At 40.3% G+C, this 432,244-nt stretch overlaps 13 protein-coding genes, 1 long non-coding RNA gene and 1 pseudogene across 37 annotated transcripts; 12 read left to right on the forward strand and 3 right to left on the reverse strand.

Annotated features, from left to right (window-relative positions):
- Positions 1 to 12,659: 12,659 nt before the first annotated feature.
- Positions 12,660 to 15,130, forward strand: LOC143212748 (uncharacterized). Its single transcript, XM_076431861.1, has 2 exons — positions 12,660 to 12,833; positions 13,904 to 15,130. Exons 1-2 carry the CDS (start codon positions 12,812 to 12,814, stop codon positions 14,128 to 14,130), a joined length of 249 nt encoding a protein of 82 aa, XP_076287976.1. The 5' UTR covers positions 12,660 to 12,811; the 3' UTR covers positions 14,131 to 15,130.
- A 3,671-nt stretch (positions 15,131 to 18,801) lies between these two features.
- On the forward strand, positions 18,802 to 21,208 carry LOC143212735 (uncharacterized). Of its 2 annotated transcripts, none has more exons than XR_013009752.1 (2): positions 18,802 to 19,032; positions 19,528 to 19,796. XR_013009752.1 is itself a non-coding variant. In XM_076431847.1 (2 exons), exons 1-2 carry the CDS (start codon positions 18,833 to 18,835, stop codon positions 20,017 to 20,019), a joined length of 417 nt encoding a protein of 138 aa, XP_076287962.1. In that variant the 5' UTR covers positions 18,802 to 18,832; the 3' UTR covers positions 20,020 to 21,208. The 2 variants fall into 2 exon arrangements, 1 of the variants encoding a protein (XP_076287962.1); XM_076431847.1 differs by lacking the exon at positions 19,528 to 19,796 and adding an exon at positions 19,803 to 21,208.
- On the forward strand, positions 20,909 to 22,607 carry LOC143212558 (uncharacterized). The gene is made up of 2 exons (XM_076431468.1): positions 20,909 to 21,005; positions 21,215 to 22,607. Exons 1-2 carry the CDS (start codon positions 20,909 to 20,911, stop codon positions 21,586 to 21,588), a joined length of 471 nt encoding a protein of 156 aa, XP_076287583.1. The 3' UTR covers positions 21,589 to 22,607.
- A 99-nt stretch (positions 22,608 to 22,706) lies between these two features.
- Positions 22,707 to 23,496, forward strand: LOC143212559 (uncharacterized). The gene has a single exon (XM_076431469.1). The coding sequence runs from the start codon at positions 22,707 to 22,709 to the stop codon at positions 23,079 to 23,081; it is 375 nt and encodes a 124-aa protein (XP_076287584.1). The 3' UTR covers positions 23,082 to 23,496.
- A 35-nt stretch (positions 23,497 to 23,531) lies between these two features.
- LOC143212743 (longitudinals lacking protein-like) lies at positions 23,532 to 25,271 on the forward strand. The gene is made up of 2 exons (XM_076431856.1): positions 23,532 to 23,654; positions 24,131 to 25,271. The coding sequence occupies exon 2, from the start codon at positions 24,142 to 24,144 to the stop codon at positions 24,454 to 24,456; it is 315 nt and encodes a 104-aa protein (XP_076287971.1). The 5' UTR covers positions 23,532 to 23,654; positions 24,131 to 24,141; the 3' UTR covers positions 24,457 to 25,271.
- Positions 25,272 to 28,397: 3,126 nt separating this feature from the next.
- Positions 28,398 to 35,415, forward strand: LOC143212740 (longitudinals lacking protein, isoforms A/B/D/L-like). Its single transcript, XM_076431853.1, has 3 exons — positions 28,398 to 28,719; positions 29,592 to 33,027; positions 33,112 to 35,415. Exon 3 carries the CDS (start codon positions 33,177 to 33,179, stop codon positions 33,513 to 33,515), a length of 339 nt encoding a protein of 112 aa, XP_076287968.1. The 5' UTR covers positions 28,398 to 28,719; positions 29,592 to 33,027; positions 33,112 to 33,176; the 3' UTR covers positions 33,516 to 35,415.
- A 5,110-nt stretch (positions 35,416 to 40,525) lies between these two features.
- Eas (ethanolamine kinase 1) lies at positions 40,526 to 43,809 on the forward strand. Of its 5 annotated transcripts, none has more exons than XM_076431817.1 (8): positions 40,549 to 40,672; positions 41,042 to 41,253; positions 41,420 to 41,550; positions 41,940 to 42,077; positions 42,286 to 42,551; positions 42,628 to 42,854; positions 42,939 to 43,161; positions 43,311 to 43,808. In XM_076431817.1, the coding sequence occupies exons 3-8, from the start codon at positions 41,431 to 41,433 to the stop codon at positions 43,375 to 43,377; spliced, it is 1,041 nt and encodes a 346-aa protein (XP_076287932.1). In that variant the 5' UTR covers positions 40,549 to 40,672; positions 41,042 to 41,253; positions 41,420 to 41,430; the 3' UTR covers positions 43,378 to 43,808. The 5 variants fall into 5 exon arrangements, with proteins under 5 accessions (XP_076287935.1, XP_076287932.1, XP_076287933.1 ...); XM_076431818.1 differs by having other exon boundaries at positions 40,558 to 40,672; positions 41,216 to 41,253; positions 43,311 to 43,809; XM_076431820.1 differs by lacking the exon at positions 41,042 to 41,253 and having other exon boundaries at positions 40,526 to 40,672; positions 43,311 to 43,809.
- A 580-nt stretch (positions 43,810 to 44,389) lies between these two features.
- Positions 44,390 to 50,150, forward strand: Pras40 (Proline-rich Akt substrate 40 kDa). Of its 2 annotated transcripts, none has more exons than XM_076431813.1 (8): positions 44,390 to 45,295; positions 46,037 to 46,210; positions 46,293 to 46,416; positions 46,486 to 46,666; positions 46,870 to 47,077; positions 47,163 to 47,313; positions 47,397 to 47,536; positions 48,002 to 48,184. In XM_076431813.1, the coding sequence occupies exons 1-8, from the start codon at positions 45,173 to 45,175 to the stop codon at positions 48,008 to 48,010; spliced, it is 1,110 nt and encodes a 369-aa protein (XP_076287928.1). In that variant the 5' UTR covers positions 44,390 to 45,172; the 3' UTR covers positions 48,011 to 48,184. The 2 variants fall into 2 exon arrangements, with proteins under 2 accessions (XP_076287928.1, XP_076287927.1); XM_076431812.1 differs by lacking the exon at positions 48,002 to 48,184 and adding an exon at positions 48,247 to 50,150 and having other exon boundaries at positions 44,391 to 45,295.
- Positions 49,923 to 52,236, reverse strand: Eif3m (eukaryotic translation initiation factor 3 subunit M). The gene is made up of 6 exons (XM_076431815.1): positions 52,081 to 52,236; positions 51,594 to 51,868; positions 51,300 to 51,518; positions 50,933 to 51,201; positions 50,719 to 50,862; positions 49,923 to 50,491 (listed from the first exon to the last, which is right to left on the reverse strand). Exons 1-6 carry the CDS (start codon positions 52,123 to 52,125, stop codon positions 50,268 to 50,270), a joined length of 1,176 nt encoding a protein of 391 aa, XP_076287930.1. The 5' UTR covers positions 52,126 to 52,236; the 3' UTR covers positions 49,923 to 50,267.
- Positions 52,237 to 53,380: 1,144 nt separating this feature from the next.
- LOC143212710 (C-Jun-amino-terminal kinase-interacting protein 4-like) lies at positions 53,381 to 64,230 on the reverse strand. 14 transcript variants are annotated; one of them, XM_076431773.1, is made up of 19 exons: positions 63,785 to 64,230; positions 62,909 to 63,225; positions 62,667 to 62,841; positions 61,705 to 62,112; positions 61,426 to 61,620; positions 61,308 to 61,343; positions 60,937 to 60,954; positions 60,776 to 60,833; positions 60,645 to 60,701; positions 60,236 to 60,571; positions 59,910 to 60,089; positions 58,379 to 58,580; positions 57,393 to 58,264; positions 57,097 to 57,316; positions 56,730 to 57,015; positions 56,459 to 56,656; positions 55,940 to 56,053; positions 55,685 to 55,742; positions 54,986 to 55,114 (listed from the first exon to the last, which is right to left on the reverse strand). In XM_076431773.1, exons 2-19 carry the CDS (start codon positions 63,215 to 63,217, stop codon positions 55,111 to 55,113), a joined length of 3,726 nt encoding a protein of 1,241 aa, XP_076287888.1. In that variant the 5' UTR covers positions 63,218 to 63,225; positions 63,785 to 64,230; the 3' UTR covers positions 54,986 to 55,110. The 14 variants fall into 14 exon arrangements, with proteins under 14 accessions (XP_076287880.1, XP_076287884.1, XP_076287885.1 ...); XM_076431772.1 differs by having other exon boundaries at positions 55,685 to 55,745; XM_076431777.1 differs by having other exon boundaries at positions 54,987 to 55,114; positions 55,940 to 56,029; positions 63,785 to 64,229.
- A 416-nt stretch (positions 64,231 to 64,646) lies between these two features.
- LOC143213041 (cytochrome c oxidase subunit 5B, mitochondrial-like) lies at positions 64,647 to 65,978 on the forward strand. Its single transcript, XM_076432494.1, has 3 exons — positions 64,647 to 64,912; positions 65,060 to 65,139; positions 65,707 to 65,978. Exons 1-3 carry the CDS (start codon positions 64,828 to 64,830, stop codon positions 65,914 to 65,916), a joined length of 375 nt encoding a protein of 124 aa, XP_076288609.1. The 5' UTR covers positions 64,647 to 64,827; the 3' UTR covers positions 65,917 to 65,978.
- On the reverse strand, positions 65,707 to 317,661 carry Nlg-5 (neuroligin 5). 3 transcript variants are annotated; one of them, XM_076432490.1, is made up of 14 exons: positions 315,886 to 317,661; positions 253,433 to 253,539; positions 207,580 to 207,612; positions 136,819 to 136,995; positions 99,615 to 99,972; positions 98,903 to 99,234; positions 86,288 to 86,585; positions 81,608 to 81,760; positions 80,788 to 80,988; positions 76,183 to 76,375; positions 74,088 to 74,574; positions 70,809 to 71,082; positions 70,592 to 70,738; positions 65,707 to 69,799 (listed from the first exon to the last, which is right to left on the reverse strand). In XM_076432490.1, exons 6-14 carry the CDS (start codon positions 99,116 to 99,118, stop codon positions 69,153 to 69,155), a joined length of 2,616 nt encoding a protein of 871 aa, XP_076288605.1. In that variant the 5' UTR covers positions 99,119 to 99,234; positions 99,615 to 99,972; positions 136,819 to 136,995; positions 207,580 to 207,612; positions 253,433 to 253,539; positions 315,886 to 317,661; the 3' UTR covers positions 65,707 to 69,152. The 3 variants fall into 3 exon arrangements, with proteins under 3 accessions (XP_076288605.1, XP_076288606.1, XP_076288607.1); XM_076432491.1 differs by lacking the exon at positions 315,886 to 317,661 and adding an exon at positions 257,541 to 265,510; XM_076432492.1 differs by lacking the exon at positions 207,580 to 207,612.
- Positions 85,597 to 184,027, forward strand: LOC143213042 (uncharacterized). 2 transcript variants are annotated; one of them, XR_013009850.1, is made up of 5 exons: positions 85,597 to 86,883; positions 112,896 to 113,088; positions 138,386 to 138,486; positions 169,998 to 170,365; positions 178,214 to 184,027. It is a non-coding gene; the product is annotated as an uncharacterized LOC143213042 (long non-coding RNA). The 2 variants fall into 2 exon arrangements; XR_013009851.1 differs by lacking the exons at positions 85,597 to 86,883; positions 112,896 to 113,088 and adding an exon at positions 117,334 to 122,017.
- LOC143213040 (AP-1 complex subunit mu-1 pseudogene) lies at positions 104,773 to 107,152 on the forward strand (annotated as a pseudogene). The gene is made up of 2 exons (XR_013009849.1): positions 104,773 to 104,933; positions 105,258 to 107,152. The product of XR_013009849.1 is annotated as an AP-1 complex subunit mu-1 pseudogene (transcript).
- An 11,019-nt stretch (positions 317,662 to 328,680) lies between the features above and the next one.
- Positions 328,681 to 344,590, forward strand: LOC143212908 (uncharacterized). The gene is made up of 3 exons (XM_076432221.1): positions 328,681 to 334,540; positions 334,674 to 334,963; positions 343,870 to 344,590. The coding sequence occupies exons 2-3, from the start codon at positions 334,691 to 334,693 to the stop codon at positions 343,924 to 343,926; spliced, it is 330 nt and encodes a 109-aa protein (XP_076288336.1). The 5' UTR covers positions 328,681 to 334,540; positions 334,674 to 334,690; the 3' UTR covers positions 343,927 to 344,590.
- The last annotated feature ends 87,654 nt before the right edge of the window (positions 344,591 to 432,244 follow it).

Raw genomic sequence — 432,244 nt, forward strand, 5'->3', positions numbered from 1 at the left:
CTTCGGCACGTTCTCCCCTTTTTTTCATTGTTTCTTCTCCGGTTTCAGAATATTGTACGGGATTTAACCGAGTACTCTGTTTCTAATCAATGTCCGTTTCGTTTTCAGGTTACGCCAGGATACAACCCATCATGAAGACCTTCTACTGCGGCAATTGTAGCAAACAATACACCAGACGCGACTCTTTGTACAAGCACATGCGGTACGAGTGCGGAACGGAGCCCAAGTTCGGCTGCACCGTCTGCGGCCGGAGGTTCAAACGGAAACATCATCTCACGTATCACATGACGAACATGCACAAAATTCTTTGAAGCCAGCTTCCCTGAGTCGTTCGAATCGCACTTCGCGAGCAGGGCGCGGCCATTTTGGTCAAGACCGTGCCAAATCCCTGGCAATCCTTCGCAACTCTTCACGAGGGCAAGGTCTGGCATGGATTTCTGCCTGCAAACATTGCACTCGAATTCGTCGACAATTTCTCGTGGCAACTTGACGAGAAATTGAACACAATGCACCGAGTTTATAGTTATTTTCTATCGAAAAAGTGTACAATCCTGAAGATTGGAGCGGACTCTAATTGCCACGAGCTGGATGAACCTGTACAGTCACTTAACCTGGAAGCTTAACAATAAATTTTCTTCGACTCTGTTATTGTTATATTTTAATCGTGCATTTGGTTTCTTCTTCTGCTGTTGTTTTGGTTCCAGAGCCAACTCGAAAAAGTTCTCTATGGGAATCGTGGCCGAGAGGAGCAGGTAAGACGTCAAGTGTTTTGTCACGTCGATGGCTTCTAGTTTGCAAGGAAGAAACTTGGCAAGCCTGTCAAAGAGTGTCGGCTTGTTTCGCTTGCGTCGGAAATCTCCAAAAATTTGAGAACGTTCGAAGCAAGAGAAGCAGCCGAAATCTTGTGTTCGATCGTTTTATGGAACCTTGAAATCTGTGATCGTCACCGAGTCGTTAGCTGCTAGCTCCACTTCGCGATCCTTGTAATTACACGAGTGATGTCCTTTGCAATCGAGATCGAACTTCATTCAATGAGACTTGACTGTCCGCCTTCGGGCATCCTTTTTGATTGCAGAATACAAACGGGTCCGAAAGTACGAGGACCACCATCGAAAACCGTATCCCTGCTACTCCTGCGGACGATCGTACACGCGGAAGGACTCTCTGCGGCGACACATGCGGATCGAGTGCGGCAAGAATCCGCAGTACATCTGCTATGTGTGCAAGAAAGGCTTCAAACAGAAGTCGAACTTCCAGCGACACAACACGGCCGTCCACGGCTTGAAGATCTGAACGACCAGCTCGAAGACACAGCGAATTGTCTTGTTGAGAAAGGCTCGCGAAGTTGTTTCCGAAGCTTCGCGAGTCTCTCGAATCCAGTGCGACGCCGGCTCACTATTCTTGAAAATAAAGTACCGGAAGTAACAACCAGATCGCTGACCGCGACGTTTCATTATTTCTTTATCCATCCGTTCGTCACACGAAGATCAAGCGCCATCACTGAAGATCTACCGAAAGCATCTCTTCACTCGCTGGGGTATAACCGGGCTCCCTCGAATCGATCATTCTCTCGTTCTTTCGAATTATACCTTCCCGGGAGCCCGCAATCACAAACTTTACCGAGTAGAAAACGTTCGCGACACGGCGCCGTAGAGCTCTATTTATCCTCCATTTACAGTCGGGGACAATATTAAGTGGACACTTAAAACTTGTTTAAGATTGATTCAAAGGACTTGAATTTTTTTAAGATGTTAGACCGACTAGTTTGCCAGAGAATGAGTAAAATATAATTTAAAAAATGCGTTTTGTAGATTCCGGTAGCTTGTATGCTTACTGAAAATCATCTCATCGAAATCGATTAATGTTGCAATGAGCTACAAACGTTTAAAGATAATCACGTAACCATTTTCAATACTTTCACCCTTAAGATCTCATCTTTAAACACATGTAGCTCATTGCAATGTCGACCGATTTCAATAAAACTTTCAGTATGCATAGAAGTTACCGGAATCTACAAAACGCATTTATTAAATTATCATTACAGGCTCAGATAGAAAAGTTGAAAAAATATAATTTTTTAAATTTTGTATGATTCTAGCAAACTAGATGGGTCCATGCCAAGTCCTTCGGACCAATTTTAAACAAGTTATGCGGTTTTTAAGAGTGTTCACTTAATACTGTCCCCAACTGTATTGTTTGAATTCAGAAATAAGCGTAAATTGGTTAGAGTCGAAGATAAATTGAGCGCTGCGGTGCGATGGGATTGGTAAACACACACGAGGCGCCCCTGAGCGATACTGGTCGTTGCTAGAGCCGCGTCTCTCTTCGACGTTGCTCTAGCGACGACTTGGATCATCAGCTTGAACATCAGCATCATGAAGATCCGTTCTATGGATAAGCGTCTTCGCGCACAAGCTTTAGCCGTGATTCGATCGAGTAACCGAACTGTTTCGTCCTCTAAATTGCAGGTAGTTGCTCGAGGAGCAGGTATTCGTCGTTGCGGGGCCAAGATTTCTTGCCGAAGCCGTTTTCTTGTCACAAATGCGGCAGACCCTATAAGAACAAGGGCAGCCTGAAACGTCATCTCCGCGACGAGTGTGGCGTACCACCACGATATATCTGCAGCATCTGCGACAAGGGATTCAAGCAGAAGGATAACTTCAAACGCCACAATTCGACCATCCACAGACGCGTCTTCCTCCTTGATCCGTGAACAAGGCCGGCCACCATCACGAAGAACCATCACCGTCGAAAAAGATACCGTTTCCATCGCGTTCTTGAAGCACCATCTCGAGAAGAGACTATGAATCGTACGCGACTTAAGACTGATTCACGTTATCCGTTAGGCGAGCGTCGACCCTCCTAACTCCAAGAAACATGCAAGGCAGTGGACATGTTAAAAATATTTAAGGACGAATATTAAACGAATATTAAAAGAAGAATACAATTTTGTTTGCGAAAAAATGCGAACAATTATTAGTTTGCATAATGATCCGCAATCTAAAGATCACTTACGGAGAGCTTGAAGGGTCGAAGGGAGTGATCGTTAACCCTTAGCACTCTCGAGTGGCGACACATTATTCAAAATATGTTGGTAAAATTTAATTTTCCAGTTGAAGCAACTCCGAGTGCAAAGGGTTAACCCTCGAGTACGATTTAATTTTAAGTAACCGCTATTTTTGGTAATCGTTAACTTACGTTGGGTTAACTCTAACACGTCCAGGGATATATATGTTATTCTTTAAGTGTAGATATAGTTACGTGTAACTATAGACAGCGCATGTACAATTTACTTATACAGTTCTCTAACGTGTAGAACGGATCTAAGGGTGTCCACAGTACACGAGAGTTAACACTCGAACGGTCGTTCTTAACTTTCGTTGAAGTTCTCGTTTTATTCTGGCTGACGATTGGTTTCGAGGAACCAATGGCAAGTAGAGGTTAGATCCCCTGTCGAGGCTTTAATGTGGCAATCGTATGATAAGAAATTGACTGAATTTGTTAGAAGTTTTATTACGTTACACGTGGTTGTTATCGAAAATACGCATTTGTTGCGGCAATCGTAAGATAAGAAATTGACTGAATTTGTTAGAAGTTTTATTACGTTACACGTGGTTGTTATCGAAAATACGCATTTGTTGCTCTAAAGAGAGGCAACAAGTGAACAAAGATCTTGGAAAAATCATGGATAACCTTGAAACGACCTCGGGAACCGTTCAAGGTTTCCTAATGGGTAGTTTTTAATGGGTTTTTAATGGGTGGAAAAAAAATTTGGGAGGTCCTCGATGGTCGGGGTTGTTTTCTCAGAGAGATTCATCTCGCCGGAAGAATGAATGTGGTTCGCCTGACGGGCTGCGTGAATCAACCCCTACTGCACTTTTCGCTTTCTTTACGTACACGTACAGCTTCACGCCGTATTTAGCTATATTTCTTCTGATTTACGTACAGTCCAGCATACTACTTTTATCGACGTTCCTCACCTAGGTAAACATAGTTAAGCGATTAAGCGGATAAGGCTTGGCAAACCTCGCGACAGTTTCTTACGGAACAGCTCTTTTTAGAAAATGCGTCTCCCCCACCGAGTTTTAATTCTTGAAAAGGTTTTTCGTTATTGTTGTGCGACCAGCGGGTTATTCGTTCTGGAACAACAAATAAAAAGAAAATGCGGGACGGTTTTTACATGGTAAACCCCATTTTCATTGTGATATTGCGTGGCGATTTACAAAAGTATATGAAAGAATAAACATGTTCGAGAAGAAAGAGATAGAGAGAAAGGGGTGATGAGAAGAGGGGGAAACAGTGAAAAATTACGATTGTACAATTGGTTTAAGAAATTTCATTCTTTAAGCGGATATTCTGTGATACGTTGACTAATTGTTATTCTGGAAGAGAGTAAAATGAAATGTTCGCCGAGGCCTTGGTTATACGTAATTCTAGTTTCGCAACGCGTAACTGTAGTTTATTATAATTTTATTATAACTATCGAAGTACGCGTAATAAAATTGTAACTGCAAGGGTAAACACTCTGAACGTGGGTCTGACATTCCTCGAACATTCTGGCGTCAGCGTTTCCGTATGCTTCCTCAAGACCAGCCGTTCCAAGCATCCCGGAAGAGATCGTCGACCAGAAGATTACATAGAAGATTCATATATTTATTGCACCTTTGATTTCGCAATTTTTACTTTTTTCTTTTCACTTCGTCGGAAAATGTTCTATTCTGCTATCGACTGTTTGGTTCACGTCGAAATGCCTCTGCACTTCTAAGTTCTTCGCCGACTAATGAATCAGCCTTGCTACCTAGAATCGAACGACCTAATATATTGACAATACAGATTTTTACCATGTATGTCTACAGGGTGGGACATTTAAAACAGAATACGAAGAAGATGATTTGATGTCACTAACTTCTTATAAGGGAGGCGTCAAGGAGATATAAAGGTCACCGGTGTTTTATTTACATTCTGATAGTGTCTCTCAAGACGAATACAATCGTGAAGGTCATCCAAGGTTGCTCAGAGTCAACTGCAATGAAAACTAGTCGCTGCTAGTACAAGTGTAGAAAATGACGACCTTGAACTACCTTGTATAACCTTGCTAATAAGTCCTGAAACACACTATCGGTAAAAAAAACCATACAGTTCCATTTTTAAAAAAACTGAATTGACCTACACGTGTCCTGGACGCCTGCAGCTATAAAAAATTAGTAACATCAGATTATGAGTCTTCAAAATCTGTGTTCGAAAACTGTGTTAGTGACCTGTTCGAAATGCCCCTCCCTGTATATATGTATGTACACGCATTCACATTATATTTTCAACATATTTTGATCGCCGAAAAGAAATAGAATACCACGTTCCCTGTACGCTTTTGCCAATGATACCGTGAAGAGACGCTCCGATGGTATTATTTCTCGATCGAAGATCTAACGCATCGTTGATTGACGAAGAATCGGTTGCCCCCGGTTGCGCAAACAATTAATCGTGTTCCGATTCTGATTCCAGGTCAGACCAGGTACCTGAGAAACCCGGCACGCGACGCGCCAAATTTCCAGAAGCCGTACCCCTGCTTCAAGTGCGAACGCTCTTACACGAACAAAAGCACGTTGAATCGACATCTAAGGGAGGAGTGCGGGAAAATGCCGCGGCACTTATGCCGTTACTGTCACAAGGCGTTCAAGCAGCGTTCGAATTATCAGCGACACGTGTGGACAGTTCACGGATACATCACGTGACGCGAGGCCTCGTAATTTTCACGGTGCAGCTCGCCGCGAAATCACTTATCGTTTATCCCGCGACGTTTCGCCATTTAGTTCAGGCCAGGGCAACCTCTTCCCCGCCGGCGCCTCGCGACCCCCTCCACCGTGCACCGATTCCCCTCTATCGCCTGAATCCACTTGAATCAGTGCCGCCAGTTGCCAGTAAATGTTGCCATTTACTCTCCTCCTTCTCCCCTTCCACTATCCCATTCCAGCACCATGCGCACACTCCAACGTCCCCCACTAAGACCACTGGTCATCAGAGAGGGGGATAGTACATCTCATCTCGATTTCCCCGTTCTCCGACACTGCGCCTGATCCAAATCGCCCCTCCTGTGTATATTGCCGGGAGATGACAAGAAGGTCTCCGTAGTAGCATAGTAGTAGTGTAGTAGTAGCGCTCCTTCCAAACTAACCAATCGGGCACGTATTCTTGCTACGTCACCGCATTCCTGCCAGGGACCTCCTTGTAATGTCCCAGCAATACACTCCTAGCCTCCCCACCTCCGTGTCGCCAGATGAGGAGAGGGAGCACCAATTGAGGGGTAGACTGCTTTACTAGCATTTATGGTTGACATTTTGTCGGGCCTTTTATTTGCTGCGCACAACTTCAGTGGGCTAACCATTGCGGGACAGTAACTGTTGGATTATAATCAATAAGTTACCAGCACAATGAACTTGTTGTTCGTTGTCAAACATGAATCAACGATCTCAGAATCGTATTAATAAACAGAGATTACGAAGTATCGATGAAACGGTCTCAGAATCGTATTAATAAACAGAGATTACGAAGTATCGATGAAACGGTCTCAGAATCGTTTCTAAACAGAGATTTCGAAGTATCCCACTTGATGCTTTGTTTCAAGAGCCGGACTGTGGGGCCTAACCTGGTTTCCATTCGGGGTTCCAACGGTTTTCCTCTCAGCGTCAGTCGAAGCTAAGATTTCGATTAGTAAAAAGCTTCCTCCCGCGCCGTGAAATAAAGAATTGTTTTATTTCAAAAGTACCAGTGTGCATTCATTAACACCCATATCCAACAGTAACAAATTGCGAATATATTGTTCATGTTTTAATTATTGAAATTATAAAGATGCTTCCATTATAGAAATTATTCAATAAATTTCTTTATTCGAGCACGTGTTATAAAAATTGTGAAAAATCTATTAAATAAATTCAGTCTTGTATAACTTTTATAAAACAATATATATCCGATACATGTTTTACCCGGTACGTTTAGTGTTAATTAACCAATTATAATAATCGTAAGCCCTATGTTAGGGACTTGTAGATAAAACCACCAACCATATCCCAACTCCCAACCGTTGGCCAACCATAAACGCTAATAGGGTGGGGACAAGAATACTCCACAGGAGTCTGGGGGAGGAACCCGTGCACAAGTTGCCCAGGCCTGGTATAGTTTATATGGGTGGGCGGGTGCCTGAAAATTTCAGGTCGTGTCGGGACTCGAAAATTTATATTATTCCGAGACTCGAATGTCATGGATTTTCGGGTCCCAACCCGAACCCGAATCTCCGGGTACCCGGCCATCCCTAATAGTTTATTGACACCGATCGAGTTCTCGACGGTGGAACGAACACGCAGCATTTGTCTTTTCTTTTTAATGAACTCAGTCGTCTAGCCGACGACTGTCTCGATGTACGCAGTGCAGAATAAAACCAGATTTTCCACGGTTTCGCGAGTACCTCCTTTCTCGAAACACCGTTCCCTCACTAACATTCAATCGCTACGACTCTTCTCCAGGTAGACATATTTTCTTTCGCTAAACGAGGTCTAACCGATGCTAAGGGGCAATCTTGCGAGAGGAAGGGACTTTCATGCAGTGTGCTATGTACGAGGACTAACATTTCTCCAAAAATCGAGCAACGTTTCCAATCTAGAGTTCGCGCTGGAGCTTTGATTTTTTAAGATCGTTTCAGATTTTGTTTCCCACTGTTGAGAGCTAGCGTGAATTTGCTCAGAATTGATCAGCAACGATTGACTTGTTACGGCAGGTAAGCATCATGGTTCAGAGTATGACTGACAATGAAACAACGGTTTCAGGGTGGCAACTCGCCGCGGGACAGGGCACGGTGACCAGCTACAATGTGTACCAGTGCAAGATATGCGGCAAGAGCTACATCTGGAAGTCCTCGTATCATCGACACGTGCGAGAAGAGTGCGGCGGCAATCGGCAGTTAGCCACCTGCAAGAACTGTGGGAGACAGTACCGGTGGCGGGATTCTCTGGTGAAGCATTTGAAGTATGAGTGCGGAGTCGAGCCGAGGTACACCTGTTCCATGTGTGGTAGGAAGTTCCGGCACAAGCAGGTGCTCACGTCTCACATCAACAGGGTTCACAAATAGTTGTGCCGTTCGAACGAGAGATTCAAGTGTTACTATTACTATATTTTACGATTACTGGAATTTAAGCTGGTCCAACCACTTCAAACAATGTACATCTTACGTCGCGTTCGCTGTGTTTCGCGCAGACTCGCGTTATCGCGTAGAAGAGGAAGATAGAGTTGAGACACGAGTCTTAATCCAGCGACTCTGGTCTTCTTGTGTCTTCGTTACCCCGTCGTGTGTACTATCCGTTCCTCACAAGAAGTCTCCGCAAAAGAATTCGAAAGGAATGCGGTCATTCCACTGACAGTTTCGGTTCGAGCCGAATTATTGGCTGAAGTGTGTGACGTTACGGCTTTGTGAGACACGGAAAGTACTTCCGTAGCTACCAAAGTCGCCAGATTAAGACTTGTCTCTCCCAAATGGTGAGCTGGAGTGACAGGGATAGAACGAGTATAAAATAATAGTGAGCAACAGTTGCCTTGAAAGATTGTTAGGTGAGAAAGATTGTTAGAGACTTTGGCTCTTCCTGAATGTAGATAGTAGATTCATGAATTTTGCATGAAAGTCCGCAGTTTACGAACAACGATTGTAACGAAGATGTTTATTGTATAGTTGGCGTGTGCTGTGAACAATAAAAAAAGTTAATCGTCCAGCGAACATTTCTCCTTTTACTGTTGTCCCCGGTCGCCACCTCCCCATGGACATTTATTTTGCGTTGACGAGAGAGTTCCGAAGATGGACAGAGTGTCTTGGTTGGTCGCGAAGACGCAACGGTAACGTCCTCTAATCGCATCAACGAGAGAAAGGATACGACTTCGACGGAATTTCTCATCGAACTGATTATTGTTCTGTTTGCGATCTGTTTCAGAATTGAAAAGGGACCACAATCGCGTCAATTACGACGCCCCGTTCATCTGTTACAAGTGCGGGAAACGTTACACGTGGACGGACTCCTTGACCAGACATTTGCGCGAGGGATGCGGCAAGCTACCCAGACACAAGTGCACCCTCTGCGGCAGAAAGTTCAAACGTAGAGACTATTTGTTGCGTCACGAAACCAACGTTCACAAGCTGCTGTGAAGCGTCCCGGCAATTCTTGCTTCTCCGTGAACAGTTACGGCAGAGAGCCTCGCGACACCTACGGAGAATGATGCTGTAGCGACCTTCTCGCGGTGTTTTCTTTTTCCAATACATTCCGAGACCGGTGCGTGTATTTTTGCAATTTATACGCGAGTTCCTTAGTGTCAAACTTAGCTCGACGCGAATTGTTGCGTCCACTAACGACGACTACGTTACTACATTTTTGTATTTCCGTTGGTGTCCGATTACGAAACGGAACAGTCTAATTTATTGTTCGTTCGTGTTCGACGACAGCTTTCAAAATCCCACAGTCTGGGTCGAATATCATTGTTTTTAGTATTTTCCAGTAACCCTTCGCACTTGGGGCAATTTCAAATTTTAAAAAAACTTAAAAAGCGGATCTTGATGCATTTATGGTTCATAAAAATTTTCAAAAAATGCACAAATGTTATTACCTATGAAAATTAGTACTACTTCCTTCAGATTTGACTACAAAAATTGAAAATTGCGTAAAGATCCGCAGTCTATTGATTAGATACCTACATATTTAATAATGTAAACAATATTTTGAATAATAGCACAGTCGAGTGCTAAGGGTTAGTGATTTAATGGACCTCGACACGTGTGTAGAATTTTTGAAAAATCTTGGTAACTCTGAGTCGAGCACGAACGAATCGCGATAGTGAGATAAAAATCGATTGTTAGAACGACGGCTTTATTAACTGCACTGATACGAGAATCAAAGACTTGTTGTTCGTCTATAAGACTGATATCTACTCGGAACCATCGATGTTCAACCGAGCACAGATGCTACGAGAAAATTTTTCACAACATTTAACTCAGCCGTTCGATTATTTTTCTATGATCATGACGAAATTATACGAGTAGGTTGATTTTTGCCAAATTTGAGTTAAGTGTTGGTCATTTACTGATCGTCCATACTGTTGTACAATAATACCTTCGATATTTCGTCGATGGACGACTGAAACTTTCGTATTGACAACGTCGCTGACGTTTTTGCAACTGTATACTGTAAATCGACTTTTGGTGTGTACATGTTTAAACTGCGATATCGATCAATGTACATACGTGAGTATTCGCGGAACGTCGTACTGTTTCTTACTTAACTAGCATTTGTAAGGGAGGAAGTATTGTAAATAAACGGCTTGTTTAGCGACTTTCGTTCTGTACGCGAGTGCTTTGTAAAAATCGATTATTGACACGTCTGTACGAGATGATAGGCGACTTGTACGAACGACGAATAATCCAAACTTGTTTCGGAGATCATGAATTAATGCGTCCCATTTTGATTCACGACAATATTACTTTCTTTTTCGATTTGAACTCGATCGACAAACATCGCAAACAGGAGACAATTGGTCACGATCCACAAACTATAATAACATCAAAGTCAGACAAATTCTAGATCAGGCCTGAGCACATTGAATCCAGAAATTGATTTTATCGATCGACAAGAATTGTACTTTAAATACACTTAACGAACAGGAGACAATTCGCCACAATCCACTAAGTATAATAACGCTGAAGTCACGATTCGGACAAATTCTAGATCAGGCCTGGGCACCTCGAATCCAGAAATTGATTTTATCGATCGACAAGAATTGTACTTTAAATACACTTGACGAACAAAAGACAACAGGTCACGATCCACAAAGCATAATAAAATCAAATTCACGATTCAGACAAATTCTAGATCAGGCCTGGACACATTGGCTCCAGAAAATTGATTTTCTCGATCGACGACTATCGATAAGTTAATGGGAGAAGTGTTCGTAGCGGTACGTTGAGTTTTCTATCTCGAGAAATGGTATTGACAGTTTACACTTGCCACGAACCATCAATAAATTATTATTCCTTGAAACAGAAACGTGTGTTTAAGTCACTGTCACCAACTCGCGGGTCTATATCTAATACCTATCACCGTGCATTTTAGTTCATTTTGCATCCTAACAACAACAACAAAAAAAAAACCCACGTAAAGCAGCGTACGTTCGGGCGTAATTACAGAAACTTGTTGTTCTTTCAGTTTACTTCAGCCCAGACTATTACAAGAGGTTGGGGAGGCATTTCTGCACGAATTGCGGGAAGGAGTATAGGTGGATGCAATCGCTGGTCAGGCACGCGAGGGAAGAATGCGGGAAAGATCCGCAGCACAGTTGTCCCGTTTGCGGGACTAAGATTCGGCATAAATGGATGCTGAAGAAGCATTTGGTCACCGTTCACAATTGGGTCATCGCCAATGGAAAGAACAATTAACGAGGATAACCGGTTATCGCAGAGACATTCTAGCTTGTAGTGTCCAACAGCGTGGTAGTCCAACAAGAAACTATCGACATACTCGATAACTGTTCCATACGGTCTTTGGGCGGTCAGAGGTAAATGGCCTCTCCAGCTGCACTTTCTCCGTGACCCATTTTGCTTAATTTGTATGATTAATATTTTAACATCCCTGCAAAATGATATTGCAAACAAATTACCCTATCTCTTACGAATTGGCCACGTGACAAGCGTGGGGGAAAGCGACTGCTTGGGCCTAGTTTATAACGGGAGCGTGGGGGACAAGTCTTATGGCGACCTAGTGAGACTCCAGCTCAGTGGAGGGTGTTGAACTGTATTTATAAAACACAGGAACTCAATTTTACAGGGTCGAGGTGAATAATATAAAATATACGACAGAAGCGTAGCTGGAAGCAAATGGCCATTTAATTTCTGATCGATCCGAATGGAGACGATTGTTGCAGCTCAATAATCAGTTCGCCCAGTAACATACACTATCGATTGAACGTTTGCGATCGCTTGTCGGACAGAACTCGCGTTTCAGTTGTTTTTTGTTTCAATGAAAAGAATACAGTGTTGTACATTGTGATAGGAGGTGTGATATGATTTGTTAAGTGTACGTGATATACTTGTATCATCTGCGAATCGAGTTCCAAGCAATCTCGAACCTTCCCAGCGGTAGTGTCCACTTGCCACCGTTAGAATAAGCCAGGGAGTTCCAGCTTGTTCCCCTCCGAGAACTGGAGGGGAAGTACGGCAACCATGAAATCTAGGATAGGGGGAAGTACCTAAGTACCCGCGTGTGGCTCGCGAGCTACAAGTTGGAACTCCCTGGAACAAGCAATCGACGATTGTACTCGAGCCGAGCAAATTTCTCACCTACGTTCTCCACGATCATCAGTCATTAGAACATAGAAAAACACTTTGCGAAGGGAACCATATTTATGTATATTATACAAACATTTTGGTAATAAAGACGATGATAACAGACGGAAGGATGTGTGAGATACCACGGATACAAATAGACGGTCTTGCGTCGTAGAGGAGGAATGGAGATTGGTAGATCGACGCGCGATAGAGACACGGACTAATATCCCTCTCTGTTTACAGGATATCCGAGATCTCCGTATCACGCACGTTATCGCGGAAGATATTTCTGCGACGTCTGCGGCAAAAAGTACACGTGGAAGCCATCTTTAATGCGGCACAAACGCGAGGAGTGCGGCAAAGAACCACGATACGCGTGTCCGGTCTGCCATCACAAGATCCGTCGGAGCGGCCAATTGAAGTTGCATCTGTTTCACGTTCACAATTGGCAGTCCACCATCTACGATGTCAACGCGTATCGAACGATGTCAGTGCACTGCTCTACCAAGCACAGCTGATAGAACTAAATCGCATGTCCAGATCAAACAGGAGAATGGCGGACCAGTCTCTTTCCTCATTACAGGCTTCCCCATTTTCACTTTCAATTAGTGATTTTTAAGAATTGTTTTCAAGACAGTCTTGAAGGACAACTGTTTTTTTGTTTAAGTTAAATTCTTATCATTATTTGTTGTGCTTATCGAATTTTTAAATTGGAAGTATCTATATTTTTTGAAAATTTCATTTTCATCGGTAGCAGCCTTTATACATAGATATGAAATAAATAAAAATCGTACTAAATCCTGTTAAATATTATATTCTAGCATTGATGCATTCGCATTTCTAAAAAATATGGGTCCCAATTTAAAAATTCAGTGTGGCTAGTGAAAGTGGGACACCCTGTACTTGTTGGAAATTCCAAATTTCTAGATTTTTATCGATCGTCCATCAGGAGATGGCAGTGAGAACTACATATCCCTTCCACAATTTCTTCAACCGAAATTTTCAGTACATCAACACTAATTGTACTTCGATGTTTGTGATCTGTTTTGTAATCCGATGGCGAAGTCATTCGAACAATAAAAGAAAAGCATCGTTGTCCATTCTTGATTCTCGAAATCCGCGAGCTCGTCGCAATAAATTCATGTGCGAATACATATTCCGTTGCGTTAACTAATTTTCACACCATTCTCATCTTTATTATTTTTCCACTTTCTGGTTGTAATTATCACGAACGGCTTTTTTATTTCCTTGCAAATTGGTATTCCCATATTTTTGAGTCATTTATGTTCACGCTGAAGCTTAACCCCGTACATTTAAGAATAAATTGTTTTTCGGCGAGGTTGAAAATTCGACCGCGTTTGAGCGGCTGTTTTGCTATCAGCTGTGCTCGGCAGGACTGAACTTTGACACGAAACTGTTACCGCTCTCCCCACCTAATGCTCATAAACGTACCTCGAAGCGAGAGATATTCCGCGAGACACCAAAACGCATGCCTATCATCGATTCAAAGTTTCCCGTTCAGCGATAGTACAAATCTGTTGTGTCGTTAATTTTTAGGCCTACTTAGGAAGTTCGTCTGCGAGAATTGCGGCAAAAGGTACAAGTGGAAGGAGTCCTTGCAACAGCATCGCCGATTGGAATGTGGAATCGAGCCGCAGTTTGGCTGCATGTTCTGCGGGTGGAGGTTCAAGCACAAACACCACTTGAAGCAGCACTTGAAGAGGCGGCATCAGTGCGATTTGTCGACGCTTACCTCGATGAACGGCCAATCGATCTCTCAATAGAGATGCTCTCCGTCGATCTCTTTCCGTCGAATCATTGAATACTTGCGAAATCAACTCGGAGTAGTCTCGGATATTAGATTATCCACATTTACCAACGAGTGATGCAGTATAGTGTTTTTAACCCTTTACATTCGGAGCTGTTTTAACTGGAAAATTAGGAAACGTAGGACACAGGAAATGGAGATACTTTCACTGGAAAATTAAACATTTATTCCGACTTAAAATATTTCCATTTCCTATGATTTTCCAAACTTTATGGATACGAAATATCTAAGTGTTTAGTGGTTGATTAGATACCGACACATTTAATAATGTGAACAATATTTTGAGTAATGGTAGAGCAATTTTTAGTGGCGCCACTCTCAGAGTCACCATTCGAGTGCTAAGGGTTAATAAGTCATGTTCAAGATTTTGAAACATAAGCGAGCCCTGGAGCAGAGTCGCCGGATCAGGGGAACTGATTCGAATCGAGGGGAAACAGTTATCCCCTCTCTACGATTACTGGGTTAATCGTGACGCGAATTGGGTGAATATTTCGAAAAAAATGGGGGGATACCGTCGTAGAAGGGGAAGGCAGAACGGGGAGACAGGACTTAATCTGATAACTCTACAAAAGGGTTCAATAATTAATTCGCGTTCAGCCAGACACAGCACTCGTTGGTACACCGTTACTGTTGACATCGTTACACTAACAAAATGAAGATTTTCCATTGCGCCGACATCCCGGGATGTTCTCGAATCCTCTTGAAACATTTTTATACGCGTACTCATGTTCCTGTAACCGAATAACTTCGTCGTATTTTGAGATGCGATAGGAGATACTCTATTGAAGATGTTTGATAAAACGCAATAATAAAAAGATACTTAAGAGAGAGACAAGAGGAATAGACCCTGTTCCACGTAGAGATCGTTTTATTTCAAACTTTTTGAGAGGTCCTCCTGTGCTTGTCGTCGATCACAATTTCATTCGCGGAGCTAATGGGAACGTTCCCGCTTATGATTTCAGGCTTTCCGGTGTTCCAATACCGGCCAGGCTATTTGTGCAATACGTGCGGCAAGACCTACAAGTGGAAGGAGTCGTTGAACCTGCACAAGAGGATGGAGTGCGGTATCGAGCCTCGATTTCCCTGCAAGATCTGCGGGAGACGGTTCAAACACAAACACCATCTCAGGAAACACCACAAGTCCATTCACAATTACGTAGACGAGTGGCAATTGGCCGATGAGTCGGCGAAGGAACTCGAAAGACATTCACGATCGTTCAACGACACGACCATGTTATGATTTTCTTCAACCGTTCGCTAGAAACCAAAGTGTAAGCTCGAATTTCTCGATCGAGGTTTGGACATTTTGAAACAGTTGGGCATACCCCACTTCGCGCCTTCATTACGTAGTTAGACAACGAATAATACCTATACCAGTACAAATAAAAAAGAACGGAAACACTTTGATTAAATAAATGCGATGTTGTCTGAGAAACCCCTCGATACCCTGTTTCCACTTTCATCTGTCGATCTCACCTGAAATAAACGACTCGAGACGATTTATATAGTCTGTTTCATTGTTGTGCCGTGTTAGTACTTGCATGCGCGACCAATAAACAAATACGAATCTTGTACGCATAGCAAGTTCACGGTAGACGTTCCCGGTAATTATTGGACTGCGTATTTGAAAAGATTTAAAGAATATCAAGAAGAAATGTGAATGTCTAAGTAGCTCCTGCATCTTGGCATTGACGAAGACCATTTTTATTTTGCACAATGGCCATTCCACTGGCCTTCAAATCTATGCTCACTGCATATCAACATGGCGGTGTCCTTACCTGGTAAAACTCATAACTTTTGAACCAGCGCATTCCTAAAATTGGATTTCTGGAATTTTCTCATCAAAATCTACAGGATCCTATAAACAACGGGTTAAACATTTATGGTTTCCTCGGGTGAAGTTTAACACTTTACCTATCGATTTTTAATAATTGTGCTGTACCAACAGAAAGCATAGAAATTTTCTTTTACACTACAATCTTAAATGAAACTGTTAAATGACGTTATTCATGGTGACTTGCTAGTTTACAATGAAAATTATTGCTATTGCTATTGCTATTGAAGGTTCCATTAAAAAGTGTTCAGCCGTGTACCATGAATTTTTCAAAATTGTGCAATAATCACCGGTCGGTAATGTGTTAACCAAACATCATAGCGTATTATTGTTAGGTGTAGAAACAGTTGTATGTAGAAACAGTATAGTTTGTTTTGTTTGTGTGGGTGGATTGTGCCGCTACAAATTTGTATACATATGTAGATCCCATGAATGTCGGTCTTGAGAGAGTATATTGATGTTAATATTTTTCAAACGAAGACACCTAAAGATTATCGAAATCGGGAATGGGGTCCCTGATCTGTGTAATCGTTCTTGTTCTTCTAGTTATTAGTTCGAGATTTTTGTCATCGACATTCACCACGAAACGTTCGATGCTTGACATAACGTAACCATAAACTCGCAGCCCGCCGTTTTCTGCACGCACGCACGACTCCATAATTTGTGTTTCAGGTGAGGCCGGCCAGGATACGGGTTTTCCGTGCAGGGTCTGCGGCAAGGTCTACTCAAGGAAATCCTCCATGTACACCCACCTTCGGCTCTGCGGGAAAGCGCCCGCGTTCACCTGCGTTCTTTGCGGCAGGCAATTCAAGTACAAACACAGACTGCAATCGCACCTTGCGTCGAACTTGCACACAAGACAGTTCCAATAATCGGGACCAACCGAGCCCCGTTGTTTCCCGCGCAATGTCTCGACAATGAATCGTGTTGTTACGATGCCGAGCACGCGTGAATTGTTCCCCTATTTCTTCCATTCGACTGATCGTTATTTTACGTAAGAGATTATTTTACTGTATTGTGTTAGGTTCTATATTAACCGATTTTTTTTTAAAGTTTAAGGACTTTTATCTCCCCTGAGTCGGGGCGAAAGTGTGGAGGTCGGCACGGTACTCTCGAGTGTATCGGTCCCATACCCACTAAAAAAACCTAACAGTCCAGAACTCAAAATGGAGACCTGATCCACCTCCTACTGGACCAAAGAATGGTGAGCACTGCGACCCGCTATTCGCATTACTCCAGTGCTCACATAGCTTTGGATCTCTCCCACGCCTGTTCTTGTCTTATAGATTCTACATATATTAACCCTTAGCACTCGAGTGGTGACTCGGAGACGTATTGTATTGAATGTATTGTATCGTATTCCATATACATACACAGAATTTAAAAAATCATTGAGAATGGAGATATTCTAGCTAGGAAGAAATGTTTAATTTACCAATTAAAATAGAAATAATATTTCATTTGGTTCCCCCTTCTTAAAAATCGTCTGGAAAAATTGCAAATTGCATAAACTTCCGCAGTCTACTAATCGTTTACTAAACATTTAGTTATACTGCCATAATATTTAAAAAATCATGGGGAATGAAAATATTCTAAGTCGGAAGAAACGTTTAATTCTCCAGTACAAATAGAAATAATATTTTATTTGGTTGCGCCTTCACATAAAAATTGCAAATTGCATTAACTTCCGCAGTCTACTAATCCCTCACTAAACAATTACGTATTGTGGCATAATATTTCAAAAATGATAGGAAATGCAAATATTCTCGGTCGGAAGAAACGTTTAATTCTCCAGTACAAATAGAAATAATATTTTCTTTGTTTCCATCTTCTCTCTTAAAAATCGTCTGGAAAAATTGCAAATTGCATAAACTTCCGCGGTCTATTAATCGCTTACTAAACATTTAGGTATTGTACGAGGTATTATACCAATTTAGTATCCATAAAATAAGAAGAAATGTGTAATTTCCCAGTTAAAATCGGTCCGAGTGCGAAGGGTTAACCGCAGAAATACAGCAGTATTCATTGACGAACATTGCACACTCATGGAGTTTACAGTCACTTGGAAGAAAACACGTTTATCAAGTGTTGTTTTAATTTCCGTCGAATCGCCGCGTCTAGTGCCATATAATCGGGGTCTAGCCATTTCTACTATGATCAACGGTCACGTATTTACCGAAATGTCAATCAAATTCATCGAAATGCCATAACTTCTATCCAAGTGCACGTACTCCCGACAATGAACGCCAGGCCCGGGCAAGTTCCCCCACTATCACTCCACCTTTCCCTCCTATACTCCACAGAAATTTGGTGGGAGGACCCAGGAGTGGGAAGAGAATTCGTAAATTGGCCAGGCCTGATGTAAACCGTGATTGTAAAAACAGAGCAGCCTAAATCGAAGGCTGTGTAAACGCACCGAAGACAAGAAAGACTGATAGAAATCTTTACGTACATCGTAAAAAAGCCACGAGATATTTTTACAGAAGGGTATTTTAGTAGAAGCGACTGAAACAATAGATAACTAGCGAACGATTCGTACTTGTAGAAAGCAGATATTTTGTTACACAGTTTTTTGTACATGTAGGGCTTCCAGAAATGTACACGACGACTATCAGAAAAGGCAATAAAACATTTATGACAACGATCCGAGTAGCAACACTCATTCTAAATATCACGTGTGTGGTTCTGCGTGTGCGTGTCTTGCGATGAGAGCTAACGAGAATGAACGACCACGATTATGCGACCAGTGCTGAGCCGTGTCCCTAACCATTGTGAAACGCTTCTTTTTTCCAGGCACCTTGCAGGAGGTGTGGATTTGTCTTCGATGCAGCAAACAGTATCGAAGCCTCACTGCCGTCAGGAATCATATTCGGGTGGAATGCGGCAAAGAACCGACGTTCATGTGTTCGATTTGCGGCCGGAAATTCAAACACAAACATCGATGGCAGTCGCATTGCAGATGCGTGCACCAAACTTACAAATAACCCTTGCGCACCTAGAACGCTCATTGAACTGCGCCCGGAAGTAAGCAAATCTTGAACCAGACATTTTTATTAGACTTTAACGAGGAATGCCGAAAATCCAAGATTCGATCTTAGGAAACCGGTGGTTTAAAAGTTATGCGTGTGTAAAGTTCAGCGATTTTCACGGGTTTCGCTGGTATGGGCGCCGCCATGTTGGAACGCAGCGTTCACTTTCCAAGCGTTCATACAGTTTCCGTGAAAGGCAGATTTTTCACATAGCTATCGATAAGCATTATGTTAGGTTTTCCAACGAGCTTTCCATTTTGTAAATCGACATATTGTTTCTTATTTATTTATCTTATAATTTCAACGAATAAAATAAATCTAAAAACGGAGCTGAAATGTTGCTTAATGTTCCCCGAAAAAAAGTCTTCTCTCTTTACGATATCTTTATACGCGAAAAAGAAACGTTAGCAGATTCAGTGTCTGAGAAGTAATTTGGTATTTCACTGTTTCCCGATGGTTCACGCATGTTGATTTGGAACTGTAATTTCAGGCGAAGAAAATAAGATGGAGACCGACCAACAGAATAAAGTGGTTAACATCAGAGTAAGTAAATCGTTCGCTATAATCTGTTTGTCTAATACTGCGACAGGTATAGTTTCTCAAACAATTGTACTCGAAACAGTGGAAAGTCAGCGTTTTCTCCTAACACGTGAAAAATCGGTCTCTCCCTTTGTACATCGTCTTCCCTCGCTTCGCGTGTACGCGCTCGATATAAGCGTCTCTCCTATTATTGATTTCCCTTCTGTTTCTCTATTGTCTTTCCAGTGGCGAGGCTTACGGTGGCGAATATTCAGAACCTGGCCTGCTGGGGAAGACCTGTGCCTCACAAGTGTGCCAGGTGTGGCAAGTGTTACCAACTGGAGACATCGTTGAAGAGGCATCAGAGGCTCGAGTGCGGAGTGGAGCCGAGACAGAGCTGTCCGATTTGCGAGAAGAAATTCACCCACAGGTTCAAATTGACCCACCACTTAGCTTCCTGTAGAAGAAAACGCAGATTGTAGCGTTCGAGCATCGACCAAGGCTGAAGAAGCGACTCAAGTTCGATTCCATGACGATATTTCCGACGAAAGTTTCAGTGAATGTGTGATCGAACGATAGAAAAGTATTTGGAGGGATTGTTGTGGCTAGTTGACGAACAATCGTACATTTTAGCCTGCCGATGACAGGGTGTCGAGAGATTTGTTGGTTCGAAAATCCAAGAAGATCGCTAGAATCCTTTATTGTACAATTTTTTCACTTTTCAATAAAAACGATTTCTCACCACGAGACCAACGCATGGCTTGAGGGGGTGGTTTCGTTTCCAGGATTGTGAGGGTGCGCCTTTTCATTTCTCGATAATGCAAAGATGAGGTTCTTCATCAATCTAGGCCGTAGTCGCCCTCAAAAGTCTTACTTTTACGTTTACGAGGCATAATTTGAATTATTACAAAGTTGCGACAGCTACATTCTGCCGAGTAATGCAAATTACGCCTCGTAAACGTAAAAATAAATGGATGAGGAACCCCATCTCGCATTATCGAGAAATGAGAAGAGAACTGAGAATGAGACTATCCCCTTAACAAAGAATAAAGAAGCGGGTTTCTTATTCCAAGAAACTCCGAGGACGATATCTCTCATCACCGCAAGAAATCATACTCTCGCTAGAGCTGGCATTCTGTATAACACCTTAGTCTACTGCTTACCCGGCTGCTCTCCTCTTCTGCTACTTTAACCTCTACTCTCCTATCTACTCGCGATCCTCCATTTAATGCTGCGCGTTCACCGTGGAGTGTTACTCTTGAAAGCTACAGTATAAAAATTATGTCACGACTACCGTTGCGTCGCTGTTAAAAGAATCGACCTTGAAATTCAAGGGCAAACTTTCCCCTCAAATGCTTGCTTCCCCCACCAACCTCTCTTTCATACCAGCCCTGGTCTACAGGGTGAAAAGAAGGGTCGAGGAGAATTTCGTAACAGAGTCCCGCCAGGGTAGTCGTGACGTATAATCATTGTACACCCTGTACACCTGAAGCTAGCTCTCCGACGAACAAAACGAGGACTAACACTTTCAGGAACGTGCTGTGTAACTCTCCGCTACCGGAGAAAGATTTTGTATATTTTCTCTTCCCGTCGTCGCGGGGAACGGCGAAAAGAGGTGGAAAAAGCTGGCGTCTAACGTCTAAATCCTCTCGTTTCAGGGCTTCTGGCGACGATGCTGCTATCGCAAGACATTCATCAGCCACGCGACAACAGCGACGCGCTGTGGAACCAGCTCTGTTACACCGAGACGCCTTACAAGCCGAACAGAATCCAGAGAGGGAAGGATTCGAAGGACGCCGAGGCGAAGTACGTGTGCAACAGGTGCGGGAAAACGTACAAGGCGACTACCTCGTTGAGCCGACACAAACGGCTCGAGTGCGGCGTCGTCCCCTGCGAGGTTTGCCCTATCTGCGACCGGAGGTTCAAGCACAGATTCGTGTTAAACTCGCACATCGTCGGATGCCAGAAGAAGCTGCGGCACATCATGCAAAAGTGCCGCGACTCGCCCGTTCTCGGCGAGAAACCGGAGTAGCGATAGTGTTCGCGATCATCATTCACCGCCGGTGTGACTATCGATACGGGTCTGCAGGGTGACACTTAACCGAGACAAGAGATTCACACAACCTGAACTTTTGCACATCAGTGTCCTTCAAGTCATTTAATTCACTTTGACAGGGGCTGCAGTTCTAGGTTTGTAGAAAGTATATTGTTCTATCAACAATTATTCTAATTTTCTAATATTCCTCGTGAATTATTCATGTGGCTTGTCTCGGGTGCCTCACTCTGCACGTCTACTCTGTTAGGCTACGTGTTCGTTTAAGAGCAACATTCGTGAACAAACTCGTGCTTTCTAAATTAACACGTGCGTTAAACGAGACGGAGCTTAAAGCTTGACAACGGTACAGGATGTTTCAGTTCTTTTGTTTGTTATTCAGGCGACAGTTACGATCATCTTTTAACGAGACGTACGCGTCGCCGAGAAATTGTAGACCAAATTCGCTTTCACTTCTCTGATTCGGAGAATGATTGATTTGCGAAGCCGAACGAATACGTTGACATGAATTCAGCGACTGAGACACCCTACGTACACTAAAATATGAATAGTACTCTCTTTTTAAGGACATCGTGTATACTTTAGGACTTGCGCCATTTTTTAGTTGTAAACGCTTTAAAATTGTACTGTCCGCAATAAGAAATTATATAGAAAACTTGTGTGACAGTACAGTTTCGAAAGTTCTCGTCGCGTATCTCCGCTAATATGTACATACCGCCAGGTATACATATATGTAGAACTATGCGTTTGTTTTATACCGTCGACGGTAATCGTAGTACAGTGCATTGAGTTAAACTCTAAGAAGCATTTACGATCAATTGTTTATATACTTTTTTACCAAGTGCAAGCGTTCCTTTTTCCAACGAATAAAATAACGTATACCAGGAAATCTCTTAGTGCTTGTGCTTTCTATGTACCTAGAAATAAACGAAATTCAACGAGCACGATGTAAACCACATTAAACTCAACATTGACTATTGTTAAAGCTAACTGTAATATGTATATGCATCAACACTCTTTTCCCTTACACTGGAATCTCGAATCCGATGAATTCAAGTCGATAGTCCATTTACACCCCTACTCATTCATTGTTTAAAATGGTGATTGTCGCCCAAATATATCTGTTTCTGTTCGTTCACCAGTGTGTTCATTCGACAGGTCTACTACCGAAGAACGAGTGGAGCACGTTAGACAATTACCATAATCTACCGGTGGATGATCTTCTGCCGAAGGAAGGGAATTACAACGATCCGTACTATTACCAGGCCGCGGCAAACGATCCGAATAAGAAGCAGATCTTCACCTGCAACCAGTGCGGCAGGTCGTACGCGTGGATGTATAGCTTGCGACGACATCTTCTGCAGTGCGGAAATAAGGAAGCGAGGAATAAGTGCCAGTTCTGCGCGAAGAAGTTTTACCGACGCGACAGGCTCAAGGAACATTTAATGGCTCACCACTCCGACCTACTCTAGAGAATCGTTTAGAGACCAATTCAAAATTAACCCCTTAGTCTCTGCAATTTCTTTCGTACGCGTACAGTATCCTCTCCACAACTGTCGCGAACGTCTCCACCGTAACTCTTCAAACTCAACGTAGCACCTCTTCGGTGCGACAGTTGCAGAGACGCCACTGTATCATGAACCGTATCTCCAAGAAATTCATATACTTTCTCGACGATATTCTCAACGAAGTATAAAAGAATACTCGTTGCATGTTATCTCGATCCAAGTGTTTCAGAATTAAGGGGTTACTTGTTCAGGGTTCCGTGTGTTTCTTTCACATTACCGCTGATATTCATTTCGCGACATCCGACATGCTCTGCAACCAGATCCCGAAAATTGTATTTTTCCCAATGTTCGACAATTTAATAAAATGATTGATTACGAACGCCGTTGTAAATTGTACGAGTCACTGCATCTCAGCATCGAGGGGCCTTGCCACCGTAGTACTAGAAAGGATCTACATAGTCTTGTGGGGATCGAGCGTGCACTGATCTATCGAACCGTCTTTTCGTCCTCTGCGAGGGTAGTTTTAACTAGGGGTGGGTAGGTACCTGAAAATCTATAACGCCCACCCATAGTACAGTGTCGCCAAATCAGGGGAGTACGGTAACCCTCTCTCTGCCCCTACATGTCACGTGACCAATCAATGGGTGCCGGAAAGTGAGAACTAAGAATTCACGGCCAGTGGCGGGTTTATAGGGCCCCGAATTTCGCAGCATTCATTTTTTTACAAAAAAATCAATTTATTCTTTTGTTAATAAGTTTATGAGAGTTATCCTACAATTTCTATTTCTAAGTTTGAGTTTGAGGGCCCCAAAATTTTTATCACTTGGGGTCTCCACTTGACTTGAGCCGCCACTGTTCACAGCTTCATTCTCTTCTCCAGCTATCTTGTAGTATCAGCACAATTTTCTATAGAACGTTCTCCTCAACCCTCGTAGCGACTTTGAACTTTCCGTTAAGTTAACGAGACTCCGACGGTGGCATCGCATTATTAACCGATTTTTGTCGCATTCCAGTCGGCGCAGCCATGATGGAGTTCGTGGATCCGAAGAGCTACCAGCCGAATCCGACGCTCTTAAAGACACGGGTGTCTCGAATTCGTCCGATGCAAGCGTTGCAGAACTACATGTGCGGCGAGTGTGGCAAAGGTTACAAGTGGATGGCCAATCTGCGCAGACATCAGAGACTCGAATGCGGGAAATTGCCGAAGCACCGGTGTCGCATATGTCGCAGAGAATTCTACCGAAGATACGAGCTAACCAATCATTACAACACGAAGCACACGACTGGCGAATACGAAAATCCAGCGCAGAAAGATCCATTGTCCACCTGGACCAATTAACTCGTTCCAATTTCCAATTCTAATCGATCGCGAGTCTCTCGTTAGGGTATACATGTAAAGCGACGATTATCACCCATTCCTTTTGTTTCTACCACTTTTCTGTGTCCGGCTGTACTTCACTCTCTAACTTATATATATATGTATATATATATATATATATATATATATATATATATATATATATATATGTATGTATATATATATATATATATATATATATATATATGTATATATATACATATATACGATATATATATTTATAAATTATTTATACCACATACAAATGTACCTTAGCCGTTAGCGTACGAAGGAACTTGCTTTACGAATGCATGAGCACTCCTCACTGCTTAATTTATAACAACCGATCGAAATAAATAAACGTACACAAAAGTTTCATACATTCTCAATAAATTCCCGAAGACCTCTGAACGAACTTGATATATTCCTCTTTCCTATAGGTGTTCAATGTTCCGCGCAGGCGTTAAACAAACTCAATTTCAATAACCACCGAGTCGCCAGATTTTAAAACATGCCCCAACCCTACCATTCCCCTTCTACGACGCTATTCCGTCACGGGCCGGTCACATGAGGCGTTTCGTCTCCGTCGTGCATGCGTCACAATGTCACGTGACTAATCCGGTGCAGAGAGAGAGAGAGGGTAACTGTACTCCCCCGAATTCCCCTGATCTGACGACTCTGATCGCGGACAGTAAACGTCGAAAGCGGCGCCATTCTGTCCGTCTCGCTGCATGTTCTTCCCCCGTTTCGTTTCACCTTGCCATTTTTCGTGTACGTTAACGCGAGCTGTTCGTTCTTCGCAGGGATTCGAGCGGAGGCGATCGATTGGTACCTGAAAACGGACCATGATGCCTCGCAGACCCTGTTCGAGTTCGTTGCCAGCAGCTACGACTCGCCGGAAGTGGAGGAACGGAAGAAGTCCGTGAAGACGGTGATCTGCGAAGAGTGCGGCAAAAGCTTCTCCCGCCTCGACAGCCTGCGACGCCACGAGAAGAATTACTGTAAAGTAAAAGGGGAGAGACTGTTCTGTCGTTTCTGCGGCAAAAAGTTCGTGAAACCGTTGTCTTTCATCTCACACGTGAAGTCAATGCACTCGGCACTACTCGCGACGTCCAATCCGCGACTGATGATGCAGTGAACGGTCGCTATCGGATAATTTTTCTGTTCTCTTTTTGGTTTTCGAAGACCCATAAATATCCGTTAACCCCTTGCCGTATTTTAACGAGTCAGACTCGTCATGAAGATTATTAAAAAATCTAACAAATATGAATGTTACGTGTTTCTTTTTAGATGAAGTCAAATTCGAAAATAAATGTAGCCATACGAGAAATATAAATTTCCTTTCCCTTCTACAAAATTGTGGAAATTATGTAAAAGAAAATGGCACGGCAATGGGTTGAAAACGGCTGCGAACAGTTTTCAAAGATTTCCTCGTTTGTTCGACATCTCTTTCTTCCTTGCTTTCTGCTAAAAATCAGTTATTATTGTAAATCTCGTCTCTTCGGTGCTAGAGCTCGAACGCTCGCGTGTTTGTTGGATTTGTAAGCGATAAGTTAGTATACGTTGTAAAGTACGGATAATTTTATGAGTTGTTATAAATCAGTGTACAAAAGTAGAAGTCGTTCAAAGCTGCGTTCTCGATTCTCTTTTCACATTGTAAACCGCGAAGATGTACTGTAACTATATAATATACGTAATCAAAGACGACTTTGTAACAAACATCGCGTTCTCGTTTCCACGGGGAGAGACTTTCGCGAAAGGAACTGCGAACGTATCTTGCGAATAAGATGTTGCAGGAGTTGCTAATTAAATAATATCAACTGTTCTTGCTCTGCTCTAATCTAATTGTCATTCTCTTCCGGTTGTTGTCCTATCGTAAGAATTGATTCAATAGATACATCGATCGAATGTGGAACAGGAAATTGCTGTACGAACGAAGGCTTTCTGTCTTTCTACGTCCATGCGGAATGTATCTCAACGAATATCGTAAACTGGAATCAAATAAAAACGCATACTTGAACGTTTCGTAAATGGAATGAGTCTGTCAGCGAGCGTCCTTTCCCAACACGAATTCATTGTAAATCGACTAACGACGTTTCTTGTTTCCGAGCAAGCGTAAACGGCTGGACATCCTCGACTTGGGTCACGTCCTGCGCTCCTCATCCGTCTGATCTCGTCCGTTTTAACAGAATGACGCGTCTTTGCAGGCGAGAACACGGAGAGCAACGCGGAGAAGGATCAAGACGACGCCATTTGCAAGATCTCGTCCATTTTGAACACCATGGAGACCAATATGGCCCAGAAGAGCGCCAGAATCCATCAGCAGTTCTGCTGCGAAGGTTGCAGCAGGACTTACACGAGGATGGGCAATTTGAAACGGCATCAAACCAGAAGCTTCTTGGAAAAACTCCAAGAAGGGGGTGAGTGGCTGCAAGAGGACAAGGTCTACAAGAGGCTGGACAGCCTCGGTAGCATCAGAGACGAAGAAACCAGAGCGAAACAACACGTCGGCCCTGAAATTTTAAGTAGCAGCTAACTGCAATACATACATAATGATTATTTTCTTAGCGACACATTTGAAAACGTCCTACTTTCGTTGCCATTTACTCGAACCATTTGTACCTGCGTGTGTACGCTCATTAAATCTGAAGCTCGAAGTTTTGGCACTACGCTGTTCTACATTTTATTCTAGCCCTTCCTGTAGCATTTATCAGAATGTTCGATTAGCTAATTCTCTGTCGTGCATCATTTCGTGACACATTATCGTTATCCCTTTCTGCTTCTCCCGCAGGTGTCGAAAAATATGACGCCGCGAGGACCTTCGAGAAGAAGGAGCGTCACAGAGGCGAACAGAGCTCGGTCTACAGTAGGATGTGCAGACGGATACGAGACATGACGGGACCGCGACAAACCGAGGATGATCCTTACAGAATTGATCCTTATCTACACGTTCAGCAAACTAACTATCTATGCACCGATTGCGGAAAGGAGTACAAATGGCTGGACAGCTTAAAGAGGCACAAGAGGGTCGACTGCGGGAACAAAGAAAAAAGATTCTCCTGTCATGTCTGCGATAGGAAGTTCAAGTACCGATACGAACTTAAGAAACACATAACCGCGCATCATACAGTGTAAATATTGCGTAGCAGTCCTCCATCTTGGCATATTGAGCAACTCTAGAACTTCGCCCGAGGAAACCAGAAATTGTTAACTTCTTCGTTATACAATCCTGTATTCATTATATGAAAAAAGTGAAGAACTTCTGGTCTACTCGGGCGAAGTTCAGTCAGGAAATCACTCATGCCTTTCTTCATCAAAATAATTTAATTGGTGTCTAAAACGGAGGAAGACGATTATAATCAACCAAATCTTTTTTTTCATTTTTTATCAACGAAAACACTGACTGTTTCTTATTTGTGGACCCGTACGAATGGGAACGAATTGTAAACAAATACGAAGCTATTCTAATTGTTATAACAATTGACGTGTATCGAAAAGGTTGGCCGCAAAGTCCTCGCACTTTGTCTTTGTTGATTTGTCCATGGTATTACTTGCAAGACTATCTAGACATACTCGAATGAAACCACTAGAACATTTAAAGAACAATGAAGACGCGCGAGAAAACTTTCAGGCCCATCTACGAATAATCCGTTGTGTTATTGTTATTACAGATGTACATATAAATCGCAGTTCTGTGGAAACGATCGAACTACTACTACGCTCACGAAGATAAATGTTGTTGGGCGATGTCGATAAACTCGAAAGACTCGTTTGTTTTTTGTATTTTATTACCCTCCGATCAAGATAGGAAATAAATCGATTGTGACTAACAGAAACGTTTCGATGTTGTAGTTCGTTGCGCGTGTAACTCACCGCTTCGTTTACGAGGCGTTCCACGTTATTGAAGAGATTCCATTTTTCAGGAACATGGTACATTGCGGATTGGATCCCGCCTCACGAAGTCTTGTTAATCCCACAACCGGCGGACATCTATCAATGCAACTGCGGGAAGTCTTACAAATATAATAGGAATCTGAAGAGACATCAGACCGAGTGCGGCGAGAACAAGAAAGAGCACGAATGCAACCAATGTGGGAAACGATACAAACGGCTCCAGGACTTATACCGCCACGCATACGTTACCCACAACCAACAATGAGAAACAAACGTCCCTTGTTTCTTCTTCTTTCGTCTTTTTTTATTCGAAACGTACCGGAACGTCCTCAGACGTCCGCGGCAGCTTAGGTTCGTTCAGACTAAACTGAAACACTTTCAAAGAAGCATTGTGCAACATGTGCATAAAAATACAAATTGTGCATAAAAGGCCCCACCTCGCCGATTTTGATCACATTTAAATGTGTTGTGAAACTCAACATTCTGAACAACTTTTTCCTGTACACGTAACCGCCGCTCAGCCTTAGTTTTTGATATATTTGCCAAAAACTGCAGCTACTACTACAATTGAATTTTGTCTATACGTGCCCGTCCGTGCTGTGCGTATGCGCCAGCATGATGTTACCACTCGTTAACTGTTTCTACACTTACATCACGCCGCGATCGTCGAACGATTCATATACCGCGTGAACTTTTTAAAACACGTGATGATGAAGAATGAGTACATATTACGACACCACGCACACCCAAATAGTATCTGTAGAAACAGTTGACGAGCGGTCGCATCATGCTGACGCATACGCACAGCACGGACGTACATGTGTAGGCAAAATTCAATGTAGTAGTAGCCGCAGTCTTTTGCAAATATCTCAAAAACAAAAAGAAAAGTTGTTCAGAATCTTCACCCTGACAACATGTTAAAAAATCATCGGAATCGGTCAGGTGGGACGTTCTACGCACAATTACCACGAATCTCTTTGACCCGTGCTTTTGTTGACCCGTTCAATAAAATTGATTTGATAGTATACCGTTTCTTACTCACACCGGCACAAATTCCCATCTAATTGTAACGTCGAGGGTGAAATAAAATTTACGTTCGGTGGAGAACGATACTGTTTTTCTCGCGGTCAGTAAGATTCTAACGAACCTCGCGTATTTGCATAAATGAGAGAACAGTTCAGGGGATAATCACTAAACGCCGCCTTTCTTTCTTTCGATTTCAGATGCGTTCTCCGTGTTGCAGCTGCCGTACGCCATTTCGTCTAGTTTGGAGCACTACGTTTCCGGCGTGAGTCTGTCCCAACACCAATCGGAAGGGAAGAGCTCGCGGAACGACAGTGGTACGATCAACGTTTGCTCCGGCTGCGGGAAGAGGTATAAATGGCGGGATAGCTTGCTGAGGCATCAGAGAGTCGAGTGTGGTGACAAGGAGAAGAAATTCTGTTGCACACTCTGCCCGAAAAAGTTCTACCACCAGTACAAATTGAACGAACACTACCAGGGCCGTCACAAGATACCTAAAAACCGTTAAACGCGTCTCACTATCTTCGCTAATTATTTCGAGGAGGGTCCTGCTCGCCGATTTCGATGACCCTGAAGTGTGTCCTTGAAGTATGATCTTGAAATATAACCTCAAGAACACGTCACCGGCGTTTGGCCTTTTAAACATTCGTAAAAATATTTTTTAAGTTTGTTCTTTTTATTTTAAGTTTGAATTAGGTCTGGACGGAACCCAGAGAAATTTCGTTTAAAATGGCGGAATTCGCTGTAATGGAATAAATAGCTAGGACCGACCTTGTGGACACATTTCAAGGTCATCGACGAAGAAGACCCTCCTCGAGATAATTAACCGTATCTTTTTTTACCGAGTTGAAAACGTGAAAGTCGTGCATTGCGGTCAAGACGGACGCGGGCCATTCGTATTTAACCCTCGCAAGGTAAGGTCTAATAACGCATGAATAGTAAGGTGGAGTCTCTTAGACTCCGACAAATGAATTTCATAAATAGTCTCGTTTTTAATAAATTTGGGATAAAGAATAACACAGGATAAAACGTAAACAAACAGATTGAATTTTATTCATATGAAAATTCTTGTCAAAAATCTGAAGTTGGAGTCTCTGAGACCCCATATTATACCTTGCGAAGGTTAACTGTGTTGCACGATGCGCTTCGACCAGTTGCAAGACTGTGTAAAAATTGTTCGGGTGTAGTTACTGACATTTTGTGAAGAACGTTCTCTTCGAGAGTATAATTTACTTTCTGGGAAAGAACGTCTTATACAAAGGATATTGTAGAGAAAAGATTAATATGTACTGATATGTCGGGATGTGAAAAGTCGATTCTTCTCGAATGCTGTAGTCAGCATTGTATACAAATGTAAAAAAAATCTTTCACGTCTGTTCGGACGACCGGCGAAGTTCCTCGAAACAAACTGGTATTGACATACTAGAGTTAGTCGAAAAATACTCTTATTAATGTTAATTGAACGTGCCACGGCTGAAAAGCTTGGGTTCGCTTGGAACCTCTTTGTTCAGTGAAAATTTGGAGTTTTCAATCGAAGGAATATTACTTTATTTTGTATAATTAGCTCATCTGTAAATACTCCAAGTGGTTCGAAGCTATTCACCGATAGTGTTCGTCTAGAATGATTTTTCCGTTGAATTTTTGTTCGCACTAGGATAAGGACGATGATCGATACTGAAGAAAAGCGACGTAACCTTGATAATCGAGTAACAAAATGCAGTAACTATTTATAATCGATTTCTACGTACGTTGTAAACCTCGATACCTGAATCGTGAGGAGAGGAGTTTGTAAATCGCGGATTATCGTTATATTTTCTAAAGAATATTGACTCTATTTTCACTATAGTTTTCTGTAGTTGATTGTACCCGAACATTTCATTCCTACTATTGTTATCGATACTCTTGCCGAGGACTGCCGAACTTCCCCGCCGCTGCATTAAAAATCCCACTCCCAGTCGTTCGGCTCTCCCACCACGTGATACATTAGCCACGCCCACGTGTCCCCACTTATGACGTTCGGTCTTCCTTCGAAAGAGAAACAGTTTTCTCTCCGTAACTGTCGCAAAGGTCGAGTGGGGATGCTCTAGTAGTAGAAGGGGAAGGGTATAATGGGGGACAAGTTTTAATCTGGCAACACTGCTTCCCTCCTGCAAACTATACCCGTCGAACAGTGTTGCCAGATAGGGGAAATTGAGGGAAATAGAGTGGTAGGAGTCGTTGAACCTAGCACGCGAGTCGGGGAAGGAACTGAAAGTTGCTCACGACCACCGTTGCCAGCGTACACTCCCCTCTCCACCATCAAGATTCCCCTCTCGCGACTCTCTGCACATATCAATGGCAAGAGGGGATACGTGACGTCACACCGTTCATACTTCGAGGAGAATCGAGCCGCATTTATATAATTATAGAATACAAACCTGGCAACGCTGCTCGCGACCAATTTGTTCGGCAGGTCTGCAGTCTTACCGAACAATTGTATCTGAACCGACGACCTTGCTGTCCTTTTTTATGGAATAAAGCGAATTGGCTGAAATGAATGCAATGAATATAACTGGACGATACCCGGGAGAATTCCATCGCCATAATTCTACTCCACGAGAATGTCAAGCCTAACATCGATCGTGGGTTTTGGTCGTTCTCAGGGATTTCTTATCGATCTAGATCGTAAATTACATTCGTTCAGAAGTTCAGGTAACATTTTGATTGCATTGTGTACTTTTCTTTTTTATTGTTCCGATTCTCGAACACTTGGTTGCTATCGATCCGGAATTATACATTTTTTAGAAGGATCTGTTACGGGCAATGTGTCTAATTCTATAGAATGCGTGATCTTTCAGGCGAAGTGCATCATGGACAGCTATTTCACAAATTACCCGGACATTTTATCCACGGATCGTTGGGCAGCGTGTTAAATCCATACTTGACATTTTTGTATGCTCATCTTTTGTAGCGGTAAACTCGTCGTTCTCTCTCCTCTCAGATTTTAACAGAACTTAAAACCCAGACCTGTTTTATTTTTATTCAGTAAAGTAACCCAGACCTTTTTTGTACGTGAGGGAGATCGCTGGCGAGGGGGAGGGATTATAATTGCAAGAGTTTAGCGTCCCTTACTTAGAGTTTTGCACCGAGTCGAGCTTTTTGGGCACGCGGGCCTTACGACGCCGGTGTAAGAAGGGACGTCAGTCGGCAGGGATCGGGCCATGCTAATTATTTAGCTATGGGGTATGGACGTCGGGCAATAACCCAGACCTAATCACAACTCACTCATTGTATACATTGCCCGAAAAATCGAGCATTCTATACATAGAATGGCTTAGACACATTGCCCGCTACAAATCGACCTCTATCAGAGATCATCTGAAATTTCCTTCCCACATAGATCAGCCAGATATCAGCAACGAGCACATCGAAAAATCCTAGACTAACCAGTATTAACAACTTAGGAACTTTCGGTACACCGAAAGCCTCGAGAGACTACGTCCATCGAAGCTTGAAACACTGGAGGAAAGCTCTTGGTAGTCGAATCATCCATGTGATCGCTTTCATTGTGAACCGGTTGAGTGTAGCCCGACCTGTGCTTTGTCAGTTGTCACGTTGTCACCAACACGTCTTTCCTCACCTAGACCAGCTAACACCGTGTGTAACCATCGTCACAAAATCATTGGAAATATCTCGGAGGGAACGAACGGAACGATACTGATCCTGTTGTTTGTTTTCTAGACCGGAAGTACTTGCCAGGTGCAGCGATCGAATGGTACTATCAGTACCAGACTCTTTATCTGCGGATGATGGCGAAGAAACAAATGGCAGAAAACGCGGCTACAGAGGGTTCTGATATGGATCAAGACACCGATAGCTGCCAGATGGAATCATCCTCGACGGAGAAGACGATCGAGAAGAATCTAGACGACACCAGCGGAAGTCAAACCATCGTCGGAAGTCGCGATTCTTCCGAGTACGCTTGTCCACGTTGCGGAAACGCCTATCTTAGGCTTCATTCGTTGAACAGGCATATTAAATTCGAATGCGGCGTCGAGCCCCGCTTCGAATGTCCTGTGTGCCATAAGAAATCGAAGCACAAACACAACCTGAATTTACACATGAGGACGCATCAGAAAACCTAAACCACAGATTTTCATTTTTCTTTTTTCTTTTTCAAAGTTGCCTTCCAAAGAATTACGTTCAACCGTCAAAAGTGCAATATTAGTCGCGACGGACTTGAATCTGATTTCTCTGTTAAACAAATCTAGTTAGTTAGATTCTTAAGCGATAGTCACAGGTGCTTCCAATGTTTTATACTGTTATTTTGGTCGTTGATAATTATTATTGAAGAATCTAATCTATTCATATTGTTATCGAACCATAGCGTTAGATCAGCGTTTTCCTGTTTTTAACTCTTCGAGGACGATATTGTATTATGTTAGGGATATTTTCCACAACTAGACTGCGGATCTTTATGTAAAATAACAATTGTCTGCGTCGATTGCAAGAAATAGAATCGATGTTGAATGTTATTTCTTCCTTTAATAATTTTAATAGATGAGAGATCGTATATTGGCACTTTTAATTTTTCAAATTTTATTGCAATTTTGATTTTAATCTTCTCAATTTTGCTATAAACACATAATGATCCGCAGTCTATCCATAACCATCTTTAAATCCTAGAAAATTCTTCTTAGAGTCAGTACGATGTACCGATGTCGTCCCCGAAGGGTTAAAGCAAGTATTCTCGTGGACCTAATGTCCATCGTGTAAGTTTCGTTATCGCACAGAAACATATGTTGAGTTTGTGTTCAAAGTTTAATCTACAATTAACAATACTGTTCTTATTTTATTTTCACGTGTTCCACGAACACGTCCATTCGCGCCATGAAGCCGAAGATCTCGAGAGTAAACGGAGTTGAGCGGCATTTTTCCACAATTACATACAATGTTCAATGCAAAAGTTTCGCTCATCTTCGAAACTCGTTTACTTTTTGCTACCATGTATAGACTGACTCACTGCCATTGTCATTTCACGTTTACCGATTACGATCGTCCAATTTGCATATATTCGAGAATGCACGAATTAACCATTCTACGATGGTGTAATAAAAGCTGTGATCACTTACAATATGGCCGAGTACGAAGACTTATGCGTATCGTAATAATACTTCCCCTCGAACGTAGATTAGAGAATCTAGTGCCAGTAAATCGGAGTCCGAGAAGAATATATTAATTAAGAAAAATAATATACATTTATGTTTACATACGAGAGTATACAATGCGTACACACACGTGTAGATTAGAGCAGCTACAAACGAACATACGCAATTGTAAAACGTTCAAAATAAATATTTTCTATTTTACAAGATAACATTCAACACGGCTCTTTTGTGTTCCGTGAAATTATCCGTTTATCCGAACATTCGTCGACACGCGACACTATTTATTATACATAGACAGCGGATCTTTATGCAGAATAAAAATGTTCTTCCTAATTTGCAACAAACTGAAGTGAAGCAAAGATTTATTTTCTTTCTTAATATGTTTAATAGATTGAAAAATAATGTAACAGTATTTTTAAATTTTGCTGATTGTTTTGCTTTTTTAAATAACAGCTATACTTATCTTTGTCATAAATGCATCAAATCCACTGTCTAATTATAGAAATTAATCAAAATTGAATCTGTTCAGTTCGGACATAATCGAAGTTCTAATTCTACGATGTAGAGAATATACATAGAAAACATGCTTCTTTCGTGATACGTTAGCGCATAACTGCATGTTAGGTATCACCCGTGAGAAACGTTCCGAGAGAACCGATGAGAACCTGCGACATTTGGATTTGGTTCGGTCAGCTAGAATTCGAACGACTGAATTTTGTTTCACGATAGCATGGCTCGTTGTAACAAGGTCCTCGTATGTCTTACTTTTTGTTTTCAATGTTACGTTGCCGTGATACATGTTTTTATCTATATAATTCGCCCTGATCCTCTCGATCGGACAAAACCGAAACGATTTCACTGACACCACGACATGATGTTACAGTTTGGAAGATGCTGAAGGATTTGGAAGATGGACCGCCATTCTTGTGTCCGAAATGTGGCCGCACCTACTCGCATAAATGCAACCTGACCAGGCATCTACGACTCGAATGCGGCGTAGGACCGAGATTTCAATGCAACTGGTGCAAGAAACGATTCAAACATCGACATCACCTGCGGGACCACCAGAGGATCCATCTTTACACGAACTGCGCGTTCGAGTTACGAAACTGAAACATTCTCCCCGGTTGTCTACTTCGTTCGATTCATTTGTTGCAGTATTTATTTATTTATTCGCGATCTCGGTCCGTAACAAACGGAACGGGTCTCTGTTGAACATGGGCAATATTATATTTTTGTTGTTAGATGTACAGGGTGGTCCAGTGCGTACGCACATATGTTTCTGTTCTTGAAGCTACTCAGTATAAAGAGCACTTCTTTTGTTATTGTTTAACCGTTTGCACTTGGAGCTAATTTAACTGGAGAATTAAACATTTCTTCCTAGCTGGCATATTTCCATTCCCTAACGATCAGTAAGCGATTAGTAGACTGCGGAAGTTTATGCAATTTTTTGAGGCGATTTTTAAGAAGGGGAACTCTAAACTCTGTCGAAGGATATATTCCGGCATTGTTTGAAAATTTTCAGAGGTCATAAATGCATAAAGGTCCGCAATCCAGTGATTGAAAGATACAGCAATGTTTAGTGGCGCCTCAGAGTTGCCATTCGAGTGCTAAGGGCTAAAATGGAAGCGGTTGAAATGCATTTAGTCACCACTAAGGGCTGCACTTCTAAAAAGTAAAAAATTTCTAGTTTCCTCGGGCGAAGTTTTTCACCGCGTGCTAATATGCACCGAACCACCCTGTATTTTGCATATGTTTAATTACTCGATTGACTTGGTTCTTCTTGATTTGTTGTGTACATACGTGTAAAAGTTCACGATTAGTCGATAAGTCAACTTTTATATCGTCGCGCGTACTTATTTGGTTGTTTTGTGAGTTACAATGGTGGTTAGAGAAAACAATATAGGAACTTCGTTTGTGTCGATAGTTTCACAAAGTTGTAAAATGAAACTCTATTATACACGTTCGCTGACTGTTTCACGGCATTATATCAATCGACGACAAAATCTTTGTGTTACAGTTCTCTTGCTATTTTGTCGAATTCGACTTTTTTCTAAGCATCATTGAACATTGCGAGAATCGACGGGTAATTTTGCGAAGTTACAAAGTATACAATAGGGCATTTGAAGAAAGAGTGTGAGTGTTGGCACGGATGAATATTCATTAGGACCATTAAGTGGTTCGACAGGTGGACGAGATTCTTCAAAGTAAAGTTATTAACACGTTAACTGGCAGACCAATATTCATGAAGATTGATAATAACAAGCTATTTTTATCTTAACACGGAAAATGTACAGAACACCTTATTTTCTTCAACAGTTCGGTTAATACTTTTAACAACGCGTCGAAATGAATAGTGTACCATTTCATAAGAGCGTTCACCACGAGAATAGATTATTTTTCTGCTCAGCTTGTATATACGTTAAGAACGTACGTACATAAGTATATGTATATGTATTATGGACATTTGGTTCAAGACTAAAGTATTTTCGATGTTTATGATCAGTGTAGTTGTCGAGTTTATGCCAAAGTAACGCGGTATTAATAAACTATATATTAGCGTGTAACTGGTAATTGTACGCCGAGCATAGATGATATAAATATACATATATGAATATGTATGTATGTTTGTATGCACTTATGTATGTATGTGTGTACTTACTTATGTAAGTATGAATGTGTAAGAATGTATGAATGTGTGCGTATGTACGTATACAGGCTGGAAAAGCCAACGAATCCGTCTCAACGTTTTGTAACCCGGTGCTTGAAATATAACAATGAACCGATAAATGTTCACAGACGGCGAAGTACAATGGCGGACAAAAAAAAGTTTAACATTGGAATTTCTATAACAAACAAACAAATTTCTAGAACAAACGAAATGTTTGAATATCAAAATTGTCATCGCAAAACCGCAGAAGATAAAACTAACTTTTGTCCAGTCAGTTTCTTTACTTGTTTCATCGTTCTCAATCAACTGTCAATTTTCTATCCCCTTTTGTAGTTCTCTCGTTTCTATTACTTCATAACTAGACTGCGAATTTTTATGCGTTTATGGTATTTGAAAATTTTCGACAAATGTTCGAGTACGAAATTCAATAGAATTCGGAACGATTTTTGTGAATTGTTAAAATTTTTTTACAAAAACTAAAAATTGCGTAAACATCCGCAGTCTATTTATGTGTTAACAGCCGCAAAACAGTCAACGATTTCGTAGCGTAGATTAATTATGAAACAACGAGACGTTTCAGAACTGCAAATACCTCTTAATTGTGCCAAAGATACGCTCTAGTTTTTACGTTCGCGAGGTCAACGCAATAATAAAGAATTCATACTTTCCTACGAGGATGATAGCGTAATGTAATGTATATGTAAGTGAATGATGTACAGGGTGTCCCGAGAACGTTGTACTTCCTCAAAAAGAGTGATTCCTTCGTGTCAAGGAAGTACTACATTTATGAAACAGCCTGTACATAAAGTTTAACACTAGATGGGCCAGTGTTTCTACCGAAAGAAAGCAACCATATCATTTCAAGCTGTGTTCTCTTTAAACAATAATGGATTTTACGCCTTGACAGAGTGTATATCAAACAAAAACATAATTATAGTAATCAAGATTTCCATTAATTTCGAATCGTCTGGTCCTCACAGTGTTAAACACGCTTTTAACTTTCAATTACTCGCACATAGCAAATACGGATTTCGCATTAAAGTAGTTATTTCGTTGAATAAAAATGTATGTATGTCGGAGTGCGAGTAATTGAATGTTAAGTACACCCCTGTCAAGTGCTAATATTTCAAGTATGAGAAGATATTATAATTTGTACGAATCTTTCTTGCCACAAACGCTTCTCATGCGATTAGTGTACCATGTGTATGGACGAGAGAGGAAACTATTTTACTCTGGTTTGTGTGTTTTGTAGCAAGACAAAGATTCTCATCTATAAAACGAGAGCTCCAGAACGGCTGTTCGTGTTATCTTTATCGCAAGTACAACTGTATACGACTGCAAGCGTCCGTTCAAGATTTATAAATGGTAGCAGAGTCGCCAAATCAAGACTTGTGTCCCTACTCTATCTTCTCCTTCTCTTTCTGGTACTGGCAGAGAGGGGATAATTTTTCTGGCGACTCTGAGCAGTAGCATCGACTGGCGAAATCATAAGAACGAATTCAGAGCACGTTCCGCATCCTACGTTTAATAAATTAAGTGTTTGGCAAAAGACATCACCCAGTTGATACGCTTATAGTTTTAGTATATTAAACTGACCTGAAATTGTCATAAAAAAGAGATATTAAAAATTGTGCAAGCTGCACCAAAACCACATTGAATCTTTTATATAAAATGTTTTGTATTTGCATCAATTCTTACTTAACACTTTACCTACCGGATGCCTATTAATAGGAATTTCAATAATTGTGCTGTACCAAAAGAAAGCATAGAAATTTTCTTTCACATTGCAATCTTCAACGAAACTATTAGATGACGTTATTGAGGGTGACTTGTTAGTTCACAATGAAAATTGCTGTTGCTATTGAAGGTTCCATTAAAAAGTTGTTAGCCGTGTACCATAGATTTTGCAAAATTATGCAATATTTACCAGTCGGTGATGTGTTAAGAATTTACGTGTACTTACAATTAGATTTCTCATCTATGCAACATTGAACTGAAACCTGCGTATCGATTAGATGACGTCTTACGGGTGATGGTAGAAGATAGCATGTTGTTCAAAGTACATAATTAGTCGATTAAGTTGTATCTATCGTAAGCCAAGCTTTACAGTTCCTTTTAATGTCCGTAGCACGAATAAAACTATGTACAGTTAGAAGAGTTCGCGTGATAAGCGGAAAGTATCTTTTTTAGACAGAGTAAGAGAGGACACGGCATCTGGCTGTGTTGGAAGCCTACAATTTATTTAAACTACGCGACAGGATATCGTGTAAGACAAGCGAATTGCGTTTACTTTAACAAGATACATGTACCTTCGAAAGAATTTGCATAAAACAGAAAACAGAAGTTCTATCGATATGTTTGTGTTCTAATTTATCTTCCTCTTCAAGTAATGCAAATCCAATACCAAGCTAATGGCTGAGAACTACAAGATTAAATACAATGTAGAATATTTGAGCTGTATTTAGTCATCGTGCAGATCCGTTGAGGTTAAATTCTTTCTCATCCGAAAACATAACCTAACTATACCGAGAAAACAGTGAACATAAACTATAGAATTAAAAGATCGGAGAGTCGGAGAGAAACCTTTGATTGACATAAATTATGTAGTGCTTGAAGATCGGAGAGTCGGAGAGAAATCTTTGATTGACATAAACTATGTAGAGTTTGAAGATGGGAGAGTTGGAGAGAAACCTTTGATTGATGGGCGCGGGGATAACGTGGAACTTACAGTGATCTGAAATACCACATCGCTATAAGTTCCACCACCGACGAGATATAGGAATAGACCTGACACCCAATGCATTTTGGTGTCCGTCGGTATTGGGTTCCTAGCACCCCATTTCCTATATCTCGTCTGTGCTAACACCCCGTTACCATTCAGTGTCAACACCTGTCAACACCTCTATACATAGAATTAGAGAGATGTATTATTCTTATTTCTAGGGGCACAATATTTATAGCCGGGTTAATAGCAAATTATGGATATAATTTAAAGAAAATTATTGCTATCACTGGCATTTTAAGGTGTCGGTACTTCAGATTCCTATGGACACCAAGTCCCATAAGGTGTCAGGTCTATTCCTATATCTCGTCTGTGATACTATCACCGACCAGATTACAACTGACAAACAGCCAGAAACTAAATCAGAATTAATAATAAATAAACAGTTCAATTTGAATAGAAAATCAAAATTAATTTTGAGTTTCTCAATATTAGTTTTGACCGATATGGTAGGATGTGACACGGAATGGTAAGGAGGCTCAAGAGCCCCCCGAACGTAAGACAGAAAGAAACATTGGGTGATTGATCTATATACTCTTACACCTCGTCTGTGCTCACATATTTATATATATATAGTATTTACAATCCAAAAACTTCAAATTTACAGTTAGTGTTTCAAGCATAAACAAAAGTGTCGACCACTAGCAAATATTTATTTTGCATTGAAGTAGTCATTTCGTGGTGCGTTTTTTTAATCTACCTTCTCGTAATTCGCCGAATCAGCTTTTCATGTGTTCTGTATTGTTAATTTGATTCGTAATTGCCTAAATAGCTTGTAAGAGTTTCATAGAACACAAGTATTGTTTTCAATAAATACATTTCGATAAATACGCTATGTTATTGTCAACTATTATGCATACACTATTTACAGTTGTCACGATTTGTATAGAATTGTAAAATATTAAATGTTTGTTAATTCAAAACACGAATAGGTGAACAAAGTGTTGTAATTTATTTAATGAATAAAATATTAGTGAAACAAATAACAATGACTGGTCGATGTATTTGTTTATTATTTTTACCGAAGAGGAGATCTCCTCTATTTTACAGAAAAATGTTTAGTAGATTAAAATTAAGCTGAAATTTCAATGGAATGACATATTAACAATCTCAAGGCCTTAGTATTACCCTAGCCACTTGCTAGTGTCCTCAATCATTATCAGTAGATACATGTGATGTCATCATTCTCATCAAATTGATCTCACTTACGGATCTTCTCCACAGCCACAGCCCTCATAAACGTACGACACATAAATCATCCGGTATATTTTGTTATTTTTTAATGAATCCTATTTGTTATCAATTACAATAGACAATGTATTCTCTGCTTACAATGTTGCGTAAATTTAGAGAATTCCAGACAATGTATCATATGCATTAGAATTTATACGATTGTGATAACATCAGGTATTTTTTGATTGTTTATAGATAACGTAACTATGGACCAGATAGAACCGCATCTCGATGTAACGATACATGAAAATGAAATTGTCGACGGCGCTGTAGAAATTATTAAAAAAATAAGACCAGCATGGCCAGTGGATGATCTACAATTTAAGGTAATGAAATTTTTGAAATTACTAATCGATTACACACTCTGACAGCCTTATTTTAAACATTTGAATAGCGTATAAACTGCATTCACGTATTTATTTAACGTATGAATACTATTCATGGTAAAAATTACAACAACAAAAACATTAACATAGTAAAACTATGATTACTGGATTACTTATCTAGCCTTTGGCTTTATCCATTGATAACAAGGTTTCTTTTTAGCTTCAAATCTCTCGTTGTAAGGATTATGATAACAAATACTATATCCATTCATTACTACATAAGATTAAGTTAAAAAAGAATGAATTAAGTAAGATTTGAATATGCAGTTATTTGTAACAATAGAAAATTGGACTTTATATCTAATGATTATGCTCAATTTCATTTTTAGATATTTAATGACGGTATAACGAATAAACTCATAGGAGTATGGCATTCTGGATATTATAAAGAAATGGTTTTGGTCAGGATTTATGGACACAAAACAGAACTGCTTATTAATCGTAAAGATGAAACCAGAAATATTCGGGTGAGTAAGTGTTTTGTAAAATATATCGGAGTATCAACCCTTAGCACTCGAATGGTGACTCCATTATCCAAAATATCTAATCAATTACTAAACATTTAACCTATATTTATTTCTGGGAAGAAATATTTAATCTTCGAGCTAAAATAGCTCTGAGTGCAAAGGGTTAATAAAAAGAATAAAGCTACATCCAAAGAATATATTTTTTCAGATATTAAATAAGGCAGGCTTCACACATTCCATTTATGCAACATTTAATAATGGCTTGGCCTATCAATTTATCGAAGGTGTTACGCTTACAACAGACATGGTAAGAAAACCTGATGTATATACTTTAATTGCTAAAAGAATGGCACAAATGCATAAACTTAAACCTGATAGCGATGAAATACCCAAAGAAGCATGTATATGGAGCAAGCTAGAAAAGTTTATGGACATTATGCCGAAACAATTTTCCGTTCACTCTAAACAAACAAGGTAGCGTATTACGATTAGAAACATCATCATACCGAATTTCGTTCCCTTTTTCATTTATGTATTTATTGATTTTCAGGTTTGAGAAATTAATAAAACCAATTGATGTATTGAAAGAGAATTATCTGCTGTTAAAAGAGACTCTTACAAGCTTGAACAGCAACGTAGTATTCGCTCACAATGATTTACTTTTAGGAAATGTGCTTTACAATCAAGAAGAGAACATTGTTACTTTCATTGATTTCGAATATACTGCCTATAACTATCAACCTTTCGACATAGCCAATCATTTCGCAGAATTCGCTGGTAATTCAATTGTGTCTTCCAAATCTTACTTTCTAATCGATCACATAAAAATGTTATGCTCAAAATAGATCAATTCTGTTTTAGGTATCGATAATCCTGACTATTCTTTGTATCCTGAAGAAAACTTACAGAAAGCTTGGCTAAGTATATATCTTCAGGAATACAACAATGTAAACTATGTACCTGAAAATGAAATTAATTTACTGTATGTGCAAGTAAATAAATTTGTTCTATTGTCACACTTCTTTTGGGGTTGTTGGGGACTTATACAGAGCGAACATTCAACAATTGACTTTGGCTTTTTAGAGTAAGTATACGTATATATCAATACATATATACATAGCACTTATAGATAGCTGCTTGTTTTAGGAAGCATTGTATGATTTTAATTAAAACATTTTTACATGTTTTTCTTATGCTATAAAATATATAGAATAATTATATAATACTTTATAGGTATGCTGCGATACGATTTAATGAATATTTCAAGCAGAAAGAAGACTTTCTCAGTATGAAATTATGAGATTCCAAAGATTTGTTGTTTTTATCGATTTAACATTCCAAAAGATTATTGTATTTACATTTAAAGATATACAAATGTTACTGTACCTATACATTCCCATAGTTGCATTATGATATTATTTTATATTCTGTTATGTACAAATGGATATTTTAGAGAAACAATATGTATATGACTCTGTTAAAATCGTGAACATATATCGTATTCGAATTGTTTTATGTAGATTATGTATATACACAATTAATGAACAATAAATTATTCTATGTAAAAAGTATTATTTCAAGAATATAATGAATGAACAATAAATTATTATATGTAAAAAGCATTATCGTCATAGAATATAATGTTTCAAAAACGAAGAAGAGTCTCTGTATTATAAATACAATTATATGTTTTCGTAGAACCTGTAATAAAAAATCCTCTTACATACACAATATATTTTGTTTATATTCGTATTTTTTCAAAAATTTTAACATATATTGCACATATATATATATATATGTGTGTATTAATTTTCTGCGGATGTTTGTGCAATTTTCAATTTGTTGTAGGCAAATCTTAACAAAGTGGAATCGTGTATTTAAAATGTTATTTTCGGTGATAGTAGACTTTGATAAAAATCGTACTTACGTTCTGTGGAATTTTATATTCTACCGTTTTTCGAAAATTTCTAAACATCTGCAGTCTAGAAATAACAATAGAATGTTCGAAAACATCAAAATAATTCGAAATTACTTCGTGTTTCGCAGAAGCATATTAAAATTCATAGTTCTCGATCAAGCGACATATTGTTCGATCATTTTCGTACATGAATTATTCGATAGATCTTCGAATATATCGAACACTGTACAATTCTAAAATATAAAAAGAATTTTCCAATATACGAGACAACGATTTTCTTAAACACGTGTAATATTAAATAAACTAGTGATTATGTGTGCTACGTGTACAAATACATATAGGAATTTTACTCGTACGTATACGGTGGACGGCGAGAACCGATGTCATATGGTGAAGTCGGTCAATTGACTAGCAAGTATGTTTTTGTCTGGGGTGATCACGTACGCATCTGCACGCACCTATAAATCAGTGTTTATTTTTAGTAAAGGCTTTTTGTAGATTTTCCAAAATACTTGTAAATACGTGTACGGTATCTGAGAAATGTAGAGATTCGTCGTATCCGAACCATTTGTTCTGATCGATTCACTCGAGATTCTGAGATTATTCATATATATTCGAAACGGTGAAAACTCGAACACTCGAGCGTAAATATTATCGACAAAGCGACAGAGTTTTTCGGTAATTCGTTCCACGTTCATTCGGGTAATTCGAGAGTGTATATTTGTCAATAACGAGAGCATATTAATTAATAGACGAGATTGATAATTAATAGACGAAACCTCTGTCCTGCTAACTAAATACCTCCCGAATAAGGTGTTCTACAGCATTCGTGTAAACACAGTACATATATATCGTTCGAAATTAAACAACAACCGCGAAACATAACTGTTACGACAGTCTACTTCTTGATTGAAGCTGTTGTTGTACAGTTTCGATTGTTTTCGTTCGAATTTACTCTACAAAAATTGTTTCTGGAAATATTGAAAGTACTTTGAGAAAGCTTGAATCATTTTAGCTTAGCATATCGTATAACATCTCAGGGAAAAAGATCGAGTGAATTGTGTTTGTGTGGTGTGTATGTATTTGTGGATAGTGTGCACGAGTCCCGGCATCACGAGACGGTGTATCGATATTTGAAGTATCTTTTTGGAAACGTTGTACACGCTGATTGTGTAAGATGCATATTGTATGCAAATGTTTGAACGTGTCCATAAAATCCAGGGGCACTGAACTGCAAAAGGTCAACATCGATGACATTGAACTGACACCTCAAGAACAAACCGACGGTTTCTTTCGTCAGGTCAGCTTTTATTCGTAACAATCACTCTCGTTCGTATTTTGCAATACGCGATAACAATCATAATTTACAAGATAAACATTGCCAATTACACTAGAAAGACAAACTGTAATATTTGCATTCGTAATAATCATATCTCTCCCGTATTGTACAATACGCAATAATACCGTAATTTACAAGATATGGTTGATGAAATTACACTAGAAAGACAAAAACTATGTAATATTTGTACCCATAACAATCATTCTCGCCCGTATTTTACAATACTCGATAATAATCATAATTTACAAGATACGATTGATAAAATTACACTGGAAAGACAAACTATGTAATATTTGTACTCATAACGATCATTCTTGTCCGTATTTTGCAATACGCAATGATAATCATAATTTACAAGATACGGCTGATAAAATTACACTAGAAAGATGAACTATGCAATACTCGGACTCATAATCGTAATTTACATGATAAATATTTATAAGATTGATAAAATTACACTAGAAAGATAAACGATGTAATATTTGTACTTATAATCTATATATATCTCATATCTCGTAATTTACAAAGTAAATATTTACAAGATACGATTGATAAAATTACACTAGAAAGATAAGCTACATATTGGGTTGGCAACTAAGTTCGTTCGGTTTTTGTGATTTATTCCAATGTAAAAAACCGAACGAACTTATTTGCCAACCCAATAATATTTGTGTAATGTATGTTTTATTTGTTTTGAGACAGAATTTAGCAACGATATCTGAGCTTGAAGGCATCACTAAAGAGCAGCCAGGTTTAGTGGAGATAAGAAATGTGGGATCATGGGTTATTCACCGGTGTTACAATTGTTCCATGTACACGCACGCTGTACACAGAGACTATGGTGCTGCTTTAGTTCTTATTAATAATGACATTGTTGTGAGTATACATATATAATGTATATACATATAACATGTATAAAGTATATTTTATATATTCTGTATGGTTTTTCTTATTCTAGACTTCACCTGAAGAAATAAACAAGTTAAAATGTGGTCCAGATTATAGTCCAGTATTTAGAATAGTTATCACCCCTAATACTTTGGAGGAGCTAGATTACCTACAGCAGCCAACTAAATTTTCTGGTAAATAGATAATAGCTTGAACTTCAGGTTTTCAACAATGTTACAATATATTTCATTTTATCTATCTAGTATCACAATTACCCAATAATATACAAGTAGCCTTGGGTGGTCTCCAACAGCAACTCGAAGAAGCAGTCCAACGAAGATCTACAGAAATAGAAGATAAAATTCGTGCTTTTACAGCAGAGCAGTATCAATTATTAGAACAGTTTCGCGAACGAGCTCATAACGAGCATAGAATATTAACAAGGTCTTCCACGTCTTATACATGATAGCTAGACTGCAGATCTTTATTCATTCATGCCTTATAAAAATTGTTGAAAAATGTTGGAGTATCAAGTTCAACAGAATTTCTACAAAACTTGAAAATTGCACAAACATCTGCAGTCTAACAATCACATAGCAATAGTATTTATACAGTACTATGTTACATTAAACTTGTATATTTTCCAGGTTAATATCCAGAGGAGATGAAACCAATAGATTAACAAATAATATAGAAACACCTCCTACAACTCCAGATAGTTTTACAACCAGTTTACCTATCTCTACAACTAATATGACGAACACATCGTCGAAAGTAATATCAAACGAAACAACAATCCTCACTGGTCCTAATGTTAAGCATGAAGGTGCTAAATATTCTCCTACTCCTGTTGTTGTAAGTATATGCTGCATCGTGTATTTTGAGGAAGTTCTTTCTTTCAAAAGTGTCTGGTAAAAACTTCAATGGACATTTTTTATAGAATGGTAATATAGAGAAGAAGGATCGATTATACATATATACTAAGGAACCTGTTAGTTTTGATGCAGAAGCTTTATTTCCACTGGAAGGTATGGAAGATACTCATAACACCGATCATGCCCAATCTTCGGAAGAAGGATCCGATACAGATGGTAATCAATGATAATATAATAATCAAAATTTAGAATTATTCGAACTTAAATGTATATTTGTACTTTATTAATGGTGCGTTCAGATTCAGGTCAAGATGAAGGTATTCACATGCCTAGAGGACAAAGGGGAGGACATTCTACCTTGGCTAAATCATTACCAGTTACTGTTCCATCATTTCCTTCGTTTGTGCGTAGAACGGTTCAAGATGAAGACGACGATCAGGTATGAATGTACCATTAACTTTTTCTCATATTATTTAGTTATAAGTAGACTGCAGATCTTTATGCAAAATAAAAATGTTCAGCAGCGATTGCGGGCAGCAGGAGTTAAATAAAAATGTATTTCATCCCCTAATAGTTTTTTACATCTGAAAACAACATAACACTGTTTTTAGATTTTTCGAATTTTTCACTGTTTTCTATTTCACCTAGTCAATTTCTTGTTTTACGCGTTTTCCAATTTTTGTAGACAAACTTGAAGAAAGTGGAGTGAAATGAAATCCTGTTTTTAATGGGGACAGCCTTTGTAGGTCCAAAACAAATAAAAATTGTAATATATAAATGCATAAAAATCTGCAGTCTAGTTTTATAAGTTTTCTTATAATTAAATACCTGTATCCATATGTGCAATAGAACTTCTATTATCGGCTTCTATTATATTTTCTATATCGAACTTTATGTATTTCAGACTAAATAATGAAAATGCATAGTAAAATAGAACGAATAATAATAAAACAATTAATATAATAAAAATAAAACATTTATTGTGTTATACATTTCTGGAGATTATCGAATGTAAATATTATATCGAGATATTATGTACTACATAGATAACAGAGCATTGTATATAAAATAGGTGTTCCGATGATAAAACTTCTACTGTATATTATATAACAGTAACCTTTACTAAATCGAATGATACGATGTTTCCAGTTATCGAGAGATCCTCACGATCCACATAATATTCGAGCTTCGATTAAAGCTCTAGCTAAGAGCGTTCATGGTGATACAGTATTTGGAGATTTGCCACGTCCTCGTTTCTCTACTCAAATCTGACTTTAAAACAATTTTGAGAAATGGAAGATGAGATATTATGTTAAGAAAATAACACATATATAAGAAAATAACGTATATATATATATATACAAAAAAATATATATATATAAAAGTACCTATTATTCGTAATTTGTCGTCTTTCAGCGAATTCTACAAGAGATTGATGTATGCAAAGACAGAATAAACATACAACTGTATAGAAGTATTGACATTTCGCATATTTTGTATACATTCTACGGTAAAAAAAAATTGAATTGAAGTCGTGGCTTCGTCAGAATTGTTGAGTTTCTTGATGAAATGTGAAGATTTTTATATCTATGTATACGTGAGGCTATATTATAAATATGCTATACATTTATTACAGATTGATCATATATAAATATGTATAATTTCACGAATTATTTAGATTTCGATAAATCAGTGCAACGTGAGATTTGTGATGCCATATCTGAAATAACATCGTACTAGAAACAAATTAAGAGAGAAAGAAAGTTTCTTATGTATCAATTAGAAACTAAGCTAATCGAAATGATAATTTTACAATAGTTGTTATTTTTACAATGTACTATTATCACTAGATGTAGACAAACTCGTCATAAGTTACGCCAATAACCTTGATCATGATTTACTGTTATAGACTGCACTCATGTTAGTACGTAACATTTCAATACATTACATTGTTCTTTCTATACAATTTTTTCTTTCATTTTTAACTATTCATTTTGTTTTATTTGATCAAAGAAGGATTGCAGCTTTTGCGTAGAATCATATATTTCTATTATTATTATTTACATAGTTTTTAAAAAAATTTTCAGAGTTTCAGCATTATGTTGTGCGACTTAAAAATGTCGATTTCTTTTCAGTTTCCAGAACAGTATTTCATTTTTGAAAACAGTTCTATATATAATTCCGTATTCGTCAAGTGTATTTCGTATCTAACTTTTGACCAGTTCACGATTTTTAGTTTAATCACAAGTGAAATTGAAATGATATCGCAAAAAATCGATATTACGTTTACGAGAGCTACATTATACATCTATACATTATTTTCGTAAACGGACGCGCGTGGCGAAAATACAGAAACGTATATAAAAACAGTGTATAACGAATCAAACGCGTTCATACATACGTTTTTGAGAGAAGAACATTAAGCACCAAGAAAAATTACAGTAGATAGTCTTATTTTACTTATACTGTTTGAATTCACATCAAGCCACACGCTGTGTTACTTTTTTTTTTATAGATTTATACCATTAGTTTTTTAGAATTTGTAATTTTTGTACGAATCAACGGTATCATGTGCTAAACTACAAATTACATATTAGAAAGAAAATAATGAAGCGAATTAGAGTACAAAAAAGAATATGTGGCTTTTCTAATCATGTAATGCACAATTATGAAATTGTATATCAACGTTCTATTCGTCGAATTGTAAAATCTAACAAAATGCTCCTACGATAAAGCTTTATGTCATCTATAAAATTGATTAATGAGAATAAAATGTTGCTATATGAAAAGAAGAAAATAAAAGTTTCGTAATCACAACACCGATGTTTATTTTACAATACATTTATGTTATAGAAACTTTTCTTTTACGTACAAACATGTATAAAAACATTTTCCGTATATAAAGAATTCTTTATACGTTATCAAGGATAGTGTACGGGAAAGTCTTATCAAAAGGTATTTAAGTATTCAGTTGTTTTTGTATTACAAATTTCGAAACTAATCATGTATTATTTCAAGTGATTCATTCAATTATAAACATAATACTGCATTTACACGATATATTTATTTATTCGATTGAAGCTTCGTACCAATTAAAATAAAATTAATCGATTTCAGTATTCAGTTGATCTTCGTATATGTTATTCATAAATTTCATATACACTATGACGTCAATGGTTTATTACAGCTTTATTTTTCGCAGCTAATTCCATTTGTGCCGCAGCTACAGATTTCATTCCTTCTTGCACAGCAGTTAAGTTTGATTTCCAAGCTGCTAGTAAATCACGTAGTTGCATCCATTGTGGTCGAGCAAATGTTCTAAGCATAGTACTAGAAATAAGTACTTTGCGACCGGCTTGATCCATACGCGCTCGAACGAACTTTGTTTTCAATACTGAAACATTAATCAAATGTTTAATTGCGTAATTGGGCGTAAATTAAATTGTATAGTAGATTGTAAATGTCGAATAACTCGATAACTTGGTAAAAGTGATTGTTTACCAAGTCAGTACTGATCCTTTTTATTTTCCCTGTATATGAATCTTCATTTTTATAATGAAATTAGAAGATTTGTTTTATTTCTACAGGGTGAGCAAATAACATTTATAATATAGGACTCACCGTCAATAATGAAACTTTCTACTTCGTCCTCGTTAATTTGCAATTCCTCCTGTATCGTGTCGAAGGACATTTCAGGATTAGTTTCTGCCAGTTGCATGAACGTTAACAATCTCATTTTCTTCATATTCTGCTCATGATTTAATCCTGAAAGAGGAATAGTTATTTTTTTATTTATTCAACGTGTATAATTGTACTTTAGGATTAAAATGTGTACCTAGCTGATGCTCCACAAATTCCTTGTGGTTTTGATAAAAATGCAAGTATCCAGGAAGTTTGTCTTTCACGAATACAAGAAGCAGATCGTGAATAAGTTCTCCTTCCAAGAATTTTACAGGTTTTAACGCTAACAGAGGATCGAGCAAGAATGTGTTGGGATCGGCTAATGCAGCTAGAATGCAACGTTGTGCATCTTCTCTAGCTGCAGAAGCATTTTCCGCTGTATAGGTGCCTAAGAGCTCCACCATAACTGCAGCAGCTTGTTCTCTGTAATTTTATTTTTCATCATTTTTTATTAAAGCTTATCATCATTATTTTTATGATAATTCATTATAATTTATTTTTAAATACGATATATAACTTACCCCTGTTTACATTTTAGAAGTACTTCGTGCAGTAGCCTAAGCAATTTCTGCATTTGTTCATTGGATGGTGGGAACGAAGCAAATTGTTGTTTCAGTTGCTGAATACCACCGTACACTGCTTTTACTTGATCAACGTTGCAAGCAATTTGAACTATGTGATAATAGACATGATACCTCATCGGAGATTCGTCGGGAAGTGACTGGAATAATAGCCATAATCTATAAAAGAAATGTTGTATCTATACAGTATGTCTGTTTTAAGTGTCCTCGCATCATTATTTTGCATTAACTTACGCTTTTAGACACACAAAACCAAGTTTGTGACCGGGCGCTTTCGTTAATTTCTCACAGAACGCTAATATTAGATTTTCTGCTCGTTCCGTAGGGATTACTATCATGATAGACACAATATCGTTCAAAACTGTTTCGATTTCGTTTTCGTTACCCTCTTTAAAGCAAGCCTCGCAGACACCTATGATTTTGTGTAGATCATCCTCGATGCCTTTCGGTGATTTTTCTTCGCTGATCTCAGCACCCAAACTTTTGAAATATACCCGCAGTTCTTGCGCCTAGAGACAAATATAAGTAATTGAACAAGAATAATGAAAGCTTTGAGAAAGAATAAAGAAAGACAAAACAGAATTGACTGAACAAACGATCATAACCTGTAAGGTACAGATGGATACTCGAATGTGAATGAACGAACTTGTGATGTATTGTAACATATTGTAAGCGACAATGACGATATTTAATTATTTAATATAATGCAGTTGTTTTATACCTGGTCCTCCAACGGCAATTCCATGAAAATCGGTGGAACCTGCATTTTGGTAATTACTGTCACGTTTCCGCAGGCAATGTCTCAATCGTAGAGACCGATGTGAACTAATCCTCATACGTTATTAGCTTTTGCAAGGCTACCAACTATATATGTATAAAAGGGAGCATTATAATATTATAATTCTTGCAGCGTTGGTAATAGAAACTGGCGCGAAAGTTGAAACATGAATTGTTGCAAACAACTTCAATTTTGATCGGATAAGAATTACATAAAATTCTTCTGTTTTTACTGTTTTAAATTACACCTACTCATTTTTGTCGTAAATCATTCGAACGAAAAATCGTTCGCAAGACATAGGAACCAAATAAACAATTTATTTCTCTCTTTAGTTTTGTTAATACTCTTGAATTCTTGTAATCTTTATTGTCTGAAATTACATCCACCCATTTTTGCCATAAATGCCTAAAATAAGCAGTCTATTCATTATTAGACGAAATAAAATTATTAAGAATTATTAAGAAAGATTTTCTTTCTTAATAAAATCATTGTCGTCATAAACGCATAGAACCCGTTGTCTAATTATTATAAATGCGGGACAGCAAAACGAACAAGTAGCTTCCTGTTTCGCAACTTTCTTTATTAACGCCATTGCAGTTTCATCTGAGCCAGGTACAACTCCGAGCTCGACACCAAAAGCGAGCTCGCACAATAATATGCGCAGCCCTTACACATCGTACACACACACACACCTTGGATAATTCATCATTCTGACGCTAAACATAGGAAATTTACAAAAATTTCGTAATATGTCGGCGACTCCCCTCGTAATCCCGGATGCAAAGAAGTTTGTATCTAGTAAAAATTCGCTATTACATCGGTCTCTAAACACGCAACTTTAAAATCATTCTCGCTAAAAATTGTACAAACAATACAATTAAAGGTATCGCTCCTCGTCTTTGGTAGTTGAAAGGGTTGGTGGTGGAGGGGCATATATATATATATATTTATTTGTATATATATGTATGTATGCGTGTTGACGATGAAAGTAAAGTTGCAGCGGTCAGTGACAAGAAATAGGACGTACTCTTATCGTGTGCTCTGCACCACCTTGAAATAGTTTTCTATTTCGTTCATTGACATAAAAGAGAGTAGAATTTTATTGAGAATAATTATAAATAAAACTTGTCTACACGACGCGCTATAAACATCTCACGATTAATTATGTACACGAATAAAAATTTATTTCTCCGAAGATATAAGCTGACGCGCGTGTTTCACACGCGATGTTACGGATTGTTAGCGGAACATAAAAAATATATTACATTTCGTATATGTATATACTGGACGCGAATTAAACCATTTAGGTCTGGAAAATAATATTATTCTCTAACCGAAACAATGTACAATATATATGTATTATGCCTAAACGCGCTGCCCGAGTCGAGTTGCATATCGAACTTCTGCTACGAAAAATGTCTTCTCCAATCTGTCGATGGGTGTTCAAGATTATTATTAACGATCGGTATAGCAAACGTCACGGCAGCATCGACAAATTTTATTGCCCCGTATCTTTATCGGTTATCACATTGATCGGCGGCAATCTAAACGCTATTTATTTTCAGCATTGTTTAATCAGGACCGACTCCAACACGATTTAGTAGATTTTTGCATACGTAGTCGTTTCCGAGTGAAAAATGTTCAAAACCGATTGCATACAGGATCGTTCGTATAATTCTTCCCGATAGATTTACGTTATCCTCGCGCGAGAAAGAATTAGTATGCCGATAGGTATTCTTTCAAAGATGCGTTTAAATAGAAGCTAAGGATTACAAGCTTTGAGTTAAGAGATTCTAATTATGTCATGTAATTTAAAAAAGATAAACGTCTCCTCGTCTAAACGAGCTCGGTTTCTCTTTAAATATCGCGAGAGAACCTCGAGGAGACGTTGGCACACAGATATCCGTCGTGCAAGTAACATTGAAAATAATCTCCTAGCACTTTGAGACAGTGTAGCTCCTCGCTTTTTATTATATTATTAGACTGCGGATCTTTATGCGATTATAGTGAAATTTAGTAGATTCAATTCAAGATTGTTGGAAAATTTAAAAAATTGAAGATGTCAATATATGACTTCTCCTCTACTACATTAATCAAGCGGGTAGACTTCTTTTTAATGCAAAGATGGGGTTTTTCAACAGTCAAAAGCGCTAGATAAAAGATCAATATAGGCCGTGATCGCCCTCAAAAGTCCTATTTCTACGTTCACGAGGTGTAATTTTCATTATTCAGAAGCATAAAGCTGCGCAAATAGCTATTTTCATAAAGCTAAGTCAGCTACATGCTGCCGAATAATGCAAATTACACCTCGTAAATGTAAAAATAGGACTTTTGAGGGCGATTTGCGGCCTATATTGATGTTTTATCTAGTGCTTACAATCCTAGAAACGAGTCTACCCCTTAGAAATAACATTCAATTTAGTTTTCATTTCTTGCAATCGATGCGGACAATTCTTATTTTGCATAAAGATCCGCAGTGTAGTTATTATAGAATGGGGAGTTCCAACTTGTAGCTCGCGAACCATACACCGCGCTTTCCCCGCTTAGGTTTTTCCCCCACTCCTAGACTTTATGGAGTAATGGGAAGAGGGAATAAGGAGGGGAATAAGTTGAAACTCCCTGCTGCAAAATATTTCCGTTACTTGTCGATTCGTTCGCAGTGACTCGATATAATTGCTAGTGCTAATGGAACCGAATAGACAGAGTTCGACGTACTTGAGAAGTAGCGAGTAGGGTTTCTCGATGACCGGAAAACGCGAACCACTCGGATGTCTCATTCGTGTATAGAAGTTTACAGCTGAATCGTACACCGGGATCAGCGTTCTTTCAATGTTTCTAGATTAGCCGTTTATCGGCACCGGTACAGGACTTTGTACCTGCCACACGATCAGATGACTCTGTTCACCGTGTTCTTCAACGTTCGCGGCTATCACGCTGTTGGACCGTTCAATGCTCTCCTCTGTTTCATCCCCATCACCTAAACAGACAGTACACCATTATTGGTAGTATTTATGATTAAAAACAATCTGAGACACTTCAAGACAAAATTAACTGCTTGAAACGATTTGAACGATTGAAAGAAGAAGTGTGATTGTCGACTGGCGTTTGTACAGTACGATAAATGTCAGCTGGAAATTCCCGACCCCCAGAGAATGAAGAAAGCAGATAATGGTAACGGTGTATAGTTGCTTTAAGGAACGGGAAGTGCAGACACAGTATTCGTTGTATTAATAGAGATTATGAAGATACAAGTTTGTAGAAGCGCTGTACAGAAAAGCAAGAAGTTTGCTCTTTCAACCTGGTAGCAATGAATTTGTAATTGAATGTTTCATAGATTCGCGCGGATACAATTGACAGGAAATTATTTAGAAACAAAATGTGAAATTCCTCTCGACGTCGGGTTAGAGTATCTATCTACTTGTGGACTTGTTAGTTGAATCTCATTACACCGTGCATAGAAAAACATACTCTCAATCAGTTAGTACATAGTTTCAGTGATCGATAACAGATACAATTAACCGCTTTTCGATTCTCTCTGGGGGCGTACCTGACCAACTGCCATACAATTAGATGTGTAGCCACGTCACTCTCGTCTTCCGCCTCATCTGCTGGAAGTATCATAATCGCATGAAATAGGAATTTCATTGTTCGTTTTTCTTTAACATTCATGAAACAAAGGTTATATTCTTTTCATCAAAACTGCATTTAAATAGACTCTATCTTCCATGCTGTTAAAGATTTCGAGCAGATGATTAATGGAACCGTATGATATCGAGAATCTTCACGTTCGTGTGATACTTACCGACTCTGAAATCTATGTAGCCTTCTCCTCCCGAGAGGACCAGCATAGCTGGCTGAGAACCGTCCGTCAACGCACTTTGACCGCCGTGGCCTGTGGAAATTTTAAAAGAGGTTCCTTCTCATTAAATTAAGGAAAACTGTTTTTCTTCCCTTAAGGGGGTAGACTCTCGTTTCCAGGATTGCAAGGGTGCGGAATGCGCTTTCTCATTTCTCGATAATGCGATAATGGGGTTATTCAGTAGTCAAAAGCGCTAGATAAAAGATCAATCTAGGCCGCAGTCGCCCCCAAATTTCCTATTTTTACGTTTATGAGGCGTAATTTGCATTATTCGGAAGCATGAAGCTGCGACAGTAGAAATAGAAAATTTGGGGGCAATCGCGGCCTAGATTGATCTTTTATCTAGCGCTTTTACTACTAATAATCCTGCACCCTTGCAAACCTGGAAACGAATCTACCCCCTTAATGATTTTAGTAGAGGAGGACAAATGCATAGAGATCCGCAGTCTATCGATGACTCACCAGGCACCGCAACAAACATCTTCACCGAATCTCTATGTCCGTGAAAACTCAGTTGTGCGTGAGCCATACTGCAATACGGTATAAAACTTCCAGGCGTAACTCCACGGTCAGATGCGAAGACTCTAACGCCAACTCCTGGTGCCTCATTTTTACCAACCACAGCTTGAATTCTGGACACTGCCATCGAACCACCAGCACCTATATCGCACAAATATGTTACAGATACGTATCAGATTGGAGAAGTAAAATAAAAGAACTATTTTCTGCTCACTTTCAGATAAAGGAACTGAAATGATCACTCCATTTCCTGTACCGATCCACAGTCTATTCGAAGAAATAAGCAACGCGGTGATTCTTACGAAAGAAAAACCGAGTTTCCCAGTCCCAAGCATTTTGCTAACGTAAGGCTCGATGTCGACATCTTGAAGATGTTGGTAAGTATGCGCGTGATAGAGTCGCAACGTTGAGTCTAGACGAATGCTGACCCATACACCTTCGCCCAGCCAAGCTAATTGTCTTACTTGCGATTCTCGACGTGGGTGAGCATCTACGGTACACTGGAAGTATAATACAATGAATATAATATACGTATAATGTAATCTTCGTCCAAGAGAAGACGGCGCAGAGGAACTGCGTACCTCAACGGTCATCGAAACTGGATCTATTACGTGAATCTTATTCCTATATCCGCACCATACAGTTTTGCCACTAACAGCGGTCATGCACCTGATTGAATGTTGTGGGCTACCCAAAGTGATCACGTGGTACTGAGACAAGTCCCACTGACCATCCGCACCCCTCCTAAATAATGCTACGCTTCCATCGGCAAGAGCGACCAAAACTCGGCCTTGAACGTGTCTGAAGAAATAAATCGTCTTTTCTTATATAATCAATATAAAATATATCGAGTACTGGCTACGTTACATATACGTACACAATAGCTAGCGCAGCATCCTTCAACATTACGGAATGTAAACAAACCGACCAATTAGCTACAGCCGAATGAACGAACACCGCACCGTTCTGAGCTCCGAGCCACATAGTCGGTTGTATCGAAGACATCTTTTCTATCGGAGTGTCTTCTTCAGAATCATTCGTTTGGCTCTCCTCGTTACTATCCTGTTCTCCCGATCGCACGGATGGTACCTCTCCGTTAGCTTTCAGAAACTGTACTTTCCCGAGATTCATCGTTTCGCTGTCTACGCTTTCCAAACTTTGGGGCTCGGTTACAGCATTCTGATTAGAGTTATCAGATCTTTCGATGCTCTCGCTATTCTGCTCTTCGAAGACACTATCCGAATAATTTTTCTCAGGTGATCCCTGGATGTCTTGTCTTCTTTTCTGATCGTTTTGTTCGACGTTCACCTCGTAGTCCTCGTTATCCGGTACTCCATTGGCAGTTAGAACCGGATCTTCGTTGGCTGATTGAGCGTAATCACTCTCTTTGGCTCCAGGTACACTTGCGATGCAAAGTAAATGTCCTTGGCAAACGTTAAAAACTTCCAAAATCTCGGCTGGATTATTAGCGTCTATCACAGTCACTTTAGCCATCATTCTGATGTTCTGAGTCCACGTGCAAATCCAAACTAAAGAACTAAGCTGTTGCTCTAAACGTTCTGCCTCCAACCTCTGGTTCTCATTCTCCTGAAGCTCTTTATCCAAATGTTCAACAGCATCCTCAGCTTCGTTCTTTGAATTAGTACTTACTTCTTGAGCCTCGGCTGCGTAGAACACGCTGCCTCCGATCATACAACCACCGTCGCGTGTTTTACCTCCACTTAAATTCACACCGGCACCGCACCATATCTGTGGAATTAGAAATCAAATAAATTAGCACAAACAATCACTTGATCAACGAGGTATCGTAGAATATACACTGCTACTCAATAGTATCCGGACAGTAGTCTGTAGAAAATTTACCTTCATGCCAGGTTCTGATTCTTGTAACGGTCTGCAATAGACCGGCACAGGAACAGGTTGTCGAACAGGCGCGCTTGGTTTTCCTGGTAAACTCCATCCGTAAGCTTGCAATCGACCATCTTCTTTTCTAACATGTGCGCGAACCTGCCGATATTGCTCTCTTCGTTCATTAGCGCGTCTGGCTACAAGTTTTTTGGAGGATCTGAAAAAATGTGTTTGATGTAAATGAATTGGCTAACTTTCTAGAACAGATACTATCAGAAGTAGAATGTTTAATTATAGAAGTTAGTAAGATTTACTGAACGCTCTGTTGTTTGTTCAACTGTTCATTCCTAGGAAGAGTTCCTCGATCACTGGACACACTCTTGAATCGATACGAAGACTTAAATCAACTGTTCTTTCCAATGTATCTAATGTTCAGCTTCGTTACAACTTGCACATTGATACACGTACTTATTTCCAAGGTATAGAAGCGGAATGTTAGACATAGAGCGGAACAGATTTACCTGCTAACCAATAAGCACCCAACCGAAAAACCAGAAATACCAGGTATCTCTTGACAACACCGTGAAGGAGAGAGAGACAAAGTTCGTATAACCCGAACAAATAATTAAAGCGCAGAGCAAGAGTGAAATAAAAGCCATGTTTATAATATGGTCAAAAGTTCGTTTATTTATTGATCAACGATGATCATGTATTCTTATTCTTTTCAAAAAATGTACAAACTTTTATTTACAAAACTATTGCTTTTCAAGCTTGACTTTTGCAAATAACAGACAATTTACTTCGCTAAATTGTAATTACTGCAATCAAATGTTTAACGATTACGGCAATTCATATATATATATACACACGCATCGTTTCAATACACATATACAAATAATTTACAATTTTCCGTATATATATATATATATATATATATATATATATATATATATATATATATATGAAGAATAAGACTAGAAAATAGGTGTACCATTTAAGAGCAAGATTGTCAAAAAGAGATAAAAATTATGCGTCCGTTTGAATTTCATTGATTAAAAAAGATTGGCGGGTGAGGTGGGGATCGTAACAAGAATTTGTTAAACAACCATCACATTTGCAAATCGCTCAGGCAAAGAATTATTTAGAATTGACTCACATCTCTTAAGAGCGATCAAGACTAATTGAGAGTCGCGACAAAAGATTATGGATCCCAACTGACCAAAGGGGACTCTAATCTGCAAAGATCACGTCGATTCAAAGATTATTTGAAAATCAAGATCTCGCACTCTGTCCCGTGAAGAGTATAAAATCCTTTCTCGTTTTCCGTCTTCCGAACAACTTCGGTTAAAATAGTAAAATTCATTTATGCATTCGAACTTGTAGCAAATAGAATAATCACAGTATCATACTGTTAAAAATAGAGCTAAACGATAAAAGAAACAAGTTTTTTAAACTTTAAACGATAGAGAGAAATTTGGCAGGTATTCAGTATTGAACTGATAATATAATATCTAAGTGCATGTATAGAATTTGATTGATTTCTCACATGGTGTCTCCCTGGTCGAAAATCTCATGGCGACCTTTCAACGTACGTCTACGCATGGCGTCCAAGGGTAGTACCGGAACAACTTGATTCGTTGGCGCGCTGTACCTAATTTGAGATAGTGTGTGTGGTCCTCGAACCAGAGCCCCTCGGTCCGCAGTCGATGTGAAGAGACTACTAAAACTGCAGTTCGAAAACAAATTATATTCCGATCGAGGAATATATTTGTTCGAGGACAAAATTAAGAGTGAACGTGTTCATTTAATTTTGTCCCCGACCGTGTGCGTGTTATTTCAAGATTGTTTCATTTTAATATAAACGATACTAACAACTTCCACACTGAACCTTTTCCCCCTGATATATTGGAAGGGTCAGTCTTGCTAGCTCTTATCATTTCTGTCCATCTAACCGCCTCTTGAAGTTCCATTAAATTTTCCTTGTACTGATTTCTCTCCATAAGTACCCTAGCCATCTCCACTCTGGTAAACCTCTTTCTCTGTGCCAAAGGCACGTCTTCCTCATCGTCGCTCTTGGCTGCTTTCGCTGCTGCCTCGGCTTCTTCTTTAACCTTTTTCAATTCTTCTTCAAGAGCAATCACTTTTTGGCGTAAACGTTCCCTAGCCTGTTGCAAACCTCGAACTTCTTCGCGCAATATTTCCTGCTCACTGAAAAATACATTCACCTCGAATGTAATCGCAAAACAATGAAAGTTATTTATGAAATTCAACCATATTTTACCTGGTAAGCTCATCTACTTTAATGATCAAGTCATCTTTAACAATGTTGAGCGCATTCCTACAAAATAAACAAGTTCAAGTAATTACAGGTGACGAGATGATATATGAATAAAATATTCATCGAATATTTACTTTGTGGCCAAAAGCTCATTATTTTCCATAATAAGGTTCTCCACTTCTTTACCCATTCCTAATAAAACATAGTTTTCGTTTAATGACTCCAAATTGATTAGAAATTTAAGATGTAACAGCACTTTTAAGTAATTCTCAAAGCAAACGTAGTAATATCTTACCGAAAAAGTTGTCACTGACTGAAGGGTTTATTAGGACATGCGGTTATTTAATCAAAACGTGGCCACGCCGAGCACAGATGGAAACGAAAACGAAACACAGAATGCATTAGTATTTCGTGTTTAATATCACTTAAAAATAATTGTATTATATAATGTAGTTAGCCCTGTGCTAATTTCTTGCGAGATTCGAATTCGAAAAAATCAATTGCGAGAATTTGGAAGAAGAACTTCCAGAATTTTTATGAACTCCGTAAATAGTACAAAGATGGGACATGCATATTTTATCAATGGTCATTAGGTAGTGTTAGAACTCGAAAAATGAATAAACCACAATATATTTAAATAAATTTTGGTTATTTTGTGAGACATACCCGACGATGCATATTCTCCAGGATGAACCCAACTACCTAAGGATTTAAGGATGAAGTATTAGTCACGAAAAAAGATTCAAACCAAGTTATATCCTGAACACGTTTCAAAATAGCCTACCTGTAATGTCTGCTCCTTCGTCCATTTCACCCAAGGCATCAGCATCCTGAAAACTAAGTTCCTGATATAACGTATTGCCACTTCGTTGTTCTCTATCGGTTCTACTCCTTCCACCTGGCGTTGTAGTTACTTTCTCTACTGTTGGCGATGTTGGTGTAATTAACATTGGAGGTGCTTCTGTTTCCGGGCTTTCGTCTACGTTCAAAATGAATGAAAACGATTAAAATATAATTTGAAACATTGTGTTAAAACGTTAAATAGTTAAGAATTGTAACGCACGTCTAGAAATTGCCGTTGTTTTATTCTCTTGTGCTGGTTTATCTGTTAATTGACTTTTATCAGAAGTTTCTATAGCAGCCTCGCTACTGCTATCTAACATTTCAGTTCTCAAGTTAGCTGCGTTTGGCGGGCTCTCTTCCTGAATCTCTTCTTCGTTCATACTAGCTTCTAAACTCTGAAAACCATAACTCAACGGTCCAGAACTTCTAGACATATGAGCCATTCCAAGAGATGGTAAACGAGATGGGCCACGACCGCTAGTCGCATTTTCTAATCTCTCTGTGCTTCCAACTAACATCTTTGTCCTTTCCATATAATCTACATGCGTTTTAAATAACTCTGTGTATCGTTCATGCAGCCGGGTATAATCTCGCTTTAACTCTGCCTCTTTCTCTTCAAGACGAACAACTAGACAAACACAAAAATTTAATTCTATATCTAACACAGTAGCGAACTAAAGTTTACGATGACTAGCTAATACTATATTGTGAACACCAAGTAGCCAGCAAGTTTTAATTGGCCATAGTAAATTTTAGATAAAGTACAATTATATGTGCGTAATCATCTGGCCAATTATAATTTGTTGGAAACTTGGTATTCGCGATAAAACGTGTTAATCTATCAAAAGCGTACGGTCAATTTAAACTTTCGTTCGTTACTGTACATTAATTTAATTGTAAGGATTAATTATGACAGAACACACTCTAATTGTAAGTCTAAATGAAATCAAGTATATATAAACATACTTCAGTCTGGATAAGGAATACCTTAAACGATAAAACGGAGAAATAATACAATAAACAAATCAACCACCGCGTTAAGTAGCCAGATAAATAAAGCGTTAAAAAAAGAAAGAAAGATTTATAATAGGCATGCAAGAGATCTATTTCCCAGTATGTCCAATCAAATTTAACCCGGCAAACAATTAAATGAGAATAAAACAAAAAATCATTCTACTCTACTGTAGAGGGATGTTCTGTGAAGGAATGGACTGGTAGAGCCATTGGCAATTGTACCGTGATCGTGTGAATTCTTTGTCTTCAATTCCAACATCCTTACTATCGATTCCAAGCTATCGATTCTTAATAAAAGGTCTTTTCTTTCGTCTTCTGCAGCGTCTTCCAGCTCGAGCAGTTTCTAGTTTGGGAAAAAGATATACATTACATTTCTCTAATAATTAGTATAGAAAATAAAGTCTTCGTACCTGATCGGATGTTTTTCTCAGCTGTTTCTCCCTTTCATACTGTGTAACCAATTGTTCATTGTCTTCCCTTAATAATTCTAATTCGACTTCGCGTTCTTGGTTCTCTGTATAAGATATGTCTAGACATTCTAGAACATTGACTAGGAGCGGCATTAAATCTGTCACCACGTCTTCGTCATAACGAGCTATCATTTTCTCGAACTCTTGATAAATACTGCCAGCCAGGGTCTGCACTTTCTCCGACATGACCACATGGCTGTCCTCGTGCGTTCCGTACACGGTTTCTTGATCCATCTCTATTTGACTCATGATTATGCCTGCAAAGCAACAATTTCATATAAATATCTACGTCAATTTATTTCATTCGCTCTATTCAAGTGAGGTAACTGAATACATTTGACACTACTTCTTAGGCATTTTGCCCAGACAGAAACGAGTAACTGTAACACGTCAGAAACGTGTATTGCTCAACAATAGAAAAAGGTTAAAGAATCATATTAAAAATGCGAGCGAGCAGTGTTCCTTCTGATATATTATTTGCACTCAACTCTAAGCAGCTACAACATCGACTCTACTTTCAATTAACATTTCGAGAATTTTTTTCGTTAGAAAGGAGGATTAATTGATCGTTCAGCCCGAGAATGAATCTAATTGCCAAACACGGCCGAATGAAAAATGTTCAGAAGGGATCGAAATGTCAGACGCATAACTGCACATAACCTTGCCACAATTCGAAATCGTGAGACACATTTATAGACAGAGAAGATTGTGATTCAGGTCATCGCGTAGAACTTGCGAGTTCGATGATACACAATCGTTCGCATTATTTTTTTACGATTAACGAGCCTCCGCTGTGAACGAAATGGAACGACTTGCCTTGTAGTGGCCCGTTCCGTTCCGTTCCGTGTTGTGTTATGATCTGTGACGTTTCGCAAACCACCGAAATTCTCTTGGTTCCTGTTTTTTTCCTCCCGTCGTTTACGCACTTTGATTTCGAGTGCCTTGAGCTTAGGCAATCCACTCGATCACACGGAACGCACCAGGTCGGCGCGGACTAGAACGAACATTTTTCGTACATCACGCCTGTCACGTTTGACATCATTTGACATCAGCCGATTTCATTAGTTTCTGTCAACTCTGTTGACGATCGACTTTACGCATAGACTTTCGCCATTTTTTCCACGATCTTCTACCGATGAGAGGCCTTCTTTGGCGCACGGACGATTGCGCACAACGAGATGGCCAGAGATGGCGCACAGTTCTTTTGCACACAGCGTTATTATTGCGCACACGGTTCTTTTCACTGATATATATACTATGGAAACGAGATTCCCATAAGCCAGCCGTACAGCGATTGAAGCGAGTTGAAAAGGACTTTGGATGCCATCGCCCCGATCGAGTAGCAAATGTACTAAAGAAAATAGCGCGAAGCTTGAAAAATATGGTTCACAAAAGCCCCGCACCGTCGAGATATCTCGTCTGTAATAAGAGACTAAAAGAATAGTGTAAATTGCATTATTTTTTTGAGCCTTTCGAATTTGTTTTCATGATCCTTTTTCTGGTAAAAGTAGTATAAAAATAGTATATATATATATATATATATATATATATATATATATATATATATATATATATCAGTGAAAAGAACCGTGTGCGCAATCGTGCTGTGTGCAATCGTCCGTGCGCCATCTTGTTGTGCGCAAAAGATCTGTGCGCCAAAGAGCCAACCCCAACTCCATTGGTGCATTTTGTGCCAGACGCAAGAAGACACTGTTCAGTGGTTTCATGAAAATTCGTCCAACTACCAATCGATCGAAGAACGTTCAGTTAACACTCTTTCGCTACTGCGGAGAGAGAATAGTTTGTGCCGTGAAAGACCGTTTCTGTTCAGTGAAGTAGCTAACTGTGCAATCTGAAAAATGGCATGGTTACGTAGTCGTGCTGTTTTCCAGACGTGTCGACGCACATTCTTCCGTAATGCAGTATATTCGAGCGCTAAGAAAGGTAAACTGTAGATTCTCTTTCAATAAATGTTAAGGATATCTTTTATTTAAGCTTCATGCGTCTTCGTATTACGTAATGTGATAACACAATTTGTTATTTCTTTGTCAGTAAAATGTCTTTTTTACTCACGATTCCATCTTGTCACAGATACAGAGTGGACTGATCCTCTCGATCTCGCTACTGGGTTAGAAAAGCGAGAATTTCTTGCTGCAGCGGCTGGTAATTTTGTAAGTTTCAACATAATACTGTCTCACTTTTACATTTCATCTTTATCACGCCCATCGAAAATGATAATTACATATAAATTAATGAAAAACAATATATTGCTCGAATTTTCCAACACAGTTTAGAAGTACGACACTAAACTTTATAGCTTTCGTGAATTACACTATGATTATTAAGTTGAATTCACTCAGAGAATACTTAAGACATATATAGTATACATTCTCATATGAGATATCGCAAATTGTTTTAACACTTTACTTTGTTTTGGCTTAGACTACCATAAAAATCCGATTAATAGGATACCAGTCAGTAAAGTACATATTAACATTTACTTGTTCACAAAAATGCAATTCTTATTAGCTACAATCTGATCTGGAATTATCCTAACCGACCACCGTGATTGTTACACGAACAGCAGTTGATTTTCATACAGATGATCTCATACCGATGATTTTCATATAGAGGGCACTGGAAATGTTAATAAGGATCACTAAACATTACAGAACTCACCCAGACATTTGTATGTTTATTATAGAATAGTTCATAGGCAAATGATTTGTTCATTTTAGGATCCGTATTACATGAAGGCTGTTCAAATAGCATCAGATAGTTCAAAGGACTGTCCAAATCTAGTACCCAGCGTATTCAAAAGTCGAATCATTGGATGTATTTGTGAACCAGACGCAGCACATGTGAACTGGATGTGGTTACACGAAGGCAAACCTAGGCGCTGTGAATGTGGTCATTGGTTTAAGCTTACAGAGAAGGCTCCTCTTTAATGTGGTTTCAAATTAACTAGTGGATTATTTAAAGCATAGAATTAACAAATTATTACATTAAAGAGTGTTCTTATTTATTACCCTTTCATGTCCCATCTTCGTATTTCATAAGATAACATGTTAGCGACTACGACACTTGAATAATGGAATTGAAAATAAATTATGTAAATCGTGGAAGTTTTTATATGTGTTTAAAAGAAGCAACAGCTGTATTATTGTTGTTTAGTTATAGGTACTATCCCTGTGAAGAAATATAATGCGCAGAGTGAAAGAGTGGAAAAGATTTCTTTGTTCAAACTGCTTTACTTTAATATTTACTTAGAATTGAGAAGTACTTAGAATTGTGTCGTTTCCAGAAAAGGAAATAGAAAAAGATGGGACTAGGAGGAACAAGATATTAGAGAAAGTGAGCATTTTTAAAAAATATTTCTATAATATTATACTGATATATAAAACAGTTTTTGTATATTATATTTATTGAGATTACCTGATATATGTAGTCCTAGAGACGCAGCTATATATAAAGGAGAATCATAAGAACGGGAGGTTGTAATATATTTAGAAATCAGCATTTTATTGTTTTACAGTGAAATTTACAAAGGTGGTTCATCTAATCTACTGTTTAAATTTCACTGTTCCGTGCTTGATATCCCGTTCACACAATCAACGAATAGTCACAACGTGTTGGCAATTTGAACCATTCGCGGACAATAAGTTATTAGCTGTCGTTCCCTTCGTGTACGTTATTCGCGTGGATGATGCAGTTCAAAATGATTTGAAATCGATAGTACAATTACGCGACACCGTGCATATTATGCTACCTAAGTAAAACGTTATGTCCTTAATGGTACCGATACGCTTTTCGTTACTTCATGTGCCTCGGTGAGTGAGTACAGTTTGATTATAAATTCATACTCCTCTAGAATTTCATCGATTTCATTCGATTAATTAATTTAACGCGAATTTCAATAGCGTCGAGACATGACACTGGTCCGTCTCACTTATTCGTAACGAAGAAGTTAAAACCCTTTGCACTCGGAGCTATTTTATCTCGAAAATGAAACATTTCTGCCGACCTAGAATAATTCCATTCTATATGACATTTTTTAAATGTTTAAACGTTTAGTTATTGGTTAGATCCCAACATATTTAATAATGTAAACATTGTAAACAGTATTTTGAATAATGGTACAGCAATTTTTAGTGGTGACTCTGAGTCGTCACTCGAGTGCTAAGGGAAGGGGGTAGGGCTCGTTAATGGAATTGCAAGGGTGCGGGATGCACCTTCTCATTTCTCGATAAAGCAAAGATGGTGTTGTTCAGTAGTCAAAAGCTCTAGATAAGAGATCACTCGTAAAAAGTCCTATTTTTACGATTACGAGGCGCAATTTGCATTATTCGGCAGCATGTAAGTAGCTGTCGCAGCTTTATGAAAATATAGCTACAGTAAGGTCGCGATCCAGCTCCCATCACCTGTTTCGAGCAGGGACAGAGATCGTGTAGGGAAACTATTTTTTTATGACTGCGTCGACCGCGCGGCAGCTCGAGCTTCTCGGCCCCTCGCGGGGATGGACTTGGATTTTTCAGGGCAATCGCGGTCTAGATTGATCTTTTATCTAGCGCTTTTGACAACCGAAAAGCTCCAAATTGTATTATCGAGAAACGACAAGGCTCCGCACCCTTGCAATCCTGGAAACGAGAGTCTACCTCCTTAAGACACGTGAGAAAGAAAGGTTGATCGCAGAATAGATTTACGTCAGCGTTTGCCAGTTCAGATCCTGTCTCTATCGATTGCCTTAAAAATCACTCTTCACCTCTACCGAAATGGTGCCTTATATTACTTGGTCGAAGAGGAAATCAATTCAAACGAAATCGTTTCCCGCTTTACGATTACATTTTGAGCACACGTTGCGACCAGGATTTTCTTCTGAAACAGACTCTCCCAGACCTTAAACGATTAGGTAATACTCGCGCGTTAGCTTTTTTAGTTAGTCTCGACCGTTGAGCTTTGCACAGAACACTCGTGTAACTATGTATATGTGTCTAGTATATGTATACGCGCACGAGCTGGGTCTTCCGATCGATTTTTGTCGATGAACGATGATACCATGAGTTCATGAAGATGACTATACAGGCCGAGTAATGGTAACGTGTACAATATTTCCTGCGAGAACAAATACAATTCAACATCGTCAGAGATCGTTGACACCAATCGAAAATTAATCAGACGAAGTATAAAAATATCAGACGTAAAGGATGTATTAATTTAGCGTACGATAATATTCTATACATTATCATTGTTCAATTATCTTCGATACATATGATTCATCCCCCTCTCTCTCTCTGTATGTGTGTATGACATGAATCGGAATTACGAAAAATTTCTTGGCCAATCATACAATACGAGAAATCACGTGGAACACTCGCAGAACATTACCATGTAGCTTTTAGAAGTCAGTTTCGCAACGACTCTTCCTCCTTTACAATGCTCACCCCTACGGACTGTGTAGCATAAACATTACCTATTTATTGATTATCTGTGCGAATTCGTGCACGACTTTCAGTAGTTGGGATAGAAGAGACACGCAGAGGTGACCCATGAGTTTAGCTCGTCACCGGAAGTTAGGAGTATGTCAGGATATTAACCTAAATACCGCATCGATCGATCCAGGATGCCAGCTACGAGAAGAACACTCGAAGAATACTAACTGATTCGCAGTTAAAGAGCTTCGATCTGATTAGGCAGCTTTTACCACCCGATTACAGTCAATTCTGTCGACAATGAGTTTGACAGGACATGCTCAAGTATCTCCGAGAAGAAGTCTCGCACACCGTAAGAACGACTGTGCAAGAAATGGCAATGGCTCTAGGGAACGATATAAATTCCCGTAGACAGTTTCTCGCGGTACGAAGGAACATTTTTATCCTGTGATTAAATGGCAGTTAGCATTCTATCGTAGTATTCCGTAATGTCAATCAATCGCGTTATCTCTGATCGACTCAGTTTGTTTGTTCACTTGGACACTGTGTTGTTCTTCGAGGTCGCGCTGTACCTTCGCGAAATGGTTTCCTATTGGATCGCACTTGTCTGACTTCGGTCTAGTTAACCGAAGTAGATCCAGCCATGATCTTGAATCCTATCTATCGATTCAGAACTTGGACTCGCTGATCGCCTCGAAGTCGACGAAAGTTACCTTCTTAGCTTTTAAGTTGCCCTCGTGGGGCAACCCCTAATGCTATACGGATATCTCTTGTATCTGCACGCGTTTCTTGATGGTGTTGGTGCCGGGGGTAGTGCTTAGGGAGCTAGTTGTCCTGGTAGGCGGTTTCGGGGGTATCGGATCCTTGTGGATAGCGTTGTTGGTCCCGTGGCCAGATTTCGATTCGTTTCTGACCGGTTCGTCCGTGTCCAGCGATTGGCTTTGGAGAACTTGTTGGTGCTCCTGGATAGAGGGACTTCTGGCTAGGGTCGTGTAAGATGGCGGCGGCTCTTGAGTCGATCTAGGACTGTCCGGTCCTTTTATAGATGATCTCGTCGTCATCGGAAGGGATTCTTGGCCGTTCGGCGTGCAGTCCATCGCTGCCCTTTTCTTGTCCCTGTCCCTTTGATAGTAGATCCCAGCGAATATTAACATGTTCAGCACCAGGAGGATGCAACCGACTCCTACAGTGATTGCTAGGGCAGTTGTGGTGCTGTAGTAATGGCGGGAAGCCAATCTTTGCAACAGTTCGGCGTCGTCTTCCGAGTCGTCCAGGATCGGTGTGATGTCTTCGGCGATTCCTTCTTCGCCTGACGGCGTGCTGCACGCTGTTGTCGAGGATGCACTGGTCTTGGTCGTTCCTATGAGCGGCAGCGGAGTGTACCATTCATCCCGGACTGGTCCTGAAAGCGATTTATAATTGATTGATTGATGTAGAAAGAATTTTAGCCAAACTTCGTGGTGCCGATAAGGTTAAGAGGACAGTACTCTGAGGATAGTACTCTCCGTGCCTCACAAGAAGTCTAGACGGCACTGGGGCAAAGGGGGTCCACACTTACAGCCAATCGTTAGGCTGTCTCGTCACATACTTTAGCTAATGATTAGGTTAGAACCGAAAGTGCCGGTGGAATGACCCAATCGGACGAATTCCTGCCAGGAGACTTCTTGTGAGTGGGGATGTGATCAAGTACCTCGCAAATAGATTCGAATTTAGAACTCCTAAGTATACTCGAACCTATGCCAGATAGTTTCGAACCTTTTATAAATACTTTGGCAAATGGATGTAATACTTGCAGGTGTATTCGAATCTTGGTCGAACAGATTCGAAACTTTTATGAATATCGTATCAGAAATTCTCTGATTTTTTTATGCCGTTCTCCTTTTTTTTTTTAGATTAGGGTACTACTTGTGGAAGATTCGATTCCCTTCAACATCGAAGTACTTGTAAGTATCTTTTCGAAACTTGTAAGTACTCGTTCCGAGGTTCGATATCATTCTGTATAAAATGAACACTTTTCAAATATAATGATTGAAATATTATGTGATATGAAACTTTGTTATTAAAATGATCCCATCCCAACTTGTGAGGCACGAAGAGTACAAACATACTACAAAATGTCTTCGAAACCTTATCTGTACCACAAAGATTGGTCCACCCTGTATTTAGACAAATGTTCAATAAAATCGCAAGTTACCCGCATAAAAGTGGTCGCCTCGTTCTCGGAAGTGATGGTGGCGCATGGAGACGTCGTCGTCGCCGGGTCGATGAAGTTGTGGTATCAAGTTGAGCCAGACCGCCATTTTATGGCCACGGTAGTGGCTCTTCATCTTTGGTTTCATAGCTAATGAAACAGAAGGGAGTTAAAGCTTTGTCTTGAGTGCTCGGTCGTTAGGAAGAAGTTGCGGACTCACCAATGGTTAAGTACTGCTGTGTACCAGTTTCGTATGGCTCCCACGTGAGACCGCGGTATCGCGTTTTCTCCTTCGGCGTGCCGTAGTCCACCGATTCGATTTTGTGGGGATCGTTCGGGTTCCCGGTTTTCGCGAAATTCGTGAAGAACGTGATTACCGCCTCGGCCACGCCTTGGTCCTGGCGGGAGTAGTTCCGTGAAAAGAAAGCTCCCCCAGCCACCAATGGCAGCCCGAAGATGTAAGGGATGTCCTCGCCACGAATGCTTCCGAGACGCTGGAACAATCACCAAGTTATTTTAGCATGGAAAGAATGCGCGTTTAAGAGGGTAGTCTCGCTTCCAGAATTGCAATTTTTAAAAATCCTATTTTTACGTTTACGAGGCGTAATTTCCATTATTTGAAAGTATGTAGCTACGCATGAAGCTGTTTTCATAAAGCCGCGACAGTTACATGCTGTCGAATAATACAAATTTCGCCTCGCAAACGTAAAAATAGGACTTTTGTAAATAGGACGCTTTTGACTACTGAAAATCCCCATCTTTGCAAACTTGCAATCCTGAAATCGAGTCTGCCTCCTCAATCAACAAATTTTGGTTGCGTCAAACTTATTTTGGCAACCAGTAATCGTTGATCAGGATTTATTTCGGTGACCAGTACCCATTAGCAACGATGAGAAATTTATTCTAGTTACCGATAATCATTATTCACGAGGACGAGTAACGAGTCGTTAGTTTGTTCTGAATATTTTTTATTCTCGTCCCGTTGTCCGTTCTTGACATTCGCGTGGAGGCTTCGAATTAATCGGGGAACACGTTGTCGCAAAGATTTTCGGAACTTATTAAACGCGTCGCCTTTCCGCGGTCGACGTGCTTTCGGTTTAATTAAATTTCGTTTTGTGTGTACACAGCTGGCTCGCGTGGCGAGCAAACGCAGTAAATCGCTATTAACCGTGGTTCCCGGACGAAACTTATTAACTTTCGGCCATGCTGTGATTCATGTTGGCCCTTCGGAAACTCGGAGGTTTACGACCTGTCCGCTTACTGCCGGAGAACAGTAGCTACGACAATTTCGAACTAGTGCAGTAAACCCTAACTTCCTCTGTCAAGATGTTGCTATCCCCGACGAACACGCTCCGATGAATTATGAACTGGACTAGCCGCGCAGCGCCGGGAATACATATCGCAGAGGCTTCTTCTTATATAGACCACGGGGGTGGGTCTACAATAGAAAATAGATCGAAAAGAAAGAATACTGTCCTTTCGTTGACTCAGTTGTGTCCCACTACTTCCCCTTCTCCGCCGCGACTTGGTCACGTGACGCGTTTCGTCTCGGTCGCGAAAGTACTGGCAGAGAGAGGGTAACTTTTCCCCCTCCACTTTTGCTCCCAACCATCATCTGGTTTGAACAGACGCGTCAGTCGATTTCTATCTAACAACACGCGAAGGGGAGACCGGGGGAAGTTGATACAGATGCAGTTTGATGCAATGCAATTATCTGGACACTGTGTGCTTAGTATGTAGCATAATTATGGCTAGATATTTGGAGATGCTATACAAAACGTTATACATTTTATACTATGCTAAATGTAATAGCATTTTATTTTACGTAAGATTTATATAAAATATTTATGGTTATATTCATAATTCCTAACCATTGTAATCGAGAATTAAATTTTATTCTGAGAACTGGGACAAGTTACTGCTCTTTTTTCAGTAAAAATGGATTTCGATAACCTCGGGTTGGTACCTTTATACGTAGGATAATAAAAGGGATTGATTGGTTTAACAAAAACATTGGGTTTCATTAAAGAATAAAGTGCAATTGCACCTGGCGGGTGCATCGGTGCTTCCACATGAAAAATAAGTTCATAGGAGATTAGAACGTATTATGGCATACAATTTTTTCCTCTATCACTTTTTTCTATTTTTACTTAAAAAGGTGCAGTAACTTGTCCCATTTCTCAGAATCACCCTGTGTTATGAACTACTGTGCTTTGGGACGATTGGAAAATGTCAATTTCGGTCACGTAGAAAACGATTCCTATCACTTCCGTTTCTGTAGAAGTTGTTAAATCTAGAGAATATTTATTTAGTTAAAATATCCGTTGATCATTGTACGATTTTCTCCGGTGAGTGAGTGTAAACGACACGCGTCCATGTTATTTCCCGGTGACCCAGATCGAGGGAGCCTGATTAAATTTTGGCAATCTGGCACGGTAGTCTGCGGTGAATGACCGTGCAGCCGATCTTGGTTCAAAAACCATCTCCATTGGGTTTCCACGGGCAACGGTGGACGCGGAAAGGCATCGCCGTAATAACGCGAACTTCCGAGATTCCAGCGGCGAGCAAGTTCGAGGGATAACGTCACGCTTAATTTACACCGGGCGGAGGAGACCTCGGCGATAATGCGAGCGTCATCCACGAGGCTCTCGGGGCGTCTGATTAAATCAGTAGCTTCATCGCGGAATCATGGGCAGCGGTTAAGCGGGGGAAACGAGAGGTCGAAACGAAGCGAAGCAGCCGAGGAATCGATGGCAAGGAAACGCGGAAGATTGGAGTGGCATCGGGCAATCTTCAGCGCGAGGAAACGAGAAAGCGGAGCAGCACGAATTGCGTTCTCGCGATTGAATTAAGCTGAACCGACGAGTGCCTATCCCCTGTCTCTTCTCTTGTTTAGCTTACTTCTCATCCGGAGAAAGTGGCTAGCATTTTTGATGAGCTACACGCAAAGGCGACCTCAGTGGCCGTTCGAACTCGCCGAGAAGAGTCTAAACTGGCTGAAAGACTTTCATGGAAATACAAGCGTCGACTAACTTGAATGGGACTTAAGCGGACTTCTTAACCCGAGGACTTTAAAAAATCTATTTTCTTTGTATCAATCTTCTTCTTAATGCTTTGTTTTTCTTATAAATTTGGAAGTGCCCCACCGGGTTAAAATAAAATTGATGTTTCCCCTTCGTATATAAATCAAAAGTAATATATAATAAAATATATAACAAGCAAACTATCAAACAAAATATATAATAAATTGTCGAGAAAAAAGGTTGATTATAATCTAGAAACTATCAATGGATTCAGTCTTCAAAGAATTAAATTTACTGTGACTGCGAATAAAAACAAGAGTAAAAGATTAGAGTAAAAAATACAATTGATAAATCTGAACTGCATACATACAAATGCAAAATTGCACGAGCTATAAAGGATTAAACGTTTCTCCACATTCTCTTTTAAAAATATTGAAACAAGCATATCCAACAGATAGATTAAAGAAGAACCGTACGTCGGACTTATCACTGGGCTGTAGCTTGCCGCTGTCCTTGGTCTGTAGCTTGGTCGTGTCCTTGGTCTGATGGCTGAAGTGGTAGAAATAGGTTTTAGCCCCTCTCCTGGCATGATAAAAAGCGATCCTCATAAGTGGGGCTACTGTATGTCCATCGCTCAGAGCTTCCATAGTCGAGTCCCTAAGGTTGATCGGATGTAGGACAGGCTTGTCCCAATCCGTGTACTCGTTCCTCACCGCGGAGAAGATCTCGTTCAGATGATAAACATATGTGTTCCTGATGAACGTTCTCAGAATGCGATTCCGATGATCCTCTTCGAATCCGTACTGGATGTCGTCCGCGTTGAAGTCGAGATTCGACTCCGTCGTGGACACACCCAATATCAATGGCACTTTGATGAAAGTGTCGCTGGCTCTCTCCATGTCGAGGCCTGGATCTGGGTTATTTTGGTCCACTGGCAAGCCCGGTCCTATTCGCGGCACGAATCTGCATCATGAAAGACAAGTCTCGCTGATTTCACGTGAGAAATTACCGCGCAAAATGACTCGATCAATCATCATCATAGATGCCTGGCTATTGATACTGTTATCGATAATATCGCTACGCGTGTTACCGATACTTTGATACATCTGAAGCGTCCGAAGTTTCCAACCTGGGATGCACGGTAATTAATGAAAAATTAATTTTCATACCATAATATCTACAAATCAATAGAACCTAACAGTTCTTAACCATTTTCACTCGGAGATACATATTTCAAATCGGAAATTAAGGCGGTAGACCCGTTTCCAGGATTGCAAGGCTGCGGGATTCGCCTTCTCATTTCTCGATAATACAAACACGGGGGTTTTCAGTAGTCAAAAATGCTAGATAGAAGATCGATCTAGGGCGCTATCTCCGTCAAGAGTCCTATGTTTTCGTTTTCGGGGCGTAATTTGCATTATTCGGCAGCATGTAGTATTGAAAATAGCTACAGTCGGTCACAAAAACATTGGGACACTCTTAAAAAGACGATAATATTGGACCATGCAACTTTTAGTATTTTCTCTACAATTCCAATCTATTGCGATTTTGTCCCAATATTTTTGTGACCAACTGTACATGCGCAGCTTTATGCTTCCGAATAATCCAAATTACGCCTCGGAAACGGAAAAATAGGACTTTCGAGGGAGATAGCGCCCTAGATCGATCTTATCTAGCGTTTTTGACTATTGAAAAACTCCGTGTTTGTATTGTCGAGAAATGAGAAGGCGAATCCCGCACTCTTACAATCCTGGAAAAAGGAGTCTACCACCTTAAACATTTATTCCGACCTAGAACGTTTCCATTCCCCAGGATTTTTAAAATTTTATGGATATGAAATTGGTATAATACTTTCGATACTGATATATTTAATAATGTAAACAATTTATTGGTATACTTTTAAGGGTTAAAACTTGTCTATATTATTGTATCTATTAAAAATATAAAAGATAGGCGCGAAAAAATTTTTTTTTCGGGGAGTCGTAGTAGCATAAATGTTGGAAAGCGCTGTTGTATACCCCTCCCCCGAAGACCCCCGAATTTCGCGGGGTCGTAAATCCCGTTTCGCTTTCGGAGCTTTGGTGAGGTTACAGAGTAACAACGCCTAGTTAATTAAATTAAATATTCAAACCACTCGTAAGTTATTTGTTGTAGAAGAAAATATTTCGGACAAAAGTTGCTAATCTGTTTTTAATTACTTTGCTATTTTATCGAAACATGAGGCTCACCTTCAGCTTTTCAAATGGAATGTCTACTATTTTTTCTCAAATTCGGATAAATGATGAAACTGCTTAGAAAGGTATTATACAAAGTGGGATTTGAAATGAATAATTTTATGTTAGTCGGTTCGAAAATATTGCGATTGAATAATAGGAAACGACGGCGACGCGGTAGCTCAGAATTTCCAGTCGTTCCCCTCGGGAATGTTTTCTGGAGGTAATTTCATTGTCTCATATGTAGTTTCGAGAAGTTTATGGGACTTGTTTATGTGAAAATGAAGGCGAATACGCTGAAGTATCCATAGATGTTAAGCGAAGCCTGGGATAAGATCGTAAACGGTTAGTATCTTACCGGATTTCCGGAAGTTCAACCGCCATAAGATCGCGGAGAGGCACACCGCGCAGACAGTCGGCGATATCTTCGTCGTTTCCCGCGGAACATCCTATTTGCTCCGCTACTTTTAAGCGCAGGTCGTTTGGATCGTGAACGGAGGCCCATGGGCTTAACGCTGAACCACTTGATAACACCACGCGATGGAACAGACCTGGAAAAACCATTAGACCGTTCATAACTGAGATAATTGAATCATTTGCTGTCCCTGCCATTTTTGTGTGTAAAGTGTCATTAAAATTACGTTATTATAAAATGCGGAGAAACTGGTTCTCGTTTAAAATCAGGGATCGAGTAGGCAGCGCCTTTGTTGGTCCCAAAAGAGCGACCCATAGCGGTGGGGAACATAAGTCCGGTTATAATTGTGTGACACAAGAAAATTAAAAATATTTCGTGTACGTAGAGACGCCCCACTAATTGCACCTAAATTATTATTAGTAATAGTCACAGTGCTGTAAGAGTCATTCAAATTAAAAATGTGGTTTAAAGTTTGTCGTGTCCCACCGTTTAGGGCCGTTTTCACCGAGGCGTCCGGAAGCGACGCTAATATTTACACACACGCCCATTGAATCGAAGTCAATGAATGTTCTATGTACAGAAAAGGAAATCCGCCGACGGATTATCGGTCGGGAGGAGGGGAGAGGAGGGCTGCTAATTAATTAAGGCCAATCGATCGGCGAAGTTCGTCGACTTTCGGGCAAATGTTGACTCTACTATAAACTCGCGAATTCACCGCGGGATACCTAATATTTACAAAGCGAAGTTTTCGTACTTGAAATTGGTAATTTAATATTAAGCACGAAGCAACCTTTCCTCGTGTCAATCGACTCGGGTATCGATTTGCGATCGATACGCGTGTGCCAGCCACCCGAATTTCATGTCTTCTGATGAAAAAGGAGAACACACGGTGCTCGCGCGAGAGAAATGGCCATCGATCCGAAAATACGATCAAACGTGGATCCACGGTCGTCTGATGGGCAAATATCGCTTTCCGAAAATTACACCGGCTCGCACGAGACTGTAAAAGGCAAATATTTGCCCCATACCCTCCTCCCCTCGGGATCGGAGAACGTTTACATTGGACACGTATTGTACCGTATTTCCCTCCGGTATCGCGTCGGACTAATCTGAATTCGTTGCAACGGGTACATGCGAAATCATACATGCTCAAGGATCGACCCTGTGTTTGTGATTCGCCTTGCAAAATGCCGCGGAAAATCTGCCGGAAGTAGAGCTTACACGTTGGACGACTATGACGGATTTAGGAAGTCAACAGAGGGATTTTATGCATTTATGTAAAAAATGGATAAAGAAGAATTTAAGAATGTCGTTACATTATTTTCGACTCGCTGAAATTATCGAAAGAGGAAAAATAGGAGCAGTACGTCCGTGCGATTTCAAGAGCCTCGGAGCTTCTTATCGTTTCGTCAACGCGATTAAACGTCACATCCTGCATGCAAATGACTTCATTCGACCCGTGCAAATTTTACAGCACGACCATTGGAACCGTTCCATCGTGGACGTTAAATCGTCGTTACACCTTAGAAATGTAGATTCGGCAAGTTCCGGCCGCGAGAACGCGCGCGTGAAATACAAATCATGTGGACTCGCACGACTCGACCGCCATTGTGATTCCTGAGATCTCGCGATCTTTAATTCACTTGCGGGACAGGCTGCTCTTAGGTACGTTTTATTTGGTATTTAATATAGTATTAAACGATAACCAACCTTCGCTTGACTTTGCTTGTACTGCAACCTAGCGGATTAGTAAACATCAATATGGCGGCGTCCATACCGCTCAGAAACGCCTGAGATTGCAGAACCTTTCAGCCACTTTTGAACGAGCGAACACCGCGCTTTAAAATATGCATTTGTGGACTTCTCTCATCTAATTCCACGGGATTGTATAAAAAACAGTGCAAAATTATTGCTCCCATTCGACCAAGACCAGAGAATTAACGGTGATTACCGCGAAAATGACAATAGCCTGCGCAATCATTATTTTTAATGCGGCAGCAAACGTTTGCACCAGTTCCTTGAAAACTTCGAGGGAGGAGCAGTGAGTGAGTTCCCAAAAGTTTCAGAGAGCAAATTCACCGGTTCTGTCGGTGATTCGCGGCCAGGCCGGACGTAAATACATATGCCCGGGTAAAGAGAGTGATAAAAGAGAGGGCGAGAAAAAGAGTAAAAGGAGGAAACCCGGGCAAAAGTTGTCCGGTCGAAGCATCAACTTCCTCCCGGCGCGGCGCTCTTCGGTAGCACTCAAGTGCATTCTGGCGGCGCGCGGCCACGAATGGATCGGAAAGCTCTCGTAGCCCCTTATTCACCGGAAGTTAGTCGTCCGCTAGCATACCGTGGTATCGGGATCAAAAAGAAGCGAAGAGCGAAACGGAAAAAGCCGCAGCCTCTGACCAAGAGTAGAAGCTGTTCCGCCGACGCTTCCTGCGGCTGCTCTGGCGCACGGAGACAGCGCACGCCAACCGAGACGGACCCCTCAAGATGTAAACTGTTCGCCGCGTTTCCTCTGCATCCGGAAGCAAACGGGAAATGGTCTAGGTGGAGGAACAGATTCAGACAGCCGCGCGAATCCCACTTGCAATCCATCTGTTTCATTCCTGCTCTTTGTCGACCCCAAGATGAAAGCAGCTTCGCGTACGTAGCTGATATCTTCTTGGCAACGATAATATTTACTTGTTTTACGTCGCATTTGTATCTAGGTGGGTTCCGAACCACCTTGGGCACCCCGCAGTTTTAGATATCACATGGAATCTTTTTCCAACGAGAAGACCGCATTGGAAATATTTCCAGAGGTGCCGGCTGGATTCATAATAAGAATTGTTGGAAATGAAACTATCACATTACGCGCAAGAGAAGCTGCTGCCGTGGAAACTTTCGCGAGCCACTGTGTACATATCTCGTTTGCGAACGAGAAATTCGGAACTTGTCGCTCCGATGTACCGAATACTAACGGACGCGTCGAACACATCAGCAAACAAGCTATCCGGCCATCAAATTAGCCTCAATTATTCGCCGACTTCCCGGCGAATTCTGGTCCGGGGTCACCTGCCGGGGCGTCATTAACCTGTAATAATACTTCCGGGCGACGACGCGCAGGAAGTCGGCCGGCAATGTTAGACCGAGATAGTGTATTTACGTAGCTCTCGTCGCAACTCTGCCGGATGTGTGTCCGCATATTTTCCTTGGCAAATTTTCACGTCTCTATTGTCACCACGCGATACCGATTCCGTTTCCGTTGACGGGCATTCTGACGCGGACTCGAAACGATCCGGAAACTCCAATCTGGCCGGACACGTACGATGCCAATAAAAAATACATTCTCGGTTCTCCAGGTATAAAACGAACCTACGCAATTTGTCACCATCCCCGCGAGATCGATACGCGCAATTTTTCCTCCTCTCTTCCGGATTCCTCTTTTTTGCTAGCCGCCTGCTCGTGTGCGTGTATTTTTTTTTTGCATGAGATCTCCCCGCTATCTCGATTGTCGGCTCGCTGGTTTCGCCGGACTAATCTCTCGCCGATTAATCTATCGAGTGTCGGCCGCGCTCGATCCCTCTAATCGTGCCCGACAGCGATATTTCTGCTCTATTCCGAATCGATTTTCATTCGATGCCGCTCGTTATTGTACGGTCCTTCGTCATCCGCTGAATCGAGGCCGTCGCCGAACAACTATGATCGCTCCTCTTACGCGTGCGATCCGTCACAGTTATCTAATTTCGAGAATCTATGCGGAGTTGGTCTTCTCCGGTTCTTGCGCTATTCTATTATTCTGCCCGTTGCTCTTCCACCTTTATTCTCTGAATCAGCTCTGGCAGATTGAAGTCGAGTGAAAGTGCTCTCCTCCTTTCAATCATTTCAATGAGTCGAAAGTATAATACTGAGATGATCGAATTGATATGAACATCTTAGGCAAAGATGAATGATATCTTATGAAAGCAGAAGCGTCCAGTTTTAAAATGAGACCAGGGTTATTGTTGTAGGTTAAACTACACCCGAGGAAACCAGACATTTGTTACCTATTTGTGTACATCGAAAATATTGAATACGAGGAAACTTTTCAACAGACAGGTTTAACTTGTTTTATATAATCCTGTAGATTTTGGTGAGAAAATGCCGAAAATCCAAGTTTCAATCTTGGGAAGCCACTGGTTCGAAAGTTACGCGTGTTTAAAGTTCAGAGATTCTCACTGTAAGGGCGCCACCATGTTGCGCAGAAGCTAGATGGCAGCACAAGGACTCGCTTACCGGTGAAGATCGCTGAACTTTAAACAAGCATAACTTCTGAACCAGTGGTGTCTCAAGATTGAAACTTGGATTTTCAGCATTTTCTCGTCAAAATCTACGGTATTATACAATAAAACAAGTTCAAAATGTCTGGTGAAAGGTTCCTCAGCCCAATTTTGTATTACACATTCACTCCTACTGAATAAAAATTATTTACGTGTCTTGTCTATTCGTCCCTGATTACACGACCCTAGGTCGTAACATAAGATTTGTTTGCTTGTGTAGAGCAGATATATTGCTAAGTAAAACGAGAGATTAACTTACCCTTGCCGTACGGAGCGAGCAATAGGAAATTCACGAGCGCGGCGCCGGTGTCGTGGCCAATTAGCGTGATTTTGGTCGGATCGCCGCCGAAAGAAGCGATATTCTCCCGCACCCACCGCAACCCCATGGCGATATCCTTCAAGGCCAGATTCCCGCCGGATCCTGGACTCCTGTCTGGATACGGCCGAGTCCTCAGGAAGCCTGGAACATCGCCAATTGTTAGCGATTCGGTGATTTCACTGGCGGAAACTGGATATGGGAAATATTTCGGGCGTTGTTATTGTCCTATCCCAATCCTATTTCGATTTCATCTGCCCCCTACCACGCGACCTTGTTTTCCATTAACTAACAAGAGAAGTCTATAACCGAGCAAAGGGATACTCGCCGGGCTGTTAGAATTTCTATCGTAAATGGAATCTAGTTTTTTGTTTATCCGGGACCGTAATAAAATTGTTTACGTATCGAGTGGCCGTACCTCGGTTACAGGAAACGCGTTCGCGGTATCGGTTATTTCCGATATTGTAATTGAATACGGTTACAGAACCATGAAATATTAATTCTCTCGTCGGATTTATGGCTCTGCCGGCCAGTGTGTAATTATTACGTTGCCGCGCTCGAAATTCGTATCTCCTTTTTTTCATCATGTAATCGAACGACCTAACTGTGTCGCCGAACGACTGTCTTGAGGATAATGAGAATTTTTAAAGGGATAGTCCAGTCTATGTTTTAAGAGTGACCAAACAATTCGGCCCATTTGGGTTCCTAGATTTTGGGCCCGATTTTTGTGTTCTTCGTACTTGGAATTCTCTGGAGTACAAACCTAAGATTCCTAGACGATAATTAAGCGTGATCACTATAACGTGGCCAGCACTGGCTAACACAGATCCATCGTAGACGTTCCCGGTTCCCCACTCGAAACTTTCACCGTGAACGTACACCATCACCGCATACGGGGCTTCTAACCCTCGAGAGCCTGCAACAATTAATAACTACGATCATTAATGAATCCTGTAACACGTACGTCAAACCATAAATTAGATCTGAACGCGCGCCCCGCGACAAAACTGTCAGACAACATTTATCAAGTGAACAAACTTAAATACGAGAAGAGAACTTTCATTGAAAGAGTTAGTAGTAAAATAGTATAAATAATAGTAAACTTGTCATCCTTTTTGTTTGTACAAATTCTGAGAAAAAAGCTCTTGCTCGTCTGCGGTAGTGTCTACAATCTGCACACAGAACGTCGAATTTAATAATACTACATAATTGCAATAAGCGGACGTCAAATATTATTCGAAAAGTGTATTCTCGTGACCAGTGAAACGGTCTCAACGTTTACAGTAGCAATTTCGTTAGCAGACGTTCGCGGTCTGCATAATTGTACAGACACTTCATGCGCTTCAGTGGAAGTGGTCAGTGCTTAGGCGAACATGACGTCACTGCGATTTAATTAGCTGTTCCCCTTCAGGTAAGACGAGACTGCAAAACTACAGAGCCGTCCAATTGGCCTGATTAAAATACTTCATTATTCCGCGCAGGGCTCGCAGGGCCAGGGGAAATAATTTCGTCCGACAGCAAGATTGCAGATTGCGTATCTGGTAGAACGTTACGCGGTTAACTTCGTTTCCTCATTTCCTTGTTCGGTCGTGTAACAGTAACTCGAAAATATTATTACAAGCGATATAACTCGAGATGAGGAACGATTTCGAAAAAGCCAACCCCATTTTCGGGGGGCCGGACATTTCATTAACCGAGATCGAGATTGCCGCGATTCCTGCAGCGGTCTCCAACCTTCATGCTGCTACGATTCCTCGAAAAAAATTTTTTTTCCGCGCCTGAACTATCCACTCAGGTTGGCATATTTATTTAATGCGCTAGAAGCACATATTTTATAACAAGCTTAACACTGCAGGATATAGGGTAAGGTTGCTCAAGTCGTACCCCTTAGAAAAAAACCGTGTGAAACTTAGGATGTATCAAATAAATAGAAATTAAATGTGTTATTCAAAACTTGTGTTAATATTGTCGTTATTTATTATACCGAAATTAGAAAATCTATATGCTTTCACGTAAAATAAACTAAATCTTGAAAAACTTACATCGGTACGACCAAAGGAACCGGTTTCCTAAGTCGTACCACCTATAGCCTAAGTCGATCCTAAGAATTCAATTAAGCAACAATAATAATTAGAACGTATTTTTCATTAATCTGTTTACATGACACATAGATATTCAGTTGGTACAAACATCACATACAAATTTTTTGTTTTTTCGTCAATTCCAGCGCGTACATTGTGCACCCATGATTTGCATTTCAAGCATTGAATCATGTTTTCCTCCCGATCTTCTCCGCAAATAAAACGAAACCAATCGCTTTTCTTCTTTTTAATTTTTAATGCCAATTCCTTTCTATTAATTAAACGTTTCTTTTATTTGCCGCATTTTCTATGTTTTCTTTATTCTGCGTTGACGTTATTTCGCCTGACGAGGTAGTACGACTTAGGAATCTCATATGGGCACAAGTTAAATTTAAAAAGTGAACATAACCTAACTGAATAAAATGAATACGATTTCGTTTCGACCAAACGATTATGTAAATTCTACTGAATTTATATTTAATAAGGAACATAATTTTATCAATAATTTACTTGCAAGATTAACTACCAAACATATGCAGAAAATTATAAGAAAATTGCAATAAACTTACTTGATGACAGGATTTATAGTGAGGCTGGTTTATGGCAGACAATAATACGTAAAGCAACTTGGTTGACTCAGATGTATATTTGGTTGCCGTTGTATGCGCTGTTGTCGCCGTAGTTCGTTAAAAATTCAGGTGGTACGCGACTTAAGCAACCTTACCCTACTTCCACAAAAAGATTGAGGCGGTATAAAAAATACAGTATGGAACAAAGCACATAAGTTTGTTTAGACACGTTTTAAGAACTGTTACGTTTCATTTATTTGTACATATTACGGTACGAAAATTAACTTTTTATTAAAAAATTTTGGCGCCTCCCCTGGCAATAGTCCGCGTCTCCCAGGTTGGAGACCGCTGCCGTAGACGTTTAATCTACTTTAACGAGAAAGGTTATGGTCGCGGAAAATAAAAAAAATACTTTGTAGGTGGATGGAACGTGGTCTGCGCGCAATTATCGAAAACGATTTTTCGTCCGATTAGTCCGCGCCGCGCGGCGTCATGCAGTTCAGCCATCGTCGTACCTAATATCTCTCCGAAGTGTCGTTAATCGCGCCACTATTGCGACTAAATATCGCTCTTTAATTGACGGCAAAGCGGAAACGGGGGGCCGTACGATTAGCACGCGACGTCGCTTTTATTGGTTTCGCCGAAAATTGAATTTCTCTATCGTGTTACAATCCGGTCGGCCGATTTAATTGGCAGAGGACCACGTTTGTCGCCTATGGCGTCGCGTCGGGACCGGCAAATAACAACGCCGGACACGCTCCCGATTTCGGCGACGCGCGAGACCTGAATGACAAATAGCGTGGCCGCGATTCAACCGTAAGTCAAACGAACTTATAAAGGCTTCGACATCTTCACAGTAAAAATCGTACGAGCTCGACGTGTTCATAGTTAGATTAATGGCAATGTGCAAAGGTTAAACTTTACCTGCGGAAACTTTTTCCAATGCAACCCCGTAGATTTTTGCGAGAGAATGTCAGAAATCCAAATTCTAATGTTCGGAGTCCACGGCTTCGAAAGTTATGAGTGCTTAAAATTGAGCGATTTTAAGTAACAATAATATGATTTCGTGGAAAATTAGCTGAAGATTAATAATAGCTTATTTTAATGGTAATTATTAGACTGCGAATGCAAATTTTCAAAAAATGCTGGAATGTAAATTTCGGAAGAATTTGGTACGATTTCTATTTATTACAGATCTAAAAAAGCTACTACCACTGAAAATAAGATTTCGTTTAATTGGACTTTCTTAAAATTTGCCTACAAAAATTGAAAATTGCATAAACAATTTTTAATTATACTTGGAAATTGATGTTCTGAAATTTCTTTCACTGAATGGTTTTATTTCTGCGATAAATGATTACCCGATGGATTTTCTCCGCGTCGCGTCGGCGACGTTGATTCCGCAATTGCGCGCCAATGTAGAATTAGTTCGAGCTTTTTAATGACAATTCGATGTGGAGTCTGTGACACGGTCTCGAGTTTAACGGTCGTCGAATGATATACGAGCGCGAGCTCTTACTTTGGTGACAATGCCCTGTATAAAGGTACTAATTACTTCGGGACTAATTACTTCGAGAAGTAAGGTGTTTCGTAACACTGCACTGCACCGTAAACAGATGATAGATATCGGCTTGAAATTTCCTGGTAGTATGTTATTAATATAGGTTAATTAGTTACAAGTATTACATGCGTCGCGAATCAAGAACATTTTCTTTGACACGTGATTCGAAACTGCGACAACTTAATTAATGATTCTCATAAAAATCAATACGCAGTTGTCTGAGCGTTATAATTCATTATATTTCATATTCTTATACTTATTCATATACTTTTATTATAGTATAGTATTATAGTATAATTGTATGATATTCTTGTAATTAAATCTCAAATGACTGCTTAAAAATGCGGCAATTTAAATTTATTGTTGTACGAACAACCGCAGAATATGGGAAACCCTAGTCTCGATAAATAAATTAATATCAATGTGTGTGTCAGAGTTGGGCAAAAATTTAATCAACGATTGACGAATAAATTTCTACTTCAATCGTTAATCGCAATTAACAATTAAGCTCCTAGTTGAGTCGATAAAATTGCGGTTAACGATCAAATACTTATTAATCGTTAATTGGGAATAACGGTTAAATTTTCCTAGTTTCGTCGTTAATTGCGATTAATGATTATATTCCTTTCAATTGTAATCGTCAATCGGATAATTGATTAACTGCTGAAATTTCGAAATGAAATACGGAATCAAAATTGTATGAATACTGTAAAAAATGTAAACTGAGTTAGTTTAGGTGTATTGTCATTTGGTCTATAATACAAACTCTGTTTACGTGCTTTTATGTTTTTTTCGATGATTTCTTTTTAATCAACGATTGACGATTAACTTCATCAATTGATTGAATCAGTCTCCGATATTTCGATGATTTCTTTTTTTAATCAACGGTTGACGATTAACTTCTTCAATCGATGGAATCAATCGTCGATTTTTCAATGATTATCTTTTTTAATCGTACACATTAATCAATCAATCATGATTAAAATTTTAATCGATCAATGCCCAACTCTGATGTGTGTTCTAAAAATTATACAAACTGAAATGAGGATGCATTAATGCACGTGTATACTTAAAATGACACTAAAGTAGATAACATGTGTTATTAATACACGTTCAAAACCACGATCTCTAGGGCAGATCCATTAACTCTTAGCAACAATACTTTACCCGAAAGTACGTTCGAGAATACATAGTTGGAAATTCGAAGGGTGGTGAAAGATCGTTATCCTCACCGCTTCCAGGTATGTACAGGTTGAGGAAGAGGCAGTCCTCGCTCTGATTGGTCAGGAACATGTGCAAATATTTCAGCTGCTGATACCTGCCCAGAGGCATTTGCGAAAGGGCAGCTGTGTCATTGGTGATGTCCGGGAAGTACTGTGGGCAGACAGCGCCGAACGTGTCCGCCAGTTTGATACCTTCCCAAGGAATCGGAGAAATCGGCGGTCGAAATCGTAGGTCTCCTATGGGCGGTGCCGCGTACGGAATACCTCGAAACACTTCTACAGGATCCAAGTGTCTGCTGTTCAAGTCCTGCGGCAAAGAAAGTTGGAAACTTCTGTTAGCAGAGCTCTCGTTGCAAATTCAAATGAAAAATCATGCAATTTCACAAGAATTTTACTAACAATCACTTCATACATTTTTTATTTTTCTCTATATTAATAATGTGTAGTGCCACCTTTATTTTGTACGACCTCTGTATTGAAATATTTCATACTGAATGTCTCTTTCTTGCGTGTGTTACAGCCTCACGTGACTAATCCGGCACTGGCAGAGAGGGGGTAACTTTTTCCCCTCGATTCGAGTGAATTCCCCTGACCGGCGACTCTGGGTAAGACAAAGTATTTAATATGTTATACGTCAACTGTCGGTGCATTGTATTACAATTCCACAGGACACTAGGCGCATAGCCTCTTTAATCCGAAGCCCGGTGGATTTAATTCGCGTAATAGAACCGTCGCGTCGGAGAGCGTTGCGAATAAATTAATTAGTTAATACGACACACGGGAAACATCTTTGTCACGGATTAGCGAGTCGTTTCACCTTACCCCGACGAATTTCGCAACTCGAATAACAACGAAAATAGCTCGTTACTTCAATCGGCGTGCAGCAGGCCGATAGGGAGTTCTCTGACATTAATATCGCTAACGGCGACAACACTGAGTTAAATGTAAATCCTGTATTTTATGTACACGAACCTGTGCACGGCGTGTTCGCGTTTCCGGAAACTAATTACCTAATTACCTTCTGTGTTTCGATTATCTGTGGTTTACGAGAGCTTCACTGAATTGCAACAATCCGCAGATGCTGTGCCACTTCGATATGGTCGCGTGAATAAATAACGTGCGCGCCGATTTCTAGCCTCTCCCCCTTTTCGGTCGCAAATAGACTTTGTCGAGGCAGCCGGATTTACAACGGTACTTTGATAATGTGCCGTAATGCACGTACGTATTATATTTGCATATTGTATGCTCTAATTTCAATCTTGTCGTGAACTAATTAACTAAGAGCATTCTTTACTGTCTTATTTTACCCAGCGTTTTTAATTAATTTCACAATATGCTAAATGTAAATTCCAATCGATAGTTGTGTCTATGCAATTTTTAATTTTTGTAGGCAAATTCTAAGAAAGTGATAGTAGCCTTCGTAGATCTGAGATAAATAAAAATCGTATTAAATTCCGTGGAGTTTTATATTTTAGTATTTTTTGAAAATTTTTAAGAGCCATAAATGTCCAGAAACAATTATTACTTATTGCTAGACTGGATTCAACGCATTTATGGCAAAAACAAAAAGAACGTGGCGTATCTTTTTGTTCCTGACTGTAACAAGCTATTTTAATTAATTACGTCAGACCTGCGAGACGGTGCGAGGTAAATAAAAGATCTTTTTCTTTATGCACACCGTTCACAGGTAACTACGGAAAGACAACACTGAGTTACAGAAGGACGATATTAACATTGTCACCCCGATCGCCAGCAAATATATTTCCACTCCCCACCCCCTCCATTGCCCCTATGTTTTTATTTACTTCCGGTCACAAACTGGTCCGAGTTCTCCGTTCAAAAGGGCTTAGAATAAGGGCGACGACGAAACTCGATAATTGCTTTCGTTAGACGTAATTGTACAGGTGGGGGTGGGGGGAAGGTTGCAGTCCGCCGGCTTTCTTGGAAGCAATTATACCAGAAGAGCTAATAAATCTCGTTTGGTACGCGTCGACGTTAATTGCGCCTCCGGGTGCCGCGAGGGAAAGATCATTCCTTCAAACCCACCCCCCACCCCCGTTCAGAACGTGGATGGAGTCGCATCGGGTTTAAAATCACGAATTCCCATTAACGCGAGGATCGTCGGTGTTACCGGAGGAATAATAAAAAGGGCAGGGGAAGGGGACGGTTGGACGTGAAAAAATTTGTACCCCGCTGGCCTTATTTTTAACCACCCCCACCCTCGCGTTATTCCAGAATTATGCCGCCTCTTGCTTTGGATGCTGATCATCCGCTTATCTTACAGAGCAGGTGCCCCGCTCCCCTCAGGCTGTACAATTTTTCATTATAATTGCTGTAATAATGCTGTTTAATAGTTGTATAATTTTAAAGAAATAGGAGAATCGAATTTGAAAAGAGTTCTTATACGATAATTTAATTTCAAACTTAACATTAGAGGAATTTTCGAGTATAAATTAATTATTCTAAACATTCAATGTCAATTGCAATTCCAGTGTCAACAAGATTCATTTCAAATGTTTTAATCAGTCGTTGAGGTTGGATAAGAGGATATTATAATTCTCTCGTAAAAGTATAATACGGAACATTTGCTTTTCATTTTATAATGAAAGTGTTTATCACTGGATAATGTTAGCACCAAGTTGGGAGATACGCGTATGTAAATGTGTATATACTCAGTAACGGTTTCGACGCGTTGATGGCAAAATATTCGAAAGTTTACGGGCGGAAATAACGCTGGGGAATCTCCGTTTCCGCGTTAATATTGAAATCACCGTTTCAGTATTTCCTGGAAAGAGGTGAATAATTGTGACAAGAACGGTGATGGCAGGAATCGAGCGCGAGAACGAACAGAGACGAAAAATAGGGAAAATATTTAAAAATCGCATTCCCCAGCGATTCGACCTCGTTCACGCATGTATTTCCGAGGGTGTTAAAAATTAACGATTTCCACTGGACGGTCGGTGGCGAAAATGCCTATAGAACAACGATGTTGACGAGTTATTTATCCTCGCGAGACTGCCGATTTCCCCTGTCGCCCGATTGATTTCTGATAGCTCGCGCCAGCTCGTACGCGTTCGTACTATTATTTTTTCTCTCGATCTCTCTCTCGAGTCTCGAACTGACAGTTAGTGGTAGAAGACTGCCGGTGGTCAGACACAGGACGAGTACCTACGTAGAACGTAAATAGAAGTAACTGCGCCTCGTCGGACATGTGAAAGGAGCGTACTACTTATAATTAATAGTAGCTACACCTCTATTTCGTCAGAAAGGCAAGCGAAGGCTTCAGTGGTTGTGGTCCGCCTTTAGCCAGACACGCTCGGTATTCAACACAGTTGATACAACTTCCTGTAACTTTTAATATAAGCATACCTTCGATAATTCGTCTAAGGAAATCTCCCTCGTCGAACTTTAAGCGGTGCTGTTCAATTTACCGGAACTCTGTTGTTCGACGAGGAAAAACGAAATTACCAACATCCGGAAAATTTTAATTGGTTCATGTGCCGTACAGTGTGACGGATCACTGATCTACAATGTTTATGCAACAGTCTAGCTGCCCTGCATTGTTATTTTTATAAAATATTTTATGACGCATGAATATATTTTTAATTCTATTAATACTATTAGTTCTTAATACGGTAAACAGGCTGAAAATAATACAACAGTGTCTTTAAATCCTTTTAATGTTTCTCATTGAAGTTACTCATTGAAGTTACAGCTCTTCTTTTTTGTCATACTCATTTTTTAAATTGTCAGATTAAAAAAGATGTCAAACCAATATTTACTAATTACTTCGTTTTTGCTCATTTCCGCTAAGGCTCTGCCACCTCGAAATATATGTATATTTCGACTGCATAATCTTTTGTCCGGAAAAAGGGGGCGGACGTTGGAAATTAAAAAGGGAAAGCTGCTATCGCGGAACTTCGGAACTTTGGAAGTGGTACTTCTACAAGACTCGAGTCATTAAAACTTCTTACTAGACTCTGTCTAGCAGTGATTCTTGCTGCAGGGGGTAATTCAGAGGGTTGCTCGCATACGTTGCGTCAGAGGATGTTAATCGCGTGACTTTCCATGTTTATGGTAGAATGTTGTGCGGGATACCGCCTATCCTTTTACGAGATGGCGTTCTTGGAACACAGTTCCGACGTAACATGCTGCGAAAATTGAGTGAATGTGCTTACTGAAAATCTTCTGGATTGGAGAGTGACTTAAAAAATGAGTGGTTTCGTCGGTCATTTTAGGTCCCTCGAACGTTGTTCTAATTTTTCTGGTAAATGATAGTTTGCGTCAAGACACGAATCGTTGAAAATTTTCAAGTTGAGTTATTTAATTAAGACTCTTAGCCCTTCACACTGGAGTGGTGGTGACTCATATACAGGGTGTTAATTATAACTCGAGCACCTAAATTACTATTTACTATTGCTACTATTGAAAGTAAGAAAAAATGACTAAATAGGATGCACAAAAGTAATAATTTATTTTTTATCACTATCAGATGCACGCCTTAAAACCATGGACATCCTTGTCACGTCTGCCGACGTGTTGCCATAGGTTATAAGCATAGCCAATAAGAGTAGGATATTGTAACCGTAATTATTAAGAATATTGATTAGTTATAAGTAGTCATACTTCGCTCCGTTCATCAGATCCGATTCTCACCTCATACCATATACCCATTCTTATCTTAACCCTTGTATAATAATCATATCTTAATGTATTCCCCGTAGCAGTATCACGTAGCATTCACCGTAATCATTAATCGCGCGCTTCTCATAACATCCATAGCGTTATGTCTAACGAGACATCCGGTAGAAAATAAGACACCTATGTATTCGACCTCACGATCCTAAAAAGAGTTCAGTCAGTTCAATTCGGACAGCCAGTCTGATACGTTCGTTCAAGACTCCAGCGAGGCTCGCCGCCTCCTGGATGTCCCGGTCCAGACTCCGACGAGTCCTCGCTCTCATCCGCCTTTGAGCGGTCCTGCTATAACACGCGCTTCTAGTTCATTATAATTTCATTTCATACGTTACAAATATATTCCCAGTTATTAATTTAATAAGTGAGTCTCGCTTAGTTCTTCTCCCTACATCCTCGCGTTTGCAATACTCTCCTATTCAATTCGCGTTCGTCGCTATCAATTACGAAAGCTCGTGCGCGTCAACGAACGCGAGACGAAGGACAACAGCGGGGTATCTCCCGCCAACCGAGGATCACCGACGACGTGATCTTCCCAGGACGAGTGAGGATCATCGTCCTTCCTACGACGATCCAGCCTGATTCGACTGCAGCCGTCAGCGAGCAACGGAAGCAGCTCGCATAAAGGAAGCCTGCCTGTCTTCACCGATCGCTATACTCAACTGTCCGATAAGTTGCTAGATATTTCCCTGCGAAGATTCGTGCCGTCTCAGTCATCTCTGTTCTCGTCCGCCGCTTTGGGGCGAATCTACTGTAAGCGTTAAGTAGAATACGCATGTTCGCGAAAGTCGTGGTTCCCAGTCAGACGTCGGACGTAACGTGCCGCGTGGACAAAAGGTTGTATCGCATTTGAGAGCGTCCAGTAAGGGGAATGGGTCGCGGAACGATAGTTTTCGCGAAAGTCAGACTCCGGGACGTAACAATCCTATTTAGTAATTTTTTCTTAATTTCAATGTGAACGAATATAATTTAGGTGCTTGAGTTAAAATTAACATCCTGTATAGTCGCCACTAAAAATTGCTGTACCATTATCCAAAATATTGTTTAAATTAAACATTTAAGTAGTGTATGAGGTATCATATCAATTTTATAGTCATACAAAGAAAAAGATTAATACAGACTGGAATTATTCTAGTTCGGAAGAAACGTTCAATTTTCGTTTTGATAATGATTTCTTTTTGACATTGTTTCACTATGGTCCATAATGTTAGAATATTGTTTGTATATCTCCCGCACATTTCCTAAAAATCCGCAGTCCAGTTATTACCATGTCATAAACAAGCTTACAATAAAACGGCGAGGGTGGTGCAAGGTAAAATAATTCGAGGATAATACAACGGATTACGATTTTCATTTTCACGGTGCCTCGATACTTCGATAAAGTTGCAAATTCTCGTTTAATTTTCCGCCGGTTCTGCATCCCCTAAAGTTTGGCGCGCGTCGAGCCAGCCGTTCGTTCAACGTATTTCGCCATCACCGGCGGCTTTCAGTAAATAACAATTGACGAGTAATCATTTGAAGCCGGGCTGGTCGCAACGCGACGGTCCGGTGGTCCGATGAAAACGGGCCCCATTCCTCGGTGCGACATTTTTTCCCCAAAAATGGCTGTCGTCCACTGGTCAACGGTTTTTCATCTCCCGATCGTGTTACCTTGATCACGATGTAATTATGGTTACGTTAGTCAACCGGTCAAACAGCCGGCCCCTATACGCGCTCTCCATAGCAATCTGGTAATAACAATAGCCGGCTGGTAATGCCGACATAATTACGGAACGATGACATTACATCGGCCCCGGCCACCCGCAGAGAGGCGGGCATTGTACAATACATATACGCTCCTAGTGGTCGCCACGTTCAGCGACGCTCTACCAACACAATGCACGTGTAATAAAATATTTAGCAGTTTACATGCCGATTGTTCATACGCGACGCGATGCGCGCGTGCGCGTTCCTCTGCCACATGTTAGAGACTTTATGGGCACTAAACGCGCCGGAAATGAAAATATCCGTGAATTTGCCGTGGCGCCGACTGCCCCGAGGCGTCCGTGTCCCCTCGACCGGAAACGGTGCACGCGTGAATTTTTATTTTATCCACGCGCGTTCCCCCCGGCGGGATTTCACGGGCAAATTGTTGCGCGACTAATGACAGCGCGTGGGAAAAAGAATTTCCCGAAATTCCACCGGACATACTTTTAATATAACATCCTCTGCTGAAATATAAGCTTCTTACCGTCTGTGCATTAGCTGCGGGGAAATTCGAATGTTTTATCTGGCTGGCGAACAAGATTTAGAATTATGAATAGACGTAGCATTCAGAACCAGAGTCGCCAGATTAATATTTGTGTCCCCACTCTACCTTCCCCTTCTACGACGCTAATCCCCCACGCTTCCGCCACAGTTCCATCGCGTGACGAGTTTCTGTCGTACGTACGTATCACAATGTCACGTGACTAATCCGGTCGAGAGGGTAACTGTATTCTCCTTAATTCGTGTAAACTCCCCTCATCTGGCAATTCTGGTCCAGACATTCTTCATAATGCTAACCCTTTGCACTCGGAGCAATTTTAACTCGAAAAGTAAACATTTCTTCCTAGCTAGAATATTTCCATTTCGTGTGATTTTTTTGAAATTTTGTGGATAGTAAATTTGGTCGGAATTGTGAAAAACAATAGTAAAAATTGCTTTTTACAACTTTCTTAGCTGTGTTCGGTAAACTTGTGTAAGTTATATACGCTCCGAAAATTTCATTGAAATCGGTTAATTGGTGTACGAGTTATAATCGATCAAAAGTGGTAAAAGAGCCAAAATCTTGAAAAATTGCAATTTTTACCACTTTCGATCGTTTATAACTCGTAGACCAATTAACCGATTTCAATGAAATTTTCGGAGCGTATATAATTTATACAAGTTGACCAAACACATCTTTTAGACTTTCGTTATTGCCCAGCTAAAAAAAGTCGCAAAAATCAATTTTTACATTGTTTTTCACAATTCCGATCAAATGCATTTTTTCAACATATTTTTTAGACGTCATTTACTAAACTAATTCATCTAGCTTACAGAGAAATTGAAGTCGTTTGGTCAATTCATAAAAAAGTTATTCTGATTTAAAGTGTGTGTGATCAGTTTTGCTCCTAACTGGACAGTTCAAAGATCACACAGGTTATAATGATATAATAAAAGAATTGCGAAGCAAAAGACCGCGAATTTAGTTGCCAATCTAATATATTTCTGGAATTAATCACTTGATAGAAAAAATATTTTTCATTTTAAAACTATTCAGATATGTTTGCAGTTGATTTAGTACTATGACAGGGATATCGTGTTTGTTTTTTAAAGCTGAATGAAAATTACAAAGAAATGATACACGGTGCTATGGAAATTTTCGAGGACTCTAGAGTTTACGAAGAAACGATGATTGTGTGAACAGCTCTTTCGCACACCTCCCCGTCGCGCATTATGTTCTTCACCATCCTGGTCAGCATACGAGAGGGGAGATATCAACTACGCGATACGTGAGAGGACTGTGTTACACGGGAATCATTATAATCCTTTGCGGAACACCGATCCTACCCCGAAATCAGTCGCGCGGAGACGTGATCGTAATTCTCGTTATCGTAGAGCTCGGGAACTTTCAGACCGATGCGCGATCGAGGAAGGACGAAATATTCCCACTGAGAAACGTAAGAAAAAAATCACTCGACCGTTCGTTCCGATTCGCGAGAAATTGAAGAGGAAAGAAGGAGACATTTAAACGAGGGTTGAAGAGGAAGAAAAAATGGCTAACGAGTCCGTTCCGGAGTATCCGGCGAACAATTACTTCGGATAGGGAGACAGACAATGGATGGAAGAGGTAGCAACCAATTTTTAATCTGGGCTTAACTTGATCTATTCACTAACTAACAATTCATGAAAATTTTCGAGAAACTATAGAAACACTTTATTAAACAATTGAAACGTATCTCCACTCCTAACAATAGAAGATTAACATTTCTATGTTTGCCGGAACTTTTCCCATTTTGCACAACCAGAATTTTCACCGGAAAAGTCAGAAATGGTTTCCCGATATGTGGCGTGGTAGTTGAAATGTGTCAGATTTTTTCCACAATTTTTAATTGCGATTGAATAGCGAGGAAAAAATGATTTCTCGATTTTCCTCTGTTACTACCCTCGCGAGTGAGGTATCAGGTTGAAACTTGGCAGAAGGGTTTCTTTTTTGATTTTGTTGATCCCCGAACCCTTTCCACTGTAACAATAGCTGACAATTAATACCGTTTCTGTGAATAGCCCTTTTATTTGAGAAATGAAGATGGATCTCCCGCTTTTCAGCCTCTTTATGAAGCGTCTGCTGTTCGAAACGTTGCGATTCATTTGTGTAGCACGCGGCGACAAATAACCGTTTCAACGGAATCTTCGTTTACGCGTTAGTATGAGTGCAGGAACCGACCTAGCGAAACGACTGACGGAACATTTTCCCTCCTGTCGAGCGTGCACATAGCACTCGATCGCGCGAAATGGGTAGAACGAGGCGGACGAGAAACGAACGAACTGCACGGTGCACCGTGGGTTAGGTTTGGACCACGCGTTACAACGTAATGTAAAGGCCACCACCGGACGTCCCAGGCGAAAAACTTTTCTCGTTATCCATCTATCCACCGCGGCGGAGGAGGGCGGCAGCGGCAGTCGGGTTTAAAAACGGCCCGTAAATTACGAATCCGCAGTCCACCGAAAACGAGCGCGTGTTCACCCTTTCCGGACGCGCGCGACGGCCACCTTTATCCTGCCATTGCTGCTCTTCCGGTTCCTCCAAATATTCGATGGATCGCGTAATTTCAAACTATAGTATAAACAAGTTATTATTTTCGCGACAGTCGAATTTCTCATACATTGTCGTCGTCGTAATGCAGCTCCTTTATTCTGCCATTGCTGCTGAGCAAACAAGTTACTATTAGACGGCGGATCTTTGTGCAAAATAAAAATTGTCTACCTGAATCTCAACAAACTCGAGTAATAGAAAATTATGTTCCTGCTTAACGTGTTTCCTAGATTGAAAATACAATAATATAAAAATAATATGTTTCAATTCTCATTTTTCTCATAAATGCATAAAATCCGCTGTCTAGTTACTATTTACGCGACTCTCGAATTTAGTGTAATAATTTACAATGCAGTTTGCTTCTACCAATTCCCACCGCCTATCCAAAACCCCCGGCTGAACTTTACCTAAGGAAACCAAAAATTTTCAACTGTTTCAAACGTGATCCTGTCGATTCTGACGAGAAAATGCCGTAAATCCAGGTTCCAATATTAGGATTTCACCGGTTTAAAAGTATCCGTGTATAAAGTTGAGCGATGTCTAGTGTTTTTATTATAGGATATTGATTCAGGAACGAAATGACTGTCGTTTTGCATTACCAAGCTCGGCTCACTTAGAAAATCATTGGCTATCCATTGATCCACCGTCCCCTACGGCACGAGTATATATTAAATGCAATAAATGTCTATCCGGTTAGCCGACTGTCGCGTCGCAGTAAACGTCGGATCAGCTCCGCCATTTGTTACAGATCAACGACACAAAAACCCAATAGAGAATATTCCGAAAACATTTCTACGGTCGCGACGATTCATTGGACAATTATATTTAGGTACATATTTCACATGAAAAAGTAATATCTGTGGATATTTATGTAAATTAAAAGTTGTTTGTATCAATTCCAACAGACAGGAGTCGAATAGAAATTTCTTACTTTATTGATTTTAACACTAGAACTACCGAATGGGTCAAAATGGCTGGTTCCTGATTTGTTCTTTTAAAAATATTGAAATTATAAATATGTTTTTCTGAGACATTTTTTTAGTGAAATTCTTTACTGAAGCAAATATTTGAGCAAAACTCAAACGAAATCTAAATAAATGCAATTTTGTCATTAATATAAGGCAATGTGCGCCAATTGCGATATTCTTAAATTCTTGTGGCCCATTCATTTTTGTCAGACATGCACAGAATTCACAGAATTTCATATTAAATTGCAACTGTTCGATAATATTAAAAATCGCAGTCGAATTTAATAGTTGAACTACGCCCATTTCGCTTGACAATTTCCCGTGCTCGGCTCCTCGTGTAAATCGGTGGAAATCGATATACTCAAATATTCCATGAATACCGTGTCGAAGATTTCCGAGCGTAATGCAACGACACTTATCCTATCTGGAATTATTTATTCCATCGGATACGTGTTTTATGCTCATAGCATGGTCGATTTCCTTCGCCCTCCGGGCGCGCCACGCGCTTCACATTTTCATATCGTTCGACGGCCAGCTTTTTAACGCTCACGAGCACGCGAATTTTATTCGCTGTTTGATCCGGTTTCCGCGACACAATCTGCTTCTCGCTGCAGACCCTTTGAGATTCCGCACGTCCGCGCATTATGCATACGGTATGCAAACGAGCCTCTGTGTATGACGGATGCTTGTCTATTTCGGATTCTTTTTAAAAAAGATATCTCGCGCGTGTCTACCGCGAATATTTCGAAACGAGGCGTCTGGAAAAGTGTTTGGAGAATGTTACGAGAAGCTTACCGACGCGGCTACAAAGATTAATATTAATTTGCTTGCATTGTGTCTGGACGATTAAATATCTTTTATCTCCGGTTATTTCTGTGACGAGTTAATGAGGGTTTGAAAGGTTTACTTTCAACTTAAAAGTTGAATAGTAGAAAGAAGAAAACGAAGAGAAAGAAGGAGAAGCAAGGGGAGATCATTAAAGAAAATTCTTTCTTGGGAACCCACCTTTCGCTTCATCTCCTACCCCACTTTTCCTGGAATTTACTTTCGAAAAGACGACCACCTAAATACACGTTTCTATCCTATTAAATTGTGCAAGGGATGCAAGCATAAACTAATTAAAGTCCACCGTTAAGAGTGCTTCTTCCTCGAGTTCCTTCCTCTTTTCATATTTCTTGATTACGGAACAACGACAGCGGCTTTCCGTTTTTTCGTTCCGCGGTGTTACAAGTCGTAATATTATTCTCAATTATGCAGCATCGTATCGTCATTTGTCTTCTCCATCCCCCGTTCTTTTTATTCGTTGAGTAAAAAGGGAGATCTCGGAGGATTAAATTATCTTTTACATCTTTACCTTCGGATACCAATACGAACTTGTGCCAAGTCACAGAGTTCATTGTTTTCTATAGCAGGGTAATGTGCCCTAATATGACCACTTTTTGTTGATGTCATTTTTTTATTATTTTAGAATGCTCTTTTTCGACCAAAAAATTACCAGTTGTAGATGCATTTCCTCTCTATGAGATTCTGGGGTTAAGTTTGTTCAAAAATTAATACAGCTTGGGAAAAATATTCTTTTCTGTGGTGTGTCATTTGCAGGTTCCAGCAAAAGGGGTTCTTAATATGGTGCACCTTGAGTCCCTAATTTTGCACCTACACCAAGAATGTCAACAGCTATACCCATATTAGGGAACCCTTGGTAGTGTCATATTGGGAACTCCGACCGATAATACTAGCTACTGACAAAGAGAAAATGAATTTCAGGCCAAACCAACAGTTGGCAAACATTAATATAAATAAACTGAAATTACAGATATGTTCGAACATTTAAAAATCACTTACCTTCCTCGAAAAAGATACTATCGAAAATCTAACCACAGAAATATTCAACACGTGCAGACACAGCTGGCGGAGGATCGATACTAGACTCTATAGAATGGTGCGAACGTAATGCACACTGTTGGGTAAACTTGGAAAACTATCGTTTGAGGTCTCTCTCACTAGAGTACGACTTCTCCTTTACAAGATATAAGGTAGTGCCATACTAGGGGACTATACCATATTTGGGCACTTTACCCTACTACAAGTTTTAATTCTACGAGCAATAGGCAAGCAAACGAAAGGAAGATAAATCGATAGACGTACCTGAAGGATCCCTCGAGTTTGTCCGCTTTTCGTCTCGACGATGCGCGAAGCGTAGCGGATTTGCGTGGCTGCGAGCGATCCCTCGCAGCCGATCAGAACGAGGACAGCTATCAGGAGGAGGCAGCGGCCTGTCGTCGATGCGGAGCTCGTTGAGCTGCTCAAGGACCTCGTGGCCAGCGGCCTCTTCTTGGCCGCCGGCTGGCATGACAAGAGCATGACAGCATTTGCTGGCGGCCACCCGAAGCGACGCCAGCAGCATAACCGTGGAACGCGACTTTAGCCACAGCCGAAGATCAGCCTCGAGATCGCCGAGATGATCACCGCCACAGCCGCTGCATTTTAAAATCACGTTGACTTCAGCTTTCACGGATCACACGAATTGAATTGATTGATCGTAAAAGATGAACGCATCAATTCGTTACTCTATATTGCAGTGAAAGCTAACATTCTGTAATATTGTATATTGTAGAACCTCCAGTGCCATTGTAAATTGCACTCATTGCATCAACAAGTCCATTTCAGAAAATTCGTAACATAGGCGCGTCCTTCTTCCAGACATTCATTCAGGTATAGGACTGTTCGAATTAATGTGAGCATTGTTTAAGATTTTTGCGGGTACTCGTATCGCGTCACATTGCGATCAACAGCTATTACATACACGTTTGCGTCGCGATTCGCACGCACACAAATGGTCTACAATCTCGGCATGTACCTTAGGCGTGCCCGTCACCGGAAGAGATGGAAAAATATTTCCAATCGAGGCTCCGGAACAGCTTCTGTGTTATTTCGTAGGCCATCCAAGGCGCCGCCGACAAATCACTTGGTGACTTCGTTATGCAAAACGATGCGCCCGTACTTCTCCGCTTCGAGGCGTTCGTCGCGTCCCCTTGTCTCCTCCTCCTCTATCGAGTCCTCCGGACCCTGCCGCGTGCAAGTTAAATTACACTCAAAACATCCCCTGAATGACAAAATACGGACGCGGTCGAGCACCATCCTGTTCCCGACATAGTTCCGCCGACGCGCATCGGTCGCCTGTTCCCGAAAGCCGACGCAGCTATTCCTTGCACCATCTGAAACCAACAGAGGGAAAGAAAGGTGGTATTAGATTGAAGTATTAGCAGCGAAGGGCGTGTGGAGGATACAGGAGAGAACGGAGAGACTAGAATCCGCGAGAACGGGTTCAAAGTCTGATCTAGGGGAATGACCTGCCAGGCCAGTCTTCTTTCTAGCAATCAGTGCCTCGCGTCACGTTCTCTCCCTTCGATCGCACACTATCCTTAACGTCTAACAAGTCGAAACCAGCCGAGATATGCCCGTGATCTTAAGGGGATAGGAATTTTCTCGTTTCCAGGACTGCAAGGGTGCGGGATGCGCCTTCTTATTTCTCGATAATTTTCTCAGTAGTCAAAAACGCTAGATAAACAATCAATGTAGGCCACAATCGCCTTCAAAAGTCCTGTTTTTACGTTTGTGAGGCGTAATTTATGAAAATAGCTACTCGCGCAGCTTTATGCTTTCGAATAATGCAAATTGTCCTACGATTTATTTTACGGTTTTAGTGATTAAAACTTTTTTGTGGTTCACATAATTTCCTGAAAAAGGAGGAAATTTATATCTATTGTATGCTTATATATTCTCCGATAGCTGTACATTAACAAAAAGTAGAATTTTATTTCGGTTTAAAGGAAATTAGTAGCATACATATTTATTAGACTGTTCCGAATCTTCATAAAACAAGGAGGTTAGATAAATATTTCTCAGAAAAATAGCTCTCTCGATTCTATAGCACTCGCGTGCTTATTGATAGTTCCAGATAAGAGCACGCCAGTTAAGGGTGGATTTCGTATTAATAAAGGTGGAATGAATTAACGCGGGGAGACACGATTCGAAACCGTAACTTACGCCGTTAACGAAACGATTTGTCACAACTTTATCGTTAGCATAAATCCCGCGCAAGCCTAGCAGTGTTACAAGCATTGTTTCGTGATAAAAACGTTGCGTGATTCTATAACGTTAGTTACAATGAATTGTGCATCTCTCGATGCACGGCATTATGGGAGACATTAAACATTCTCAGTTATTAATGACCCTAACACTCGAGTACATTTGTACTGATCGTCCACCAGGAGATGGCGGCGATTTCGACTCTCGACCACATTTGACCAATAGCGGAAGACGTGTGGCGCAGAGTGGGGATATCACGTGGTCCCTACAAGTTTCTCATTGCCTGATGGGCGATCAGTAGGTATAATTATCTTCAACAAAATGCTAATTAAAGAATACAAGCTTTCAACTTGATTTTATTGTTTTATTTTGATTGGGATGTAGCTATTACACGATAATGTTTGAAAGCAAAATTAAATATATACATGCATATAGTCAGGAGCAAAACTTATCACACTTTAAATCAGAATAACTTTTTTATGAATGGACTTATAATAAACGACTTGAATTTCTCTGTGAGGCTAGCCATTTGGTCGGAAAACAATGTAAAAATTGATTTTTACGACCTTTTTAGCTGGGCCAATAACGAAAATTTAAAAGATGTGTTTGGTCAACTTATATAAATTATAATTCAAATCGGTTAATTGGTTTACGAGTTATAAACGATCAAAAGTGGTAAAAATTGCAATTTTTCAAGATTTTCGATCTTTTTACCACTTTTTGATCGATTATAACTCGTAAACCAATTAACCGATTTCAATGAAATTTTCGCGGAGCGTATATGTATAATTTATTCAAGTTGATCAAACACATCTTTTAAATTTTCGTTAATGGCCCAGCTAAGAAAGTCGTAGAAATCAATATTTACTATTGTTTTTCACAATTCCGACGAAGTGCATTTTTTCAACATATTTTTTAGACATCATTTATTAAACTAATTCTTCTAGCCTTATACTAGGATATTGAAGTCGTTTGGTCCATTCATAGAACAGTTATTCTGATTTAAAGTGTGTGTGATCAGTTTTGCTCCTAACTGTATACTGTTTGAATAAATGTTGGAAAAAAAGATTGAGAAATTGTGGACAGATTATGGACAGCTCTGGAAGCCAGATTGGAAAACAATTACCCCACTTAAATTTTAAAAATTAGAAAATATACGTGGGTTTGGTCAGATTTGATTTACATGTTCTCTACATTAGAAAACACATTATTTCATAATATAGGTCCTCTAATAACAGAAACTCGTCTGTATCCAATAACTTATGGTCGGGAGTGTATGTATCTCGAAACACGAAGATCATTCGTCAAAAAGCGATCTTGCGTACGACCGGAGGAAGTTTCGCGGGAAGTTCATCGTAACAATGAAAACAGTTTAAATAGATTTATTAGAACAGACTAATTGCTTGAGTTAGCGTGTATCTACTTAAATTGTGCTCCGTCTCACGGACACGGAAGCATCGGGGCGATTTCCTGAGGCGATCAGGCGATCAGGCGATTAGGCACTTGGAAAACACACCGGGGCAAGGCAACGCGTTTATAACTATGTAGGTACGTCACACGAGGGACGCTCAAGGAATCGAAGTTCCGCTAATTTAATTCTGAGTCTCAATTATCGGTCGCGCCGGACTCCCCAAGCGGCTCTAACTTCCAACCCTCTCCTCGCACAGCTCACCCCGAAGAATGAGCTGCTCGACCGACAAACGTGGAGCACGGCCGAGATCTAGCCCCTGTATTCCGCCACTTTATCTTGGGATTGACGTTTCATCCGGTGAAACCGACAGACCGAGAACTGGGAGGATTGCTCTGCGCCAGTGGGTTCGTATCTGACGCCGAGGAATAAAACGGTGAAGCGAAAGAAACAGCGACAAAACCTCCATCCAGGGAACAACCGCTGAAAGAAGCAGAGACTGCGGCTGGTCAATGAAGACGGAACAAGAAGAGGAAGTCAAATTTCAGACATTGTCTTCCTTGTAACCTGCTTCTTTTTGATCAGTTTTTTGAACCATAACTTTTCACAAATAGCTTAATAGTAACCAGATAATCAATTAAAATTACTTTAACTTGTACCGAATTAGATTACTTTGGAATTATTATGGCTATACATTTTTGCATCGAACGCCCTGAAAGTATATAATATTATTTAAATATTTATTTCGTAAAATGTAAACTTTCCCTGTGTATAATAGGGAACATCTATTCAAAGACAATGAAAACGAATTAAAAACTCATTTTACATTCATTATGGCTTTCGAGATGCATAACAAGCTCTACACATTTGCATCGAACACCCTGAAAGTGTAATACATTATTTAAATATTTTCCAAATTACTTTTCCATAAATTATTCCATTAATTCAATGGACCAGGATAAATAATTTATTTTAAATCGCCGTCGAACGAAAACTTGGTGGATTGATTGAACTTTTTAAAAAGAAATTCAGTCTACATAGATAAAACATGGTATTCCAGGGAATCACTGCAACATTATTATTCAGATAAACGGAGAATCGAGTTGCTTGGGAAATGAAATTCGTTCATTTTCTTCCTACTTCGAATACGTACTTTTCGAATCGATATAAGGGAGTGGAGGAAAGGAAGAGCAGTGAAAAACGCGAGTTTGAAAGGTATCGAAGAGAGAATAAGAAGACTATAGTACACAGTGGGAGAGAGGTCGGAAGGAGGAAAATGCATTCCCTTCTTGCCGGAAGAACTTCTACTTCTTTTCATCGATAATTTGACTTTATAATCGAGCCATCCTCGTTCAATTAGGATGGAATTTCTCGCGGAATTTCACGCAAACAGTGCGACGACTCGAGAGGAGTCGACCACTGGCGTTGTAAAAATCTTCTCGAAAACCAGCAGGGTGCCTATAATTTAAATGGTCACTGTATATGTATTTCACGTGGTAGAGAACAATTTTTTTGTACGTTTACTGTAGTTTTATCTAAACTATATGGGGATCGAGTAACAGTATCGAGTGGAACGTAACCGTTAATTACGTTTTAATTAAATTCGAATCGCTCCACCGGCTTCGTGTAGCTTCCGGCGGAGAGAACATGACAGCTGACAGTACCTAGCTCGAACGCTATACTACTTTCTTTTAGTTTTCTTTTCAAAGCTCGTAGCCAAACGCGATTTGAACAGAGTTCAAAATCTGCAGTCGATTGATAACTAAATTAACGATTATATGTACAATACGTTATCTCGTATTTCACTTTTATTTACTCGTATACAGTATTTACAATCTCGAAACTTTCAATTTAATGCTTCAAGCATAAACAGAGATGTCGATTACATTAGCAAATATTTATTTCGCATTAAGGTGGTTATAGGTTTTGCACTCCAAATTGGCCCTTTTGAAAATCAATTTCACTGGTAATAATTGAAATAAATAATTACCGTGTTCCAAGTACGCGGTTGAAAAGTTTAAATATTCTTAATGGGTGTGAAATTGATTTGCAAAAGGGTGAATTCGGAGTGCAAAACCTGTATTTTATTGGATAAAAATGTATTTATATGTTGGAGTGATACAAAGTTTCATGTAACCGCAGTTCTGCGCACAGTGGAGTGCGAGTAATCAAACAATAATAAATGCTTTATTTTTTCATACAGTGTACATAAATATATAACAAAATACATGAACGGATAACGTAAATACTTTAATAAATACGCGCGATAGCGAGTAAAAAAAGTATCGTAAATGCACAAAAAGGGAGAATTAAATATCGTTGAACTACAGCTTAACAAAATTTACGATTTGCCAGTTCGATCGTATATTGAATAATCTTTTTTATCGAGGCAGTGATTCTATAAAATTCGAAAAAAATCTGCCCCGGTAAATACTGCCGCATATACACCATTCGAATGACACGGAGAAGAGGCGGGTCGATATCAGGCGAGAAGTTGGCAACGCATGCGCTTCGATTGCGCTCTGAACCCGTGGCGACTTCAGGGTGGTCCACAGTGGCACTCGGGCACTTGGGAGGGGAAGACTTATTATCAATAAAACTCTCTTACTATTTTCTCAAAGAGAAATTCTCATCGATGTAAATAACCGGAGAATTATTATTCCTGGAGGAATTGAACCGGTACGTGAGTATTCAATATATTCGTGCAATTTCTTCATTTTTCTCTTGTTCGTGCACCTTGACGTACGTTCCTAGTGTCAACTCGAACCTTCTACGTGTTCGCTTTCCGCTTTGTATTTCACATTTCCCTTTACCGTGTATTAATATTAATTTTTACGATTTTTTTGCCATGTTCGTATTCTAATATATTGCTCTAGTGTTTGTACTCTCCTGTTTGATAACATAACCTCAACTGGATTTTACTGATACACTGGATTTGCGTTTTACCTGAACCGTTATTGTGTTATTAACAGAAAATGTTATGGAATCCATCTCTTTTTGCAGTTTGACACATCGTAAAGATGTCGACATCCGCAATATATATTTTAGACGTGAAAGGGAAGGTGTTGATCTCACGAAACTATCGTGGAGACATAGAAACTGGCGTCATAGAGAAATTCATGCCTCTCGTGATGGAGCGCGAGGAGGAAGGAAATCTGACGCCGATAATTCAAACACCGGAGTGTACGTACGCGTACATAAAGTACAACAACCTTTACATCGTTTCCACCACCAAGAAGAATGCCAATATCTCTCTGGTATTTGTTTTCTTGCATAAACTGGTTCAGGTGATGCAAGAATATTTTAAGGAATTGGAAGAGGAGAGTATAAGAGACAATTTTGTTGTTATCTACGAGTTACTGGACGAGCTCATAGATTTTGGCTATCCTCAAACCACGGACAGTAAGATCTTACAAGAGTATATCACTCAGGAAGGCCACAAACTTGAGATTCAACCACGTATTCCTATGGCTGTGACAAATGCTGTGTCGTGGAGATCGGAGGGCATCAAATATCGCAAGAACGAGGTGTTCCTTGACGTAATAGAGTCGGTGAATCTTTTAGCAAATGCCAATGGAAACGTACTGAGCTCGGAAATAGTGGGTGCCATAAAGATGAGAGTTTATCTCTCAGGAATGCCGGAATTGAGACTTGGACTGAACGACAAGGTCTTGTTCGAATCTACGGGACGTGGAAAATCGAAATCTGTAGAATTAGAAGATGTGAAATTTCACCAGTGCGTCAGACTATCCAGATTCGAGAATGACAGAACAATTTCTTTCATTCCACCGGATGGTGAGTTTGAATTAATGTCGTACAGACTGAACACCCACGTGAAGCCGCTTATATGGATCGAGTCAGTGATCGAACGGCATGCTCATAGCAGAGTGGAGTACATGATAAAGGCGAGGTCACAGTTTAAGAGGCGCTCCACTGCGAACAATGTAGAAATAGTAATTCCGGTGCCGAACGATGCGGATTCCCCCAAATTTAAGACCACTATCGGCAGTGTCAAATATTCTCCGGAGCAGAGCGCCATAACTTGGTTCATCAAATCATTCCCTGGAGGGAAAGAATACTTGATGAGAGCACACTTTGGCTTGCCGTCTGTTGTTGGGGAAGACCTGGAGGGGAAACCGCCGATTCAAGTGAAATTTGAGATTCCCTATTTCACGACTTCCGGTATCCAGGTGCGCTACCTGAAGATCATTGAGAAGAGCGGGTACCAGGCGTTGCCGTGGGTGCGGTATATCACCCAGAACGGAGATTACCAATTGAGGACAAATTAAACAAGGAGAAACAGTCACCGAAGTGGAAACTAGTCGGTTTTCGCTACGCTTAGTACGCTTCGGAACATCTGAGACCATCTTTCCTAGCTACTTACTTTCGCAAACCAATTGTGATCCACAGTAACAAGATTGAAATGAATAAATCACAAGACTAGCGTATCTCGAAAAGATTCGATTTTTCTGTCCAAGGTTTTAATACTCCTCTACAACGTTGCATAAATTCAGTAACCGAGTTTCTTTTAGACGGTTTTAGAAATATGATGTATGTACTTAATTCCTCGGGCGTGCACGCGTTCGTGATACGATTGATATGATTAGTATTTTTCTTTATACAGGGATTCGTACTGTGCCCTCCGTCGAAACATTGATTATTCCAATACACGAGAATGTAAATAATTTGATCGCCATCGCGACCCAACGTTTTCATGGAGCTGTTAATAATTTCGTCATATTAATAGACGTCCTTTGTACTAATTTAAGCTCTGATAGTATTACGTCAGAATTAATCTTGTATATCAGTATGACAATAGGTATAATGCTGTTATTATTGTATATCAGTGTATTAGTAATTTAAAATATAAAAGAGATGTATTAAATTTTTAATAGAAATTACTCTCGTCTTCTTCGATCTCCTGGAAAATCTTCTCTCCGTTTCATGATAGATTGCTTCGCTTCTCTTTAACTATATTAATCCTTAGAAATTGCATACAATTATTGTATAAAATTTAAAAAATCGTAGAGAATGGAAATACTCTAGGTCGGAAGAAATGTTTCATTTTCGAGTTAAGATCGCTCCGAGTGCAAAGGGTTAGCCCTCATCCGTCTCTCGCGTCGATCTGAAATGTCAATTAGAATTGTCTGGATAAGTGTCGCGTCTACCACCTGTAAGAATCATCCCCCACAACACACCCTTGTTCTCCGCCTCGGGAAAAGTATACAGAATACACCCTCTGTCAGATCCTCCGACCCTCGGCCCTTTCATCGTTTCCCTATCTCTTCAAGTGCTCGTAAGGTGTAAAAATACTCTGCCCTGTGGCAGTTTCGTGTCGCGGTGAGCCTCACAGCCTGTAACGCTTGTCGAGGCGTTACCGTGGTACATCGTTCCAGGTTTCGACGGTCTCGAGCGACGAATTGAATTTGATCCGGCAATAGGTTTAGAACAGCTGCGGGGAAAGGTGGAGAAAGCGGATTTATCGTTGAGATTGAAATCACAGACGATGCTGGAGGGGAACGTTCGTGCCGGTAAGACGGTAAATATTCTACGAGGCGCGACGCACGACGTTGAAACGAAGCGAGAGGAGACAGTTTAGATCGAAACGCTGCGGGGACTTTTTTTATTCGCCGGGACTGCGAGACGGTCGCGGTATGCAAATTTCCGGGGAGCGCTAACACCGGCCCGTAATAATTTTATGGAAATTGGTGGTCCTGCAAGGAATTTCGAGCGGCCGAGCGAAACGCGTATCGACCGAAGAACGTGTAAGCGTATTGGAAAAAGAATGAAAAAGCACGGGGTAGTAGGAGGAGGAGGGGAGGAGGGGAGGAGGGTGGTGAACGAGTCGCCGCGATGCACCGGACCAGGAATATAGCCTATTCTCATTCATAGTGGTAGGAGAGCCAGATTCTTTGTTCGGTGTCCCTTTTTTTCCACCGTATTTCCCTTTTATTTAGCCGATCCTGTGACTGCAATACGAAACTAGTTACGCGCGCACGGTGGCGTGCCGGCGCATTACGAATTAGACACCAGTAGCTGATAACGGTGCCCGCTTAGAAGAAACGGTTATCGTGGCCGGAGATAAACCACTTTGGAATAATTGCGCTGGTTTATTGCATCCGCGGAACCCGTAATTCTGCGGATCTCGCGCGTCACCGCGATATCTCGACGAATTCAAAGGTCCTTGATATTATAACGAATTTGAAAGAAATTCTGGCGTGAAAGGAGCCTCTGGATTGGTCTCCAAAGTTTCCGTCGGAAGACGGCGAAGTTTGGATACCATTTTCCCGCATATGCTTTAAGTCGTATTTTTATCCGAGCCTCGCTCACGTCTCCGAACGTATCCAGTCGAGTTGACAGACGGTATATATTTCCCGGCCAAGTTTTAATATCCTGCGGCAAAGACGGCGAGATGTCTCCCGCGGATTTCGCGAACAGGATCCCGGGCGCAACTTTAAATCGGCTTCGCCAGAATTTCTCGAATCCCGCGGCCAAGGTTCCGGCCGATCAAACTGCGGCTCCGTCCCGCAGCGGACGGTCATGTATTCATATTCTGCGGAGTCTCATAAGCGACACTGTGCCACCGAAGCCCTCCGTCCCTTTTCGAATGAAATTTCCCTGGCGCCGGTTACCGCTGCGATCAATTTGCTTTTCCTATTAACAGAACAGGTTAGAAAGGAAGTAAATTCTCCGAAATCCTGAGGCGGCGGATCTTGAAACGTTCTAAACCCCGTCTTCCACCAGAGCGCAGCGCATATTTCATTTCAGATAGTAATTGGAATATTTTTATTTATTGGCTGTGTTAGGGGGGAAAGTTATCATAAAAAAAAACGTTGCCGAATCTTTAACTTGTAGATGCACATAGTTGTCGTGTGTAGACTGTAGAAGATAAGGAACAGCCGGATTCGCGTGACGTCATAGTTTACCGAATGATTAGCCGAAGAGATTAGGGCAATCTTACGTATGTCGACAATTCTTTACAATCGGAGCCTTTCAACAGTCTGAAACACTTTTATTAGTTATTCGAAGTAAAGGTTCTTCATAACTTTGGATATATTCAGAACTTTCACATAACAGTCGACGGCTGTTTGCAACTTAATTGGGTTGAACCGACAGCTATTATGATGACTCTTTTAGTCGGAGCTTGAAACAGCCGTCGAATTACTCCGGACATGTAGACAGTACACGGGTTACACACATGGTGTGGACAGCTATTGAATTATCAGGACGTCTCGAGTCTTTCCTTCCGGAAGACAGACCACAGAATATTTTCATGGGCAAGTTGGTGCTATTGTCACGAATCCGCATTGTGATTAATTATTACGAATAAACTGATGGGTCTCCACGTCGCGTTTGAAAGGTTCGGAACGAGGGGAAAAGGTTACCCCCTCTCTCTCTCTGTCAGTACGCGGATTAGTCACGTGACATTGTGACGCAACGCGTCACGTGACCGGGTCGTGAGGAGAGCGTGGGGGAACATCGTCGTAGAAGCGGGAGGGTAGAATGGGAGTCAATAACTTTGACCACCTTGAACATTATTTGTAACTAGCTGTACCCGGCCACGCGATTTTTACTTATATAGATAGATAATACGAACAAAATAATATACGTACTACTTACACGTAGATAGATTTACACAAATGCTCTTGGACGCGGCGAAGATTTTATCGATCGGATCTGAACCCCGAAGACTGCGATACATGTAATGTATACGTGCCAGTATAAACTCATCTCATCGGCGGAAATTTCGGATAAATGCATTATCGTAAATACCAGCAGACATCGTAGAATTGATACACATAAATTCTGGATCCGAAACGGGAAGGAAAAGGAGAAAAAGGAAATGGCCAGAGCTGCCGGAGTATTTATTATTCGACCGTGAAAATGATGTTAGGGCGAACGGCTTGACGTGTGCGGTGCCGAGACACGGGCTAGCTTTGTAAATCATCGGACACAAGATATACGTATACATATGTATTCCCCGCGATCGTCGGGCGAGTACATTTCCATTAGACAGACGAATCGAAAATTCAGGACAGTACGAAGACAGAGTACATATTGCGCAACACCTATGCATGCATGTATAAATAAAACCGTGACTGCGGAATAAGGACGTTCGAGTAAAACACTTCTCGTTCTAGAGGAAATACTCGTATTGCACAACTTAACACTCGAAGATTCCAAGCAGAAATAGAATTTTATTTTTCTGTCGTCAATATCAGAGCAGCGAGGCGTGAAACTTCGCCCGAGGAAACCAGAAATTTTTTTATGTGATCGTGTAGATTTTGGCGAGAAAATTCCGTAAATCCAAATTTTAATCTTAGGGAAAGAAATTCGTCTCAAGAAAAACGCACGTGTCAAGATTTCTAGGCTAAACTTCACCTCATATATGGGACAAATTTTTTAATTTTTAATAATGTAATCCTGTAGATTTTGGCGAGAAAATGCCGAAAATCCAAGATTTAATTTTAGGGACACACTGGTTCGAAAGTTATGTGTATTTAAAGTTCTAAAGAAAAGTATTTAAAGCAATAAAAATAGATTTACTTTTTCTTCGATCACATAAGATTCTGAAGATCTATTCAGGGGAAATTGATTGAATCCTTCGAACACATGAAATAAAATATTCACTTTTGGTGCTCGTCGATCCAGTATTAAGGAAACAAATTGTAGGTACAACTTTGCTCACGCGTCCTCAAACGACATCGCTAATTCCCAACGCTTCGTTGAATTACCGAAATATGAATCGTAAAACGCGGAACAAGTTCGGAGACCGTCTGGTGTACATATTCGCGGGAATACGTTCCGGCGGAGTTTCCCATTCGTAATTCAACTCGAGTTTATGTTCCTTGTGTACAAAGTGTTACCGTAAAGTTACACCGTAGAAATACTCTGTTATGAATCTCGAAAGTTATCCGTTTCCCGGCCGGAAGTATGCTTCGGTGCATAGGTTTGCCGATCGTATGTGACGTGGCGCGGCGTCTCGCGAATCTAAAACTGTCAAACTTCGGTTACATCGATTGTTTATTTTTGTATTACCGCATCTCGGTGGACCTTGCTGCTCGCTCAGGCTCTTGGGAAAACGTCGATGAAACTTTTTTCTTTAAAGAAGTAGCATCTATTACACATTATACATATTCCAGTGAAATTGAAAGGTCATTGAACTTTGTCAAACTTCCACCTCGTATCTAATTTTATTCTGGAGTTTAGAATATATTTATAACTTTTTTAATTACTCGCATATGATAGTTACAGTCTCAAAACTTTCAATTTAGTGTTTTAAGCTTATGCTTTAGAAAGGTGACGACTGCACCTCGATTTTTCTTTATCTTTCATTGAATTAGTTATTTTATATAATAGAAATTTATTTATGTTGGGGGTACATAAAGTTGCATGTGTAAACAGTTACGTAGAAAGTCGAGTGCGAGTAATTCATTTTAAATAAAGGGCTACTTTTTATTTTGTTAGTATTACAATTAATTTGTTGATTTTCGTAAGCAGCATATACCTGTAGAACCAATTTTGCACGGGACGCTCGTTTCGAAGAAAATTCAAGAAACTGGGACAGCGTATCAAAGCGTCAGACAGCGAGTAAATTAAGGGACGTACATATGTACGTACAATGTATGTATATACGAATCACAGGGCCGCGTTCTTGAGAGACATCTCGTTTGCGAAAATATGCCACGCTCATGATAAATAAATGTATACGTTTAAGTTTCAAATAGCGGTTGCCAGCCGCGGTATGAAAAGAGTTTATGCACGCGTGCTCGGCCGTGTAAAATCGGAGAAAAGGCAGCTCTGCTCGCGTTCCTAGATTCTAAATTACGCGAGTCCCTCCCGAAAAAACAGCAACTTTGCAAGGAAACGAGATCGCCTTGAAAACTCGCGAAAAATACCCACAGTTGCTCGCGATAATGTTCGGACATTTTCAGAGACGATAATTTTTGTAATATCGGTCCATATACATCTTAAATTTTGTTGGGGAAGTTAGAAATTTTGAGAAAATTGCAATTGTTCGGAATTACAAAGAAAACTTTTTACAACTTTTTTATGTGGGTCTATGTTGAAAATTTAAAAAACACATATTGTACATCTGTTTGAATTATCGTATATATAATACAATATACATTCTTGTCGTTGAATATTTTGTAGTCAATTTGATTTATTGCACATTTCGATTTTCCGTCCGTATAATATGATTAAACGGAATTATCGTCGTCCAGGGATCGTTTATGAACGTTTCCCACCCCCTCCCTGGTGGTATTATACAGCGAAGGACATTTATAATATGTTCCACAGGTGATCGTATTAACACATTTATTGTCACGGCATAATTGAACAAAGTAACCCCAAAAGCCACACTAGACGGTTCATATAATTTTCTGTTAATTGATTTTCTTTATTGTGAATTTATAAACGAAATTAATTTCTGTACAAGTCTCTGACGCGGGCAGACCATAAATTGCTTTCATTCGCTAACAGTATTTTCCTGGCTGGCTTTGTCCGCAAAAATCAATGTCTACGAAATAACTCGTATTCGGCTGTAATCATCGCATTGGTCAATATCTGAAAAATAATAATACTATTTTCATTCATACTGTGTGGTACAAAGGTACTCAAATATTTTTAATTTTTCAGCTGTGTGTATCGTAAAAGTGACAGGACATTGAAATCTTGTAAGCAGATCTTTCCCCTTCTACCATGCTAGTCCCAGTCACGTGACCCATGTGTCACAATGTCACGTGGGTAATCCGGTACTGACAGAGAGGGGGCAACCAATTCCCCTGATCTGGTGACTGTGCATGCAACACCGCATGATCCGGTAAATCCAGTAAGTACTGATATGACTTTTACATTCCACTCGCATTGTTTCTTCAGCAAGTATTTTCATTGCTGAATAAAAAGCGTTCAATTATATTTGTGTGTTTTATTGGCATTGTTATTTGCGTATTCACGGTATCTCTCAGTATTAATTTGCATATTTCAGGCTATTTATATTTTTGGTTACCAAAAGCAATGATTGCACCATCGTAGACAGCGGATTTTATACATTTACGGCAAAAGTGAATAGGTGTAATTTGAAAGAGTAACTTCATTGGAAGAATTAGAAAATACTCTTATGTTATTCTCAACCTATTGAACATATCAAGAAAGTGTTCCGTGCAATTCAGCTGGGAAACTTTTATTTTGCATAAAGATCCGCTGTCTACTGATAACATTGCTTATCGCGAGGTTTTGCGAACGAACGGCTCGAGTAGCATCGATCTCTTAAGAGGATACAGGGGAGGACCGATTGGTAGCGCTGCTGTCTCTGCGAATGTAATTTGAAATCAGATGTCGAAGTCAAGGGACGAAAACAAGGAAGCCTGTTTGGCTGGATGCCAGTGACTGATCCCGTGGTTTTCCTAAAGGAGTGGCGTTTTGTCACTCTTGTCACCCTGGAGGCCAAACGCGACCCTCGCCAGTGAAAGCTTAACACCCTGCACCAGGGTCTCCCTCCCTCTCCCCCGCGCCGTAGAAACTAAATCAATGGCGTTCGGTATTTTACGGTTCCGTTGAATTTTTTCCACGAACGATCCCGACAACTGGCCGCTTCGCCCGAATCTCCTGAAATTCGAAACCCCAGCTACGCTCGCCCGGCTCTTCTCTCCGGATTGCGTCAACTTCATCTAGATCCTTGATAGATAAAGAATAAAGAGATCCCGAGGAGAATTGTTTCCAGCTGAACGTTTTTACCGCGTCCACGTGGATGACGCGGAATTGTTTTGTGGCCGAGGCGAAACCTTTTTTCGCGGATCGGTGATCGAGTAGATTACTTGTTATTCTACTGAAGATCGATCTCCATCCGAACCGTTTCTTGTTTCGGTATCCATTCAGCCCTTCCTTCGACGTGCCGTTAATTACTTTGCGGCATGATTCAAAACGCTTTTTTTTTCCCTTTCAGTGACGTCGCGGAAAGGACTTTATTGACGTGATTAATTACGGAATTAAATTAGTCACGCTGCTGATTCCCCGGGGACCCATCATACGTGATGGAATGAAACATTAGGAAAATGAATGCGAGTCTCTGGAGTGTGCATCACTTGCCAGTTCTTTGCCAACTAAATTAAGCAGCTTCCACGGTCTTCCCTTAATAGATATGTATATGTATAACGATTTCTGTATTCCGATGAATATGTAGCGGATCAAGATGACCTCGGAGGGAACGGGGCCGTTTTAATAAGCCTCCATAATCGTGTGTTACATGCGTGTACTGTACGAAGAGGCTCGCCGCTTTGACAAGAAAAATAGTGCATATATACGTACACCTGTCTATCGTTGTCAACGAGGCTTTGTCGTGTTCGTTTCCTATTGTCGAACGCAAATATCACGGAACGATGTGTGTAAATATTCTCCGTCGTTTCCTTCGCTAATGAGAACGCTACGCAACGTAGAACCCGTGGAAAAAGGTATCAGAAATACTTTCGAAAAGGGATTGCACAAGAGCTGCACGGCATAAGCAGATTTCTTCGAACGCGGAACGTCTGTCGTCGTAATATCACGTCACTGGTAATATTGAAAAGTTGTAAAGGGATTTGCGAAGGTGCTGCGAAACACGTTTCCCGATATCGATTCTGTACGTGTCGTAGCGTCCACTCCGAACCAATAGAGATTGTGTGTTCGAGCTACTTACAATTACATATCTCCAGATAAATACAGGGTGTCTCAAAATTCCTTCAACATCCGGAAAGGGGAGGTTCCTCAGATCATTTGAAGCAACATTTTCCTTTGCAAAAATGGCGTATGCGGCTTTGTCAAGGAGTTATTTACGAAAAACACGGACCAATCAGAGCGCGAGACCTAGACGCGTGTTGGCACAGTCGTGGTTTTCCGTTAATAATTCCTTAACAAAGCCGCGGACGCCATTTTTGCAAAGGAAAATGTTGCTTCAAATGATCTCAGGAACCTCCCATTTCCGGATGTTGAAGGAATTTTGAGACACTCGTTAGATTATTCGCCGACCGTATGAGAAACGGTGTCGTCAGATTAAGACTTGTGTCCCCGCTCTATTTTCCCCTTCCACAGTGTCACGTGACTGTTCCGGTACTGGCAGAGAGATGGGGTAACTTTTTCCCCTCAATTCGATTCAATTTGGTTCGTATTTGCTCGTTTAATTCACGATGCAGTGGTACCTCTAAACACAAATTTTACAGCTTAATGTCCCCACTCTATCTTCCGCTTCTACGACGTTATTCCCCGCGGCCCGGTCATGTGACTGATCAGGTACTGGTAGATAGAGAGAGAGGGTAACTGTTTCCCCTGAATTCGTGCTCCCTCCCCTCATCGACTCTGAACACCACCCAATTTGGTTCACATTTCTGTGGTTGTCAAGAAGAACGCCGCATGTCACATACTTCCACTTTCGAGATATTGCCGTTTAAAGTTTTGATCAGAGTTGGGCATTAATCAATTAAAATTTTAATCAAGATTGATTGATTGATGTGTACGATTAAAAAAGGTAACCATTGAAAAAACCGACGATTGATTCAATCGAATGATGAAGTTAATCGTCAATCGTTGATTGAAAAAAGAAATCATCGAAAAACCTGAGACTAATTTAATCAATTGTTGAAGTTAATCGCCACACGTTCTATCCATAAATTGTAATAAGGAGGGAGAGAGAGAGAGAGAGACGGAGAGCGGAGATGGAGAATTGACAGAAATATATCTCAACAAAAACTCATTGTCAGTTTACATTTTTTTCGGCATGCATACAGTTTTGATTCCGTATTTCATTTCTTTCAGCAGTTAATCATTAATCAATTATCCGATTGACGATTACAATTGAAGAGAGTGTAATCGTTAAGCGCAAATTAACGACTAGAGTAGAAATGTATTTGTTAATCGTTAATTAAATTTTTGCTCAACTCTGGCTTTGATCACTAGGACTTCGATTAAATTGTATTATTTTTTGCGAGCCTTTCGAATTTGTTTTCATGACTTTTTCCTGATAAATACATGAATCCTATACTATAAAGTTCAATTAATGCATAAACTGAAATTTTTTTTAATTGTGACATGCGGCGTTTTACCTAACCTAAGCATAGATTTACTCGTTTCATTCACGACGCAGTGGAATCTCTGTGTAGCACCCTAATTTCGAACTGTGATTCAATCGAACCTGAAAAACATTTTCGAAGGTTCCGGTGAGCGTTCGCTCGTCGGAGCCCCACACCGAAAGGCATTATAATCGCGGCGCGATTCACAGGATCAAGGTGCAGCGTCGTTTCGGGGTATTTATCCGCGTAACGGGTAACGGGCAACGGCCCGACAATCAAGGGATTGACGCAGCCGCGTCCTGTGTGTCGCGTGCTCGGCCTCTTCGCCGCGTATTTGCATGCAAGCGTACGTCGACGTCCGCGATACTCGAATGCATTAACCCGTCGAGCTTAACGTCAACGGGGATGCCTACGTCGCCAAACTACCCTGCATTTGCATTTCCCGATGTCCGTGGTTCAGCCGCGAGGCGGAAACACGGCGTCCCCGCCTCGTGCCTCGCGCACCTTTCACTCCTGCGTTCTCAAAAATTCAATCCCGATCGGGGAAAGTTGACACAGGCTGTTACAATAAAATTATCTTACAAGTCTTAACAATAATAAAACTAAAAAATTTATAAGATATTCAAAGTATTAGCTAAAATATTGCACCACTGAGAAAGCAATAGATTGTTCGACGGAAGTTTGAATTCGAGTAATTATGACGAGCCGCGTATCATGAGGAACGTACAACATTTGTGAAATAGTTGCTATCGATGTCGCTTCGATAGTTCTCAGACTCGAAATACCTCCGTGCCATTGCCCGTTGGCGAAGCGACGAAAATTTAATTAGATTTTCAATATCCGGACGATGGGAGGCATCCATAAATACTGATATTATGCTAGAAAGTTAAAGTTGTCCCGGTAAATTTGAACCCGAGGTTGGCGATGGAATATTCGATGAAAAGCGACGGGCTAACGAAACATTTTTAGACACGGTTACGTACTCCGAGTCTAATAAAGGCGGGAAATGCGAGGGGGTGGGTTCGAAGGGGTGGGGATTCATTTATTTCCATTACCGTCACGGTCGATTAGGGGAAATTCCATCGTGGGGAGGGTTAGTTATTACGGGAACGCTGTCAGATAATCGAACTTCAGATAAATGCAGCCCACCCCGCCATGTACGTTCCTCTGTATATTTGTCTGTGTGTAACGTCGACAAATTACCTGCGCTCGAATAATGTGTCGGGCCACGTTAAACATGGCAATTGTGGTGGTGCTTGCAGTAAATTTCTCTAGTAACGTTCAAAATTCTATTCAAATTTCGATTAATCGGCTAGCTTCCCAGTTTTTCTATGGGAAAAGCTCTACACTTTTTTCACTCTAGGGTACTCCCTTTGAACATGCTCAAAGCTTTCGGAAGCTTTGTCTTCTAAACCTTTTGACTGGTTACCGACCCAACAACCTCAAGAATTTAATAAAATATAAATTTAAAAGTCAAGATGCACGATACTGACAATTAGTACTCTTTCAACTTTCAATATGTATATAAAAATTAGATATACGATTCTCCTGAAAATAGTTTTATAAATTTTGCAATTGTAGCACGTGTGTTGTGTCCGGTGATTCTAGTGTTAACTAGGGATGGGATCAAGCTCAATATGTACTCACGAATCCGAATCAATTTCAATAACCAAGTTTCATTTCATGGGTTTCGATTGAAATTGAATTAAATTATGCATTAGAGGACAACATAATTGATTTTAAAGGTAGAAAAATAACGATTAGAAAAATCAGAGAATTTCCGGTACGACATTCATAAAAGTTTCGAATTTGTTCGACCAAGATTCGAATATACTTGCAAGTAATATTTCCGTTTACCAAAGTACTTGTATATGGTTCGAAACTGTCTGGCATAGGTTGCAGTATACTTAGGAGTACCATTTCCGTTTTCCGAAGTACTTATAGAGAGTTCGAATTCAATCAATCAAAGTTCGAACCTGTTTTCGAGATACTTGATCCCATCCCTAGTGTTAATCTCTAAAATTAAACATTTCTTCCGACCTAGAATAATTTCATTCTATATTAATTTATTTCTCTGTATGAATATAAAATTGATATAATACTTACCTCATGCAATATTTAAATGTTTAGTAATTGATTAGACACCAACATATTTAATAATATCAAAAACGTTTTGTTTGAATGCAGTTTGTTTCTTCCTTCCCATAATTTTTACCCTTTATTCTTCGAGTACAGATAATTGATGTCCTGTGAACTCGCATTGTTCCATTTTCCGGACATGTAGTACATGATTTGGCAGTTTCCATCGGAATCTAAATATGTATGCTACATATGTACAACGTGTACATGGTTCGAGCAGAGCACCACGTTAATTCCATGGAAGGAATGCATTATATTAATAATTAACTCGTATTGCCAAACAGGGGAATTAGTTAGTATACAACCGATACCATTACTGCGCTCGATTAGGGCATCCCAGTCTGGTGTAGCATTATCGCGTCACATTATAACCGGCGCGGCGGAAGTATAAAAATAAAAGTAATAAACCTCTATGTTTCCTAAAACCTGATTGTTAATTCAACTTGAAAATTTGGTAATCTATCATTTGGTACAAAGATTAGAGCTAAACTCTAGGGACTCAGAATGGGCGGAAAATCTCTTTGACTTTCTTCAAAAACGTTCAGAAGAAGAATATTTAAGTTCCTGTGTACCTCATTTTTGTTTTACTTCGAAGTAGGTATGGAAATCCATAAATGACATAATAATTATTCACAGCGCACTACGCCGGCGTGAAAAAGAACCGTTTGGTCGATCTAGCAGGAGAAACTGGTATTTTTGCAATTCATTGCATCCATCATACCGCGATTTGAAAAATGAATAGAAGTCTGTGGCGCAAGACGTTATCAGAGATTGAATTTCTGAGAGTGAGTCGGTGAGAGACGAAGTTCGGGACAATCGAGTTCTATTGTATCCAGCTGGCAAACGACAGATTAGAAGACGTCGTGCGCATGATTGACGTGCGGTAACAGGTTTCCGTGGTGTTCGACCGAGTTCCAGGAGAAAACGTGTGCCCTCGGAACGCATTATCAGAGGCACTCGGAAGCGGCGGTAATTAAATAGAGTGACGTAGCCAGGACTTTGCACGAAGGTTGTAGCTCAGAGTCACCGGGGTGACTGTGACTGGAGGGTGGTCGAGGGGTGTCGTCTCGTGGAGGGAGGAGGGTCGACGAACCGCGTTCCTTTCGTTGCACTTGAATGCATTAGCTTCAGCTTAAAGTTGAGACGCCACCGCCACCGACGACGACGACGACACCGACGACGACGACGACGTCTCTTTGCATTTGCATTTACTGCGGTGCCCACACGCATTTGCATTTACTTACGAATCATTGCCCCGACCAAACCGTCCGAGATCTTGCAGCTTTTGACAAAGGCGAGAACGCGTACACCGAGAAAAGAACGAAACGACGCCTCCGAGAATTATTCCCCGGCCACAACTCCGGTTGCAAAACAAAAGCAACACAATTGAATTTCATTTGGCTTTCTTCCTTCGAATTAAACATTCGATACAGGGACAAAGGCTGAAACTAGACTTCTGCTGGATTTGTTGGCTGACTCGCGTTCGAAAGGCTTTGTGCGATTTGTTATTAACTCTTTGCACTCAGAGCTATGTTAACTCGAAAATTAAACATTTTTTCTGACCTAGAATATTTCCATTCTCAATGATTTTTTAAATTTGGTACAATACTTAAATGTTTAATGATTAATTAGATACCAACATACAGTTACTCGAATTAATATTCGAGAATATTAAAAGCAGATAACTTTTTTAATATTGTACTATACGATTTGAACTTTTTTGGGCCTACAAAACGTACTTTTTAGATTTTCAATATCGGCCCACATAAAAAACTTGTAAAACTTTTAGTATTTTTTCTACAATTCTGATCAATTGTTATTTTTCAAAAAAAAATTTTCACATCCTGTAAGTAACTAATTGCTCTAGCTTCCCAAAAAAGTTCAAATCGTGTAGTACAATATTAAAAAAGTTATCGTCTTTTTTAGAGCGTCCGAATATTAATTCGAGTAATTGTATCTCATAATGTAAACAATATTTTTACGCCTCTCAGAGTTACCACTCGAGACGAACACTCAAAAAATGCTGGAACGTAAAGTTCGATAGAATTTGATACGATTTTTATCCATTCCGGGTCTACAAAGGCTACAACCACTGAAAATAACATTTTATTTAATTCCACTAGCTTAAAATTTGCCTACAAAAATTGAAAATTGTTATTAATGTTATCAATGTCCTTTTGCATTCGAAACCGTCTTGAAAGCTCACTTTTCAGTATGTCCATGATTGAAAGTCAAAATGAATGCGAAAGACATGGAATAAATGCGGGGACGGCACTCTCGATCGAAAAATCGGGATCACGCTGCGCCGGCTGGATTCAAAAAAAATTACATTGTCCTTGCGCTCGTCGGACCGTGAACGACTCCGCGCCGCGTCTGCACATTCAATATTTGCATTCAATACCTATGGAGAATTATCAAGAAAGATTGCATTGTCAGTAGTCGTTTTTCTATTGAAGTCAACGTGCTATTGCATCGAGCAGAGAACATTATTTCGTAATAGACAGTGGTACCAGTGTTTTTTTCACGTCTCTTGTTTCATTGAGTTCTGATGCAAATTCTCATTGTTTTTTCTTTGCTTAATGAATGTTAGGTCATTTCGACTAACTGATCTTAACGCTTAGAAGGTCTTTTTCTTGCTGCGCTAGCGTAAGCCGTCACGAGAGATTCGTATTACCGGACTGCGGATCTAGTAAAAAATGTCTACATTAACATACTGCGGAGGACTGACGAGGTACACGATATTAACGAACGAACATTAACGTTATTTGCACTTCATTTATGTTGTATTGGGTTGACAAATAAATTCGTTCGGTTTTTTACAGTGGAATAAATCACAAAAACCGAACGAACTTATTTGCCAACCCAATAGAAGATATTCTCGACACGTTAGATAGTTCATATTCGAGTTTATTCGACACTTTTGACTCACTGTCAGAGACAGAGATAGTGACCACTAAAGATTGCTGTACCATTATTTAAAATATTGTTTACATTATTAAATATGCTGGTATCTAACAGAAGAAGAGAAGAGAGAGAGAGAGATGGGCAAAAATTTTATACAAATAAAAACTTTTGCCCAACCCTGGTATCTAATCAATTACTAAACATTTAATATTTATAGCTTGCAAAAAACACACGCGGATCGGCTCCGAGCTGGTTAATTACTTTACAACCACCGCGCTCCGACAATTTGACCTCCACAGATGGACAACACGTGCGACACAGACCCGCCGAAGCAATAAGAAAAACAATAAGCAAAGGAATTTCCTTGACAGTTTCCCACTCCTTAACATCAAGTCCTTCCTTTCGGCACATCCGCGTCCATTGTCCAATCAACAAACGCTATATTTCCCCACCTAAATCCCTTAACCATTCACGAAAAAAACCGAGGTGACAATCGCAGTACTAGTTTGATCGTGGTCGGAGTAACTCCTCGTTTGCTGTCACAATCTCGGAAAGTGTGTTCTGTATTCAGCAACTGCGTAGTGTCATGTTTTGTGCGTCACAATTATTACTAATTGTAAAACGTATTCGCGTAAATGGAAGTGTCCTGTGGATCCGACAGAAGATTCTGGAAAATTTGTAAGTAGCTAGACTTTACGTTAGTATTCTATAATGTAGGATTTTTGTTTTCTTTTGTATAACAATGGGTATAACATTTTCTTTCATATTTTGCAACCACTTTGGGAGATGACGATTTGGTACTTATTTTGCAGCTTATTTTGCATTAAAGTAGTTATCAGATTGAATGAAGATTTATTTATGTTGGAGTGATGTAAAGTTCCATGTAAAAAGTTATTATATTTAATTGAAGGTTCATTATGTTCTGTCTCACCGACACGGTCAGGTGGACTGTAGTACAGTAAATCCTTTATAAATGCAAAAGTAAGAGCAAACGCGCGTAAGACGTTTATAAGAACAAAACGCAAAACGTAGAGAAGGACACCGCGTGTAAAGACAGACCACGTGCGGCCGAAGCGATTGCGTCCCTTCGCGTCTCTTTCTTGCCCATACGCTGTCCTTCCTTGCGTCCGAAACATTCATCGTCAATTAAACCACTAAATACAGTTGAAATTACATCGTGTTTGGTCTTATTTTAATCAGGAAAATACCCCAAATATATTGGTGAAAGTTTCATTAAAAAATAAGCAATAATAAAAAAGATTTTATATTGGTATTACATTGTGAGGACGCACGGGCCTTTGAACTGTGCCGACAGCTGCAGCTCTCCGCGTCGCATTAGTAGTGGATTTTTTTTGCGTTCATCGTGTATGGCCTTTTTGCGTTTATAGAGGATTTATTGTTGTAGGCTTTTGTCTATAAATACATATAAATGCACACAATAAAATTTTGCAAAAATTTCAACAGCTTATACCTCGGTAACGATTTGTTTACGACATATAGTTCCTTTCAAGTTTTTTCTCTTCTTGATGAGCAGAGAGTGTTGATGCAAATACGAACTTTATCAAAAATTTTCTTTGGTAGAAACAATTTTCCGGCAAGTTTCTTTTATATGTAGATGTCCACCGATCCACAGGTGTAGATTCGCTCCTAGGACCATTACTTTTTATGCACCCTGCACAATGAGTGTATAGCTTGATAGATACTGTAAACGTTCTCTGCAACCGCACAACGATTCGCCTGGATGTCTTAATAATGCAATCTCTTCTCTTCCAAAACGACCGACGCGACGCGAAAGCTCCTCAGCCGTGGAAGTGTCTTCGTCGAGAGCGTACAAATTTAATGAAAGAAAAACACGGTTAGCGAGCCGTGGAAATCGTCTCGTCGAAATGGCGATCGCGTCTTTGTCCGTCCGTGGAATTAAATTCGCCTTGTTTCCCGGAGAATTGATCGCAGTTAATATTATTTTTCGATCGAACAGGACTTGAAAGAACAGTGAAGCTAAGCAATTTACTGTATCGCCGAGGAAAGGATTTGATTCACTCGTTACGCTCGTAATCTGTGCTCCGATATCACAATAAAGCACATTATAATTTAAAGTAACGGTACTCGTGTAAGAAGATCGTATAAAAACAAGTTGGAAATTTCTTATTTCCTCACGTGTATTTTTAATAATAATTGGCTTACTCTTGTGAACAAAAGAAAAGTAGGTACTACATATTTGCATTGTTTTAATGAATCAACGCATGCATTTTGTCGAGCATGCTTCAACGATTTCAGGGAACGAAGGGTTCAGTCAAATTAAAGTATCTTTCATTCGAAATGAACAACCTCGGTTCCGGTGTAATCCTGTCGGGAAACTTCCCAGCGATCAAAGGAAGGTACAACAGTCATTTTTTAAAATCTGAAACTTATTAGTCTCGACTGCGTGCGAACTATAATTTTTGTGAAAGTTTTTCAGATCGTACCGCGGAGGACTCTCTTATTAAAGGATGCGCGGAGATATTATTTAATTAACTAGAGAGCTCTGACTTTGGGGATCTGTGTACTGTTTGGCACAGACTGTTTACTCCACAGTCGGAAAGTGTGATTACTATAATTACCGCAGTCATATTCTTTTATTGTATCATTATAACCTCATTCAGTGATCATTCCTTATGAACTGTATATCATTGGAAAGTTCTGAATTGCGATTAATTTAATATAAAGTACTCGTGCTTAAAAATGTATATAAATGACTTTGTTTGAGAAAATGTGGAGATCGCGAACTTAGTTAAAACGAAGTGTAAACAATATTTGAAGTAATGATACAGCATTAAACAAAGAGTTAAATGGAAAGTGTTCAAGTATACATATAATGCTAGTGAAATCGATTCGAAAACCTTGGAGCGCGTTATGGAAAAATTCCGATTTGAATGCGAATGGAGTCCGCTGTTCGATGATTAAATAAGCCGAGCGGAGTAAAAGTTTTCAATTGGGGAGGTTCCTGTCGAGCTTAAAGTTATCGTATCCCTAGGGTCCGTAAGAATCGTTTCGATTTCCATCGGAAAAATGATTTTAGCTGGTAGATGAGACGAGCGCGATGTTAACAAAATCGGTAGGAAGGTTTCTCGTCGGATCGGCTACCCGAGTTGTCCATTTTCCCTGTCTACCGTCAGAGGAGGCAGAGAGGCAAAGGTTAAGGATTTTATCTTTGACGCCGGGTAGAACGAGGTAAATCTCATTAAAATCGCAGTACGAGTTTCGCTTCTCTCGCCTGGACGAAGAAGAAAGGACGGAGGAACTCGAAGGTATCGTTAATTAACTCTGTCCGTCGCGTCGCGTCGCGGGAAAAAGTTCGTGCTCTCGCAATCTCGAGCGCAGTCGCTGGGATCCGTTTTCAATGTTTCTTGGGGGAGATTAAACGGACGGGCTATTCGAGGATCAAGGGTTCGACAACGAATTCGAGTTTTCAACAAGGGAATCTGATACGTAAAAGTTCCAACGGTCATCCTTTTCCATTAACATTTTTTACGAACTTCCATCGAAAAGATATGTTACTAAAATTACCTGATAAACATAGAAATCCAGCACCTCTGTATTGAACCATTCACGTACGCGCATATGTATCTATCACTTAACTAAACTGCGGACGCTAATGCAGATCGACGTTCTCGCCGAATAATTAAATCAAATCGCAATAATACGGTTGAATCAGTTCGATTGAATAAAACAAATTGGGATTCAAATAAGCCCGTTAAAACTAGCATCGCGTTCACGGGTTCACTGATAACTGGACCGCTGATGTTCATGCGAATTAATCATTTCTTCTCTCGATCATTTCAATCGGTCGGAACTAGGGCTGCCAGATCTTCTATATTTGATACGAGTCTTCTATATTTGAACTTGATCTCCTATATCATATTTGAATAGCATATAATTTTCAAAAATCTCTTTGTTTGAATAAATAAGTTTAAAATGTGCTGTGTACCTCTCTCTCTCTCTCTTGTGTACCTCTGAACTCCTACATTTTGAACCTATTTTATATACATATACATAATTGCAGTTTTCACTACTTCTACTATATTTGGATAAAACATTTCTGGCAACCCTAGTCGGAACTAACGCAAACGTATTTGTATATTCAGTAAGATCAGGGGAATACTGTTATCTCAACAAAAACATCCTGTAAACAGGAGCCAAGTTCCTATGGCCGTAAAAAGTTGAGATCAAACAAAATACGGCCAAGTTCCGTAGCTTAGAAATACCTCTTGCAATACTGAAAAAAGCGTTTGTAAATATTAGTTTAAAAGAACGCTATTTAATTTTTAAAGAGTTACATGGAGGGCTAAATTATTCAAACTTGGCCGCTACCTAACACCTTTTATGGCCATTGGTTTAAAAAGTAACGGCCAAGTTTAAATAATTTAGCCCTGCATGTAACTCTTTAAAAATTAAATAGCGTTCTTTTAAACTAATTTTTACAAACGCTTTTTTCAGTATTGCAAGAGGTATTTCCAAGCTAACGAACTTGGCCGTATTTTGTTTGATCTCAGAACTTTTTACTTTTTACAAAATTTCTTTCAATTTCGAAAACATCCAGAATAAAAAATCCGAAACTATGAATGTACAGTGGCCGAAATTTCTATAAAGTCACTGTGTTTTGTGCCCGTGCGAAATCAATACGGGCCGGTTTATGTACTTCTTTCAGGCCTGGTTTACGTTGTATTTTTGTCCAGAAGAATTTAAAAGTTGTTGTATACGTCTTGTTGTTACTGGGAGCTCCAATTCAGCTCGAAATTGTGCTGCATTTTTCCTTTCCTTAGCTGCAGACCTCATTAGTATTGAATGTTGTCTCTTTGACTATTTTTTATTACCACCTTTAAGATGATTTTTTCCGTAATTTTCACGTAAATTGATATAATTATTAATCACAGTATATGACCGATTAGTTTTCTTAGCAATTGCGCGATTAGAGCAGCCCATATCTTTATAAGCATCGATTGATGCTTTTTCTTCACTTGTTAGTACTTTTCCTCTCGGCATTCTCATACACGTGAATGAAATTATAACAAACAGGATTTCTGTGAGTTCTAAAACTAATACTTTTAGAATATTCCCAGTTTTCCGTTGCTCAGAATACAGAGAAACACTAAGTGACTTTATAGAAACTTCGCACTTGTGTTCTGCACCACACATAAATCAACAAAATGGTGATATTTTTAAAATATCTATGAAAAAGAAGATGACTTTATAGAAATTTCGGCCACTGTATTCTTTAAAATGAATATAAATGATTACTGGGTTCTCGAAATTTTCGGGAATTCCGATAAATTCGAGAATCCCGATAAATTCGAGAATCTCGAAATTTTTCGGGTACCCGTCCCGATCCAGAAAAAATTTCGTGTTCCCGACCCGACCCGATATCTCGGGTTCTCGCACACCCCTACTACATATATTCCATTATGGCGGGAGCGCGAAGTAGTGTCAGGTAAGACCGGAGTCTCCTTCAGTTTCGTATTTCGGTTCTCCCGTTGCTTGGGGTGGGTTCCAACTCTCCGGGATTAGCGGATCGATTATACGAGGGTGATGCGCCGATCGCAGTGAAATGCGACACCGTGTTCTCCAATCTATGTAAACGTATCCCGCCGCCGCGTCTCGAAACTACTTACATTCCCCGCCTATCCTTTTGGCCTGCTCCTTTGTGGATCCCGGTAAACATTGGCTTGTTTGGCCGACGGAAAAGTTGTCGACCGTCGGAGGACTCGTCAACGGTTGCGACACGGGGCTGAAGAATACGGGAGGGGGGGGGGGGATCCCGTCGGGTTGCCGATGGGTCGACGGAGGCGACGAGTCCTTCGAGTTTCTTTTATTTCTTCGCTTTCTCCCTTTCCACCCTCCGACTCGTTCTCGCTTCTCGTTTCTCCGTCTTCTTTCTTTTTCTTTCCCGTCCATTCCAACGAGGAGCATTCATTGTCCACTCGCGAACTTTTCGAGCTCTCGTGCACGGCGCACACAAAAAGGAGAATGGAAGGAGGAGATTGATTGTGAGACCGCCAGGTACAGGCCAGCCCTTCTCGCTTTTCTAACCCTTCGCTTGTTTCGAGACCACCCCTCGCCTCTCGAGGCTTGATGAATTTATGATAACGTTTAATGTCCCGCTCGGCGACAGGATTTCTTTGCTCGCGTGCTTGAGCCCCATTGTTCGAGACCAGCCCCGCCCCGGCTTGTTTGGATCGCGTTTGTCGACGCGGTGGTTTTGTATTTTTCTAACTGATCCGTGATGCGAAGGGTGCTTAGAGGGAGACTATCGTCGCGTGGTTAATTGAAGGGCTGCGCGGATTCGTCGTAACCAACCGTGTTCGTCGACGCAACAAGTGTTGATACTGTTGATGTCTACTGTTTAGCGGAATGTTTTGTAGCGTCCCGTTGGGAATGTTTTCTCTGATGTTCGATATTTTATTGGAATGCATCTGCACAGTTTATTGTAGATATTCATCGACATTAATAATGGTACAATTAATTGGCCGCATTGACTGACACAACGCCGGTTATTGTATTAATTAATGCATTAATTACGTAAAGCATGCGTCGCTACACCAATTACTGTACTAATTGTTTAAAGCATAGTCGGGTGGATTAATTGAAGAGCAGTGTAATTAAGGTTAATTATTTCATAAAATAATTGCGCCACGGTGCAGTGATTATTATAAACCAACAGTTAATGCGCTAGTTGGCAAATAAAACGAGTACGCGCGCTTTAGCAGCGAACGCTCGTGAACGAACTGTGAATAATAAAAGACAGTTTTAAACGCGTGTCGAGTCGAGACAAAATGGCGAAGAATAACGTTTATCGACGAATAAAAATATCGTATTGCAACATGATCATTCCTCCGATTCGGCACACTCGAAATAGTTGTAACAAAATAGTTGATCTTTAAAATTTACATTTTTCTACATAAATTCGCGCGGGGCCACAACATTTTAAAACAAGAAATTTCGTTTATATTATTTATTGAATAATACTGAACAAATTAATAGTGTGTCCTATTAATTTGTCTGTATATTATTCCGAGACTGTAAGGACGTTGCATAAGAATAGAACGCGAGGTGTCTGATATAACAGCCCGCGGAATAAGACATTTATTTGTTCATTCATAAATAATATCCGCGGAGGAGCATTTTTTTCAGAAGCAAGTAGATACTACGCAACCGTGCGAAATCCCAAAGCTCACATTCACATTGAAGACAGCATGCATGAGTAATTCAAGGAGGTACATTTCGATCTCTTATCCTTCGCGGTGAGGTAAAAGGTTCATATTTTCAAGTCTGCCATCTTGTCTTCCCTATTTCTATATCTCTTATCTGCACGCGGATGTTTGCACGCTCAATATGCACACGCCTCCGCACACATATCTCGCCGAGGCTTTTCTTCTTTTCTATTATTAAATATTAATACGCCTTACGGTTCCCGCAGAAAACATGAATCCCCGCGGAAAGAAATACGAACGCAGGGAAAATCCTCTAACTCGTATTTCTGCCGCGCGCTCTGCTCCGCTACTGTTATTGGTGTCACGCTGAACACGAAAATATGAATTCGTCGAGTCCCTTCAGAGAACAACAGAGCTCTTCAAATTAGATTTTGTGTGCTCGCGCGTGTGTGTGTGCATTGGTGTCGTTGTCACGGATTTTCTCGCTGCACGGAAACCTGTCCCGTCATTTTTCATCGTTCTGTTTAAATAATAGTTTCCTTTATCTGAGGTGAATCAAAATTTAAAGCTAAGGATGGGGACGGATAAAAGAGCATACTATTATAGGAAAACTGTGTAATGGGGGTGGGGTCAAGTTCAATATGTACTGGGGGCCCATTAGAAGATTAGGAGCGGAGGGGAGGGGGCACGAATTGAGGGGAAAAAGTTCAATTTCAATAGCCAAGTTTGGATTAGTACTCAAAAACAAAACAGTTTAAATATACTTCAGTATACTTGCTTTTATAAATTGTGCTGATAAAATTACAAATTTTTGTTCCCTTGACTCAAAAAATGGGTAAACTTTACTTTACCGGACTCAAAATTTGTGCCTTTCTCCTATAAATTATGATGTATTTGGTATGTAATCCAGTAGATTTGTAACCGGGGCGGTTGCAGATCGAAGTCTCGTTTCTGTAGGATCAATGGTTCAGGAGTTATGCTTGCTTAAAGTTGAGCTATTTTTGAGGAATAAGGTCGCCGCCATATTGGTTTGTAATGACGACCGCGAGCCGCTTACCGAGCAGAACCGCCGGTCCTTTGCGCCCCCCTCGACCGAATCACAACAAACTCAGTAACAGCGCGCGACCATCACTACTAACCAATATGGCGGCGCCCTTACCTGTCAAAAACACTGCAGATTTCTCAACTTCAAGCTAGCATAGCTCCTGAACCATTGATCCTACAGGATCGAAACTTCGATCTGCAGCTGTCCCGGATACAAATCTACTGGATTACATACCAGACACATTACAATTTATAAGAGAAAGGAAGAAATTTTGAGTCCGGTAAAGTAAAGAGCAGCCCAAAAAATGAATGAAAATGTTAACAGATTGGCACCTTGGAATAAAATTATGGAAATGAAGATCAAATAAAAAATCTTATAAATTTTAGGAGATATCTAGTCTTCTGTAGGAGATAAGCTTCGCCACTGTGAACCGTATTTCCAGGTAAAAAAAGACGAGGATTCGTCCTTAATCTTGATACGCCGCGGATCAGTTTGATTTCAGATTGAACACGAACGTATTCTCAATTTTCCTGCGTGGATCGATGCCGCGTTCCCGACAATTTACTGTCTCCTCGTCACATCAGCAAATTAGATTAGCCCGAGGAGGATTCCCCTTCCTTTTTCTTCGCCGTCTGGTCGCCTTCCTTTCCGCTACTTCCGTCGCGTCGTTTACTTCCCGCTACAAGGATCACCTCGGATTGGCGGAAAATTAGCGCGGTCTTCGTATCCCTTTAGATCCTCGGGAAATCCTCGCGACAGCAAAATAAATTAGAAGCTGATCTTTTAATGAAAAAAACGAAAGTCTGCCACTTAGATTAATATAATTATCTAAGACACCGTTTGTTACAAACTTTTTGATATTTTCATAGCCATCGAACAATTTTATAAACAATATTCAATAGTAAATTGTCGTACACGAAATGTCGAGACTCGCAATTTCGAGATGGATGGGTGTGTATGAAATATTCGATTTCGCGAAACTCGACTTGCTCAATTGTTCAATGAAAAATGTATCGACGTGACATTTATTGCGAACGAATATAAAGTTTCAAGTTAACTAGAATGAATAGGATTAATAGAGCGTCGATTGTTTTCAACTGTGATACAATAATTAATACATTTATTTTAAAATTGATTGATTTAAAATTATTTATTCTAAAAATGACAAAATTATTAATTTGTTGGCACAAAAAATGCGCGAAACGCAACGGCAACGATTTCGACGCAGAGAAGAATTGGATTATGGTAATAAATTATTTTAGTTGTAATTAACGTAATATAATTTCAATCATTGCCCTTTACAAATCCCCAGTCGCATCAATAAATTTCAATGGTATTTATCAAGCGGAGTGAAACAATTGATGATTTGTAACATTTGGGCCGGTATTAACAAGTGCATAATTAGTCGGTACATTTGATGAATTTAACAACAACTATTATTACGAATATGCATCGCAATGAAATCCACTGATATCTGGAGAATTATTTCCAGAAATAATTCACGCGGTCTCGGGAACCAGTGTATTGCTATACAAGCGCATTGTAATTCCGTCGTATCACATTACCCTTCAATGGGTCGTATTAACTGTACAAGGTATACTTTCAATAGCGGGGAGGCCGGTACAATGGTCGCAGGAAATTATTCCGCAAGCTGTTTCGAGGAAGCTTATCGTCGGAAACGGATCCTTTATCCTCTTGGAAAATGTTTTATAGTCCAATGTTATCAATATCCCTCTTTTTCCCAGTTTCTATTTGCGTTTCAATTATCCCGTCAACGGAGCCTGCATAATTCCCTCTGAGATCGGTGCGCGCTCCGTTAACGATGATCAAAATTTACGAGAATTCACCGTCGAAAGACGTTCACCAACATTCGCGATTTCGCTCGAGATCGAATGAAGCTATCCCTCAGTCCGGAATAACGGGCAATTGCCTGTAACTGGTAATATTACAGACGTAATTTCCCATCCGCGGCGGTTCCCTCGGCAAACTCTCGTCGCGATCCCCCTCCGCCGATGCTCGTCCGAAACCGGGAGGGAATTTTCAGGAAGACGAGCCGGAGATAACGTAAATTTACTGTCCGGTTGTTTTCGATTCTCTCGACGATCTTTGTGGGATCCAACTTCCTTTTAATAAACGCAAAGAGTTTCACCGCTGGTGCTCACGGTTTATCAACAAGGAAGAATAATCCCTCGTTTACCAGGAGAATTCATCCCTGGACCCAGCCTCTTTCTCTCCCCCTTTCACCGTTCCCCGTCGCCGACGCCGCCGTTGCTTTTGATGCCTTTGACTGAAAAAGGGGGCCAGGGGGTGCAACAGTCGCGGCTTTATGAAGCAACGCGAAGATTTTCCTCGAAACTTTCCTTATCGCATCCCCTCCGGGATTGTGAGGCTCCTCGCATTCGTTATCGGTAATCCGGTACTTTCTTACCGCTATCGGATACGCCGTAATAGAAATGAAATAGATTGAAAGTTTCGGTATGAAAAGAACTTCGAATCTGATTTTCGTGCCACCCTCGCCGAATTCGCGGACCCACGCGGCGCGCCGATGCTCGCTGGACGATTCGGGACGCTTGCAAGTTAGGCGAAAATCTTCTTGGTTCACTCAAATATTAACCGACCTTCATAATGTTCGACAACAGATAAGGAAAAATTTTAGGGTGATTTTTCATGACCAGACTGCGGATCTTTAGGCAAAATAAAAATGTTCTGCATCATTTGTGGGAAGCACGAGTTAAATAAAAATTCATTTCATCTCTTAATGACGTCTTTCTAATATTTTATTGTTTTACATTTCACCTAGCTACTTTCTCCATAAGTGCATAAAGATTCGCAGTCTATTCATGACAATATAAGACGGGAAGAATACGAAAATTGTAATTTCGGTTGCGTTTTTTAGTTATTGACAGTGAAGAAGCCGCCTGACGTGCTGCAACCCGACCAACAGAGCCGTACGTTGGGTAGATCATACCCGGGATGTACTCAACGTACACCTCTGTTGGTCGGGTTGCAACACTTCAGGCGGGTTTTTCGTTTTCGTTTTATATTGTCATGAAGAATCACCATCCCAGTATGAAAATATAAAGATCCGCAGTCTATTTATGACAATATAAGACGGAAATGAACAATACAAAAATTGCGATTTCGGCTGCGTTTTTTAGTTATTGACAGTGAAGAAGCCGCCTGACGTGCTGCAACCGGACCAACAAAGCTGTACGTTGGGTAGATCATACCCGGAATGTACTCAACGTACACCTCTGTTGGGCGGGTTGCAACACTTCAGGCGGGTTTTTCGTTTTCGTTTTATATTGTCATGAAGAATCACCATCCCAATATGAAAATGTATTTTCGCAGTGTTTTGAAGCAATGGCGTACAAATTAATCATTGAGGACCAGGCAGGCTGAACATTAGTGGCCAATTTCATTTTTAAATGGTTGAGCATCGAGCCAATTTTTCACACGTTTTATCCTGCATGGAGGCGTTGTCGTATCTGAGTACGACACTTCTGCCTGGTATTGGCATATTCTCAATTCTTCCCCACAAGCGTTTTTCCTCTTTTTTAATAGAATGTCTTTGCAGATGCATATACTAGTCTATTATATCGTCGATTCGATGTAATGGACCTATTACCGTCGTGCACCGTATGGCGTAATGCGCCCTCATTCCATAAGCGTCGCGTCGCCAAATTTACCTGTTTGTTTCGCGTATCACGGAAAAAAGGTTTTTCATTTATTCAAGAGGTTGTTTCCTCTTCCAACACCGGAAATAACCATCGAAAGAAAACCGATCGATTGGTGCTACGGTTCCAACTTGTCTTCGGATAATTTTACCAAAACAAGTTAAATTTTTCTTACACTTCAGATTAAAATTGTTACATTCGAAACGTCACGTAGGAAACACGATCTTATTACTTTGGTATCACTGTACGCAAAGAGCCAGAAATCACTTCGACAAGTTCTTAGTTAACTTCCAGACAAAACGGGAGCGTGTAAATCAAGACTCGCCGCAGCGGTTATTCGTTTTACCTAATCGAATCTCGCGAGCTTAGTCGATGTATCATCCTCGTGATTAATAGCTTCGTTTCGCAGCCGGAGAGTCGTTAGCCCTTGAGTAATGTGACAGTAGTGTGTACCAGATTACGATTAAAATGATTGGAAATCACGAATCAACGTAATGGAAAATTACCAATTTAATTGAATAGCCGAAGAATCAAGAGTGTTCTCTGAAGATTCGTAAATACATAAACCGTCGATTTACGTGAAAAAATTTTATTCCACATTTTCGACTTGTCTTTTACAAAAATATTAGGTTGTTGTATATGAAATGTCCGATTTTAGTATGCAACTCTTATAAAACGTTTCGATCAAGAAATGTTATTATAATTTATAGGTTTATTGTTACTAAACGTACCACGACCGGTTCTAGATTTTTTATTTCACAATTAATAAAATTATAAAGATGCCTTCATAAGAAATGATTTAATAAATATCTTTATTAGAGCACATGTTATAGTAAGAAACGCGCAAAGTCTAAATAAATTTGTTCTTGTCATTTTTGTAAGGCAACCGCGTGCCTGTTACTTTCATACTTTTATATTTATTGTATAATTTAACCTTTAAATAAAGTTCATTTCAACGTCAATCAACGCGACTGTCGTGTATTCCTTTTATACATATGTCTGGAAAAGCAACTTTTATATGATTCTTGGTCAAAATGTGGTGATTAATTAACTTACTAGTCGTTGATGGTACAAAACAACTACAAAATCAAGAAAACAGTATTGTAAATGAAAAACGTGAATGACCATAACGTCTTATTTTTACCGTAATACAATTAAGAAACTTGACATTTGTAGATAGAATGCATTGGGTACAAAATTGTGAATGTTTAATGTCACTGTTAAAAATCGGATATTTCATATGCAACAACCTAATAGAATCACCCCCTTTTCGAATGTACTTTTTGTTCAAGTTTAAACAATTGCAAAATAATTATAATTTGGACTGTTGACACTGTAAAGATACAAGAAAAATATTATTTTGCGTAGACAAATTTTTGGTCAAAAAACGTGTCGACCAAAGCTAGTCTTTTCTGCATAGGACAGAGCAATTTAGCGAAGTGTAAGCTATTGGGTTGGCAAGAAAGTAATTTCGGTATTTTAAGGCAAAATAGTGCCTAATTGTTTTCTCAAGCAATGAACTTTGATGAATAAAATATTTTCCCTTTTGTTCGATGATCTTTTGCCAAAATGAATAAACAAGAAAATATTTTATTGATTAAAGTTCATCGAATGAATAAAGAAATTCGATTTTATTTCACCTCAAAATACCGAAATTACTTTCTTGCCAATCCAATAAATTGTAATTTAGACTGTTTATAATGTAAAGATATATTTGGTCGAAAAACGTGTCGACCAAAGCCAGTCTTTTCTGTAAAGAACAGAGCAATTTAGTGAAATGTAAGGTAAATAAATTGTAATTTAAACTGTTTATAATGTAAAGATATTTTTGGTCGAAAAACGTGTCGACCAAAGCCAGTCTTTTCTGCATAGAACAGAGCAATTTAGTCAAGTGTAAGGATCGAATGGAGGCTCTAGAGAACCTGCACTCGGATGTCTGCAGACGGGAACGAACAGCTTTTGACACGACTGCCGTTTGCTAGAGACGCCATGCACAATAGATAATCGCGCGAGGCGTCGGTAGAGAAGTGCATGGGATAAGTCAGCAAGAGGTGGAAACTGTAACAACTGTTAACTGCATCGACGGCGAACTTCGCTCGTAGTAAAATGCATAAATAATGGGAAACTTTGTGCAGTAGATAATAGAACGGACTAAATGCGTTTCCGCGTTGCCGGTGACAATAGATAACCCTGCGACGTCGCCGTAAGTAGTAGTATTACATATAAGTCAGACGGTCCACTGGTGTGCCCTACTGTGCCCTACTGTCCACTGCTTCAATTAAGTTTGCTCGTTATGAAAGACCGTAATGCCACTGGAAGAGACAAACATGCTCGTTTACGTACGACTGCCGGGAGCAAATAGAAATTATATTAAGTATTCGTAGACAAAAATGAAAGATGAAAGGGCTTAAGTGTCGGAGGATAATTGAAAGAACGTTGTTCCATATTTCCTACAATTTACCGTAATTCTAAAATCTCTCGCTTGACCATATGTTTTTGCGTTGGAAGCTGCGCATTCAACTGTCTGATATTTCATTAAAATGGTTTAATTAAAATGGCTTATCAAATCCACCGCTTGAAAATACTACTCGCTCGTTAGTAATTAGCTGCAGCGAATCCATTGATCTCTCAAAATTAAAATTCCAATTTGTACACCGACAAGAAAAATTATTGAGACGGTACAAGCTTTATGCGAAATAATTAAACCTGCACAGAATTGTTCTGTACAATTTTCTTCCATTCTTGTTCCCTTTCGCAGAAGAATACCTGCGTTTTGTTTGATAACACCCTCTCTTTTCTTCACTAATTAATATTTCTTTCTGTCTACTCCCCTTCCCCTTTGGTTGTTTTTATCGATTTACTGAATTGTTTGCTCGTTCCACCTTGTTTTACTTTATTATTGAAAATACCCGGGGAAATCTTGCTAGAGCGGCACATGAAGTGGCACCAATTAAGGCGGTAAACAATTTGAAAATTATAGAAATCTCAGCCCGAATGAATCATTTCCGGGATAAACAGTGAAATGGCGAATTCTTTCTCTGATACATTTCTTTATCTACCAAATGGAAATTAGTTTTAGTGTTGTACCTGGCTGTATAAATAAATATATTAGGTTGGAGGAAAAGCTCTGTCGTATTTCAAATAAGCAGGTAATTTTGCTTGTAAATCGGAAACACATAATGCTGAGAATGATTGGAAAACATGAATACGAATAATGGAAATTATATCATTTAATGATATTAAACATATATTATATTTTTATAAAATATAACTTTCGTCACCAAAGAAATTCGCCCGGATGCCGTCTTGAGAATCCGCGGAGGGGGATGCAATTTTCTATGGTTATTCGCCATGTCTTAAGGGGGTCAGTTGCAGCAGGTGCGGCCGGGGTGCGGAATCCCCGCGGAAGGCTAGGAAACGGTGGAAATTTACTGCGGGACTCATTTCGGTCCCGGGAATAAATGGACACTTGTCCGTGAACGCTGTAAGCTTGTGGGAAAAGACATGGCTCTCGTGGTTTATCGCCGAGACAAACGGACCGATTAAAACAGAAATAAACGCTTCGCTTACCGACGCTGCGCGGGGCTCGTGAAACTTTCTAAGTGTCCATCTAACGCCGCCAGACGCGTCAGACATGAGAAATAATCCTCGGATCTCTCTTCACCCTTCCTGTCGTAGCCGCGCGGCCGCTGGAAATTAACAGTCCTTTGAAGGCTCACAGGAATCTTGCGTTGAACGTGTCCGTCACTGTAATGAAGCAAGAGAAATTGTGTTATTTAAACGGCAACGGATAAAGGCGAAGACTTTGTAGAAAGAAGAAAATTGAAACGTGCAATCGGTTTAACTTCACTTGAGGAAACCAGATATTTTTTTACTTTTTTGAATGTAATCCTGTAGATTCTGACGAGAAAATGCAGAAAATCTGAGTTTCAATCTGAGGAAAAGAAATGTGTTTTGAGAAAAACGCTTTTCTGAGCTTCACCTTGCAGGACCACAAATTTTTTACTTTTTTATAATCTAATCCTGTAGATTTTGATGAGAAAATTCCAAAAATCCGAGTTTTAATCTTAGAAATTCACTGGTTCATGCGTGTTTAAAGTTGAGCGATCTTCACCGTAAAGCGTTGGATCGACATTGCGAATTATAACTTGGAATAGTAAATAATGGCTAGTACTTTTCTTCAATTATTGTCATTTCCACCAGGAAAAAGCATCGACACATCAATTTCCGATCGATTATATCACTGCTCCCACTGACGTGGGTTCCATCGATACTCTCGTCGCTTAGAGCGAAGACGCCGGAGATTTAATTAGTTAGGGTGTCTTCGGTGTCAGGCGTGGCCGCGCCAGCAAAGTTATGGCTTTTACCAGATGTGTACTTGATCAATATTGATGTTGGATCAGGCTACAATTCATTCAACGCTTTATATCGAATATTGGAGGAAGTGACAGGTTAAGCTTGGTTTACGACGATGGATAAGAGTGCGAAGTGGTATGGATGTTGTTGACACGTCGAACGGTCACGCTTGCTAACAACTAAAGTCCACGAATAAAACAAACACCTACTGCTGGTTTGTTTCGTTGATTTATCGATTAGAAATATTTGAGATCAATAATTCTTTGGGCGTTTCTGTTCAAACAAATTCGTCTCGGCCAGATCTCTTCAGAGACGGTATCGCAAGGATTTGCTTCCGGTCAAGCATTTTTATTCTATTTTTCCAAAGTGTAGAACGTTGGAAATACTTTCTCAAATATTATGCTTAAATCCTCATAATTAAAATGTTACGCTTAAATGAAAAATTGATAAAAAAACAAGCGGTTTATAGACACTTCTCTCCTGAAATGCGAGGTATGGTTATCGACGCGCGTTTATCGTTACGCGACCCGTTTGCCGAGTAAATAAGTGTGTACATATTTGCCAATATGGCCGGTCACCGAAATTTCTACGTATACAGGCGAGCTATGCCAACGATTCTATTATACGAGCCAATTATTATTATGTATATCGATGCAGCATCTAATCGCGTCCAAATACACGTTCTCGGCGTGCCGCGTTGGGTGAATCGACGGCAATCGATATAATTATACGCTCCTGTGCCATCCTCCAAGGAGGAACTAATTACCAATCGATGTTTCAGCAACTTCCAGAAGGCAGTAGTTCCGACGGCAGTTTGTCCACAAGTGGTTATTCTAGCCAGAGCGTGATGAATGCCCAATTACAGAGATCCTTTCAACAAAGGTTAGTGAACTCGGAAATGAAATTATGAAACTTTCTGCGCGAGTATAGTTTTAGCGAGTGCACTCGCTTCTCGTAAAAAGAGGGTGCAGAATATTACAAAAAAATCTTCAATTTAAAATGTTCATTTTACACAGGTAGTTCCATATTTCTATATATTTTGGTCAAATCCCTATTTTTCGTAGTTTCTTTGCATAAAACCTAGACGAAGTTAAACGTTCTCTCATTTCCCGCAGAGTTCGTATCATAACATTTATTACTGCACAAATGCATAAAGCTTCGCAGCATTGCATATTTTATTTGCGTTTAAATAATGATATGACACATTCGCGAAAATCCACAGTGAAGGGCTGTTTTCGCGATTCCTATTTTTGAAGTTTCATTTTTATAAAAGCTAGACGAAGTTAGTGTGCGAATGTAAACGTTCTCTCATCTTCCGCAGAATAGAGGTATGATAACATTTATTACACGTATTACATTTTATTTGTGTTTAAATATTGATACGACGTATTCGCAAAAATCAAGGTGGTTCGGAACCCACCATAAACAGTAGGTCCCGCTGAAAAGGCGATGGTGAGAGTGGAAAGAGAAAGAGGATTGGGTAAACGAATTTGAAACCCTGAGGGGACCAAATATCATAAGCCACATAGCCACATATTCGCAAAAATCCACATTAAAGGACTGTTTTCGCAAATTTCTGTTGTTTCGTTTTTTATAAAAGCTGGACAAAGTTAGTGTGCGAATTTAAACGTTCTCTGATCTTCCGCAGAATAGGTATGATAACATTTATTACATTTATTATATTTTATTTGTGTTTAAATATTGATACGACGTATTCGCAAAAATCCACATTAAAGGACTGTTTTCGCAAATTTCTGTTGTTTCGTTTTTTATAAAAGCTGGACAAAGTTAGTTTGCGAATTTAAACGTTCTGTGATCTGCCGCAGAGCGGGTATGATAACGTTTATAACGGCAGAAATGCATATAAAGCTTCGCAGTACACACATGTGCACACAGTGACCACTTGTACCACGATTGATGTGGGTAGCTGTAAAGATTGACGTATGATTCATCGAGAACGAGAGTTCGCGGTCCATTGTTTGTCGACGTGATCGAACCTCGGTGATTTGATTCGATCGTCGACATCGTTATGCACATTGCACGTACTTAGCTAGCACGCGAATTCGAGAGGTCGAGGCAATAAATGTTTTCAGTACTCTTTGAGCGCGGCCGTTGCCCGCGCGGCGACAAGTCATCGTTTTAACGACGAAATTGAATCGACAAGTCCTCCGCTATGAAACCGACGCAACAACGACCGCGGAAGTGGTCAGGAGGCACTTGGTCGATCGAGAAAATCGATCACGAGCGAGGTCTTCAGTCCGTGTCCGATAAAAACTTTCTCAACGACCCTTTCCGGCCCAGCATTCTACTTCACGTCTTCCCCCTCTCTCCCTTTGTTCTTCTACAATATCTTTTATACCACGACCTCGTTTCCACGGAGAGCTCGATGGGCAGAGAGAAAGAGTGCGACGAAGAGGAAGAGAGAGAAAGGGAGGAGAGAAGCCGGAGAGAACAGCTGAAACATTAAATTCTAAATGAAAAGGCAGCGGCGAGCAGGACTTCGGAATTTCAGGTCGAGGAAAAGAAGGGGTTGGAGAAAAAAACTGGAAGAAGTGGAAGTTGAGGAACGAACAGGGGTGAGAGGGGAGGAGGAAGGTGTAAAAGCGAAGCTGTAAAACGTGGGCAGAATCTCTCGGTTGATTCACGGGTACCTCGGCTATGTCGAGCGACGGCCAGGAGAGACAGAGAGAGAGAGAGAGAGAAAGGAAAAAAAAGATATTCGAAACTACTCGACGAGATCTGGCGGTTTATTCGACGTTCAGCGTAAATGAAGTTCCGGAAGTGACGCGTACCCGGCCGAAAAAAACTTGTTAAAATACGACGCGACGCGAGTTGCTCCCCGGAACGTTGCTAGGTGACACGATATGGACGCGGGTTACGACAGGCTGACGCGGTCCAAAAGAAGAGTGAGAGGACCTTGATGTTTTACTTTTCCTCTCGACCTGCTTCCGAAGCGGCCCCATTGAATCTTGATCGTCGCGCTAAACGATTAGCAATTTATTACGGGACGCTCTAGATTCTCCCGTGCTACCAGCTACTCCAGCTGCGTGTGTACAGGGCGTTTCAGAATTATACTTGTAACAGTGTCTTTACATTTTTCTAACGTTTCTACTGTTATAAATTTCACCCACTCATTGTTGCCATAAATGCGTCAAATCCGCTGTCTAATTATAACGGTACTCGGAAATTCCTTATCCCCAAAAATGTCGTAGAAGAGAAAAGAAAATTTATATTTCTGGCATGACTACATTTATTTTACTGCTTAAATATTGATTAGAAACGAAAACAAATCTTATTTCATCCAGGAAGAAAGTAACATTCATATTTGTTAGACTTTATTAAAATCTTCGTAAATTATATCATAGGTCCAATCGTGATTGTTCTAAGTCTGTATAAGCATGGCGATCAAAGGGTAGAAAGAATGTCGCTCGATTTCCATGAAATTGACATCGGCGAAGTGGAGAATTTTTTTTCGTGAAACGCGAAGATTCGCGAAGGGATAGAATGGTTTCCCTTTGGTCTCATAGCAATTTCGCGGAGGAAGTCGTTGAAGCTCGCGGCGCGCGGCCGCGGCCATAGCGATCGCGGAAACCAATCCAAGAATTCAGAAACACATACAGACGAGTTGTTAGATTCAGTTGTTATCAATAGAAGTTCCTGCTCGGAGAAAAATAACGTTTTCCGTATGCATTGCGTGTAACTTGGATGCAGACATGCTCCGCACTGAATGAATATAGATACACACACACATATATATGTATGTGCGCGTTACCAGGAACTTCGGAATTCGAGGCAGAGAAGTTGGTCCCACGGGATGATAGTCGACCTGCGCCGATGATGAATAACCAAGCAGAAATACGATCTTTGACGGTTCATTAGCCGGTTCAGTGCCGCCCCGAAATTTTGCGTCTCCGATAACGCTCCCTAAGTTAGTCAAAGTCAGAATTACCATACTTAATTGTTAGCAGCGACAACATTCAGCTGAGGAGTAAATTGTCGCGTGCGCATACATTATTAGCATTTCATGCATTCATCAATCTACTTTGTGTCGTTGATTAAAATACGGCGAAATCAGTGTTGCAATGTTTATTATGATGAGGGAATAATCTACGATCATTATGGCTGTTTTATAGATACAGAACAAGAATGAGGGGCTGAACTTCACAAGAAGAACAGAGATTTATAACTTTTTAAAATGTAGTCCTGTAGATTTTGGTGAAAAAATCCAAGTTTTAATCCTAGGAATCCACTGGTTCAACAGTTATGCGTGTTTAACAGTCAAATCGCTTCACTTCACCTGCTGGGACGCCAATTTTTAACTTTTTAAAATCTAATCCTATACATTTTTGTGAGAAAATACCGAAAATCGAAGTTTCAATGTTAGGCCTTCACTGGTTAGAGATTTTCGCAGGTTAAAATCGCTGAACTTTAAACACGCATAACTGTTGAACCAGTGAAGGCCTAACATTGAAACTTCGATTTTCGGTATTTTCTCACCAAAATGTATAGGATTAGATTTTAAAAAGTTAAAAATTAGCGTCCCATCAGGTGAAGTGAAGCGTTTTGACTGTTAAACACGCATAACTTTTGAACCAGTGGATTCCTAGGATTGAAACTTGCATTTTCGGCATTTTCTTGCCGAAATCTACTGGATTACATTTAAAAAAGTTAAAAATTGCTGGTTTCCTCAGGTGAACCTTCCGGTCGCTGAATCATGAAAAATATCTTACGAAAGTGGAAGCTTCAAGGTTCAAACTGATTGCGAGTCGAGATATATTGGTTTGCTACTTCTTCTTTTAACAAAATACTGTATACACACATTTGTTTAACGAAATACCGAAACACTGTATAGAAAATACGTATAGAAAACTTGTGCAGACAAAGTTTCTGAATAAAAGTGCGTCGTTCGTGGTTGCAAAGTAGAGTACACCTTAATCGACGAGACCTTCGGATCTGTCAGCGTGCGAGTATTACTCATACTCGGAAAGCATTTCGAGACAAGGGATGGTTCGTGTCATATTCCGCGGGAACGAAATTTTTCAAGCCGTTTGAACTCATTTTTTTCTGGCTGGAACGTCGCCGTGGAAAACGTAGTCGAGGGAAACCGATGATAGAAGTGGACCGAGAGTCCGTCCGGTCACGTAAGACGATAAATCATGCGGTTGCTGCATCTACATGTGAAAGCGCGTGTGCATGAATTACGCTCGCGGTTATGCGTGCGAGCACATCCACATTCGGGAAAGGTCTTGGCTACGCTGTCTATGTGAAAGAGCGTTCTATAAGCGGTCGCAACTGTAGATTACAGCTTACAGCTGGCCTGCACTGTATTTACCTGCGATATTATAGGTATTTAATATTCTATTTACAATATTTCCTGTCTGTGTATTATTGTTAGTCGTTCGGAGCTACCTGGCATTATGGGTACTATGACGAGGTTAACAGCTGCCTTCTATTAGCCCGATTAGTATTCGTATTGATCGATAACCAATATTTTTTATTCAAACAATGAACTTTAACGAATAAGATATTTTCCCTTTTGTTAGATGCTCTTTTGAAGAAGAATAAATAAGAAAATTGATTACTGTTCATCGCTTGAATAAAGAAATTCGGTTTTTTTCGCCTTAAAATATTGAAATTATTTTCTTGCTAGTCCAATATTAGGCTGGAGGGAAAGTTCTGATGTAAAAATATTATGTTTAATATTATTCAATCATATAATTTCCATTATTTGTGTAACAACTTGTTGCCATCTTTCAGATAACCTGTCAATTTTTGTTTCCCAATTACTCTCTAGCAGCATGCGTTTTTGATTTACAAGCAAAATTATATACCGGCTTATTTAACATTAAACCTATCATCACCGGTCAAAATGTCCAGATTTTTTATTTTACGATTATTGATATAATAAAAATAATTTCATAAGAAATGATTGTACAGATATCTTTTTAGTGGAGCACATATCGCAATAGGAGCTGCACAAAGTCTAAATGAAATTAATCTTGTCATTTTTATAAGGAAACATGTACCAGATACTTTTAAGACTCTGTAGGTTTAGTGTTAAGGGTGTAGACTCGTTTCTAGGATTTCTCATTTCTTGAAAATGCGAGGATGGGTTTTTCAGTAATCAAAAGCGCTAGGTGAAAGATCCATCTAGGTCGCAATCGCCCCCAAAAGTTTACGAGGCGTAATTTGCATTATTTGGCTGCATGTAGCCGACGCGCAGCTTTGTGAAAACAACTAGAAGCGCAGCTTTATGCTTCCGAATAATGCAAATTACGCCTCGTAAACGTAATAAAATATATGAAAAAAAAAGTTTTAAAAACCACGCTTATATAAAAATGCATTAAAAAAGAGAAGATAATTTTCTCTCTGTTCTCCATAAAATTTTAAGCAATTAGTTCAAAATTTCTTCTGTTATATAAATTTAAATACAATCGTGACATTAGTGACTATAAAAATAAAAGTCATTATAGTCACTAATGTCACGATTTTATTTAAATTTATATTAAATTTTTCTATCTATTCCGACACTAATTTTACAACAGAAGAAATTTTGAACTAATTGCTTATTGGGGAAAAATATTATTAATCATTTAACACTAAATTCGGTATTTTATGGAGAACCTAAAAAAAATTATTTTCACCTTTTAAGTACATTTTAATATAAGCGTGGATTTTAAAAAGTTTTTCTTATATATTGTATTTTCTACTCTCATTATCATCGGAAGCAAGCGTGTATACAAAATTTCAGCAGGATTGGACTATGGGAAGAGGTTTAAAATTCGATTACAAGATTTGACGCGTACAACAAGCAAGTTAATATAAGCGTGGTAAAAAAAATAGGACTTTTGGGGGTGTCCGGATTGAACTTTCGCTTAAAATACGACAGAACTTTCCCTCCAACCTAATACAAAGCTCCAGCACCGATTAAGAGATGCAGAATCATCCTGATCGGAATGCTTATATTTTGTACACCCTATACAGTACTTCAGTGTTGTTTGTCGAGGGTAAACGATCCCACACCCGATCGAGAAACTAATCTATCCGACTTGTCAGACGCGTCTCGATGCAATCCGACGGAGAACCGGTTTCGGTAAATTCTGGTTGAAAGAAAGTCTCCACGCAGTCCGATAAATCGGAACTCCTTCCGTGACAGTTAGCGAGTTGCGAGGGAGTTCCGGCGAAACAATTTCGCAACATCGGTCGCGGTCATTCGATAACCGGGAAAGCTGGTTTCTCGAGCAGCCACGCGAATTGCACGCCGCGCCGGGAACTTTATCGGCGATAGGATACTCTCTTGTGCAACTTGCCGCGCTAATAATCTTTGCGTCGCGCGGAAGTTTCTCCACGCATATCCGCATGTATCCGCGTGCACCGCAGGGGAAGCTTATGCGGCAGCGAACTTTCCGGCGACGGCCGATATCAATTTGGTAAACGACAGGGGAGTTTTCAACTCGAGAACGAGGCGGACGAGAGCTCTGGCCACCTTTCGGATGTCGGCCATATTATCCGTCGAATAGCCTCGAATGCTTCTGCTTCCACTCTTCTGCTGGCACATGCGAGCTGGCTGTATAGACAAATTCGCCAACCCACCCCGCCGTTGTATTCACTTTTATCTCGATTCTCGAGAATCGGTGCTGCCGCCTCGAGATGCAAGTTTACGCTCGACTCGAGCTTCTCGCTCCCTGATATTTTATCATTTTTCGTACTGTTCGAGCACGGCTCACACTTACCCGACCGGAACACTACGAATATGCGAGGGAAATCTGCTACACGATTACAATTTGCGAGGCAAATGCCTGCTGAGCTGTACGATCAACTTTTATGGTATACGGACCACGCACGCTTCTACATTTCCTCTTTGATCGAATGGGAACCGAGCCTCGTGTAAGAGGAGCTGGAATGGTTCAGCTGGGCCTAATTTTTCTGATTGCGCGCTGATATTAACACTAAAGCTACAGAGCCTTAAAAGTAACTGGTACACACATGTTCCCTTATAAAAATGACGAGATTGATTTTATTTGGACGTTGTACGAGGCTCCTATTGTAATACGTGCACTACTAAAGATATCTAATCTATACAATCGTTTCTTATGAAATAAGTTTTATTATTTTTATAATTGTAACATAACAATCCTGGAACCAGTCATTTTGACCGGTGTTGGTAGGTTTAGTATTAACAAACAAAGTAAATGTTTGACATTTGACGAGATATTCGACATTTTGTGTGTCGGAGTCAACACGGCATTAGTGTCTGCAATTCATATTGAGAGTTTGGATACTTCGTGATGAAGATTTTAACGAAATGTAACAAATATGAATGATACGCGTTTCATTTTAGATGAAATAAAATTTGATTGGCTTGTAAGCAATATTTAGGCAGTAAAATAAATGTAGCCATACAAAATATACAAATTTGCTTTTCTATTCTACGACATTTTTGGGGATAGAGACGTTTTAATCATTGTAACTGTGAAGAAAATATTACGTCAAATGGGTTAATGAAAAACAGAGAAACCTCACAGTGAGGGGGGGTTCAGTGAAGAATCAACAGTTTATTATTCATTTTATACGTATTTTTCTCAAACCTTGCTCATACATAATATGTAAAGAGTTAAATAAGTAAACTAAGAATCACCTTGCTCCGGTATTCTGTACCTTATTATGTTCTCGCAGAATGTAGATCAAGATTGTTCCCCCGGGGGCAACGGAATGGAATCGTTTCTGGTCGAATGAGAATTTTAACAGTGGGTAGATACTGTACTCGATTGGGCAAACAGAATAGTCTTCTAGTCTCACGCGTAGAACACGGTCCATTACTGACCAGGCAGGCGGTAGGAAGCGGTCATGTATGCACAGTCAGTAGTATAGAACCATCTTTCCAGCAGACAAGTACCAACCGTAGCGTAGGGTTGCCGATACAGTAGAGGTAGTGCGTACATTTCAGAGGGCAGTAGAATAGGATTGCTTGCGGCTTGACACTACGAAATCAGAGGAAACTGTGTCGAGAAATTCCTGTTGATCCAATCAGCAATATTAATTGCTGAAACGTGTTTAAGCAGCAAATATTAGACTCTTGTCAGACTTGTAAGTGAGACAAAATCATCTTGTAGACATGCTGTTTGATAACTTGAGATGTTGAAGTCAGTTTATCCTACCAAGGTGTGCTAGTAATACATCCACAAAAATTACAATATTTCCTCTTCATTGTCAACACTTTACCTACCGGAAGCCTATTAACCCCTTGACTTACAATATTGAGTCAGACTCGTGATGAAGATTGTGGACAGGGTCGAATAAAGATGTATGCTATTAATTTCCTTTAAATTGAAATACAATTCTATTTTGGTTTTGGTAATGTACAGCTGTTGGACATCATTTAGGCGTACACAGCAGTTAAACATTTTTTTTTTTAATATTGCATTGTCATCCAGTTCTGAGCTGTGTTTAAAATTTCAAGTCTCTAGCTCATTGGGAAGTTAGTTTAAAATCAATTGAAAAATTAGTACCAAACAGATAGACAGACAGACAAGAAAGCAAGCTAATAAAAGCGTGGTAAAAAGAGACGTAAAATAAAAAAAATACATATAAAGATTCTCCTTTTTTAGGAAATTCAGAATTACAGGAAAAGTTTTAATCGCAGAAATCGTCAAATAAATCGTAGTCGGTGAAAAATGTTCGGGGACGATCGGATTGATTCGTTTCAGCCGTTCACCGCGAAACCGCGGTCGTGGAACAGTTATGAAATCTTTGTCCGGCGTTACACAATCCGCGGCGCGGTGTCCCGGCGATAGATTTATCTCGCGCCGGCCATCATCGAGCCGAAACGATTGCGTAATTAGTTGCGAGGGGGCTTATTCGAGAACAGTCGGACGGAAATGCGGCGAGACACGTTAAAACGCGGACGCACGTCGGTCGGCCGGACTAATTAAAGGGATCGTGAAAAATGTAAGTATGCATCGATAAATCGTCATTGTCTACGGTCATGACTAATGGGGATTAAAATATCTGATTCCGAGTAAATTGCCGCGGACACATTGCTCCGCGTCGCACCTCCCCGATAAACGTCAATTAAAACACAACGGTCCGGTCGTGTTAAATAAGCAGACCAAGTATATCACGCGCGGTCGCTCGAGAATTTAATAAATGTCGAATAAAAGCTTTTTTCATTTCCGCGTATCGTTTCGATTTATTTGCTCGCCGACGAGCTGCGCGGCCCATTGTTTCTGTTATCGTTTGCGCACGTCATTTCGTCCGATCAAATTTTTCGCTAATCGCGGTGACCGTTGGTTTCGAAGAATTGAATTTTTCATGAATTTCGTTGAAAAACTGCCGAGGGACAAAATCCCGCGGAATTTCGCGCGAAAATTCGTGCGAATTTACGACGCCGCTCCCATATGATTTGCCAGTACATTTAAGTGCAGTTTAATTTAATTATGCCCGTGTAGGACAGCAATGTGTTGAAACAGTGAAAATAAATTATTCGGTTGGCTCGATACTCGAACGCACGAAGGAATTTTCCGTACTATTATATTTCATTTATTTGACAGTTGGAACCGGATGCATTGTCCCAGCAAATCCGCGAAATATCGAGGAATTTTGCATTCGGACCACGGCGTTGTAATTTCAACATTCTCGACGTTATCAACGTGTGAACTCGAAAGAAATTACAATCTGCTACACAAGAGCGTACACTCGATGTCTAAATAAAACTCGTTACACAAGATTTATGGACGGATCGAAAATATTTATAAAATATCACGCTTTTATCCAATAATCACTCTTCTTACTGTTATTGTTGCGTTTCAATGTTCAAGCCCACTCTGCACTCATTTGTTGACGTATTCTCGTTAATTCTACGTAACCGGTTCCATAGATCTTTATGTGACTCCAACATAAATATATTTTCATTCCATAAAGTAACTACTTCAATGAAAAATAAATTGTATTTGCCAGTGTAGTGCACACATTGTTGTCGTTAATGCATAAAATCCGCTGTCCATTAATTACACATAGGCTTTAAACCTGTAAATTCTAAACGGGAATTTCTACAGAACCGTGTGACATATTCGAACAACAATTATATTCTACATACACACCGTTAAAATGTTAGGTTCAAAGTACACGTAAAGCTTATAGACTGTTGATACAATCTATTGTATGTCTTAATTCCCCTGAATGAGGCACCGCGATTAATTTCACATTCGCCGGCGCTGTATAAATATCGTCGCAAGCAAGCGTAACGAGATTTACGACCCCGCGAAATTCGGGATGCGAATTGCGGTGTTTGGGGACGCAACACTGCCAATGAGGTTTGTTTTGTGTACGGGAATCATATTGTGATTGTTCAGAACATTCCCAACTGGTTCAGAAAGTTTACAACCAGATAATTTCGCGAGGAGGAACTGAAACGCACTGGTCGACTGCCACACACACACCAGTGAACGAAATTACGTTAAGCAGCATTTCAATCTAAACAAAAATATTGTAATTTTAATTGCGAAAGTTGGTAGACACTGTTATTGCTCTTTATGCAATTCTGGACGAAGTTTACACGTGTAAAATTGTTTTCTTAAACTGATATCTGTATCATTTTGTTTGAAAATAGACTAGTGTTTTTAATGTGAAGTACTTTCTTCCTTTGCGAAAATGTTGTCCGAGGCTTCGTTAAGGAGTTATTAACGAAAAACACCGGCCAATCAGAGCGCGACTGCGAAAGGCCCCGCTGAGCGGACGGACCCCGGCTCGACCAATGCCAACGCCACGCTGAGTGGGGCCTTCCGCAGTCGCGCTCTGATTGGCCGGTGTTTTTCGTTAATAACTCCTAAACAAAGCGGCGGAGAACATTTTCGCAAAGGACAAAGTTGCTTCACATGATCCCAGCACAACAATTTTTGGGACACCCTGTATAATACATATTCAACGGCAAGCTGTGTTCGCGGAAGCAATAATTACATGTTTTGAATCTCATTGCCAGTAACTTTAAACAAAGTCGCCACTCCAGCGCGAAGTTTCTCGAGGGAATAATCTGTCTGTAAACTAACGAATCATTAATAATTCATTGAATCATTGACGCCTTTTAGCCGTTGAATCGGAGGAGCCTCTCTTCCGTGCAATTTTCAAAGGTAAATTATTTAAGACACTGACAAACTGTATAATAATTAAAATTTCCTCGCGAAAGCTGTGTACAAGGGACGACGGGACGCAGACGCGACGCGACGGATGAAAAAAGAAGGAAGACAAGCTGTCGAGTCGCGAGTACGGCAGGCGTCAACGGCATAAGCGAAAAAATAAGTCAACGTCAAAGGGGATGGCGCTACGACGAAGAACACCGTTTAGGCATTATTCATCCTTCATTGCGTGCAAACAAGCGTGTGCGCCACTCTGCGCGCAGCAGAATCTACTATATGTTATATGCATGTAGGTACATACGTATATGTACTCAAGCACATAGAGCAACTCGCATAAAACAGCACGATCGTTTTCGAAGCTTAAGGGAAATATTATTCTTTGAAATTGTCCCTTTCCTCGAGATGATTTTGTAACCAGACTTTCAGACCTTTATGCGTAGGCTGAATTTTCTGCCTCGTGTTGCAGAAACGAGGTTTCTTTTGTTAACAGATTCGACGAGTGAAGGAGAAACAATAGCATCATAATATTTCAATAATATGTAAAATAATCTAAAAGTGAAGGAACAAGTTTGTTGTAATAGATGAAAGCATGACATTTACAATGCACATAAACATTTAGACTTTTCGAATCGTTCATGAAAATTAATCTTCTCATAAAGTCGAAAATAATATAATATTAAATTGTTCGAATGAGAGAGACTTTCCAGAGAGTATCTGAATTATTCATCCCTGCCATAAGTGCATAAACTCCGCAGTCCACTTTAAGGGATGAAATCACAGTATTTTGCCAAGATCACCCAGTACATTATATCCAAATTGTTTTCCGCTGTCTGCGCGCCACTTGCCTTTTTATTTCTCCCTTGTCACCCTCCCTTCGGACGTGCTCGGTGTCACGTCACACGTCACACATCACACGTCACACGTCCATTATGCCTAGCGAGCATGAACATGGACTCTATGTGTTTCGCATGCGAAAAGGGGAAGTGCTTTTCGGGATTCTCATAAAACCTCGAGTTCATTTAGGTATCCAGATGATTAATTGGCCGGGTGCTCTACGCTATCCCTGACGAAGAATCTCGTGTATACGTACAGTATATCATACGTATACAGGGTGCCTCAGGTGAGAGAAAATTTAAGGATTGGTTCTCCGTGACAATGTGACACTAAAAAGAAGAATAAATAAATGGCGATTTCGTTGTCGACAGTTGAAAATCCGCCTGAAATGCGGCAACCCGCCGAACGGAGGTGTACAGTATGACGTATGCAACTTACACTTATGCTGGTCGGGTTGCCGCATTTCAGGCGAATTTTTAATCATGACAACGAAATTGCAATATTTTTATTCTTTATTTTAGTGTTAGATTGTCCGAACACCCGGTACGTACACCCTGAAAGTATTCGAATATATTCATTGTTCCGATGTGGAAGAGTTTCATTGAACCTAATAACCAGGTTAATCAGTTGATGAAATATCTTGTTAAAACAAGTTACCTGGCAGAACGGACGTTTAATATTAAATCATTAACCGTTCATCACGTCGAATTACGGCCGTCAAGAACAATGTATATAATTACTACTCTATTGCTCGTCCAATCTGTTCCGAAAATTCGAACTCATATCAGATGAAACGAGATATGTATAAGGAATTTTAATGAACGAACCCGACACGTGGCTGTGCGTGCGTAATTCTGAATTAGTTTATGAGATCAGTGATTAAATTACAATTTAATGCGAGTTCATTTATTGGCTTGCTTCGACATAGTATACACACTACCTCTTGCTGGCTGCGGTTTCATTCTACAATAATGGAACGAGTCGTCGTCATTTTTGTACCCTACTGTACTGTAGACACAGGGTGTCCCAAAAATGTATTTCATTCCCAAGGTTGTTTGAAAAAACTTTCTCCTTTATAAATTGAATATCCAATTTTTATTGTCTAGTTTTGTCCTAGCACTAAACCTACCGGGCACTAAAAGCGACTAAAATGTCTTAGCTTTACAAAAATTACAGGGCTCTATTTATTTAGATTCTGTGCCATTTTTATTACAATATGTGCCTGCTTCTTATTTAACCAACTTCATAGTTTCAATAATTGTGAAATGAAAAATATGAAACCGTTCATTTGACCGGCAGTGGTAGGTTTAGTGCTAGTGTTAATGGAAATATCTGAACATCTATCGCCATCGATGCATAGATAATTTTCCAATGCTAGAGAACTTTCCAGCCGACTCGGAAGTCGATCGATTTGCGAAATTTAATTGTAATTAATTTGTCCAGAGCAGTTCGTGACACCGGCGCGGCGGTCGGTTCGTTCGAGCGTGCATAGATCGAATGGCATTCTATTCGAAGAAATTTCTTGCCTCTCAATTCCGTTAGATTGCTCCCGTTACCTTTATTAAGCACCACTCGCGTTGCATCCTCAAAGACCCTCTCGGCACACACGCAATGCACGTATTTGAGCGAGTCTCTATCGCTAGAGTACTGTTCAATAACATGTAGAAGTATAGTTCACTTTCGACTTCTGAACTGCGAAGTGTACTTGGAAAACTATCCGACCGTTCTCGTCAAATATCGCGGATAGTTTGGCCATTAGAACGGCATAAATTATTTGGAAGCTGTTGGAAATGCATTGGGGAAAATGATTCGTATAAGGAAATTAGTAAAAAGTGTACGAAAAGTAAAACTGCGGATGTTTATGCAATTTGCAATTTTTTTAGGCAAATCTTAAGAAAGTGGGGACATTTAAAATCTCATTTTCAATGGTAGTAGCCTTTATAGATCTGAAATAAATAAAAAAGTCGTGTTAAAATCTGTGAAATTTTATATTGTCGCAGTTTTTGAAAATTAATCGTAACAGTTTCGACCAAACATCTTTCTGTTCTTCTCCAAGATGTGGATTTTGCTGAATTTTGATGAATTCAATGTTTCCATTGGTTTATCTAAAAATGTCTATGGACGTCGAATATAGAAATCCAAGACCGAAGGATCAACAATTCGAAAAGTCTGAAGATCAAAGGATTCTCCATTCGATTAGACGAAGAGTAAAATCTGATGAAGACGTGCGGCTAAAATAATGAAACTCGCGATTCCATTCTCCGTAAGATTTAAGACGGAGGCTAGGAGTTTGAGATCTAAAAATTCAAGGACTCTCCGTTGCAAGGATTCAAAGTTCTAAGGAGCCGGAGTTGGCCAGCTTCAAAGTTCCGCAGCTCCTAAACTCCGTCTTGCTAGAGTCGTGAAGCCTAAACTTCTGATGCTAAAGCTTCAAAAGCTCCGAAGCTCCAAGTTTCTTCTAACAACCGAACCGTTAGTGGATTACCGTTGTTTGGTACAAGCCTGTAGCTGACTTGAGCCAATAAACGGGAGCGTTGTTAGCAAACCGCTCTTTCACCTCTGTATCATTTAAAGTCTACTCCTTCCAAGCGTACATATTTTTATTTTCCATCGGGGTTCCGAATAATATTCGTGAAACTTGTTACATCGCATCGTCATCATGCATAACGGCGCGTCGATTACGCAGACGAGATTTTAATTGTGCTGTCGACGCAATCGGCGCGGATCTAATTACGACAATTAGCTTGTGTCGGTATTGCTGTGAACCACGTTCGCTGACAAAAATACCGTGTTATTTAAATTATACTCGGTCATTGGCCCTCGGCGAGCGATCGATACGCGATTGCCCCCTCGTCGCTCGACTATCGGCCGTTTACTCGAGCATTTTATTGCAATGATGGCAAAAACGATGGACATGGCAGACCGCTAATCAGTGCGGGGACCTGTACGCTAGAAACTTTATTTCTCCTCCGCAATTTCACAGATTTCCGGCTAGCCGATTCGCTCAATTTTTAGAATCAACCCATTCGAAGACTGCGGCCTCGGAAAAACGTAGTGAATGGAGTAAACATTGTGGAATATGTATGGGATGTATAAAAATTATCAAAATCGAGGCGAAAGGACTTTCGTCAACACTCGCACTCACTGCGGCTATGTTTTCATTCGACCGACCGGTACGAGGACGGCCACTGCTTTTCGCGGTCAGAATTGAACCACTATCCTCAAATTTTGTGATTAAATGCTGTTGCGACTTTTCGAACCGTCTAGCGTCTCTGCAAAATTTTCACCATTTTTGTAGTGGATTTTCACAGTTTCTATGCGTTGCTCAACCTTGTAATTCTCCATTTTGAGACAGACTTTATTTCTGAAATGATAACATTTTTGGTAGATACTCTCATGTTTTCACTGCAAGCTCCCGAAAACGCATCCTGATAACGATCTTTTTCACACGTCTGTAGAAATCGACAATTTTAAAGATTTCGAGAAACCCTTTGAGATAAATGAACATATTCAAATTTGAAGAAAATCCGAAACAGCACTTGGACATGTGTAAGAGACACTTTGTGACCAGGGTCATCAATAATGTACGTAAAGGGCGGAAGTTTTCCGCGTCTGTGTTGAATGTTTTGCGGGACGACCCACCGAGAACATACTAGCTGAAATCGTATTTCGATGGAAGTAAAGCGCTATTGTGCCGGCGTATTCGCCGTTTCTTCTGGGTCCGGTGTTTCTCGGTTGGGTTTCGGTAATTGATGCGCATATTTTCAAGGATTCGGGTTGCCTCGGGGGCGAAAGCTCGGCTCACGGAAAAACTCGTTAGATCCCGTAACAATGTTTCGTCGAGTGGCGGTGATGTTGGTGCGCCGGATTCGACGGTGGTTTCGCCCCGGCTCATTGATTAAATTCTGCTACCACAACCTAAATAAAACACCGGCGGGCTCCTTCTTGGTCGGCTGATTGCAGGAAATGCAGATTAAGTGCGCGACCGATGGCGTGCGGGCTTGCCATTCGAAATTGAACGACTGATTCCTCCGTCGAGACCGTTGCCGTTTACCCGACAAACCGTCTCCCCCGACTAGACTCACGAAAAATCGGTCGCTTATTCGATAAACACTTTATCCAGAGGAAGACGTATCGGTATTGATTCGTCTGCGCCAGATTAGGCGAGCTTTTCCCCAGCTTTCCGTGTCGCCTGTTGCCAGATATACATACATAAGTGAACCGTTCGACAGACCTTTTTGCGAGCAACGATTGAACTCCGCGCTATAAAAATCTGTTCTGCAGCGCGGTTCGCGTATGCGACAAAAAAGGCAGTTTGTCAATGATAACGACACAACGGAAACGCGACAGAAAATATGCACGAAAAAGTGGGACAATGTTTTAATCTGATAGCACTCAGGTGTTCTTGTTTTAAAAGTTCGGCAACAGCTTGTTTATGTGGCGACGATTATTGATAAAGAATGTAGTTTATTTTCAGAACGGAACTTTGATCATTTTTTTATTATTAATTACCACGCTTATATTAATTTGCCGAGTTGTTGTACGCGTCAAATCTTGTAATCGAATTTTAAACTTCTTCCCATAGTCCAATCTTGCTGAAATTTTGTATACACACTTGCTTCCGATGACAATAAACGTAGAAAATAAAATATATACAAAGAACTTTTTAAAAACAACGCTTATTAAAAACGCTTATTAAAAATTGAATAGAAAAATTGGGTTTTATTTCACCTTAGAATACCGAAATTACTTTCTTGCCAAATAAATAGTACGAGGGGTTAAAAGCATCAAGAGAAAAAGATAAGGAGGGGAATTATTTTAATTACAATAGACTCAAATCTACATCTATGTAACAAATAATTATGTGAATCGATTAATTGCTCGGTAATCGATGCACCGATATTATTACTTCAATATTATCAATTAGTTCAATCATAACGTGGCAAACGCACAGGCACTGCGATAGTCAATTTATTTCCCAGCAACTAATATAATATAATATAATATAATATAGTACGCTGTAACTGTGTTTCGAACAGTTTCTGAATTCTATTGTGATGATAGCGGGAACATTGTGAAATGGTTAGCCCTTATCAAAGACGGATCCAGGCGGCTCCGAAATGAACCACGACCCTGAAAATCGGCGAGCTTTTTGGGGTCGCTTCCGGTCGTATTACCGCAACTGAGCGTAACCCCCTCGGGATTACACGAACTGCCGGCGGTGGCAGATTGCTTGGCAAATAGGATTGTGCAGCCAAACAACTGCTAGCAGTTACGAGAGATTGGTATCGTGAAACGATGCCGACGGAGTCTATGCCAGTGGGGGAGGGGGGGGGGGAGTCTAAATCGACTCAAGTTTTTCCATATTTGCATCCACCTCGAACTCATGGCGAAACATATCCGACGGAAGTGGCACCGAGTGCCGGAAGTGCGAGTAACTTACGCCGGTGAATATTCTTCGCGGCATTGTTTCCCTTCTCCGGTTAACCTTGTGCGAAACGACGCGAAACGGAACGCAGTTTCCTGTTCAGCGAAAATATAGAACACTGTCCGTGCCCCTTGTCAGAATATCTATATATACACGTAGGTCAATTACCTTATGTCACCCTCTTAATTCCTTAATCTTGCTGGAAATTAAATGCGAACATTATATATACATATATTTTCGCAACCCTTCTGTCAATAACCAGGTACAGGTTCCTTCTTTTATCACGCTTATATTAGCTTGCCGAGTTGTCGTTGTCGTTGTTGTATGCGTAAAATCTTGCTAGAGACTTGAAACTTTTAAACATAGCTCAGATTTGGATGACAACGCAATATTAAAAAACAAATTTTAAAAAAAACTGTGCGTCTAGGAGACAAAAATGTTTATATTAACCGTCACACCTCGTCGCGCGATCCTTGGTAGTACGTCATCGCGTTCAGCGATCCCCACTCCGTGCGCCAGTGCTCCCTACTCCACTACGTATTCCCACTCATCCCCACTCCACTCGCCCACTTCGCATCAAAGGAACTCAGTGTAGTTGTGGTATTCCGTTTATTCAGTTCCATTTCGGACAATTTAGGACTCCATCAAGACTCCATCAAGACTCCATCGTCCCTCGGAATCATCCCCTCGTTTTATCTCGCGTATTTCCATATATTTCGTTTCTATATATATATATATATCTGACTATTTCATACCAGTATTACTATTTCCTGCGTTCCATTTAAAAAAGCCTAACAGTAGAAAATAAAGATATATAGAAAAAGTTTTTTCTATATATTTTTTTCAAACTGGTTTAACATTTTCGTTGATAAATAGCTCAATTATTGTAGACTTTTATGTTCTTGGATGATCAGAGAAGTAGTGTAGCTAAATACTAATTTATTCGGTAGTAACATAAATTTGTTGGGTTCCGAACACAAATATATTCTGATTTGAACAATTTCTTATAGTCAACGATTTCGTAATTAACCGATTGTATCAGATGATTGCATAAGTTCGTGCCCGATTTGACAATAAAGTTTAATGGTTAAATTTTAAAGATTGGTTAAAGATTTGGTTAAAGATAGGTTAAATTAAAATTAAAAAATCTTTAATTTTCTAAAGAATGGTGACTATATGTATAATTAATTAATAAAGTTGTATTCTTCAAAATTTAACCATTGAATTTTATTTTCAAATCAGGCACGAACTTATGCAATCATCTAATAATTCTCAACTTTGTTAATAACCGACAGGAAGATACTGAAGAGAAATTTATGCATGAGACTCTAGTACCGAAGTAGTAACTTCAACAATTTATTTTTCTTATAAATTGCTGTAAATAATGATGCTATAGCGGCTTATGTTCAACCCGTCGCGTCGTTAACAAAAATTACGCCGTACAATGTAGCACCTGTTGTATTCATTAGCCTTTCAAAATCCGAAAATATTTTTTTCAGTTTATGAGTGCGCCCACAGCACGAACCTGCTTTTTAGTTAAAAAATGGAACATTGAAGAGTAGATTATTTAAATAATATTGCGTATAAAATATATATTTACGGTACGTACAATTTGCTCCTAAATACACATGTTTGCATTTTAAATAATACAGTTTATTTACTTTTCTCGTGCGTCTGAATTTCGAGTTTGCTGGAATTGTTTATACTCTGCAAATAACTTCAACAATTTCGCGGTACGTACATATGTATTTAATTTTCCCGAAGTCATCAGAATATTTCAGTTTATTTAGAAGAAAGTTGGAAACGAGATGGACATTCAATTGTTACGAAAAATGAATTGAAAAATTGTGAGATTCGGTTGTTTAATCATCACGGTAAATAACGTCGGACAAGAATGCGATGTGAATTATTTGTTAGGATTTTAGCATCGAAAGGAAATAGTGTGAATTATGTGTCGAACAGTTTTACGCTATCTGACCAATTTCCTGCAAGATAACACCCGGTGACGTAATAATCGGCCATCTATAAAGAACAGTGACATCCCATTCTTTCTGGCTGACACCCTCAATTCTTCGTCCGCGGGAACAAGAAATTGCAACTGTCTCGGGCGGAAGTGCTCGTTAAAAGCCTCGCGCGGGCCTGATATATTTTTCAAATTATGATACATTTCACGGAATATCATGGACGCGCCGCTAAAAGCACGACGCATTTCCTCATTTTCGCACAATTTTTCTCCATCATCATTTTTCCTAGACTGCGCGCAGAGGAATGGAAAATGAAGCAACATTCATTTACTTGAATAATGAAATTGATAGAAAGAAACCAGTTCCGTATTTTTCAAGAACAAGGATCATGTATCACAAAACATGTATCACAAAACATGTGTCACTTAAAAATTGAAGAATCGTAGTAAACAACATTAGAATTTCTGAAAACTACCCTCCGATGAAATCCGAATTTTGGAAATTTCGAGAGTCTGACACTGAAACTTCAAAACGTTGCGACGTGTGAATTGCAAATTTTCAACGCGTTATCTCAATGACAACAAAATAGAAATCCCCCAAAATCAAAAATATATGTAAAAATATATTTAAAAAATTTTTTAAGAACCACGCTTATATTAAATCGCACTAAAAAGGAGAAAATAATATTTTTAGACATTAGTGACTCTAAATAAAAGCGTGGAGCGCCCACGAAGAATACGTCAATATACTTTAGCGCTCCACGCTTTCATTTATAGTCACTAATGTCTAAAAAATTATTTTCTCCTTTTTAGTGCATTTCAATATAAGCGTGGTTTTTAAAAAGTTTTTTTTGTATATTTTTTTATATTATCTACTTTTTAGTCTTTTTTAAATAGAACGCAAGATATAGTAATACTGGTATGAAATAGTAAGATATGTGTGTGTGGAAATACGTGAGATAGTGAGGGGATGACACCGAGAGACGACGTCTCTTAATTGATGAACATCACAACCACACTGAGTTCCTTCGGTGCGAAGTGAGCCAGTGGAGTGCGAACGAGTCGGAGTGGGACAGCGTGGTGGAGTAGGGAGCGCTGGCGCGCGGAGTGGGGATCGCTGAACGCGATGACGTACTGCCGAGCGTCGCGCGACGAGGTGTGACGGTTAATATTAAATTTTTTTTCTCCTGAACGCACAGTTTCTCTTTAAAATTTGTTTTTTAATATTGCATTGTCATCCAGTTCTGAGCTATGTTTAAAGTTTCAAGTCTCTAGCTCATCGGGAAGTGCTTTAAAATTCGATTACAAGATTTGACGTATACAACGACAACTCGGTAATATTAAAATCGAGCAGAAATATGAGACTTCTCCAGTTTTTTTACGATTCTGGCCTAACATGCGCTAGTAGCGAACGTGTTGACGTCATTCTAAAATAAACGCATCTTGCAAAAGATCCTATAAAAATAAAACTAGCTAAACGAAGAAAAGCTTTAACAAAATATTAAACTGCGGATCTTTATGCATTCATAGCAAAATTGAATAGATGGAATTCAAAATTGTTGGAAAATTGAAACAATTCAAGATGTCAATATATGTCTAACATTCGATTTAGTTTCTATTTCTTGCAACCGATGCAGACATAATTTTTATTTTGCATAAAGATCCGCAGTCTACAAGGTATAAATGGCTGAACTGGTTGAATATGCTTGCTGACCGAAAGAAAAGCTTTCGATTGCGAAGCGAATGGGGTATCATCTCTCGAGGGGGATGCCGGGCATTTGCCTAAGCGTCAGCGTGATTCCGGTCCCGTGAAATCCAAGTGTCCGGCCTCGACGGAGGCCGCATTTCACACTGTACATCCGCGTCGGGTTCGTTCGGAAGCATCGTCCGGGACACCGGAAGTAAGTGGGCACGAATCGATCGATAGTTCCTTCCTGGCTTGGCACGGTCAGCCCGGTAACATTCGGGTACACGCGACTGCATCGTCCCCGACACTGACGTCTCTGTACAACCGACAATCGCATGCGTTATGGGCACATCCGCGAGAGTTCTATACCATTCGCCGTACCGCTCCGGTGTTAGGACTTTGATCCTATGGATTTATGACGCGCGATGATGGAAGGATGTCGCATAGCTTCCTGCCGATACGTCGTAAATCTTCTCTAATGAAGAGGATGTCGTCCTTGACATGCTAACAGGAACTCGGATTCTAGATTTGGTACCCAACCAGATTACATTTATACTACGGCTTGCACTTTTTACTATCGACGAATCGAATCTCGAATCTTCTTTTCAAATATCTGTGTATTCATCAGTGTTCAGTAATATTTTTCGATAGAGTCAATAATTTAGAAGGTATCCGAGAAAAATGATTTTGTGAGCATTTAATCAATTATTTTAATGTTTTGATCGAGCTTAAACTCCGCGCAGATTATTTTTATCAAGTGGAGCAATTCTGAGGGGTGTTGGAAACAAATGTTTCTTCGAAAGTAAATGTGCCTATAATTATCAAAAAGTGGTCCGAGTCATATATCTCTTGTTTCGAGATATTCAAAGGAAAGCGATTAAAATGTTTCATCTGGAAAAAATGTGACGAGGCTCTACTTATTTAGATTTTGTGCAATTTTTATTGCAATACGTGCTTGGATAAATAATTTTATCGAATCAATTCCCATGTTGGCAACGTCATCGCTTCAATAATTATAAAATTAAAAATCTAAGACCGGTTATTTGACCGGCAGTGTCATTTATTGTTAACTTTACATAAATTCCGAATATCGTAAAAATCACATTGAATTAATTTAGTTTAAAATAACGTGACGCAAAATAACTGATACTCATTTTTAAAAAATTTTGTCTTAGACCACTTTCACAATTATGGGCACAAATAAGAGCCACCCCGGTACGTACAGCCTGTAGCATCGCGACGCACAGAAGATTAAGAATTTTAAGGACCGAGACAACGTAATTCTCCGCACCGAGGAGTCCGCCGTCGTAAAAATAAGCCGGAAGCTTCTCCTGTCTACGGAATTACGTTCCACGAACGATAAACCGTTCGACGATAAGAAAATCAGTATTTCTTCCCGTGCAATCGTAACCGGGACCCACTCATTGCTTAACGATATAAAGACAGTGTCATGAGCGGGAGTGTATTTCGCAGATAAATTCCATGGCTGACGACTCACGGCCGTAACTCCGGAATGACCGCGATGGACGGCATTCATGCGTCGGCGTAACTGCAAATTGCGGCGAGTGCGTTTACTTCGCGGCGCCCCCGGCTAAGAACTTGGAAAGCGAACGGGGCGATACGGTGGCACGATCCATGGGTATCCGCTAGTCGTGAAAGCAATTTTGACGCCATTCCCGTAGTCCGCTCTAATTTCCTTCGAGGCCGACCGAGTGCCCTGCGCGAGGCGCTCTCCTCGTAACTTCTTCGTCCCTTTACGACTTCTCGTAACGCCGCGCGCGCTGCGCCGTTGTGTTGCGTTGCTATCGTCGCCCCATCTGACCGTTCCTTACCCCTTCACTTGTATTTGCGAATTTGTCGAAACACTGTCGACGACATTTCTACACGGAACACGATTCACGAAGAGATCGTTCATCCATGAGAAAAGCGACAGAACTGAAAATATATCTCCAAAAAAGTTTATAATAATAAATATAGAAATTATTGTGTATTTTATAACGAATGTACACGACAATTAACCCAGTATCTAAATAACAACAAATTATTTTACATGTCTATTCTTCAAATTGTTATTTCTATACTACATTTTGAAATCGTTATTTCCATTTTACATTTTCAAATTGTTATTTCTATTTTACATTTTCGAATTACCTAAAATCAAATATTTTAATACTTCGTCCTTACCAGCCAAAAACGCTTGAAATCCCTCAACTTTAAACACTTGGATTTTCGGCATTTTCTCACCAAAATCTGGAGGATTACCTAAGAAAAATATTGGAAATGATTGTTAATAAATGCTCACTGGTACTTTTAAAGTAAAAAATATGTCTTTATTTCACGATGCGGGAGGGGAAGCTCTTCACCAAACGATGAAAGTATACATAGAATGGGTTACCCCGAAATCTCTGTTTACAAAATCTCTGTTTAGAAATACGATTCTGAGAACGTTCCATCGATACTTCGTAATCTCTGTTTAGGAATATTCTGAGATCGTTGATTCATTTTTGACAACGAACAATAAGTTCATTGTGCTGGTAACTTATTGATAATCCAACAAAAAAGGCAAAAATTTCTGTTTATCGATGGTAAAGTTCAACCCAGAAATTCTGCATTCTCCAGGAGTCTATGAATCAGATATTGGGACTGCCCGAAGTTATTCAAACGTAATTCATAGGTCTTTTCGTCGTTTATTGTTCATGTTTAATTCCGTCGCCGGTGTGTTTCGAGGAAACTACTCCTCGTTACTCTTGCACCGTCCGTTCGCGTCCCGACGACACGACGCGATGCTGCGAAAAGCTGCGCACGAAAGTTCGCTCCGGTGTCGGCGACAAAGGAGCCGACCGCTCGCCAGAATCGGAACGCGCTTATAATGGGAATTCGGAAACAATGCAGCCCGCTATCGAACCGACCCCATTCATGCACCGGGTGTTCCGCAAGTTATTGCCGATTTTAGTATTCCGTGGGAGCGTGGCACAGCTCGTTCTGCCGGGAATCGATAATTATTCTGCAAAGTTATGCCCGCCTTTCGAGAAAACCTCTACCACGTTGCTGGATACGCTATGAGGCTAAAAAACCAGACCGCTTTTCAGTTCACCTGCTCGAGTCTATTACATCGGTTTTTCTCCGACTGCCTCTTGACTAACTGGCTGGCCGAAGGTGGATATTCCGTTTTGTGGATGGAAAAAGAAATGTTTTCCTTCCAAACCTCCCATGTCCGAAGTGGTAGTCTCGTCTCTGTTATTAGATCTCATCTGTTTCAATAAAAAACAAGCGGTCAGCGGATTTTATGCATTTATGACGAAAATATGTAAGTGTAAGTTAAAACTGTGACGAGTTTATAGGAATTTAACAGTGCTGTTATGTTATTTTTAAGCTATTAATAGTATTAAAAAAGAAAATTAATTTTTATTCCATTCAGAAAGTGAGTAGGTGTAATTTAAAATAGTAAAAAGTTTATAGGAATTTAACAGTACTTTTATATTATTTTTAACCTATTTTAACCTATTTATTGTAGCCTACATATTTAAGCTATTAATCGTATTAAGAAAGAAAATAAATTTCTATTCCATTCACAAAATGAGTAGGTGTAATTTAAAACGACAAAGAGTTTATTGAAATTCAACAGTGCTTTCATATTACTTTTAACCGATATTGATCGTATTAAGAAAGAAAATAAATTTTTATTCCATTCAGAAAGGGAGTAGGTGTAATTTAAAACAGCAAAGTGTTTATAGGAATTTAACAGTGTTGTTATATTAATTTTAATCTGTTAAAAAATTTCTATTTCATTCCAGTTTGTTGCAATTGGGGTAGACAATTTTTATTTTGCATATAGACCCGCTATCTAGTAATTAATGAATCGGAATCGTTTTGGCCGTTGAATCACACATGTTTTTCCCCACTCTACCTTCCCCTTCCGTCGCGACCCGGTCACGTGACGCGTTCCACCTCCGCCGTGCATGCGTCACAATGTCACGTGACTAATCCTCTACTGTTAGAGAGAGGGTAACTTTCTTCTCTGAATTCGAGAGTAAGTAGACTATACTGTACACTAGCTTTCAGTTCCATAACGCAGAACATCGCCGCGTCGAGTGGACTGCAAAAATTCTCAACATTATCAGAGTAATAGCGCGAACAACCGTGCACAGCACAGCAATAAAAACTAATACAACAACTGTGTAATTTCTCGCTGGATATAATTTTTTGATGGCTGTTCCGAGTTCTCTAGATATTCCTCCATAGGCGGAACTGGAATTGCGTTGCCCGGCTCTTTCATTTTATATCTTCCACCCAAAAGGAAATATTAAAAGACACGGTAAAAAAAATGGAATAGTTTCTTAGAATTACCTAAATTTGATTTCACACGTTTCCAACTACGAATCCTGTTTATTCTACTTTATGCAACTGTCGCCAATAGAAACGAGATTTTTACGCGTCTGATCCGCGTCGTCTGACCTCATTCTACTTGCTCGAGCAGGAAGCTTTTTCGTTCTTATTGTCGGAATGGAAACTGTCCTATTCCACTTCTGAGAGTCTTTTTTCCCCTCTCTCTTCTTGATTTAGGACCGCCCATTCGGGTTTTTTTTTAAAGAACCTAGTTCGCGCTTGGCGAATACCGAATGCTTATTCCGTTTGGACGAGCTGTCTTTATTAGCTGACAAGGACAGGTGATCAATTTACGATTTGCTAATTGATACGGCGTAATTGGGACCGATTCGATCAGCTTCTGAAATATTCAATCCGCTGAAACGATATCCTACCGAAGCGACGCGACCTGTATGAGCCAGGTGCAAGTCACACATTTTCAATCTGCGATTGCGGCTACATAATGGATTTCTGTCGACAGAATAACGGATTAAAAGTCACTTCTGGAACGGAATTATTTAAAGACTACCGTGCCCCCACCGAGCAGGTACATAATTAATACCGGCCGGAATAATTAATCCCGTCAAATGTGCGATAAAGGAGGACACGTCGCGACAAATAGAATCCGCGAGCAGTAAGTAGTACAGGTAAACGTTTGGTGCAGTTTTCTGCTGATGATCCTGTACCGCTGATCAATTTTCAGACCGGGAAAGAAGGATCGCGACATGTGTACACAATCACAGCCGCTGATTCTTTTGATATATTGACGAGCAAATCGGTCCCCTATGTCCTGCAGAACGGTTCCCATTGAATTTCAAGTCTCCCTGTGGAGCAATTTTCTGCGGGATTTAATTATGCACCTAACGACGCTATATCCGGATGTGTAATTTTGCTCGATTATTCGTTCGTTAATAAATTCGATCGATTTGGTTTTATCGCTCGGTTCAAGGACATCGACGACGTTCCCGTGCAGTGATTTTGTAAGGTCGATTATAAAATTACAACGTTGGTATTGCGATTCCGGATCAAATAAAATCGTCCTGCTTTCGCCGCCAATCAACCATGATTTTATATTGTGCGACTTCAACTCCGGAAACCAGAAATTTTAAACTTTTTTTTATGTGATCGTGTATAGATTCTGGCGAGAAAATATTCCGATATCCAAATTTTAATCTTAAGAAAAGAAATACGTTTCCAGGAAAACGCATTTCGAGATTTCTAGGCTAAACGTCACCAGACGGGCCACAAATTTTTAACGTTTTAAACATCTAATCCTGTCGATTTTGGCGAGAAAATTCCAAAAATACAAGTTTTAATCTTAGGGAAAGAAATACGTTTCGAGAAAAACGTATTTCGAGATTTCTAAGCTAAACTTCACCAGATGGGCCACAAATTTTTAACGTTTTAAAACCTAATCCTGTAGATTTTGGTGAGAAAATTCCAAAAATCCAAGTTTTAATCTCAGAGGTTCACTGGTTCAAAAGTTATGCGTGTTTAAAGTTGAGCGATCTTCACCGTAAGGGCGCCGCCATGTTGGTAGGTGGCAGCACAAGCGCTGCTGTCGATAACGTAGATTTCTCCACTCACACCAACCTTCCTGAGAGCTCTGCCATTGGTCCGAGTACGGCAATTCAAACAATCTTGACATTAAATCCAACAAGAATAGCAGGGATTACCGCGAACCCCCTAAACTTCCTGCGACCGAAAGTTCGGCGTCCTACACTTTCCACTTGAAATTAAACCGTAACTTTCAAGCAGGACTGCCTCGTAGGAAAAAAAGGCCTCGAATTTTTCGCCGAACGATCGCGTTGTCTTGAACTCGTTCCGCGAACATTTTCCCGTCCGCAATATACGATCAATTGTAAAACTCGTTGAGAAAGTTCGCCCCGGGGTATTCTTCGAATATTCGAATAGTGAAATTAGTCGGGGGCAATTACTCCGGCCTAATTGCGATACACGAATGGAAATGAACCCTTAAGTGCTGTAGGCATTAAAACTTACTCAACTACCATAGAGGGTTTCAGCAGAGTGGAAATATTTATGGTTTTGTTAGGATGCATATACAAATGCTGAATGTCGATGAAACTGTTCTTGCGTTATCAATAGACTGCGGATTTTTTGCATATGTATAAATGTATAAATATGTATAATATGTATAAAAATGGGCACGTACATTTTAAAGCAGTGGACATGTTAAAAATATTTAAGGACATCCATGTGTATTAATTTCAGCTTAATAGGATAATTAAAAGAGGAATATACAATTTTTATTTGGCTCCTGTGTCCTGTGATCGATACGAACATTTTCTATTTTGCATAAAGATCCGCAGTCTAGTTATCAAAATCAAAAATGTGCTGAAAGGACGCCAGTTTGGAAGGTCCTGAAAGGGTCCTGCTTTGAGGAATTTCGTCCTGCAATCCGAACATTTTTTATTTTGCATAAAGATCCGCAGTCTAGTTATCAAAAACAAAAATGTGCTGAAAGGACGCCAGTTTGGAAGGTCCTGAAAGGGTCCTGCTTTGAGGAATTTTGTCCTGCAATCCGAACATTTTTTATTTTGCATAAAGATCCGCAGTCTAGTTATCAAAAACAAAAATGTGCTGAAAGGACGCCAGTTTGAAAGGTCCTGGAAGGGTCCTGCTTTGAGGAATTTTGTCCTGCAATCCGAACATTTTTTATTTTGCATAAAGATCCGCAGTCTAGTTATCAAAAACAAAAATGTGCTGAAAGGACGCCAGTTTGAAAGGTCCTGAAAGGGTCCTGCTTTGAGAAATTTTGAAGATTTTCACCGATATGTCCAATAAGTTTTTTTTATTAAATTGTAGTCGCATTACTTTTCGGACAGACCTTGTACAATGCGAGTCTGTTAGAGGAGAAAGTATAAAAATAGTTGGAGGCGATTGATCGGTCGCAAGAGTAGTTTCACAGGACGATCTTACAGGGTGGGGTTCCAGGGTTCCTTTGTGGATGGCGAATGAAAAATCTTCGACCCCGTCCGCGTTGATGGACTAGAATGACCGGGTCCGGGATCGGGACTGGGTCCGGGCCATTCAGAAACTTCTGCGTCTCTTCAGTCGTTAACGGAGTTTCACCTTAACGACCAAGTCCACACACACCCACATCCCCCGATAAATTTCAATCCAATCCTCGCAGACCCGGTCGACTTGGATGTGCTGTGTAAATATGAGCCAAGTTGACCCCCGGTCGAAGAACTACCGCGGAAACCGGTCCGCGTTCTCTAAGCACCGGGGAACGCAAGCTTCCGGGCGAGTTTGTCTTTGGTATTAACGGGTTTTGGTACAGGGGCCTGCAGGGCCAACTGCTTTAGTGCCATAAATTCTACCGCACGCCAGCTACCCGTTAATATCCCCCGTTGGAAAGCGGTTTACGAAGCCCTCGAAATCGCCCTGACCCTTTTGTTCTATTTACCCTCTGTTTGGTCCCTTTTTACGACGACTCCTCGCCCATTCTGCGCCGACACGCGTCAAACCCGGACGTTTGCAGATCGCGTGATCCTAACGCGATCTTTTCATGGTTCTTCTTGTTTAGTTATTAAGCTTCTCAAACGCCTACACACATGAGACCATCTAGCTTTATAATAGCTTTACAAATGCATAGCTTGTAATCTTTGGGGATTAGGAATCTTTAATCACAGTAATATTCGGACACTTTTGGAAGGATGATAACTTTTCTAACATACGACCTGGATTTCTTTGAGTAAGTTATAACAATTAGCTTACTACGGAACCGGGGCACTGGCACATTGTTTCATTCCCTTCTGAGCAGAGTTGCCAGATGAGGCGAGGCAGCACGAATTGAGGAGAAAAAGTTACCCCCTCTCTCTGCCAGTACTGAACACATGACAGCGACGGAACGCGTCACGTGACCGGCCCGCGACGGATGAGTGGGGATCAGTGTTGTTAGATTGGGCGGCATGCGCGCGCATACGCGACGATTCTAGCGTCAGTGAAGTACAAAAATGGTGTACCTTGGTCACCCCGCATAATTTCGCAAAATATTTTTTTATGGAATGGTCCCAGTTGCGCAGGGTTTTTGGGGAAGAGCAATTACAGTTGTTCGGTATTACCTACGAAGGCCAAGGTACATAGTGTCGCATGGTTTAACGATGTTTTGAAGCATTCCGGCCGTTGCTTAGGACTGTAGAGGACGCACATACGTTCCTGCATTCGGTCGCGTATGCGCGCGCAGGCCGCCCAATCTAACAACACTGGTGGGGATAGAGTCTTAGAAGGGGAAGGTAGAGTGGGGGCCAGCACAAATCATGACTTCGCTACCACCCATTTGACGACGGCTTAATAATTATCGAATGCAATTTCTACCCTTAATAAAATCATGTATTGACATCCTCAATGTTTAACATTTTTCAACAATTTTTCATCTACTCAATTTTGCTGTAAATTCATGAAGATCTGCAGTCTAGTAAAGGACACACGACAGAGGACAAAACAAGAAACTGAAAGAAAATATTGGATGGTCTACCTTCTAAAGAATATAGGACACATCGAGGGACCGCTGATCGATGGAACCGCCGCCAATTTGTTGATGCCGGCTTCGTATCTCGGGGCCGCAACGTAATTTTGTTAGCACGAGTCTGTCAATTTATCGGAACCTGCCGCTTAATAATAGTAACGGCGGAACGATTTACGGAAACGCGCATTTCCACCCATAAAGTTCCTTTTCGACGTTCAATTTGGCCGGGCATTGTTCGTCGTTGCTTTTGTATCAGCCGGGTACAGCGCGTTGCGTTAAATGTCAGTAAGCGTTCCCCTGTGTGCGCGCGCGGCTGTCCGCGTAGAACAAAATTGTTGCCCGGAAAATGGAAGCACTGCCTCTCGCCGGTAAAAGGGTTATATTCAATATTTTAGGCCTGACGTGCGAGGCTTTTGGTGGAACGCTCTGCGGAAAGAGATTTCACTGGGTGTGGTTAAAACGGAGGGGCGTGGCCTGGTCTAAATTGAATGGACGAAAGCGAGCGTGGACAGTCAACACCTTTATTTACGAGTGTTGACTCTGCGGACCAGAAAATAAGGGAATTCTATTGTGATACCACAATTACTATATGTATACATACTTTGGTTAAACTGTAACTTGGATAACCAGATACTTTTGTCTTGCTCTTATGTAATCCAGTAGATTTGAACGAGAAAATGCCAAAAATCCAGTTTTCATCCTAGGAGATTGGTAGTTTAATAGTTATGGGTGTTTAAAGTTGAGCGATTTTCAGTGCTTTTGACTCTAGGTTGGAAACTAGGATTTTTGGCATTTTCTCGTCCAAATCTACTGGATTAAAATTTTCTGGTTATCCAGGTTACGGAGCAGCCCATACTTCAACAAAGGAAACGACATATTTTCGAATTATTCTTGCACCAACCTTACATGCATATATACGAAATTAAAAAGGTAGCAGGAGGTTGGTAGGGATTGGTTTGAGTAGAGAAATCTACGTTATCGACAGCAGCGCGTGCTTGTGCTGCCATCTAGCGGCAACATGCGACGCTGACTACATTCCAACATGGCGGCGCCTTTACGGCGAAGATCGCTCAACTTTAACCACGCATAACTTTTGAACTACTGAATTTATAACATTAAAACTGGAATTTCGACATTTTCTCGTCAAAATTTACAGAGGAATATATAAAAAAAGTAGGCCAACAACCGTAGTCCCGTTGAAAGCACCGGTTCTCGTTAGATCACCGAAGTTAAACAACGTGGAACGTGACCGGCACTAGGATGGGTGACCGTCTGGTCAAAAACCGGAAAGTGACCCACCCGGGGTGTTTTTCACGTGTTGTTGGCAAAAGGTGGTTCGGAACCCACCATAAACAGTAGGTCCCGCTGAAAAGGCGATGGTGAGAGTGGAAAGAGGAGAGGATTTGGTAAATGAATTTGAAACCCTGAGGGGACCAAATATCATGTCCATACCATACCATATAAAAAAAGTAAAACATATTTGATTTCCTTAGGTGAAGACCGGAGGATTCGCCAACATGTGGAATTTTTGTTTTTTCCCTTACGTCCAAGGCGATTATGGCCACAGGGGGACAACCGTCACCCTTCTACCTGGATTAACCGAAAGGGTCGACGAACCGATTGCTCGCTGAAGGGCGGATGGGTCTCGCATTCGGCGACGAGCCTCCGACGTGGCAAGTTCATTTTGTAATTCGTAAATAATTCGTAAATAAAAGTGTTTGTTGATTTCTACTTCTTGTGTTGGGACTTCCAGTCCAATGGATACCACAAGAGCCGAAGAAACACTCATATTTGACATCAGAAGTGGGACTCATCCTTGTTCGTAATGGCTGCCTGTCATCAACAGGAAATATTAAAACAGGTGAGTGGTGTTTATTAATGCATAACACGTGCTAAATTATCGTTAGATAAATTTAATTCAACAATCGAATAAAATGAAAAGCCGATTCCTCCTCGCACCGATTTTGTCCGTGCTACAACAAAGATAACAACTTGTAGCAATTACAACAAACAATCTAACACACGCGATAACAATAGAAGCTTGTCTCGGCAGTGGCACACGCAGCCGGGTAAGTTGCTTTGAACTCACTCCACGTAATCTCGTTACAGTTTAAAATCCGTCTAACAACGTGTAAACATAAATTAATTACTAAGCAACTCTCTCTCTCAGCGGTTGTGCATTATCGGTCGGAATGAATTTTTTTTTCCGAGCGAAACTTCCGAAACTATTAATGCTACCATTATTTTGCCATTGCGGGGGTTTGTACCATCAACCGGAGTGAAAACAGAGGCTTACCCGGTGGAGGACAGCTGATTCTGCTTTGCAAACTGTTTTCTCGCAGGCGATATTAAGCGGAAAGTTTGCTCCTCAATTTATGTCGGCATGTTTAACCCGCCCGTCGCGTCGCGTCGCGCTCCACTGTAATAACAAAGACGCGGCTGCGTCAGGATGTGGAGGTGAACGTTTGCAGTACGTAGATAGACACAGTTCGCGAGTTATGCGTGCAACCAGACAACGCCAGCAGCATAGTGTATCCACTTTGTTTCATCAAATTCGTGCAATTCTTCAAAATTTATTATTACAATTTTTAGCGTCGACTTCATTTTGTCTATCACTCTTGATGCTACAATATTATTATCACATCTTAATGTTACGTACGCAGGTTATTCGTTTATAGAGTTCTAACAAAATTTTTTGAAACTTAAAATATTTTTGGAAAAGCGAGGCCACACTATATGAAATTAATCCAGTCTGAGCGTAAACTTTACTTTAACAGACTTAAAATGTGTGCCTTTCTCCTATAAATTATGATGTATTTGATATGTAATCTAGATCGAAGTTTCGATCCTGTAGGATCAATGGTTCAGGAGTTATACTTACTTAAAGTTGTGCATTTTTCAGTGTTTTTGACAGGTAAGGGCGCCGCCATATTGGTTTGTCGTGTAGCGCGCCGCTTGCCGAGTTGGTTGGCGATTAGGTCCGAGAGGGGACGGCTCGCGGTCGTCACTACGAACCAATATGGCGGCGCCCTTACCTGTCAAAAACACTGCAGATTGCTCAACTTTAAGCAAGCATAACTCCTGAATCATTGCTCCTACAGCATCGAAACTTCGATCTACAGCCGCCCCGGATAATTTATAGGAGAAAGGCACAAATTTTGAGTCCTGTAAAGTAAAAAGCGGTCCAGTCTGATCGTTGTATGATCTTAAAAAGTGTCTTTTTTATTTTTTCGTGTACTTCACACCAATTGCAATTTTTACAAAGTTTTTACAAAGTAAAACAATGCTTCTAGTTGCTCGTGAAAAAAAACTATCGTCTTTTTAAGAGTGTCCAAACACTTGTTACACTGTGTGCAGAGTGGCCAGATTGAGACTGTGTATGGGAAAACAAACAGAAACATAGTTAACATTCGGAAACGATATTGAGAAAGTAATTTAACTTTGCGCGCAAGTGTGTAACCGAGCTGAAACTATATCCAGGACGCGAATGAAAAAGTACGGATTGGATGTTAATTAATATCGAGCGTTAAAAGAGATTCGAAGTTCTAGTCAGTAATTAATCCGTCGTTTCATCTGGAATAATTTAAGATTAGCATCGGTCGGGCATGTTAATTCGCTCGTGATTCTGCGGAAAGGATCCAATATTCGTTCGCGAATCCGCTGGGATTGATATCAAAGAAGTAGCCGCAAAATTTCTCGCTACTAATTTAATTGGAACCGCTTTGATCCACCCCGTCCTCGTCCGCTGCCCCGAAAACATCTGGTTATCTGTTACGGACAGCGTGAAATGCGGACCGGTTTCAAAGTTCCCGCCGAATCTTTGAAGAATTTAATACGAAAGTTCGTGCCGGGGCGATCATTTCTCGGGCGCGACGAGCTTCCTTGAGCGATCCGAAGATTTTCGATACCGTGGCGAGTGCACTCCAGTTTCCGGGGAAACGACGATTTTCCTTTCGATTTCCTGGCGAACCTATAACGCTGCCGGATCGCAGTTAGGAGTGGGAACGCGATTGGAAATTGGACCCCGTGAAAAGGTGTGCAATGCGAGAACGTTCTACCCTCTCGTGCTGTACGAAGCACGCGGATGGATATATGCAAAGGAACGCTTAACAAAAGGCCACCGGATGTGGGGGGAGAAGTTAATAAAACCGTCTGTCGCGGAATCAATTTGCATGACTCACTTTTTACCGGGCCTTATGAGCGTAAAAAAATTTATTTGAATTTCTAAGAAGATCGAACTTATTTCAGACACTTAACGTACAACTTCTTATACACTTACACTTAACTGAACATCTTCTGGGTATTTTTTATTATAAGGCATTCAATTTAACGAGCATTGTATTTTTAATCTGGAATTATTTCCATGTACACAATATTGCCTACAAGAAACAACTATTTATTTACGTAGGATTATTATTAGCACGATTATTAATGGTACCAAGATGAAAACAATACTATAATTATTGCAGCTGCATCCATTTTTCCTATAGTACATTCCAAATATGTTGTGAAATTTGATTTAGATGCCTAATAAGAAAGTATTGCGAGATAAATGTTACGAGACAAACATGAAAACATTCTCAAAGTATTAAAACTGTTACGAGACTACGAGACAGACATGAAAACATTCTCAAAGTATTAAAAATTTTATGAGACAGACATAAAAAAATTCTCAAAGTATTAAAAATGTTACGAGACTATGAGACAGACATAAAAACAATCTCAAAGTATTAAAAATGTTACGAGTAAGACATAAAAACAATCTCAAAGTATTAAAAATGTTACGAGTCAGACATGAAAACATTCTCAAAGTATTAAAAATGTTATGAGTCAGACATAAAACATTCTCAAAGTATTAAAAATTTTATGAGACAGACAAAAAACATTCTCAAAGTTTTTAAGAATGATACGAGACTACGAGACAGACATAAAAACATGCTCAAAGTTTTTAAAAATGATACGAGACTACGAGACAGACATAAAAACATGCTCAAAGTATTAAAAATATTACGAGACTACGAGACGGACATAAAAACATTCTCAAAGTACTAAAAATTTTACGAGACACATGAAAACATTCTCGAAGTATTAAAAATGTTGTGAAACGTACACGAGAGCATTCATAGAAGAGTGTATTAAAAGAAACATGTGATACGTTATTTATCAAAACACATGAGATTGCTACTGGTTTGAAACCTAGCATACGTGTGCACAGTGAAGCTGAAGTTGGAACTCGTTATTAACCAGCACGGTATATTGATGTGTCCATACGTTACTCTGTCCCGCGAAGTACGATTTGCTTTCCGAAAAACTAATTTCGCGTCGGGCGCAAACAGTGACAAACAGCAAGGACTTCATTCAGAGCAGTAGGTACATTCACGGAGGAACGTGACGTCTTTAGCTTCCGGTCATCGCTCACCGGAAACCGTTGAGCGAAACAAGTATTTCCGCTGTACTGTAGTTGTTCGAGTGTACGGTGAAAATATTTACTTTAGAAGAAGGTTTACTGTTAGACATTTTAAACAAGAATTCAGAGATGTGAAATGACTGATGAACTCATTTTTTTTTTAATTTTGACAGACCACTTTTATCATTTTCATACAAATTTTCAATACAGCCCCAGATAAAAAAATTATAACTTAAATTGTAGCATTGCCATTTTGAAAGAATTCATTTTACACATCACTTATTTAGTTAACTGTTTAAATGCTGAAAAAATTGGAATCGTTTGGTGCAATTTGGAAAAAAGTTATTTCCTTTTAAAGAGTGGCTGAATATTATCCAAAATTACTGTAAATTAATTTGATATCATCATTCAATACGTGTCACAATCCCGGCACTGATTAAAGTAACTCTGTTGGTTGTCAATTACAACGCACTGTAATTCATACAACATTAATGCAACATTATCCGAAAGGTTTCTAATATTACAATAATGAAGCCATACTATTATATCACCATTATATCTAATACATAGAACGTACACCCTTTTATTCGAGGTATCCATTCATGGAAAAATGATTTCAGAAAATGTTTATGCAATAGTAAAATGTGGAACCCACTGAAAACGTAACTAAATTGCATCTTCTTCACCACTTAAATTTATATAAATACATAATGTATGAAATAAAAATTTATACGTTCAATAGTAAAATATGAAACCCACCAAAAATGTAACTAAATTGCATCTTCATCACCATTTGAATTTATAAATACATAATACATAATGTATGAAATAAAAATTTGTACGTTCAATAGTAAAATATGAAACCCACCGAAAAAAAAACTAAATTGCATCTTTTTCATCACTTGAATTTAATAAGGTCCACAAATAAGAAATTTATTTTCATGAAAGAGAGTAGTATTCTTTACAAAAGCTGTCCCCGTCTTAAATATGGAGGGTACGATTAGAGCAGTACAGAATAATTTATCTAAACGATCTATTTATAGATAAACGTTGCTCTTTGTTTGTATTTACCACGTTCCCCGACAATGTACGGCAAAGATATGAATCGTAATTAATGGAAACAATAGACACAGTAGTCTGGACCATAATTAGCATATAAATTATTGCAACGTCAAGGATCCTCAATGTTCCACTGCAATCTGTTAACTAGCGAGAACTTCATTTAATGGACACCGGTGCCCCGTCATAGTTCACACGCTTGATATTTCCTAACGAGCTGACACCGAGTATGTTCGGACTTGGTGATACGCGCACGGCCCGAGTCCAGTATGGTTCCAAGTGGCCAACTATTCTGAGGCATAACCATTTCTCGTCCGTTCTCGAATTTTCGGAAGGGTAACGTTTATCATCTAACCATACATTTCGCCAATTTCGACAGTTTCAATTAAGGGGGCTGTCTCGTGTAAACAGGTCGAGAGAACAATTTCTTAAAATTTTATTACATTTCTTGAAAATATGCCTGGAACCCTTAAAAATACTTTCACAAAATCGTATGCTTAAATTCATTGAGGTGACAAAGCTACGACGATTCCGGGAGAACGAAAGAAACAAATGTGAAAAGTATGTTTAAATAATTATTTAAATAAAAATAAATTTTTAAAAAATACTACGTTTTTAAAACGGACTAAAAACTATGAAATAATTTTTCCTAGCCCCATACAGGTTCCTAACCCCATACAGATTCCTAACCCCATACAGATAGTCCTGAAAAAATTAGTGATTGTGAATTTTTAATGGCTATAAAAATACTTGCAAGATTTAAAACGAAAAACGTGGGGCGCAAGATAATAGTAAGGAGTGTAGAGAGTAGCTGTGCCGTTGAGAAAAATCACACAACAGTTCATATTCATGCATCAATTATCTATTGCATGCGGCCCACGTTTTTCGTTTTAAATCTTACAAGTATTTTTATAGCTATTAAAAATTCACAATCATTAATTTTTTCAGGACTATCTGTATGGGGTTAGGAACCTGTATGGGGCTAGGAAAAATTATTTTATACTTTTTAGTCCGTTTTAAAAACGTGGTATTTTTAAAAAATTTATTTTTATTTAAATAATTATTTTCTGCTTTTTAGTCTTGTGCGTGTGAAATTTTTCAATCGATTTCAAACATTTTGATGAGATTATAACAGAGACATGTAGTAAATTTCAGACGCACAAATAAAACTGTTAACATTGAAAAAAGAATTGAAGTAATTTGGTGCAATTTGGTAGCGTTATTAGTTTTCGAAGGTGGTCCACTTGATTTTGTCCCGGACTGTAAACATATATTCGATAGGAGAGTTCTATGATTGAACAAACATACATTAAACTAACGAATACACAGATGAGTTGATGCCGGTGAAATTCGGGAATATTACGTTAAAGTGACAAACCAAATGTAAACAAAGGGGATAGAAAGTTCGCGGAACTTCGTAAACCAACCCCTCCGTTTACAGATCCATCTTCCAGTCGTAGTTTGTTTCCCGAAATAGCTGGTGTTCAGTGGAACTGCTAAGCGCGGCAAAGTCCTGCTAGTTTTCCTACATTTCGCTGTCAGTTTAAACGAGAATCAGCCGAGGAACGTTGTTAGTTACATGATACACACGCACCTTAAGGTTCATTATCTATTCCTTCAGAACTTTCGGAAGTTTCATCCTGCCCGCCCGACTACCAAGAAATAAACATACGCCTGCATGAATATGCAGAATGCACTCCGTTACGATTCTAATTTAAGCTGCAACGCAAAATTTACCAGAAAAATTCAATTCGCCTAAATTACCATTGCGATTATTTAATATTTATTCTACTCCGTAAAAAAATATTTATTGTGTATGCAAAATCTTAAATACATTATTGAATTCGCTTTTTGCATTGAAATTATTCTAATTATAATTATTAGACTGCGGATTTTATGCATTTATGACAAAAATAGGCACGAGAAATTTAAAGCAGTGGACGAAGTACGAAGATTTAAGGATATCAAACATTTTTTATTTTGCATAAAGATCCGCAGTCCACTAATTATATAACTTTGCTATTCGTTTGAACTCCACTTGGGGAACCCAGAAATTTTTAAAATTTTTAAATGTAATCCTGTAGATTTTGACGAGGAAATTCAAAAAATCCATGTTTAATTTTAGAAATCCACTGATCAGAAAGTTATGTGTTTAAGTTGATAACGTAGATTTCTGCTGCATTTTCTATGAAACCCACTTTATCAATGATTCGTAGTCGGAAATGCGATGCTAATTATAAAGTCTCGAAGCCGTTCAGCGCTCTGTATTAATAAATTGTCGAACACGAAACTTAAACTCCGGATGGATTTCGAAACGTGTATTCGCAGATTTTAATTGGCGCGCGCAGTAGCTCTAATTCTAGTATTTCTCTGAATCTTGCTTTGGTTGACTTATTCCGCTGACAAAGCTTTGAAACTGTTGCGCGCTCGGTACAAACGTTGCTTGATTCTAGCCGGTTCTTTGTGGTTCCGTGTACTTTCCGCGCCGCCGTTGTTAGCGCACTTAAATTGTTAATGACTGAACAACGAAGCTGAAACTGTAATGTCTTTACTTTTGATCCTCGTCGTGTATTGTCGCAAAGAATACGCCTTTAAAACGTTTCGCACTTATAGACGAATATACTGGGTGCGTGTGTGTGCGATCACTTACTGTTCCTGTACAGTTTCTGTAAACGAATCTAACCAGACTGAAATTAACATTTAATTCTTGAATTCAATGTTCCTGTAATTACTGATTTATTTGAGAAGTTCGAAAATCAAGCTTTCAGTTGGACAAACACTATCAAAAATTTAAGAAATAAAGGTAAAACCTAAAGGTAAAACATTTCTTCAAGAATTTTTTTTATGAATAATGATAAACGGTAGATTTTTTAAACGTTTCCTATAATTTGTAGTAAAACAAGCTTTCAGTTGGATAAACATAATCAAAAATTTAGAATACCAAAGGCCACTTAAAGGTAAAACATTTCTTCAAGAATTTTGCTAAACAAAAATTATAAACGGTAGATTATTTACAGATATGTCGTACAATTTTGTCTCATTATAATCTATCTTGAAAATTTCCAAAACAAGCTTTCAGTTGGAGAAACATAATCAAAAATTTAAGAAATCGAAGGCAACCTAAAGGTAAAACATTTCTTCAAGAATTTTTCCAAAGAAAAAAGATAAACGGTAGATTTTTTAAACATGTGTCCCATAATTTTGTCTCATTATAATTTATCTTGAAAATTTTCATTGTTCCAGATAAGTTCCTGCGAGGTGAGACAACATCTTCACCAACGAAGCCGACCAAAGAAGAACAGTGTAAAACGTTGCACGTGGAAGAAATTTACCTTATATTATCTTCTAGAATGTCCTATCATTTTCATTTTCGTAGTCTTTCGAGATAGTACACACACGTGCTATCATTTTGTCGAGGAGTGTAAAACGGAATATCGATTGCAGCGAGAAGCAATTGTATTCTCTGGGCTTTCGAGAAACAAAGTTGCTACGAGCTATATCCCCCTCGACGCAGTCTCTTCTCTTTTCCACCGATGGAGATGCGGTGCGGTGGGGTACGGCCGGGTAGTTCTAATTAAAAAATAATTTAACGAGCTCTCCAGGCTGTATTACTTTCTCCCACAATTCCCATAACACTTGGTTTACTCGAGCTCACTTCTCGTCCCGCCATAACGCGTGATTCAGTGCACTTTTCTCCGTGGTTCCCATAGCGGCCGGCTTAGTTCGCCTGGTCGCATTGTCTTCCCCCTACTCCCATTGTCGATGATTCTCCGTACTCCGCGTTTATCTCTTAACAGGGAAACTTCTTCGCGCGTTTATCACCGTAACAATGGCCAACGATGCCGGACGATAAAGGGCAAGTTCGCGTTTTCATAAGTTGTTTCGCATCCCAAGCGATATTAACCAGAGGGCTCCCGGTGAATTTACGCTCGCTTGATTCACAGTGTCATGAAACCCACCACTCCCGAGATCATGCAATAGAAACGACTCCGGCGAACTTTACTAAACTGCGAATTTATCGGCCAAGAAAATAATTGCGTCGATAAACGTCCCCCCTCATTCTTCAATTAATGGGCTCCCCACCGTAGCGCCATTAACAACGCTCTCTCATAACATTGCTGTAACTTCTGATTAAATCGATATCATTGTCCCACACCAATTCTCCACGTTTCGTTATTCAGAAAATCTATACAGGGTGTCCCAAAATTCCTTCAACAGATGGAAATTGGAGATTCCTGACGTCATTTCAAACGACATTTTCCTTAGCAAAAATGTTATCCGCGGCTTTGTTTAGGAGTTATTAACGAAAAAACACGGACCCTAATAATAACTCTTATTGTTAAACAAGGCCGCCGATAACATTTTTGCAAAGGAAAGTGTTGCTTCAAATGATCTCAGGAACCTCCCATTTCCGGCTGTTGAAGGAATTTTGGGACACCCTGTAGAGATTCCTATGGCAATGCAACGCGGAAATGAAAAGCAAAAGAATCGCGGTTTCGGCTTCGTTTTTAGTTGTCAACAGTTCCTAAAACGCCGCAACCCGTTCGACAGAGGTGTAAAGACTTGATACGTAGCGCGCCTCTATGACGTATCACCAACGTACACCTCTGTTGGTCGGGTTGCAGCATGTTAGGCGGATTTTTAATTGTCAACAACGAAGAAACGAAGCTGAAACCACAATTCTTTTACTCTTCTCGAGTACTACCCGTTAAATTTTCTCACAACTGTAATCGTGCAGTCTGTGTAACAATGCCAAACAGCTTCGTTTGCTCCAATAATATACAGTAGCGGACCAAAGTTTAAGACCGCTCTAAAGAAGACGATAACTTTTTTAATATCGTACTATACGATTTGAACTTTTTTGGGAAGCTAGAGCAATTAGTTTACTAAAGGATGTGAAAAGAAATTTTTTCAAAAATTGCAATTATTCGGAATTGTCGAGAAAAGACTAAAAGTTGAATTTTTAACTTTTTTATGTGGGTCTATATTGAAAATTTAAAAAACACGTTTCGTAGATCTGTGACAATTAAACATATTCTGAAAAATTCGTAAAAATAGGTCGACGTTGCAATGAGCTACAAACATTTATAGATGGTAAAAATTGCAGTTTTTCACGAATTATTGCCGAAAATCGTGTACATGTTTATAAGCAGACAGCGGATTTAATTTATTTATTGCAAAAATGAGTGAAAAGAATTTGAAAATACTGTTGCATTATTTTCAAAATAAATTCTCATTTCATTCCAGTTTGTTGTAATTCGCATAAAACATGTTTGTTTCGCATAAAAATCCGCCTTCTTTAAGCCATAACTTTATTCGGTTTGTAACCGGATAGAAAAATAAAATATTCAATCATTTTTATCACCGGTAAATTCGATCAAAATGTGTGTAACGTGTATGCGTGCGGGCGCGCGCGCGATCAAACGAATTAAAAGCGGCAAAAAGGAGTTGCGCTGAAGTTAAATGAACAGTAGGAGATCGTCATGGATGGCGCGGGGCGTGCTTTCAAGCTTCTTTCCGCGCAAGTTACGAGAGATTCATGCATACGGTGCATCTATCCGCTTCGCCGCTGTGCATCAATGTTCCCTTTTCTCAGGCAGACGCGTCAAAGGAGAAAGTGCGATGAAATTTCACTTTGGTTGCTCGATCGCTCGGGCAGAAGTAAATTCCAGAATAGTCCGACCCTTTTTATTTACACTCGCTCTCGTCGCGGGACGAGGCGGAAACGCGACTTCAAATCGTCCTCCCGTGAACCACTTCCGCGTAGGCGTAGTATTAAATGCCGACCTCGCGTAAATTCGCTCGACAGACGGAATTCGAGCGCCGCCAACCGCGATTTTTGTTTTCCACGGAACGTCGCATCGTTCTTGCCCTCGACACTCTAACGCTATCGAACAGCGGTTTCACTCGACGTGACAGGCTGATTTTTCAAGCACTCGAGCGATCTTAATGAAGCTTCAGACGATTTCGTTTACTGGTCCAATTTGCACATTGTGTATTGTCAATGAAGTAAGCGAAACAGGACTGGTTTTAGCCGAGAAAAATGATCAAATAATATTTGTAGACGTATAAAAAATTAGTTAAACATTTCTTCCGACCTAGAATAATTCATTTTATGCATATGAAATTGATGTAATACCTCGTGCAATACTTAAATGTGTAGTAATTGAATAGTAGACAGCGAATCCTTATGCAAAATAAACAATTTTTATGTGAATTATTGTACAATAAATTGGATTGAAATAGAAGTTTATTTCCTTCCTTAATATATGTAATAGATTGAAAATAATGCAACAGTATTTTGAAATTTTTCTCTTCTACTACTATAATTCTTCTACTAATTACTTCTACTAATTTTTGTCATAAATGCATACAATCCGCAGTCTATTATTGATTAATGGTGACTCCGAGTCACCCTTTGACTGCTAATGTACGTTGAACGTTGCTTTTTACTTCTTACAGAACGAGTTCTCGCATTGACCGTTTCCGAACGTTTCAAAATGCACCGCTTGATCTGAAATCTCCCCAACATCATGATCCGCGAGTAACGAACCCCTCCGCGGATAAAATATTCTGCACCAACAACGTTAGCAACGGACCGGTTGGAAATATGAACGGAAAACGTAATCAAGATCCGGTTCATCGAGAGATTCTTTGAAATCCTGCGGAACCTTTCTGTCTAATACGCTCTGCGCGGGAGGGATGCAATTTATAAGAGCATTATACTTCCTTTAACCAATCAAGCTTTTGTATTCAGAGATTTTCGGAACGCCGAAAGCGTTGTGGTGCATAATAATCCCGTGATAGTGTTTGCCTAGAGAGAGAAAGAGAGAGAGAGAGAGAGAGAGATGTTTCTATTCCAGTGGACAGAGGGATAAATTTGCATGAGAAATGTAGATGTTGTAGCTGAGCCGTTTGAAACTTTGGATTTCTGCCTGCGAATAAAGAAATTACGAGAAGTCGAGCCACCATTAAATCTTCGATTTAAATTCACCGGATTCTGCTCGCGAGAACCGTCCCCCCCACTTCGAATTTATCACGTTCCCCCGAAGAAAATTGTTTACCCTTGAACCCGCGCGATTTCCATGAAAATTGTCGGATTAATTTTAGCAGACGCTTCGAGGATCACGGTGCTGCGGCCAGCATGCCGGAGAGCTGCACGGTTTTCGTCGAAATTCTCGCTAGTGCAGAGGAAGCTTCTCCAGTTACATAAAACGAACGTGTCTCCTTATTTCGACGTTCCCGACCAGCGAGTGCTGTTTTTCCGTGCAGTTGCCCTTAAATTTCCACCGGTCGGCGGACTTTTGCCTTTCAAAAATCCCACGGGACGAAAATAACAACCGCGGCGGAAAAACTCAAGCGACGCGCGGCACAGCGCGTAGCTTTGACAGACTATATCTCAGGCCGTGTTGCGTACCAACCGCGGCCCGGTTAGGACAAATTTCCAAACGAGAGAACGTTCTTTTGTTGTAGGACGCGAATTTACAGCGACGAGTCTCCGGTTTCTTCCTCCAACTGGAAACGCAAGAATAGAAATAGGCTACGCATGTAGCCGTACAAACATTTGGCACACTGTTTAGTAACAAGGGTAATATTTGGTTAACAAGGGGAAGTCCCTTTTCTTCTTCCTTTTAACATTAGTGAGAGTTAAGCTTCACCTAAGAAAACCAGATATTTTTCACGTTTTAATATATTACCGACCGGTGATTATTGCAAGATTTTGAAAAATCTATGGTACATGACTAAACACTTTTTAATGGAACCTTCAATAGCAACAGCAATTCTCATTGTGAGCTGACAAGTCACCCTAAATAACGTCATCTAATAGTTTCATTTAAGATTGCAATGTAAAAGATATTTCTATGCTTTCTTTTGGTACAGCAAAATTATTGAAAATCCTATTAATAGGCTTCCGGTAGGTAAAGTGTTAATATGATTTTTATGAGAATGTAGCGGCCAGCTGCACACAGTAAAATTAACATGTGCTGTCCAAATGCTGGAGAGATTTTGGGACTCACGCGACAATAGAAGCTATTTTTGAGGAAACTGTCAGGTAGAGTCACTAAGACATCTGCTAGGGTTATCATTAGGTTTATCATTAGGTTTATTAGCGACAGTGTCGATAGCCCTCGCAAAGAGTCACAAAACCCCGAATTTCTAAAGGCCCAAGTCGATGGTACGGGATCCCGTTAAGTTAAAAACGACTCGTTACCTGAAGACACGCAAGGCACGTTGAGGGTGTGGGACTCGTGGAAATTCCGCTACAGGGGCAAATTCGCGACACGTCACTCTCGTGAATTTCCCACTCCTTAAAAAAGTGTTCACGAGAGTGGGGACGCAAAGTAACCCCACCTATCGGCGACAAAATTATATTTCTCGTCTTGCGTACTTTTGAATGTTAGGAGACTTCAGTCTTGTACTATAACGAGTCAAGCGAGCCACCTATAAGAATCTTCCAAAAATCCAAGCTCTAACTTTAGGAGTTCATTGGTTCAGAAGTTATACTTGGTTAATGTTCAAAGAACGATCAGCTAGTGAACTACATTCATGTTATAACCGTTTAGAATATAAATTACGTGTACATGTACAATACAAATGTTGTATGCATGAATTTATAAGGAATCAATAAAGATAACGTATTAAAAAGGTGAATGTGAGTGTATATTTATTAAACCACCAATTTTTCCTGAACGTCCGACTTCTCGTAGAGTTATACTACTGTTCTCAGAAAATAGCGAAACTTCGAAAAACAAAAATTTTCGCACGTTTCACTTGTCGTTGACTTGTACTACTGAATTTCGTGCCACCTCCTTCGATATCATGTTCTCCTGATACAAAATTCAATTTTCGAGATTTGCGAAAATTTTTGGCAATTTTTCGGCCGTCTGACTTGCCGTTGAGTTGTACTACTGAAATTTCGAAAATTTTCGGCCGTCTGACTCGCCGTTGAGTTGTACTACTGAAATTTCGAAAATTTTCGGCCGTCTGACTTATCGTTGACTTGTACTACTGAATTTCGTGCCACCTCCTTCGATATCATGTTCTCCTAATACAAAATTCAATTTTCGAGATTTGCGAAAATTTTCGGCAATTTTTCGGCCGTCTGACTCGCCGTTGAGTTGTACTACTGAAATTTCGAAAATTTTCGGCCGTCTGACTTATCGTTGACTTGTACTACTGAATTTCGTGCCACCTCCTTCGATATCATGTTCTCCTGATACAAAATTCAATTTTCGAGATTTGCGAAAATTTTCGGCAATTTTCGGCCGTCTGACTTGCCGTTGAGTTGTACTACTGAAATTTCGAAAATTTTCGGCCGTCTGGCTTGTCGTCGACTTGTACTACTGAATTTCGTGCCACCTCCTTCGATATCATGTTCTCCTAATACAAAATTCAATTTCCGAGATTTGCGAAAATTTTCGGCAATTTTTCGGCCGTCTGACTCGCCGTTGAGTTGTACTACTGAAATTTCGAAAATTTTCGGCCGTCTGACTTATCGTTGACTTGTACTACTGAATTTCGTGCCACCTCCTTCGATATCATGTTCTCCTAATACAAAATTCAATTTTCGAGATTTGCGAAAATTTTCGGCAATTTTTCGGCCGTCTGACTCGCCGTTGAGTTGTACTACTGAAATTTCGAAAATTTTCGGCCGTCTGACTTATCGTTGACTTGTACTACTGAATTTCGTGCCACCTCCTTCGATATCATGTTCTCCTGATACAAAATTCAATTTTCGAGATTTGCGAAAATTTTCGGCAATTTTCGGCCGTCTGACTTGCCGTTGAGTTGTACTACTGAAATTTCGAAAATTTTCGGCCGTCTGGCTTGTCGTCGACTTGTACTACTGAATTTCGTGCCACCTCCTTCGATATCATGTTCTCCTGATACAAAATTCAATTTTCGAGATTTGCGAAAATTTTTGGCAATTTTTCGGCCGTCTGACTCGCCGTTGAGTTGTACTACTGAAATTTCGAAAATTTTCGGCCGTCTGACTTATCGTTGACTTGTACTACTGAATTTCGTGCCACCTCCTTCGATATCATGTTCTCCTAATACAAAATTCAATTTTCGAGATTTGCGAAAATTTTCGGCAATTTTTCGGCCGTCTGACTCGCCGTTGAGTTGTACTACTGAAATTTCGAAAATTTTCGGCCGTCTGACTTATCGTTGACTTGTACTACTGAATTTCGTGCCACCTCCTTCGATATCATGTTCACCTGATACAAAATTCAATTTCCGAGATTTGCGAAAATTTTCGGCAATTTTTCGGCCGTCTGACTCGCCGTTGAGTTGTACTACTGAAATTTCGAAAATTTTCGGCCGTCTGACTTATCGTTGACTTGTACTACTGAATTTCGTGCCACCTCCTTCGATATCATGTTCTCCTAATACAAAATTCAATTTTCGAGATTTGCGAAAATTTTCGGCAATTTTTCGGCCGGCTGACTCGCCGTTGAGTTGTACTACTGAAATTTCGAAAATTTTCGGCCGTCTGACTTATCGTTGACTTGTACTACTGAATTTCGTGCCACCTCCTTCGATATCATGTTCTCCTAATACAAAATTCAATTTTCGAGATTTGCGAAAATTTTCGGCAATTTTTCGGCCGTCTGACTCGCCGTTGAGTTGTACTACTGAAATTTCGAAAATTTTCGGCCGTCTGACTTATCGTTGACTTGTACTACTGAATTTCGTGCCACCTCCTTCGATATCATGTTCTCCTGATACAAAATTCAATTTTCGAGATTTGCGAAAATTTTCGGCAATTTTCGGCCGTCTGACTTGCCGTTGAGTTGTACTACTGAAATTTCGAAAATTTTCGGCCGTCTGGCTTGTCGTCGACTTGTACTACTGAATTTCGTGCCACCTCCTTCGATATCATGTTCTCCTGATACAAAATTCAATTTTCGAGATTTGCGAAAATTTTTGGCAATTTTTCGGCCGTCTGACTCGCCGTTGAGTTGTACTACTGAAATTTCGAAAATTTTCGGCCGTCTGACTTATCGTTGACTTGTACTACTGAATTTCGTGCCACCTCCTTCGATATCATGTTCTCCTAATACAAAATTCAATTTTCGAGATTTGCGAAAATTTTCGGCAATTTTTCGGCCGTCTGACTCGCCGTTGAGTTGTACTACTGAAATTTCGAAAATTTTCGGCCGTCTGACTTATCGTTGACTTGTACTACTGAATTTCGTGCCACCTCCTTCGATATCATGTTCTCCTAATACAAAATTCAATTTCCGAGATTTGCGAAAATTTTCGGCAATTTTTCGGCCGTCTGACTCGCCGTTGAGTTGTACTACTGAAATTTCGAAAATTTTCGGCCGTCTGGCTTGTCGTCGACTTGTACTACTGAATTTCGTGCCACCTCCTTCGATATCATGTTCTCCTGATACAAAATTCAATTTTCGAGATTTGCGAAGATTTTCGGCAATTTTCGGCCGTCTGACTTATCGTTGACTTGTACTACTGAATTTCGTGCCACCTCCTTCGATATCATGTTCTCCTGATACAAAATTCAATTTTCGAGATTTGCGAAAATTTTCGGCAATTTTCGGCCGTCTGACTTGCCGTTGAGTTGTACTACTGAAATTTCGAAAATTTTCGGCCGTCTGGCTTGTCGTCGACTTGTACTACTGAATTTCGTGCCACCTCCTTCGATATCATGTTCTCCTAATACAAAATTCAATTTTCGAGATTTGCGAAAATTTTCGGCAATTTTTCGGCCGTCTGACTCGCCGTTAAGTTGTACTACTGAAATTTCGAAAATTTTCGGACGTCTGACTTATCGTTGACTTATACTACTGAATTTCGTGCCACCTCCTTCGATATCATGTTCTCCTGATACAAAATTCAATTTTCGAGATTTGCGAAAATTTTCGGCAATTTTCGGCCGTCTGACTTGCCGTTGAGTTGTACTACTGAAATTTCGAAAATTTTCGGCCTTCTGGCTTGTCGTCGACTTGTACTACTGAATTTCGTGCCACCTCCTTCGATATCATGTTCTCCTAATACAAAATTCAATTTTCGAGATTTGCGAAAATTTTCGGCAATTTTTCGGCCGTCTGACTCGCCGTTGAGTTGTACTACTGAAATTTCGAAAATTTTCGGCTGTCTGACTTATCGTTGACTTGTACTACTGAATTTCGTGCCACCTCCTGCGATGTCATGTTCTCCTAATACAAAATTCAATTTTCGAAGTCTTCGAAAATTTTCGGAAAATTTTGTATTTTTACTAGGCGAACATGATATTGCAGGAGGTGGCACGATATTCAGTAGTACGACTCAACGATAAGTCAGACGGCCGAAAATTTTCGAAAATTGAGAAAGTATTAGGAGAACATGATATCGAAGGAGGTGGCACGAAATTCAGTAGTACAACTCAACGACAAGCCAGACACTCGAAAATTTCTATATTTCAAAGTTCTCGCGATTTCAAAACAATAAAAAAATTATGTACCCCTTTTCGAAAATGATAATATAATTTTACTATCGAATATACATGCACGGGGTGGGGAAAAAAAGGAACAAATTAACGGTTGTATAACTAATATTCTTTATTATATTTACCAAAAAATTGCAATATTGTACATGTATCATAGCAAGTTTCCTTGCAGGAATGTTGTGACGTATATTTTATAAATAAATGAATTTTCTATTTCATACATAACACTGTCAAATCGGATCCAGTTATGGCAAATTTTATTGTCAAATCATCTTCGTGGTGAAATACGGGATGGTACAGATATTCGGTGTCGCATATGTCGGTTTATAGTTTATACCCCAAAATGGTGCATGCAGTGCAACGGTGACGCACATGATCCCAGTTGCATCAGCCGTTTATCGTCAATGACAAAATCTTGTATCGAAGCTCGACGATCAACGCGACGTTATCTCTTTTGATCGTGACTTCATGCTGCTCGTCCACGGTGTAATGACGTTAATGTGCGCACGGTTACGAGGTTATCGGAGCCATGCAGTTAATACTAGCCGTAGCGGTACAGTTTATGCGATGGCCGTCTACTTTTTCCGGTGAAGATCCTTTCTGATATTCTATCTCTGTGCCGCGCGTAATTCACACCTTGGCCTTCCGGAAACACGAACGGTCGAGATTGCGTGCACCACCGGCAAATTGTATCATGGGAAATTGTATACCTTCGAATAAATGCGAAATGCAACCGCTGCACTCGCAGCATCGACCTGCACATTGTAAAAAAATAATTCAACATTTTCTGAGCTTCTTACAAGAAATATAGGAGACTAGGGGTTGATACGTTTTGTGAAAGAAAATTGTGGAAACGAAATTAAATAATATTTTTACACTGTACTAAATATATAACATTTTATATTGTGTAGGAGTTATATAAAACATTTATTTATTATAATTCTAACCACACACACACACACACACACACACACACACACATATATAATTCCTAACCATTGTAATCATCAAATTTAATTTTGATTCTGAATTAACCGAGTTAACTCAAATATTACGATCCTGCTCGTTCACGTATATACTCAGTGATCATTATTATTACTAGACATCGGATTTTTTGCTTTATGACAAAAATGCACACAATTGCAATAAACATCGTGAAACAAAATTGTGGAAAGGAAATTAAATAAGGTTTTTACACTATACTAAATATAATAACGTTTTATATTATATATATATATATATATATAGGAGTTATATAAAAAATTTATTTATTATATTTCTATCCATAATTCCTAACCATTGTAATCGTTTTTGATTCTGAATTAACCGAGTTAACTCAAATATTACGATACTGCTCGTTCACGTATATACCCAGTGATCATTATTATTATCGACGGCGGATTTTTTGCATTATGACAAAAATGCAATTGCAACAGACATACTGTTACATTATTTGAAACGTATTAAACGTATCAGGAAAACAAATTGATGTCTATTTCACTCCAATTTGTTGCGATTCGTGTAGACACAATTGTTATTTTCCAAAAAAAAAAAATCCGCTGCCTAATTATCACCCTGCCCTTACGCTTGTTGCATAAATTTTTCATCAAATTCGTACGCTGGAAATATCACCAGAATCCGACGTTTAATTCTGAATTTGTTCGTTGTCCGAGCGAAACGTTTCATTTCGCAGCAACAGCAAAATCTCGGAACATTTTTTTCCCGGCGATATCGCTGCCGGGTAGACAATTTTGGGCTTGCAGCTACTTTTCACCGGGAGACACCGTATCCACACAGACTTACACCGTCAATTTGCCGTCGACCGAAAATCTCCTATCCGGAATAATGGACAGCTGAAAAAGGCAGATGGATTGAAATGAAACGAGGAAAACGCAACGATTGGAGTGACTTTCCTCGTCAATCAAATCCCTGATATTGAGGATACATACGAACAAATTCGTGGTGAAATTCGATCCTCGTATTTGATCGGGAGAGAGAGAGAGAGAGAGCTTTTCATTATTTCATTTCACCGTCATTCATCTTTCACCGAAAATAGCCGTAGCCGTCTCCACGCAATTATAACCGTGTTCGCGGTGGGGTGTCTTTCGAAATGACGGGATCCCTAATTGCCAAAGAACAAGCGGAATATTCAATCTTCAATCCCGGGGACGAAATGCCTAGAGCAAAGTGCAATTTGTCAGGGAGATCACGTTACAATCTCGTCTGACGCTGCGCTACGAACTACCGACACCGCTCTGGGTGCACGGATGAATTCGTCAAGGAAGTTTTCAGCTAATAACGTCTGCGCACGAGACAGGATACAAGGACTTCCTTCTTTCGTGACGCTAGACGATCTCAATTGCGAAAGCTTGCCGAGAGAGATGACGTGGAAGTGTAAGTATAAATTATACGTAGAATTCTGAAATTAAATGTAAATATCTTCTCGGACAATCACTAAACAAACAATGTTCATATGAACTTGATCAGGAATTAATACTTTGCAATGTGTAGGATACGATTTTGTCCAGCAATCAACGTTGCTTATTTGTCAATACAAATAATAATTGAAATTGTATTTGTAAATAACAATTAACTTTATTATTTTAACCCTCATCCGTCCTTCGGGTCAATTTGACACAGTTTTCCTGAAATAAATCATACTATTCTGTTATTTTTGTGGGTATTTACCAAAACTTCGTCACTTTTATTTCATTAATGCGACACAAATAATCGAAAAACCTAAGACGTAAATGTTAACTCATCGAATTGAATAAAAAAAACATCGATGAAATAACTGTTTACCTTGTTATTTCATCGATCTTTTACCACTGTATCAATTTGACACCGAGGGACAGATTCAGTTTGCGAAATGAGGGACGGACGAGGGTTAAATAGTAATTCATTTAGACTTTTGCTCAAATAATAAATAATTATTTTTGTTTTTTATTTGAATATCCAAATAACAAATAGCTTGCTATTTAAAATTTTATTTTTATTTATTGCCCAACACTGACAGCTGCATTCGCCAACAATTCCCGTTTAAATATTCACTTGCTACTATTATTATTATAGGACAGAGGGATAGCTTTCTTGTTTGTTTGTCTGTCTGTCTGTTCGGTGGCAAATTTTGCAATTTTTTTCGTCGAATTGTATAATATCGCATGAAGAAAAGTTGACAATTTTTGGTCCCCTGAGTGAAAGCCTGTCAGAGTCATACACGAGGTAGGTTCAAGCTAGCGCAGCTGACGGTCCACATTATCGGTGGTCCTTTGATGATAGACGACACCAGATGCAATACTTCAAAGGAGCTCTATCGAAACATCCGTCCAATGCGTACCACCCGATCAGCCTAACATATGGAAATCGTGCCGAAAATAGGCGTCATCATTAGACGTTCGTTATCAACTAACTGGATCGGCGTATCCCGATACATTGTCTTCCGATCCAAACACCATTTCTCGCCCACAATTACAAGAGGGCGAGTCGACCACGCGAGCGTCATTATCAATTCCAGAACATAGCTCATTATCGCGGCAACTGGTACGCAAACTGTAAAGACATGAATTACAGCAGCGAGCCGCGTTATCGAGCAATCGAAGCGAATTTCCCGGAAGCTATCTGGCAGAACGGGACACCGTGGCAAGAAGACCGTAGCTTCGTGGTGGCTGCGCAAAACTCTCGCGGTACCTGGTTGCTCTCGCGAGAGGCGTCTACGTGACTAAACGTTGCATTCCGAGTTTCTGTCCGGCTGTCCAATTCCCTTTTGGTTTACGGCAGAAGTTCCAGACTCGTCACCGCTCCGGGCAGAATCTTACGGACGGGGATGATACGGCGCGGCAGGCTTTCGCACGCGCCTGGGGGAACGCGCGGGAGCGGATGCTGGAGAACAGGATTGCACGGTGCCCTCTTAAACCGTTTCCCCCGTGGGCAATATCAAGCTGGCAAAGCTCGCCCGGTGAATTTATGCCCACGTGCTCAATGGTGTTGTTACGCCGCGCCTTGCCGAAGACAAGATCGTTCGCGGTGCCTTGACTAATTGGATCGCATCTCGTTCCTCCGGCCGCGGAGCTTCCCCCAGCTCTTCTCCGAGGCGAGTCATCCACCGCTCAACCGTATCGTTCTTGTTAACCGGAATTAGCGGCGGTTAATTGTTATCATTTCGCTGGCGCGCCGCTGTTTGACGGTTTGACGTGCCGCTCCTGCTACCGCTCTCTCGTCTCAACGCCCTCGCGCTAGTCCTTGATTAGTAGGGAGACGAAGAGTTAACGGGACTCGGATTCGCCTACAATTGCGACGCGGCGAGCGCCTCCTTCGCGTGTTTAAGGCTGAAGTTCAAAATCCTTCTACAGTAAATCCTCTATAGACGCGACAGCCTCGGGGGGATTTGGTCGCATCTATCGTATAGGGTAGCTATTTTTTAGCCTCCTAGAAGTTAGCTCCCCACTTGTTAAATTAAATAATTTCAACAGTTGTGCTAAGTTTAATATAATAATACAAAAAATGAGACTAAAAATTGATAGATAAATAGAATGTAGATAGAAAAATAGAATTAATGTTATTTGAGAGGATTAATATTATTTATATAAAATTAATATTGATTGAGGAGTATTTATATAGAATTAATAATATTTAAGAGAATTAATAATATTCAAGAGAATTAATATTATTAATATAGAATTAATATTAACTGAGGGGTATTTATATGGAATTAATATTATTTGAGGGGATTAATATTATTTATATAGAATTAATACTGATTGGGAAGTATTTATATGGAATTAATATTATTTGAGAGGATTAATATAATGTGTAGGATTATGAGTTCGTTCGGAGTCACCAATGTGGAAAAGATAAGGAACACCGATGTGGGAAATAGAGAATCACTTTGAGAAGGAATTGGGAGAGTCCTACATACCTCTCCACGTGTTCGGTAGAAAAGGAAATCAAGTGTGAACGTTAATATGCAGTCACCAGTAATTTAATCAAGTTAATGACTCTAATCAGAGTTATTACGAATAATAACAAAGAGACTGAGGATACACTATACTGCATCCGAGTGATACCCAATAGGTACCGAGAGACAGGTGTTCAAAATTAGGAAATGTTTCTCAAAATGACATTTAGAGCCTTACAATGTAAGGGGTATACATAGTATGTAGATTATATGTAGATGTGTTGAAAAACTAAAATTATGAGCCAAAAACTTGCAATTTCCTGCTAAATGTCACAATGTGTGGCGTTCTCATGTCACTTGTTCTCATTTTTTGTCACTTCTAATGAAATCGGAGCCAGAGCTCGGTCCTAATTAAAAAGTTCAACTATGACATGGAAGGTTATCTAGGACGCTTCCTGCCAGAGATGATCTGGAAGAGATTCCTGTGAGAAAACGAACGGAATATATTCTCTATCTGTAACACCCATTGTCTACCTACAACGTGCCCTTGACTGTACATTCCCATCAAGCCGATCGAGAGCAGAATGTCATCCCCATGATTCATAATGCAAACACAACAGAAAACGGAGCCGAGTATGTGCAGAGAAAACGCGTCTCTAATTTCTGTAAAGGATACAGCAGGATAACTCCGTAAGAGCGTGGAAGCGTGATACTATACGTTCGCGTTAAAGCAGCACATCAAATGAATTCCCTTTCAGAGTGGCAGCGACGCGGGCGTTTTGTGTTTGCAAGAACAGAGGGTGCAGATACCGAAGAGCGCGGAGGAGCTATTCAAGGAACACATATTAAGAGGTCTACGAGGATCTTGTTCCGTGATTGTAGAAGTCCGTGAGCCCCGTAGTTTGAGCGGAGCGCGCTCATGTTCTGGCACGGTGAACTGCGACGAGCTTGCTTTCAGAAGGCATCGCGCGTTCGTCGCGGCGTTTCTGGTATCAAGCGATGGATTGTGTGAACCCGGTTGGATGTAAAGGAGCATCCACAGCCATAGGGACCGGCCGTTATACGCGCAGCCGTCTTTATTGCCCCGGGTGAAGGATGTGGACTTAGCTTAACGGAGTGTTCCCTTCCGCTCCTAGAAGCCACAGTTTCCTTCGCCCTCCTCTTCTTTTTTCTCGTTTGGCTCCTCTTTTGAAAGGCTTTCTTCTCTCTCTCTCTCTCTCTCTCTCTCTCTCTCTCTCTCTCTCTGTGTGTGTGCCTTTTCTCTGGCATTTTCTTCGGCGCCCGCTTCCATTTCTCCGCGTCCTCTCCCAGTTCCCGCTCGTATGTCTCTCGCCAGTGCCAACAAAAGACGGCAGTAATCTGCAAACGACCTGGCTTACATCTAACGAGGCAACACATTAGTCACGGCCAGTGATCTGTATGAGTAGATATTACGCGTGATGCAATTTTATTTACGAGACCCGATTACGGCCAAACGGCACGGCAATTTACCTCGTCCGGCGTGTCCGCGTAATTGCGTTTTTATACCGTTCTACGCGTGGGGAAGGGGAACCGCCTCTTATTAAATATCCCCGCGAATCGCATTCTTCTCTCTATTTCCACCAGAGATCCGTTGTTCGTTAAACGGGGGGGAAAGAACTGGGTCTCTGTTCGTAGCCCCGGAGAACTTGCTGTCTTCGTACGGTTAAGGGTTGCACAATGAACCCGACATGCGCCACTGGCCAGACAAGTGAAACGGTTCTTGTTGTAATGAGACTCTCTGCTGGGACGCGGACGTCTCTGATATAAGATTTCTGTAATGGTTTACGAGACAATAGAAACGGGTAATTATTCAACAAGCCACCACACTGGAGGGTCGAGATATAATAGTCATTTTGGAAATCATTCGGGAAAGTCGACGAAAATTAATATTTATTTCAATGAATGCCAATTGTGTGTGTCGGGAAATCTCGGAGAAGATTATTAATATGTTCTTTTTAATTACTAGTAAGCAATGTAAGCAGACAGCGGATCTTTGTGCAAAATAAAATTTTTGTACCCCAATTGCAACACAATCTGGAGTGAAATAGAAATGTATTTTTACTCGAATCTTAACCCTTTGCACTCCGAATTACTTTTCAATTTTATTGCCAATAACGACCTTTCTATTTTAAGTGTTCTATTTCAAAATTTCAAAGGACAGTGCCTCTTGTCTGCTACTTATTTTAAACAATTTTATGTACTAATTATTGTATTCATATAGCTCTCAAACTTTGTAGTAATTTATATTTGTAGAACTTACAGTTAGGAGCATAACTGATCACACACACTTTAAATAAGAATAACTTTTTTATGAATGGACCAAACAACTTGAATTTCTCTGTAAGGCTAGAAGAATTAGTTTAGTAAATGACGTTTAAAAAATATGTTGAACAAATGCATGTAGTCAGAATTTGGAAAAAGAATAGTAAAAAATGATTTTTACGACTTTTTTAGCTGGGCCAATAACGAAAATTTAAAAGATGTGTTCGGTTAATTCGTATAAATTATGTGTTCCGAAAATTTCATTGAAATTGGTTAATTGATTTGCGAATTATAAACGATCAAAACTGGTAATTTGTAGTGTACCATAAAGTGGCAAGTTTCACCATTTTTGATCGTTTATAATTCGTAAACCAATTAACCAATTTCAATGAAATTTTCGGAGAGTATATAATTTATACAAGCTTACCAAACACCTCTTTTAAATTTTCGTTATTGGCTCAGTTAGAGAAGTTGTAAGAATCAATGTTTACTATTGTTTTTCACAATTCCGACCAAATGCATTTGTTCAACATATTTTTCAAACGTCATTTACTAAACTAATTCTTCTAGCCTTACAGAGAAATTGAAGTCGTTTGGTACAGTCATAAGAAAGTAATTCAGATTTAATCCTTTGCACTCAGAGCTATTTTAACTGGAAAATTAAACATATCTTCCGAACTAGAATATTTCCATTCGCTATGATTTTTGAAATTTTATGGATATGAAATTGGTATAATACCTCATACAACACCTAAATGTTTAGTAATTGATTAGATACCGATATATTTAATAATGGAAACAATATTTTGAATAATGGTACAGCAATTTTTAGTGGTGGCTCAGAGGGGACAACCGAGTGCAAAGGGTTAAAGTGTGTGTGATCAGTTATGCTCCTAACTGTATAGTTGTTTTTAACTAAAAAATGAAAAATGGAATAAAGAAAGGAAGAGCCAAATACATATAAAAATCTGTTTCATTTACATTTTTCTCTCTCTCTGATGTCGAGTCACACTCGACAAAGGAGTGCAAAGGGTTTAATATGTTTTCGATTGGTTGAAAATAATATAACAGTATATTTAAATTCCTCTGGTTTCTTTACAATCCTAGATTACACCTACTCCTTTCTTGTTACAAACGTGTAAAATCCGCTGTCCAAATATAATCCACTGAAATTTTTCAATTATCAAGCAGAACGGACGAACGAAACAACAAATAATACGTACAACAGAAGAATAGAACGAATAAGTTATACAAATATACATACAGAACGTCAAACAAGTGGAACAAATAAATAAAACATCTAACCATCAAATCAGGACCAGTCAACATTCTCAGTACACCGCAAGTTTGTTGAGTATTATATATGATGTTGCACACGAACTTAGTGGCAATTCGTGTACATGTATTCCTCCTGTGTATCCTATATCCTGTGTACATCCTTCGTATCTTCGTAATTTGCCAGACTCCTGTGATTTTATTCTTAAATTCCTCCACAGTGAAAAATTGCGTGAATTTCCTAGCAGAGAAATAAATCAATAGTTGGTTAAAGCAATTCAGTGAAATGTATCCTTTATATTTTTTGTATATTTTCGAATTTTCCGTTTCAGAATTGTACGGTTCTTTTTTTTCCAAATATATGGCAGAGAAATTCGGAGCGCAACAACGAGTGGAAATAATTGAATAATATTCCCGGAAGTCGCTTAATTTCAGGGGCTTCGAATTTCAACTGACCTTCCCGGTCGCACGATTTAATGGCGCCAGATTTATTTTACACGGATATTTAAAGGACCGAGCGTACGTTAATACACACGAACGATACAACAGTCAAAGGACTATAGCCAACAACAAAAATGCATAACGTTTTTTTCCGCTGGTGAATTCAAAAAATTTCATTTAATACAAATATGAAATATTAACGAGTATATGTGCTTTATAAAATGAATGCCACACGATATACCCTCTGCTGAATGAAACGAAACTAAATCGGAATGAAGCAGTCTGAACAAACGGAAAAAATTGATACGAGAAACCAAGCTGGCAAATCTTCTTAATACATATATAAAAATGGATGTTTGTGTATACAGGGTGTTCCAAAATTCGTGAAAATCCCGAAAGGGGGTGGTTCCTGAGACCATTTCAAGCGACATTTTCCTTTGCAAAAATGTTATTCGCGACTTTGTTTAGGAGTTATTAACGAAAAACGCGGACCAATCAGACCGCGACCTAGACGCGAGTTGCCACAGTCGGCCAATAGACAGTTGGCGCACCATTTTCTTTGTTTTTTAGTTCGTGGTTTTTCCTTATTTAATGTTTAGCAATGTTACATCTGTCAGGTAAAAGCATACTTTTAAAAAAACACTGAGCCACAACAACGCGTGGCGGGTAAAATATAAGCCTGTCCTAGTCAGATAATGGCGATAGATTAACTGGTTGGTCGACGAGAGAGCGAGGTGAAAAAAATCGAAGAATCGTCGTTAATATCGCGTGCGTACAAGCTCACGTGAAATTCAATCGTGTTAATCGCGTGGAGAACGAAGGGCTGTGTGCATCCGGAACAAACATTACATGCGTTGCGTTCATTCGACCCTTACCGGGTTCGACCTCTGGAAATCGCTTTTTTTTTTGTCGACGATCTCTCGGCGGAAGAGATAAAACCGACGGGAGATTTTTGCGTCCGCGATACGGACGTAATAACGACGGCTTTTCTCGTTTCCCAATCCGATCGGAAAGCGATCGCTTGATACGAGCGTGATAACTCATTAAGGCTGGACGACCGCGCGCACCGTGAACCTTTTATTTTGATCTGATCGTGTAATCGTAGGATTACGGGTTCCGAGAACGGGCTGGCTTCCACTGCGAATTTATCTACACTCTCCGACTAAATCGCGCGTGCACGATCCAGGTAAGTGAGCACCTAATAGTTGGTGGTCGGTGTCCTCGTGCTTGCCAGAGATTTCCAATTGTGCATTTTGCAATTTTTGTAGGCGAATTTTAAGAGAAACTCGAATCAAATAAATTCTTATTTTCCGTGGTAGTGGCCTTTTTGGTTGCTCCTTTACTTTACCGGACTCAAAATTTGTGCCTTTATTCTATAAATTATTTTATAAATTATTTATACCCGGGGCGACTGCTGATCGAAGTTTCGATCCTGTAGGATCAATGGTTCCGGAGTTATGCTTGCTTAAAATTGAGCAATCTGCAGTGTTTTCGACAGGTAAGGGCGCCGCCATATTGGTTTGTAGTAACGGTCGCGCGCCGCTTGCCGAGCAGAATAATTAATGAGTTGGTTGGTGATTATGACTGCTCGATGAGCGGCTCGCGGTCGTCACTACAAACCAATATGGCGACGCCCTTTTACCCGTCAAAAACACTACAGATTGCTCAATTTTAAGCAAACATAACTCCTGAACCATTGATACGGGATCGAAACAAATACATCATAATTTATAGGAGGAAGGCACAAACTTTAAGTCCGGTAAAGTAAAGTTTACCCATCATATTGAATATGATGATCAAACAATAATATTATATAATTAGACAACGGATTTTATGCATTTAATGTAAACACATTAGAAGAATTCAAAAATACTATTATATTATTTTCGACCCATTAATTATATTAAGAAAGAAAATAAATTCCTGTTTCACTCCAGTTTGTTGGAATTCAAGTAGAAGATGTTTCTTAGATCTGAAATGAATTAAAATCGTACGAAATTCTGTCGTATTTTATATCCTGGCATTTTTTGAAAATGTTCAAAAGCCATAATTGCATAAAGATCCGCAATCTAGCGATCAGCAAACTATACACTAGAGGTGGGAGAAAATTTGAAGGGTGGTTTTCCTAGACAATATGTGCCCATAATTAAGAAAGTGGTCTATAAGCCATATATTTGTTGTTTCCAGATATGTATAGGAAAAGGATATTAACCCTTTGCACTCGGAGGTATTTCAACTCGAAAATAGAACATTTGTTCGACCCAGAATATTTCCATTCTCCATGATTTTTTACATTTCATGAATATGAAATTGTTTGGAAATGAAAACAACATATTTAATAACGTAAACACTGTTTTGAATAATGGTACAACAATTATTAGTGGCAGAACTCGAGTGATAAGGGTTAACACTATCTAACGCTTCAGTTTTGACAATATCGTCAAAATTACGTTGAATTAATTTAGGTTAAAATAACGTAATGTGAAATAACTCGTAAACTCATTTTTTAAAATTTTGACTTGGACCACTTTCATAATCATGGGCACATATAAGACGAGAATGAAGAATGAAAAATTGCGATTTCAGCTTTGGTTTTCAGTTATTAACGATTAAAGATCCGCCCGAAATGCGGCAACCCGGCCAACACAGGTGTGCGTTGCGCACGTCTCACAGGCGCCCGACATAAAGCGAATTTTAACATTTTTCTGTTCGATATTGTATGTCGTTTCGTTTCATTTTAATTATGAATATTTTTAGTAGTTCTAGCTAGAAGTGTGACATTCCTTTTCGTTAATATTCATGAGTGCATTTAATATTAGTTGTGTGGTTGATGAAAGTGTGTTTACAACGATTGAAAACGTCGTGTTTGCGGGCAACTGAGCTGTTCAAACAACCAGTAGTATAGATTCGGAAAGGTCAGGCGTAAAGAATTCATCGGTCGACTGTGTTGATCTTTCATTGCTGCTAAACCATTTCTGCTGCATTTCTGTTGGTACATGCGCATATAATAGAAGACAAACATAATAATACTGAGCCACGGAATCCAGTACATGAAGTTTCGAGAACAGCTTCAATTGGGACCAAAACTGTTCGACTTTTTAATGCTAGAACGCTGAAAATGTCCAAATGGTTTCCTAACATTAAAACTGGGATTTTCGACACTTCTTCGCTAAAATCTTCAAGATTGTATTTTAAAAAGTCCAAAATCTTTGGTCCCGTAAGGTGAAGCTTAACCACAATGTCGAAAGAAGGAGAAGACGTCCTTCTTCATGAGAAGAAATCGTCCACAGAGATATTTGTTCAGCTACGTACGTGTCCCATCTGTTTAGAGACTGTATCGATTGAACGAAGCGTCGGATAAAGCAGTCGGAAGTATTAGCAGGTAAAATTGTTTCGCGAGCGCCTCGTTAATTCGCCCGAGAAGCGGGGCGAGCATAGGGTCCGAGATTTTTCTCGGGGAGAGTTGCGAATTTTACGGCGCGGTGGCTGAGCCATGCGAGATTGTTGCCGCGTTCGCGTTGAAAATTTCAAGCACAGGCGAGCCGGTAATACAATGCCCGCGTTAAAATGAACGCTCACGTTTCGCATAAATCCGGTCAATTTTTCCGGGATCGCGAGCGCAATAAACATTGATCGGCGGGCGTTCTTTGGCCCGGGAGGGCTATAAAATCGCCGGGAACGAATTCAAAGTAGAACGTCGAATGGCAGGGCTCTTTGTAACTCTGCCTCACCTTTACTTTAAGACGCGTGCGTACGTGACGTAGAAACGCGACGTCGTTTACAGAGGCACCCGAGACCTTCTTTTGAAAATGGAATTTCACTGCGGGAGTTGAATTGTGCGCCGATAAACCTGTCACTGCGAAATTCCTGTTTAAGTGGAACTTCAGTTCCATTAAGCGTCCCATGTAAAACGGTCTAGAAACTCGATATTGTTAATCCTATTGTCTAAAGTATGGAGGAATTTGGTGGAAAACTTTGGCTGAGGGGAAACCAAAGATTTTTAACTTTTCTAAATGTAATCCTGTAGGTTTTGACGAGAAAATGCGGAAAATCGAAATTGTAACGGTAGGAATCCACTGGTTCGAAAGTTATGCGTGTTTAAAGTTGACGGTGATTTTAACCAGTGAAAGTCTCTGAACTTCGAACACGCATAACTGTTGAACCAGTGAAGGCCTAACATTGAAGCTTCTATTTTCAGTATTTTCTCATCAAAATGTATAGGATTAGATTTGAAAAAGTTAGAAATTGGCGTCCCATCAGGTGATGTTTAGCCTAGAAATCTTAAAATGCGGTTTTCTTGAGACGTATTTATTTTCTCCTGGCGTGCAATAACAAAGGCTTTTCTGGACGATTCTCTGCACTAGAAATTTAGTTTATTTATTTATTTGTTCGTAGATGGGACCTGGACTCCATTGAATATGAAATCGATTCGGTGTACGACGCGTGAGACATCTTCGCCGGCTGGCTATGCAGGCTGGCACGGTCGGTCGCGTCGTGCCAAATCAGCGTTCAATCCTGAATCTAAATAATCCTAAATCAAATGCAGCGATTTCGAGAACACAGCCAATCTGTTACCGGCAAGCATGTGGGAGTGTCTGAAATGCACGGAGACCTGTTCCTCGGATTGCGCCACGTCGCGTCGGCTCTCCTGGCATCGAATACGACTCGAGACATCGATTCACATTGAATTAACCGGCGTATCTGAAAATTTTCGGTATCCGACATGCATTGGACTCTGTTCAATTACTGCGGGACCGCGTCTGAGCATTCGTGAAATCTGGAAATGACCGGATTAATCGGGACGATATTCTGGGATTGCTTGGCATTTATGGCCATACTGTTCACTTATGTTAGTACACAAATACCTACTTATGTACTGGGTGTATAAAAAGAGACTTGCCGCAAAATTGTTTGTAACAAAGAGTTTACGTCAACACCTGCTCATCAAGAAGAGAAAAAGCTTAAAAGGAATCACGTATATATATACATATAAATATATCAATATATAAATATATCAATATATAAATGTATAAATATATAAATGTATTATAAATATATAAATGTATAAATATATAAATGTATATAAATATATAAATGTATAAATATATAAATGTATATAAATATATAAATGTATAAATATATAAATGTATAAATATATAAATGTATAAATACATACATATATAAATACATACATGTATAAATACATAAATGTCTAAATACATAAATGTATAAATATATAAATGTATAAATATATAAATGTATAAATATATAAATGTATATAAATATATAAATGTATAAATACATAAATGTATATATAAATGTATAAATATATAAATATATAAATGTATAAATATACAACAACATATACAGTGTGATCGATTGGTTTAACAAAACTATTGGGGTTGCCCTGAAGAAGAAAGTGCAATTGCACCTGAGACGGGTGCATCGGTGCATCCACATGAAAAATTAGGTCACAGGAAGTTATTTTTTACATCATCACTTAAAAAGGAGCAGTAACTTGTCCCGGAATCAGCCTGTATATACAATAGGTGTACAAAGTATTCGTACACCTTTTAGAAACTAATAACTTTTTTATAATTGTACCAAACGACCTGATTTTTTATAATCAAAGTAGAAAAAAGATTTTCCAAAAATTATAATTCACAAGGTTACATGCAAAAATAAAAAACGCATTTTTTAAAACTATCTTATTTCGGTCCTTAATGAAAATTTAAAATATATGTTAGTTATACACATGCTGAAAATTTCATCGAAATCGATTAACACACGCACGAGATACAAGCGGTTAAAAATGGTGAAAATCGTAGTTTCACAAATCCACAGAATCGTTCATCTTTCGATGCGTGTCGTTTTTTCCAGCGTCAATCGATTTCGATGAAATTTTCAGCATGTGTATAACTAACATAGATCTACGAAACATATATTTAAAATTTTCATTAAAGACCCAAATAAAAAAGTGCCTGTTTTATTTTTGCATGTAACCTCGTGAATTATAATTTTTGTGGAAAATCTTTTTTTTCATATCATTTCGTAAACCAATGCTTCTAATTGATGATATAAATGTTATTAGTTTTTAAAAGATGTACGAATACTTTGTACACCCACTGTACGTAACAATTACGGTGTGTCTGCTTAAAATACTCACCCCCGAACTGTCTAATACAATTTGGCATCTGTCTCCATTGAATCCCGGGTTTAGAAGGTTCAATTTTCCCTGGGAGCACGAAGTACCCGAAAATCAATACTTTCCCTGGTCGAGGACACTGTGAGACAGAGGATTACTGGAAGACAGTCGTTAACCAGATTATCCGACCGAATTTGTTCAGCAATTACGAACGAACTCGAGGACATATCGAGCGGTGTGGGATGTGGAATGGCGAGAGACTCACCATGGCGTTGTTCTCGTTGGATTGCCGTATAGCAAGTGGAAGAGGCGAGTCTTGGCGACTTATTCGCGAAGGTGGATGGGAAAAGAAAGGAGAAAGGCGGTTCCGTTTGGCTGCTTAGGTGTGCAAAGGACTGGCATCGAATCGAGAAGGAGGCCGGAAACCCGGTTGCGAAAAAGAAGTAGACGCGGAAACAGGGTGCTAGCTGACTGCAGCCAAAAACGGATTACCGCTATTAGGTTCGACGGCTTCTTAATGGCACTTCGATGGGTCGCGCGAATCCGAGTTCCGACCACTCTGCTCGCGCTAAGGTCGAGGCAAAGGGACTGTCGGAAACCATTGTCTCAGAATCCGGAACGACGCGAAACACGGCCCAGAGTCGTTGCTCGCGGCTCTAAGCAAAAGAATGCGACCCGCCGCGCGGCTCTGTATCGGTTCGCAGGTGTCGCAGCTGCTACTCGAGGCGCACGTATGCCCGCGTTACCGCTCTTTGAATCGAAACGCGATATTCAGCTCGTATAACGCACGACTTTCTTTATTTTCTCGACGCCGAATATGTTTCGCACGGCTCACCTTCGCCTCGTGCAAATTGACGTCGAATACGAAAACTATTTCGGATCCTGCTACGAAATGTCTTTAGCGTATTATCGTTGGAAATTAGAGATTGGGTTAAGGAGCATGTATATTCTTTTTTACCAGTCGTGATCCGCTGTGGAGGGGTGAAAACAGCCCTTGTTTCATTATTGTATAGACAAATTTATCACACAATTTGTATAGACAAATTTATCATACAATTTGTATAGACAAATTTATCATTCGATTTGTATAGACAAATTTATCATTCGATTTGCATAGACAAATTTATCATTCAATTTGTATAGATAAACTTATCATTCAATTTGCATAGACTTTATCATTCAATTTGCATAGACTTTATCATTCAATTTGTATAGACAAACTTATCATTCAATTTGCATAGACAAAATCATTCAATTTGTATAGACAAACTTATCATTCAATTTGCATAGACAAAATCATTCAATTCGTATAGACAAATTAACATTCAATTCGTATAGACAAATTACCATTCAATTCGCATAGACAAATTAACATTCAATTCGTATAGACAAATTACCATTCAATTCGCATAGACAAATTACCATTCAATTTGCATAGACAAATTTATCATTCATTTTGTATAGACAAATTTATCATTCGATTTATATAGACAAATTTATCATTCGCGATTTGTATAGACAAATTTATCATTCGATTTGTATAGACAAATTTATCATTCAATTCGTATAGACAAATTACCATTCAATTTGTATAGACAAATTTATCATTCGATTTATGTAGACAAATTTATCATTCAATTCATATAGACAAATTACCATTCAATTTACATAGACAAATTTATCATTCATTTTGTATAGACAAATTTATCATTCGATTTATATAGACAAATTTATCATTCGATTTGTATAGACAAATTTATCATTCAATTCGTATAGACAAAATCATACAATTTGTATAGACAAATTTATCATTCAAGGTGCTACAGCGTTGTTAGTATATTGTCAATTATTTTGACTAATGAACAAGATCCAAAGATCCCTCGTAAACAATATCTTTTACGCCTATGGTCTACCTCCTCGTATATGCATGCATGTACGTAGAAACTTTATTACAGCTTCTATCGCCTAAGTTTAATTACGAAATAGATCTCGGCAGAACTGATGCTACTTCGCCCGGATCTTATGAACTCAGGTAACTAGATAATTACATAAGTTTTAACATTCATTATGCAACCTCCAGCCGGAAAGCTTGTGTTTAATTATGTTGCGCCGCGAGCGAACTTCAGTAATTTCATTGCACAATGTGTGGTGTAGCCTTTGCGTTCGATGGACATGAAAATTCTTTACGGTATCAACGATCTTTTGTACAAATTGCTTGATCATTTCTGTCAAACAAACTTCCTTGTTCATTATTTCTTATCGACATAAAATTTATGAACAGAATTTAATGGAATAAAAAGTCTGTGATCAATAGCAAACTTATATACATACAGGGCGGTTCTCCATGACAATATAAAGCGAAAATGAAGAATAAAAAATTGCGATATCGGTTTCATCATTCACATATTAGTAGACAGCGGATCTTTATGGAAAATAAAAATTCTTTACCTGAATTGCATAAACTGGAGTGAAACAGGAATGTATTTTCTTTCTTAATATGTTGTTTATATCTTTCTACTATTTATGTCTTTCTTAATAGGTTGCAAATTATATAATAGCATTTTATAATTCATCTAATGTTTTTACTATTTTAAATTACACCTATTCATTTTCCCATGAATGCTTAAAATCTGCTGTCTAGTTATCAGCAATTAAAAGTCCGTCTAAAGTGCGCCAACCGGCCAACCGTAGGTGTACGTTGGTCGTACGTTATAGAGGCGCGCGACGGTCACGTATCAAGTCTTCGCACCTCTGTCGGCCGGGTTGCCGAGTTTTAGGCGGATTTTAACGCTTAGCACTCGAGTGGTGGCTCAAACTCACCACTTAACATTGCTGTATCATTTTACATTATTGAATATCTTGGTATCTAACCAATTATTAAACATTTAAGTACTGCATGAGGTGTTACATCAATTTCATATTTGTACAAAGAAAAAAATTAACATAAAACGGAATGGGTAGAGGTGGGTAGAAATGTTTAATTTTCGAGTTAACATAGTTCCGAGTGCAAATATGTATTCTATTAACCTTCGGAAGGTAATGTGGGTTCTCAGAGACCCCAGCTTCAGATTTTTGAACGGAATTTTTACATGAATAAAATTAAATCTGTTGTTTATTTTTTATCCTGTGTTATTTTTCATCCCAAATTTATTAAAAACGAGGCTATTTATGAAAGTCATTTGTCACGGTCTACGAGACCTCACCTTACTATTTATGTGTTGTTAGACCTTACCTTGCGAGGGTTAACACTAAATCTACCGACCATCAAAAGTGACTGATATATATGCGTACAGTATTATAAAAATAACAAGATTAAATTAATTTATATTTCGTGCGATTTTTACTATAATATATACTGAAGTCAAAAAATATATTCAATCAATTCTCATGAAAATACCTGTACAATTTCAATAATTGTCAGATAAAAAATCTAAAATGGGTCATTGGACCCTTCGTGGTAGATTTAGTGTTAAAAATGTTCTTCCACATTTCTTATTCGCGTGAGCAACACAATCCGATTGTCCACCGTGCTCGATTATACGATATGTTATTATTGCCGGACGATAGAGCAACAAATGAAGAGATTCGATCGGTCACAGAGAATAATGACGTTGCTTTGGAAATCTGTTTGCAATAACATCTGGCACATCTGGCATTAAATTTCGCTACTCACAGTCCGAAAATGATCACAGAGTCTGGTTATAAATCTAGTCCCCTGATAAACTGATAAAGCCGTGCATCGACACGTATCTTTGGCCGCGGTAAATCAATCCCATTCAAAGGGGGATCAAAGTTATCCGATATTTTCCGGCTACGTGATATGATTAATCGTTCGTTCGTCGGGCTGATCTGTCACCGGCTGCGCATTATGGAAATGCGACTTGCCCGAGCCACGGTATTTTCGCGTCACGGGAACACACCGGGTCGCAACAGGCTGGAATACATATTGTAATACTCGACGAACGGTGCGGTTAGGTTCGCGCCGCGTCGGATCGCGCCGTTTGCAAATCCTTCGCGCAATTTGTTCAAGTAATGATACGCTCGTTGGCCTGATCACCGTTATCCCAACAGACTCAGTCAACAATAAACAATCTAAACGGCAAACGCATACGAAATGCAAGCAACTACTGATCATGATTTTCTTTAATCGATCTAAGGTCGTTGTATCCAAAAAGGTACCATATTGACATGATTTAAATCATTTAGTACTTTCTTTTAGCGGTATCGAGAAATTATGATTTCTTTCTTTCATGAAATTAATTAAGTGTCATGATCTACTCGTCGAGAGAAACAAAAGTCCTTTTGAAAATATCATATTGGCTGCTCTTTACTTTACCGGACTCATAATTTGTGCCTTTCTCCTAGAAATTATGATGTATTTCAGATCGAAGTTTCGATCCTGTAGGATCAATGCTCCTGGAGTTATGTTTGCTTAAAGTTGAGCAATCTGCAGTGTTTTTGACAGGTAAAGGCGCCGCCATATTGGTTTGTAATGACGACCGCGAGCAGAACCGTTCCTTGCCGCCTCCCCAGACTTGATCACCAACCAACTGCGTAAGCGGCGCGCGACCGTCACTACCAATATGGCGGCGCCCTTACCTGTCAAAAACACTGCAGATTGCTCAACTTTAAGCAAGCGTAACTCCTGAACGATTGATCCTACGGGATCGAAACAAATACATCATAATTTATAGAAGAAAGACACAAATTTTGAGTCCTGCAAAGTAAAGTTTACCCACCATATTTATCCAACAATAATATTATATAATTAGACAGCGGATTTCATGCATTTATGACAAAAATGAGTAGGTATAATTTAAAACAGTAAACACATTAGAAGAATTCAAAAATACTGTTATACTATTTTCGACCTATTAATCATATTATGAAAGAAAATAAATTCCTGTTTCACTCCAGTTTGTTGGAATTCAAGTAGAACATGTTTATTTTGCATAAATATCCGCTGTCTACATATAATGAATAAATATATTTACTTGTATAGTATTGTTACAGGTGTATGCAAAAGTTTTAATCTGTTTTTTGAACTTCAAGGATTTGGAATGAATACAATACTTTGCCAATAAATAAGTAACGTTGTAACAGTTGCACTTTACACTCACCGTGGCGGCAGTGGGCGAAGTAGGTCCTCGAGTCTGAAAAATACATGAAATTTCGAAATTAGTGAAAGGATGAGAGAATTGGAAGTTGGGAATTGTGGCTGACCAATGACGGTATCCTCTACTTCCTTGCTCGAGACTGATTTCCCAAGGTACCATTATAGTACCGCACTTTTGTAAGTCTCCGCTGGATTCTAGGTTCAAAAGATTTCGTCTTAATCTCGCACAGACCCGGGAATTGTAAATTCTTCGAAGGATTCCGTCCTGCGAAGAAGGAAAGTTCCATGGACGCACCTGGCGTAAAGTGTTGCGACCGGCGGCGCGGAGCACAATGAAAGGTGTAATTTGTCGCGCGACAGGGTGTCCCTGTGAAATTTTTAATATCCTCCGAAGAAAATGGTGGATAGAGGACAGCCACAGTCCATTTCTCCCGCGATAATTATATATACAGGGTGAACCACGAATCGTGATCAGTAGAGTTTTCTTTATGCAAAATAAAAATTGTCTGCTTCGATTGCAAGGAATAGAAACCAAATAGACTGCTATTTCCTCCCTTAATAATTTTAATAGATAAATAATCGTATATTGGCATCTTCAATTTTCAAAGTTTTCCTACAATTTTGAATTCCTACTGAATTTTGTTATTAAATGCATAAAGGTCCGCAGTCTAGTTATCAGCAGTCCGATCAAAACTGTTTTTATCGGATATGCCATGGTTTTTTTGTCAATTCTTTTTTCTTCATGATTTATCAAAGTCACCTTCAATTTTTGCAAATAAAAAAAATTGCTTTTTATATTTTTTTTTTTACGTAAAATTTGCCATGATCGTGTGAAAGCTCCCTTGAAACCATGCTATATCTGATAAACTGATTCACACCCTTTATATGTATAATATGACACGTATCAATAATGATAAATATGATACGTATTAATAAGAAACATTTTTTGGAGAAGGTTATCTTCAAATCCGTTGTGCAGACATTGTCTCGGTTGAAATTAAAATTCTATGTCTTGCGTTCACGTCCAGAGAAAACTGAATATACAAAATGAAATTTTAAAATTGAAGGATCTCGAGACGTGAGAAAATTACGAATGCAATTTTTCCTTACCGGGGAGAGAAAAAAAACATGAAGAGTTCCTCGCGTTTTCTTTAAAATTGTCTGTCCCACTTTGCGTGGTATAAATTTCTTACAACAAACTCGACGAAGTATTCTGCGAAGCAGACGTTGCCTGTCCAAATAAAATGTGACGTAGCGAAATGCAATACTTAATGCAATCTGGCTTGAATATCCGCGGCTGCCGAGTCGAAATCGTTGAAGTCGTGCTTAATGGGCCAATAAGGAATGGCAGGAGATAGGCCGAAGCGATCGTTAGCCTGGTTCTTCGACAGTATTTTCACGGGAAAGAAGGAGGCTGGCATTCCGACCGGAAGTCGATAACATTTTCCAACGGCATTCACGATCGTATTTCTTTGCCAGCCTGAAACAACGCGAAGAAAATGCTTAGCCTGATTTCGATGGCTATTCGGATGAACACGAAGCAAGTTTACTGTGCATGGTAATGGGTTTAATTGTTCGAACGCTTCCATTCTTCGAACGATAAAAATCCTTCAATTTAATCGCATATTTTTCAATTGTTTGAAAATAGGTGAACCAATGGCACCTGGTCAGAAATTGATGTCTTGATTTGGTAATTCTAAAAATATATTTTTTATTTTGCATACAATATTTGTTTTGTGTGATGCACATTTTTTCGTATTGTGCATGCCTTTGTTTCTCGTGTTTCACTTTTAAGTACATTAATAATCAAGAATACAGTAGAACCTCGATTATCCGGGCCTCTATGTTCGAATTCTTTATCGTCTGAATACTTTCCACAAAGAATTAGTGTTACAGGATTTACTGCACACTTCAATAAGGATTAAGTTCAGCACTGAAACTATGTAATTGTTGTATTATCCGAACAATCATGTTCCACTAATTCGCACCGATAATCGGAAAGTTCTACTGTGTAATAATTTCTAATAAATGTCTGTCTCGTTAAGGAACGGTTGTTCATATTCTACACTTTATAATGTATACACTGTAGCGCGTGACGTCACGGGAGCGTCAGACGTGGGGATAGGCAGACTTAATTATAGAGTCGTCTCGCTACTTTAATACCATTGCTTGTATATTGAAAGAGATATCTTAAAATACTTGAATCTTCGAATTATATATTGTTATTCTTGAATGACTAAATCCAAACAATTTTTAAAATATTTAAATCTTTATACATTTCTGTGAACCTTTTTATTCTTGAACTTTATAATTACGTAACACCACTAAATCTTTTAATTCTGGAGTCAAAATAATAAAAGTAATTACACTGAAATAATAAAGTGAAATATAGTGAAATAACAAAAGTTATTAAATTATGTATGTGCCTTTCTCCTATAAATTATTATGTATTTGGTATGTAATCCAGTAGATTTGTACCCGGGGCGGCTGCAGATCGAAGTGTCGATCCTGTAGGATCAATGGTTCAGGAGTTATGCCTACTTAAAGTTAAACAATCTGCAGTGTTTTTGACAGGTCAGGGCGCCGCCATATTGGTTTGTAGTGACGACCACGAGCCACTTACCTTGCCGTCCCCCCCCTCCTCGCCTAATCACCAAGCAACTACCACCTAGCGGCTCTGCTCGGTAAGCGGCGCATGACAATACAAACCAATATGGCGGCGTCCTTACCTGTCAAAAACACTGAAAATGCACAACTTTAAACAAGCATACCTTCTGAACCATTGATCCTACAGGATCGAAACTTCGATCAGCAGCCGCCCCGGGTACAAATCTACTGGATTACTAAAGAGCTGCCTTAATTTCGGTATATTTTAAGTTTTAAATAATTTTTAATATCGCACATGTAAATAATCTTCTTCAGAAAACAGTCTGCGAACACAGCAGAATGACGAGACGGAACAAATGTCGTTCAGTATAAAATTAACTCTTGTTGATGTTTGTCCGTAGATAGCATAAGAGATTCCCTGTTGGTTGCGCACGTGTGTAGGTTTTGAAATTGTGTAAATGCTTTTGTCCTTACTGAATTGAACATACTCAGACCGCGGCTGAATACGGGGGTGAAAGAGTTTCGCTACGTTATATTATGAGGTGATTTAAATTATGCTTCAGAAATAAATACGAAAGGGAATATATATTTGCTTTGTGCGGATTAACAAGAGGTAGCAGCCGGGTACCACCAGGAGAAAAGGCCTTTTTGCTACCGGCAAGCAAATATTACTCAGCTCGCGTCCTTTTCGTAAATAAATTACAAATGACGAGACACGCGAAACGCCCGAGCAATATTCGTGAAATTTCGCGTGTTGACAAACTTCTGGGACGAGATTTACGCTTTTTAACATGATTTGTATTCACCAACCGTCGCGGATCCTCGGAATAAAAACGATCTGTAGTACCCACTACCGACGGAAATTATTTCAACAGTTTATACACATATTATTGTAAAACCCTTTCACATTATTTAAAACAAAACATCCACGTTAAGAATATTACTTGGACATTTTGCATTCAATTTTTGTACGTTGGTCTCCCTTTTTAAATAAATTGTCCACTTATTGTTTTACAGATATTAATGACACACACACACGTCTGCTATGTTTTTATTATAAACACTCTTCAAATTTTTCATTACCTCCAACTTTTATAAAATGTCTCCAACTTTTTATAAATGGGTAATTAAAACATATTGTGTAAAAGAAACGTAATTCATGCAATTTTAATTATTTTTATGAGAAAAAGAAAAAGTATGCACTAGCGAGCTAGCGAAAAAAGTTGAGAGGTGAAATTGAAAAAAATTCGTAAAAATTGTTTAAAAAAATGTCATTCCAAAAAAACCGTTCAGGAAATACTATATACAGATGTACGTATATATTCTAGAATAAATTCTCAATCAACCTTATGACGAAGTTTAACCGCTGAAATCAAAAATGTTCCCTCAAAGGAAGCAATAAAATGTGTTCCGTTTTAGAAAATACTGTTGCAACAAATTGTGGAGGCCCAGCAATATAAACACTGCTGACTTCGACTACGGCTCCATTCATGTACAAACAATAGGTTAAAAAATAAAAAAAAAAAAAAGGAAAAATGAAAACAAAGGTAACAATCCGACTCACAGTTTGCCGTATGAACGAGCAATACTCCCCGACACCCATTGAAACACGAGCGCGTATAAATTTAATTGATTTCAGGCGTGCTTTTACAGAATGTATCGACACGAATTTTATCATATGAGCAAACAATACAGCAGCACCAGCACGTGAACGTATTTGCAAAGAGCTCGAAACAAATCCGAGCGATTCAGTGAAAGCTGCAATTTATCTGACAAATTTCTGAGGACAGCATATTCCGTAATCAGAGATACTCACCCCCGTCGAAATTATTGAAGCAGATTTGTGACGAGAAGATACAAATTACCCACGTATCCATCGAACAATGGAATATTTTCCGAATTATTCAATTCCTCGGTTTGTTAATTGGTTGCGCGTAGAAGGAACGTTCTTTACAATTTCAACAATCTTTTGTACAAATTACTTCATCATTTCTGTCTGCCAATCTTCATATTCATTATTAGTTGTTGTTATTAGTGTTAGTTGTGAGTCACCTAACGTTTTCACCTCAAATATCTTTGTTGTTTTCAAGGATACATTAAATGTCTTTACACTTTCAACAATCTTTTGTATAAATTACTTCATCATTTCTGTCTGTCAATCCTTCATATTCATTATTTATTGTCAACATAAAACTTGTGACTGCAATCAACAGACAAACCACAGACAGGGCGCGTCACTTTATGTTTTCACCTCAAATATCTTTGGTGTTTTCAAAGATACATTACATGTCTACAATTTCAAGAATCTTTTGTATAAATTACTTCATCATTTCTGTCTGCCAATCTCTTCATATTCATTATTTATTGTCAACATAAAACTTGTGACTGCAATCAACAGACAAACCACAGACAGGGCGCGTCGCCTTATGTTTTCACCTCAAATATCTTTGGTGTTTTCAAAGATACATTAAATGTCTTTACACTTTCAACAATCTTTTGTATAAATTACTTCATCATTTCTGTCTGTCAATCCTTCATATTCATTATTTATTGTCAACATAAAACTTGTGACTGCAATCAACAGACAAACCACAGACAGGGCACGTCACTTTATGTTTTCACCTCAAATATCTTTGTTGTTTTCAAAGATACATTACATGTCTACAATTTCAAGAATCTTTTGTATAAATTACTTCATCATTTCTGTCTGCCAATCTCTTCATATTCATTATTTATTGTCAACATAAAACTTGTGACTGCAATCAACAGACAAACCACAGACAGGGCGCGCGTCGCCTTATGTTTTCACCTCAAATATCTTTGGTGTTTTCAAACATACATTAAACGTCATTTCCAATAAAAAATTTTTGTTGTTATGTTATTTTTTTTAGAGATATATGGTCTAGAGATAGACCAGCGGTTTTTAAACATCTACAATGATAGTCCTTTTCATTACGAATTCAGTGACTTGTAATTACTCAAGGTCCTCCAAGGTCACGGACAGAAAAAACGTACAAAACTAAAATATGGAAGCTGAATACCTGTATTTCATAAATGCTCGAAATGGTAGCCGTCTACGTCGGTACATGCAGAGTTGGGGAAAAATTTTAAATAAAAACCTACTTTATTCGAAATTTTTATAAAATTTTTGCCCAACTCTGGATACATGTTTGTAAACGAGCTCCGAGGGAATGTTGAACTCTGACCTGACCTTGAGTAATTATAGTCACTGAATTCGTAATGAAAGGGAAAATCATTGTAGGTGTTTAAAAAAGGGTGGTTCCATTTAGAAAAATGAAGGTGACCTTGATATCTCTCAAAAGAATGATATAAAAACAAAAATTTCTTTGGTTTCGTGTGAGCCCTATTTTACCATTCAACTTTGTCCTCGAGACATTGAATGTATCTTTGAAAACAACAAAGATATTTGAGGTGAAAACGTTAGGTGACTCACCCTGTGTGTATAACCCTTAATTTAAAGAATTCGTTCTAGTGTTAACCCTCGCAAAGTAAGGTCTAATAAATAGACTGCGGATACCTTTATGCAAAATAAAAATTTCTTACTTGAATTGCAACAAACTGGAGTGAATTTGAAATTTATTTTCTTCCCAATTATGTTTAGTAGGTTGAGAATAACATGATAGTACGTTCAAATTTAACTAATATTTTTGCTATTTTAAATTACACCCCACTCATTTTTCTCATAAAAATGCATAAAATTCGCAGTCTACTAATAACACATAAATAGTAAGGTGGGTTTCTTAGACCCTCGACAAATGAATTTCATAAGTAGCCTCGTTTTTAATAAATTTGGAACAAAGAATAGCACCGGATAAAAAGTAACCAAACAGATTTAATTTTATTCATATAAGAATTCTTTTAAAAAATCTGAAGCTAAGGTCTGTTAGACTCCACGTCACCTTGCGAAGGTTAAGAAATCTTTCCGACAAAGGGAATTGCATACGAAACATTTTTTCAGTGCATCACGCCAGTTAATTTATAAATTTCGACAAGGAGATATACAGCATTGCTCGTCGTTTAAACACAGCAGAGAACGATGCTATTGAAAGTACGATAACACGGGGAGTCGTCGAAACGACGAGGCAGCGGGACGCGACGTTCGGAGGATTACTTTCGTCGATAATGTCCCGGGCTGCGTCAGCAAACGTTTGTAAATTCGATTGGTTCCAGATCCATGACGGTCCCAATTCATTATTGGAAAGACGCATAATCGTATCAGATTAGCATATCACACCGGATCAATTAAATCCTACTGAAGAGGAACCGATTTGCATGTAAGCCTCGAGTTCTGTATAATTACATGTAGCTAAAACTGGGACGTGTCTGTGTACCAATTCGGTCGACTCGAGTTCACCGGGAAATTTCGCGGCGTTATTCGCGCGACAGTAGAATAGGTTCGAACGGGTTTGTCGTGAGTTAGCGTGGACGATGATTTATGCGTGAAATGTAACGTACGAAGCAGATTTAAGCGGATTTACAGCATGGGAAGGCTTAGGCTGCGCATGCTTCTGCAAATTCACGCGAGTAGGGTGTCGCGAACGCTGTAATACACAAACAGTCGTCGAGTAAAAATGTATTGAGGTGGCAACAGCACGTCAGTCCGATCAGCTGGTCCGATATTGAATATTTGTTTGCAATTGAGACAGCGTTGTCAAAACCATGTTCCTTTTCATTAACCCCTTCACTTACAATATCGTGTCAATAATTTCCTATAAACGAAATAAAATTCACTTCATCAATCGATTTAATCAATCGCCGATTTTTCAATGATTACTTTTTTAATCGTACACATTAATCAATTAATCTTGATTAAAATTTTAATCGATTGATGCGCATTTCTGACTCCAACATCCCCCACTATGACCGTAGACTGGTCATCAGAGAGGGGGTAGACTGTATTCCCCTCGATTTTCTTGATCTGGCGACATTGCATACAATAGATATAAGTCTTTTCCTTTTTTAGGAAATTACAATCTACAAAAAAAGTTTTGATCATTGAAATCGAAAACATAAATTGTATAGGGCAAGGGGTTAACCAAGTATTGTTAGTTATTTAATCACTTCGCTACCACAGACGAGTTATCTCGCGACGCAATGTCGCTTGCGCTATGCCACGAACGTGTTAACTCGCGGCCATCGTACGAACGATATTTGCGTCGCGAGATAACTCGTCCTTCGTAGCGAAGTGGTTAAAATTTGTTTTACGAAGGCAGACGCAGGTACTTTGTCTCAGACTTGTCAAAAACGAGCATTCCGGTAGCTGTAACTCGTAGAAAAAAAAAAGGAAAACGCGACAACCATGCCCGGTCTCCCCTACATTTACTTAAAATGCAAAGCTGGGAGATTCAAATTCCGTAGCGAAGAATGAATTTCAGGAACATCGAGAAGAGCCTGTGAGGCATGGGAAAGCTAAGGATCGCCACCGTTTCAAAAGAATCATCTCTGTAGGAATCCTGTTCTGAAATCCCACATCGGAAGACCCCACGGCTGTCTATATTTCACCGTGGCCGCCTAAAAGAGACTATATTCATCAAGATTCTTTTCTCTCCTTTAGTTATGTGGAACAGGCGAACAAAGGCATGGAAATATTAATTTAATGCCAGGACGAAATTATGCCCGGCACTAAATCAGCGCCTCCGTTCTTTTGTTCGGAAAGAAGGCCGGCTCCTGGACGTGTCGTCTTCTATCGGCAAACCAGCGCCCCGATGAAATTCCTCGTCCTTATTCGCGCAACCAATTAACAAACCGGGGAATTGAATAATTCGGAAAAAAAACCCGGCCCATTGTCCGATGGATGCGTGGGTAATTTGCATCTTCTCGATTCTGCTCCAATAATTTCGAAGGGGATGAAACAGATTTCCAGAGCGACGTCATTATTCTCTCTGGTCGATCAAAAGTCTTCTTATTTGTTGCTCTTTTGCCCGATAATAATAATATAATTGAGGATAATACGGTGGGCAATCGCATCGTTGGTCACGTGAACAGAAAAAATGTGCAAGAATATTTTTAAAACCCGCTTGAAATGCGGCAACCCGGCCAACAGAAGTGTAAAGACTTGTTATGTAACTATGTTGTTCGGGTTGCCGCAGTTTAGGCGGATTTTTAATGGTCAACAACTAAAAAATTCATCTTCGCTTTATATCGTCATGGAGAACCACCCCTTAAATTTTCTCCCAACTGTAGTCGAACACTCTGTATGTTTATGTAATAATTATGACAGTCTGTGGGAGTCATAGTTGCAACAAATGAAATGGTTTGAAGGATCAGCCAAGACATTTCCTGCGCAGAATATCATTTTCGCAGGAATATTTTTAAAGGCTTGCATTATTCATAAACACAAACACACCTCTTCCAGATTATTTTCATTCAAGTTTCGCGGTAAGCTCTGAGAAGAGACTCGCAAGAGATATACGAAGTATGAGAGGATGTAGGTATAAGGAAGCTCTGAACGGAAGGAAAATGTAAACAGGGATGAGCAACATTTTGAAAGGGACGCCTAACGGCATCCGGCTGAAATCGCCGTGGCGTAAAGGACGTAAAACGATTGTATTTGGCCCGGAAATCGCTCGAAATCGGGGAATCCGTTCGAGCGAAAAGGAAATTCGATTTGAATTTGGCTGAGTTCAGATTTGCCCGGCCTAACCGGCGATAACGAGGTCGTCGAATCTGGAAGGTATACGGAACAGGCTATAGTTTCGATGGAAAATCGATATGCTTGTGAAAGACTCGACCGGTGGAACACTCGTGTACATAATACCGACCGTTTAGGAACTTCAGATACGAAACACGCTGTCCATGAAACTTATATATACTCTTCCAGCAAGTATTCAGCCCTGATACGACTTGCAAAAGCTAGAGTTTGATCGGGAAAGAAACTTCGATTACTTGTTCTTCACCAGTTTGATACTATCACCATTTTGTAAGTATTTAGTATAATGGGCATAGAATATTGAAAACAAAAAAATACATGAAAGCAACTTCTTACTTACTCGTCCTTCGCCAGTTTGATGCTATCACCATTTTGTAAGTGTTTATTATAATGGGCATAGAATATTGAAAACAAAAAAGTAAGTGAAAGCAACTTGTTACTTGCTCGTCCTTCACCAGTTTGATACTATCACCATTTTGTAAGTATTTAGTATAATGGGCATAGAATATTGAAAAGAAAAAAATAAATAAAAGCAACTTGTTACTTAATCGTCCTTCACCAGTTTGATACTATCACCATTTTGTAAGTGTTTAGTATAATGGGCATAGAATATTGAAAAGAAAAAATAAATGAAAGCAACTTGTTACTTACTCGTCCTTCACCAGTTTGATACTATCACCATTTTGCAAGTATTTAGTATAATGGGCATAGAATATTGAAAACAAAAAAATAAATGAAAGCAACTTGTTACTTACTCGTCCTTCGCCAGTTTGATACTATCACCACTTTGTAAGTATTTAGTATAATGGGGATAGAGAATATTGAAAACAAAAACATAAATGAAAACCATGATTCAACGCGGACACGATTGTTCTTCGGTAGGAATATCTGTACAAAGGTTGCATAGCGGACAGACATGCTTTTAATGACCTCGTCGTCGCTATTACTGGCTGCACATTGGTCGTTAAGCCTTTCCAGCCATAAAGCAGATTGAACTGAAGCCAGTATTTTGACGCTTCATAATCCACTCGACCAGTTTTGCTGCGCGTTACCGAATAATTTAAGCGCTTAAGAGATCCTGGTTCATTGTATCGCGTCGTTCCACGCCATTTCAGTCGGCAGCTTCCTCATGCCTTCCGCTCCTAGAATTGCGTTATGAGCCTCGTGCATACGTTTCTGGAAGACACCCCGACGACATTTACCGTACCGAACGATGTCCGTTTAGAAAATACCCCATCGAGAATTGTTTATTTCGCACTGTATTTCTCTTTGAACAGATGAAGCCAGAATGGACCAAAATTAAGAGACACCCTTTGAAAATTACCCCTAGCAACTCTTTAAAAATTGGATCGAACGGACAAGATTCTTTTAGCATTGTATAAAATGTTCCATTAAAAAATATTGAATGAACACCGACGATAAAATCTCGAAAACAGATGAAGCCAGAATGGACCAAAATTAAGAGACACCCATTGAAAAACTACCCCTAGCAACTCTTTAAAAATTGGATCGAACGGACAAGATTCTTTTAGCATTGTATAAAATGTTTCATTAAAAAATATTGAATGAACACCGACGATAAAATCTCGAAAACCTGTATTTCTTCGCTCGAAGCGTTCCTAATTTCGAGCGTGTCTATAAACTTTGATCATCGACTGTATTTACAGGTACATATTGTGAACAGTCCAAATACCACGGAAGTCAAATATTATCTCCGTCTAACAATGAAATGTTAACAAACACTGGCTGAACAAACCCGAAAACAGCCTGAATCGATCGGTTCGACCTTACTAGGCACAGCATCGCGTCGGGTTGCCGAATTATCTAAGCAAAACACGCTGGCGAGCGTGAACAAACGACGAACGAGTCTATTAGGGGACGTCGGAATGCAAAATATTATTCCGATAATGGCCCCGGTAACAGGGGTTCCCGTTAATATACAGGGTGTTCGACTGCGGGTGGGAGAAACTTCAAAGGATGGTTCTACTTGACAATGTAAAGCGAAAATGAAGAATGCAAAAATTGAGATTTCGTCTTCGTTTCTTAGTTACTGACAATTCAAAATCCGCCTGAGATGCTGCAACCTAACGTACACGTCTGTACATCGGGTTGCCGCATTTCAGGCGGATTTGGAATAGAATATTAAGAGTGCGGTAGAATGTACAATAACTAGATCGAAACTGTATATTTATGTAAGTAGAAAGTACATGTTGGACCAACAATAAAGCCATTTTCAAAACTGTAATCTAATCATTTCCTCCGGGATTATTGTCTAAAATAATAATCATAGTTATAGAGACTGTCCGACCACAGGTGGGAAAAAATTGAAGGAGGGTTCTCCATGATAATGTAAGACAATATTAAAAATCCGCCCGAAACGCGGCAACCCGACTAACAGAGGTGTACGTTGCGTACGCCGGGTTGCCGCGTTTCAGGCAACACTACTTTGAATTGTCAATAACTGAAGAATGAGGCCGAAATCCCACTGTCTTTATTCTTCATTTTCGTCTTACATTGTCATGGAGAACCACCCTTCTTAAATTTTCTCTTGTAGTCGAACACCCTGTAGAACGTAACCGGTATCCAGAAAATGTTAATGGCAGCGTAAATACCGGAGAGGTAACACGCAGCCTAGCCTATACTTCGGACAACGATAATACAGTCGACTTTGCTATGTAAATCTCTTATTACTGCACTTGCCATATTTTAATGTGCCGAACTTAATTCCGTTCATCAGCTACGCCGAACCACGGGCACTCGATGTTCCACGGTGCGACGCTTGTGTGTGCCCTGTGCCAACCGCACTGCCAGAAGCCGACTTTAACCTTTCACAAGCCTTTCATCGCGTGCGACTGGCCACTTTTTTTCTATCCTCTTTTGCGTAGAACAGTGGGAAAAGGGGAGAACCTTTTTCGAACGGAGCCCCTGCCGTGTAGAATTGTCGAGCGCTCTCTCCCTCGAATTCTTTATTTTACTGCACTTACCGTAAGCCGTGAATTATGAGAAACTTACGTTCTGACGAACGAACTGTTACGACTCTGTAGAATCGTGTGAATAAACCCTTCCGGATCGATGTCAGTAGATACTAGAAAATGTTCTTGCACTTTCTGCAACGGTGTTTGCACCTGACATGCAGCATCTGGTTTTACCGGAAAGATGGAACTAAAGTTGTGAAAACATTCCGCGTTAATTAAAGGTTTTATAAATGTTGCTGTATCAGCTCCGTTCAATTATGCCTTGAGATAATGAATGGGAAAATATTCGACATGGAAGATACATGTGTATCTCCGAAGTATAATCAACCCTCTGTTGATTTAATAGACATCAATAATGACAAATGCGAACAACGCGACGTGGCAATGCATCAGCAGTATGAATAAATCCATATACACAGAATCACTGTTAACGTTGCTTTTAGGAGGACGATAACATTTTTAATATTGGACCGTACGACTTGGAGTTTTTCGAGAAGTTAGAACAAATTGTAATTAAAAATGTAAAGAACACATTTTGTAGATCTGTGCCAATTATAATATTCTGAAAATTCGTCGACACACATTTTTGTTGTGGAGAGAATACTTTAAACGTCTGTAGCTAATTGCAACGTGCAACGATTTTGATGAAACTTGCAGAACATGTATAATCGACACAGATCTATAAAAAGCATTTTGATCAAAAAGTTGTAAACTACATCTTCCAGTTGAACAGCCGCCAGTTTCTCAATACGTAGAGTGTAATGAATAGACTGCGGATCTTCATGCAATTATGGCTTTTGAAAATTTTCAAGAAATGCTAGGATATAAAATATGACAGAATTTAGTACCTACGATTTTAATTTATTTCAGAACCAAAAAGGCTACTACCACGGAAAATAAGATTCTATTTTATTCCAGTGTCTCTTAAAATTCATCTACAAAAATTGATAATTGCATAAACATCTGCGGTCTAGTAATGAATGTTTGATTACGTCAAAGAAACAGCTTGAAACGAACATTTATGCCTGATTGCTGGATGAAATAACGTGTAACTTGCCGGACATTACTTGTACACAGTACTGAACATTTTCCCGCGGCCAACAAACGCGTTTCATATGAACTTAATGAGGACTCGAAACGTTCAATTGCTACTATTCCATGGAGAATTTGTAAAAGTTTATAATATCGACGGTTTCCGGTACTGTTTCATAATTGCATTCCACGTCCACCGTATATTTTTTCATTCGAATATAAAGGTTCAATATCGGATCGACCACTGGATTATTAGCGACGACACACCGAATTATTATTCAGTTCAATTACGTCTGATATAATTTGGTTTCTTTGATAGATCCAAGTAGGTCACCTGTCACTCCGAATCGCTGAAACACGTTCAGTTCGTCGTGACAATAACATTTAATTCATTGTTACAATTAATCAAGTCGTATTTAATCAGTAAATTTTATTGAGCATCAAATATAGACGTGAGCGTAATAAATGTTCATTTCGCTTCGTCATCACGCGCAGAATGTTCCATTAATTACGCTCGTGAAATTTCTATGAAATGTATAAAATGAATTGACTACGTTGCGAAAGCTAAATGAAAAAATATATATATATATAAAATTGAGTATCGTTTCAGTATTTGTACACGGTATCTCCTTTAAGCTCCACTTTCAGTTCAAGGGATAAAAGAACATTCGAAAGTTTCACCCTTCGGTGCTCAAGAACCATTGGGGGAAAGCAAAAAATGGCCCGAGACGAAAGTTCGGTAATCTTTAACTTAAAGTGACAATAGAAACTTCCTGGCAGCTGAAACGAGAATAACAAAATGTAAGAAAACAGTTCTGTTACCCTTGTTTGAACAGTAACAGTACCAACATAACGCGTAACAATATTTATGTTACACATTTCTCAGCAACAACTCGATGGTAAAATCAATTATGAAAAATTACAGAAATCACATTGATCTTTCTAACGAGAAATATTACCTTTCGTAGCAGAAGGTATGAAAGTGGAGAGGGCTAATCAATCACTTTGACATTAAATTACGTTATGGCTAATTTATATTATAAATCGATAAGGCTATTTACAATGTAATGCTTAATCAATAGCAGTAGTGATAATGATTTATAGCCGGCCTGTTTTGACGGAATATGGAACATATCTCATTAGCATGACTGTGTAGCTTCGTTCCAAAGAAATTATATATTTAGAACCCTTCTAGTTTATAATTAATATCTTTCTACTTTGAACATTCTTTTAACCCTCATACGCTCCTCGGAAATAGTTGCATAAAAGATTCTATGATTACGTCTTACACTTTTCTGCTGTACACGTTAACCTAACAAATTATGTTTCATTTATGACGTCACATTTTAGAGAAATACATCTCACAACACAGATAAAGAGAGACCAGTCATTTTATAGTATGCAAAAATAGTAAATGAGCGAATTTTCACCCCGAGGAACGTATTAGGGTTAAATATTATAAAAAACCATCGACCATTCTTCGAGAAACACTGAACAATGGTTTTAGGAAGGGATTCTCTTGTATTGATTGTATAAAAGCTGAGAATAAATTTGTTTTAAATGCTACATTAGGGTAAAGATCCCAAATATGGTATAATCGCCTATTATGGCACTACCTTATATCTTGTAAAGGAGAAGTCGCACTCTAGTGAGAAAATCCTCAAACAATAGTTTACCATGTTTACTCAACTGTCTGCAGTGCATTCGCACCATTCTATGAATTTTAGTATCGATCCTCCGCCAGTTGTCTCTCAACGTGTTAAATATTTTTGTGATTATATTTTCGATTGTATGTTTTTCGAGGGAGCTAAATGATTTTAAAATGTTTGAACATATCTGTAGTTTCAGTTTATTTATATTAATGTTTGCCAACTGTTGGTTTGGGCTGAAATTCATTTTCTCTTTGTCAGTAGCTAGTATTATCAGTACCCTAATATGGGTATAGCTATATTATATTGACATTCTTGGTGTGGGTGCCGAATATGGCACTAGGTGTCATATTAGAGACTCAAGGTGTACCATATTAAGAACCCTTTTCGCTGGAACCTGTAAATGACACACCACAAAAAAAATATTTCTCCCAAGCTATATTAATTTTTTAACAAACTTGACCCCAGAATCTTATAGGGCGGAAATGCATCTACAACTGGTAATCTTTTGGTCGAGAAAGAGCATTCTTAAATAACCAAAAAATGACCAACAAAAAGTGGTTCAGTAGGGACTCAAGGTGTACCATATTAAGAACCCTTTTCGCTGGAACCTGCAAATGACACACCACACAAAAATATTTCTCCCAAGCTGTATTAATTTTTGAACAAACTTGACCCCAGAATCTTATAGGGAGGAAATGCATCTACAACTGGTAAATTTTTGGTCGAGAAAGAGCATTCTAAAGTAATCAAAAAATGACCAACAAAAAATGGTTCATATTTGGGCACTTAACCCTAATTATAAACTAGTAAAATATCTTCGGCCAAAATAATAAACGAAGGGGTGGAGATTTTCGTGGAATATCTGATTACGTAATCATGCAATCGCGAACTCGAAAACAGTCCTCGCGTCGCCGTGTCGTTTACGCATTCATTTCTGCGGGTGTGAGAGAGAGAGAGAGAGGGTGGAGAGGGGTAGACAGAACCATAATCTGGGACAATTTGTAATTCAAATCGACGCGATACGAGATAAATTACCGACGTATCTGCTATCGTTCCGAGCAGAGTGCATCTCCTTCCACGTTCCTTACCGGAACATCCCACCCCCTGGTGCGCGCGTGAACCACCCTCTCCGGCAATCTCCCGCGATCCCGTCGGGTTAATTTCTCAATTTCGTGCACGAAACTTTTGAAGGATCGTCACGGAACTCCAGACGCCCGCCTATCGATTACTCGACGTTCCCTTGGATCGGTGATTAACGAATCTTCGGGGAACTGAGGCGGGGAAAATAGTTTGCGTTACATTCGAATGAAATCGGTTTCCGATGAGATACGGTTAGCTCGACGTCCAACATGTCGGATCGCAAGAGAACTGTTGGGCTGTCACAGAAGTTTCAATGTGCGCGTTTAATAATATTTTTGCGCATTTCAGAATATTTTCTGACGACGTAAAATAGGTTACCCCACCATCGCGCTGCGGTCGGCCGGGTGGGGGTAACCGACAGAATTAAGTCATTAAATAAAGTTCAAATTACAGCGTGTTTAGTGTCATTTTAATCAGAAAAATGCCACAAATACGTTGGTGATCAGTAGACTGCGGATCTTTATGCAAAATAAAAATTGTCTGTATCTACAATTTTGTACATGCACGTACAAAACATATATTTAAAATTTTCATTAAGGACCCAATTAAAAAGTCTTGAAAAATGCCTTGTTTATTTTTACATGTAACCTTGTAAATTATAATTTTTGGAAAATCTTTTTTGCATATCATTTCGTAAACCAATGCTTCTAATTGATTATAAAAAATCAGGTCGTTTGGTACATTTATAAAAAAGTTATTAGTTTTTAAAAGGTGTACGAATACTTTGTACACCCACTGAAAAATTGGCATCTCGAATTGTTAAAATTTTTCAACAATTTTCAATTTCATCTACTCAATTTTCCTATAAATGCATAAACATTGTATGTTTAAAATGCATAATTCTACGTAATCAATTGAAGAAGTGAGCTCGTGAGAACGTTAATTTATTGTGAACTTGATATTTGTCGCCACATGCAACGCGCTTTCGATATAAAATAAATTCCAATGTAATGTGGATATTCTCTTGAAATAATTTGATGATGTATATTTTCTCTGTTTTATATTTCGCCTGGATAAAACTGATCCTCATGTAACACAATAACACATCCGTTAAACCTGCATTGGCACCCAAAGAATTTATTGCAAAGCCGCCGTTTGTTTTCATAATGAAAACCATTATTAACATCACACGTATTATAATTGTTTCATTTAGTGGCACGCTGTGTGAACTACCGCAATTTATGAATTCGCAACAAACACAATCGAAAGACATTCCAACTTTCACACCTCAGCGATATATTCTGCCGAAATCACCTATCCCGCGTAACTTTTAATTAAAACGAGCCCGGCACACGGAAACGGAAATTTACATTTGCAAAAGAATGTTCAGAAATATCTTGACGTTTCAATGCAGCGCTCGATTATACGTGAGCCGTTATCGAATCAAGTCTGTCATTCGTTATGCGAACGATACTCTATTACAAGTGCTCACGATCGATTAGCGAAGTGCATTGATTTAAGAAAAAACGAAAATATATGTATACACGTATATACATGTACGAATTACACGGCAGCTCGGGCAATTAACTCTGATTAATGCACCGAAAGTAATATGCATTACCGAAAATTTATTGCACTGTTGCGTGCAGCTGTGTAGTCGCCGCGATAATTACATTATAATTGCGCCGAAAATCGAGCTTGCGTTTCGTTAAAAATGTAAACCATGAACGAGATGGGATTTGCTGCGATCGCGGTATGTAGGTGTGTACTTACATTAATGAAAATGAGAATGTGTTAACTCGCTGCTAATGCCTGTGGCTGCCGACTCTTTCTAATAGTAATGCGTATTTCTGCATTTTCAAACTCGATTTTCTCACCCCCTGTACACAGTGTATACAAATTATATGTCTTACCTGTGGCCTTGAATTTCGAGGTCAAAAGTTCATCAACGTTTTTTGCATCGTATTCTATTCATCACCAGGATAAAAAGTGCAAAAGGAACCATCGGTCGAAACTCAATCGTTCTCTTAAAATATTATGGTGAAGTTTTTTTTTTACTATCAGACATTTTATTTTTACTATATTTTCATTCTGATGGAATTGATGAGGCCATTCGACATTATTTCTTTGGAAATATATCGAAATTATAATATAAATAAAACCAGTTTGATAATGAACAAGCTTTATTATAATTTTTTAAGAGGACAGTTGAATTTTGGGTCACTTTTACACATTTTATCCTTTTCATGTGTGTTCGGTTGGAAAGAAAGGTCGTCGCGTTTTCGAATTAAGAATCGAAGATAAAATTAAGGTATTTATAATATTTTTTATGTATTATAAATTTTATTTATTGTAAATTATATTTATAAGAAATTTTATTTAGCATTTATTATTATTAATTTATAATAAGGCAAAAAGTAATAAAACAGAATGGAATATATGTTATCGAATAAATCCATGAGTAAATATCTGAATTTTAGCTTCCAATTTTAATTTACAATCGCTACTAATAAAAAGAAGGTTTGACCTTTCAACCTTGAAGTTAACTTTGATTTTTTACATCACTTTCCAGGGATTTTCGGAACTCTAGTGAATTTTTGAATACCCGCCCTAAATTTGCGGGTCCTCGCACACCGCTATATGTTACAAAAGACCTGTTTTCAACGAAGTTTGCAAGCTCGTCTCGAATTAGTCTGTGAACCAGGATGGTTCGCAAGATCTCTCGAATAAAAATAAACCGTGAGAACACGGTCGTCGCGAATGATCCCATGCAAATCGCGTTATTTCCGTACCATCGCATGCTATTCGACGTAATGTATTCCAGCTGGATTTATATGGCTTTACGGAATAATACTGGACTTAATATATTACTACGAGGATTTCGTCGGTACAATAAGAGATTCAACGAGAGGGATGATCGGCTGTTCTTAGATCGTATGCCCCTCTTACATGGTGGAATTCTAACAGATGCTCGATGTCCGATGAAAGAAAAGAACGCTCGAAGAATGAAACTACTCACCTGAAATCTCTCGGCGGTTATCGTTTCGATAAATAAAATATTCGAAGGTGTACACTTGTTGACAATACTACACACATCATATGTATAAGATTACAAAATAGAAATCTGCGTTATAATAAAGAATTAAACCATTATCTCTTAATTATACTTCTTATACCATTATTCAAAATATTCGTTGCATTATGCAATTTGTATTGAATAAGTTATTGAACGTATTTAATACTTTAATAAACCACTGAGAGTATTGTACGAGGTATTATTTCAGTTTTAAATCGATAAAGTGAAAAGAAAATCATATACAATCGAAATATTTCAGACCGGAAGAAAAATTCGGGTTTTGATTTAGAATAGCTCCGACTGCAAACAATTAAGGAGTGAAGTGAACAATAAATTGAAGAATAAAAAGATTGCAATTTCGGTTTTGTCCTTCACTTATTGACAATTCAAAATCCGCCTAAAATGCGGCAACCCGACCAACAGAGGTGTACAATTAATTCGCGCGCCTGTATGACGTACGACCAACGTACATTTCTGTCGGCCGGGTTGCCGCATTTTAGGCGGATTTGGAATCGTGAATAACTAAGAGACGACTAAGAGAATAGCTACAATGTGATGGAGAACGAGCCCCTCTTTTGTAAAACTGTTTTTTGTAAAAATTCAATACGAATTCTTAATTTTTATCGTTGATGGCATATTATATATATATTATATCTATTTGTGTAGACATTGTGTACGCCTTGTTCGCCGCGAAGTGTCGAACCCATTCGATTGTTCATACTCGCATCTCACCGACATTGAATCTCTGATACAGTAATTCAGACGGCTGTCCGCGAGATAGATTTATTTTTCATTCAAATTACAACGAACGGACGGACACCAGATTATACGATGCGAGATAGGTACCGGTATTAAATTTATGTTGGACGTTTGACGTGCCTGTTATAACGGGGCGAAATTACGTCGGTACACGTATCCATGTCGAAATAAAATGTGGACGCCTGGGTACCGTAACTCGCCTGAAACGCGACAGAACACGCGCAACCTTCTGTTTTTATTCAGCTCGGAACGTTTCAAGTGCGGCGGACGAACTAATAATTCCTCCGGCCGCGGTAGTGCGATATATATCGCGCTCTAACTATTTATGAGTTACCTTCTAGTATGCGACATTGTTAGCCGCGACGGTCAAAAAAAGAAAAATAATAAATAAAAAAGAAACTTTCTCGTTATTCTTCGTGAACTGTAATTGGAAAATACACTATTCTGTGTCGTTGAACCTCGCTAACTGCACTTCCCAGTGGTTTCTAGTGTACAAAATCATTTTCACCAGAGAAATGACTATACTCCATTATTCAGACATTCTCTTATCTGACCTGTCAAAGCCTCCCCGTTAATTCGTTATAATGGGAGCTCAGCTGCATTTAAATGGAACGTCACCTGTCAATTTAACTCTTCTAGGCCTCACTTATTCGCGTGACAATCGATTAACAGACACACACACTTACTTCCGTCCGTAAAAACGCAGAATTCAAGCACTCCTTGAAAATCGAGGAAACACAAAAATGAATTTTTTTCCGACTACCGTTCGGCAGATACGTTGAAAAATGTCGACAAAGTGCCCCATTTAACACTGAATTTAAACATAAATAAAAATTTTCCGCCTGAATTGCAACAAGCTGCAGTGAAATAAGGTTGAAAATAATATAACAGTATTTTTTAATTCCTCTAACATTTTCACTGTTCCAATTATTATATTAAAAACAATTACTCAGACGATTCTCATAACGTGTGCACAACAGTGATGGGTTACGATGTGTGTACAAAGCGTGCACAACAGTGCGAACAAGATCATTTTTCATGTTCACTAAATATTCCAGACGAGAGAACTAACACATGTTTCATAGAGTTTCAGACTAGCTAGCACGAGAATTGTTTTATTTCAATAGAAACACTGCGGCACAACACCGTACTCGTGTTTACTTCGTATTCGAGCAAATTCTGCTCCGGCACACTGGAATTTCGACTTGTTTCTAGAAACTTCTAACAAAAGACTACGAATTTAGAAGAAACAAAGACTTTTCTTTAAAAATTCCAGCACTTACAATTATAGCCGGGGGGGTTTATAAGAATACACTGCTGTGCAGAAGAAAGAAGCACCTTCATAGACTGCAGATCTTTATGCATTTATGAAGAAATTGGTTGAGTAAGAGATTTAAAAAATTCAAGAATGTTATAATGTTGCTTTTAATGTAACAAAGTCGTTAAGGGATGAAATCAATTTTTATGTTATTCCTGCTTCCCACAATCAATGCAAAACATTTCTATTTTGCATGAAGATCCGCAGTCTAATAATGAACAAACAATATCTTTATGTAGAAATTGTATTGGACAATGATTGATTTATTGCATTTAAAGTATTAGATAATCCGCAATAACACATATTTCTATTCTCAAAACTATTCAATCAAACAGCGGAATCCTTTTTCAAAACTTACTGTGTTCTTATTTGATTTTTCACGCTTTTCACACTTTTAAAAATTGCTGTACAATTCTTCAAAATATTGTTTAGATTATTATTTATATCGGTATTTAATCAATTACTAAACATTTAGGTATTGTACGAGGTATTAGGTGTACAAATTAGTTCGGTGCCTTTACATATATTTAATTGTGAATGCATCTCAAATTAAATTTTTCTCCCGTCGCTTCGGCGTTTTAAAGCATCAACCTTACTCTACTGAACTCACTGCATAAATTTACACTAATTGGTACATAACCTCAAAAAACGATACTTTGCACCATGGCGTTTAAGAAAGAGCACATTCTTTTTGCATTTGAGTCAAAGAAAAATGCTGCTGAAACTACGAAAAGTGCTTCCAAAGGTTTCGCAGTGGAAGTTTTGATCTCAGTGATGGAGAATGCAGTGGAACCGAAAAAAGTGCAGGACCAGGAATTAGAGCAATTATTGGAAGAAAATCCTTGACAAACACAACAGAAACTTGCTGAGTATTCCTTTTTTTGATAAATAAAGATCAAAAGTACGCTCAAAAGGTACCGAACTTATTTGTACACCTAATATTATATACCAATTTCATATCCATATAAAATTTTAAAAAAATCATAGGGAATGGAAATATTCTAGATCGGAAGAAATGATTAATTTTCCAGATAAATCGCATCGAGTGCAAAGGGTTAAATATGGCCGGGTGCTTCTTTCTTTCGCACAACAATGCATATGATCTAATTGTAAGTGCACGAGTCACAACATCACGTGACTAACCCGGAACCGGTAGAGGGGAACGTTTTCCCCTCGATTCGAGTCAATTCCCCATATCCGGCGACTCTGGTACCGCGTCAGCGGTTTTCTCGAGACTTCATTACGCGGTAACATTTCATATGCGACAACCTAATATTTCTGCCGGAAGCCGGGACGAATGTTAATCGAGATGGTAATTTCGAGTGACTCGTTGCTCATCCGCAGGCCGCGACGAAGGTTTTCGGGGCATTTTTAATCGGGTATCGCCCGGCGCGCCGCGGCGTTTCCGTTTAATCCGAACGAGCAATTCCCGCGTGCAACACCGTGCCGCCGTTATTACGTTTAATATTCCTTCGCATTAATCATCGTCCCCGAGTGCCTTAGCGTGTGAACAACATTCGCGTGACGCGAATACAGAAAAGAGCTGGCGCGCACACTCGCGCGATAAAACTTGCAATGCGTTCGTTCGTTAAAATTTTTAATGAGCCAGCTTCCTCGCCTCGCCTCGCCTCGCCCCACCCCTCTCTCACTTCGCGTTGCCGTCGCGACGCGACACGGCCGTTTTCCGAAATCTCGGATTTGTAAATTGTACGGAGAAATTTATTATGTCCGTCGGCCGCCGCGGATTGTAAAAACGTTAACGACATGCAAATACATCTACATCCCCCACCCCGTACGAACAAACGAATTTTCACCGGGAAATACCGGGGAATAAATTGAGCCTCGTCCCGATGTTTCCAGGAAACTGAATTTCAACAATGGTTACACAGGAAAAAAAACCGGCTGCATTGTGTGCTCCTACGCGCGACTTACAAAGAACAATTATATCTGAACAATGTTCGCGGTATCCAATTTGCTGTAACAACGAACATAAATTTCGTTGCATTAGTGAGGGGACGGGTTTCATAATTCGCGAAAGGTTTTTTCGCGATTTATTACCGCCGCTGTTGAAAACGTTCGAATAAATCGGAATCGACGAATAAAATTAATCCCGGTTATTGTACGCGGCTGCGGGGAAATAACAATTCTGCGGTGTGTTTTAATGAAATTATTAAAAATCCTCGGAGATGTTTTCTTTACGAGATGCAATCGCTAATTATCGTTCGTAAACTGGGGAACAATGCTGTCTATTGTTATGTTACGAATCGATACGGAACAATTATGAAAAGTCTACACAAAATGATGAATTTGTATTGTATTTGTGTCCCCACTCTACCTTCACATTACGTCACGACGTCACGTGACTAATCCGGTACTGGCAGAGAGGGGGTAACTGTGTTCCTCTCGATTGGAGGCAGTTCCCCTGATCTGGCTACTCTGATTTAAAGTTCTCTAACAAATGATGTACTATAGATTTATTCAATCAAATTTTGCATAAACTTTAACTGCTTATATCTCAATAAGTACACTCAGTCCAATAAGTACACCGTTTATTATTACCGTTGATTATTTGTAAGCAATTAGAAGCATTGGTGTACTGGACCATGTGCAAAAAAGATTTTCCCAAAATTATAGTAGGTTACATGCAAAAATAAAAAAAGCATTTTTTAAAACTTTTTTATTTGGGTCCCTAATGAAAATTTAAAATATATGTTTTGTAGATCTATGTTAGTTATACACATGCTGAAAATTTCATCGAAATCGGTTGACGCAGGAAGAAACGACACGCATCGAAAGATGTACGATATTCTGTGGATTTGTGAAACTACGATTTTCACCATTTTTAACCGCTTGTAACTCGTGTGTATGTTAATCGATTTCGATGAAATTTTCAGCATGTGTGCGCTGCTACAATATTTTGTAAATCTACAACAATATATATTTTTAATTTTCTTTAAGGGCCCAAATAAAAAGTTTTAAAAAGTGCCTTTTTTATTTTTGCATGCACCCTTGTAAATTGTAATTTTATGAAAATATTTTTTGCACATCATTCAGTAAACCAATGCTTCTAATTGCTTATAAAGCATCAGGTCATTTGGTCTAATTATAAAAAAGTTATTCTGTTTTAAAGGGTGTACGGAGACTTATTTTACTGAGTATATTTGTTTGCGAGGTGTGGCTACTTTCAAACTTTTCTCTTCTGGATGAGTGGAAGGTGTCAATGTAAAAAGCAACTTTACCAACAATTTTCTTTGTTATAAACAATTTTGCGGCAAGTTTCTCTTACAATCCAGAGGTGTAGATTCACCCCTAGAACGGGAGACCATTACTTTTCATACACCCTGTACTCCTTCTCTGTAACCTGTAGAATCCCAGTTACGGTGAAAGTAATTTTCTACTCGTGCGCGATGGACCCGTATCACAGTCCACCTTTGCAAACCGGAAACAATAGAGAGCGCAACGAAAGACCAATTTGTCGAAAACACATTAATCCGATACCCTGTGTGAGCTCACCCGGCATTCTGTTGTATAACGTTCCAACAAAAACATTTCCGGACAGAATAACAGAAAAAACACGCACACATAGGCTCGTGCTATGCGCGTCGCGTCCGCGCTAAAAGGGCTGAAAGAGTTTACCGGGACGCAGCGAGAGGAAATGTTCAAAAAGCTAAGTTATCGACTCGCGCGCGTTTCTACCGTGCCACAGAAAATTAAATAAACAGAACATAAATTTCGCGCTAGTCCTCGCTGCGTCGTATCAGCCGGGAACAGCGCGAAGAGGAACACTCTGTTGTTTTAATCTATAACCGGATGCACAGCCTCGGAAGAGTAACCAAATAAAAATATCAATATGTCCGACGCCGCGGAAACTTCGTCGAGGTTTGCTCGCGTTCAAAGGGCGAAACTTTCCGCCGTATTCGCGATGCTATCATGGGTGCCGGTGCTAAACTCTGGTTTTACTAGGTGCGAGTGTAACCGAGAATTTCGGGTTCTGTTCGGATTGGGTCCAGAAGCTGAAAATTTATAATTAGAAGCGGAAGTTTATGCAATTTGTAATTTTTCAATTCGATTTTTAAGAAGGAACCAAGTAAAATATTATTTTCAGTAGTAGTAGCCTTTGTAGATCTGAAATATTCTGGCATTTTTTGGAAATTTTCAGAAGCCATAAATGCATAAAGATCCGCAGTCTGTTTATAATGTTCGTGCACTCGAATGTCACAGATTTTCGTCAAAATGTAATTGTATCGAATACAATTTCGTTTGTCTCTTCAAGTGTTCGGAATCTGTGAATAAACGTAAGTAGTTGCGTAACGAAACCACGAACAAATTACTCGAAACCTGGAGAAGTGAATTAGAAAATCTGTCGAATACTCATTGTCTCGAATTAAATCGTGAATCGACGTAGAACCGGCAAAGAGCCCGACAAAGCCCGACAAAGCCCGACCCAGCCCGACACAGAGCCCAGACCTTTGACGGACTTTAAAGGTAGGTTCCACGTAAACGTGCAGCTGTGATGTCGGTGCTGTGCAAGAATGGCGCTGTAAAAGATCGACGTAAATTCCGGAAAATTCCCTGCCAGCGCTAAGAAGCTTCTCCGTGCTACTAAAGCTCCTCCCATGATAGTGTCATTAATTAACAAAAGCGTCTGGCGTTCGATCAATTCAGGCAACTATTGTGGAGACTATTCGCGTTCAACTCGGAATGGTCGAAGTAGAATTCGAAATATTATAAATTCTTATAAAATAGATCTTTTAAAATTAAGCATAGTAGTTGACGCTTTTGGTTCGTGTGACCTAGCGTGATCTTGGAATCACCTTGGCCCCTCCACTTTGAACAGAAAATTTTTGAATCACCCTGTACGTATTCTACACTGGCCTACATTCGAAGAAAGTGCAAAAAAATCGATTTTTCGAAACTCAGAAACTAGGATAGTCGGTGTTAAACCCGTTCTCATTTCCTGGGGGAAATATCAAATGCATCGAAGTCGTTGCAATAATATATATAGAATTGAAGACACTCAATAGTTAATCCGAAATATCGGAGAACGTAATACGGAGAATATATACCGGGGGGAGAATGTAATTTAATCGAATCCCTTGGTTATCGCAAAAGTGTATCACCGGGCAGGGCCGGTAGTCATGATAAATTCGGATTTTCTTGCCGAGTAATCGTGCCGCGCCTGCATATTCACGCGAGATTACATATGCATCCTTCGGCCGCGTATGCATATCCGGAGACATGCATAACAAGCGCGTGTATCTACATCGTGCTTACGTTTGTGCACGAAAATCTCCGGAGATTACACTACGGTCGGTTATGTCTACATCAGCGATTTCGCCGAACACTAAAAGCTATTTCTAATGTCCCACGGTGGTGTTCTTCTGCTGCTACGTCTGACGCCGCACTGAACCGTCCGACTTCTCGCTTCTCTGATAATGTAAAGCTAATTTTGTTTCGGACAGATTAGTCCCAAGCTGCTTTCCTGACCGCACGCGATATCGCTTTTCTTTTAAAATAGAACCTCCAGCTGTTTACGTGCGTTGGACGTTTTCGCCTAACAAGCAAATATGCTCAAGTTGCGCAAGCCGATTTTAATGGAACTCTTGCTAGGTCTTTTGGAAAAATAAATTGGCCACGGTCTATATTGAAGGTGAAAAGCGAAAACGTTGCCAGCTTTTTTTGCAATATTTTAGAATATTTGTGAAATACGTTATTTGGCACAACGGGGAATTAATTTAGAAAATTAATCAAACCAATTTCAAAAATTATCAAATTAAATAAATTAATTCAAATTTCGTCGGTTCGAATAATCGAGGTTCTACGATTTATGTCACGTTTGATCTTAGTCTGCACTTCACCCGAGGAAACCAAAAATTTTAAACTCTTTATAGATGACTAATATGATTAGGACAAAATTAAACAAAATTAGGGTTAATGTTAAGATACGTCAGCGAACGTAAAGAAGTGTGTCGGATCAAATGAGAAGTGATCGCAGTTTGCGTTCAGCTCGTGGTATGCATTAGATTTCTAGGCTGCTCGAGCTAAGTAGATTAGGGGATGAAGTGTGATCAGACTGAGAGAATGAGACCTTAGTGGAATAGCAAGTGGAATCAGAGTCGAAATGGTCAGGCAAGTAGTTCGAGATTCCTTGGGACAAGATTGAATCGAGGCTATCCTGTATCAGCAAGTAGAATGTGTATTTATTCGTACATGAAATTGTGTGAACAGGTGTCTTATGTAAACAGGTAACCACGATCCACTGTGCATATAGAAGTGAAATATTTCGATCTACACAGACACGATGTCGTGAAGCATGTGTCTGTCCCTTTGCGACCAAGTACAGAACCGTCTCGATATTTGTGAAAAATGTATCCCCACTACTTCAGAATATATCTACAATAACGATATCTACAATAACATTTATATTTTTCATTATTTCTCTATGGTACATTTACGAACATATTTGTGACATTTTCTGATTAAAATGAGACCAAGGTTCACTTCCGGAAACCACAGATTTTCAACTTTACACACGCATAAGTTTCGACCCAGTGGGCTCCTAAAATTAAAGCTTGAACTTTCGGCATTGTCTCGTCAAAATCAACGGGACTGCATTTGAAAAAGTTAAAAATTTCTGCTTGTCTCAGTTGAAGTTTAGACACTGTTTTTAGCTTCAACCGGAAATCGTAGTTAAAATCCAGAATATTCTTGAAGCGCAAGTTCAAACTACAAACGCGACGTGAAAATAAGGAGGGCGGCGAAGTATAATAGTTGAATATCCGAAAGAGCCGAAGATTTTAGCCTTTAAACACGCATAACTTTGGACACAGTGGGCTCCTAAAATTAAAGCTTGAACTTTCGGCATTGTCTCGTCAAAATCAACGGGACAGCATTTGAAAAAGTTAAAAATTTCTGCTTTCCTCAGTTGAAGTTTAGACACTGTTTTTAGCATCTACCGGAAATCGTAGTTAAAATCCAGAATATTCTTGAAGCGCAAGTTCAAACTACAAACGCGACGTGAAAATAAGGTGGGCGGCGAAGTATAATAGTTGAATATCCGAAAGAGCCGAAGATTTTAGCCTTTAAACACGCATAACTTTGGACACAGTGGGTTCCTAAGATTGAAGCTTGGACTTTTGGCATTGTCTCGTCAAAATCTACAGGACAGCATTTGAAAAAGTTAAAAATTTCTGCTTTCCTCAGTTGAAGTTTAGACACTGTTTTTAGCATCTACCGGAAATCGTAGTTAAAATCCAGAATATTCTTGAAGCGCAAGTTCAAACTACAAACGCGACGTGAAAATAAGGAGGGCGGCGAAGTATAATAGTTGAATATCCGAAAGAGCCGAAGATTTTAGCCTTTAAACACGCATAACTTTGGACACAGTGGGTTCCTAAGATTGAAGCTTGGACTTTCGGCATTGTCTCGTCAAAATCTACAGGACAGCATTTGAAAAAGTTAAAAATTTCTGCTTTCCTCAGTTGAAGTTTAGACACTGTTTTTAGCATCTACCGGAAATCGTAGTTAAAATCCAGAATATTCTTGAAGCGCAAGTTCAAACTACAAACGCGACGTGAAAATAAGGAGGACGGCGGAGATAATGGCTGAATATCCGAAAGAGCCGCTGAGTGGGCTGGATAGTAGGGAAAGAATGGAGCACAGGGTGGCAGCAATTTAAAGAGCACGGACGACGAGCATGTCGGGTGCTGATGGATCAGATAAGCCCGAGGGCTCACGATTTATTTGCCGAGAGCACCGTGGAGAGAACGTTATAATTAAGTAGTTGAGAGACGGTGACTCTCGAGAACGAACTCGCAACACATTCTTCCTCGCACACGCGGGCCTGACCCGATCGACGCTCGCGCTTGTACGGCACGTCACCGCGGCAAGATTTATTATTGTATAAGAAAACTTCGTCGGCCGGGTTTTGTTTCGTTGTTTCTGGCCGACGCGACGTGGGTCGATCTAAAGTGCTGATCGCGGTGCAACCGACGCGACGAGGAGGAAAAAAAAAACATTCACCGCGAACGCGAGGAATGGACTGATTTTTCCCGTCGCCGCGCCATGCCGGTAATGAATGAAACGAGAAGGTTCCAGTAAAAAAGGAGCATTCATATTAATCGAGAGAAAGAGAGACAGAGAGAGAGAGAGAGAGAGAGGGGGGGAGAAGGCGATGTTGGCAGCGTGAAAGAACGTTCATATTGATCAACGCTGTAGTCGCTACGTGCCACCTTGACATATAGTGTTCACTGCATTTCACTGAGCCCGTGTTGATGTCCCTGTGTCGCGAACACGTTCGCGCAACCATAGAACGAACCACGTAATACAGATATATTTCAAAGCTTCAATTTTAATTTGAGCATTACGAGAGCAGACTCTCGTGCAACGCGGCGAGAGCTAGGTTATATTTCGAAATCTCTTTTATGGATAACTGTACCGCCATTGTTTCTCATTTTCAGAATACTTTACCGCGCCGTTCAACCGTCGAGACGAAATCTGTTTGACGCTGAAAAGCGTGTATTGTGTAAACTGCGACTGAATATTCGAAGTGATTCGATTTTGGAAATCCAGCGTTCAGAAAAAAGAATTAAAAATATATGGAATTTGTACTGAAAATATTCTATTTAGACAAGGACAAATACAGCGACTCCCATTAATATTCGGACGCTCTAAAAAACGCGATAATCTTTTTAATATTGTACTATACGATTCAAACCTTTTTCGGAAGCTAGAGCACTTAGTTCACTACAGGATGTGAAAAAAGAAATTTTTTCGAAAATTGCAATTGATCGGAATTGTAGAGAAAATACTAAAAGATACATTTTACAACTTTTTTATGTGGGCCTATATTGAAAATTTAAAAAATACGTTTTGCAGATCTGTTTCTATTAAACATATCCTGAAAATTTCGTCAAAATCGGTCGACGTTGCAATGAGCTACAAGCGTTTAAAGATGGTAAAAATTGCAGATTTTCACGATTCTCGGCCTATAACAGCAGTAAATCTAAGAATTCTTACATCTTTCAATGACTGTCATTTATCCCCGCATCAACCGATTTCGATGAAACTTTCATAATGCGTATATAACCCACACAGATCTACAAAACTTATTTTTCAAAATTTCAATATAGGCCCGCATAAAAAAGTTGTAAAATGCAACATTTAGTATTTCCTCTACAATTCCGGTCAAATGGAATTTTTGAAAAAATTTTTTTTCACATCCTGTAGTAAACTAATTGCTCTAGCTTTCCAAAAAAGTTCAAATCGCATAGTCCAATATTTGAAAAGTTACAGTGTTTTTAAGAGTGTCTGAACATTAGTGGAAGTCACTGTATGTCTTCTCTCTTATCCCGTAGGATGTACTGACAAAGTTTGACACTTTAATCTTGGGACACCCGGTACGTACGTATCATTTCGTGGATTATTGTGGCTCGAATTATCTGCGTTAGGAGTGCGGTCACGTACCTCGGATTATCATAAAATAATGAATTTGAAGGATTGGCCGGAAAGCTAGTACGGCGCGTGATAAAACGAAACATTGAGAGTAAGTGTATTTTAAAACTAGATATTTGTGGAAAGAAAGAGTGATTGTACGGTTTAAAGGCTGTTCCCAATTTTGCTTGAATCTCATTTCGCAAGTTCAAGGAGAAATTTGGTAGTTTCCATAGACCTTTGATAACCAAAAATTTTTGGAAAGGAGTTCGTAGCGTATAATCGAGTAGCTGTCTGGTTAGTATTCCGACAGGCTCCTTCAACTTCCCACGGTCTGTTCATTAATGTTCTACGGGGGACAACAAGGTCCCGGCGGGACAGCTCGGTTCGTTCCCCGAATTTCAGGCTTCTTCTGTTCTAACGGGATATGGTAAAGAAGTTTGGGAGTACCGGTTGGATACACGGTAGAGTTCATAACTCTTATCCCGAGGAGCGTCATGATACTTCCAACTGTTTAAGAATCGTCTGGCGCGGGGTTGGAGAAAAGGGTCCGGGTGAAACTTCGAGACAAGATTTCAGTTCGCGGAAGTCAATTACTGGGGGCCCGACTAAAAACCTGGAAGACATCTTCTCGCGACGAGTGCCGACCGGGAGTTAAGCAACTCTTTTCCGGTCCTCGCCGGTTAACCCTCACCAACACACCTGCAGCAGTGTTCTACAAGCGCAAAGCGGTGGTACGCACGGTTACGTGGGTTTCTTCTTTCTTGGTGAATCTTAACGAATGGCGGGCAATCGTTCTTCCCAGTGAAACAGGCCAACGAAACGTCGGACACGGTCGTTTATTAGCCGGTGAAACATCGGTGGCTGGCTTGTTTACCCTGATTTGAATACCGGACGAAACTTTTGCTCCCGCGACCCTGTTTTTGCGGGTCCCGCTCTGCTCGTTGAATCGGAACCGCCAACGAGATTCGCGGTAATAAATCGAAGAAGGAAGTTGCGGAAACGGGACACGACGACTGTTTTCGATTGCGGTAATGTACGGTGTTCTTTTGCTGTGCGAGTAACGGGGGCGCAGAGACAAAGAGGCCAACTGGCATAAAGGGATCGATAATGGCCGAGGGGATTTTTCGGAAGAACAGAATTTAATCAACGAGAACCATCGACTTGTACTACTCGCACGATCATCCTTATTCTATGGGCCTCTTCAACCACAAGCCTTTCCCATCGCGTGTCCGACCAAGGATCTGTTCATACTACTTGGCCCACGAACGAAAACCCTTGTTCGCTGCGTCTGACAAACAGGTACCTATACTACTCGCGGACCTCTTATTCTATCGGTCTGATCAAACACAACCCCTATACTACTTGGCGGATGAGTGCTCCTCGGTTCACGTGTCTGACCAAACGAGAATCTATACCACTTCGATGATGGCTGTACCTGCTGTTCTCACACCATTTATGCGACCACTACTGTAGAGTTAGGGCAATAATCAACTAACATTTAAAAATGACTAATAGTCTTTTTGAATGTTACTCATAGCAAAATAGTCAATATTTAGTCAATACTTTTTGATTAGTTAGTGACAGAGTTGGGCAAACGCTAGTCACAATTATGATTATTGACTAATAACTTCATAAGCTCTACAAAAGTGACTAATAATTAATGATTCAGTAAATACTTGAGCGTGACTATGAGTAATGACTACATAAGTATTTAGGCGTAATGACTAATGAATAAGGATAAATATTGAACACTGACTATAATGGCATAACTAATGACTAAATACGCAATCAGAATTTCATTATGACCAATAACTAAAAATGGTTACAAGTTAAAATAAGACATTATAATAACAAAAAAATATATATATGGAAACAAATGTGGTGAGTATTGATACAAGTCTAGATAAATGTTTTACGGTACATTCTTTTATAATTGTGTGGTTAAATGTGGAAACTATATAATATTTTTAAAAAATTAATAAGTTGAATAAAATTTAACGTCCCTTTAGAATAAACGTGTCTTTCTTGCAACAAATCCTTGGAAACTAAGGGGAACGTATTTTTGTGACAATGTAACGGAGGACAATGGTCAAACGAAAATCTGCAAAATCCAGATTACGCTTCTTTTCACAAAGTTCAGCCAATCTGCGAATCATCCTACTAATTTATGAGCGAGTTCCGGATCGCGAGTCGTTAAGATGATGGTAGACAAAGGAGCGGGACAGGCCTCGGCCAGATTAGGGGAGCGGAAATGACGAATTTAGCTCAGATCAACTTTGGAGCTTATTGAAAATTAAGCCGCTTAACGCTTCCGCTCCAACGATTTGCCGAACTCGGAAATTCGCTCTCTCTCTCTGTAAAACACGCCATGGAACGCGGAAATTATTCACACGGCCACCATCGCGCGGTGCGGCGCGACGTGATGCGACGTGACGTCGATGCCCGATCCTGTTTCTCTTTTGTTCGTCGCGGCTCACCGAATAGGTATGCTACTGGCGATTCGCTGTCACAATGCGATTCCTATTCGAGCACCAACCATTATTATTCGGAATCCCAAGAATCCGAACCTGAAACGGTATACATCTGAATCTGAACAAACTCGGAAACTGCGGTCCAAAAGTGTCCGATTTCACATAACTCACGTGTGACGTAATCAGCTTACTATACCAGGGCTTGTAAATCAATTAAAACGTCGATATGTTATTCTTCTCCGATTTTTTATCGGTTTTGAAACGATTTTAGAGTAGATTTTTGGATCGTCGAATGTGCATACTTTTTTTTAGAAAATCGACTTTGAAAATCCACCGAGTTTTTAATACTACCCGTACCATGTAACAAATGCGTCGAATATTGTTTTATAAAAATTACAAGTCTGATCTCACTTAAATTACCCACAATTTCTATTATACAGGGCGTCTCTATTTTTAATGGCACAAAAAAATATTTTGGTCATAATTTAGATGGTATCGAAGGAGGAATATATCATAGAAGAACAATTTTTTTTGTCCGGTTATTTTTTCAGTTTTTTCAAGATCATCGTTATTTTTTATCGGGGAAACTTTTTTTTATTCCATCTCGTTAATGACTTACGCATATTCAAATGTATTTTTTCAGCCGCTATAGGAGATGGAATGAAAACAAATAAGTTCTCCCAATAAAAAAATAACGATGACCTTGACAACACTATGAAAAAATAACCGGACAAAAGAAATTGTTCTTCTATGATATTACTCCTTCGATACCATTTAAATATTTTTTGTGTCATTAAAAATAGAGGAGATATTTAGGTGGCCTCATGCAGCTGAGACATCCTGTATAATAATACGTGCTTGGATAAAGAGATTTATTGAATAATTTCTAATGGAAGCATCTTTGTAATTTCAACAATGAAAACCAACAAGTAGTGTTAAATTAAAAGTCAAAGAGATGTAGAATCACGCTTCAACGGTGACGACCTTGTAATTATCATTTCTAATGTCAAAAATTAAAATAACTTCGAAACGGACGTCGTTATAACATATCGGACCAGGCGAGTACTTTCAGACGACAGACAGCCCCTTCCTTTTACTTTTCCCTGCCGCCTAATGAAATTCTGTGAGCCGGTACACAACGATCACGGCCGACTGATTTTAAGAGTACGGGACCTCGTAGCGAATCTACATATTCCATTTTAATGGCACTCTTGAGGGCTCGACAGCTGCTCCCGCACATGCATGCATCCGGGCCCCAAATTTAATTCCGGCACGATCTCGAGAATAGCTACCCCGTCAGGTTTCTGGATTGGCCTGCTGCGTGGAGCGAAATGGCCGGGAGCGATTCTTAAAAATGATGTCACGGCCGCCATGACACTGCCTCTTATGGCCAGACGCGTCGCTGATGTTACGTTGCTTCAATATACCTGACTATTATTTACTTCACGAATTAATTTCAATGAATTTCATTTACCAGTTTCATAAAATGAGAATTTTTAAATTAATTCAATTAATTAGACGACCAGAATGATAGAAATTTTGAGAACATCCCGTGTCCCATTCGATCGGAAATTGTATGGAAATGTCGAACAAATTTAATATCGGAGAGATAGTTGATATCTTCATTAATTTGGAGCCGGAGCAAGATATAACGCCCGGTGGCAATAAAATTGTACGTTCGCGGAATTGCCGGGTTACGGTAATCGATATCAGAAATCAACCTATTAACTCCCCGAAATGGATAAAGTTTCAAGTGCTATCGAAAGGTACGGTAATTGCAGCAGCGAAACTTTCGGGTATGATCTAATTTTAGCCCCGTTACCTGCAGACATTAGCACGTGACTAAGAAATAACGAGGCTATTAGACGGTGGCTCCAGTAATCCTAGAAACACTTTCACGGTGAACATTTTCAATACACTTTGCTCGTTTTTCAACGGGAACGACGGTGCAGCAGGATTTTATCGAGGGCTAAAGCGCAACACAATATTTTAACATTTCAATTTTCTCTTCGCGCCCTACACTGTTCCCTGCATAAGAGACTTCCGAAACTAATAAAAGCAATTCCGGTGAAATCATTAAAATTCTAATGGTGACAGTGTGAAAGCACTGAGAGTAAGGAAAATAGCAAAAAAGTCGACCTTTTCACGATATCGTAATATCACAATAGTAACGATTCTTCTACCCCTAATAGCAGTTTCCAAGACAATCAATAGAATATGTGTTTCATCCCCATCTTTGTGGGTTGTTTTCACCCCTTCAATGTGGACAATGATAAAAAGAAAACTTTTCCCAAAAGTGCTATTAAAATCAACTTGAATATGTTCCCTCGTGAGCAAAATCTTTCCGATAGATTTCCGAAGTGGTGCAAGATCAGTAATATCGATGTAACGTGTCGGTGAATCACAGTGCATATATATTTAGACAAGTTGAGTTTGAATTTAATCAGAGAAATGGAAGAGAGAATTTCTCGCAGATCAAACAAGAAGTGGACCATCGCGTCGTTAGCCGATCGAGAGAGGAGAGCAGGTAGGTAATAAATCAGACCGGTGACCATACATGATCGATAAATCACTGCGCTCGATCTCGGGCCGGTGTTATCAAGGAAATCAGCAATGCAGAACAGCACGGGGCTCTAGTTAGCTGCCTAAGGATCACAGCATGGCCTCCTTCCAATGACAAGAGGTTAGCTATCTCTGTGGAAGATAAGCCGAACGCTCGTAGACCGACGCGACGCGAGGCGACGCGACGCAACTCTACACCTGGTGGACTCGACCGATCCTCGGCATACTTTGACCCTCGTTATACGCATTAAGGGAGCACGTAGCGGAGTTTGGTTTGCTGGAACACGTTCGTATGCGGCTCACGTGCCCGGATAGATTTTACATGTTTGACCTACGGTTATACCGGGATAGCCAGGTGTCCTTTGCATCGGGGCTGCAGAGCGCAGCTGTCTGAACGGTTCCCGGAGTCTTCTCCGAGTTTGACTTCTGCATTCCGAAGGGAATTGGCTTTCCCAGGAGCAGCCAGCACGATATTAACTGCTCCTTTGGTCATTTTCACCCGTGCTGGTATTAACCATCACTCCCAGTCTGTTAATCTAAAATGTTCAGTTTAAGGGTATATACATTATACCTTTTGGTTTATTAGAATCATCTAAAAATGCCCTCGGCAACAGGACGATCGAACATCTGAAGGGCTCACCTTCCAAGGTCTAGGCCGTTTTCACCGGCGCTGTGGTATTAACCATTACTCTCAGTCTGTTAATCTAAAATGTTCAATTTAAGGACGTATACCTTATACCCTTTGGTTTATCACAATCATCTAAAAATGACTTCGACAACAGGACAATCGAACATCTGAAGGACTCACCTTCCAAGGTCTGGGTCATTCAGTCTGTTAATCTAAAATGTTCAGTTTAACATTAGAAAGACTGAAACTTAGTATATACCTGTATTTCCCAAGCAGTCAAAATGACTGCTTTTGAGCAATATAGGTATAACACACACATATACAGGTGTCCCAAAATTCGTGAAAATCCCAAAAGGGGGTGGTTCCTGAGACCATTTCAAGCGACATTTTCCTTTGCAAAAATGTTATCCGCGGCTTTGTTTAGGAGTTATTAACGAAAAACACGGACCAATCAGAGCGCGACCTAGACGCGAGTTGCCACAGTCGGCCAATAGACAGTTGACGCGCCGGATCGACAATGGCAACTCGCGTCTACGTCGCGCTCTGATTGATCCGTGTTATTCGTTAATAACTCCTAAACAAAGCCGCGGATAACATTTGTGCAAAGGAAAATGTCGCTTGAAATGGTCTCAGGAACCACCCCCTTTCGGGATTTTCACGAATTTTGGGACACCCTGTATATATACAGGAAATGAAGGAGGGGGGAGGTAACTACAATTATTAATAAACGCATTTATACGTTGTACAAAAAGTCACAAAATTCTAAGAAGCTGTGTCATTATGTACATAATTGTTTTTCTAATTGAAATTGAAAAGCAGTCAAAATGACTTCCTTAGGCAATCTAGTGTTAAGGGCATATCTATATTACCCTATGCCCTTTGGTTTATCACAATCATCTAAAAATGCCCTCGACAACAGGACGATCGAACATCTGAAGGGAACGAATGGTTGATCCAATTACAATCATCTGAAAATACCCTCGACAACAGGAAGGGCTCACCTTGCAAGGTTCTTTGGCGACACCATTCCAAGGTCTTTGAGAATTCGAACAGCTCTCACGCCAAAGGTTATGGGATTGCAAAGAATTCCAATTCGACGAGTTTTGCTACATGCAGAGGGTCAGTTCTCCGTGGGTCTTGTAAACGTAAAAAGCATATTTCTTAAAGGTCTTTGGAATGCGTCAAAATACCAAGCACCATGGCGGGATGTCAAAGTATTTCAAGAGTCTTATTGAAAGCAAAGGGCCGCGATACCGCAGGATTCGTGAATGCGAGAAGGCGCATGTCAAAGGGTTCAGTCGTTGTTGGATGATAAATTCATGAAATTAGAAGACGAAAATGTTTTGTATTGTTCAACGTTAAAATTAGCTTCGGATAGAACCTTTATCCCGCAATGTGCGCACTTGCTATTTCTATAAGTAGTAATACATATATGTATGACACATGTAGTTTGGGCTGACTAGTAGAATACAATGCAATAAAAACTATTTGACCTAAAAGTTCAAGGTCACTTTTGCTCTCTTTTACAGATATTTATACCCTGCATCAGTTATGAAAAGTAGTCCAATTCGTAGTCTAATTCGATGTCTAATTCGATGTCTAATTTGATGTCCAATTTGTCGTCCAATTCTTTGTCCAATTTGTCGTCCAATTCTTTGTCCAACTCTTTGTCCAATTCTTTGTCCAATTCGTCGTTAAATTCGTCGTCCAATTCGTCGTTCAATTCGTCGTTCAATTCGTCGTTCAATTCGTCGTTCAATTCGTCGTTCAATTCGTCGTTCAATTCGTTGTCTAATTCGTAGTCTAATTCGTAGTCTAAATCGTAGTCTAAATCGTTGTCCAAATCGTTGTCTAATTCATCGTCCAATTCGTTGTCTAATTCGTCGTCCAATTCGTCGTCCAACTCGTCGTCCAATTCTTTGTCCAACTCTTTGTCCAATTCTTTGTCCAATTCGTCGTTCAATTCGTCGTCCAATTCGTCGTCCAATTCGTCGTTCAATTCGTCGTTCAATTCGTCGTTCAATTCGTTGTCTAATTCGTAGTCTAAATCGTAGTCTAAATCGTAGTCTAAATCGTTGTCCAAATCGTTGTCTAATTCATCGTCCAATTCGTTGTCTAATTCGTCGTCCAATTCGTCGTCCAACTCGTCGTCCAATTCTTTGTCCAACTCTTTGTCCAATTCTTTGTCCAATTCGTCGTTCAATTCGTCGTCCAATTCGTCGTCCAATTCGTCGTTCAATTCGTCGTTCAATTCGTCGTTCAATTCGTTGTCTAATTCGTAGTCTAAATCGTAGTCTAAATCGTAGTCTAAATCGTTGTCCAAATCGTTGTCTAATTCATCGTCCAATTCGTTGTCTAATTCGTCGTCCAATTCGTCGTCCAACTCGTCGTCCAACTCGTTCCCGAAAAAATTCCTAACGAACACCACCTCATCGCTTCAAATGTGTCGGCGCATGCCCTGAAAAACACTCGCGTGCAGGCAAATCGAATCACTTTGAAATGATGATGAACGACACATCAAAGCGAGAGGCTAGACAGACATGTTTTCTACTCGAAAGTGGGATTACTTTTCAGCGAGCAATGATCGGCCTGTTTTCGAACAACACAGGCTGAAGTATGCTCACCTTTTCACACTGCACGTTTTCATGGAAACGCACGCGTGCAAGCCCAGCAATTAACTTTGTTAACAATACGGCGTTACACGTACCCCGTACGTGTCCAAAGTCAGTTTTGATTACGCTCGTCACAACACAGACGACCCCCGCCCGCCTGCCTGAAAAGTATTCGCTAGCTGCAGCTCATTGTTCTTTCGTTTCGCGGCCGTTTAACCCACATTCAATCCGGAGATCTAGATACGGCACGCTTAGACGCTCCGTCGAACTCTTGTTTAGTCAACAACCGTACGAGCACAGCCCTCCACGATAAATATTGAGACAACAGCTGTTCCGGCAATTCGTCCCAAGTATCACCGAGTCTGGATCTTATCGCGATCTCGTTTCGAGCGTCATACGGAATGTCTACTAAAACTGCTGTAAAACCATAAAGACAGTAGGACAATTATCAGCACAGCATCCGTACTAGTGTATTTGCCTCGCGCACCTAACGTGTCAACTGTGGCGATGTCGAATTTGTTTTTTTTTTTCACATCAAAGTTATCTTTTGTGGAGACAGTTTCTCTGTCGAATAATATGTACATAGTGTACCAGAATCATGTGTGAAGATTTCGTAGCTTTGGTCGGTGGAGACCTTGTCCGGTTTTCTCAAGGACAAATTTTTTATTGCTGCCTCTTAATCTAGTTGTTGAGAGGATGCAAATTCTGAAAGCAACCGTTCCCTTAACAAACGACTGTGACATTTCGTAAACTATCTTATTCCACGTGTCTACAGGGTGTTCCACAATAGAACGGTTAACTTGAGACGCATACTTGCTGGACGAATTTTGCACGTACTTTTTCAAACAGGTCTCCACCGAGCCAAAGGTTCACAAACCAGTCGTGATAGTTTTTACACATAATTTTGGTGCACCTTTTTCCTCGGTGCAGTGGAACATGTCCGCGATAAATCAGACAGACGGAATTCTACCCATCCTATCTGAAAGAAACTCGTTATGTATTTTTGAACGGGGATTTATGAATAGCGAAACGCTTTCGGTCTATTTAGAAAGTTCCGTATTGAAACTGATAAGTTATTTAAATTTCAAGCCCGACCCTCGGAAGCCCGGCCGCGGAAGGATATTCTACTTCAATCTAAAGCAGCTACCATTATTCTGGTAATACTTTTGAGGGAATGGGTGCTCTTTAACAATGCATGTCGTTCCCTTTTAGTAGAAGAGGATTGTCTACCTCAGACCGACTCGGCGCAGCGCAGAGAATCGTGCATTCACGTTCGGAGAAATGGTTTCGAGTGTCTTACGATCCGAACGGGATCTCACGAAATTTTCCGATACTCGAAATTTGTTTAATTCACCGTGGAACGGTTCCCGGGTGGTAGAAACGAATTAATCTCGTCGCTTTAACGCGCCAGGCCGCCGCGCGTGTCGGGATGCGTAACGCCGACACCGAAAGCACAACTTTGTAGAGGTGGGGTGGGAGGTTGTTCTAACACAGTTGCAGAAAGCAATATTTTCTCGCGGACAAGCGACACGAATGTTGCTGTGTAACATTACCCCGGGAGCATTGTTTTATGCGTGTCTCCCTGGCTCCGGGAAAGCGTCGCAATTATGAAATTGTAAGCTCTTTGTGCCGAGAACATTTTTTCCCATAATGCCGGTCTCCTTTTCATCATGTCGGCCGGACGAATAAAGTAACATTTGTCTTTCGCGAAGTCTCGCTTTTCTATTTTTTGTTTTGTAACGAGTGTTTTTCCCGGCTCGTGCGTCCTCTTCTTTTTCGAAAACATTTTCACCGCGGAATTACCGCTCTGTTATTCGACGACTCGAACGGAACTTTTAAGCAGTCGACAATAATTAAACGGCGAACGAAACAAAAATTTGGTCGGGTGTACACACGGAGAAGTTGAAGGGGCACGCGTGTTTTCAGAATTCGCGAAAATACAGCATGCTGTAGCAATCAATAGACGATGACCCGCGCGATACACGCACGGCGGCAGAGGAACGCTCAATTGTCCGTGGGCGAAGTTGAAAAACGAACACGAAGCGTAATGGCAGCGATACAGCCGAAATGCCGGCGTCGGAGCCGTTTCGCGATCGTAACTGAAAATTGCCGGCCGCTGTTTTATGAACTATAACGCGGGACACAGGTAGGATAGCCATCGCTCGACAACGGCGAATTATCCGTTGCCGTCTACGTCGTCATCGACCCTTGAATTTATTCGTCTAATCGCAGCGTTAGACGTGTAAATCCGTTGATCGCTGCTGGTCAAGATTTATTCGCGCCGATACCAGCCCCCTCCTACGCCGAATCGAAAATTGAAAACGTTCGTCACGATAACGGATTTGATCCTGCTGTTGGTACCAGTTCGATTATAACTGGCCGATCATCTAGTGTTTTCGCTCGCTTCCAGCGGATCGATGAAATTCGAAAGAGGCGAACGCCGTTTATTGCCGGTGTAAATAACGATATAACAGCTCGAATGAACGGGACGCGTTTGAAATGTATGTACACGTAGATACACGTGGCGAAATGATCAATCGAATTTACAAACGTGAGCGAATGTCAACCAATTTAGTGCCGGCGTCTGAACAATTTTTATTCGTGCCACTGGAAATAATCGAAATGATGCAAGCGGTGCTATAGCAGAGAGCGAAAATAAATTTTTTATACAGACATCTGGAGATCCGTGGACAATTTACAATCCACATCGGAAAATATGGTTGAGAACGTTACTAGAAAATTTCTGTTTGTATTATTTCAATGGTAAAAATCTATAATAGCACTTCTAGATATGAAATATCAGATGATTGCATAAATTCGTGCCTGATTTGAACATAAAATTCAATGGTTAAACTTTAAAGAATACATTCTTTTCGAATTGTAGAAAATAAATGTAGGAAATGTACGAATGTAATTCTAATTGTAGAAAAGCATGGTGACTATCTGATTTTTTATTTTATTTGCATAACTTATACAATCATTTAATATATACGGTGATTGGATTGTTTATAAAAAATTGTGAGTATTGACACAAATGTAAATAAATGTTTTATGAAAAATTTGGTTATAAAACACTGTTGCGTGGTTAAATGAACATTTGCCAGACTGGGCAGATGAAAAATGATATTTTTCCTGGCTGAAGCACTGCCATATTAGGCTGCATGCAAATTTGCAGATTTTCAGCTCGACCGAAAATATTTTTAGTCCGGAGACCAACTTTGGAGATATTGTCATATAAAGGTGAATGTACAAATTTGAAAATCTAACTTGATAAAAAAGCAAAAGAGAACTTCTGCAGACGGCGAGGTTCAAACAAAATTACGCGTGTTTAAGAGCTTCCCCTTCACCCGACCGATATACATACATAACTGAAAGAAACAAACTGTTTCCCCGTGGAGTAGAAGATTAAAATTTCTGAAATTTTCCAAGCGGCAACGGTATTCCGTGGAAATAATGACGACGAAGTAGCTCTCCTTGGGAACGGCTGGCTCGACTGTACTGAAATCACGAACAGATGGCTTTCCAGTATTAAATTTGGTTCGCGGTAAATTACAGGACGCTCAGTGGTGGTCGCCCGGCGGCTCTCAGATTTGCCCAAGGGCAACAAAATGTATAAGCTGCAGACGACCTATCTCCCGTGTCGCCTTACAATTAAAAAGTTAAATTGAAATTATTCCGGTTCTTCCAGGCTTGGTCTACGTATTAAATTGGAGTTTCCGTTAATGCCGCTCGGTTTCATGAATCTGTCACAATGTTGGCTAGCCGCGCTCCGCCGAAAGAAAACTGTCCGCTGTAAACGAACTTCGCAAATTTCCTCTCGCGCACTGACCCCGTGGCTAACTCGGATAAATCACTTGCTATTATTGGCCGGACCGAGCTGAATTTTTCAAAGTTCCATCGTTAGCATTCGTTATTTATGGTGCAGCGAGAAAAATGATCAGCTGGAAATATAAACTACGTAGAATTAGTAATATGAATATCAACATTGCTCGAGTGTATCACAATGCAAGGTGTAGATCTCATTCTAATTTGGAACGCCAAGGCACATATTTGCTTGCGATCCGACTTCAAACATATTTCAAGAAGAAGAGAAATACAAGCACGTTATTTTCCCATTTTTCATCTCTTTCAAAGCGAGATAATACGTACAAATTTTTTATCCTTTTCTCTTACATTCTTCGTGAAGAAGAAAATCTAATTATTATAAAGGCAGTCATGGAACAAAGGATTCAACTATATTCAGATTATAAAGACGATAATTTACTTGTTCCTTCTAGCTCATTGCAATTACTAAGACTACGTATGCAAAATAAAAATGTGCTCAGTCCTACCACCAGAAATGGAAGTCAAATATAAATATAGAAAAAATTCAAACATATTTTTAAAACTCCATCGTGATTATACGTTTGCAGAAAAATGTTTTCTGCAGACGAGGAATTGTGAAGGTAATTCTATGAAAGTGGAGCAACAAATCTGGGAGAATAGCAGAAACCGATCCTCTGGGGAAATCGATTTGTTACGTGCGACCGTCGTTGTTGAGTATCGAAAATATTCTTTGGCCTATGTGAGGATTCAAAGGGAGGCAGAGTTTCGTCCTTAAGGGCCATTAAAATCCATGCTGGGATTTATTCCAGGACCAAAGACACTCGTCCGAAAGAAGAAACTCCATCGTAAAAGAGGGACGAAAACCAGTTCGGTAGTATCGCTTTGGTTCGCTTTACAATTCAAAGGAGGTTCGCGACTCCTTTTAAGTATTCAGGGTGCGGAATCGTCGTGGGAGCACGACAGTAAGTGATGGCGAGCTTTTTTCCCTTTTCGGGGCGCATCGAGGCCGGTTTCTCGACGGTTCGTGACCACCAAGATTATGTCACGAGGTGGGAGGCGTTGTAATTGAAATCCACGCTTAAAATGCAGACGTGGCCTCGCCTCCTTGACAGAACCCGACAACTCGCGGGTTCCGAATGAAAAATAGAGTGAACGGTTTCTCTTTGCTTCGTACCCGACGCGGACGCTGTCTCGCCGACCAAATTCTTCTGAATACACGAGAGGATTCCCGCGAAACCTCCTTTGAATTGCAGAACGGATCGGATACTAGAGTTTTGGGAAGACTCGATTGCAGCACGGTCTTCTTTCGTGAACAAAAACTAAATTTGGATTATAGCCACTCACATCTAGGTTGGTTAGAGATTATACTTGATTGGCTGTGGATTTGGATTAAAATACAGACTCAATCTGGTTAGACTTAAATAAACGCCTGCGGTATTTTCGAAGCAGGTCTGTCCCGGGTTAGCATCAACCCTCTGCGGATCAAAAATACTTCAGGTCGGGCTAAAAATCTGGACATTTTTTGCAGGCTAATGTGGTAGTGCTCAAGCCAGAAATTATTTAAATAAAAATAAATTTTTAAGAAACACCACGTTTAAAAGAACGGACTAGAAAGTATCAAATAATTTTTTCTAAGCCCATACAGATAGTCCGGAAAATTTGTGATTGTAAATTTTTAATAGCTATGAAAATACTTGTAAGATTTAAAACGAAAAACGTGGGACGCATGCAATAGATAATTAATGCACGAACACCTAAATCACTAACAATTTTATTGCACTGCAAATGATATGAACCGTTTGTGCGAGTTTTCTCAACGGCAGCTACTCTCACTACACTCCTTACTACGTATTATCTTGCGCCCAAAAAAATTTTTTTAAATATTGCATCCAGTTCTGAGCTATGTTTAAAATTTCAAGTCTCTAGCGCATCGGGAAGTTAGTTTAAAATGAATTGCAAAACTTGTACCGAACAAACAAACAAACAGACAGACAAGAAAGCAAGCTAATAAAAACGTGGTAAAAAAGACACCAAATATTGTCACTTAACAACAGAACAGTTTCATAAAAAAATTTTTCATAGAACATTTCAAAAATACGGAGAGAGTAAAGTGTTAAGAAATATTCTCGTATCATATATATTTACGATTACCTGGAGTATCGTCGCCTCGTCGATAGTTAATTAAATTCAAAGATAAAAAGATTTTACGTCGTGTCATTTATGACTCAGTTCGCAGAGGACGTCGAGGCATTTCGTAATTTTTAAGACAGCGATACGAGTTTTACTGGTGTGGATCGGGAAGATCGTAAGAATTCATGGCACCGTTATATATTAAGCACCTACCCACCTTGCTTAGAACTCCTCGAGGCGTGGTGGTTTTTATAGAGAACAATAAAAACGTCGGATCATTTAGCGAGTCGTTACCGCGGTAGTAAACAATACAGGGTGTCGCTACTTAATTGCGTCTGCATTCTTCAACAGTCGATTCCTCGTCGAGTACTCGAAATAAATTTTCAAGAAGTCTCTGCAGTAGGTGTTCTCGACGAAGCAAACTATCTCATGAATTTTGACGCGCGATGCAAGCTTAGCACACCGTTGACATAAATCCAAAAAGTTATGAATAGACTGAGGATCTTTATGCGTTTGTAGAAAGATTGAGTAGATGAAATATAAAATTGTTGGAAAATTTTTAAAAATTAAAGATGTCAATATACGATTTCTCCTCTATTAAAATTATTAAGGAAAGAAATAACATTTTCAATTTAGTTTCTATTTCTTGCAATCGACGTAGACTATTTTTATTTTGCATAAAGATCCGCAGTTATGAAACTTTGCACACAAGCAGAGTAAGCTATGCCTGATACAACCCTGTTTTTGTTCGTGCCACTTCTCGCATTAAATCAGCCCCTCAGAAAATTTCAGTATTTTCTTTTTCGTGAAATATCTCGAGAACAAATGATATTAAAAAAAAGTTCAAACGAAAGTTGCATGGCATTATCGTGTGTACCAAATTGTGTGAAAAAAGTGTTCCACAATTTTCATAAAATGAATATACCATGTTGCGGTCGTACTCGGAAGTGAATGAAAATTTTGAGCGAACTATTATTTACGATGTCCGGCACATCGGACTAAAAAATTAAGTACGGTGGACTCACCATTTATTCAAGGAGCAAACCAGCCGGCGAGTTCCATTCTTCTTCGTCGTCCCGACAGTTCAACAAAAGTCCACGATGACCGTATACTCAATCCACGTAGAGCTAGCCTGTAAAAGAACCAAAGGAATGGAATCAGCAAAGAATCGTTCGGTCCTTCATCGGGTTGTCGCAGAGCTCGTTTGGACGAGGGGAGGCGAGAGGTCGGGAGGAGGGGGTTGTAAAAGCGGTGTTGTCGGAACTAAATTGCATTTGCATTTTCGAGGCAGGCGGCCCTAGTTTACTTTCGAGTTCTCCGTTTTGTTTCATCGGCCGGCCGTAAGGAAGTCCTTTCAAGTGAAAAAGAAAACATGTCGCGCGCGCGATCGCTGCCGAGAAAAGACACAGTCGCCGTTGAGACTAACTACTTCATGAAATTACGCGCAGCCCGACCAAGTCCGCGGCAGGCCCCGTTTTCGTGCCTGGAATTTCCTCTCGCATTTTCAAACCACCGCACCCCTATATCGCACAGACAACCTTCCGCCCTCTCTCTCTCTCTCTCTTTCTCCACTACACCCCCCCCCCCCGCTGCGTTGGTGCAAGCACGGTCGCTTTTTAAAACGGAGGCAGAGAAAGAAATTCGTCGACGGCCAAGAGAATAAATAGCCGCGTTAAACGCGGCGGTTCCGCTGAAAAGGATACGGTGCTCCCGGCACACCGACCTTTTTCCACCCTTCCTTCCGCCCCCATAATATTCCCCCATCCCTCGTTCGTTATTTTGTCGCGAGACCTGCCCGAGATTGTATGCTCGTTTGAGCTGATTTATCGCCGCGAATGGACGTATCCCGTACAATTTATTCGCCTTTACGACGCGTTTCGAATATATCTTCGAACACAATGCAATTTGTTTAACCCTTATGTTGCACCCGGAATTTCCGTCGTTCGCTGCTGTCGGCCAAAATTGTTCGCGTCGGTGCGCATTATTTTTCGCCGCGTTTTCTTAAATTACTGAACACCTCCTCTCCCTCTGTCTGCCAGTACTGGGTTAGTTCAAACGTTACGCATATGTACTAGCTCTGGGACGTACACAAAAATCGACTTCTGACGAGAGAGAGAGAGAGAGAGAGAGAGAGAAAAAAAGAACTGACAAGAAAAAATAGAGCACATTAACTATCAATCGAATGGAACTGTCTCGGATATCAAACCGGCGGAGAATATCGTAGCCGCGTCGTCCTCCGAGAAAAACGAATCAGACCTCCGCGAGTGGCTCGAATTAATCAATGCTCGCTGGTAGCGCGGTTCCCGCCTGGGGCCACTTTATTCCTCTCACCTCGGAAAAATTGCAACCGCCACAATTTGTCTCTCGGCTCTACCGCGTCTGGCCCGCTTGTAAATTGCAACGAGATATTTCTTGGGGGAACGACCGGAGCGGTCCGGATGAATTTGTCTCGGTTGCGCGTCGCAAACGTTTATCCGTCCGCGACGGTTCCTGCTGGTTCGCGTTGATTCACGCTGGTTCGCGCGCAAAACCATGAACCCGCGGTGATTATACCGATTCAGAAATCGAATCGGCACGCGGCAACCCCCGTGCGTCCAGCTGTAGCCGTGGCTTTAATTAAGTTTTAATGCGGCAGTGATCCCAACAATGTTTCCAGAGCACGATTCCACGGATTCACGGTTCCGCGGCTAATTTTCCTGGCACCGCGACACGACGCGACCGTGTGCTCTGTAAACAATGCGGCCGTCGATCGATGTACTGGGTGGCCGCTAACTTTCCGATTGTTCTGTCTGATCTGCTCTCCGTCGGTTACTAATTGATCTACAGTGGAGTTATAGGCGGGAACATCCCACCTCCTACATTACAAAAACTACGAATCTTGTCTGAAGTAGTAGTCGAAAGAGTTTTTAAGCTTTTCACATTTTTTAACAATTCTCTCGCGGAATTATATTGTGGGAATACACAATATTTCAAGAGAAAAATTAGTCCGATACTATGCGTTTCAAAAAAGATATTTATCTGAAGGTACGAAACCAAAAAGATGTTCTGAATAATAAATAAGAGTGACATACCTACACACATATTTATAAAATCCATATGATCAATAATTGGACGAATTGCTAACACTACGAATCTTGTCTGAAGTAGTGGTCAAAAAAATTAATAATATTTTTAGTTTTTCGTACTTTTTAACAATTCTTGCGGAGTTTTACTCTTGGAATACAACATTTGGGTACACTTTACTTTACCGGACTCAAAATTTGTGCCTTTCTCCTATAAATTATGATGTATTTTGTATGTAATGCAGTAGATTTGTACCCGGGGCGGCAGCAGATCGAAGTTTCGATCCTGTACGATCAATGGTTCAGGAGTTATGCTTACTTAAAGTTGAGCAATCTGCAGTGTTTTTAACAGGTAAGGGCGCCGCCATATTGGTTTGTAGTGACGACCACGAGGCACTTACCTTAGCGCCCCCTCCCGACCTAATCACCAACCAACTACCACCTAGCGGCTCTGCTCGGTAAGCGGCGCGCGACAATACAAACCAATATGGCGGCGCTCTTACCTGTCAAAAGCACTGAAAAATGCACAACTTTTTAAGCAAGCATAACTCCTGAACCATTGATCCTACAGGATCGAAACTTCGATCTGCAGCCGCCCCGGGTACAAATCTACTAGGTTACATACTAAATACATCATAATTTATAGAAGGCACAAATTTTGAGTCCGGTAAAGTAAAGAGCAGCCCAACATTTCAACAGAAAAATTAGTCCGACAACGTGCGTTTCAAAAAAGGTATTTATTTGGAGGTACGAAGCCAAAACGATGTGCTGACATAGAATCATCGATTGGGCGAATAACTAAGCGTACGTATGCTCCACCTCATCGGAAGATCAGCTAACGAGCGTGTCGCTCGAACGGCGACTCGACAAGCTAGCTAACTATTGGCTACCAAGTTCCGGAACTAAGTTCGAGAGTATGGGTGGGGATTAAAGGGCGGTTTCGAAAGGGAGATGAGTGTTATCGGCAAAGAGCTTCGCCGTTTTATTATGCGTAGTCGACGGCGGAGCGTGATGGGAAGGTGGCAAGAAAGGCCACGGTGGAACGGTAAACGTTTATAGCGTACGCTCAAATATTTTGCCACGAAGCTGCCGCCTCAAGCCCCCCGTTGCAATGAGCTTCCGACCCGACTTCGATTGTCTCTTTAACCTCTCGAGCGCTGGTAACGGGTCTAGTTACGGTGCATAATGCGGTCGCGTGTGTTTCGAGCTACGGCTCGAAACGAGTGCCTGTGATTGTTCTCGTAAGCCCCCACGACACGGAAATAATTTGCATCGCGACTCGGTCAACCCGACCCGCCAACGGTTAACCTTCTCCAGATCGGAATGGGAACCGGGTCGATTCACTCCGCGACCCATATTTTTTGACCGGCGCGGAGAGTGTCTGTTGTCTAACAAATCAATAGGAACAATATTTTTGGCATACTTTTTGTGTTACATCGAAACGGTCACCCGTTTATTTTTACTTGTATTCACCCCAAAATGTAGCACTGGTTTGTCGAACTATCTTGGAGAAATTTAACCCGGCGTTGGTAAGGTGGGAAAATGTATAATAAGTGGTAAAATAATAATTGAAATAATATATTGTATTATAGAAATAAATACCTTTTTCATGAATATACGATTAGGTGTTGCTTAAGAGGCTTGTAATTTATCAGAGTAAAAACGCAGATCCACGAAATTAAATTTTTATTATTCAAAAATACTTAACAACTGTCACGCGTTGTTACAATGTTACGATCAATCTAAAATCTCTGGGGTCCGTGAGACCCCGGGTTAAATACATGGCTGAACTTCACCCGAGGATACCAAAGATTTTAAATTTTTGAAAATGTGTTCTTGTAGATTTTAACAAGAAAATGCTCACTGGTTCAAAAGATATGTCCAGTCAAACACGCTTAACATCGCTCAACTTTAAACAAGCATAACTTTTGAACTAGTCAATTCCTAACATTAGAGCTTGGATTTCTGGACCACGTTTAAAAGCAGATAGAAATGTTTGGTTTCCGGAGGTGAAGTTTAACCCTATTTCTGTTTCTAGAAGGCATATATAAACATACATGGCTAGGCTCACCAGTAGGAGTTGTCGAAGTTCCTCCTTTTCTTGTGGTAGCCATCGGGCTGGGTCACAACACTCCGGAATAGAAAGAATTACAAAATAAACTGATGAACAAATGAACAAATGAACAAATAAACAACTGAACACTTATATTTCCGAATTACAAACTGAACTTGCATCGTCGGAGGCTCGTCGCCGAATGCGCGGGCCAATCTGTCAATCTATTCATTGACCCCCTCCATTAATCCAGGTAGCAGGGTGAGGGTTCTCTCTCGCGGTGGTCTAGGGGTCCTTGGGCGTAACAAAAAAAAAAAAAAACAAAAATGCCACATGTTGGCGAATATACTCCGACGTATACGTATACGGAAACTGTTGAAAAAAAGGGTGGAAACCAGAGAAGCGATGCAAAAAATAAAAAAAAAGAGGTTTGATCGAACGAAACCAGTCTGCAACTCTTGTGGAAAGGGTGCCGCCACTTCCGCGGTGTTTCATTTTTCAAAAGTGAAACTCCCGCACAATAGAAATTCTCTTGGACAATAGAAATTTTCCTCGGAGCATTTTTCTTGCGGACTGCCATAGAAATGGAACTATGTCAAGTGTGTCACCGTGCAGATTCATAAGGACAGCAATAAAAATATGATAGTGAAAAACGGCAGCGACGGGTACCCTACCTTGTGCATTTCATGGTCCGCTATAATTCCCGATGACGTTCATATTCTAAAGAACTTAAAATTACAATTAGCAAAGTCTAATTGTTTAGTAACTGCGTCCTGCGAATTTACCGTTAACGAGGCGGTAATTAACGAGACGAATGTGGCGGTAATTACACAAAGTATTTCGTCCGAGTAATTTCTCTTGCTTCATTATTACCTGCACATGTATAATCTTTATTGCTTTGGCTATACATGCGCAATAAAATTACAACTCATTTATATTTATCGGGCTACCGTTTTCTAGAATAAAAGGACGTGGCGAGTTTTAACATTGCTTTCGTCATTATTACACTGCGGATTTTATTCATTTATGACAAAAATGGATACGCACAATTTAAAACAGTGGAGATATTAAAAAGATGTATGGCCATCAGTGTATTAGTTTCGCCTCAACAAAATAATCAAAAGAAGAATGACATTTTTATTTGGCTTGCGTGTCTTGCAATCAATGTAAACATTTTTTATTTCAAAATATGAATAATTAAATTGATTCTTTTTGTAGTTCCGTGATAATTTTCTGTCAGGGGTAATAGTTAGGTTTGTCGTACATGGGGAAGCCATCTGCAAAGATCGCGTAAATATGAAACGCGGCGCTTTCCTGTAATTAAAATATTCTGGCCTAAGTCGCGGGAGAAATATTTTAGCTGGCTCGTTCGAAAGCGAGAGGCAACGCGACCCCGGTTGCGACTTATAATGCGGCCGGGTCACGCACACGCGTGCAACGGAACTCGGAACGAGTATTGCGACTCTTCTTGTAATCTCCGTTGGCGGCCGGGGCTGAATTTGCATCGCGAGACAATGGCGGGCAGGCTAGAAGTTTCCCCGTGTACTTTCCGTTTGCGTACACGTTACCGGGCGAAAAAGTAGGCCGGACCCGCAAAAATGAATGGTTCCTTTGTCATTTAAATGTAATCGCTTCCAGTTCCTCTCTGGACACGACAGTGGCCAAAGGAAATCGCGTCCGTGCAAGGAATTGCACGAAATGAGCTGCAATTTTCTTCGCTAATGTTACTGCAATTTGCTTTTTTACAAATTAAATGTCCATTGTGCCGCTCGAAAATATGTATTCGGCTTAGGTCTTTCTCCGATGAATGCGACCCATGAACGCGATTCGACTGTTCTGCAATATAATTTATTATTGATATAATTATGTGTAACTTCATGATCAAGGTATATGTAGAATCAGAGATTTGTTTTGCCTCGCAACTCCACCTTCCCCTTCTACGACGCTCTTCCCCCACGGTCATACCACGGCACGGTCACGTGACACGCTTCCGTGACTCATCCCGTAATGGCAGAGAGGGGATCGTGACATACAGTGACTACCAATAATATTCGAACGCTCTAAAAAGCCCGACAACTTTTTTAATATTGGATTATACGATTTGAACTCTTTCGAGATGTTAGAGCAATTATTAGATGTGCAAATAAGTTCCTTCCCCCCTTTTTCTGGTATGATCATAACTTCTGACGGAATTCGAATTACTTCCCGATTTTGGTGCCATCTGAAAGAGCGTTCTTCTAGTTTTAAGAAGAATCGTGATGAGCGCTCTAAGAGTTTCCAGTCCCATGCAACAATTTCAAGCAATATTGCGTGCGAAAAGCATCATTTGCGTCACTGCTTACTCTTTGCATTCCAGCTTAGGAAATCAGCTGTTAAAGTTACGGAAATGGTTTGGGCGGCACGGGAAGAGAACGGTACATCTTACAGAACATGCAAAAAGTGGTAGCAGAGATTTAAAGCCGGAAATTTTTATTTGGAAGACGACATCATTCAGGTGCACCGAGAATGTTCGATGACGGTGAGTTCTAACTTAAGGAATTGCAGACGCAAGAAGAATTGGCAGAAATGTTGGGAATCATCAGACAAGATTTTATGTTAGAAAATCTTGAATTTGGAAAAGAGAGGGGAAAGAAATTATTTGCACACATAATAGTTTACTACATATTGTGAAAAAGAATTTTCTCAAAAATTGCAATTAATCCGAATTGTATAGAAAACACTAAAAGTTGCATTTTACAAGTGTTTTACGTGGGCCTGTATACAAAAAATTAAAAAATACGTTGTGTAGATCTATATGTATTAAAAAAGTTATCTTTTTCTTAAGAGTGTCCGAGTATTAGTGGAAGTCACTGTATGTATCAAGACTTACTATATTTTACAAATATTCACAGATTTGGCATCTAGTAATTAAGTTTGGCGTGTTTACTTTGCACAACTATAATATCGCGTTTTCTATGAAATATTGACCAAACTTTTCCAGTTTGCCATTCTCGTTCCGGTTGAACGTTCGCCGTACGTTCTATTTGCGCAAGGGAACAGACTTTAAACTGAAATTGTACGTGATCATATAAATCTGGTAAATTTCACTGGTTCGAGAAATGTCAGACGGCAGAGCGCAGTCAAAGATACGTCATGATTATCTTCGTCGTGTTGGCCGTAGTTCCCCCCGACGTGTTCCGCCGGCGAATTTACGTTTACCCAGGCCACGGGAAATTAAATGTCGATAGGGATGCCGATTTAGTTTGTGGAACGTTCGTACGGTCGCGTATGGTACCGCCATGCCATGCCAGTCTGGCCTGGTTGGGAGTAGATAACTAAAATTCACCGTTTATTCGGGCATCGAGCCTTGATTCGAAAAGTTTCGACGTGGATTTCGATTACTCATCCCCGAAGAAGCTTCTAACTGACATGCCGGACCATACGTCAACGTCCAGATATTTTCCCTTCGTCCGATCGACGAGCTCGATCGAGGAATTACACGCGGAAATTATTAGAAAATCCCGAGAGCCACTTTCATACGTACTCGCGAAACAGCTTGGAACTTCATTTTCTCAGAAACAGAATCTCAAATGGAAAATTCGGTGTAATCGCTGGTAAGCAATAATCCCATTTGTAATTATCATGGTGATATTAAAATCTCTGAAATGCACTTAGCCATGTCAAAAATGTTTGCATCATAATATTTCGTTTCCCTTTACACCAAGTTTTGTTATATGTACATCATTCTTTCATATTATTGCCAGACTGCGGATCTTCGTGCAAAATAAAAATGTTCTGCATTCATTGTGGCGAGCAAGAGTAAAACACAAAATTTGATTTCTCGTCTTTTACTGTTTTATTTCACCTAGCCAATTTCTTCACAAATGCATAAAAATCCGCAGTCTAATTAATTACTGTAAGAAAATGTTAGACAATACGTGCTATGGACGTGTTCTATTTTATCGGCATGTACCTATCTATGCGTAGTTCGTTGGTGTGTGTGTATATATCTAAATACATTTAATCAAGTTGTGTGATAATAAAGTATAGTATTTATTATCCCGAATCTTCTGTCCATTACAATAACGAGAAAACTCACGGTGATCAAAGTTATGGCTTCTAGAAATGTTCAAAAAATGCCAGAATACAAAATTCTACAAAATTCAATACGATTTTTATTTATTCCAGATCTGTCAAGGCTACTACCACTGAAAATAAGATTTTACTTGTTCCCACATTCTTGAAATTTCCTTACAAAAATTGAAAATTGCATAAACATCCACAGTTTATCCGGATCGTAAAAATACGAGTAAATTCAGGTATCGATCCGTGTCAGTACGAAACTCGATCTGGAATTCGAAATCAAGCCCGAAGCCGCGTTCAAGAGCAAAGTAGAACGCATCGAGTACCCGCGGATGTTGCAGTGTCGTCCGAGGATTAGCACAAGACAGCTGCTGCGACAGAATATCCTTGTATCGCGGAATAAAAGCAACGAAACGATTTTCGATACTCTATTTACCGGAGATACTCGGAGGACGGGCCGGGCCGGGACGGGTTCGAGACAGGACGGGCTCGTTTTCAAAGTGATTCGTTATCACGCGATTAGCACGAGCACGCGAGCTTAATTTAAGCTAAGCTGGAGGAAAAGTTCGTCCGGCTAATGAAGACCGATTGCCCCGGACAGAAACTGGGGCGTGAGCTTTTATCGTCCCTCTAATTGGATTAGAGAAAATAATTCCCGCTTCCGTACCATTGCTCGCGATAACGCGTTTCACAGAAGCGTATGCTAATTTTTGCTAATGGACCCGCGGCTGTCCTAGCCTCTAAATCACCGCTTCTTTAATTCGGTGCCCGCCGTCGTCGTTCTCTACGACAATGGAAGTGGCCGTCAGTGACTTGCCATTTTCCGGCACGGCACGCGATTCGCGATAGCACTTTGTTAAACACCGTGCGTGTACGCTGAGGGATGATCGCTCACGGTTGTTGGACATGTGCATACATGGGGAATTCCTGCGAGTTCTACGCCGGAGTCATTTCTGACCCACAAGATTTCACTGATACAGCTTTGTTCCGATATTAGACGATGGCTCGGGACCGACTTTTGTACCTGAGCGGTGTCAAAAGAAGGAGAGGGGATAGCGCTTGTCTTATTAATAATATCTTCTTAATTGTTAATTTTGCTACTTGTCCGACAAAACGTACACGCGTCCAGAGCAGCATCGTACCACGCATATCTGAATATTTTTCCAGCATTTCTCGGTGACATTCGTTCCTCGAAACTGATGTATCGAAAACCGAAGTATTCAGAAATAATGTTTCTGCCCTGTTACGGGATATCAATGATCGATCACGAGTTATATGTATAACGAGAAACCCGGACGTGAGACGCCTGCGAAAGAGGTGGCCAGAACCTCTCATGAAAATTCGATTTTTCAGGACCCCCGATACAGGAATATACAATTCATTTTGATTATCAGTAGACTGCGGATCTGTATGCATTTATAGCAAAACTGAGTAGATTAGATTCAAAATTGTAAGAAAATCTTAAAAATTGAAAATGACAATATACGATCTCTCTATTAAAATTATTAATTGAAGAAATAACATTTTATTCAGTTTCTATGTCCTGTAATCGATGCAGGCAATTTTTATTTTGCATAAAGTCTAATTACACGGTCCAACAAATTCCAACTTTTTTTGACGTTTCGATTCTTACTATGCGGTCCTCATAGAATCTTTCGCGCTGATTCCGAATCTGCCCTGAATTTTTCTCATAGACGCACAGTTTTCGAGAAATTTGAGTTTGAAAAAAAGACATATACTTTTCAACTTTAAACAAATATTACTTTTCCAAACATTTTTATCACATTGTCAACTCCGCATCAAGAATGCTCGGTTTCATACTTCGTTTTTCCACAGATTTTCATTCAATCCATACACTTAGGTTGCTATATGTATATTACCCTTGTCCGTCCCCAGTTAGAATATGCTTCAACTATATGGTCTCCGAAAAGCGTTAAATATGAAATCATGCTAGAGAGAGTGCAGCAAAAATTCCTCAGGTTTCGTGCATATAAGACAAACAACCCAATGTCAATCTTTGATCATAATTACTCTGTAATATTAAACACAGTCAACCTAGAAACATTATCCGATCGAAGGTTTATTTTTAATCTAATAAATAATAATATAGATTGTCCAGCACTCCTGGGGCAAATAAATTTCTATGTACCTGAACGAGTTTTGAGAACAAGAGCAGGATTTCAAACAATGAAATCCAAATCCTCATATGGAGTATTAAATCCATTAAATCGCATTATTGCTAACTCTAACATATTTTATAACAATATTAATTTTTTTAATGACACGTTACAGGCATTCAAAACAAAATTGCGCAATACTATTTGTTAATCGTACCTGTATTTGTTTAATTTCGCGCGGTCCATTCTTATGTAAATTTTAGGTTAAGACCTTTTTTTTGTTATGTTTTCTTTTCGTTTTTATCAGTTATACTGTAAAAACTGTATACATTTGTATAAAAGGACCTTGGTCCGTATATAATATATAATAATAATAATAATGAATATTGTGATGCTATTATAAAAGATATTGAATTGTTCTTAACAGCAAAAGATTCTGTAGACTTCCCCGAATTCAGTGATATCCAATATTAATACATTATGATTGTTTAAACATGTTTAAAGATGAGCTATAAGAATCACATGCATAGTGAGAATCGAAACGTTTTTTAGCTGTTGGACAGTGTTATCAGTATACGTTGCTTTTAGTATTATCCATTTATTCGACATGCGAGCGTTTCCACGGTGCAATACTTCCCGGTAATTACATCGGAGCTGTAGGTATCCCTGGCGAAACAATGAAATATGACGATTTACAGCAACAATTTTTCTAAGAAACGCGCGGATGTTTCGCCGAGCTGGGAACGCTTGTAGTCGCACTGATTAATCGTGTTACACTGACATACCGATACATCCGTTTCCTCGCGCTTTCCAGCCATTGCCTAGCCGAGGTATCTATCGATCAATCCGCCGAAGCTTTCGTAAGCGTGAAATACATCAATGCTCTCCGGGACGAGGATCACGAATATCCATTTTGTTTGCAACAGTCGTGTCGCTGTATTTTTTTTTTTTTTTTATTCGCAACGCCCCTTCAAATTAGCGCGAGGTATCAACGAGCTTATGGCCGCTTATTCCTCTGTCATTCGCGTTACACAATTTTTAACTTTCAATCACTCGCATGGTGTACTGTCAACCTCAAAACTTTAAATTTAGTGTTACAAACATAGACAAAGGTGTCGACTCTACACTAGCAAATATTTATTCCGTATTAAAATAGTTATTTTATTGAATAAAAATTTATTTATTCTGGAATCGGATGAAGTTATAAGTTTAATAGTAAACTTACCGAACACTAAAAGCGATTAAAATGTTTTAACTTATAAAAATGACGAAGCTCTATTTCTATTCTCTGCACTTTTCATTACAATATATGCTTGGAGAAAGAAATTTACCGAATAATTTCATCATTTCAATAATTGCAAAATGAAAAATATAAAACTGGTCATTTGACCGGCAGTGGTAGGTTTAGTGTTAAGAAAATAAGAGGTATTATGTAGGTTGTAACGAAAGAAATGCAGGATTTTTATTCTTTTGTTTTAATTGCAATTTTATACGAATAAATATTTGCCTTCATTTAATGAGTTATATGTCATTTTAAAGCTTGTTTTACGCTCTATTTAATTATGCTTCTGATATTTCATTTTATTCAAATTTTTATTAAATTATTTCACTGTCGTTTGCAGCCCGAAAGTTCTGACACCAGCGCTGCACTTCGTTGATATTCCGAGCCACTGCAACTCATAGAAAAAAAATGGTAAAATCGCGTTTTGACATCCTGAAATAAAAGCCAAGTAATTTAATAAAAATTTTAATAGAATTACATATCAAAAGCATAATTAAATAGGGCGTAAAACAAGCTTTAAAATGACATACAACTCATTAAATTAAGGGGAATATTTACTGGTACAAAATTGCAATTAAAACAATGGAACAAAAATCCTGCATTTCTTTCTTTACAACCTGATATTAATAATGAGACTAATGCGTAGAACGCAATACAATTAAAAAATAAGTTTGACCGTGAGATTCAAGGTCAAGGAAATTTTTCTTTTAGAGATCTTCATTGACCCGAAGATTTAAGATACGCCTCTGGCGGTCAAGTTCAAACGAAAAGTTCTATTTCGTCGAATTTGTTGATTGATATTTATTGAATTGACTGATAGTTACAGCGTACCGGTTAGTTGGAAACTGATATCAGGGCTTTTCGAAGTTGCTGAGCAACTTGTGAACGTCGGTTTCGTAAAAATTTCTTATTAGACGTAGTCACTTATGGTTTGAGATATTGCCTGGCAGCACTTGTCACATGCGTGTTACACTGACATGAAACTGTAGCTGACTTCATCTCGCATGCAATCTACCTGCAACATGAACTTGGTAGGATCTACGATAACTCACGGTATAACATAATGTAAATCTACACGACCAACCTAACGCTGCAACTTCTTACCCACTAGCCTTTGGATATACATGTATGCAGATATAATAAATACGTTTTATCACTTTATTATAATTTGATCAAACACACCGAACAAATAAGTGCTAAAAGCTTTTATTATTTTCTCAATACTCTTTTTTTAATACCATCAGCCCTTTTAGTTCTACCCTTTTTATCACTCCGCTTCGCGCACATCGAAATTGCCGGCGCCATTAATAATTCGAAGGAAGAACAGCGAATTCTATCCTCATTGTACGCTTCAATTTACTCCGAAGATTAAATGTCGAATTAAACAAATGGTATTTCAGTTCAATTTAAAACGATTCTAGTTTCGATAGTCTTCCTGGAATTTTCTCCATCAGCTAAAGTAATATTGTGAACCACTGTGCAGACATTTTTAATGTAATATACAATATTAATAATGGGTTTACTTTACCGGACTCAAAATTTGTGCCTTTTTCTCCTATAAATTATGATGTATTTGGTATGTAATCCAGTAAATTTCTGTAGGATCAATGGTTCAGGAGTTATGCTTGCTTAAAGTTGTGCATTTTTCAGTGTTTTTGACAGGTAAGGGCGCCGCCATATTGGTTTGTAGTGACGACGAGTATGCGGCGCGCGACCGTCTCTACAAACCAATATGGCGGCACCCTTACCTGTCAAAAACACTGCAGATTGTTTAACTTTAAACAGGAATAACTCATGAATCATTGATCCTACAGGATCGAAACTTCGATCTGCTGCCGCCCCGGGTACAAATCTACTGCATTACATACAAAATACATCATAATTTATAGGAGAAAGGCACAAATTTTGAGACCGGTAAAGTAAAGAGCAGCCTTAATACTGACAGCATTGTTTTTATCTTAGAATAATGTGAATAAGTTAAAGAAGTCGGAAGAAATAAACTCATAAATATTTTCAATTTTTACCGTGAGACAATTAAGCTTGTTGATGACATTAAAAAGTACTTATTGTTGTATTTTGTTATATGTAGATTCTGTTAACTGTGGAGTCACATAATTACACATCCAATGGCAACTTTCATATTATAACCGGGTGTCCAGGATTAAGGTATCATTGGCCCAGTCATATTTTCCGTTGTAATTCAGGATGTTCCATAAAACTGTTTACCGTGACCGTTGAATAATGTAATATTGTAACGGAGCAACTCAGCATTGTACATATATGCATGTTATGCATGTGACTCTGGAAATTTAGTTGGAACGGAGAATTTTAGTGGGCCATAAAGTGAGATCTGCGTACGGGCGTACTATCAACGCAATAATTCACTCATTGGAGCTCGCCGACATTATCACGCCGAGTACAATTTATACTGCGTTACACAAGCGCACATGCTCTCAATTAAACAGTCCATTAAACCCCCTCTCATTTCTTACGCGGTAATCTCTGTCCAAACAAACTATCCAATATGTATCATGTGAAAAACAATATCCGCGGAAAAATCGAGATTTCATTAACACGTTCACTGCTGAATTAATCTCAACTCAAAAGCAGCACAAAAAAAGAGGCTTGTACAGATCGCAGATTCCAACGAAACAAACAGAACGAGTTGTACGAACAAATATCGAGGCAATTATACGGGCGTGGAAACGCCGATTAGCGATAAATTGCCAAAAAACGTTGAATTTCCTGAATCGAGAACTTCGAAAGCGAATTTTTTTCAAATCACTGTTTCCAAATTGGCCTGCAGCATAACTCGACAAATATTTCCAGTATGATTCGAACAATTGAATCTCGCATGATCAAAACGAGTGTATTCGTTCGCATTCCATTTGCGCTTCCCTGACATTGTGCGGAGCGCAATGATCGAGCCCGACCAAATGGCGTACGAACGAGCCTCGGACCCATAAAAATTAATTCCTTATAATGGAAAACAAACAACGCGGGTTTCATTTCGCCTCGAAAAGAGTCGGTCCGATGCGAATAAACAACAATTACGCCGGCCAGCGTTTTGCTACCGTCGATTGGCGAGCCGGGGATTCGATAAATAAACGAGTTAGCTGCGGTCTAGCGTTCGGTCAATAAACGAGACCAATTACGAGCGGTACGCCCGTGTCATACAACCGTCGTGTCGTGAAGATCGCAGACGTCTGCTTGGATGTGAAACGGTCCGTGAAAGATTTAAGGGTCGTCCTTCCTTCCTTCCTGTCGAAGCTGCCCCATCAGACGGAAGCAATCGTTCGTTTCTTCGTTTCTACGTTTCTACTGAGAAATCACGTGGGAATTGAAACGGCCAGGGGTTAAGCGAGCCCAAATTTATCTAGTAAAATCATTCCGTCCAATTGACAAAATTATATGTTTAACGTAAACGTCCATTCTGTGAAGTTCTGTTCACGTTTTGACCACGCCCACAGTGCATCTTTATCTGCAGTGGATCTCGATGCAAAATAAAAGCGTTCTGCATTGATTGTGGCAAGCAGGAGTGAAATCAAAATTGATTTATACAACACCGCAATATTCTGAAATGTTTATCATCTTTTACTGTTTCATATTCCCCCAGCCAATTCTTCACAAATGCATAAAAATCCGCAGTCTAGTCGCACACTATTTCTTGCCCCTATTCTCAGCTGGAAATGAAGTCAAGGTAGGAGTGGCGCTGAAGAGTGCGAGACCAGAAAATTAATGGCGGCTTCTCACCTCTGGTCCAATGGACAATAATAATTTTTGAAGAAAGTAGAGACATTTAAGATCCCGTTAATTACCTGAACCTGGAACATTCTATCACTTCGGCTGGATTTCATGAGGAAAGTTCGGGCAACTTCATAGAGGATGGAGCGAGGGACGAACGGTCAGCCGATGGAGATTAATGAAGGAACGCGAAACAAATCCGTGGAGAATCGCGCTGGCGCGTTAATGGCGGCGTCGGCGGCTGCACGCAGAATAGGACCGCAGACGCGGATCGGGAATGCGAGGCGAAAGGTTTCGAAAATGGGACACAACGCTACAGGCGTTTGGGCTGCCGGATTCCTGTGGCCACCGCTCGAGCACCGAGTAAAAGACGAGGCGAGAAACGACTCGGAGGAATGTCTGCGGTGCCAGCTGCGGAAACGTAATTTCTCGGTACGTTGCCATCGGCGAAGCTTCTCCATGGCAGCGCCGCTGCCTTCTTGCTCGCCACCCGAACTAGCTCTTTCAACGCGAGCCGAAAGTGTCAAGCGCCGGGAATCGTCGGAACATGTCTGTCCCGTTTCGCTCCCCCTCCCTGCCGGCATCCACCCCAACCCTTTCCCTTCGTTTTTCTTTCATATCACCTTGTCGCCAACCCTACTCTACACATTGTCCGTCTTTCTTCTTTGGATTTTTATTCTCCGCACACCTAGCCCCCCCCGCTCCCTCTTCACCGCTGCCTCTTTCATTCCCTACCATTTCTAACCGCGTTTCCAGTATTTCTGCGGATTTCGTTGTCTTTGTATTTTCCCTCCGACCTGCACCCCCACCCCATTCTCTTCCGGTCTGTTTGATCTTGATGTGGTTGATACCCTATTCTTTCCACCGCTCTCTGGTTTTCCGGACGCTGCTGTAGTATTTTTTCGTCGCCGAAATCACGCCAGACCTCCCGACCAGAGTGAACAACGATCCTGGAATTCGAATAAATTTATTTTTATTGATAATATTCGATTCGGGTGTTCCAAACGAGTTCTTCCTTGATAGCAGTGATCCCTGTGTCATTCGAAGTAACATTTTCCTTTGCGAAAATGTTCCCCGCGGCTTCGTTAACGAGTTATTAACGAATAGCACGGACTAATCAGAGCTCGCGGCGGGACCTGTCGCTTGATGGGGGGAGGGGAGAAAGTGGCCCCACCATGGAGACAAACGCGTCATGTGACCGGGCCGTGGCGCAGAGTGGGGAACTAACGTCGTGGAAGGGGAAGGTCGAGTGTGGGAACACACCTTAACAGTATTATAGTAAAACTTCTATAATCGCAAAGGCCTCGGGGAGGTTCGTTTCTCAAAGTTCCTAGACGGACGCTAATTTTGTGAGTTTCAAAGACCGAGCCGAACGTAGAGAAGGACAACGCGCGGCCGAAGTGACTACGACTCTTCGCGTCTCTTTCTTTCCCATACGCTGTCCTTCCTTACGCCCGAAACGTTCATCGTCAATTAAACCACTAAATACAGTTGAAATTATATCGTGTTTGGTATTATTTTAATCAGAGAAATGCCACAAATATATTGGTGAAAGTTTCGTAAAAAAATTTTATATTGGTTTTACATTTGAGGAGGTGTTTGAACTGGGTTCACACCGGTATACCCGAGTGGAGGGGATTTTCTTGCATTTATCGTGTATCACCTTTATGCGGCTACAGAGGATTTACTGTATAACACAAATGCACGTAAAGATTAATAGAAGATTAATATCTTCGCGTTTTGGGAATCATGTGAGGGTGAGAAAGTGAGGTTGATGTTATTAAACGGTCCACTTGGAGCGAATTAACGGACGCAATTATGAAAGTTTTGCAATGCAAATAGATACAGGAACCGGATCGGTCGACGGTGACGTTCAATCCCGGTTAAACTGAATCGAAACGGAAACAATCTCGCGGGACGAGAAGAGGGGCTCCTCTTTGCTCATCGCTGTTATCTCTGGATCACTGTGATCTTCCCACCGAAGATTTACTCTGGCGGCAGCTTAAGCTGAATGAGCTGTATTAATTACTTATCGATTTTGAAAGGGGGCCACGATGCATGTTGCGGGAACAGTCGGCTCGTGCTACTCTCGTGAATTTTGCACGCCTTTAAATAACAACAATCATGCTGTTAATAACTGTTGAACACAACAACGTTGAACATTAATATTCATCGAAGGTTTCGGCAGTAATAGACTTTATTAACACACGTCGCAATTTATACCTCGCGCGAAAGTTCGCTGGCAAATAGCTGTCATTGGTCGAGCAGAGCCGGCTGGCGATCCCTCTCCTCGACTTTTAAAGGTGTTACACGATGGCGCGGAATACAAATGCGTTTTCTCCGGAAAGTATTATTCTTTCCCGATTCCTTGGGGATACGGTCGATTCGATTGAATTTAAGTGAGAGTCTCCGCGCAACCATTTCTCGCGTAATATATCAGGCGTGCCGATATGTCTCTCTCTTATTGGAAGTCGCGAGTTGTGCGTTAAATCGTCGCTCTCGCGCATTCCTTTGTTATTTGGTTATATACTTGCAGTAGGACGTCCACGCCGTTATCGAGATCTCGATTGTTTCGTTGCAATCGCGAGCGAATAATAAACAATTGACGAGAACAAAAAGGAAGGGGAGAATATTCAATCGCGAAGGGATTATACAATTACTGTGCTGTGTACGTAGAATAACGATAGTAATCGTGAACAATGTAGAACAAAGTCGCTTTTATTAGTCATTAGAAACACGCTGTTTAATCACCGGCAATAATGCCGAAGGGAAATCCTATTTTTCATGCTCGACGTTAAAGCGATGCAAAATAAATGCCCCTATAATTTATCGGAAAAGAAATAGCGAGGGAGAGAGCGAGAGAGAGAGAGAGAGAAAGATGAATAACGCAGTTTTCTAAAGTCACCTCCTAGGTAATAAATAACTGCGTTTGGTTCCCTCGCAGACCCGGTGTGTTACGAAATATGAGTCTCGATAATGCAGTAAAAGCAGCATAAAAAAAGATATATTTCGCTGGGCAGGAAAGGGGAAATCGTTCGGGCAATTCGAAATCTGATTTGGAATAGCTCCATCGGGAGCGTAATCGGCGACGCCGATAATAGACACACTTCGATAAATTCAATTAAACCTGCTCGACAGAATATTTAAGTGAATTTGTTGAAATGTTTTTACACACACACACTTTATACAATACTTTCACGAATAAAGTGAATGGCTCGATCAACTTGATTCATTTAATTCTCTTGGCCGCGTGATGAAACCATTTTCTGGAATGATTAGTTCTCTTTTCATAAATTACTTCACGAAAATGTCGTTTCTCGAACAGCAAAGTGTTCGAAGGTCGACGTACCGGTTCCAACAATTTAATTGCACAAGAAAATTAAATTCTACATGAAAAACAATTGTTCAAAAATGTGCAGTATCGGATGAGAATAATCCAACGAATTTTATGAAACCATTTTCTGGAATGATTAGTTCTCCTTTCATAAATTAATTCACGTAAATGTCGTTTCACGAACAGCAAAGTGTTCGAAGGACGACGTACCGGTTCCAACAATTTAATTGCACAAGAAAATTAAATTCTACATGAAAAACAATTGTTCAAAAATATGCAGTATCGGATGAGAATAATGCAACGAATTTTATGAAACCATTTTCTGGAATGATTAGTTCTCTTTTCATAAATTACTTAATGAAAATGTCGTTTAACGGACAGCAAAGTATTCGAAGGACTACGTACCGCGGTTCCAACAATTTAATTGCACAAGAAAATTAAATTCTACATGAGAAACAATTGTTTCAAAATATGCAATATCGGATGAGAATAATGCAACGAATTTTATGAAACCATTTTCTGGAATGATTAGTTCTCCTTTCATAAATTAATTCACGTAAATGTCGTTTCACGAACAGCAAAGTATTCGAAGGACGACGTACCGTTTCTAACAATTCAATTCCACAAGAAAATTAAATTCTACATGAAAAACAATTGTTCAAAAATATGCAGTATCGGATGAGAATAATCCAACGAACTCTATGAAACCATTTTATGGAATGATTAGTTCTCTTTTCATAAATTACTTCACGTAAATGTCGTTTCACGAACAGCAAAGTATTCGAAGGACGACGTACCGTTTCCAACAATTTAATTTCACAAAAAAATTAAATTCTACATGAAAAATAATATGCAATATCGGATGAGAATAATGCAACGAAAGTTCTGTAAATCGTGAGGCAACGGAGATAATGCCGATCGCAAACCCGAACTGCGGCGATGATTAAAACTTGTGATCCTCACGCGCCCGGAGAACAGAACAAGAAGAACGTTTCGCACACGAGACAGAGCATAATCTGAAGCAAAGCTTTCGAACGAAGGACCACGGCGCCGCGTTTATATCTGAAATCCATCCGTGTGAAGATGTTCGCGTCTTACGACACACTCTGCATAAAACAAGAAGCCTGATCGTGGCACGCCACTTGCGCCGCATTACTTCTACTTATCTATGACAAGATCCACGTACAGGCTGCAAGTAACGACCTCGAGAAGATGGGTGTATCGCTCGAGCCGCTCGCTGAGAAAGACTTTTAGTGCCGTGCACGACATTCAAGGCATGAAAATCCGTTCCGAGCGGTTTTCTTAATGATCCTCTTCCTTATCTACGGCCCGTGCGCCAACCAGCGGAGCCTTGAATTTCGATTCGCCCCGACGATTACACTCATTTCGGAACCGAACGTTTTACTGCCGCAGCCCCGGAATTTGCGGGGACCGTGTGTGGAATTCGTACATCGAATCGCCGAGGCTAACCGTATCGTTCTCGGATTGCACAAATTAAACTATTTCAACAATTTCAAGAAAACGCTGCTCATTTGTCGTTTCTCGTTAATGAGCAATAGGAGCACGGAATTATTCAAAATATTATTTACATTATTATATATATTGGTATATAACCAATTACTAAACATTGTTATATCCATAAAATGAGAAAAGAACATATAGAATAGAATTATTCTAGGTGTGAAGATATTTTTAATTTCCGAGTTCAAATAACTCCGATTGCAAACGGTTAACGCACAAAATTAATAGCAATCAATTCTGCAACTGTTTTCAAACTGACGTGGAAGTTCCAATTTGCAATTGTTCGTAACAGTTAGCCCGGATGTAGACTCTGTAATTGTTTCAATCAGAGCCTTTATATATAAATTTGTAGTTATTTTCGAAAACGTTTGAAGTCATGGTTTTCACTATTCCAGATAGAAATCCGATAGAAATTTTTGACAGGAATTCCTCTCAGTATAGTTTCTGTATCAAATTCTGCCCAATTCAATTTTTGGTGGGGTAGAAATCGTAATACAAGAAATTTAAAGAATTTCGCAATAATCGAGTTTGAAAATCTAACGAATGAGTGGTACCGTCCGACGCGTCTGACCACGACGCACCAATTCTACTTCGAGCACATACTGTAGCACGTGAGCTGATCTTTAAACTCGATTTCCTCGAAAACGAGGCGTCGAACGGGAAAATATATTTTTTCTTTTCGATTTATTATTTCCAAATTCCTATTTTTTCTGGCTAACGCCGACTAACAGAAGTCAGACAGGCGAGTTTGTTCGTTTGAAACAGAAATGAAAGCTTCGTGAATTTTGATGGACATTTTTTTGTATCCTTTTTTATTTCCGAGTACTTTTATGTACCATGTAAACGCGTAACGCACCGAGTCTGCTAACAAGCGTGCAAACCCTCTTTGTGCTAGGGGTTCATGGATTTCTCGTTGGACCACACCGTGTTTTGACCGAGTTTCTCCTTCGTCCACGCTTTATATCATTTATAAATGTCCCAAATTTGGTGGATCGCAGCTGATACGTATATCGCGACCCCGTAGATATTGAAATTGTCGACGCTCGGCGAGCCCGCATTCGGCCAGTATTATATTTGAACAAATAGAAAATACCTCGTCGATCAACAAACGCGATTGTCTCGGCTTCTCATTTGAAAAAGGAACTACAATTATACATCTGCATCGATTGTACCCGATCTCTCTCTGGTACACCATCGAAAAATTAATTCGCGAACCTCTGCTGTTTAACTTTAAACAGGAATAACTTTTGAACTAGCGAATTCCTAACGTTAAAGCTCGAATTATATTTTAAAAAGCCCAAAATGTTTGGTCCTTTAAAGTGAAGTTTAGTTCACTTTATAAGGAATTTATGAGAATATGAGAAAAATTAGATTTTCAAGGATGTCCACTTAATTCTGTGTCAAAGTATAATTCGATGCACATTTAAACAAGATATTATAATATGCAAGGGGTTAGCAACATTTAAGTATCTTTGCCTGGTAAATAACAATGGAATGCATACATAAATGCAGCAGCAATGTTCGAGGCAAAATGGAACGAAGTAGTCATCGTCGTAATTAACGTGACGTCGTGCTGCAATAATTCCAGTTAGGAAATCCATTTGGACGCGGTGGAAAAGTGAGAATTCGTCATCGAGTGAAATTCGTTGATCGTTCCCCGAAGTGAATTTCTCGCCGACTCGACGCGAGCGTCGAGACCAATTTGTCGCGCAAAGGAACACGAGTAAACGGATGGCGGGAAAGTGAGTGAGAAAGACGGAGGGGGTTAGGCAAGCGAGTAACAAGGCAGGTAGAAAATTAAAAAAACAAGGAAAATAGAACAGAAAAAACAAAGCGGAGGAATTGTTCGACGGTCCGTGCTTTGATCACAGAAAGATTCCTCAAACAAACCGTGCGCGACCGCAAGGCGAACGCGTGTGGAAACCACGAACGCGTCAACGGCATTGTCTCTTTTGGCAAAAGAGTTCCTCGATGCTTCAGAGAGATCCGACCTCGCTTGGACTTTCAATTAGATCAGCACAGCGTATGACTGTCGCTTAAACGGCTGAAACGGTGACCACTAGACACTAAGAACTTTTTCCGGTAAACATGAAGAATATATAAAAAAATCTTTTTAAAAAACCAAGCTTATATTAAAAAGCACTAAAAAGGAGAAAATAATTTTTTTCGACATTAGTCACTATAAATAAAAGCGTGGAGCGCTGAACTATATCGACGTAATATTCCTAAGCGCCCCGCACGCTTTTATTTATAGTCACTAATGTCTAAAAAAATTTATTTTCTCCTTTTCAGTGCATTTTAATATAAGCGCGGTTTTTAAAAAGATCTTTTATATATTTTTTCATTTTCTACTTTTTAGTCTTTTTTAAATGGAACGCAGATATTTTTTTTTAAATTTGTTTTTTAATATTGCATTGTCATCTAGTTCTGAACTACGTTTAAAGTTTCAAGTCTCCAGCTTATCGGGAAGTGGTTTAAAATTCGATTACAAGATTTGACGCATACAACAACGACAACTCGGCAAGCTAATATAAGCGTGGTAAAAAAAGAAAGGATTCTCGTGTACACATTTGCGCGTACGAAGTGTTCAATCCATGTTCAATTAAAAAGTGCAAGAGAATCGTAATAAAATCAGTTTGACGATGAAAAATCGCAATAAAAAACAATTTTTACCTTTTGACCTTCAAGCTAATTTTGCTTTTTCACGAAACCGAGGGTATAGAACCATTATCCAGCACTGTGAATACAAATCGTTTTCCAGGGAAAAAATTTCGAACCGTTCGGGGATGTGTTGCAAATAGAAACAGAAATTGCAGAATTTCGAACCAACAAATTGAGAAAATTGAGACTTCAACGAGAGAAGCAAGGGATGCATTTCTGGTGATCACCGGGGGAGTTTTCTCATCTACCATTGACAACCGGCTCCGTTCACAAGGCAGGAGAAAACGTCGCGCGTTGGCCCTGGGAACGCGAAAGAACGTTAATTACAACTCTTCACGGCGGCGCAGCGTCGCGGCTCGCATGAATTATAGTTTACGCGGCCGCGTTCGTTTCACGCGGTGGCTTCGCCCGGCCCGGCCCGCGCGAAATGAAACTGCAACCTCGGGAAGTTTCGGACGTTTTTGGGTCGTCGGGAATTCGTCCCCGCAGAACGGAAAACGACCGGATACCATGAATTTGACGCGCCTTGCCTTTCCAACGGGTTCGATGTTAGTTTTAACGCGCGAAATTTCGCTGGACATTCGTAACAGGTCGTCGTCCCGCGTGATCATCAATTTTCGGACCCTACAGAATTATGCGGGAATAGTCGCTCCATATTTTACCCGGCAACCAGATAGAACAATCGCGCCCATCGTGGGTCCAACGTTTCTTATCTGATCTGTTATAATACATAGAAAAAATAATTTAAATATTTTACTGAAATCTCCTAAATATGAAATATTTAGCTGCATTTTGTGTCCACCGTGTTTCCAGATGCATATTTTCCATTTGCAAACGTGAACATTTCATACAAAAATAAAACGTCCGGCGTGCATAGCTGGAATTGTATTTCGAAGTCGATCGTTTTAATGTTAATGGCAATTTGTACAAGCAGCTCTAATAATTTCAGACTGCGGATATTTATGCAAAATAAAAAATGCTCGCATTGATTGCAGGATAGGAGCCACAAATAGAAATTGTATACAGGGTCATCCGTTTTTAAACGGCCGAACGTTAACCAGCTGTAGAGGACCCCAAATGGAACAACTTTTAGCCCTATCACTTTTTTTGTTTCGGCCTTGATTTCCAGATAATTGCAAAAAACCATCATTTTTTGAGAGTTTACATAAAATTAAATATCTCAGGACTCCAATGATGAATCTTGATGGTTTTTCCTTTGTTCAGTTTAAAATAAGTAGGGGTATCTTTTTTATTCAATAAACTTTTTTGTATGACCTTCGGATCATGGTTTTTTTTGGCGTGGGGCACACCGCCACTTTCCAACTTATTTCTTTCAGGCTCCATGGTGTGCCCCACGCCAAAAAAACCATGATCCGAAGATCATACAAAATAGTTTATCTAATAAAAAAGATGCCCCTACTTATTTTAAATCAAACAAAGGAAAAACCATCAAGATTCATCATTCGAGTCCTGAGATATTTAATTTTATGTAAACTCTCAAAAAATGATGGTTTTTTGCAATTATCTGGAAATCAAGGTCGAAACAAAAAAAGTGATAGGGCTAAAAGTTGTTCCATTTGGGGTCCTCTACAGCTGGTTAACGTTCGGCCGTTTAAAAACGGATGACCCTGTATATTCTTCTTGTAATCATTCTATCATCTTGAAACTGATGCATTAAATTAACTGTTCTTCAATATTTTTAACATGTCCATTGCTTTGAATTCTGCGTGCCCATTTTTGTCATAAATGCATAAAATCTACGCATCGTGGGGGTGAAGGTAGGATGAAATTCCAGGTCAAGGACAATTTTGCGGGAACATTTTTTTCCAGATCTTCATCGATCCGATGGCAGCCAGGACCGAACATGTCTTTACACCCCGCACATTACCATAAGACTGACAGAGTATTCTAACAAATGCAACAACTCTGATTTCTTCGAGAAAGAGGATGTTCGTGAAAAAGGCAAAACTTTCAAAGTTACATTAAACGAACTTATATTTCCAGAACTCGGTGCCCACTGTCTGCAAAATTTCAGGTAACTCGTGAATTAAAGGAGCGGCGTATTCGGCGGTGTAAAAAGAGATATAGATAGAATATAGATAGAATATTGTGGTGAGTACGCACGGGGAGGAACGAGTGCGAAAAAAAGCTGCAGAAAGACGTGGAAAGTTGCGGCACACCCTGTCGCATGATTGATCGAATATTCCTGGCCCGTCGTCTGTGCGAAATATCTGAATTAATGTTCGCACGTCCCCTCGCGCGATCCTTCCGTTTCATAGCCAGTTTCCGGGCTCTCACGTGTCGGGATGACAAAGGCTCACACGGTCCGCCGTTCTTCTCTTGCAGTCGAGCTTTCAATTACCCGGCAATTCCCGACGACGTCCGTTTAATTTCTCCTCTCAGCCGCTTCTACTTTCTGCCCCCCAGTCCCCGGTCTCTGTTCAACGCGCGCTACAAGCCCCGGCTTGTCCTCCTGCCCACACGGCACAATGTTGAACGATAAATTTTCAAACATCAGCCTCAAGCCTCTCGTTTCTCGCAGAATTCTGCGTGGCCTTTTTTCCGTCGCCGTCGTCGTCGTCGTCCCAATGTCTCGTGTTTGGTCGTTTACGGCAGCGCGCTGTCTTTGTACGTGTTCCACAGCCTGCCTGTGTCTATGTGTGTGTACACGCTTGTGTGTATGTCGGTTCAAGTGTGTACTCGTGCTCGTGTACACGCTCGTGCACGTCGACGTCTTCTCTCTGAGGTTCGATTTTAATGTTAGGCGACCGCCGCCACTGTCGTTCCAGGAAGCTGCTGATTTGTTGGTTTTAGAAAATCTCCGGGGAACATTCTCTTTTCAGTCCTCTCCGGCGAGGATAAAGTAAATTGGAAATTCTTGCGAAATCTGTGTCTTTGGTTTCCTGTGGTTTGCGATGCCTGATTTGTGCGGCGTATACTACTGCCACCGGGGTCGCCAGATCAGGGGAATTACACTCTCTCTGTCGGATTAGTGGGGAAGCGGAAGGGTGGAGTCTTCATCTGGCGTTTATGACAAAACCGAATAGGTGTAAATTAAAACAGTGAAAACATTAGAAGCATTGAAAAATCCTGTTACATTATTTCTAATCAATTAATCATATTAACCTTCTTAATCTAATCTTTATTATATAATTTAGTATAGAATTAATCTAAACTTAACATCTTAAGGTCAGAGACCCCAGCTTCAGATTATTGAAAAGAATTTTTATAGAAATAAAATTAAATCTATTTGTTCACTTTTTCTCCGGTGTTATTCTTTATTTTATTAAGAACAAGGATATTTATGAAATTCATTTGTCGGGTTTTAAGAGACCCCACCATTACTATTAATGTGTTATTAATAAATAACAAAGAATATATATATATAATAATAGAAAATAAATTTCTATTTCACTCCAGTTGGTTGCAATACAGTTAGAACATTCTTATTTTGCATAAATCCTCCTCCACCATAATGAAGGATTAATTTCATTTGAGGGCTAGATTTGTAAAGCTTTTCAATGAATTCTGATCCGAATTAGGTAAGATTAGGCGTAATGGTTTTTCTATAATGATCACATTCGTGTAATCCCTTTATTCGAGAGTGTACGACTTATTTTCTATCATACTACTACTGAAACTAATTTCTACTCTCCGAACTTTCAGGCCTGTGCTGCTTTCACTTGAGATACATTGTTCGCTGAATGCTTAAATAAACAATTGCAGAGCACCTTCAAGTTCAAGTTCTTCATTTCGCAATAGCGCTCTACGATTTCGTTGGAGGAACATGTATTTGTAACGGTGAAATGAATTTCTACACTCTCCTTGAATTTTCATTTCCACGACGTCTTTATCCGCGACGGAACGCTTTTCCAATACTTACGTAAACAATTGCGTTGTACAGGAACGCTCGAGAGCGCACTCCATTTTGCGCCTGTTATAAATGCTCGTTCAGTGCCTGTTTGACAAACACTGAATTTGTCAAATGCCTCTTGAACGATCCTGACAGTTTATACACAGAGGTTTCCGACGGTTCGCAAACACATCTGATTCCTCGGCAACGAAACGTCGACATATTAACACACGAACCTGCTGCGATAGTAACGATGCGTACATGGTCAGACACGGAAACCGTATGCTAAATTGATATTGCGGCCGGCGATGTTGTAACGTCTGGATAGCAAAATATCAATCTAAAGTTTGCCAATAAATGTCAGTTTCTATGCCGGCGGTTGTTCGCTCGTTTGTCCGAAAACAAATTTACAGCCGACGTGTACGGTCACTGATAAAATAGGAGACGGGAAGACACTTCGGAACTTATTGCAGAAGGAGGATATGTGTGTACGTGCATATGTACACTTTTTTACGCTGTAGCCACAGCGTTTAAAACACTTGTGGATGTGTAAAAATCCGCCTAAAGTGCGGCAACCCGCCCAACAGAGGTGTACGTTGCGCCCCTCTATGACGTACACCTCTGTTGGGCGGGTTGCCGCATCTTGGGCGAAGTTTTAATCGTTAATAACTAGACTGCGGATCTTTATACATTCAAAAAAACGTAAAAAAAGAGTTTGTTTAAATTTTTCGACATAATAAAGTTGATTGTCGGGGTTGAAAAAATTATTTTGTAATAGCCCAATCCTTTCTGAATAAAACAAAAAAAAATGTAGCTCAATCGGACAAATAGTTCCTGAGATAAAAATTCGTGAGGCACGTTTTCGCCGAAATGGGCAAAAATTGAAAACTTTGAAGGCCTGCCATTTCTAAAAGAATTCGAAACCGGCAAAATGATGACTTAAACCCCCCCCCCCCTAATTTCACATGGACTACAACATATTTCATTTAGAACAAAATCGACGATGGTGCGTACAAAAAGTGATCGATTTAGCATGGAATGACCCTATTACCAATGAAAATAAGAGTTTACTTGGTACCACTTCCTCAAAATTTGTCTACAAAATTTGAAAATTGCATGAACATCCACAGTCTGTTAATAACTAACAAAAAGCCGAAATTGCAATCTTTTTAGTCTTCATTTTCGTCTTATATTTTCGCGGAGAACCATCCCTTTAATTTCCTCTCACCTGAAGTCGAATACTCACGCCGAACGAAGCAAGTTGTAATGACGATTCGATATTGCGTTCGATATTCGCCCAGAGGGAAACACGAATTCTGCTCGAGCAACCGTGAATCGAGGACCGGTAACCAGTAGCAGCGAAAGGGACTGTCATCGACGAGTCTCAAAGGCTGTCGAGCGAGATGATGCGAGAGCATGGTTTCGAGGAAAGGAGTTGGTTTTCGAGCCTATCGGCGCTTCGTCGCGCCGCGGACGACGAGTGTCGGCCGCGAGTCAGAATGGGAATTCGGAGCACAAAAAGCCCGGGATACATACGTATATCAGGGCTCGTTCAACGAACGAAACACAGAGCTCGCCTTTGGCACAGTTTCACTGATCCTCGACGAGATAAATGGAACGGCGAAGTGAGAGGAAAAGTACCGAGGAACGCGGCAAGGATGAAGGATCAATAAGGGGATGCGTGGGAAGGGGTTGAGTGGCCGCGAAAGTGAACTTACTTTTATAAATATTCCGAATCTGTCCCCGATTCCGTTCAAGCCGTAACTGTTACGGATATTAGACTTTCCCGAACTAAACCGAACGACCCATTTACGAACTGCATACCAAATTTACCAAGAAACAAGCAATCTCTATTACGGGCTCGATAGAATACTACATCCCCTTAAAATCGAACAAAATGAGTTCAGATTTCTCGACGTGTTAGAATACAAATATAACTAGTAAATATTTTTATCTGTCTATGATGAAAATTTAAAGCATGCAGAAAAGAACTGGCCTTCACATTTTTCTTTGCAATTCCGACCAATAGCAATTTTTTCAAAATTTTGCTCACCTGTTCATTTGGTTCAATTTTAAGAAAACAATGCGACTTTTAATTGGCGTTTTTGAAATAGTAAATCGTTTCGTTTTGAACATACGTAGAGATTTTTGAAACTAGTTTGTATTATTTTCTACGAACAAATATAATTTGAGAAGTCTCAATCTAGTTTATCTAAATGAAACTGCGAAAATAATCGATAAAATTTTACAAAGGATTTATTAGAAAATACAAGGAAGAAAGACAAGTTTCTATCCAATATTTTTTCCGAACCCGCCAATTGAATGAATCCAACAAACACGCGAAAAAGAAAAAACATGGAGGTATGAACCTATGTGGGATAAAACAAACTCACTATTCCATCTTTCTGTGCGACGCGACGTTCTCTTATCCGTGGCTGTTTCACGCGGAATTTGACAGGTTGTCGTTGGCCTCGACTCCATTATCCACCGATGAAAGGTGTCACGGGTGCTGCCGTTTCCCGGATTTCCATGGAAAAACCCCGTGGTTCGATTTACTCCGCAAGAAACGACGCTCAGGGCTAGGAAAAACAGGGACCACCAGTCTGGTCGTTACGGATTTCGGTATGCGCACGGGAAGGAAATATTTATGGGTACGGTTACGGCGAAGCCGCGTTAAACCAGTGCCCTCCGCCCTCTTCCCACCGGATATATCGCCCTCGTATCTCTGAATTATTTCGGGCATGCGTTTAGAGACGGGCCCTGTTTTCTGTTTTATTGTGCGACGTTGCTCCGCGCCGCTGCGCTGCTTGCTTTTTGCTTCGTCCGTGGAATTTCGACGAGCAACGGTTACACGAAAAGTTGTTCAAAACTCTCAACATTCGTTCGGAATTACCGATCCTCCTAACTTCACGGAAAAAAGTCGTTCGGTCCATTTATAAAATAGTTATTCCGATTTGAAGTACACTGTGCACAATATCGAGACGTTGCTCAATAATTTATTGTTCAGATGATTATTTAAATCAATGCATTTTTTAAACGAAGAACATGTAACATATATACAAGTCTTGTATATGTTCTTATTAGACTGCGGATCTTTATGTAAGATAAAAATATTCTGCATTGACTGTGCGAAGCAGGAATAAAATAAAAATTGATTTAATCCCTTAATGACTGTGTCATTACATATATTCTTGAATTTTTCTAATCTATTACTGTTTAATATTTCACCCTTGCTGCAGAAGTTTTGATCCTGTAGGATCAATGGTTCAGGAGTTATGCTTGCCTAAAGTTGTGCAGTTTTCAGTGTTTTTGACAGGTAAGGACACCGCCATATTGGTTTGTAGTATCTCGCGCCGCTTACCGAGTAGAGCAGCTAGGTGGTGGTTCGTTGGAGATTAGGTCGGGAAGGGGGCGGCAAAGTAAGCGGCTCACAGTCGTCACTCCAAACCAATATGGCAGCACCCTTACCTGTCAAAAACACAGCAGATTGCTCAGCTTTAAGCGAGCATAACTCCTGAACCATTGATCCTACAGGATCGAAACTTCGATCTGCAGCCGCCCCGGGTAAAAATCTACTGGATTACATACAAAATATATCAATTTTTCATCACATCATAATTATTAATATTTCTTCATAAATGCATAAAGATCCGCAGTCTAGTTCTAATTATTCAAATAATTTCTATACATCACAAAAATGTATTCATTTAACAATTACTTAAATAATGAATAAAGATGTTTAAATAATAAGTATACAGACAAAGTATACATTGTAAAAATTTACATTATAATATAACGTGTCAATTCGATGTCCGCTCGTTGAATAATTCGACTTGCCCGCGACCTCATCAATGATCGACGATAAACTCTATCGGCAACGATAGTCATTTTTATTACCGTGCTTCCACGTTGGATTGTTAGAATGCAGCGCGCTCGTTGCATTACGACCTATCGAACAATCGAAACGTTGTTGGCCGCGCGAACGAGGCACGGAAACGGCAACGGACCCGAGCTTCTTTGAATAACGAAAGCGCAGAGAAGCGCGCCACGTCTCTCTTTCCTTTGTCCATTGCAGCGGCGCGCACGCATGTGGCCATTGTTTCCGGTTATGGAAATGCCGTTTGACGATACCCGAGCACCGTAGGCGGTCGTAAAACCGCGTTAGAACGACTACGGTTTTATCGGCGTGCCCTTCTTTGTCCCTGGTTTTTCCCTACCCGCTCGCGATGTCTCTTCACGCGCGCGCGAACACAAACCGAGGTCGTTCAATAAACGTTTTTGTTCGCTGCTAATCGTTGGACAGTTAGGAACTATTGTCGGGATTATCGGACAACTGAAAACCGCCGGATTAAAATTGGCTTCCGTTGCAGTCTCGCGGATACACGACTACGAAATTAAGTTGAGCTTCTTCAAACAGGCTACGTGTATCCCTCTAGTACCTATCTTTTATGCGGCAACCGGAGTGGAAACGGAATCGCCTGAAAACATGAACGTTGTATTTTCTAATATACGTATTCCTACATTCAACTGATGTACACTACAGCTCAGTAATTACTGCAAGTAATTATTTCGTGCTGCCGTGGGTACATACTTGTGCCCATTATTATGAAAGTGGTATAAATCGTGTATTTCTTGTTTCGTGATATTTAGAGGAAAAAGATATTAACACGAAATGAGTTCCATATAACGTTGAATTCATTTAGTTTTAAATAATGTGATGCGAGATAACTGATAAACTCATTTTTTTTTTTCATTTGAGTTTTCTTATACTACTACAGGCTGTCTAAAAAATGTTGAACTTTCTTGAAAAGATTCCTAAGGTGATTTGAAGTAACTTTTTCCTTTACGAAAATGTTCTCCGTGGCTTCGTTAAGGAGTTATTAATGAAAAACACGGGCCAATAGGAGCGCGGCAGGTCCCGCGGGGCGTGGCGGCGAATGGCACGGATAACTGATTGGTCCCGTGTTTTTCGTGAATAACTCCTCAACGAAACTTCGGAGAACATTTTCGTAAAGGAAAAAATTATTTCAAATTTCCTCAGGAATCTCTTCAAGGAAGTACAACATTTTTGGGACACCCTGTACACTTTGTACAATGATTGGTAAACTGGTATATTTGTTTATATGTGATAAAACAATATTGGTTTAGCCGAATCTACTCCAATTACCATGTTTGATATTCTCTATTGTATTATATAAACAATTGATTCTCAAAATTCCAATAAAATCAATTCCATGGGGAACAAGCGACCCCGTCCATTGGAAAATTTCATTTATATTCATATTTCTCATTTTTACATTTATATTTATATTCATTTATATTTTTCGTTCTACCTGCTACCGCAAACGTTATCAACGAGCATTGCTGGCATTGTTTCAAGCTGCAACCGCCACCGATGCAATATTTTCCGTACATTCTCTGCACCAAAATTATTGCAGTTATTAATTAAACATACGTGAAGTTATAATAAATGCATGATATCCAGGTTTAGGAAGTAATATTCTATGCATTAGAGTATTAATATTCTGTTTTGCTAAAAAAGGTATTTGTTAAAGAAGACCACTGGTACTTCCCGTTTTGCAATTTCAATTTTTGAAACGCTGTACCCTTCTTCCAAATTATTGCAATTATTAATTAAACATTCGTGAAGATATAATAAATGTATGATATCCAGGTTTAGGAAGTAATATCCTATGCATTAGAGTATTAATATTCTGTTTTGCTAAACGAGCTATTTGTTAAAAAAGACTACTGGTACTTTTTTTTCCAATTTGAATTTTCGACAAACTGTACCCTTCTTCCAAATTATTGCAATTATTAATTAAACATACATGAATATCCTGATTTAGGAAGTAATATTCTATGCATTAATATTAATACTCTGTTTTGCGAAAACTGTCAAGAACATTACCGATGTCGCTGCAATTGAATGGTGGAGGACCAATGGCGCATTTGTTTATTATGTATCGTTCAACCGCGAACTTCTCTTGTTCCACTTGTCTCTGCCGATGTCTCCTCCCAAGCTGCCTCTCTCTCTCTCTTTCTACATATGCATGTGTATTCTCTTCGCATTTTCTCGCTCAACGTTCGCACCCGTTGAATTCACGCAACGGCACCGGGTGCATCCAGCGTTCCACGACGACGAAATTCTAATTGGTAGTACCACGGCCCCGAAACGTGGGATTGGCCCCTTTGTTAACTCCCTACTGCCACCCCCCACCCCTCCCCACACCGCCCCCGTCCAGCGTCCCGTTCGAGCAATTTGCAGAGCGTTGCAGAATGGTACCCAACTTCGAGCATCGATTGGTTACCGACTCCCCCAAAACCGTGTCAAGGGGCAGGATATAACCGGAATTTCAATTCGATTGCACGGACATCGCGAGTGACGCGGTCGATAATCGACCATGGGAGAAATGATACCGGAGGTAAGGAGCGAGTCGAAGTTACAGTATCCGGGAAACGAATAGAATTGTATCGTCGATGGAGAACGTTCGAACGAACTTTCGACGGTCCTCTAATGAGTTCATTGTCGCCCCGAGGCTGTCGGGAAATTAACGCGTCCACCGTTTGCGTCGCAATTTTCAGAAGGAAACATTTTTTCGTTAATTAAAATATTTTTCTGCTGGAGATTAAAATATTATTCATTTTTCTCTGACCTTTTTAGTTACTCGCACTCCAGTTTCTACGTAACATGTAACTTTATATCATTCCAATAACGTAAATAATGAAATAACATAATTAATGAAGAATAAATATTTAGTGTAATCTACAGCTTTGGTATGTTTGAAACACTAAATTTAACGTTTTCAGATTATAAATATGCCTTGTATTTTGAATATTTGTAAACGCCACATAAAGATATGTATTTTAATTGTACGTATATAATTTCAATCGAATATAATTTGTGGATCGAGTATAGAACCCGCAAAGCAGCGACATTCTTCAACAGATGAATTCATGATTGATAGCAGTCCTCGAGTCGACAGATCCGTTCAGGTCCTCCCCTTCTTACGACCCTAATGCTCAACAACAATTAATCATCGAGATGTTCACAATGTAGTTAGAAATTCCCAGGTGATAAATCATCGAACGATCCCGCGTGGCTATGAATCATTCGGGTAGCTCACCTGGAGTGTCTTTGTCCGGCAGTGGTGTTAAGAAGGTCGCAATTAGAGTAGAAATCTAAGGGATGTTCGAGCACCGATCTCGAAGAGCATTACAGAAAACTTCTTTTCGATTAAACGTTTCACTACAACATTTTAAATATGGATATGCTCTGTCTATACTGTCCAAAAATCAGTGGCAGAAAAGACCAGGATTTATTATAAAATAGTTCGGTTTTTCAAAAAGGAATAAAGTGTACAGAAAATTATTTCTGATGGTTTGTTCACGAAAAAAAGGAATTCCTGTTTTGCAATTCCAATTTTTGAAACACTGTGCAGGTGAACACGTTAAATCACCGCGAAGCATTATTCATTGTTGTAAAATGAAAACGTGGAAACACCATAATGGGATTTGGTGACCCAGCCGCGATAAATTCGAAATGTTATCGGGCATCAAATCTAATCCCAAGACTGATTCGTTGTCGGTTGATTGCGGCGGCGAAGAGCGTCACCGATGTCGCGATTCGTCGCGAGAAAATAAATGTTCCCGGCGACGAATAAATCTTCCACGGCGAAATAAATGTTACTCTTATGGGGTTGCACGGTCGGAGACTTTCAGGGTATCGATCAGGGTCAGCCTAGAATTTCTGTCGAGGACCGTCGTCGATCGATATAGGCGGTACGCGTGTACAGGGAACCAGGGTGAAAGCGTCTCGACGACACCCGACGCTTTGTCTTCCCGTGGAAAAAAATGTCCCCCAGTTTTTCCTGGGAAACGAACTCGAAGACGAGCGTACCACGGGAAGATATCAATCGTACGAGTTCACGATTCCTCGGACGCCTCGTAAATGGACGAAAAATTGAGAGCGATTCGTCCGGAACTCGACTACCCCATCGAATAAAATAGAAACGTAACTTCTTCGATTTTCTCTAGTTTTATAGCGAAATTGTTAGCCTGATTTTGCTGACCTGGAAACGGGTTAAGTTCTGATTCCCAATAATTGTTCCTGTTCAGTTATAAATTAGATTTAATGTGCAATAGTATTAGTTATATGCGGTCAATGAAATTAGTGAAGAATTACAGACTTTCATTGTTACTTAATTAACCGTTTGAGATGAAGAATGTAATTAAACAGAAACAACTGCTTCGAATTTCACTGGAATATTTCCTCGGCGGTACTGTGCGCCAAAAATTTCTGCTTGCGAACCGTGTCGCGTCGAATGAAAGATTACGGTTTTCCAAAGAGTGTAACCGACGAGTATAATTGAAATTCCCGGTACGGCTGCACGTCGAAAGATAACCTAGCGATACAAAGACAATTCGCCGCGTTTAACCACATCGTCGTTAATTCACCGTTCTAATTGCGAGACGCGATTTACTTTTCGCCGCTCGTCATAACCATTCGAAATAAAGTAGACGTCGCGTCGCAGACGCATGGTGTCCTCTTCGGGGCTCTATGCACGCGGCCGCACACACCGCTAGCTAAACGATTCTTCGGTTATTACTTCGCTTAACCCTTCGTTAGCATCAGGTCGCGAGGAAAAGCCACGTCGGTTTCAAAGCAAATGAATTATTCTCCGTCTCCTACCCGCGGACTCACCCCCGTACCCGCTTATTGTTTTACCCGAGTTTGCCTTCGTCTCCATCCGGCGTATAATTCGCGCGACACGGTCGCGCTAACCCATTAAGCTTTGGGCACGTGAACCTCCGCCGCTGTGTCTTCCATGGAAAAAGGAAAACGGCTGAAATTATTTCTGAATTTGAAAAACCCGTTGATTATGTCACAGGCTCGCAAGGGAGGTCGCCCAATCGCAACGCGCGTATTCTTTTTAGACACATTCATGTTAAGGGGGTGAAAATAGCCCTCCGCGGTTGGAAAATCTATTTCATTAAATATCTCCGGAACTATCTGGCCTACACGAAAATTTCGAAATCCAATTTGTACGTCTTTGAACGACGAATCTTCTAGATTAACCCCTTTACCTCGCAATATCGTGTCAGACTCGTGACGAAGATTCTGAACACAGTCTAATAAATATGTATGTTATTAATCTCCTTTAAACCGAGTTGAAATTCTATTATTATCACGCACACTTTAAATCAGAATAACTTTTTTATGAATGCACCAAACGACTTCATTGAAATTGGTTAATTGGTTCACCAGTTACAAACGATCAAAAATGGCAAACAGGGCGAAAATATTGAAAAAGCGCAATTTTTACCAATTTTGATCGTTTATAACTCGTAAACCAATTAACCAATTTCAATGAAATTTTCGGAGCGTCTATAGTTTATACAAGTTGACCAAACACATATTTTAAATTTTCGTTATTGGCCCAGTTAAAAAAGTCGTAAAAATCAATTTTTACTATTGTTTTTCATAATTCCTCTAACTCTAGTCTAACTGTAGTGATTGAAGAACATGAAGGCATACAATTTTCACCTTTTTTAGGAGATTACGAACTACAAAAAGAGTTCTAATCACTGAAACCGTAAAATGAATCGTAGGGCAAGGGGTTAACCTAATTCTTGAAAAAAATAATCTGTTTAAGAAATATGTTAAAAGTTAACTTCTTTTTTCTTCGAATGTTTTCATGAAAATTTTATATACCTGGTCTACATACTTCGAAACGAATATCGACAACATTTCAAACATGTCAACTCGTTCGATTCAACTTCGAGAAAATTATGCGATTTTCCAACGTGATCGAATACTTTTCGCGAGGTGCAGTATTCGACGTTCCAATCGAGCGTAAATTTTTACAGCCACCCGATACCGCGTCCCTGGGCAATCTTATAAAACTAGAATAATTGGATTATCGAACGTCCGTCGTCACTGGAAGCATTTCACTATTTCATAACGCGTTTGGACATTCGTCCACCTGCACCATTCTCTCTCGCGGGCCGGAGTACCTACCTAACGAAGTTTCTGCGAACCTAGAGAACGAAAATAGACCGTAAACCAGAGATTGCAATTTCATCGTATTGTCCTCGACATAGAGGTTGATGGGGGGTGATTCGAAACGAGCACCGCGCCTAAAATCGGCGAACGAACTTCTCCCAAGTTGGCCAAGTTAGCCTATCCTCTATCCCAGCATCCAGCCCCTCCCTTGAGGCGACCAATCTAAAACCAGGACGGCTAGTCCCAGCCACCTCGAGATCCGCGCGAAGAAGCTCATCACCTGAACGGACGCAGAAGATTCCGAAAGATAACTTTCCATGTCGACTGTGCGGGAAGATACTTATCTCTTGAACTGGGTCAATTAGAGGGTAGGCCGTGAAAAGTAGCCGAGGGCGACGGCCGCATTTAGGCCAGCCTGTTTAAAAAGAGAAAGACGACTTTCCCTGAGGAAAGACAGGAAGAGGGACTGCCTGGCCGAAAGGCGTCACAGGATATCTTCTTCGGCGTTGGTAACCGCCTACCATCTCATTTGAGGATTTTCAAGGAGTCAGAAGAGAAACGAGCTTCGAAGCTGCCTGTAGGAGGGTCCAGCCGGAAATAACAGCAAAAACGATAAGAAACAGGGAAAAACGGCTAAGAGATTTCAGGATCAAAGATGTATTTTGCACCCTTTGCTCGAGTCAACTCTACATTCAACGGGACGGTGTCTGCTACCGTAGATTGTAGAACGTAGAAGGATGACGGACTACATGCCTGCAGACTTCAGCCGAGATTTGATCGATACGGCTTTGGTAGCTGTTGTCTGCCGCCCTGTAAGCTTCTTACTGTCTGCACACGCCGCGTTCTACGGGGGGGGGGGGGGTAAGTAGCTCGAAATTAGAAGGAAAGCTTTTGAACCGAGCAATTAGGACCGGATGGATGCTAGACTCCTTTTTCCAAGCCTTTTCTCAAGTATCTCATATATTTCTTCAAGCGGCTCGTTCCACCGGAGATTGATCCTCTGTGTTAGAGTTCATATCAAAGGCTTGGCCGGAACTTAATGGAACCTCACAATGAGATCTGGCCAAGGGGCGGCTGCCATTCGCAAAGTACACCTTGACACTGCGAGTTAAGACAGCTGCATTATCCATTTCAACTACCTCCCAAAATATTGTTTTAATTAATTCACCACCGAGTTTTACCAAACACCAAATTAAATTTTAAATAAAATCTTTTATTTAACCATCATGTGAACCTTCAGAATGTACCTACGTCAAATAAAGCTTGACGTTTCACTGCGAGTTAAGACAGCTGCATTATCCATTTCTACTACCTCCCAAAATATTGTTTTAATTAATTCACCACCGAATTTTACCGTACACAAAATTAAATTTTTGTTTTAACCATTAGGTTCTAACCAGCTTTTAACCATTGGCTTCTTTGTCGAAATAAATTAAAATCTTTTATTCAACCATTATGTGAACCTTCAGAATGTACCTACTTCAAATAAAGCTTGACGTTTCACTGCGAGTTAAGACAGCTGCATTATCCATTTCTACTACCTCCCAAAATATTGTTTTAATTAATTCACCACCGAATTTTACCGTACACAAAATTAAATTTTTGTTTTAACCATTAGCCTTCTTTACCGTTTAAGCATTCTTTGTCGAAATAAAATGAAATCTTTTTTTTAACCATTATGTGAACCTTCAGAATGTACCTACTTCAAAAATGCAACGATTCCAGTGAATTAATTTAAGTTTGATATTATATTTACATTTAATATTCCTCTCTATCGCGGTAGAAAATTGAAACGTAATGAGATAATGAAATTTCATCTAAATCCACAAATAATTACACATTAATTATTTATTAGTATTAATTCAAGTGCACAACTTTCAAATAGACTTGATTATTTACGCGATTCACGTTGACACATTACTCTAAATGCACAAATAGTTACACACTAATTATTATTAGCGTAAATGGAAGTGCTAAAGTTGAAGTGCACAACTTTCAAATAGAATTTGACTATGTATTTACGAATCACGTTAACATGTTATTCATCTCTTTCACGAGGCAATCTACGCAATGTTTTCAAGAATAAATTGATTCAGAGGATCATTTTTATTTTCCGCGCACAACAAGCCACCGTTGATTACCAGCTAGAAAGAAACGCCGAAACGCGTGAGGATCGTAAGGGAACGAGAAATGGGAAGGATAAAAAGAACCGCGAGTCTCGCCTGTGCCGCTGATATGAATAATTAATGCTCGACGAACACACGCATAAACGGGAACAAGGATGTGTTTCCGGAGTGTGAAGAAGCGTTCCATTCTGAAAAAGAATTGCGCAGGCTAATTGGTGTATTTAAATTTCATATGGCGGTCACCGTATTTGCAATTGAAATTATTTTATTATCAGACAACAAGCCAAGCCGGCTTCTCGTTCCGCGGATATGCGTGAAAACAATTCCGAAATCATCCGAACAGAGACATTAACGTCCTGGAAGATATTTTGTAATAGTCATTCTGACTAAAATAATTTTTCTCGACGTGCAACCACGAAAGTCAATTATGAAAAATCATGACGTTATATTAGCGAATAAAAGTTCTTCCCATCCATATCGCGAAGACTTCGCGTTCAGAATAACAAATACATCTTTGTCGTCAGTTAGAAAATATGAATGATTGCTACCATCAAAGGGGCTTCGCGCAGAACGCGAAGTTGCGAATGGCAAACTTGCGTAAAAGGTCCAAACAAAAATATTTTCGGATAATTAAAAGCGACACGGTGCATTCGCGAGATTAATAACAAAAATATGGCTGTAAGTGATGTATTAGAGACGTCGAAATGAAAACAGAAAGCCCGTTCAAATGAAAAATTAATGAAAATGCATCTGCAATGTTAGCCGGGGTAAAAGGCGGGGCGCTTTTTTTCTGCAGGGGAATAATGAAAATACTTTTATTGCCGAGGCAACTGCAACGCGGCAGCATAGTTTTAAGTGAAACAGATGCAGCTGCACCTCTGTAACGACGCAATAGTTCACAGATTATTCTTCTGCGGTCAATTATTTTTCTCGAAATATTTCGTTGCTTAATGGCGCCTCCCTTAATTCCAAATAATTGTGTACAAGTAAAATAGAAGTAGATATCTAGAGTGGAATGATCGAAACTGGAAAAATAGCAGGTGCGCAACATTAAAATTGTGAAAACATCTCGCGAAGAACGACCCCGTATATTCGACCGAAAATATAGGAACGGGGGTAGCAATGTTCGCGCATTGCATAGAAACGAGAAAGGAATGGCAAAACGGCAATCATAAAATTCTGCGTAACGAGGTATGGCGTACACTACGATGAAACAGATACAGATTGAATGAGAAAATAAAAGTCCATCGCAATAACTGAAAACAGTATTTCTCGCTGTACGTGTGATTTGAAGTAATCGACAAACGTCGGGGAGAGTGACGGGCCAAAATTGGAGCCCCCCTGTAATTTCAGTCGGGCGTAATTTCTGCCTTTTCTGCTGGCCAGCCTGCAACAGTTCCGCCATCGCGCCGCTTGCCGCCGTCCCAGAATCACGGCGCGGTAACATTCTTCAGGAAATTGCGCGCGTGTTCCAAGTGCTACCCTGCAACTTCAGTACCACCCTCCCGCGCTCCACCGACCACCCCTATCGCTGTATCCCACAGCACAGAGTTCGTATCTTGAAGTTTTCACTTAAACACAGGACAGCCGCCACCGTCCATCCACGCAGTTCTTTTTATTTCGCTTGTTTCAGACGAGGACTCTTGCCCCGTGCATTCACCCGCTCTTCGCCCCCGCGTTCCGTCTTTTCAGACCGCGGGATATCGAGATCCGGCCGACGCGACGCGTCGCGACGCTTCGGTCATTGTGGTTTACGAGTTTCTCCCCTCCGCTATTCGCGTGTAATCTCCTACCACTCTCCTCTCTGTCCGAAACGGTCTGTTTTTATCGGCTTCCGACGTCCTTCGCCTCGTCAAATGTTCAAACTGAATTAACGGTGTCCAATTGTTGCCCGCCGTGAGGCTGGGTCCATTTCAATTCGTACGCGTCCATTTTGTACCCGGTCGTCAAGTATGAAACCTGACTAACGTCGTAATTGTCGCTAATGTGATCCACTGTAAATAAATAAATATCAAGGCGACATCTTCAGTTGTCATATTGATCATTCAAATGTAACGTAATAATATGGATATCAACTTCCATGAAAAATAAATCATTTTTATTTGGCAGAAATAGTTTTTTTTCAAGTTTCATACTCAACGACCTGATATTTACAGTTCAGTATCACATGAACCCTACTGTCCCTCATCTTAACTATTTTTCCAGTGTCCTTCAACGATCGACCTTCCCCAAATCGAGACCAACTGTTCCAGTTTCAAGATACTAAATCTCCCTTCTTGAATTTAAATCAACCCTCTACTCGTTCCTCCCTCTGATGCATTACTGGATCCAACAACCACAGGGAACTACCCCCGAAATAGCCAGTCCCTTCTAAACAGTCGCGACTGGCATGGATCCACGACGACCGGCCGACCCAGTTCCAGGATTAAACATAACCGCGTCCGTTCATCAAAGTAAACGAGGAGAATGAAGTTGAGCTAATTTCGGGGCTGTTTTGCCGGGGAACCCTCGAGTCTTCCGGAAGTAGACACGAGTCACCGTTCCGCGCCGCGCCGGTTGATAACGAACGCCGGTAAAAAGACGAAACGTGGATTTCCCTGGCACGGAAACCATCCCTCGCGAAACCCACCCCATTCCAGCCGACTTAGCGTTAATTGACATTTCATCCTCGAACACGGGACAACTATCTCGTGCCACGTCTCGTGTCTCGCGCCACGGCCTACTCCGTCAAGCTGATCACGGTTGCGACGTCGCGTCGCGTCGTTGACCACGCTACCGCCACGCCGCGCCGTGTACGCGCCGGCTTTTATCCGCAGGTGAATTTAGTATGCTAATTAGTTTGCCAAGCAGCTTTCACCCTCAGACTTAGCTAGCAGTTCACCGGCTTGTTTCGACGCAAGGCCACATACTATTGCGCGACCACTGTGACTCGGATCTGTCGGTCGACCCTTTGTCACCGTGAATACTCTTTAGCCGAGAGTAAGTTAATATCATCGTGGTTGGAATGCCGAGCGAGTCTCCAAATACGGATAAAAGAGCAATTCGAAGACGGCTTGCGGTTAGTGTGCAGTATATTAGATTTTCGCTTTCGAATTGACAGTGATTGCTGTGTCTAGTTGGACGGTATGCTCTTCCAGAGGCTGTGGAAACAGTAATTTGTGTGCGACAGAAATATTTCACCGGAGGGATGTTTTTTAATAATAATCCTACTGATGTGTATTGTGTATATTGGGTTAGCAAGAAAGTAACTTCGGTATTTTAAGGTGAAATAAAACCGAATTTCTTTATTCAAGCGATGAACTTTAATCAATAAAATATTATCCTATTTGTTCTTTTTGGCAAAAGAATCATCGAACGAAAGGGGAAATCTCTTATTCATTACAGTTCATTGCTTAAATAAAAAATTTGGGCTCTATTTCACTTTAAAATACCGAGATTACTTTCTTGCCAACCCAATAGTATTATAAAAATAACAAGATTAAATTTATTTATATCTTCTGTGTGATTTTTACTATAACATATATTGTAGAGAAAAAATATATTCAATAAATTCCAATGAAAGCACCTTTACCATTTCAATAAGTGTCAAATGAAAAATCTAAAATGGGTCATTTGACTCCTCGTGGTAGGTTTAGTGTTAAAGAATTTTTAGAATTTGTGTAACAAATTAAGAGATTGAGGAAATCTTATCAAATTCAAAGTGAGCTTAGCCTCCTGATAGGTTGGGAAACACTGCTACAGATCCTCGAAAACACAGCAGCATATTTTCATATAGCTTTATAAAACATTCGAGACATGTTTATACAGTATTGGATGCGCGCGAGGCACCGTTGACGGGCCTGTTTTTTTGCTCGGGTATTTTTCCATTTATTTAAAAATAGATAAATTCAAATATACCAAGCGAAATCGTTGGAACAATAACACAGAGACTTTGTTTTAGATTGAGAAAATAAAATAGTTTCGCAAGAGACGGAGCACCGCCAGTAATCGTCAACGTCAACTACCATTTTGCCTGTAGAATTATAACATCAGGTAAGTGATTTTACTAAAAAACCTTTAGGACCTTTCATAAGTCTTGAAAGTTCGCTGTCGTCTATACGTAATTTGTGTTCAACGCAATATTATTACTTTGATGTTATCGGATTAGATAGCTGAATTGATTAATCAACTTGATTGAGAAATTCCGCACATTGCTGTATTTGCTCGCGTAACCATTTCTGGGAGCATGATCCAGAGAAGTTCGCTGTCTTCGACTGAGTATTCGGAAGTAGTAAACAGCTTGGTTCGCTTTTAATCCTGCGAGTGTTTGCGAATTTCGTCGAATTTCGAGCTCGAGATGATTCCGACGGGCCATTGTGCTTCAAGAGTTGAGAAGTCCTTGAGAGTTCGTCTTGCTCTTGCACGTACCCGTCCCCAAACTTACACGCAGAGTCGATTTCGCGCGACTTTCTCAATCGATTCGTCCCGGAACGAACGTCGGCAAAGAGCAGGAGCAAGACTGCGCGACTTCAGAAAATTTTATGAGGCTTCTGAACTTTCGGAATTCCGAATTGCAGGACAAAAACTGTCTGTTATCATGGGATACTCTGCGAAGAAATTAGAAGACACACTTGAATCGACGAAAATTCTCATCTAATTTACCTCTTCATCGACTTCGCTCAAGATCAAAAGGTCAACAATTCTTTTGTTATTGCGTCTTATTCGCAAAAGAAACCATAGGTCGAAACTCAACCGTTTTACTTTTTCATTATCAAACTGATATGATCATTATGATAAAATTCCCGACTACCTTTTTTAAGATTTCTCTTGTAAAGTGTCCGGGAACCGTTCAGATTTACCTATTTCTAGTAAAACTGAATGTTGAAGACCTCGTTTTAATTGTTAGAGGCATTCTAAAGCGGGCTCCGCTGTTTCCACGTAAAGCTGACAATACGAATTTTCGCAGGAATTTGCATCCAACTTTGACCAGCTCGGAAAAAAAAGAAATAGAATCAGCGGCATGTAATACGCGAGCACGGATATGCACATGCCACAGAGGAAAACGACGAACGAAAATGCAAGGCTCCTTGCATAAACAGAAAGCAATTAGCAAAAATACGCGGGAAATGTGTGGTAGAGGCGGGAATATCAAATGAACGGTGCCGTGGAATGATGATAACGCCGGAGCCTCGGAATGCAATTAAATTATACGCATGAAAATAAATTAAACGATTCGTATAACCACGAGTGCGTGCAATTAAACGTATCGCTGACAAAAAAGATATTAAATATAGCTACGACGACATATTACTGTGTATTCCTAAATTTATTTTTACCTCGACACGCGGAAACTTGTCTACAAATCACATTGCTGTTGAGAATTACAACGTTGTGCATACTGTACACTTGTTGTAATTATTGTTGCGTGAAATAAACACATAACTGAAAAACCTAAGATGTAATTTCATCGATCTTTCAGCACTGTGTCAATTTGACACCGAGGGACAGATTCAGTTCGTGACACGAGGGACGGATGAGGGTTAACACTAAACCTACCGACCATCAAAAGTGACTGATGTGTGTATAGTATTATAAAAATAACAAGATCAAATTTATTTATATTTTGTGCGATTTTTACTATAAAATATAAACGGTGAATCACCAATAGTGATCAGTAGAGATTACTCTGTTATTAGTTTTCCGATCGAAAATGTTTTTATCATATATACATGGTTTCAAAAAAACTTTCAAGTGATAAATAGCAAATTTTTTGTAAAAAAATTAAAGAAGCAATTTTTTGCAAGTTTTTTAATGTTATGATACGTTTCCGAATTCGCCTTGAAATCCTCTAACAAACAGCCGTAAAAAAAATATAGGTATATTTGCAAAAAATTGAAGGTGACCTTGAAAAGCCATAAAAAAAAGAGTTGACGAAAAATCTGCTATAATCACGTGAAGCTCTCTTGAAACCATGCTATGCCTGATAAAAACATCTTCGATCGGACTGCCAATAACAGAGTAATCTCTACTGACCACGATTCGTGATTCACCCTGTATACTGGAGTCAAAAAATATATTCAATAGCACCTTTATAATTTCAATAATTGTGAAATAAAAAATCTAAAATGGGTAATTTGACCCCTCGTGGTAGGTTTACTGTTAAATAAATTAAATTGACCTGGGGCCCACCACCTAGAAAATGTTTCGTCCGAAGAAAACTCAATCGGTCGCATTATAAAAACAACCCTTTATGTATACATACGTCTCAAGCGATCAAGCTGCTAAAACACGATGTCCGGATGTTAAGGGTCTTTGGCTGGACAGAAGAGAATTGAGGTTTCTCGAAAACCCGGCGTCCCGGAAACAAAGAATTAATCCCGGGAGTTCAGAAGGAAACCAAGTATATTCGCATTACCGTACTACCGTCGACAAATATGAAGTTAACCGTAGCAAGGGCGTAAGACGCGTTATATACCACGGATTCAGAATCCCCGGGGCGATCTTCGTTCTCTTTCATCTCTGCCATTCTGTGCATCGAGCTGGCGGGTCTTCGTCATCGCGTGGATAGAGGAAGGAAGCGTCTCGGCAATGGCACAAAGACAACTTTGACTCCCATGGAGACCAATCCGGCCACGACCTCTCTCTCCTTCTCTCTCTCTCTCCTTCCATCTCATCCCACCCTCTTTGAGACGTTATACTTGTCGGCCATCCCCGGCTTATTAATAAATCATTATCGTCGTCGGGCCTGCACTCGCCCTTTTCGAGCGGCGTCGTTTTCGTCCCGCGTCAAAGGGATGTTAGCGTCGGTTTCGTCCGTCCCTTCGCCGTCACCGCGCGAGAAACCCTTTACGTGCCGTTCAATTATAGTCTCCCCGTCGCCGATGCTATCTTTGTAACTCTGTCAAGATTTTGCACGCGCCCCGATCCCTCTATCCTCTTCTGCAACCCCCCGCGCGGACGACGGTAACAAGACTCAAGCCTTTCTTCTCACAGCTTTTCGTTCCGTTCCGTGCGGAGTGTCTCGTTAAAGGAAATTAATATTAAATAGTTTCAAGATCTTCACACCATCCTCGCTACAGACCGGAGACGCTCTCTTTAATGGAAGAACGTAATGTTTTATGAGTCGGAACGCGGGATAGAATAAAGTCTGCCTCCCCCCCTCCCCCCAATAAAACAGAAAAGACCCTGTTCTACAATTTATTAGCAGCTACGCTCTCGAGTGGAAAATCTAAAGGGTGTCCGGTTTTATGAACTGCTGAGAAATTAACCGGCTGTGTCCGGGTTCAGCTTGACCCGGAGCATCGGAATCGACGTTCATAATTAGACAGCGGATATAGAAAGTGTCAAATCGCGTGGTGGTAACTAGGGATGGGATCAAGATCAATATGTACTCACGAATCCGAGTCAATTTTGTTGAAATAAAACAGTCTTGAAATTAAAACTCAGGATCCAAGAACGCCCTTACAATGTAATGTGTGATGTGTGGTGGTGTGCGTCACTTCGAAGTGACGATCGGCGGTCGAGATGACGATCGGTGGCCGAAAAGTCGATCAGCAACCGAAGCGACGATCGAGTCGTCGCGAGACGCGAATTTGTAAAATAAGGAAAGTAGATATATTGACGTTTCGTTATTTTTAACACAATCTCGATAAGTTGAGAATCTACAACTGAAATCTAAATTTTTAGAATTCAACAAGTCGTGAAGGAAAATGGAAAGTGATACCCTTGTTGGCTCTCTCGTACTTATCGCTTCGATTTCAATAAAGTCACAATCGAAACTGTGCGATTGCGTAGGAAACTATTTCTTTAAACGAAATAAAAGGTTAAGTGGATAAGAACTTGGGAGCGTCCTAATCCCCTGGGAGACCTCAAATCAATTCCTTTAACTGCAATAAAATCCCTGCTCGAGATTGTAGAGATGCAGGAAACGTTTCGAACGATAAAATTGAGAATGACACCCCGCCTAGTGCCATAAAGCTAAAATAGAGAGATCGATAAACGTCAGGATCGTTTTCGAAGTCGCCGGTTTACGCACCGTCAGCATTTTAATTTCGACTTTGTGGATCGGTAACACACAAAAAAGAAGAATAAAGAGAAGGCTATTACATCCGCGCAATAATATATCGGCGTCCGCATTCCGTAGAAAAATCATTATTCTCAGGAGGGCGGAGTAATTTTCAGTCTCTCAAGTTCCGTGGCCCCACCCCGCGTCAAGCTCTCAATGGATCCGTTAAGAAAGTAACGGGAAAATTTCCGGGCAGCCGGGAAAACGGGTCTTAATTTATGGTCATAATATCCTTGAAATATCGCTCTATTTGACGCTCGATAATGAAACACCATCTTGCCGTGGCGGTGTAAAATCTTCGGGCAACGCGATCGCCATCGCGAAGTAATGCGATATCGCGTGGAAGAGGCTGCTCTCACAGAAATTGCGGCATGAATATTGCAACACGCGTGGACTTTATGATGTCATTATAAAATAGTTTCGAGTCCTGTCGAACTTCGATGGCTGTCCATTTTGCGAATCATGAACGGGGATGAACGAAAACGATAATTCCGTTCATACCTTCGTGCTTCGAGCATATGTAAAGTTCGGTGTGAATTAACCTGAATGTGTCCCTATTCGCGAGCTTGTCCCTCATTACCGGCCACTTGTCCAGTTCAAGTCAATAATAACCACGCGTCGATGAAGTTTATTCAATTTAATTTTATCGGTTCTTTTTCCATTTTTTTTTTTTTCGCAATTACGTACAATTAATGCGAAGTTCTCAATCATCGAGTTCTGTTGACCGAGGACTTCACCTCGGTGCAACAATATTGAAAATGTTACTGAAAAGTCAATAAAATGAAATTGGGAAAATTTCGTTGCTGTCTGCAAATACATTTCTGTCGGGCGCATTTCGTTAATATGATATTCTCAAACTCCACTTCACCGATCGAATCAGACAGGTGCTAATTAAATTCAAGTGGAAGATAAACAGTTTTATTTGATCTTATCACAACAATTTCCTGTTGGATAAAAACAACGATTATTCGCCATTCATGCAGCTCGCAATTAAGAACGTAGAAATAATATACGGGATGAAAATATCCGTACGTTCTGCGAACACTTGTTGTTAAAAAATCGTACTTTTATATAATAAGTGGATCGTCTGCTTTAAATAAAATTCGTAAAAAGTAAGGCGTAAATATGGTTCATTAAAATTCGCACGGAAGGCAATTGGTGTGCGGGATTTTCAATTTAGTTTCCGTGTTTAACGGAAAAATTAATTATGAATGCAATACCTGAGAATCGTTTCAAAATTCAATTACGCTCCAACAATATTTTGCGTGAACTGATCAGAACGGATAATTAAAACATTCGTCCGTAACACCTTACGAAATAAATACGTTAATTAAATAAGTGTGTTAATTAAATGCACGTTCCAGTGAATTCGGGTTCTTAAAAAGTAATTACTGTGCAGTGAAATGTGCGCGAAAAAAATATTCAATCAACGGCAAAACCGTGTCTTTTCCATGGAATAATCGTGCGCGACCCGATTACTCGATAAAGCGTTAAACAATCGCGATTTTTCGAAAAGATTTAAATTTTCCGCGCGAACACCATTGTGGCCACCGTAGCATGACGCAGTCGCATGGAAATGTGTTAATAAGACCGTTAAATAGGGCAACCAACCCTGGATCTAAACAACCGTGACGGGTTCCATCGAAGCTTGTAATATCCCCCTGAGCACACTCAAGTAACTAATTATAATAATTCGACTATTAGGAATTGAAAACAATCAGTTGCCAAAAGTATCCATAATAAACAATAACTAGACTGCGAATCTTTATGCAAAATACAAATCATCTGCATCGATTGCAAGAAATAGAAACCGAATTGAATGTTATTTCTTGCCTGAATAATTTCAATAGAAGAGGAATCATATATTGCCATCTCTTTAATTTTTAAAATGTTCCAACAGCTGTGAATTTCATCTACTCAACTTTCCTATAAATGCATAAAGATTCGCAGCCAAATAATAACACAAGAAAGCTAGAAAATCAGTGGCTTGCAAGTTATATTATTGTATGCTACTTCAACTTTTGCTGAATTTCGCTGGCGTAATTTTATTCCCCAAGGGTGGAAACCACCCTTTCCATCTGAACCAGTTCTTCTTGTTTATATGTTCAGAACTCGTAAGAAGCGAAAGATATCGAAAGAACATTTATACATACAGAGTAACACTTAGAAAATTATGGACTCTTTTGCCAAATGTAGATGTCTATGTATACTGTATATTATTTTTCATATTTAATATATGCTGAAATACAATTCATTAGACAATTCTATTCAGGACTTGGATCGAATATTTTCTGTCACAGGTACTACAAATAATCATTAAATTATTTTCATTATTCATTAAATTATGAATTCTTATGCATAATGCATGTATACAGTATACTATTTTTCATATTTAATGAATGCTCAAATAAATTCATTGTATAATTATATTCAGGACTTTGATCGAATATTTTCTGTCAGCACAGTATTACAAATATTCATTTTAAATTATGGATTCTTTGGCCTAATGTATGTATACAGTATACTATTTTTCATATTTAATGAATGCTCAAATAAATTCATTGTATAATTATAGTCAGGACTTTGATCGAATATTTTCTCTGTCAGCACAGTATTATAAATATTCATTATATTATGGATTCTTTTGCCTAATGTATGTATACAGTATACTATTTTTCATATTTAATGAATGCTCAAATAAATTCATTGTATAATTATATTCAGGACTTTGATCGAATATTTTCTCTGTCAGCACAGTATTATAAATATTCATTAAATTATAGATTCTTTTGCCTAATGTATGTATACAGTATACTATTTTTCATATTTAATGAATGCTCAAATAAATTCGTGTATAATTATATTCAGGACTTTGATCGAATATTTTCTGTCAGCACAGTATTATAAATATTCATTATATTATGGATTCTTTTGCCTAATGTATGTATACAGTATACTATTTTTCATATTTAATGAATGCTCAAATAAATTCATTGTATAATTATATTCAGGACTTTGATCGAATATTTTCTCTGTCAGCACAGTATTATAAATATTCATTAAATTATAGATTCTTTTGCCTAATGTATGTATACAGTATACTATTTTTCATATTTAATGAAAGCTCAAATAAATTTATTGTGTAATTATATATTCAGGATTTTGATCGAATATTTTCTGTCAGCACAGTATTACAAATATTCATTAAATTATGGATTCTTTGGCCTAATGTATGTATACAGTATACTATTTTTCATATTTAATGAAAGCTCAAATAAATTTATTGTGTAATTATATATTCAGGACTTTGATCGAATATTTTCTGTCAGCACAGTATTACAAATATTCATTAAATTATGGATTCTTTGGCCTAATGTATGTATACAGTATACTATTTTCCATATTTAATGAATGCTCAAATAAATTCATTGTATAATTATATTCAGGACTTTGATCGAATATTTTCTGTCAGCACAGTATTATAAATATTCATTAAATTATGGATTCTTTTGCCTAATGTATGTATACAGTATACTATTTTTCATATTTAATGAATGCTCAAGCAATTTATTGTATAATTATATTCAAGACTTTGATGGAATATTTTCTTTATCATTAAAAACCATGGTAGTCACATGTGAAACCAGTGGCTGCCGCAGTGACGTTTCAAACCCCCGGTGGGTTCAGCCTGTCCATGTCTCCTCGATCCTACCTTTCCCAGTTTTCCTCTGGTTTCCGCTGGTAATCTCGAACGGCCGAAGAAACGCGGGACGAGAAGGAGATTAAGCGAGCCATCGTGTGGAACTGCAACCTTAATTGGGACCACGAAAACGGCCGCGCCGGGTAAGGGCGAGCGAGAGAGAAGAAAAAAACGTTCGTTTAATGAGCGACTAAGGGTTGCTGCTTGTCGAGACGCCGATTTTGAACGGCCTTACCGCGCCACGCCGCCGGAGGACATTTATCGGAGTAGAATTCTTCCGTGGGATTTTCCCCGCTCCGAATACGTTTCAATTTACTCGGCACGATTATAGGATCGTCGGTCACATTCCTTTTTCCTGCCCGCACCCCTATTTCATCAACTATGTGTGCAGTAGGGTGCGTGAATATTCATGGTATTAGACCAGTTTTATTCACGTTATTTTCATCGAACTGCACAGGGTGTCTCGAAAATGCTGCACCTCCTTGAAAGGGGTGATTCGTGAAGTCACTTGAAGTGACTTTTTCCTTTGCGAGAATGTTCTCCGTGGCTTTGTCAATTTTTCATAAAAGTATATAAACAAATTGTTTATAAAACGTTTATTTCGATTTGTGTCAATGCTCACACTTTGTTCCGAAACAATCCGATCACTGTATATATTATATTTTTCCCATTTAAGACCTACTTTTAGTAGAACGCTACATTTTTCAGAGAACTTTCCCGTAAATACCATAGTTTCCGACGATTTTAAGGGAGTAGACTCCTTTTTCCAGGATTGCAAGGGTTTCCTGAATTTCCGGGATTCGCGTTCTCATTTCTCGATAATATAAAAATGGAGTTTTTCAGTAGCCAGAAACGCTAGATAAAAGATCGATCTAGGTCGCTGTCGCCTTCAAAAGTCCTATTTTTCCGTTTACGAGGCGTAATTTGCATTATTCGGAAGCATACAACTGCGCAAGTAGCTATTTTTATAGGTACTTGCTGCGAATAATGCAAATTACGCCTCGCAAACGAGAAATAGGACTTTTGAGAGCGATAGCGCCCTAGATCGATCTTTTATCTGGCGTTTTTGACTACTGAAAACCCCCATTTTTGTATTATCGAGAAACGAGAACGCGAATCCAGGAAAAAGAAGTCTACTCCTTTAATCTGACATTCTGTGAAATTAAAAATTGAGAAAACCATTAAGATCTATCTAGTAAACACGGGAATAATTGAAAGCACTCAGAGAAGCGAGCTTACGGGGAATAAAAGTTCTCCAAGCGCAAAGGAAATAAATTGAGTGGGATATGTGGAAGACAAGGTGAAAATTTGAAACCGGCGAAAGAAGGGGCCGTAAATGTTTCGGTTTAATGGATTCAGCGGGTCTAAAATACATTCCCAAATGCAATTTCCTCTGTGTCCCCTGGACAAAAAAAAAAAGAACAACAGTACTACTCATCCCTTCCGCGAAACCAACACCAGAATTCCGCGGGAACGGTGGCAGCTATTCGCTCAGCGATAAAAAATCAATTTCCCTTCCATCTCTCAAAACGCGGTCAACCCATCGGCAGAGATCGGTGCAATTTGTAATCCCCATTCTTCACCCTCTTTGTCGAAGAACGGCCGACGCATTGTCGCATTGAAAATATCGGCCCCGGAGCATATTCGAGCCGTTTTTCACGAAAATTTCGATAAAAGATGAACCCCGGTACTCGACATCATTTAATGAGACCATCATTTCAATTTATTATTGAAAGTGTTAAAGACCACATCCAGAGGAATAATTATCGAATAATGTTTACTGATTGCTACAGCCAAATAAGATTCGAAACAGTGAACTAGATTGTTTTTGTGGTACTTCATTATTTTAATGAACCTTTACTCTCTGAGGAATTCCATACTGCGTGTATAATAATAATAATAATAATAAGATAAATTTTTCCAGTAATAATGAACGGAGATGTATCTTGCTGCTCCAATAAACCTCCAGACTCGCTAAATAATTTTTCACTTTTTCATGCGAGCCTGTATCGAAAATTTTAAAAATACGTTTTATAAATCTGTGTCGAGTATACTTACTCTGCAAATGTAATTTAAAACAGCAAATAGAATAAAAGATTTTAAATACACTGTTCTAATTATTTTCAACCCATCAAACATATTAAAAAAAAATTTCTATTTCACTCCAGGTTGTTGCAATTCGGGTAGAAAATGTTTATCTTGCATAAAGATCCGCTGTCTAATTATCATTAATTCCAGACGTGACACCGCAAAGGAAAAGTACTATAATTTTCGTCAGTATTACTTTCAGCTCATTCAAATCAATGATTTCTATTTGGCTCCTACTTTTGCAATTAATTCAAACAATTTTTTTGAAGGTGACCTTGACAACACACGTAAAGAGTAAGGTCATAAAGATTAAAGATGTTGAATTGCTTCTCTCCATCTTTAACTGTCGCATAGATCTCTACCGTAACTGTTACAGTTACAAATTTTCAGAATATGTATAAACGACACAGATCCAGAAAATGTATTTTTTAAATGTCATAGGCCCACGTAAAAAAGTTGTAACCGACAAAAATTTTTCGAAAAGGTCGTATTGACTGCATATAAATCAACGGAGGCGCTCGATTGAATTCTCAGCAATGAGGACAGAGGTTAATGCTCGCAGTGGAGGGGAGAATGAAAAGTGGGCAACATGAGAGGAGTGCGATTCCGTTGAAGACCGGGGATAAGTAGTAGGGACACCTCGGTCGCGGAGAGGACATTAGGAATGAAAAATTAAAGTTCTCGGTGGCTAACAACCTTCCCGGCGTTGGTCTACAGTCTAAGGGAGTGAGAAGAAACTCGGTGGAAAAGCCGTGTCGAATCGAGCAAGCGGTGGCAGCAAGAGCAAAGGGGTCGCCGGTTGTCCAAGCGACCGTGGGGAACTTTTTCTGCGTATTACACAGCTTCTTCCCGGGGCTGGGTGACACTGACGAATGCTCGGCCGCTGGAAATTATCTCGCATAAACTCCGCGAGAGGAGAATCCCGTCCCGCAACGGCCACCTGATGTTCCTAGCTCCTCCGATATATACTAACGGCAGGAGAGTGTGTGTCTTCGCGAACCGTTGCCGGCGTTTTTCTATCCCGCGTCTCAATCCATTTTGATCGTGTCGGGGAACACGGAGATGTACAAGGCTCGCTCACAGTTTTTCCCCTGGCGACGTCGACGACGACGGAGACGACAGCCAGTGAATTTCTCTTCGACGAGACGCCGGCTGACGCCGGAAATGAACTTTCCACCCTCCCGTGATCCCGAACCAAGCTACTCTGTCCCGAACCGTGTCCGACACGGTTTAGCTGTTTGCTCCAACTCCGTGAGTTGCGGAATGTTCGAGTGACTATGCTACGATTCGGTCGAACCGAAGAAACTAAGTATGAGTCTTCGGGGAATCGTCGTTGTTCATGTCCGATCTGCCGGAAAGTTTCGTCCAGTTTTCATAGGCGATACACGCTCGTCGTGTTATTTGTGTTGTTAAGTACAAACAGCGGTGTCTCGTTACGGATAGGTCATCCCCACTATTTATTTTGTTTCGCGCGAGGAGTCTCGCGGGACGGGGACAACGGGGTCCTGTCTAATCTCTGACGTCACGTGCGACGAGCGCGACCCGTACCGAATATGCGTGTAAAGTGAGGCGTGTCCCTCCCATTCCTACCAATCAGCAACGCGCTCCTTCCTCGGCGATTTCTTGCGAGTCGAGCACAGTGCGCGAGAAACTTCAGTCGACAGTAATCGTACGTTTAATAATAGTTTTTAATGTTAAACATACCGGGCATCAGAGTTGGGCAAAAATTTAATCAACGATTGACGATTTTCTACTTAAATCGTTAATCGAAATTAATCTCCTCGTTTAGTCGTTAAAAAATTGTGGTTAGCGATTAAATACTTATTAATCGTTAATTGTGATTAACGATTATTAACCGTCAATCGGATAATTGATTAATGATTAACACTGCCGAAATTTCGAAATGAAATACGTAATCAGAACTGTATGACTACTGAAAAAAAATGTAAACTGAGTTTAGGTGTATCGTCACTTGGTCCATAATACAAATTCTGTTTACGTGCTTTTATGTTTTTCTTCGACGATTCCTTTTTTAAATCAACGATTGACGATTAAATCAATCGATCGAATCAATCGCCGATTTTTCGACGATTTCTTTTTTTAAACGTATACATTAATCAATCGATCATGATTAAAATTTTAAACGATTAATGCCCAACCCTGCCGGGCATTAGGAAAATGGCTGTGCAGGCAAATAATCGATATTTGATAAATGGAAATAACAGAAAATTATAGTGCTTTTTGCAAGCAACGTAATGGCGTACTCTTTCGTGTTGTTTTGTGTAAATGTGGTTGCAGTTCCACCCTCATTTTTATCATTAATATTTCACGACGCGAACTTACGGCTTGAATGTTGAAAACTTTTTCCCTAATAACATATTACTAAATAACTTTTAATTGGGAAGTGATTTCAGAGAAGTTATAACTCAGAATAAAGGTTGCTCCGAAGGTAAATGAGCATTTCTGACGCTGAATGCGAACGTTGTAATACTTCTGCAGAAATTGGAAGCTCATCCTATCAGGATTAACGTGACGCTGTTAGAAAATGATAAGAATTCGGAAATCGTCAACAAAATCGAATATTTTTGTATGATGCTTTACTTTTATGCCATTAAATTTAATTATTAATTAATATCCTTCGCAAGCGATGCCGTGAACAATTAAATTTCGGTTCATTGTAAAACTTTTAAGAATGCATTTTTCCGCTTTCCCGAACCTTTCAGCTGCAGGTATTGATTACAAACGCACATTTCGCTTTAAACAATAGCAGCTCGCATGCAAATACGGATAATAAATACATTTGAGTTTCTGACGGAGAAACTTATACGAAATAATCCTTCCATATTACACTGTTTCCTGGTCTAGATTATTTCATTTGAATTCCGACTTGTTATTAATCCCATGGTAATCTCTGTTCCATTGTACAGTGTGCAATACTACCGGCTTCATATTGAACAGCACAAAACTGTTACCCGTTCGGTTTGTTGGAATAAAGAGACGATTATATGAGCAAGCAGGATGTACGAATAAATGGGATTAAACGAAGAACAACAGTACTACGATTATCTATTTAATTAATCTACTAATTTACATTCGTACTGGCCCCCCGGCAGACTAATTTAAATAAAATGAATTTCGTTAGACAGAGTCGCAGCACATAATTATTGGAATCAGGTGGTGTTTGTGGTATCCATTATCCGCGCTCTTTAATTTACCCGGGTCGTCCGTACAAATTATTTCCAAATTTCAATTCTCTTTGTCGGTTCCACAAAATTCTGGTCGGTGGGAATTTTACCTCGCATTTTTGAAATAATTGCAATGACGGACACAAGAAACTTTAAAGTTGCTATTTCTGTATGTGAATATTAATAACTTCCGCACTAGATGATTTTTCACATAGTTATTCGTTACGTGTAGGGATGGGATTAAGTTCAATATGTAGTCACGAGTCCGAGCCAATTTCTATAACCAAGTTTCATTTCATGGGTTTCGATTACTACTCAAAAGCAATAATGCTTCAATGATTATATATGAAAAGTATTCATTTTATACGAACTGATATCGAAACTCGGCATGAGTACTTACAAGGTTTCGAAAAGATACTTATATAAGTACTTCGATGTTGAAAGGAATCGAATCTTTCACACAAGTAGTACTCGAATCTTGGAAACCAGAACTGCATAATAGATTTTAAGCACTTTCTTGATTAAATTCGTAACTATTTAAAAATAATATTACCGATAGATTATGAAATTATAGTTATACATGTTGAATTTAATTATGCATTAGAGGACAACATAATTGATTCTAAATGTAAAAAAAATAATGACTAGAAAAATCAGAGAATTTCCGGTACGATATTCATAAAAGTTTCGAATCTGTTCGACCAACATTCGAATATACTTGCAATTATTATTTCCGTTTACCAAAGTACTTATAAAAAGTTCGAAACTGTGTGGCATAGGTTCGAGTATACTTAGGAGTACTGTTTGTGTTTTTCGAAGTACTTATAAAGAGTTCGAATTCAATCAATCGAAGTTCGAACCTGTTTGTGAGGTACTTGATCCCATCCCTAGTTACGTGCCACAGTCGAAAAAGTGAGTTTAGAATTAGTTGTATTGTGTAATAGTGTTGCACGCATATTTTGTCGCCAGATCGAGCTTGTATCCCCACTGTCTAAAGATAGTGTAACTTTTTCCCCTCGATTCGTGCTCCCTCCCCTAATCTGGTCTATGTTCGTGACGTCCACGAGCGTCGTAAAAACAGTCTCTCCAAGTTGAAGAGAATGTTAAAGCATCAACATTTTCCAGACGAATCCCCAGTCTTTGTCGAGATCAGGAGCCGAGTCGTGCGTTTGATTACCACGCAGACGTCAACTACTCAATTAAGGAATCGCGCGCGTCTAATTAAGCCGGTCACAGGCGTAGGCACGATCTTCTGGTTGTTCGACGTTGAAACACGAATTCGCGGGATACGATCGTGGCTCGCGAACAAATATTAGCGCGACAGGTGCACGACCGAGGCGTTTTCAACGCCAAAGAGTTAACTTTCCCCGTGCAAATATTCGAGCGTCGAGAGTTCCATTTTCAAGCAACGCCCCACTATTACCCAGCGCACCGCGTCTTTTTCCATCACGGACGTTCAATTACTTCCGCGTGAATTATCTGACGTTCAATTTCGAGTCAAAGTCGACCCCAGCCCATGTAGCCCGCCAGTGCGCGCGCGTGCGCTCGTGGCACGTAAATACATGTATGTATATGTGTACGCGTTATGCACGCGCACGCTCGCGTTGTTTGCACGAGGCTCCTAGACCCGCGCATCAGGAAATTCCACTTTCCGCGAGGAAAGTATTTTTCTTCGCCCTGGGCGACAGTTATTTCGACTCCGCGACGACGAGTATCTTCTCGCGGAAAAGTGTTTACTGTGATTTTAACCCTCCCTCGCCGCGCCGCGTCGTCAAGCGTCGCGTTCGTTGCCCCTGCGCTCGGCATTAGGTGGGCAAACGTCGCGATGAAATTCGTTTCTTTCAGCTTCACCCCCAACCCCTCGGGTTTTTGTTAATATGAACATTCACGGAATTTCGTTCGGATGCTGGAAATAGTGTAATTTACCCTTCTACTTGGGACCAGACTGTTGATTTTGTGCATTCATCACGAAAAGTGAAGATATTTTCAAGAACTGAACTGACTGACTACTTCAAAATACAGTGTTCCCGCGATTGATGTGACTTTTGGGTATGCGGATGATGTGACCTTTTTTATCCCCACTACTGGGGGGTTCCCCCTTCTGCGGTCGATCGTGCTACAAAGAAATTACAAGGTATTAGGGTGTTTAAATTGGGGTTTTATGATACTCGATGTATCATTCTCAGGTATGGAATGGCATTAGTACAATACAACTATTTCCTGCTTAGCACCGTTGTTTACCTGGGATCGTCGTTTACACTTGGAAAAGTTATCCAAGAAATCTATGTTCGGCACACACACGTAAAAAAACGTAGTACCGTTTCGTTTCCTGAGACTCGATACTCCCGGGGTTCTCACAACAATCGCGGGAACACTGTATATTTGAGCTTGACTGTTATTTATTTAACAAATCAGATCAGATAGAAGTCTGCAACCTCTTCTGTGTATCAAGTGTTAGCTTACGGAAAGATCTAGTTTTAACCTATTTGTCGACGTGAAAGTTTCTAATTATTGTCACCTGTTTTTATGAAAACGGCCACATAGTGTCGTCCCAGGGTTAACAATAACTAAACGGACAAGGACATGATCGATAATTGAGAGCCAATGAAATATACTTCCGGGTTGTTACGCGGAAAGCGGATCATCGGAGTACCACATTCTCGGCATGGGTGAAGAAGAAGAAAGGACTTTTCAGGCCCTGGCCGGTGGGGTTTAGTGGGCCTATGGCTTCGACCATACACAGTTTTTCTCGGTCAAGCTGAGTTCCACACTACCCCCCCCCCCCCCCCGACAATTATCAGGAGGGGGGTGTGCGTAACATGCATTTCCCCACTGCCCTTAAACAAAAACAAAAGAAAGAAGGGTTAACAATAATTAGAGGAAGGGTTCCGGCTATTCTCAACAGTTGCCAGTGGAGGGAGGAATTTTAGAGAGTAGTCCCTCACTGGGGGTGCTATGATCCTGGGGAACTGTGCACACATAAACGCATCAACACTAAACCTACTTTTAAACTTACGATTTTCCGTGATCTATAATCGTTACCACTGAAAGCATCATTATAATCTCAACAATTCTAAAATAAAAGACCAGAAACCCCGTTTAAAACAATAAAGAAAAGATGAACAATAATTACACAGTGCCCACCGGAAGGCATTCTCGATCCGCTCGACTTTCGCTGCGAATACCATTTCACGGCACCCCATATGATATGAAGGGAATATTCCGGATGGACAGAAAGAGATAGAGTGAGAGAGGGGGAGGGGAGGGGAGGGGAGGAGACCAGCGATCGCCACAACGGTGGCATACATATCACCGAGTCGGCGGCCCGCGGCACAAAAGGATCCCCGGAACATTTTTCGCCCGACGCGGTCTAAAATCGATCGCGAAAAATGCCCGGAGAAAGGCGGCGAAAAATCTCGCGGCAACATTCTCGATTTCACGTTCGCAATTTTCCGGTTCGACCGGGAGGGACGACCGTGGCCCGTTATGCGTATAACCGCCGCCGGTATTCAGGGAACGTAGAAACGTAATCAGAGTGCCAGCGGTGAAGGATCGTCCGGTTGAAAAATCACGAGCAAGAGAATAGACCTCGGTGATGCGCAGCTATGTGTGCGTGCGCGTGAATATGTGTGTGTGCATATGCAAGCGAGAAATCGTGAGAGGGATAGCGAGAGAGAGAGAGGGAGGGAGGCAGTGATCGGATGCACATGTGCGCAGCTCTATATGTAAAGGGGAGCAAGATAAATGAAGCCAGTTCCCCGTCAGTCGCGATGTACAAAGGATAACTTGATATATACAATGTCTAGATATGCAAAGCGCGACGCAACAGAGTGCATTTCCAGGTTGTCTGAAACGTTCCGCTACCCCCACCCCCTCCCCTTTACACATATACCCGCCCGCGCCCACCCTCAGAAAACTATTTCGCCATATTTTCATCGAAATACTGGCAGCCTTTCGAGCGAACGCCGATCAGACGATTGATCGAAGATCGAATTGCCGGCTGCAAAGTAGAGACCGGTCGGTTCGAAAATCACTTCTGATTCTACTGGTTCTACTGATTCTTCTGATTCTCTGTCCTATCATGCGGCTCTGTGTTCTACCCTAGTTAGGCTCGTGCGAAGCATCGTACTCTATTATTCACCGTCGTGTTTGGGATTATCATGAAACTGACAATAGCAGGATTTTGCTCCTGCAGACACGGTAGATCGTGAATGAAATTTTGATAATCGTGAAGGCATGGTATTATGGCAAAGATAATACATTGTGCTAACCCTTGAGGAGCAGAAGTACTTGAAGCAATCAAATGTCTGAGATTATCTTTTTTAAGATAAAATAAAATTTTATTCTTTCGTAACCAAAATATTTAAGCTTGAAATATTAAAATAATTATGGATATTCGTTGCTCTTCTGCGAAATTATTCGAGCCAAAGAGGAGCACATAAAAGAACTGAAAACATTTATTTCGAAATTCTACACTTTCTCAGAAATGGGCCTCGTATTTTGCAGAATTACGAGAAATCATTAACTCGACAGCGATCAAACAAAGAAACATATTGTTATTATCTCTGTTTCAAGATTTCTATCGACGGTCAAATCGCAGGAGATTTCGAACGCGAAAGGATTAATTGTAAATACCGGAGGATATAAACGTTCGTTTAATTGAAGATTGAATAATTCGGATATATATCGGTGCTGCTATGGCAACGGAATCAATCGCGTATACGTATTCTAAAAGATAAATCCACGCTCTCTGCTAATCTTTTTATTTCCAAGCTTAGCACGTTCGTTACCGGTGTTTGTCTGGCAACGGTAACGGGGTCTTTGTAGCCGTAACATTTTATCGAATGTGACGTAACCTTTTGTAAAATACGGGAAAAGATATTATCTGGGTAAAGTGATAAACGATAAATGTAGCTGCGTATGTTATTGGGTAACTTTCACGAAGAATATATCAAAATTGCGGACCATGACAATGACAACTTTGTTGGCTGCGCGAAACTTATTTATTGAACGACAAGTTGGCGAAGATCTTAATTGAAACGTCCATCAGAGAGGCAACGTACAAACTTGCTTTCAGTCAAAGGCGAAATTAATGATGCGAGTAACGCGAGATGGATTTTTGTTTAAATAAACGTGATTAATGGGGGAGTTTCGAGACACGTGTTCGGGAGTTTGTGAAATATGTTATGATTATTATCGTGGGAAAAATATTAACACCAGTGTAGTACGAACCTGTGATAATCAATTATACAGGGTGTTTTACTAGAACCAACCCGTTTTATTTCGTTGTGGGTTCTTCTAGAAAAGTTTAGAGGATAACAGAGGACCACGGGTTTCTTCATCATCGTGACGGTAAAAAGATCTGCTTTCGATCAGTCGTGAAACGAGAAACATCGGGAGGGCCAATCGAAATGGAGGAGAAAATTGAAGACAGTCGAAAAGTAACTCTCGATATTGGAAAAGGCATAGGCGCACGACAGAATGCGCCCCGTCTGGTAAACAAGATTGCCCAATCCACTCTCGTCCCAGAAACAACGAAGGAACGCCTTATTTGTGAATAACAACGAAAGACAGCTCCACTGGATCATTGATCATCGGCGATTAAACTTCGAAAATGATTCAATTTCGTCCAAGTATCCAAGAAAAACATTAAATCCGCAGTGAGATGGAAACTAGACTAAAACTGTTCCGAGAAAAGTTTCGTCAACAGATGGTTCAATAACAATTTTCGATCATTTATCACTGAAACATGTATACACGTGTCGAAAGATTTATAACATAATATGGCGCAACTATTTAGACAAACTATCGATTTTTATTAAAATAAATAAAGTATCCTATTATTTGGGAATTTTTCATAGAAAAAAAAAGATGTGCCTCACCCCATTAATTTCCATTTCGATTGACGGTGTCTCGTGCATGTAACATATTTCGTATAATCCGATCAGAAAATGATTTATTCGAAACTATATAACACGACATCCCTACAAACGAAATACCTGATATAACCGCATCATAAAATGATTTATACCGAGCATATTGTAAAACGAAGCTCAGATAATAACATGATTTATTTCAGGCATACCGTGGAACGGAATCTCGATCAGGTTATAAGATGATTTATTTCGAGCATGCTATGGAACGGAATCAATATAAGCAGAATATTATACCTCGTGTGATCGATCCACGATGTATTTATCTCGACCCACAGAAAGAAAGCACCGCTCAACAATATATGTTATCGTACAAATTGTAACGAAAAAGAAAGAATAGAGTTACGACCGAGTGATTTAAATTAAATTGGTCAGCATTGTTTATATCACAGATTAAATCCAACTTATGTTACAATGTTAACGTCTACATTTCCAGATGCATGTCTAGATTGTGCCTAATTTCGCATTCACAGTTGAATATCACGTAAGCGTTTCTGACAGCTTATAATTCGCAAGCAACTCTTGCCTAGCACAGCCTAATTATCATTGTACTACTGGAAAACCAACGAGCATTGTTCGCCAAAGTAACCGTGACTGGTTCGAGGGTATCGTATTAGAAAATCGTATCGCAAAGGCGAGTACGAAGGATTCGTGCGGCTTAGCGCACCAATTTCGAAGTATAAAAGAATGAATAACATCGCACTCACAGGTCGGTGACACGCAACAGCGCCTAACAGCGTCGCCTGGCAGCCTGGCCGATTTGTATCCAATCTCTTCTGCCGAAATAATTGGCAGTCCGGTGCACTCGGTTGGTCGAATCACTTTCGGAAACGTGACGATCACCGGCGCTTGCCGTTACCACTGATCCGAGTAAACAAGTTACGGCACGCACGCACATGCAGGCAACTAGGCAAGCAGACAGGTGAACCGAACACCGATGGAGCACGTTTCTTGAGATGCGTGCGCGACGTCCACTGACCGACTAAATATGGCTCGCGTCACGTTCGCGGTTCTAGTCCCACCCCTCCACCTTCGTACACAAACACACACACACCCGTCACTGATTTCGGAGAACCTTATTGGTCACGGTCACCTAGAACAGCCGAATTTATAGTAGAAACCTGCGATTCCCCGTTTATAGGAGAACTTGACGCCCAATGGCGTCTTCCGGGTCACGTGGCGGGAACCGTACGGCGATCTAACAAAGGGATTCAAGGTGGGATTCCGTACAATAGGCAGCTTGTTAGCGATTCTTCGAGGCAGGTGTCGATGTCGCTGGCAATCGGATTACAGTCTGAAGGAGGTCTCGCGTCAGCTGACAATGAGGGTTCAAGAAGATGCTCGACACACCGACTGTGTGTCTTTGCTACTGTGCGATTCGATCGCGAGATCTTCGAAGAGTTTTATTCCGAAATTGAATCGTGAAGCACTAGAAACGAATCTTCGAACAGTGCAACGCAGGATCCACCTCGAGAAGGTACGTCGAAGATCTTCGATCAGATCGACCGGGAGATCATGGTGGGCGCGCGAGTCACTGGGACCGGGTGCACGAACGTCTCACAGAATCGTTTATCACCCATGTGGAGGATCCGCGGAGAGGATCCCGCTGCGCTTAGACCTCTGATCAGACACGGGGTATCCTAGGCGAGCTGTCGATCTAGCCAGTCACGAGATCCACGGCCGATCGGACAGTCCCTGTTCCCGGAGCATCGATACAATGGGAATTGGAGGTCAGACGGTGACGTAGAGCGCGTGACGCGCAGGTAGCACGTGACGGTGGGGCTGTTCCGTGTGTGACGTCGTCGTGACGGCGAGAGAGAAGAGCCACATTACACCTGGTGCCAGGGCCACCCGGTGTGACGTTCTGGCCTGGTCTGTGTACCAGGGTGCTACTGGGGATCGCCGTATGCTTGTTTTTGCAGGCCAGCTAGAAGAGATCGTGGAGGGGGGTTGTCGCCGAGTGCGACGGAGCAAGACGGCGTAACTGTTCGACGGTGGGCGAACAGAGAGAGGCAGAGACACACGTGAATCGGACCGAGATCGTGAATCGGGTGAAACAGGGTCGAACGGCAGGGTTGGTGGAAGAGATGGAAAGCGATAGGCGAAGAGGGGTGTAGGCAGAGGGAAACAAAGCGTGGTGGGGAGACTGGCCGAGTGGAGGGACGAGGGAAAAGGACAGATTGTCGCGACAGAGGAGGAGGACACGAGGTGTAGGGGTTGAACGCGGAGAAGGGTAGAAAGAGGGACGAAAAAGGTATAGGGGCAGGAAACACGGGAAAGAATGAACTAACAGTAGAGTACGACACGGCGGAGAGTAAGGATAGCGAAGAAGGACGTCGGAGGGGTTGATTCGCGGGAAGGAGATGGAAGGTTGATCCCCTCATCCCCCACCCAGGGAACACCGACGGATCCCGACGTCGCGTCGGTCCTGCCATTGCGACGGCGCAACCAGCGCAAGGATCTCCGTCCTTCTTCAGAGATACGGCTTTCCCTTCCTCTCCGTAAACTCGTGCCCCCTCTGCCTCTCGACTCCCTCGCACCCTCTTGCTACCAAACCCCGTCAGCCACCCTCTCTCTCTCCCCTCTACCAACCGACCACGGATCGATCCGACGTCCGTCCGTCCTTGCGTCCGTCCGTCTGTAAACTCACCGCCGCGGGTTATGCTCGCGTGTACACACGAGAGATCCCGTGTGCCACGCACTAGACACTGACGCCGCGCCAGAGGAATGTACATTGCTGGCGAAGGAGAGGCGCGCTCGCCTCTGCACGCTCTGCGAGAGCCACGCCGCACCGTTCTACCCCATGTGCCTCGTCTCGCCGCGCCTCGCCGCGAGCAAGAGCGCCACGCAAACGGATACGCGTACCTGATTCACAAAGAGCCGCGCACTGCGTTATCACGGAGTTGCACGCAGGTAAGTCGTCAGGTGGGTCGCGTCAGCTCCCGAAGACAAAACGGCTCGCTCGATTACCGCTGAAGAACACGAACGTAATGGGATTTCCGGCTAGGGTTACTCTGGATTGTGGTAGACACCTCATTAATTCTTTTATTTAATATGTAACGTTCGAAAACCTTTTGTTAAAGATATGCGAATTTACTATGTAGTACTCGATGTATAAGTAATTTCCCACAAGAACACCTTCGTGATTTCGCTAATTGGATGAAAAATGTAGCAATTCCACGTGTATTTGCTTGGTCTGCACAGAAATAACAACGCGTCTGAGTTAAACCACCCTTGAGCAACGTGATACCGCCCCAGCCAGCACGTAGTATGTGCAGCTATTTGATAATAGTTTCCGCGCACGCATAATTCTACGATACCCTAAGCGAACGTACATACGTACTTACGTTGAAGTAAGTCATGCACGACTGTACAAGTATTGTATGTGTAATTACAGTCACGTGTAAGTAGTTAAAGCCTTGAAGTTACGGACCCAGCGCGACGTTTCGCTGTCGCGTACACGCCGCCAAGACAAAGGGACATGTAGCAAGCAAAAACGTTGATGCAGTTACTAACTCAAGATTTATCGTAACAGGGAACTCTATAGGAACTCGATTAAAAAACTTCCAACGGAGTTCGCCACGGTGTCCGCACCCTGTTGAACGCTCGCTGTCGCGCAGAGGGTGGAAGCTTTCGAAGAACTCTGAATGAACGAAAACACACCGGTGTTATCCTTGTACACGAAGCTCGAGACACTTACACAACGGAATTTTTACGTTATATATTTAAATTTTGATTTTGATTATCGTCATCGATGATTTACGTTTATTTTTGGAAATATTTGTGACATTTTGTTTACCGTTCTCGTGGTATTTCGTGAGAATGTAAATTCTGACACGATCAAAATATAGACTGACGTTATGGTTGACTTACTCCACTTGCACGTGAAATTTCACGAACTTCCGAGGTCTTAACTTCGAAGAATATAAATGTGGTGCTCGCCAATACGTGTTAGCGTGTGAAAGACACGAACAAACACACACACAGTAAACAAATTATCAAAGTTGAGCTTCTCCCACGTTTCCTGCAAGGGTCAGTCCATAAGCTGTCAAACCTAAATGCTAAGAATTTCTACTCTCCGAGGTAATAAAAAATTCCAGAGCTAGCGCCTCCGTATTCCCTAGATAAAAACTTTTCCACCGTTTCTTTCGTCCGTCCATGAACGCAAAAAATAAGTTTTCAAATCCGAGAAAATGATTGTGCAACGATATTCCTGAAATCGTTCCGTGCTCTGAAGGACTATGAAAATACAAAAGTATTTTCAAGACACTTCAGCAAACCTTCAAAAAATTGTATATTCTGGCAGAAACATAAGATTGTAGTAAAAATGCCTTACAGTGTTTCTTGCGACACGTGTTTTATACTTGTACACTTATCGAAACTGTTAATACTGTGTTCAGTTTTTCTCATCACCGCGACTACGCGCACCGCTTTAAATCTGAGACGAGCAGCCTGGAGCAGCGAACTTCGGACTCCTACGGCTCATGTTTTACGTGTGCTACTTTAAGTTTCCTACACGCCGACGAAATTCGAATCGCGGCTGCGTAACTGCAGCTCCACGTTGCGATACGTGCACCGATCCCGCGGTTTCCCGTGCGCCGAGTTCGAATCGTGGTGCGAGCTCACAATCTTATTGTTAGCCTCGTACGAGCTGTGCATACGCCACCCAAAACATTCCACCATCTTTGAACGTGATACCACGCTGATTTCCGAAGCTCCGCGAAGGCGCTGAAGAGAACGCGCGTGTATGTATTTAAAGTTCTTGAAAACAGTTACGTCATTTTAAAGGATGATTACCTGATTTATTTTGTAAGAACTAATTTTTTATTATAATTACGTTTGCACCAAATTTTCGAGTACAAGGAGATTTCAAGGTCGTGTGTAATACACTGTTGAATTAATGTTGACGTCAGCAATAATCGAGGTCAAGGTGACCTTCACTTTTTAGGTAAAAAGAATTTTTGAGATTTACTTTTTTATAATAAATTTATTTTTGATGAAAATTATTGATTATAAGATTGTTTAATTGCCTAAAAGATTGTGACAAATGATATTTACTAGGTTGTTGCATATAAAATGTCCGATTTTAGAATGTGACTCTTATAAAACGTTTCGATCGCGAAATGCTGTTACAATGCTAATCCTCATCACCAAAAGTACCACGACCGTCAAATAACCGGTTCTAGATTTTTCTATTTCACAATTAATGAAATTATAAAGATGCTTTCAAAACACAAATGATTTAATAAATATCTTTATTAGAGCACATATTATAATAAGAACCGCGCAAAGTATAATTAAATTAATTCTTGTCATTTTTATAAGTGAACCACGCGTAAACCAATGCTTCTAATTGATTATAAAAAGTCAGGTCATTTGGTACAATTATAAAAAAGTTATTAGTCTTTAAAAGGTGTACGAATACTTTGTACACCCACTGTAGCTAGAATACATTGGGTACAAAATTGCGTTCGTTTAATGTCGTTGCTAAAAATCGGACATTTCATATGCAACGACCTAATGCAATCTGGAAACTTCAAATGCAGGGTTTCAAGCATAAACAAAGGTGTCGGCCACACTATCAAATATCTATTTTGCATTAAAGTTGTTATTTAATGAAATAAAAATTTATTTACATAGAAGCGATGTATAGTTCCATGTAACCAGTTACGTTCAAAGTGGAATGCGAATAATTGAAGATTAAGGAAGTATGGTGTTGAACATTCAAAGAGGTGCAAAACGGAATGGATCAGAACTGTCCTACAGACTATAACTACTTTCGATCAATAAGATTTCCTAGTTCATAGACTCCGGCCGAGTATTAGAGACAGCTTCCCGCCTAACAACGTGTTATTCAAACTCGCGGGCGCAGCCGTCATTAAACTATCGTTTCCAAACTTAGTTTCTCGCGAGTAGAGGGCAATTTCGCGAGCACGTCGAATCAAATCTGCTGCTCAAACGTGGCCTGTTCACGCGCAATTTCGCGGCTACGGACGTGCGGTAAGTTCCTACCTAACAGCATTAATATGCACGGTCTACGCACCCCTCGCTAAACGCTTGTAAACGCGTGTAAACGCGCCGCGTCATGCGGCTCTATCTCCAACTTCGTGAATACGCGACTGTGAAAATTTCCCGACTCGTGCGTCTTCACTTCTGACGGAATTCTCAGCGACTGTATCAACAATTTCGCGCTCAATAATCGATATTGCGACATTTCAATCGATATTGTGAAGCAGTCCGACTCCGCTTTTATTGGCGGAAGGAAGAAAGCTTTTCCACTAATGGGTACACGCAAGACAGCTCAGCGAGTACTTTAGCTGGACAGTACGAGGATCATTCGAGAAGAAGGTTTCTTAGAGAAACAATACTCTTCAAGGTTAATATACTTACAGTGACTCCCACTAATATTCGGACACTCATAAAAACACCGTAACTTTTCAAATATTGGACTACGCGATTTGAACTCTTTTGGAAAGCTAAAGCAATTAGTTTACTACAGGATGTGAAAAGAAATTTTTTCGAAAATTGCAATTGGTCGGAATTGTAGAGAAAATACTAAATGTTGCATTTTACAACTTTTTTATGCGGGCCTGTATTGAAATTTGGAAAAATATGTTTTTGTAGATCTGTGTGGGTTATACGCATTGTGAAAGTTTCATCGAAATCGGTTGATGCAGGGAAAAATGACAGTCATTGAAAGACGTAAGAATTCTTAGATTTACTGCTGTTATAGGCCGAGAATCGTGAAAATCTGCAATTTTTACCATCTTTAAACGCTTGTAGCTCATTGCAACGTCGACCGATTTTGACGAAATGTTCAGGATATGTTTAATTGAAACAGATCTACAAAAAGTATTTCTTAAATTTTCAATATAGGCCCACATAAAAAAGTTGTAAAATGGATCTTTTAGTATTTCCTCTACAATTCCGACTAATTGCAATTTTCCAAAAAATATCTTTTCACATCCTGTAGTGAACTAAGTGTTCTAGCTTCCGAAAAAAGTTTGAATCGTATAGTCCAATATTAAAAAGATTATCGCGTTTTTTTAGAGCGTCCGAATATTAATGAGAGTCACTGTATTTACTACATAGAATGTAATGTGATATAATGATCTCGCTGACAGTCATGAAGCAGAAAGAAGAGGGGATGATGAAGGGGATGGAGCACAACAACAATGAACTGCGGATCTTTATGCAAAATAAAAATGTTCTGAATTGATTGTGGGATTCAGGAATAACATAAAAATTTGTTTCATCCCTTAATGACTTTGTTACATCGAAAACAACATTACAATTTTCTTAAATATTTCTGATCTTTTACTGTATTATATTTCATCCAACCAATTTCTTCATAAATGCATAAACAGTCGCCGTCCATTTATGAATTTCTACAAAGACAGTGATGATTGGCTATAAAATACAACAATACATATTTCCTCATCACAAATTAATTTGGAAGTTCTGTAACTGGCAAGAACAGCAGCTTCCGTTTGAGATGAAAAACTGAGATGAAGAATGTATGTGGTAGTCGACGAATGCCAACAAGGAATACCATCAAAATCAAGGTTCTTATATGAAACACGGGCACAGACGCGATGCGTGTTTCCCTCAGAAAGTTTGTATGAAACAATATCAGTTACTTTAGTACGAGTTTCACTTTGGGTTGCATTCCTTTCTGTTAGTCCGGGAATATTCATTTCAGTTGCTGCGAGCATTTCATACTTTTACCAGACAAAAAGAAGTAGCATGAAACAGGTCAGGGGAAAATATTGCCATTAGACGAGTCGTTACGAATAGAGAAATGTAATATAAACTAATAAATCATTAGTCAGGGACCATAACCAAAAAGTTATAACCAAAAAGAAAAAAGTCATATAATAACAAGTATTTCATTGACTAACATCGCATTGGTTACAAATAAGGATTATAAGTAACCGAAAATTTTTCTCTTGTTGGTAAATGTTATCGTTGAGAGAAATTCATTTCTCGATCACTTATTGATAACTGTTATAAGTGATCGAGAAATTGATAATTGTTATGAGCGATCGAAATAAATTTCTCTCATTAATTTATTTCGATCGCTCATAACAATTATCAATGGGAGAAATTTATTTCGATCGTTCATAACAGTTATCGATAAGAAATATCGAGTTATCGAAAATAAATTTCTCTCATCGATAACTGCTTTGAGCAATCGAAACAGTTTCTCTTCATCGATAACAGTTACTGAGGAGGATCCAATCTTTTGGACACTAAAAACTGTTATTTGTTACCAAAAAGTATAAAAATCGATATTTTTTAATCATTTTGTTCTTCGAATTTTTTTCTTTGTATTTTGTGTACATTATCTTAAATTTCAATAATAATCAGCTTTTTATTAATGATTTTTATCGTAGAAAATTTTATAATAACTGTTATAATATTTTTGCTCCCTGATATTAGTTTCTTCTTTGCGTATTATTGTTTCGAAAAATGCATTGTAAATACACAATCGAAAATCAACAATTATGGTGACAATTGTCTCATAGTGTCTCGTGTGACGAGATGGTTAATCTCGGCACAAGGTCATCCAAGGTTATCCAAGGTAACGCTGGAAGAATGAAAATTCTGGACTGGCCAGCAAAGTTTTCGACGAAATACGCAAACGTAATCAATTCTCGAAAGCTTCGAACTAATTGCACCGCCGAACACTAATTGCGGGTTGACGAATTTATGAGTTCTTGAAGCGCGGTTGAGTGGTAAACTGCGCGTCGGTGTGCTCGTAGTGCCTAGACGCGCATTCTATGGGGATTGACATGTTCAGGATTTCCCTGTGCTCGTCCGAAGATGGTAATTGTGCACGCATACAGGCGTAAAATCATACGTGAACCATTAGCTCGTCCAGTAGTCGCAGCAATCTGATAAATGGAAGCGGAATCTACTTCATCGGATGCGTTGACCGCGAAGCAACGTGCTCCAACTCGCTCGCGCGTGTATGCATCTCGACGAGGAGATTCGGAGAGGATTTATTCAGGTGGTAAAACGAACATCGATCTTCAGCACACGGAAGACGATGATCGTAGAATCTGCTCGGGCGAGACACAATACAAGCGATCAGACTGACCGAGCTAATTTGGTCAGAGGACCATGAAAGTCATGATTAGAAGCTCCGATAATGATCAAAGGCAAGGTCCATCGCAATTCTCCGGCCAGTAATTATTTAGACGTTTCACCCTCCGAAGACGAACGGGTGCTCACTTTTTCCTCGCGTTTTAACCGGTTTCCGGGTTTTTCCTAGTGCCCGAATCGATGTTGAGTTAAACACGACGTGTATGCTGTTGTACTCCGCTTGCTCGTTTCGGCGGCGATAAATGATAGTGGTTCCGGCTACGTGTTCCTAGCATGTTACTATTAGAAAACATCTATTCTATTTTTTCAGACTCGAAACAAGCTTCCGCAACTTTCGGGGTACGCTGGAATTGTTTTGTCGAGGGATGTATTGTATCAGGTTGGTGCATATGAAACGTCGAATTTTGAAACGAATATTATTGGCAATTTCTGTTGGGTGCCGCAATATTGTTGTATGACTAGTCTCCATTATGACAGCAAGTTGTCTTGCTGTTACACTTGAATCTGTTTCCACTAATATTTTCAAAACATCGAGATTTACAGACGTTTTGGGCCTTCCTCGCGGCTCATTTTATAGGGAAAAGTCTCCAGAACTTCACAGTGTTCTCCCCAAAAGCTTGATTGACATTACGAGTAGTTTATGCAGCAGTACTGCCAGTTTATACTCATATGAAAAAAATTACACGAGTATCAGAATAATCCATGTTTAAAGAAAGTTCCAAATAAATTTGGAAGAAAACTACCTCACCGAAATATAACTCTGCTAACAGACAATAAAATCATAGAAAAGGTTATGCGAGAAACAATAGCACAACGATAGCAGGGAGACAAATATTCACATGAGATAAAAATCCGACATTTTACGTGCTCCAATCTAATATTTGAGTTTCGTGCAAGCTTTTCTTCACTTTTCACGAGATAAACCCGATATCCTGCCGCTGTCCAAATAATTTAGATTACAATATAAGAATTTATGATATCGGCGCCAGGTTCGATCAATTATAAACATACAGCGAATGTGCAATTATTTAAAAATGCATCTTGACGATTCGATCCCTATGTGGATCATTTTCATAAAGAACATTTATTGCGTCTGAAAATAATGCAAAAGAATTAAATTTTGTATAAATATTGTAACACAGCCGTGTAGATCAAAAGGATCAAACAAAATTATTACACTTACTTGCTGTAGAAAAGGAAAAAAACATTTTTAGACGAAAATTATGAGATATGTAAGGACAATCTGTCGTCTATGGTGGCAGATATGTAACTGAAACCATGTGCTAACCTACAAGTAAGAGCGTGAAGTGTCGTGTATATAGACAAACAGTTTTCTGATTGAACGATCGATATCGATAAATGGTGTAACTCAGCCACCTCTGGCGGTTATTTTGAAACAGCCTGCATACTATAGAAATTGAGAACAAATTCTTAATTGTAACATTGTTTCCTTTTTGAAATATAATTGAATTTAATCAACACTCAATTGAAATTGTACCACTTTTAATAAGAATGTAAACGTAAGAACATATTTGAGAAGATGGGAAAGTAGAATCTAAATTATATTGGAAAAATCCGCATAACACATTACTGATTCAGTAATGCCGCGTAGTAATCATGAATCTTAGGTGTTTCGTACCTTAGATTTACGCTTTGTTGTTTAATCATATGAATGGTTTCCAATAATAATAATCTGCGTTGTAGGTTAGATTCCTTGTCAATAATCTTCACATTATAGAAATCAGAACGGTGGTCAAATTCTAATGAGTGCTTCGTTAGAGCAGTATGCTGTGTTGTAGGAAGGAATATGTTACGTCTATGCTCAGTTATGCGAGTGTCCAAATGCCTACTTGTTTGTCCAATATACGTCAAATCACAACCCGTACAAGGTATTTGATAAACTACGTTACATTTTTTTGTTAGAGGCATTTTATCTTTGATGGAAGGAAACCAGTTGCTCAAATAAGACGGTATATTAAAGATAGTATGGATACCAACTTTTCTAAAGATTCTTCGAATGTCCAAAGAGATGTTATTGATGAATGGTATTAACACCGTATTTTCATAATTGATAGGACCTCTATGTGAAATCTTTTCCTCTTTTAATCGCAGACCTCTTCGTGGCGACGCGTTAATGGCGATTTATACGTATCAACGGCGTCGATGCCTGCGGTACCTCGCAAATTCGAAGAAACAAATCATTCGAACGGTTCGACGAGTCTTAAAATCCCAATGCAATTTCTGCTAAACCGATTACACGGTTGACTGAAGATTGATGGAATCCGGTTACCCCATCAAATTAAGTGAAGCCTGAGTGTTCCCGCAGCTAACTAAATTGCTTCAAACACTGACTGACTAATTGTTGGAACACTCAGCCCTTCCAAGTCGCGGGCTGACAACTGACGAATAAGTAATTGACTAAGTGACGGCCAAGTTAACCCGAAGGCACCGCGATCGCCTCTATCCCTCTACCCCCGGTCTTTGGCACGTTCCATCTTGAAGGGGGTGGGGATAGAAGGGTGTAGAACATCTTCCCTGTTCAGTGGTGGACGGAAGTTTCAGAATTTCCTTCAGGCTCCAGGCTCACCAGTGCGCGTACGTCAGTCCGCAAGAACCGTTCGACTAATTTCTCCTCTGCCCTTCGGATACCGTTGGGTTTATGGCTGTGCGTCAGCTTGACGTCGGCTGAACCATAACACGGACGCAAGAACTCGATATTTTGTCGCGGTAGACGGATTTAACTCTACCGGGTGGGGTTCAATTAAACCCAGCGGTTTTATAGTTTGAAATATGCCACTTGTAGGGCTTTTTATCAAAGTTGTTTATTACTTCTGTTTTATTCTGTTTGTTAATATGTCTCGAAGGTTTTCGCAACAGCCATAGAATATAAACTATCACTGTTACATAATGAGATGTTCGTCTTTTGAAAAATGAGTTGCTCATCGCCGGGAGAAGCCCACAATGCAGTGAATGAGGGTTGTCTCGCGAACGACGAAAATGAGGGGCGCAGCAATCAGCGAGTGAACACGAAGGGGTAGGTTTAATAACACCGCAGGACTACTTCATCTTCCCTTGCTACGACAAATAATCTTCACAAACAGCATTGCGAGTTATATCCCGGTAGGAGAACTATTTCTCATGGACCGCAAATGACCCTGCGCCCTACCGGAAGGGGATTGAACAGTCGACGCATCCCCTCGGCAAAGTCTAGCTTGCGTTGCACCGCGGAAGGATCAGGTTGAGACTATTAAATCCGCAGACCTCCAGCGCGATCTTAATTACCGCTTTAATAAATTCCAACGGCCACGGTGAAACGTAAATCCGTGCGGCAGACAGTAGTTTCGCGGCGGATACGTTTTCCTGAGCGAGGCGGCGGCGGCTGGTACACATAAATACCAGGTTCCACGGGTGCGTACCTACGTTACCAGGCGATAAAGGAAAAAAAAACGTGGGGCATTCAGGTGTAAAACTATCCCATAGATGCAAATGCAGCCCGTGTATCTCGCCGGAGAGAGATGCGTCCGTCGTTGCTGCGGACTTTTGCGTGCGGCTACAAATCGCCTGGATACGCGCGCCAGCGCACATGCGCCCAAGTGTTCGGGGCATACGCGGGCTGCATATTTTCCCTGTCCGTGGTATGCCCGAACAGGACCGTACATAAAATTACTCCGACGGTATAGCTAGTTCCATGTTCGTGCTTCGATAACCGCTACTCTACGGTACGCTCGCGCGCGCCGATATTGCGAAAATGAACCTCTGCATGTCTGTGTGTGTGTGTGTGTCGCGACGTGCCCGTAGATTAAAACGCAAGGACCAGACTTTCTGTGATTTCCCACAGAAATCAAGATGACCTTGAATGTGCATCAAAAGGTTTCCCTCCTTTCATTTTGTTCGGATTATTACGATTAGAGGAAATACTCATGGTGGTTTCAAAATTAATGCACCACCTCGTACATTACAGTTATTTACTGCGCCAGTTCTGTCACCTTTCAACAATCTCGAGGTGAACTTCACCTGAGGAAAACAAACATTTTGAACTTTTTTTTACGTGGTCCTGCAGATTTTGACGAGACGATGCCGGAAATATCCAAGTTTCCATGTTGGAAGTTCACTGGTTCAAAAGTTACGCGTGTGTAAAGTTCAGCGATTTCAAGCGTTTGTCAGAAAGACTGGAAATCGCTGAACTTTAAACGTGCATAACTTTTGAACCAGTGGATGCCTAACATTAAGACTTGGTTTTCGGTATTTTCTCATCTAAATCTACGGGATTATATGTATATTTAAAAAGTAAAATATTTCTGGTTTCCGGAGTTGAACCGTGTAAATACATAAATATTTGGCATTGAATGGCGTCTTGAAATAATTTCATTAGTGAACGCAGGCTACGTTGAAAATCAATGGCGCCGTTTGTAAACATGAAATTCGTATATGTACTAATTAGATATGAAGCTTATGAGGGAAATTGTTGCAAGTGCAAGGTTTATTGCAAAGTTCAACTAAATTCCTTTTACAATACCGTGTCTCTAATCCTCGTGGCACCACGATCTCGTCAAAGTGGAGTGTAATAATTTGTGTGCATGGTACACCTGCACCGATATACATATATACTCTGCGTATGTATATATATATATGTATATCTATGAACTCTGTTTACCTCTGTTATATGTGCGCATATGTATACATATTACTGATACTACACCGGCTACTGATGTACATTAACCTTAAAGCGTGCGATTAACCTACTTCAACCGGGGTGGGATGGTCTATAATAAGCGAAAAGCATTTCTTTGAAGTTACGTAGAACAGAAAAACTTCGTACTAATTATAAACGCGAGTAAGATATACATTCCGCTCATAAATAGTCTCTTTTAACATAAATAACAAATGCTGCAAAAGTATTACGACGCTAATAATCTTGTCAAGACATCCTATGATTAAATAAGTTAAAAAGAAAAGATCTTAAAATATGTTAGCGATAAAGTTAGTAAGAAACGTCGCCGCGCGAGGATATCTTCCCGGCATCGACACTTCGATTTTCGCAGGGGAGTTTCGCAAATGATAAAAAATAACCGTACGACAATTTCGCGTGGCAGGTTCGTTACCGGCGAGACGTTTACACGAAATTGGAGAGAACCCAAGAATCTAGGGTCCTTGGACCCAGGCGCAGTAAGGTTAACGAAGTTTCGGCTCATTAGACTCCGCAATCATGAGTTGTGCGCCTCGCGATCGATTAAACCTGTCGCGGCGAAATCGATTATGAAGATCTAATTACACCAAAGTATTTCGATTAACTACCCAGCGTGTTGCTCGGCCGAATTTCTGTTACTACCATCGCAGAATAATAATGGAAATTTGATGATCGAACGAGCATACAAGTTTTTACAGAAACAATATCAACATATCTAACAGAAATATTCCGAATGGGAACGTTCAAGGAAATGATAGAATTATTGATACAAATTATAAATATTATATTAAACTGAACTGTGAATGTTTGAATTGAACTAAAGCATTGACTCATCCCTTTACTACCTACACGGGTTTATAAAAGATCATCGCCTTGATTTAAAGATCAAACGGCTTTAAAGTTAGAGCTGCTCAAACTACTGGAACTGTTTCAATGTGCAAACTTTACTTATAGCTAGTTTCCAAGCTACTCACCGGCCATCATCGGCCGCATTCAACGAGAACGTATCATTATTATAGGCTTGAATGTGGATAGCTCGAATCACGGCCTTCGCACTTCACGGTTAACAAAGTTTCGCTTCGTTAAGCTCTAATGCTACCGTGCCCTTCCACGGGCTAGACAGTTGATTAATTTCCTAGATAACGATCGGACTGGCACGCAGCGATTTTACGAGACGGCCTAAAAAAGGCACTTGTTGCTCCCGTGGCTCAGCCAGGGAACGCTGATCAAATTTCGTTAGCCGTAGCTCGTCGATTTTTGTTTCGTTCCCTGTCAACCGAACAGCAACAGTGAACTCGCCACCTGCACATCGAGCGTGTATCCGATCAAATGCACTTTGAAATATTTCGACTGATCGATAACCAAAATTTCAAGAATCAAATACAGAATTTTCGGATAACATCGCTTTTCTCATATTAAATATCAATTGTTATATTTAAATCAAAATCGAGAGGCTTTACAATTTGTATTGTACTGGATAGAAAAAATTGAATACGCAATTTACGATAATAAAAAAATTTTTTGTATAGTATACAGTTAGGAGCAAAACCGATCACACACACTTTAAATATGTTTCTTCTATCGATCGTATTTGCTGATAATAAATTTTTAAATGTTTTCGGCGCAACGGTTCGATCGATTACATTCCTAACTTCATTAGAAATAGTATTATCAACAAATTCAACGCTTTTGCCACTTCTACTTTCACACAGAACAAATTGATAAATTTACAAAATAGATACATGAAAAAACTATTAAACATTACCATCAAAGATACACATTTCTTACGAACTTCAAAAAAAAAAAAGATCAAACACGTTGCGCCGAAAACATTTAAAAATTTATTAACACACACTTTAAGTCAGAATAACTTTTTTATGAATGGACCAACCTACTTCAATTTCCCCGTAAGGCTAGAAGAATTGGTTTAGTGAATGACGTCTAAAAAATATGTTGAAAAAATCTATTTGGTCGGAATTGTGAGAAACAATAGTAAAAATTGATTTTTACGACATTTTTAGCTGGGCCAAATACGCTCAGAAAATTTCATTGAAATTGGTTAATCGGTTTACGAGTCATAAACCATCAAAAGTGGTAAACAGGCCGGAAATATTGAAAAAGCGCAATTTTTACCACTTTTGATCGTTTATAACTCGTAAACCAGTTAACCAATTTCAATGAAATTTTCAGAACGTATATAATTCATACTGACTATTCTTATTTAAACTATGTGTGATCAGTTTTGCTCCTAACTGTGTACATTTATTTCTTTGGCAACTAAATCACGTATGTATGTTCTTGAGGTTAAAAATTGCACTTCTTTAGAATGAAATTTCTCAAAAGCTAGCATATTGGAATCGGCGAAGAAAAACGACTTTTGAAAGAAACTGCGAAACGCAGAAGAAAGGGTTGAAATTTGGGTGATTAGCTGTTTCTATAAATTAGTGTACGGGATGAATAGCAATATTGGTGTAGTTAAAAGATATTTATCCTATACTCGGATAAACATTAGCTCCGTTTACACAAGGAACAGGTTGTCTCCGCGTATCAGATCTCGAAGCGGTGCGGAACTCCGCCCGTAAATCACGGCTTAGTAAGCTAGTTGTTGAACAGGAATTATTATTAACTGGGCATAACTCTATACCGCGTTAATTCGACCTGATTACAGAGTGAAACGAAGTATCCGACAAAATTGCTAATCTGATCCGAGCGCGCCGGCCAGAAAATATCCGCTTAATTCGGAGGGGAACACCTAAATCACTTACACTTCCGGAAAGTCTGTTAAATTGCTTGGAAAACAGGTCGGCGGCTACTACATTTACGAAATACCGCGAAACTACTCGGTGAAAAATGAATTCTCTCGGCGGAAAACAAACTCGCGATCGTGTAATCCGAAATGAAATAATGTTGTAGAAACGTTCCGCGCCACGCTGCCTCTGCTTTGCTACTGTACACAGGATGTGGAGACTTTTTCGATTCGTGGAAACTCCAATGGAAATGCACGCGGGATGGTAGCAGGACAATGTCCAGTAAACTACAATTGCTAACAGAATTACCATCGTTTCCTTTTCTGTTCAATTTCAAACCGTTCGACTTCGCATTCATTCGATTACTCGTTTACGGATGCGAATTCTGATTGGTTTCGATAGAAATTGTCGAACCCGCATGTACTCGGGGGTCTCGCCTGATTTTCACATTTGGTTCACATACTTTCAGTGATTAATTTTATTGCAATAAATGTTGTTAAAGCGGTGCCATAGTTAAATATCACATGGTCCCTACAACTTTCTCACTTTCATCAGATGGACGACCAGTATATACATCGAAGTCCCTTTTGAAAGACCCTGTATAATTCCGCCGGAGCTCCTCGAAATTAAGTGAAAAATTGTAGATCCGATAACAGCGAAATAACAACAGGCTAAATGAACGGTTCAAGATCTGGTCTTCTCAAGAAACCAAAGCATTACGAGAGAGGGATCTAATTCCGTGGAAGCCCCTTGAAATTAAAAGTAAGAAAGAAGCTACGAAAACAAAGGGAATCTCCCCTCTCAAGAATCAGATAATGGCGAAGTAAGGATAATAGTGAATTGACAGTTCAAGGATCCATGTCCTCAAGGATCCTCCGCGTATCAAATCTGACTGGCAACAATAAAATCTAGTTCAGTTGAAGAGGTTCTCGAAATGAAGCGAAAGGGACCAAGAATCAGGTAAAAGCGAAGTAAGAACAAGCGAAATTGATAATTCATAGTCTCGTCTGCAGCACGAAACGGATTACACAGATAAAGAAGAAATATAATTCGCTTCGGCTCTTCGCAATTGCCTGAAAGAGATTCCAGAAGCGTTTTATCCTTTCTTCAACATTTTGATAACACAGGTCCCGTGTGGATTAAGAATATCTATAATTTCGCTCGTGATAATATCAAAAATGAAAAATCGCATGTAACAATTACTGAGCCTTGCAATCGCTTGTGATTAGTTATAATGCAACGCTGTTACCTGCATGTGCTCAACACCACAGAGCATGGATGTGTACAGACGACGTTTGGGAACGATGAAAACAAGCTTATGTGTTCATTTGGGTGCAGGTGTACCTCATTAACCAAAACAGCCCGTCGTTCGGTTAATGACACCTCGACTTAACTTCCCTGTTGCTCGTAAACTCACCCCCGTTGGACTTTCTTCCGCATTTTCTTTCGGCAGCTCGCCTCGCGAACGGATATCCGACTCCCTCGTATCCGGCGTGGATCCCCTTGGGTCCTGTTTCCAACGAGCTGACTTGTCCCCTTCCCCTGTACCCACCTCCCCGCCCTGCTAACCAACCCCACCATCACCACTTCCCTACGGTTTTGTTACGACTAATTACTCGAATTACAGAATCGTCTGTAACGAAGAACAGCGGCCATTATCGGCGCTCACGGTATCCCGTTGTCGTGTATGAATAAATTAGAGACGCGTTTTGCATTCGACAATGACGACCGCGCGTGTCTGGAACACGTTTCGCGAAATTGCTCGCAGAGGACTATGCAAAAGAGGCCGGGCGCGGCGCTGCCGATCTACAGTCGTCCGATTGTCAATTAGATTCTTCAAACAGGGAGAATTTTCCTTCACCATGTTCTAAATTGTTGATATTGATGATAAGTCAGTTAGTTGCTTCAAACTGGGAGAATTTATTTTAGGGTGCACACCACCATGCGAGTATTAAATTATTGATATTGATAATAAATCAGTACAAAAATTATTCAGTTAGTCAACTAGCTTCTTAAAAAGGAGAATTTTACTTTGGGGTGCACACAACCGTGTGAGTTTTGAATTATTGATAGTGATTAATGAACCAGTATAAATTAATCAAGGAAATAAAGCAGGGAAAATTTTACTTTGGGGTGTACACCACCATATAGGCTTTAAAATATTGATATTGATTGATAAATGAGTATAAATTATTCAATTAGTGAACTATCTTCTTAAAAAAGAGAATTTTACTTTAGGGTGCACACCACCATGTGAGTTTTGAATTATTGATAGTGATTGATAAATGAGTATAAATTATACAATTAGTCAACTAGCTTCTTAAAAAGGAGAATTTTACTTTAGGGTGCACACAACCGTGTGAGTTTTGAATTATTGATAGTGATTACTAAACCAGTATAAATTAATCGATTAGTCAAATGGTGTCTTAAAGCAGGGAAAATTTTACTTTGGGGTGTACACCACCATATAGGCTTTAAAATATTGATATTGATTGATAAATGAGTATAAATTATTCAATTAGTGAAGTAGCTTCTTAAAAAGGAGAACTTTACTTCAGGGTGCTCACCATCATGTGAGCTTTGAATTATTAATATTGATTAATAAATCAGTATAAATTATTCAAGTAGTCATTTAGTTTCTTTAAAAGGATATTTTTACTTTAGGGTGTACACTGATACTGATTAATAAATCAGAATCAATTATTGACTGCTTACTGATTTTTGTTCCCTAGTGTTGCAGACTATTCATCTTGAAAGTGAACATCCCTTAAGGAAAATCTGATTGTGGCTCGATGGCGAAGACAGCTAAAAGGTCAGCAGGTAGGTAGCATGCTGATATCGAGCCGAGACCATGAATCGGTTGTGCAGGCGAACGGATTCAATAGTTCGCGATAGGAAAATGGCAAAGCGAGGTTGGTCGAGTAACGATCTCTCGAATCCATTCTTGTTACAGCGTGAAACGAGGCTGACATGGGACCGTCGTCGTCGTCTGAAGGGAACTTTCCCCGGGAGTTCCCGCGGAAAGAAACGCTCCTTTGGGAGGAGCCATTTCGACTCAGCCAATCGAGCTGCCTCCTTGCGCAAAGGTTGACGACCCATAACGCAATCTTTCAAGCGCGTCGAACAGCCAGTGTATCCTCGTCCTCGTCCTTGGTACTCGTCGCGGACAAAAACGGACGAATTGGTCTCCTGCTCTTCTCCAACCTCGCATACCTGACGGATCAAAAGACACCGGAAGTGGAGGTATGCGGGAAACCGACCCGACTCGACATTTTCGGGTTCTTGAAAATTTCGGGATTCCACAACACGCATTTAAAAAGAATGGAATTGACCTTGGGCATTTTTGAACATTTTCCGTCGAATCGATTTTTTCGTATGTTTATCCATTTCGGGGAAAAATCGGTCACTTTATAAAAATCAACCTGTATATACTTCAATTACAACAGACAACCTCACGCCATAAGGCACGAGGGCGATGTGACGCGTCCTCATCGACGACAGGACGACAGAACATGAAATTGCGTGCTCGGAACGCGTTTTACGATCGACATAAATGTATTCGTTCCGCATCAGGTCGTGTCATCATCTTCCTCGTGTTCGGCAAAACTACGATCGCCAGTCAGGATTGCTCGTTCGATGGTTTACACGTGAATCGTAGCCGTCGCGATTGTGTCGTCAACTATCAGGAATTAAATCGATCCCAGTGGAGAAAACGTAAAAAGTTACGGCCTTGCACGGCGCGATGGTACTTCACTCTCTGATCTTCTATTTTGATTACTGCACGCTTTACGAGCAGTAACCGAGATCTCCTAACGAGCAAGCCGGTTCCGGGAGATTTAAATACCAGATTGATAGGTGCGAAGTAGAACTAGTCGGTGAATACCGTTAACAGCATTTAATTAGTAATCGTGCAATCACATACGAGAGCTCTTACGAGTCTTGTGGTTTTGTTTTCACCATTTTTGGAAGTGAATGTATAGTAGAATAAGGAACATACGTGTGCCTTACCAAAGATTTCATAGACGCAGCCGAATTTTCAAAGTTTACCTCTCTAATTGTCACGCTGGGAACCCCGCAATGATACAATTAGAGAGGTAATACTATACATATGATTTTAGGCATCCAGGTGTAAGCCAACTCCTTTCACAAAAATGATCCTCGTGTTTCGATAACGTAGTAACTAACGTCCATCGGAAGATCGGATGGCAAACTATCAGTTGGCTAAACAATTAAAATCTCTGGTTATTCACTATTAAATTGTAAGATGAACAGGGTTCACTTAACAAATCACGGCGTGACGCAACAGTGCCACTGTGTCATTCAACCCTGCGACGAAGTTAACAATGTTAGAATAACACTAGTCGAAACAAATCTTTCAGGCTTTATTCGTTAATTTTGATATCTGCTTTATCATGAATTATTATGATGAATTTCTTCCTTTTTTTTAAAAAAGAAAGGTGCATAAAACCTCAAAAGCGCCACTAAAAATTGCTGTACCATTATTTAAAATGTTGTTTACATTACTAGATATGTTGGTATCTAGTCGATTATTAAAGTATTTAAGTATTGTATGAGGTATTATATCAATTTATATCAAAATGAAAAAATCATTGAGAACGAAAATATTCTAAATCGGAGGAAATAGTTAATTTTGTTCGAAGAAAAATTCTGAAAATTTCTTCAGGTTCCTAAACCGGAACTTTGATAGGTGTCTAGAGAGAATAGTATCTACGCTGCTCGAACCGAAAAAGTTGTCAGCGGTTTTGGAACGTTCGTGAGTCAAGTGCACGCGTGAACGGTACCTAAGCGAGTCCGCGAGAAGCGAGTGAACGAGCCAAAATATGCAGAATTTGATTTACACAGAGGCAAAACAAAAAGGAACGATCTCGGTCGGCGGAGACTAGTGAAAGCGAGATCGAACCGCCGCGATAGCGTCACCGTTTTTCGTCGGCCGTTTCCGCGGTTGGATATTATCCGTGGCCAACTGGCGCGGCTGCGGATACGTAATCACGCCAGAACGAAATTATCGGGCGAACGCTTTTACCATACAGCCGAGAGCCGGGAGATAAAAGGACGGTGTGATTAATGAAAAGCACCCTCGAGAAAAGCGCGGCTAAAATCCACGCGAGGACGTCGCGCGTCGATGTAATTTCTAGCTGGCTGTCGTCCGCAGATAAATGCGTTCCAAGGATTATCATCGGCTAAGGATCGCGCAATTCGTTAGCCACGATCTCGCGTTCGCATCTTTGTCAATATTCCGGAATTTCTATTGCGGACAAGAAACCGTCCATTAGTTCGTTAGCGGTGAGTTTTTGCGCTACAGGTTGGCACGAGAGCTGCATCCTCAGCAGTTACTTTCGAGCGGATGCGCTCCTTTATCATGAATAATTAATTACACACACTGCCTTACATGGATTCTCTGTCATACTTCCAGCATCTTACAGACACACTTCTATTATTCTTCGTTCCAGTTATAAGAACGTCCATAAATCACCGCACACTTACTTGTCCTCAACAAAAGTAGTAATTAAAGAATACAAGCTTCCAGCTTGATCTATTTTCTGGTCAAACTTCAAGGTCGAACTTCGCAAAATAACCATGGATAAAAATGAGTCGTTCTCTGGAAAATTAAGGTTAAAGTTCGAACAACATATAAAGTTACTCGATTCAACACAATTTTACAACGCAATTCTATTATTCTTCGTTCCAGTTATGATACATTCTTATCCATATATTACCGGACACTTACTTGTCTTCAACAACGTAGCAATTAAAGAATACAAGCTTCCAGCTTGATCTATATTCTGGTCAAACTTCAAGGTCGAACTTCGCAAAATAACCATGGATAAAAATGAGTCGTTCTCTGGAAAATTAAGGTTAAAGTTCGAACAACATATAAAGTTACTCGATTCAACACAATTTTACAACGCAATTCTATTATTCTTCGTTCCAGTTATGATACATTCTTATCCATAAATGACCGGACACTTACTTGTCTTCAACAACGTAGCAATTAAAGAATACAAGCTTCCAGCTTGATTTATTTTCTGGTCAAACCTCTCAAAGGTACTTGATTCGGCACAATTTCCTGCTACCCTGTGCCATCTGAATTTTTCAAGGCTCCCACGAGACAGCGCCCTTAATTTTCATTCCCGGGAATCAGTTTTGATGAAAGTCCTATCCAACTTCCGTCTGTGAAATCCGCAGACATTAGGAATGCCTGCAGATTCTCGATTTAATTAAAGAGCTCTATAATCGTCGTTTCCGTTTCCAACAGCAAAATGCCCGAATGACACCGATCGTGCGCGGGTTGGTTAACTCGGGCAGAGAGAGGAAGAGAGAGAGAGAGAGAGAACCCGCGACGATAACCTTCTGGAAATCCGTAGATTTGCACTCGTGGAACGTCTGAAACTCGTGGCGGACGTGGAGCATGCAAAACGTCAGAAACCATCAATATGCATAACCCGGAAAACGACCAAACACGCGACGATATTGGGCGGGCGCGGGGTACGGGCGCAGGAAACGGTGCTCGCGGGGGCCAGAAGTTCGCGCCGTTGTCGAGGTAACCTGTTTTGCATTCCCTTTGACCCTTAAATTTGGCATCAGGAAGTTCGCGACCGGCCCGAAAGTGTTTCCCCAACGCTACCCCTTCCTTCCTTCCTTCCACATAGCACAGTCCCGAGCGTAAACGAGCTCGGATGTCCCTGCGCACATTTCGCCGCTGAATTCCTCTCGTTCCCGTGGCCTCTGCGCCTTTTTCTTGACTTCTTTGCCGCGGCACACGCCGATCCACTCGTCGGCGAAAGAAATTACGGGTTATGATCCCTTCGGATAACCGGTCATCGCTTCCTCCGCATTCTTTCTTCGCCGTCTCTAGAACCGTTTGCTCACCGGAACAAAAGCAGCCATTACTGAAAAAACACCGCATTCGAATCGTACAATCCCGCACCCCTCACAGTGTGTACGGTTACGTTTTATGAAAATAATTGGAACATAATGTAACTATTGTTGATATTCTTTTCAAGCTACGTAGACTATGTACATAATAATGTAAACATAATTTTTAACATATTTTTTAAACGAATTATTTTTTTTTTAAATTAGTTTACCATAAATGATTCGTCACTCAAAGACGCACAAATTGGATTTTGAAATTTTCCTCTGGGCCTAATAGTTTCGAAGATATTCTATAAACTAGATTTATCAACCCCTTATTCTGAGGACTATTTTCACACCTTAACATGAATGAAAATCAAACACTGAACTGAGGCAAATGTCCGTCATATCTTACTGTTAGTCACAAAAAATTTTCCGTAACAAAAAATGATTGTTACTCTTCGTACGTATCATGGAAATATGTTAAACTTCCAAGTCAATTATTCGTGAAAAACCCTTGTTACAGAACCGGGCTAAAATATCCGTCGACGAACGTTCGTTCGTTGCAAATGCCTACGCAATTTCGAGCGGCAGTTCGCGTTTCCGAAACTGTTATGCGTTCCAGCGAAACGTTCCACCTACCTGTTCGTACCTATACGCGGACTAGGTCTTCCCGCGAAAGTTTCTGCATTCGTTCGAGTAGGATGTTGTATGGGCTACGAGAGAAGTTGGCCAGTCTTTGAATTGAAAACTTGAAAAGTTCTATCTCGCGGCCGAGAAGTGCCGTTTCCTTTAGAATTATATTTTTTAATTTCACTTTAACGCGTTATCGTGGGAGACAGCTGATGTGGCTTGTGCTGAACTAAATCCTGTATTTCTTCCGCGAACGGAGAGTAGTTTTACTCTTTGATAATCGCAACACTCGCTCACATTAACATTTGGATCTCACCCATTGGTAGGAAAAATGCAAGAGAAATTCCCGGTTCGTGAAATTCCCGTGCACATATTGAACTGGATTCGGGGTCGCCAGCTAACATGACAAATATTTCGTTAAAATGGCTCTCGGCTTCGTGAAGTCGATATCCTATTTTCGTCTCTTTATAAATTTTTGAAATTCGCACAATCGAAGGAAGAAAGACGACGGCGGCTCGCGGAGAGAACGGTACAACGAACTGCGAGTGAAGAGGGCGGCGAGGGGACAGGGGGGAAAAGTAAACGGAGAGGAAAGACGGCAGATATCGAGAGGGAAAATATGCATTTTCCCGCTCGCACTTTCCTCGTGTTTTACATCGGTTCTGTTTTGCTATCCGCTGCTTTTCTTCGCCGACGCGACGCCTCGCTGTTCCTAGCTTTCATGTACGGGGTGGGTCAATGAGTTCGGACGAGCCCCTTGTTCCAGGGTAAAAACGAACGGAGAACATTTATCTTCCCGTAACTTTGTCGCTTCTAACAATAAGAGGACTTGGAACAGAGTGCAGTTGAGCAGACCGAAATTTCTTTGTCTCTCGACGGACGTGCGGAACTTTTTCTTATCATTAATGCTGTCCGGCTGAAAGCATTTGTAATTATACATTTTAAATCCACATCAACTGAACATTAATTCTGATAAAAATGTATGCTAATAATTTCCTTTGAACCGAACTAAAATTCCATTTTGGTTTTATAATTTACACAGCTATTGTAGATACGATATAAATTCTCTCCTCTTTCAGGAAATTATGATTTACAATAAAGTTCAAATCATCGCCGTGTGCGAATTGCGAAAAGATATTTTTATTTCATCGCGCAAATCCGACTCGCGAAACGTGAATATAACAATTTCCGCCGCTAAAGAGCACGCAATTATCATGCGAATAATGCCTGTCCAAATTGCACGAAATCGAAAAGAATAAATCCGGAAAACGTCGCGGCGAATGACTCGGCGAGAAAGTTTGCCTCGCGAAAAGTCCTCGCAAAATGTGTTAATTATCGCGACCGGTGGCGTAATTGGAACGAGCTTGTCCAGTTAGCTTTGTCCCGTCCCGTCGCTTTCGAATCCCGCCTCCCTCCCGATCCCCTTTCCGACCAACTTCCCACGCCGACACCCGTTAGAACGGTTATACGATGCACCGGGTATCGTTATCAGAATCGCGGAATATGCATTCCGACGAGTCTTGTTTCGGCTCATGTATGCACATATTCACGTGCGCCGTAGACAATGGGGTTCGCGAAGTGGCGACTGAATGAGGATGGCGAGCGAGGGAAAGCCATAGTCCCTCTTTTCAATTTCGTCCCGACGCGACGCGACGGCCTGGGTGAGCCCGAAACGGCCCGCTTGTGTTTCCTTGCTCGCCGTTGTTGTCGGCTGTACAGGCCGATTCTCGAAACTGGGTCGCGATACCATCCCTTTCCAACCTTTTATACCATCGTCTTATCCACGTGCGAATGAACGGGAATAATGAAACTACATTCATTTTTGCACTCGTCCTTCTGTAATCCCTCAGGACTTCTATTAGGTTCGCCACTTGCCCTACGATATCGAGTCAGACTCGTGATGAAGATTCCGAACAGAGTCTAGTAAATACAGTAAATGCTCATTCGCTGTCCGGGGTCGCCTGCGAACACTGTTCGGGGCGGCGATGATTGATCTCGCCTCGGGTATATCGATGTGAACACCACTGCATTGACACCATGAATCGAATGTACAATTTTCTTCTTTTCCATTATTTTCTTTTTATGCGACTTTCACCAACTTATTTCTGGAATTTTTCTGATTAAAACCAGACCAAACACGATATAATTTCAATTGTATTTAGTGATTCAATCGACGATGAAAGGTTCGAACGCAACGATGAACAGCGTATGGGATATTCTCTTCTAACTTATTTCTGGAATTTTTCTGATTAAAACAAGACCAAACACGATATAATTTCAATTGTATTTAGTGGTTCAATCGACGATGAAAGGTTCGAACGCAACGATGAACAGCGTATGGGATATTCTTTGAACTGTGCCGCCGTCGGCGACAGTCCGCTTCTCTTTCTTTCCCATACGCTGTCCTTCCTTGCGACCAAAACTTTGATCGTCGATTAAACTACTAAATACACTTGAAATTATATCGTATTTGGTCTTATTTTAATCGGAAAAATACCAGAAATAAGTTACTGAACACGCGGGCCTTTAAACTATGCCTTCTCTATGTTTATTCTGTACTTCTCTATGTTCGGATAGATAAAATTCGAGACCTTGTACAGAAATCACTACGTTTATCAGTTGAGGAGATGTCAGATGTTCTGAAAATACCTAAAACAATCTTAAAGGAATGTTATCAATTTTCTGTATGCTGAGATAAAATTTTATTTTGTTGTCTGTATAATATGTATAGTCTTTGGTGAAAATATAAATTACAGTGGGTGTGCCAAGTATTCGTACACCGTTTAAAAATGAATAACTTTTTTTTCTCAAAATTGGACCCAACCGTTTGAGTTTGTTTGCTAGCTAATGTGTAAATAATTTTTCTTTAAATTGTTATTGATCGTAACTGGGAAGGAAAAATTAAAGGTTACGATTTTAAAATAATTTGAAGATAATTAAATGGTGTACGAATACTTTGTATATTTGCAATTGCATTTTTTTCTTGACAATTCTGATGAAAAATTTCTAGTCCCTATAACCGCATTGTAAATATTAGTGCAAGGAGTTAAAGCTCGCAACGATTTTTGTTAATGTTGATTAATTTTCCTGATGGAAACAGTTGAATTGTCAGAAAATGAAGCATCGGAAGATGAAATGGACAATGTTCGAGCGAAAATACTCAGTCCGAATTTAAATACAGGCCAAAGAAGCGGACGTTTCTAATTATTGATATTCGCCGATCACGAAAAAAGCATCGCGGTCGGTGCATCCAGAACTAATTAATTTTGCAGCGAGCGAGACGGTTCTGATCATAACTTGCAGAACTCTTTGAAAAGTTGGTAAAATAGTAACTGAATTATCAATGCCGACGAGGGGCTGGAATTAAAGTATAAGTTGGCAATACCTTTCAAACTTTCGATAAACATTTTCCTTTCTCCGTTGAACGAAAATGCTCTTTTCAGCTCTGCCAAAGCGAGTTCCCTTCACAGAGAACGTAGCGATTCATTAATACCGTCTGACCGATTTGATCCGCACAAAATCCCAACGGCAACGTATATCGGATCCTCTCCATAAACTATAAATTCGCGAATCATTTCGCCTATGATAAATCTGACAGCTTCGCAAACAATTTTCAATTCATTTCTTATTATTATCTTAAATTTATTTCTTCTCGTAAACATTTAAATACAGCGAACGTTCAAAATACAGCAAGGAACATAAGTTCGAAACATAGTTGAAGTTTGTTGAAGTTCCAGCGAGAAACTACTGACAATAATTACGTAATGGAAGTGGAGTTCACGGTGAACGAGGAGTTCGATAAAATCGAGGAAGATATTCGACGAAACAGCTCAGCGAAGTGACACAATACCAATTTGCATGGGGCCAATAAAACGGAGTTGCTCTTTTTAATTGCTCGCTCTGGGGAACCGGAAGTCCGCGAGTTATATCGCGAAGCACGACAAAGTACTCCGGGGCAAGTTGATAAACGTGTAATTGGATCTTTGGCAGATAACATAGGTACAGCTTCGTTATGCGAAATTCTACTTGAAGAAGTTCGGACGCTCTTTCGCCGAGAGAAGTTTTCGCGAAGACTAGCTTGCTGGAAAGAAACGATAAGTGGAAATCAAACGGGGACAACGGGTCTCCGTAGGTGATTCTATTTCTTGCGTCGAACCAGGAACATTGGCGGTGGTACTATCGGACAGAGCCATTAAGTAGTTCGCATTCAAGCTGCGTCGCCTCTTGTTGCACGATCGTCGAAAATAATTAATCGGAACGGATTGGGCGAGGATTCGATCCGACCGACGAATTTAAGGGGGTGGGATTAACGGGGAACGGGATTTATTTGGCGTGAAATTAATCAGGACCACGCTCAGCATAGAATTGAATTTATTTAATGCTCACCTTTCACCCTCTAACGTCCGCCGGATAGCCCAAAGAAGGATTTTCAGGATTTCAGTTTCCTTTTAGTGGAGTAATTCGTTTAAGCAGACGGCGCGGTAAAGGTTGCGTCTGTTTTCAATTTCTGGGAGGTATTATCCCAGCTTACTGATTAAATTCATTGAAATTTAACACAGATGCGAAATGATTAGATTAATTACATATGGAGCATCGTCACATCTGATCAAATAGTATCTACGTAAATGTTTTGTTTTTAGATCGTTACTGATCGTCCGTCAGGAGATGGCGGCGAGGAACGTGTAGGGACCACGTGATATCCCCACTCCGCGCCACACGTCTTCCTCCATTGGCCGAACCGCTATGGCGTCTGTTCCCGCCATAATCTAAGCGTAAGAGTCGGGTTTGCGTATCGATTTCCTGCTTCGAAGAATATAACAAGAGAGACGCTTCAACAAAGTTGTCGTTTTATTTTACCATGTTTTTATTAACTCGCTTTCTTGTCTGTCTGTTTGTCTGTTCGGTACAAATTTTGTAATTGTTTTTTAACTGACTTCCCGATGAGCTAGAAACTTGAAACTTTGAACATAGCTCAGAACTGGATGACAATGCAATATTAACTCGCTTTCTTGTGAGTTATATATTTAAAATTGATAACTAAGAAGGACCTGGCATTAATTTGTTCTAATATTGAAATAAAAATCTTAGAAAATTAATTTTGCTTGCTTCTTTATTTTATATTTTTCAGTAGAATAAAAATTAAACATATTGATACATTAGTTGGTAGGTAGGTATAACAATTTTCTATTTCATATATGATCAGGTGAAGAGAAACTGAAATAAACCTGAAATTTACCACATGTCTCTGTTATAATCTCATCAAAATGTTTAAAATCGATTGAAAAATTTCACACACACAAGACTAAAAAGCAGAAAATAATTATTTAAATAAAAAAATTTTGAATATACCACGTTTTTAAAACGGACTAGAAAGTATAAAATAATTTTTCCTAGCCCCATACAGATAGTCCGGAAAATTTGTGATTGTGAATTTTTAGTAGCTATGAAAATACTTGTAAGATTTAAAACGAAAAACGTGGGCGCAAGATAATAGTAAGGAGTGTAGAGAGTAGCTGCCCTTGAGAAAACTCACAGAACAGTTCATATCATTTGCAGTGGAATAAAATTGTTAGTGACTTAGGTGAACTATTCATGCATCAATTATCTATTGCATGCGCCCCACGTTTTTCGTTTTAAATCTTACAAGTATCTTCATAGCTATTCAAAATTCACAATCACAAATTTTCAGGACTACCTGAATGGGGCTAGGAAAAATTATTTTATACTTTTTAGTCCGTCGCAAAAACGTGGTATATTAAAATTTTTTTTATTTCAATAATTTCAACTTAATGAATTCACTAATAACGAGGCCAGGCATTTGTTCGTTTCGTATTCCCATCGGTTATTCGACAAGAGTCGATAGAAATCATACTACACAAAGCTGTGTTATCGAGCACAGAACGCGATAAAACATTCGACATGAAAGAACGAAGTAGCTACGCAAAGTAAGTAAAACGAAGTTGCTTCGTTATGAACGAATAATGGAGATTAGTCTGCCAGAGAATTGAAAGGACGAGGTACTCCGATAGAATGACCGACCGAATGAAATCGAGGCGGTCGAATGTGTCGCGATTACGGAAATTCGACCAGGTTGCAGTCTCCTAAGCCCGGTTACAAGGAAAATCAAATTGCTCTCACGTTCCGCGGGAGTTTCTCCCCACCTCCCCCTTCTGTCGTCGCGGCGCGGCGTCGCCATTAAACATTCATATTCTCGCGGGCGTGAACTTTAAAATTCTCTCATGAATGTCGAACTTTCTTCTATCGCGCGAGCCCTGCCCTCGAAACTTTTTTTCGCTGACTTAAGTATCGTGAAACACGGCCGAAGGACCGGCTTCGCGGCGAAAAAGAACTCGCCACTTTCTGCGATCCCGCGTGCATTTCCAAACGACAAGAACCGAGAAACACTCGCACACCTACGTTCTCTAAACACGTAAAACTCACAATTTCATTGTAATTAGAAATTCAATCGAAATGTCTGACGAATTTGTGTGCGGACTGTTCTGAATTCTAAACTGTGTTCGTAAATATCGGTATCGTTCCAAATGAACTCCGAGAAGATTTGAATACGCCGAAATAATTTCGCCTTGTATTCAGTGGAGAAAGTCAATATCTGTGCGGGCGAGGTAGCAAGCTCGTCCTCGGAGATTCAGGATTTGCAACGAAACCGTTCTTCCTTTTTTTTTTTCTTGTTATTTACGACGATCACTTTTCACTCAACCGAACCGGTGTAACGTGCTCGAATTCTTATTAAATTCCGTAACTCAGCCTGTCGGACTTTTTAACGTGCTATACTACTGCCGCGACAGCGATTCTCGGTGACACAGGGGAAAACAATATGGTGTACGTAAATTTCTCTCGAGCTTAGAGTAGCAAAGGTAATGAAACCTCTGTTTGCATCGAGGAAGACGCGGAAAGTACGAGAGCTTATAAATTGATTCTAAAGGGCGAAGTTACGCGTATTCTTTACCTTGGTTTATGGCACGAGTTTACGTGAAAAGTTCAATTGACTATATAAATAATTAATAGACTGCGGATTTTATGCATTTATGACAAAAAACGAATACGTACAATAAAAAGCAGGGGACACATTCAAAAGATTTGAGGACATCAGTGTATTAGATCCAGCTTAGTAAGATGATTTTAAGAAATAAGAAGTTTCTTCTTGGTTCGTGTCTCTTGCAATATACAGGGTGTCCCAGCTAACTTGACCACCTTGAATATCTTTGTTGTTTTTAAAGTAACGTCAAATGTCTGAAGGACAAAGTTGAATGGTAAAATGGAGCTCATAAGATACCAACAAAATTTTTGTTTTTATGTAATTTTTGTATGAGATTTCAAGGTCACCTTCATTTTTTTAAATGGAATGAGGTATTTTTTAATACATCAATCGATGCAACTAGACATTCGTTATAAAAAAGTACTAACCTATGTATGTCGAAAAGTTAGTAGTTCAGGAGATATTTCAATTTAAAAAACTTATTACTGTCGTACTAAGACGTTACATAAGTAAGTAAACACTAACGTCTTAGTACGACACTAATGGTATTTTATAGTTTTTTAAATTGAAATATCTCCTGAACTACTAACTGTTCGACATACATGGGTTAGTAGTTTTTTTATAACGAATGTCCAGTTGCATCGATTGATGTATTAAAAAATACCTCATTCCACTTAAAAAAATGAAGGTGACCTTGAAATCTCGTACAAAAATTACATAAAAACAAAAATTTTGTTGGTATCTTATGAGCCCCATTTTACCATTCAACTTTGTCCTTCAGACATTTGACGTATCTGTAAAAACAACAAAGATATTCAAGGTGGTCAAGTTAGCTGGGACACCATGTATATAAACAATTTTTATTTCGCATAAAGACCGGCAGTCTAATAATTACAACGACAGACGCTTGATTTATTTGATCGAATCATTTTTTCCAGGGGATAGTATCGCTATACTTTCATTTCATTCGTAATATCGGTGCAATCTCTGCCGTGTTCGTGGTACCTGCTCGTTAGAACTGGAATGGAAGAGGAATCCACGTCAGAATCCTTTGTTTTATAACATACACAAGGAAGTTCCGAGTATTACAAGACATGTATAATAATGGCTGGTCGGCAGTCTAACATTTCCAATTTAATACCAGTATGCAAATCACTTTTGAATCCGGACCGAACGAACCATCTGAATTTCAAAAATAATTTCGCCGCGAGATACATCGGTACGTCAATTATCGCTATCTGGCGCGGTTTCGTGAAAATTTGTCGCGACGAACAGAATAGTCGAAAATAATGCAAGGGAAAGTGGGGCAGTCGTCGCGGGCAAGCAAAATCGCTTTCCCGGTTTAAAAATGAATTTCCGTTGGAGAACAGTGATTTATTCATCGATAAATCAATACCACAGCGATATCCGCATTAATCTCCTATAAAAACGCGGACCATTACTTCGGTATAATTTCGAGGAATTTTTTAAGGTTAAAGCAGATATTTCAAATTTTTTTCGTAATGCTCTAATGTTACACAAGTATTGCAACTATACTACTAAGAATCATTTAATTTCTCTTTATTGAATAAACTGTAGATTGAGTTTATTTTTTTAAGTACATTTCTGTCTTTCTTTTTTTATCACGTTGAAAAATATTGATCCAAGGCACAAGTTCGGTTGTACGAATGTATATTTATAAGAAGACTTAGTATTTCTGCTGTCTATTGCTGTGCAGCATCGAGAGAAAGGAATCTCGGTTGAGTTGTACAATCCCCCCCCCCCTCGGTCGTCTGAATATTTAATATCGCAAAATCCTTTGATAGCGAGGCTGAATCCTGTCTATGTTTATCAATAGGACCAGCAAACGAATAGTTTCTCATCGAAGCATCAAGGATTCCGGGCGGATACCTCTTTCATCAAGCTTATCCGTCCAAAGGAAGTCTTCGGTTCTATGAGAATATGACGATAGCAGGCTATTGTTCCTTCCAGTCTGTCATTAACCCAGTACCGGTAAAGGCGAAACCACGATTAGTAAAATCATCGGAGTCATTCGACGAATGCATCACGGGACGCTGGCAGACGGCGGCGGATAGTAACAAAAAACAATCACGCTTATCCGACGCTTCCTGACTTCGACACATCCTCGTGGCGATCCTTTATTTCCGTTCGACTCGAAACGCTCCGGAAATCTTCCCCTCGATTGAGCCTCAATACCCGCGAAATTAGGTTCGCGCGGCTCGCTCCAGTGAAGTACGACTGCACCTCGAATCGTCGCCTCTCTATCACGCAGAGAACTTATGAGATAGGAGTCATGCAAATAACAAACTAGGTGTTGGCAATTATAGCGTAGACTGGCTTATTTTTTGAGGCATGCCACTAATTTTTATTTTGAGCACTTAATCCTGAAGGATTTCCGGGATCATAACACATTCGTTCCAAGTCTTCTGTGTTTCAGGATTTCTCCTATAAATTATGACGTATTTGATATGTAATCCAGTAGATTTGTACCCGGGACAGCAGCAGATCGAAGTTTCGATCCTGTAGGATCAATGGTTCAGGAGTTATGCTTACTTAAAGTTGAGCAATCTGTAGTGTTTTTGACAGGTAAGGGCGCCGCTTATTGGTTTGTAGTGACGACCGCTCCCCGACCTGATCACCAACGAACTAATAATTATTATTCTGCTCGGTAAGCGGCCGTCACTACAAACCAATATGGCGGCGCCCTTACCTGTCAAAAACACTGCAGATTGCTCAACTTTAAACAAGCATAACTCCTGAACCACTGATCCTATAGGATCGAAATTTCGATCTGTAGCCTCTCCGGGTACAAATCTACTAGATTACATACCAAATACATCATAATTTATAGGAGAAAGGCACACATTTTGAGTCCGATAAGGACAGAGGAACTGGCAATTATACAGGGTGTCCCAAAATTCCTTCAACAGCCGGAAATGGGAGGTTCCTGAGATCATTTGAAGTAATATTTTCCTTTGCAAAAATGTTATCCGCGGCTTTGTTTAGGAGTTATTAACGAAAAACCAAGGACCAATCAGAGCGCGACCTAAACGCGAGTTGGCACAGTAGTCATGGCGCGCCAACTGTCTATTGGCCGACTGTGCCAACTCGCGTCTAGGTCGCGCTGTGATTGGTCCGTGTTTTTCGTTAATAACTCCTAAACAAAGCCGCGTATAACATTTTTGCAAAGGAAAATGTTGCTTCAAATGATCTCGGGAACCTCCCATTTCCGGCTGTTGAAGGAATTTTGGAACACCCTGTAGAATCCAGTGAGGAACAAGAATGAACCAATGAAATCATTTTCCATTTTCGTAGTTCTTCCTCAGGACGCAGGTACAATATTTGGCACTTTTCTCGAACAATGTTATTCGAAGGAAAAAGATGACAATGTTCGCGTTCTTTTCGCAATTTTCTCACGTCCACCTCAGCCTGGTCGCCACGTGAAAGAGTAGTTTACTGCACTATCGCATATGGTATGCACGTTTACAGGAAGAACTCAAGACGGCAAGGGTCACTTACGAACCAAGATGTATGACACGTCGCTGCTATTGGGATGCAGGAAAATGTTCTTATTGACAGAGAATAGAAAAGAATAGAATGAAAAGTGTCGAAGAATTTCTCGATATGAATTGTTTCCTGCAGATTAAAGTACTATGCATTCGTTCTCGTAATATTTTCACTCCTATCACGGCGCGAAAGAAGAAACTTCTAAGATACTGCTAAGGCTTTCTCCGCATTCGAATAATAGCGCAGTTCTCGGACAGAGATTACACAGCTCCAATATGCACCGTTACCCGGCTCTCCCATTTTAATTTAAATTCCTGCCGCGGCCCCAGAAATTTCGATTCCTACGTCGAACGATAAAAGCTCACGCTGATACCGAGGCATGTTCGCGCGAGTGTTAAGAGATAACGCCCGTTATTGCCCGGTCCCTTTCGCGAATGCTTCTTCGCGGCGAACTCTGGACAAGATAGGCGGAGCCAATAGCGGAAGACGTGTAGCGCGGAGTAGAGATATCACGTGGTCATCACGATCAGTACTTATCAAGAGACAGCGGATTTTATGCGTTTATGGGGAAAATGAGCAATTTAAAACAGTAAAAAAACAGTAGAAGAATTTAAAAATACTGTTACATTATTTTCAACCTATTAAACATATTAGGAAAGAAAATAAACTTCTACTTCAGTCCAGTTTGTTGAAATTCAGGTAGAAAGTTCTTATTTTGGAATAACAAGGAACAAGCTCATCACTAGATTGAGAATCTTTATGGATTTATTTATTGAGTAGATGAAATTCAAAATTGTTGAAATATTTTAAAAGTTGCAGATGTCAATATATGATTTCTCCTCTATTGAAATCATTAAGGGAAGAAATAACATTCAATTTGGTTCCTATTTCTTGGAATCAATGCAGACAATTTTTAGTTTGCATAAAGATCCGCAGTCTACTCATCACAAATGCTAGAAACAATGTGTTGGATATAAAATAAGAAATAAATTAAAATTAACTCCGAAATATATACGCATGCATATGTTTCATGAAAAAAATCATTTTTAACAAAATGATCATAGTTGAAATATCCACACATTTTTCGGGAATTCAGTGTTCAAATACTTGTGGAATCCACTGTGTCTGCAACGTTAACATCGTTATTCCATCGATGAAGTGAAATTAACTAATTGGTACTAAGAACGTGATTGATAGCGCATAACAGGGTATATCGATTTCAGCTGTTGTTCAGACAACTTGGAAACTAATAAAGCAGTTCATTAAGAGTAGAAGAATTCGATAACACCGTTCGAAGTGAAAACACTCAATCCCAGATTCCACGGGCAGACGATCGCAGAATCTTAATGGGATTATTAAAGCATTCAAGTTCGAGAAGGACTTTCGCAAGAGCGGAGAGCACTGTCGAAGCTTATTTTCATAAACTCCAACAACTACCGGCGTTTTGCCATTGACACGCAATCACCGATAACTTTTCCCCGATAAGGAAAAAGTGAATAACAAAAGTGGAGGAATGGAGTAATTAATATTGACAGATTCAGGTTATAATCAAGTGGCTGACTTTTGAAGACTCGGCTTAAAATACTGTCGTGGAACAGTTGTATCGCAGCAGCAATATTTTCAACTAATTTATTCTTGAGGAACACATTGTAAATTTACACAATCAATTATTCCGGATATTTATTTTGTATGGATTAGAGTTGGGATAAAATGTAGTTAACGATAGGCGAATAAATTTCTACTTCAATCGATAATCGCAATTAACAATTAATCTCCCAGTTTAGTCGTTAAAATTGCGATTAACGATTAAACACTTATTAATCGTTAATTGGTAATTACGGTTAAATTTCTACCTTAGTCGTTAATTGCGATTAACGATTACATTCCTTTCAATTGTAATCGCATAATTGATTAATGATTAACTGCTGAAATTTCGAAATGAAATACGGAATCAAAACTTATGAATACTGAAAAAAATGTAAACTGAGTTTAGATGTATTGTCATTTGGTCCATAATACAAACTCTGTTTACGTGCTTTTATGTTTTTTTTTTCGATGATTTGTTTTTTAAATCAACGATTGACGATTAACTTCATCAATCAATTGAATCAATCGTCGATTTTTCGATGATTTCTTGTTTTAATCGCCAATTGACGATTAACTTCATCAATCGATTGAATCAGTCTCCGATTTTTCGATGATTCCTTTTTTAATCAACGATTGACGATTAGCTACATCAATCGATTGAATCAATCGCCGATTTTTCGATGATTTCTTCTTTTAATCGTACAAATTAATGAATCAATCTTGACTAAAATTTTAATCGATTAATGCCCAACTCTGGTAAGCAATTATAGAATTTGGAAGATGAGAGGAAAAGAGAGGTAATATTCACATCTGCCGTAAAAAATGAGTATTGGCAAAAAAGCTCGGACACGTGTCAATTTATTTTGTTTCGACGATCCCACGGTTACGTACGAACAACTACAACCGCAGACAACTTACGGCAGTTCAGTATAGTAGAATACCCGGTGCTCACAACTTTTCTAATTTTATTTCCATACTTAGCAAGAACTACGATCAATAGTCGAGCCGGAATATGTATGTATATGCGTTAACGGCCGATGCAGGCAAATACAATCCCGCGAGTAAACATTGTTCTCGATCATACGTCGCGTCGCTCAGTACACGATTTCGCATACTCACGTGTTTTATGAGAAGGATACGGGAGGTCGGATAAAACGAAGGAACGCACGGCACGGCACGTATCGCGCCTGCAAAACGCGACTCTTTTCCATAAACCCCCACGGTTTTCTGCACTCACTGGCGTTAATCTTCCCCCGGAGAAAAAGTTAACAATGATTTAACGGTATGTACCGGCCCAAAGAAAAGAGAAAACGTCCGCCTCGGAGGGGGATGGGCAAGGGAGAAAGGGATGGAAGCAAGGGAAGCTTCGACGCAAATACCAGGCAAGGAAGGATATCGGCCAGCTTTTTTCTGGCTGTCGATTTTATTGCGTACGTGGTATCGCAGCCCGTTTATTGCTGTTTTTAACTATAACCAACCCCCACTCCGCGAAGGAAGCCTGGAAATGTAGTTTTAAACTATTAGTGCCACGGTTACGGAACAATCAGGCTACGGGAGCGGACAATAAACCCGTTAGTACAGTTCTCTTGCCGGTAAAGAACATTGAGAATGAAGGGAGAAGAACAGTTTTCTACGTACAGGGTGTTTCAAAGTTATACGTCTGCGCCTTTAGATACGCGTAGATTTATTACAAACATGTCACAATTGGAATTATAGGTCTCAATCCTGCCGTTCTTTTAAAGAACGACTTTAAAGATTCGCCAACTATTTTATCCATATGTCTACAGGCTGTCTTAAAATGGTATGTATAAACGTAGAGAGAATGATTCTACACGGGAAAATAAGTCGAAGATATACAATAAATGTTTTCATTTGACACGTCGTTTTCGAGAAAATTGTCTAACGATCCGTCAAGTTCGCGTGCCTACCGTTCTTCAGAAGTAGAATGAGTCGGTCATAGACAGACGGGTCAGGCGATTCCTATTCAATAGCGTGCGCGTTCGCTGAATTTCAAAGGAAAGGAGGAGACAAAGGAAATAAATTTCTTCTATATTTTCTCGTGTGTGGAATCACCCTCTCCTCGTTCCCCAACATAATAGCATATTAATTATTTGTCAATTTCATAAATATGAAATGGTAATGACGCCATTGCCTATAAACGCAATAGCCTCGGGGAGATTATCGTAGACGGTACACTAGTTTTTTGAGCTTCAAACTTCAAAGGCCCGTGCGTCCTCACAATGTAATACCAATATGAAATCTTTTTTATTATTTTACTTATTTTTCCATGAAACTTTCTCCAATTTATTTGTGGCATTTTTCTGATTGAAATAAGACCAAACACGATATAATTTCAACTTTGAAAATGCTTTCGGCGCTACCGTTTCGATCTATTAATTTAATATAGCAATTTTGCAAAAGATTGACTCCTTTCCTGACGTTTCGGATCTGTTTTGAACCTTTATCAAAGGTGGAAATTTGCTTCTAAACAAAAAATATATGATATATGTAAATATAATTTTCAATAATATGCAATGAAATTGATCAAACTTGGTTTTGATACATACTTGCTATAATAACTTTAATTATGTCAACTTAGACATTTAGAAAATGATGTGTATCGATTGCTGGTTTGAAACCTACAACCTACCTACTTGAAACTTTTGCAAAATTGCTATATTATATTAATAGATCGAAACGGTAGCGCCGAAAGCATTTTCAAAGTCGAAATTATATCGTGTTTGGCCTTATTTCAATCAGAAAAATGCCACGAATAAATTGGTGAAAGTTTCATAGAAAAATAAGTAATAATAAAAAAGATTTTATATTGGTATTACGATTCTCCGCGTCGCATTAGTAGTGGTTCACACCGATATTCTGGAGCTGAGATCAGATTACTACAGTGGAGCGGATATTATTTTTTGCGTTTATCGTGTACGGCCTTTTTGCGTTTATAGATGATTTACTGAATCCACTGTGCGGGACGAATTCGATGTTTTCGCGGTTCCGGGCCAGAATGGCTCCTTAATTCACGGTGCAATAAAGTTGTAGCAACCGCTTTTCGATTCGTCGAGCTTTTATTCGCGCCGGAAAAGCATCGCAGCCCGTGTCAACGTTTACTTTCCTGCTCTCACCCATTCCCGTAGTCGCGCATAAATTCCACGCGCCACCGGCGGAATCTTGCTTTCAGGGGAAAGCTGCGTTGCGCGGGAGAGTGTGTTGAGCGGCAGGTAGCTTTCGCGCGAGCTTTCGTAAATACGATAGCGGTGGCGGCCGCATCCCTAGCAAAATGCTGGCAGGAAAACACGCGCCAAGAATATGCTGATACCTCGTCGAAAATTCAAGAGCCAAGCGACAAATACGTGCGTGCGTGCCCACGTGTTGGAAAAATGCAACCGGCGACCATCGCGACGGTTTTCTGTTGTCGTCATATCGGCGACTGTACCCCTTACAAGGCAGTATGTAAAGGGTATTCAATTTTTCTGTAGCATTCTTTCCCGTATTTTGCCGCGGCGCAATACATACGGCGAATACAAAGGAACTTCTGCGGCCCGTGTTCTTACAATGGAAGCCATAGTTTTCGTAGCAGTACCCCATTCGGCTGAACGATACCTTCATGTTTTCCATATGTTTCTTTTAATGTATTGAATTAACCCTTTATGTACCGGTGGGTGGTCAAAGGTCTGTTGAAAGGCTACTATTAATGATAATATTTGTTTTTCTTTAATACTCTGTTAAGGAAATGTTGAATTTTATGTTATAAACAGGTTCGATGTTGTAAACAGGAATCGATAGGTTATCTGAAAGATGGCAACAAGTTTTTACAAATAATGGAAATTATATCATTGTGTGTGCGAATAATATTAAACATATATTTTTATCAATTCAATCAAAGGTTTTCTTTAAACTACGACAGAACTTTCCCTCCAACCTAACGTTTTATTATACAGGGTGTTCGACTGCAGGTGGGAGAAAATTTTTCAGAATGGAACACCACCCGTTAAATGTTTCGCAACATGTAGTCTTTTACAGCAGCTGATCCCGAAGAAAATTGAACGAAGCAACTTTTTCGAGTTTCGTCCGGCAGGTACACTAATCACTGTGGACCGTCGGGATTTATTAGCATTTCATTAAACTGTTCGGCGGATGAGTCACGACAACAGACTTCGGGATCGATAATGTTCGTGTAGGAGAAGCCGAACGCGACGACACGTGCGGTAATTTGCGAATTTTGTCGAAATTTATTCCGTCGCAGCCGACTCGATACACTCGGTTGGTCGATCATGCGGCAAAGATGAGTTTATAATGCGTAACAGTGCATCCCGAACTTCGTCGTTCCCGTTCACGACGTATTAGGGAATAGTTTAAGAGGATATTCGAGCTCCGCCGGAGGAGTTCCCCGGCTCTCGGGAACTTTTTAAAGATGCAGTCGCAGTGTTTGGAAATTCCGCGACGGCTTACGGCACTGCGAAATATAATAGATCATCCGCGGATCATGAACTCAAAAGGAAGGAGACGAGTACATGTACCGCGGAATACGTATTAAATGTCCACCGTAGTTTTCCGCCGCGGATTTTCTATTCCGAATCTTTCGGGAAGTAGACAGTAGAATATAGCTTTGGTCAGATAAGCGGATATACATACGTTTGTTCCGTACAGAGACAAGTAGAAAGATTGTAAACGTAGACGTAATGAGAGAGCTGCAGTCGTTCCTGTTTGTTGTCTGACAAGCCCGAAGGAGTCCCATTCCTGTTCACACAAGTAGAATAAGCCCTATTCGCATCTGGACAAGTAGAATCATATCCAGAGTGCAACAACTTCCGTTTCCGATTGTGCATATGCAATGGCACGAACAAATTACTGCTGCTTATGCACAGGGTGCACAGAAACTATATTCTACACCCTCGGTTTGGTGAACATTGGTGTACCTAAGCTGCCGCAATATTAACTTTAACCTTGAATGTCTAGGTCAGAAGGTCAACAAGCTGTTTTAACTGCATCGTATTCTATTCTTCATAAAGATAAAACTGCAAAGAGGGCGTAGTTATTAATTATGGCGAAATTATTAACATTATCAAACTGATTTTAGTTATATCACCACGCTTATATTAACTTGCCGTGTTGTTGTATGCGTCAAATCTTGTGATCGAATTTTAAACCTCTTCCCATAGTCCAATCTTGCTGAAATTTTGTATACACACTTGCTGCCGATTACAATAAAAGTAGAAAATAAAATGTATAAAAAAAACTTTTTAAAAACCACGCTTATATTACAATGCACTAAAAAGGAGAAAATTTTTTTCCTGGTTCTCCATAAAATACCGAATCCAGTTAAATGATTAAAAATATTTTTCCCCAAACTTTTAAGCAATTGTTCAAAATTTCTTCTGTTATAAAGTTAGTGCCGGAATAGATAGAAAAATTTAATATAAATTTAAATAAAATCATTAACATTGGTGACTATAAATAAAAGCGTGGAGTGCCCATGAAGATTACGTCAATATAGTTTAGCGCTCGACGCTTTTATTTTTATAGTCACTAATGTCATGATTTTATGTAAAATATTAAATTTTTCTATCTATTCCGACACTAATTTCATAACAGAAGAAATTTTGAACTAATTGCTGAAAATTTTGGGGAAAATTTTATGGAGAACCAGATAAAAATTATTTTCTCCTTCTTAGAGCATTTTAATATAAGCGTGATTTTTAAAAAGTTTTTTTTAATTATATTTTCATTCCTCAGTCAGATGGAGTTCATATGTACAGTGAGCCATTAATGAAGTTCTCGGAAATTATTTCTTTGCGCGTGAAATATATCGTAAATATACTATAAACAAAATCAGTAATGAAAAAACTTTACCATAATTTTGTTAAGGGAACGGTATCACTGTAAGATTATATGTAGAATCTTACCAGTATTTCTCCATGTAACAGAGTGAATTGCTCATCGAAATTCCACGAGAGTGCGACGATCCTAGAAAAAAGAATATTTCGAGGTCGATCTAGATAAAACTGGACGGTAGACCAAACAAAGGCTGTGAAGCGATACCTAGATCGTCGCTTGTCAGCCGGAAGTCGATGGGTGCAGCGTTTCCCTCGAGAAACTCTTCATGATACGGCAGAGAGTCTCGATTAAGCCGGCTAATCAGGATCGCACTAAACCGATTAAATCGAGATCCATTGGGTAACCAAAGCTTGGGTAATGCTGAAACGAACGGTGACAGAAAACTTGGATGATGACGTGAGGAGAAGATGAAAGTCTAACTATCATCAATAACCAATACATCAATAAACACATACGTTATTGCTGGTATCAATATTCGAGAACGTATAAATATTATTAGACTGCGGATTTTATGCATTTATGACAAAAATGGACACGTACAATTTAAAGCAGTGAACGAATTACGAAGATTTAAGGACATCAACGTATTAATTTCAGCTTAATAGGATAATTCAAAGAAGAATACAATTTTTATTTGGCTTCCGTGTCATGCAATCAATGCAAACAGTATAATTATTATACTCTACGAAGCAACAGAGAAACAAAACTTCAAAAATTCTGGAAGGAAAGAAAACTCGAAAATTAAACGTTTCTTCCGACTTAGAATAATTCCATTCAACAAATACGATTCTTTTCTTTTCTTTTGATGGATATGGAATTGATATAATACCTTATACGATACTTAAATGTTCAGTAATTGATTAGATACCAACATATTTAATAGTGTAAAGAATACTTTGAATAATGGCACCGCAACTTTTAGTGGCGTAGGGTTAGTTGATCTAATTGCCGCCTATTCTACACTGTAAACTAAATGCGATCCTCTACTCGTTCCACAGCAGACAGGGTTCCATTCTACTTTCTGAAATGAGAACATTCACCATCCTGTTTCTGCGGCGACGGACAGGGCCCATTCTACTTAACCCATTGCTCCATCGCTCGACTTGTCTAAACAACGGCAGTCTTTTCACTGGCTTATCCGATGAGGCAATATCTCCGCGTCTGACCAACTACGACCATTTCTACTGGTCCGTTCACTAATGCCGCTATTTTACTTATACTCGTCTGCATACATTACGCACAGTTCCGACTCGACTCGATCTTATAAGGTCAACACGGCGAATCGATCGACCAATCCAATCGAACAGAAAGGAGCACATAGTGTGTCCCGAGATGCCTTTCACTCGAACTTCGAATTTCGAATGTTCGAGAACGTCCCCGGCACTGCCGTTGCGCTGATACACAATGAACGTGTGAAAACCGGGACGCGTATTGTTAGAAACAACATTATATCCTTCTGTTAATGCGGAGGATAATTGAAGTCGTAGATAATAGACGTTCGTAGAATCGAAAGCTCCACCGCGCGGCAGCTCAAACTCCGTTAATCGAGATCCTACGGTATTGCTTTTACGCATCCCGAACGGATGCATTCAGGATACATGTGTGCACGTATATCTACACGTGGATGCACGCCTCGGCAGCCGCTTTGCGAAAACTCGCGGTGCTGCGGCCGCGAGAAACTTCCTTGCTTAGCGTGAGATCGAAATTCTGTCTTGGCCGACTCGCAGATTTTGAAATACTCTCCGAGCATTTGCTTTAGACCACATTTATGGTCTAAATTTATATTTTCATCGTTCTACAGTCGAATTTGCAAAAAGAATGTAAGGTAATCATTTGCGAGGTGAAGCTGCCTGTACAGGGTGTATAGAAATGTTTGATCTTGGCTGCCATAGACGTATTCATCCTCGAAAAGATGGAGATATTTAAAAAAAAATTCCTGCAAAATTGTCTTCGACCTTGAATTTCAAAGCGAAATTTTTTTTTAGGTCAGAACCAGGGACCATAACTGTTATAACCAAACGGAGAAAAGATTATAGAATAACAAGTATTTCATCGACTAAAATCGTATTGGTTACAAATAAGGATGATGAGAAACCGAAAATTTGTTCTCTTGTTGGTAAATGTTATCGTTGAGAGAAATTCATTTTGATCACTAATCAGTTATCAATGAGAGAAATTTATTTCGGCCGTAAATAACAGTTATCGATAAGAGAAATTTATTTCGATCGCTCATAACAGTTATTCGACGAGACAAATTTATTTCGACTACTCATAACACAGTTAAATATATTTCTTCTATCGATCGTATTTGCTGCTAATAAATTTTTGAGACAATCAAAATTTAATGTGACAAACAAAAACAGATTTTGTGTTGTTCTTATGGTCTGTTGATTCGTCTTGTTGCACGAAATCTTGTCAATAAATTTCACAGGCTTGCTCCATTCGAAAAAGAGTAGACAACTCGATAAATCAGCAACCAAAATGAATTTGCTCATCAATAATTATTACGAACAAGTGAAAAGAAATTCGATCATCGATTAAATTTCTCTCATCGATAACTATTATGAGCGATCCAAATGAACTTCTCTCATCGATAACTGCTTTGAGTAATCGAAACAGTTTTTCTTCATCGATAACAGTTATCGAGAAGTATCCAATTTTTTGGACACTAATAACTGTTATGTGTAACCAAAAAGTATAAAAATCGATATTTTTTAATCATTTTGTTCTTCGAATTTTGTTCTTTATGTTCTGTGTACATTATCTTAAATTTCAATAATAATCAACTTCTTTTTAATGATTTTTATCGTGGACAATTTTAGAATGACTGTTAGTTTTGGTTCCCGGTCAGAACTCAATAGTTCTCATAAAAATTAATTAAAAATTGCTTATTTTTTTTTACACCAACATTTCTTTACATAGAATGAAAACTGAACAATATGAAATCATAATCTTTTACAATATTTTCAACGCAACGTACTCGCAAGTAGTATTGAAAAAGAAGTTGAACACTCGTCAGCGACATCGAGGATTTAAATAAACATTAATAATTTATAGCACTCGAACATCGTATCAAGATGCTAATCATCTTACTATATTTCACTGGAATACGTAATCTGCTCCGAGTTAAACAGTTTGCTTTTCGATCATAAATTTCAATATTTTCACCTCCCGGAGTAGTGCGAATAATTACGGGCGTACGTACACGGAATGTAAAATACACAGCTAAATATGTATGAAATTAGTCGACCACGCGAGAAAACGAACACGAAAATGGAAATGTATTAACGAAACGTGTAAAGCAGTTGTTATCATCGCCATCAAGGGAGCATAGAGTGGTGGTGGTCGCAGAATGCACACGGAGGAGCTTCCCCGAAGTGCTTTCACGGCTATCGTCCCTCTTAATCCTCTCGCCGAGGGGTCACGTTTAGCCCGTGTATGCAAAGTTATTCGTCCGTACCGATTCAAGCGACAAACGCGGCCCTTGTTCAACGATCCCCAGGCGTCCAGCAGCCACTACTCCCCATAAAACTGCTCTTCAGTCGGTTTTTTCCGGAGAACTCCAGCAGAATGTTTCGTTTAAAATCGTGGAAGTCTTTCGACGGAGTACGCCATTTTTGAAATATGGCAAAATTGGCTTTCGATTAGCACGAATGACACACAGTTTCCCTCAACGTGACAAGTATCAAAAAACGTTTCTTCAAACATTTTATTCCCACTAATTCGTCGTATTTCGGATCAGGGTATCTACACTGGTGGACAAAATGATAAGGCACACACAAAATTTCATATACAGGGTGAGTCACCTAACGTTGCCACCTCAAATATCTTTGTCGTTTTTAAAGCCTAAGTATGAAGTCTACAAATAAGGGGCTCCGAAAATTAGTGAGTGATTAACGAGTAGACTGCGAATTTTTAATGTGGTTAATGCAAAATAATAATGTTCTGTGTCTGTTATATGGACTAGGAGCTACTCAGAGAGTCACTGAATTCCCAATTAAGGGGACTATCATTGTAGGTGTTTAAAAAAGCGTGCTTCCATTTTTAAAAATGTAGGTAACCTTGATATCTCTACAAAAAATAATATAAAAACAAAAATATTTTTCGTATCATGTGAGCCTCCACTGAACCATTCAACTTTGTCCTTCAGACATTTGACGTATCCTTAAAAACAACAAAGATATTTGAGGTGCCAACTTTAGCTGACTCACAGTGTATATGTCATAAAATCTCAGTGGAAATGAATTATATTCCCGGATGAAAAGAAACTTTTGGATGGTCCAGATGGATACAAGTACTATTTCCATGATTTAAGAAAAAAACAAAGGGTTTTGAGTCGTCGCCAATGTGGTGGCGGTCAGTAATGATATGGGGAGGAATCGGCTATAGAGGAAAAATGGAAATAAAATTTATTCAAGGCTGTATATGAATAGTGCTGGCTACTTAAATTTAATTAAAGAGCAAATTGTAAAATATATTTCAGCAAGATAATGCAGCTGTGCATACTGCTCGCATAGTAAAAAATTATTTTGAAGCGGAAAATATAAAGATTTTGAATTGGCCTGCAAGGTCTCCTGACCTAAACATTATCGAGAACGTTTGGGGAAGACTGTCAAGAATATTATACGAAGGTGGACAGAGCAGTACGGTAGAGTATCCGAATAGAAATCAGCAATTTTGGAAGCTTGGGAAAGCATACATCAAAATGATATAAAACAGGGAGTTCCAACTTGATCCCCTCCGAGGACCGCATGATCCCCACCATTAGTCAAACCTTTCCCCACTACTACGTACAGCCGTAAAGTTAATGGGACGGCACAGCGGCAGGGGAACAGGGACGAAGTTCTACTGCAACGATCAAGTCTAAGTAAGAGTGGGGGAACAACCTAAGCGGAGTAGGAGCCGCGTGTGACTCGCGAGCTACATGTTGGAACTCCCTGATATAAAACATGTATAAAGAAGTTTACCAAGAAGAATGATTGAAGTGGTACAATGTAAAGAGCAGTCCACGCATTACTAGAACTGCCAAAAATTGTGTAATTTTGTTGAATCCTAATACTTCTCTTATTTTATATTCAAAGTGCTTTATCATTTTGCCCACACTATAAGTCAATTTCTGTAGAAATAATAAATGGTTTGAACGAGTTATTTAATTTCTAGTATATTATATAAAATGTACGAATGTGAATGTTCATTGCTAAAAACCTTGAGGTGCCTTACCATTTTTACCACCAGTGTATGCATCACCTAGCAGTCACGAATGACTCCGGCAGGGAAGCAGGAGGATTAAAAAATATTCCACTGTATTCAGATGGAACAGACTCCCTGTATAAATTCGAAACAAAACGCACTATGACTTCCTATTAAAGGCAGTATTTTATTTTGGAAGCAATCCGGTTCTCAGATACGAGCCTCAGCTAGACAGATGGGTAAAAGAAGGATTGTAAAGAACCAACGAGAACTGAATCCGCTATTTCGGGTAGGAGATTAAATGGAATTTTTGAAGAGCACTGCGATGAGCGGATTAATTTTGTGCGAGCGCGAGTAGGATAAAAATATTATGACAAATTTATTGAAAGAGTATACACTCGCGAAAATACGTAATGCCGAGACAGTGATCCCAATCGTTCAGTCAATATCGATTTCAAAAATTTCAAATAAAAAATCAAAGTCGAAATCAAAATATATTTTAATAATGACGTGAGACGAATCCAGTGACCTACTTTGGAACAATAACGTGGCATAGCGATTCGACTTCGTTCAAGTTAATTTCCAAACGCGACTGTTTTCCTACACGATCGAATGCGCATGGTAACCGGAACGATTCACCGCATAAATTAGAAAAAATTAAATTCCTCTCCGTTTGCTTTTTATCCCCGCGTTCGCACCTCGATGACGTCATGGCGCGGTTCGATCGCGGCATCCGACCGGCGGAACATCTATTTCGAAACACCCTTTCAGCCCCGTGACAGCGAAATGGAATAGTAAAAACGATGCAATCAGGGAATCTGCGTTTTCATGGCGACAATCTGCGGTTTATCAAATTTTTATTACGGATTTGCGCGCAGGGACGTAACCAGATTTAATATCACTATTCCGAGCTGTCGTTTGGGCTATTATTTTTCGTCCGCGGACTCGCATTCGCAAATGAGTTCATCGGCGCGGACTCTGTTCGGCTTGCATAACACTCCGAGTCTCGGTCTATCTGCATGATTATTTGCTCGGATTACCATGTGATACGAGAATTCTATTACTTCATCTCAGAGCTGGCTAGTAATCGATTATTTTTTCGTTACATTTATAATTGATTACGAAACGAGACATCTTCGTGTAAAATGAAAATTGCATCACCGTTCTTTCTTCAATAATTTCAACAACTTGAAAATGGATGCTCACATCGATATTTCACTAATACAGTTTAATTCCGATATAAGGCGATGCACGTTTTAACATAAATGCATAATATCCGTGGACAAATTACATTTGGTAATCTGTAATCATTAATCGTCCAATAATTTTACTGAATGGATTCAATCATATTCGCCCCATCATTAGTAGTGACAATAATTAATTCAATTTCACGTAACTCGTTTAGTTTGATTCTCGTATAGCGGCACCAAATATTTTTCCTATATAAACTTTCATTAAACTCAAGCGAAGTGCTCATTTCCGACTTTAATGTACATTCGAATGGCGATCTTGAAACGGTCCCAGATGATCTGAGCTACGCTCTCGCTTTATTACTTCAAATTGAAGTAATTAGAAGGGTCGTAACGAGGGTACAAGCACGCTGTCTAACGAACGTAAGTTATGGCAATTAAACCCGCGCCCTTTTCAGTTATAATTAGCTGATAATGAAACCCCGTCGTGAATCCAACTGCTTCGAAAAACTTTCAACGATTCCACCCGACCACGAGGCTTGTAATCAAACACCATCTTTAATTTGTCCGGACGTGCTCCGGACAAAATTATACCTAAAAAGAAAGGGTCATTGATTATCTTCAATTTATGATTGTCAATCCCTGAAAATGGCGAACTACAAGCTCGAACAAGCCAGCCATTGATCATCGATTACCACAGAAGCTGATGGTAACGAATAATCACACAAATCCTTCAATTAGCTATAATTTCATACCTAAAGCCAGGGCAGACGAACTGGTTTGTGTATCAATACGTTTACAAGTAGCTACGCTCACATTTACAGAGAATCCCTTCGTTCATCGATATTAGCTACGAAAGCGACAACTGAGCGAACAGGGGGAGAGCCAATTTTGGGGAAATTTACCGAAAAATGATAACATGACTGACGTTTGTCGTTTGTTTTCCATGTACCCAGTTGTCTGCACATAGACGTCAGCGGTGCAATCAGTTCTCGTATCTGGATTGTACTGCTCTAATATTTATACAGTACATCACAGTAATATTCATTTTTGAAAGGACGATAACATTTTCATGTTGGACCATACGAATGGATTTATTTCCAGAAAGCAGAACAATTAATTTACACGTCGTGAAAAAAGAATTTTTGAAAAAACTTTTTCATGTTGGTCTACATCGAAAATTTGAACAATTCATTTTGCAGATCTGCGCCAATTATACATATTCGGAAAGTTTCATGGAAAACCATTTTCGATTTTGATGAAATTCTCAATTCAAAATACAAAAGAATTTCTTCGAAAAAAATTTTTTTCTTTCTTTCTTAACTTCTCGAAAGAATCGTTCATTAAACAAGTGATCGTCCCTTTAGAAATGTCCGAATATGACTGTGATTCACATTTCCAAATGACACAGGCGTATCGCAGAATTACAGGAATAGCGTGGGAAAGGGAGAAAATGAATTGCGGATGGGAAGACGTAGAAAAATGTAGAAGTCGCGTTACACAAGTGAAGAGTTGGTATTCGCTATTTAATATCGCGGCACGGGAATCATTATTAAAACCGTAAAAGCTCGACTGACATGGATATGATACACGTGCAGATAGGATACAAGCTCTGAGAAGCATTTGCACGTGGAAAGGTATTGCTTTGTTCTCTTCTTGAAACACGAGTAATTTCATACGAGATTTCCGATGCGGAAAACTTTTCCAGCACGGTGTTTCAACATTAATGAAAAATCAAGTCACGTCTCCACTTTTCCATAATTTAACGAGCTGTTTCGCTCGCTGATAATTGTACAGATGATTGTTCGCTAGCTGATAATGAAATGAAGAGTCCCTGAATTCCGGATAAAATCGAAAACAAGGAAGAAGAAAAGTGGTCCAGTTTTCTAATGATTAACAGGATTGAACGGTGCATCGAGCTAACGAACAGATTCCAGGTGATTAAAGCGGAGACGTGTTCCCGTGTGGAAACAAGTGCGATTAGAAACGCGATAATGACGGTTCCATGACGTATTTGCTTGCAGGCTTGATTTTGAACGCGCAGGATGGGCGAATACGAATGTTCGATGACGAATAACTAAAATTACGAGACTGTCGGCACGCTGTTCGTTACATTAACGATTAACGTGCCGGCGCATTCGGTATCCAACGAATGACTATTTATATGCGTGCGCTATGCAGAAACGGATGGATCATTGTTGCCCCTGAATACATTATGATAATGACGGGCCGCCTGGTATATGCTAAACAAGTGTTCAACTCGATAAATGTCCTTTCGCGCGCTCGTGGTTTCGCGATCAATATCCAAATTATTTTACCATTGCCCACGAATCCATGTTTGCCGAAAGTAACATGAAAAATGAATCAACTTCGAGGAGGAAACCGACGCGACATAATTGCACGATCCGGTCGTTCGAGATGCAGTGCTGGGCGGTATTCGACGAAATAAATTATTTAAAGCACCATTAAAGTTCTAACAATTAGATTCTGTTCGATGAAATCGCATTTCAAATACAGTGTAAAATGTCTAATTTAGAAACATGAAATAAGATATTTGAAATAAGATAAAAGAATATTAAAACATTTTTGTGTGAATTGGCATTGAATCCGTTTTAATTTCGTTGAGAAGTTCATCTTGCATGACAGTAATTGAAACCCCTGTACTTTCGCAGTCCATCATTTAATTATTTTTCATTTGGCTTTGTTTTTTTTTTCATAGATTATCCAATTTACTTTTAATTTTGCCGAGACGTTTTTACATAATATAGTGGGTTAGACTCTGAAACCATTGGAAAATTTTTTCGTGACAGAGTATTATACATGTAATAGTAGACAACGGAGCACCGGAAAACCGGCGTATATATTTGCAAGTGTCAAATCGTAAATCCTGGAGCTGACCGGCTGTATCCGCGCGGACTGCATGAGATGGTGGAAGCCGAGGATTATTTAAATTAATCGTAATCCCGCCGACAAATCCGTATCGACTCGCAAGAGAGACCCGAGCTTCGGATAATTCTTTCTTCGACAACATCTCTCGTTGCCGACCCTTTCATGTTACTCATTCAATGACTATATGTCTTATATTATGATGTACAACCACCCCTTACACTTTCTCCCACCTGTACTCGAACACCCTGTAAGCGGCAACCCGAACAACACGCAACGTACAGCTCTGTTGGTCGGGTTGTCGCATTTTAGGCGGATTTCTTAAATTGTCATGGAGAACCACCCCTTAAATTTTCTCCCACTCGTAGTCGAACACCATGTACGTACAGTGGACCACGAAAGTATTTGAGTGCACTTTAAAACAGTATAACTTTTTTATGATCGGGCCAAAAGACCTGAATTTGTTTGAGCAATTAGAAGAATTGATTTACCAAATGACACGCAAAGAAGATTTTGAAAAAATTGCAATTGCTACGAATTGCATGAGAAAGTAAAAGAGACAACATTTACAACATTTTTTATTAGATATGCGTTTCGTTTTAAAGTAAATTGTCATTTTTGGAAAATCTTTTTTGCAGATCATTTAGTAAACCAACGCTTCTAATTGCTTACAAAGCATCAGGTCGTTTGGTACAATTACAGAAAGGTTATACTGTTTTAAAGTGCTTTCGAATACTTTCGTGGTTCAGTGTATACTGTATAGCGATGCGCTATGAAATGATTTCCTCGCCAGGTACTACACAGATCTGGCAACAACTGGCGAGTATTCTCACATATCGTGAGAATGATTTTCGTGTCCCGGTGGAAATTGGGAATGCGAATCGATGCGCGGATCTGGTACAGCCATTGGGGGTAGTACTACAGCCAATCGAATTTTACGATCGTAAGAAAACTCGTTTGCGCTATAGGCGCGTCGGATTTCTTCCGCGTGGACGACTCGTTTGGAGAGCCATTAGACGGATTTCCAGGGGCACAGGAATCTCATCCGGTGAAAAACAATACGTTTAAACAGACCCCCGGCCGCGAAATAGAAAGCAGCTTTGTTGCGCAAAGCCTCTTAACGAGTCGGCGCAACGCTGGTTTCCGAGCGGTTAACTGCATTTCGTGAATCCTTTGCGACCCTCTGCCCCTACCTCCGACCCATGTGTAAAACTGTGGGCGGGCAGTAGCGGTGTAAATGCCATTTTCTTTGAACTTTATGTATCCAATTCTGTTCGGCTCTCAAAAACCCCCTTTCCATTCACGCGAATTCGGAGAATCGATCTCTGCGAGAACGATACTTGAACAATGAAACTGTGCCACACAAATACGATGGATAGCAGTATCGAATGGGAAGGGAGTGGGGATGATTACTCGGTGGTATTATGTACTTTGAAAATTCCGTCTGATAAGTCGAAAAAATTAGGGAATAAAAGATCGGTCTTCCCATTAACCTTCGCTCTTCTGCGAGGTCTAGGAATTTGCCGGGTCAAGATCTTGCACTCTACCTTACCCCTTCTACGACGCCATTCCCTCACTCCCCTGCGGCGCACAGTGGGCTTAACCGACGAAATCTGTGTCAAAATCAAAGAACTTTCGATAGAAATGAGGTAGAACGATGAAGTTTTTTTTTAATTAAAGCTGAAACTTTGCAGAATGTGGGAAAAATAGGGAGATTATGGTACGAACGTTTTTTAACGTTGTGAAAATTCGTTAAACATGTAAAATTTCAAGAAATCGATTTCGCAATATCCTGAGGTCGTAGACAAATTTTGAGACCAGATTTGAAATCAGCGTGAAAAAATCTACGGGAAATGAAGTACAGAATGTTCAATAAAAATTTTTTCCGCGCGTGGTATTGGAAAAACCGCAATTTTCTCGAAATTGTGCAAGCTTAACGAATTTTCTTAACGTTGAAAAACGTTTGTACCACAATCTCCATAATTATTCCATATTCTGCAAACTTTCAGCTTTTATTTTTAAAAAATTTCATCGCTCTACCTCATTTCTATCGAAAGTTCTTTGATTTTGACACAGATTTGATGATGTCACGTGACTAATCCGGTAATGGCAGAGAGGGGGTACCTGTATTCTGGTATAGCATACAGAGGACTAATCGACCTTAAATCGGCGGCGCTTGTACGAAATATCTCCAGTTTGACACGTTTCAAAAAATACCTTGGCAGTCGCGGTGCAATCTAGACAATCGTACCGAAATTGTACGGAATTCGGGGTATTGTGCAAGTCGGAGGAACGGTACATTGGATAATCCGGAAAATCGGATGCGGCGATGCCGCCACCGGAAGCTTATCTTCAGTGTAATAACACGGGAACTCGATTTAAAGTTCGCGGTTAAAATTTCGCCCCGAAACTGCCGCGGAGTCGTAGTTTCGGAAACGCGACGTTCGGGTTTCGCGTTAAATGGAGAATTTGAAAAATCCTGCGGAAGTTCGGTAACTCTGCCGGGCGTAGCTGTCGTCCGCCTTCGAAAGTTCCGAATTAAGAGAGTTCCCCCCAGAATTTTTGTTCCGGTTGCGTCGCGGAACGTGGCTGCCGCTATACGCCGTTGAACTTTCCCGTTTACTCCCTCGTGAAATTATAAATTATGCAACAAAAGGATTAAGCTGAGTAACAGTTTTCCTGGGGAGCACTTAACATCATTCCCGTCCACGGAATATTCATGAGAAGTTTAAATAAATGTAGTACACATCGGAGACCCCCACAATACCGCGGGAACGTGCGCTTTGCAATGCAGAATAATTACGAAAAAAAAAAGAAAGAATAGACATACGTATAATCGCGAACGCGCACGCATAACCCGTAAAATTCCTATTAACTTCACCTGCGAATAGTTTAACGATCGGTTTAGTGCCGCTGCGAAATGAATATTTAAATGAACTGCAACTGGAATTGGAAGATCGTAGAATTTTAAACGAGCAAAAGAGAGGGGCACTTTGGCATGGCGGCGACACTAATCTTTAATTGCCATTTCCTCTTATCAGAAGACCGGTATAGCCAGATGAGGGGAGGGACCACGAATTGAGGAGAAAACTGCCCTCTCTCCGCCAGACGGAACGCGTCACGTGACCGGCCCGCGGCGAAAGTGGGGGAAAAGCGTCGTAGAAGGGGAAGGTACAGTGGGCACGCAGGTTAAGTAGAAATTAATTTCTATTCTAAATAGTTTCCCAAATATATTTAATAGTTTGTATTCCACTTACTTATATACTTTCGCTTTTTACTTAGGTAGTCATCGTGCCTACAACAAAAGATCAAAGATGGCCACGCACCGCCATTTTGTTCATACCTACTCGCACACGACGTAGAACAGCCGGCGTTGTGTCTTTTTAACAGAAAGATCGATAATCATTCAAGTTCTTATCTGACTTGCAGCGCACGAATGCCTTGTCTGCGGTGAGATCCGCTTGACGTGTTATAGAGGGATTTAGCAGAATTACGGTGATCCCGCGCAACATAAAGGGTCGCTCAGGTGTACCGATAGCTAATTTCCTCGACATTATCTCTTCGCAGCACGCTTACCACGGCCGACAGTCGCTGCCTTGAACCTGACGGCTTGCAAAAGCTGCCCAGCAATGTACTCCCGTGTACGGTCTATCTTCTACCAACTATCTGACCGGAATTTTGAGCGACAAACTATTAGGAGCACGAGAGTGTACATAATATAACTAATGTGACCATTAGCCGGGAACTTTCTGATCTCGTAGTCTTTAGAATAATCGGAGACAATGGAGATCTATTAGGAGAGATATTTTCCACTATACGGAAGAGCTTTCTTTCAAAAGTGTCAATATCTGTGTATAATAAACCGAAACATTTGACAACAGAGACTCGGTTAGGTTCTAGGCAGATTTTTATTCCATCCACAAATTAAATATATCTGTTTGATCTAACCCACTGTTTCTTCCTCTGTTCTCAGACCCTCCCCCACCATTCGGGTGAAGCTAGGAGAGGTGCTGAAGAGTGGGAGACCAGAAATGTAATGGTGGGGGAAGAAGGCGCGGGGACCAATCAGGTCCTACTGCCTCTGTTCAGTCTACTTCTGATTTCCGCACAGTACAAGATCTAACAGGGTAACAACGTCCATGGGCGTTCCTAATCATCCACGTGACACATATCACGCATACTCCAAAGAGACATCCAGGTACTCGATATACCGACAACCATACCTCCGGAAGTTATCGAACAGAGAAGCTCCTCAAACGATCTGTGGCAATGTTTGCCCCTAATTCAGTTGTCATCGGCCATTGGTCCGGTTTAATTGTTCTACGCTGGCCGATAATCCCGTTTCAGCGAGCACGCGAAGTCCCGCTCGAGGAACAATGGATGACCGCTATCGCGGGTTCCATGGTTTTATTGAGGCTTCTCGGCGTGAAGGATCACCGTTCTGGAAGTATCGCGAAGATGAGTTTAATTGTCCCGTCGACCGGCCGGCTGCCACGGCTGTCTTACGTGTGAATGCATTCGGGCCGCGATAAGGACGCCCATTATACGCGCGTACGTCGAATGTAATCGCGCGGAGGCCGTACAAGCGTGATCGCCGTTCAATGAATAGCACTCGCGTATCTCCCTGGTCGGGGCACGCATTCGTTAGCTGCAGGGAGATTTTTCACCTCTCTTCAAAGGGATCACGTGATACCCCTACTCCGCACTACACGTCTTCCGCCATTGGCCTAATTGCTAGGGACACTGAGCTCCTAGGTCGACCGTTCTGCATTCGTGGAGTCCGCAGCCTGACGTTAAGAGTGGGGTACGCAGCCAGAACCTAAGAGTGGGGACCACAACCTGGCGTCAAAACTGGGGTCCGCAATCAGAACATAACAATGGGGAAGGGGATCCACTGATACTTAAGAGTAGGGTCCGCAACCTTGCGCCAAAACTGGGATCCGCATCCAGAACATAAGAATGGGGGATCCGCTGCCAATACCTAAGAGTGGGATCTGCAACTTACAATTAGCTTCAAAACTGGGATCCGCAGCCAGAACATAACAATGGCAGATCCGCTGCCAATACCTAAGAGTGGGGTCTGCAACCTTGCGTCAAAACTGGGATCCGCAGCCAGAACATAACAATTGGGGATCCTCTGCCAATACCTAAGAGCGGGGTCTGCAACCTTGCGTCAAAACTGTAGTGCGCAACCAGAACATAACAATGGAGGGTCCGCTGCCAATATCTAAGAGTGTGGTCCGCAACCTTGCGTCAAAACTGGGATCCGCAGCCAGAACGTAACAATGAGGAAGGGGATCCACTGACAATACTTAAGAGTAGGGCCCGCAATCTTGCGCCAAAACTGGGATCCGCAGCCAGAACATAACAATGGGGGATCCTCTGCCAATACCTAAGAGTGGGGTCCGCAATCTTGCGTCAAAACTGTGGTGCGCAGCCAGAACATAACAATGGGGGATCCTCTGCCAATACCTAAGAGCGGGGTCCGCAACCTTGCGTCAAAACTGTAGTGCGCAACCAGAACATAACAATGGAGGGTCCGCTGCCAATATCTAAGAGTGTGGTCCGCAGCCTAGCTTCGAAACTGGGGTCCGCAATCAGAACATAACAATGGGGGATCCGCTGCCAATACCTAAGAGTGCGGTCCGCAAAATATCTTCAAAACTGAGATCCGCTGCCAGAACATAACAATGGCAGATCCGCTGCCAATATCTAAGAGTGTGATCCGCAACCTTGCGCCAAAACTGGGGTCCGCAATGAGAACCTAAGAGTGGGGTCTCGCAGGCCCCCTGCGCCCCACTGTCGAAATAACTCTTATCCCTTATAGCACCATGACAGGATCCCCACCCTCGGATCCTGACGTCCCTTTCTCGCTTTAACTATACTATAGCTTGGTGACGACACTCAGGCTCTGCCTATATCATTTCCCCCACTATTTATCCCAGAAATCTTCGATTTGGCTTCGCAGTGTATTCTATAAGATTCTGATGATCCTCGTAGATCCTCATAACACGTGGAGGAGGTGTCTCCTATGCGGACCTCGTGTACGCCGCGCGTCGCCGCGACGCCGAATGAAATTCTGTTAGAAATTCGCTGGTAAACACGTGTCACCGTCCGCCATTCCTCAGCCCTTTCGGCTGCCAGCCTTCGGGAAAATTCAATATCTTCGAGCACGTGCAATCTATCAAACGGCAAACCACATACGCCTGTCGTCCCCCTTATTCATTCGCCGTGAAATATTTCTGGCTACACAGACGTCGACCGCTGTCTACTCGCGGCGGTGCTTATCGACGAGGATATCGGTAATATTGCTTTTGTTCTAGAGGGGACAGATGGTTCTCGCGCTGCGAATACGTTTACGTCGAATTAGGCGCGACCGTTCGAGACGGGGGATGCTTGATGCTCATTTTTCTGAGGGACATGTCGAGAATGGGACACTCTGCTAGGGGATACGGGATTGCTAGACTGCGAAACTTATTTTTGGATGGCTTGGGAACTGTAGCAACGGGGAGCGAATATTATATTAAATAATTCAACACATGGAAAAAAAATATTTTCACCATTTGACATGGTCTCTATTGTGGGTACAAGATGTATCAGGTCGTTAAGTATGAAACTTGACAAATGTGTTTGAAATTTGTGTTTCATTTGTCAAGTTTCATACTTAATAAGCTGATAGATGAAAAGCGACATTTCATATTAAAATTAATTTAAATTAATATTAATATTAATATATAATTTATTTATATAATTTATATAATGTAATATATACAAATATATTAATATTAATATTAATATAAATTAATAGCTTTAAACGCAGTATATGTCCATGAATTATTTTCTAATTTTACTGATATCACTGTTTCACGTTCTGCAGTTTCACGTACCGTGCATTTCACGCGGAAAATTTCAACTATGATCGCTGATATACACGCGTTAGCCTCTGTATCTTCATATTAAAACGGAAACAAAATTTCCCCGATAATTCCATGAGCGAACTCCATTTTTTCATGTTCACCTTGGTTGGTGGCGAGAGCTCATGTTCAAGTTTCCATCGCCTGTCTGGTCACGTACACGCATTCAAAATCAAATCAGCTTACCGAGGATTGATTGACAGATTATTCTTTCCTTTTTTTTGTTTCACATCAAACGTAATACTCCATTTTCACCAGCCTGTTCAAACTTTTGGTTCGTCGCGTTGCATTGTACTATTGTTTAGGAAATCCCACCTTAACTTGTACGATTTCGAAGGGGGCGCTACGAAAGCAAACGAATTGTACGCGCGGAAGGTATAAATTTCTACGATCACGTTCGCTTGACTAACATTATTATGAAACCGGCGCGGCGGTGTCGGGAACGCAGTGCAAGAGCATCCGCTTTCCTCGAGCCACCAACTTTCTCCATTAATCGTGCGCTTCCGGAATTTTCGGCCGTTACCGCCGCCGACTAATTAATAATTAGTGAATCATATCGTTGACGTTCTTTCGGCGAAACCGAACAACGAGCCGTTGCCCCGCGATTCTTGTCTGTATTGTCGTTCGATAAAGTCCCACACAGAATGTGTGTATTTACTTCCTTTTGTTTAACTTCGTGATCCCTGTTTTATTCTCCGTTATAACAATATAAGAAGAAAATAAAGAATAACAGCTTCGTTCTTTAGTTATTAATGATTCAAAATCCGCCTGATTTACGGCAACCCGACTAACAGAGGTGTACAATGCATACGTCGGGTTGCCATATTTTAGGCGAATTTTTAATCGTAACACTTTATTACTGCACCCAGAGTTGGGCAAAAATTTTATTTAAATAAAAATTTTTGCCCAACTTTGGCTTCACCAAATGGAAACTTAAAAATATTCTTTTATACAATAATCCCGAAAGAGATTATGATTTTGTTATGGAGGGTGAGTTGTTGGTTTACGATTAGAATTGCTGTTGCTGTTGAAGGACTCTTTGAAAAATCCTCAGCCATGAACCATAGACTTTCAACAATTATGGAATAATCGCCGGTAGGTAATGTGTCAATATCGAAAGAACGAAGCTGAAATCGCAATTCTGTTATTCTTTATTTTCGTCCCATATTGCCACGAAAAACCACCCCTTAAATTTTCTCCCACCCTGTATATTTACTGTTGAAATTTATGTTCCAGATTGTGTACAGTAATATATGTATTTCTGACTAGAATATTGTCAGTATAGTGCGCACGCATTGCTACTTAATCTCCTTCACGTTTACTTGCCCTCGAAGTTTGACGTAATCTTAATTGTCGCTATAAATGTATATGCCGAGATTTATACCGGTTAAAAGCTATCCAGCTTGAACCCACCGTTCCACGATACCTTCGTCCGCGTATTAAGCTCTATGGCGCGGCGTGCATGCAGCTCGAATAAATTTCGATAACGCTGATATAACCATTCTGGTTACCTCGCGCGGACAAAATCGTTTGATAATCAACAGTGGTGTAACGAATAATCAGCAAAGCGTGTTTAACCCGTATCAGCTGAAACGTGCTCTCTTGACTCCACTCTTACGTCGAGTGGCTACCTTAAACGTTCTCATCTGTGTACACTTGATAATCAAAGACCGTGCAGTCGTTCACAGAATTTTTGTCAAAACGTCGGAAACGATTGTTCGTTGTGTTTCCCTCGGCGATTTCGAATTTCTCTCGAGATTAATTGGAACTTTATGTGCGTACACAACTAATTATTTTTATTTACGCTCACCCCTGAGCGAGCTTTCAACAACAGTGCATTTTCATTTATAAATATAAATTTAAACCGAGCTTGTGCAGCTTTTCGGATTTACTCGCACCAGATATTTTATTATAATCTCATATATTCTGCTTTCGATTTTCGCGTCGACTCGTTTGCGCTAATTATCATCGATTTTCTGCAGAAACTGACTCTGTGCAACGTCCCAAAGTTTTACTGATCCGGAGTGGCTGAACGACTCTAATCCCACCTATCAATTATCCGGAGACCGGCGTGCGAATGGCATATTCGTGAAAAATGATTTTCGCCCAGCAGACAAACAGGGGGGGGGGGAAACAAAAGATTCCGTCCACAACAATAGTTCAAATATTTTTCTTTTCGAAACCGTACACAATCAACTATGTCACCCGGGCTTTTTCATCCATAGTTATTCAGCGACGAACAAAAGCATTCATACAGACACAATGCGGAGATGGAGCAATCATGATTTTCTATATTACTGAATGTATTTACTGTCAGGTGTTAGTTCATCCTTTGAAAGGAAACATTTTTAAAACTGGACAAGAGGATTTGTTTTTGTGTTAGAACAATTCACTAAATACATTCATTGAACACATATTTGTGCGTTAACATATAAAATAGAAATTATTATATTATTTCATTATTGAATTGTTCGTGAAGCAGATTCTACGCTGAAATCGTGTTACGTTGAAATTCTGTGACAAAACGTGAATCGTTTGAGCGAAAAATTTCGGTGATATTCGATTAGCAGCGTGTCGCTCTGAAATCTACCCGAGTTTATTGTAATTAACGTTACAGATTTAATTGCTTCAGGTTACGCTTGTCACGTGTGCGCATCAATCAACCCTCCGATATTAATCGCGCAATAATACGCGCTAATTTGAATTTACTGTTAATTAACGCCGGTGTAACAGTTCCAGTTTACTATTCGCCGTAGATCAAACGTTTAGTGCTTATTAATTAAACGTTACCACAATCGCGGCTGCGCTAGATATTTTGTAATTGTGGCGGGATTACGGGTGACGCGTTACACATTTGGTGTTATGCATCGCTGGGATATTGTGCGTTCTTCATTGCGCAAGCATTGATCAAACGCGCCAGTTATAGCTGAGGACAATATTAAATATTTGAAAATATTCAACCAATTATGCCGACAAACTATGGGCTAATATCTGTAAAGAACAGCAACAAATGTTACTATTGATTTTCGAAGCGAATATCCAGTTCGTTCTACAAAACTTTCGAATTGAGGTTTCTGCGAGGAAATCTACGTTATCGACATCACCGTATGCTTGTAGTGCTCGCCGCATGCCGCATACCAACATGGCGGCGCCCATACCGGTCAGAAAGTAGGTGAAGATCGCTGAACTTTAAACACGCATAACTTTTGAACCATTGCATTCCTAAAACTTGGATTTCCAAGATTGCCTCGTCAAAGTCTATGAGATTATATTTAAAAAATTAAAAATTTCTGCTTACCTCAGATGGAGATTGCTCGCATTTTGTACGGCACTGACCTATCCGGGTGCCCTAAATGGGCGTGGACTAGTCAGTGCCGCTATGGAAGGGGAACCTTCGCCAGATTTAGCTGTCAGCGACCTGTCAGGCCCTGAGTTTAGACCCTTCAGAGGTTTATTTTTATATTGTGCTCGCAGAAGGTACAATTCTAACTCAATCATCGCGATATTGATTCCTCCGACTCAAACACTGGTTACTCTGTGCGCCGCATCAAAATCGGAGCAGGAGGATAAGAAGTTTGATAACTCCGTCGGTCCCACGGACAGGCATTGAGCGTGGATTAGAGTGCACGACGTCAATTCATAATTTTCACGGTGGGAGTCCGTAAACTCTGCCATTAAGCAGGAACCCGGGGAATCGTCAATACTTCTCTGCAATATTCGGACGCGCGAATATGTACCTAATCAGCGGACGCGACGCGACGGGCAGGCGTTTAGAATTACCGGCGCATTGAAATACAGACCACGTTTTCCGCGGTGGCGGATGCAGCCCCGGACCGTGTAAGAACGCTTCTAAAAGGGGGCCGAAGTGTGAGTTTGCCCTCGGTGCGGGGGTTCTTGCCCGAGAACGTTTTCATTCCTGCTTCCCTTATTCTCGAACGAGGCCGCTACTAACGAGGATAGAAAATTTCCGTGGAAAACTCGCCGGAGCGGTGTGGAGCGGTGCAAGCTATCTCGATGGTCTCGTAACTTTCCTTCGCCGCGCTGCGAAAACGCGCGTCGAAATTGCGCCCTGATCGATATGCCAGATTTCACGTCCCTACACCTTCGTCCTAACTTTAAAATAATTACACGCGACCCGACAGTACCATAAGACACGGTGATTATAGTTACAATAGGGCGCTCCTCGCCGATTTCAATGACCTTGAAATGTGTCGTTGGAGGAATAATTCTGAACAACTTTTTCCTATACGCTGGAAAGGTAGTTTGCTATAGTCATCCCAACAGTTTTCGTCCGGCGGTAACATGTGTAGGAGAAAGTTGTTCAGGATGATGACCTGAACTTATAATTACTCGCATATAGTATTTACGATATCAAAACTTTAAATTTAGTGTTTCAAGCGTAAACAAAGGTGTCGACCACACTAGCAAATATTTATTTTGCATCAGAGTAGTGTTAGAATTTTTGGAGTGCGAGAATTTGAAGGTTAATAAATAGACTGCGGATCTTTATGCAAAATAAAAAATGTTTGCATTGATTGCAAGACACAGGAGCGAAATAAAAATGTCATTCTTCTTTTGATTATCTTGTTAAGGTGAAACTAATACACTGGTGGCCTTAAATCTTTTTAATACCTCCGCTCTTTTAAATTGTACGTACCCATTATTGTCATAAATGCGTAAAATCCGCAGTCTATTCATAACATATTTCAATAAATAATTAAGTGGACAAATGGAGCTACCCCACTTTCATAATAAACGGTTGAAACGATCAGACGTCGGTCGGATAAAAGACATTGTGAATTTCGAAAATATTGTTAACGACGATACAATCTCTCCGACGATGAGGTTTCCTCTGGTTTACCTTCCGTTCCCATGAATCAAGGCTTAATTATTATCGGCCGCTAATTAAAACGTCATTCGGGAACCCGCGTGGCGGCTGCAGATAAGCAATTTTATGGCCGATGAAAGGGCTTCTCGTAATAAATTCCTTCGTAGATGATTTCTTTTTCATTCGCCCCGCTGATTTATTGTTTCCCTCGAAACAATGAATAGGTACGAGCATTACTCGATTGCGATACGGATTATTTTCTGTGGTCGCGGTGAAATATATGATAAGGATGAGGACTGTTTGAATTTTAATGGGGGCACGCTTTACGAGCGTATTGTTGTTAAACCGGAGTGAAATTTGTGAAAACACCTGATTGTAAAGGGTTTATTAAGGATTTTATATGCAACGTTTTCAATGTGATTGTTTCCCTTATCGTCGATTCGAATTATTATACCGATTTTTCATTCGACCGTGAATATATCAAATTACCCTTACAATTATGTTTTTTGCTCTTCCGTCTCGCGTATTGTATATTGTTTGTCGATATTCCATTCTGTCGTAAAAGAATTGTGTTTTTAAAATGGAGGGAGCGTAGCATATTTGAAATACTGTTGCCAAAACTTTCTTTAAACTGGAACCAATTGCTGTACATCAAAAATTCGAATAACACTCGAGTGGTGACTCCAAAATATTGTTTAGATTATTAAATATATTGGTGTCTAACCAATAGACTGCGGATCTTTATGCAAAATAAGAATTGTCTGCGTCGATTGCAAGAAATAAAATCCAAATTGGATGTTAATTCTTCCCTTAATAATTTGAACAGATAAGAAACCGCATATACACTCGGTAAAATAAGTCTCCGTACACCCTTTAAAACAGAATAACTTTTTTATAATTATACCAAATGTGTGTGACCCGATGTTTTGTAAATTAGAAGCATTGGTTTACTGAATGGTGTGCAAAAAATATTTTCTAAATATTACGATTCACAAGGTTACAAGCAAAAATAAAAAAGGCACTTTTTAAAACTTTTTTATTTGGGCCCTTAGTAAAAATTTAAAATATATGTTTTGTAGATCTACAGTAGTTACACACACGCTGAAAATTTCATCGAAATCGATTGACATACACACGAGCTACAAGCGGTTAAAAATGGTGAAAATCGTAGTTTTACAAATCCACAGAATCGTACATCTTTCGATGCGTGTCGTTTTGTCCTGCGTCAACCGATTTCGATGAAATTTTCAGCATGTGTATAACTAACATAGATCTACAAAACATATATTTTGAATTTTCGTTAGGGACCCAAATAGAAAAGTTCTAAAAAATGCTTTTTCTTTTTTCCATGTAACCTGATCAATTTTAATTTTTGGAAAATCTTGTTTGCACATCATCTAGTAAACCAATGCTTCTAATTGCTTCCCAAATAATCAGATCGTTTCGTACAATTATAAAAATGTTATTCTGTTTTAAAGGATGCACGGAGACTTATTTTACCGAGTGTGTTGACATTTTCAATTTTCAAAATTTTCCTACAATTTTGAATTTCATCTACTCAATTTTCCTATAAATGCATAAAAATCCGCAGTCTACTAATCAATTACTAAACATTTAAGTATTGTATGAGGTATTATATATTGATACAAAGAAAAAAGTTAATATAGAATGAAATTATTGTAGGTCGGAAGAAATGTTTAATTTTCCAGTTGAAGTAGCTCCGAGTGTGCAAAGGGTTAACAATATTTTCCTTACGGTAGCGCTTCGATCGCTGCACTTAATGCATCGCATTTACATGAATTCGCACAACACCGCGGTAAATGAGATCCCGAGGAAAGACAAGATCCTTAAAGGAGATAGTGTTAACTACGGTAGACGCAGAAACGCGTCAATTCGACTGAATCAACGAGAAGCGAACGCGCGGTTAATCGATTCCCGTCGCGTAGACGAGGTTTGTATGTAAATCCGTTTGTCAACAGGAACGAATTTGAATATTGATTTCGCCGTATTGACGATTGACTTGATCGACGCGGCACTAATGCGATTTGTAGCGGAGGCGTTTTGTAGCACGCGTCGCCCCGTTATTTGCACAACAATGTCGCGCCAATTACGACCGACCGGAAATCGGCGAATACGGACCGACTTCGCGGCGATGGTCCTGTTCATTGTTTGAAGAAGAATGGCTCACGCAGGTTCTTCATCTGCGTAAATTCACGAACAAACAACTCCCGCAACGTTCTGATTTTTCTCGATTGAGAAATTTATTTTACAGAGTGTACCTCATTACTTGTCGCTTCAATGTTCACAGTCTGCGAAGAATCAACGGCTGTCGCGAAAACCTTTTCGGAGAAAATACGTTCAACGAAGATTAATTCTTTTGCAACGATAAATCTTCTTTTTCCATCCATAAACAAGACCATAAAACATTTATTTATGTTCGATCACCGTATATATTGTATTGTTTAGTGTCGAACTGTTCCCTAAAAGTGTCAAAAATATTTGTTATGCAAAAAGATCCGTAGTCTGCTAGTTGCAAAATAATGATGCGCGACAGATCGTTGAGTGCAAGTCACCGTACTCGCGCGATTTATTTATAACAATTCTTCCGCCGTTTCGCGCATTGTTCGCGCTCATCCCTTCGCGAAATTATGCCTGTTGAGGCTCAGAATATCTCGACAAATCATCACGGATTAATCTGGGCTCCCGCTAACCGGCACCACGATGAAACCGGATAATCCGCGGCCGGGATATAAATTTCAACTGCTTACGTGCCAGAAACGCAACAGCCAAGTCGCCCATAAATCTCCGGGCACCGCACTTTAATGGACTGTTTAACAAAGTCGGTTTCACACGGAAAGAGCAAACGCGGTCGAAAAGATCGTTTCACGTTCGAAATATTTCACGGCACGCACACTACTCGGCTCGCACTCGCCGTTAACTTCGCATTCGGTGTGCTCCGACCGGGCTGCCGTGTACTATCGACGCGGAGCGTATCGATTTCCGAAAAGTTCCTGCGAAGGAAGGCCGGTTGTATAAATAAAGCGAGACACATCTTTCGGAGAGCTAGATTTACCTTAAACTGTTTATGGTCCTCGTGCGAAGTTCGACCAGTAAATATTCGAAGTTGAACCGCCCCTTATAGACTCCGGAGAAATTGACATCATTTTCCTCATATTTTTGCAATGAATATTCTTCACGATATAATTTCCATTAAATTGTCCGTCGAGCTGATTTGATGTTTCCGTAGACTCAATATTTTTTTTTATAGTTAGAGTGGAGTTCCAACCTCGTGGTAAATTCAGAGACACTCCTGAAATCGCCCCCGTTTTAAGGGTGAAATTGATGTGAAGACTGGGACTACCCTCTGAACACTAATTTTCGTCTGGTGGGGTCGAGGCTGACCCAAAGATGCAGGTCTAAAAAATAGTAATAAACGCTTTTAAAATAGCTTTGAAGTTAGGTATAACTTTACTTGACGAGCTATAAGAATAATGGGTCCAAGGGTTTTAGAAGCAGAGTCGCTAAATTAAGACTCGTGTCCTAACTCTAGCTTCCCCCTCCACGTGGCTTTCAGCCACGGCCCGGTCACGTGACGCGTCCATCACAATGTCGCGTGACTAATCCGGTACTGACGGAGAGAAGGTAGCTTATTCCCACAAGAACATAATAAATTAGCTTGTAGGGGAAATTATTAGGTGTGCAAATAAGTTCCTTCCCCTTTTTTTCTACGATCATAACTTCCGACTGAATTCGAATTACGTCCCGATTGTGGCGCCATCTGAAAGAGCGTACTGTTAGCTTTAAGAAGAGTCGTAATGAGCGCTCTAAGAGTTTCCAGACCTATGCAACGATTTCAAAGAATATGGCGTGCGAGAAGCATCATTTGCGTCACTGCTTGCTCTTTGCATTCCAGCTTAGGAAATCAGCAGTTGAAGCTTCTGAAATGGTTTGTGCTGCACTGGGAGAGAACGCTGTATCTTACAGAACATGCAAAAAGTGGTACCAAAGATTTAAAGCCGGCAATTTTTATTTGGAAAACGACGATCATTCAGATGCGCCGAGAAAGTTCCATGACGGCGAGTTAGAGTTTTGGGAGTCTGCAACACCACTTGTTGGGGGAGCACTTCAGCTTAGAAGAAGATATCGGAAAATGTATTGATGATTTTAAAACCAGCAAGCAGCCGTCATTCTTCAAGGATGGAATTTATAATTTACCCACCAGGAGGAAAAAGATTATAGAGAATGAGGGTGATTATTTTGAGACGTAACCTTGTGCCTGATTTATGTAATGCAATCTTAAATTTGGAAAAATAGGGGAAAGAACTTGTCTGCACACTTAATAGCACTTGTAAAACTTCCTCAAAAATGGCTGAACTCAGTCGCCGAGGCGTAAACATCTCTTACGGTTTACTCCGACTTAGCTTTGATCAGGTTGGGCGTTCCGTCAGCAATCACCATAGGTGGTGGGCGAAGCGTTCGCCGATCACGCGGCGATCGTCCGAAATTTCGTTAAGATCCGTTCGCGGAGCAGCAACGTAGCCTCTAGGTTCAAGTTATTAGGTTAAGCAAACTTCTGGTAACTTCGTTCGGGCGGGACGGGTCACGTTCCAGCCTGGTCGAGACACGATTGAGCCAATCACGCTCTCCCCCGGAACCACCTTGATTTTTCGCCTGAGCAGCCCCGCCGAAATGCTTCCGGTTGCAGATCTCCTCCCGTGCTCACTGACACGAATTCGCCCGAACGAAATTCACCTTGGAAAATCCTCGAGTAGCTTGTACTCTTTCACGGGCTAAACGATTGGTGACCGTAAAGCTCTCCGTTTCGGCGCGATTTATTCAAGCGCCGAACAGTGTTTATCAGCGGCCCGAGAACACATTCCGCTTTTCTGTCCGCGACTTTCCTACGGTTCGACGTCAAAGAACGCTTTGTTCTAGTTTGTATGGAAATTGGTGGATCGGTTACGGCGCCCCTTGTACCTATCTGTTACTTGCGCTATCGATCTGTGACAGTCAACTGTTTGATGTTCAGTGACAAGTACGTCCGATTCGCTCCCACCTTCGACGTTTGACATTGTTCTCGCTTTTTTTATCTCGTCGGTGAATATATACCGTCAGAAAGAGTCTCCTTGCATGAGTAACCGTCGCGCGTCGTCGCTCAGAATTTCCGGGGCAATATTATTCCGTCCCGAGGGGATGTATTTTGAAAAAGTTTCCGCGAGATAACCAGGCGCGAACGAGTCACAGGAGCAAAAGTGTCGGCGAATTAATAAAGAGCAACGAGCTGACGCTGTTCGAGGACCGTTTAAGGAGAACTCGGTTGGGCAGCCCGCTAGAGTAAAAATAGACGCGGCTGCTGCTGGCAACGAGATTAAAACGTGTGAACCTCTCTTTTCATTCGGGGTTGCACGCGAAACGTGCACGAAAGAACGTGTTCAAGATAGATACAGCCGACGTACTCGGACGAGACTGCTTTACATGTCTCTGGCTAGGCATGCCTGTATTTCACTGTCTGGCCAGAAACAACTTGTTCCGCTGGCGGACTTGTGGCCTGCTCTTTCTACTGTCCGAGGAAGCCCTTTCAAATGTAATATTCTCTGCACTGTGCGAATTAGAACCGGTTTCGAATCCTTTTCTATTTGACAACGTGAACACACTTATCCTATTATCCGCCAACCATAGGCGCATGTTCTATTAACTCTTCGCACGCGAGCCTGCTATTTTAACCCGGACGTTTCATCCAACGTTTTCATTACGCAGGGATGATCATGTTGCCCCGGAGCCACTTGTGCGAAATGACAGGCTTATATATTAAAATAATTAATTCTTGAAATGTTCACGTTCGAAAATTGAAAATAGACGTTTGGCAACACATACAATTTTTGTTCAAGGAAGTACAATTTTGTTTTGGGACACTCGATTTGACAATCTCCACCATTCCGGGGAAATGGAAAACGACATCGTCGCTTCAAAACAATTTGGACGTTTCTCGTAGATTCGGTTTCTCGAATCTTTAATTAATATGTCCGCTCGAATAGTTAAGAAGGACGCTGTAATTTCTTTTTGAAAGGTGCACAGAGAAAGCTCGTTCCAGGTAATTTGTATTTTAAACGTCACTCGTGTCTCCTTTCGTTTATTTTATCGCTGCGAACCTCGGCGAAGGCAAACGCGGGCAAATTATATGTCAGTGCGGACATATAGTATATACCAGCGGAAACGAATTTTCAAAATGATTATGCGGAAATCTGTCGGTTGACGACGAAAGGTATTGTGCTTTCCACAGGGCGTCCTTTTTACCTCCGTTAATTGGTATGACCGAATCAGCAGTGAAGATTGGGCAAGGTAATTGAGATTGTCGGGAAAAATGGGTAACAATGTCGAAAATGCCAGTTTCGAGTTAAAATACGACGACTCGTTCGAATAATTAATTAATGTTTTTGCAACACAATTATCGGGACCAATAATTGACAATTTCTTCTCACATAATACCAGATGATTGTTATTAATTTTTTCATGCGAGAGGGAAATAAAAAATATTTTCTTTTTTGCGTTGAAAACACGGCATCTCAAATAATCGTAACGTATACAAGAGTTATGAATATTTATCGGAAATCGTGTGCATGTCAATAAACGCTTAAATCGTTTGCGAATCAAACGACAAATGTGCAGATACGTATTCGAGATTCGCGGATGGAAACTGGCTACTTTGTAAATATATTAAATAAATCGTTAATCATCGCATCGATAAAATTGATGCGACGCACCACGGAAAATTTGAAAAATTAATATTCCGTAACATTCATTAACACTAGGTTTAGGTCTAATATTTTTTAATATTTAATATTCACTAGTCACTAGGTGTAATATTTTTAATTTGCGTTTATTAAGATTGTAAAGATGCTTCCCTGAGGTATTATTTACCAAATTTATTTCTTGGGCTATATACTATTGGAAAAATGGCAAGAAATTTGCATAGACACATACTTGTTATGTTCATAAAATAATGTGAAATAGTTATTTCAAACCTAGTGTTAATATTTCGATTAACAGTGTGGTTTCAGATTAAAGTCCACATGTACTCCCGCCAAGAATATTATTGCAGACTATCGTTTGAATTTTGATCTTGTTTTTCATTATTTCGTTGAATTTTACAGCGCGCCGCGGTTTCATATTCCCCTAAGAGGAACTTTGTCTGCTCGAAAAATCTGCTTCTGAGCCGTAATCACCGGCGGGCGTCTTTTGTTGTGCGAACTTTTCGAAGTACTTTAATAATCCTGCTAATAGTGATGGGATAATAACCATTTTTCCCCCGGACAAGTTATTCTAACGAACCAAACTTTCCCCTTTCATCGCGTATATTGGTAGCGTCGCAGGTTACAGCATGTCGTGCGCAACAGTTTCGCGCAAAGTAATGAATTACTTGAATAAAATTCTCGCCCGATCAAATTTATCGAGGAACACAAGCGAATTTATTCGAGCGTAAACAAGTAACGAGGAGAAGGGTTTTATTAGAGGCAGTTTAACAATTCCTGTCATTTTTCTTTCTATTTTGCGGTGAAATTATGGCGCATTACAAAATCAGGTAGACAGGCGAAGTACTGACATTTATGTGAAAAATTTCAAACATGTGATATTAATTACAATCCTATTCCGTGCTGTAATATCAAACCTTGGTGAACTTACAATTTCTGTTTTATTGTCTCATAAGTAAATTATTTACAAGTTGTGCTGCCATTTCTGCATACGATTAAATTTTTATAAAATTCTAATCTACATTTTAGATAATGCCTTCTGGTTTGAGAATACCAAAAACTATTTATTTCAAACTTTCAATTTTTGTCAGCTATGGGGACATAGTCACTTTTAAATATTTAATTCTGGAAAAAATGGAGAATAAAGTTAAGAGTTACGTTAATGCCGCTGTAGAAAGTCCGAATGTTTGACTTGTTAAGTATCCTTGAAAAAAATTCCCGAGAACATTTAGATAGCCAAGGTAGTCTGCCCCTTGATGCAAAATTGAAAAACGCAATTTTCAAGCATCCTAATTTTCTTTTTAAATCCGTATATCTCCGCGACAACGCGACGCGTGACGTTCCAAAACTCAAAAGCCAGATTCGGATCACGTATCCGATATTAATCGGAACGGGTTTTGGAAGAGATGGATTGTTAGCTTCCGCTGTTCGACGCAGATTTGACGTCTCTTTTAATTTCGCTGAATCTGTCGCCTTTCCCGCGAATATGGGAGCCATTGGCACGACGTAGAGCTGAAACGCGTACCCCCGTACACTGCGGATCGGAAATATTTTACACACGCGGTACGCGCCATTGAATCACTGTTCCTAAACATATTTCCATTTCGGGCGCACTAACTCGTTTATTAAAGACGATATAAATGCGCGGCTGTGTCAGCCGGATATCGGAACGGATTTTCAGGGATTAAATATTCATAGATGTTGTTTCGATTTTTGTCCGACAAGTTGTTTTTGCATTTTACGGACACGAACTATTCCGCAGTATTGATAGTCCTCACAATTTATTGCAGGTAAACTTTACTTTACCGGACTTAAAATTTGTGCCTTTCTCCTATAAATTGTGATGTGTTTGGTATGTAATACAGTAGATTTGTACCAGCAACGGCTGCAGATCGAAGTTTCGATCCTGTAGGATCAATGGTTCAGAAGTTATGCTTGCTTAAAATTGAGCATTTTTCAGTGTTTTTGACAGGTAGGGGCGCCGCTTATTGGTTTGTAGTAACGACCGCCCCCCGATCTAATCACCAAGCAACTAATAATTATTATTCTGCTCGGTAAGCGGCCGTCACTACAAACCAATATGGCGGCGCCCTTACCTGTCAAAAACACTGCAGATTGCTCAACTTTAAACAAGCATAACTCCTGAACCATTGATCCTACAGGATCGAAACTTCGATGTGCATCTGCCCCGGGTACAAATCTTCTGGATTACATACCAAATACATCATAATTTATAGGAGAATGGCACAAATTTTGAGTCCGGTAAAGTAAAGTGCAACCTTTATTGCTAACAAAGAAACACGTTCAATAATGAAATTGTTACACAGTTCCATCAAATTTGTGGATTGATAGATACGGTCAGGACAGAGTAAGTTTGACTTCACCAATGTCAGAGAGCAGATATATTAGAGATAGCAGCGATGCACTGGCGGACACGTCGTTGAACTTAATGAGACTGCTGTTTGTCTCGAGCGTGAGTTGTGGCCCTTGTGACTTCGCCCTCGGCAAATGCAATTAACGTACGGCGAAAATAACTAAGCCGCTGCTAAGTTATTTGTGCAAGTTATACAGTGGAACATTTTCACTTAAACAGTACGGCGGGAACAAACGATTAATAATGCGTTGACCGGGAAAATTCCTCGTCATATCCGAGTGTTTCAGGTGTCGTTACCGTAACTGCTTGCCAGTAACTGCAGCGTAAGCGAGATATAGCAGTGGACTGATCATCTATAATATATAGTGAACCACGAGAGTATTTTACGCACTTTAACACAGTATAACTTTTGTATGATCGGACCAAACGACCTGACTTGTTTTGAGCAATTAGAAGAACTTATTTACTAAATGACATGCAAAGAAGATTTTTAAAAAATTTCAATTGCTAAGAATTAGACGAGAAAGTAAAAGAGGCACCATTTATAGCTTTTTTATTAGAGCCTCCTACTTCGCTATCATATTCTCCAAACACAAAACTCAATTCTCGAGAATTTTTGAAATTAGTTGGAAATTTTTGTGGTTGGGACGGGACTTCGGACTGAATTGGGACTGAAACTTCGATCTGCAGCCGCCCCGAGTACAAATCTACTGGATTACATACCAAATAATCATAATTTATAGGAGAAAGGCACAAATTTTGAGTCCGGTAAAGTAAAGAGCAGCCCAAAACTTAATTTCCGCCTAATTGGAAAAGTTTTACTCTGTCCAAAATTTTCGAAGATGTCAATCTAATTCTAGTATCGAATATACACAGAAAAGAATTACAATTAAACGTGTATAGTGGTGAGATGAGAAGAAGGTTCTTGCCAGGAACCAGTGAATACCTAACAATAAAACTTGGATTTTCGGCAATCTCTCGCAAAAGTCTACAGGAATAAATTTAAAGTAGTTAAAAATGTTTGGTCTCCTCAGGTGAAGTTCAGCCCAACAATCTGCTCCAAATAAATTGGTGAAACTTCCCTACAAAAGCTGACTGTAATAATCGGCAAAATAGTTTAATACGAGCAATTTTCAGCTAACCGAATGTTACAAACATTGCACGGCAGTGTTAAGCCCCGCACGCGAGGTATTTAAAACGGAACTTTACTACGTATTAAGCTGGAGAGCTTAAAGTACAAAGTTTACGAGGATCAAGCCGAGAACAGAGAGTGAAGAGCGACGAACGAACGTGTACATAAATTCGACGCCGGAGCATACATTTTCGGCGCTTAATTAAATCCATCCGTATTTGGACGTGGAAACGTTTAATAGTCACGCTGCTTTTCTCCTCTAATTACCTTCCTGGAACGAATCCCTTAGTAATGGCTCGGTGCAAAAAAAAAATTTCACCGCCCGTAAATCCTGCGCGAGCGATAAAAATGCACGGAGAAAAGAAGTCCTTGAGCGTGGTACGTCGCGTCGTGGCTGAAGGAAAAACAGGATCTCAGAGTAGGAGGCGGAAAAGCTGTGAGGCAGCGAGATTTGTATGCATAAATAAAGCTGTAATTGAAATAACGCAGATCCTGATGTTGGAAGGCATCGAATAAAAATCGCTAATATGTTTTTAACAGCCAACTCGAGTGTTTTAATTCCAGCAAGGAATTATAAAAAATCTGATAAAAGCGGGAATAAAAAGTTGACGAACGGAAAATTTCCAAAAATTTGATAGGAATCCTATCTACAATATGTTTCAAATTTTTTAAGTATTGTATACTAGTCCTGTAAAAATCAATAATTTTAAAATATATAGTTTATAACACACACACACACATAATTTTCATCAGCAAACACATATGTGTCTCATACTTTTCACTAAAATATTTACAAGCCCGCAATTTTTCATTAAAATCCCAGAGGAACGGTTGCCCGCTTAAGAAAGTGTTTGTTACACTTTATTCGCTGGACCATCGATTGAGAAGATCGTCCGCCATAAAACAGCTTTCGAAAATAATTTTCCCTCGAAATGACCAATCTTAACGTGCCGGATAAATCGGTGGACGGAAAATGAAAGAGCAGGTGGAGCGTGCAGCAGAAATGAACAGGGACGATTTACCTCGTAAAAGAGGGAAGGTACAGGTAGATAAATAAACGTCTTTATTGGACGCAGATGAGATAGTAATGTGCTTCAGTCGTACATTTTCAAGATGAGGAAAATATTTCTCGGAATACTGTGGCGGAGGTTTTAGGTCGCCCCATCACCGTGCCGCTACTGGATACCTTCCGTGGTAATATCCACAAATATAGAGAAGTTTATTTCGGCGACGTTTGATGAACCAGATTACCATATTCTGACTAATCTCGTCTGATGATAATCCTAAATATGCTCTCTATGTATAAACGTTTGGATTCCTTCCACTGTAATGACGTGTCACGCATCGAAAATTTTCGGATGTCTGACTTTTCGTTGAGCTGTACTACTAAATTTTCGTCCCGCCTCCTCTGACATCATAGACTGAGAATTTGCAATTTTTGTATTCCTTCTGTTACAGTTACCACAGCGCAAGAGGTTAATGAATGAGTAAAAATTTCAATTATACAGGAGAAAAGGGGATAGTTCTCCATGACGATTTAAGACGAAAATGAACAATAAAATAGTTGCGATATCAGCTTCGAGATTTTTAGTTATTAATGATTAAAAATTCGCCTAAAATGCGGCAACTAACACGCAACGTACACCCCTGCTGGCCGGGTTGCCATATTTCAGGCAGATATTAAAATATTAATAACTAGAAAACGAAGCCGAAATCGCAACTTTTCTATTCTTCATTTTCGTCTTGTATCGTCACCGAGAACCACTCCTTAAATTTTCTCCCACCTGTAGTCCCTGTATATTTGTATAAGAACGAATTGTTGTACTTCGAAACTGAGTCTTTTCGGAAAAGCTGCCTCGAGGTCGACTAACACAGTGGAATGCTACTTACTGGTCAGACAGACACAGCAGTTACAGTAGCGCAAGTAGAATAGTCGTATCGCTGATCGTGCAAATAGAATACAATTTACGTGGTTCGGTCCGGTAGAATAGATGTGTTCCTGCTCAGCCAAGTGGTATGCGATTGTTCATGGTCAGCCGAGTAGAACACGATTGTTATTGTTCAGTCGAATAGAAGAAAATGGCCTTCGGTCAGACGACCAGCAGTGAGTTATTTCTGATCAACAAATTAGAATAAGTGTTCACTTTGCCGGACAAATAGAGCAGAATTGTTTATGATCAGACGTAGAGGATATCTTAATGAACGGATTATGGCTATTAAAGATCACTCGAGCGAAACGTAATCGTCTTCGCCGAGATAATCTTGTCGAAAACGAACGGTCGTTATTATTGGAAAGATACAGAAACTAGTTACGCGAGATTAACATCTTCTTTGTGAAGAAAATTGTCCAATCTCCCCGTTCAATTTTTTTTTCACTCCGTTTAAAACGATTTCGCGAGGGTACTCGCGGATTTTGCAATTGAATCTTGAATGTCTTTCACGTTGTAAAACGGTCATTTTCCGTAGGCGGATAAACGAGCTGAAAAAGAAAGGATTATTGGTGCTGCATGCTTGTCTCGAAGAAAATCGTCTGGAAAGTAATTTCCGTGGAGGACGCGTCCTAAGGTAATTCTGAAGTTCCGCCGTGGGTTTTATCGCTGTTCATATAGTACTGTCATAAATAATCTCACTTCTCCAAAAAAAAATACTATTAAACCCGGAAAAATTTTGTCGGAAAATATGAGGTGTAAAAATAAGTTCTTTCCACACACTTTTCATGCGATCAAATAGCTCTTTAAACGAAAATATTCTCTTTTGCAGGTTTATCTTAACATTGAAGTGCAGTCTAATATCGAAACTCCTTGACACAACTTTAAAAACTTGAATTAATAGTAACTTGAATTAAAAACGTGAATTAATAGTAACTTTCTTTTTTTGGAGAAAATTATCTCAAGAGCCAAAATAATCTTTTATTTGAATAGATAAAGTTTCGTTGTAGCTTCACGCGTAAATTAGGCAGGAATAAATGAGACGTTCCCGGGCGTGTTTTATGGAGTTCAAACAGCCTGTGGCTACGTCGTTAAAATACTATACGAATCCGGAGAACGTCAAGCATCGTGTAAATTATAATTGCACGGGACAAGTAACGAAGGTAGAAATTTCGCCGGTTTTGCCGACCCCGAACTTCGTTGAGATATTGTCGAAGCAATTTACGAAACCGCAGCCGTGGGACGGGCAACTTTTCCTTAGGGAAGATGGAAGTTCCCAGCGAAGAATGCAATTCCTTCTCCCATTCGTTGCTGCGTTCCATTCCGCCGACTGTCCGGTGCGTGTTAAGGATACCATTCTGAGAGGATAAAAACGTGAAATAATGGGAACCGGGAGAAATGTTAAAGGGAAAACAGTGGTGGATCTGGAAAGTAGTCAGAACAACCTTTAATCTTTTCCCGACCTGCTGAGTGAAAGGAAACTGTCCTAACGATTCAGTGAATGTTTCGTTTAAAACATTTTCTCTTTCCTTCTCTTCTACTAAAGATGGTAGCAAAAGTAGCTCGTGCAGGTGAAAGAAAAATTCAGCTTCCTTTCTTAGTTATGAATAGACTGCGGGTCTTTATGCATTTATTGAAAAATTGGGATAAAATTCAAAATTGTTGACAAATTTAAAAAATTGAAGAAATCAATATATGATTTCTCCTCTATTCAAATCATTACGGGAAGAAATAACATCAAATTTGGTTTCCATTTCTTGCAGTCGATGCATACAATTTTTATTTAGCATAAAGATTCGCAATCTAGTTACGAATAATTAAAAATCCGCCTGAAATGCGGCAAACCGACCAACAGACTGCAACGTACATCTCTATTGGTCGGGTTGCCGCATTTCAGGCGGATTTTTAATTGTTGATAACTAAAAGACGAATTGTTTGATTCTTCATTTTCGTCTTACACATTGTCATAGAATACACTTCCCATTCATTATCTTATTACGGCTTATAGTTTTGTCATGTGGTATACATAATTACGAGTACATATATCTGTTTACTTTGTGGAGTTGTTCGCGACAATTCCTGGAAGAGAGACGCTGGCCTGTAATGCAAGAATTTTGTTCCGCACGCGAAACTTGGCGAATTTAAGTGAGCACTATCGTATTTTGATGTCAGGTTCGTTCCTCGAAACTCTGTTTAATCCGAAGTCCAATGAAAGTTTAGTGAACGTGGATGAAGCTGTGGAATTGTCTCGATAGACGAAAACCACGGTGTGCAAAAAGTAGCGATGCCCGTGGCGGCTGGCATGGAAAGGAACAAGATTACTCGTTGTCAGACACGTGGCGGCTTTGGTTGTGGCCGGTTTTCATCGCAGTCCGTCGAGCAGTCGTCAGCCGCGTTATGAAAATTCATACACGCCACGTTAACTTCTCTAATGACCCGTCGGGTGCCTAACGACCGCGTCGTTTTTACCAGTCGTCGCGTCGTGTCGGTCCGCTGACTTTTTCGACTTTCTCGCCGCCCCTTTACTCTCGCGACTTCTTGTAAATCTTAATTCGTGCTCAGCCTTCCTCGGAGGAAAGATCCAGCCCGGTAATTGCGTTACCCGCACTTTCTTACCGCGCTCTTCTTAATTCCTGATAATTTCGCCGTGATTGCGCAACTGTGGTACCGAGTCAACTGCGACACCACTGTAATTGCGATCGTTTTAATTAAATTCGACGCCGAGGAAAGAACCGGTATTTATTAATGGAATGTATCGCGGGCTTAGAAGCCAATCAGTGCAACTTTCAATTGAATGTTTTCAAATTCCCAATGATGTGATTTATTGCCACTGAAAACTGTAGGTGAAACTTCACCCGAGGACACCAGAAATTTTTCACTTTTTCAAATGGAATCCTGTAGATTTTCACGAGGAAATGCCGATAATCCGAGTTTCAATCTTAGGAATCCACTGGGTCAGAAGTGATGCTTGTTTAAAGTTCAGCGATCTTCACCGTATCGGCGCCGCCATGTTGCTCAGCCGCTAGAGGGCGCCACAAGCTCGCGCTGATGTCAAAAATTTCGGATTTCCTCAGGAGAAGAAATAAAGAATGAAATCTTTTTGGCACTTTTCTCCAAAAGCCAACGAGACCTAATGGAATCAATGCAGCACGTTACAAAGCTTTTTTCGATGACCGCAGGTCCTCGGGATTTCCTCCACATAAACCCGATACTACGGGGAACGCGAACAGAATCTTCATACGCAGTGAAAGGGAAAAAGGGCTCGGTGTATCAGGCTATGCTTACTTATTTTATCGTTTACTTATTCATCCAAATCTCCCGGGTTGGCTTTCTTTACACCACCGCTATCTAGCTCTCCAATGCTTTTTCATGGGTTTCGTTCGATGCGCCGCCGCGCCGCGCCGCGCCGGTTTCCTTATACAATTTTACCGTGCACTCAGGATTTAGAGCCGGCGATTCTTTTGTATTCGGCTAGAGGTTCGCCGCGGGAGGCGTTGCTTTCTTATCCACACCTCGCACTCTTTGCTAGCAGATCTCGGGTCCACTTGGAAAGGGATGCAACTCGCACTGTAATTTGCGAGAGGAATACACCGCGAGCGCGTCACTTTTTTATCGCTGTCCTCTAGTTGCTATTTAAACTACAATACCTACTGTCAGACACTGTATGTACACACGAATCTAAATATGCTACAAAAAGAAATTACTTGACATACTTTTAAAGGTAGAAAAAGATATTCCTTTTTGTAACATAGATTCGTGTGTACATACTTTTAAAATAAAACTATTCTGTATTTCACGGCGCGGGAGGAAGCTCTTTGCTGTACGAAATCTTATACAAATATGTAAAGTATTTTGGAATATAATGTACATTTTAATTATTTCCTCGGGTCTTGATTATCCATCGGGACTTAATTTATCCGGGCTGTTTGCCTTCCGATCGAGTCGGTTAACCTTAGATCTCCAAACTGTTTAGGTTAGGCCCTACAGTTCGGCTCTTGAAACGAAGTATCAAATGGGATATTTCGAAATCTCTGTTTATTAATACGATTCCTAGATCGTTGATTCCTTTTTACAACGAACGTTCATTGTACCGGTAACTTATCGATATAATCCAACGGTACCCAAACATTGGAACAGCATGTTAGATTTCATTCGCCCGATACAATTTTTCCTGCCCGCACTTTATTAAATGGACTATTTGCCATGCTTTTACAAATATTCCCCGGTTTATCCACTCGAAACACTATCGTACGTTCGACGGATCGAATCAATAGAAAACGCGGGCGCGGCGCGAGAGGGACCACCGGATCGAATATCCACGGCTAAACGCATCGCCGCGCCGGTTAGAGCCGTGTACACAAGACGTTCCGTCGATAAATCTTTTAAGTTCGCCGGTAGCAAAGGCGGCGACATCGTAAAAGCAAGAAACAGGGATGGATGAAACAGCGTTCGTAGAAAGAAAGAGAAACGTTGCAAAGAGTTAGAGCGACGATGCTACTGTAAGAAGAAAGGAACAAGAGGACAGAGGGGGTTGGAGAAAGCTCACCTTCTGCCTATCCCTCCTTTCAATAAGATTCCGCGTGAACGGTGGCTCATGCCAGACGCGAAGTCATGCCGGCATATTGAGAATTCGAACTGGCTTCTCTCGACTCTCTTCTCCCAACCATTCCTCCCTCTCATACGGAACCAACGTCGACGAAGGATGGCACTCGGATCCTCCTCGATTTGCCAAAACGGCACATCTGGTCTACCATTTTCGTCCTCCGCAACGACGGCCTCCGCGCGTATCAGCGTCTTCCCGGCGAACCGATCCCTTTCTCCGTGATTTATCGCGCCGCGGAGATTTCTCGCGTTTTTCACGCCCCCGGTTTGCGAGCACAATATTTTTAGTTCGAGCGAGGGAACGCCCCTCGCACCCTACCGTGATACGCTCATACTCTGCGACGGAACTCCTTGTTCCATGCTCGACCGTCGAACCTAAACGAAAGTAACCACTGATTTATTTAGCGTTTTTCTAACTTGCACGCAATGAAGCTTCGCTCTGACGACTTAAATAATTATTTACATTCATCTTTATCAGAAATACCTACTGCGGGGTACAGGTTCAACCTGTACAAACCTGAACATGCTCAGATAATTTCTTTGGCTAATATTTGTTAGACTTTGTTAAAATCTTCATCGCGTGTCTGACTTGTTAAAATACGGCAAGGGGTTGGTCACTTGACGATATAGACACTCTTGAACAGACATGTTTAATTCGCATTTCAAATATGGTCAGAATTCGGTTTTTAAATGGCGTGCCTGTTGCAAAATTTTCATTCGAGATCAAACTTTGAAATCAATTTCCGCCAGCAGCTTCTGCTCGCATCACGTGGAGAAATTCGTTGTTCCACGGCGGGGGGGGGGGGGGTGGTTTAATTAACGGCGCTGGGGCCAATCAGTATTTCATTCAATCTTTTTCATCGTATAATACCTCGACCTGTGTTCTATTTCTAAAGTTGAATGAAAAAATTTTAATTCTTCATTTTATTAATATTGTAATATTGTTCGAAATCATTCCAATCCGCAAATCCAACCGAGAGTATTATAAACGGTTCGAAGCCTCCGAATACCGCTGGATTTTTCAAATCAACAATGATATCGATAAAGATTATTCTAATGGATTGGTTGGTAGTATGGGAGAAATAACTCTCTTCTGTATAATCAACTAACTTTGCATTGGGTGCCGATTTATCTCATTTTATTTCCTATTCAACTCTCAATTTTTAAACACTCTTCCAATTTTTTTCTCGTTTTTTTTCAAATCGTTATTCAAATACGCGTGTGTGTAGACCGTTCGATTTTATTAATAATTCTGTCTAACGTTAAATTGCTTGAAAATCCGTTCGCGCGGCGCGTCAATTCCCGAGCGAATGTTTTACGATTATTTTTCACTTGAATAATATTTTGACAGCGCTCGCGCACCCCCGTTCTGCAACCAGTTTTCGACATACATATCGCGTTACTTTCTGTAGAACGTGTTGAATTATAGCTCCATTAAAAGTGCTCGCGTATCGCTGCGACACAATGCGTCGCATACCAGTTTCAATATTCGGCGATATCATATCGAGACTGTAAATTCTCCAAATAATCGTCCGATGATTGGTCCCCGCCCGGCGCGCTCAGGATATCTCATGATTTTTCATTTATTCAAATCTCCGTTCGCCGTTCGAATTTTCCCGTGGAGTTTCGTTATTCAATAATGGCTCGTTTGCCGTCCACTTCCCTGTAAATAGCGTTCTCGTTCTCATTTGCTTCAAATCCCGGCTAAAACCTCGTTAACTGTCCAGACTGATTGACAAAACATTGCGTCTGATGCATCGTCGACGAGCACCGCTTTTCCCAATACATATTCCACATTTTATTTTACATTTTCACCTGCAACCCGCTCTTGGCAGCGTTGGCAACATTTTGTCATCTGTCACTGCGACTTACTAGCACTCGCACGCCTCGAGAATCGCTCGATGAGACGGAATAAATTCATCGGAATTTTTCTTACGAAGATGTCTTCGTGAGAGCAAACAACGGTGAAACATTTTCTAATGTATCAACGCCACCAGAACACCCAAATATCTCCGTCGTTCAAGGTCATTCGAAGGTCATCGAAATGGTCTTTTCAAATGGGACCACATGTTTATAACTTTATAGTAAAGCAGCTGATCCCAAGACAAGCTCAATGATATCCCGTACTATGACCTTCAAATAACCTCGGACTCATAAATTAGTATAATTTGACTACTCCGTTTCGATCAACGAAAATCTCCTTTCGAAGGTGACCTCTAATCTACATAAACACGATTGTCAACAAACTGCAGTTTTAGAAGAATGCAACAAAGAGTTGGAAAACGAAATGGTGTTCCATATTTTACCAGAGAATCCTCTAAATCTATACATATCTATATATTGCAATTCAGGATAGATCGTTAAAAATTTGATAGAGGTAGTGGAGGACGTAACTAAAGTCAAGTGGCCATTGTTATGTTCAAGTAGCCATTTTAACTAATGGGAAAATCTATGGTGAAGATACTTGAAAGTTACAGATTTACGTGGACATTGAAATGTCACAGAGAGAGAAATGTCACAAGATGGAGTATTAAATAATGTGTTGCAGTAAAACTAGGGTCGTTTTTCAATAGTCGCTTGCCCAGGAAGCGACATTCGTGTAGCATTTTGTTTCGGCAGTGGGATCGGGTCCCGCGAGGCTGTCGAGACATTTTCGCGTTGAATGGAAGAAACACGCAGCGCGGCCTTGTTTCCGTTCGCTTGCTCGAGGGAGAGACACTACCTCTGTATTCGATCCGGCTCCATCCCCTTTCGCGCTCGACGAGGACTTACGAGCTATACCTACGCCGGCGTTCATATTACGTTACGAGAACGTACGACAGCTATTTCTCACTGCCGAGTCCCCGGAATCGTTTCGACGCCGCCGCTTGTTCGCGATCAGCCCGGGCTATTCCCCGGAAACAAATACGTATCCGGACGACCGATTGTTAGCGGACTGATAGCCCCGCGAATGGCGCACGGTAAATCCTAGGCCAATCAACGAGAGGATCGTTGGGCCCCAAAGAACCTAGACCTAACACAGGATCGAACGACTCGTAAAAATATCTTATTCGTTGAATGTCGATCTATCTACAGCGTTTCACCTCGCAGCGTGACGGATGAGACTCATTCACTGCTCAGCAAAAGGTCAGCCACGCACACCTGTCTGTTTCTCGCTCGCTCGGGTAAACTCGGGGGAGTCGAGTGAATAGCGTTTCACCTCGCAGCGTGACGGATCGGACTCATTCATTGCCCAGCAAAAGGTCAGCCACGCACACCTGTCTGTTTCTCGCTCGCTCGGGTAAACGCGGGGAAGTCGAGTGAATAGCGTTTCACCTCGCAGCGTGACGGATCGGATTCATTCAATGCTCAGCAAAAGGTCAGCCACGCACACCTGTCCGTTGCTCGCTCGCTCGGGTAAACTCGGGGGAGTCGAGTGAATAGCGTTTCACCTCGCAGCGTGACGGATCGGACTCATCCACTGCTCAGCAAAAGGTCAGCCACGCACACCTGTCTGTTTCTCGCTCGCTCGGGTAAACTCGGGGGAGTCGAGTGAATAGCGTTTCACCTCGCAGCGTGACGGATCGGACTCATTCACTGCTCAGCAAAAGGTCAGTCACGCACACCTGTCCGTTGCTCGCTCGCTCGGGTAAACGCGGGGAAGTCGAGTGAATAGCGTTTCACCTCGCAGCGTGACGGATCAGACTCATTCACTGTCCACGAGTACCTTGTGTACGAGGTTTTAACTTGAAGAACAGAGTTTATTCGTCCATTTACATACGTTCCTTCAGTCTGGGATGAAATGATAGTCCCTCAAAATTTTTGTCAAACAGGTTCACAGCAGCATTATAATGAAGATAAACCTTGTTATTGAGCAACTATTTGGTTGTCTGCTCTATCCGGCGGTTGTGTGCCGCACGTTTTAAACATTACGTGAATATTGATTGAAAGTACAATCCTGTATTCATACTCATCGAGGATCCGACTGACTGGCATGAGCCGATAGGACACAATAGTGGTTCCTCGTCATCCCGGTGAGTGCTGGAAGCGTCGGAGACACTTCCAAGCAGATCCATCAAGCGAACGGTGGCACACGTTCTTTTTTAATATTCCCAAGAATCCGCCGCGTGTTCCCGCTTCTTTCATGCATAAATGATTTAAAGATCTCCGCGGAATGCTGCCGAGTCGCAGCATCCGTGGAAGTTGAACGGATGCTCGAGCGCCGCTTACCATTTATTCATCGGCGATGTTCGCGGCGTCGAATCAGGAGCACGTTACCGCCCCTGTCAAGTTACCCGGGCAGTAACAAAAGAAACAACTGGGAAGAAGACGGAGAGAAGACGACGACGCGACGATCCGCATAGAAGAAAGCACCAGCAACAGCTGCATCCCTCGCGTAACGGCCTATGTTATTACACGCGCGGACGTGTCTTCGACGGGGTAATGGTCGTTCTAGATCACGTCTGTGGCCTCCATTTTCGATCCAAATCTAAAATGTATTCCCCGAGAAGTATCTTCCGACCCGGTGGATCTATCCCCGTTTTCCCGCGATATCGACGACGAAAACCATAAATGTCACGAATCAACGTCGAGCATAAAGCTCCCGCAGTCCCGCGTGTAGATACAGAAAAACCAGAGGGGAAAAAGACACAATAAGGGTCGACGAATGAGGAAGAAGAGAGTGGATGAAGAGAGCGTGACTCTCCGACGGGAAGGATCAGAAATCTCGGTTACAACGGTCACGAGATAACACGGGCCGACGTTACAGGACTGCAATTCCGACACCGACCGACTCAACGAACCAATCTCGGGATCTAAGTGGATGGGGATGCGAGCTCAAGCGAACTTCCACTTCATCCTGACCCAAGCCTATTGGATTTGCTTTCTTTCTCGTACACGTGTCCCAGCGAATGACTAAAGACACCGAGAAACACGTGAATATCTCTAGAAGATTAATGGAGAAAATGTGAGTTCTTTTTATCGTATGCGACCAACACAGGTGTGGAAACGTTGCCGCATTTCAGGCGGATTTTTAATTGTTGATAATAACTAAAAGACGCGAAGCCTACATTTTTTTGTTCTTGATTTTCGTCTTACATTGTCGTGTAGAAACACCCTTTAAATTTTTTACCGCCTGTAGTCGAATTTCGTGTTTCATGAAAAATAATACAAATTGACGTTTCACCTTTTTATTGACCAGCTTGTAGCAAAATATTTGGGTAAACTTTACTTTATCAGATTCAAAATTTGAACCTTTCTCCCATAAATTATGATGTATTTGGGCGGTTGCAGATCGAAGTTTCGATCCTGTAGGATCAATGGTTCAGGAGTTATGCTTGCTTAGAGTTGAGCAATCTGCAGTGTTTTTGACAGGTAAGGGCGCCGCCATATTGGTTTGTAGTGACGGCCGCGCGCCGCTTACTGAGCAGAATAATAATTATTAGTTGGTTGGTGATTAGGTCGGGGGGACGGTCGTCACTACAAACCAATATGGCGGCGCCTTTACATGTCAAAAACACTGAAAAATGCACAACTTTAAACAAGCATAACTCCTGAACCATTAATCCTACAGGATCGAAACTCCGATTTGCAGGCACCCTGGGTACAAATCTACTGGATTACATACCAAATACAGTACATCATAATTTACAGGAGAAAGGCAGAAATTTTGAGTCCGGTAAAGTAAAGAGCCAAATATTTTGATCTATTTACCGGGCTGATATCCGATAGGTTAAACTTGTCCATTGCGATCAACTTCAATAAACCGTGTTCATGATTGAAAACAGATTCCATTATTAAGTTCCGTCAGGGAAACTTCGACCCTTATTCACGGGAGTTGAAGCTGAAACTCACAACATCCTGTTAAACTTCCATTCAACGGGTCGCCACTAATTCTCAAATCAAAGCAATCGTTTAAGGGTGGCCCGCCGAAGATCACTACCGGAGTTAAATTATTTCCTATACAATGTCTGTGTACAAACCTGCTGTTGAAACTCTGTACCGTGAACGAAGTACCAGAACGACAACATACATCGAAACAATTGCGAACAGTCTATGCAATTACATTTTATTTCTTCAGCGAAGGAATACAATTAAAATTGTTTCAAATACACCAATAAATATACGGTCGCTTTGAAAAATATTTGAACATTATAATTCTGACTTTCAACAATTGTAAAATTTGTAAACATTGTCGACGAGCTGCTACAGTTTCGTAAATATCGTAAAATTTGTTTTATATTTTATTGATTATACATATATGCATTCGAAAATATTTGAAGATTAAAATACCGATTTTCAATAATCGTGCAATTTTTTAAAATTGTCGATAAGCTGCTATAATTTCGTAAATGCCGTACGAATCGTTTTAAATCCACGGCTTAGCAATAAATAATATACGATGGCTTTAAAAAATACATGAACATTCCAGAATTCCGACTTTCAATAATTCATTCAACTTTCACAAATTGTGTTGTAAAATAAACGGCTGCTATGACAGAATAAGCGTGCAATAATAAATGTATAAAATAGATCAAGTCGATTTTCAATTACAAGGATAGTGTGTGCTCGTTAGATTTATAACTTATTCCCAGTGAATGAGCAACTATTGTTACCGAATTCACTGACAGCATGTAGAAGTACCTGGTGAAGGTCAGCGCGGAACTCTAAGTTGACGAAGTCTGATTGCTTCGCGCCGGTTAAGTACACTCTTCATATTTTATGAGTAATCGTGTCTGCCGCCATACTGCGTCATGCGCGCTCCTTAGTATTCATGTATGCGTAAAGACGATCACGTAAACGAGTTGGTAGTTGGGAGCACCATGAAGTTCGGTTAGGCAACCTACTCGTAAATCTCTGCTCGCTCAGGACTCGGGATTACGTTCGAAGACTCATTAGACACGGAATTGCTTTCTTATTTGGGATCATCCTTCTTAAGACAGAATTGTCGTCCCGCGAATTCGACCTCTAGCACGGAAATACGAGTATCAGACATTTTTATGTAGATTCTTCATGTAGATTTATATAGATTTATCGAAACAGCAATTACCGAGGCAAAAACCCCGTCTAAAATGCAGCAACCCGGCCAACACGGGTGTACACCTCTGTTGGCCGGGTTGCCGTGTTTCAGGCAGATTTTAATTGTTAATGTTGGATTTACCGACAGTTTCAAAATCGCCTCTACTTTTACAATACCTTAAAATAACCGAAGGCAGTGTGTTGTAAGAGCGTCTTGCCTGGAAAAACCCTTGCCGCACCAAGGCTACTAAATAAGACAGACGCCCATAGACATGCTATATAGGACCCCGTTTCCTTTTTTGCAGATCCTCTTCAAGGAAAGACGTTTCGTTCCGAGCCGTTGAATAAAGTCTTGTTTTCCGAACATTCACTCTGACTTTGTTTAATCAGCCCCCCCATTCCCAACAGTTAATAACTAAGAAACGAAGCTGAAATCGCAATTTTCTTATATTGTCACGGAGAACCGTCCCTCAAATTTTCTCCCACCTGAATAAGCAACGAGCTTATCCGACCTTCGTGTCGGTGCTGAACAGACCCTAATCGACATCATCTATCGAGCACTGTGGACTCGAGTTAATTTAAATATGATGAATAGCATCGGTATCGATCGGATCACTAATAAATTGGTGTTATTGAACGCCTCCATCTTCCCCCGATTAATCTTAATAGTAACCTACCGAGATCAATAAGGACCCATCATCTCGATCATACTCGATCGGCTAAAGTGTTTCTCGTTCGCGAAATTCGTAATCGCGTGGAACAAACGAAATTTCAAATCGCTGGAGGACTGCGGATCGAAGCTGATGAGCTCTCGACTCGAGCTCCCCGTTTCCCAAGTGGACGATGATGCGCCGAGAGACGAAGTTAAACTTCACCGGAGCCTATTGGCTCGAATATACATGGTACGGCCGTGATCAGCGTGACGCAGCGAGCATATGCCCCGAACCGATGTTAAGCGCGACGCCGCTGCGCCGAGAGGATTACGTCCTGTTGCAGAAATGGCCGACCGAGAAACGAGAACCAGTGCACATGCAACCGAACGCAACGCAACGGCAAGATTGGCCGTTGACCTGTTCGAGTGTTTTGCCCAGCTCGCGGCCGACATGTTTCATGCAAATGCAACCTGATACAGTAATGCCGATGACGATCGCCGAAATAGTTTTCCAATATGATCGTGTAGCCCCACGGTGCGGCGTCGCGTCGGAGTGCGTCGGCATTTTTGCGGCATCCGCGTCGATCCCCTGTCGCCACTGCCTTTGAAACGCGTTTGCGGGACAAGTGGACGCGGCTGCGCTCCGATAGAAAATTATTATCCGTCCAACGTGAAAAAGCGAGAGGACCAAGCGTTCAAAATCACCGTCAGCCCCGCGGGCCGATGCGATACTTGATATCCGGTTGATACGAGTGTGATACTGATGCGAGTGACCACATTTCGCCAATTGACACCGGCTAATTGAGAACAGGTTTGTTTGCATCGGGATTCAGCACATTTTTGCCAGTGCGAAATTGCATCACGGCAAATTATAATTAATTTCTGTGGTCAGAAGACATAGCTGAAGAAAGTCAGAAGAAAAAACAGATCAGTCTGTTTCTCGCTCGAATAGCGTTTCACCTCGGAGCGTGACGGATCAGGCTTGTTCACTGTCCAGCAAAAATTGTGCACGTTGTACAAGGAATAGTATCGGGCAGAACAATGTTCTATTTATGATTTTATGAAAAATATGAATTTCTAGAAAGAGGGGTTAAAGGAAAAATGTCAAACATAAACTTCAGATTGCTGGACCAGCAGATTTTTTCATTTTGATCTATTATCAACGCAGCGTGCAACGTCACGATTGAGATCGATGGTATTAAAGACATCAAACATGACGGATGCGCGTCGAGCATTTGAACCAGCTCCCTTATAAACGTAATACAAGTAGTATCGTCAATATGGATCCCACCACAAATGTATAGACCGGAGTGTACCAGTATATTCGACCTAATCAAAGTTTAATCTGCGCAGCCTACTAGATCGACGACGTGTTTACATCCAAGGTACATCCCGCTATATTGAGGGTATATAGAGCTGGCCCAGACCCGAGAGAGATCTTCCGGTGATGGAAATTGGAACTACGCTCGATGGCTGTAGGTGATCCTTTGAAATTGCTACGACACAGAATATACCTACGTGTTCGCATCAACATATTTTCAGTGGAATCGAAGGAGGATGACGCGAGGTGTCATTCAGTATTCGAAAGGTCTCCGCACGGAGTCTTAGCACGCGCAAGGTCTTCCCTACAGACAGAATTGTCTCCGGGTTGCAGGGGTTCGGCGCATTGGGTCGTCCAGATAAATGTTGACGCATGAAAATTGGAAATGGCAAGGAACTTGACTTTACATTGCCTTGAAAATAAGGACATTATTCCTGAACCACAAGCGCTCGACATGGAGGAGGATGCCGTCTACCGAGAGGACTCTGTCAGACTGGTGCATCCTCTAAACTTTAAAGGGTGACCCAAGAATTAGTATACTCTACACTCTAAAAGATGATCCAAAAATTAATATTGAAGAAATGGTGCATGCTCTAAACTCTAAAAGATGAGCCAACAATTAATATCGAAGAAAAGGGTGCATACTCAAAATTCTAAAAGATGAGCCAATCATTAATATCGAAGAAAAGGGTGCATAAAATAAATTCTAAAGGATGACCCAAAAATTAATATTGAAGAAATTGTGCATGCTCTACACTTTAAAAGGTAAGCCAACCATTAATATCGAAAAAAGGGTGCATACTCTAAACTCTAAAAGATGACCCAACCATTAATATCGAAGAAAAGGGCGCATGCTCTAAATTCTAAAGGGTGACCCAAAAATTAATATCGAAGAAATGGTGCATGCTCTAAACTTTACAAGATAAGCCAACAATTAATATCGAAGAAATGGTGCATGCTCAAAACTTTAAAAGGTAAGCCAACAATTAATATCGAAGAAAAGGGTGCATACTCTAAATTCTAAAGGGTGATCCAAAAATTAATGTCGAAGAAATGGTGCATGCTCTAAACTTTAAAAGATAAGCCAACAATTAATATCAAAGAAAAGGGTGCATACTCTAAACTCTGTGAAGAAAAGTGGAAGTGTTTAAATCTCTAGAAAACAATTAAAACACCTGTACGTTTATCAGAATAATAATTGCTTTTTTGAACATGCTTGCATAAAGATATTTCTCTCTGATGATGATGGAATACGTTTCATAATGGTTTTAAACACGAAACAGCGTCAACGAAGTATCCGTTGGCTGTGGCCGTTTAGTGTTACCTGGTCAACCGTATAATTGATTAACCGGTTACACTATTAATGGCGATGTCATCGATTGTACCCGTCAGCGCCGTTATAATCGATCCTAATGAAACGCCTCGTTGATGACCCGTCGCCGTGATCCGGTCATTAACCTCGCCGGATAAAAATGATATCCGAAAACCGAATGTGCTATTATTCTACCGGAACTACATTTTCTACGGAATTAAAAAATTGTAACTCTGAATTGTAATTGCGAACCGAGGTGACGACGACCGTATCTACACCGATCTTAATGAAGCTTTCAAAGGACTTAGTTCGTATAAAAAAAGAAACACCTGTGTCCCCTTTGACACGATACTTTTTCCATAATTCACATTCACACGGTTTCTAGCTGGGTTGGTTCACGTTTATGCGATCTTTTGTTCCGGTAAGAAAATTCGAAACTCAATTTGTTTCAATAATACGTTAAGGGTGGCTGGTTTTGTTAATTTTACAGGTTGTTCGACTACTGGTGGGAGAAAATTCAAAAAGGGTGGTTCTCCATGACAATATAAAACGACAATAAAGAATTTAAAAGTTTACTAGCGTTGTAGGCGGATTTTGAATATTTAATTGCCAATAACTAAAAAACGAAGCTACAATCGCAACTTTTTAATATTTTATTACATTTTGTGGTGGTTGATGGAGAACCACCATTTTCCATCTTATGTAGCCACCTGTATCGAGTAAATTCGAACCACACTTCGAATGATTTCATAACAAATTCACGGTGTTAGACCTATACCGGTTAGATTGGTAAAACTTAGTCGGCCAAGTTTGGGTCCGCTTTGTACAACAACGGCTACTTGAATTTCCTTCTGTTATCCAATGACGGCGAGGACACTCTTCCCCGTTTAACACGCACGGATCGTAGTTCGAGCTGGTCCGTGGACTACACGTCGAAGTTGACCATCGACGGAGTTTAACGGGAAGTTCGAAAAGTTTACGAGATGTCCACGTATTTGTCCGGAAGGGTTCTGGGTCGTCGGGGCTAGACAGGTTAAACCAAGCTCTAACCCCGTCTACCTGGACCTTCGTTTCAGCCCTGGTCGGAAGTTATTCGATGCCCAAGGGAGCTGCAATAACTACTGCTGAATCGCATCGTCTCGATGATCAGTGAGTGGAACTCGTGCCACACTATACGTGTACTTTGGCTAGAGCAAACGGTCTTCGATACCGGGTGCTCTTTACGTAGAAGTTAGTTTAAATTTGCTTTATCCTTGGGTTTGGTCAATCATGCGAGAGCGTACCCACTGTGTCCGTGTTATCTCTGAAGAAACTTTTGAAACGGGGTTATACACGGTCTCTCCGAAATCATGGTACAAAAGATATTCTCCGTTCGATTGATCGATAAATACCAGTGGTACACTTCCGAGTGTTTCTCATCAAAGACTTCACACGTTCTATGTTCCACTTAATCAGTTACCACCACTTACGGACCGCAAGGAAATCATGAAAAACGATCGTCCCGTTCTCCTCCCCGGCTAACCGAGAGCCATTAATAAATCCTTGGATCCAACAACCTTTTCAATTACCCCGTTCCGCGGCGATTTTCCCAATTACGTTAAGTGATCGAGACGACGGAGTTCGCTAAATTTCCATCGGCCGACATCAGTAATTCACCAGGACGGTTCCTAAAAAATCAGGTAAACACAATTATCAGCTGAAAATTCACCGACCAAGGCAGAGCTTCGACCGATCTTTCTGCGAGGCGGTGAGAGATTTCATAGTAAAAGTTCGTCGCCGAGGTGGGGAGGATAATTCGACTAACAGCTTCCACGAGGACGCCACGGGAACCGCGCCAAACCAGAAACCTTCGAGAGATCTACAGGCAAGATTACAAGGAGATCCAATAAGGGTGGAACGCCGCATCTTCGGCCACGTTGCTTCTGTCTCCAGTCACGTGTTTCGCAAGATTTACACACCGATCTAAAGCTTGTCATCCCTGGCCTTTGAAAAAAATTCTTTTATTGTTTTAAGTGGAGAGAGGTAACGCAGAAAAACAAAATGTGGTTACTGGAATGTTGACAGTCTTGCCAACAATAATACGGTGATGTGTATTTACTAAATTTGCTTTTGTTATTGTAGTATACATATCAAACTATCATACAAGTATAAATTTTAACAGATTTACGTTAGTTGGTATTTTTAATTTATTCGCGCTAGAACTGACTTTTAGACCACAGTGTGACGCCTCCGGTAACTGTTGAGAAAAGTATGGGGAAAAGAAGTCCGTTTTCCGGACAGAATACGAGAGATACAAAAAAATGTTTCCGACGAAAGTTGTAGATACATGCAAAAATAAGTCGGAAAAAGGAATAACAGTTTTTTGTTTGACGCCCCGTTTTCGAGAAAATTGAGATTGAAGTCGCGTCGGGGGGGGTTCGTGTGCTACAGTACACGCTGTAAGTAGAATTGGTCGGGCATGGTCAGACGCGGCATTCAGAGAACGAGGCGTCAAACAAAAAAATTGTTACTCCTTTTTCAGGACTTATTTTTCCATGTGGATTCACCTCCTTTCCGCTGGTACCACCAGTTCAGAAACACAAGGGAGTATATTCAAGTAACACAAGTCGATTTTAATGAAACTTTAGTGGGAGATCTATAATCAAAACATACATGATAAAAATGAATGTTTCATTCAATGGCTTACTTTCACACCGACGGAGTTTATAGTCCATTTATATCGATCATTTCGACCACTATGCGCGCACGGGTTCGTGCTCTAATTGCGCGCCTACGAAAAAACGTTTTAAAACGATCGCACGCGTGAATTTTTAGTGTTGCCGTGCTGCACCGCCTCACGCCGCGGTGGTTTGCACGCGCGACGATCTAGACAAATGGATATTGACCGTTATTGGTGGTATTCGTACCGAAAATAAAGAACAATAGCCCGGCTGGGCAGCTTCCTAGCCACCGGGGATACAGTTTTATTATCGGGCAGACACCTCGCGCGTTTTCGTTTACCTAAATTCGTTCGCCATCTAAACGAATTTTACCAGCCGATCGAAGCGACGCGAACGTTTTCGAAACCGTTGCGACTTTATCTAGAAAGTGACCAGCGGATGGGCAATAGATATTTAACAGTTTTATTTTAATAACCGAATCAGTTTGATTTTCTATGCAAATATCAAAGTAAGTTTGTTAATTTTGTTAACCCACGAAGTCCAACTTCAATTGCGACACCGTACACAAAATGGTAGAGTTTTGAGTTCCAGAAAATGAAACATTGACTCAAGTTATCGCAATTCCGCAGCGGACCGAATAAAATTTCGCAGACGATCGCGGCCGCATCGCAAAATGGAATTTGCGGCAACGAGCATGGAAAAAAGTTGGCAGAAAATTTGGACGTACTCGCGCGACCGGTTCCACATGAATTCTGGATCGACTGTATCCACAACTATATTTTTTTAACCACTCGTCGATTCGAGTACTTTTTTGTCTAAGCTAGAACGAAAGTTGAACAAAAAGCGCTTCGTTTAAAAATTATTCGGAAATACATACAGGATCAGACGGTAAGAAACAGTATCTCGAATAACTCGATGCGTATCTATTGATCGTACTAAAAATGGTCGAGTGTGTACAATGTGATTTTTCAATATCACATTTTTTTCCGTGAACGAGGATAAAATAGAATTTTTATGACGTGTTGGCTCGGCGAAGGCGAGAGTCAACATTTATAACTCTTTCAATTAAACTTCTCTTCTCATAACGTTCAATTTGCCTGCGCAATATATTGCCTACTCTATACAGGGTGCCTTATCCTAATCTAGCTTCGTAATTCTTATCATTTGCTCGAACAAATCCTCATTTAAATATCGAACGCGAGCGATTGTTCATTATGCCGTATATGAAAATTATGTATCGAGCTGAACATTCCGGCGAACGTAGCATTTGTTTATATTTATAAAATGAAGTGGGCATCCTTCGAGCATTCTGAACGTTCTGCGAATATTTTAACGGGGATAGGCAGACGATTGCTCGTCTGAATTTCAATTTTGTCGAAATATTAAGTTGTAAAGAAAGAAATGCAGCATTTTTGTTCGTTTGTTTTAATTGCAATTTTATATGCCAATAAATATTTATCTTAATTTAATGAGTTATATGTCATTTTAAAGATTGTTCTACGCTCTATTTAATTATGCTTTTGATATTTAATTTTATTCAAATTTTTATTAAATTATATTTTATTTCAGGATGTCAAAATGCTATTTTCGCATTATATTTTACTATGAGTTCAAACTAGGCCGAAGTGCCGATCAAGCGGCTCGGAATGTCAACGAAGTATGGGGCGAAGGTAATAGTTTGAACTCATAGAAAAAAAATAATGCGAAAATCGCGTTTTGACATCCTGAAATAAAATATAATTTAATAAAAAAATTTTGATAGAATTAAATATCAAAAGCATAATTAAATAGAGCGTAAAACAAACTTTGAAACGACACATAACTCATTAAATTATGGTAAATATTTATTGGTATAAAATTGCAATTAAAACGAAGGAACAAAAATCCTGCATTTCTTTCTTTACAACCAAATATTAATCAAAATATGTTGTTGAGAACACATAGTACATAAGAAAAACAATGAAAGTTTTATACGTTGTGTCTTATAGTACTTTCATGAAGTACATAATGTTTGTCTCGTAACAATGGAATTTGGACAATGTGTAGCTATTTCGATGTTTTAGTTTCCCTGTCCGGTGGCCGTTTCGAAAAGATTCGAGGGGGCGGTTTATTCGACAAATCTGAAAATGAAGCGAGCAATCCATTAATCGCCGGCAGAGCGTCGGGAGTCAAAGTTATACCGTGGTCGTCAATTCGGTTTTCATTGACAGTGTCTGGTCCGAATTTAGTGAGCTGGGCGGGGACAGGAAACGAATCGCGGTTGACAATGATTAATTGCCGAGGGATGGATCGGTATAGCAGCGGTTCCTGTTTGCGGTAACAAGCGAAATAATAAAAGATCGAGACCACGTTTCTCTTTTTCTGCCGACGTTGTCCCAGATTCTTGATGAATTTCAAAAAACATCGAACGCGAATCGTTTCGTCGCATAATTCCGATCATTGATCGGAGGGAACATTCCAATGGTAAAACATTCATTGTCGTAGAAAACCTGACTCGTTATGTAAATTGCGAAGAAACAATCTGGACTCATTATTTGTAGTTTATTATTTTCAATTTGGTGAAAAAGCAAAAGAATCATCGTGTACTCCTCTATACAGGGTCATTCGTTTTTAAACCCCAAATGGAACAACTTTTACCCCTATCACTTTTTCTTTTTTTCTTTTTTTTTATCCGAAGGTCATACAAAAAAGTTTATTTAATAAAGAAGATGCCCCTACTTATTTTAAACTAAACAAAGGAAAAACCATCAAGATTCATCATTCGAGTCCTGAGATATTTAATTTTATGTAAACTCTCAAAAAATGATGGTTTTTTGCAATTATCTGGAAATCAAGGCCGAAACCAAAAAAGTGATAGCGGTAAAAGTTGTTCCATTTGGGGTCCTCTACAGCTGGTTAACGTTTGGCCGTTTAAAAAAGGATGACCCTGTATATGTACAGGGTGTAAAGAAGTGTTTGGTCTCGATGAAGATTCAGACTTTGTTCAGCGTACGAAAATCTATGGAGAAGGTCTACCAAAAAAAAATTAGAATTTGTGGAACGATGTAATTAAAACAGCTGGCGCAGCGACGAAAATAATAGTCGAAAGAGTCAAAGTAATAGCGAACAAGCCGTTCCCCATGATTCCGAATAATCCCGGTGTTTAGCGATTCGTCGCGCGAGCGGTACAGAATTAAACAATAAATCCAGCGATAAATCGTAACCGGTTGCGCCCGTGAAATAATGCAATTTATTCGCGGAGCCGGAGTCGACGTGGAGCCAGGGCGGAATACGGGAAAGGGTAAAAGGGATGTATGTATATATACCCGGTGTAACGCAATAATCGCCGTTCGAGTTTACGAAAATTTCAACGGCGGCGTTCGCGTAACCGCGACCTGTGAAACACACCCGTGAATAAGTTAATACGTGAATCGTTTGTAAACCCGCGGCGGTACGCGTTTTGAATACGGACAACGATCTGCGCATGATGCAACAACCAATTCTTTGCGGCGCCGATACCTTCGTTATTTCATATTCATTAGAGGAAATTATTCATTGCCAATCAAAACAGCTTGTTTTATAACCATCGAAATGTTTCTGTTACGCAGCAGTTTTGTGGCCAGTGGATTGTGGATCTTTTGCAGAATAAAAATTTTCTTCATTGGTAATAGCAGTTGTAGATGAAATGTCAATAAAAATCTGTCGATCTGCATACTCCAGCATTTTTCGAAAATTTTAATAAGCCACAAATGCATAAAGATCCGCAGTCTAGGAATGTAATAATGGGACTGCGGGATCTTCATGAAATTCCCAATTTTCATGTTTATTTTCGAAAAGATAAGTCAACAGAAAAATCTCTCTCTATGTATATATTATGTTAAATAAACAACACTTGATACAATAAAACTCATTGTTATACCCAATGTCTCACACGTGGTCGGCATTGTTGTCCAGGACTACCCTGGACAATGAAAATAACCCTGAAAATAACCACAATGCTAAATGGAATGGTATTTGTTATATTATATTTTTTTTGTTTATAGGTACTATATTGACTGTTTCTAGTTCTGAATCTTTCGTAAATCTTCACCGGTTACCCCGTTGCTGCGACCCCTCCCGTGTATTTCCTGTTAGCCGCCATATTGGTTTGTACTGACGGTCGCGCATTGGTTGGTGGTAATCATTGGTTACTACAAACCAATATGGCGGCGCCCTTACTTGTCAAAAACACTGCAGATTGCTCAACTTTAAGCAAGCATAAGTCCTGAACCATTGATCCTACAGGATCGAAACTTCGATATGCAGCCGCCCCGGGTACAAATCTACTGGATTACATACCAAATACATCATAATTTCTAGGAGAAAGGCACAAATTTTGAGTCCGGTACAGTAAAGTTTACCCCTTTATTGCGTTTCGGGAAGATAATGTTCGTAACAGCGATTTGCACGGTTTTGTGTGCTGTCTTATAGCAGCTATTGTCGGCGAGTTGATTCGCAATCGCGAGAGGCATGTTTACAAGTCCGCCGTGTCTAATCCACCGAGCGTAACGGCACTGTTAACTGCAATTGTACGTGGAATTGTAACGGGACACGGCGAAACATAGAATCAGTGAGTCACAATAGGACATGGAAGAAACAGAATCGACAGTGAAACGTCCATACGTCCCGATAGAGAGATACAAGCGGGTGGAATTGGGCGTCACTGTAACGGAATTCGGCTTAATCCGTTAATCTGTCGGACGTGGTCGTTCTACGGACGGTTTACACGTTTCCGTTAATCCGGTAGGAAGTTTCTGGCGGCGGTCATGTAAAAGCGGCTCGTAATTTGTAAGTGACACAAGGAACCAACCGTCGAGGACATCCCGCGTGCACACTGGCCGATATGTGTCAGACTGTTCAGCCGTCACTGGGATTAAACACAGGTGGAGGTGGAGGAGGGGCGAGAGAGAGAGAGAGAGAGAGAGCTCCTGTGTAAATTATCGTGATCCTGGCAATTCGATAAGAGTGATTGACCCCCGTCTACGATCCATTGAATCCAGTCGACACTCGATTATCGCGGCCCGGCTGATCGACTCGCAAAGATGGGTTAACTTTCTCTACGGCGATAAATCGTTTTAAACCTAGTCCGAGAGAGCCTCGTGATCCCGTGCGACGTGACGAAACGATCGATAACGACGCGAACGCATGCAATTTTAGCTAACCAATCGAATTGAAAACGCGGCGCTCGCCGCTTTCAATCAATTATTTTATTCCGGAAATTGAGAGCTAGTCAAAAAAGACTAACGCGTAATTTTCAATCGTCTGCTCACACATCATTCGAAAAGCAGAACTTCACGAGCTCCAAGTTTTTTCTCTAGTGCAATCTTTTACCAAAATCTAATTAAGTTCATCTAATTTAATTAGACCCGAACAGATCCGACTAAAAAACCGTCGTTTCATAAAATCATAAATAACATCGAACCCTGTCCAAGGTAGTACAGTTATTCAAATAATAAAAATGATTTCATAAGAAGTGATTGCATAGATTATCTTTAGTAGACCACGTATTACAAAAGGAACCGCACAAAGTCTGAACAAAATACTTTTAAAGGTCGGTAGATTTAGCGTTAACAAACTCCTGCGCTACGAGTCGCGCTTTCCAACAGACAGGAATATTAATAACGTCGTGATTATCAACCAACTATACGGAAGTTTAGCACTGCCGATTTCGTCGAGCGTAGCCCTGATCATCAGCTGAAAAAGTTCTGATAGCTTCCCCGCCTTTCCTCCGTCCACTTCCGATTCTCTCTTTTTTCTGCTCGTTCGCGAAATCGCTTGAATCGTTCCTATCGGAAGGAGATTCGACGAGTCCTCCGGCGGCGTATTTCCGGCGCGACTCAATTCCTTAGATTGCGCAATCACCGGGAACCCCACTCGAATCGACGCGACGCGTTGCAACGGGGATACAAGGGGGGGCAACACGCTGCAACGCGGAGCTACACGCCGCAACGATGGCGGAGGCGTATAGGAACCGTGGCGCGGCGCATCGTTTGCACGCTAAATGGAGCACGTCCGCTCATACTTGTCCCGGTTGACCGGCAAACGCACCGCTTGTTATCCTATTACCTAGATTATATTGTTTTATGCGAGCTCGCGGCTTGCCCGCTCCCCAGATTATACTGCCACCGCCCGTTGATCGATATCGACTTTATCCCTTCGAATCAACCTGAACAGCTGCGGACATCGATTTCTAGTAAAATTTACGTACTCCGGCAGAATACATGTAGAATCCTCGCGGACTGGCAAATTCTAATTTCAACCCCTTAGGTACAACGCCATGTTTCAGTCTGTAGCAGCGACGTTGTGCAGCGTCACAAATGTTACCGTAATATGTTGATTCATTAGAGTTTTGCTGTTTTCAAATTCTAGAAAGCAAGCAATAATGGATGAATGTATAGCGCGCTTAATAGTCTGGCCTCGTGTAATAACTTTTGAAACATTCGTTAGAGTCAGTAAGGTGCTCAGACGGCGCGGCGTTGCCCAAGGGTTAATTAAACTTCACAGACTTTCAGAAACAGCCAAAGGGTAACTGCACTTAATATGGAACGCCTGATTTTAAGACGTCGTCAAAAATAGAAACACGCTTGTCCCCAATGAAACTGACGACGTACCAACACGCCAGAATTAATATAATTTTTACATGTTTATTTGTCAACTACGAGGTGACAGTAAACAACCTAACGAAATCAAACCTACTCAAACAAAAATGGTAAAAGAATATGTTTGACGGATTGAAAATAATATAACAGTATTCTGAAATTCTACTAATGTTGTTGCTGTTTCAAATTACGTATTCCATTTTTCTCGTAAATGCACAAAATCTGCTGTGTACTAATAAGAAACTCTTGGAAAACCAAGAGATTTCATATAATTTTATTTTTCTTTTATCTCTAATATTTAAATAGATTCAGAGCAAAAAATAAATAAATCTGCTAATCTTTACAGACCGGCTAAAATATTGTTTCTGCTGTTTTTAAATAAATAGTATTCGTAATTTATAGAACGCGCACACAGTCTAGAACCACTTATTTGAAAAATTACTTACTGCTTATTTTTATCTGAAGATGAATGCGACGGTGTAGTTTCGCGCAATTATGCTTCTTCATTTTCGCGAAGATAAAAAAAGCTCTACAAACAGCAGAAAAGATTTATGACGTGCATAGTAATGGGGTGCTGTAAATGAAAGAATGGTGCGAAAATGGATTAAAAGGTCTCGCGATGGAGATTTCAGTCTCACCTGTGATAAACGTTCTTCCAGGCATATCGAGGTTAATAACGATCAAAGTGCCAATCTAATTGAAAATAATTCACGTTGCGTCACACCGAGGATTATTAAAGTCAGAAATATTAAAACCCACCGTTGAAAACCATTTGAATCGATTTCGTATCGCGAATTCCAGCACCACTTCTTCATGTGTTGATATCAGAACATGCTTATGTTAAATATTTTCAAAATTCTTGAAATACATAATTCTTTGAATATGTTTGACAGTATGAAGAAATGTATTGATACAAGAATATGCTTATATATTTTCAAAATTCTCGAACTTTATAATTCTTCGAATATGTTCGACAGTATGAAGAAATTTATTGATACAAAAATATGCTTATATATTTTCAAAATTCTTGATCTTCATAATTCTTCGAATATGTGTTTGACAGTATATAGAACTCACGTTCTACTTTATTTAGAATGATTATTCTGCCAATATAAATTAGTGGAAGAAATAATTGAATAAAAATATCAAAATAATTAGAAGAACGTGTTGGAACATTTCGAATGATAAGTCAATTAGTTATGTAGGACTATAACAGGACAATTAATTAACAAATTAGTGGAAGAAATAATTAGATAAAAACATCCAAATAATTAGAAGAACGTGTTGAAGTTCGACTGATAAGTCAATTAGTTTTAGTGGTAGAAAATATAGTGATATAAAATAACAAGTTTGATGAGATTTTTTCTCGATTGAAGACATGATCGGTGATGGGTGTTTGGACGACATCGACGGACCCCGCGTCACGGAGATAATTTTACAGTGCCGTCAAGCAAGTGGACAGCCGCCGGCTCGCCTCGAGTGGCTCGCGTCTGGCTGTGACGAAAGGATGACAACTAGCATTGGTAATGGAATTCCGTAGTTTCACGTGGAACGGTCGCGGGGAGTGAATCAAAGCGGCCGTGAGGCCTCTCGTTGACATGACAATTGCACCAATCATCAATGCATGAATCACGAACAATCCACTTTGCCCTCGTCGTGTTACGTCGAGCCTCGTTACGCGTTGCCGTCACGTTGCGGAAAGTTCGATATCGATCCCACACTTCTGGCCGTGTGTCTCGGTGTGTGCGTATGGTGGCCGACTTTGCGCCGGCCACGATCCCGTGACTTTCATTGGAAACGGGCCAGGGATGTAACGAAACTTCCGGCGAACTCTAAATTGTCGGGAGGCCATCGCATCGGCTCGCCTCGCCCCGTGTCTCTCTGGCCCATTTTTTCTCGGACCGCAATCTTCCCGATCTTACTCATGCATAATCGTTCGGAGCGACTCGGGACGTCGAACACTGACATACTCGAAATTAGAAAATCGACCGAACCTCGAACCGAAGTTAACCCGTCAGACTCACCACTAAAAATTGCTGTACCATTATTAAATATGTTGCTATCTAATCAATTACTAAATATTTATTGTACGAGGTGTTACATCCATTTCATATCCATACAATTTAAAAAATGATATAGAATGGAATTATTCTAGGTCGGAAGAATTTTTGAGTTAACACTGAATCTACCATCGCCTGCCAGATTTTTTTGCAATTACTGAAATTATAATTGATTGATTTATAATGACATGCCAGCCATTTTTGGAGCTCGGCAATAGCTCCGACTGCGAAGGGCTAAGTATGGATTTATAGTGGAGCAGCGAGGTGAGCTGTGCGGTGAAAAAAAAAGAAAAACAAAGAAAATACATATGTACTTTTTCTTTAGTATGTGTCGAAATGTTGTCACGCATGTTGGTTTGTTTTCACCGCGCGGCTATCATCGATGCTCACCGCTCCACTATAAATCTACCCTAAGAAATTAGGCTCTCACGAAACCGTAGAGTAGATGCTCAAAATGATTATTCATTTCTATGCTTCGCTTTGTTCGACCGCCGCTTCGATCGTCGCCTCGCTTTTCAATTTTCGTTTTCCCGTCCGAATTCTAAAGTGAGCAAGAATCATCATGTTTACGTGTCATGGCGGGCAGAATATTATTTCCACTTGTCGCGAAGTCCTTCGGCCCGGAGAGCGCAATATTTCCGCGCGGCGATGAAACATTTTCCGCCATGCAATTTACCGATTGTTTCCATGCGTGGCGGCGTTGTCACTTCGTTATGACGCGGCCTTTGTTAATTTAAACAGACGCGACACGCGCGCCAGCGGGCCTCTGTAATTCTGAATGCACGAAAATTGTAGACAGTACCGGAACCCGCGCGGCCCGGTTCGGCCCGTCCGAATTGAATGCGTTCTAATCAAAAGGATCGCGCGACGATTTTGATCGAATCGTTCGTTAAAGTGGTCGCTCGGCGCTTGTGTACATAACAGGGGACTAATCATCGGGAACTTCGTTCCGATGCGATTCACAAATTTATGGGATCATCATTTTCGTTCGGCTATTATTCCGGCCGTCGGTCGCGATTTTACGGCCTATACAGGTCAGAAGTAAATCCGAGTTCATCAAACTGCAATTCGCAGGTTCAATCTCTACTGGAACCACCGCGCCACGCTTTTATCCTACTCACGCCGAAACATCCCATTCTACTTGCATAGATCACGTGATACAGTCTCTATGGAAACTGAACGAGCAGCGTAAAAGAGCCAGAGTAGAATAATCAGCAACGATAGAGTGGAAACACATGAAAAAGAATATAACCTGAATATAATGTATGTTCATCATAATGTGTACACACGTTTTGCACAGCTTTCAACGAAAGGACATGCGACAACGTTTGTTTTTTAAATCTGCAGACGCATTTTTTGAAAAACGGTGCTCTACGGAAACCTCGTCTTTCCTCTTGATCACGCGCCACTTCCAATTAGTAGCATACCATACGCTCGAGAATCAACGAGTGCCATCGGTTCAAACATAACATTCCAATTAAAACACTTACTAAAAGAGTCGACGAGTGTGTTCCAGCGCGCTCTGCGGCAGTCGATAAGCAGGGGATCCCGAATTAATCAACCAAAAACCGTCGGCTCGACGGAGCCAGGGTCTTCGTATCAGTATAATAGTGGGGGCACGAGGAGGTAGGAGGGGGGAGGTGGAATAAAACCTCTTCTCTGTATGCGGCATCGATCGGGTTCGATCGGTCCGGGCTGCGCCACGTGAATCGTAATACCTCCGTCAACTTTCGACCGTCTCTGTTCGTCAAAGGAGGGGGACGAAGCCGGCCGGTATTCCCCCGGCGATCAGATCGAGAATCGCTGGCGCGCCAGCCAACGAGATGCAAATTCGAGATTGAGAGTGGCGGCCGAATTTCGAGCGGGAAAACCGACCCTCCCCCGTCCGCTCCTCCCGGGAGAAGAGAGAAAACCGTTCGAATGAAAGACTGTCGGTGGGAGGGACGGAGGGGAGTAGCGATGGATAGATGTAAGGCGGCGAAATTTCGAGGGAAGATAAAATCTGACCCTCTCTCTACCTCGTGGGAAGCCAGTTGACTACGTCAGACCCGGCGAGCTCTACCGAGTTGCATCGGAAAAGTGCAATTCCGCTTCGCTCCTCTTAATCGAGTCACCTCCTAGCCGAGAGGCCGTTCCTCCGAATCACCTCGGATAAATAATCTCCTCAACCCTGCCGCGTAATCTGACTTGACAAAGCGACCCCTAACAGCCATCATCCTGGATCCTGCGATTTTTCAATTTAATTCGATCCGGCCGACGTGATGGCATCTTCAGCGAACGCTCGGACACCTTTGTTGACACAGATTCGGTGCTCTTCGGCGGCCCGAGGATTGCTGTCAACCAACTTTTCTCTTCGCTGATCGATTCTGTCTTGGTAATTATGCCAGAAGCGAGAACGTTAGGTTCAGTGTCGCTGATCGAAATGGTCGAAAATGGTTATTTTTACATTAAAAATGATATTTTCTACAGAGACGCCTGTTTGCCTTCCAGAGTCTACCCGGGTGCTAAGTCTAGCCCAGACTGTTTGGGTCAGAGGGCATACCGACCCTACAAATTGCAGAGTCAAGCTGACGGTCATACCCTAACTTCAGATTAGGACTCCTGAGAATTTTGTGATGGTACAAATTTAGCGACCAAGTGCGACTGTTAAACCTCGCACTCCAATAACAATAAAGCGACAAACGCCTCTCGACAGACAATGAAGTGTCAGGCGACGATGCCACCTGGCTCATTTCATTTGAGAATCTCTCCCAATGGAACCTTACGTAGCTGACCATTTTCACCGCCATGTGCGTTCCAAGAAGGATACTGCATCCTGAATGGCATTCAAGGTGATTGGATCATTTCTACAAACATTATATTTAAGAGCGACAATCTCAGATATGGCACATAGATACAAAGGCACACAAATTAGGACAGTACGTAGGGTAAATGTGTTCTTATTACATAGAAGCACTTTGAAAAAGTGTCACCGATTCTGTATTCTGGTACACAACTTCTGACATAGGTAGTGACACGATTTCAGAGAGGATTCTTCGGGTATCCAAACCAATTGCGACAAATATCCCGCGCGTCCCGTGGGAAGCGGTACCGGCAAGCACATGCAGCTCGTATATTCGGTCCTGTAAAATTTTCCAAAGCTGAAAATTTCCGGAATCTCCTGTGACGGGCGCAACGATAAAATCGAGATTGCGTTTTCGAGAAAATTCTGGTTGAAATCCACGGACGCGTAAATTCGCGTAGAACACACGCGGTTCCCTTTTCGAAAATTCTAATTATGTGCCGAACAAATTCACGAAAAAGTTATGAAAAAATTACGGTGTGCCTTGCAATAGTGTTTTTGTAGATGTCGTGTACAAACGGTGGAATGTACGAACGGAAAAATACGATCGAAGTAAAGTTCGTCGAGCCGGGACTCGTTAACGATATTCCTGATTTCGGCTGACTCGAGACGGTCGCGAACTACTTCAAAACACATTAGAACGTCGCCGTGGAGAGCGTGTAAAGTGACAATTACTGGTCGAAAATTCGACTCTCTTCGGAACTTTGGCTGAACTTGTCCGCTTCTCTCTCGAGTAGTTCTGAAAACGAATCGGTTGACCAGCTCGGTAGTCTCTGAAGAGAAGCTGGGGGATTCTCAAAGGGTGAACTTGGCAGTTACCGCCTATTGATACCGGCAAATCACGGCGAACCCTATCCTCTTGGCCTGAAAAGGGAAGAGACGATCGCCTTCGACGTTGCTTTGGGGCTGACTAAAGTCTCGGCTTCTGAATGGAGCCATCGGTTCGTGCACTTAACGAAGATTTACAAATTAACTCGTCCGGCCGAGAGATTGAGGATTGGTTCACGGATTCAATGCGATAAAGATACTTTTCGAAAAAACACCGCCGGTCAAAGAACCTCGAATGACGAGACTCAATTTTCTCGAGTTCTATTTATTGCTACTGTTGTTCCCACTAATAGTCCCATTAAAATGATGATGACCGTTATGTTTTTGATAGATATTGTCGTGGAGAATAACCCCTTCAATTTTCTACCACCTGCAGACAAACAGCCTGCGTGCGGTAAATTGTGTAGGCAAATTTTTAATAATCAGTAACTACAGTATCTCCCACTAATATTCGGACACTCTTAAAAACACCGTAACTCTTCAAATATTGGCCTATGCGATTTGAACTTTTTTGGAAAGCTAGGGCAATTAGTTTACTACAGGATGTGAAAAGAAATTTTTTCAAAAATTGCATTTGACCGGAATTGTAGAGGAAATACTAAATGTTGCATTTTACTACTTTTTTATGCGAGCCTATATTGAAGTTTTGAAAAATATGTTTTGTAGATCTGTGTGGGTTATATGCATTGTGAAAGTTTCCTCGAAATCGGTTGATGCGGGGAAAAATGACAGTCATTGAAATATGTAAGAATTCTTAGATTTACTGCCGTTATAGGCCGAAAATCGTGAAAATCTGCAATTTTTACCATCTTTAAACGCTTGTACCTCATTGCAACGTCGACCGATTTTGACGAAATTTTCAGTATATGTTTCATTGAAACAGATCTACAAAAAGTATTTTTTAAATTTTCAATATAGTCCCACATAAAAAAGTTGTAAAATGGATCTTTTAGTATTTTGTCTACAATTCCGACCAATTGCAATTTTCGACAAAATTTCTTTTCACATCCTGTAGTGAACTAAGTGCTCTAGCTTCTGAAAAAAGTTTGAATCGTATAGTCCAATATTAAAAAGATTATCGCGTTTTTTAGAACGTCCGAATATTAATGGGAGTTACTGTATAAAACGAAACTGAAATTACAATTTTTGTATTCTTTATTATCGTCCTATATTGTCGTGAAGAACCACCCCTTCAATTTTCTACCTGTAGACAAACAGCCTGTATGCGGCTGCCCGACTAACACGCAACGTACGCCTCTGTTGTTCGGATTGCAGCTTTGTAGGTGAATTTTTAATTATCAATAATTAAAAAGAAAGCTGAAATTGCAAGTTTGTTATTTCGCCGTGAAGAACTTTTCTCTCGCCTATCGTCGACAACGTTTTAAAATTACTTCGTTACGTGCAAAATAGGAAATCCTTACATAAATCAGGTGTGCCATCCTACCCGCCTTTCCGCTGCCAACGTGATGTATATTTCTTAAAGAAAATGGTACATTGTTGAAGCGAGCAGTGAATAAATGAGCAATGGCTGCGGTGAGTATCGAATACTCGGGTCGGATACTCAGCGTGAGCATTCTCGCGCGAAGCTTGTACATTTCCGTTCGGGATTCTTCCTGAAAATCTACCTACTGCCGTTCGGTTCATCGAACCATAGAAATCTTTCACCGAGAGCCGCGCCGCGCCGTGCCGACCGGTATTCAAACAATCGTGAGCATCGTCGTATCCATCAAGATCGAAACTCCGCTAGCGGATCGCACCCGGTAACCCCACCCCAGTATCCTCGTCACACCCCCAAGCTCTGAAACTTCGTTGTTCGCGAGCAGGAGCGTTGCCATTACCGGTCGAGTATTTAGTTTTCTAGAGGATGGGGTCGATCGTCGGAGAAGGGGGTAGGACGAGGAGAAACAGGCGTAATAAGATAGGTGGAGAGGAAGTGTGAATGCGCAGTGGGAAAGGAACGGAAGACCCGGGTGAAGTGGGAGAAACACAAGGGGGAAGAAGAGAGAAGAGCTGAGAAGATGGAGAGCTCTCAGCAAATTGGAGAGTCCCGGCCTTTTCTATTGCGTGCCCGTTTCCATTCGCACGGAAACATCGGCGCACCCCCTTTTTCTTCCCTTTTCAACCGCTCTCCATCCCTTCTTCTGCTCCCTTTCTCTGTCTGGCCGCAGGTTTTTGCTGCGTCTTTCTGTTTCTCGTTCTGCTGCTACTGCTACTGCTACTGCTGCTACTACAAACTCCTGTTTCCTCTTTGCCTCTCTGTTTCTCGCGCAACGTCTCGCGACTTGGCCTCGTTCGTTCCGTCGCACACTCGGGGAAAAATAAGTGGCCGGGTCTAGCAACGAGGGTCACTTATCGTCGCTGGCCATCTGAGGCCATCGCGGTCGCTCTCCCAGCGCTTGCGAATGATACATGCCTCTCCACTCGCCGATAAGATAGCGATATTCATTCCAGTCTCCGTCGAGTAACGCTGCCATCGCGTCGTTTCAAATGCTTCCCGTTTACTCCCCGGAGTTGTCAATGACTCTAGAGAGACTTGGCACGCGTCTTCGGTGACGTGGAAACTCGTGCCGAAGACCAAAGCGGATTTTGATCCGAGACTCTGATGCTGCTTCTTTGATTCGTGCTTCTCTTCGGCATCAACGGAAACTAGATATGTACTGACAGCCTGGACAGCCACTTTTATTATTTAGAACCTCCAAACATTTTCTTTTTGGAGAAAAGAAAAGTAACATACATCTGTATGGTTTTATACACGACGTTCTAGAAAGGTTGTAAGCATGGGATCTAGTCGGCATCTATGCAGTGACGATAATTTATTGCTCGACATCTTAATCTTGCACTGATGGGTATCTCGAGAACGGACTGATCCTTCTCTTTCACCCTACTTTAATTCAGGGGATGAAACGTAAAAATATTCCGTCATCAAACAGTCCGTAGTTGACTGATTGCCGATGCTCGAGGAGCTCACTGAAAAACTAATATCTCCGCAGGAGTTTTCAGTGAAAAGAACTAAAGAACCGTTTCATTAATAAGCATTTAGAGATTAAATCGAGCGAGACAAAATTGTTGTTTGCAAAAAGATCATTAGAAGAGAGAAATGACTTTTGTCTGCTCCTCAACCGGTAACGAAAGAAATGCTATCGGGGCGAAAAAAATTGGATGGAAACCGTGTTATTATACAATTATACTAACAGCCAAGCATTTCTCACATCCATTTATCGCAACGGAATTCCCGGAATGAAATAATCGTTTCCTGTATAACGAAAATCCTCGCTATATCTTCGGTCGATAAAAATGAACCTCGGCTACGTGGCGAAGAGAGGAAAATTAGGATTCCTGTTACAAATGCGCGTGTTGATAACAGCAACGATAAGGAACGTTCGCGGCAAGAACCGAGCTTTCGTTTCTTTTTCTCTTGGCGAGCCACCACCGAGACGGCCCAGCGGAAAAGAAAAATGCGGTAAAAATGGAGGAAAAAGACGCGGGGTTGCAACGGAAAAATTTCCCGGCCAGTGAAAGTGCCCTCGCAAGTGAAAATTTTTGACCTGCCTTTAGTCGCTCGTTTGACTCAACTTCTTCGGCCGGCGTTCATTCTGATCGATCGATCGGAATCGTTCCGCAATAAAATATACCTAACTTTGAAGGAAACAGACCCGTTACATGAAAACTATTGCCATTCCAGCGCGCTAAACCATTTTTTCCGTTGAGTTATTATTGCGTCGCGTCGAGTGACGGTCATGATTGTTGTGCGGGAGGACAATCTGTTACCGCGTGTCCATTTGTAGCGATATTTTTCAGAGGTTGCGCCGCGTGATATTTTTCTCAGCCTGTCGACAGGGGAATTTGTAAGCGACGTGGACCAGCGCGTCAGTCTTCATCGAATGCTGGTCACAAACGTGTTCGAAAACACACTACAGAAGTAAAATGGAATTTAGTCTAGCCCTTCGCGACTCGTAAAAACTATCAAAAATATTTGGTCATATTCAAAAGAGAAAAAACATCAGTACAATCAGTACATTGTCAGAAAGGTATTAAACCCGAACAAGCAATTGTGTTATTCGAGTACAACAGATAGAGTTCCAGACTTTTTGGAAACCTGGTGAAAGAGGAATAAACAACGAACGAATAATGGCGATGTCGTGCTTCGCACACTAATTTCACGCCTAGGGAAAATATCCTGTTCGTCCGGACGATTTGAAGACCATTTCGCTAAAAAAGAGGCTTTCCGCTAAAACGACAAGAGGAGAGGGATAGAGAGAAAGAGGGAAGAAAAAAGTAACGACGGAAAGCTGCAATAAATCTGGTCCCGCGGTGACGATGGCTGCGCCCGCTCGACAAATCGATTGGAAAAAAAAGTTTCGCTGCCCGTAACGAATAAAGCTCTCCATTCATCACGTTCGTCTTGTTAATCCACATCGTGATCGGTTAGGAATGAGCGACCGCTCTCCTCGAAAGTCAATAGCCGGGGGAACGCCAAGAATCAAAAGCGGAAAGATTTTAACCACCGAAACATTTACTACTACTATTCATTTCGAACTCTCGATTTTTCGGTCACCAGAATCCTCGGCCAGAGTGATATATTATCTGATAAAAAATTTTGTATATTATCCTGGGGAAAAAATAAAAAATAAAAACATTGCGATTTCAGTTCCTAACAATTTTTAAAAAACGCCTCGAATGAAGCAACGCGATCAACAGAGGTGCACGTGGCGTGTTGCTCTGGTTGCCGTATTTTAGGCGGATTTTTAATTGCGAGTAACTAAAAACCGAAGCTGAAATCGCAATTTTTTATACATTATTCTCGTACTGCAGTGTCATGGAGAATCACCCCTCAAATTTTAGAGCGTTTATGATTTAAAGTTCATGCAAAGCGTACGCAATAAATTACCAAATGAATATTTGTGTAGGTTGATTAAGTGAAGAAACATTTTCGTGAAAGATTGGAGATGTCTGTACCAGTTCACTGTATTTTTTAGTTATGTCACCATTCTTGCGGGGGTGCGATATACATCCTGATCTTCGAATGCAAGACCGCGAAGATCAATAGCAAAAACCGACAGCAACTGGCCGTGACGCCAATAAATCGCGAAGATCAGGTCGCAAGAAGATTAGTATTCGGTCTCTGTCACGGAAACTTCTTCCCCGCTATCTGAATCGTCCCGTCGCAGTTGTGTTAGCGCTCGGAGTTGATACATCGATACATAAAGTCCCGTCTATCCTATATCAGATATCGAAACACGAACATACACTCACATACAGTCTCAAATAAGAGACCGATCACGGGGTTGCGCGGCGTGCTTATATTCCAAGCTCGCGGGAGCCGGTTAACGTTTTTACTCTTCCAGGGTAGTGCAGCTGCAGCTGCACCAGCTTATTTGCCTCCGAGCCCGGGAATTATGGGAATTTCGGCGTGCTCTCTCGTGTGCTGGCTGCTATTCATTTGCAGTCACTCCCGTTCGACCCGCAAGTTTTCGTTGCTCGCTCCCAGAGAATGGGGAATTAATTGCGGATCGTTATTCAAAATAAACTCGGGGCGAAATAAAATCTAAACGGACTCTGCCGCAGGTTTTAACTTTCCGTCGATCGAAAAACTTTAAGCTCCGTAGTTCCCTGGACTATTCAGCTTCCGCGCCGCGCTGCCACAATGGGCGAGTTTTGTGAAATATGGGACAAAAGTCTCATAAAAAAATACTCGCACCTGTTAATCTTCATCGAGAGATGTCATTGACTTAGCATCAACATCTCGATCATGTTTTTCCTATTTTTAATTTAAAATTATATTATAATGTCACGACAAAGATATCTACTCTGTCCCCCCCCCCCCGTCGCTTACAATTAAATTAAATTATTCAATCTTGGCCGTTACTTTTTAAACCAATGGCCATAAAAGATGTTAGGTAGCGGCCAAGTTTTTTTAAAAATTAAATAGCGTTCTTTTCAACTAATTTTTACAAACGCTTTTTTCAGTATTGCAAGAGATATTTCTAAGCTAACGAACTTGGCCGTATTTTGTTTGATCTCACAACTTTTTACGGCCATAGGAACTTGGCTCCTGTTTACAGGATGTTTTTGTCGGTGAGATTAGCTTGAAGAATCAAGTGCAACATTTTAATTGTTTAAGGTTTTAAAGTTTCGGAGGCGTTCGCGCGAGTACCTTTGTGAGCCACAGTGTTCATCGTGTAAGAACGAAACTACTCATCGCACAGCTGCTGTTTCTCAAGGTTCAAGAAGATAGCCGTTTATTGAAAAGGAACAATTTATCGTTAAACACAACGCTCGGGATCCCGACGCAGCAATATACCTCCGTCCAAAGTTGTAATTATGTTTGACGCGGTATTTTCCAAAGCAATTGCACCGGCAGTCCACAAAGACCGCAAAAAGATGGAGCGGAAATGAGAAGATAAATCTGGCAAGAAAAGCAGCGAGGCGAGGTAAGTGATCGCGAAGAAACTCGAGGCGAATTCCTCGGTGGAAATTCCTGGCCCGGTTACATCGAGTTTCCGTTCGCCCCGATCCAAGCAGCGATCGTGCAGCGATCGATAAACCATCCGCGGATACACGGACGGGCTGTCATAAACTTCGAAAGGAGTATGTCGGGCACGTATGACGAGGACCATCGCGCGCGATCCATATGGGGCCATACTTCTTCAAACATGCGCGAACATGTGGTGATGGTTGAGAAGGGAAGAGAACAGTGTGCAAGGGACCAACCGGAAGCCGCCGCTGCCTCCGCCGTTGCGCTATGCCGCGGGCCGAGAGAATCCGAAAAAGAAAATGCGAGTTACATTTCTTTCTGCCCCGAAGAGATTCAATATTTCACCCCTTAGCGCCGGTAAGAGATCCGACGCTCAAAACTTTCCACGAGAAATCCACCCTTTTCCACGCGCGTTTCCTCCTATCTTATCCCCCCACCACTCGCCCAAGATCCACGGCCGCCGGTGATCAGAGTTTCGCCGGAAGTATCTCTCGCACGGCCGAAACTTTCTATTCGTTCAGTCCGCCGAACGATGATTTAATTCCGCCCATTCGGATGGTAATCACGAAATTCGGGGTTACCCTCCATCCGACTGTTCCATCGTCGACGCTTCGATGGTCTCCGGGAAATTAACGAAGTTCCTTCGGGAAGAAAAATACACCGAGAGCCGCTGATACAGTCCGCGAATTTACCAGTTCCGTGTGTAATTTCCTCGTGATTTTCATTCGATTCCAAAAAAACAAATACGATTTTACATCGAGTTGACTGCAAACACATCCGGACAGTTTAGAAGCAAAAATTGTTTCATCCACGAGATGAACTTTCTAGCAGTTTCAACATAGACATCGTAGTTGATTATGAAAGAGAACGATCAGTGTGATGGCAAGAGCAAAAGATAACCAAAGAGAATGCTGGCACGAATATACTGTCGCGATGGAACCCTTAATGAAGGAAGCGCGATCGAGGAGATCTTAACGCGCAGGCAGAAATACTTATCCGGGGTACCAGAATTTTTAACTAACACTGCTGCTTTATAATGTAGTCATATCGCGGCCATTATCTCGGGGGTGAAGTTTACGCGCATAGCTTTTACGAACTTCTCCCCCAGGCGAGCTTTTAAGACAAGCAAAAGTGCCCATAAAGAATGGATAGATAAAATTGCGAACGTACAAACGCCGTCTGTTTTCACACCGTGGGTATAACGCCGGAACGTTACGGCCGGCAATAAATTCGCGAACGCGCTCATTAGCATAATATGAATTATTAAGTTAATCTAATACAGCGGGTGGCCCGACGACTCTACTACTGTCCTAGGTATTTAAACTTCGGGTAGACCGCGCGGCCGTCATTACTGATACATATTATTTGCTGAAATAATAAGCGCAGTCCGCCTCCGCTGAACTAGAAGCCAGCCTGAATTTCCCTGTCCTTTTGACAATGGACAAAAATCGAAAAATCAACTTTCGTGTTGACATATTTAAAACCTTCGTGGAAGTGTTCCCAGATATCTATTACCACAGAGGAAATGAGAGTGCCCGGGTCTGTTCTGTCGCCATTTTGTCGGTATGGACAGAGACAGAGCATGCCCAGGTTTAGCATGCAACAGAAGCTATACCTTAAACCTGGGAATGTTCTGTCTCTGTCCATATTGGCAAAATGGTGACAGAAAAGACCCGGGCGTGAGCACTCTCATTTCCTCTGTGGTAATAGATATCTAACACTTCCACGAAGGTTTTAAATATGTCAACATGAAAGTTGATTTTTCGATTTTTGTTCAGAGCATGCCCGGATGTAGGGTACAGGTTCTGTTCCATTGGATCCACTGGATACTTCGCCTGCGAGTGAGAAGTTTCTATTAGAATCGACTGACGCACTTCGAGATCCTGGAAAAGCGGCCAAGGGAGGACGCGTGGATAAGTAGGTGCATCTAGTCGAGTCGGCCGACCGCCTATACATATACTTACTAACATGTGAATGCCGCGGATGTTTGAAGCTGAATGTTACGATGCTGCATTAGTACCGGTAATTCCGCCGCGATGTACCGGACGTGGATCACGGTGGAAGATAGATGACATTGTGTTTCCTATGTTCCCGGAGAGGGGTAGAGGTACGGAAGGATAGACACAGCGACAGAGAAGGCGCACAAAAGCGCACACATCGGAGAGAGAACAATCACCAAGGAACAGAGAGCGGCTCAATAGATTGAAAAGGGCGAAGTCGCGTTCGCGGGGGTACGGAGATGAACGAAACGGCGAGAACGGGCCAAGAGCAACCGACGAAGAGAATAACAGGCGAGAGGAAGACGATCGAAGGTGGTGGGGAACAAGAACGGCCAGGTGAGACCGAGGAGAAACGTGAGGGAGGAAAAGTTCGCTGTGGAAGTTGCGAAAAAGAGGACGGAGCGAATAGTTACCGAGGAAAGGAGAAACACATATACCTCACTCGCTCTGTTCCTCTTCCAGTCAAATCGTCATTTGCAATGCGTCTAGGAGAGACTGGGGGGTGGGGCGGCTGGTGACACATTCGCAGACTCCGGGATGATGATGATAACAATGATAATGACGATGCCGAGGTGGAGAGAGCGAGCGGCTCGAATGACGGAGTCTGCGGCGTCGAGCAAACTGCGCCTGGGAAACAATGTCTGCTGAATTTCCGCTCCGATTATTCGGCACTGTGTAATGCATAAAATGAACGCCGACTCTGATACGCGCGCCTTCCGCCGAGTCGGATGAACCAGCATCGTTCGATCTATTTATTCTGTGGGATCGAAGCTGCGAGGCAACGGAAATGGCACATCTTGCAGTTCCACTCCGCGACGAACCTACGTATACAATCTATGCTATAACATTTCTTTTTGCTTATTCACGTAAGAGTTGAGTAAGTTGTTTCGCTGGACTTTTTAAGGTCTGGAGTGTCCCCACTCTACCTTTACGAGGGTATTCACAATCACGTCGACAGAGGATAACTTCTTCCTTCGGCCTGTACATCCCTGAACACACATTGTTTGTAATCGATTCCAATCGATATGTAGCAGAGTTTCGAATAGTTGAGAGTCTCGTGACTTACGGAGCCGTTTAACCGGCGAGATGCGACACACGTAGCACGGATATCCGTGCGAAGAAATTTACAGAAACTTCCGTGAACATTCTCCAATAATTCATGGACCGTTCTGAATGCCATCCTCGAGATCGGCGCCATGGGAAGGTGCCAATCGTAAATCTTGCTCTTGACCCACGCTCGAACGGTATAAATCCGGTAGACCGGCGCGGCACGGCGGCGGCGTTCCACAATTTTATTTCTTCCACGAGCAGGCTTTATCCTAAAATATTATATCCGGAGTTTCGAGCAACCGAGGCAAGGGTGAAGGTACCAAACATGAGGAAGAACAAAAGGTGCACACGGCGAAGGGTGGGTGGAAAATCCAGATTCCGCGGGGAGGGAAGGGACACTTGTGAATTCGATAAAACGGATCGAGAGATTCACCGTGAAGAGTTCGCCCGCGAAATTTATCGCAAAAACTAAATGGCCGTTTTATATCGAGAGTTATAACTAAACTCGGCTGGCCGTAAAAAGTTTGAACATGCCGGGGAACAATACACACTCGGCTCGTAAAGAGCGAGTTTCATTGCAAACGGAATATTTTCCACCTCTCCCCTTCTATTTTCTTCGACTCTATTTTTTTTTTTACACGGGAAAATGAAAATGTCGAACTCTGTTTTACGCGCGACAGATAAACAAAATTTATGTACTAATTTATAATACCTTTCCGCGTGACGGTGACGTTTGAAGTCGAGTTCATGCGGAAATCAACTTTGGAAAAAGAACCAGTATTTGAAGTTTGGTGAGAGTAAAATATATACCCCTCTTCTTATTTCTTTGTTCAGTTTGTATTATCGAGTTACTCGTTAACATTTTTTCTGGACAACAGCAATGTTCTCATAGCGTCTACTGTGCAGATAACAAAAGAGCTGCTTGGCTCGTTTTTCCGACCGTAAAAGTAAATTCGGTATAGAATCAGTGAATAGACTTACTCGTCGGAGTTAAAAAACTTCGTATCGAGTGCAGTATAATTAGCCGTGCTCGTACGCGTTAATACCGTGAGACAAAAGCCGTGGATGTTTGGAATGAACACAATATAGTCGACTTTAATCGCGTAGAAAAATGCGAGCGGACGGCGCTCAACGGTAATATCTCATTTTCGCTTTGTACTTGGCAAAGCGGCGCGAGTTCGGCGAAAAACACGGAAATTGCGAGGAACTCTCATCGCCTGAGAGAGCATAAAAGCTGCCGAGACATCTGCAGCGACGACCCGCGACACAATGTTTTCTTTGTCGCGACAGAAAGAATCGTTGCCTGTTTTGAAGCTTCTCCGCGTGGAGAGCTCATTACTAGCTATATAGACCCATTTGCACTTGTTTCGCGTACTCCGACTGTTGCCAGGAAACATCTTTCAACGTTAAACAATTCTGACAACTCAGATCTGTATGCATATTTCCAGAACTGAATGTGTTCTTTCATGGAATAAACGATTGTCTATAACTCTTTCCTGACGAAGTCCGGGAATATCCCGGCAACGCAGTTTTACATTGTTACATTACGTTTACAAAGAAGACTGAAATCAAAGAGCCTTGATCCTGTAACTCGAGTTCTATTACCTATTTTTTTACCAGGAAATTAGATGACAAGGTGGTCAAGGGAGTGTTTGTCCACATCGTTGGCAAAAGGAATTGGTATAAACATTAAACAGCTAGAATCAATAAATTTATGAGCGCGAGAGCGCTCAGGCAGTCAGTCAGGTCCGGAACTAGGAACCTATCCTAGCTCATCTGCCTTGGTGGTCTAACTTGGCCTACCTTCAACAATCGGTAGTCCACTTTGTTTTCGGCACCTTCAACGAACTTCAACAATCCTGTCCTTCGACTGTTCCTTCAACGAACACCACTAATTAATATTTCTAAGCGCGCGACTGCGAACTCCGTGGTCGCGGGTTCGAATCCCGCCGCCGCGCCGGAGCCTCTGGAAATATTGTATGTGCCATTTTAAACTGTGGTTATAAAATCTGTATGTCCCGTCGCAAAATAACCACAGCTGTTAAAAAAGCGACGTAAAATAAATTTTAAAAAAATTTGCCATAAAGTTACCGATCGAGTGAAACAGTCGGTACAGCGTTCCCACGCCGCAAAATTTGTTACTCCATCTATCAACGGTTTTAGTGACTCGCTAACAAAATCTGCAACTCCACCGGTTCAATTTCAGCGATAGAGGACGCACATATGCAATTATGCTTGTGTTGCACGACGAAAACCGTACCACCGACGAGTAACAGCACCGACGCGACGACACCGACGAGATGTATCTCGTCGGTGACCGTACGCCGTAAAGCCACAGACGTTAGTACCGGCTGCAAGTACTCAGAGCACCGACCAGATACTATTAAAGACTGCTAGCCCCGACGAGGTATTATTAATTGTATTTCGTCTGTGGTCGTATCAGGGTGCAGTGCGACAATTCATTAATCGCA

The sequence above is a fragment of the Lasioglossum baleicum genome, chromosome 10 (genome assembly GCF_051020765.1).
Source record: "Lasioglossum baleicum chromosome 10, iyLasBale1, whole genome shotgun sequence".
In the NCBI taxonomy this organism is placed as follows: Eukaryota; Metazoa; Arthropoda; class Insecta; order Hymenoptera; family Halictidae; genus Lasioglossum; species Lasioglossum baleicum.

Bases quoted from the DNA above. Each gene is read 5' to 3' on its own strand.
- LOC143212748 (XM_076431861.1), top strand. From the start codon at position 12,812: ATGTCAACGCGTATCGAACGAT. The intron at 12,834-13,903 runs GTCAGTGCACTG...GTTAATTTTTAG, and splicing joins GTCAACGCGTATCGAACGAT to GCCTACTTAGGAAGTTCGTC.
- LOC143212735 (XM_076431847.1), top strand. From the start codon at position 18,833: ATGCAGCAAACAGTATCGAAGCCTCACTGCCGTCAGGAATCATATTCG. The intron at 19,033-19,802 runs GTAAGCAAATCT...TTGTCTTTCCAG, and splicing joins TCATTGAACTGCGCCCGGAA to TGGCGAGGCTTACGGTGGCG.
- LOC143212558 (XM_076431468.1), top strand. From the start codon at position 20,909: ATGCTTGCTTCCCCCACCAACCTCTCTTTCATACCAGCCCTGGTCTAC. The intron at 21,006-21,214 runs GTAGTCGTGACG...CTCTCGTTTCAG, and splicing joins CGTAACAGAGTCCCGCCAGG to GGCTTCTGGCGACGATGCTG.
- LOC143212559 (XM_076431469.1), top strand. From the start codon at position 22,707: ATGGTGATTGTCGCCCAAATATATCTGTTTCTGTTCGTTCACCAGTGT.
- LOC143212743 (XM_076431856.1), top strand. From the start codon at position 24,142: ATGATGGAGTTCGTGGATCCGAAGAGCTACCAGCCGAATCCGACGCTC.
- LOC143212740 (XM_076431853.1), top strand. From the start codon at position 33,177: ATGATGGCGAAGAAACAAATGGCAGAAAACGCGGCTACAGAGGGTTCT.
- Eas (XM_076431820.1), top strand. From the start codon at position 41,431: ATGGACCAGATAGAACCGCATCTCGATGTAACGATACATGAAAATGAA. The intron at 42,552-42,627 runs GTAGCGTATTAC...ATTGATTTTCAG, and splicing joins GTTCACTCTAAACAAACAAG to GTTTGAGAAATTAATAAAAC. The intron at 42,855-42,938 runs GTAATTCAATTG...ATTCTGTTTTAG, and splicing joins TCATTTCGCAGAATTCGCTG to GTATCGATAATCCTGACTAT.
- Pras40 (XM_076431812.1), top strand. From the start codon at position 45,173: ATGCATATTGTATGCAAATGTTTGAACGTGTCCATAAAATCCAGGGGC. The intron at 46,417-46,485 runs GTAAATAGATAA...TTATCTATCTAG, and splicing joins GCAGCCAACTAAATTTTCTG to TATCACAATTACCCAATAAT. The intron at 47,078-47,162 runs GTAAGTATATGC...CATTTTTTATAG, and splicing joins ATTCTCCTACTCCTGTTGTT to AATGGTAATATAGAGAAGAA.
- Eif3m (XM_076431815.1), bottom strand. From the start codon at position 52,125: ATGCAGGTTCCACCGATTTTCATGGAATTGCCGTTGGAGGACCAG. The intron at 51,202-51,299 runs GTAAGTTATATA...ATAAAATTACAG, and splicing joins CTTCTAAAATGTAAACAGGG to AGAACAAGCTGCTGCAGTTA. The intron at 50,492-50,718 runs GTGAGTCCTATA...TTAATGTTTCAG, and splicing joins AGAAAGTTTCATTATTGACG to TATTGAAAACAAAGTTCGTT.
- LOC143212710 (XM_076431765.1), bottom strand. From the start codon at position 63,217: ATGAGTCAAATAGAGATGGATCAAGAAACCGTGTACGGAACGCACGAG. The intron at 60,572-60,644 runs GTAAAATATGGT...TGTATTTTTCAG, and splicing joins AAAGTAGATGAGCTTACCAG to TGAGCAGGAAATATTGCGCG. The intron at 57,317-57,392 runs GTACGTATATGT...TTATTTCTTCAG, and splicing joins GATGCTGCGCTAGCTATTGT to ACACGTTCAAGGCCGAGTTT.
- LOC143213041 (XM_076432494.1), top strand. From the start codon at position 64,828: ATGGCATGGTTACGTAGTCGTGCTGTTTTCCAGACGTGTCGACGCACA. The intron at 64,913-65,059 runs GTAAACTGTAGA...ATCTTGTCACAG, and splicing joins ATATTCGAGCGCTAAGAAAG to ATACAGAGTGGACTGATCCT. The intron at 65,140-65,706 runs GTAAGTTTCAAC...TGTTCATTTTAG, and splicing joins CTGCAGCGGCTGGTAATTTT to GATCCGTATTACATGAAGGC.
- Nlg-5 (XM_076432492.1), bottom strand. From the start codon at position 99,118: ATGCTCTTGTCATGCCAGCCGGCGGCCAAGAAGAGGCCGCTGGCCACG. The intron at 86,586-98,902 runs GTACGTCTATCG...TCTTTGCCGCAG, and splicing joins AAACTCGAGGGATCCTTCAG to GACTTGAACAGCAGACACTT. The intron at 81,761-86,287 runs GTGAGGATAACG...TAATTGTTGCAG, and splicing joins CCTGTACATACCTGGAAGCG to GCTCTCGAGGGTTAGAAGCC.
- LOC143212908 (XM_076432221.1), top strand. From the start codon at position 334,691: ATGGGACCGTCGTCGTCGTCTGAAGGGAACTTTCCCCGGGAGTTCCCG. The intron at 334,964-343,869 runs GTATGCGGGAAA...TTTTGTTTTTAG, and splicing joins AAAAGACACCGGAAGTGGAG to ATCGTTACTGATCGTCCGTC.